The sequence below is a fragment of the Myodes glareolus genome, chromosome 7 (assembly GCF_982192425.1).
Source record: "Myodes glareolus chromosome 7, mMyoGla1.1, whole genome shotgun sequence".
Lineage (NCBI taxonomy): Eukaryota > Metazoa > Chordata > Mammalia > Rodentia > Cricetidae > Myodes > Myodes glareolus.
The window spans coordinates 24,933,672-25,428,573 of NC_142032.1; the positions used below are offsets into that span (position 1 = coordinate 24,933,672).

The following is a 494,902-nucleotide window of genomic DNA, read 5'->3' on the forward strand; positions in this document are numbered from 1 at the left end:
TCCACGCACGGTCTTTCATGGCACAGGGTATCTCAGAGACCACCTGCTACTACTGTTTTCATTTGTAGCAATAATAGGAGTCAGAACCCTGGGTTTGGCTACAGTGTTTGGTCTGCTACACCAGACACTTGAAAGTAGTTAAGCTGGGGAGATACACCCGACCCGTCACGATATGTACTAAATGTAATGGAAATTCCTTTTCATAACCACTATTAGGCTATCTGTGGATGCAAAGCACCAAAATCACCAGGGAGAAAAGTCAGGTCTTTAAAAAGTAATGACCTTTTGAGGTCAGACTGGTTTACATAGCGAGTTCCAGACCAGTTAGAACTGCATAGTGAGAGTCGTTTTCAGGAGAAAAGAAAGTAACAACCTATGTCCACGGGCATAAGCAGTAGTAGTCGCTAGCAGTGGTTTCCCCGCTCTGGGTTGGTGCGTGGTGCACCGGTAATCCCAGTTGGGAGGACGGTCGCTCAAGGTCATCCTCAGCCACACAGTAAACTGCAGAGAAGCTTGCCTAGCGACGTGAGACCCCGTCTCAAAAACAAGTTTCTTCTTCTGGGTCTGAAAGTCTACAGACGCCTTGTTTAGCTGAGGCCTGTCCTGGCTCGGGGATCTCCCGAGACCTGAACTGTCCTTACTCCTAAGCCCGACAGGTCCCACGCGTGCTTCCGCAGTCCACGTTCCTTCCGCGCTCTAGAGGGAGCCCGCGGGCCCCGCTTCCGCAGCGGATATGTTTCGGAGGGGCAGCCGCCTGGGGCGGACTTCCAACACCTGCTGGGCCGCGATCCTGCCTGGGGACTTCCCGCCGTGTGCGCCCTCCCCACGCCACAGTCAGGCAACCCTCGGCCTCAGCGGCGCACAGGGTGGAGCCCGGCTGGGACCCTGCTGGCCTACAAAGGGCTAGCCGCCGGGCCTCCGACACTCCGGGGCAGAACCGCCACCCACCTGCCAGCCAGCCGGGGCCCAGGCTGCGGCCGTCCCCCTCCCGCTCGGCTCCGCGTAAAACCCGGTGCGGAGGCCGGTCCTCGGCTCCCTAGAGGCGGCGCGGCGCGGCGGACTGGGCATGCGCAATGCGCAGGGCCGGCTCCCAGCGCCAAAAGGAAGCGTTCTCGGAGATCGCAGCGGCTGCGCCGGGGTATGCGGAACGGGCTCGCGTGGCTGCTGCATCCCTCGCTACCCAGCACCTTGCGCTCCATCCTCGGCGCCCGCCCGCCGCTAGCGAAGCGACAGTGTGGGTAAGCGCCCCGAGCGCCCGGGCCCCACGCGGCCCGCGGGTCACCGTGGCTGTGCTGTGTGCTGCTGCAAAGTGGTGATTCAGCACTTGGCGCCGCCGCCGCCGCACCTCACGCCGCCGGTCCGGCCCGCCGGGTGCGTGGACGTCCGCGCCGAGGCCGCCTCCGGGGACCGGGAAGGGTCGGGCCTGGCGGGGAGGGCGGACGGGGACGGTGCCCTGGGATCGCTGGGCGGACGCCACAAGTGTAGGGGGTCTCGGGGCCGTCCGAGGCAGCGCGGCTGCTCTGGGAGCCGCGCACTCCCGCTGTCCTCCCGGAGCGGCCGGCCACCTGAGGCGGGCCCGGTGCCATGAGGTGGGGGGATCCGGGGAGTCGTGGGAGACCGCTTCTTACCCTGCAGCGCCGTCCTCGCGGGGACCGAGTTTCCTGGACTAGGGCAATGAGCATTGGGTGCTGTAAAAGTTTGCCTGTCTGGTCGGGAGTGAGCGTGAGCAGACAGGGGGATTGGGGAGCCGAAAGATACCTTGGGATCCCGCACAGCATCTGCCTTGTTTCACACCTAAGACAAGACAGGTTCAGAGAGAGTTCAGTGATTTTTCTTACGATTGCAGAGATTATGGCCAAACCAGGTTTGGATGCACGTTTTTCTTCGCTTTGTTTTTTGTTTTGTTTTGTTTTTGCAATTAGTGGCGTACTCCCTCCACTTTACCCCGCTCTGTGTATACTACAAATTTTCAGTCTTGTAATAAAGGCGTAAGGTGTTTTTTTCCTCCTTTTTTCTTTTCTTTCTTTTTCTGTGAATAAAAGAGAGATAGGCAGTATTATCTCGTTCTGCTAAGATCACTATTTGAAGCCCTCACGATTTTTACTAATATTTGACCTGCCGAATGCAGCGCGTTGTGGTTGTCTTTGTGTTCATATGTGAGCTGCCTTCCGAGCAACTTTGATTTGGCTGAAGCCATCTGACAAGCGATGAGCTTGACAGCGGACAGCCAGGAGCAGAGTGAGCGACAGAGGTGCGTTAGGGGATCTGGACTGATCTTTAAAGCGATGGCAAAAGTCATGGAATCTGGGCATGTGCGGACGTAATCCAGGCCAGGTGTACTGGTAGTTTGGAGGCTAGTGAATAGATTAGTTGAACCTTTGGGGAATTTCCCTGGGGGAATTAAGAAGGCACAAATGCCGTATAATGCTACCTTGGGCCTTGAAACCCCCGTCCGCCGAATCTTTAAATAATAGTGAATATTAGGGTTTCATTAAGAGTTTCGAATTGCACGGCAAGTAATCCCAGTTACTTGGGAGGTTGAGTCAAAACGATTGCAATTCAGGACCTGCAGAGGGAGTTCTAGGTCAGCCTCGGCAACCTAGGAAGATGCTCTTTAAAAAAAACAAACCAACAGTAGGGTTGGGGATATAGCCCAATGAGTTCTCGCTTGTCTTACTGTGTGCGGTGGGAGGGGGGTGCTGAGTTCAATCCCCAGTACTTCCCCCCCCAAAGCTGACGGGGCGGGGTGTGATCTGATGGAACTGGGAATATAGGGGATTTGACGCAAAGATCTGTGTGCGATGAAAGGGCGTGCGACCGGAGGCAGAGAACGATGCCTGCCGGGCCTAGTCTTTCCGGCCCCGACTGTGAAGGCAGCAGCGTTATTAGGCGGGACTAGTGGCGATGAGGAATTTATGGAACTTGTTTTCCGTCCCTCCATTTCCCACTACACTATAAAATCCTTTACAGTGTGGAAAAACAATCTCTGGGAGAGTGACTGGGTCCCTGGAAGAGCAGCCAGTGCTCTTAACCACCGAGCCAGCATTTAGCTCCATATTCAGATTTCCAGGACATTCTTACTGTGCATAGCCAGAAAAATGCCGGAACAGAGTTTGTCACCTGGAAGGATAGGTGGAGCCTGTTACAGCCTGTCTGATTGTAATGCCTTTGCCAGTGTTTGAGCATTTGTTTCCTGGTTTAACCTCTCAACAAAGAAATGTGGAAGATAATTCATTTAAAAGAAAGTCCACTGAGATGGCTTAGTGGGTAAGGGTGCTCATTGCCAAGCCTGACATGAGTTTGGTCTCCAGAACCCACATGGTAGGAGAGAACTAAATCCTGTGAGTTGCCCTCTGACCTTTACACAAGTGCATGATCTCTCACACACAGACACACACAGACACACACACACACACACACACACACATCCGCACACAAAATAAACCATGTAAGCTTCTTACAAATTTTAAACAAATAAAAACGAGTAAATAAAAAGCAGTTTTTCGTGCTGGGCGGTGATGGCACACGCCTTCATCCCAGCACTTGGGAGGCAGAGGCAGGCGGATCTCTGTGAGTTCGAGACCAGCCTGGTCTACAAGAGCTAGTTCCAGGACAGGTTCCAAAGCCACAGAGAAACCCTGTCTCGAAAAACAAACAACAACAACAACAACAACAAAAACAGTTTTTGAAACAACCGTAGTGAATATTGGGGCTGTGGAATTATCTTACTGTTGGGGACCTCGAATACTCCATCCTTGGCAACCACTTGGGACAGGGCTCCAGTCAGCCTTCCTGTTGACTGTGCTCTGTTTCTCTATTCCACATGCTTAGGAAACAGTCGTGATGTGAGCTGTTCGGACCTCTTAGGACTCGAGGGTGGGGTATAGCTCAGTCAGTGGTAAAGTCTTTGTCTCTAGCACACAAAGCCTTGGGAAACAATTCAGGCTTTTAAACCACTTTTAGACAAGCAAATGCCTTTTAATAGTTTAAAAAGGCAGGGCATCCTTAAGTATCTTCCACATCAGCCTACAAAATAAAAGGCTATATTCTGTCCATCTACCTTGAACTTAGGGTATATAGCAATCTCATAGAAATCTCACCAGAGTGTGGGGTAGGAGTGGGGAGTCTTTGTATGAGTTTCATAAAAATTGCTTCCCTTTCTATTTTACTGCTTGTAGATTTCCTAGACACCCACCCAGAGAATCGGCCTATCTTTCAGCCAGACAGCCAAGGCTAGGACTCTTTTTTCCCCGTAGCATTAGGTATGTTGAGCTCTGGAATCTTGAGTAGAACCTTCAGTTGGGTTGCTTTCAGTCTGCCCTTACTGTTTTCTGCTTGCTTGGCCATTATGTATCCTCATTAATTAAGTATCTATATTATTTTGATTGTCCACTATGCTCAACATTGTCATTAATCCTGTCCCCAAGGAGCTTTTAGCCATAAATAATGGATAATTATATTCCTTTGTTTCTGTTATTTTATTGAACATCTCCACTGTAGATGGAGACTGTGCTTCCATTTCTGGCTACCCAGACCCAAATAATCTTACAGAAACTATATTAATTACATCACTGTTTGGTCAGTGGCTCAGACGTATTCCTAGCTAGCTCTTAAATCTTAAATTAACCCACGTGGCTGTGAAGTTACCTCATTTTCTACTTGTCTTGTTTCCTCAGTGGCTAACTGGCGTCTGCTTGACTCTGCCTACTCACTCTCTCTATCTCTGTTTGGACTTCCCTCCTGGCTCTACTCTGCTAAGTCATTGGCCAAAACAGCTTTATTCATCAACCAATAAAAGCAACACATCTACATAAGGATATCCTGCATCATTATTAGCCCATTATTTGTGCTCATTAATTGAGTATCTATATTATTTTGATTGCCCACTATGCTCAGCATTATGAGGGTTGCAGGATGGTCATAAATCCTGTCCCCAAGGAGCTTTTGGTCATAAATAATGGATAATTATATTCTTTTGCTTCTGTTATTTTATTAGCATCTCCACTTTTATTCTTTGTTGATTCTTCCAGTTTATTTTAAAAAGTATTTAATTTTTTTCTTTCTTTTTTCTTAAAAATCACAACTCTGGGGGTTAGAGAGATGGCTCAATGGTTAAGAGCACTGACTGCTGTTTCAGAGAACCTGGTTTCAATTCCCAGCACCTACATGGTAGCTAGCAACTGTCTGTAACTCCAGTTCCAGGGGATCTAACACCCTCACAGGCATACCTGCATGGCAAACACCAATGCACATAAAATAAAAATAAATAAATCATTTTTAAAAGATCACATCTTTTTCCTTCCTTTCAAGGTAGAACTCAAAAAAATGTTTTTAAATTAAATTTTTATGTATTATGTGGTTATATGTATGTGTGGAAGTCAGAAGACAGATATGTGGAATTGATCTTTCCTTCCACTTCTGTAGGGGGTCCAGAAACAGAACTCATGCCTTAGGCTCTGAGCTATCTAGCTGACCCCATAAAATTTATTTATTTATTTTTTTAATATTGTTTCTCTCTCTCTCTCTCTCTCTCTCTCTCTCTCTCTCTCTCTCTCTCTCTCTCTCTCTGGATCTCACTGTGTAGCTCTGACTGTCCTGGAACTCACTCTGTTGACCAGGCTGGTGTTGAATTTACAGAGCTCCTCCTGCCCCTGGCTCCCAAGTGCTGCCACCATGCCCGGTGTTTTTATTTTTAATTGTTTGTATATGTGTGTATGTGAGCGCAGTGCTTTTGGAGGCCAGAAAAGGCTGTTGGGTCCGCTTGGAGTTGGAAACACAGGTGGTTGTGGTGGCATGTCTGTAATCTCAGTGCCTGAGAGACAGAGGTACGAGGATGGAGGATTTGAGGGCAGCTTGAGATATAAGTGATACCCTGTCTCTAAATAAGTCAGTTAATTAAATAAACATCTTTACTCTTCTCCAAGGAACTGCTTCTCTTCTTTGTCTATTTTTTTGTCTTTTTAAAAAAGATTTTATTGAGCTTTAATTGACATACTATAAATTGCACACACTCAAAAGATAAAATTTGATAAATTTGTAAAAAGCTGCCTTAACCATCTTCTTTGTCTATTAAAAGTGTGTCTGCATTAAAACTTTTTTGTTAACACAAAAAAATGGATTACTTTTTTTGAAACATTGTCTAATTCTATAACTCAGTGGGGCCTAGAGTTCACTATGTAGCTTAGTCTGGGCTCAGATTCATGGTGAGCCTCCTTCTCAGCCTCCCATGCTAGACAGATTATAGGTCTAAGCTACCACTCCTGGCTTACATGAAATTTCATAAAAATCAGAGCAGAAGAAAGGCACAGATCTGTGCAATTCACCAACGCATTGAGGTATCAGGCAGACTGGCCAGCAAATTGAGAAATCTTTCTGTAGGCTTCTGGCGCTATCTTACCATATCCTTAGCTTTCGGGTTGATTGAAGCCAGTGGCTAGCCAGGGTTTCACGTGATGGTCAGAGGGTATTAAGTCAGACACACAGGTGGTGATAGACAGCTGGTAAGAGGACTGCAGACAGGTCCAGGGAGTTTCTGCTTCCTGTCTTCATAACCACTCTTTCTGATAAATCAGTTTGTGCGGTCCCCAGTAGATGCGTTTTTCAGATGTGTTACTCAGATCTCAGTAACTCCTGGCATTGTCGGATTAATCTGGTTACTGTGCCACTTGCCCTGTGCCATTGTGTTGTTTATGTTTTGTAATAATTCACTTGTGCTCAGTGGCTCAAGGGCTGGCATCGAAATGGAGATCCTCCTGCCTCAAGCCTCCAGAGTGCTAGAATCATGGGCATGTATCACAATGGCCAGCTCAAATCCAAACTACTTTTTCTTTTTTCCTCCTTGAGTGAGTGTCTTGCCATGTAGCACAGGTTGATTACACACTGGCAGTTGTCCTTCCTAGTTCCCAGGTGCAGGTGTGAACACCATGTCCAGTGCAAGCTCACACTTTGTTATGGGCTTTTCGTTGCTTGTTTGTTTGAGACAAGGTCTCATGTATCCCAAGCTATCCTCAAACTCTCTATGTAGTTGAGGATGATTTTGAACTTCTGATCTTCCATCTCCCGAGATTAACATTTACAGATTTACACACATGCATGAGCCACCATGCTCGGTTTATGCTTAATTGAACCCACATATACTTGGCTACATGGGATTGAACCCAGGACTTCATATGTGATAGGCAAACATATTACCAACAGAGCTACATCTCTGTTCTTTAGTTATACTTAACCAGTTGGTTGTTTATTGTATATAACTTATTCATTTCCAGTTCTGGAATACCCTTTCCTGTTTCCTTTTTGGGTCTCAATCCTGCCTTGTAAAAATCATTTATTATATGTTGTGTATGGGAGGGGAGCACATGTGTGAGGGTGCTCACTTGGCGGTCAGAGGACAACTTTGTGGAGCCACATGTATCTATTTAAGTTCCCCAGTCACCCCAGGAGCATATCAAGGCACATTTGACAATGAGAATTCTGTATGGGACATTGCTAATGCAAACCTGTCCGTCATTACAGATATTCTAAGAGCTATGCCTGTTGCTACTCAGACCTGTGCTCAGACTTAGGTAATAAACTTCCTACTCAGCATGTTCTTTATGTGTTCAATATGTGTGTATGTATGTGTAATTTTATTTATAGGTAGGGGTGTTTCGCTTGCATGTGTGTCTGCATACCGTGTGCATGTTAGCATGCCTGGTGCCCACATGTCCAGGAAAGGGGGTCAGATCCCCTGAGACTGGAGCTACGAACAGTTATACGCTGCCATGTGGGAACAGGGAATTGAATCCAGGTCCTCTAAAAGAGCAGCCAGTGCTCTTAACTGCTGAGCCATCTCTCCAGCCTCTCAATATGTATTTTAAACTTAACATGTCCAAAAGCTATCTAGATACTTTCTCCAGTGTTAGCAGTCGAACCCAATGCCTTGTGTATGCCGGACAAGTGCTGTGACTGCCCTCTACCGCCAGCCCTTTCTCCTATCCCCCCATCTCTCTCTGCTCTCCTGCAGCCCCAGCTTTGATCTCCTCCCCACAAGGTCTGTCTTTTTAGTCCTTTAACATGCACATTTGCCATAATGAATATGTGGATATGTGCCCGTCTTTGCCTTTTACCTTGTTTGAGACAGGGTCTTTTCCGTGGTTTGCCATCGTGTATTCCAGGCTAGCTCATGCTCATGAACTTCCTGGGATTCTCCCGGCTCTCTCCTCCTTCTGCTCAGGATTTGAACTCAAGTTTGCACCATAAGCATTTTACCCTCTCAGCTATAGCCCCAGTCCTGTTTTTGTATTTTATTTTATTTTTTTAATTTATTTTTATTTTATGTGCATTGGTGTGAAGGTGTCAGATCCCCTGGAACTGGATTTTCAGATAGTTGTGAGCTGTCATGTGGGTGCTGGGAATTGAACCCAGGTTCTCTGGAAGAGCAGTCAGTGCTCCTAACCGCTGAGCCATTTCTCCAGCCCCCTGTATTTTATTTTAAAAGTAAGGGTTTTTGTTGTTGTTGTTGTTTATTTGTTTATTTTCTTGCAATGCTGGAAATTGCATCTAGGGCCCTGACGTGCTAGCCATGTACTCTATCACTGACTGCATCCTTGCCTTCTTCAACTTGTTTAAGCTAATATCTTAGCCATCTTTGATTTTTCCTTTTTTAATTAACTAATTTATCATATATAGAGTAGTCTGACTGCATGTATGCCTACTCACCAAAAGAGGGCACCAGATCTCATTATAGATTGTGAACCACCATGTGGTTGCTGGGAATTGCCATTGCCATTTAACTTCTGAACCATCTCTCCCGCACCCCCCCATCTTCTTTCTTAAATCCTTTATCCACCTATTCTATGCATCCCACTTCTGGTCCCTTCCCTCTGCTGTTCTCATCTACAGTCTTCTGTGTCACCCAGATGAACAGAAAAGCCTCTTAGCCAGTTCCATTACGTCTAAACTTGGTTCTCTGTACATAATCTGCCATCTAGTATAGTGTCATCTTTTGGAATCTAAGTCATTTTATTTATTTGTTAAAAAATCTTTCAGTTGCTCTGCCATTTACTGAGAGTTAAAGACATCTTCTATTGTCTCTACAATATCCAAGAAGAGCCTATGGAATCTGGCCTGTCCCCACCTCTCTGATCTTTTTCTAGAATCATTTCTCTTTCCTTTGTAGTCACGTCCTTGACTCACTTTTGCCTAACTCATTTGCACTGCTTACCTCTGCTGAAAGTGATCAGGAAGGGTTCCACTGAGAACATGGGATTAGCAAAGGCTAAAAGAAGTAGGAGAACTCATCTTTGAGAGATGAGATTTTTATTCCATAGGAAGTTAAAATGCATCTCTTTCAGTGATTACATGGCATGGAAGCTATGTTTTTAGGTGATTAATCTCTTTGGTTTTTAGAAACACAATTTGAAATTCAAGGAGCCATCAAAGTAATGCAATTAGAGGGTAGGGATGTGCCCTAGTTGGTGGAGAGCTTGCCTGTCATGTGAGAGGCTGTGGGTTCACTTCCTGGCACTGGGTAGGGTGGGGTCAGGGGTGGATGAGTGTGAATGGGTTAGGTGCAGTGGCACAGACCTATAGTCTCAGCTGCTTTGATGGATGAGGTATGAGAACAGCTTGAGTCCAGGAATTCTAGGCTGGTGTGGGCTAAGTAGATACTTGATACCCACACACACAGATACTCGGAAGTGTAAATGACAAGGATAAGGAGACTCATTAGATGACGCGTGAAGGATCCGGCAGCCTATAATAACTGATTGGGCGTGTAGGGGTGGAGTCCAGGGTCTTAGAATGAATGACTTTAAGGTGAGAGCTGCATGAGCCTAGACTAGGAGGGACAGCCAGAGTGAAGAAGACACGAGAGACTGAGCTGCAGACTGTGGGAAGAAGGCCGTTCCAGGTGGGATGTTGGTCCTGTCTGGCAGGTGGTTGGTTTCCCCAAGCATGCCAAGAGAACAGGCTGGTCAGGTACTATAGTGGGACTCAGTGGCAAGTCTCGTGGGCACTTCAGAGCTGGCTTTGCCTTTAGGAAGTTATGACATGGGCCTTCTCAGGATGGTGGACGGGACTGAACAGTCCTTAGTCACATAGGAAGGGAAATAAAATGAGGGTCTAGTTCATACAGATGTAGTGGAGGAAGGGTGCAGTTAGAAGGTCAAAGTTAGGTTGGTGAGTTCTGAGCTACTGCTGAGGTTTCTTAAGTTCCCTCTGCTGCTTAAGGATCAGAAATGGATGACCTCAGATATAAGTGAAATAGATCCAGCCGTGAGGCTCTTGCTGTTCTTGGAAATGGTTTTGTTTTGTTGCCCACCCTCTCTTCCACATGCACAGGGGTTCTCCAGGTAGCCCTGACTGTCCCAGTACTCACTCTGTAAACAAGACTGGCCTCAAACTCAGAGATCCACCTGCCTCTGCCTCCCAAGTGCTTGGATTAAAGGTATGCACCCCCACTGCTCAGCTTGATACTCAGAGGGGTTAAATTGTTCAATGAAATACAATAAGTGACTCAGCCAGACATGAATTCACTTGGGCTCATTCAGGAACCTTAGGGATTAGCTGTTATTCCGTCACTTCCCTGAAGGCAGCTTGACATCTCTAGTGGAGATGGGGAAGTCAGACAGGGAGGTAGGCTTAGAAAGGATATGCCAAATGGTGCTGAGTCTGAAAGAATTGCTAGTCCGGGGAGGCTTGCAAGAGTCATTTAAGTATGACTGGAATTTGGTTAGAATGTCTAAGCTGATTTCTTAGATTGGATGTAGAGTTGAACATATGGACATGCGTGGCTATACAGAAAATATTTATGTAGCGATGCCGATGGCACATGACCTCATGGAATGCTGGCATTTAGAGATACAGAGGAAACAAATCTGGAGAGTGTGGGAGTTCAGAGAATAGGAGATGATGTCAGGAACTGAATGGTCAGATGTGCTCAAAACGTTTTGAGGAGAAATGGGATATTGAGAAAAGATAAAAGGCCACTTTGTTGGCCATCAGCAAACAGTAAGTAATAGAAACCAAGTTTTGTGGGGTCCGACACAATTATTCTGAAAAACAAAAAGTGAGGTGTTGTTTGGGAAAATCCGATATCTAGGACAAAGCAGACCTAAGCAAAAGCAAGGAGATTCCAGCTATCTGTTAGGGCTTAAAGGAGGAAGCTAGTGGAGAGTGAAAGCCTAGGAAAAAAAGGGGGAGAGGAGGAGTGGTAGGGGGAGAAGTAAGAAACCCATTCGTATTATGTATTAATAATAATAATAATGAGAAAAGGTTGCTGGATGTGGTGACTCGGGCCAGTAATCCCCAGCAATTAGGAGGTGGAGGAAGAAGGGTTAGGAGTTGGAGGTGGACCAGCCTGGCCTACATGAGGCCATGTCTCAAAACAAACTAGAGAGGGAGGAGGGAGGGATAGTGAGGCCTTTCTGTTTCTGAGTTCTACCATTTTTCTCATGCTGTTAGGTAGTCCAGCAGCCGGGGTGGTTTTAAGGAATACTTCCAGTCCAGGGTCATGCCATAGCACTGTGCTTGCTCAGCTTGTAGGGTACTTGGTTTGGGGACATGTGTTGTGTTCTGTTTGGGGCAGGAGCTCTCTCGTCTATCCTCGGTGCTTAGCACATGTAGGTGTCCACTGAGTATTTGTCATGTGTCTGTCTACAGTCCTGGGTTGCTCCATGCTGGGTTGTTTCAGTTCTGGGTGCTCTGAATTAGAAGATTTTTCTTATATCCTATTTATTTGTTTGTTTGTTTGTTTAGTTTTAATAAGTCAGAGTCTTCCTATGTAGTTACCTGGCCTTGTACTTACTATGTAGCCCAGACTGACTTTCAAGCCTGAAGTCTTCTACCTCAGCCTTCCCAGTACTGGGATGTAAGTATGAGCCACACGTATTGTGTATTGGAAAATTTCTAGGCGTGTTCATCAGGTTTTTGGTCATAGGAAGAGTTGAGACACAGTTACCCTTTCGGTGCTGGCCCCTCAGCCACACAGTTGTCCCTCACTGGCCAGATGCTTTTCTCTTACCTCTAGATTTTATCTGGCTCAGAGCCTCATGCTGACTTGTGTGTGGTGACGGTTCGGCATGTTGGAAAGTTCCTGCTCTGTGGGATGTCACGTCTCTGACGTCACCGACCACACAAGTTTGGGTCTGAGGGCTCTTGGCTCTTGAGCTGGTCATTGTGCTCTTCACAGTGCTCCTGTGCAGAGGCAGAGAGTTTTTCTTTGGGACTTGGGGAAGAATCTGTGTATTCTGAATAAGCATAGTCCATAGAGGAAGGAGGAAGAGGCTACAGGTGACATTTACAAGGGTGTGTGATTTGTGCAGCCTGTAAAGTTCGGGCTTAGTAACAGTCAGTCCCTAGAATATGATGCTTCAGGGCACACAGGCTTTGGGGAAGCTGGACTTGTATTCATGTTGTCAAATAGGAAACAGGAGAAATAAGAGGTGGCCTGTGAGTAAGGTCAGGGTCTTGAAAGGCTGGTGTGTCACCATGGCAGTGCTAAAGAATGATCCCAGGGTCGAGTGCTGTGTCATCACCCAGATACATCCCCAGCTGAGATAAGTCTTCAGTTCTGTTTTTCAGAATGGCGACTATAGTTAGTAATAATAACAACATACTGTGTGTTTCTAAGTTGCTAAGAAAAGAAAATTCAAATGCTTTTACCTCAAAAATATAAATATGAGGTAGTAGGTATATTAATTCATTTAATTTAATCAGTGCACAGTGGCTACATATAGGAAAATACCACATTGTACCTATCCTATAAAAGGAAGGAGAAAATTAACATTGTACACTGCTGCCACTCAAACCTCAGGTCTCAGACTTATCGGTCACTCCGGTTGTATCATGTACTAAAAAGGTCTTAAAAGAAGACGTTCAGCTCAGACTTTGTTGTCTTCTGTTGTGGATCCTCTTAGCCTTTGACGGGAATAGTTGCACAGTCTTTCTTACCTTTTCCGACCTTGACTTTGGAGTTTGCGCGCCTTGTAAGTGCCCCCAGTTTGAGTTTCTATACTTCTCCTTGGGTTTCAGTGTAGGTTTTCCAGCTCCCCAGAGACTGCCACAGGGCTGCTAGCAGTGTTCTCCTTGTGCTAGCAAACGGTATCTGGAGTTCATTGGTCTCTTTATTGATACTTACTTTTATTAGTTATGGTTTGTGGGTTTTTTTGTTTTTTTTTTTTTTTTTTTGTTTTTTTTTGAGACAGGGTTTCTCTTTGTAACCCTGGCTGTCCTGGTTGTAGACTAGGCTGTCCTCAAACTCAGAGATCCCCCTGCCTGTGCCTCCGTAGTGCTGGGTTTAAAGATGTGCATCACCACTACCTGACTTACTTTTATCAATTTAACAGTTCATCCTAGTGAGCTTTTGTTAAAAAGTTACTTTATCCCTTTGTTATCTTTTGAGGAAATACTTTAAAACTATTTAAATACATTTTCAAACGAAACTATTAATTTTATTTATTTATTTGTTTGTTTTTGAGACATAGTCTCAATGTGTAGTCCAGACTGGCTGTGTGTGTTGTGTGTCCGCCTGAGTGCCTGTGTGGAGGCCAAAGGCTGATGTCTTTTCTCTTTTGGAGACAGGGTCTCTCACTTAATCAGGAGTTCACTGATTCAGCTAGACTGACTGGCCAACAAGTTTGGGAATCCGCCTGTCCTCGCTGCTTACCCCAGCACTAGGATTACAAATGAGGCCACCGTGCCTGGCATTTCTATTTGGAATCAAGTCCTTGTGTCTACACAGGCACTTTGTCCACTAAACAGTTTCCTCAGCCCCTGGTCCTGATTTATGTTCCTCCTGTTTCAGCCTCCAGAGTGCTGCTATCGTAGGAATGTGCCACCCATGCCCTGCTTTGTTCCTTTTATTTATCTTTCAGGATAGATTTATCATGTATGTGTGTACATGTTTGTGTGTGCGTGCATGTGCATGTATAGTGTGGAGGCTGGAGGTCAGCATAAGATGCCTTCCTCCATCAGTCTTCACCTTACTTTTTGAGGTGGGATGTCTCCCTGAATCTGAGGAGTACACGCCTGCCAAGACTGGCTGGGCAGCAGGCTCCAGGGACCCTCCTCTGCCTCTCCACTACTAGGACTCTAGGTGCATGCCTCCATGCCCAGTTTTCTCACGTGGATGCTTGGGATCTGAGTTCAACCCCTCATACTTGCATAGCAAGCACTTCATCAAATGAGATGTCTGCCCAGATCCACATAGAGGTTTCTGTCTAGTTCCTCCCCCCCCCCCCCCAATGAAACAGGCTTATGTAGTCCTGGCTAGTGCCAGACTCTCTATGTATTAGAGGATGACCTTGAGCTCCTGATCCTCTTGTCTCTGCCTCCTGAGTGCTATAATTATAGCATGTGGCACCATGCCTGGCTAGCTTTAATTCATTACTGTTACTATTTAATGTAATACTTATGTTTTAAATGTGGGCATTGGGAATCTGAACGCTAGCGTCTATCCATTGACTATCCCATCATTCTCTTAGCACTTTATTATTTTTGATCTGTAAAATGTTTCAGGTTTCTAGTCATGGAATCAACCTTTTCTCCAAGGAGCTGTGGTTGTTTTTAGTGGAGAAGTCCAAGTTAGAAAGCAAGTTTGTGGTGCAGTATACACTGCTACTTAGGGAGGAAAAATCGGGGCCCTGGGTCCTCTCAGTGGACAGGATGAAGGCAGGAGGTTTATGTATACAAATAAATAGGTTTTTTATCTATGGATGAATACATGTATCTGTATATATTTATTCATGTACATGCATATGTGTATGTATTCATGTGTGTAAATAGAAATATATATGTACAGACATGTTTACATTTGTATTTCTATATCTGCTTGTATACTGAAAGCTGCAAGTTCACACAGACAGCTCCAGTGAATTGCAAGGTTAATTTTGGCTTTTATTCTTTACATATTTGTAACTCTTTTCCCTGATGTGAGGACCCTGGTTCTCACTGTCCTATATATCCCTCACTTACTGAGCCCCACCCCAGTGTGACCAGCGCCTGTCTCATCGCTGCTGGCACATCCCTTGCCTGTGAAGTCGCTCCTGGCTCTTGTCACTCCCCACCACCAGCGAATGACTGCCCTGCCTTTGACCTTTGGCAGGCATTGGCGGTTGTTCTTGCAGGCTCCCGTTGGATACACCTCTGCACCTGACTCAAGCTTTGTCTCCCCTGTTGGGCTATGGAGGATGGGGTGCCGTCCTTGTTTCCTGGGGGATGCAGATATTATAAGACTTGAGTTCCTGTTTCTAAATACCCTTGCCAGGTGGTGGTGGTGGCATACTCAGGAGGCAGAGGCAGGCAGATCTCTGTGAGTTCAAGGCCAGCCTGGTCTACAGAGTGAGTTCCAGGACAGCCAGGGCTACAAACAGAAACCCTGTCTCTGAAAAAAAAAAAAAAGTTGAAAATAGAGCTCAGGACAAGTCCTAACTCCGCATGCTGTCTACATGATTTTGGGTGCAAACTGAAGAAGGGGATGGATATCCTTGAAACATTAGTATCTTGCTTTTTTTCTCTGTTAATTAGCCTTGTTGTGACATGGACAGCCCTGGTTAGCAAAAACAAGTTCAGTCTGGGGCATATCAGTTCATTGAGTAGAGAGACGTGCCTTCAAGTCCAGTAAGCTGGGCTCTTGAAAGATTCTGCTGCGTAACGATGACCTGGTGACCTGTTACCATAGGTTCCTCTCCCTGGTTTGACATGATGCTTGATATCTGTAGATTTGGATTTGATTCCCAGTCCTGTCTAAAGCCTGTCTTTGCCAGGTCACTTCCCTGAGGTCTCACTTCCCAGGATCCATACATTCTTCGAATGTATGTCCTTAAAAAAGCATGTGCTGTGCGAGAGCCTGGCTGAACAGGGTCGGGAGCCCGTCCAGCGCAGGCTTAGAGGGCCAGTGTGCCTTTTCACGGTTCACCCTGTATTTGTGCCTTAGATTGCTCATTCCAGGACAAGTCCTTGTAGATCTTTTTTCTCTTTCCTTCATGGTCCATTCTCTTCCTTTTCTTTTAAGCCTTTTCTGGTTTAAATGTATAGGTAGGTAGATCGAAGTTTATGACAGTTTATGCGTTTTGATGAGGCTGTCTCCTGTTCCTAAGTGTTTAGAATTGGTTGTAATGATTCTCATTCCTTATTTGGGGGCAGTAGCAGACTGAAAAGGAGAGTCTCGTTCTCAGCACTGTTGACATTTTGATCCTTTACTGTGCAGCTGTCCTGTGCGCTGCAGGATGCTAAGCAGCACCCCTGGCCTCAGTACTCCTCATTTGTGACAGCTAAAGATGTCTCCAAACACAGCCAGGTGTCCCCTGGGAGATGGGGTGAAATTGTCAACTTCTAAAACTACGGGCTATAAATATTGCCTCCCAAATAGCAATTACACAGGAATTATTAGCTACCTGCTTTCCTGATAGTCTGCCCGATGATGTTTTGACCTCTGGAGATGACAGTATGCAGTTGGAATTTGCACGAGCCTGTAGTCAAAATGCCAGTAATAACACAGTGGTTACTGAGACAGTCTGTTTGCATCTCACCCTTATAGGGCCGCAATAACAACCATGGTTCTGATAATAAGCTGCCATCTGTTGATGCCTTGTATGTGCCGGGCAGCGCCCTAATGAAGTTTAGTTAAATGTATTCACTGGAGATAACCTGTGAAGTCTGCCCAAGTTTGATGCTGCATGTCCCTGTCAATTTAATAACCTAAGTGAACATTATATTTGACTCTTGAGATGAGAAAGTTCAATTCCAAGAGCCTAGTAGTATCCCAGGTGAGAAACAACAAAGAGATCATTTGTTAGCAATGAAATATGGCTACTAAACCATGCTAAGAGGGTCAGCAAATTTCCTTAACCAGCATTATCTGAGGTGGGCAGACTGTATTGTGTCTTGTGTCTCATCCAGGGTGTGTGTAGTGTTCAAATGAGCCCTCAAGAGATAGAGCCTCTGTACAGGATATGAGTAGTTATGACTTGCTTTCCTCGAGGCTGTTTTGAGAGAACTAGTTTCAGGCCAGTACTGATTTGAATTCATCTTTAGGACCTGTGACATCAGTCTTTAAGCTGCCTTTGCTGTTTTGTGTTCATGGGACATCTGTGAGAAAGATAATTCATTCGTACACGTTAAGTGTGAATTTGGAGAAATAAAACTCTATATGATGTTCTCTTAAAAATAAAGAACCTGAGCCGAGTGGTGGTAGTGCACACCTTTAATCCCAGCACTCAGGAGACCGAGGCCAGCCTGGTCCACAAGAGCTAGCTAGTTCCAGGACAGGTTCCAAAGCTACAGAGAAAATCTGTCGTAAAACCTGTCTTGAGACAGGGTTTCTCTGTGTAGACCTAGTTGTTTTGGAACTCAGAGAGCTACCTGCCTCTGCCAGTGCTGGGATTAAAGATGTACACCACCACTGCCTGTCTGAGTCTGTATCATTCAAATCCTGATTGTCTGATATAAATGTTTGGAGAATGTTTATTTCATGTGTATCAGTATTTTGCTTGAGTGTATTCATGTGCACTGCATGCATACCTGCTGCCTATCAGAGGCCAGGAGAGGGTGTCAGATATGTTGGAACTGGAATTACAGAGAGTTGTAAGCTTCCATGTGGGTTCTGGGAACTGAACCCCAGCCCCCTGAAAGAGTAGCAAGTGCTCTTAACTGTTGAGCTGTCTCTCTAGCCTCTACAGGTTGAAAAATTTGAGGAGGGAATTTATTCAAAATTTTATCATTTGGGAGGCTGGAGAGATGGCTCAGTCAGTGAAGTGCCAGCCCAGTGATGATCACCGGGCTCAGTGAAAGACCATGTTGTTAAGTAATAATAATAATAATAATAATAGTTTGGCTTTTACTTTTTATTACATTTAGTGCTGGTCACTCAATTGTTTTTGGAGAATACTAAGGCTTTTTCTTTTGTCTTGTTTGTTTGTTTTGTGGTCCTAGTAACGAAACCCAGGCTTTGCACACTAGGTGAGTGCTCCACAGCTGGGCTCTATCCCACCTTTATTTCTAACTCTTTACTTAGAGTTTAAAGCTAGTAATGACTAAAAGCTTGTTTTTGAACAAGGAGTAACAATGGTGTCCATGCTGTCCTGTGGTGTCCCTGCTGTCCTTATATAGGCCTCCTTGCCTTTTTAAGATTGTTACTGTCTCTTGTTTGAAACAGAGTCTCACTGTGTAGCCCTGGCTCTCCTGGAACTTTCTATGTAGACCAGGCTGGCCTCAAACTCAAAGAGATCCACCTGCCTCTGCCTCCTGAGTGAGTGCTGGATTAGAAACAATGTACCACTGTGCCTAGTTCCTATCTCACCCCTCCTCCCCAGACTCCCACTCAAGATCTTGCTCTGTGTCCTGGGCTGGCCTTAAACTCATGATTTTCCTGTATCAGCCGTCCAAGTGCTGGGGTTACAGGCCTGTGCCACCACACCAAACTCTGTTGGGTTTCCTAGTTCTGTGTTTGTGATAGCACCAACAAGTGATTGTCACAGGACACAAGCAGAAAGGGTTAGGTTGATAACTGTCACAGTAATTAGACTGTTATTTCTTAAACCTTCTTGAGTTAGATATTGTTAAGGTTTTCAGTATGACTTTTGATGACTGATATTTATAATGTTAGTAATTGACTTTTGTTTTACTGTTCTTTATGACAGGACTTTTTATTGTAATGTAATACGTGTTTAGCATGATGTGGTTTTGCAAACTGAACATACCTGTGTAACCAGCACGTGACCAGGAGGACTTCCTTGTGATCCTTTTATTTACTGTGTCTTCCCAAGGTAATGGCTTTCCAGATGAACACGTAGTTTGGTTTGTTTTCATACTTGGTATACATGCATGTATACATCATTTATTTCTGTATCCAGCCCTTTTCATTCGACCTATTAGTGAGGCCTGTCCTTACTGTTGTGTTTTGTTTTCTTATTGGTTAACTCACTTGTGTGATTGAACCACAGTTTGTCTGTCTTTCTGTTTCTCTCTCTTATCTAGACAGGGTTTCTCTGTGTCTTAGCTGTCCTGAAGCTTGCTTTGTTGACCAGGCTGGCCTCTAACTCAGAGATCCACCTGCCTCTTTCTCCTAAATGCTGGGAATAGAGGCATGCTCCACCAGACCCAGCCACAGTATATCTCTGTATAGTCACTGAGCATACTATCATAATGCTATGGAACGATTATGCATTTATTTTGAATATATATATATACTAGAATTGTTAGTTTTCAGTGTCAACATTATTATATTGACATTATTATATTATATTAATGATTGTTTTTTTTTTTTCTCTTTTTCTTTTTTAGCCAAGGTCTCTATATAGTCCAGGCCAGTCTTGAACTTGTAGTAACGCTCCTACCCCATACCCTGGAGGGTTGAGATTATAGGGGTGACACATCATGCTTGTAGTAACAGTTTTTGAAGATGACTGTGTGGATTAGTGTTTGGGTGCCTGTATAGCTTCGATGATACTTGATATTCGCCATCATTTTCTTCTATCCACTCTGGTAGCTATGCAGTGGAAATTTAGAGAGTCTGTGGGAAGAATTAGCTAAAAATTTGAAGCTCCTCATAGCATTAATCTGCACATCAACCCCATACCCTTCATCAAAGCCTTCCTGTAACCCCTTTATGCAGTAGAGCAGCCCTCCTGGGACAGGCATAGTCTGCACTGGGGTCAGCACATTCCCAGAGAAGATGCTGAGGGATGCTCAACTCACTCCAGGGTGCTCGTGCCTGTGGAATTCCAGTTTTGGTTTCTAGCACCTCCACAACCCTTTACCATGTGCGGAAGTGTGATTTTGTGATTTATTGTCTTTTTCTAGTTGAAACTGTGTCTGATTGTCACAACCCACCCTGTCCTCTGCAGGGGTGGGAGTTATCACTAGGTTCTTAGTAGCTTTCCATGAGCACAGTCCTGTTACCTGGTAGTTTCTCTCCCCTACTATGTGTTTTGTTTCTTTTTCTTGCTTTCTTGGGCTGTTTAGTGCTGCCAGGATAGGGTTGGACAGAAAAGGACTTGTTCTGGGACTGCAAGTACTGCATCATTTCAGCATTGCGTGAGACCGTTGCTCTTGGTTTTTGTAAATGTTCTTTTTTAGATGAAGGAATATTTTTTTAAAAAACTTTTATTATGTATATGTGTGTATCTGAGTATAGGTTTTTGCGCATGAGTACAGTATGGAGGCCAGAAGAAGGTGTGGGAGCCTTGGAACTGTGATTACGGGTGGTTACAAGCCATCCATCATCAATAGTGTGACCCAAACTCATGTCTTCTGTAAGAGCAGTATGTCCTCTTAACTGCTGAGCTAGATCTCCAGCTCTTGATGTCTTTCCTATAAAGGTCATTATTGGGCCTGGCCATTGTGGCACATGCCTTTAATCCCAGCACTTGGGAGTCAGAGTCAGGCAGATCTCTGTACAGAGCAAGTTCCAGGACTTGCTACACAGAGAAATCTGTCTTGAAAAGAAAAAATAAAATAAATCATATTAGTTTCAAATACTTATTCTTTGTTTACCAAGGAGATTATGATTCGTCTTTTTTTTCTGGTTGTGCGGTTTCATGCATACTTTTGAACAAGTCGTGGTGCTGGAGAGGTGGCCTGGTGGTTAGGAGCACTGACTGCTCTTCCAGAGGACCCAGGTTCAATTCCCAGCACCCACATGGCAGCTCACAACTGTCTGTAACTCCAGTTCCAGGGGATCCGAGACCTTCACACCAATGTACATAAAGTAAAGTTAAATAAATCATAAAAAATTCAAAAAAAGAAAAATAAGTCACACATAAACCAATTATGTAATTGTTTTCATATAAGAGATGGTTTTTTTGCAATGTCTCTGCTGTATATTTCCTTTTTTTAAAAAACATACTTTATGGGCTGGAGAGATGGCTCAGCAGTTAAGAGCACTGGTTGCTCTTCCAGAGGACCTGAGTTCAATGCTCTGCACCTACATGTGACTCACAACCATCTGAAATGAGATCTGGCACCCTCTTCTGGCATGCAAACACACATGCAGACAAAATTCTGTATACATAATAAATGAATAAATCTTAAAAACATATTTATATATAACAATACACTTTACATATTAAGCAACTATAATAGAATGGTTTTAAGTAGTTTTAAAAAGAGAAAAAGGAAAAAAAATTCAGGTTAAAAAAACTCCCCAAAAAGAGTTGAAAATAATAATTTTTTTCCTGCGTGGGTCAGTGTAATGCATGTATTCAGTGACTAGGCATACCAGTTCCCATTGCACTAATGGTCAGTGGCATTAGAAAGAGAGCCCAACTTTCAGTCACTGCCTCAAAGTAATACCACATGTTGGATCCTTTTGTAATGTAAAAATGGCTTACTGCTTCAGTATACAGAAGCTGAGTTCACAGATACACCATGCAAATAAAAAAAACTATGTTGGAGTTGAAAATAGAAGAAAAATGTGCTTCATGTACTCATTGTGACTCGTGTGTCCTTCGCCACTTTCTGGTATGAGACAGGGTTTCATGTGTCCCAGGTTTGCCTGGAACTCACTATGTCTAGATGATGACTCTGAACTTCTAATCCTCCTGAATGCTGAGATTACAGGCGGCCTGGATTATTGGTCTGGGGCTGAACCCAGGGCTTCATTGCCTCGTAGGCAAGGATTCTACTAACTGGACTACATCCCCAGCCCATAGTTTCCTTTTTATGAGGAGTGTATTGTGAGACAGGAGGACTCTGTTGGCAGGATCCTTCCACTGCCTGCCTTTGTTGTACATAGAGAAGGAGAAAAATCCTGAAACCTTGTCCTTGGAGCAGTTCTGACTCACCGTGTTCTATTACTTAGCATCCTAAGAAAGGTAATGGGGTCAAGGAAGGACTTTGAGGGTGGTGCTGGGAGCCGAGGAAAGCCGTGCATGATTGCCCTAGGTCCCACCTGCCACCTCCCCTTCCCACGCTTCCTCTTTCTCTGTGGTTCCTGCTTTACCACAAGTCAACCTGACTGACTGCAGTTGGACAAGTTGCTTAATCACCAGGTTTTGTTTCTCCTTGGGGTTGAGGATGGTGACCATCCCAGCAGCTGTGAACCACTGTGTAAAGAGAATGAGAAGATTAATGAGCAATTTACAAAACAATGACTTTAACAAAAGTGGGAGTGATTGTTAGGATTACATTTGTACAATGCTACCTCACACTCACATTTTGTAATAACCCAAAGACTATGCAGAGGTTACTTGTGATGCGGACTGTGCAGAGGGTACTTGTGATGCGGACCGTGCAGAGGGTACTTGTGATGCGGACCGTGCAGAGGGTACTTGTGATGTGAGCTGTACAGAGGGTACTTGTGATGTGAGCTGTGCAGAGGGTCTTGTGATGTGGATACTCACCCTCACCTGTAACTACACCCCTTAAAAACCCTGTACTAGGAGTTGTAACTGAAGTTTGGTTCATTCGCTTGAGTTATTGTCTCTGGAAGATGCTCCCTGTTAAACGTCTTACCTTGGGAGTTAACAGCTCTTGATAAGCAGGTACTTGAACTTCACATTTGGTGAAGAACTGATCTTTAAAGTGCTGGGTGGTGGTGGCGCACACCTTTAATCCCAGCCCTCGGGAGGTAGAAGCAGGTGGATCTCTGTGAGTTTGAGACCAGCCTGGTCTACAGACTAGGACTAGGTCTAGGACTGGCTCCATAGCCACTGAGAAATGAGAAACCTTGTCTCGAAAAAGCAAAAAAAAAAAAAAAAAAGCATATAAAAAAGTGCTATTGCTGTAGGGGTCATTTAAATTGCAACCACCGTAGTTCTTTTAAAGTTCCAGTTGTTGGTCATGAACTCTTTTTTCAGAGGGCCAGGGCATAGAGTAAGAACAGCTGGGCTTCTGTATGGAACGAGGGCACAGTTCCAGCTGTGGGAGATGAGAACTACCCACAGATTTCCGTCCATCCTCACCTTCTTGAGTTAGCTTCTCTGTGAACCGAAGATAACTGCCCCTAAGGTAGAAGATCCGTGAATAGATGGTGCCCTCAAACATGCTGCTGGTCTTTAGATCAAGTGCTTATAACTTACCATGTTGAGGCACCGTAGGCTTCCCCGTACTCCCGGAACTCACTCTCTCTGCCCTGCTTCCAGTGGGAGCACAGGTGTTTTGGCTGTGTTTCTGTCTGAGTGCTTACCTCTGTGCCCTTCCTCCACATACCGGAGCCTCGGAAGATCCAGTTTTCATTTATTGGGAGTGGATGGGTGGGTTCCACAGAAGGTTTGGATTTATAAACATGGCTATTAGCACGATCGCGTACCTGTTCAGGTTTGCAGGCCATTATTTCTAAACTGGCAGATCTTGTGGAGCGCAACCAGGGTGGGAAGAAAGCCAGAAGCAAAGCAAACTTTCCCAATCTATTATTAAGCAGACTGGAACCCTGAACGATACATGAGAAAGACTATAAAAGCTCATCTGAATAGAAGGCTATTTACACAGTAAGATTTTAGAAGCAGTAAATTCACATTTGATTTAAGAGATATTAGAGGCTTCATAAGTCATAAATCTGTTGGTTTCTAGCGTTATAAATCAGTCTTCCTTCTGTGGAACACACTGATCCACTCCCCAAACCGCATACTCCCTGGAGCCAGTAAGATGACCCGCCGGATAAGGGGACTCACCACCGATCTCAAGGACCTGAGCTGACTCCCTCAAGCTGTTCTGACTTCCACACACAAAAATAAAAAATATGTTATAAAAAAATTAAAATTTCTAAAATTAAAAAAAATAAATTCTTAAAAACTTAGTATAGGAAAAAAAAACTTAGTATAGGGATTTGGAAACGACTTTCTGTTAGGCAGATTTGTTTTGGAAAATATGAAATCCAGGCCTTCACATGTTTTACTTCATAATTTGTTTTTTTTCGAGACCGGGTTTCTCTGTGCAGCCCTGGCTGTCCTGGAACTCACTTTGTAGACTAGGCTGGCCTCGAACTCACAGAGATCCTCCTGCCTCTGCCTCTCAAGTGCTGGGTTAAAGGTGTGTACCACCACCGCCTGGCCATAATTTTGTTTGTGTTTGGTTTTCTTTTTGCAGTACTGGGGATGGAACCAGAGCCTGGCACATGCTGAGCTCCTAGTCAGCCACCAAGCTCCATCCCCAGCGGGTGACTTTCAGGCGGAGGTTCTAGTCACGCTGTCACTTGAAGAGCACCCCACCAGGCTTCTGGGGCTTCTGCTGGGGTTGCCTGCTTTATTTCTGTTAAGAGGCCTGGCTTCTTCCTTCTTCCCTTCTACTCTGACCGTCCCCGACTCTCTGTTCTCCTAAACTGGGCTAGATACTGCTCTTTCCTTACTACACTGTGCCAGGCAAGCCTGTCACTAACTTAAAAGATAAAATACTTTCCTGTCTGCCTGGTGCTCGTCTGTGTCTTGCAGAGCAAGGGCTCTGGTGCCCTTATCTTTGTAGTGGATGGATGTACATCCATGTGGTGCCTGGACCTGGGTCTCTATGGGCCTCCTGAAATGTTTGGATGTGGGGTTGGGAGGCGGGGGTAGGCCTCAGCCCACCCCAGCAGGGTATGAGTTGTGATGTTTTTGTGAAATGATTTTGGGTAATGATTCACTCTCCCTGAGCTTCCACTTCTGGGCATCTTATTAAAATGCCCAGCGGAGTATGGCTGAGTAGGTCTGCGGTGGACTCTGATGTTTTACATCGTCTAACCAAGCTCTCAGGAGGGGCCAGCTCTGCCAGTTCTCCAGTTACAATGGCCTAAGTAGGATGGTTGGCTTTTGTGAGCATAGTTGTTTTAAATTTTGAAGAAAACCACAAATGAAGTAATTTCTAAACATGCCTCAGTTTACCAGAATGCTGGGTGATGACAGTTCTGTATCTTAGAAAGTTTCCAACATATGGTAATATCCCTAAAGCTGACAGCAAGTTAATTGCTCCTACAATTTTGACTTTGACAAGTTAAAAATACCAAATAAATGTCTGGGAGAGCATGTGAGTTAGCATTTGCTCCTCATCTAAAACACGGGATGCTTGCTTATTGAAGACGGGGCTTATGCTAATGAAGCCGAGATAGAGAGACATGTGATCTCCCGAGTATAAATATAAGTCCACAGACAGGCAAGCTGTTGATGACTCCATCCTCAGAGGAGGCGTTCCCAGGCATTTCCCCGGTTCTCCAGAAGGTAAGGATCAAGTCTCTGTAGAGAGGGTGCTGATGCACTGTCTGGAAACACGTCCTTTTGAAAATGTTGCCCAGGTTTCCTTTTTCCTTTCTCAGGAAGCCATGGTATTTGATATGCAGCATTGCTAGTTGGGAGATTTTTAGCCATTCTTGATTCTGTGAGCAAATGTCTACAAGTAGTTGCATTGGTTTTAATGTGTTTGTCTCTTCTCAGCTCCGCTAGGGATCTGAGTCAGGTAGAGCTTCAATGTCCAAATGCTTACAGCCATGTCTTGGACTCCAGTCATTCATTCAGAAAAAGTGTTTGCTGGGCCTGCAGCTGTCAGTCCCTGCTAGTCTGTGCCCCTGCTTCCTACTTTTTGTTTTACTGTGTGTGCAGGTTAAAATATGATCTTGCTACATAACTCAGGCTGGCCTCTAACCCTGTTGTTCATCCTGCTTTGGCCTCCTGGCTATTAGGATTACAAATGCCTGTCACAAGTTAAACATTTTTTTTTCTACAAAATTTAAATCTGGACAGGAGAAGTTGAAAACCAGCTAGAAGTAAAGTATATATTGCTCATAGTTGAATTGGCCATTTTTATATAATGAGGTGGATATTTGTTTGTTTGTTTCTTTGAGACAGAATGCCAAGCAGGTTGGCCTTAGATTCCAACCAGAGCTCCTTATGTATCTGAGAATGACCTCCAACTCCTGATCCTCCTTGTGACCACCTCCCAGAAACTGAGACAGGGTTTCTCTGTGTATCCCTGGCGGTCCTGGACCTAACTCTGTAGACCAGGCTGGCCTCGAACTCACTGTTTTAATCCCCCAGAGAATTCCAGTCTGTACTGTCAAAGGGAGCTGAATCGCGCCTTCTCATGACTGGTGTGCAATGAGGGAAGTTTGTGAGTTGTCATCGTCATGTTTCAGAATCGTTTGTAATCCTTGGGTCTCCTAAAGTGGACTACGGGGGGCAAACTCAGTGGCAGAGCTGCATGTAACTAATGGCAGTGTAAGCAAGAATCCTGTAGGTTCAGCTCCCACCTAGCGAGAGCTTCTTCCGAAAGAAGCATGGACTCCTGTGGAGAAGCCTCGCTGGGCAGGCTGAGGCTCACTGTGTGCTGCACCCGAGCTGCACCCTGGCTGGCCTGGAACTCAATATGTAGACCAGGCTAGCCTCAAAGTTACAGCTATACGTCTGTGCTTCCCAAGTGCTAGGATTAAAGGAATGCATGACTATGCATGTCTCCCTTCTTCCTTCCCTTTCTCCCTCCCTTCCTCCCTCTCCCTTCCTTTTTCTTTGGAGTGGTTATTTGGTAGCATATGATGTCTAGTTAGAGTATTGTGTCCCCTATTATATGTCTTTCTCTCATTTATTTATTTATTTGTTTGTTTGTTTGTTTGATACACAGTGTTGCTACGTAGCCCAGGCTGATCAGGGACTTGTGTGTAATCAAGCATAGTCTCAAACTCAGTATCCTCCTGCCTCACCTTCTCAAGTATAAGAGAGCAAGACTACCTGCCCTTGTGACTAATTTAACTATTCTGCCACTAAGTTGGAATTCAGTTTTCCCCCCAGCCCTTTCCCCCAGTGCTGGTTGTTGCATGATGGGGAAGACACCTTTTGTTTAGGCTTTCTGAGATTGGGTGATGAGTGGGAGGGGTTGATGGGGGTGTCTTTTATCTTCTGAATCTCCACAGTCTCAGTGTTGACTTTATAGGTGTATCCTATCACTCCTGCCAGGAAGGTAACAGGTTTAGATGGTGATTTTATACTGTACTCAAAGTTTGTGAAACAGTGTACTGAAGGCATTGCTACTTCTAAACAGATTTGTCACTTAAGAATTCCCAGACTGTTACCCAAGTTTCCTTGTGCCCTTATTTGAAGTCTTAAACACCGTTTTCTTATCCTGAGGTGTGTGTGTGAGTGTGTGGTTTTTTTTTTTTTATCACAAACACTGTTTTTTAGACTTTGTATTCAGCGTCTCATCTTTCTTTAACAGTAAAATTGCCTTTTGGTTACTGACCTAGGAAATAATTGTTAGTAATGGCATTTCACTGGGGCATGGTGGAACATGCTGGTGCCTGCTTGAAATCCCAGCACTTGGGAGTAAAGACCAACAGATCAGGAATTCAGTGTCATCATCAGCTGTGCTTTCTAGTTCGAGGCCAGCCTGGGCTATAGGAAACCCGTGAAAAAAACACACACATAACCCCATTCCCAGAACAGGCCTCTCACTTTCAAATTACTGCCCTCAGTTTCCCCCCAGATGTCAGTGTGTGTGTGTGTGTGTGTGTGTGTGTGTGTGTGTAGAAGCTAGAGGTTGGTGTTGAGTAATCTTTAGTCATTTTCACCTTATTCGTTTGTGTGTATGTTCGAGGGTAAGTGTGCGTTATGGCACACACGTAGAGTCAGAGAGCAGCTTGCAGAGGTTGGTATGCTTCTTGGGTTCCGGGGATTGAATTTAGGTTGGTTTGGTGGCCAGCACCCTTATCTATTGAACCATCTCTTCAGCTCCCACTCAAGCTTACTCACTGAGGCAAGGTCTCTCTGTCAAACTCAGAGTTCCCACTATGATTAGTCTTGTTAGCTAGCTTGCTCTGGAGATCCTCTGACTCTACCTTAGAGCCTGGGATTACAGGAGCATTGCCTTGCGCCCCCCCCCCCCCGCATTTACATGGATTCTGAGGATCTGAACTCGGACCTTATACTTAAACGGCAGGTGTTTAATCAGAGCCATCTCCCACACCCTTGTCTTGAGATGCTAACAGTGTTTTATCCACAATCATGGTTGCTGGTCCTGGATTCTAGGTATCACCCATCTCTGCACTTGCAGAGTGCAGGGCTAGAGTGAGCTGCAGCATCCAGCTTTTATGTTGGTGCGAGGATGTGAACTCGCTTCCTCATGCTTGTGCAGTAGGTGTTTTATAGATTCAAGACATCTCCCTAATCCCAGGTTTGTAGTTTACTTTTTTTTTAATTTTATTTTTAATCTGCCTGCCTGCCTACCTGTGTGCATGTGTGTGTGTGTTGTCTATGTGCACATCTGTACACCACATACATACCTGGTTCCTGCATAGTCCGGAAGAGGTCATTGGATCCCGTGCGACTAGAGTTCTCATAGCCTGTTGTGAGCTACCCTGTGGGTCCTGGGAATTGAAACCCCAGGTCCTCTGGAAGAGCAGTCAGTGCTCTTAACCTCTGAGCCATGTCTCCAGCCCCTACTTTGAGAAATGTTTTTGTTTGTTTTGTGTGTGCTTTGTCTGCGTATATCTGTGTACCGCTTGGGTGCCTGTGCCTGTGCCGAGGAGCCCGGAAGAGGATCTGTCGTCTGAACTGGAGTTACAGATGGTTGTGAGCCACCAGATGAGTCCAGTGTGATACATTTAGTATTACTTGTAGTATTGATCTTCCCCCCCCCCTTATTTATTTATTTAAAGAATTTCCACTTCCTCCCCTCCTCCCAATACCCTCCCGCTCCCGCTCCCCCCACTGTAGTATTGATCTTTAAAATTCCAATATCAGTCTAGCATGGCAGTGCACACATGTAATCTTAATTCTTGGGAGACTGAGGCAAGACGATAGTGAATTTGAGGATAGCTTGGGCTGCATTGCATAAAGAACAAAGCAGAACCCAGCCAAACAAAATCCAAATCTCATTCCTGAAAAAATATGCATGAGAGACTGTGCTAATAGCAAATCTCTTTGGTTTACCAGCTTTTACATTGATTACATACATAATTATATATAATTTCAGAAAGGAAGGTATTCTGCTAAAAATCAGACTAGACTTTTCTCCCAATGCTTTGAGGTTCCCTCCTCATTTTCACATGTATGTGTAGTGTGCATGTGTATATGCAAGCTTTGCATATGTGTGGGCACCTGTGTGTGTATGGGTGTATGGAATCCTGAGTTTAATGTCGAGAATCTTCCTTGATTATTTGTCCATTTTAATTGGAGTGTGGAGGTCTCTTCATCACACCCAGAGTCTGCCATGTGACTAGTCTGGCTAACCAGTTTGATCTGGGGATCTCCAGTCTCCACCTTGAGAGGCTAGAATTGTAGGTGCGCCACCTCACCTTCCTGACATTTACGTGGGTTCTGAGCCTCTGAACTTGTGTCCTCATGCATATGTAGCAAGTGCCACTGAGTCATCTCTTGAGGTTAGCACAGTATTTTATCCAAATAATTCCATGCCTGTGGTTTACCTTTAGGTCTGGCTATTGTCATTTATTTGTTTTTTATTGTCTGGCTTAGGGCCTTATGCATACTAGACTAGTGTTGTACCTCTGAACTGCGTCAGCAGCCCTGGCTATCAGTCTTCAGAGATCTACCCTCATCTTCTAAGACGCCAGGGTACCAGTGTAGGTTCAGTTCCTCTTTGTACTTACAGATATAAGATGCATCCTTGGCTTTTCCTGATTCCTGTATGAACTGGTCAGTATTTGAGCTTTAATGTTTTGTCTGTTAAGTAGTTCCTAGTTAGACAAAAGTACCATTTATTGTACTCTGAAAAACAAAACCAAACCAAACTATGTCTACCCCAGACTCTGGGATCCCTTCGTTGTACCAACATCAATACACATCCTCTGGGATTTCCTTTGCTGGTGGTTCTTTTGCTCTCACTGTCTCTGGCCTTGCTGGAGAAGAAAGGGAAGACCTGCCAGAGGAAGCGCTATGCTTGTTTGGACAGTGCTGGAGATTGAACTCAGCCATCGCGCTATAGCCCCAGCCCGAGGAAACCCTTGAAAATAAGGTGTCTAGACGGCTCTTGCCGTGGCAGTCAGCACTTCAGCAGATTACGAAAATCTCTTGGGGGTCTGCCTGACTTTTCATTTGTTTCATGCCTTGGCTTTTGTTGCTTTCATGAGGCAGCTTGTTTGTCTTGTTTTCAAATATTTCACAGCATTGTTCTTCACAGAGGCTATTCCATATGCTCCGAGCACACGTATGTGAGACTCAGATGATCTTGTTCAGCCCTATCTTGCAATCCATCAGGCTGAACAATTTGGCTGATTCAGTACAGATTCTTACACAATCTCTCACCTTACTCTCCATCAGATACCTTTGCAATGTGTATGAACGTAGTTCTTGGTGATTAAAACCCAGTTGTAGGAGCACACTGATCAGCTCATGGTCCAGCCATGATGTCAAGTCCCCATCAAAGTGCATATCTAGATACAGAAGCTGCTCCATAGAACAACACCGTAGTGCTGGGTGTGAGGGGTGAGGTGAGGAGGAGGATAGCTACACCCTCCAAGCAGCCAATAAGACATTTCCTGCAGGGCGCAGTGGGAAAACAAGCTTAGCCGTGTGTGTGAATCAGTTCAGCCCTCAGCAGCAGAAGCTGCACCAACAGGAGCTGCAGCCCGCTGTCTTGGTTTGTCTTCTGTTGTTTGGGATGGCTGGTGTTATATGAATTTGCCCGATGGTCTTTTCTTTTTTTTTCTCCAGAGCAGTCACCATACAACAAATATCCTTTTCTTTCCAGTTTCCAAAAAACGACTTACAGCAAAATGAATAATCCAGCTATCCAGAGAATAGAAGACCAAATTGTCAAGTCTCCTGAAGACAAGCGAGAATACCGTGGACTGGAGCTGGCCAATGGTATCAAAGTGCTTCTCATCAGCGATCCCACCACGGACAAGTCGTCAGCGGCCCTCGATGTGCACATAGGTACAGTGCAGCCCTGTGGGTGATGCAATGGCAACAGATTTGCTAGAGGGTGCCGTGAGTGTCAGGACCCAATAGCTGTCACATTTATGATTTTTGTTATTATTTTATTATTGATGGTTTTGTTTTTGAGACAGGATCTCACTCTGTAGCCTAGGCAACCTAAAATTCACTGTGTTGCCCATGTTGGCTTCTTAATTTGATATGATCCTCCTGCCTCTCAAGCGCTGGAGTTATAGACATGAGCCACCATGCCTGCTTGTGGTGTTTTGAGACAAGGTCTCACTGTTAGCTCAGGTTGGCCTGGAACACGTTATTAATAGAGTCTTGTTATGTTTCCAACTTAGGTGATATAGCAGCAAAGAAATTCATTCCATCCTTTAAGCCAGTTCTTTTTTTCTCTTGTATAATGAACTTGTTATTTGATGGACTCTTGTGTATACATTTCTTCTAAATGTAATGTTACTTTTTAGTCCTCTTAACCTCCTACATACATAATATGCTTAATGGGAAACTACTTCTTTTTAATAGTTTTTTTTTAAATTAAAGGTTTATGCGACATTTTTGTTTGTTTGTTTGTTTTTTGAGACAGGGTTTCTCTGTGTAGCTTTGAATCCTGTCCTGGAACTAACTCTGTAGACCAGGCTGGCCTCAAACTCATAGAGATCTGCCTGACTCTCGAGTGCTGGGATTAAAGGCGTGCGCCACCACTGCCCAGTTCACTGACATTTTATAATGGGGGAATAAGCTAATATTGAACAAATAACTACTGCTTACCTTAATGTAGTGCTTTGCAAATATCTAATTTTGTTTCTTTCCTTTCTTCCTTTCTTCCTTCCTTCCTTTCTTTTTTTTTTTTCAGACAGGGTCTCTATTATGTAGCCCTGGCTGTCCTGGATCTCACTATGGAGACCAGGCTACTAATATCTAATTTGTATTCAAGGGATTAAGATAGTAATACATAAAAGACATAATTGAAGCAAGAGAAGTATTCTGCTTAAAATTTCACTGCTATGTTGAGTGTAGTGGCTCACACTTTAACACTTGCAATTGGGAGTTGAAGTTTGGAGAATTACTGCAAGTTTGAGACCAGTGAGGCACATATAGAGACTTTCTTTCAGAATAGCAGTATAAGGAAAATTAGAAATAAGAGCGTTTTGTAGTTGTGGGGCTGCTGCTCCTCAAATGAGGCTTCCCAGGGACACCACTCAGTTGGTCCAGTGCTACCCCGTAAGTGATGGCCAGGCAGGAGCTAGATAGAGCCTGGGTCTTCTTGTTTACTTTCTAAGTAATGCCATTTTTAGAGCAACCTCACTTGCCTCTCTTGGTGTGTGTTATGTTGAGAATTTCAGACCACTTATAACCCATTAAAAAGTGATTAATTGCATATGCATTTTAATAATGACGTGTGTTGTCTCTTCCAGGTTCATTGTCAGACCCTCCAAATATTGCTGGCTTAAGTCATTTTTGTGAACATATGTTGTTTTTGGGAACAAAGAAATATCCTAAAGAAAATGAATACAGCCAGTTTCTCAGTGAACATGCCGGAAGTTCAAACGCCTTTACTAGTGGGGAGCACACCAACTACTATTTCGATGTTTCCCACGAACACTTAGAAGGAGCCCTGGACAGGTAACGCTGAATGCCCTGCAAAAGATCTAATTTTGTTCAGTTCCTCACGTTAATAAAAATAGTAATTATTGTTTTTACAGAGATGATATCACCATTTTATAATTTAACAAAGATATTGTAGGACTGCTGAGCTGGTCAGTGTGGCCCTGGCTGCCTGGCTTGTTGACCTGAGTTTGATGTAGGATTCGCATGATGGAAGGGGACATAAGTCACCCTCCGACCTCCACGTACCTTCCTCTTCTCCTCCCTGCTCAAGATAATTAAAAAAAGTATTTTTTGTTTTAAAAGGTATTTGTAGCCAGGTATGGTAGCAAATGCCTCTAATCCTACTGTGGAGGCAGAGCTAGGTGGATCCTGTGAGTTCCAGGACAGCCAGGGCTATATAGTGAGATCCCGTCCTTAGAAAACAAGAAACCGTGTTAAAAAGCAGAAAAATTAATGAGAAATGTCACATATTCACATCAGAGTAGACAGAAAATAATTATACAACTGTAAATTGGCCTTTAGGACCATAAAATATTATATTGACTTATAAAATTCTTACAAGCCCTTCTCATTGTAACTGGATTCTCATCTTTAACGATGGTAAAGAATAACCTGTGACGGCCTGGAGGCATGACTCAGCTGTAAGAGCACTTGTTGCTCCTCCAGAGAGAATCTGGGCTTGTCCCACCATGCACGTGGTGACTCATAGCTGTCTGTAGCTCCAATTCCAGAGATTCTGATGCCCCCCTCTGGCCCCAGACACACACACACACACACACACACACACACACACACGGTCCATATACATACATGCAGCAAAACATTCAAACATTAAAAAAAAAATCTTAAGAATAAAAGAATAATTTGTGCCAGTGTCACAGATCTCTTTAAGACCCACTTCATGTTCCAGAATGTCTTATGTTAGACCTTCTCTTTCCCTAGTTTCACACTTCTCAGGGATACTTACTTAGTGGGTATAGAATTAAAGACAAAGCAAAATCCCATGCGTGTGTGTGCATGCCCTGGTTTGTGTTATGTGTTCTGTGCAGGTATGCAGATGCCACAGAGTGCATGTGGAGGTTGAATGACAGCTTTGCATGTCAGTCCTTGCCTTGCCCATTTGAAGCAGAGTCTCTACCACAGACAGCACCAGGCTCGCCGCCTGCCTGCCTGCCAGCTCCTGGGAGGAATGCTGGGATTACAGACTCATGGTGCTGTTCTGGGTCCAAATTCAAGTCTTCAGTCTCACTGAGCCGTCTTCCCAGCTTGGATACAGACTCTTTCAACCCAACCTCCTATTTCAACCCTGAGGATGTCTTGAGAGTATTTATGGAACAGGCTCCATTAGGACAGTGTAATTTCTTTTATTTAAATTTTAAATTGGCCACATGTAGTGGTGCACACCTTATTCCCAGCACTTGGGAGGCAGAGACAGGTGGATCTCTGAGTTTGAGGCCAGCCTGGTCTACATAGTGAGTTTCAGGATAACCAGGGTTTCAGAGAAACCCTGTCTCGAAAACAAAAGATTACTTATTTACTTTGCGTGTATATGGGGGTAATGCACATGTCATGGGATGTATGTAGCAGTCAGAGGACAGCTTGTGAGAGTCCCTTATCTCCTACTATGTGGATCACGGGATTGAACTTAGGGCGTCAGGCTTGGTGGCAGACACCTTTGCTTGTCATGCCATCCCCATCTTGATGGCCCTGATTTGTTCTTTTTTTTCCCTTTTCCTGTCTTTTTTTCTTTCCTCCTTCCCTCCCTCCCTCTCTCCCTCTCTCCCTCCCTCCTTCCTTCCTTTCTTTCCTTTTCTTTTTTTATTTTTGTAAAGTAAATACATTATTTTTTAGATTTATTTATGTATTTTTTGTTTATGGGTGTTTTTTTCTGGGTATACACCAGAAGAGGGCATCAGATCCCATGGGACTACAGTTATAGATGGTTGTGAGCCACTATCTGGGTTCTGGGAATTTAATCCAGGACTTCTGGAGGAGTAGTCCTATGGACTCAAGAAAGGTATATTGGTTGCTTATGTTAGAGTTACATACCATGTTATTTGTTAAATTGATGCTTATTAAAAATTCCTAGACTATTTACTCTTTTATAAAAGCTTGTAACCATGGCTTCGACGCTGTGATTTACGGGTTTCGCTGCGCTGTTGTTTTTCTGATTAAAGTTTTTCTAGAATTCGAATCACACCTTTTAAAATTCAGTTACTTAATTTGTTTGTCCTGAGGTGCCTGAGTTTTAATGAGATTGCATATTGCAGGCTGTACATTTAAGGTTTTTAAAACATTTAAAAATTTTTTTAGTATGTGTGTATGGTAAGTGCGTGTGCATGTGAGATGTGTGTATGTGTGTGATGTGTTTGTGACTATGTAATGTTCGTATGAGTTTATGTGAGTGTGTATGTGCATGTATGTACACGTGTATGATAATTTGTATGATGTGTGTGCATGTGACGTGTGTTTGTGACTGTAATGTATGTATGAGTATGCATGAATATATAAGTATGTGATAAAGTGTGATACGTGTGCATGTGATGTGCACTTGTGACATGTGGGGGGTAGGTAGAGTGTGTGCACATGCCTTGGTGCATATGCAGAGATCAGAGGGGATTTGATTTTCTCTTTCTACTGTGGACTCCTGAGATCAAACTTAGATTGTTGGCTTGCATGGCAAGTACTTTTATTTGCTGAGATGGTCCATTGGCTGCACACTGAAGATGTGACAGAGTTATCAACTGCTTTCCCCTTCTTTTGAAGAAATTTAAACTTCATAGAGATGTCAGACTGCATCTTAAGTTATACTTGTATTTTTACTCATTTTAGCATCTCTGGAAAGATCAACAACTAAATTTACATATGTCCAATATTAAATTTTTCTTTTATTACTTAGAACTTCTTTTATATTCCTTTTTCTTAAAGCAGTGTATTTTTCCTCCCTCTCTCTCTCTCTCTCTCTCTCTCTCTCTCTCTCTCTCTCTCTCTCTCTTTCTCTCTCTCTTCTAGAAATGAGACAAGGTCTCACTATGTCCCTGGCTGTACTGGAACTCACTGTGTACACCAGGCTGTCCTTGAACTCAGAGATCTCCCTGCCTCCCAAATGCTGGGGTTAAAAGTGTGTACCACCAAGTCTGACCCTATTTTTTTTTTTTCCCGGGTCTTGTGCATTCTAAGCAAGCATTTTGTTACTTAGCTGTGTCCTCAATCAACCGCAGTTTCTTATGGTCGTGTGTATTCATATTAACCATAGAAAAGTTTTTTTTAAAATATTTATTTATTTACTTATTATGTATACAATATTCTGTCTGTGTGTATGCCTGCAGGCCAGAAGAGGGCACCAGACCTCATTACAGATGGTTGTGAGCCACCATGTGGTTGCCAGGAATTGAACTCAGGACCTTTGGAAGAGCAGACAATGCTCTTAACCACTGAGCCATCTCTCCAGCCCCCGAAAAGTTTTAAAAATATTTTAAAAGCTGTTCTTTTAAAATCATAGTTCTCAAGTTGGTAATTCTGTCTTATTTTCTTAGGTTTGCCCAGTTTTTCCTGTGTCCCTTGTTTGATGCAAGCTGTAAAGACAGAGAGGTCAATGCCGTCGACTCAGAACATGAGAAGAACGTGATGAACGACGCCTGGAGACTCTTCCAGTTGGAAAAAGCTACTGGGAATCCCAAACACCCCTTCAGCAAATTCGGGACAGGTTTGTCAACACCATGCATCAACTTCTGTGCTCATGGGTTCCCTGCACAGTGCTGTTATAATTTCTCATTTCATTTTGAATCTCATTCAAGTAGGAGTCCACATATTTGAGGAGTGGAGCAGTTATCCAGTGCTTTGAGAATGCTAGGCAAGCATTCCAAACTAAGCTGCACCCTATTCTTTGTTTTTGTGTTTTTGAAACACTGCAACCCAAGCTAGCCTCAAACTTGAAATCCTTCTGCTTTAGCTTCCCTACTGCTAGAATTACAAACTATTACCCAGCAAGGTTACTGTGCTTTTAAAAATGCTTTAGTTGTTATAAAATATAAAACAATGATAATATTTTAATTAGTATGTTTATAAATTTGTTTATTTTCTAAATGAATTTCTTTAGGTTTTAGATACTGTTTCCTAGACATACAATAGCATCCAGAAAAATTGACATAACTACAGAATTAGGTGTTTGTAGAAGTTAGGAAGGTAGGCATAGTGGCTTCCTAATTGTACTCTTATAGAAATCTTTCTCCTCCCTCTGTTCTTTCCTTCCTTCTTTTTGTGTCTCTTTCTTTTAGACAGGGTCTTTTGCATCTCGGGCTGGTTTTATCACACTCTGTGGAGGAGGATGGGTCATCTTGAACTTTTGATCTCCCAGTGCTGAAATTACAGGCCTGATTACCACATTATTTCTCTTTAAATCTGAATCCTGGTTGGTATCCATGTGACTTTTCCCCTTTTCTCTAGACGCACCTTTGGTGTCAGTTCTTTAGATTTTAATAAATTGGAAACCTTTGTCCTTCTAGTTTTGGTTTTGGTATTTGATTGCGGGTTCTTTTTTCCCAGACAATGGAAATCAAAGTGGGAGCAGTTGACTATTTTCACAAGCAGCCTTGGAACAGGAAAAGAGAAAATTGGTTGTGGTTATTCTCTGAAGGCGTAAGTCACAGACAATACCACCCAGTTTGGAATTATGATTAATAGAATGGTTATTTATTCAAAGGGGAAAAAACTTACAGATTACCGTCCCAGACAACAGCCCCTCCGCGCGAACAGGAAAGGAGTCTAGAAGCTGGAAGCGGAGCCGGAAGCCAGAGAGAGGAGGACAGCCGCTGCTTTTTTTAAAGAGAGAGAGACCGCGCCTCAATGGGCTGGTAACTCAGCAGCGATTGACTAAAGGAGCGGAAGGAGCTCCCGCAGCAATTCTCGAGTGATCTGTTTGTCCGGTTGTAACCCCATAGACACAGAGAGCAACTGGGTGTAGTCAACTGGGAAGGAAATAAAAGAGGAAAGACAAGAGTGAGTGGCTCCACTTGACACACAGGTGGACCAGAAACAAGTGGGAGGACTTCTGGGTGGGGCTGTGTTTCTGCTATGGGTGACACTTTCTTAATTGTTAGGTCATTTTATGTAACAAGTTCCAAGATTATAGACGGGGCCATGTTTACTTTATTGGCCAGCTGGCAAGTTATTTTTTTACTTCTCAGAATGGAAAGGGTATTATCAACACTAGCAGGGTCAGCAGGTGGGGAGGCCAGGCAAACTCAGGATTTCCCAGGTCATTATCCCTTTCACACCTTGCGGGTTTTTTATTGAATTTTGTGTTAACAAGTACTTACTTTACATACAGTGTTTTATTTATTTATTGTCTTATTTTTATTTGGTATTTTGAGACAGGGTCTTCTGTGTAGTCCATGCCTTGAAGTCACAATTTTCTTCCTCAGCCCTCGAGGGCTGTGACTACAGTTGTGTGTGTTGCTCATGTAGCCCACACTGGCCTCCGACTCACTGTGCAGTCCAGGCTGGGCCTTCTGAGTGCCGTGGTTACAGGCGTACACCTCTACATCTGGCCTCCTTTGCCCGTGATATGATCCGGCTGTTTGCTTTCCTGTCACGGAGTTGAGAGTTCTTTGTAAAGTTTTGTTAACTCATCACATCTGCTATCTGCAGGTTTTTCCAGTCTGTATGTTGCCTTTTCATTTCGCTGGTTTCTTTTTTCTCTTTATGTAAATGTTTACTAGAGGATGTAGTTCCGTTTATGTAGCTTGAATCTATGATGTGGTATCAGAAACGTCATTGGAACGGCCCATAGCAAGAAGTTTTTCTGTGTTGTTTTCTAGAAGTCTCTTGTTAGATCTTTCTCCATTTTGATCCTAACTCTTGTGTTCAAATAAAATGGTAGGTGTTGAATCAGATTCATTTTTGAAAGGGTTTATAGATATATTTATTGGTGGTATCACTGGATTATTAGTACAGAGACTAGAATACAAAGAAATTAATACTTTAAAGAGATCATTAACTTTTTAAAAAAATTTCTCAATTTTTTTCATTTTTGTATTTTGACACAGAGTTTCTCTACATAGTCCTGGCTGTCCTAGAACTCTCTCTGTAGACCAGGCTGGCTTTGAACTCACAGAGAGCCGCTTCTCTCTGCCTCCCACGTGCTGGGATTTAAGGTGTGCGCCACCATGCCCTGTGGAATAATTGATATTAAGTATAACATTTGTATAGATGGATCATTTTGATCATTATTTATGTGTATATCTGTGTATGCCGTGTGCATGAGTGGTTGTGGAAGCCAGAAGAGGGTGTCAGGTCTCTAGAACTGGAATTATAGGCAGTTGTGAGCCACCTGATATGGGTGTTAGAAACTGAACTTGGGTTCTGTGTAAGAGCTGCATATATTCTTAATTACTGAGATATTTCTTCAGCCCCTAAATCTGATTAGATTTGCCAAGAAATGTAGAACTAGTTCCAAAACTTTTATTCTGATGATAGTTTGAACTGGAGTTCTGGTGTATCCCATTCTCAAACCAGTTGTTAGGCTAGCAAGATGGTTTAGCCTGTCAAGGCACTTTTTGACAAGCCTGACCTGAGCTTGATCCCTGGGACCATATGGTAGAAGAAGAGAGGTAGTTTTACAAAAGAGAAAGAGAGAGAGATAACTTCTGCAAATTGTTCTCTGAGTACATGCACACACACTATATATATACTCAATAAAATGCATAAATAAAACCAGCTGTTATTTTGCTGTACTTGAGCCAAGTATAATCAATTTTGTTTTTAATTAACTATGCAGATAGGTGGGATTTTTATAGCAGTTCTTTGGTATAGGATAAAGCCAGTGAGAGGAAAAGAGCTTAATTCCAGATATACAAAGTGGAGACTATCAGTCCCAGGCATGGGATTCCACTCAGACGCCTCATCATGGCCATGGCGGCTCTCCTCTGTGGTTTGTAATTCTAGCAACAATCCAGTTAGCAGTAGCTGATTTGTGCTACAAATCCAAACCACTAGGGTTTTCGGGTTTCAGTGAATGAACAATTTAATCCTCGTGCCCTTTTGTAATAATCCAAGAACGTGGTTTATCCATTGCAGCATCACTAGCAAAGGAGGCCTTTAGTCGCACTGATCAGATTTCTGCTTACATAATGCAGCCATCTATAAAGGTTTTGACAGCGGTACTATTGTGCAGAGCTGTGAGTTCCTGGTCCTCTGTTAGGGTGAGGTTCCATGACAAGGCCTTCCTAGCCTTTGCCCTAACTGCCGTTCTAGCCATTACTCCTGTACTTTACTTTTGAACATGATCTCACTCTGTCGCCTTGGCTGGCCTGGAACGGGCTCCATAGACCAGACTGGCCTGATGAAATTAGAAGAGATCCTCTTGCCTCTGCTCCTGAGTGCTGGGATTAAAGGTGTGTGCTGCCACCCCAACCTCATTATCCTGTTGGCTTGACTAAGGTTGAGTGTAGATTCTCTTTAGACTCCACGTCAGAGGTGACACTAGAATGCAGTATACTTGACTGCAGTATGAACTTGAAATGAACACAATGTTCTTCTGAAAGGGTCAAAGCAAGTAAACATGCAAAGAGGAAATTTACAGCCCTCACCGCCCCACACTGAGGAACATTCTGAGGAGCCAGGAGCAGACATTTGTCTCATTTCTCCAGTGTTCCTCTAATGTACCAGTGCAGGCTGTGTTTTATTCACATAGTAGGTCATGCCTTGAGGCAGCAAGACAATGGCAGACAGAGCAAGACTCCCTTGGAGCCCAGTCCTCTGACAATCCTTGCCTTATGGTCCCCAAACTGCAAAGGACTTCTTTACGTGCTGTAGATATGGATGGAGGAGAGAAGGCCTTCACCCTGACCAGGCTGCGGGGTGTCCAGTGAGAGAGTTCCTGAGAAGTCCTTGTACCTCTGTCCATCCGGATATCCCAGCAGCTAAGAGACATTTTTATTCACCCTTCTGCATTTTGCCAGAACTAAAGGGGCAGCACCTTCATGACTGCAAATACCAGTTTTGAGTCCACTGGTATTCACAGAGGTGAGAAACTGTGTCTTTCATAATCTGTGGCCCGCAGATCTATCAGTACCAGATTTATGCCCTAGCTGGCAGATGCCCACATTCCCTCGGGCTGCTGTGAGCTGAAGGTCTCTCCTGTCCCTGCTGTCACAGATATTTGGGTCAAAGCCACTTTGCAAACAGCTTAGAATAACATTCCTATCAATGCAGGCTTGTAGCAAGGAAACAGTATTCTGAGAATCATTTATAAAAACATATGGACGTGTGTGATGGTGTACCCTGTAATTGCTGCATTTGGGAAGTAGAGGCCAGAGGATCAGGAGTTCAAGGTCATCGTCAGCTACATAGTGAGTCTAAGGCCAGCCTGGACCACACAATACTCTATCACAAACAAACAAAGGTACAGTACTGTTCTGAGGTGATGGATGGAATAGGTGTGATCCGTAAGATTAGATCTTTCCTTCAGTGGCCACTCAGTGCTTTATCTGAATTCTTTACAAAGTTCAACGTAAATATTCAGTGATGTGCTGCAGTGACCTGCAGCCTAAAGCATACTAAAACAGCATCAGATCCTGCCAACTGGGCCAATCCGAAGCAAGCAGAGCTCGCTCTGGGCTATGTTGATTTCTTGTCCTTGACTATTTGACATGACAGCTTTGTCGTAGATAATGATGTTCTTCCATTGGGCATTATGGTGTTTGCCTCTCTGAAATAGTATTGATTCTTAATGCCTTCTCTCCCTAATTCTGATTTTCTTAATTCTACTATTCTTTCTCTCTTCATTAGCTTATAGATACAGTGAACAGAAAAATTCTCTTTTCTCCTGTTTGGGACAGTGGTGCAATTATTGCTCAAAAAGCAGGATAAGTGTTTCATTCTTTCTATTCAGTTACCAATATTCAAAATGTGTTGGTTCCCTGCCATCCTCCAGAGATAACTAATTTATTTTTTGAGTATCACAATCCTTGTGAATACATGGTATATTTTAATTGACTTAATTATTACTATTCTCTAAGCTTTTCCATGGGTTTTGTGTTCCTGTTCCCCTTTTCACCTTCCTTTTATTTTCCCAAAGTAGTGAAACATTTTCTTCAGAAACATAGTAAAATTACAGGTTAGCTATACTAGGAGGGAGCAGCGGGGCCATCACTCCTAAGCTGCTAATGGGCAATTATTTCTTTAAAAAAGTTATCTTTCCCTCCCTCCCTCCCTCCCTCCCTCCCTCCCTCCCTCCCTCCCTCCCTCCCTCCCTCCCTCCCTCCCTCCCTTCTTTCTTTCTTTCTTTCTTTCTTTCTTTCTTTCTGAGACATGGTTTCTCTTGTAGTCCTGACTGTTCTGGAACTTGCTCTGTAGATCAGACTGGCCTCAAACTTGGAGATCTGCCTGCCTCTGCCTCCCAAAGACATGCACCACTACCGCCCAAATTTTAAAAAAAAAGAAATTCTTATTTATTATTCCTTTGTTTTTATGATACTGAGTATAGAACTTAGCCCCATGGCTGCTTAACAAGTCATCAACCGCAGAGTTACACTCTTCCTTCCCTTGTTTCTTTTGGGGATATATAGCTATGGAAAAGTTGAAATTTTAGTAAAAACAAGAACCAAATCAGTCAAGTGTTGAGGTATTTTGTGATAACACTTAGAAGATTCTCCTGAAGTCCTTTTCAGGACACATATCTTATACTAATAATGTTTAATTATAATGCAATTGCTCCTTTCAATTTTCTAAGAAAATTCATGTGCATAAAAGAGCTGTAGTATCTTCCAGGATTTTTAGAATACCAAGAAGAAAAGATTTAAAAATTTTTAACTTTATTATTTATTATTTAATGTGTATAAGTGTTTATCTGTATGTGTGTATGTGTACCGCATGTGTGTCTGGTGCCCAAGGAGATCAGGAAAGGGTTTCAGATTCCCCCCTGAAACTGGAGTTATGGTTGTAAGCAATCCTGTGGGTCTGGGAACTGTACCCAGGTCCTCTGAACCATCTCTCCAACCCCTGTAGAAGGAGACTGAGACTGTTCTTTCTTTTCTCGACTGCTCAGACCTGAATAATCACACAGAAACTATATTAATTACAATACTGTCAATGACTCTAGTATATTTCTAGTTAGCTCTTACATCTTAAATTAATCTGTTTACTGCTATGAGGCTGTAACCTACTGGTAAGGTTATGGTGTGTCCTCCTTTGGCATCTCTGACTCTGCCTATTCTCTCTATGTCTCTGTTCTGATTTCCTGCCTGATTTTACTCTGCTAAGCCATTGGCCCAAACAGCTTTATTCATCAACCAATAAAAGCAACACATATACAAAAGGACTTCCTACGTCAAGCTGCTAAGAAAGGGCTTTTTTAAAAAAAGTCTATAATGTTCCACTAACTGCAGTTAATATCACCATTAGCATAATGTTTTAAACCCTGGGTCTTCAGAGCGCTGAGGGCTGTCACGGTTGTGCTGTTAGTTTGGCCTTTGCTTGAGCACCTTCATTATTACACAGGTCATTTCAGACACCTGTAGTTTCTTCTTTTTAATTAATTTTTATTTATCTTTGTGTGTATAGGTATTTTACTTGCATGCATATCTGTGCACCATATGTGTGCCTGATGCCCACAGAGGTCCAAAGAGGGTGTCAGATTTCCTGGAACTGGAGTTACAGGCAGCTGTGAGCTGCCATGTGGGTGCTGGAAGAGCAGCCAGTGTTCTTAACCACTGATCCATCTCTCCAGCCCTGAGAATACCTATAGTTTCTAAGACAGATATCTAAAATATCATACTGATTCCTTCTCACCATAGCAGAAATACATTGCTGGCCTCAAATTATATGGGGGAAGTCAGTTTTATTTTCTTGAAAAATTAAAATTTGGATTTCTAGTACTTGTTTATAGACTTTTTTGTCTTAAATATAGTTTCAAATAGTTGTTACAGTGAAAACATACAGAATATTAACACTAAGTTTGTATACTTTTTATACTAAATAAAACTTAAAATAAAAAATATACAGTGCATTTAATGGATTTTATAGTTTTCAAAACCCTCTCCACATACACATCACATTTTCCCTTGTGGTGTTGAGGGTGTGCCGTGCACATGCTAGACAAGCATTTTCCACTGCTGAGCTCCAGTGGAAGCCTCCTGTCCTGTTTCTTACGCTCCTAGGATGTCTGTCTCACAGTGGGGAGTGAAGGAGTCAGGGATCCATCCTGCCCTTGACCACCGGTCATGTCTCCCTATCACCCAGTTACAGATAAGATACACAACCCCTTTGAGATGTTTGGAGGCCTTTTCCGAGTTACTTAGCTTTTACCTGATGGAGTCGGTACAAGAATTCCTGAGTGTCCCAAATGCCAGCCAAGGCAGGATTTCTTCCAGTCGACCTAGGGTGAAGGGGCCACAGACAGCATCCTGATGTCCTTGGTCTAGAACTAGGGCTTGCTTTAATGTTGACCGAGCCAAGTAGGATTCAAGATTCAAGTCGCAGCATTTTAATTTGGTACAAGTGACCCAGCTTAATTAGCACTAATTTAGAACGGTGTGTGTCTGGAGAGGGAACTGCTAGCTGTCATCTCACTGTATTCAAATCGTCCTCTACATGTGGGTTTGGGGTGGGAAGTGATCATCGGGACCATTTATTCAGCTTTCTTCTCTACTTTTCTAGCTACAGTGCTAATTTTTTCCCGTTTGGAATGCATGCATCTTTTTGTGTGATATATGCATAAGCAGGATTCCTTCCTCTGCTTCACTGTACGGCAGCCCCTGATGTACACGGTCTTTACTACAGACCGGCGCTGATTTTGATATGCAGTTTGACCCTAATTCTCACAGGAGCTCTTACACCAGCGTGCCATGTGCATCACTGGAGAGCTATGAAAATAACACCGCATCCTATTTTTCCCAATTTGGATGAAACCCATGAGAATTAAAAATCACAAATTTAATGCTTCTTCTCAAAATAGTAAATTTGTTCTTTTCTTCCCACAAGTAACTTAGTAAATTCCGAAAAGATTCCCCAGTGAGTCCGTTCAATCAATTATAGGAAGCACGGGGAATTGAAAACTAAAGCAAGTGTGAGTGGAAGCCAGTGGATCTCATTTTATCTAAAAATGATCATAATGCCTATCCCCTGAAGATTTTAGCAAGCTTTTTATTCGTTTGCTGTTTGAGACAGTCTTACTGTTTAACGCAGGCTGACCTCAAACTCACTGTGTAACAGTCTGGCCTGGGGCTGCTGTCCTTCTGCCTTAGCCTTCTTTTAGGATTATAGGCATGTGCCACCATGCCTAGCCTAAAAAGCATAGCTTTCATGTAACGTTTGTAGTTTCTTATGAAAAACTCTAGTTATTAATTAGCCAGGTATGGTTTTTGACCCCAGAACTCCAAGGCAAAGGCTGGCAGACCTCTGAGTTCAAAACCAGCTTGTTCTATGTATCGAATGAGACCCTGCCTCAAACAAACAAATAAATACAATTAATAATCTATTTTTATTGTATTGCCCTGCCCTGTATATTCACTTTATGTTCAAACATGATATGTCTTAGTTTCTTTTTTTTTCTTTTTTTAAAAATTATTTATTTATTTATTTATTTATTATGTATACAATATTCTGTCTGTGTGTGTGCCTGCAGGCCAGAAGAGGGCACCAGACCTCATTACAGATGGTTGTGAGCCACCATGTGGTTGTTGGGAATTGAACTCAGGACCTTTGGAAGAGCAGGCGATGCTCTTAACCTCTGAGCCATCTCTCCAGCCCCATGTCTTAGTTTCTTACATTCATCTTATAGTTTCTTAAGTCTCAGTAATAATGAAACTATAATGTTCCCAAATTTCGTCTTTTCTAAGAAATGCTTTTTATCCATTTTTAGGAAACAAATATACTCTAGAGACTCGACCCAACCAAGAAGGCATCGATGTAAGACAAGAACTCCTGAAATTTCATTCTACATATTATTCGTCCAATCTGATGGCTATTTGTGTTTTAGGTCGAGGTAAGAACTCTTCAGACTGTTCAGACAGTTAGTGGAGTGGTGTTTAGTTTTTGTCCATTTTGACATTTTACAAAGTATTAGCAGGGTTGGAAGTATCGGTATTTATCTGCTCATCGTCTTGAAAATGACCTGCAGATGAGAAATATACTTAAGCCTGCAGTCTTCCAAGAAGAACTGGAGACCTGATGCTCACGCGAGTTACTGGTGGGCTTTCTGACTGCAATAAGGAAAGACTGCGTGGAGGAAGATTTGATCTTACAGTAGTTAAAAAGTCTGCACGTTAATGAAACCGTAGAAGACAATAGATAGATAGAAGTATTTGTAAGTGACAAAGGTTTGTTTTTAAGGTGGAATTAGTGATAATGTGTTGTTTCCCTGTTAAACTGTTGTTTTGTTTTTGCTTTAAGTAGTGCTGGAGTCGGCTGTGGCTGCTGTTCTGTATTGCTAGTGGTAAATGGGGCCTTCAGCTGCCCTAGTCTCTCTGAAGGGCAGTTTATTTTTATGATTATTTGAGGCAGGGTCTCACTGTGAAGACTAGGCTAGCTTTGAATTTGTGATAGTCTTCCTGCTTCTGCCTCTCAAATGTTGAGATTATAGGTGGGAACCTGGCCCAAAATTAAAAGAGTTATAGTTGATTTAGATACAAGACAAAATGGATAAAAAGAATACTAAAAATGTATGAATGTGGTATAACAGTTAGAACTTACACTCTGTAGAGTTCAATAGCTTTACTTTGAAGACCAAACATACTGCCTACTTACCCCGTGACTGTGAACTAAGGAAGTTAGCGAACTTTTCAAAATATCTGATTTAGGGTTTGTGAAATGGAGATGGGGGCTGGAGAGACTGTCTTCTTCTTTTTTTTTTTTAAATATTTATTTATTTGTATATTTATTATGTATACATAATTCTGTCTGAGTGTATGCCTGAAGGCCAGAAGAGGGCACCTGACCTCGTTACAGATGGTTGTGAGCCACCATGTGGTTGCTGGGAATTGAACTCAGGACCTTTGGAAGAACAGGCAATGCTCTTAACCACTGAGCCATCTCTCCAGCCCCGAGACTGTCTTCTAACCTCTGTGTGTATGCACACATGTAAATAAATACAGCTTTTAAAAAACTTTATAATACTGCTTATTAAAGATATATAGGCCTAGAATATTCAGTATTACTGGATATATAGAACCCAGTCCTGAAAAATGTGGATCTAAAAGCTGTCTTGTATCTCAGATAAAAATGTATGCTCAGGCTGCGTCCTGGAGCTAATCCTATTCCCACAGGCACTGGCTCTGCAGCTGCCTCTTTTAAAGGTAACTTTAACTAACTCTCTATTGTTCTATTTATAAATAAGACTCAAGATTCAAAGGCTGGGGTGAAAACTCGCTAACTCAGAAAAGCTAGGTCACAATTAGCTAACTTTCCTTCCTTGTTGGGGTCTCTGAAAGACCCATGCTTCCATTTAGCCAAACCAGAAAAAGCTGTGCTACTCCAAACCCTACCCTACTACTTCCTGTGTCTGTCCGCCTCTCCCGGATGCCCTCTGATACTACTTCCTGTGTCTGTCCGCCTCTCCCGGATGCCCTCTGAAGTGCCATGGTTGCTTTCTGTCACCTTATTGCTAATGCAACTTCCTGACCCTAGGTTAGTTTTATGTAATTAATGCAAACGCAAACTTGAGGTTCACAGTGTGATCAAATATCCCCCAACAACCTAATGGCACTAGCTGAATTAAACTTGAGCTCTGCCCTCAGTGTTTTTGATTTAAAATCAGATGTTCCATTTTCCTGGTCAGTACACGTCACTTCCAACCTATCTGCTTTTGCGTGAGCTCAGTCGAGTTGAGGGTTCTCAGGGAGGCGCCCTCACATTACAGAGGCGTGAGGCAGAGATACCATCTTTTACTGCATTACTAGATGGGGATGAGAGGAAAACTAGCCATGTGTAAGGGTTTCTGTCACAAAAGAATAAAAACATTGTTTTCTGTCTTTGCTGTAGCTGTTCTAGCTGTAGCAGCACCAACTGTCCAAACATTTGTCAAATAAGTAATGATCAAATATAGACACCGAAATTAGCAAGCACAGATAACACAAAGTTAAGAGGCTCAGTTCCCTGGGCTCTGGTGCTCTCAGCTTAGTGGGAAAGCCAGGCCGTTCAGACGCCTTACCTTAGAAAGTTACATTGTGCATGCTGGAGAGATGGCTCCGTGCTTGATTCTTTGGCAGGGAGCCTGAGTTTGGTTCCCAGGACTCACACAGATGGCTCATAGCCATCTATAGGTTTAATTCCAGGGACTTTTGACACACTCCACTGACTTCCATAGGCCCAGGCATGCATGTGGTACACATACATACATGCAGACAAAACACTCATAAAATAAATAAATGTGTGTGTGTGTTAAGCTCCATTGTGGTTTTGTGCTTTAAGGGTAGAAACACAGAGAATTGCAGCATATTTGATAGAACCTTGTTTGAAGGACTCCACTGTCATTAATACTTGAACTTGATAGCCCACCATGCATAAAGATGTCCCCTGACCTTTTTTCCCCTTCAATTCTTAAAGAAATAAATAACCAGACTGGTTTAGAACTCAAAAAACTTCAAAGTTGGCCTCTAGTTGGGAAGACAGGCCATCTGACAGCTCTTGCATCAAATATATTCCGTCTACTCTCCAGTTCACTTGTCATATAACAACTAATCCCTGGTCTGCCTTTTGTCTGACTATGCACATTTTCCTAAATACAGCTAAGTAGTTGGTTGTGGAGGTATACACTGTTAGTCTCAGCACTTAGGAGGCAGAGGCAGGTGGATCTCTGAATTCCAGGTGAGCCTGGTCTACAAAGTAAATTTCAAGCCAGCCAGGAACACAGCTGGTATTCTGCTGTCTTTGATATTTGTTTTACATGTGTTGCAAAGGTGTGTGTGTGTGCGTGTGTGTGTGCGCGTGCAAAATAAGGTATTATGAGGAATGTCTGGATATTTACATCTACACAAAAGTGGCTGTGGGTCAGACACAGTCCTCGGTGTTGCAGAGACTTCCGACGTAGTGTAGGTGGTGGGCTCTGCCTGCTCATCTTCACCACACACGGGCTTTTCGTTTTATTTTTCCCAAGTTTTTCTTTTAAAACTATGAGACATTTCAGAAGTCCTAAGGCCTGAAATCCTATCTGTGCTTCAAGTTCTGATTGGTAAATTCTGCTTTTTCTCTGCTTCTTGTAGAATCTTTAGATGACCTGACTGACCTGGTGGTGAAGTTATTTTCTGAAGTAGAGAACAAAAATGTCCCTTTGCCTGAATTTCCCGAGCACCCTTTCCAAGAAGAACATCTTAGAGTACGTGCATATAATTCCGTTCTTTTTCATTTGTGAATGTAATTGTCATGGCTATCAAATCAATTTTATGCATGTTAGGAATGTATATATTAATAAACAATGCACCAGAAGGTTTTGATCTTTGCATTCTAAGAGCAGTTTGGGTAGCTGTGACCTTGGCAGGCTATTAAACTGTCAGTGCCAGAAGGCACGGGTCCAGAGCTGCCTCAGGATCTAGGGCACCACGCTTAGCCCATGTAATAAAATCACACTGAAAGAGAACCTGATTCATTTATTTCTTTGTGGTCACTTCTTTTCAGTCTGGCAGGTAATTAACCAAAATCAGTACTTTTCATTATTAGTAAGTATTTCACGCTGTAAACGTCATATGTAGCAAACATTTTGTGATTTGTCTTTGTCTTTGTCTTTTTCTCCCCAGCAACTTTATAAAATAGTACCCATTAAGGATATTAGGAATCTTTATGTAACATTTCCCATCCCAGACCTTCAGCAGTACTACAAATCTAATCCTGGTCATTATCTTGGTCATCTAATTGGGCATGAAGGACCTGGAAGCCTGCTGTCAGAACTAAAGTCAAAAGGTAAGTGTCTTTGGGCAGCACCCTGAATGTAGTACCCCCATCTTTCACTCGGTTCCTCATTGTCACCTAGGAGGGAAGGATTTTAGATGACACTTTGCAGTCTTGAGTGATGCGGGCATTGTTAGTGTTTCTGCCTTTTGTCTGGGGCTCCTTCCACAAACCTGTCTTGCCATCGAGTATTATTTATTGATCAGTGAAGGTGAGCTATTTCAAAAGTTATCATCATGTGTGTTGGAATTGGACTCAGACCTTTGTACCTTAGGCAAATGGTCTGCCCCAGAGCCATATACTCAGCTGTGCTGTAAAGAAGGATGAAGAGGTTACCTCAGCTGAGTGCTGTGGTGTATCCCTGTGATCCAGCTTGTCGGGAGGCCGAGGCAGGGAGATCACCAATTCCAGACCAGCTTGGGCAACACAGTTCAAGATCAGTCTGTCTCAAATCACAGAAGAAAAGTCTTCGATGAATTTTTTTTCACACTAACCATATCTGTACCAATTGTTTTTTGTTTGTTTGTTTGTTTTTGTTTTTTGTCTCTGTGTAGCCCTGGCTGTCCTGGAACTCACTCTGTAGATCATGCTGACCTTGAACTCATAGAAATCCACCTGTCTCTGCCTCTCAAGTGCTGGAATTAAAGGCAGGTGCCACCACTGCCCGGCCATATTGCTTATTTACCTGCTTCAATTCATCAGAAAGGTGTGGGATGTAGAAAGGAAATGATTTCCAAAGCCCATTCAGGACTTATGTGTGCTACTGTATACATTTATGCACATGTCTATTTCCTGTTGGGTTGATTTGCTTTCTGAGGTTGATTTTTTTCCTGCAGGGTCCATTTTAATTTCTTCAACTATATAGTATGGATATTACTTGGATGCAGTAGTGATGTGCACCTGAATTCCAGCAAGGCCAAGGCCAGCCTAAGCTACATAGGTAGTTCCAGTCTAGCTCAAACTACATAGCTAGTCTCTGTTTCAGGGCTGATGAGATGGCTTGCTGCCAAGCCTGACAATGCAAGTTCAGTCTCCAAGACTTACTTAGGGTAGAAGGAGGAAACCGATTCTCTTAGGCTGTCTTTTGATTTCCACAGCATATTGAGGTACAAATGATATCCCCCCCCAACACACGTGTGTGTGCTCAGAGAGAGAAATATAATATGTAATTAAAAAATTGGGGTTGGGGGAGATAACTCAGTGGTTAAAGCTCTTGCCATACAAACATAAGGACTGGGGTTCAGATTCCCCATAGCCCACATGTCAGCTTACAATTCTAGTTTCAGAAGACAGAGTCAGGGGCCCCCAGAACAAACTGCCTAGGGAGACTACTAGGTTTGATTATAGTGCACTACCTCAATGAATAAGACAGAAGAGTGAGTTAGGATGATTGCAATTTGACCTTGGCCCCCTACATATACATGCACCCACATATATGTGCCCGTATACATGTCAGCATGCATAAGCATACATGAAGTAGAAAAAGAAAAAACTAATGATGGAAAAAGCAACAACACCCCTTTCTATCCTTTCCCAGGGCCCAGTGAAATTGTTCAGCCAATAAAGATGCTTGCTGTCTATCAAACCTGATGACCTAAAGTCCCATCCTGGAACCCACATGGTGGAATGAGAGAATCAGCTTACAAAAGTTGTCCTCTGATCTCTGCCTGTATACTGTGGCACATGTGTGTTCCTACACATACACAGAATTAATTTCTTTTAATGTTGGGATGGGTCAGATGACTTAGAGTGGTGAATTTTAACCTGTGGGTCTTGACCCTCTGAGAGCTGAATGACCCTTTCCTAGGGGTTGCCCAAGACCATCAAAAAACCACAGATAATATTACAATTCATAGCAGTAGCAAGATTACAGTTATGAAGTAGCAATGAAGATAGTTTTACGGTTAGGGGTTATCACAACATGAGGGACTGTATTAAAGGGTTGCAGGCAGTATTAGGAAGGTTGAGCACCACTGGCTTAGAGGTTAAAAGTGCTTACACCTTTGTCAGAGAACCAAAACTCTGATTCTGGCACTCCTTAGGCGGCTCTTAGGCACCCATAACTTCAGCTCACTCACACACGTGTGCATATGCACACACATAATTAATATTTTTAAAATGTTAAATAGAAAAATGGGGATTCTGTGTGTACATATGTGGTGTTCAGGATTGAAACCAAGGTTTCATATGTGTAAAGTAAGCACTGAGCTATATCCCTAGCTCTAGTATGAGCATTTTAGAAATCCCTTGTTATGAAAGAAGCCAGGGTTGGCATCATGTGCCATCACGAGAGGTGCTTGCCACACAAGGCAGATGACCTGAGTTTGATCCCTTTGTCCCACATAGAGCTGAAGCAGAGACCTACCTCTACAAGGTTGTCTTCTGAGCGCCACCTTATGTTCTGGCATGTGTGTACTATACATAAATACTCCATGCACACATAATAATAAATACAGTTGTTTTGGGTTTTTTTTTTTTTTTTTGGCCAGTTGGTGATGGTGCAGGCCTTTAATCCCAGCACTCGGGAGGCAGAGGCAGGCGGATCTCTGAGTTTGAGGCCAGCTTGGTGTACAAGAGCTAGTTCCAGGACTGACTTCATAGCTACTGAGAAACCCTGTCTTGAAAAACAAAAACAAAAAATAATAGTAATAATAATAAATACAGTTTTTTAAGAAGAAAAACCACACATTTAGCTTTATTGTCTTTTTCTTTGAATGTTGCAGGCTGGGTAAATACCCTGGTTGGTGGACAAAAGGAAGGCGCCCGGGGTTTTATGTTTTTCATCATCAATGTAGACTTAACTGAAGAAGGGTTGTGTAAGTATTGGTTGGATTTATTTTGTAATTCCTCATGCCATAGGTTTGCTTTGTGTTGAAAAGGCATAAACACTTTAGTTCATACACTTTCTCCATTGTATTTTTCATGTGTAACTTGGCCTCTGTTTGTGACAATCCTTACCCCTTAACAATTGATTTTGTGTTTTATTGGTAAAGTGCATACTTGTCTGTTCTGCCATATTTGTGAGTCCAGAGGGCTGTGTGGGATGTCTGAACCAGACTCAGGGAAGTGAGGACTCCGGAGGGCTGTGTGGGATGTCTGAACCAGACTCAGGGAGGTGAGGACTCCGGAGGGCTGTGTGGGATGTCTGAACCAGACTCAGGGAGGTGAGGAGTCCATTTTCTGAAAGAGACCACCTCCACTGGCCTGACTTCCCCTAGGAGTGATCCATGCTTGAAGGACTCAAGGACTGAATGGTTTTTAAGTGTGCCCCTTTTTTCCAGTACATGTTGAAGATATAATTTTGCACATGTTTCAATACATTCAGAAGCTACGTGCAGAAGGACCTCAAGAATGGGTTTTCCAAGAGTGCAAGGTACTTTTGTTTCACCAAAATTTTTCTTAAGGAATCTATTTTTCAAAAACAAATATATGTGAACTAATTTAACTTTAAGGCCCAGTTAAACTTTTGTGTTTCCCTAAAGTCTGAATGTTGCAATGCATAGCTGTATTAGTTAAAACTTAGGTATGGCAGACTGCTTTGTTAGTTGGGGCGCTATTTAGGGTTGAGTTATCACATAGTCCCTGGAGGAGAGCCCGCCCTTTCCAGGGTTTGTGCTACTTTCTGCCCGAAGCTGCACGAAGTCTGTTGTTTTCAGATCTGGTAATAAAGCTCTACAGTGAATGCTATGAGAAACAATAAGTTGTTTCATGTATAATATTATGTTCTTCAAAGTGATTTTATTATCTGCGTAGAAAAGCTTCCATTTCCCTTCCATCCCCCTTTTTTGAGACAGGCGCTCACTATGTAAACCAGGCTGGCTTCGAACCCACAGAACTCTCTACTGATGCCTCTTCCTCCCAGGTGCTGGGATTAAAGGCGTTCACCACCATATCTGGCTTTTTTTGTTTTTAATATATAAAACATAAAGTGTTTGTCTTTCAAATTTTATTTATTATTTTATTTTTATTTATTATTATTTTTCTTTTTCTTTCCTGGAACTAGCTCTTGTACACCAGGCTTGCCTCAAACTCACAGAAATCTGCCTGCCTCTGCCTCTCTAGTGCTTGGTCTAAAGGCGTGCGCCACCACTGCCTGGCTTATTCTTCCTCTTCCTCTTCCTCTTCCTCCTCCTCCTCCTCCTCCTCCTCTTCTTCTTCTTCCTCTTCTTCTTCTTCTTCTTCTTCTTCTTCTTCTTCTTCTTCCTCTTCTTCTTCTTCTTCTTCCTCTTCTTCTCCTTCCTCTTCTCCTTCCTCTTCTCCTTCCTCTTCTCCTTCTTCTTCTCCTTCTTCTTCTCCTTCCTCTTCTCCTTCCTCTTCTCCTTCCTCTTCTCCTTCCTCTTCTCCTTCCTCTTCTCCTTCTTCTTCTCCTTCTTCTTCTCCTTCTTCTTCTCCTTCTTCTTCCTCTTCTTCTTCCTCTTCCTCTTCCTCTTCCTCCTCCTCCTCCTCCTCCTCCTCCTCCTCCTCCTCCTCCTCCTCCTCCTCCTCCTCCTCCTCCTCCTCCTCCTCCTCCTCCTCCTCCTCCTCCTCCTCCTCCTCCTCCTCCTCCTCCTCCTCCTCCTCCTCCTCCTCCTCCTCCTCCTCCTCCTCCTCCTCCTCCTCCTCCTCCTCCTCCTCCTCCTCCTCCTCCTCCTCCTCCTCCTCCTCCTCCTCCTCCTCCTCCTCCTCTTCCTCTTCCTCTTCTTCTTCTTTTCTTCTTCTTCTTCTGAGAGGGGGTTTCTCTGCATAGCCCTGGCTGTCCTGGAACTTACTCTACAGGTCAGGCTGGCCTTGAACTCAAGAGCTCTGCCTGCCTCTCCCTTCTAAGAGGCAGGGACTAAAGGTATGTGCCACCACCACCCTGCTGTCTTTCAAATTTCCAAAGTCTTTTTAAAAGGGCTATTAAGAAAATACTTTATATATAAAGACCTCTCAAAATTCTGAAATAAATTTTGGATTGGGTAACTTTTTCCCTCTGGTGCTGGGGATCAAACGCTATACTTTGTGTGTGTTAGGCAAACACCATCGCACTGAGCTATATCCCAGCCTGGAAAATATCCTATTAAACTTTATAAAAATTTATAATTATTGCTTGTGGAAATTATGACAAAAATTTCTAATGTATAGATTTTCTTTGAACAAGTCTCCAAATCATCATCTGTCATCACCTGTGGGATTTTTGGATTTCACAGGTTGTACACAGTTTTTGATGTCTTGACCAATCGTTTTAGTGATTTAGGCAGTAGAACCTTTTTTTGTTTTGTTTTGTTTTGTTTTTAATGCTGTGCCATTTAGGCCAGCCTTGAATATGATCCTCCTGCTTCAGCCTCATTCCAAACCTGTGCAGTCATGCCTCGGTCTGGCTCCTCTCAGGTTACATTCATTTAGAATTATTTACTTATTTTTATTTTAAGCCTGTGTTGATAAATTTTAAGATTTTTTCATGTCTTAATACATTCCTAAATAAAGTTCTGCTAGTTGTTCATAAGTGTAATGATGATACAATTATAGTTCAAATAAAGTATTAAAAATGCACTTCTGACTGATAATTGGCTTATGTCTAATTGGTTAACTTTCTGTTTTAGGACTTGAATGCTGTTGCTTTTAGATTTAAAGATAAAGAGAGACCTCGAGGCTATACATCCAAGATTGCAGGAAAATTGCATGTAAGTTGATTTTCCTGTTCACAGTGGTGTGTATGATCTTTAGACTCCTATATGTTAATATAGTACTACACAGATGACACAGTTGGGACTCATAAAAACAGACATTTTAGCTCTGGCAACCTTTCATGATATGTTTAGAATATTACTGCTCCTTAAACTAAATATCACCCTCTGTAGTATTTTTATTACATGAGTGTTTCTCGGGTTTTTTGTTTGTTTTTTTGTTCCCCCCCCCCCCCCCAGTCCCACAGCCTCTGTCAAGTGCTCCCTCTGCAAACATTTTTATCGTCAACTTTCCCCACTGGCCTTGTTCCTGCTTTAGTCTGGGCTGCTGTCATTCCTTACCGTGCTGCTAGCATGGCCTCTTAGCTCCGTTTTTCACTTTGTTCTCCACCATAGTTTACTTTTCTAGCTTCAGTGACTTTTTTTAAGGCATGCAGCGGCCACTGTGCGGTCCACACAATCTCAGTGTTTTAGAAAGTACTTTTTGTTTGTTTGTTTGTTTTTTTTCTTGTTTTTCGAGACAAGATTTCTCTGTGTAGCTTTGGAGCCTGTCCTGGTACTTGCTCTGTAGACCCAGCTGGCCTCAAACTCACAGAGATCTTTCTGCCTCTTCTTCTTGAGTACTGGAATTAAAGATGTAAGCCACCACCACCCAGCTAGAAATTACTTTTACTAAAACAATGACAAAACCATCTATAATAGTTTTATACACAAGCCAAAATATAGTCCATTTCTTCCTACAATTTTGTAAATGTTTGTTTAATTTCATACATAGAAATTTGAGAGAAAATTGTTTATAAAAATGTGTGCACTATATTAAAAATCCTGTAGGTGTCTATTTCATTTTCAATTTTTCTTCATTAGCAAATACCAATTTTTAAACAGAACTATTGTATTTTTCCTCAAAAGAAATATATAGCCAGGTGTGGTGGCTCATGCTTGTAGGGGACTGAGGTAGGATGTTGGGTTCTAGGCTAGCCTGGGCTACAGGCTAAGCTATTACCTTCCTACCCCATCAAAAAACAGTGATTTGTTACCTCAGTAATATAAGTATATATGAAGATTGACAGTGTGCTTGGCAGAACCATCGCATCGTGAAACTTAAGAATGTGGCAGGTTGGGCCAGGGGTATCCGCGGAAGGGTCTGCTGTGTTTGCACAAGACCCTGGTGTAGTCTCCAGCACTGTAGAAGATAAGGGTGTGGTAGGCAACAGAGTAACGTTTAGGGCCACAAAGTGATTATTATCAATGGAATAAAACAAACTGAAGGGAAGGGCTGTATAAAATAATAAACTTAGTTTTTAGAAATCTGCCTACATTAATAGACTCTGGGATAGCCTTCACGTCTAACTATTTATACCTTCCATTTTCACAGTATTATCCCCTAAATGGAGTGCTCACAGCTGAATATCTGCTGGAAGAATTTAGACCCGACTTGATAGACATGGTTCTTGATAAGCTCAGACCAGAAAATGTCCGGTGAGTCACCTGCAGATTTTCCTATTACACACTAAGCTTTTCTCATAATTAGAATCTCAGAACTCACAATTGTGATTAAAAAGCTTTTATTTCTATTTATTTATTTTTGAGACAGGCTCACATTATGTGACCTTGGGTGGCCTGGAGCTCACTATGTAGACCAGGCTGGCCTCAAACTCAGAGACATGCCTGCCTGTTTTCAGAGTGCTGGGACTAACGGTGTGCACCCCATGCCTTTGAACGTCTTCAGTCTTTACAAGCCTGTTGCGATGGTTCTCACCCATGATTCCAGTGCTTGGGATGCAGCCATTCAAGGCCAGCCCAGTTACTCATTTTGAGGCCAGTTTGTGTTACATAAAAGCTTGTCTCAAAATATAGTATAAAATTGACTGCAAAAGTAGAGAATAGTCTAATGAACCAACACCAACCCACCTCTCTTCATTCACCCTCTCTGCAAGTTCAGTGATAGAAATGACATAAAAGACAATAAACATTCCAGGACAGGCTCCAAAGCTACAGAGAAACCCTGTCTCGGAAAAAAAAAAAAAAGAAAGAAAAGAAAATAAACATTCCAGGACAGGCTCCAAAGAAAAGAAAAGAAAAGAAACAATTGGTTTTCACTAGGTGGGGCGTACAACAGTAATGGACACACGCAGGTGTCCCACCAGGAGGGGCGTGCAACAGTGGTGCACATATGCAGGTGTCCTCTCACCAGCGCACCTCTGACATTGTCCATCTGGAGCTAGATGTAGTTGAGTGTTTTATTTAGTAATGAAATGGAGAAAATACAGATTATTATCAAGCTTTGTTAAGGGTTAATACAATGCTTTAGTTTTTAATTTAAAAAACTCATTAAGAGTCGAAGTTTTTCATCTTTGCGAATGAAAATAAGCTATGTGACCATACAGAAATTAAATCTGTTTCATGTAGCCAATCACAACAAATTATAGTATGTCTTGTGTTCAGTTTTGTGTTTATTTTTGAGATTTATTTTGATTTAATTTGTATGTGCCACATGTGTGTGGGTGCCCTTAGAAGTCAGAGGGCATTGGATCCCCCGGAACTGGAGTTCCAGGCACTTGTGAGTCACCCAGTGTGGGTGCTGGGAACCTGGGTCCTCTGGAAGAGCTGCAAGTGCTCTTAGCCTCTGGGCTCTCTCCAGTCCGTTTTGTTTTTTTTGAAAGAAGAGGTCTCACTTTATCGCCCTGACTAGCTTCAAAACTACATCGATTCTTCCACCTCTGCCTCCTAGAAACTGGAATTACAGGAGTGCATAACTACACCAGTCTTTGGTTTTTTAAGACAAACTCCCATAGTCCAAGGTGGATAAACCTGAACTCTTAAGCCTCCTTTCTTCAACTCCCAGATGTGAGATTACAGGTGTACGCCCCCACAGTGACTCCCAGTCAGTTTTATTGCCATAGTTGTTGTCTAATCCTTAATTACTCAATATCTGATTATAATATGGAAAATCTTACTCAAAAACTGGATGTTAATGGAAGCTAACATCTGTGGGCTATCACTCCCCTCTGACAGCATTGCCTTCAGCGTAAAATAATTTACTTAAATACTGAAGAATGGAAAAGTCCAGAACTTTCCATTTTTTGTCAGCGAATAATAAAGTTGACAGTCGATCCTGAAGTAAACAGTCGCTCATTCCTAGATGGGATGCGACAGAGTCTGCATGGTTCATGTGCTGTCAAGTGACGCGTCACAAGTGCAGGCTGAGGGTTGGTCTCCTGGATGCATTTCTGCATATAGCAAGGGAGAAAACGAGGAGGTTAAAATAGTTATAACAACAACCAAGCCAGCTGGGCAGTGGTGGCGCTCGACTTTAATTCCACAGGCAGGCAGATGTACAGGGCAAGCTCCAAGACAACCAGGGCAGCACAGAGAAACTCTGGAAAACCAAAAACCAAAAAACCAAGCAAACAAAGCAGTAAAATACTTAGGAGTTTAACCAAAAGAAAACAAGACCTCTCCAAAACATCTGGGTGTGCTGACAAGTTTGAGGCCAGCCTGACACAAAACAAACAAACAAAACAAGCAAACAAGAAGAATATACAGGCCCCCCATGGGTATCAGCAAGCAAACATCCTGGTAACCTGGTATCCAGCCTGGTAACCTGGATTTGATCCCAAGGTGGAAGAAAAAACTGCATCTCCAAAGTTGTTCTCTGATCATGCATGCACAAGGTAGTATGTGTACCCACACACATACCCTTGAAAACCCGTGATTTAAATAGCATTTGCTTGTCATACCAACGTTTTTAGACGTGAACGTGCTGGAGTCGGTGTTTTACTTTTGATTAAATTGCATGTTTCTAAATTTGATGTCTCGTGCAATTAGACTTTAAGAGACTCCTTTTCCTGTTATCGTCGCTTTGAAGGAAAGTGTTTTTCGTGTGGAGGCTTAGACTCTGTGATTGCTCTCATCATAACTGTGGCAGGTCACTCAGGAAGTGCAGAACAGCTGGGATAATCTTGCCAGCTGCCAGGCGAGAACTGTATTACTCAAAGGTACAATTACTTTTTAAATCCCAGTGAGACAAGTGTAACATTGCAACCAGGAAAGGAATTCCTCAGAATGTGAGAGGTTGTTGGGTGCAGCCCACCAGTCTGTAGCTTACGTTGTATCACTTAGGTATTTACTGTCCTAGCTCTAAGTTCCACCGATAATGGAACTCATTAAGTATTAAGGTAGAGACATTTCTTTGTAGTGTTACTGTTTGCTGGTCCATGGGTATTAACTGTTTCTACTCTCCTTTATGCCTTTGATGTGTTTATCATTCCATCTTGATGCAGCAGGAGTATCTTTACTGTGTGCCTAGCTCAAATCATAAGTGATTCTATTAATTTGGGAGTTGTTATTCATGATGAATCTAATCAAGGCCTGTCTTCTAGTTGCTACCAGTCTTCACCATTGGCTGTAGAATTCTGTCAGTAGTCTGCTTAAGTCACTGGCTTATGGTGTTCAGAGTCTGTTCCTTTCTCTTTATAAACACAGGTATTTGCCCTTCTCTAGTGTTCTGTCTCTTTTCATATCCTTCAACCTTTCCAAAAGAAGATGAGCCGATGACTTTGTTAGTTTATTACTTCTTCGCGTGTCATGGAACATGCACACTTGTGTGTGGAGCTGTGGCTTCATCTGACTCACATGGATTGCCTATCCTGAGCATCAGCGCTTTCTTTGTATTTGGTTCACTGGCACAATGTAAAGATCCATGGTGTTTCCAAAGATAATTTAGTAATACAGGCATTGTCTCCTTTAACATGAGATTAGCACACTTTGCTTTAGGCCATGTGTTCTCTTATAAGTTTCCTTTAGGTAGAAACTGTGTTTATCTTTGCATAATTCAAGCTGGTGTGGTAGGGGTTCAAGAAAAGCTGACCGAATGTTCCTCGGGCTTTTAGCCTCATTTTATTCTTTCTTTCTTAGTTTAAGTAATTCCTTCTTAGTTTCAGAAACACATATAGTGGCTGGAGTGAGGATTCAGTGGTTAATAAAATGCACAACACAGAGAGAGATGTGTGGACGTGGGCACACTCAACACCTGTGCATGTGTGCGCACACACACGATTCAGCGTTTTTCGTAAGTCTGGGTTTCCTCAGCACTTGCCTTTTGCTGTTGTTGTTTGATTTTGTTTTGTCAATAGAATTTTGGTTTGTATGTTTTGCACTTTTATCTTTTGTGTATATCTTTAAAAAATCTAATTTGAGGGGTTGAGGGTGTAGTGTAGGCTAGTGCATGTACTTCACATGTGCAAAGTCCTGGGTGTAATTCTAGTATTAGCAACAAACAAAAATCTAATTTGTTATGAAATTGTAAGAGTCTGCTAGTGAAAGAATAAAGTTAGTCTAATTTGAATCTTTTGGATCAGAAAAGCAGAACAGCCAAGCCACTAGAGAGACCTTTTACCTCCACCAGATCTTCAGATGGAAGGGGCAAGATTCTGTCTCCAGCAATTCTCAGACTCCACCCTCCAGTGACTTCCTGTTTCTTCCCCTTTATATTCCTCTCTCCACCCAGCCAGTTCGCTCCTGTCTCCCAAACACTGGGATTAAAGGTGTGAACTACCATCACCTGGATCTGTTTCTGGATTGATCATGTGTAGCCCAGGGTAGACTTGAACTCCAGAGATCTGGTTGCCTTTGTCCCCCTAAGTGCTGAGATTAAACATGTGTGCCACCATTCCCCGCCCTGTGTGGCTGATTTGTGTGACTGCTTTGCCCTCTGATCTTCAGTCAAGCTTGATTTATTAAAACACAAATAATATGCCACTATACTCATTTTCTTTTTTATTTTCTCTCAGACATTATTTGCAAAAGACTGATATTCTCATGTCAGGGGATGACATGAGAAGTCATCCCCTGGAAACTACACTGTCTTTTCCTATCTGTAGTCAGGAAACCTTTGTTTCCAGATGGTTCCCCTCCAGTGCTGCATTCCCAGTATCACAGCTAGCCTGCTTTCCAGCCTTCTTTTCTTACCCCCCTTTATTAAACATAGATTCTTTTGTCATACAATATAATCTGAATACAATTTCCCCTTCCTCTACTACTCCTGGTTCCTCCCCTCCTCCTCTCCCATCCAGACCTACTCTCTGTCCGTCTTCTGTCTGTCATTAGAAAAAACAGACTTCTAAGAGATAACAACAAAACACAGCAAAATAAAATATGATAAGATAAATGAGAACCATTGTGTTGAAGCTGGATAAAATAAGCCAATAGAAAAATAAAAGAGCCCCAAGAGAAGGGCCTAGAATCAGAGACTCACTCATTTACATGTCCAGGAGTCTGGCTGTGGGTATCTCTATTTGTTCCCATATGCAGGAGGAAACCCCTCTGATGATGGCTGAGTAAGGCATGGATCTGTGAGTACAGCAGAATATCATTAGGAGTCATTTTATATCATCATCATCATCCCAATAGTATTTTGGTTTTGCCCTAGGTCTCTGGGCTATCTAGCATCTGGTTCTTGGTCACCCAAGCAGTGTCAGGTATGAGTTCCATCTGACGGAATGGGCCTTAAGACAATCAGACATGTGTTGGGTACTACCACAAGGTTTATGCCACCATTGCCTAGCATACTTTGTAGGTAGGACAGATTGTAGATCAATGATTTTATGGTTGGATTTACATTTCTCTTTAGGTGGCCTGCAGAGTACCTATCCATATCATAGACACTAGACACCAGCTCTCTCTCTTTCAGTGTTCATTGAGTTGTGTGGGTGTCTTGCTGTCAGCTTGTGGAAAGCAGCCTATTGACTTGGCAATAGCCTAGGTTGTTTGGGGGTTTCCATGGGATCCTTTCAGACAACTCAACTGGATAAAACCAGTCTCAGAACTGAAAGTTTCGTTTAGTGACAAAAGATGGCTAGGAGAGGTTGCGGCTCCCTCCTTGTCTGTAGACTTCACTAGGATCACCTTTATATGTTATAAGCAGTTCCCAGGCTAACCCTTGTTTTCTCCCTCGATCCCATCTCTCCTCCGCCCACCTTCCTGCCTGGTCCTCCCAGCCTCACACCCACCACTTACCGAGGAACTTTGGAGTCAGTTCTCCCGTCCACTGTTGCGCGGTTCCCGGGATCAAACTGTTAGGCCTGTGGAGCAGGTTCCTCTGTCTGCTGAGCTATCTTGCAGACCCTTGGGAGGCTCTTGATTTGTCAGCATCCTTCATTGCCTTGTGGGCATCGTGCAGAACTCTTTGTTCTGTGGAATATGTTTCTTCTTTTTTAGCTTATTTTCCAGAAGTGGTAGTGGTCAGTGACGGGCTGTTGGTCTTGGTGTTTACACACCAGGAGGAACTAGGACAAGGCCCAACACATTCTTGAACATTATTTACGTTTTCATGAGTCAGAGTCCATTCACATTTGTACCATAAGTTTACAGGCTTGCTTCTGTTTGTTTTCTCCCTCTGTCTCTAGGGTGGCAATAGTTTCCAAATCATTTGAAGGGAAAACTGACCGCACAGAGCAGTGGTACGGAACCCAGTACAAGCAAGAAGCCATCCCAGAGGAAGTCATTCAGGTAGGTTTACGTCATCTGTGAATAAGCCTGAGCTATGAGGAGCCTCGGGAACCCAGATCCCCTCGATCCTTCCACGCAGGTTCCAGAGCATGGAGAGTGGTGGGCACCGCCACCCTTGCTGCCCTGGGAAGAGTCAGAGGAGCTGGAGGTTTCTCATGAAGCCTCGTGCTCTGGCTCCTTCCCGTGTGTTTATAAACCGCAGACACCCAGCCTTGCTGCATCTAAGCCGTGAAGAGTGGGGAACGCAGTTGCACAGAGCCAGGAAGGCAAGGGACCGGAAGACAGGGCAAGCTGCGGAGGGCCAGCTGCGCTGCCGCAGTCCTGGCTGGGGCTCACAGTCCTAGCTGGGGCTCGCAGTCCTGGCTGGGGCTCAGCGGCTTTACTTTCTGCTAGCATTATGTTTTGCCCTCATTGGTCACTCTTTTTTCAACCTAGGAGAACTGTGATTTATTTCCAGGTAGTTGTGCTGAGACTTCATTCTCCCAGTTTTTCGAGGCTTTGCTTAGCTGAGTAGAATCTTTTTCTCTCTTGCTTGTTGGCTGTGGACCCTTGTTTCGGTCCATTACCAACAGTACCAGAAAACCTTAAAGTAATGATTTTTTTTATTTCAATGACAGTACAGGAAAAGAAATATTTTTTCCATTTTTATTTTATTGTGTGTGGATTATATGTATATGGAGGTCAGAGGACAACTTTGTATGGTCAGCTCTCTCCTTCTGGTTCCACACGGGTATCCAGGCTGGTGTGGCCAGTGCTTACATCTCTGTCCTAAAAAAAGCAATAATGTAAGAAAAAATTATCACTGATGCTTCAGGGAGCTCTGACACTTTGATGCCCTCCAGGATGTGACTAAATCCATATTCTTAAACTGAAGAAAATTCAGCTTTTTTCAGTCAGTCCTGGGGCTGAAATAACCTGAAAACAAGGAGAACCTCTGTTTACCACATTATGACTATAGCAGTCTTGCCCTGGAGAATTCTTCTTAAGTTTATCTGGAAGTTCAGCAGTGAGATGGCTTGCTATGTGTTTTCTGTCCTCCCCTCTGCCTTTCTGGAGACACACTGCAGCTTAAATGCTCTCGTCAACATCTCTACTCTCCCCGTGCCAGAAGACCACATGTGTCAACTAGCTGACAAGTGACCGGATCCGGGGTTATCGGCACTGGTTTGCCCCTTTGGGTTGTCAGTAATAAAAGCCTGTTTAGTTGTGAGCCTGAACTTTAGTTGTGACCCATCTCTCCAGCCAGTGCAGTGTTGTCAGGTAGGGTTCTGGGACCTGTCCAGCTTCGCTGGTAGAGCCAGTTCGTGTGTCGTTCTTGACCTAGATCTGGTCTTTGTTTTAACCTTGTCTTGAATTGCTGGCTTACCTAATAGTTTGCATGTTCTGAAAGAAATGGGCCAGGCCTTAAGAAGCCTGAAGTGATGGGCTGGTGAGAGTGTTCCGTGGACTGGTGAGAGTGTTCCTGGGCTGGTGAGTGTGCTCTGTGGACTGGTGAGATTGCTCCGTGGGCTGGTAAATGTGCTCCTGGGATGGTGAGTGCTCCTGGGATGGTGAGAGTGCTCCTGGGCTGGTGAGATTGATCCGTGGGCTGGTATGTATGCTCATGGGCTGACGAGAGTGCTCCTGGGCTGGTGAGTGTGCTCTGTGGGTAAAGGCACTTGCTGCCAAAGCTAGGGTCCAGTCCCCAGAATCTACCTGGTACGTGGAAGATGATCCCTACAGCCTGTCCTCCGACCTCCACATAGGCAGTGTGTGGTGTGTGTGCAGCTGCATACAAAATAAATAAGGGGGGGAAAATAAGTACCAAGGTAGAAGAAGCCCCCAATTAGCCTGGCCTTCAGACCATAAATAGAGGCAACAATATAATGAAAGTATGGATTTAAATATCCCTGTGTAGGTGCTTAATTTTTAAAGAACTACAGTAGATATGATCCCATCAGCTTCTCTTTGTTCCACAGACTCGGATTTTTCTTTAACTAGCTGATTAGAAGCTGCAGAAAGAAGAAAAAAAATTATATAGATAAATGTAAAACCTCTTTTAGTACCAGAAAGATAAGCTGAAGTTACATGAAAATCCATCAGCATCCATTGCTTCTGGTTGTAGCCCCTCCATATCTGACAGGAGAATGCTCCTTCCTGTTTGCTTGCAGATAGCAAGGACACCATTTTTTGTTGTTTGTAGTTGGGTCTCCTTATGTAGCCCTGGCTTGCTGAGAAGTCAGCCAGGCTGGTGTCTCGCTGGGGATCCTTCTGCCTCTGCTTCCCAAGTGATAGGATTACAGAGTGGAAGAACCATGTGCTCAGGGAGCACTTACCGTTGCTTTGCAGTGTGATGCTGAAGATCAAACCAGGGGATAGCCTCAGCCCAAAGACGGTATTTTTTAACTCAGGTTATATTCATAATTGCTTTTGTGTGTGTTTTATTATTCATCTAGAGGTGGCAAAATGCCGAATTGAATGGGAAATTTAAACTTCCAACAAAGAATGAGTTTATCCCTACAAATTTTGAAATTTTGTCATTGGAAAAAGATGCGACGCCATACCCTGCTCTTATTAAGGTAATGAGCTGAATCTGTGTTTGTTTGTTTATGATGGGGTTTTCTTCTTACGTTACCCAACTCTTAGGGCTCAAGTGATCCTCTTTCTTGCCTTCACCCCTGAGTTTCTTGAGTTGTAGGCATATACTAGCATACCACATAGCCAGTGGTTGTAATTTAAAGGTCAGCAGAACTATTAAATGGAGAAATAGAGAGAGGTCATTTCTTATATTTGGTACTTTGTGGGTTTAGGATTTGTCACTCCTATGAGGTGACAGAAATGCTGTAAAAGAATACAAGAAATACTCTGAAGTTAAAAATACAACAGCAAACAAAGCTGCTAAATAACATAGACTATGGATTGCTTTGTTGTAGGAGAAAAGGTCAGGGCTCTTCTGGATGGTAAGTCTGTTGAAAGGTCCCCTTTCTACCCAGTAAAGATCTGGTAAAGAAATGGCTCTGTGCCACTTCATGCAGGGTCAGAAGCCTGGAGGAAAGCCTGTTTGAGGGAGGTCCCAAAACGTAAAGGTTCTGATTCAGACACAGTGACTGCACGGAGCTCTTGTAGTTACAAGTCAGGGAAGAGTGACTGTCAGGGCTCCCCTCCTTTTTCAGAATGTTCTTTTCATGTCATTATTTCACTCCATGGATAAAGTATGTAAAAATTTGCAGCATATTCTTGGTTCTAAACTTGTACACTAAAACTCATGATAGTAGACACTGCCTTCCATTGTTTTTCTCTTCCCGTGACCTAATACCCAGATGAAGTGGGTAAGACAAGAGTCATTGTTTAGGAACATGAAATTTAGTTTATCTTAATAGGTTATTAATGAAATATCTGTTTTTCCTTTAAGGTAATTTTAATGAATTATGATTAAGAAAAGGAGAACTGTTTTTTATTAATTGCCTCTTTTGGGTGGAGGTGTTAGAGACTGAGCACAGGCTGTGCTCAGATTCAGCCCACACTCTACTACTGCCCTATAATCTCATTGTTTGTTTGTACAGTTCTGGGGCTTGAGCCCAGGGCATTGCATATGCTAGGCAAAAACTCTACCACTAAGCTATGCCCTTAGACCTTGTGTTTTAGATAGGGATTTGCTATTGTAGCTCAGGCTAACCTTGCATCTGATGTAGCTAAGACTAGCCTCCTCAGTTCTCCCTAGCATTCTGAATTCTGGCATTGCAATCATGCCCCTATGCCTGGCTGAACTGTTTTAAATGTTTTATCAGAGTAAAGTGCTGAGCACATTAAATTGTTTTTATCTCTTGAACAGTTTCAAGGTTTAAAATGAACACTTGAGAGCATTCTTGGTATAGAACAGATGAAATAAGTTTTTATTAGATTATTTATCTTAGTGTGCTTTTTACTGCATAAACATTATTCTAAAACTTACCAGCTTCAAAACCACACACATCTTTTTAAAAGTCAGATAAAACCACAAGATACATTTTCTGAGGGCTAGGGGTCTGAAGGACAGGGGTCGGTAGTTCTGGTTCAGGTTCTATAATGAGGTTATGGTTGAGGTTTCTTCTAGGACTTTGTTCCTGGGAAGGCTAAAATAGGGCTGAAGAATTCTCTCCTAGGCTCAATTTTGTGATTGTTAATAGACCTTAGGTCTTCAGCATGTAGACTTCTCAACTCAGTAGAGTTGTTTGACATGGCAGCTGGCTGTCCCCAGATGATTGACTGAAAGGGGACTGTAGTGGCCAAGGTCTTACATTGTAGGAGCCAAAGTCTTTTTTAAAGATTTTTATTTATTATGTATGCAGTGTTCTGCCTGCATATATGCCTACTTGCCAGAATAGGGCACCAGATCTCATCACAGGTGATTGTGAGCCACCATGTGGTTGCTGGGTCCACAGGTCCTCAGGTCCTCAGGAAGAGCAGTCAGTGCTCTTAACCTCTGAGCCATCTCTCCAGTCCCCATGGGAGCCAAAGTCTTATAGTTGAATCTTGGGGGATAGAGTACCCCTGAGTCTGTGGTTTCCTGTCAGTTAGGCAGGCTAACTTGGACTATACATGGGTCCAACAGGGTTGTGGATCACCCTAGAAGCTGACTGACACATCTATCGAAAAGATGTCCTGGGCCTCTTGGGCACCCAGTGTCCAAAAAGACTGTGTCAGAACAGTTGGTACTGATGTCTCCTCCACCATGCTCTTATGTCCCCATTCAAGGGTCATAGAGAGCTGGCTTCTCTGCCACAAGGACTGGCAATCTTCTCTCTGTTCTGCTTGCTAACCTGGGTGCTTCAGGACTGTGGGACAGCAGCAACCTTCAGAATAATGTCCTTTGCCCCTCAACTTGAAGAGTATTTTGAACAAATGCTTTTATGAAAGATACCTCTTTTTCCCTAATGAAACTGTTTCTCTGTCACAGGATACAGCCATGAGTAAGCTGTGGTTCAAGCAAGATGATAAATTTTTCTTGCCGAAAGCTTGTCTCAACTTTGAGTTCTTCAGGTATGTAGTTAAATCCAACTTAGGAAATCAACAATCATGTTTTTGTTGAGTGTTCTCTTCTTAAGCATCTATTTTTGAAATAATAAGAATTCGATTTCTCCTATACAAGAAAAGGTTGCTAAGAAGCGCTGAAAATCAAAGTTAATTCTTCCTTGCATTAATGAATGTTCCCTTTTGCTGAATTGATTTATGGTAACTCTTATTAAGAGGGTCTTCTTAGCATTTGGGATTTGGGAATCTGTAAGAGCCTATAGATTTATCCAGAAGGTTCATTTAGGAAAGAATTATTAGTTGAAATGTTTTTGTTCAATTTTTCCAATTCCTGAAACTTGCCCAGAGACATATGTGTATGAACAAATGAATAGGTGTGTGTATGTGCCCAGGGATGTGTGCATGTGTGCATAAATAAATACATATTTATGTGTGTAAATGTATACATGAATGTGTTTATACACACAAAGAGAAGGGAGGTGGGAATTTGTTTTGTTTTGTTTTGTTTTTTGACATAAAATCTCAAAACCATACCTCATGTAACGATGTTTGTCTTTTAGAGAGGTCCATGCCATGAGCCTTCTAACAATTGCAGAGTTGACCTTCAAGGTCTGGTTTCCCCTTCAGAAGAGTAAAGCCCAGAGTGCGCCTTGACTCTCACCTCATCACAGACCTTGCACCAGGGCCACTAGATTGCCTCAGACACGTGTGCCTTTTATGGTTAAACGTTAGTGGCTTTAACTGCTAAATCTTAGAATGCTTTAAAATAATGTAAAAATACACACAGTCTAGCTATTCTGCCTTAGCCTTAGCGTTGGGATTACAGATGTTCACTACCAAACCTGATGCATACTATAATTTTATATTTTTAAAACCAATGTTCTTATAAAAAAGTGAATTTATCATTAGGCGGTGGTGGCACATCCCTTTAATCCCAGCACTTAGGAGGCAAAGTCAGGCGGATCTCTGTGGGATTGAGGCCAGCCTGGTTTACAGAGTGAGTTCCAGGGCAGCCAGGGCTACACAGAGAAACCTTGTTTTAAATAATGTGAGAGACAGAGAGAAACTGTATGTGTATGTTGTGTGTGTGTCTTTTTCATCTTTCCAGAAATAGGATTAAATTATGTATACTTTATGTTACATTAAATTATGTATACTTAAAAAAAATCACAATTTTTAAGATCCTATAAACCTGTATGAAGGTTAAACACCCTGTATGAAGATGCATAGTGTCTGAATATAGTATATTTGTGCCAGAATTTGCATATTTCAGTGGAATCATATCTCTTAAACATATTTTTTTTGGCCTATCCAGTGTTCTGCACACATAGTTGTGTGACTTGGTATTTTAGGACATTTGTAATTCTTTTCTAAGCTTGAGTCAGATGGCATTGGACCACCAGTCCTGGCACTACTGATTTTGAGCCCCACCTGACGACGTTCCAGTTGCCAAACATGTGGCCATGACTTTGTCGTGGCCTTACTTTCCTTTTGATGAGCTAGCTCGCCTCAGTCTTTTTCTCTTTCACCACACCCGCCTCCCTGGGTGGGGTGGGGTGTGTGGTTGGGGTGTGGTGTGGTCCGGTGTGGATGATGTGTGCATGAGATGGCTTAAGTTTAAAGTTGTTCAGTGCCTAAAGGACGTTTGTCACTGTATGCAGTACTGTAGGAAAATTAAATCACAGTCAGAGAGATGACTTAGCCTACCGGTAAAGGTGTTGCCACCAAGTCTGACAATTTGAGTTCAGTCCCTGGGACTGATGGCAGGAGAGAACCAGCTACCACAAACTGACTTCTGAAGTATATATGTTGCATATAATAGATGATAGATGTGTGCACAGATAGATGAAGTATATATGTTGCATATAATAGATGATAGATGATGTGTGCACAGATAGATGAATGTGTTTTTTAAAAGAGAGAATTAGATGGCAGCCTCCATTTAGGTTTTTCTCTTTGAATTTAATTTCCCAAGTGCCTAAGCATTTTCTCTATATTTTGATTTATTATTAGCTTGGATAAAATAGTTGGCATTGCTCTCAGCCCATCATGTGTAGTGCAGTACAGTCACTGCTACAGGAGAGTCAAACCTTTTCTTTGCTTCCAGTAAGGCAGAAAGCACAGGCCTAGGGTCTGGAGCAGCAGTATGGAGAAATTTTCCCTCCCCGGCCCCTCCCTGTTCTCCTTACACTGCTTCTCATCCCATAACCCGACCGCCACCTGGCGCGTTAGACTTGCGCTTACCACCGTCTCCTCCAGTTCAGCTGTGAGCCCTGAGCGCTCGGGGGATTTTTGCCTGGTTCCTCCTCATGTGCTGTCCGTACCCAGAGAGAGTCCCTATAGTGAGCTTGTAGGGACTCATGCTGCCAAATGCATGGCTCTTTCCTTGGTGCTGATAGAGGTGAGCAGTGTTGAATAGGCAACTAAGTAGGTCGTTTAACTTTGGTTTGAATCCCAAACTCAGGTGCTACCAGCCCAGGTGCCCTGGGGACAATAGCTTCCTGACTGAGAGATTAAAGTTGATAATCTGGTTCTCTTTGACTGCTACATGTTTTCCTCTCTTTTCGTACACTCTCACATACATATTTTCATACTGTAATTTTTTCTAATCCTAGCTGCAGTTAGTTCTGTGATAAACTTTATTAAAGTTCTGATAGTACTCTAGTTCTGTGGATTACAGGTAAGGTAATATTTTCACAATTCTTTCCAATCTTTCTCTTTTAAGACCATATGGTTAGAGCACTCAGGTTTCCCAGCCTCATATTTCTGAACTTTACAAGTGTAGCTTGCTTGGAGAGAGAAGAGATGCTGTATCGACTCATCAGCCTTGCCTTCTCCCGGCGGCTGAAGGACGGCCATGCTCTTTAACCTTTTCATCTTCTCACCTGCCTTTCCTTTCCAGCTAGTTGGGTAGCCTATGGCAGCGGTTCTCAACCTGTGGGCCACAACCCTTTCACGGGGGTCACGTATCAGATATCCTGCATGTCAGATATTTACATCACGATTCATAACAATTTAACAATAGTAAAATTCAGTTATGACGTAGCAACAAAATAATTTTATGATTGGGAGGGTCACCACAACATGAGGAACTGTGTTAAAGGGTCGCAGTGTTAGGAAGGTTGGGATCACTGCCCTACACTATCTGAGGTAATCAGTTCTCCTCACCGTCATCAGTGCACACATGCAGCGTGTCTCTGATGTCTTCTTAGACCCTTTTCTCCTCATGGCAAAAAAGGAACCGGTTCAAGAATTGAGCCATGCCCTCAGGAAATGATAGAACCGGTACTCGCTCTCTCGCCTGCCCAAGGCCGCAGCCCCCGGGAAGTGACAAACCGCTCTTTCACTGTCCGCGTTCTCTTCCAGCCCTTTTGCTTATGTGGACCCCTTGCACTGTAACATGGCCTATTTGTACCTTGAGCTCCTCAAAGACTCACTCAACGAGTATGCATATGCAGCAGAGCTAGCGGGCCTGAGCTATGACCTCCAAAATACCATCTATGGGATGTATGTAAGTACCCATGCTCGGCCTTCCACTCTCAACGTTTACATTGATTGGATGGAAGTATTTGGAATCGTGGGTATGACTTTCTTTAAAAAAAAAAAAATCCTTATGACTTATCACATTTTCTCTTTATTTAATTTTAAGTTAGCGTTTATTCTAACATTCCACTGTGTACCATTCATTGTATGCAGAGTTTCCTTGATTTTTTTTTTTACCATCTTTCATCAGAATGCCATATTTTTCTCCTCAAACAAAATTGTGCCCGCTCTAGGTTTAGCTGTCACCCATTCTGTATCTGAAATCTTGCGCTTCAGAAAGACAGAATGAAGTCATGTCTTTGTAAACATGTGAGGTTGGCCTATGCTGTTTCCTCAGAAGTCAGGTCGTGAGGCTGCATATCCATACTCTTCGGTCATGTTTCTCCATTGTCATGCCGCCGTCTGAGGTATCAAAGCATTTCTTTTGTTTTTCTTTTTGTTAGTCGCTACATTTATGCTGATCCTCTCCATTGCAACATGACATACCTGTTTATCAGGTTATTGAAGGATGATTTAAAAGAGTATACATATGCAGCACGCCTGTCAGGTTTGAGCTATGCCATTGCATCAGGGATGAATGCAATTCTTGTAAGTAAAATGCAAGCCCAAGGAAAGGCACCACACTGTTAGAGCTTTCTGTTGAGCTTGGGAAACTATTAACGTCTGCATCTTTAAACAGGAAGGTTGATGGGCTCTTTTCCTGCACTTTTTAAATGACTGAAAGTTTCAAATTAGTGTTAGCCCACTAACAAGTGACTGGGAAAACTTAGTGCATCTTGTGAACATGTCTGTGTGCTACATATATGTGCATGTTCTGTTTGAAATGTTTAATATACTAATCCTAAAAGCATTTGTTTCTCCCAGTGTGTTTGAGTCCTTTGCTATGTATAAGGAAAGGCTATTCGTTATTATTGTGGTGCTTGGATTACATAAACATCTTTTGTTTCTATAGACCGTAGTAGAAAGATCCTGTGTTCAGATCTGCCCAGCACTTTATTTTGTGGCATGTTTCATTAACTCTTTTACTTGTTATTTTTACATCCTGCCATTGATATCTCAGTTGTGAATTAACATCCATTTAGTGACACACATTTATTCTCACCAATCTTGAAAGCACGTGTTTAGTAAAAGCTGAGGTGAGCATGTGTCCCCAGTCTTTCACAAAAGTCTTTAAAATTTCATTTCTTTTTCTTTTTCTCAACATTATTTTTTGGGTGGCTGTTATTCAATGTATAAGAATGCATATAGTCTAACCATTTTCATATCCTACAGATTGAGACTCAAAGATCAAAATTAGCCACAAGTATTAAAGTAATAGTCTATTTTGTTTCTTACTAGTGGCATTTAGCAGCATACTAGCATTTATCTGTGGTAAAGCAGGTTTTCCGATGGTTGTTGTGGTTCACATGGTACACAAAGTGCTTTCTGTGGCCAGGGACTTTTGCTCCAGCTGTGGTTCTTGCCTGTCATTCCTCACAGGGTAGTTCTCCGTGCAGTGTTTCCAGTACTGCACATAGAAATGTAATCACACCCTTTCCCCTCCCTTGCTTTCCCAATATGAGGCTTTGAGAGACTGTTAAAGTACTTCATTCTAAGGCGAAAGCCTCATAGTGCGCACACTCTATTTTCCCTACAGATTTGTTTGCCATTGCATTTAGAACATCAGCAGAACCTATAAGATAAGAGGGTAATTAAGTTTGTGGGTCCTTGTCAGATAACACTGAACAAGCAGTATCAGGCTATGAAATATAACATTAGGACTGCCTGATCTTTTTTCAAAGATGATTGTTTTCCCTAGAAGAAGCAGGTAGTTGAGATAGGGTCTTACTGTGTGTTCCTGAGTAGCCTGGGACTGGTTGAGTAAACCAAACTGGCTTCAGACATTGGGGCTGCCTGGCCTCCTAGTGACATCCAACCAGAGCTGATTATTTAAATATTTCTAAACAGCTTTGGAATGTGTCCAGCAGATAGGTAACAGTCCCCTCTGATTTTTGTCTTCTTCCCAAATTCATAATTTTGGGGCTGGAGAGATGGCTTAGAGGTTAGGAGCACAGCTGTTCTTCCAAAAGTCCTGGGTTCAATTCCCAACAAGAACCATCTATAATGAGATCTGGCATGCAGGCATACATGCAGACAGAACACTGTATACATAACATTTTTTAAAGTATTAATTCTACTATTCATCAGAATCTTTCTTAATATAAAATTTATGAGCTTTGGGTGTCACTCCGTGGTAGAGTGTATATTAGCATGGACCTGGAGTTCAGTCTCCAACACCAAAAAGAAGATAAAAACTGAAGACACGTTCTATAATTATATTTGATACAGTGAGAACATGAATGTTCCAGAGTGATAGGGGTCACTGTAGTTTGGCATCAGGTGAGTTTACCTCCTATTGACTTTATTTGGGAAAGGGTATTGTTTAATATGAAGACGATCAGTGTTACATTAAGCTTATATTACTAATACCTTCAACTCTTTCTGTAGCTCTCAGTGAAAGGTTACAATGACAAACAGCCAATTTTGCTAAAGAAGATTACTGAAAAAATGGCCACTTTTGAGATTGATAAAAAAAGATTTGAAATTATAAAAGAAGCGGTAAGTCTTATAACATGTTTCTATAATTTTTATTAATTCACTTGTGTTGTCATGTTATAAAAATTGCTGGACTGGAGAGATGGCTCAGAGGTTAAGAACACTTGTGACTCTTCCAGAGGACCTGAGTTCAATTCCCAGCAACCATATGGTGGCTCACATCTGTAACAAGATCTGGTGCCCTCTCCTGGCATGCAGGCAGACATGCAGGGAGAACACTATATATAATCCATCAATAAATTTTTAAAAAATTGCTAATAATGGAGAGAGGATTGGAGACCAACAACATTTATAGTTCTGAGTCTTTGCTGGTTTTCCCCTTAGGAAGCTGAGGCCTGTAGTATACACCTGACTCTGTCAGCTTCAGAACCTACTAGAGCTACAGGACTAACTCTGGGGAAGCTCCAGTGGCAGTGAGAGACGTCTTACACCAGCCTTCATTTTAGACACATGCCTGCTTGGGTAGCTGGAGGCTGCCTACTGGAAGAGCTTTCTTACTTTATAGTGCACCCTTTAAGGCTGCTATGTCTTCCACTGAAATCCATGCCATGTTTGGCCCAGGACTGGATATACTGGATAAACTCAGTTTTCAGTTGAGTGTCCAATAACTACCACCCATGTTACTTGCTTACTAAGACCTTGGAGGTGTGCGGTATCCAAGGATCCCTGGGAATTACTTTCTGAGGCATGCAAGATGTCCCATAGAGAAGGCATTTAGATACACGTCACATGTCAGAGGTAAAGGTGCCGCCTGGACAATGGAAATGTCTGCCCTTTGATGTTAGAATCAGAGAAGGGTTTTAGTTACTGTGCCTACTTATATAGAAGAGAAAAAAAGTAAATATCCTTGCATTCCAGTTACACATAATTTATGTAGAAGAACTTGGATTATAGCTGATTTTTTTTTAATTGACTTTGAAAATTAATGAGCTCGTGTTTCCCTTCCCTAGTACATGCGCTCTCTGACTAACTTCCGGGCGGAGCAGCCTCACCAGCACGCCATGTACTACCTCCGTTTGCTGATGACTGAAGTGGCCTGGACTAAAGATGAGTTGAAAGAAGCCCTCGACGGTGAGACTCTCCTACCTAATTCTCTACCCTGGTTCTAGTCATTCCATTTCCGAGGGCTAGGCAGCAAGAACCTCAGAACTTAGTACGGTCCAGTGACATTTACCAACTGCCTCACACCCAGCTCTGCCTGTAGGTTAAACAGTGATCAGCTAGAAGGGTCTGTGCATCAGAGACTAGAGCTGGGAAACATTAAGTAGAAAAATCATCTCAATAAAGATGGGATGATGGGTGTTAGGCCAGGAAGCTAGTGAAGTGCTCCCTAGGGAGCACAGTGGACAGTGGGAGTGGACCATGTTCCAGCTCTGCAGCGACTTAGAACTCAGTGACTCAAGATCAAAAACAACTTCAGACGTGTGTGTGTGTGTGTGTGTGAGAGAGAGAGAGAGAGAGAGAGAGAGAGAGACCTTTAAAACAAGGCAGTAGCTTATATTTTTGTATTGAATGATAACATCTATAAAATGCCTGATCCATCATAGATATTTAATTAATTAATTAAATTAGTTCCTAAGGAAGGACCAGAACATGTGCAAGGAATGTGAGAAGCAGGAAAATTACTGCTGGGACATGGTATAACAATTGTCACAGGCAGTGTCCACCCACAGATGCTTCAATTAGTAAAAATCTGAGAGAAATGCAGCTAGTGAGATTGCTCGATGGGTAAAGGTGCCCGCACCATGCTGATGACTTGAGTTGGATCCCCGGTACCCATGCGGCGGGAAGAGAGAACTGAGTCTTGTATATTGTCCTCTGACCCCCACATTCACCACCACCACCACATATGTGTTGCTACTCTCCACCCTAGACTGCCGTAAAAAACAATCAACACATAAAAGTTAATGCAATAAAATTTTAATTTAAGAATTTGAGAGAAAGCGGTATTTAGACGGTCTTAAACCATCCCCCCAAACAAGTTAATTCTAATGGGAAAACTTGACTTTGAAAGGCTTTGGAAGTGAGCACTTCCAAATTACTTGCTGAACATACACGAGCCACACCGTTATTACCTAAAAATAAAACAGTGCATAATGAAAACCCCTGGTAGACACTACCTTAGCCAGGTAACTTCTGATAACAGATCCAGTAGCATGAATATACCCCCTCATGCACTGGGATGCACACTGCCTCTGCGGTGCGTCTCCCTGCTCGTGTATACATATAGTTTGGTCGTTAGAAGACACTAGGTAAACAAAGGAGTTCTGAGGAACTGTTTCCAGTTGTAAGGACGCATGGCCAATAATTGTAATACAAGACTATAGATTAGATACTGAAGAGAAATAGGGCATTCTTGTAAAAACTGAAATTCAAGGCCAGGATTGATGGCACATATCTTAATCCCAGCACACTGTTGCAAAGACAGGGAGGGAGATCCTGGTGAGTTCAAGGCTAGCCTGGTCTACTTACAAGTTCTAGACCAGCCAGGACTACACAGTAAGACTGTGTCTCAAAAAATTCACAAGGAAAAACTAAGACTGAAATTCAAATAAAGACTGTGCTTGGGTTAACAGTATCATATTAGCTTGGTGGTAGCATGCTTGCCTAGCATATACAAAGCCTTGGGTTTGATCTATAGGACCTTGAAAAAAAAAACATAGTGTATTGATTGCTTAGGTTTTGATAATCATGTTGTAGTTCTTGAAATATGATAACATTAGACAAATCTGGGTAAAGAGTCTAAAGGAACTCTAGTATTTTTGTAAGTTTTATATAAATCTGAAATTATTTCAAATACAAAGTTTTGTTTTAAAACATGCAAATCTTACTGTTTCTTACTCATTTCCAGATGTTACCCTTCCCCGACTTAAGGCCTTCATACCTCAGCTGCTGTCACGGCTGCACATTGAAGCCCTTCTCCATGGAAACATAACAAAGCAGGTACATATGGGGTGAAGTTTTAGCAATCTTTTGTGGATCGCTATAAGAGATTTTCCCTTTGTTCTGTCTTAAGACTTGACCAGCACAATGCTGAGTACATTAGAATTCTAATACTCATTTTTTAAAACTAATAGGCTGTAATATTTCTTCTCCTTCAGGCTGCATTAGGAATTATGCAGATGGTAGAGGACACCCTTATTGAGCATGCTCACACCAAGCCGCTCCTTCCAAGTCAGCTAGTTCGGTACAGAGAAGTCCAGCTCCCTGACAGTAAGTGAGATGTTATACCTTTGAAAATGGGTTGCTCTTATACAGTAATGGGGCTTGTTACAATGAGTTGAATGCACTTGGAGAATAATATATGGTTTAATGTCAAAGATCTACATGAATCCTCTGTTCTTTATAGAAATGTGATTATAGGTAGGTAATTTTCCCAGAGAATTCTCTGGTTTGTGAGCCATATACATGAAATTGAAAGTAGGCAGTAATTTTAAGGAGATTGATATTGGAAATTCACTAGTATTTGAATATAGAGGAATTAGAGAATAAAACTCTTATGCTGGGTAGTGGTGGCACACATCTTAATCCCAGCACTCAGGAGGTAGAGGCAGGTGGGCCTTTATGAGTTTGAGGTCTACAAAGGAGTTCCAAGACAACTAGGATTGTTAACATGGAGAAACCCTGTCTCAAAAAAAAACAAAAAACAAACCAAGCCAAAACAAAACAAAAAATGAAAACAAGTTATCTTATAGCTCATGAGATATGAGCTGTGAGGCCTGGAGATTGGCTCATCAGGTCGTGTGCTGTTCCTGGAAAGGACCTGACTTTGGTTCCTAACACCTGTGGGGTAGGGGTGGCTTAAAACTGCCTATAACTCTAGTTCCAGGAGAGCTGATGCCCTCTGGCCTCCATAGGGCACTCATGAGCACAGATACACCACATACATGTATGCGCGTGTGCACACACATGCACACAAATAAATAAAAAATAAATTTTGCTGGATATGGTGGTGACTTGGGAAGCAGAAGCATTTGGGTCTGTGAGTTCCAGACCAGGGTGGACTGCACAGTGACTTTCAGGCTAGCCAGAGCTACATTGTGAGACTCTTGTCTAAAAGAAAAAGGAAAGCCAGTGGATGTGGTGTAGAATGCTTGCCCAGCACACACAGAGCCTTTGATTTGCTCTGAGCAGAGAATTAAAGTGGGCATGGTAGTATATTTGTATTCTGAGCACGTGGGAAGTGGAAGCAAAAGAAGGAGAAATCAAGACAATAAGTTAGAAACCAGCCTTGGGTAAATGAGACTCAGTGTCAACAAATAAAAGTTGAAGAAAACTAAGAAGCAGCTGAAATCATGGCACTCATTGGCAGTCCGCTGGAATTGCTGGAGAGGATAGTTCAGAATAGTCAGGGTACAGACAACAACATATTCCTTATGGACATGTTTCTAGGGGAATAACATTAGGAAGTACTTTTATTTATATTGGATTTATAATGTCAGATTATAGTTACACTAACAGTGGCATCTTTTGATATAAAAACTTAATGAACATTGTTTCAGTGTGGAAAACTTTAATGGGGAAGATACTAGACCAAGAATGAGGGCATCGATATTTTTGGCCATTCTTCATTGTTGGCATTCCCTGTACATACATTGTCTGTGTCTCCTGCTCATTGCTCTTTTACCTGCTGAAATGCTGTTCCTTTTCCTGCTGCTCAGGCACTCATGTCTGTATTCTAGTCCTCTTCCCAGGCCTATGGTGCTCCTCTATTTTAGTCAGTTTCCTATAACCATGACAAAATACCCAATATAAAATATATTTTGAGTCACAGTTTTGAAGGTTTCGGGTCATGGGTAGCTGGTCTTTTGCTTTTAAATTTTAACTAAACAGAATATCATGGGAGTACACATGGAGAAGGAGTCCCTCCCTCCTGGCAGCCAAGAGAGAAAGAGAAGGGAGGCTGTGGTCCTAGCATCCCTTTCAAGCATGTTTTTAAAGATTTAACTCCCTTCCACTAATTCCCACCTTCCAACAGTGTCTAAAGCTGGGGACCACACTCTTTAGGCTAGGGCTGCCGCTCAGTGGGACAGCATCTGTCCAGCATGTGGCCCAAGGCTTGGGCCAAGCTGTAACACCCACTACCCTTTCCTGACTTCCTCAGGGGGAGTAACTACTTGCGAGTTTTTCTGAACACTTTGAAGCTCTCAGCACTTCTGCTCTTTCATGTGTGTTAAAGGGCAGCTCCATTTTATGAGATTATACATTCCTTTAGAGCCAGGGTTTCTGCTTTGAGTAGCTACTAAAGCAGCTCACATGTATTATTACTTCACTGCACCTCTGTTGAACACAGCTTGTTCTGCTGTTGTGCATGGCCAACTGTCACAAAGTGGGTGATGGTCGTTACATGCTGCCTCTAATGTGTCCCTCAGTCAGGGCATGCATGGCAGAGAGGATTAATTAGGATCTGGTGAGCACAAGCTGTCCCATTGGGCTGAGCTTGGAGCTCTGTGGTTCAACATGTATTTAATGGCAGGTGAGGGTGGTCCTGTGTTTAAGCCTCAAACCAAAAGCAAAAAGAAATCACAGCATTTCCCTTTACTCCAAGTGGTCCAGTCTAGAAACAATTTCGAAGTGGAGCTTTTCCTGCCCTCCCTCCTGTCCTCTCCCAGGGGCCTGTCTTTGCCTCCTGATTGCGCGATCAGTTCCCTCATTTTCAGAAACAGCACAGTTTGCATCCCATTCTCAGAATGACGGTGTTAGAAAATGACTCTGATTTAGCCGACTGATCAGATGTGAATGCCTTAAGTAACCCTTCACCTGAGGCTCCATTGGTCTGCATCTGCAGCTGGAAGGCAGAATCTTATGTGTTGTGAGGGAGGAATTATTTTGAGATACATGTGAAAAGCTGGAAGAGGGTCTTAAGACATGAGTCTTAGAGCCCACGAACCCTTCCCTCTTCTGAGGAGAAACAGCACTGGCAGTGTCTACTGGGAGGCGGTTTATTAAGTCAGGTGTCTGGTTCATGCTAGAATCCTAGCACTGGGGGGTAAGACAGGAGAAGCAGGATCCAAAGCCAGCTTCAACCACATAGCAAAGTCAAGACCAGGCTGGGCTATGTGAGACTTTGTCTCAAAAAAAAAAAAAATTGAAAGAAAATTGTCAGTCAAGGGGGTAAAAGATAAAGAGGGTGTTGGGGAGCACACATGTAACCTCAACCTCACCTTTTATGAGTCAGAGGCAGAAGGATTCCAAGGCCAACCTGGCTGTATTAATTTGCTTTCTGTCTCTGTAATAAAACACTGACCAAAACTAACCGTGGGGGGAAGGATTTATTTTGGCTTACAGGTTACAGTTCCTCATCCAGGGAAGCCAAGACAGGAGCTCAATGCAGGTGCTTGAGCAGAAGGCATGGAGGAAGGACCGTGGCTACTGACTGACTTATTTCTCATGGCCTACTTGGCTGCCTTTCTGGGAGTGTTTTGTTTTGTTTCTTTTGGTTTTGGTTTTGTTTTTTTTTATAAAAGTTTATTAATTTATAAAAGTTTCCATTTCCGCCCCTCCTCCCAACACCCTCCCACTTCCCCCACTCCCTCTCCTCCTCCCTCTCCATCCCTAAGAGCAGTCAGGGTTTCCTGCCCCGTGGGAAGTTCAAGTTCCTCCCCCCTCCCTCCAGGTCCAGGAAGGTGAGCATCCAAACAGACTGGATCCCAAAAATCCAGTATATGCAGAGGAAACAAGTCCCAGTGTCATTGTCAATGACTTTTCAGAAAGACCCCGTGCCAGCCACATTCAGAGAATCTGGCCACATTCAGAGAATCTGGTTGGATCACATGCTCGTTCAGTCCCAGTCCAATTGGCCTTGGTGAACTCTCATTAGATCAGTCCCCTTGTATCAGTGGGTGAACGCACTCCTCACGGTCCTGCCTTTCTTGTTTATGTTCTCCCTCTGTTTTTGTTTTTTAAGACAAGATCTCACAATGAGCCTTGGCTGGTCTAGAGCTCACTAGGTAAACCAAGCTGGCCTCAGACTTATAAAGATCAGCCTGTCTCTGCCTCCCAAGTCCTGGGATTAAAAGTGTGCGCCACCACACCAGGCTGGCATTTTTCTTATACAGTCCACGCCTACCTACCCAGGCATGGCACCACCTGCAGTGGGCCAGGATAGCTGTACTCTCCCCTGTGGATGACCTATCTAGAAAATACCCCACAGATCAGTCTGATGAAGGCAGTTCTTCAACTGAAATCCCCACTTTTAGATTTTGTACTGAAATGTTGAAAACTCATCAGCATGTTCAAGGCCAGCCTCAGATATATGGTGAGACTTTGTCTCAAAAAGCACTAAGAAAAAAATAATAATAATACCAAATGTTGGAGGAGACTGCTCTGTTTGTCCCCAGACACCCAGACCCCAAATGACCAAACAGAAAGTATATTAATTACATCACTGCTTTGACTAATTAGCTCAGGTTTCTTATTGGCTAGCTCTTATATCTTGAATTAACCCATTTCTATTAATCTGTGCATCACCATGAGGTTGTGGCCTACTGGCAAGGTTCCAGTGAACTCCAACAGGCATCTTTCTCCTCTGGCTGCAACATGGCTTCTCCCTGACTCCGCCTACTTTCTCCTCTATCTTTGCTTGGAATTCCCACCTTGCTCTATTCTGTCCTGTAATAGGTCCAAGGCAGCTTCTTAATTAATCAGTGGTATACAGAGGGGAATCCCACATCAACCAAATATACCATTGACTTTATTAAATCACAGACACTCTCTTTTTGCAACTTCTCAGGAGGCTGGTTTGTTTATCAGCAGAGGAATGAGGTTCACAATAACTGTGGCATTGAGATCTACTACCAGACAGACATGCAGAGCACCTCGGAGAACATGTTCCTGGAGCTTTTCTGTCAGATTATCTCTGAGCCTTGCTTCAACACACTGCGCACCAAGGAGCAGCTGGGTAAGAAGTCAGCGGGGATTGAGGATCCTGGAAACCCTAATGAATAGCTTTTATGCTCAGCAAACACTCTGCCCATGGAGTCACATGGCATTGTGTATGGAGCCTGCTATATTTAGAGGGACTGTGAAAACCTTGTTTCTAGGGAACTGCTTCTGAAAGATGAGCAGTTAACGTCTTGCAGACATAGGAGCTGTTGTTTTTTTTCTTCCTCCTCCTCCTCTCCTTCCTCCTTTAGATCCTTCTCTTCCTCTTCCATCCTTTTTGTGAGGAGGATTGAACCCAGACTCATCTGAAGGTGCTAGGCAAGTCCTCAGCACTAATGTTAAAGCGATTCTTAATGAGATGATGCAGGATTTCCAGAGGGAAGAAAGAATGCTGAGAGTAGGCTTGTAGGTAGGGAGGTGGGAAACAAGTCCTAAAGAGGAACTTAGCTTTGCCAAACTTTTGAGTTACCTGAGGGCAGGTATTATCTCTTCCTCATCCTGTATCCCGGGCACAGGGGGAAGTAAGCGCTTGCAGTTTTAGACTTGGAGATCGTGGCAGGTTTGTTGGATGAGGCAAGAAGTTCACCTTGGCAGATGAAAGCATCACCCTCCGCTACTTAGACAGTTCTATGCCATTCTGGGCAACATGAGACCCATCTCAAAAAACCAAACAACAAGAACAAAGAGAAGCTCAAAGAAACACCAATAACAACTTGGAAGGAACATTTTGAAAGGATATGGGCGTATCTCTCACGTGCCCTATCATTTTAGAGTCGCCCCCATGCTAGGTGCTGAGAATGGAAAATGGACACGTCATGGATAGTCCTTTTAAGGAGCTCAAAATGGCTGACCTATAAAGGAGTAATTATGTTTCAGTGTGGTGTTCCTGTAAGAGCATTCAAACAGCAAAGCTCCTAAAGATAGCAAGTTCCCCAGAGTCCCAGGTTCCCAGACTGTCTTTAGTGGTAGATCTGTGCAGAGCTGCGGAAGGAAAAAGCCAAGAGCTAAATGGAGAAAGATTTGGGGATTTTAACTCTGAGGGACAGTCCCTTTTAGCCTGTGAGGACTGCTGCTTCTCAGGTTGGGGCATGATGGCACTACATCCGGTGGTTGCTGCAGTCTGATGTGCACAGGGGCTGCGCACTGTCTGTGGCTGCCTATCATGCCTCACACATTGTTGGCAACTGAGGAGCGGAGCCTCCACATTGCTAGGTACTCTCCGGCCAGTGTCTACAGCCTGACCTCCCGAGCGCTGTACCCACGTGATTGACAGATGAGAATGCCTGAGACCTGTGCATGCTCTGAAGCACTGACTCACTTAGCACGTTCTCCAAGTCTGGTGTTACAGCTGCAGACTGTGATTGGTGCTCCTGGGCCACAGTAGGTGCCTATGGGCACATAAATGAAACCACCACCAGTTATACACTGGAATTCCATTCTGGCAAGGGAAGGGGACTTTCTATGACTGCAAAGGCTGCTACCTGGCAGCATCTAGGCCCAGTGATATATATGAGACATGAAAGACCACCAAGGTGGGTGAAAACAAGATCTTTGCCTTGTAACAGCTGGACCCAGGTTTGCTGCAGGTACCCAACTAAAGGAGCATGTCCATGTGCCAGAACATGGAACTGTTGACAACTCATAAAGAAGAGACTGAGACTGACCATGATGCTTTGAGCGTACCTTCTGCATGTACAGTGGCAAGTGTTGGGTGCTAAAAGCCACCAGGGGTATGCATAGCAATTTGCTGTGTACCAGGAGGCCTGATGCTACTTTGACATCATGTGGTGATGGCTGGTGCATCAGTGGCAGGCATCCAGTGGGAAGTCTGTGACTGCCGAGGAGAATGGGCAGCTGACTGTCCCAATCAGAGATGTAGGCCTCTTCCTCACAAACCTGGTCAGTAGTCCTGTCTCTGTGTTTCATAGGAAATTGGTGTTCTTGACTGCCACAAAGTCACAGGAACCTTGGACGCCAGCCACTGAGAGTGGGTGCTAGCACTGTTTGCTTTATTTGGGCAGCTCCTCCAGACATTGTCGTATACAGGCACTCAGGACCCCATTGTGGTTCCCTTAAGGTAGCACCCATCCACCTACCTGTACTAATTCCGGAGGAAAAAAATTCACATGAATTTTTCTTCATCTGCCTACTAGAGCCTTGTCTACAACTAAAACTTTTCCGTGGTAACTTTGATGTTTAGGTTTCACTATTGAATTTGAGCAGGAAGATGTAGTTAGAGTGGCTTTCAACTAGACAGCAAAATAAAATTATGTCTACAAAAAATGGGAGCTGAGAGGTAGGAAATGTGTTGTTGGAGGGGTGTATATAAACACACAGGATATAGATAGAGCTGTGTCCTCCAGTTAACCCCATCCTAGAGAGTTGTCTTATTCAAAGCTGATCCAGAACAGATTATCAAGGAAATGCATTGTAGAACCAGGGTCGTGTGGGGAACTTAGATGGTAAAGCAAAGAAGGAGTTGGGACTTGGCTGAAGCGTGAAAATGAGCAGTTTGTGGGAATGGATACCCTGAGCTTAGACAGGGGCAGCTGGGAAAGTCACAGGATGTGGATTTGAAGGATAAACATGGTCAGCCTCTAGTTTCTGTTCTTCAGTGAGCCATTCAGCTTTGTCCTGAGGAAGAAGACAGTGTCTTAAATGGTCGTATTTCTTCCATGTGAATGAGCTAAAGTAGATTTTATTTGCTCTGATCCTGACTGGCCGTGTGTGTGCTTCAGGCTATATCGTCTTCAGTGGACCTCGCCGAGCCAATGGCATCCAGGGCTTACGGTTCATCATCCAGTCTGAAAAGCCACCTCACTACCTGGAAAGCAGAGTAGAAGCCTTCTTACTCACCATGGAGAAGGTCATAGAGGACATGACGGAGGAGGCCTTCCAGAAACACATTCAAGCATTAGCCATCCGTCGACTCGACAAGCCAAAGAAACTCTCCGCCGAGTGTGCCAAATACTGGGGGGAGATCATCTCTCAGCAGTACAATTATGACAGAGGTAATGTAAAAAGGGCTCCACGGTGGAGTGGATGTGAGATCTGAGAGCATCAGAACCATTCTATGCGGTATTTGTTTCGTAGGTGTTTGTTTCAGCATTGATTTGGCAGCGTGGTAGGGTGGCACATCTTTTAAAAAAATATTTTTTTAAAAACTATTACTTAGTTAATGTAACAACCATTTCCTGCTAGAAACTATCTTCCCCAGAAGTAAAGCTGGTCTCTGTGTCCCATTAACTCCCTTTCTGTCCTGTCAGTGTGGCACTGGCCCATGAGCATCCATTTCCCTGATGTGACTGGGGGAAGCATGCAGAGTAAACATCCAGACAGCAAGGGCCTCCCCTGCACAGTTTAGGAATCTCCAAAGATCCACGCATTGGAGCGTCCTGCGTGTCTGATTCCGTTCCGGTTTCAGTACAGAAGGTTTAGCCGTGAGGCCGAAGCACACTAGATGTCAGGAGACAGGTTTTATTCCTGCATCACCAAGCTGACAGTCTTGACCAATCACCCTTGTTCCTCACTTTCCGTACCTGTGGCTTTTGTTGTTGTTTGTTTGTTTTTGTTTTGTTTTACTACTGAGACAAGGTCTTAATACGTAGCCTTGGCTGATCTGGAGCTTGCTATGTAGACTGAACTTGCTTCAAACTCATAGAGGTCTGAATTCTGCCTGCCTTGGCATTTCTTTTGTTTTATTTTGTTTTGTTTTTTGAGACAGAGTTTCTCTGTAACAATCCTAGCTGTCCTGGAACTAGTTCTTGAAGACCAAGATGGCGTTGAACTCAGAGATCTGCCTGCCTTGACATTTCAAGTGCTAGAATTAAAGGCTTGCATTACCTTGCCTGACCTTCACCTGTGGTTTTTCTAACAGTTGGATCTGCTTATGATATCGATGGCTACTGTGTTTGACCATTTACCACGTGCCTGACATCATTTGTTACATGTCACCTTCTTGGTTGTCATTATAACCGTACTTTGTGGTTGCTCCCTTTGATCTCCAGATAAGGAAACCGAGGATTGGAAACTCAAAGTGACTGGTTCCTGAGTCAGGTCTTAACTACTGTAGCACAGGCAGTTACTTTACTTGGCATCTATCCCCTGCCTACTTAGCAGATGGTGGCTTTAAATTGTGGATACCTGGTCTGGAGAGAAGAGCAGCAGGTGTCTTAGTCTGAACTGGATCCCTAGAACCCACAGGTGCAAGGAGAGACCCAGCCAAAAGCTATGCTGTGACCTTTACAGACACACAAATGAAAGTAAAAGTTTTTAAAATCATGGGTACCTAACAGACTTAGAGTGAAATGTATTGTCATTCAGTGCAGTATTTTTAGACTGTTTAATGTAAAAATATTAATAAATTTCTGTTTGGTTGCCCTTTCAGATAACATAGAAGTTGCATATTTAAAGACGCTTACCAAGGATGATATCATCAAGTTCTACAAGGTTAGTGGATTTGTTTTTTTTTTTTTTTTAAGGTTAGTGGATTTGTTATCTAGATTTTATTTTATTTTCTAATTAGTATTTGAGTGTTTAATGTGTATTGTGTGGGTGCATGCATGTCAAGGTCAAGGCAGCTTGCAGAAGTGGGTTCTCTTCTACCAGTGGATCCCAGGTTGTCAGGCTTGGTAGCAGGCGCCTTTTCCCACTTGAGCCATCTCATCGGCTCCTAAGTTTTGGTTCATAATGAACTGCTTGCCGTACTGTGTATTGAACTCATTCACACTGGAGGCGTTTTTGTGGAATTAAGGATTTGACACCTTGACCTGTTACTGTTAAATACAGTCCTCTCTGCGCTTCAAAGGCCGCAATGGCTCTTCTGGCTTCCAAGCCATTTCCAGGCTCTTTTTCTGTCTTTTGCTTCTACCATGCTGTTTAAATAACTTTGTCGAGCTTTTCAGTGGGCAGGGAGAGTCCTTAGTCCATTATCTACAGGGCAGCAGCAGGAGCAGGTAGGGTCTCTGACTACACACTAGGTCTCAGATGTCCCACCCTCACCCGCAGCACGATGAATAAAAACCCAGAGACAGATATTGGGGTTCAACCTGAAGGTCAGAAAAGCAAAACAGCCAGCCACTGGCTCTTACCTCTACCTCAATCTGAAATGGTGATCCTGCCTCCAAGAATACCAGAATGAGATTGAGACTGAGAGCTGTCTCCTCCCGTATTATATCCATCTCGAGGGCTGGGATTAAAGGCCTGCACCACTGCTTCCTGGTTTCTTTGACAAACTAGTGTGGCTACTGGGATTAATGGAGTGTGCCACCATTGCCTGGTCTGTAAGGCTGACCAGTGGGGCTGTTTCACTCTCTGAACTTTGGACAAGCTTTATTTATTAAAATACAAATGAAATATCACTACACCCACCCCAAACCAGTGGAGCTGTGGCTTCAACCAAGGCACCTAAGCTTTGAGGCCTCAGTTTCCTGGTCTACAACATAGAGGTTCATCTGAATGAGGTATGCAAGTGACATTTGTTAGTCTTGGGCTTTCGACTTTATTTTTTTTTAATATTTATTTTTTATGTACACTGGTGTTTATCTTGAATATATATCTGTGTGAGTGTGTTAGAGAGATCCCCTGGAAATGGAGTTACAGGCAGGTGTGAACTGCCTCGTGGGTGCTAGGAATCGAACCTGGGTCCTCTGGAAGAGGGCAGCCCAGTGCTCTTAACTGCTGAACCATCTCTCCAGCCCAAGGGCTTTCGATTTTAAATCAGAGTGTTTTTCTTCTAAATGTTACAATGTAAATTCTAGCTGTGTTTCTTTACTACCTGCAGGCCGTTGCACTTTGTGAGGACAAGTATTTCTTCTCAGTTGCTTACAGATGAGGATGACCACATTCAGTCCTGCCTGGGTTCTGAGGTCATCATCCTAAAGTATCATTAGTCATACCTGTTCACAAAAGGCGACATCCCAATGTAACCTGCAGTAATGCCTCTAGGAGGAATGACGTCTTGCTGTTCTCTACATATGCTGTTGTTTAAAATTTCAGTACCTACTTGATGAGTTTGAAATTAGTGATTATAAGCTAAGTGGAGGTGGCACACGTGTTTAATCCCAGCTCTCAGGAGGCAGAGGCAGGCAGATCTTTGTGAGTTCGAGGCCAGTCTGGTCTATAGAGTTCCAGGATAGGCTCCAAAGCAACACAGAGAAACCCTGTTTCAAGGGGTGGGGGAGAAGAAAGAAAATAGTGATTATGGTACTGACTCACTCTTGGATTTAAAAATTAGAGTATTTATGCCAACTTGGCTAAGTGCAGAAGAGACTTGCTCTAACTACCCTCCAGCTAGCATTCTGATAAGCCACAGCTGGGGGAAAAGCTTTCACGGGCATAGAGTGCATTAGCACCTAAAGTGTTGCAACCTGTGTTTGATTTGTCACAAGTAACGCATTCCTAAACACTTTTCACTATGGAGCCTTTTTTTGCAAGGAATTTATAAAAGGTATCTAGAGTTCTGGTTTACAGAACGTTTCAGTAGTTCATTTCTTCTTTAAAGAAAAAAAAAAGGCTTGGTAAGGAAATGGAAGCCAGTGTGAAACTGTTTCAAGTTGACAGTACACGGTGAAGAGGGATCAAGAATAGAACTTTGCTGTCAGCTGTGGTGGCACACACCTTTGGTAGAAGGGGCATATGATGAATCTCTGAGTTCAAGGCTACACAGTGAGACTGTGTATTTTGGGGGAGTGTGGTTAGAGATGAGTCTCACTATTTAGCTCTGGCTGTTCTAGAACTACTATGTACACCAGGCTGGCCAGAGATCCACCTGCCTGCCTCCCAAGTGCTGGGATTAAAGGTTTGTGCCAGCACCACTGAGCTGAGACCCTGTAGTTGTTGCTGTTTGTTTTTAAAAAGAATCTTTGGAAGCAAACTTTTGACTAGAATAAGAAGTTCTCAAGCAAGGTATTCCATGGTTCTGGATGCAGGCCTGGAAGCTTCTAAAAGGAGAGGTCAGAGCAGCCTTGGGAGGCTAGTCCAGGCTCTGTCAGGACTGGGGGAGCTAGGGTAGGACTTGCTACGCCACAGCAACAAGGCTTCCTCTTAAATACCCAACGCCAGTTTTGTGATAATTGTCCTCACAGCTGTGGAGTGGTTTGGTTTGTCTTGTGTCCTTTCCCCTTTGAGAAGCAGACATGTGCCATCGGCTAAGGCACCATGGGAAGCTTCATCCCAGTGATTATTCCTTTGGTAGTAGCAATAAAGGTCCAACCTTAGGGAAAGGTCAGGAGCTAGGAGAAAGTTTGGCTGTAAGCAAAGGGAATCCCTGGAAAGAACCCAGAGACGCTAAGAGCACATACAGGCTGTGACTCAAGCACAGCGTTTCTGTTGTCGAGTCCACATCGCTACAACGAGCCGCATCATGACACTGAAAATAATGTGAGTGCATGCAGGAGACTGCCACATACATGTGAGAGATGAGAAGCCACAGCTTTGCCAGCTGACCCCTGGTACCGAATTTGAAAGTACTTAGAGATCTAACAAGGGTTGTGATTGTCCTGAGTGAAGACCACTGGAGGGGCCAGCATAGCGGCGCAGGCCTGGAGTCTTAGCACTGGGTAGGCTGACGCAGGAGAATTGCAAGCTCAAGGCCTGCCTGGGCTGTATAGCAATCAAAGAAAGGGAGGAAAGGGAAGTGGGGGAGAGGGAGGGAGGAAGGGAGGGAGGGAGGAAGGAGGGAAGGAAATGGTAGGGAAAAGAATTGTTTACGATCCCTAGGTGACAGAGACATGTGGCTCAACAGGGAAAGGCACCTACCATAAGATTAACCCCATATGGTAGATGGAAAGGACAGACTTCCTGTAGTTGTCCACACTGTGCCCATCCCCCACAAAGAATAAATGTAAGGAGAAAGGTCAGCCAGGCGTGGTGGCACTTGCCTTTAATTCCAGAATTTGGGAGGCAGAAGTAGGCAAATCCGTGTGTGTTCTCCAGGTCAGCCTGGTCTAGGCCATCAGTGCTACATAGTTGAGACCTTGTCTGAAAAAAGACCACTAGTAAATACTGAAGTAGGTGTGTAAGCCTGGGCATATATTAACTATGAGTTTGAACAAAACACTCAATTCCCTTGGGCTTTGCTACCTCATAAAGGTAATAACTCTTGACTGTGCTGGGGTGGGTGTAGCCCCATGGTAGAACATCTGCCTGGCATGTATGAGGTTCTGGGTTAAATTCCAATCATCACAAAAAGAGAATTAAGTCTTTCCTGCCTCCTGGAATCTTTTAGAGTAAAATCATGTGAAGGTAAAGGAAAGAAAGCTTCCTTTTGTACCTAACATGGTGACTGACTCTTCAGACCCTCAGAGAGAACTTCACTCTAAGTTTCTTTACAGCCTAAGAGGGTGACCTTGGTTTTCTTTGTGCATAGGAAATGTTGGCCGTGGACGCACCAAGGAGACATAAAGTATCCGTCCACGTTCTTGCGAGGGAAATGGATTCTTGTAAGTATTGGATGCTTGTAACATGAGGGCTGGCTTGTTGGGGTATCTGTCCCTCCCGGTACCCCACAGCCGGCAACTCCCAAGGAAAATCAATCACACAGAGATCTCTATAAGTTATAAAGCTGATTGGCCCATTAGGTCAGGCTACTTATTAGCTCTTATAACTTATGTTACTCCATTATCCTTATCTACGTTAGCACATGGCTCAGTACCTTTCTCAGCTGGGCAACTTACATCTTTCCTCTCCGGTGGTCTGGGCAGAACTGCGGAGGGAGCTTCCTGCTTTCCAGAATACTCCAAGTCTCTTTGCTCCACCTCTACTTCCTGTCTGGCTTTCCCGCCTATACTGCCTGCCTGGCCAATCAGCATTTTATTAAAATATGATTGACAGAATACAGACAATTCTCCCACACCAGATGCTGACCTTCTAAAAAATTCCATTTCTACTCTGATACTGAGCCATATGATGGCTGTCACTCACCTTAGAGAGCAGCAGAAAGTGGAGATATAAACAGAAGGTCCTAAGGCAAGGTCTGCTCTATTGAAGCAGAAGTTCAGGCAGAGGGAATGGAATGGTGGAGAAAGCCAGTACCCGCTGACAGTACCAGTGTGGGCTGTAGGGAAGGCCTGCAGGTGGGGTCACCCGCATAGTCCTCTCTGGCTTTCCCAGGAGCTCAGAGCCTCAGAGTCTAATCAAGTCAGACCTGAGCACTAGAGCTGCAGAGGCCCAGGCTATGTGGGCCTCAGTGACGTCAACATAGAGCCAGTGCTGGGACAAGCACTCAGGCCTTGCAGCAAGCAGCTTGGGAGAATCTGAAAAGTGTGTCAAGGGCTTAGTATGGTTTATTTTTCAATTGAAAAATTTTCAGTTTTTAAGTCTAGCTTGGATTTCTTGAAAATTGCTCTTAATGCAAGTATGAATACGCGTAAAGCTTTGGCTTCCTTACAGGTCCTGTTGTTGGAGAGTTCCCCTCTCAGAATGACGTAAACTTGTCAGAAGCACCAGCCTTGCCACAAGTAAGAAACATTAGACAGGGTCTGAGGACTTCTAAAGGAGCTCACTCATCAGAAACCTTGGAAACCTAGAGGTTCAGGTCTTCTCAAATGCCCCATCACTCAGCCTCTGGCTTTTCTGCCTTTGCCTCTGTTTTCTTTTGTTTTGGGGTCATGTAGCTCAGGCTGACCTGAAACTCACTATGTAGCTGAAGTTGGCTTGAACTCCTAATCCTGCCTCAACCTCATAAGTAATAGGAATGCAAGTACCACTCCTCCTGTCTTTGCCTCTGGTCTGGACTGTCTCACTCTGTACCAAGTCATCTCCAGCCGTGTCTTTCCCAGATTTGAGTACGGGAGTGAGAGTGTCTGACCCTTTCCATAGTGCCTCTTTATTTACTAATCTTGAAAGACGAGCATTTACTTAAAGGGTAAGAAAATGGGCAATGTTATTAGGCTTTTGCTAGGTGTTTGAGTCAGCCCGTGCATGCCCAGGTGAAAGCCAAGAGTCATCTGGCCCAGAGTTCCATCTACCATGGGTCTCTACAGACTCATTCATGACCCTCTGACCCAATTTGAGTATATGGGTATCTCCTTATTGTAAACACCACCACGTCCCCGCCACCTCAGCCTATCCCCAAAAGCTGATATACTGTTCAGTCTAACTTTTAAATTAAACACACTAAAGAAAACTTTTTTTTCCTTTTCAGCCTGAAGTGGTTCATAACATGACAGAGTTCAAGCGTGGCCTGCCACTGTTTCCCCTTGTGAAACCACATATTAACTTCATGGCTGCAAAACTCTGAAGAGAATGGATACGTTCCTGTGTCTTCAAAGGCCTGGGAAAGCAATCTTAACCACTTGAGTAGTTTCTGGCTTGCTGTTAGAGAGACAAACAGAAAAGAGTTATCAGACATTATTATATAGAAATGTTAAAACCCAAAGTAATAAAATTATAAAATCTTATAGATGTAGAATATTTTTAAAATACATGCCTCTTAAATATCCTAATTTTTTTTCCTTTTTAGTCCTAAGAGAAATTCCCCTACATTAACTGTTTAATATGAAGAAGGATATCCCAGCAGAATCTTTCTTCCTTATTCTGTAAAATAGTCTCTTGTCCCAAGAAAACAATTTTTTCTAAAAGGCTTCAAACCATTTAGAAATGATTACCTTTTAAAGAACCAGCCCTCAAGTCTGCTTTCTATTTGATAGTTTCCTAAATCAACAGAAAACATTACATTTGGCAGATAATGCACAAAGCAATGTCATGTTCTTTATTAGGTTATTACTGATTATCTAAGGCATGATTTTAAAGTTTTTATAAAATTTGGGTATGTTTTTTAATCTTCTTAGTCAAATGCTGGAAAGCCCTAGAACACCTGATTTACAGTGCTAGAAACACAGATTAACCTTACATCACAATTAGAATTTCTCAGGATTCCTGTGGGTTCTCTCATTGAATTCTGTTGGCGTTTCTGGTTTTCGTAGTTGGTTTGCAGTGTTCCACCAGCAGGCAGATGCGTGCTTCTGTGTATAGGGTGTGAGACGTGCCGTGCTCAAGTCTGCTGTTGTCCCCCTTGACTCCTGGGGGACATTGCCATCAGTGTGGGAACTAAACCACTGGGAGCAGATGCAAAGCCACACCTGCAGTCTTAGACAGCCAGTCTCCGAAAGACTCTAAACTCGCTGCTGCTTCCAGTCTCATCTTGCCTTAAGTGATATTTTTTTGAATATATGAATATAGACATACAGATGATGACTGGAGTGGGCTTTTAAAAACTATTTTTTTCCACAGGATACTATTTTAGGTGAAGATGTTACTGTAGATTCAACAGCTGTTTTAAAATATTTGCTATTATTAAACCTTGCTTCAAGAACAAGCGTGGCTGTTTCCACACACAGGCAACAGCAGTGGAAAGGGCTCCTGTTTGCCACCGACTCAGGCAAAGTACAGAGCGGCGTTTCCAAGAAACATTTGACTGCTCTGTACGGCTTGGTTTGCCAGGATTCTCTGCTACAGAGTCTTGGCTTTTCACAGCTTAAGTTTCCATATTTGCCACTTTCCAAACAACATGAACTTGGGCGGCTGTGGAGACCGCTCTCCCCGTGGTGCTGCGACTGACTTTTATCCACACGTTTTAAGAGTCTCCCGGTGAGAAACCTGTCCTTGTCTGTCCCATCAGAAGGTGTGAGTCATCCTTTCCTTCTCGTCTGAGCGATTGGCCCAGCCGCCAAGGCTGACTTTAAACTCCTGATCCTCCTGCCTCCACCTCTCAAGTGCCGGGATTTGGCGTGCGCCACCCTGCCCGACGTGACTATGCAGCTTTTCATCAGACTGCAAAGTATATACAAGACAAATCTAAAACTAGTTCTGAGTGTCTGAATCCATCACTGTAAACGCAAATAACAGTCTGCTGCCTTTTCTGTAAGCAATTACGTGGCGATGAGTAACTTAGCTCTTTTCTAAAAGATAGGTACAGTTATGAGCATGTCTTTTGTATGAGAAAAGGCACTTGAAGAGACCGGAAAACAGTCCCATGTCGTCTTCACGAACCTGCATGTGGTGTTCAGTGTGCTCCCGAGCTCCTGTGTGTCTCTTGACATCCTGACGGGTTCATCTCGGTGGGTCCAGGCTGTGGTCCATAAACAAGAGCAGACTATCCAGAGACTGCCATGTTCTCAAGCTTCACAAGTGAGATTTGTGAAAAAGTTATGAGTTAGCAGAGTCTTTAAGAAGTCTTTTTAATCAGTTGGTGTGTAAAAGCATGTGGCACTGCCGGTGTGGCAGGTCCTAGGATTACCCTGTTTACAATAAATCTCCTGAACCGAAACTGTGTGCTGGATTATTTCATAGTTTGTGTGAAACGGTGCCCACCCTCAGCCTCCCCTCAGCGTTCAGATCTCACAGGATTCCTTGTGTCTGCTATTCTGTTGCAGAAAGCAACATGTTTGTGTCTGTACACACAGATGTGCATGTGTTGGTGTCTGTCTGCTAAAGTGGCTTTTGTAAGCTAGGAGCCTCAGTGTGGGAGACCAGAGTCCTGTTGAGCAGTTCCACTGACACAGGACAAGAGCAAGTCACACAGACAGATTAAAAAAAAAAAAATGGAAGGTTTGATTATCTGTTCTCAAAGAGTTCATAGTTAAAACTCTTCTCCCCAGTGCACACACTCAATTAGAGCAAGAAATTACACTGATTTTACATTGATATTCTAGGAAATACAGAAGGGAACCCTTCTCCACTCAATTAGTATTATTTATCATGGTAGCAAAATGGAGAGGAAAACCAGCCTAGGATCAACCATTTCAGTAGATTAATAAGAGTATTTTAGGAAATTTATGAAAATGTCAACAGGCAGAGAGACTGCCTTATCCCGCTCTGGGACTTTATGAAATAGATACAGCTATTTAATGAAGGAATGCAGACATGTCTCCTTAGGCCCTCATGAGAACTCCCTCTCTAGTCAGACTGTGTCTGAGGTCCTGGGCAGTGCAGATATCAGCACTGGGAAAATGTGAAGCTGTTCATGGGCAACATGGTCAGATGGTCATGAGGATCTCCAGAATGTATGTGCATGTACAGGCAGCGGAGTTAAAATGCTTCAGTAACTTGAAGTATGAAGAATTTCAGGGTAAAGTTACCAGAATATGGAAACTTACATACTAAAAATGTAACCAGACGCAGCTAGCTCTCCACCAGGTCGTGGCTGTGCAGGCAGGGAGGACATGGAAGTTACGAGAAGCCTTCAAACAAGGGCAGCATGGAGATTTTATAATAAAAAGGGCACACGGAGCTGCTGTGCTGGCTTATGCCCAGCAGGCAGAGGCAGGCAGATCTCTTGAGTTTGAGGCCAGCCTGGTCTATGTAGTGAACTCCACAGTGGCCAGGTTATATATTGAGATCCTGTTTCTAAGAGGGTGGGAGTGTGAACAAAATGAGATACTTTTCCATGAGGGTTGCCTCTGGAATTGAGGCTGGCCTCCATCCTTGACCCTCCTGCCACCAGCTTCCTCGTGCTCAGATTGCAGACCATGTGGCTAAGAAGTATGTTCTAAAAAGGGGGATTTAAGAGTTCATTTATTTAGGATCCTTAATGGTTGGCACACACAAAGACGGGCATCATCGGTTTTTCTAAAGTTCACATGGGTGTGTCTGGAGATACTGGTACACACTTGAGGTGAGAAACACAAATCCCAGGCTTTGTCCCCAGCTGAGTCTGGCTCTGCATGCCTGTCATCCCAGCAACTGGGAAATCGGAGACATGAGAGCCAAGGGTAACCGAGGCCATGAAGAAAGAATCTGTCTTTAAGAAAACAAAAAGACAAGGAATTCGCCCTGAACTTTTGTGGCACAACTGAGTGAAGATGGATATGTAAGAGGCCACTTCCTGGATGCTGGAGTTAGGCTTTGGCGTCTTTCCCAACAGTGAGTTTATCTCTTGGGACTCTGCGATCGGCTATGAAATATTAATTATTTCTATTTTATTTTAAAGTAATGGTGTGTGTTTATGTAAGTGCATGTGTGTCTGTCTGCTGGTGTCATTCCTCGGGTGTTTCCCACCTTATTTTATTTCGTTATTTATTTTGTTTGTCGAAACAGGGTTTCTCTGTAGTTTTGGAGCTTGAACTAGCTCTGTAGACAGAGATCTGCCTGCCTTTGCCTCATCTGCTGGGATTAAAGGCGTGAGTTACGACTGCCTGGGCTTTAAATCTTTTATTTTCCTGGGGGATCCAGATTAGGTCATGCTGTCTGGCCAGCAAGCCCTGTCACACCTAGCTTTTAAAAAAAAAAAAAAATCTTTTTTGTTTTTTAATTGTGTGAGGGACTTCACCACCAAGGTGGAGGTCAGAAATAACCCAAGATTGGTCCTCTTTCCACCATGTGGGTGGGTCCCAGCAAATGAACACAGGTCCTTCTTGCCAGCCACTTTTTTCTTCTGGAGACAAGATCTCACTATTTAAAATAGGCTGCCTCAAACTCGCAGAGATTCGCCTGTCTCTGCCTCCCAAGTGCTGGAATTAAAGGCATGTGCCTCCCTGAATGCCTGCCTCTTTTGTAGTTGTTTAGATCTTGGTCTTGGGTCCTGTTGTAGTCCTTCTTGAACTGGTCTGGGGAAGGGCGCTGCTGACGGTGCAGAGCCAGCACTATCCGCCAGAGGGAGAAAGAACACTTCTCGGTGAAAAGTGCTCCCCACAAAACCTGATTTCAGTGCCAGCTCCATTTTATGTAATATACCAGTTGGGGCAAAAATGTAGCAAGACCCGGGCATGCACATCCCTTAACCCAGAATTTAGGAGGTTGAGGCGGGGGGGTTGCAAGCTTTAGTCTAACTGTAACTACACAGCAAGACCTTGTCAAAAAAAAAAAAAAGGGTAGGTAAAATGATTGTTGGTCCTGTTGTTTGCCCTCCATGGAAACTGTCATTAAAGAAAATGCTAAGAACTGGCTTTAAAATACTTAGGGCTTCAAATGTATCTTAATTCATCTAATTACGTGAAATTTTTATCTACAGGAATTTTCCATGTTAGGCTGTCAAAAAAAAAACAGACCAGAAGAACTCCCTTCAAAATTGGGACCCTGGCTGGGTGGTGGCCGTGCACACCATTAATCCCAGCACTCAGGAGGCAGAGGCAGGCAGATCTCTGTGAGTTCAAGGCCAGCCTGGTCTACTACAGAGTGAGTTCCAGGACAGCTAACCTGTCTCGAAAAACAAAACAAACAAACAAACAAACAAAAACCTGGGACCCCGTGTGTAACTTCCCTTCCCCTCCCCTCTCCTGCCCTCCTCCTCCTCCTCCTGAGCCCACGTCTTGCTCATGTTTCACCTCTGTGCTTTAAGGTGCCCATCCCGACTCCAAGCTCTTCGGTAACTTGATTCTTCTGTCCCTTTGTCACCTGTAGGTAAGTGGATGGAGGTGAAAGCCACTCCAAAGTCTGCTCAGGAACTTGTGCTCCCTCCTGTCCTCGCCCCGTCTTCCCAAGGTGCAGCAGCCATGGCTGTCCCTGGGATGCCAAGTTGAGGACAGAGGCTGCAGCTAAAGATGGCAGAGAGGCTCAGGGATCCCTTCTTGGTGGCCATTCTGAGCAGTGACTATGGCAGTGGAGATTACGGAGCTATGAACTTGGTTTTGAGGTATGAGAGCCACTGCTGGACAGGCTTCCCTTTGCGGATAAAATTATTCCTACGCAGTGCATCACTGACATCCACATGTTGGGTTAGGCTTCTGCGTAGGGCGTGTGTGCAGGGCGGAATGTGTGTTGTGGAGTGCCCGTCCAGGACCAGGGGAAGCAAGAGACAGAGCCTTCGAGGGTCCGACTGCGTGGGTCTCATAGCACAGAGGGGGCGTGCCTTCCAGAAGCAGTCAGGCCTGCAGGGTACTTTATAACTCCACCACCACCATCCTTGCCCTCCCCTGCCTGCTCCCCACCTCCGCAAGCTAACAGATGAAAAGAAACTGCATATTCCAACCCCCTCCCTCCGATAGAAATCAGGACTGGGGAGGATTGGCCCAGAGACTGGGACAGACACACATAGATAAATACACACACACACACACACACACACACACACACACACACAGCCACCTAGTATCACCCAACCATGAACCACATGGAACTTCTAAACCTGGAATACAGGTGGCCCTCTTATCTGGCTCTCTGCTCCTTGGTCTGTCCCCAAGGACTCTGGTGTCTCCAGACACACGCGCAGGCTTTCCGACACCCACTACACTGTGTAGACCTCTACAGGGCAGCAGTGTCTGCTGACTGTTTCCCTCCTGACAGCTCCAGTCATCTTCCTCTTCCTCCTGGGTGTTTGCTTCAACTGTTGCTGCCACCTTCAGGTGGCTCCTTTTATTCTGCTTCGTTTTCATTTGGGAATGAAAGCTGAGTTTCTAACCTTTGGACCTTGATTTTCAATTCAGTGCGTTATCAAATATTAACAAATATTAACACCACAACTGGTGCATTAGCTTCAGTATAGAAATTTGTGTTGGCGGAGTGCAAGAATATCTGTTTATTTTGAGATAGGATCTCATTGTGTAGTCCTGACTGTTTATAGACCAGGCTGGCCTTACACACACAGAACTCTGCCTGCTTTTGCCTCCCAGGTCCTGGGATTAAAGGTGTGCACCGTCACATCTGGCCATTTATTTTTAAAACTTTATTTGTTCGTGTTGGGGAGGACAACTTGTGGGAATTGGTTCTCCTTCCACCAAGTGTGTCCCAGGGACAGAAATATAGTTTGATGTATCCCCTTGACTGTAGGGTGAATTTCTCATTAATCAGAACTATTCAGAGCAAATAAACAAAAGCCCCTAGGCTGCTCCCTTATTCTACAGTATCCCGGCCTGTGATTCTTCAGGGTAGGAACCAGGTCAAGTCTCACAGACCATTGCTGTGGCCAGACAGCCGAGGACAGTGAGACATCTACACCAAGACCAGCCTCTTCTGGGCTTAGTGAGTGCATGATGTCATCCCAGCACACAGGATCTTCCCAGACGCTTACTTGAAAACTGAATGTCATCAGGTCGCAGTTTCCAGTCCCTTTCCCATCTTACCCACTCCATATCCTTACCTCCTCCTCTCCTGTCAGCCTCTTCCGCTTGGGCTCTGTATTACTGCCAGGCTTCATACACTTCCCCTGACTCTGCCCCCTCCATGCTGCCACCAGACAACTCTCTAAAATCTCTGCCTTCTCCCCACCCCCGTGAAGCCTACCTGAACTCCACCATGTGGCCTAGGCTAGCCTAGATCTGATCTTCCTCATTTACCTCTCACATGCTGTGACCCCATGACTGACTCACCATGTGGCTTTTTTGTCTAGAGGTTTTCAAGGGGGTTCTTACTTTTTATTAATGAGTTTACCCTAATTTAAAATTTCTACAGATTTATTGTATGTGTACTAGCCTTTGCCTGCATGTGTATGTGTACACATGCATGTAGTGGTGACAGATCCCAGGAACTGGAATTAGAGTTGGGAGACACTGTGTAGCTGCTGGGACACACATCCGGGACCTCTGAAAGAAGCATAAGTGCTCCTGACAGCTGAGCCACCTCTCCAGCTCTGACCCCTCCCCCTCCCCTCCAGCGTATCAGTGCGCTCCCTCTGTTTCCCTCTGGTGCTGGCACCGAACCCAAGGATTCACACAGTAAGCATGTCCTCTTCCACTGAGCACAGTACCCAGCCTAGCTCCATGGGGGCCCATAGAAGTGGGTCTGCTCCACCTTGACTGAAGGTCAGAGAGCTTAAGCCTGCTCTTGCTCTTTCAAAGTTATTGACAAGTCTGACTTAAGAAGTGGCTACATACAAGACATCCTAACCGAGGGTGTTTACTTGGGTTACTTGGTGTTTTGGACATTAAGATGGTCCATAGAGGTGGCTCTGCTCCACCTCAACCAAAGATCAGAATTCAAGCCTATTCCTACTCCTTCAAGGATATGACAGGAGGGTTGACCCAGGGAGTGGCTGCCTACAGAATGTTTGGTCTAAGGTATGGTTGTTACATGTCCTGTCTAAACAACAAAATACTTAACTAAGGCTTTAGTTGCTTGATATTTCAAATATTGAAGCAAGAAATTGTTCTGTTTGTCCTTTGTGTTATGTTAAAGCAGTCTTTTGCCTTCTGCCATTTTTTGGATTGGGGCATATAAGCATATGGAAAACAAATACGATGTATTCAGTATTCACTGCATAGCCCTCCTGGTTCTAATATTTCTGTATTTCTTTCATATCTCTGATCCTCCTAATTTTTCTAATCCACATGCCCCTACCCAGAAACGTGTGAACCCGGTTGAGGCTGGACCCCGAGAGATGTTGCCCCAACGTGTGGCTATGACACACCTCGAGTACTGGCATCTTCCATCCCAGGGATCCCAGCTTTTACTTTCATATCACATGTATTCTATTAACTTCCCACCCCCTCCTTTTAAGCCTTTTTCTTCTCTCGCGGGCCCCTTTCTAGTCTCTACTCACACTCACTTCCTCAAAATACACACACACACACACACACAACACACACACACAACACACACACACACATAAATCACAAGTCAGGATACATGTATGGGCCAGGTGGTGGTAGTGCACACTTTTAATCCCAGCCCTCAGGAGGCAGAGACAGGTGGATCTCTGAGTTTGAGGCCAGCCTTGTCTACAGAGTCAGTTCTGGAACAGTCAGGGCCACATAAAAGCCCCGTCTCTAGGGACTGGAAAAATGGCTCAGCAATTAAGCGAACTGGCTGTTCTTCCAGAGGACTCAGGCTCAATTCCCAGCACCCACATGACAGCTCACAACTGTCTGTAACTCCAGTTCCAGCCGATCTGATGCCTTCACACCAATGCACATATAATAAAGTTAAATAAAAAATGTTTTCTAGAAAAAGTCTGTCTCTAAAAAAAAAAAGGATACACATATGAAAGAGACATGCAGTGTTTCTGTCTGCACCTGGGTTATCCCCTTAGTATATTTTCAGGGTTCGCTGTCAAGCCTGACAAGTTTGATCCCCATGAGTTTGATGTCCAAGACTCACATGGTGGAAGGAGAGAACTGACTCCCAAAAGTTGTCCGCTTACCTGCACACCTGCTCTTCTCAAGATGAGTAAATACATATAATAAAAATAAATATTTTTCAATTCCATCTATTTCCCTCCAAATTTTATGGCTTCATTTTTCTTTATAGTTGAATAAAATCCCCTTGTGTATACCCGCCAAATTTTTGTTATCCTCTACTCTGATGCTGGACATCTAGACTGGTTCCATTTACTTGCTATTGTGAATAGAGCAGCAGTGACCATGAGTGTCCAAGTGTCTCTGTGGTAGAATATGGACTCCTTTGGCTATATGCCCAGAAATGATATGTATAGCTGGGTTGTATGCTAGGTCTAATTTTGGTTTTTTTTTTTTTTTTGGAAAAACCTCCATATTGATTTCCACAGTGCTGTGAAATCCCTTTTTGAGGTAGGGGCTCATGCAGAGTAGCTGACCTAGAACTCACTTTGTAGCCAAGGATGACCTTGAACTTCTGGCCTTCCTGGTTGAGTTTCAGGTACTTGCTATCCTGTCTTGGTTACATAGTGCTGGGGATTGAACCCATGACTTTTTGCATGGTAAGCAAGCACTCTACCCACACAGCCACATTCCCAGCCCATTTTTATAGGTCTGATTCCAGTAAAAAAAAGGAGAATCCCTTCCATCCTAATCAACTGTAATAGCGTTAAGATTGGGGATTAACACAAACACCCCAAAGTTAGATTTCACTAACATTGCAAGCACACAGATTAAGTATGTTCCTACAGCTTCTAAGAAGAGAAGTGAGACTATGTCTTCCATACTTCTATGTTAGACTTTCCCCAGAAAATGACTTGGGCTCAATGCCTTCTTTTTTGGAAGGCTATTCAGTGTTGCAGATCCCCTCCTGCTTCTGTCGTCCTACACAAGTTTCAACAAACCACATCTTGGCTCAGTTTAAAATATTTGGATTTCTTTTGAGATTTCTTTGACCCATGAGCTATGTAGAAATATATTGGGGTTTTCATTGTTGTTTCTTTGGCTTTTGTGGCTTTGAGATGGTGAGCCTAAGATGATCTTGAACTTTGTGGACTCAAACAAATCCTCCTGCCTCTGCTTGCAACTAGCTGGGTCTGAAGACAAGTACCACCAGTTTAGAAGTATAGGGTGCGACTGTCAAATATTTGGAGGCTTCCTGGCTGTGTTTCCATCACGCCTGGTTTAATTTCACTGAGCATACATCTGTTTGCTTTCAGACAGGGTCTTGCTAATAGCCCAAGCTGACTTCCGGCTCCCCATCCTGGTGGCTCTGCCTCCTGAGTGCTCCCATGAGAGGCATATACCCCCATGCCAGGTGCTGAGGCCTATTTTGTAGGACTTTCATTTGTAAACTTGTTCAAGGGTGCTTTTCTGTCTTTAACGTGACTTCAGTGAAGGTTTTATCTGAGTTTGCGAATAACGGTGCACCTGCACTTGTCAGATGGCTGCCAGATAAATGCCAACAGATTGGGACTAATGATGCTGACTGGTTTGCGCCTGGCATTGTACATTTGCTATTTGATCGGTCAGTCACTGTTAGGCGGGTGCTAGAATACCCAGCTCCAATGGCCTCGTCCTTTTTGTGTTTTGCAAATGGATTTTCTGTTCTCGCAGATATTCTGACTCCCTGCTGTTCAGCTTGAACGTCTTAATGACTGCTACATCCTAGTGGATAATAGACTACAGCTGTTTGGTGTCGTGCTCCTCTTTGACCCTGATCATTTTCCTTGCACCAGCGGGCTCTGTGGCTGGAAGCTGGGATCTTGCTCCCGTCAAGCCCTATCCTGAAAGCAAGCATCCTCTGAGAGGCAGATGGATATCTTCGGCCTCTGAGGCTGGTTAACAAGAGGTGCTAGATTCACAGAACAGCAGACGGGAATGAGCAATGAAGGGTCACGTGTCCAGTGAGACTCAAAGCCCTCCATCACTTTTGCTTTTCACAGTTTTGTCACGAACCTCACAAAACTATTGCTTGCTGTTCCGCTAAACTCCTCACACTTGGCAAGAGCGCTTGCACTTTGGCCATAGCATCTAATATCGTTTTTCTATTCTCAGTAGACCTTTTCTTCGTACAAACATTTTCTATGCTCCACCACCTCCTGCAGCTCCGGCAAACTCTTGGTTGACCCAGACTCCCCTGGAGTTGGAGCCGAGGTCAGAGAAGCTCGGGACAACCACGAAGCCGGGTGTCCCGCGCGCCCCAACCACCACGGTTAAGGATTCTGATACGTTACTAAACCGCCACCCAGAAAGGAATTGTGATTTGAACTTCTACCAGAAATCAGAAAAAGGTAAAGGTAAATTACCTGCTACCATCTAGTATGCCAAGCCTACAAGGGTCCGGGGTCTGGCTCCTCCTACCTCGACTCTTCCGGTTCCTTTACTTTCAGGACAGCCTCGCCGCCTGCAGGGGTGACCGAGACCCTGAAGTCCAGAGCTTTGCGGAGTCGTCACTCCTGAGAGTACACCTCCAAAGGTCTTCAGTGCAGTTTAAATCACACTTGTGAGTCCTTGTTCTATCCCCTGACCTGTTCATGCCTCTGCCTGAACTCCAGCACTGGGTTTACAAGTATGTGCGACCAGGCCTGACTTTATGTGCATGGGGTGGGGGAGGGTCAAACTTGAGTCCTCAATTTGCTGACTGAACTCTCTCCCCATCTTGCTGTTCAGAGTTATTTTTGTTTTGTTTTGTTTTTTGGGTTTTTTGTTTTGTTTTGTTTTGTTTTGTTTGAGACAAGGTTTATCTAGCTGTTCTGGAACTAGCTCTTGTAGACCAAGGTTGGCCTTAAACTCACAGAGCTCCACCTGCCTCTGCCTCCCGAGTGCTGGGATTAAAGGCATGTGCCACCACTGCCCAAATGCTTTTTTTTAACCTTTATTTTATGTGCATTGGTGTGAAGGTGTCAGATCCCCTAGAACTGGAGTTATAGACAGTTGTGAGGTGTCTTGTGGGTCCCGGGAATTGAACACGGGTCTTCTGGAAGAGCAGCCAGTGCTCTTAACCACTGAACCATCTCTCCAACTCTAGAGCTTTTAAGAACTCAGCTGAGGAACAATATACCCTTGTGTCTTGCTCACTTAGTCGTTCTCTCTCTCTTTCTCTCTTTCTTTCTCTCAAGTTATAAATAATTGTGTGTATTTGAGTAAGTCTGTATTGTTGTTGTTTTATTCTTTAGGATTTTGGACTCTTCTTGGGGTCCCCCATCTGCTCCCAAATAAATCACACATGGAGAGATTTATTATTATTTATAAACACCTGACCTTAGCTTGACATATTTCTACCCAGCTTTTCTTAAATCATCCCATCTAGCTTTGGCCTCTGGGCTTTTACCTCTCTCTTATTTCTATATGTCTTACTTTCCCTCTTATTCTGACATCCTCCTCTCCTTGTTCTCTCTTGCTCCTCCTCTTCTTCCATATTTCTCCTTCTATTTATTCTCTCTGCCTGCCAGCTCTGCCTATCCTTTCTCCTGCCTTGCTGTTGGCCGGTCAGTTCTTTATTAGAGACCTTCAGGTGTTTTAGACAGGCAAAGAATCACAGCTTCACAGAGTTAAACAAATGTGGGCTGTTATATAGGCTACTTCCTACTGATTGGGGGCACTAATAATCTTATGGGGACCTAATAATTATAATCAAGTCCTGACTAAAATATTCTGTGAGGCTTGATCATCTCAGCCAGCACTCTTGAGGCCATTCTGAATGTAGAACTCAGAGGAAACTCCAACAGAGATCCTCTGAAATGTTGGATCATCTAGGCTGTCCGCTCCTATTGGAGATTTTTAAGGGGGTCTTCCTTGGTCAAACCTGTTTTTTCTTAACCCAGAATGAATCCACAGCCTCTCATTTCCTGTGGAAACAAAAGCAAAACCTCTTCTCCAAAGTAACATATCTTTTGACTTAAAATTTGAAGTCAAGGCATTTTCAAAATACACATACTGGATTACTCTAACAGCACTTATAATCAAATGTCTTTTAGCAGCTGTTGCTCCTTCTGCAGCCATCAAACAATTCAAAGACAACACAATAACATACAGTATCCAGATTCTTCATGTATTTTTCATCTCTACATGGCTTTATTTTAAACTCTATTTCTTTTATTTTTATTTTAATTTTTGGTTTTTTGAGACAGGGTTTCTCTGTGTATCTTTTGCTATCCTGGAACTCACTCTGTAGACCAGGCTGTCCTTGAACTCAGAGATCTGCCTGCCTCTGCCTCCTGAGTGCTGGGATTAAAGGTGTGTACCACCACACCAAACTTCTCTCTCTCTCTCTTTTTAAGGACTTTGTCCCAGTCCGTGGGTAAGTCAACGGAGACCCAGGAAGGGATAGTGAGAATGGGATGGGACAAGAGACACAAGAGATGGAGACAAGACAGGATTCTGATCAAGTCTCATATATTCAAGGAACTGATTCAGGTAAATATAGGGTAAGGGAAAGGAGGAAATTCTCCTTGTGTATATGGGTAACTAGGCAACTTACTAGGCAACCTAACCATGGTCTAATGGTCAGGTGGAAAGTTCCTAACTGCAACATGTGGAAAAGTCAGAATGTTCAGAACACGGAAACAATGGAGCAATAACTCCTTGCAGAGTTACTATTTGACATATCACAACAGCAGGAGAAGCCAAGTGCAACAAGGTGGGCGAAATTGATCCAGGGAGCAGTAAGTCTCCCACAGGAACTGATCCAGGGAGACTAAGTCATCTCCCACAGGACTTTATCCTTTTTCTTTTCTCTCCCAAGCCTACATATATTTTTAAACACACTGTAAACCATTTAGAGGTTTTCTTCGCCTGAATCCATGTTCACTGTTTATCTTTCTTTTTCTGACCATACGAGTCTTTAATTTGCTAAGCGATATGGCTAGGATTAAAGTGTGGTTGGGGAAGAAGACATTCTGTGGACTTGCTGGTGCCCGCCTAATGCCAACCAGCATGGAAAAGTAACAGGTAGCCTAGTGCTTCAGATGCTGGCTCTTCTCAAACGCAGAAAGCTGAGCAGCTCTGGTCCAAGAGAGACATGTGCTGTCTCCACTCCCAAAAGAGCACACAGGAAGAAAGAGGCCTTGGCTTCCACTGCTCAGAGCATCCAGAGGGCCCTTCAGCAGGTCTTCCTGTTCCCAGCCCACCTCAGTACCTGTCAGGCAGGTGCTGCTGGGGCTCCTGGCAAGACCTACACCCACATCTTGTTTGCGCCTGTCTTGCTGTCTCCTGCTGGGGTCTTATTTTACAGTATCTTCTCTCTTTCCCACAGAGTCCGATCGAACACTGAGTCCAGCAGGTGAGGGAAGGCTGCAGTGTGACTGTGTTTGACCAGGAGATGTTCACGCCTCCAGGCCATGGAGATTCAATTCAGAAAGTCCAGAGACCCCGTAGGTTAGGCAGCTTGGAGCTTGTCATGCAGGGTGCTCTCAGCACCAGCCAGCTGCAGGGGCCAAGAAAGAGGCCATCAGGTCACTAGAGCTCCGTGTCCTCTCTACCGAAAATCCTGTAAGCACCTGAGTCACTTCCGTTTGCCTTCAGATTTCTCGTGGAAACCTTGAAATGGTGATTTCTTCCTGTGCAGTTGAAGCTGAACTTCCTAAAGAAGCTAAGATTGGGCCCCTGGTGGTCTTGGCCAGTTGTTACATGATGAGGCTGTAGCCAGGTCCTTGGGCAGACTCACTAGCCAGCACAGGTCTGTGCTGCCTCATGCAGATGGGTTTCCTTTTGGACATACCTCTTGGAAGCTGGTTTGTCTGGAACTCTGACACTTGTGCTTCCTTCTGGGTGGAGGGAGAGGCCACCCCCGGGAGGGCTGTAGCTGTGCCAGGCAGGAAGACCCCACCGCTATGCTAATCTGAACGAATGCTTTGTCGAGGCTGGCTGTCCCATAAGTGGGGGTTTCTGTTGTAATGTGCGTGGTAGAAGAGCCGGCCGTGGTTCGTAGAGGATGGTGGGAGATGATGGGAGGGAAGGGTGGCTTGTTTCTGTCCCGCTGGCTTGCAGCTGGTGGGGAGAGTCATGCTGCTGTCCTCCACACCATTTCTTCATCCTCGGGATCTATGCTGTCTCTCTGAGGATTCTAAGAGGAACAATGAAAGCCAGAAGGCAGGCTGCTGAAACCATACCCCCTTGAGGTTAGCAGTCAAAGTCGTACCTAATGGGCTGGCGGAGGTGGGCTGTTGTTGATCAGATCACCTGAGGGCTGCGTCTTCAAGTGCCAGAGTAGCTGTTAAAAAGAGCTCAGGAGAAGACATAGGAGGCCATTGTCTTATTGAATTTCCAGTCCATTAAGAAGTCCTGTCTGTAACTTTGAAGACAGGATGCGACCCCACAAACTGCTTAAATTCCTCACCTTGGTGACCCCCATATGTCAATGGGTCCCTCACAGTGTTCTCCAAACTAGGACTGAGAATGAATGAGTTAGTTTTTTAATATGTTCTTCTCACCATAGCCACCTAGGGCGAATGTTGTGTCTCCTGCTCAGTTCCTCTCTGGCTGTCCCCTGAAGCTCTGTAGGTCCAAAGGCAGGAGCCCACTTACCAGTACATGGAAGTCCCAGGACTTCCTTAGGAGAATGCCAGGCTGCCCCAGAAAGTGTCCAGCTTGTTATAAAGGACAAATTTGCTGCTGAAGCCACAGTTTGCAATCTTGATGTTTGTGCCAGCATCAGAGGGTTTGTGTGCCCGTAATGTGTAAGGACAATGCTCTCCTGGTGGGAGCCTGCATGTCAGAAGTACTGGAATTTGCTTCAGGCCTCTGTTTTCTCTTCACTGCCATGAAGCACTAGGTATCCAAATACCCGCCTTCCACTAGCAGGTGTCGGGCAGAACAAGACTGTTTTCCCGCTGTCTATCACTTTAGTCAGTCCACGCTGTTGGGATTACCAGAGTCGCCATGCTTCTTTACTCCTGGGGGCGTTCCTGGCTGTGAGCATATCTGTGTTTTTTGGATTTCACCTCCGCCAGGTTCTCTCTAGCCGCTCACTTGGGTCTCTCTTCAGAAGACAGGACGGAGGGGCCCTGCAGCTTGTTGCATTTCCTGCTGGCTCTCAGAGTCAAGGCACCCCAGAGTCAGCTTAAAGCTGAGAGAAGTATGCCCTTGTTTCAAGTCACCTCAGGAGGTGAACCCAAAGGTTACCCGATGAATTTATCTTTACAGTGGAAATAAAACACAATGCCGGATGAAAAGTAAATTAAAAAATAGTTTTCAAAGGAAAAATTGATTAAAAGAAAAATTTAAAAGACTAAAACTAGGAAGAGCTAAGAGGACCAATAAACTAGGCCCAGTCAGAGATTCACAGGTGCTTGAGGTTGTAAAATAATGGCTTCATCCACCGTCATAGGAAAAGTGACCCTAATCAATAGTAGAGTTCTCAAATAGCCCTTCTTAAAAAATTATTAATTCAGAGTCCCAAAGAGCTTTGGTTTTAATGTGGGTTCTGATTCCCAATGTTTATCTTATTCAAAGGGACAGCCTGTAGGACTAATGTCCTCCTCGTTCCAGGCTTGCGACAGTGTCACATGCTTGGCTTTTACAGAGTTTCAGAGCAGCTGAGCTTAAACTGATGGAATTCAAAGTGGTGCCACAGTGTCGGTGGCGTTGTGACACCGTGACACCTTAAGTGACTTTGGTGGTGGAATACGCACAGAGGGCATGATCGGAATTGCCCAGTTTTTTTTGGAGTAGATTCTTTCTTCCCAAGAGCTTTAGGACCTCTTGGATCAATCTCAGCATCTTGAAGTGAAGCTGAGCACAAAAGAGAAGGCCTGTTGCCCCAGCTACTCAGAGACTGAAGCAGGGGGATCTCTGGAGCCCTGGAGCTCATGGCTAGACTGGGCAACCTGGTGAGACCCTGTGTCTTAAGAAACCAGTCAAGTAGAAATGGCGTCTGTGAATTGAGCAAATCCATTGCCTTTTCATTTTTTTGGCTCAACGCTGTGTTTTATTGCAAGTGTCTCCCACTCAGCTCAGCGTGGGATAGTGCATCCAAGCCCTGGACCCATTGCCAGGGTGCCTCTCGGTTACTTTTACAGGTGTCTCTCTGATGTGGAGACAGATGAATGCCAACTGTCGGGACATAGATTTGTGGCTATTCTAAATTGGACTCACCTATTTAACGAGAATCTGGGTCAAGTGTGACCCTACGATACGGTGTCCCAAGGTGTCCTTTTTCAGTCGCTCCTTCTCTTCTCACAGAATTGGTCAGTTTAGTTTGTTTTCACCATTAGGTATGCAGAATCACAAACTGAATCTTGTGTCTTTCATTTGTTCAATATTTTGTGAGGTCTTTATATTGTTTATTACTCTAAAGAGCAATTGCGTGACCATAAGCCTGTCTATTGGCCACTTGGGTCAGTCTCAGTTTGTGAACGTTAAACACAGCTCTAAACATCCTTACACAGATTGGGGGGGGGCAAACATATAAATGCATCCTGCTGAATATGTAAATTTAGAGAGACATTGCTGGCATGTAACATGTGAATACTTTAGTTTCCATACAAATGGAAGTGGTTTCCGCTAATTGCCACAGCCATCTGCATCCTGGGTCCGCTTTCGGGGTTGGTGTCGCCTGTGTTTGAAACCTTCACCCCTCTGCAGCGCCACAATGGTGCTAGCCTTGTGGGCTGCCTTTCTCTGCTGCCCAGTGATCATGAAGAACAGCTTCTCAGGGCTCTATTGGCCGCTCCCTCTTTTGAGAAGCACCAGTGCATATGTGGCGCTCATTCTTAGTTCAATGGCTTTCATTTTTCATATTGATTTCTACTACATCCTTTCTTCATGCTGTATCATGAGCAGGAAACACATGGCTACCTGCAAAGCTGAGGACTTCTCTTTAGAGGAGCCAAGGAGTGGCTAGGATGGGTTAGCCATCCTCTGCTCAGGTGAATTCTTTATAGCCCAGGAAGGCCTTGAGTTTGCACGTCCCCTATCTCAACTTCCCAAGCAGCTGAGGCCACCATTCCTGGTGAAGCCAGGTTGTTGACTTATGCCCTAGAAAAGGACTTCAGGAGAAGTTAATATTAATCCAAGCTGAAGTTTATTAAGGAAGGAGTTTTAATAGAGATGTCAGTACAGACGTTAAGAGAGAGGGAGAGAGAAGCAGAAGACATGGACAGTGGCACATGCCTGGAGTGGGTGCAGACTTCTAAAGAGAGTCACATATAACTCTGTGTGTGAGACAGAGAGAGAGAGAGAGAGAGAGAGAGGCGCCTTGGTGACCTCCAAAGTTACATTGTTCAAAGAATTCCAAAGGAGGTTAGGTGGGAATGTTTTAGTATACTTATTATCTAAGCCAGTGGTTCTCCACATGTGCATCTCAATTCCTCTGGCAAACCTCTAGCTCCAAACCATGTTTACAGTACAGTTCCTAACCGTAGCAACAGTACAGTTATAAAGTTGCAACAGGAATCATTTTGTGGCGGGGTGGGGGTGGGGTGGTCACTACAACATGAGAAACTATCTTAAAAAGTCTTAGCATTAGGAAGGCTGAAAACTACTGAAAAGGAGTTTTCCTTTAGACATTAGGTTTATAATGGGCTTTGTTTTTTTTTTTCTGGGAATATTACTTCACAGTGCACACATGAATATTTTTTTTCTGGGAACATTACTTCACAGTGCACACGTGTACAGGTTGATAAACCACAGGTCAAGTCGGGCAAGGCAGCATGCAGGCCTGTAATCTCTGTATCAGGAGTTCAAGGTCATTCTCAGGTGCACATCAAGTTAGAACTACCCTGGTCTATGGAAAGCCTTGTGTCAACTAAACAACTAAAAGCCTCAGTGGAATCCTTAGTATACATAGTATACACAGGTGACAAGGAAGTCAGGGTAGTGTTTGGCTGGGAACGAGGTTCCTAATCTTGTTTGTTTGTGTGATTCTCAGCCAATGGAGGTGAGGGACTCTGTTTCTTCCCAGTGCCCTCCATTTCCCCCTTGTTTTCAGCCTGCCTCTGTTAGCTATGAATTCTTTGTTAGATATGACCCTACATGCATTTCTGATAGGGGAGTTCAGCCAATCACATTCTGTTTGTGGGGCGTGTCACCCTTAGGCTAAAGTTTACCTATAAACCTGGCGAGTGCGCTCCTGCTAGCTCTCTTGCCTAGCTCCTGTGTCCAGACGGATCGTTTGGATTCTGGTGTAAGCTGGTGTAAGTCTTCCTTCTGTTTATTAAAGCTGTATATTTTGTATTAAGATAGTCTGGGGACTTTTCATTACCGATCACCCTGCGGCATCACATTTCCTCTCTCCTCTGAATTCTGCTGTTAATCTCCTGCTCTCTGTTAGTTCACCCCAAATTGTCCCTTTGCCATAGTTGACTTCTTGTCACTTGAAGATGACAGGCACCTTCCCATCTTGTCTACAGTCCTTCTCAGGTATCCACATAGTTCTTTGTCCCGACTCGTTACAAGTCTTGGCTCCAAGATCTACTTGTATGTCCTCACAACACTCCTGGCATATCTACATATTATCCTTTACCTTTAGAGTCAGGATCTTACTGATGTGGGATGTTCTTTTGTATATGTGTTGCTTTTTTTGGTTGATGAATAAAGTTGTATTAGTCAATGACTTAGCAGAGTAAAGCCAGGTGGGAAATCTGAACAGAGATGGAATAGGCAGAGTTGAGGAGACACCTTATAGCTGCCAAAGGAGACAGATGCCAATACCTTGCTCAGTAAGCCACAGACTCATGGAGATACAAAGATTAATAGAAATGGGTTAATTTAAGATATAAGAGCTAGCTAAAATACCCCTAAGCTATTAGTCAAAGAGTGTTGTAATTAATAGAGTTTCTGTGTGATTATTCAGGTCTGGGCGGTTGGGAACTGAAGGAGCAATCTCTGTTTACAAAATGGCACCCAATGTGGGGCAACTACATCTACATAAAATCTGAGAGAGCTTGGGAAGGAATTCTAGACACAAAAGAACAGAGATGACTCCTTTTAAAAGAAGGCTTCCTGACTCCGCATTAGCAGCAAAAACTGCATGACTTCCTTAAGAGACGACTTGCTGGTTCATGCCTGTGCTAGCAGCACAAAGGCCTCTGGCTCTTTCTGAAGGTCCTGCACTTAAATGGGATTTGTGAGCAGTGTGCTACTAGTTGGCTTAATGGTGACATAGACCGGGGGCATCCCTGGAGCTGGGGTGGTGAGCCTGGCTCACAGAACTGACGGTGAATGTACTTCTGCCATGTACATCTTTATTTTAACTTCTATTTCTTTTATTTTTACTTTTACTTTTTGAGACAGGTTCTCTGTATATCTTTGTCCTGGAATAACTCTGTAGACCAGGCTGTCTTTGAACTCACAGAGATCCTCCTGTCTCTGCCTCCCCAGTGCTGGGATTAAAGGTGTATGCTACCACACCTTGAACTCACAGAGATCTGTCTCTGCCTCCCAGGCATTGGGATTAAAGGCGTGTACTACCACACCTTGAGGTCACAGAGGTCAATCTACCTCTACCCCTTGAAGTCACAGAGGTCAATATGCCTCTGCCTCCCAGGCATTGGGATTAAAGGTGTGTACCACCACACCCAACTACTCTCTTTCTTTCCTTTTAACTTTAAGAACTTTAACTGTTAGCCTGCATATACACACTGTAAACCATTTAGAGGTTTTCTTCATCTTTGAATCTCTCTTTACTGTTTATCTCTCTTTTTCTGACCACATGAGCCTTTAATTTACAAAGCAATATGGGAAGCCGTGGCTTTGACAGCTAGATCCAGCTCATTCCTTAGCTTTCCAGACTCATAGCTGAGATACCAGCCACAGCTGTGTTCACTGCCACAACTTGTCGTGTTTCAAGGTCCTTGCTAGCAAGCAAGCTGCATCATTCTGCTCACAGACCACACTCAGTCGGACTGCCTGCCTGCAAGAGTCAGAGTTTGTCCTGGCAGGACAGCCCAGAAAGCCGGCATTTTAAAACAGCATAGCTTTTTTCCTGCTATGGCTGAAGACCGAAAAGCATGTGTTCAGCTTTTCGTCAACACCATTTAAGTGTTTCGTGGCAGGACCTCTTAAAAGAGCTGCAAAGTTTTGCAGCTAAAGCTGAGTCAGGAAGCCTCTCTTAGATGAGAGTGCTTGCTTGCCTCTAGCAAGCAGAGCAGACCCGAGAAATTGCTGCTACCAAGAAACCATGCTTTACTCTATTCTTTCCCAAACTTTCTCAGGCTTTCTGTGGATTCAATTATCCACGTTTGGGTGCCATATGTAACATGAGGGCCGGCTTGTTGGGGTTTCCGTCCCGCCCGGTACCCCAACAGCCGGCAAATCCCAAAGAGAAATTACACACAGGACTCCATAAGGTTATAAACTGATTGGCCCATTTGGTCAGGCTACTTATTAGCTCTTATAACTTATCTTAACCCATTATCCTTATCTATTTTAGCCACATGGGCTCAGTACCTTTCTCAGTGTGACAGCTTACATGTTGCCTCTTCGGTGGTCTGTGCAGGAGTGGCTGAGAGAGAGCTTCTGCTTCCAGAATACTCCCAGTCTCTTTGCTCCACCCCTACTTCCTGTCTGGCTTTCCCGCCTATACTGCCTGCCTGGCCAATCAGCGTTTTATTAAAATATGATTGACAGAATACAGATAATTCTCCCGCACCACTTTCTGAGTGCTAGAAATACAGGTGTGAGTCACTATGCCCAGCTCTATCACTTTATTTGCAGACAGGGGTTCATGTAGCACAGGCTGGCCCTGAAGTCCTAATTGTAGGTGTTTGTGTCACTATGCCTCACTTCCATCATTCTCTAAGAAACTTCACTTGTCATGATTATTGTAAGAATTACAGACCATGGATGCGTTACTCCCTCCCTGTGCTCTCAGTATAGCTGCTGTTTTCATTTAACTGTCTTTGTAATGCATAAGCAGATAAAATGTACGTAGTCAAGCATGTGGGTCTTAGACTTTCTTTTCTTTTTTGCTTCTCTTCTTCCTCTTGCTTCTCCTGTCACGTAGCCAAGGTCAGTTTTTAAAAACTCACTATAAAATCCAAACTGTTTTTTTTTCCTTAAATTGAGACAGGGTTTCTCTGTGTAACAGCCTTGGCTGTCTTGGAACTAGCTCTTATAGAGCAGGCTGGCCTCAAAGTCACAGACATCCACCTGCCTCTCCCTCCTGAGGACTGGGATTAACTCATGCACCACCTCTGTCCAGTCTGAACTGTTCTCAAATCCCCAATCTTCCTGCCTCCAGCTTTCTCAAATGCTGGGATGATAGGCATGTTCTATTTTCACCCATCCTTCATGATCTCATTCTTTATTTCCTCAGCCTTGGTGTTCACACTGAGGGTGGCTCCTGGCAGGCTCCTCAGTCAGGTGGCATGAACCAGTTTTCCTGAGGCAGGGCTGGGGCTGAAGAACGACATGGACTCAGTCTATCACTAAGTCTTGGAACCCCAACAAGAAGCTCTGAAGGCCGCTACTCATGTAACGCTCTCTGGCTGGCAATACCCCATACCCATGGCTGTCATCTGCATCAGGAGGTCCTGCCGTCCTGAGGACACCTGGACCCTTTCAGAGTCTCACTCTTGTTGTGCTGGCCAATTTTGATTTGTATACTTGCCCTGAAATGAAACCTTTCTGCACCCCAGAGCTTTCAAAGAGCTCTGCATTTACTTTCAGGGAGTTACGGAGCCCTCAGGTGCTTTCAGAAATCCCTTTATGTTTGTAATTTGGTCAGAAGTGAGGCAGTCCAGAACTGGAAATGAAGCTCAGGGGTAGAGAGTTTACCATCCTCGAGACCCTGAGTTCAGTCCTCGGCACTGCGAAAACAAAACAAAACTGGCTTTTAGGCAGTGAGAGCCATCGTGTGGCTATCCTCCCTCACCTTATATAATTATAATTTCCCCCTAACCTCCTTGTAGATGATGGGCTGACTCCTACTCTCTAAACCCGGCTATCTCTGGGTCATAAACAGACAAGATTCACAAAATGCCTCTGACACCGGGCATTTTGACATCTGAGACACAACACTTGTCTAGCAAATACAAGGCCCAAGTTCAGTTCCCTGTTCCAGAAAAAAGCAAAACCCTGACTCTCCATACCTCTGGCTCCAGCTTCCACAGTGCGCCTTAGAAAAGAAAGGATCAAAGGGTAAGATGAACAAATCTTTGTTTCCTGAACAGCCATGATCTAGAGCTTTTAATAGAGCTAAAGGCTCTCAGCAGAATTTAGAGACAGTGAACCCAATGTCCGAAGGCCCATTCAATCTGTAAACACAAAACAGCAAAGCAAACTCCCATCCCTTTTTCCTTTTACCAACTGAAGATGGGGGAGAGCCAGACAAGCTTGGACTCTCAGAGCGACAGACCAGTGACCTCAGAGACATTCCCACGGGGGACGTCATACTGAAACAGCAAATGTTGGTGCAGGGGGGCTGGAGAGATGGCTCAGTGGTTAAGAGCATTGCCTGCTCTTCCAAAGGTCCTGAGTTCAATTCCCAGCAACCACATGGTGGCTCACAATTATCTGTAATGAGATCTGGTGCCCTCTCTGGCCTGCAGGCACACATGTAGGCAGATATTTGTATGCCTAATAAATGAATAAATATTTTTTAAAAAGTGTTGGTGCAGATTGGCCGAGGAGGAAAAGAAAACTTCAAGTCAAGGGATCCATCCCTACATGATGAAAATGTGTACATGGTTAAGAGATGAAGTCGGGAGCTAGGGAGGCAGCGCAGTGGTAAAGTGCTTGCTGTGTGAGCACCAAGACCTGGGTTTGAGTCCCTGTCACTACGTAAGAAGCTGCATGGGGTAGCACACAGCTGTAATCTTAGCACAGGGAGGTAGAGACAGGAGGATGGGGAAGAGGGCTTGTGGCCTAGCCAGTCTACCTGAAGCAATGAGCTGTGTGTTCCATGAGAGACCCTGTCTCAGAACATCAGGTCAAAGGCCAGTGGGATGACGGTTTAGTTGCTGAAGGCCTTGCTACAGAAACCTGAGGACTTGAGTTAAATCCCCGAGCACAGTACACAGTGGAAGGAGAGAACCAGTCTCGTGGATTGTGCTCTCAGCTCTGCACACATGCCGTGGCATCTGTGCCCCAACAGGCATCATCCACCTGCAGTTATTAGTTAATTGATAAAGTATAGCACAATAAAGTCAGACACCTCATGCTTATCTCTGGCCCCCACACATGCATACACAGATACATGGCCATACACATGTACACACACATATGCATATCACTCCCCACACACACAAAAGTTGAAAAAAATAATAAAAATAAAATTTGCTTAAAAAGACAGAAATGAGAGATAGAATGGATATCAATGAAGACAAAACCCTTAACATGGCAGCCTAAGAAGGTGGGCGAATTGACAGGAGACCTTAGCAAGGACTAAAACCATTTGCCTTCTCACCCAGTTTGGAAGACGTTGGGAAATGTAAGATAAGGATGGTGTATTGGTTACGTTTTTATTGCTGTGATAAAACACCATGACCAAGGCAACTTGTAGAAGGAAGGGTTTACTTGGACTTACGGTGCCAGAGGGGTAAAGAAGCCATCACCCCATCCATGGGAGATGCATGGCAGCGGACATCACCCCATCACATGGGAGAAATATGGCGGCAGACAGGCGTGGTGGCTGGAGCAGCGACTGAAAGTGGAGAGTAAACCTGAAATGGTGTGAATTTTTAAACTCTCAAGGTTGGCCTCCAATGACACTTCCTCCAGCAAGGCCACACCTCCTAAGCCTCCCTAACATTCCAAGTGTCCAAATGCCCGACTGTTTCCCCATCACAGATGGTGATGAAATACCTGAGCTACAGCTGCCAAGGGTGATGGGCCTTTGCCTCCTCAAGGTGAAGAATGGTAACAGCCGGGCATGGTGGCATACACCTGTAATCTAGCACTTGGGGACTGAAGCAGGGGGATTGCCACAAGACAAGAATAATACTGGTAAAATGGCTCAAATGCATCTTGGGGATTCCTTGATCTGTAACTTTCCCAGCACTGTGCTTCTGCACACAAAGACCTAAGAAGAGACACACTTAGACTGGGAGAACATAGAAATGCAGGGCTGAGAGACAACGGTAAAATTCTGGATGAAAAGCAATGGTTTGAACAAGATTCACATGGAGCGGATGTCTACTTCACGGCACTAGCTATGTCTGACTGGGGACTAATATTTCTTAAAAAATGCTGCTGGTGTGCCCAGCTGCGCGGTCTGTTCAAGATACCTGGGCAGTGGGCTCGCAGAGCAGCCGCGAGCCAGGCAGAGGCTGCCAGAGCGGTGCAGATTCCCTGCGGCGAGCGGCAGAGCTGGCTGTGGGCAGGCAGGTAGGAGACAGAGACATGGACATGTAAAATGAGATTAAATTATTTATTCGGAGTTATGGAGGAAAAGGGGAGGGGGCAGAGAAAGAAAGGGAGAGGGAGAAGGAGAGGGAGAGAAAGAAAAACAGAGAAAAGGAGAAAGAAAAAACAGAAAACACGTGTGCACACACCAAGAGAGGGAACAGAAAGAAAAAAAGATGGCGACGAGAGGTCAGAAGTCGGTGGGAGTGGGCGTGGCTTGGCCCTTAAAGGGACCAGAGACCAAAAGGAGTAACAAGGACCACTCCCCCACCTGGTGCTACGCCAGCAGGGCATAGAAATCCACCCTTCAGCACATACTGACTGGACATGCCCAAGAGGCACAAGAAGACAACAAAAGCTGTTTTGAGCTGGGCGGTGGTGGTGCATGCCTTTAATCTCAGCACTAGGAAGGCAGAGGCAGGCAGATCTCTGAGTTCAAGGCCAGCCTAGTCTGCAGAGTGGGTTCCAAGACAGTCAAAGCTACACAGAGAAACCCTGTCTCTCAAAAACAAAACCAAACAAAAACTGTAAAACACACCTGTTCTGTGCTCTATGGTACGTGAGCAGGGAACTAGGCTAGGCTGGGGAATTTAAAAACATATACACACAGATAGAGACACAGGGACACACATCATCCCTGAAACAAGAATGCCAACTTTATTGCATGCAGGGGCAACTTATATAGGGCCCTGGCCACAGCCCAGCTCTTGGGATTTTTCAGCCGCAGGCCCACCAGAACCTACTCTCCTGCCATCAGGGTCTCGTGCTCAGAGCAGCTGCAGGCACAGGGGTTTTGCTCAGTTCACTCCAGCAGGCAAAGGGTCTGAGACAGGCAAAGAAAGTCAAGGGGCCAAGGGTCTGCAGCCCCCAACAAAAAAAAACCACACACACACACAAAAGAAAGAAAGAAAGAAAGAAAGAAAGAAAGAAAGAAAGAAAGAAAGAAAGAAAGAAAGAAAGAAAAAGAAAAGTTTTGGATGCCCAGGGACAGGTTTCTTAAGGAAGATGTCACACACAGCTGGCAAGCCAATCTGATACCAGCAGCCCCTGAATGCTACAGATGGTTTCTGACATGAATGGACAGCCCGAGGTAGTCTTTTATGTGCTAAATTGTAGCTATAAATGCCCTAAATACTCTGAAAAAACCAGAACAGAAAATATAGGTATATGACCACTGAGTCACTTCAGACTAAGGTGTTTTCAGGATGACAGGCTGATGATGCCAACCGTGAAAGAATTCCCCAAGACAGAAAAAGGGCAGAAAGGGAACGCATTAGACACACTGAAGTTCAGCTGCTGTGGGCAAGATGGTGTTAAGAAATCGTTGGTGTAGAGGCATCCTAAGGGGTTGCTGTTACACTGTGAATTTCCCATGCAAGACATCAGACAGGGTTCCAACATCATGGTGCCCAGGAATGCATGGAGTTAGGGCTTATTGCTGACTACAACATGGTTGTGAGGCAATGATGGCCACTCCCTATGTTAGAAATGACTGGGCACAGCCACCCAAGTAAAACTGGAATCCACACAAAGAGCACACTACACAGCACTTAGTGTCCAGAAACAGGCAGAGACGTGGAGTGCTCATTTACAGAGCATTGGGTTGCGAGATAAAGAGCGGTCCACACTCAACGTGAGGACAGGAGGGCTTTGCCAGATAGTCTCTTCTCCTTTTCTAATGGTCTGGTGGAGAGAAGACACAATTCCTGCCTCAGTGGGAGGATGCTGATATGACTAAATAATCCCTGGAATGCGGTGATTGCAGAGAGACCATAACATCACCTCCACTCCCTTTTTTGCCCTTCCAGGATCAGAACTTCAACTGATGGCTGACGAGAGGGATGACTACTGTCGTAGCAAGGGTTTGCATTGCTGTGAAGAGACACCATGACTATGGCAACTCTTACAACAAAAATTTTAACTGGGGTGACTGGCTTACAGTTTCAGAGGTTCAGTCCATTATCATCATGGCAGGGAGCACGGCAGTGTGCAGGCGGACATGGTGCTGGCTCCATCTTGGTCAGAAGGAAACAGGAAGAGGACTGTGACACTTGGGAGTGGTTTGAGCATAGAACTCAAAGCCCACCCCCACAGTGACAGGCTTCCTTCAACAAGGCCACACCTCCTAATAGTGTCACTCCCTTCAGGGCCGTTTTCTTTCAAACCACCACCTTTTCTAAGCACAAAATTAACAGTTGCTTTGTCTTGTTTCCTTTGAAGCAGAGTCTCACGATGTAGACCAGGCTGACATCAAACTCACAGAGATCAACCTGCCTCGGCCTTCCAGGTGTGTGTCACCATATCTGACTGTCACTGCATCTTTACATCCTTATGCCTCCACCTCTCTATCTGGAAAACAAGGCATTGGGAGGAAAGATCTCTGTGTTCCAACCCTGTTAATGTGCCTGGGACAGGTAGGCCTGGGAGTCTCTCCTAACTAGGAATACTTGGTGCTAACTCTTAGTACACTGGCTGTGAGAGCTACGGGAAAAAGCAAGACCAAGAAATACCATGGTGAGCCACATTTTCGTTCTCTGAATATTCTAATTCATTATGAATGAGTCCTTCTGAAGTACATCTGGAGCACGGAGTTAAACAATAATTTATGCTTAGGCTGCAGACACTTTGAATGATGACCTCTGGTGGAATAATATTATGAATTGCAAATTGGAACATGAAATTAAAAATGTGTTTCATATTTTTCATCATATTTAGCATTTTGGAAAAAATAAATGAATTTCTGTAGTATGCAGAGTTCCTGAACTCCTCACATTTCTCTCTCTCTCTCTCTCTCTCTCTCTCTCTCTCTCTCTCTCTTTGCCTGTGTATGTGTGTGTGATTAATAAGTCAATTTTTTTTTAGAGAGTAGAAGGAGAAAAAGAATTATGTTGTGGGATTTTTCTCACATACTCAGGCCTGGTTCTCTGTAGATATTTTAGTCTATTGAGTTTGTGGTAACAAAAATATCACAGACTTTGTGGGTTAACTGACAAGCACTTATTTTTCACTTCTGAAAATGAAGGGGTTAAGAGATCCAGAGGTCCAGTATCTGATGAGGACCCCCTTCCTCTTTGCAGCGGGCCTCTGTTCCCATGTCCTTGACAGAGAGCACAGCCACACAGCCGGGTCCATCAGTGCACCCATCCCACACACCCATCACTGTGACAGCTAGGGTTTCTACTTAAGAATTTGGGGAGGCCAGGCGTGGTGACGTACACCTTTGATCCCGGCACTCAGGAAGCAAAGGCAGGCAGATCTCTGGGAGATCAAGGCCATCCTGGTCTCCCTAGTGAGTTCCAGTATAGTCAGGGCTATGTAAGAAGACCCTGTCTTAACAACAGGAATTTGGGAGATGTGGAGGACCGTGGTGACTCAGCGCTGGTTCCTGAAGCTCAATTACTTTCCTAAATTGTGCTTCTCTCTCTGCCAATCTCTCCAATTCTGGGAACAGTGGTTCACACAATGACCTCATTTCTCTGCCCAGATCTGGGATGAGTTGTCAATTTTTCTTTTTCTTTTCTTTCTTTCTCTTTCTTCCTTCCTTCCTTCCTTTCTTCCTTCCTTCCTTCCTTCCTTTCTTTCTTTCTTTCTTTCTTTTTTGGTTTTTTAAGACAGAGTTTTTCTGTAGCTTTGGAGCCTGTTCTATAATCTTTTTTTGTTTGTTTGTTTGTTTAAAGGAAGAGTCTCATGTAACCTAGGTTGGTCTCAGATTTTCTATGTAGCCAAGGATGACCTTGAACTTCTGATCTTTCAGTCACCACTTCACAAGTGCTGGGAATTCCTGCATTCATCGTCATAAGCTTTGGTATTCTTGTTTGCTCAGATTTTACATGTGGTCAGGATGATTTCCAAACTCGTTATATGTGAGACTGTTGACAGGACTGTTCCAGTTCTGCCTGGTCTGCAGCCATTCAGTTCCAAAGAAACACACAGAGGCTTACCTTAATTATAAACTGGTTGGCCTATTAGCTCAGGCTTTCTTATTAACTAACTCTTATACCTTACATTAACCCATAATTCTTGTCTGTGTTAGCCACGTGACTTGGTACCTTTTTCAATGAGGCATTCTCATCTTACTTCCTCTGTGTCTGGGTGACAACCACAGACTGAGCCTTTCCTCTTCCCAGAATTCTCCTATTCTGGTCACCCTGCCTATACTTCCTGCCTGGCTACTGGTCAATCAGTCTTTTATTAAACCAATACAAATGACAAATCTTTACAGTATACAAGACCATTGTCTCACAGCATGAGATCAGAATTCTTTGCTTAGTTTTAATCGGATTTATTTTGTGTGTGTGTGTGTGTGTGTGTGTGTGTGTACATATGCCTCTATGAGCATATGCACACATGTAATCACAGATGCTTTTGTAGGTCAGAAGGAGGAAATGGAATCCTTGGAGCTGAAGCTCCGCATATCTGTGAGCTGTCTACCTTGGGTGCTGGAATTCCATCTCTGCGCCATCTCATGAGTGAGCAGCAAATGCTCTTAACCACTGAGCCATCTCTCCAGCCTCCTCCATCAGTTCTTAAGCTCTGATTTATTTAGAGCATCAAAATCAACCAATTCAGGTCTCTGAAGAGGAAACAAAGATAAACCACAAAGGAAGTGGTGTTTATTCCAAGGAAGGAACTGCCGGTTTGGGCGAGAATCTGCAGGCGTCTGTCCTGATTCAGCTGGACAGTGTTCATCCTTCCACTGGGAAAAGATGCGACAGCCAGCTTGGTGGCAAGAGGGGTCACATGATTTGGAATGGGGAGTGAGAAGTCTGGGCTTGTTAGCAGACCGTGAAAGCAGCAAACTAAGTAGGAAATAAAGGCAGAACCCCGCAGCTGTGCTGCCCTAGGCGGTGATTCCAGCAAGAAGGGGACTAAGCTAGAAACTAAAAAGGGAAATAGCAGCGATGTTAGAACAAGGCGTCTAGATAATCTTTGCATGTGTTTCTGGCTGAATAGGAAATGAAATGCTTATGGAGGAGGCCTGGGGCTGGCTCAGGAGAATGTAAAAGCCAAGGCTGACTCAACAGCTGCCTGAACTTTAAGTGAGAACTGTGTCCACCCTATCCAGTCAGCAGTGGGTGAAAGTCATGTTTGAACACAAGCCTTGCCCAAATCAGTGGCAAATCACTAAGCTAAGAAGACACCATTGTACCCCTTAGGAAGTCAAGCTAAACATTAAAATAACCCAGACACAGTACTGCAGACTTGTAATCCCAGTACTCAAGAGACTGAAGCAGGAGGATGGCTGCCAGTTCCAGGTCAGCCTAGGCTACATAGCAAGACTCTCAAGACATGTCTCCCAGATGTACTGGTCTTGGGAGTTTCTAGGCTTTGTGGGAGGTGCAAGGCTAACTGAGGGTGAGACCCTAGTACAGAGGCCTAAGTACGTTATCACCCATGATGGGGTGGACTTCTTGGTAATGCAGCTTTTGCAGTTACTTGTGTTCTGTAAGTAACCCCAGGACCCTTACAGGAAGATGGCAGACAGGGACAGAAGCTTTGGGGTTAGCTAGCCTTTGCTGTCAGCAGCAGCAGCAGCAGCAGCAGCAGCAGCAGCAGCAGCAGCAGCAGCAGCAGGTCTGAGTCTGCGGATGAAATCATGTGCCTCTGTTCCTCCTACCGGTTTCTTTCTCTCTGCCTGGAAGTCCCGCCTATTCTCTCCTGCCTAGCTATTGGACATTTAGCTCTTTATTAAACCAACCAGAAGACACCTTAGGCAGAGACACATCTTTACAGTGTAAAGAAATATTCTGGAACAGTGCATGTACCCTCACCTCTGGGCAGGATGTCATTTTAGTATTAATAAATTTTATTTTATTTTTAAGTGTGGGAAGTTTGAATTTTGAAATGGTATCAGGCTTAAAAATAACTACACAAATAGCCCTTTCCATATCTTCCTCACATTAACATGACAGAGCCACAGAATACTCCAGACAGGAAGTTAATGCTGACACAATGCTATTAAGCAATCTTTTGATCTTGCTTAAATGCTTCCAATTATCGCACTAATGCTGTTTTTTGGCTCAAGATCAAATCCAACATCATACACTGCATTTAGTTTTTATGTTCTCTTAATGTTCTATGGTCTAGCAGAGTACTTTGGGTTTTTTTTTTCCCCCTCCTTGGTTTTTATGACCTTGACACTTCTAATAAGCCCCATCCTGTAATTTACAGAATGTTTCACAGTTTGGTTTTGTTAAATTGAGGTTGTACATTTACAAAAAAGCCACAGGAGGCAGGAGAGGAGGCCTGGTGATTGAAAGTGGCAGCTGCTCTTTCAGAGGAAGAGAATTTGGTTCCCAGCACATCCAACAGCTCACACCTGTCTGTAACTCCTGTTCCGGGGATCCTACGCCCTCTCTGGCTTCCGTGGACACACACACACACACAGAACATACACAGACATACATATACACATAAATAAATCTTTTTAAAAATGTCACAGGCATGATGCTGTGCCTACCTTGAAAGACATGGATAAATCCAGACCCACCCCCACCCCCAACAGAAAAAATAGAGCCAAAAATCCAAGCAGGGAGAGAAGAATCAGAAATCTAGGATTAGCAGTTCAGTGACTCTGTTTCAGGAATTAGCTGAAGATAAAGTTAGATTATAATCTTGAGAATAATCTTGAGAAACAGGAAGTTACCCTCTTGTGATTATCACTGGTATTTTCGGAATTTTCAATGACTCCCTCCCTACCCCTTATGGATTACAGGGTTGTGGTTTCTTCCCTTAAAAGCCCCTTCTCCCAGCTACTTGAGGTCAAACTCCTCCCCTGCCTGTGTTATGAGTCTTGGCCCCAGCGCTGGTACCTGTCAATAAATGTGATTGCAGCAAGGATGGTCTCTTGTGAGTTACTGGGGGGGAAGGGGGGTCATGTTATCCCGAGACTTGAGTGAGAGTTTCCCCACACTGGGGGTCTTTCAGCCTCACTGTGTCATCTCAGGAGGTAAATGACATGGATGCCACATGCTGTCACTGATGCTGTCAGCTTTCTTTAGTTGTTTATGGTGGCATTTGGCAGATTTTCCCCTGTAAAGATACTGTTTTCTTCTTGGCAGTTTCTGTTTTGTTTGTTTTTGAAACAGAGTTTCACTGTATCTCAGACTTGTGCCTTTGAGATTCACCTTATAGCCCAGGCAGGCCTGTAACTTGAGATTCCCCTACCTTAACCCTTTCAGGTGAGATTCCATGCTGTAGCTAGGCACCTCGTCTTGACCCAGTGTTACTGGCGGTCAGACTCTGGGTCAGGTGTTTTCAGATTCTTGGCCTCTTATCCTAGTAATTAAAAGAAAGGCTTGCACTGGCTTGAAAAAGTATTAAGAAAACTTTATTCATAAGTGAAATCATAGTTCAGATCAGCAAGAAATACCCAACATAACAAGAAATAAACAGTGAGAAAATGCTCAAGTGTTGTGGAACAGAATATTTGTTTAATTATGTAAAGATGTTGCATTTGGGGTTGAAGAGATGGCTCAGAGGTTAAGAGCATTGCCTCCTCTTCCAAAGGTCCTGAGTTCAATTCCCAGCAATCACATGGTGGCTCACAACCATCTGTAATGGGGTCTGGTGCCCTCTTCTGGCCTCCAAGCGTACACACAGACAGAATATTGTATACATAATAGATAAATATTTTTTTTAAAAAAAGATGTTGTTTTACCTTGCCTGCCTAAGGCACCTGATTGGTCTAATAGAAAGCCAAACAGCCAATAGCTAGACAGGAGAGGAATAGGATGAACCAGTGGGCAGAGAGAATAAGGAGGAGAAGGAATCTGGGCTTGAGAGAGAATGAGGGAGAAAGAGTGTGAGACACCAGGGGCAAGTCACCCAGGCAGCTGCCATTCAGTCAGACACATAGGAAGAGGAAAGCAGGACATAGTGTTGGACTCTAGTGTCCAAACCGAGAAGGAGTCGCCCCCAGAGACCACCTCATACACCATAGCCGATGCAAAAGCATGAGAATTTTATTAATTCTGTCATGACAGGGTCCCCCAGCATTCAGGAAGCTGAGAGACCCCGACTAGCTGGTACAGTCTACTTTTAAAGGAGAAGGCCCTATAGAAACAAGAGGGGTTTTTCCTTGACCATTATGATTGGTTTGTTCGAAAAGGGCTAATATCAATAATTGACTGGAGAACTATTGTCAGATCAGATGAGGTAAGAGGTCATTTTGACCCCGTTTCCCAGGGGACTGAGTCAAACATACGTGTAGGGTAATTGTTCAGGAACTGAGTACGTGCATGTGTAGCTGTTAGGTCCTTGGTTCCCAGGGGAGGAGGGGAAGCACTGAGGCACAGAGGCTGAGAGGGTTTGGAATTGTCAGAAATGGCTTCAGAATTGTCTAAAATCTTACATTCCCTCCTCTTATTTGGTCAAATATCTCAATCTTGAGATATTAGTAAATTTGGGGAACTAATTGGATCTGTACACAGAAATTAACAAACTAGTGTTGTAGGCCCATCATAGATCAATAGAGGACCCCAGGCCCTGTTGTCCTGGGACTTGGGAAAGTTAGGTTTGTCCCCAGTTGCAGGACATATGAGAGCTGATGTGGTTGAAACTGCCAGATGAGGCTATTTTCTCATAATAGGGAGGTCCTGCTGACAGGCATAGCCAGCAAGATTGTATCAAGCTGGAGTCAGTACTATTTAGCAAAGAAAAGTCTCCCATTATCAGACTAAACAGTCGCTGGCCTGTATTAGAGGTTGCCAGCAATGAAGCAGGGGTTGCAGAAGGGTTCTTAGCACTAGGAGTGGGGCCCAGGGCCCTGGCAAAGGGGGCTACCTCAGCAAGGGCTAGCTGGCCCTGGTCAGGCAATACTGGGTTGGGCCCTAGTACCATGGCCATGGGAGGTGTTACAACAATTCGCAGGGTAAGCAGAATTCCTATGTCTTTTCTTCCTGGATCATACAACTGTAAACCCCAAGGATTGCCTGTTAACCATTTCGTGCTTTTTGCTAACCCCCAACCAGGAGACATTGACATTGGTTTTACATCATCAGATAGCATAACAAAATACTTTAGGTCCCCCGTACTACAGAGTTTGCTTTCCCCCCAGACAAATATATCATTTAGAATATTTGCATGCAGAACAAGAGTTTCTGGGGGTTTGCTCAGTATCCTCCCAAGAGTCTTTTGCTAAAACACATAGGTCAAAAGTTATTCAGGGGATGAACTCCAGTGGCTAGCCTTAAGGCTTGCCCAGTCTCAAAGTTAGTCAGGGTTCAGGTTAAGTCCTAAGTTATAAACATCAGGGCAAAGATCAGCAAGCCTGGCAGAATCAGGCCTCCTTGAGAGGATTTTGGGTACGCTGAAGCTTTTATTTGGAAGGTCCTGGGTCGTCCTGTGGAGGTGCAGGCTTGACGTGAGACGCGTGGATCCAGGCTACAATATCATCCATTTTTAGGGCAGTAGGTGTCTTAAGAAGCAAGGTGTAGGGTCCCTTCCAGCGAGGTTCAAGGTTCTGGGACCGGTGTCTCCGGACGTACACAGAATCGCCAACCTGGAACGGGTGTGAGATTTCCAGGTGCCCGGGCTGGCGTTGGGAGGTTCCAACAGAGAAGCAGGGAGAGTAGCTTAGTCCAGCGGGCAGCAGCAGGACTAATTAGGGCCCCTTTAGGGGGGTCTAATCTGGCCAGCAGCAGCAGGCTCTGGTCAGATAGTACTTGGTTTTAAATATCATCTCATGTCCCAAGTCCTTCCCAACATCCATGGAGACAGTCCCATTGCTGGCCCCTGGGAGACAAGTGGGGGAGATGTCATATGTCCCTGTGCTCCACATGGAGCATTGTAATTTTATATTTTCAGGAATCACAGTATAAAAATCTAGCTTTCCCAGGTGGCATCTGTGTTCTGGACCCCCACACCCAACTATTTCCTCCAGGGGAAAATCTTCTGCCAGCCTCCAGGGGCAGCTGTGGGGGATATGCATCTCGGATATCCCAGGAGGCTAGCCCTGCTACTAGTTGACAGAAATCAGGGGTGAGGGCAGGGGTATCAAAGCAAGGGCTTGAGGAGACATGGATTGCAGGTATGAGCAGGCGGCTGCTGTTCTGGCTGCGGGGTGCTGTGCTTTTTTCATGTCCCTCTGGATACACCCCAGGCGCCAATTCTGGAACGAATGCGAGATTTCCCGGTGTCAGGGTGGCCAGCGATCTCTATGCCTGGGCTTGGAGATCTGGAGAGCTTTCAACGGCGCCTGCAGAATGGGTTTGTGAGCAGATGGGTCATGAGGGACCTTAGGAAGCCAAGTGGGGGGGAGGTTCCCCATATTGGATCTACATAGAGCAGGGCTAGGGGGAGGAGCTGTGCTCAGTCTCCAATGCCCGTTCTAAGGCTTAGGGTCTTTATTATTCTTTTTACCTGTCTGAACTCTGGGGTCTGTATGCATAATGTAATTTTCCCCAGTCTTATCCTGTCCTGACTTTTCTGGGCAACAAGGTAGTTTTACCATAAATTCTGATTACCTTGGGCAGGCCAAACCTTGGGAAGATTTCTTCTTTGATCTTCTTAGTCATGGTGAGAAAAAGTTTCTCTGCCATCCATAGTTCGTATCAAAAGGCCGATGTACCTTTAAGAATACTGTTAGTTCCGTGTCCCCCGCCCCTCCTCATTGGGGTGGCACCAGTTGTTGCCTCTCTGAAGCCCACCTCCATTGACTAGGAGGCTTGCGCTTATTCGGGCCTGCAGGACTCCTCCTGCTCAGTCTGGTGACAGAGGGGTCGTTGCAGTGGCAGTGGCAGCGCTGGGTGCAGGCTCCTTGGCCTTCTCCCGGCCTTCTCCCGGCCAGGGACTCTGGCTGCTATTCCTTGCCCCTCTTTGCTGTGTGGCTCTGGTTAGCTCCTTGCGGTTCCACTCCTTGGGGTTCTGCCTCCGGTGAGGTGGGGGCATCCGCCAGCTTGCCTGAGCCTCTCCAGCCTGAAGTGCCCTCGGCGCCTGCCCCGCCTACTACCCTGGGGCTGCTCCCACCTGGCTCATTGCTGTCTGCAGGGGCCTTGCCCAGCCAGGTGGCAAAGGCTGAGAGCAGCCTGCTTTCCCTGCAGGGGAAACAGCAGGGGGAGTGAAAACAAAAAGGCTTTTGATTCCAGATCTACAGTTCATAAGGTGGTTCATTGATAACATAGAGTACTCAGTCTATAGTCAAATGTTTTAGACACAGCAAAACGGAATTCCTCCCCTTCCCCCCCCTCCCCGCCCCCGTACACCCCAGAATCAGACACCTGGGTGCACAGCGTAAGCAAGCGGGGGAATTTCAGTACTGTCACTGTGGCTGTTGCGTAGGCCTCTCAGGCTGCATTCGTTGCCGGTGCCATTCTCCGACAGCTCCTGCTCAGCAGCTGCTTTGGGAAGTGTCTCAAGCCCAAAGCCCTGTAGGGCCATTCCTCCTCATTGTTTTTTTTTTTTTTTAATCGGCCCAGGTGGTGGCAGCTTAAGTCCATATTCAGCCATTCAGGGGCTGCTCTATCTGAGGTGCACAGTCTCTGCAGCTGTCGTCTTCTGTTGCCTCCCTCTCTGTCTATTTTTTTTTTATTAAGTCCTGGAGGGGAGCATCCCTGCAGTCTCTCCATTCTCTGCAACTTGCTACAAATGTCTGATGCTGACTGGCCTACAAACGACATCATTACATTGACTAGGCGATCTGCCTGCAGGAATGCTATCAGACCTTTGTACTATTGCTCTTACCTTAGCCAAATTAGCAAATTAGTGGGGTGCTTTGCAAACCCCCTTTTTAGACCCGCCAATCAGAATCTGGCATTAAAGACGGAGCTGCTCCCTACCAGCTGGAGTATTGAAGTCCCATTTGGGTCAAGTCAGAGGGAAAGCGTCCCGTCCTCTATCATTCCGTGATTGGGTTGGTCTGCTGTAAGCTTCTGGGACATTCTTTTAAACTTTAAAGAGAACTCACTGTTTTTCCTCTGTGGTTAGGAGCACCTGTAAGAGCTGCTGGCAATCATCCAAGTGGGCTGATGGTAACCAGAACAGAATCTATAAACCCAGTCATGGTCTGAGGGTCCCAAGAAAAAGAAGGGTTATAAGTAAAGATCAGAGGCAGAAAAAAGCAGTATTGTAATTGACCTGCTACTGAGCGAAAGGGAAATGCTTGGGAGGTCACTCTCTCCCTAGCGGATGTCCCTCCCCTGTCCCAGCGTAGATGCTAAGTGCTGAAGTTTTCAGAGCTAGGACCAGACCAGCGGGGGCTCCTCAGAAACGAAGTGTTTCCTCCAGGAGAGGAGAAGGGAGAAGTCTGCCATGCTTGGCTGGATAACAAGAAGAACTGGAGGTGCCTGGATTCTGGGTTTCTTTCACTCCTGTACAGGAAAGAGAGAAGACAAAGGGCTCAAGGAGGGGCAGCCACCACATCACCTCCTCCAGCTACGGGGCTGCTTTCAGACTCAGGAGAACTGATGATGGCCAGGGGGCCGTTGCCAGGTTCTGAATTCCTGCAGGTGGATTTTATCAAAGACAAACTGACATACAGAAACAAAAAATATAAAGAGACAGACACAAACTCAAAACCAGAAGCTGGTGTTCTCACCATCACTCTGGTGCAGAACTGAAAATACATAAAAACAAAAAGACAGACATAGACTCAAAATCAGAAGCTGCGCGACAGTAGATCCAAAAATACAGATGGAGGATCACGCCTCCCCTGAAGATTAGGGCGACCTGGTCACCCTTCCCTCCAGTAAATGCCCATGAAACATCTTTCAGGGCTAGGGCAAGGGATCTCAGGACACGTCTGCCTCCTCCCTTAGCCCCGTTTCAATACAGACCCTGCACAAGTACAATTCTCAAATTACTTATTCATAATTACATAGAAACAGAAACATAATACATAAAGAGACAGACATAAAAATGAGTTCGTTTCTTTATACCTCCAACTGGGTCTAGAGTGTGTATGGGAGCAACTCGATTCCCAATCAGGGAACCAAATGTTGGACTCTAGTGTCCAAACCGAGAAGGAGTCGCCCCCAGAGACCACCTCATACACCATAGCCAATGCAAAAGCATGAGGATTTTTATTAATTCTGTCATGACAGGGTCCCCCAGCATTCAGGAAGCTGAGAGACCCCGACTAGCTGGTACAGTCTACTTTTAAAGGAGAAGGCCCTATAGAAACAAGAGGGGTTTTTCCTTGACCATTATGATTGGTTTGTTCGAAAAGGGCTAATATCAATAATTGACTGGAGAACTATTGTCAGATCAGATGAGGTAAGAGGTCATTTTGACCCCGTTTCCCAGGGGACTGAGTCAAAACATACGTGTAGGGTAATTGTTCAGGAACTGAGTACGTGCATGTGTAGCTGTTAGGTCCTTGGTTCCCAGGGGAGGAGGGGAAGCACTGAGGCACAGAGGCTGAGAGGGTTTGGCATTGTCAGAAATGGCTTCAGAATTGTCTAAAATCTTACAACAGAATGAAAGAAAGGTAAAAAGCACCAAGGCAAAATGTAGATGAAGAGCAACAGGTTAAAATAAATTATCAGGGCTGGGTGGTAGTGGTGCATGCCTTTAATTCCAGCACTTGGGAGGCAGAGGCAAGTGAATCTCAGTGAGTTCAATGCTAACCTGGTCTACAAAGTGAGTTCTAGAACAGCTAAGGCAGTTACATAGAGAAACCTTGTCTCTAAAACAAACCAACCAACAAACAAAAAGTTATAAGCACTTAGTTTACAAGGCTAAATTAGGGCCGAGCATTCATCATTAATAATACATCTCCATGTCATAATTTGGGGACTGGCAGTCCAAGAAAGCCTGCTACACTTAAGAGCTCCAATTATTGTTGTTTGATGCTTCCTTTCCTGTGGTTGACGTGAAGGAGCCTGGTTTCTAAGTGTTGTAGTGCAGGTGGTCATTGTTCCTCATTGTGCATGCAGATGAAGCTAGTCTAGGCTGGATCAGGCCCATAGTTGCCCAGTGTGTTTTCGGATGTGTTTGAGTAGAAATATGCCATTACTGGGGGATAGTTCAGGGAAGCAGCCCATTTCCATTGCTTACAGCAATGTACGTGGAGCCTGATGCAATTGGGGGGGGGGGCTCAAACAGCGAACAGGTTGCCAGAGGCACTGTTCTAAGAATGTGCCAGGTACATGTGGTGAAAATCTCAAGCTGCCAAATGCATTATGGGAGGGGTGTGTGCATGCCCTAAATCACATTGATTCCCAGATTGATAAGCCCCCCCATGCTTGTCCTCCTGCCAGAGCATGCCATAAGTACCAAGTTATCCACCCCAACTTCCTCATTGGATTAAGCAGCAACATTGTAAGGCATAACTATTGTACACACCACACACAGACACACAGAACACACAACAAAGCAAATCCCCAAACCAACTACAGCAACAATCCAGCAGGAAGCCAGGAACCCCAGACGCTCCCCAACCATTTCCCACCTTATATACCAAGGGAAAAGGTTCAGATTGTGAATATCTTCAACATCTTGGGTTGAGGTTGGCCAAGAAATCATCCATCCCAGGAAGGTTGTGAATGGATTGTCTGTGACGTTCTCCGACAGCATTATTGACACCCACTTCATTGATGATAACAGCTGAGGTGAGAGAGGGAAGGAGTTTTTCTAAGAGACAAATTAGTAAATTGGAGATCACAGATTGGCCCTCTAAAACTTCCCAATTTTATACCAGATTGTCAGGGGCCAGTTGCGACAAGATTACCTTTCTCCAGAGTGGAGGCATGGGGATCTAGAAATATAATAAGGAATACAAAGATGTGAACAAAAATAATAAAACACAGAAACACATAGGATAATGTTGGGAGGGAATTTCAGTGAGTACTAGAAATTCCTCCCTGTTTAATTTCTAACAGCTTAATATATCCCAGATTTCAAAGGGTAGGAGTAGAACAAAAGGACTGCATTAACATACAAATAGAAAGTCATGGGGTACATTCACCGCTTCTGCCCTTGACTCATGCCCTAGACCAAACACTCCGCAGACAGACCACTCCCTGGGTGGAATCCCTAGTTATTTCCATAAAGGGAACAAGAACCTAGTTGGTTCCTTAGACTTTTGTTTTAGGTTTCAGATCTCCCAGTGGTCTCTCACTTGGGCCCCAGACTTCTGTCTAATTAATTCTGTTTTGAAACCTCTACCATATAGTTCTCTTAATGCCACCATTGACCCAATTCAAAGCCCGCTAAAAACTTTCCCCCTGCCTCATTGAGATGGACAGAGCTACAGGCGTTTCTTATGCTCCTCTACTCCCAGTTGTACCTCCTACTCTGAGCCGGTCTGGGGTTACACTACAGGAGCTAGCCACTGATCCTTCACTGTTGTTATGGCTCCGGTATTGTTTTGGTTTTGTTTGGAATGTAGGTACTGGACATGTAGGAACTCCGGCCATAGGAGAGCTCAGTGTGCAGATACAGGGGTGTCACCACCCCCACCCCTCAGAGAGCCCAGACACTGTGAATGCCCAAACAAAGCTTCAGTAAGACTGACCACATTACAGAAATTAAAGTGTTTGGGAGCAGAGTGAAAGCAGCAACATTTTTATTCAGATGGAAAACAAAATGAGGAAAATCGGAGAACAGTTGACAATCTGTGACAATCTAGGGCACCTTTGTAGATGGGGCTTCGGAATCACCGCCGCAGTCATCGCAGCCATCGCCATATCAGCCACAGCTGCCACCGTTGCGGGAATCACCGTGTCCCAGAATGCAGCGACTGCAGAGACTGTTAACACTCTTGCTGCCCGTGTTACCCAGGCCTTAGAGACTCAAAATACCATGGACTCACATATTCAATTAGGGATGCTAAATTTAAATCAGCAAACAGCCTTATTGCAGGAACAGATTAATGTGTTGTGGATGGTGCAACAAGCTTCTTGTTCTCATTTTTATCATTCTGCCTGTGTGACCCTTATGGAAGTGAAAAATAAGTCCTTTGAGGTGCAACGCCTTAATGCTTACCTTAGAGGGCCTTGGAATGATTCCTTTGTAAACTTTACCCACTCTTTGGTACATCAGATTATTGCAGTTAATGAAACCCATGTTAAACCTATATCTGCTGAGGGATGGTGGAATGCCATGGCCCAGATTGGTGGTTGGGCACAGCGATGGGGAGGTGCCTTGTCCCTGGGGATCTTGGGACTAGTAGGGGTAGCAGTAGGTCTGCTCCTCTTAAAACAACTTCTAAACACCTTCACCAAGACTGAGCTTGTCCACCGTCAGGTGTTACTCAGTCTGGCCCATGACTCTCCCGGAAGTCATGAGGTATGGCTGCAGATGCTGAAAAAATGAGGGTCTCCAAGGACGGGCAACCTGTGGGGTGACCCTCCCGCCTAAGACAGGGTATCGGGGGCCCAGTGACGGGTAAGGGAAGGTACTTCCCTTGCAGGACCCAAGACAGGACCCCTCATTATAAAATAAAGTTGGGGGAATTGTGGGAATTGCTACCCCGAGTTATATTTCCCTGCCCCCATTTGAGGTGCTTATCTGCAAAGAACCTTAACTTCCCTCTGCTCCTGGAGTTGGATCACGGTCTGGAACCACGAGTCTCGGCGGAGGGTGTCCAGGTTGAATGAAATCCACAGAGCACGAGGTTGAGGTGAAACAGCAACTTGTTTATTGTTCTGCTGGGGCTAGCTTTTATACCATGGCACCAAATGGGGAAGGGGCTGCGAAGGGACTGTCACCTGACCCAAGGAGGAACTCTTACTTGACCCCAGTAGGGGTCAATGACTGATCACATGCACTCCACCTTCACCTGTCCCAAGTAAGGACTGTCACCTGACCCCAGCAGGGATCAAGGAATAATCACGTGCACTCAAACTTCCTCATCCAACTCCAGGAGCAGAGGGAAGTTAAGGTTCTTTGCAGATAAGCACCTCAAATGGGGGCAGGGAAATATAACTCGGGGTAGCAATTCCCACAATGGGGTACTGACCCTGGTCATGCTTGGCATCCTAGGCACATTCACATTGCTATTTGCCTTCAGTGAAGTGGGTTTTAGGCCAAGGTTGGTTAAGTTTTATTCTTGGCAACAGATCATTTGAAAATAACTCCCAGATTAGAAATACTTTACATTGTTATTGCTTTGAAACAGGGCCTCACTGTGTTGCTCAGGCTGACCTTGAACTTTAGATTCTCTTACCTCAGCTGCCCTAGTGCTTGGATTATTGGTATATACCTCCCTAACCACCTAGAATATTTTTTCCTCCCCGTTTATCTCTTGCCTGAATTTGAGAGTGGAAAGGGGCAACTCGTGGGGAGTTTCAGAAGGTCATGGATTGGACCAGGCTTTTTCCCTTGAACCACCAACCAGCTCTCAAATCATGATATGGAGACTTCTTATTAGTTATAAATGTTCAACCTAGCTTAGGCTCCTTTCTGACTAGCTCTTTTAACCTTTTGCCTTTGGGTTTCTTACCTTTCTTACTGTATGTCTTACTTTTCTGCTGGAGAAGGTGACTGCTCATTTGTGTCCCAGCTGCCCAGACCTGAATAATCACACAGAAACTACATTAATTACAACACTGTTTGACCTATTAGCTCAGGCTTCTTATTAACTAATTCTTACATCTTAAATTAACCCATTTCTACTAATTTGTGTATTGCCACAAGGCTGTGGCTTACTGGGTTCTGTTCTGGCATCTTTCTCCTTCAGCAGCTACATGGTGTCTCGCTGACTCTGTCTACTCTCTCTCTCTCTATATATCTCTTCCAGCCTGGCTATACTCTGCCCTGCTATAGGCCAAAGCAGCCTCTTTATTAACCAATGGTATTAAAACATATCCATAGCATACAGAGGGGAATCCCACACCATTCTGCTTCCTCCAATGTCTGTCTGGCTGATGGCTGCCTGGTTTCTGGCCCCAGGCATGTCCCTCTCTTTCTCCCTCATTCTCCTCCTTTTTCTTCTCCAGTCTAGATTTCTTCCCCTGTGTATTTTCTCTGCTCGCCAGCCCCACCTATCGCTCTCCTGCATAGCTATTGGCCATTCAACTTTTTATTAGACCAGTCAAGTGCCTTAGGCAGGAAAGTTGAAACAAATGCAACACATATTTACACAAACAATAGCAGCATAAACAAATGTAACACATCTTTACATACTTAAAGTATTATTCCACAGCAATGGAATGAATGCTAACAGGAGCAAAAAGCCAATCAATGAGATAAGAGCAGCAGATGTCACTGCACAGAGCTACATACAGAAAGCTTGGCATCACTGGATGCTTGCCAGGCTGAGTCATGGGCTGGTGGGCAAACACCTCTGGGCTCTTGCTTTTTGCTTTTCAAATTAATTAATGAATTATTTTTATTTATTTTTTTGAGACTGGATTTCTCTGTGTTGACCTGGCTATACTGGAACTCATTCTGTAGACCAGGCTAGCCTCAGACTCAGAGATCCACCTGCCTCTACCTCCCTAGTGCTTGGATTAAAGGCATGCACCACCACCCAGCAACTTCTTCTGTTTCTTCTTCTCTCCTCTTCTTTCTCCTTTTTCTTCTGAAAATTCTTGTGTGTGGGTAGTGTTATATATGCACATGTGTTTGTGTAGGTGCACATACATATACACAGGTGTGTGTACCATATATTTAGAGGCCAGAGATTGACGTCAGTGTGGTCTGTTTATTTTTTTTGAGACAGTGTCTTTGGTGGAATTGAAGATCACAGATTTGGGTAGACTGTCTGGCCATCACTCTCTAGGGATTCTCTTGTCTCCATCTCCCCAGCATTGGGATTGCAAGGTCAAACCGTCACACCTTGATTTCCACATGGGTTCCGGGGATCCAAACTTAGGTACTTGTACTTGCCTGGGAAGCCCTGTATCAATTGAGCCTTAGGCCTGGACTCTTGTATATTAAGAAATCCAGTGACTCACTAAGATAGACTATCTGGGGCCAGGCTTTGGGGTGAGCACTTTTTATCATGCCCCTCTCGCTTAGGATTTTCAGTGAGAAAGGAAAACTACAGCCCCAACTAAAAGTGATGGTTCAGGACCAAGGATAGCGACCCACCAGACACAGAGCTTCTTCTAGCCTTGGTGGAGCTTCAGGACTTCCTATAGGGGCAGGAATTTCCCCAAAAGGCCTTCCTGTGCAAGACCCTGGACAACACAAGCCCAGGCGACAAAGGAGGAGCTGCCATTCTCGGCCACTCTTGGGTCTGTGTCGCCTCTTTCCATTTCAGAGCCATTAAACTGCCAAAGCCAGGTTCTTTCATCGTCCCAGGTCCCTGGATTCGAGACACAAAACTCTCACCTTTATCATCCCTTAACACAGCGAGAAATCCATAGCTTGTCCCTGTGAGAGAGGCACACTGAGAAAAAGGACAGAAAGCAGTTGCTGGCTTTAACATGCCACCATTGTCCAAAAAGTTACATAAGAGAGAAAGAAAAAAGGGGTTTCTAACCTTCAGCTGTTAAAAAGGATCAAGGGTTTTACAGCAAAGCTTCTCCCAGGGCTTCCAGATGTCAGCAGCCCCTGAAAAAAAAATCTAACAGACTGGGGGTGGGTGTGGGGCTGTTCCAGTGCCTTCAGGAATATCTGTCCACAGAATAAGAATGAATATGGAAGGAAGGCTGGCAAAGACTGGCCTGTGCCAGTCAGCACTCAGGGGTTGCTGTTTTAACTCTGTGAGTCTAATCTCTTCTTCTGAGAGTACGGCTGTTGAGAATCATCAGCTCCTCCCCATGGGGAAGATGGTCAGGGGTGTGGTGCCCATGTGTGGCTCATCAGCTTCTCCCCATGGGGAAGATGGCCAGGGGTGTGGTGCCCATGTGTGGCTCATCAGCTCCTCCCCACGGGGAAGATGACCAGGGTGTGCCCATGTGTTTTGAAATGATAACATACACAGTTCTCAACCCAGTAAGTCCAGGGTGGGGCCCAAGGTTCAGCAACTCTAACACATCCAGGACTGCCAGGCTGAGTTTCTTTTCTCAGGCACCTGGCTATTACATTTTCCTCTTATAAGTGGAATCTGTATGGAGAACTGAAAACTCTGGCAGGACCGAGGCTGGCTAGACCTGTCTGCTGCCAGACTGGTTTCTTGTTTCCACCCTCTGACTCCTCCTAGTTGTGGTCCAGACTCTTCAGCTAGCTCAGGAGGCTGCCATCCCAGCTCTCAGCAATCCCTGCTCTAATATTTACTCCATTTCAGTCAGTCAGCCTTTCTTGCTTCTGATGATACAAGCCAGAAAGTCTAAATGACATGGTCTCTGTGCCTTAGTTCCCCAAATGTCCTAGGGTTTCTACTGCTGTGATAAAACATATCACACACACACACACACACACACACACACACACACACACACACACACGTTGTCAGGGGAAGGGTTTATTTCATCTTATAGCTTGCAATCCTTCATCCAGGAAAGTTGGAACAGGGTCATCAGTCACCAGTTAAGGAAACATCCCATTGTTAAGTAGAGACGGGACACCCATAGACTTGCCCACAGGCCAATCTGGCGGGGCATTGTCGTAGTTGAAGTTCCCTCTCCCTGGATAGCTCTAGCCTGTGTTAAGCTGATGTGAAACTCGCCAGCACACCAAGAAAGTCATCCTAGATTCAATCCCCAGGACCATGTGGGGACAAAACCTTTCTGCTAAGAGATTGATTTTAAAACCTTTTCATTCTTTGACAATTCCATATATGTATGCAATGTTTTTTGTCATATCCACTCCGGCTGTTTCTCCCAACTCGTCCCAGACCCTCCAACACACCCCTTCCTAACTTCATCTCCTCTCCCCACTCCTTTCTTTGTCTTTTATGACTCAGTGAGTCCAATTAGTGCTGCCAGAGTGCACGTGGGAGAGGGCCATCCCCTGGAGCACGGGCAACCTACTGGTCATCAGACCACAAAGACAAAACAACTCTACCTCAGCGGCCATTAACTACCATTGTTTCCTCAGCTGGGGGTGTGGCCTCACCAGTCACTCACCCAGCCCTGCTGGAAACTGACTGAGCTGCTTTGAGCTAATGAATGCCATGATTGAAAGGTTTAAATCCCCCGGTGTTAACACTGATGTAATAAGTCAGATCAGGCCGTGTTAGTAAGTCCAGGATTAATCTGAGCAGAGCAAAGCAACTCCTGAGTGACCCTTGGGAAGGCAGGGGAGGAATCACATGACAAAGAGGGCTACCTGATCTTATATGCCCTGTAGGCGAGGTCTTGAGGCTCCAGGGAGGGCCTGACTTTGGGTGGGCTTTCTCAGATGGAAGCGTGGAATGGTACTCCTAGCTGCAGATCCCCAGCAATGATCTCATTAACAGGCAGTATTTCACAGGGCTCTTCCCCATCCTCTGGCTCTTTTATTCCTTCTTCCCCTCTTCCACAAAGTTCCCTGAGCCCCGAGGGGAGGTTCAACATAGACAGCCTACTCAGGAGTGAGCGCTCGCAAGCTCTTGTTCACAGCACGTTGACCATGAGTCCGCACTGCTACTCGTGGCAAGATGAAGTCTTTCTGGTCAAGACTGAGAGCAACACTAATCTGTGGGTATATTTATATTTATAAATATTTAGAAGGCAGTTTCATAACAGGACTATTTAGCAAAACAACAGTAGTAGATTATCGTCAGGGCCTTTGACCTCCCCAGACTGGATTTTGACCAGGTTTACAGTACCAGGCATGCTCCCCGCCCCCCACCCCCCCCCCCGTCCCGCCCCGCCCACTAAACAGGCCTCAAAGCCAATCAGAAAGTGGATATGATAAAAGTTAGGCCACCACTGCAGCAGAAGGCCTGGTAAGTCAGTACCGTAGCGTGCAGGGTCCAGCACAGAGCAAGACCTTTGGTCCTGACACATCAGAGGCTTGCGCAGTGCATCGTGAAAGCTATCCAGTACGGAGGGAGTTTCTCAGTCAGTTCCCAGCTGATTTCTACATGTCTCGTAGCCAACGTATGCGGTGTCTTCAGCAATAGGGTCCTAACATGTGGTCATGGTGGGCAACCAAGAGCCATGGCAGTAGCCTGGGTTGTTTTGAAGACCCTTGGCGCACCCCTAACTCCTAGGGAGGTATTCCATGTATGGAATTGAGAATTTCATTGCATAGCCCAAGTCTTCACAGGGAATGACATTTTCCATCTGAGTCCATTCAAACTATTTTTTTTATAATGTATTTTTAAATTAGCTATCAAACTAGTAGGTTTGGCTATGCTGTGCCAGCATTAATAGCGACTTTATATCTAGTAGTGCTTGCTTTGTGAAGTGGAGTGCACCTGTATTTGGAGTAATCCGTCTAGAATTGTAAAGTCCTCTTGATGGACTTTACACTGGTTCTGGATTGAAGTCGATTTGGGTAGCTGTCAAAACAGCAGAATTTGCTTGTTTTCTAGGTCCATTTGCTTCAAATACATTTTCCCAGTCTTTGATCCCAGAAAGGTGTCTGTCTTTTGTGATAAGGTGCATTGTTTGGAGGCAACAAACAGACAGTGCCTGCTTTTTTCCCTTAAATCTAACCCATTCCTATGCATTTTTCTTTTCTTCCTTTTGTTCTTTGTTTTTTTTGAGACAGGGTTTTCCTGTGTAGCTTTGGCTGTCCTGGAACTCACTCTGTTGACCAGAGGTGTGTGTGTGTGTGTGTGTGTGTGTGTGTGTGTGTTTATGTATGGGTACATGATTGTGTGGGTGTATGTTTGTGTGTATGTGTTGGAAACATGCAGACCAGAGACCCACTTCAGGTTTCATTCTTCAGGTGCTGGCTGTCTGGTGTTTTCCCTAGTCTGAAGCTTGCCAATCAGCCTAGACTGACTGGCCAGAGGGCCCAGGAATCCACCTGTGATAGCCTCCCCATGGCTAGCATTACAGAGTGGATATGCATGTGTGTGCGTGCACCTGCATGCATGTGGTTATTGTGGAGGCCAGAACATAGCACTGAGTCTCCTGAAGCTGGGGTTACAGGCACCTGTGAGACATCAGTGTGTGTGCTGGGAACCACAGCGCTCTTAACCGCTGGGCCATCTCTCCAGCCCTGGTTCTGGCTCATTTTATGTGGGTTCTCCAGAACAAACTCGGGTCCTCCTCCAGCCTCAGCACACACTGGGGCTTGTGCTCCAGGCACTCTTCCAAAGGAGCATCTCTCTAGTGTTTAACAACAAAAATTCCTTTAAACTGAAACTTTTAAATCAAGTGTGAGAGCAGAATAAAGACATTTGAGAGCATATGGATTCGACTGTCTTCCCCCACACTAGGGGGTATATAACACCCACGAAAAAGGAGGACTCAAAAGCAAGACATCAGCAGGGGAGTGAGGGCGTACCCCTTTAATCCCAGTTCTTGGGAGGCATCTGTGAGTTCCGAGCTGGTCTACAGAGTGAGTTCCAGGACAGCTAAGGAAACAAACATACAAAAAACAAGCCATCAAATCAAGGAAGATCAAAAAGGTGTTGTGTGTCAGGGCACTGCAGGTGGATTGAGTGTGGGGAAGCGAGGGGTGGGGGTAAGGGTGAGGTGGGGAGAGTGGGTGTGGTGTGGGGGATACCCTGAAAGGCACAGCCTGGAACTGCTTTCTCCTGAATCAGAGGAAGGAAGAGTAGTGACTGTGTGGCTGTGGGTGCCACTGTCTCATTAGCAGTGCACATGAGACACTGTAGTCATTTTAAAGGCAGCAAGCTCTGCCATGCAGAGAGGAGCAGCCAGCCCCTACCCCCGCCTGCCTGTGTTTCAGGTGTTCACAAGCAGCTGTCGATTTTGTTAATTCACCGTCAGGGCTCTGTAACACGAGGGCTGGCTTGTTGAGGTATCTGTTCCCGCCGGGTACCCCACAACCGGCAAATCACAAAGAAAATCAACCACACAGAGAACTCTATAAGTTATAAAGCTGATTGGCCCATTAGGTCAGGCTACTTATTAGCTCTTATAACTTATGTTACCCCATTATCCTTATCTACGTTAGCACATGGCTCAGTACCTTCTCCAACGGGGCAGCTTACATCTTTCCTCTCCGGTGGTCTGGGCAGAACTGCGGAGGGAGCTTCCTGCTTTCCAGAATACTCCCAGTCTCTTTGCTCCACCTCTACTTCCTGTCTGGCTTTCCCGCCTACACTGCCTGCCTGGCCAATCAGCATTTTATTAAAATATGATTGACAGAATACAGACAATTCTCCACACCAGGGCTCAAATCTGAAATACCCTCCTCCCAGAGGAGGCTAGTGTATTCAAATTCACATCTTTTCTCTGATTAGGAGACAACAGACATCAGAATGTCAGGTGATAGATTCTTAGAGGAAGACAGCAGGAGATGCCCAGAGTCTCCCAAAGTCATGTGTCACCCAAGTGCTGAGCTAAAGAAAGGACCCTCTTTCCCTGTCACTTGTGACTTGGCAGAGTGGATGTGACTATAAAATCACACAAGGAGGGTTCGGTGAGAACCCCCTAGCCCTTTACATACTCTGCCTCTGCATTTTGGGGGTCTTTTTTGTCCCGCGCTACCGTCTCGCCCGCAAGAACGACGCGGGACACTTAGGATTCTTCTGCAGTAAAGCTTTATGCGTCTTGAGAGGGAGAGCATAAGCTTACATGGCGGAGACCCAGAATGAGGGAAACCCAGCCCTTATAAAGGAAACAGTCCTCGCTTCTGACGTGTCACTCTTGGATTGGTCCACTGCCCATTATCCCAGATGATGCCTCGGGAGTAGGCAGGGACGCAGCGGTAGAGAGTTACCAAGCACGTGCGCTGGGATTAAAGGCGTGTGCTACATCACCTTGAACTCACAGAGATCTGCCTGTCTCTGCTTCCCAGGCATTGGGACCAAAGGCGTATACTACCATGCCTTGAGGTCACAGAGGTCAATCTGCCTCTGCTGCCCAGGCATCAGGACTAAAGGCGTGTACCGCCACACCTTGGGGTCACAGAGGTCAATCTCTACCTTTGTTCCTAGAAGCAATGGAGAATGTGGTCCGGCCCTCCACACTTTTTTTTTAATCTATGAATGCCTTTTTATATTGGCTTTAATGTATGCATTAAAGGTAAGGTTTGGGGGAGAGCTGGTGAGATGATCCAGGGGCTATGAGTTTTTGTTTCTCAAGCAGGAAGGCCTGAATTAAAATCTACAGAAACACACAGAAAAAGTGGGGCATGTGTTTCTCTGTCCTGCCAGCCAGCTCCCAAATCATGACGCAGAGACTTAGTATTAATTATGAAATCTTGGCCAATAGCTTAGGCTTGTTTCTAACTAGCTCTCATAAATTAACCAATTTCTATTCATGTCTATGCTGCCCATGTGGCTCATGGCTATTACCTCTCCTCTTGTACGTCTTGCTTGTTCACTGTCTCTCTGCGCCTCCTCCCTCTTCTTTTCAGCGTCCCCTGTGCCTGGAAATCCTGCCTAGCTATTGGCCATTCAGCTTTTTATTAAATCAATCAGAGTAACACTTCTCCACATTGTACAAAAAGATTATTCCACAACAGGCATGCTCAACCCAGGTAAGAAGCCAGATGGCCAGGTGGTGGTGGTACACGCCTTTAATCCCAGCGTTCAATACTTGGGAGGCACAAGCAGGTGGATCTCTGTGAGCTGGAGACCAGCTTGGTCTATGAAGTGAGTTCTGGTATGGCCAGGGCTGTTGTACAGAGAAACTCTGTCTTGAAAAAACAAAACAAAACAAAGCAAAAAAGAAAGAAACTAAGTGGTCACACATGCCTGTAACGGCAAGCACTACTCGGGGCAGAGACCACTAGCCTACTCCAGGGTCAATGAGAGACTCTGCCTTAAGGGAAGAAGGAGGAGAGTGGTCGAGTACACCTGGAATATCCTCCTCCAGCCTCTACACATACTGCTAGCATCCACATACACATGTGCCCATACCATACACACATATGCTCTCATACATATCACACAATGGCAAGGAGCAACCTCAGGAGCTACTTGACATTTTTTTTTATGGAAGAAATTAATTTATTTGGCTAGAATTAGAGTCTAAATGGGAGTTTTTGTATTCTGAACTATTGGGCTTTAAGTTGGAGAAGTCAAATTTGAAGTTATTTTTTCCTGCATTTATTTATTTATTGGGGGTAGGCAGAAAGATGCATGCACCATAGTGGTGTGCATGCGTGTGTGTGTAGGTCAGGTGACAACTTGCAGAAGTTGGTTCTCACCTTCCACCATGTGGCTTCTAGGGAAGAAACTCAGGCTTTCAGGCTTGGCAGCAAGTGCCTTTACCCACTGAGCCATCTTACTGGCCCATGGTTTTCTTTTTCATTAGAATCTTCATTCTTACCAAGTGTGATGACACACTCCTTTAGTCTCAGTTTTGGGGACTACAGAGTGAGTTCAAGGACAGCTAGGTAGTGACGGTGCACGCCTATAATCTCAGCACTTGGGAAGCAAAGGTAGGCAGATCTTTGAGGTCAAGGCTAGCCTGGTCTACAGAGCTAGTTCCAAGACAGCTATAGATACACAGAGAAACTTTGTTTTGAAAAAACAAACCAAAACCCCAAACCCTTCTTCCTCTATTCCAAGGCACCCATCTCCTGTCTCCTTAGCGTGGAAATTAAGTGCAGTGACTTCTGGGTCTATATTACTGCTAGCCCCCCCCTAAGCCTCAGAAAGTGAGGGTAGCTTGCACTCAGGTTATTCCATCCTAGTTTATTGTCACAAAGGTGACCTTATTCTGACTACAGGAGGTTATGAAGGTATGTAAGCATGTATCTATGTGCTAGAACAAAATGACTAAAACTTTTGCTTACTTAGGTGAGCTGCTGTGTACTGTATTTTTCAATACATTAGATTTGACCATTCTTAAAAAAAAAAAAAAAACAGAAGGGGCTGAGAGATGGCTCAGTGGTTAAGGATTTGTGCTGCTCTTGAAGAGGATCCAAGTTCAGTTCCCAACACCCACACTGAATAACTCACACCTGTTGTGGAATATTTAACTATGTAAAGATGCTGTGGAATAATCCTCTGTTCACTGTGTCACTATGACTGTTTTAGTAAACATGTTGACTGGCCAATAGCTGAACAGGATAAAGTTAGGAGGGAAGCCAAACAGAATGATAGGATGAGGAAGCGTGGCGTCAGAGGGGTCACCAGCCAGATGGAGAATGAATCGGACATACAAAATAGGACGGGGTAAAAGCCAGCACACAGATTAATAGTTAAGGTTTGAAAGCTAGTTAGTAAAAAACCCGAGCTATTGGTTAAGCATTGATAAAATAATATAACTTCAGTGTGAGGTTTTTTTTTTTTTGAGAACAACTATGGGACAGGAAAACTCTGCCTACATAAAGATGTGTTATATTTGTTTATGCTGTGGAATATTACTTTAACCATATAAAGATGTGTTACATTTCTGCTACATTTGTTTAATGATGTAAGGATGTGTTATATTTGTTTATGTTGCATTTGTTTAGTTATGAAAAGATGTGTTGCTGCCTCACTTTGCCTGCCTAAGGCACCCAATTGGTCTAATAAAAAGCTGAATAGCCAATAGCTAGGCAGAAGAGGGATAGGCAGGACTGGTGGGCAGAGAGAATAAATAAGAGAAATCTAGGCTTGAAAAGAATGAGAAAGAAGGAGGAGCAAATGAGGGAGAAAGAGAGGAAGATGACCGGGGCCAGCCAAGCAGCTGCCAGTCAGCCAGCCAGCCAGTCAGACACTGGAGGAAGCAGGAAGGTAAGACATACAGAAAGAAAGGTAAAAAGCCCCAAGGCAAAATGTAGATGAAGAGAAATAGGTTAATTTAAGTTAAAGAGAAAAAGCCTGAAACGAACATAAGCTGAGGCCGAGCATTCATAACAATATTAAGTCTCCATATGATTTGGGAGCTTGTTGGTGGCCTAAAAGCAAAAGGTTGTACAACAACCTCCTGTAACTTGAGTTCCAGATGCTGATATCCTCCAGACCATAGGCACCTGCATTCATATGCATGTGCCTTCTTCTTCTCTCTCTCTCACACACACACAATTTTAAAAATAAAAAAAAAAGATTTATGGGGGCTGGAGAGGTGGTTCAGGGGTTAAGAGCACTGACTGCTCTTTCAGAGGACCCGAGTTCAATTCCCAGCACCTGTATGCCAGTTCACACCTGTTTGTAACTCCAGTTTCAGGGCACTCAACACCCAGGTCACAAACACCAATGCACATAAAATAATATATAAAAAAGAGAATAAAGGTAAAGCATTAAAAAAGATTTACATAGCTATAAAGGGACACTGTTATCACTACAGTGGCTAAAATTTATAAGACTATAGATAGATGTGCTGGCTAGAGAGAAAGGGGAGGGGTGGGAGTAATTTTTATGGCTCTCAGGATTGAACTCAGGGCCTTTACAAATGTTAGACAAATATTCTGCTACATGCTACATTCCCAGCCCTTAGCTAGTCTTGAAATTGCTATATAGTTTTTTTTCTTCCCCACCCCCTTTTTTTTTGGTCTGGTTTTCTGAGACAGTGTTTTTCTGCGTAGCTTTGGAGCTTGTCCTGAACTCACTCTGTAGACCAGACTGGCCTCGATCTTCGATCTCAGAGAGATCTGCCTGTCTCTGCCTCCCAAGTGCTGGGATTAAAGTGTGCACTACCATTGCCTGGCATGCTACATAGTTCTTGAACTTGCTATGTAGTCCAGGCTGGCCTTGAAATCACAGAAATCATCCTGCCTCAACTTCCCAAGTGTTGGGATTGATCTGATGCCATCTTGTTTAGTGAGACTTTTTAAGGAGATGTTTAATGGGGAGTAGGTTGTAGCTATATACAGAATGTATGTGTACTAAGTAATCCACTGTTATTAATCTCTAAAGATTTATATTTATGTTGTACAACTCAAAAGGAGGTGACAACTGGCCCAGCAACATGTCTCAGCAGATAAACACCCCTTACTGCCAAGTCCAATGACCTCTGCTCCATCCCTGGGACCCACATGGTAGAGGGTCTGAATCCCACAGATTGTCCTCTGACTTCACATGTTCTCTCTCTCTGTCTCTCTCTCTCTCTCACACACACACACTCACACAATCAATCATAAATCAATGCAGTTTAAAAAAGGATAACAGTGTAGTGTAGTAATGCTTGTACTTTTGGAGGTAGAAGCAGGACAACCAGCAGTTCAAGGTTAGCTTTGTCTATCCTTGCACTTTCGTTCAAGGCCAGCTCTTGAGGTTCTGTCTCAGAAAAACAACAAAACCCCACATCAATTGAAAATCAGGGACATGGGCTGATGGGATGGGTCAGTGGATAAACACACTTTCCATACAAGTCAAATAAACATAGTTCAACCCTCAGGTCTTATTGTGGAAGGAGGGTAGACCTTCCAGAGCTATGACACACAACATGTGCCATGACATGACCACACACACACACACACACACACCACCAAAACAGACTTAAAAAGCAATAAAATCAGAGTATGTGGGAGATGCTAAGCCTTGAGAAATGAACGAAACACACAAGAGAAATACAAGGCATTCAAGACTCTGTATGTCTTAAATCGTCTGCTAGGAGCTGAAGAGATGGCTCAGGGGTAAAGAGTGTCTACTGCTCTCACAAAGGACCTGAGTTTGGTTCCCAGAATCCACTTCGGATAGTGCTCAACTGCCTGCAACCTCAGCTCTAGGGGATCTGACACCTCTGGCCTTCATAGACACCCACACTCCCATGTCCATACCGTACACTGGACAGACACAATCTAAAATGAATGCAAATGCTGGAACAGTGAAGGATCTGCAGGGGACACACACCCTGTGCATTGTTCTCTGGCAAAGAGCAGCTGGAACCATCCCTCTTCTGTCCTGGAGACTCATGCACTCTTTGTCTCGAGGAACATTGTGCAGCAGAGCTTTGGCAAAAATGAATGCAGGCTTCAGAATATCCTTTTACGTTGCAGCGGTAACTATAGCTTTCATCAGTGCACGCAGGATGCTGGGAGATGCATAATTAGCTCACTCTTTCCTGAACTATCTCCCACAGGTTCATGTGTTTGAGCCCTTGACTCCCTGTTGGTGGCACTATTTTTGGAGGTTTGGGAATCTTTGAGACATGTAGCCTAGCTGGCAGATGTAGGTCACTGTGGGCCAGCCTTTGAGGACTATATCAGGGCCTTCCTCTAGTCCTCTATGCTTCCCGGGCCCTGCTTCCACTCTTCTCTCTGCGTCCCAGTTCAAAGATGTGAAAAGCTGCCCTGTGCCCCCACCACTGAGCTGTCCTGAACACCATGTATTCTAGACTGTGAAGGCCTGTATGCCTTCAGTGAACCAAAATAAAACTCTCCCGTTGAATTGGTTTGGCGACGTATTTCTCTCATAGTTGAGAAAAAGCCGTCTCAAAAATGTCAAAAACAAAACAACAATCAAAATAAACATAAACCCCATAAAATCATCCCCCTAGACACACAATAGCTTGGCAAGGTGGGGCATGCCTTTAATCCCAGCACTCTGGCAATGGGGTCTCTGTGAATTCCATACCAGGCAGACCTACATCGTGAGACTCAGTCTTTTTTTTTAAAAAAAAAAACATTTATTTAGTATACAATATTCTGTCTTTGTGTATGTCTGCAGGCCAGAAGAGGGTACCAGACCTCATTACAGATGGTTGTGAGCCACCATGTGGTTGCTGGGAATCTAACTCAGGACCTTTGGAAGAGTAGGCAATGCTCTTAACCACTGAGCCAATTCTCTAGCCCCGTGAGACTCAGTCTTAAGAAAAATAAATAGAAAAATCTGGAGATTGGCGATGAGGGGAGACTGAGACTTGTGCTAGACCTGAGCAGGAAGGAGAGGAAGGCTCCTGCTCCTTGCATCCTAACCCTTTGGCTGGCCTTCACTTCTAAACAACCCAGGCTGTGAGTTTCTGGACGTGCAAGAATTCCCAATTCCACTGGGCACACAGAAGGCTCTTCTCAATCAAGGGTTGTGTTTGGCATCCCAATAGGTTATAAAGTATATGTCAGTGTAGCTTTAATTTGACAGTTAATACTTTAATGGAAGCTGGAGAGATGGCCCTGTGGTTAAGAGCACGGGCTGCTCTTTCTGGAGTCCCAGGTTTGATTCTCAGCACCCACACAGCAGATTACAACCATTTGTAACTACACTTCTACAGATCCAGCGACTTCTTCAAGCTTCTAGGAGTCCTGCATGCATGTGGCGCACAGATATACAAGCAGGCAAAACACCCCCCCCCCACACACACAAAAATAGTGCTAATAAAAACAATGCTTTATGTGGATAGGTGTTTTGTTTGTATGTTTGTCTTGTACCACGTTCAGTCCCAGGTGCCCACAGAGGTTAGACGAGGGCATCAGACATCCTGGAACTGGATGTATAGACAGTGATGAGGAAAGTGTGTGGGTGCTGGGAATCAAATCCAGTCCTCTGGAAGAGAAGCAGGTTAGTTTTCATTTCATTTATTTTTTGGTTCCAGGCAGCAAGATGTCTCTGTCATTTATAGAACTTTGGAAGTTGTTTACAATGCACTTCCCATTTACTTAGGTAATATATCCTTTCTGGGTCTTTGATGAAGACTAGATTGTTATTATAGTTTTCCTTACTTAAGATAAACGATAAACTAGATATATAACTTTAGACTCACAAAGATAGGATATTTTCCTTAACTTGCCAAATGTAAATGAATATTGTAACTATAACTCTTGCTTAATAACTGTAATATATATATTTATATATATTATATAATATATATTACATTTTTGTTCAGTACCATTTTTTTCATAAATCAAGGATCCAATGAGCTTTTCTGGTTTCCACAGATACTTGCACTAACATGGTAGACATATAGAGAGCAGGCACACATACATAAAAATAATACTTAAAACATATAAGAAAAATGTAGTATTTTTGAAGTACTTTATTTGTGGCATTTGGAAGAGGTCACACTGAGGATCCTAATGTGGGCTTCTGGAAATCTGAAAATATACACACTAGGTGTAAAGTCGTTAGCATTTTGCCACTGGTGGAGACAAATGAAATACCCATGCACTTTAGGCTTTTCCTGTGATGTAGCAGTACTTTTGAATTGGGTAGTGCTTTTTATTTGGCAAGGCTCATGACCCTGCTGAGGGACAGGTATTGGTCTAGAGGTTTTGAGGCGGTTTTCAGAGGGTGAAACAGGCCCCGACTGCTATGGTTTCGTCAATCCTGTCACGAGTGTAAACAGCTTACTGAAATGAACGTGGCACAGCTGTGAGCCTTCTACCCATGTCCAAATCTCTCCTGGGAGACAGTGACTGGTTAAGCACCAAGCCTAATCACAACAGCATTTCCCAGATGCTGACGGTCTGTGAGCAACCGCGCAGATTCGGTTTATTTCTGAATGGCTGAACAAGGGCGGTAAGATGGCTGACAGTGCTTAGGGAGCATTCATCCAAAGTGTCCAAGTGAGCTAGTGGACAGGTGGTTTGCCCTTCCTCGTGCTTCCAGTGTTAAATATCAGCATTTTGAAGGGACCAGGGCAAAGCTCATTAATAGGCATGCTGATAAATGTGTCTTTCACAACTATGAGATACAAAGTGGCTTTATATTGTCAAAAAACAAACAAAACTGCTGCAGGGTTAAGAGAATTCTTCCAGAGGACCAGAGTTCTACTCCCAGCACCCACATGGAGGCTCACAACTATTGGTAACTGCAGTTCCATGGTATCTGATGCCCTCTTCTGGTCTTTGCAGGCATCAGGCAAGCATGGAGAACACACACACACACATATATATACAGGTAAAACATCCATATACATAAAATAAAATAAATAAAAAATTAGCGGGGCATGGTGGCCCACACCTTTAATCCCAGCACTCGGGAGGTAGAGACAGATCTTTGAGTTCAAGACAAGCCTGGTCTACATAGTGAGTTTTAGGTTAGTGAGGCTACATACTGAGACCTTGTCTCAAAAACATCCCCCCCCCCAAAAAAAAACCAAAAAACTCTTTTTGCTTTGAAGCCAAGGATAGTGGTCATGCCCATTATGGCTGTACTTAGGAAGTTGAGGCAGGACTGAGAGCTGGAGGCCAGTGAAGGCTATAGAGTGAGACTTTCTCTAAGAAATAAACCCCAAACAGCTGCTTTAGTCCTGCGGATGTAACTCAATGGGACAGCACTTGTGAAAATGTACGAGGTCCTGGTTTTGGTCCCTAAAACCTACCCTCTCCACCCAAGAAAAAGTAGCTAAAGGTTAACGGAAAGAAACCAGGACACCAGAGGAAGCAAGGGCACTGAGGAGGAAGTGCAGGGGGCAAAGCGCTCGCTGTGGATGCACGCGTGAGCAGAGTTCACACCCCCTGCGCCCACGCAAAGCCAGGTATGTGTGGTTGTAACCCCAGTGAGTCTAGGGCTTTCTGACCAGCCAGTCCAGCCAACCGACTAAGTGAGAGACTCTGTCTCAAAACAGTGAAGTGGAGAAGCAATTGAAGAAAACACATGTTGACTGCTGACTTCTCCACAAAGACCTCTGGCCTCCACATAAAGTGATCCCTCCCCCCCACAGAGATTAGCACTAAGGGACACTTTCATAGTAAAAACAATGCTTTTTCCAAGTTTCACACGATGTTTATGTACCCCTTTCCAGAAGTAGAAAATCTAGTGTTAGAATTAGGTAGTAAACAAAACTTAAAAAAAAAAAAAAGCAAAAGCAAAAAGGATGCATTATGCCTCTAACTCTCTCAAAGCAGGCTATCCACCATTTTACCCAAGCCTGTACCTGGGGCATGCAGGTGGTCAGTAAGTTTTGAGTGCCTTTGATAGTCATACTTAAAAACTTCATGGGTTTGAACAGAATCATAGTCTAGCCGATTGCTGGTTCATAAGGTTTCAGTAAGTATCAGATGTAAGCCCTCCCGTCCTGTGTTCAGGAAGGCAGGCAGGCAGTGGTGCCCAAGGAGAGCTTATGGACAAATTTTCACTATGTCCCTATTTGTACTGATTCTCCTGTATACCAAATGTTTGTCATAGAAAGTCACATCACTTAACCCAGGCGATAAACAGGCTCTACAGTTCTCATTTCATCCACGAAGAAACTGAGGGTCTAGGAAGGAACTCACTCCACATCTATCAGATAGAACATTCATCCAAAGCCACCCAACGGCTTCTCCAAGTAGTCTGTGTATCAGACATGGACAAAATGTTAATATTCTAACCTACATCAGAAACGTTTTAAAATTTTGTTTTTAAAACTTATTTTTATGTGTATGAGTATTTTCTCTACCTGTATGTCTGTGTAGCACATGCATGCCTGGTACCTCGAGGCCAGAAAAGGGCATCAGAACCCTCCACCCCCAGAACTGAAGTTACAGTGTGAACTACCAGGTGGGTGTTGGGAATGGAATTATGCCCTCCGCAAGAACAAGTACTCTTAATCACAGAGCCTTCCTTCTAGCCCCTACATCAGAAATACTTTGTCCTAGTATTTCAAGCTGGCTTTGGTGGCACATTCCTATAATTTCAGTCTTTGGGCATGGAGACTCAAGGTCAGCCTCAGATGAACAGCAAGTTTGGTGCCAGTCTGGGCTACATGAAACTTTCAAAAATCCCAAACAAAAAATTTAAAGTTCCTAGTATTTCAGGGGAAGCAGTGTCATTTACTAAGTCCCAGGGGGCTCGAAGGGTGACAGGAAGGGATACATCATTAGAATATATTTTGAAATTAGGTAATCTTAATTATAAAATCATTTATTTTTAGTTAGGGTATTACATAGCCTAAGTTGGCCACAAACTGGTTATGTAGCCAAGCATAACCTTGAACTGACTTGTATCTGAATGCTGGGATTACAGGCATGTGTCACAACCGGGTTTGCGGAGCCAGGCTTGAACTACAACTTCCTGCACTGGGCAAACAAGCTAGTTTAAAACTTGACAGCAACTGACTCACAAGTTGTTCTCTCTCTCTCTCTCTCTCTCTCTCTCTCTCTCTCTCTCTCTCACACACACACACACACACACGGTGAAAAAAAATATTATAAAACAAACTTTATTAAAAGGGGGCTAGAGAGATGTTTCAGGGCTTAAAAGTCTTAACTACTCTTGCAGAGGATCCAGGTTCAGTTCTCAGCACCCACATTTGGTGGTTCTCATCTGTAACTTCAGATTCACAGGGATCTGGTGCCCTTTTCTGGACGCTATGGACTTTGCACTCAATGTGTACATACCCACACAGAGATACATTTAATTATGAGCTAGTTACAGGACAGGCCCAAAGCTACAGTGAAACCCTGCCTCGGAAAAAAAAAATATAACTACTGGAGGTGGTGGTGGTGCAGGCCTTTTTTCCTGGCACTTGGGGAGCAGAGGCAGATAGAACTCAGTGAGCTTGAGGCCAGCTTGTTCTATAAATTGAATTCCAGGACAGTCAGGACTGTTTCACAGAAAAAACCTGTATCCCACCCCCACTCCCCAAAATTTAATACTAAAAAAAACCAAAATTTAAGATTATTTAGATTACTTTTATAGTCTCACAAAGATTTTGGTAATTAACTTCAAAAAAACATAGGTATGTTATGTAGGTACGGAATTAATTTTAGGGTTGGTTCAACAGACAAAGTACACCTAAAGAGCATAAAAATTCTTTATTCAACCTAATCCAGCCAGTATTGAGTTTTCTATATTAAAAACAAGATATTTAAAAAAATTACAGCAGAATTAGCAAGGCAGTGACTAATAAAGTCACTAAATTTGATTATATATTTTTCAATCATTTGTTAAGTACGTAATGAACAATATTTTCAGCCACTTAGATGGAGTTAACTTCTACAATAGAATTTTACTAATCATTGAATTTTATAAAAAGAGGTTTAAAACATTGACATTTCTAGAAATAACAAAAACAATATGAAAATAAATTAGAGAACAGTATACTCACATATTCCCAAAGTCTCTACTGTCTCTCTTCTCTACTGTTCTGTTTCTTTATTACTGTCCTGTTCTAGAGAGCAGACCACCTGTTTAGGAACTATTGAGGCCTAAAGTACCTCTGTTCTTTCTCAGCTAATCCTAGAAATTGTCTAAGTGTGACTTGCATTTTAGAGATGAAGATAACTGTGGCCAAGCAGCCACTTTGCCACGGTTATACATTACAGTTATTAAAACTTGAACTAGGCTCTTAAAGCTGCCTACCCAGCTTTAATTCTGCCCATGTTTTTGCTTCATGGATGGGTGGTCACCATCCGGGCAGGACTGGCATGGGTTATTTTCTTGGAATAAGGCTCTTTAGATCTGAAACTATTCAATTGCAAGGCTAGCATTCGCTCCTTTCTGCAGGCACTTGTGGTTCCTTCCCCATAACTCTACAAAGTTCTACCTCCTGCCCCCAAGGGATTAGAGCTGTTTCCTTGGCCTTCATGGATCTTGATGCCAATCAAACCTATCTTGGACATTAAAGTAGTACGTAGGGAACTGAGTGCTTGCATAACTGTAAGCGCTGTTCAATTTAACAAAATTATCAGGGTCATTCTTTGCCTTTTCACACTGGGAATTATAAAAGTCAATATATTTCATAATTACAGCTAGATACCTAAGTTATTTTTATATATAATCAGAGTTCATATTTTCTCTTTAGAACAACAGCCATGTTAGGTTAATTCAGTCAAATTGTCCCTTATATCCTAGATAATTACAACTCGATGTTCAACAGTCATTCACATAGATACCATAAAACTCAAAACTGAGTTCAACCTTTAGAAAGATCAGTCTTTACTCAAAGTATGTTTTATTTACAATCTAATCCAGCTCAATCTATATTTGTTACACTCCTAAAGTACCCATTTCTCAGTAGGGGACCATTTATTATCATGCACCACACACTGTGAACAGCGTTTTTTAAGCTTTAAAATTTTTGTTTTAATCAAAAGAACATTCAGATCGCTGAACAGTAGAATGGTCACTATTAAACATGACCTAAGTAACTGCTTTTGAACAACAAATATATAACTAGTTAAACAAAGACTATTAAGGAGCTAGCCCCCTTAATATGACAATCAGGATCTGAAAGAGGGATGGTGATGTAGCTCAATTGTAGTGTTTACCTAGCATGCAGAAGGCCCTGGGTTCAATCCTCAGCACTGCATAAAAAACAGCAGCCTGTAATTGGGAGGAGCAGAGTTCAAGGTCATCTTCAGATACAGGAAGTTTGAGGCTATCCTATGTGAGAGACCCTGACTCAAAAACAAAACATCCTAAAAACATCAGTATTGGTTATCTTATAAATGGATATAGCCAAACCAAATACCTAGATACTCATTAAAGACTTGTTCTCATAATTACCTCACTGACTGAGATTCACAAAGTGCTCAAGACCACACTTTGGTTCACTTACTGCTTGTTCTAACAGACTGCAAACTGTCAGAGCTGGGACCAAGTTTATCTTGTTCACCACTGTTTCCCACAGCACCCTGCAGTGGCTGAGTAAATGGGAGGCAATTAAAAAATATCTAAATAACCGAATCAATGAAAAAAAGAGCAATTTTATTATTTTTCCCAAGTTATTCTATTTAAATTACTAACTGGCAGCTCCAAGTCCTAGAAATACAGGATTTGAAAACACTGAGTGACACAAGGCCTTCTACCTCCTTTTTCCTGTCCCTCCCTCTCCACCCTCCTGCCCACCTTTTCTAAACAACCCCCCAGATAGATACGCACAGACACACACAGATAAACACGACAACAACGAATACATGGGTCAAAATTACATTATGAACTATGAGATGTCAACATTGCATAAATAAAGTTTAATAGTGAAAAAGTGATCTGGAAGCCCTGGAAACTGACCCTATATATCTGAGATGTCACACGGGTTAAGGAAAAGGCAACAGAATCTCTGACGGGTTAAGTAAAGGCAACAGAATCTCTGTTGTTCAGATGATCATTTCAATGCTCACGTATAGTTTTTTGGTTTGTTATTTATTCAGAACTAATTTACATTTCCTCATATTAGCACAGGCTCCTGTTTGGCATGTAATCAGATTATGCCAGTGAGGAAAGTCCTCACAGGACCTTCATTGAGTTGCTGTTTCTAAGAAAACACTGAACATGAGTATATACAAAAGAGGCATCAGAATAAAACAGCATGTCCATTTTTAATATTTATACAGTTTTATCTTTACATTTTTGTCTGGAAAAATATGAACAAACCCAGGTTTACCATGCTAAGATAATGGTTTAGTCGACGGCCGTCAAAGCAGTACATATAAATAACCAAGTTGAATCGTATCCTTAGGTTCTGTGATTACTGAAAGGATCTCCTGCTTTGCGTGCTTTATTATATTCCTTAAAAATATAGGAGCAGTACTTATCACCAGTCTCCACTAGTGCATTAATGATGGAATCAGAACAACACAACAGGCTCATCAGGATGAGAGGTCTCAGAACAACCAGAAGTCAGTTTTATGCTTCTTCTTGCTCTGGATAATTTAGGATTTTGCGGTGTGCCTGACGTAAATATTGCTGCTGTTTGAAGTAAACCTTAAATGCTCCTTTTATGGCAACAAAAGCAATTCCACCCTAAAATAAAAAGGGAAATTATTTTTTTTTTTGTAATGCAGGCTTAGAGAAACAAGAAAAAGAACTTTACAAAGATCACAAAAGACACAGGCTTTGTCGCCAAATGAATCCTGATAACTGCAAGGAAAACATTCTTTTCTGAGAGGGCTGAAGATTAGGCAAGAAACCGACACTTCAAGCGGCAGAGGAAGAGCTTCCTCCAGCCACATCACTCGAGCTGCTTTCTTCCCACGGAATTCTACATTCATCTGATAGAAAGGAGATTGGCAGAGTACCATACAGACTGTGACCAAGGAGGGCAAGTGGGATGGCAGGAAACAGCATGAGCCAGTTTCATATCGTGTTTATTTATGATGCTGGTACTGGGGACTGAGCCCAGATCATATTCCAGAAGAGAAGGTGATCTATAGAAAGGATCCAAAGGCCAGATTGGCAGCAGCAAAACCCCCCTTTTTATTTCCTGCAAGCTAAGGTGACAGCGGGGTTAATAACAGCAGGGGAACTACACAGAGCCCCTATAGAACTTCTCTCCCCCTTTAAAAACAAATACAGTTCACTCTCTTCTGTATAGTGCTTGAGACAAGTAATATTAAATCCATCTTACCAAGATTGTCCTTTGTAAATTTGAGTTAACACTACTGAACATCAGTTTACCAACTATCGTCGCAATAGTAGGAAAGACAAGGGCTCCACACAAAATTCGAGTAGCAGAGACATGATCAGCTAAAGGATTAGCTTCTGCTGGAATTCGAGGAACAGGACAACCAATCCCTAGAAGGAGAGGGAAGCATCATGTTAGTACTAAACCTCAGGAATAGTTAAAAATAAATAGCTTTAAACATTAACCTCTCCAAAAAACAACAACAACAAGGCCATGTGATGGTTCTTCTAAAGGTCAATTAAACACGTGCTTTATTTACACAGCACAATTCAGGACCTTACCTGGAAATATACTGTTCAGAATTTGTAGTTTATTTGAATATTTGCGCCATAGTCTAAGCACATAGTCCTCCCAGCGGATCATTTTGCCCAGTATCAGCATGACAGGAATAGTAGGGAGTCCAATCAAAAGGAATAAAGGGTCAGCTCGCTCCATGACATCCAGCCCTTCTTTATGGCCTACGACCTGTAAAGCAGACAGCATTTGCTACAGTTATTTTCTTGTCTAAAACAGTGGTATGCTTTTGTTTGTGTTTTTTTGAGACATGTGTTTCTGTGTGTAATACTGGCTGTCCTGGAACTCTTCTATAGACAAGGCTGGTCTCTACCTCAGGGATCTGCCTGGTTCTGCCTCCTGAGTGCTGGGATTAAAGGCGCCAGGGCACAGTGGCACATATACAGTTCATTTTGTAAGAAATACTTAATTTCAAAAAAACAGAAACAAAAGCTAAAAAAAAAAAAAAAGGTCTGAAAGCCTTTAGCCTTGATTTGTTTATAAGAAATAATACTGGATGGCTCAGTGGTTAAGAACACTTGCTGCTCTTGCAAAGAACCTAGGTTCGATTCCCAGCTCCCATATGGCAGCTTACAACCACTTGTAACTCCAGTTCGAGAGATCTGATGAGCTGTTCTGGCTTCTGGGAACTCCACCCAAGTGGTGTAGATACACTCCAATAGGCTCACATATATAAGTATAAAAAATAAATCTCAAACATAAAAATTAAAAATAAAAATAAGCCAGGCGGTGGTGGCACATGCCTTTAATCCCAGCACTTGGGAGGCAGAGGCAGGCAGATCTCTGTGAGTTTGAGGCCAGCCTGGTGTACAAGAGCTAGTTCCTGGACAGGCTCCAAAGATACAAAGAAACCCTGTCTCGAAAAACCACACACACACAAAAAATAAAATAAAAAAAGAAAGATCACCCATAGTTGAGTGTGGTAGTGCACACCTTTAATCCTAGTACTCAGAACACAGAGGAAAGCAAATCTCTGTGACTTTCAGACGGAAAGTAGGTGGGACTACATAGCTCTATGTTAGCCAGGATTACACAGTGAGACCCTGTCTCAAAATCAAATCATCATGATCTAGCCAAGAAGAGTATACAGCCAAGTATAGCCAAGCTATTCTATTTTACATTGGAATAAAATAACTTTACAAAAATGGCTGATTGCATTAATTATATCTCAACAGTGTTGTGAAGATACATCCAAGATTTGCTGTTATTTATTTTTTTGAGACATAGTCTCACTGTATAGCTTTGGCTGGCCTGGAACCCATTATGTAGACCACGTTGGCCTCAAATTCAAAGAGATCCACTTGCTCCTGCCTCCAAAGTGCTGGAATTAAAAGCACACACTGCTTTTTAGTGCAGCAACCATTTTTTCAGTAACTGGCCAAATGACAAACACAAAGGGAAAGACGAAAGGCACCCGCTGTATGTTCTCTAGACTGTTTTGGAAACATGAAAGTGTTCTTCTGGCCACATAACATTCAAATCTACAGGAAGATACCAAGGAGAAATGCCCCATTAAGCGTTACCATGGCAAAACTGGAAGTTTACAATATCAGTTAGCATGCAAAGGGCATCACTGTAAACAAGCAAGTTAAGGAAAAGATTCTTGCCAAGAGAATTGTGTGCATTGAGTAAGTTAAGTACTCTAAGAGCTGAGACACCTTCCTGAAACAGGTGAAGGAAAACAATCAGAAAGAAAAAGGCACCTGGTTCAGCTCAATACCAACCTGCTCAACCCAGGAAAGCACATTTGGTGAGAACTAATGGGAAGGAGCCTGAGATGCTGGACTCCATTCTCTATGAATTCATGGCTTAGTAGACAAAATTCAAGAACTGAGAATTCTATACCCCCCCCCAAAAAAAAACCTACACTGTAAAGTATCATTTTTTTGGGGGGGGCAGTTGTGCAAAAGAATGCAGGGTGGGTCTTCTATCATTTACTTTCATTTCCCTTACTCAAATTTGTCAGTGGGCTCTGGGACTGGGATAATTTTAGATGGTATTTGTCATCTAGAAGATGTTTGTGTCCTGTGCTTCCTTTGAGGTTAAGTACTATCAAAGCAAAGAGTGGGAACAGCCTTCAAAGGACAGCCTGAATACACAGCCAGCAGCCAAGGCTGTGGTTCAGTGGCCACAGTGCTTTGCTCATGTAAGGCTTAAGTGCAATGCACACTGCCTGTTAATTCCTAGCTACTAGGTACTTAGAAATTCAAAAGATCTTGCCTCAAACAAGAAGAAAAGAAAAAAAAAAAAGAAAGAAAAACATTTCAATGTTTATGGAGGTTATTTTACACTAGAGGCAGGGCCTAATGTTCTTTTGCTATCTGAAATAAGACACATCAATCAGTAAACTAGGAATAAGCTTATCTATGGCACAACATTGATTTTAGGGTTTAAATGCATCAATGCTTAAGTTATTTATTGTAGTGCTGGGGAAGTTAATAACATGCTGTCTTTTCAATAAAAAATGCACATGGAGGATGGGGAGATGCTTAGTGGGTAGAAGTAGAGGCCTAAGTGACCTGATCTTGATCACAGGATCCCACAAGGTTACAGAAGAACTGACTTCCAAGAGTTGTTCTCTGACCTCCACACAGAATTGGCCTATACACAATGCATATACAAACAAACAAAAATTTTTTAAAATCTAAAAATGCAAATGAAATTGGATTTTTTTTTTACAGTTCTTTATATATTCTGGATATGAGTATCCTGTCTAATGTACAGGTAGCAACTATTTTTTCTCATTCTGAGTATTATGGGCTATTTGTACACTGTGTGAAGATTTATTCTTGTGGATGGCTTAATAAACAGCCAGTAGCTGGCAGGAGGTATAGGCAGCACTTCTGGGCAGAGAGAGGAAGTAGAAAGAGGGATCTAGGCATGTAGGAGAGATGCCAGGAGACAGAGAACAAGACAAATATGCAGGTGGAGAGGTAACAGCCACAAGCGACATGGCAGCATGTAGATGAATAGAAATGGGTTAATTTAAGTATAAGAACTAGTTAGGAGCTAAGTAGTGGTGGCGCACGCCTTTAATCCCAGCACTTGGGAGGCAGAGGCAGGCGGATCTCTGTGAGTTTGAGGCCAGTTCAGTCTACAGAGATACTCTGTCTCGAACATCCAAAAAGAATTAGTTAGGATCTAGACTGAGCTATAGGCAGAGCTTTCATATGAAGTTTCCGTTACGTTATTTGAGAGTTGGCTAGGAAGACAGAGAAAGACTCATAATACTGAAGGCTACCTTTACTGTGGTCACTGTTTCCTCTGCTGTCAGAAATGTTTTAATTTAATGTAATTGTTTGTCAATTCCTGCTGCTAGAGTCCTTCAGGAAAAATTCTTGTCTTTGCCTCTAAGAGTTTTACCTATGTTTTTCTAAGGTATTTGATCTACTCTGAATTGGTTTTTGTACAGAATGGATTTTCATTCTCCTTCAAGTGAATATCCTGTTTACACAGAGAACAAGACAGACATGAAGGAGGAGAGGTATTTACTGAAAAACATGGTTTTTCTCCTCAATGTATGTATTGAGACAGGGTCTCACATATAACCCAAGCTAGTTGTCTCAAACTCACTATGTAGTTGAGGCTGACCTTAAACTCCTGATCTTCCTGCCTCTTCTCAAACAGTTACAGACACTGGACATCACATCCAAACTAATGCATGTTTTTGACACTACTGTTGAAAATTAGGTGGCTATGGCTGTATTAATTATAGTCTATTCCATTGGTCTACGTACCTGTTTTTGTGCCATTGTCATAGTATTGTTACTACGGTTCTGTAGTTAAATCTGAGATCAGTCTTTTTTTTTTTTTGGTGTGTGTGTGTGTGTTTTGTGTATGCATGTTTAAGATAGGATCTTACATAACCCTTGCTGGCCTGGAACTCACAGAATGCTGGGAATAGAGGTAAGGACCACTACATCTGACTGAAACCAGATATAGTGATATATTCAGCATTGCTCTTTTTGCTTAGCATTGCTTTGGCTATTGAGGGTCTTTTAGTGTTTATAAATTTTAGGATTGCCTTTTCTAGTTCTGTGAACTCACTGATGCACACTATGTTGAATATCGAGTTTGATTTTGATAAGACAGACTTGTTTGTTTGCTTGTTTTTGGAGACAGGGCATCTCTGTGTAGCCCTCATTGTCCTGAAACTTACTCTGGTAGACCATGCTGACCTCGAACTCAGAGATCCACTTGCCTCTGCTTCCCCAGTGCTGGAAATCAAGGCAAGTACCACCACTGCCTGGCAATAGACATTTATGTAATATTAATCCCACCAGTTCATGCATGAGAGGTCTTTCCATCATCTAATATACATATATATTTTTTAATTTTATGTGTATGGGTATTTGCCTGAACGTGTGTCTGTGCACTACATGTATGCCTGGTGCCTGTAGAAGGGGGTTGGGCTCCCTAGAACTAGAGTTATAGACAGCTGTGAGGACCAAGTGGGTGCTAGGACTTTTAACCCAGACCCTTTGAAAGAGTAGCATTATTAACCACTGAGTCATCTCTGTAGACCTTAATGTCTTATTCAATAACTTGAAGATAGGTTTATTTTTAAATATTTGTTTTTTTTAAGCTATCGTGAGTAGAATTTTTCTAATCCTCAAATAGGCTATTGAACTGAATATACTCCTCAAAGGAAGAAATACAAATTATTAGTACATATTAATATTTGAAAAGATGTTCAACATCATTAGACATCAAGGATACAAATCAAAACTGCTCTGAGATTCCGATCCATCCCAGTCAGATGACTAATTCTGAGAAACAAAGGTTGGCCAGGGAGGATGTGGAAAAGAGGAATTCTTATATTTGACTAGTGAGAATATGTACTCGTGCAGCCACTGCTGACGTCAGCACAGAAGTTCCTCAAAAAACTACACTATTCTTGGTGGTATACCCAAAGGACCCTTATGTCTACCAACAGATAGATATATGGACAAAGAAAATGTAGTACACATGAACAATGGACAATGAAAATGGACAAACCTGGCAACTGTTATATTAAGCAAAATAAGCCAGACATGTAAGGAAAAACTGTGTCTTCTAGACTACTCAGAATCTAGATTCAAATTTGTGTGTATATATTACATATGCTTTTGTTATAAAACTTAAAAGGGGACTGTGAGAAGGTCTTCTCAAGAGATAGGAGGTAAAAGAACATTCACATGACAGGAAATGAGGAGAGGCCTCTCTGGAGGGAAAAGATCCAGTAAGAAAGGCAAGAGGGTAGGGAAAAAGATAGTGGGGAACTGGGCTAAGAAAGAACAAAATTATAACATATATGCATAAAATGCCATTAATAAACCAGTTATTTTGCATACTAATTTTTTTATTAGAGTTTTGTCAAGTGGTGCCATAAAGCTGTCACCCAGCACTTGGGAGGCTATGGTAGGAAGATCAGGAGTTCAAGTAAAAAGACAGTGTTTAAAAAAACATAAAAAATGGCTGGGCGGGTGTGGTGGTATTCCTTTAACACTAGTTCTTCATCTGATTTGAAGGTTGTTGTGGAATATTAGTTGAAGAAGTGTTACAATAGTTGATGCTGTGGAACATTTGTTTAATGATGCAAAGATGTGTTGCATTCTTTTATGTTGCATTTAATTAACTCTGTGAAGCTGTTACTTTGCCTGTCTAAAACACCTGATTGGTAGGTCTAATAAGGAGTTGAATGGCCAATAGGTAGGCAGGAGAAAGGAAAGGCTGGGCTGGCATGCATAGAAAATAAATAGGAGGAAAAAAAATCAGGGGTCAGCCATCCAGCTAAACAGCAAGCCATGTAAGAAGTAAAGAAAAGTATATAGAAAGATAAAAGTCCAGAGGCAAAAGAGAGATGGGATAATTTAAGAAAAGCTGATTAGAAATAAGCAAAGCTAGGCAGGTCATTTATTTATAAGAATAAGCCTCCATGTGATTATTTGGGAACTGGGTGGTGGGCCCCTAAAAGAGTAAAGAGAAAAAGAAAAAATAATCAAAAAACAAAAGGTGGCAAAGGCAGGTGGATCTCTGAATTCAAGGCCAACCTGGTTTACAAATCAAGTTCTAGGACAGCCAGGGCTACATAAGGCTACATAATAGAGAGACCCTGTTTCAAAACAGTACACCCCCCCCCCCCCCACATATACACACAATTTAGCACTTGGGAGTGATATGTATATCTTCATGAGTTCAAGATCAGCCAGGACTACACAGTGAGACCCTGTCTTGAAACAAAAAGCCAACAAACACAAAAAGCAAATGAAGAATCTCATTCAAATTCCCTAACTACAGACTGGAGATATGGAGAAGTAATGAGAATTAACTGGAAAGGAATAGTGATCTGGCTGGTGATTTATATGAACTCTGTAGAGCTGATCACAGAGCAAACTAAAAAGTTAATGTTAAGGTCCTGGGAGATGGCAAATCTCAGGGCATGATATGCATGTAGCTCAGTTGATGCACCATATAAACTGGGCACAGTAGCAGTATCAGCTAGTTTTACTTGTGATTAAATACCCAACAAAAGCAATTTAAGGGGTTCCCTAACTGACAGGCTGAGAACACAGGTCAACATAGTGGGAAGTGCTGACAGGAATCTGATGCAGCTGAATACAAGGTAGTCCCAGTTCATTTTCTCCGCTTTACAAAATCCAGAGCCCCACCTCATGGAATGTTGATGCCACATTGAGGTGATGCCACCTCAATTAACCTAAGATAGATAATCCCTCATAGGAGTGCCCAGAGGTTTGTATTCTTTGTGACTAGTTCCTGTCAAATCCACAATCAACATTACCCATTAGAGTAGCAAAAGGCTATAATCCTACCACTTGGTAGGGTGGAGGCAGGAAGTTCAGAAGTTCAAGGCCAACTTTGGGCTACAAATCAAATTGGAAGCAAGCCCCATATCCTGTCCATTCATGTTTTGCTAATGTTAACTCTGGGACTTGACATAAACTAGTCTGCCCCCGCCAAAAAATAAAAAAAACCCTACATAAATACTGTTGGTTTAGACACTGCACAGAAATAAAAACAAGTAAATAGAAGTATTGTATGGGTGATGGAATATCCAAAACAATGTTAAGTAACAGCAGCAATATCTATTATCTTACTTCTGACTTTCAATGTAGTCATTTATATGATTTTTACCATGAAAGCCTTGCTTACATATTCATATATGCATGTTTAGGTAGGTAAAAGATGATCTCCCAATACTCTTAAAATGACACAGTACCTATCTACCGTCCCAGCTAATCACTCATTCTTGGAATAAATGTAAAGGTGATTTCTAAACAGCTAACACAAAATACATATTTGTAACTTTTGTTTCCTTGTTTATATTAATATTTCCAGTCTATAAATCCAAATTATTAAAATTTTCAAGTACCAGCTCAAGACTTTTCTTATAATAGCAATTGATCTTTCCCTTTTACTGAATTAAAAATGTTGAGGGAGTTCTGTATTTGATTCATATTTACATACACAATTATATAACTGCTCTATAATATTATCATTATGTACACCTTACTTGATATATCATTACATAATATATCATTATGTACACTCCCAACACTGAGTGAGACTTACCTAAAAGTAAAAACACAATGGTTAATAAACTGCTGTATTTTTATATACAGAATGTTAGACAGATCTCTACAGTTATATGAAAAGATCAAGAATCATTATGAAAAGAGACTGCAGCTATAATATGAAATTAGTCATAGTGGGCACCTGAGGAGGTGGGGGTGATCTAGGCAAATGAAGGACAGGAGAACTCTCCCTAGATCACTCTGTACAACACTTTACTGTGTGCATGTATGGGGGTGGGGCATGCTACAGCTCATGTGTAGAGGTCAAAGGACAATTTCTTTTGGGAGTCCAGTTCTCTCCCTTTCTATCAATGTGAGGGCTGGGGAAATTGAACTTGGGTCATTCATTATATTAGGCTTTATGGCAAGCATCTTTACCCGTTAAGCCATCTCGTTGGTTCTAGTCTACTTTTTATTTAACTTGTTATTCTTTAATCATGATAGTATCATTACTTATTTAAAACAATACATTTTAAAACTCCTAGCAAATATTTAATAGACCTTCACATCAAAAGTAGTATCACTGAATAGAGTAGATGGTGAACCTGCATCACTGTCACTGCTCCATAAGTCACAGCTGTCCAATAGATAGATCCAACCATTATTCCTGCTGCAGCAAAAGGGCAAGCTTTTGAGATCAGTCTATCTGCAAGATCCAAGACATAAACGACTGGACCTACAATATGAAGAGAGAAAAGTTTCAACACAGGTGGGTTTTTAGGATGACTTCTTCAATATTTTCTATAGTTCTAAAACACTTGTATGAAGTTAGATGTTCTAAAAACAGTTGTTAAATAGATATTTTTAGATTTTTATTTTTAGTAATGTGTGTGTGCCACATATGTCTGGATGCCTGTGGAGATCAGAGGCATGGGATCCCCTGGAGCTGGAGTTACACGTGCTGGGAACTGAGCTTGGGTTCTCTAGAAGAGCAAGCAATATCATACTCTTAGCTACTGAGCCATTTCTCCAATCTCTAGCTGTTATAGGTCTAATAGAAATTCAAATTTGAGTAGTTTAGACTCTCTCAATAATTTGCATGAATGAATATTTAGGCTGTTCAAACTTTATTACTGATCCTGTAATTAGAGCAATAAATAAAGTTGCGTCAGATGAGGAAAACAATCCTCACTTCTACTTCAATCACACTGGCTACTGCAGAGTGAAAGGACTATTTTAGTTTGGTTTTTTTCCAATAGTTCCTAGGAACCATTAAGTCCTGTAGTACCTGGTTTAAAAAAAAAATAAAATTGCACTTCGGACTTTAGCCATTGTGTCTTGATACAGTATATAGAGGTAATGCTATTTTTTTCCTTTTTAAAAAAATATTTAAACAAGTTTGTTTTTGTTTTTTTTTTTTTGCCTGCCTGCATGCATGTCTGTGTAGCACCTGCATTACATATGGCTGTGAGCCTTGATGTAGGAGATGGAACTGAACCCAGGTCCTCTGTAAGGACAGCAAGAGCTCTTATCTAATGGCCCCATGGCTATTTTCTTATAGCGACACAAGTCTATTTATTTTACTTGATTTTAAATATACTGTATTTAGTTGAAAATATTTTCTAGAAGAGTAGTCAGCACTCCTACCCATGTAGCCATCTCTCCAGTCCTGCATTTAGGTTTCTTGACAGAGTCCAAAATCATTTTATTCCAAAAGGACAGACAGCTTTGACACTAGGAGTCAAAAAAAATCATCAATTCTTGTAGCGATATCTCTGAATTTTAGGAAAGCATTTAAGTGTTTACCAGCTATGAAACATGGCCAGTTCAGGACCCTTGTTGTAGCTTACAGCCACCTACTACTCCAGTCCTAGAGGATCTGACACCCCCATCCCATGTGTGGGCACTGCACACACATAGTGGGCAGACATATAGGCAGGCAAAACATCCATACATGTAAAAACAAATAAAATTTAAAAAAAAGAAAATTATTTTCTAATAAGCTTTTTCTTTTCTTTCTTTCTTTCTTTCTTTTTTTTTTTTTTGAGACAGGGTTTCTCTGTAGCTTTGGAGCCTGTCCTGGAGCTAGCTCTTGTAGACCAGGCCAGCCTAGCTTTTTTTTTTCTTCCTTTTTTTTTAAAGATTTATTTATTTATTAAGCATACAATGTACTGCTGGCGAGGAAGGCACCAGGTCTCATTACAGATGGTTGTGAACCACCATGTGGTTGCTGGGAATTGAACTCAGGACCTCTGGAAGAGCAGCCAGTGCTCTTAACCTCTGAGCCATCTCTCCAGATCCCTAGCTTTTTCTAAATGATTATGGAGTCAGTGTTTATGGTATTCTAATAGCTACTTGTGCCAATTATCAATTATAGTCTTAGTATTTTGGAAGTATTTACTTGCCAGTAAGTCCAATTTAATTTACCTCTAGAATTTTCCAGAGAAATGGAAAGGTCATAGATTTGTTCACCACAAAACCAAAGAACTGAACCTCTGTGTTTAACCAAAGGTATAAGTAACTTGCTGGCTAAGTAATTTATTTGTTGAATATCTCTATATACAAACTGTTACTTTAGACATATTCTTAGAAATGTATAAGTTCTATCACATGCTTTCTTGGGGCCTACAATCTAAAGAATGTTAAACACAAAAGCAGTTACCATATTGTACAAAGAAATTAATACAGTAATTTCACAATAGAATAATTAAACAAACATAAAAGGAAAAAAAATCTTATAAAGGCCCGATAAAAACTCCCCACTGACTTCTAGAGCCAGCCACTGTAAAGACAGAGATGGCATTGTGAAGGAAAGATTCCATAGAGGGTGGCCTTAGAAGCCAGAAACCATGGGTACATAGTAAAAGCTCAGCATTTGAATTTCTTAGGATTGCTAAATCTGTAATCAGAAAACTAAAGCCAGGAGATCCTCTACGTGTTCCCATTGTCAATACTGGAACCCTGGGAGCCAATCATCCACTCCTAGACCACAAGGTCTCTCTTCACTCATTCAAGGTCACAGCACTCACTGGCAGTTCTTTCTCTTCTTAGGTTCTTTCATCATTAACCCTACTTGATGGTTTGGCTTGTTTCTATTAGACAAACATTATTCCATTTATCTTAAAAATAAACTTAAATTTTTTTTTTTACTATGTGTGTATATGTGGGATGTAGGTATGTGCTTTGAGGAAGCCAGAGGACACCTTCAGAAACCAGTTCTCTTTCAACCACCAAGGACCAGAACTCAGATTGGCAGGCTTGGGGCAAATGTTCTTATCTGCTGAATCTTTTCACCAACTCCCTAAAATCTTTTTATTTATTTATTATTTTTGAGATAGTGCCTCACTATCTAGCCTAACCTGGCCTTGAACTCATAAAGATTCACCTGCCTCACCTTCCCAGTGCTGGAACTAAAGGTGTGCACCAGCGTTCCAAAATCCTCCGATCCTTCCTGTCCTACTGCTCCACTTCCTTGCTTCCTCTGAATACTCAGAATAACTGTCCAACTTTCCTTTAGTTTTTCCCATGAACCTATTGATGGGTATCACTAACAACCTCCACATATCTAAATTCAGTGGTCTAATCTCAGTACATTTACTTGGCGTGTCAGCTAAACATGACATATTTTCTTTCCAACATATGGTTGGTTCTTTCCAGAACATCACTCGATTTTCAGTTTCCTTGCTGATTTCTTCTTTACTTTCATAAAGTTCCTTCTGCTAATCTATACCACACCATATTTCCTACTTACTTTGTTATATCCCCCTTTCCTAAAGCATTTTCATGACATAACATACTTTACTTATTAAATCTATTCCAATTTACTAGACAATGGTTGGAGAACCACAACCCCATAGCCAAATCTAACCAGCTGTCTACTTTTGTAACTAAAGTTTTACTAAAAAATGGCTAGAAGCAAAGCCTAAAACATATTTATTTATAGAGGTCTTTAGAGATCTGCTTATTCCTGTATTGAAACACAGGCTCCAAAGGGATTTTATTTGTTGATGTACCCCAAATGCCCATGATTCTCAAGCATTTGTGTAACTGCATTCTCTCCTAAGGTATGTATGGTAATTGAAACTACCTACTAGTGGATGGGAGGGATATAACTCATATAAAAGTCATGTGTTATTTGGATGAAAATGTAATTACTAAAAATCAGCCCACAATTATTTCATTTATTATATCCTGAATGACAACTTAGATGCCTGAATTGTTTTTCCTAATAGACTGCAGAAAATCATACCAAAATAAGTTGAACTTTCTTGAGGAACTAGCCTTTTTTTTAAAAAAAAAAAATAAAATCCCATAATCCTTATCTTTATTTTGAAAATTTTGTGTCTGTCCCTTGGGTTATTTGTAGAATACTTTCCCAGTAAAATTAAGGAATGGGCTCAATTACTTATTCTAGACTTTCCAGATAAAACTCTTGTCTTGGCTTTTATCTTAATTTTACTTTGCCCAAATATTTCATTACTTCCAGGCAGACTAATCCAAGATTAGTTTTAATATTTGGAAGGAAGAATATTTAGTATTAAACATATCACTATGATAAAAAGCTAGCCTGTGGAAATATTTCTGTGAGTTAAAGATTATCTAAGCAAGTGATCGTTAAAAATAATCACTGAGGGGCTGGAGAGATGGCTCAGAGGTTAAGAGCACTGGCTGCTCTTCCAAAGGACCCAGGTTCAATTCCCAGCACCCACATGCAACTTACAACTGTCTGTAACTCCAGTTCAGGGAATCTGACACCCTCACACAGACACACACTCAACAAAACACCAATGCATATATGGAAATCATCTGGATGATAATCCCCAACTGCGTGTGCCAATCGCCTCATGACAGAGGACCGTAATTTTAGGAATACAGTATCAGATTATAACGCAAAGAGTTAAGGAGTATGGGAGGAGACAAAATCCTAGCCCTTGAAAATTCTCACTCGAAAACATGAATAAATGCTCAACACAAATTAACTAAGGGCATAAAAGTTTCAGTATTTTAGAAAGGCTTTATTAGCTTTCCAACACTGATTGATGATTAGACCTAAGACTTCATGCATGCTAATAAGCGTTCTGTCACTAGGCTTCAATACACCTGCAGTTCCTCAGTCCATAGGACGGGATTTTCAAAGGCTTGGTGGGTCTCACCACAGACACTTTCAACAATATTATATTTATACAATGGGTGGCAACTGAAGCTTTGAATAAACAACAACTTTTAGAGATCTAATAATTCAAAAGGTATTAGAGAAGCCTGTAATTAAAAGGAAGTTTTATTGTGAATTTTCTCATATAATAAAGATTTTTATAAAGACAAGCTTTCCTAATATTTTGGGTAAATTCAAGCTTTTGCATTTCAAATTTGAGTGTCAAAAGTAAGCTGAAACTTTTGGGTAAACATATTAGGCTACTCCAAAAGAAGTAATCAGCTTTGTCTCAAGACACTGTAAACTTTGCTCTAGCTGTGATGCAGATTTGGGTAAAATTGGGTGTGGTGCCACACACCTATAAATTTTGTATTTCCATCCTAAGGCTGAACGATTTTTAAAGACTTAGTTTTTATTTATATGTATGTGTGTGCACATGCACACAATGGGTATGGCTACCTGAGGAAGTAAGAAGAGGGTATTAAATCCTCTGGAGCTCAAGTTGGAAGTGGCTGTGAGTTGTCCAGTATGGATTCTGGGACCCAGACTCAGGTTCTCCTCAGCCAAGAGAAGCCAGCACACCTATCATTGTACCATCTCTCTACACACCTGTTTTAAGTTCTTTTATTCCTTTTTTAAAAGAAGAGTCTTACTACATAGCCATGGTTGTCCTGGAACTCACTATGTAGACCAGGCTGGCCTTGAATTCACTGTCTTCACTATACTATTTGTCTTTCATGCAAAGCTGTCATTTTCTCTCACATAAGAAAACAAGCAGCCATTTTCTATATTCACCTCATTTTTTTGTACTAGGAAAGTACTTTATTATCTACTTTTTATAGTATGCATAGCACCTACCAAGAACAAAGCATCTAATAATCTCTAATTTTTACCATGACACCTACTCTCCTCTAGAATCTCTCTTTAGTTTGGACCAGTTCATAAACCAAGCTGTGGCTCCTCCATACCTCTCAGTTTTAGGTAAGGGAATATTAAAAATGTCTTAAGAACAGCAAGGCATACTTCCAAACAAGAACGACACTAGCTCAGAAACATATGTCTTTAAAGATAAGGGTTATACTTCTTTTCAAACTTCTGGCTATTTTCATGTCCAGTAATTCCCAGATAAAGGGTTAGTTTTCCTGAAATATAATATAAAGTATAAACTTAAATATTTATACTTAAATATGAAGTATAAACTGGATTCTCAAATGAATTTAACTTTATTGGTTCAGCAGCAGAGCAACTGCCTAGCATGGGAAAGACCAAGAGTTCAGTACCTAGCATTGCCAAAACCAAAGCAAAACTTTAATTTGCCTCTTTTTGCTTCTTAATAGAACAAATACGGAATATTAGGACACTCACCACTGGTTTTTCTCTTAAATCAACTGTCCCCAAAGAATGATGCTCTTTAAGTCTAGCTCTGCCCTCCCTTTTTAATGAGTATGCGATCTCAAGTGTAATCCCCAGAAGCACTATCCACCTCATTTGAGACAGGGCTCCATGTTCTGAAAACTGAATTTGGGTTCCCATGTTTGCCAGGCAAACACTTTACTGACTAAGCCCTAAGTCAGTTTTGTATTACGACTCTCTTGTTCAGTTATATCCATAGTTAGGCATGAAAGTTTTTTTCTTTCTTTTTTCTTTTTTCAGAGGGGGAGAGGAAGGAGTAGGGTAATGCTTCAAGACAGGGTTTCTCTATGTAACAGCCTTCCCTGCCCTGAAACTTGCTTTGTAGACCAGCCTGGCCTTGAACTCACAGAGATTCACCTGCCTCTGTCTCCTGAGTGCTGGAAATCTTTTTCTTCTCAAACAAAAACACAAAGACAAATAGGCAAGTCTGAGGACTTATTAAAGATACTGTAAACTCTTAGCGAAATAAATCTTTGACATTCAGAGAGGGAAGATATAAAAATTCACCAAAAAGCAAAGATATGAATCATTTAAAAATAAATCTGAAGGGCAGCAGATTAAAAAGCATTGACAGCTCTTGCAGAAGCACTGGAATCAGTTCTCAGAACTCACTTGGTGATTTCTAACCATCAAACTTAGCTTCAGGGGATCTAATGCCCTCTGGGTACCAGGCATGCACATATACATACATACATACATGCAGGCAAAATACTCAAACATAAAAAACCAACCAACCACAGACCAAGGTTTTGGGGTTCATGGCTGGGGAACTAACATAGTTCATATCATATATCTCAAGTCCCCACCTTTTTCCTTAAAAAAAAAAAAAGCTTGACATCATATATCTGTATAATAACAACAGAAAACACGTATGCTGTTCTTAATATAGTCAAACAGTCCTTACCTAACTTTGGAAAAACTATTAGGTATTCAGCATTGCACTGAGGACATGCCACTCTGGCTGTACTGTTTCCTCTTTGCTTTTCATCCACCCAGCGTTGCAGACAAGCCTGGTGAACCCACTTAGTAGATCCTCTGCATCTGCATGGTCTCACCCATTCCGCTGTTCTATCATCTTCATCGGTGGCAAAACATACCCAGCAACTTCTGAAAATTAAGAGAAAAAATGTTTACCTCCAGGGGTCCAGACTCCTGCACATGACAGGGATGGAATTATTATGTAAAATTATAGAACTTATATTAAAATACAGAGTCCAAACAACAAATTTATTCCAAATAGAGCATTTCTTTTCTCTCTTTTTAATCTTCCACTACAGAATCTATCTTCTGAACTTTGTTGTTATCCATTTTTTTTTCTTATTCATCTTTCTAGTAATTCTGAGTAGTGAACCAGAGGATTGAAACAGTTTTCAAGTATCTTTGGTTTTATAAGACCTCATGAATGTAGAAAAAAATACATTAGTGATTTTTATATATAGTTCCCTCACCTCTCAACCCAGGAACACAAACACATTAGGCAGAATGTTCTGAGTCATATTCCCAGACCATTCAATTTTTAACTGAGGAAAATTTTTTTAAATGTTCATCTATTTCTCTTCATGGCAAAGTATGGCTATAGGAAGAGAAGAGAATATTACAACTTCTTTTCTGTCTCATGTCTCTCTTTCTCTGTGTGTGTGTGTTTTGTTTTGTTTGAGACAGTGCCTCACACCTAGGCTGGCCTTGAATTCCTAATCCTCCTGCCTCAAACATCCCAAGTGCTAGGATTACAGGCTCATACCATCATGCCCCACTCAATAGTAACAACTTTAAGAAGTACAAGGTGAAGCTAAGACCCTAAGCAATAGAGAGGATATCTGAACTGGCCTTGCCCTGTAGTCAGACTGATGAATATCTTAAATATCACCATAGAACTTCCATCCAGCAACTGATGGAAACAGAGGCAGAAACCCACATTGGAGCACTGGACTGAGCTCCCAAAGTCCAGTTGAAGAGTGGGAGGAATGAGAATATGAGCAAAGAGGTCAAGACCATGATGGGTACACCCACTGAAATAGTCTACCTGAGCTAATGGGAGCTCACCAATGCCAGCAGCACTGGGAAGGAACAAGCATAGGAGCACACTAGTCCCTCTGAATATGGTTGGCAGTTGTATGGCTGAGACAGACTGAGGGGCCACCAGGATTTATCCTTACTGCTTGTAATGGCTTTTGGGAAACCTATTCTCTTTGGATAGATACCTTGCTCAATCTAGATAAAGCAGGGAGGGCCTTGGACCTTCCCCAAAGCAATGTGCCTCTGAGGATTAGATTGGATGGTGCTGGGGTGAGACTGTGGTGGGAGGGTAGCTGGAGGGAATGGGGAGGAGGTGAGGGAGTGGGAACTTGGATTGATATGTATATTGAAAAAGATAGTTTGTTTTCTTTTTTTAAAAATAAAACAAAACAAAACAAACAAAAAAAGTACAAGGTGAAGCCAGGCGGTGGTGGCGCACGCCTTTAATCCCAGCATTCGGGAGGCAGAGGCAAGCGGATCTCTGTGAGTTCGAGGTCAGCCTGGTCTACAGAGCTAGTTCCAGGACAGCCTCCAAAGCTATAGAGAAACCCTGTCTCGAAAAACAAAAACAAAACAAAACAAAAAAACCCAAACAAACAAAAAAAAAGGTATAAGGTGTTGAGATGTGTTAGATTTATTCATGCTGTGGCATATTTGGTTAATGGTGTAAAGATGTGTTACGTTCTTTTATGTTGCATTTGTTTAACTCTGTGAAGCTGTTACTTTGCCTCTCTAAAACACCTGATCTCTTTGCTAGGCAGGGAAGGGATAAGCCAGGCTGCCAGGCAGAGAGAACAAACAGAAGGAGAAAAAGAGAAGGGGAAGGAAAGAAAAAAGGAGAGAGGACACCAGGAGACAGTCACCCAGCTACACAGCAAGCCATGGAGTAAGAAGTAAAGAAAATGATAATATGAGGAAGGAAAAAGCCCAGAGGCAAAGATAGACGGGATAATTTAAGTTGGAAAATCTGGCTAGAAACAAGGAAAGCTAAGGCCTGGCGTTCGTAAGGGCAAGACTCCATGCATTTGCTTGGGAGCTGGGTGGTGTGGCGGCCCCCCAAAAACAAAGAGCAAAATCAACAGGGAGGATTATAAGTTATTAGCATGGCAAATTCACAGGGCCTTGGGTTCAATCCCCACCATTGGGGAGAAAGGATGAAAAAGCACAAAGGACAGGGAGGGACAAATGATTTAGAATGGCAATATGATAAATATAGATCTACATTTTCCAGTATCACAGGTAGAATTACTCCTCTTTTCTAGATTAAATATTTGTTATATTTCAAATATAGAAATTTCAAGTCTATTATGTTTAAATTAAAATATTTCTATTTTTATAACTATATTATAAAGAACCCACAGCAAAATTCATGCAACAAAATTAAGCAGGCCCAAATCTACATATTAATGAACTTTTAAAGGACTCTCACAGTCATACCCTAGACTATGATATATGCTGTTGACTTTAAGTAATTCAAGCAAAGGAAAGCAAAACCTTGGAGAAGGGATGTTTACTGTATAAAATAAGAGAAATCCCACACACTGAAGCACCAGCCATACAAGACCTGCTTTCTTTATCCAAAGCCATATATTCGTATATATGTAAAGAAATGTGGGTGTAGTGTAACAATTAAAAAGGAAAACAAGGAAGGGTAAATATTAGGGGATGAGGAAGAACTGAATGCAGGTAACGAGCACTGTTTTTCTAATTTTGTTGAGGATCCCCCACCCCTACCCTAGTGTTTCAGTGATAGATAAGTATATATATGAAATATTCAACAATGAGTGTAAAATCCAACATAAAGTTTCACAGTATCAGAATGGCTATTCTAATTATTCTAATTAAATAATAATTCCATTGAGTAGCTAATTTAAACACACTTTTCTGATTGGACACAGTGACAAATGTGTGCAGTTCAGCAACTTGGGAAGTCAGACAAACCCACAAAGTTGGAGGCTACCCTAGGCAGTATAGCAGGACCCAGTCTCTAAAACCACCTACCACCTCTAAACTAAAAACCTTCTTTTTGTGACAGAATCTTGTGTAGTCTAGGTGGCTTAAACACTCTATGCAGTTGAAGCTAGCTTTGAACTTTTGATCTGCCTGTCTCTACCACACTTAGGTTGGGGATGAACACGGCTTTGTGTTTATTTGGCGAACCCTCTAACAACTGAGCTATATCCCCAGCTCTCTACAAATCTGATACTGATTTAACTAATAAAGAACCCCCCTATCCTCCACCAAAGTTTGTGCAAGTGGTTAGGACAACTTCGAATTAAAGCTTGTTTCTTACTGTGCTTTTCACCTGGACAACTGGCTGAATATGCAGGAGAGACAGGGTAGTCAGGGACTACGAACAGATGTGTTCCCAGCCTGTACAGAACAATGTGGACTTCAATATGCACTTCACGTAAAAACTTTCAGTTAAAATGGGGGAAAAAATGGCAAGATGTTTCAGTGGGTGAGAGAACCTGATGCAAAGCCTGATCACCTGACCTTGGTATCTGGGGTACATGTTGTGGAAGAAGACCTCTGACCTCCATATATGCCAAGTAAATTTCTTTTCTTTTTTTCTTTTTTTAAACTATGGGCATTTCTCCCTTGTAGTACCTCTTACTCATACTTGGATATGACTTAGTCTCTGGGACTCTGAGAAACCCATATCATACTCTCAAATATACTTTTCTTTCCTTGAACACCTTTTTACTTTTTTGTTTTGTTTTTTGAGACAGGGTTTCTCTGTGTAGCCCTGGATGTCCTGGAAATTGCTCTTGTAGACCACGCTGGCTTGCCTGCTTCCGCCTCCAGAGTGCTAGGGATTAAAGGTGTGTGCCACCAACTGCCCAGCTCACTTCTTTGTTCTTAACCATCACACTGAAGCCAATATTAAAATATCTTTAATAAAATCTTCAATCTTGCTTCATTAAATGGCAAAATATCCAGATCATAAAACGCATCACTTTAACCATTTTACGGGTATAATTCAATTAAACTATATTCCCATTATTATGGCTATTCACAGGATGACTAACATCTCTGCGTAACACTACAATTGCTAAGTGTATGAGCAAATAGAGCAACTGAGATGCTGTTAGTATAAATACATATTTAACACAACAAGTAATTTTCTAAGTATATTTGTCTCCTTTAGAGCTGGATATATATTTTGGCAACACAATGTGGGCATAGTATCTAGAACTTCTATGTTCTCTTAAGTTATTGAGGAGAGAACACATAAGTAGCTAGTATGGCTACATATATCAGCATAATTGTCAGTATTAAGTAAGGGATGGGAATGTGGTTCAGCATTACTGTGTTTATCTAGCATGAAGCCTTGGCTTCAATTCCCAGCACTGTATAAACACTGTATAAACGGTGGAAGCAGAGATAGCTGTAGAGTCATCTTCCTTGTAAATTATATATAAGCATAGGTTCCTTTTCCCTAGTATTTTACAATGAAAAATTTCAAGCTTTCTAAAAAAATATTCAGAAGTGGGCAGAAAGGACATAAGAACTACGAGAGGAGCAGGGGTGCTGTGAAATCCCGTCTTCTGGCTTTGTACCCACGAGTACAGGTAGCTATGCTTACTACCTGTATAAGACCTGCGGAAGATGGGGCCTAGCAACACTGCATCACTGGAGGGAAGGAGGGATTTATGAAGCCCCATGCCCTACCCAGGAACGGCAGCTGCAGGAGGAGGGAGTAAATTTAGTGGGGTAGCCACTGATAACTTGCCCACACTCCTGTAAATAACCCGGACCCATGCTTATCCAATCAATCCTAATTGAATTCAGTGGAACACACAAAGACATGAAATAGGAGGGGGCTTGTCAGGAAAATATTCAGTAGTGGAGGGGGATGAGCTAAGGTAATGGAGTGGAAAATGAGCAAAATATGTTTTATGCTTACATTTCTGCAAAGAGCAGACAGAATTCCCAAGTTTCTGTAAATTCTTCACGAGCACTCCTGACTTTTATGTGAATCTAAAGAATGTATGAAGAACCAGGACAACATCTAGCTGTAAAGACTTTTTCTAAAGTCACCACATAAAAGTGAAAGTGGCATGTCATCAGAACAAACAGCTATGACATACCTTCTGGAGGATCCGACTGGCACAGGCAGCAATCTCTCTGGGCATATTTTAGCATGCCACACCTAGTCAAGAATGATAAACTCTAAAACCCGATAAGCAACCAGACTCCAAAACAACGGGAGAAACCAGCTAGGAGCGGTGGCACATGCCTTTAATACTAGCACTCGGGAGGCAGAGGTGAGCGCATCTCTAGGGGAATTTGAGGCCAGCCTGGTCTGCAGAGCGAGTTCCAGGACAGGCCCCAAAGCTAGAGAAACCAACAAAACAAAACAAACAAACAAACAAACCAAAAAACCAACTGGAGAAACTAACAAGTTCATTAGTTTTAACAACAGAACATCTCCTAAGTATCAAGTCCTGTCCTAGGATTTAGGATAAAAAAATGAGGAGTAACTTCTTGCCTTCTCTGGCCCTACCCAAACAGTCAATCTATAATCTTAATCAAGAGTCCTTTGACTCAAAGAGTACCACCTGCTGACCAGAGTGGCCAGTTAGGCTATCTGCAGTGGCAAGCAACCACGAACATTAGGAAGAAGTTTGAAAAGTTGGTCAGAACAGCAAGAAGCTGCCTAGGTGGGAAGCGTGGGTTTAGTCACCAAGAACTCACTGGCTGGGATTTAAACAGCAGAGGGCGGTGCAGTCGAGTTCTCAAAGAGTTGTACCGGCTGGAGACCCCCAAGAAGGGGCAACCTGTCCCAGTAGAGCCCACACGTTTCTGGGAAGTCAACGATCGTCAGGCGCGCTACGTGTTCAATGTTGTATGCATGTGGCTGTTTTCCATAACCTCTACTCCAGTGTGACCGTTAAGGCTCCCTTGTGGATATTCTGACCTTACAGCTTGGGGGTGGGGATGGGATGGGGGTTGGAAGGAGAAACGAAACCCAGGATTTAAAAAAATAAAAAAAGCCTATCTTTGCATTGTGAAGAGAGGCTTCAGAGTGCAAGGGATTATTCTCCAGGAAGATAATCTGGTTTTTCCCAGTGACATCGCTGCCAAAGCCCTGACAATAGAGTCAGGGGAGGAGGTGGGGAAAAGAAACTAATTCTACGGGTTAACAATAGCGCCTCTTTGCCTCCAAAACAGGCTTTCGGCCGAAGCAGACCTCACTCCTTTAACTAAGTTTCTAAGTCTACGACCCAGGCCGCTCGCCCAATCTTCCCTTCACTGCCAACTTCAAACTCGGAGCCCCTCTCCCAGCTCCCGGGCGGTGGAACTCTCGGCGGACGCCAGGACCCGTGCTCTCGGGGCCTCGAGGCCAGCATGGGCAGGCCCAGGACGGAGGCCGGCCGTTCCCGGCCTGCCGCTGCTCGTACCTGTCCAGCATCTGTTGAAGGGCTTGGTCCGGCATCTTCCGCGGAGCGGGCGGCCGCAACCCCGCTCAGGGCCAGGCCCGGGGACAATAGCACTGAGAGGCGGCGGAGTAGGCCTCAGTCCCGCGGCGCCCGCGGCCCCGCCACACAGCCTCCCGGCGCGGCTCTGACAGGCCCGCGGCGGCGGTGCGCGGCCGGCGGGCGTCCGCAGAGGGCGGCGGGGAGCGAGGAGGAGGAGCCTGGGGCCAGGAGGCGGCGATCGCGGCCCGGGTTCCTGCCGGTCCGCCCGGGGTTCCGGTCCATGGACCGCCGGGGCACCGAGCTGCGGCCGGCGGAGGAGCTACCTCTGTGAGGTAAGAGTCACCGCCTCCGTGCGCGCCGGGGTCACGACGCAGGGGCGGCTCGGAGCAGCCTGGGAGATGTAGTCCTCGGACCGTCCCCGCTAGAGGCTGCACAGCCCGCCGGGACCCCCGCCGCCGCGCCCGCCGCCGCCGGGCCGGCGCCCTCCCGTTTCCTTCCTCCAGGGGGAAAAAAATGTCCTTCGGGCCGCTGTCCGGGAAGCGGCAGCATGTGGCGCCCCGCTGTCAGTAGCAACAAGGTCAGCACCCCTTCTCCGCGTCTTGCCCCCTCAGCTCTCGCGCTCAGGTGGGACGGAGCCAGGTGAGGGGAGGTGGCTTGGAGGGCCAGTTTCTGGGCCGGGTCCTGCACGCCCGACCTCGGCGGCAGGAGGTCGGGCGCTCGGGTCAGCCTCGGCCGCGTCAGAGCCCATCTTCGGGGAGGGACCGGGTGACTTAGTGCGGGGCTGCTCCGGAGGGGCGGGTGGGTACCCCGACCGTTCTCACCGGTGCCTGTGTATGTGTGTGTACACGTGGGGTGGGAAGAGAGAGGACCATGGTGCGCGTGTGTGTGTGTGTGTGTTCTCATCGGTGCCTCTGTGTGTGTGTGTGTGTGTGTGTGGACGTGTGGACGCTGTCTGCCCGTACAAGAACCACCTTCTTGGAGGTGCTGTCTTCTAGGACTTGCCCGGCAGCCCCCCAAAAGAAACGCGTTGGTAAATAAACAGCCCTTGCTTGCTCAGCTGCGGGTTGTCAAGGATGTTTGTTTCTTTCTGCAGCTGGTCACCGTTAACCATTTCTAGTCTCCTTGACACTTCTAAACAGGTGGATCCGGGTGAGGGATCAGGAAGGGAGAAGTCATAAATCATTCCTCTGTCTTCTCTGACGCGGAAGATAGAGCTTTGAAGGAGGAAAGAGCTGTTGTTGACTTAAACAAATGCGTAGTTTGGATGACCTGTGGCGTTATTTTGTGCTGTGATTGGCGGCGGCATGGTTGGTAGTTTTCCATTGGTTATTTTTACATTTTGCTACAAATTTTTGTTGTTTCTTTAAGTGAATATGTGGAATTTTTGAACCTGGAATAAGGACTGTAAATCCCAGACGTGGGAAACTGAGACAGAAGGATTACCTGGAGTTCTAAATTGCCTGGTCTGTATAGTGAATTCCAGAGAAGCCAAGATTGTCTTTAAAAAATAAGCAAGTTTCCAGCAATCCTATAATCCCAGCACTGGAGAGGTGGAGGCAGGAGGATCCGGAGTTTAAGGTTGCCCTCTGCTATTTTTGAGTTCAAGTCTATCTCAAAAGAACAAGCAAAAAACTGTATGTGAATGCCTGGCAGATCTGGGAGGCTCTTCACAAATTCAAAATCAGCCTGGATTACAGAGAGAGAGAGAGAGAGACAGAGAGACAGAGAGAGCGAGGGAGAGAGAGAGAGAGAGAGAGAGAGAGAGAGAGAGAGAGAGAGAGAAGCCAATAACCATCACACCTTTCATTGTTGGCTTTAGTTTTTCATTGGCGGGACTGTCTATATATCTGCAGTACAAGATGACTCAACTTCCAGACCCTCCGGTCTAGGCCTCCCTAGTTTTGGAATTACAGTCTTGGCTGACCACACCCAAACCCAACGAGTTTTCAAAATTCTTGTTTAATGTAGAATTTTACCATCAGCTCTTATCTGTTTAAATCTAGTTTTGCTCTCTAGATTTGTACCACTGGCTGGGATAAATAAATAAAATAAAACACAGAAGTTTATTTGGCCTCCAATTTCCAAAATATCCATTTTTATTTAGTTATTTTGAGACATGGTCTCACCATGCAGCCCTGGCTAGCTTCAAATTCATTATGTAGACTAAGCTGGCCTTGAACTCACAGAAATTTGCCTGCCTCTTTCTCCTGGGATTAAAGGCTGTACCAGCACACAAGGCTATTTTTATTAATTTTTTGTGTAGGTACATGTTTGTGTGCAGAGGCCTGGGGTCAACTTTGAGTGGCTTCCTCTATTCTTCACCTTATTTTTGAAACCAGTCTCTCAATGAACCCAGAGTTTGTTGGTTACCAAAACTAGCTGGCCAGTGAGCTCCAGGGATCTGCCTAGCCTTGTGTGTCATGTTTGTGTCCCGTCACACACACACACCCCGCCCTGCCAGGATTGCAGGTTCCACAGGCACACCTGGCTAGGGGTCTAAACTCAGGTTTTCACACATGGAAAATAAGTGCTTTACATATAGAGCCCCTACAATCATGGCTTTATGAAATATTTTAGGATATTCTAATTAATATCCCTTCTCACAGAAAGAAAAATAGGCCTGCCCTTGAAAGGAAAATGAGTAGTTTAATCAGGGCATCTAATATTTAACATTATCTTTTGCTTCATGTACTATGCCAGCCTACCTCTATTGTATGTTTCTCTTTTAAGCCGCTAGCCATGTTGGATGTAGATTAACACAAACTGAGCGGTGGTGGCGCATGCCTTTAATCCCAGCACTTGGGAGGTAGAGGCAGGAGGATCTCTTAGTTTGAGGCCAGTTTGTCTCCAGGACAGCTAGGGTTGTTACAGAGAAACCCTGTCTCGACACCCCCCTCCCCCACCCAAATCATAGACTAACCCAAAATTCATTTAGCTCTGTGATTTATACTAAAGAGAATTCCCATTTCTTGTTAGGATTTTTTGCTATTGTTTTGTCTGTTTGATTGAGGGTCTTATATACCAGAGTCTGGTCTTGAACATAAGCCAAGGGTAATATTGATCCTGATTTTCCCACATCTCCCAAAAGTTAGGACATGAGCTACCATGACCAGTTTTTCTCTCGTTGCTTTGTTTTCTTCTTCTTTTTAATTAAAAAAATTGGTTTATTTTTCATGTGTGCAAGCATTTTGCCTACATGTATATTTGTACACTACATGCACACAGTACTCACAGAGGCCAGAAAAGGGCATCAAATTTCTTGTGACTGGGGTCACAGATAGTTGTAAGCTACCATGTGTGTAGCACAAATTCTAATTGGTCTTAATAATAAAAACCTGGAGTCAGATATAAGGGTTAATGCTGAGAGCATGGGACTATGGGACTTTTAATCCCAGGGTCATGGGTTTAAACCCCACATTGAGCACCAGACATAGCATAAATTCTAATTGGTCTTTATAATAAAAAATTCAGAGTCAGATATAAGGGTAAATGTTGAAAGATCAGAGAAGCAGAGCAGCCAGCCACTAGTTCTTACCTCTACCTCAGACCGAAAGGGCGATCCTGTCTCCAAGAATCCTCAGACTGAATGCTCTCTCTACCAAACCTCAGACTGCATGTGTTAAACTCCTGTCTCCTCCCGCTTTATAATCCTCTCTCCGCCCAGCCATATCCCTTCTTGTCTCCATCTCCCTAGTGCTGGGATTATAGGGTGTGCCACCACTGCCTGGCCTCTAAGGCTAACTAGTGGCTAGCTCCACACTCTGATCTTCAAGCAAGCTGTATTTGTTCAATCACAAACAAAATATCATCACACATATGGGTGATGGGAATCAAGTCTGGGTCTTCTAGGTGAGCAGCTAGCTATCTAAACAGCTGAGCCATCTCTGCACCTTCTATTAGTTTTCCACCGCCCCCCTTTTAAGATAAGATCTTGCTGTATAGCCCTGGTTGGCATGTAACATGTAGGACAGGTATGTTTCCATCTTACTGAAACCCTCTTGCCTGCTTTACTTACTATTGGGATTATAGGTGTAGTTCACCATGCTTTCTTTTTTTTTATTATTTTTTAAGATTGTCTTTTACTCTGTAATCTAGTCTGACTACATAGCCCACAATGTCCTTTAACTGGTGACCATCCTCTTGCTATAGACTTTCAAATACTAAGATCTTTCAGGGGTGATCCATTTTATCCTACTTTAGAATTTGAATTTTACCCTAAACTGGAAATATGATATAGTTAAATAACAAATCCCATTTACATTAGCCTTACTATTTCAAAACTGGATTTATATTTATAAATATATTTTATTAATTAAATTTATACATTTATTTTACATCCTGACCAAAGTTTCCCCTCCCTCCTCTCCTCCCATTCCCTCCCCCCTTACATTTATATTTTTATGGAAAGTCATTTTCCTGTATGTTTAAAAAACCCTTACTAGTAGAGAACAAATTTTGTTTTGGAGACTGTAGGTATACACCAATAATAAGGTATTTGTTTAACATGCCTAAGTCCCGCGATGTTGCTCCTTAGCAACATTAAGAGAAAGAGAGAAGAGAAATGATACCCACTGTGAGAGACAGGGGCTCAGTAGATAATAGTGCACGTCACTAAGCTTGTTGAATCTCTGAACCCACATGGGAGAAGGGGAGAACCGATGGCTGTAAATTCTTCTCATTCTTCCACACTTGAGCTGTGGAAGACATGCGACCCCTCTCTCCAATTAGTAAATGTGTCTAGGTTCTCTACATATTGAATTTCAGTATTGTCTGTCAACTTTGTTTTCTATGGCCCTTGCATTTCTCAGTATAACTCAAGACACTTGGAACTACAATTTACTCTTTGATTTTGAAGAAAAAAGGTCGTATTTTGTTAGAAACTTGAGCTAGGCATAGTAGCACATGCCTGTAGTCTTAGCACTAGGGAGGCAGAGACAGGAGAATTGTCATGAATTCAAAGTCTTCTTGGCTACATAATGAGAGCAAGAGTAGATCAATCAGGCCTGTACTGTGAGATACTGTCTCAGAAATCTACAGGGCGAAGCTGGTTGAATGCTCGCCTGGCATGAACTAAACAATACGTTTGATCCTTAGCATCACTTAAAAACAGATTATGCATGCTTGTCTTCCCAGTACTCCTCTCAGCAGATAGACAGAAGGGTCAGAAGTTCAGGGTCATCCTCAGTCAGTTAGGGAAGTTCAAGGCCTTGGTGGTGTGAGAACCTGTTTCCAAAAAATAGTTAGAAACTTGTCTAAGCACACATTGAACCTGACTACCTATGGTGGATCCCTGGGACCAACATAGTGGACAGGAAGCTCTCTTGAACATTGTCTTCTGACCACCACAAACACTGTCACATGTATGCTGGCCTACCATCAGAAACAGTGTACATTTATTTCATACATAGCTACATTTGTGGTCAGTGGTTGTCAGTCAAAGGAGTAACCAGAATGATTGTAGACTTTTTTTCCCTGTTGTTATAGTTTTATTAGAAATTAATTTAGTAAAAATATAAAAAGATTTTCCCTGCCTCAGGATAAGAATAAGAATTGACTCTGGGAAGTGGTGGCGCACCCTTTTAATTCCAGCACTAGGGAGGTAGAGACAGGTGGATCTCTGTGAGTTCCAGGACAGTCGTGGCTACACAGAGAAACCCTGTCTCAAAAAACCAAACTAAACAAACAAAACCAAGAAAAAGAAGAAGAAGAAGAAGAAGAAGAAGAAGAAGAAGAAGAAGAAGAAGAAGAAGAAGAAGAAGAAGAAAAAAAAAGAGAGAAATACTTGGTTAGGAACTATTCTAAATATATCTTAAAATAATCTATGATTTAATATTCTTCAATCACACTTGTTTTGAATTGTCTGCCAAAAGAGGGTTTTCAGAGAAACAGTATAACATTTTACGGTGCCCTCCAAAGAACTGTCAATTAATTGCCAAGTTTGGTGGTAAACTGTGGGTCAAACCCTTATTTCAGTCTATGGAAAATTCTCTAGCAGATGTGCCCAGAGAATTCATAATGTAAATGGGTACCATAATAGCAAATTAAACTGTAATTACCCAGTGTTTATGCTTAGCAAATGAAAAGGTACTCACACATGAAATACCATACAGTGATAATGTGGTAGTGTATGGAAAAGTCACTTGAATAGCATAGAGTACAAAGGAACTCACAAGTTTGTAGAAGACCCATTTGGGCTGCCGTGAATATCATGAAATGGGATATGGCTCTACCTTATGTAAACCAAGAGGCAGAGAAGATCTTGAGTCTGGATTTGGATGAAAAGATGTAAAGACAGTTAACCTCTGTAACTCAAGTTGTAGGTTTCTGTTACATAACTGGGAAATATGTTTGTCTGGTGATGTGTGAAATAATGAAAAGGCCTTGAATTAATTCAGCAGTGGGAATACACTGAGAAGCAAAGCCGAGTACAGTCTGCCTTTGTGAAGTTTTCTGATTGGTGGGAGACTCACAATAAATGTTAACTTGGGATTGTGTCCTTACAAGGAATTATAATTAAGGATTTGACAGGGAGGCCAGGGCAAGCTTTTCTGAGGAATTGCAAGAAAAGGCTTTGATAAATAAAAGACATTGGAACAAAGAGAGCTATTAGAATGACTTTGATCCCAGTCTTCAAGTGGCTGGTAATGAAGAGCTCCATAGGCCAGTGTTAGGAATTTTGCCCTTAGGAGAGATGGACACCCATGTGGGGTAGGGGATATGAGAAAGAGACTTGTTGTGTAGGAAATGGGCTTAACTTATATAGTTAAGGGTTTGTCCTGGAAATTCTCATCAGTGTGTCCTAACCAGCTGTCCTGAACGACTGTCACTCTTTTTATACAGTGTCTCCTTATGTGAGATGGTCTTGATCCTCTTGCTTCAGCCTCCCAACTACAAGCAAGTGCTACCTTGCCTGATTTGCTTCTCCTGAACTGTCTCACCCCTCCTCTCTCTCTTTCTCTCTCTCTCTCTCTCTCTCTTCCTTTTCTTTCTTTGTTTTGTTTTTGTTTTTTGAGACAGTTTTACTATGTAGCTCTGGCTGTCCTGGAACTCATTTTGAGCCAGATGTGGTGTATGCCTTTCATATCATCACAGAAAAAAGGAAGGGATGGAGGGAGGGAGGGAGGAAGGAAGGGAAGGAAGAAAATGTCTTAGTTAGGGTTATTATTGCTGTGATAAAACACCATGACCAAAGCAACTTAGAGAATGAAAGGGCTTATTTTCTTCACAGTTCCCTGTAACAGTTCGTCATCAAAAGCAGTGAGGGCAGGAACCTGGCAGCAAGAACTGATGCAGAGGCCATGGAGGGTGCTGCTTACTGGGTTGCTCCCCATGACTTGCTTAGCCTGCTTTCTTATAGACCCAAGACCATCAGCCCAGGGATGGCACCACCCACCAAGTGCTGGACTCTTCTTCATCAATCATTAGTTTAGAAAATGCCTTACAGCTGAATCTTATGGAGATATTTTCTTAGTTGATACTCTCTCCTCTCATGACTCTAGCTTGTGTCAATTTGACATCAAACTAACCAGAACAGAAAGAAAAGAATTACAGGGCAGCATATTATATTTTCTGTTTTGTAGCTTAACCCTGGAATGTTCATTTTATTTAGCTATTATGTTTATTTTAGACAGAATTTTACTTTGTAGTCTAGGCTGGCCTAAAACTCACTGTGTAGCCCAGACTGGCCTTGAACTCTCAGTGGTCCTCTTGCCTCAGTCTCCTTTGTATTTGGACCCTAAGCTGGAGTGCCAATTTTATGAGAAAATATATATGGAAAATAATTTTCCTTTTAAAATAGTCATGTGTTTCATAGAGCCACTGTAGACCCTAGAGTTTTCCCAGACCTTTTCCAGAAATGGTGTAAAGTCAAGGCTATTTTCATAATAGGAAAGCATCGTGTGCATTTTCCACTGCACTAACATTTACACCAATGGCATAAGCAACTGCAGATAAAAATTCCTTGCATATTAGCATTGTTCAAAGCATTGGACCCACATATATAATGGTTATATATTTACCACAGTGTGCATGCTTTAAACGTTAGAACCAGTTTCCTTTAGTCTCTGTATGATGAAGTGAGTATGATGACTTCTCCTGCACCTACAGCATGGTGCCAGGTGCAGTTGCATCCATGTAGTCCACCTTGTCCCAGTGACTGAAGGGAGGCTGAAGTACAGAGATTGCTTGAATGAAGGCAATGGTTTGAGGCCGGCCAAAACTGCTGGGCCAGGCCTTGTAAGTCTAGCATTCAGGAGGCTGAAGTAGGATGACTGCTAGTTCTAGGTCAGCCTGGGCTACAATAGCAACACTCTGTTTTAAAAAAATCAATAATACAGCCTGGTCTATAAGAACTAGTTCCAGGACAGGCTCCAAAGCTACAGAGAAACCCTGTCTTGAAAAACGAAATAATAATAATAATAATAATAAACACAAATAACCCAAATTGAAAATGGACAAAAGATGTGAACAGACATTTCTTTAATGCTAGTGAACAAATGAAAATATGTTTATTATTTTTAATTAGCTATTTACCACATGAATCAAAGTGTTTTTTGTTTGTTTTCTTTTGTCTGGAATCCTTACAGCCCTTAGGATGCAGGAGTCTTGTTTGTTGTCCGAGTTTTGGTCCTGGGTATTGAGTCTAGCGTTTGAGCAGTGAGCTGTCTCCTCAGCACGGAGGCTTTGTTTCCCTGTGCTCCTTTGCTGTGCTTTACTCCTTCCCCCTGGGAAGGTCTGAATTGACTAGTAGCTGTTGTGGATCCTGGAGTTTACTTTTCAGGTTTGCTCTTTCCATGTGTTCTGTTACGCTCACACCTTCACAGACATTCAGAGTGGCTCCATTCACAGAGGCAGTAGATTCTCTGCTGGAAGGGTTAAAGATGCCAGTGACCCTGAGATAGGAGGTGCCACAGAGAAGTAAAAGTAGACTATTAAAGGGAGGAGATTGATTTGGAAGAACACAGACTGCAGCCTCATGCTCCCCAGAATTCAAGCAACTTAGAGATAATTTGCTGAAAAATTGGAAAAATCAAGCAACATTTTGGAAATGTTTTAAAAGTAAGCCTTAAACATTACATGTGGGCTGGCAAAATGGCTCCGTGGGTTAATGCACTTGCCACCAAGCCTGGCAACCTGAGTTCTATTCCCAGAACCTACATTGTGGAAGGAGAGAAGTGAATCCTGCAAGTTGTCTTCTGACCTCCACATGTGCACCTTGGGGCACCTTGGGGCATACAAATTCATAAATAATTTTTAAAATATATGCTCTGGAAACAAAAGTCAGATTTAGTAATTAGTTATTTTCAGTCCCAGTTTGCTTCTTTCTAGTGTCTGTGTATGGGAGTTTTGCCTGCATGTATGTCTGTGCATTATGTATGTGCGGTGACTTAAGAGGCCTGCAGAAGACATTGAATCCCGGAGTTACATGTGGTTGTTAGCCACCAAATGGATACTGGGAACCCAACCTGGGTCTTCTGCAAGAGAGGTAAATGCTCCTAACTCCTGAGGCAATCCCTCCAGCCCTGACATATTCTTTAACCTTCCAGGTGTATCTATAGAAAAACAAAACACATAGCCAACCTCATGTCAAATGGTGAAGAATTGAATTTTTCTCACAGAGATAAAACAAGGACGTATGCTCTTGAAACCTTTAATCAACAGTGTGCTGGAGGCTCTAGTCAGTAGATGGAAGTTTTTGTCCTGCCTGTTCCTGCAGCCATTCAGTCCCAAATAAACACACAGAGGCTTACATTAATTAATTATAAACTGGTTGGCATATTGCTTAGGTTTATTACTAACTAGCTCTTACAACTTAAATTAACCCATAATTCTTATCTACATTTAGCCATGTGGTTAGGTACCTTTTCTCCTTTTCTCAGTAAGGCATTATCATCTTGCTTCCTCTTTGTCTGACTGGTGACTGTGTCTCTGCCTTTCCTCTTCCTAGAATTTTCTTAGTCTGGTTGCCCCACCTATACTTTCTGCCTGACTACTGACCAATCAGCCAATCGGCGTTTTATCAAACCAATACGGTGACAAGTCTTTACAGTGTACAAGAGCATAATCCCACAGCACTAGTCAAATCAAGTAAGAAAAGTAAAAAAAGGCATCTGTGTTGCTCAGTTTGTGTCAACTTGACACAAAGTCACCTGGGAAGAGCCTCAAGTGAGGAAAAGGCCTGTCTGTGGGCATTTTCTCAATTGCTAATTGTTGTGGGAGGGCCCACAGCCCACTGTGGCAGTGCCACACCTAACAGGTAGACAGGGGTTGTATAAGAAATCAGCCTGAGCAAGCCAAAGAGGGTAAGCCTGTACGCAGCGTTCTTCCACGGTCCCTGCTTCAGTTCCTGTCTCCAGGGATTTTATTTGAAACCATACCTTGACATCCTTGATGATGGATTGTAACATGTAAAGTTTCCTCCCCAAGTTGCTTTGGATCATGGTGTCTATCACAGCGACAGAAGCAAACTAGGACAGAAGTTTGTCTTGAGTCAGCTGTTGCTGAGACTGACCTGGCCATGTTGTTTTTGGGGGAGGATCGTGGAAGAATTTGAAGCTTTAGGCTAGAAGAGGTCTTTGAATTCTCAGAACTTAATGAGCTGTTATGGGCGCTGGGAAGATAGGAATGTTGAGAGAGGTGCAGATGATAGGGGCCTGGCTTGTGAGGTTTCAGAGCAAAGCAAGCCAGTGAGCAGCAGTTCCATGGCTCCTGCGTCTCCTCTTGTTTTTCTTTTCCTGACTTCTTGTAATGAGGACTATGATAGAGACATGTAAGTAAAACAAGCCCTTCCCTCCCCAAGTTACCTTTGGTCAGTATTTTATCACAGCCGCAGTTAGGCAGACTAATACAGCATCTGTTCTGGGAAGGAAGAAGGACACCTGTTTTATTTTCTAATAAGATGATCTTATGCTTAGAGAATCCCAGGGAGGTGAGTCTTCTTTGAGTAAGTCCTACTTTCCATGACTCTCTCTGAGGGGAAGCACATCCGGTGCTGTGGGGTGGGTCTTTCTTTCTGGGAGCCTCTCTTTTAGCCTTTGTGTTTCAACTATGTATTAAGACATCTTTCGTAGATGGGCAGTGGTGGCGCACCCCTTTAATTCCAGCACTCAGGAGGCAGAGGCAGGTGGATCTCTATGAGTTTGAGGCCAGCCTGGTTGACAAGAACTAGTTCCAGAAAAGGCTCCAAAACTACAGAGAAACCTTGTCTCAGAAAAACAAACAAACAAACAAACAAACAAACATCTTTAGTGAGGCCTGGTATGGTGGCACTCGGGAAACAGGCAGGTAGATTTCTGTGAGTTCAAGGCTGGTCTGGTTTACATAGTAAGACCCTGTCTTAAAACAAAACACCATGAAAACTTTAATAAAAAATGCAAGAAATCACACAAAACAAATATTAGAATCAAAATGCAATTCAAACAAGGTTATAAGATACAAAATCAATATGGAAGATTTACTGTATTTCCGTAAATTAGCAGTGACCAATCTAGGAATAAAAGCAAGAAGAAATAATTTCATTTATTAAAAACATCAAAAGGATCAAAATAGGTCTGGGGATATAGCTCAATTGGTAAAATGCTTGCCTAACATGTACAGTGCCCAAGGTTCAGTCCCTAGCACCACATGAACGAACTCTGCGTGGTAGTGGATGCTGGTAATCCCAGCACTGGGGGTTTGAGGCTAGAAGTTCAAAGTTAGCCTCAGCTACATAGTACGTTGAAGGTTAGTTTGGGCTACATGAGATTCTTTCTCAGAAAAATAACATTGGACTGGCAAGATGGCTCGGTGGGTAGAAGCACTAGCTACATAGGCCTGTGAATTTAATCCCCGGATCCTACAATGGAGAGAACCAATTCTTTAAAACTTGCCCTCTGTGGCTGGAGAGATGGCTCAGCGGTTAAGAGCATTGCCTGCTCTTCCAAAGGTCCTGAGTTCCATTCCCAGCAACCACATGGTGGCTCACAACCATCTGAAATGAGAACTGATACCCTCTTCTGGCCTGCAGGTATATATGAAGATAGAACACTGTATACATAATAAATAAATAAATATTAAAAAAAAACTTGCCCTCTGATATTCATATATGCACCATGGAGTCATACTCATACACTTACACATCAAATGTACATACAGTGAAGATGATAAAATAAAAAGAAAGCACAAAGGAGTCAATTTAACAAAAGAAATAAATAACATCTGAAAACTAAGAAATTAAAGTTACAGTAATTTGAAAGAGTTCACCAGAAGACGGACTTTCTCTCTGTCTGTCCATCTGTCCATCTATCATCCATCCATTCATCTCTACTTATATATAGATATATCGATATCTGGATAATATTTTAAAACTAGTAATACTTCCTAAACTGATCTATAATCCTGGGCAATTACTGTCAAAATTTCATCATGTAGAAAGTGGCAAACTGATCCTAAAGGTCTCACAGATTTTGTTGATCTAGAAGAGCCAAAGGATTCCTGTAAAAGGGGAACCAGGGCTGACAGATATGACCCAGTGGTCAAGGTGCTTGTTGTTAATCTGACTGTTTTACCTTGATCCCCAGTACCTACTTGGTGGCAGCAGAAATCCAGTTTCTCAGAGTTGTCCTCTGATGTCACACAGATCCTGACACACGTGTGCCCCAGCTACAACAATAAACAAAGAAATGTAAAAAATAAATTGAAAAGGAAGACTCAAGTTAAAGAATTCACATCCTTGACTTAAAAATGCTTTTTTTCTTTATTGTGGTGCCTGGGATCGAATCCAGGGTGGCATACATGTTAGACAGTATCCTATCGCTGAGCTGCATCTCCAGCCTCACGCTTAATGGTTTCCTTTGTTTAAGACAGAGTTCCTGTTGATCATGCTGGCCAGGAACTCTCCTCTCTTTATTTTTCTTTATCTTGGCTTCCAATTCTATGCAGCCAAGGATAATTTTAAATTTCTGATCTTCTTGCCTCCACCTTGAGTGCTGATACTACAGGCAGGTGCTACCACAACCAGTTTATTTGGTTATGGGTATTGGAGCCATAACTTTGTGCAGGTTATGCACTCTGTAAACTGAGCTACATCCCCAGTCCATATTTTCTATTTTATTTTATTTATTTAAAAAACTTACTATATCATATTTACTATGTGGGAGGGGCTGGGTGAGTGGGATGCAAGTATCATGGCACCTGTATGAAGGTCAGAGGACAGCTTTATTTTATGTTTTTATTGAGCTATACATTTTTCTCTGCTCTCCTTTCATCCTCCCCCTCCCCTTCTACTCTCTTCTGTGACCCCCACGCTCCCAATTTACTCATGAGATCTTTTTCTCCTTCCTATGTAAATCCATGTATGTCTCTCTTAGGGTCCTCTTAATTCTAGGTTCTCTGGGGTTGTGGTCTATAGGCTGATTTTTCTTTGATTTATGTCTAAAAGCCACTTCTGAGCGAGTACATACTACATTTGTCAATCTGGGTCTGGGTCACCTCACTCAATATGATGTTTTCTAGATCCGTCCATTTGCCTGTAAATTTCAAGATGTCATTCAAGATTTTTTTTAACTGCTGTGTAGTACTCCATTGTGTAAATGTAGCACATTTTCTTTATCCATTCTTCGATTGAGGGGCATTTAGGTTGTTTCCAGGTTCTGGCTATTACAAATAATGCTGTTATGAACATAGTTGAGCACATGTCCTTGTGGTATGACTGAGCTTTCTTAGTGTATATACTCAAAAATGGTATTGCTGGGTCTTGAGGTAGATTGTTTCCCAATTTTCTGTTCAATTGCCATAATGATTTCCAAAGCAGCTGTACAAGTTTGCACTCCCACCAGAGTGGAGGAGTGTTCACTTATACAACATCCTCTCCAGCATAAGCTGTCATCAATGTTTTTGATCTTGATCATTCTGAAAGGTGTAAGATGGAATCTCAGAGTTGTTTTGATTTGCATTTCTGTGATGGCTAAAGATGTTGAGCAATTCTTTAGATGTCTTTCAGCCATTTGAGATTTGTCTATTGAGAGTTCTCTGTTTAGGTCTATACCCCATTTTTTATTGGATTATTTGTTCGTTTGATGTCAAGTGTCTTGAGTTCTTTGTTTATTTTGGAGATCAGCAGAGGACAGCTTTTAAGAGTTGGTTCTCTCCTTTGGTGATGTGGGTCCTGGCGATTCTGAACTCAGGTTATCAAGCTTGGCAGCCATTGCCTTTACCTACCAAGCTATCTCATTGGTGTTCTTTTCCTAATTTTAAAGCTCATTAAAATGCTACATTAATCAAGATACTGTGGTATTAGTATAAAGGTAGACATTTAGATTAGTCTACTTCTAAATAGGCCAGGAAGTCTAAAATAAATCCTGACCTTCATGATTGTCAGTTTATTTATAGCAAGGGCACCACTGTAATGTAATAGGGGAATGTATGTATTTCTATCACAGCTGGATAGCTGTATGCAAAGCTCACACACCATGAGCAAAAATTAACTAAAAATTGACCTAAAACCAAAATGTAAGAGCTAAAAGTATAAAATTCTTAGCACACAGCTTGCCCAGGACCTGGGACTAGACCGTCTCCTTACTCTGACAACAGCATCAGTGACAGAGGAAGAACACATGGGACTTAATCAAAATCAACAGCTCTCATGCCAGAAAGGAGGTATTTTGGTCAGATATTCTTATGACTGTGAGGAATACCTGAGAGATTTTAGATGTGGTGATTCATGGCTTTAATCCCAGCACTTGGGATGTAGAGGCAAGAGAATCAAGTATTCAGATATGGGTCACCACATCTAGTCTTTGTGGTGTAGCATGATTAGTAAAAACCCAGAGAAAGAAATTGGGGTTCAACCTGAAGGTCAGAAAAACAAAACACCCAGCCACTGGCTCTTACAGTCTACCTCATTCCGAAATGGTGATCCTGCCTTCAGGAATACCAGAATGAGACTGAGACTGCGAGCTGTCTCCTCCCGTATTATAATCCTCTCTAGGGCTGGGATTAAAGGCGTGCACCACTACCGCCTGGTTTCTATGGCAAACTAGCGTGGCTACTGGGCTTAAAGGTGTGTGTCACCACTGCCTGGTCTGTAAGGCTGATCAGTGAGGCTGTTTCACTCTCTGAACTTCGGGCAATCTTTTATTTATTATTAAAATATAAATGAAATATCACTACATTGTGGTGCTTCATTTTTTAAAGATTCATTTTATTTTCTGTATATGCATGTCTTGCCTGTATGTAGGCATGTGTACCACATGTGTACTTAGTGCTCACAGAGGACAGAGGAGCATTAGATCCTCTGAAACTGGAATTATAGATGGCTGTGAGCTCCCGTGGGCATGAGCTACCATCGGTGCTAGGATCAAACCTTGGGTCCTCTGCAAGAGCAACCAGTGCTCTTCACTGCTGAGCCATCTCTGTAACTGCTTTTTTTTTTTTTTAAATAATGCTTTGATAGTTGCTACTTTATTGACTGAACATTTTCAATAGTGGTAGTGATAACAATACCTTACAACATACATAGAATGTTTAAGAAACAATGTATATTCTCATAGTTTTATCCTTAGACTTGTAATTGAGGAGACCAGGCTTCTAAAACTCTGAATAGATTTTTAAAGTTAGACACAACAGTGTAACTTTATCATTTGATCTTCAGTGTGAATAGCTTTGAGAGTGAATAAGAAGGACATTTAGTATGCCAGTTTAACAGCACAGATAAACTCTACTGGAAAAGTCAGGGTAGAATTACTCTGTCAGTAACTGACAAAGGGCATCTGTTTCTCTGGGCTCTGCTCCTTGTATCACAGTGTCACATGGAATATAGTTTGTTTCTTCCCACTGTCAAAAATCCATTAGAAGATTACAACTTTAAACATACGCACATCAAAAAATTCCATAAAGCCACATCACTAGGGGTTACGCCACAGATTAACCCCAGTGCAGTAATTGTAGGTGATTTTAATACTGTACTTTCCCCAATGGACATATTTCCCAGACAAAACAAAACCAAACCCCTGAAACAAAACAAAACACTGGAAATATCAAATGACACGATTGACCCAAATGCCCTAACAGATGTCTACAGTATGTTTCACTCCAGCATTACAGAATACACCTTTGCCAGGTGGTGGTGGCACACGCCTTTAATCCCAGCACTCGGGAGGCAGAAGCAGGTGAATCTCTGTGAGTTTGAGGCCAGCCTGGTCTACAGAGTGAGTTCCAGAACAGGTTCCAAAGCTTACAAGAAACCCTGTCTTGAAAAGCCAAAACCAGCCAACCAACCAAACAAGCAAACTCCCCCCAAACTCCTCTTCTCAGTCTTCCATATAGGTTTCTTTAAATGGATGTGGTGTTATTTTGTGGTGTTATTTTGAAGCTCTCAAGCTTTTAAGAGGTAGATCCTGCTTGGTGGAAGTAGTTCTCTGGGACAAATGGCCCAGTGACGATGATTCTTATTTCCGGCTGTGGTCTCTGCTTCCTGCCCACTACTACACGAGACACTTCTGCCACATGCGTGCTCTGAACTCTGCATGCCTTCCCTACCACGATTAACTAAAACTGATGGAAATATGAGCCAAATAAAACTGTCCTCCCTGAAGTGGTTTCTTTTAGGTTATTTTGATCATAATGATGCAGAAGTAACTAGCACAGAAAATTGGCCAGTCAATAAGTGTGACTAAACCTGACCACGTGGTTCCTAAGCCTTTGGGATTGTTTGTTTTTGAACAGTTTGGTGATTCAGGCTAGAGAAGCCCGAGAGTGATGTAAGAGCTTAATAGGCCCCTGGTTGTTTTCTGTGTCTAACTGCTTAGAGTGCTTTAGACAGTGGACCTCAGCGCAGCAGAGATATGTCTGGTGCTGTTTCCAATAAAGACAGCAAGGCCCTTTGGGAGAAACTGAGTCCTAACTGCAGCAGGAAAAGTACCTGAGCCTGGACTATCCAGTTCCCAAGGGAAGCTGGTCAGATTGGCTGTGTGACATACTTCTGTAATCCCCAAATCTAAGAAGGATGATGCTGAGGACAGCTTGAGCTATATAGTGAATCTAAGACCACGGTTTCACAGGAAAGAGAAATGTTAAAAAATGATAGGGGTAGGCTGGCAAGATGGGTCAGAGTTGCCATGCCTGACAACTAAGTTCCATCCTCAGGAACCATGATGTAAAAGGCAAGAATCAAGTCACCTAAATTGTTCTTTTACTTTAACATGCATGCCCAGGCATGTTAGTGCCCTTCTCTACTGAAAATGCTAAATAAATTTAATAAAATCTTTAAAACAGGTATGGTGGCACTTACCTGTAATTTCAGTATTGGGATAGTAGAGACAGGAGGATTAGGAATTCATGGTCTGTCCCAATTATATTGTGAGTTTGTGGCTAACGTAGGCTACAACCCCATATCAAAAAACAAAAACACCTTTTTAAAATATCTTAATAAATATGCTAAAATATATATTTGGCTCTTGTATATGCTAGGAAAGTGTTGTACTTCTAAACTATGTCCCCAGCCACTCTTGATTTTATTTAATAATTCATTTGCGTGTGTGTTGGGGGAGGTAACATATGTACGTATTTGGGCAAGTGCCAGAGCAGGCCACAGGATCTCTAGAGCTGGAGTTACAGGAGGCTGTGAAACAGGATCACTCACCAGGACATGGAATTCACCAATTAGACCAGGCCAACAAGCCCCAGGAATCCTCCAATCTCTGCTACCCCAGCAGTGGGATTACAAGCGTGCCCCATCATGCCTAGCTTTTTATATGGGTACTTTGAACAGAGGAGCAAATGATCTTAACTGTTGAGCCATCTCTTCAACATCTATCATTCCTAAGCCTGAGTTTCCTTAAAGCAAGACAAACAAACAAACCAACAACTGGGAATGAGGAGATGCTCGGAAGGTAAAGGCACTTGGTGCTAAACCTGATGATCTGAGTTCAATCCCCAGGACTCATGTGCTGGAGGATGAGAACTAGTGCTCCTCCCCTCCACATACACACAATAAATAAATGTAAAAAAGACAAGGAAAAAGAAAACCCCAGCAAAAGAATGATAGTTTTTATTATTTAGGGTTATGTGATGATTAACTCCCTAAGTCAGTGGTTTCAACCTTCCTAATGCTGCGATCCTTTAATACAGTTCCTTATGTGGTGACCCCCAGCCATAAAATTATTCTAATTGCTATTTTATAACTTTTCTACTGTTATGAATCATAATGTAAATATTATTGGAGATAGAAGTTTGCCAAAGGGGTTGCAATCCACAAGTTGAGAGCCACTGCTTTAAGGCATAAGAAATTCTTTGTTGTTGTTGTTTTTTTTGAGATAGGATTTCTCTGCATTGCTCTGGCTGTCCTGGAACTCACTCTGTAGACCAGGTTGGCCTCAAACTCACAGATCTGCTTGCTTCTGCCTCCTGAGTACTGTGATTAAAGGAGTGTGCAACCACCATCCAACAAGAAATTCTTACGTAGTTCAGAATGTTAGCTAGTATAAACACTGTTAGCAGAGAATAAAGAAATTCTCAATACACTCTTGTGTATTTAATAATACTTTTATTAGTTTAAAACTAATAAAAAATAAAAAGAAACTTTTAAAAATACCTGTATCCTTCCACTACTACCACAAAAGAAGAAAATCCTGTGGTGGTTGAGGTCAGACCTCACTAAGTAGGAAATACAGGTCTGTAGGAAGAAGCGGGATAAGAACTATGTGGTGGTTCATGTCTTTAATTCCGGAACTCGGAGGCAGAGGCAAGCAGATATCTGTGAGTTTAAGGCCAGCTAGCACTACATGATAGCTCTCAAAAAAATAGCAAATCAGAAGTTCTGGTTGGTAAGAGTCTATTCCTCTGTTAGCCTGACCCATGTGACTCCTGGTACCAGTTAGTGTTAAGTAGGAAGGAGACAGACTCTATTCTCAGTTTAGAATTTCTAGGTAGTTCAGCTGCCTCCCAGGATTAACTTTGGATCGCATACCTTGACCTCTACTGCTTTAGTTTGTTAAAGATGCTTTCATATACACTATAGAATTTTGGAGATTTAGATCCAGCAGTTTTTAAAATTGTCCCCATTTGATTCTAGAGGAAGCTAACTGAAACTAAGAACAGAGGCTTTTATAGGCATATTGTTTACATATAAATTCTGGTTCCTTTGCTTCCCTAAGTTATAATCTGTAGCTGGCCTGGTTGCGTAGGCATCAAAGCCATTTGGGAAGCTGAAGCAAGAGGACCACAAGATCAAGGCCCACCCTGGTCTACAGACCGAATCCAAGGCCAACCTGAGCTAGCCTCAAATTCCTGGTCTAAAGTATTCTTCTTGTGTCAGATCTTTAATACTTTGGAAGACAGTGTACACAACTGCTAATAGATATATTTTTTTTATCATTTTTAGGAAGACTAGGTTATTGAGTTCCCTGAGAGAGGGCAGTCGACTGGACAGTAACACAGTATTGCCTGTGGCCTGAGGACTAGGAAGGTAGTAGTGGGAATAACTGCTTAGACAATCAGATGTAGATACACTTTATTCATTCATTTTTGAGACAGGGTCTCATTTAACTTAAACTTGTCTCGAAGTCACTATGGAGCCCAGGCTGGCCTTGAATTCCTGATCCTTCTGTGCCAGTTTCCTGAGTGCTGGTATTCCAGGCATGTGCCACTATGCCTGGTGACAACTAAATTTGGTAAGCCCATGCCCTTTCCACATGTCACTTCTTACACTATTAAGCCGATCCCCTACTACTGTGATGATGTCATTTCTGTTAGCATCCTGGCAGGTAGTCTAGTTTTTCCAAAAGTGGTAGCGTAGACAGTTGCTATACTTTTTTTGTTTCTCATTCCCCAGTCAGGTATAGTGGCACTTGCCTGTAATCCTAGCCTCAGGAGGCTGAGGCTGAGGCAGGAGACTTGTGAATTTGATATTAATTTGGGTCCCATAGGGTAACTATCTCAACAACACAAGGTAACTATCTCAAACAACAAAAAAAGTGAAAAATACCTTTGGATTTGGGTTTATGGGGTGGGTTTGGGTTTATGGGGTTAAAGCAAGGCCCCAAAGAAGGCAGTTTTCAATAGTAGAAGACAAAGACAGCCTACATTAAGTGAACTACTAAACAAGTTACAGTGTGAGTAACAACAACAATAACAAAACAACCTGATAGGTAGGTGGTACACAACTTTAAACCCAGCAATCAGGAGGCTGAGGTAGGTAGATTTCTTTGAGTTAGTTCAAGGATAGTCTGGTCTATATATTGAGACCCTATCTCAAAATAGACAAAAAGAGAATTGAGTTATCATTTCTGCTTGGATCTATCCCCTTCTGTAAGCTGGAGATCAAACCCAGGTCTCTCAACACACTAGGGAAACACTGCTACTGAGCTATATACCCCAGTCCCAGATGTACTGTGTAGGAACTGGGTTTTATAATATTTTTAGCTTAAACTTGACTTTCCCATGGTGGGGACTCATGTATTCATACATCCTGGTAGTGGATTGTCCCTTCAGGATGTGGCTTATGAACAGTAAGGTTCACGCCCTTGGTGAGAAGAGTATGGGCTGGATTTCAGTCTGTCCAGCTCACTTTCTGGTGCTGAGGGTATATATACAACCTGTGAAAGGGAGGCTGAGGGCGCCATACTGTTTATTTACTGCCCTAGCTGTTAGCATCAAGTCAGGTAATAAAGGGAAGGAATTTGCTGAAATTCAATTCCCCGTGTAAGAAAGGCACTGATTCTGTAGATACTACTTGGCTTTAAATGAGAGGATCCAGGGGTTACCTGAGCAGACACACCGACTTTGTCCTTGTTATGACAATTTCTATGACTCATCAGATTGGATAGAACCTGATAATTGCTGGCTGCTAATGCGGAGATTGTCTGGCGAGGCTTTTCTCTATCCGTTAAGACAAATCAGTTGTCTTTTTACTTTCAGGTCTCATGTGGCCCAGTCTGACCTGGGCTCACTAGAACTGATGACCTTGGACTCTGGGTCCTCCTGCCTCCACTCTAGTTCTGGAATTATCAGGATGTGCCACTGCACTGGGCTTTGATGAGTCATCTTCTGGAAGACAGTCATGCTTATTTTGGGACACTCAGAGATTTGCCCATGGGTAGAATCTGGCTAAAGCTTCCCCTGGTTTTCAGGCGAAGGCTAGCCATACAGTTTTGCTTCAGCAGTAGAAAGGGAAGTTTCTAAACAACCATTTGCCTTCTTTCCACACCTTTGAAGCTCAAACTGTTTCTGTGGCTGTGTGGATTGAGGAGAAAGGAACCTGTTTGTATGAGTCACTAAACAAAAGACAAGTCTGGTGTCAACCTGAAATGAGGTTCTTGTTCTGCAATAGTGTGTGAGTTTGAATAGGGAAATCACCTAAACTGCCTCTTTTACTTCTGCCGTTAGCGATAGGAGCAGTATTTACCCCAAAGGTTTATTGCAGAGACCAAATGAAATGAATTCAAACAGATGCGGTTCTACACTCCTGCAGTCCCAGCATTCAGAAGGCTGAGGCAGGAGGATGAGGAGATGAAGCCTAGCTTGGGCTACACAGGAAATCCCAGGCCATCTGAACTACACATAGTGAAAGCTTGTCTCAAAAATGAAGTAGAAAACAAAGAAGAAGATTTTGTTTCTCCCAATCCTTCTGCCTCTACCTCCTGAATGTGGGAGATTGCAGACTTGTGCCACTATGCCTGGATATGTTTGTCTGCCTTTATAATAAATTTAATGTGTATATGAGTGTATGTCACAAATGTGTGCATGTGTGCCTGCAAAGGCCAGAAAAGAGTCACATCCTCTGGAGTTGGTGTTTCAGGCAATTGTGAGCTCCCTGGTATAAATGTCAAGAATGTGAACCAGGGCCCTCTTGAAGAGCAGCACACACTCTTAACCTCTGAGCCATTTTTCAGCCCATTTGTCTGGTTTTGAGAAAGTGTCTCATTCTACAACAGGCTTCGAACTCATAGCAATCCTCCTGCTTCAGCCTCTAAAGTGCTAAGATTACAGGCACATGCATCATACTTGGCTTTATCTGTTTTATAAAATAATTCTTATAGTTTTTATAGTCTCCAGAAAGAGAGTTACTGTGATGAGAATAAGACAATGGAAAAACTGGGCTGTAGGGAGAGAGTTCAGAGCACTTGCTCTAGCTGGAGAGGACCAGGGTTCAGTTCCCAGCACCCTATCAGGCAGCCCACAGCCACCTGTAACTCCATTTCTGGGAGATCCATTGCCCTCTTCTGGCATCCTCAGGTACCAGACACTCAGGTAGCACACATGTATATGTGCGGGGAAACACTCATACGTATACAATTAGAAAAAACAGTTAAGTGTGGTGGTGCCCTTGTAACCCATGCACTTTAGAGATAGAGACAGGAAGGCCAGGAGTGCAAAGGCAGCCTGGACTTGGGAGCTTGAGGACAGCCTGGGTTGTGTGAAACTCATCTCAAGTAAACAAAACAAATGAATAAAGAAAGAGAGAGAAAAAACAGAAAAAAAACATTATGAGGGGAACTCAGCTTACATTGGGTCAAATCTTAAAAAAAAAGTAACAGTTTAAGAGAGAAAATTTAGATGTTGATATAACGTCACATTTTTATAGATTTTATTTTTTGCATTTATGTGTGTGAGTGTGTGTGAGTGAGTGTGTTTAGGTCATAGAACAATTTCTGAAAGTTGGTTTTCTCCTATCAAGTGAGTTTTAGGAATTGAATTTAGGTTTATCAAGCTAGGTAGCAAGTGACTTTTCCTGCTAAGTCATCTCTCTGACTCTACAATTTACAAAAATAAAGTAAATGGTGCTGGAAATCAAGCTCAGGGCCTTGATCACACTAGGGGAGTTCTCTACCATTAAACTGTACCCTTGGTCCTCATGAATTTTTAATGAATAAACGGTATGTAAAAATATCTAATACCGGGGCTGGAGACATGGCTCAGAGGTTAAGAGCACTGGCTCCTCTTTCAGAGGATCTGGGTTCAATTCCCAGCACCCACATGGCAGCTCACAACTGTCTGTAACTCCAGTCCCAGGGAATCTGACACCTTCACACCAACTCAAATGAAATAAAGTTAAATAATAATAAAAAATCTAATACCTTGAGCTGTTTTTCTTTTGAGACTCAAAATGAATACAAGGGGAATAACTTAGCAGTAGAACACTTACCTAGCATGTAAGGGCCAGTATGACATAAGATAACTATTTAAAAATAAAGATTCAAGGAAAGAATTGATTTGAAAAATCCTAGAAATAGTATCCTACAACAAGAGAAAGGATAGATTAATTATATTAAACATTATATTATGCTCATTAAACATAGTAGTTTTGAAATACCTGTAATGGTATGAGTTTTTCTTCATCTAATGTTAACTTAGAAAAAATTCTGTTAGTCTTTAAGAGGCAAAAACTATACCTTGTTTTTGATTTGTTAACAAACTCTTGTCCAGCACCTCCACCGAGCCTAGGTTATAGTAGCTCGTTCACCAAGAGCAGACACGCAAGCAAAGCATGGAGAGTACTGTCCTCGAGTACACCTACCTGTGCTCCAGGGAATGGGGCGATTCTGCCATCAGTACACGCTTCACAGAACAGAGTGAGCGAGAGCAGATTATCAAGAGGTGGAAAGATCGTCCAGGCTAAGGACAGCTGCCAGGGTTGCCATGGCTGGAGGATTTATATGGAAGCCACATTTGGGAGGGTACTATATGAGAGACATATATATGATATTACTGTAGAGAATTGAGAGACAGAATTATACTGGGTGAAAATGAAGAGGAAGGGATGCAAGCAGAAATTTAGGAGGCAGAAAGAACAAGTTTTAGTGACCAGTTAGACTCCCTCAGTGAGGGTGAAGAGGAAGAGCAGAATCCTGCCTGGATTCTTAACCTTGAGTGAGGAGACTCGGGGTGGTGCTATTAAACAGGATAGGCCAAACAACTCGGTTACATAGCAGGTTCCTGGTAGGTGTTTCCTCAAAACAAATACATGTAGCACACCTAACCCAAACAAGACAAGAATCTGTGTATTAGATCAAAAACACATATAATGGAAGAGTGTGTGTGTGTGTGTGTGTGTGTGTATAAATCTATCTGTCTTATCTATCACTATATTCCAGTCAAAGGGTTATTATCAGAGCATATAAAAGTAGACACCGGAAGAGAAAGGGATGAGAGATTCCAACAACAAAAGAATTAAATGGACAGATTGATAGGAGAAGATGCTATAACTCACTAAGAAGAGAGGCAATAGAGAGATGTGTTTTTTGAAGAGTTAGAAAATTAGGTATTTTGCCACCTACTTTGTACAGTATCCCAAAGTTTCCTTAACTCTCCATTCCACAGAGCTTGCCATGATCCTTTTCCATATCAAATGCTTTTGCTGAACTCTGTAACTCCTTTTTACCTAACAACCTCTCCGAGAACCTTCTCTAACCATCCCTCCTGCCTCAGCCTGGGGTTGTAAGCAAAGGTCAGAGGTCCAGTGGCAAACGTTTTCCCCACTCCCTTGCCAGACAAGTTTTCTCTGTGTAACAGCCCTGACTGTTCTGGAACTCCCTCTGTAGATCAGGCTTGCCTCCAATTTAGAGATCTGTCTCTGCCTTCTGAGTGCTGGGATTAAAGGCATGCGCCACCACTGCCCAACTAAATATATTCATAATTAGTCCAGTTTGTTATTTTCATTTATGGTTAGTGTTTTTGTGATTTGTTTTTAAAAAAATTGATGGGACTGAAGGTGTACTTCAGTGGTCAGAATATGTGCTTAATGTGTGTGGGTCACAGATTCCTCAGTACCCGAATGAGTCAATGGTTTACCTTAATACTGTGAAGATATTCCTCTAGATTTTTTCCTTTGGTACTGGGGATCCATTCCAGGACCTTGCACGTGTGAAGCAAACACTGCACCACTGAAAAAGCACTCTCAATTCTGGATATGTTCCTAAACTTCTTTAATAATTAAAAAATAGTTTATATTCATTGTATAAAACAATGGGCTTTATTGTACCAATTTAATCCACATATATCATACATTTTGACTATATATGCACCCCTATTTATTACCCTGTCGTATTCCTTCTCCTCTCGGCCACTTTCTTTCCTGGGTGGTCCCTTTCACATTGGTGTCATGGGTTTTGGTTGTTCAACTTTCTTCTCTTCTCTTCTCTTCTCTTCTCTTCTCTTCTCTTCTCTTCTCTTCTCTTCTCTTCTCTTTCTTCTTTTCCCTTCCTTCCTTCCTTCCTTCCTTCCTTCCTTCCTTCCTTCCTTCCTTTCTTTTTGAACAAGGTCTCATGTGGCCCAAGCTACTCAAGAACTTATTAAGTAGCTAAGCATGACCTTGAACATCTGATCTACTTGCTTCCACCTCCTGGGTGTTGGGATTATAGGTTTGTGATTGTGGCCGACTCCCAGTGTAATTGTTCTTCTAAATAAAGTATAGAATCTTGGCTGCTTCAGATAATAAAAAGACATTTTTTATTGGTAAATCCACTCATTCATCCATTTATGTGTTATATATTGAGCTAGGAAAGGTGGTATATACCTGACTTTGATACTTGGAAAGCGGCTGTGTTCACTACTATATTGCCAGTGCTGTTGCTAGATACTTGAGAAGCTGAGGCAGGAGGATTACTTGAGCCTATAAATATGAGACTAACCTGAACAACATAGTGAGACATCTCCAAAGAAAGAAAGAAAAAGGTGTACGTATGGAAAACCTACATGCTATCTGTGTTTATAAGCAGTATTATAGAGGTGCTAGTAATGAAAGATGATTATCCCAAAAAGGAATACATGGGCTGGGTGTGGTGGCTTATGCCTGGGAGGCAGAGGCAGGTGGATTTATGTTCAAGGCCAGACTGGGCTACAGAGTTCCTGTTTCAAAAAAATGTATAAGTCTATTTTGGTTAAACACAAAATGAGGTGCAGGAAGGTGGTGATTCTGCCTGTGCTCCTAAGCGTTTAAGAGACAGAGATGGGGTCTTGGAGCAAGCATGCTAGTTAGACTAGTAGAATCAGCCATCTTGGGTTCAAGTGTGAGGCTGGAGACTCTGTAAAGTGTAAAGTGGAGAGCAACAACAAAACACCTTTAGTCCCAGCACTGGGGGCAGAGGCCAGTGGATCTCTGTGAGTTCAAGGCCAATAGGCTCCAAAGCTACACACACAGAAACCCTGTCTGGGGGGGGGGGGCACTGACCACTCTTCCAGAGAACCTGGGTTCAGTTCTCAGCACCCACAGAGTAGCTAACAATTGTCTGTAACTCCAAGATCTGACAGCCTCACATAGACATACAGGCAGGTAAAATACCAATGCACATAAAATAGAAATAAGTTAATTTTAAAAACCCAAACAAACAAAAACTGTGTCACCCTCTGACTTTTTCATGTGTGCTCACACATGCAGACAGGAATACCACACATACACTACAAACCAACACTGCAACAGATAGCCTTTGTCGTTGTTGAGGCCCTCCTATGTTTGCCTGCTATGTACTCTTTGGTATTTTTGTTTGAGCTATTTTCTTTTCAGGTCTGAAATCTCATTTTAGGAAAGTAGAGCAGAGATTAGTGGCTCACTTCGAAGTACAGTAAGGTTCCAGGAAGTACGGGTAGTGCTCATTATCACCCACCAAGAGTCGAGACCAAAGTTTATCTTTTTCTAGCCTTTGAATTACCAGTAGACTTGTACTTAGGGTCAGCTGCATTAATAAATGTTCAAGTATACCATTTCAAACATGCACATGAATAATAAACAAAACAAAATGGACAAAAATCCTTTTTGGGGGGCAGGTACTAGACTAGGCAGCAAAGTCTCCAAGACTGGAGCTAGTGTGAATCCTCCTGTCTCAGCCTCTAAAGTGTTGGGATTGCAGGCATATACCTCTCTATATAACGTCTACCTAAATTGTTAGTTTTCCCCCTTTATAAATAACTGGACATGGAGCTTAAAGATATAGTTTAGTTGAAACAGTGCCTTCATAGCATGCGTGAAGCTCTGAGTTCATCCCAGCACTGCATAAACTAGATGTGGTGGTAAACCCTTGTAATCCCAGCACTGCATAAACTAGATGTGGTGGTACACCCCATAACCCCGGCACTGTATAAGCTAGATGTGGTGGTACACCCCTGTAATCGCAGCACTGTATAAACTAGATGTGGTGGTAATCCCAGCACTGTATAAACTAGATGTGGTGGTACACCCTGTAATCTCAGCATGTGGGAGGGACAGGAAAAGAAAAGAGGACCAGAAGTTCAAAATCAGCTTTGGTTAAAAGGCAAGTTGCAGGCCTGTTCAGACCTTGTCTCAAAACCAAACCAAACTGAGCATAATGCCCATACTTTTAATCTCAGCACTTGAGAGCCAGAGGCAGGTGGATCTCTGTGAGTTTGAGGCCAGTCTGGTCATAGCAATTTCTAGGCCAGCCAGGGCAACATAGTTAGACCCTGTCTCAAACAAAACAAAACAAGAAATTTACCAAAACAACAAACAAAAAGACAAAAGGAAGGACAAAAGAAAAAAATAACTAGGAACAAAGACTACTAAAAGATGCAAATTGGTAGTTTCTGATCAACTTTACTTCTGATTTGTAAGAAAGGAAAACAGAATTGAGAGTTGTAAATGCTGCTTAGCATTTTCAGATCTAAGTTCAATCAGCACAGTCATCAACTGACATTTACTCTGAACCCCATGGGTGAATGGCATGGAACCAGATTCCACAAGAAATATTATCCTCTGCCTACGCAAGCAAACTTAGCTCTTGAGTTATTGCTTTCATGAGCTATACATAATGACAGTTGATGTTAATAGGCGGTGAGATTCAGCCTGAAATTATTATGCTAAAATAGGGACAATCACATACTAAGTTTAATAATAAAAACAAGGCTGTGGTAGTGCCTGTAGTCCCACCACTTGGGAGGTAGAGACAGAAGCTCCAGGAGTTCAGCTGCATAGCAAGTTCCAGGGTAGCCTGGGCTAAATTAAATGACCATCTGTTTGAAAAACAACCAAAATCTCCCTCTACAATTTCCCCTAAGTAGAAACTGTATATATATCTTGAACAAAGAAGTCATTGTTCAATAGCTATACTCTTAAGGTTTTAAATTATTTACTAATTAATATCTTATCAAATACTATTTTTCACTGAAAGAGTTTAATTTTATTTGATCACTGTATCAATAATGCAAGGTAGACTTTCAGGTAAAAATAAGGCGAATTGACTCAAAACATATGGATAAAATTCTTTGCATGAGTATATATATTTATGTGTGTATGTGTGTGGGGTGTGGGTATGTGTGACTAAGTGCAAGTGGAAGCCAGACATCAAACTCAGGTGTCCTTCCTCAGCAATAGTTTGCTATTTTTTTTCCTGGGGTGGAGATGGGTCAAGGCATGATGCAGTGGCCTCTGTTGTGGCCAAAATGGAAAGATGGGGAGGCCAAGAGCCTAAAGTATCTAGTTATCTCCGGCAGTCTCCCGTCCATTCTGCTTAGATCAGAAGAGATATGTCGAGGTCATGGTGATATAGCCATACACTTTTTAATCGACTCTTTATAGGTTTCATGCATCCTGATTCCATCCATCTCCCACTCCCTTCATATACATCCACACTTGCAACCTCCCTGCTTTTTTTTTTTTTTAAAAGACTATCTCTGAACTTGGACTGCATTTGCCTATCAGCAGGAACCCACCTGTTTTCCCCCCACCCCCAAGCTTTGGGTTTATAAGGGTGCAATGCTGCTATGCCTAGGCTGTTTTATTTTTTTAATGGGTTCTGGGGATCTAACTCAAGTTCTTATACTTTATCAACTAAGCTATCTCTCCAGCCCGTTTTTGGTTTGTGTGCAGCCCAGGCGGTTTGAGAGCTCATGGCCATTCTGTTGCCTCAGCCTCTCTAGTGCTCAGGTTATGAGGTGGGCATTTCTCATTTGATAAAAAGTCAAATACAAAGAAATCCTGAGTTGGGTGTGGTGGCACAAGCCTCTAATTCCAGCACTGGAGAAGCAAAGACAGGAGGATTGGTGCAATTTTGAAGCCTGCTTGATCTACATAGCTAGTTCCCAGTTATCCAGGGGTGCACAGGGAGAGCCCGTCTCAGGCAGTCAGTTATCCAGGGGTACACAGGGAGAGCCTGTCTCAGGCAGTCAGTTATCCAGGGGTACACAGGGAGAGCCCGTCTCAGGCAGTCAGTTATCCAGGGGTACACAGGGAGAGCCCGTCTCAGGCAGGCAGTTATCCAGGGGGTACACAGGGAGATCCTGTCTCAGGCAGTCAGTTTTGGTAGATAAAATGTCAAACATTTTTGATTAAAACCTATTTTTACCTTCAAGGTCAGTAACACATTTAATATTAAGGGAGTTTTAAAATTCTGTATTAAGACGGTTTTCTTTCAGCAGGTGTGGCAGTATACATCTATAAACCCAGCTCTTGGGGGAGGCCAGAGGACCCAGGTTAGCCTGGGCTGTGTAGGGAAACCTTGTCTCTCGTGTCTCAAAACAGAACAAAGCAGCTGGGGGGTGGGGGCTTTAGGTGTTTATCATTCTCCTGTAGTTCTCCGCCTGGTTTTTTCTTCCACACCCTAATCTCTTTCTTTCTAGTAGGGTTCCTATTGCTGGCTATCCAGCCATTACCATCATAATTCCATTTAAGGTAGCTCGGCTGGATCTATTTATTCTGTGTCCTACAATCTACTTTCTCTTTTAGCCTTGCTTCCTAAATCAAGTTGACAACCCAGTTTATTTTTCCTTCTTTTATTTCAACAACTCCTGGTCTAGATTGGTTAGGAGGCTACAATATAATCCGGGCACAACCTCTCCCCCTTGGAATCTGTATTTACGAGGTTTCCTTCTTTCCTGGCTGAACGTGCTGAAGCCCGGCAGAGTACCTTGTGAAAGACTTCAGCCCCCACAGTCCTCTGTGTGCGCATGCCCACTCTTCTTACAGTTGTCAAAGTGCTTTTCCAGAGCGGTCACATAATCAACCCGAAAGAAGAAATAAATACTGTTCATTTTTCAATTTTATCGCTCTTTAAAAACTGGACACTTAAAGGTAACTGCTGCTATGAATTCATTACTTGAAATTGGGTTATTGCATGCAAAAGCCGATCTATTGTGTGTGGTGGGGGAGGGGAAACAGGCATCTATTTCTCAGACTTTGCTATATATAAGCAAAAAACCTCCAACTCAAATTATACAGGCAGTTATTTAAGGATACTTCATATTGACTTTGTAAATTTTATCTTAATCACTGAGTTAGTTTTTTTTTTAAAAGATCTTATTTATTAAAAGGTGGGTCTTGACCTTGACAGTGAATTTATACAGAAAGCAAAATTGCATTATTTTAAAAGAGCATTGAAAAAAGGAGTGTTTTCTTATAACATTGAGGATTTAATGAGGTAGTAGTACTATTGATTAAAACCATCATAAAATATTCTGAGTCTAGGTTACTTTTTGGCTTGGGGGTGAGGGGTAAAGTACAGCATTTTTTCCCATCAAGAGCATGCAGTTTAAGCTGAAGGCATTAACAAAAAGCATTGAATACAAACAGTAAGAAAAGCTATACTAAATATAATCCAATACATATTTCAGCCATGATGATATAGTCATTGTAAAGAAAATTCTCGCTGACCAAAACACTCAAATTCCAGAAGTATAATGGTCTACTGCAGCACTGTAAGAAGGAAGTGTGAGCATCTGTGACCATCCTCTTTGGCAGTGATGGAACTTTGTGCTGTCTGAGTCCGAGGTTCACTGTCCTCTGTGCTCTATTTATAATACTAATCAAAGCCATTGTTTTACGTAGAGGAAACTGAGGACCATAAAAGCAACCTAAAGCAAGCTCTATTGATAGTAGCAGGCAATCGGCAATCCTTGGTGCACGTTATATTATACTGGGCTGGGCTTTTTTCCCAGGGGAGGGGAAGAAGCAGGGAATAAGAAGGCAAGTACGGTGACTGAGAAGTGAAATGTTTCCCTAAGTCTACTATATTCTTTGTACGTGAAACTTTGAAATGAAAGATGTTATCTGTTAAGCATTTTAATGATCGTTTTAATAAAACAGAATAGTTAATCCAACTTGTCTGATATCTTTTGTGTAATAGTTAAGAGAGACGATACCTCCATTTTAAGAGTTGTTCAATAGTCCAAAGGCAGAGCTGTCGTGTGTATCTGAATGCCCTTTTACAAATGTCCCATGAAAGATGCTTCTCCAGTATATGATTTAATTAACTGTATTAAATATATTAATAATTTTGTTGCAATTGTATGGAGTCATCTAAAAATTATATGTTTGGTCATAGTGCCTTTAACATTTCAAAATATTTGTTTTCAAGGTCTCAGCCCTGTAATATTCAGATATTTAAAGCAATTAACATATTCTGAGACAAGCTAATTCAGTGATAACTACACACATGGAAATCTTTTGGTTTTGAGTGATTACTGTTTTCATCCTTGAGTAAGAAAACAGGTTGTATGGCAGAGGTGAACATAGCTCTTCTATGTGAAGTGGAAAATACCATACACTCCTTATATGGCTAAATGAAGCAGTGAGGGTAATGTACTATAATTACAATGTATGAGAATTTGGGACTTTGTACTCTCTATTTTTAACAGTTGCTAGCATATGGTAATTCGGGGTCCTCAAACCATAGTCTTTCACTGTTAATACTAGTGATAAAAGAATGGATTCTAAATTTGCCAGTCTTGTGACCGAGACAGCAGCAGGAGGATTCAAAAATGAAAATCTGGCAACCCCAGAATTATCTTGACTGTCTACTTAAATCTCAGATGCATTTTAAAGTCCCGCCCCCACTCCATCTCACAGACTCCCTCCCTTCTCCTCCCTTCCCACCTCCCTCCCTCTGACCTCAAATCCAACCAGAAGCATTTCTCCACTCTGCAGAGAATTTCTCAGGCTCCCGTTGAGACCTGAAACGCCAAGAAGCTAGGAAATCTCTTGGGCGACAGAATTGGAGACGAGAAAATTGGAGAATAAACAGAAAAACCACAATCCTTAGAGTAATAAGAAGCAAACACGTCTAAACGTTTCAGTAGGTTTTCTTTCTTTTCCTCTTTCTTCGTTCTTTCTTTCCTTCTCTCGTTTTTTTTTTTTTTTTTTGAGTCAGGTTTCATTTATATTTATACTGGGCTGGACTCGAACTAAGTATTCAAGGCTGACCTTGAATGTTTGATCCTGCACCTACCTCCAGAGTACTATGATTACAAGCCTGCGCCACCACGCCCGGCGATTTTCCTCTTTTTAAAAACTGGATTTTCTTTTATACTAAAACGTCTCCTAACAAAATGGAGTAGCTGCCGCTACTAAGAGACCAGAGAATGATTGTGCAGCTGAGTTCTTCCAACAAATGCCTAAGATTTCCTCTCTCGTGGTTCGCTGCAGCCAAGTGAAACAATTATCCGCGGCAAGAAGGCAGTTTGCTAATCAAGAGGGCTGTCTTTTTCTTGTTTCTTTTTCTTTTTCTTTCTTTTTTTAAGTGCTTCAGCTGGGGAAGGGGAAAGAGAGGGTCGTGTACCACGTCTTTTTAACCTTGCTGAAGGACGCAGCACTATTTATTGACGTATGCAAATAACTGGGGGGGGGAGGGTGGTGCTTGGGAAAAAACAGGAACCAGAATCAGTTTCTCATCGCTGGGTGAACGTTCTGAGTTCCGGTGAAGGGGAAAGAGACGTGGCGAAATTGCTGTCTTTCTGTCTTATAAGCACATCTCTCACTAATACAGAAAAGGGACCGAGACGTCAGAAAGGGTGAAGACGCTCTCACAGTGTTTTTAAGAGACCTTGCTCGAGCCCTCCTACCCCTCCACCCTCCCCCAGCCCGACCTGCTCTTCTAAATGCGAGATTATGGATTTGCATTGCAATTGGCTAGTGGCAGTGGCACTGGATTTTCGCAAGTAAAACACCCGCCCGCTTCAGTGAGGGCATTCATGATCACACTGACAATAACGCATCTCTCTTTCTTCCCGTTTCAGCTGCGCAAACCATGCAGGATGATTTACTGATGGACAAAAGCAAAACCCAGCCCCAGTCTCAGCAGCAGCAGCGGCAGCAGCAGCAGCAGCAGCAGCAACAGCTCCAGCCCGAGCCCGGCGCAGCCGAAGCCCCGTCCACGCCCCTCTCCTCAGAGACCCCCAAGCCCGAAGACAGTAGCGCGGTGCCGGCCCTCAGCCCCGCCTCGGCCCCGCCAGCCCCCAACGGCCCAGACAAAATGCAGATGGAGTCGCCGCTCCTGCCGGGCTTGAGTTTCCATCAGCCCCCTCAGCAGCCACCGCCACCGCCGCAGGAGCCCGCGGCGCCCGGAGCGTCGCTGTCACCGTCCTTTGGCAGCACCTGGTCCACGGGCACGACGAACGCGGTGGAGGACAGCTTCTTCCAGGGGATCACCCCGGTCAACGGGACCATGCTCTTCCAAAACTTTCCGCACCACGTCAACCCGGTCTTCGGAGGCACCTTCTCCCCACAGATCGGCCTGGCACAGACCCAGCACCACCAGCAGCCGCCGCCGCCCGCGCCACAGCCGCCGCAGCCAGCGCAGCCCCCGCAGGCGCAGCCCTCGCAGCAACGCCGCTCGCCCGCCAGCCCCAGCCAGGCGCCCTATGCGCAGAGGAGCGCCGCCGCCTACGGCCACCAACCCATCATGACCAGCAAGCCGTCCTCATCTTCGGCCGCTGCGGCCGCTGCTGCCGCGGCCGCCGCCTCCTCGGCCTCGTCCAGCTGGAACACGCACCAGAGCGTGAACGCCGCCTGGAGTGCCCCGTCCAACCCGTGGGGTGGCCTACAGGCCGGCCGGGACCCTCGCCGCGCTGTTGGCGTGGGCGTGGGCGTGGGTGTAGGGGTACCCTCCCCGCTTAACCCCATCTCGCCGCTCAAAAAGCCCTTCTCCAGCAATGTGATCGCGCCACCTAAGTTCCCTCGTGCGGCCCCGCTCACCTCCAAATCCTGGATGGAGGATAACGCTTTCCGAACCGATAATGGTAACAATCTGTTGCCTTTTCAGGTAATGCCCTGTGCTCTTGCACACACCTCGCTCCCGCCCGTTTCTTTCCTCTTCCCGGGTTCTCTTGATCGATCCACCCGCCGTTATTTAGAAGGGACGGTGAATTGCAGCTCCCCTCAAACCTTCTGGTTCACTAGGACTATTCTGCTCACTCTGGGTGGGGGTGGGGTGTGAGGTTGGGAGAACATTGTGACTGCTTGCGGGTAGAAAAGGGCCTTTTTTCCTTCCAGTTCATTTCCTCTTCACTGTGCTTGTGCATCTTATTTTTGGCCCTCTTTGACAAATGAAGCCGCAAGTGTATATAGCCAGGTGCGGGAGTGGTCCCAGGAGGAGTAGGCTGAGATTCCTATCATTTTAAGTAGCTACACATTTTCACGTTATGCAATCCTAGGCTCAAAGTGCCGGAAAGCCATCCACGCCCAAACCACCCTGGCTTTATATATACTCTTAAAGCGGTTAACAGCCTTCGAGTGGTGCTATTTCAAATAGTTGCATATGCTCAACTAAGCTAATGCGAACACATGTGTTTATGTCTCACGAAGATGCTGGGATCACTAATAATCAGCATATTGCTCCTGCCAGGAAAATTATGAGTGTGAGATTCCAATAAACACCCTATAAGGGACTGAAGCAGAAGAGTGGAAATTCTAGGGGAAATTATTCCCATGTTACTTAAAAGAAGGATTTAGGGTTTTTTGTTTTTTCCAGGAAAGACAATAGGACGCGACCTTCAGAGCCATATTGCAATGGAGTCTATTTGCTAGCTAGCACTGAAATATTTAAAGCTGCAGTGTCCTTCACCAGTTGGGTTATTTAAGAAGACAGTGCAGATCAATTACACCATTTGAAACTGGGCAAAGTGAAAGTCTTGCAACTTTAATGAAAAACGAGTCTTGTGCCTTGGTATTAAATGCCAATGCAAAACCCAGGAAGTGCTCCCGACAGAAATATTGAATGGAGAAAGTGCCCTTGTTTCTGTTGCTTTCTCACATAGTCTGAAGTCACAGCAGTAGGCAGGGTCCTGGACAGTTTGGATCAGATAGGGGTACTGAGAGTATGCGTTCATTGGGAGCCTTTGCTCTCTAGTAGGCACTTAGCAGGCTCCTGGGAATTGATTTGTCCATAAGCTTTTAGGCTCTGTTATGAGAGAAAATCTGGGCGTGGTGGTTCAGCACCAAGGCCTGGCTATAGGATTAAGAATTCCAACTCAGCCTGGGTTACTTATATGATCTTGTCTCAAAAAAGAAAAGATAAGGAATTCTTTGACCCTGCTGACAGATGCTAGCCTGGCAGTTTGACCAAAGGAGAATGTGGTACAGCTGGAGCCTTCAGTTTGCGAGTCTTTACTTTTCAGGTGTTCGTGGGTAGGTCCTGTCATGTCGAAGGAAATGGGAGCACTGACAGCATATCTGAAGGCTAGAGTGAGAATTCTGGTTCTTGACGTTCAAGGTCTATGAAACCTTTAGGTTGTGTTTAGGAGTTTTGTTGTTTGGGTTTGGGGGCTTTCTCTGGGTGGAGCTCAGGCTGGTGCCCAGGTCTTGTTCATGTTGAGCACACGCCTTGTGGAGCTACACTCTTAGTCCTAAGGAGAGGCTTCCGTGAGCAAGCTTCTCCCAGAATTTCAAAAGGGTCTTGCAGGAATGGTAGATTCCGATGTTAAGGTATAATTTTAATTTTTCGACAGGCTCTTTCGTAGCTTGTGCTTGCCTCAGAACACTCTGCTTGCTGAGGATGACCTTGAGCTCCCAATCCCCTGTTTCCACCTATAAGCACCTAAGGATAAGGTGCTATCCTTACGGACTTCTGCTACCACACTGCTAGCTTATTTCTTTCTATCCTAACGCATATTTTAATAAACAGGGATGCTTTGCAATGGCATTCGTTTTGCAGATTGAGAAAGGTGAGTAGGACAGGAAGGAGATGCTGTAGTTGGCACTGGGAAGGAGAGCCATCTACCTTGACAGCTGCTCATTTATTCTGAGGTTTCCTAACCAAACCCACTCAAGAAGATAATATAGATTCCTGTTCAGTGTTTAAAATAACTGTGTGTGTTGGTGTGTGTGTGTGTGTGTGTGTGTGTGCGCGCGCGCGCGTGCACGTGCACGAACAGTGTGAGAGAGCAAGTGCACTTGAGCTTACACGCCTGGTATATGTTTGGAGGGCAGAGGAGAACCTCGTGGAGTCCATTCTCTCCTTCACCTTTATGTGGATTCTGGGATTAAACCGATTGACAGGTTTTCAGTCTCCCTTAAATCCTTGTCTTGAATTCTCAGGAGTTTATTGAATCTAAATACAAACACTTTTTATTTTTCCTTATTTTGAGACATGAGGCCTTTTTACATTGCCTAGAGTGGTACTGAACTCCTGGCTCAAGTGGTCCTTTTACCTCTGCCTCCCAAGCACGTGAGATTACAGTTATGTGACATCATATCTGGCTATTGAATATGATCAATCTTTACTAATTAGCACCCTGAAAGGGGATTGGGCCTTATGTTGGCAAATACCTTTGATTGCAGCACTCTGAAGATCTCTCAATTCCAGGCCAGCCTGTTTGAGTTCTAGGACAACCAAGGACTGTTCTGGACAGTCCAAGGACAGATAAACCCTGTATTGAAAACAACAAAAGTCTTGGGTAGGGGAGTTGGAAATAAATATAGTTCAAAATTTCACCAATTGTGGATGGGCCAGAGATATGGCTCTGGTAAAGTGCTTGCCATGACAGCATATGGGGACTTGAATTTTGTTCTAAAGCATCTGCAAAAAAACTGGGTGTTGCCTGGTGGTGGTGGCTCACCCTTTAATTGCAGCACTTGGGAGGCAGAGGCAGGCAGATCTGTGTGAGTTCAAGGCCAGCCTGGTCTACAGAGTGAGTTCCAGGGCAGGCTCCAAAGCTACAGAGAAACCCTATCTAGAAAAACCAAACAAACAACAAAAAACTTGGTGTTAGGACTGGAGAGATGGCTCGGCAGTTAAGAGACTGCTCTTTCAGAGGATCCAGGTTCATTTCCCAGCACCCATATGGCAGATCACAACTGTCTGTAACTCCAAGATCTGACATCCTTACACAGATATACATCCAGGCAAAACACGAATGCACATAAAATAAGCAAAAAAACCTGAGTGTTCTGGCCCATGCCTGTAATCCTAGAGCTGGGTCTCCTAAGGCTTGTTGGTCAGTGAGCTGCAGGTTCAGTGAGAGGGCCTGTCTCAGATACTAGTGTGATCCATAGGGAAGACAGCAGACATTGACCTCTGGCCTCTGCATATGTGTGTGTGCACGTGTACACGCACACGCACACACGCATGTCCCAACACACACACATGCATTCCCCACCCCCACCACCAGTCCAGTATTTCTCAACATTGTGCTGCTAGTAAGAGCAACAATGCCTACTGAATGGGCAAAAATGATCATTTGATTAAAATTAAACTATTTTGACCTCGAGAAATTTTATGCACTCTATGTCTCATTTCTACTTCTTATTTAAAATGGTCCTTTAAGGTTTTTATTTTATTTTTTAGTTACATGTATGTGTCTGGTGAGTAAATGCCATATATCTGCAGGTGCCTGCCAAAACTAGAAGAGGGCGTTATGATTCCCTAAAGTTAGACTTCTGCTCAGAAGCTTGTGGTGAAATCTTGTTTGTATTCTAACAAAGCTTGCTTGAAGATCAGAGGGCAGAGCTAGTTACTAGTTAGCCATAGAAATGCACCAGTAACCTTCATGCGTGTGGGTGCTGGGAATTGAATCTGGGTCCTCAAAGAGTAGTAAGTGTTCTTACCTGCTGCCCTTCTCCAGCTGGACCTTTAGAGTTTTGAAGTAACATTGTCTTGAGAGTAGTTGGACTGAGTGGTGCACACCTGTATGCAGTCAAGAGGTTGAGGCAGGAAAATGCCTTGGCCAACATTGTGAAAAATCTGGTTTTGTTTTGGGACAGAGTCTCTCTATATTGATGTTCCTGACTATCCTGGAATTCACTATGTAGATTAGGCTGGTCTTGAACTCATAGAAGTCTGCCTGCATCTGTCTCCTGTTGCCCAGCGCTGGGCTTAAAGGTCTGTACCACCATGCCTGGCAAAACACTTGCTTACTATTATTATTATTATTTATTATTTATTATTATTATTATTATGGTTTTTCAAGAAAGGGTTTCTCTGTGTAGTTCTGGTTGTTCTGGAATTTACTTTGTAGGCTGGCCTTGAACTCAGAAATTCGTCTGTGTCTCCCAAAGACTAGAGTTTAAAGGCATTCCCCACCCACTGTCTGGCAAAATCCTGGATTAACAGATGGTTGAATCATCATGTGGGTGCTGGAAATTGAACCCAAGTCTTTTGAGATAGCAATCAGTGCTCTTAACCACTGAGCCACTTCTCTAACCCCATGTCAAATATGTTTACAAATCAAAGTATCCTGGTTCTTAATGGACAAAAATTTTCATTTATTTAAATAATTTTTTTCTAGGGGACTGGATATATTTTGTTTCTTTAAATTGAGAAGGTTTTCTTTGTGTTTCGTTTTATGAGACAGGGTTTTACTATGTAGCCCTGGCTGGCCTGAAGCTCACAAAGGTCACCCAATCTCTTTGCCGTCCAAAGAAGGAAGTTAAAAGAGGGCCTGGATTTTTGATTTGTTGTTATTTGGAGATAGTCTCGCCTGATTAATCAGGGTTGGCCTGGAACTTGCTATTTTCCTGCTTCCTTCTCCTGAGGGCTTAGATTACAAGAATGCATCACCACGCCTGACCTAAACTGAGAAGTTTACTTCATGGAATACCTATTTTTTTAAGATTTTATTTTTAATTGTGTGTGTGTGTGTGTGTGTGTGTGTGTGTGTGTGTGTGTGTGTGTGTACATGTACAGTAAAGTTGGTGTCCACAGGGGCGAGATGATGCTGCTGGATCCGCTGGAATTGTAGTTGCAGATATCTGTGAGCTGCCTCACTCCTAGGTGCTAGAAATCAAACTCCGGTCCTCTGCAAGAACAGTGTGTGTTCTTAACCCCTGACACTATTTTTCAGTTTTTAATTATTACTTTTTTTTGAGATAGAGATGGATTCTGTAGTCAGGCTATCCTAAATCCTACTTTATAACTCAGGTTGGCCTTAAATTCAGAGATTCTTTGCCTCAGCCTCCAGAGTGTTTGGATTATAAAATGTGAACCACACCAGGCTGGCCTCGAACTCACAGAGATCCACCTGCCTCTGCCTCCTGAGTGCTGAGATTAAAGGCGTATGCTACCACTACCCAACTCCAACAGTATCTTTTTTTTTTTTTTTTTTTTTTTTTTTTTTTAAATAATTTATTTATTGGTACTTTATGTGCACTGATATTTTGCCTGCATATATGTCTGTGTGAGTGTCAGATCCCTTGGAACAAGAGTTATGGACAGTTCTGAGCTGCCATGTGGGTGCTGGAATTGAACCCGGGTTCTCTGGAAGAGCAGTCAGTGCTCTCAACCCCTGAGCCATCTCTCCAGCCCCCAACAGTATCTTTTATAATGTGTCTTTTTGTTTTTGTTGTATATTTCTGAGATAGGGTCTCTTATAGTTCAGGCTGGCCTCAAAGTTGTTTTTATAGCCTGGGCTGCTGAGGACACTTCTGTCTCAGCCTCAAGCACTTCTGACAAGCCTGAAAAGTTTATTGTTGTTTGCAGTGCTGCTTGACTTTCTTCTGTCATTTTCCACTGTCACAATAGCCTTATGTGGTTTATTTTGTAAAAGCAATCACTGCTTTCAGTATGGCTTTCTAAACCACACAGGCTTTCTTATTCCAATAAACTTGATTGGTTTTCCTGCCTTGAGGTGGCTTCTTCTTTAGGGATTACTTGTATCTAAAAGCTGTTTCATTTCTGTAAATAAGCGAGGGCCTGAGAAGTGAGTGACATCACTGGGGTTGTAGAACTCTAGCCAGTTTTATTGCTAAATTCTGTGACTTCCTGTGGTGCTGGTGCTGTCAGAATTTGTTTAACTTCAGTTCTCTTTGGTCTCCAAAGGGATTTGGTGATAGAACTGTTTACTAAGACTTCAGTGTTATTTTGTGTGTATGTATGTGTATGACTGTACTTGTGTGTCAGGTGTGTATGGGTTTGGAGGCCAGAGGTCAGTTTCTGGTGTCATTGTTTGCTAGTCATTTTATTTTTGGAGACAAGGTCTTAGTGAATGTGACACTTACTGTTTCTGCTAGACTGACTGGCCAGTGAGCATACGGGATATGCCTTTTCTGTCTCTCTCCGTCCGCAGTGCTGGGATTACAGGCAGGGACCACCATGCCCAGTTTTTATGTAGGTGTTGAACTCCTTATTCTCCTCTCTCCATGCCCTGAGTTCTGGGGATACACGTGTGTACCACCACTCCCAGGTGTTTTGGAATGTATAGAAGTTGGAGATGAACTAGGTCTTGTCATCCAGTTCAGTCTAGTTTCCACTTTAAGACTCCCCTGCTTCAGCCTCGGTCATAGGCAGCCATAACCAACCATTCATGGCTTTCTTGGCGTTCTCTATTAGGTTGGCGAATCTTATCACCAGGTCTCAAGCACAGTGGGAACTTCCAGGGAAGGAACTGCACAGGTGCCACCCTGCTGCTTTATGAGACAGGGGAGTCTAAGTACATAAGGACTAGAAAAGAGGTATTCTGGCCGAATGGTGGTGGCACATGCCTTTAATCTCAGCGCTTGGGAGTCAGAGGCAAGTGGAGCTCTTTGAGTTTGAGGCCAAGCCTGGTCTACATAGCTAGTTTCAGGACAGCCTCCAAAGCTGCACAAAGAAACCCTGTCTCGAAAAACCAAAAAAGGAAAAGAGGCATTCTGTCTGTGTGATAAATTTAGGCTGAAGCAACATTGTTGTCCAAGAAAGTTTAGAAGGGACCTTTGGAGGCCACTCAATCTCTGATGTTTCTGTAGGAAATCTGGTTTCTAGTATGTGGCTTGCCCAAATTCAGGTGGGTAGTTTATGTTAATGGACTCAAATCTGCATAACAATTTGGGGGAAATTATGTGAATATTTCATTTATAAAGTGAAGATGATAATACTTTACTTTGATTTGGGTTACAATAATTGTTATTGTAATGATGGCCAGAATCTCTGTGAGAACATATCACAGTACAATATGGTCACTGTTTTCATTCAGTGCCATCTATTGAATAGTCCAAAGTATTGTGTAATGTTGTTTATTTTTCTTTTCTGTTTGCTTAGGATTGTGTTTTCTTTTTTAAAAATTTTATTTATTATTTGTTTTATGTGTATGACTGTTTTGCCTGGATGTATATCTGTGTACCATGTGTGTCAAATGCCAGAGGTCAGAAAAGGGTCTCAGATCCTCTGGAATTGGAGTTACAGGTGGTTGTGAGTCACCATGTGGGTGCTGGGAATTGAACCTGGGTCCTCTGGAAGAGCAGCCAGTACTGAGGGTCTTTAAAACATTATAGAAGCGGAAGAAGGAAATTACAGTGGTGACACACACATGACCACCTAATCAATAGTCACCAGGGCTATCCCTATTAATTTATATAATTTTGGGGAAAAAAATCAATTTATTTCTTCTTGTCTCAATCCAATTTAGATATGATTATAGATAATTGTGTCTTCTCTGGTTTGTGTCTGGTTAAATGTCAGTGTTACCAGGAAGAAATTTCTTACATATGTTGTGGAAATAAAAGTGATATTAAAGGGCTGGGGCTGTAACTGATATAAGTATGCATGCCTTGCATGCATGAGGCCTGGTTTGACCAGTATCCTCCCCACCCCATAAAAAGGTTAAAAATAAGTTGGGCATGGTAACACATGCCTTTAGTCCCAATACTTGGGAGGCAGAGGCAGGCAGATCTCTGCAAATTTGAGGCCAGTCTGGTCTACAAAATGGGTTTCAGTACAACCAGGGTTATATAGAGAAGCCCTGTCTTAGGGAAAAAAAAAACAAATTTAAAAATAAATATGCTGACTCAGAATTTTTTTTCAAGACAAGGTTTCTCTGTCTGGATTTGGAGTCCATCCTGGCACTCGCTCTGTAGACCAGACTGGCTTCCAACTCACAGAGATCTGCCTGCCTCTTCCAACTGCTGAGATTAAAGGCATGCACCACCACTGCCTGGCTTTCAACTCAGAATTTTTTATACAATGAACATTTGTAAAAGAAAGAAAAATATTTTCTTTTATCAACAACAATAAACCAAAAATCAACAACAATAAACCAAAAATCAAAGAAATGGGGTTGAGAGATGGCTCTTGCTGAGGACCAGAGTTGCATTACTAGCGCCCGTGTCAGATGGCACCCAGCCACCTATAGCTCCTGCTCCAGGGGATCTGACACCTTTGCCCTCTGCTGGCACTGGCAGTTATGTGCACAAACCCACACACAGATACATACACATAATTAAAAAGACCCTATCTCAAAAACTAAACCAAAACAAAAAGCTCCCAAATATCTATTCCCCAAATTAGCCATCTTTTCAGAAAGCGATGTGAATTGTCAAGTTTATATTTGTCTTAAAATAAGGGTAGAATGAAAAATACTTAAAAGTGAAAGTTCTCCTCTAGTTGATTTCTTTGTGTTGAGGTAATACGTCTCAGGAAGCCCAAGGTGACCTAGAAATTCTCTTCCTCTTGCCTCCACCACCAAATAAGATTGTAGGTGTGGTCTATTGCGCCTGGTTTTCTACTAGTTATTCTTAACTGTTGCTGTAATGTACAACTACAGAAGACCTAACCAACCCCAGACTGTTTCAGAACCCACTATTATGTAGTTGACAGTAAAGGCTCATTATCTATATTGTATTTGAAAGGGGCTGGGAGATGACATAGTCAGTACAGTGCTGACCACTCAAAAATGTGTACCCAAGTTCAGTGTCTAGCACGTGATGGAAAAGCCAGGTATGACTTTAACCTCTATATATGCAGACTTACCCTCACACAGGAATACACACACACACACACACACACTCACACACACACACAATCAAACTCTTCATCATTATACAACTAAGAAGGTTTGAACTAGGAAATATTAGACTTTCTATGCCACTGAAACATTCAGAATTTAAATTGTATTCTCCGTAATTGCATGTTGAAACTTTGTATAAACTCTACAACTTTCAATGAGTTAGTGTAACAATGTGGTCACTTAGACACAATGTTTAAAATGTCTGCCATTGATGCAGTGTTCTACTTTGTATTCTTTACTTTTGGCAGTTTGGAATGAGGAAGACACTGATTGAACCTTGACACAGTCATTGGTGATCAGGGTCAAGCCACTCATCCAGTGACTCCTTTCCTGTAACTCTGTAAAAGTGGAGAGAGACTGTAGTCTGGTTTGCTTTATTAGAATATGGCAGAGTTATAAAGATTAGATACTAGTAGCTATTGTAAGAGTACTCTTAATGTCGCTTGGATATATGCTTAACTACTGAAATTGTAGTCAGAATTCAAGCTTAATAGGAGAAAGGTTGTTGCTATTGCATAGTTTAGAGTAATACTTTGATACCTAGAAGTGGAGAATTAAAAATGAATCTAGCAGGTTCTTTGTATATTATGGTCACTATTTTTTTGTTTGTTTTTGTTTTTTGAGACAAAACTTACTATAGGTTGGGCTGACCTGAATCTCACTTATGTAGATTAGCTTCTAGTAATCTCCCTTACCTTCACCTGCAATGTCTCTGTGTGTGTGCACGCTTGAATATAACATACATGCTACAGAAACCCTTTCCAACTGGGCTTAGTTACATCCCCAGTCCAGTGTCTCTGTATTTTAGAAATCTAGTCACGGTTCTGAAGGTTAGGGAGTATAGACTTAAGTCACAAAAATGAGATGTATGACAACTTGCCAATGGAATTAACCCAATCAGAATGATACATCTTTGCAGTATACTAAAAGATTATCCCACATTTTTCCCTTTTGTCTAAATAAAAAGGAAAGGGTTTAACTCTAGTACAGTAAAGCTATATATAATAAGAATAATTATCAGGTAAGAGTTACATTCACAGCTAGAATATGTGTCACCTTTCTTATAGTTATTTTAGGTTTATTTCTTTCTGTTTGTAGCCAAGATTTTCAGGGGAGTCTTTCTAGGGGAAATCTCTATTAATCTGGAAGAAATCCATTACCTTTTGTTTCCTATGGAAAAAAAAATAACCTCTACTCCAACTCAACACATTGTTTGACTCCATTTTGAAGTTAAGATGCTGTAGGAAATCCTACAGCCTTTAAGTTACCCACCCACTTGGATATGGCCTCTTATACTATAAATGCCAATGTAAAGCACACAGTTGCTCTCTCTTCTGGCTGCTGGATTCATTGCTGTTCCCTGTTTGAACAGAGAACTGTGATCTGTGAGTCTACCCGTAAATAAATAGCCCTTTATTATACTCAATTCTGAGCTAGTGTGAGATTTCTTTTTAGCCTCTGTCTTCGTCTGGCACTCAACGTGGGGCTGACTAAATCCATGTAAAACCTGAAAAAGCTTGGAAAGGAATCCTAGACACTAAAAAACAAAGTTTAGCCGCATTTTTTTTTTTTTTAAAGATGGGCTCTGCTTTCTGGCAGCAGGCTGCAGCTTCATTAAGAGAGGTCTTCCTGATTCTGCGGGAAAAAAAGTCGCACTGGCAACACTGCTGCAATGCAAATTCCAGCTGTGGAGCATTTGAATGGCATTTGTGGACCCGGGTGCATGTGTGTCCTCTTAGGGTCAGGAGGAAAGTAGCAGGCAGTGGAATCAGGTCTGCTAGATGTACACAAGCAGGAGAACATGGCAGATTTCTTCTGCCATACACAGAGATATTTCTAGGCCATGCAGTGTTCTGCATGGCAGATTTAGCTTTTACTTAGGAAAAAAAAAAGGTTTATATGCTGCACGGTGCTACCCAGAGTTTATGTGGTGAGGATGACTCCCATCCTGCAGTCCTAGAACCTGAGGTGAACTACCTCTTCCATATTTAAAGGCTGAGAGAAGCCATGGAGCCACCACCAGAGACAAACATGCCGTAACCTTGCCAGTCAGCCACAAGCCTCGTGGTTAAATATCAAATAATGGAAATAGGTTAAATTAAGATCTAATAGGCCAAGCAGTGATTTAATTACAGTTTTTGTGTGGTTATTTCGGGAGTCTGGATGGCCGGGAAATGAACAAGTGGCCTCCTACAACATTAAGACATTCTTTTAAATACATAGGTTGATTTAATTTAGCAGTTCCATAATCTAATGTCTCTCAGCACCTATTGTTTTTTTGTATATTAACTTTTAAAATATTCAAAGTTAACAAGACACTTTGTAGGATCCAGACTCCTTGTATACTTTCCATCCTTATGCGATTTTTACTTTCTCTTTAAAGACTTGACTTGATTATTTCTGTGACTGCCTATACCCATTTTTCTTAAAATGTTAATTTTAATTTTCTTATGCTAATTTTCTTAAAATGCACATTGTTAAAGCCTGTTTAGAAGTTTTTTTTCCATCTGAACCTGCTTTACTGCATATCTGTAACTTTTTCTCTATGCATGAGCAAAACTTTAAACCTGCCACGTGACTTAGCTCATGGTGCACTGGTGGCTCACGCACTCAGGCTTTATGTTTTCTTAGTTCTTATTTGCATATTCATGACTTGTTTAAAAGCTTTCTTGGGTATTATGTGGATGTTGGGTGCCATTTGTAGTTGTACCATTGTAGGTTCCTCAATAATGATAGAGACTTCTTATTAATTTTAATAGCTTAGGCTTGTTATTAACCAGTACTTTTAACTTAAATTAACCCATTTCTATTCAGCTACATGTCGCTACCCGACTCATGGCTTTTACCTCTTCTTTCATGTCTGTTCCTTCTCATCCGCTGGTGACTCTGCTTTCTTTTTCCCTATGAAAATCCTGCCTAGCTATTGACCATTTAGCTTTTTATTATACCAATTAGGATGACACATCTTCACAGTGTACCAAATGATTATTTCACAACAACACTCAATTTCCTGCCTGTTACAAGTGTTGATTTTCATATTTTTTGGAGATACCAAGTCTCCAAGAGGAATTTCTTATTAACACTTTCCAGGACGCTATGTCTGTCTTACTGATGGGGAGGGGCTGGTATGATTGTAAAAGGTAGAACCTGTGGTTTGACTTTTGGCAAGTTAGACAACTTGAGAATTTAAGTAATGTAAATCAAGGAGACATCCCAGATAGGTTATTATTGTACTTGCAATGGTAGGCAGACTCATAAACTTCCCACAAGTGGTGTTTATAGTCTTCTAGGCAGGTTTCTCTGTGGGAGTCCAAATGACCTGTTTTCACCTGTTAGGTGTGTGTGTGTGTGTGTGTGTGTGTGTGTGTGTGTGTGTGTTTGAGATGCACTGGGTAACCCTAGGTGGCTTGAAACTATGGCTCTCAGGTTGGCTTTGAACTTGTGGTATTTCTTCTGTTTGAACTCCTTGAATACTGAGATTACAGGAATGTACTACACTCAGCTCCTTCATACTCTTTATATGTGCTGGATAAACTTCCTTGTGTGAACTACTCTAATGTGGAAATAGGAAAGCACTCATGAACTAAAATACAACAACTCAGCACCTTGGAATAAAGCCTATTTTTCTTTCCCCAGAAGCACTATTACATAATTCTCAGAAATAATATGTATTATAACATAAATCTCTGTTGGCAAATCTCAGTAGAGAGAAACATAAATGGGCTTTTAATATCATTTGAGAGGATCATAGAATTAATATACACAAAGGGGAGGAAACATGGTGAGCTGTGTATGCATAAAGCTATTTATTGTAAAGACAAGTAGCTTCATTCTTTGAGCATTCAAACTCATTTAGAGGGTAAGATCAACAGGGCAAAGAAGCAAATCCCCTTTCTTTAGCCACAATGTTAGGCAATGTTCCTAGAAGTGCCTAGCAGTCCATCTTCACTATATGAATGAAAATGTAAACCTAAGGTGGTCAGTTTTATCTTTCTCATAATGTACATATTCAACACTCTTGAGGCATTTTCTGTTTTAGCATTTCTCTGCCAGGCATTCATAGACCATGAAAATGTAGGTAAATATGTATAGTATCATAAAGATATCTGTGGTTTGTAAAAATATACATTATTGTTTCTAGACTAAGAAGAATACTTGATTTCTGGGCTGAGACTATGATTGTAAATTTGATGTGCTAGAAGTTAGCTGGGGAGTTCTGTTTCCCTTCTGGGACTAAAGGTATGCATCACCTTGTCCAGTCCAATCACTTTATTCTTCTGGAGTTAATTTATTCTGTCACAATGATCTGGTTTATTCTCAACTTCTCACGTCACATTATTAATAGTAGAACTGAGTAGAATTAGTGTCAGGATGACTCCCATAATAACACCGAGAAATATTTAGAGGGCTGGTAAGATGGCTTAGTGGGTAAAAGAGCTTTTCATGGAAGCTTGATGACCTAAGTTCAATCCCCAGGACCCAGGAAGAGGTGGAAGGCGAGAGGCAAGTGCCCTGCCTGGGTCTCATCATGCACACAGACACAATAGGAATTCATCAAATTGGAAAAAGCAGAAAACTACGGTTTAATAGTTCGACAAAAAGCAGATGATTGTAGGGCCACTCAACTAGATAGCTGTTCCAGCATGTGAGACTGGGAAACAAAGATACAATGAGCAAAGATTTTTGGTTATTTTTAAATTTGAAAACAAAAGAAATTTATCTTTCCTAGTTTTGGGGATAGAAAGTTTGATTAAGACATCAGTTGGTTCCATATCTTTGTGAGAACATATCTCTGCTTCATTGGTGGTGGGTGCTTTCTGTGTTCTTGTGCGCTTTGGCTTTGAGTCCTACAGGGCGGTAGTGGCACATGCCTTTAATCCCAGTACCTGGGAGGTAGAGGCAGGTGGATCTCTGAGTTCTAAACCAGCTTGGTCTACAAGAACTAGTTCCAGGATAGGCTCCAAAGCTACAGAGAAACCCTGTCTTGAAAAAGAAAAGAAAAAAAAAAAAAAGACAAGACATGTATGTGCCCAAAAATGCCTCTCTCACAATTGATGGAATTTTTTTTTCCTTCTTTATCAGAGAACCATAACCTAGATATGCAGAGGACTAAAGTGAGAAAGGACCAGTAAGGTTTGAGATTTTGAGGGAAAGCCAAGGTAACTGTGTCATTTTGTTATAAATCTGCTTTTGTGTTTCCCTAGTGGACTCAGATAAACGATTACAGAGGAGAGCTTTTGTGGCATCTTTGTTAGCTGCAAAATTTATATCAATTTCCTTTTGGCATATTTGCTCGAAGTCATCGCCCATGTGTTCTGTCTTTGGGGTATTGTATTACTTTGGTGTTCCTCTCCAGGCGGAGATAGCTAACATAGACTCATAGACTGGAAGGCCAAGCACCCGTCTCTCTCTTCTCACACACATTTATTCCTTCCACTCTCTTGTGAATTAGGGCTTATGATCTGTGAGGCAGCAACAGGAATGGAAACTCAATTTTTGTGACTTGTTTCCTCTCTTCCTCAGCTGTTTGGCCCTGCTCCTGTCCCATGCCCCCCTTTCTCTAGACCCTCTCCAGTTCTCCTCACCCCACATTGTCTAAAACACCACACTGAAATGAACAGCTTTGTCTCGCTTTAGTATTTGTGGGGGCTCTCTGCCACCTTAGAATGTGGGGTGCACAAGGGCGAGGACCTTTTTACTGCAGTTTCTCCATAGGCTATGATAGTAACATGGGGGACTTTGAATTTTCTTTTCTGCATGTGTTATTTTTAAAATTTTAGACACTTGATACATATTTATTGGTGAGTTTCCATGTAGTTAACAATGTAAGAATAACAACTTCTGTAAACATTTCCTGACTTACCAGGGCTCGGCTACTAGTGATGAAGTTGAACCATATTCTGGACTCATTCAGCTCCCAGACATGTATTAAAATAGAAAATGATGAGGCTTAAAATAGAATATGATATGCCCACAAGGAGTATATACATGAATCAAAGGGAAAGAATGATTAAATCTGGGGGGGGGGCTTGAAAACCTTCAGAAAGTCTTCATAGTTGGAAGTATTTTCAATTTTTTAAAATGACTTTTGAAAGCAATTCATGTTTTCAATTTTAAAACTTGAGGAGGAAAATGACTGCTCTTACTTCTATTTCCCAGACAGAACCCAGTGTTCTGTGTTTCCCACCAGTTATCCCATTTTAGTATTAGTTTAAAACTTGTATACTTTAGTCAAATGACAACTTTGTGGAGTAATCCGCTTTTTTCTTCTCACCTTTATGTGAGGATCTAGCTCATTGCTAGGCTTGTAATTACCTTTACATGCTCAGCCATCTTTTTTTTTTTAAATGTTTTTTTGAGGCAGAGTTTCTCCGTGTAGTCCTGGCTGTCCTCTGTAGACCAGGTTGGCCTCGAACTCATAGAGATCCGTCTGCCTCTGCCTCACAATTAAAGGTGTACACCACCACTGTCTGGCATGCTGAGCCATCTTGCTAGCCCAATTATGTATATATTCATCTATCCATCCACCCATCTGTCCATCAATTATTCCTTCCATCTTTCCGGTTTTTGGTTTTTTTTTTGGGGGGGGGGGACAGGGTCCTCACTATAGACCAGCCTGGCATTGAACTCATAGCCTGTCTGCTTTCTTTGTCCTGGACTAAAGACATATGTAATTATGCCTGGCTTCAATTATCTTTTTTATATATATGTACAATGTTTGACATAGTAGAGGTAATTTGTGTACTCCATTTTATCTCCCGCCCTTTTTTAGAATTTTATATCATTAAATTTATAAAGATTTTGTTGACTGTATACTGTTTCATACAAGAATCATTTCCAGGTACCCTATGTCTCTCTATTCAGAGGATTTACATTATTTTCAAATGTATTTTCATTTATTATTATTTTTTTGTTGTCTTGCTTTCCCCAAACTTTGATTTTTATCAAGTAAACACTGTCACAAATGGCTTCAGCCATCTCAGTGCTTACTTTAGAACCGAATGGGCAGGGTTCCATTCCTAAACAAGAGAATGGGTTGGGGAATGCACCAAAGAGTCTTTGTTAAGCAGGGGGAGGAGCAGGTGCATAAACAACTCAGCATGGTGTGCTGAGTAGAGCAGAAGATTTGGGATAGAAGTGAGAGAGCTAGAGATGGCTGGAGAAAAGGGGAGGGCCACTCACAAAGGGCATTCTAGCATCTATGCCCTCAACATTTGGGTGCTGGGGTCAAGGCGGGGCCTTGCACCTGGGAAATATGTTCTCTACCATGGAGCTGCACCACAGATTTACACTGAAGAAAGACTCTGTAGAAATTATTATTTACGTGTGTTCATGTGCATTATGGTACATGTGTGGAAGTCAGGAAAAACTTGTAGGATCAGTTCTCTCTTTGCCCCTTGTGGGGTTGAACTCAGATCACCAAGCTTGCACTATCAAGCAGCAAGCTCCTTTTTCTGCTGAGCCATCTCACCAGCCCACACAGAGGATGCTTAAACTGGGAAGTACGACCACTGTAGGGGTTTTGAGATGATGACCGAAGCGATTGTTTTTATTTCAGAATGACTACTCTGGGATATAGAGTGAAACACAGTTAACTTGTAAGGACTTAAGTTGGTTGAAAGGAAGGAATGGACTCAAGAAATAACTAGGAGATCTGCTTCGACATAGGAATAAAAGGGGTGGGAGTGCCTAAAATGGCTTCTGGGTTTAAATAGTTGGAGAGATACCAGAGGTGAAAGTGTTTAATAGTGGCAGATGAGAATGATAATGTCTTATAAAACAGTTAGATTTTAGCGTAGAGGAATTGAAGAAGGGAAGGCCGTCATGTTTGGAATGTTTGAAAAGGTGACTTGACATCTAACCTGCCCATGCTTTTGTATAGTTCCTAATACATTAGAAGGGAAACTTTCCTAGTATAGATCATGGGCTATGCCACTGAGTAAAACATCCAAGAGAAGAAATAACTAGCATTCTAAAGCAGGAATTGTATTTTTAGCCTCATTCATTCATTTGTTCATTTTAATTTTTTTTTTTGTTGTTGAGACAAGGTTTCTCTGTGTAGCTTTGGAGCCTCTCCTGGAACTCAGTAGACCAGGCTGGCCTCGAACTCATAGAGATCTGCCTGCCTCTGTCTCCTGAGTGCTGGGATTAAAGGGGAGCACCACTACCACCTGGCTGTCTGTTTCTTTTTTATATCCTGATAATTTAGAGATTGTTAGCTGATTAGTCATCATGTTTGCAGATTATAGCCTGGCATTGCAAAGAACTGTAAGTAATTAATTACTCACCGATTAATCATAGGGAAAGATCATAGAGAGTAAAAGAAATAAAACCTGGCATACTAAAGTTGAATAAACTCACTGTGAGGTCAGTATTATTGGCTAGTCTGAATATTATTAATAAAACCTTAACAAAATTGAAATTAGACCTTAGTCTGCTGCATTACTTTATGACCTAGTTTCCTTTCTATCTGTGTTTATTTTTGAATGACAGGGTCTCATGTAGTCCAGGCTGCTTCAAACTGACTGTGGAACTAAGTACGATTTTGAATTTCTGGTCCTTCCACCTCTGGTTGCAGAGGTGTACTCCTATGCCCAGTGTGTTGAATCTGATACAACAGTCTAATAAGGTCTTGCTTTGTCAGGTACCGCACTGCTCATTTGAGGGGGAACTTATCTGGAAATGAAAAGAAATATATTTATTTGCTTATTCTTTTTATTCATAGGCCCTATATAGCCAAGGCTGGCCTCAAACTTATTGTATAGTAAAGAATGACTCCCAGTCCTCCTAATCTATCTCCCAGGTGCTAGAATTAGGGATATGTGCCACCATACCTAATTTGGAAAGTATTTTTATTTAAATCTAGGTCATGATCTTATCAAAATTGTTAATTCTGGTTTAAGTGGCTAGCTGTTAAGACTCCAAAACACAACCGGAATATTTTGAACCATTCAGCAATGCTGATGAAAAATAGTATTTTGTTAAAGTATAGACAGAGCAAAACAGACTTTGCTACTACTTTAGATTACACAGTTAAACCTTTGATGAATTCTTAAGTTGTTAAACCTTTCAAAGGCATTTAAGTTTAGCATGGTAAAGGCTGGGGCTTGATGTAGTTATTCATTTCACCGTATTTCACCTTCCCATCTTCAGTATTCCAGAGAGATGAGTGGTGACCGGAGGGTGGCAGGGTTACTGTTTTAGAGCTTGCGGCTCCTCTCTGCCCATTTGCCAGCGTAGAGCTTTCATCTCACCCAACAGCTCTGGAGTGCTGCAGAGCATAAAATGCTAGTCCAGAGCAGCTATTTTAAGACAGCTGAGTCATGCAGGTATAACACGAGGTTTTCTTTTTTAAATATAATGAGGTATTTGATATTCTAATTTAGGCCAAGATTCTGTTAAATGTGAAACACAAAAAAAGTTGAAGGCCTAGCATGAGGAGGAAAGATAGAAAAATCTCCTTATAGTGAAGACATTCCGTCTCATTGTGGGGTGTTGTGGGGATTAAGCATATGAGGGATTGCAGTGACACATTCTGTTACAGGGACATAAATAATAGAGAATGTATTGAATGCATAGAGGTCAAAGGACAGAGAAAGACAGTGAAGAAGATTCAGCCAGGACAACAAAGCTAAGTAAAAAGATGCTTCAGCTTTTGTTACAATAATTAAATATTTAAAAAGTCAGCCATTCTATATGAGCCAGGAAGCTAAGCAATTGCTCATTTTATATTCTTTTCTTTTCTTCTTCAAGCAAGCTATAGGCAAACAAGCTTACATCAAGCATTTATATTAAGAAATTTTTTTTACAGAGTGTCATAAGCAAGTTCAAAACCTAGTTTTTAATCTCCTGTGGTGTGATCATAATATTCATGATGCCCCTAAGACATTAGATATTTGTTCTAAACCATCAAAGAAAGAAATACAGTATGTTCAGCATAATTTGCCTTGTATATATTATCAATGGTCTAGGGCTACCTATGTGGAAATGAAATGCTTCCAGCAAGTGGTAGTCTATCAGCTCATTTGTGCTGCAGTCATAACGTACCATGGAGTGGTTATGTATAATCAACATACATTTATTTCATCACAGTTGATAAAGATGGTTAGTTTGGTGTCTGGTGAGGGCTGCTCCATTTCCAAGTGGGTTTCTTGCTGATGTCCCAAAAGAGGGTGATGTTATGTCCTCATGGAAAAAGGGACAGAAGGCAAAAAAGTCCTACCCAGGTTCTTCTTGTCACTAGTCCGCTGGTCATTTCTGAAGTGGCTCCACCTCTTAATATTCCCACAGTGAGGACTCAGTTTCATTTTGGGCATTTTGGGGTATATTCAGACCTTAGCAGATGAGATGGATGACCATTTTTGGGGTAAGTGAAAATATTTGTGTTGCTTAAGAGTAATATGTATTCAGTGGTTGAAAACAAGTCATTGATAGAGTGTAATGAGGAGCTGTGGGCAGGCCTGCTTTTCGTCCCTCCAGACTCCTGCACAGCTAGCTTAGCCCCGGAAATAACAACACACAAATTGTATTCTTTTAAACACTGCCTGGCCCATTATCTCTAGAGAGTTAGTTACTGGCTAACTCTTATCTCTTAATTAACCCATTTCTAATAATCTGTGTAGCACCACGAGGTGGTGGCTTACCGGGAAAGATTCAGCATGTCTACCTGGTGGCTGGCTTCATGGCGTCTGCCTCATTGCCCTCTTCCCAGCATTCTCTTCTGTTTACTCCGCCTACCTAATTTCCTGTTCTATCAAAGGGCCAAGGCAGTCTCTTTATTAACCAATGAAAATAACACATAGACAGAAAGCCCATCTACAGCAATAGAGTTGGTTTTGTGTGTGGCAAGTGTGTGAAAACAGTTTAGAGGAGGAAAAGTATTTGGCTCATGGTGTCCGCCTCTGACTGATGTGCTGCATTGTTGTGGGCCTGCAGGGAGGCAGAAAACCTGGTGGCAAGAGTGCCTGGTGAGTAAAGTCACTCACCTTGTTGTGATGAGGGAGCAGAAAGAGGAAGTAGTAAGAGGTCAGGGCAAGAAAAGGACCTGTTCCCAGGGTCTGAAGTTTCTAGAACCCCCAAAAGTGATGCCACCAGCTGTGGACCACAGTTTTACCACACGAGTCTGTAGAGAACATTTAACATTCAAACTAACAGCTTTTCATAAATAATAATGAATAAATAAAAATGGCCTTGATTTCTTTAATTCTGGATTTTATATGTGGCTGTTGGTTCGAGGCAAGTGGTAGCGGTGATTCTTTCTGCCCTGGGAGGCTGGACTTTAGCTAACTTGTCGTACTATAACCAGCTGAGGCTGCAGGAAGGTGTAATGGAGACATCTGTGTTTGTTTAGTGTCTGATAGGAAATCTGAGTCACCTCTGCTTTGAACTATTTATGTATCAGCTATCAAACCATAAAAATAATGATTTTTATAGAGTCTAAAACCGTGTACCATGTTTCTAGCCTGTTCATGAGATTCAAGTTTCCTGACGCTGACTTTTTGTATCTCTTACTGAACTCAGTCTTGTACTCTGTCATACCAGGAATCTTAGTACATGGGATTTACTCTTCTGAAATAAACTAGATTCCTTTAAGTATGAATTTTTATTTAGATAATGTAAATTACGAGACAGAATAACTATGCATAAATTACATAGTTAACTGAATTTCATTGCTTCTGTTTATTAAACTTTTAATGCTTCTTAAATACAACTTTAGAAAAGGGAAGCGTAATCCATTGACTAGTCAAAGCTCTCCATAAAGACTGCTTAGGGAAACCCATCAATCATATAAAGTGAGTTTCCTAAGCTTGTGGAGTGAGCACCCTGGTTTGGGAGATGAAGAATGTTGGTATATTTAAGAAAGGTTTAGGGTAAAAGAACAATTTTAGGGAAAGAATTATCAATAAGCAAAATTTGGGGCAAGGGTTGGTTAAGTTTGTAAATTGCCTGGTTGCTAGAATACTTAGTGGCCTTAATTTAGGAATACAGGCATTCAAGCACAGTTACTATTAAATACATTTGTTTGAATTAACACAAGTAAATAGATCATAGGACTCATTGACATTTTTTAAAATGCCAATAGGATATTGAAAATTCTAAGTGGTGGTACAGTGGGGCCTGCCTGTGACCAAGGCTGCCAGAAGATGGAGTCGAGATGACTGCCTGGGCCCTGGAGCAGCCAGTAGTTTTTGTTCTGCTATGGCATTTTGCAACAAGGTCATACATAGCTCAGGCTGTCTTCAAACTTTCTAGATAGCCAAAGACACTGTTTATTTTTGAGACAAGAGCCTTACTGTGCAGTATAGTGTAGTCTCACACTCTAGATGATCCGCCAGGCTCAACCTCCCGAGTGCTGAGACACAGCTGTGTGTTCCCACACCTGGGTTGGAAAAACCTGAAAGGGCAACAGTAAAAGGTAAAGAGAACTTGGGTATAGTAATACATGCCTGAGTCAGAGGCAGAAGGATTGCCACAAGTTCAAGGCCAGCTATGAGGCACATAGCAAGCATGCTCTAGGTAGCCTGACCTGCAGGGTAAGACTTTGACTCAAAACAAGTAGATAAAAAAGATAAAAGTAATTTTGAGGCAAGGTATTACTCTACAGACCAGGTGTAGTTTTTAATAATATATTTTTCTTAACTGTTATTAAAAGGATTTATTATGAACAACAAACTTAAAATTAACATGTGTCGACCATATAAGCAAAGCTAGATTGTTTTATGTATTTTAATACTAAGTCTTTGAAATCCAGTGTGCATTTTTATACCTGTAACACACTTAAGTTTGTTTTATCAGTATTGCAAGTACTCAGCGTCCACATTCGAATAGTGATTGCTATACTGGCCAGGAAGAATGCATCTTATAAAGTCATTTACTTTTAGGTTAAGTGTGGTGATCTTCTATTTTTAGGCTAGGCATGGTGGCATATGTCTTTAATTTCAGCACTTTGAAAAGAGAGGCAGGTGACTTTGAAGTCAGTCTGGCTTACATAGTGAGTTCCTTGAAAAAAAATCCAAAGGAAAAAAAAATAGCTCTTGCTCAGCTGACAGTACCACCCACAAAAACTCCAAAAATGACTGAATTTATATACATTGTATTGCTGCTGGGTTTTTGTTTTTGTTTTTTGTTTTTTTGCTTTGTTTTGTTTTGTTTTGAGACAGGCTTTCTCTGGTTTTAAATTCACTATTCTCTTAACTAGGTCTTTTAAATGCAAAGATTATGGGCTATCTTTAGTTAGTTTTGTCTGCTATTTTGTTCTTTTTTGTTTGTCTTGTTGTTTTTTAACAGAGGCATTTTACATATTCTCATTTAATACAACTAAAGATAATCTAGGAATTTGAGTTTTTATTATTTTTTCATTTTGCTTTTTGAGACAGGGTTTATCTATTTAACAGTCCTCACTGTTCTGGAACTTGCTTTGTACACCAGTCTGGCCTTGAACTCACTAAGATCCGCCAACCCCTGCCTCCCAAGTTCTGTGCCACCACTACGTGGCTGAATTTTGTATTCTTATTATTTAATAATAAGACTGCTTTTTAGACAATCTCATATGGTCTACAGTGATGGCCTTGGATACCTGACCCTCTTTGTTTTCATTTTTTAAAAAATTCTCCATATATTTTCTTTCCACTTACATGGCCTACTTAAAATAAATTATAAGACCCTTGGAGATGGGCCGATGTGGAGAGATCATATTTTCTCTTCATTCTCAGAGTCCATACTCAGTAAACATTTGACTTGAGACACTGATATTAGCACATAGATTATTATTATTATAGTGCACAGTGCTATCCCTTTTCAGTCTGTGATTTAGTTGGTTTTGTTTGGGGCAATAGTGTGACTAAGGAGAAGGCTACATTCTAACCCTGTTTTGCAGAAATGATTACATGAGCCTCCCAAGTGCACTTTAAAGGTAGCAGCTGTAGTTGAAAGCCTCTTATTTTTCCTCTTTTTGCCTACTACAAGCTTCTCTGATGATGACTGAGCAAGGTACTGATTTCTGGGCATAGGAGAAATTTTATTTTATTTTATTGCCATATTCCTCAGTAGAACAATAGTGTTTGCTTTTGACTTTGGGCCCATGGTCTATCCATTCTCAGGTTCTTAGCCACCCAAGCAGTGTCAGGCATTGGTTCCATCTCATGGAGTGGGCCTTAAGTCCAATCAAAGAGTGCGTGGTCTCTCCCACAATGTTTGTGCTACTATTGAACAAGCTTATCTCCCAGACAAGCCACCACTGTAGGCCACAGGGTTTGTAGATGGGTTGGTAGATGCAGAGTACCTTGCTAGTACCATGAGTGCTAGTCATTAGGGTGGAACCTGTAGTAGGCACCAGCTTGACTTCTCCGTGTTTGATAAAGTATTTAACTGTGGTCTTCAACAATAGAGCCTTACCATAAGTTTGTAGAGAACAACCATTAAATAGCCCTGGCAACAGCTGTTTCCATAGACCCCCTTTGGCCATCAGCTTAGCAAGATGTAACCCATTCCTGGCTCTAGAAGTCTTACTTGGTGCATAAGATCTTCAGTTAGGGCATTGTCTCCCCTATTAGTTTTTGAGCCCACTATATTTTGGGAAGCTTTCACAGTAGCACATCTCCATACAGCTCTACAGATGGCCCTTAGTGTTAGTGACCCTTTCCATACTCCCTCTTTGTTCCTCCCTTCCACCCCTTCCCCATTCTGGTCTCCCCACTATCTTTCAATAACAATATATTCTAGTTTCTCTTTGTCTCCTCTCCCCTACTCCCTTTCTAGATACCTAACCTCTGTGATTATTGCACACATATTGAAGGTTTAAAAGCTAACATCCATATAAAAGAGAAACCATAACTATTTGTCTCTATTTGTCTCTTTGGGTCTGGTTAACTCACTCAGGATGATTTTTCCCCCCTAGTTCCACCCACTTACCTGAAAATTTAATTTTTCTTAATAGCTGAATAATATTTTGTTATGTAAATGTGTACCACATTTTCATTATCCATCCATCAGTTGATGTGCAAAGTGCAACTAGTACCGGGCACATAGTCAATATTGATCAGTTCTGCTAATATTTAATTCCAGTAGGCTTTTTGTTGTTTACCTGAGGTGAAAAAATTTGGGTCTTTGGTCTCCTACAGCCCACACTGTTTTCAGATCCTCTAGGTCAGTGGTTTTCAACCTTCCTAATGTCGCAACCCTTTAATACAGTTCCTTATGTTGTAGTGATCTCCAACATGAAATTATTTTCATTACTACTTCATAACTGTAATTCTGCTGCTACTGTGAATCATAATGCAAATATTTGACATACAGGATAATCTGATATGTGACCTCTATGAAAGGGTTGTTCAACAACCAAAGGGTTCTCAACACACAGGTTGAGAACAGTTGCTCTAGGTAGAGGAGGATGTCCTGAACTTCTGGTCCTCCTGCCTCCACCTCTTGAGTGCTAAGATTTGAAGACTGTGGTAACAAACCCAGGTTGTGGGGTTGAACCGGGCGTTTTATGCACGTTCAGAAAACACCAGGGCAACTGAGCTGCGTTCCTAGCCCCAATTCCAAGGATTTTTGTTGCTTGTTGTTTTTCAGGTTTTATTATCTGTGTGTTTGATAGAAGTGTGTGTGCCACAGCACAAGTGGGGAAACAACTTTATAGTTGACCTATTGGTCCTCTCCTTCCACCCTGACATGGGCTCTGTGGATCGACCTCAGATTGTCAGGCCTGTCCCGCGCAAGCACTTTACTGCCTGAGCCATCGCAACGGCCCTCAAGAGTTTCTGGCAGCCCTGTTGCTGGTTTAATAACAGGAGAAAGGGTCTGGGATACATTTAAGTGGGATAAACAATGACCAAAGAAATGCTGTTTTAAAATTTAGGTTGTGTTTGAGAACGCCTCATGAGCTATAACCTATAAATAAAAGGTAGTAAGAGGAAATTGTATTATTTGTAGCCTGATGTGCAGGAGATTGAGTACATAGCTCAACAGATAATGGATATGTATTCCTTTCTGAATCCCCAAAGTGGGTGAAAAATTTAAGGCTGCACTAAAATTAAGCTCTTTCCTATAGAATTATTTTGGAATTGCGCATATTTATGCCCAAAGTAACCCTTTGCTCTCCTGGTGGATTCACTAAACTACATCCTTAGTGATATTCAAGGATTTGGAAAGTATGTATTACACAGAAATAAGAGGGTTTTTTTTAAATATAAATAAATCTTACCTATATTTTTAATCTTCAGCCTATATGTCCTGTAAAGAGTCTCTGTCCTTTTAGTTTTCACGGAAATTGAGCAACCTCTTTGCCTCAGGCCTCTTCTCCTGTGTTTGCTCCCGCGATTCCCAAGCACACAGCTGCCACTGCATTTATCTCATTAAATAATTGTGATCTGTTAACTATGGGTGGTTAGGGCTTCTTGTAGTTAGAGACTGGCCTCGCTTGTTTTCATCATTAATGCTTGGCTCATTAAGATTCCCAATAAACACATGAAACAAATGAGGCATGAAGAGTCTTCAGAACCTTTGGCAAAATCTGTTAGTACTAACATCCAAAAGCAATAAGGAAATTTCTTCTTTTGAGAATGTTTTGTAAAGAGGGTGTGGTAACATATGCTTTTGATCTTCCACTAGAGAGAGAGATGGGGAGCAGAAGCTCAAGGTTGTTCTCTGCCACAGTAAATTAGAGGTCAGACTCCAATAATGAATAAATTCTGTAATGTGAACATTGCACTTTATCTTATGATCTTTACAGTACTTTACTATTGTTAGAGTAATGCAACTTCGTTTTAAAGTAAATTTGTAATCTTCTAAAACCCAAATATCTTAATTAACATAGTTACTTTATGTTTAGATACTTTAATATATCTCTTAAATGTGGTAATGTAGACAGAAGTTTTTATCCCGAGTGGTCCCACAGCTGTTCAATCCCACACATAGGCGTATATTAATTATAAACTGTTTGGCCTCTTAGGTCAGGCTTCTTACTAACTAGCTCTTACAACTTAAATAAACTCATAATTCTTTTTTTAAGATTTATTTATTTATTTATCTATTTATTTATTATGTATACAGTGCTCTGCCTACATGTTTGCCTGCATGCCAGAAGTAGGCACCAGATTTCATTGCTGATGGTTGTGAGCCACCATATGGTTGCTGGGAATTGAACTCAGGATCTCTGGTAGAGCAGCCAGTCTCTTAACCATTGAGCCATCTCTCCAGCCCTTTGAGGTAGGGTTTCTCTGTAGCTTGGAGCCTGTCCTGGAACTCTTGTAGACCAGGCTAGCCTCGAACTCACAGAGATCTGCCTGCCTCTGCCTCCCGAGTGCTAGGATTAAAGGCGTGAGCCAACACTGCCCGGCCATAATTTTTATCTATGTTTAGCCACATGGCTTGGTACCTTTTCTCAGTAAGGCATTCTCATCTTGCTTCTTCTTACCTGGCTGATGACTGCATCTGCCCTTCCTCTTCCCAGAATTCTCTTAGTCTGGTCACCCCACCCATACTTCCTGCCTGGCTACTGGCCAATCAGCATTTTATCAAGCCAATATGAGTGACAAATCTTTACAGTGTACATGAACATTATCCCACGGCATGGTAACTTTTAAATGGAATGCAATGTTGTAACTTTCTCAAATGTTTACACAGTAGTCTATGTGTAGTTAAACCATCTTCAAGAATGCCTGATTTTTTTTTTTAAGGACTGATTTTTGGTTTTTTGAGACAGGATTTCCCTGTTTAGCTTTGGAGCCTGTCTTGGAACTTGCTCTAGAGACCAGGCTGGCCTCAAACTCACAGAGATCTGCATGCCTCTGCCTCAACGAGTGCTGGGATTAAAGATGTGCACCACCACTGCCTGGCAAGGACTAAATTTAGTATCAACATCTTCATTAGTACACAAAAGAGGAATTGTAGCATCAACCTCATAGGATTGTTATTAAATGTCGAGGTAATGCAATGATTTGAGCCATGCAGTACAGGGATGGCACTGTTCATACATGGCAGCTATGACTTAGTTCTACAAGCCTGTGTACCAGGCCCATGTGTGGAAGACAGAGTGAAGGCGTAAGTCACAGACAATCCCACACCAGTTTGGAATTATGATTAATAGAATGGTTATTTATTCAAAGGGGAAAAAACTTACAGATTACCGTCCCAGACAACAGCCCCTCCGCGCGAACAGGAAAGGAGTCCAGGGGCCGGAAACGGAGCCGGAAGACAAAGACAGAGTGGAGGACAGCCGTTGCTTTTTTTAAAGGGAGAGAGACCACGCCCCAATGGGCTGGTAACTCAGCGGCGATTGGCTGAAGGAGCTGAAGGAACTCCCACAGCATCTCCCCCTTTTGTTTAAGTAAGAGAGTTCTAAGCCTACTACGCAATTATATACAATAAGTACAAACCTACGAAATTATATACAATAAATACAAATATCCTATTCTAACTAGCTTAAGTCTTGTATAACAAATAACTTGGCCAAGTCATGAAAGGAAAGTAACTACATTTATATAATCTTCAATCCCATCGAAGATCTGAGAAGGGAAATAATGTTATCTGAGTAATTAGGAAGTGCAATCAAACAACTTCCAGAACATGTACCAAATCGCAGAGACAACTGGCTACCTGGACAAACACCCAAAGTCACATTTGCAGCGTTGAAGCAACCAACTTTGGCTAAGGCCTGATGTAACTGACATACCATTTTCAAAGGCAAGAAACTTCAAAACTATCTTACCCTGTCTTGGCAGGATATGACAGTCTTGTTTTATCCATTTACGGATATTCTGTAACTCTGTCAGTAGTTGAGGTATGAGCATTTCTTTACCCAAAGGCCAGTTCTGCCAAGAAGAAAGGCTCCAGGTGGAGTGTCTTTGGTGCTCAACATTCTCTCGGGCATAGATCAGTGTTGCCAGGAGTGATTGTGTCTCCCTACCATAGAATTCTGAATTAGATTAAAGGCCATTTTCTACAGCTCTTTGAAGAGGTTGAAGATTATCTATCTATACTGAATATAATCTCTATATATCTAAAGAACCTGATTAGTCTAATTATAAATGACAAACTTAGATGACTGTTGATCTATATAATTCTCAATATCTATCTAACTTAAAAACTGAGATAATAAACAACTGTGCAATAAATGAGGACAATGTGACTTCCAAATATAAACAATGTGCAAGTATACATTGCAATATGGTAAATATATATATCAATACATAAACAATATATAAGTATCTTAATCAGAGGTAGAAGTGTACAATGCAATATGGTAAATATACATATATCAATACAATATATATATACAAATACATAAAAATGTTTTAAACAGAGGTAGAAGCATGAAGCATGCATGCATAAAATAGTCAACATAATTTAACTTTGTATCAATATATAAGAATCGATACCAATATGTTTGTCTAAAAGCAATAACTCACAAGTACAAATCTATTTATCCCATAATCCAATTATCCCTCTTTTTTTTTTAAGATTCCTGTGCTTATAAAATTCCTCCCCCAACCCTCAACCATATACTAATTATAACCAACCCCTAAATGATGTCCCTAAACCCAAGGACAAACTTTACTGGGAGAGGGGACGTCGTTCTCTAGAATTACTTCCAGCTGTCATGGGGGCGACGTTCTTTCTGGGGGATCCTGTGAAAGTAAAATGATGGTTAAATTTCAAGATCAATGTCTTTTAAAATTGCAAATAGTCTCTGAGTATTTTGTGGAGGTCTGGCCAGAATGTTGTACAAGATGTGCACCATTTCAGCACGTTGGAACCGTCTTGTGCAGCTGGTACCCAAAACAGGTCTTGTAGTAGTGCTATCAGTATCATGACGTCATATCAACCAGGTGGAGTTGTTGTTATGGGGCCTCATCTTCTTCCTGGAAACTTCAAATGTCACTGTAGGAAAAACTCATTGTTCATTGTGGAAAACTTAAACATTAATTATATAGACATATACATGAATACCTATATTCAATGAGAGACATGATAGATATATTTAATGAAGGTATGATAGATATGAAGAAAAGTAAAGATGTTTTCTAAACTCATATTTCTTTCTGTCCCATATCATGGCTCTTGACATGAGACAGAAACTCCAGAAACTCTGGGTTTTTCTTTAAACAACAGGCTTGGAATTAGAGAGGGACTGAGCCAGAGTCCAACTCTAAAACCAGCTCTATAAATTTAGAAATATGATTTAGTATATGGTACTTACAGAACCTATTCAGTTTTCTTGATAGTCCCTATTGGGCCGTTATTTTCCATCTGTCAGTATTCAAATATCCAGGGTCCCTTGAACTTTTCAAAGATCAGTGTTTTCCTGTGGAGATAAGAACAGAACCCTGCCCCCATTCTATATGCTTTTCTTACCACCTGTACGGTTATCATCATTGTAGATGCTGTCATTTCTCCTTTCCAAGAGGTTTCTCCTCTTCAAATTGAACCTTTATTAATTTTGATGGTATCCACAATTTTTCTTCTCCTGTGGAAACAAGAGCAAAACCCCTTCCCCAACGTAGCACATCTCCTGGCTTCCATTGAGAGGTCAGCACGTCTTTGAAATAAACAGGTTGGTTTAGTTCAGAAGTTTTTTCCATTATCCAATGCCTCTCTGCTGCTGTTGTTCCTTTCTCATTAGCATTAAGAAAATTCAAGGTTAATAAAGCATTATGCAATCTATTTCTGGGGGTATCTTTCGTCCCTTTCTGTTTGTTTAGCATATCCTTTATAGTACGATTTGATCTTTCTATAACTGCCTGACCTGTAGGATTATTTGGTATACCTGTAACGTGTTTTATATTATAATAAGCAAAGAAGCGTTTCATTTTCTTAGATACATATGCTGGACCATTGTCTGTCTTTATTTGTGCAGGTATACCCATGATGGCCATAACTTCCAATAAATGTGTGATTACCGAATCAGCCTTTTCTGAGCTCAGGGCAGTTGCCCATTGAAAACCTGAATACGTGTCTATGGTGTGGTGTACATATTTTAATTTACCAAATTCCATAAAGTGGAACACATCCATCTGCCAGATTTCATTCCTTTGAGTACCCTTTGGGTTACTCCCTGCAGGCAACGGTGTTTGATTATAGAAAGAACAAGTAGGACATCTCTTTATAATGTCCTTAGCTTGTTGCCATGTAATGGAAAACTCTTTCTTTAAGCCTTTACTATTGACATGATGTTTTTTATGAAATTCTGAGGCCTGCAGAACGCTTCCAATCAATAATTGGTCAATTTCAGCGTTACCTTGTGCTAGAGGCCCAGGCAGACCGGTATGGGACCGGATGTGTGTTATGTACATTGGACAAAGCCTATTCCTAATTATGTCCTGTACCTCGATAAACAATGAAGTCAACTCTGTGTCATCTGGTATGAATTCAGCGGTTTCAATATGCAAGATAACTCTTTCTGCATATTGTGAATCTGTAACTATATTAAGAGGTTCTTTAAAATCCCTTAGCACCATAAGAATGGCATATAATTCTGCCTTCTGGACAGAATTATAAGGGCTTTGTTCCACCTTACTCAATTCTTCCGATTTATAACCTGCTTTCCCTGATTTATTTGCATCGGTATAAAATGTCCGAGCTCCAGTTATTGGAGCATCACGTACAATTCTAGGAAGAATCCAAGAAGTTCTCTTTATGAGGTTAAGTCTATCACTTTTGGGATAGTTGCTGCTAATTTCTCCCAAAAAATTAGCACAAGCTCTTTGCCATGGTTCATTATCTTCCCATAACTTTCTTATTTCCTCAGTAGTAAAAGGCACTATAATTTCTGCTGGGTCTATACCTGCTAGTTGACGAAGTCTCAGTTTACCTTTTATAATTAATTCTGAAACCTTTTCTACATAAGTTTTTAATTTTTTACTTGGTTTATGAGGTATAAATATCCACTCTAAAATAATATCTTCCCTCTGCATTAAAATCCCTGTAGGAGAAATTCTGGAAGGCAGTATGACTAGGATGGAACTAAGATTCGGGTTGACCCTATCCACATGTGCCTCCTGTAATTTTTCCTCAATCATTGTCAGTTCCTTTTCTGCTTCAACTGTCAATTTTCTGGGACTATTCAAATCCTTATCACCATCTAAGGTTTTGTTTAAATGAACTATTAGATCAGGTGTTATCCCAACAGCTGGTCGTAGACTGGAAATATCTCCTAACAATCTTTGGAAGTCATTAAGAGTCCGTAACCGGTCTCTCCTAATTTGTGCCTTTTGTGTTCGAATTTTCTCTAACCCTATTCTGTAGCCTAGGTAATTAATAGAATCTCCTCTTTGAATCTTTTCAGGGGCAATTTGTAATCCCCACCTAGGCAAGACTTTCTTTACTTCTTCAAACATACTTTCCAAAATATCTTTATTTGAATCAGATAATAAAATGTCATCCATGTAATGATAAATTATGGACTTGGGAAATTGCTTACGAATTATTTCCAGTGGCTTATTAACAAAATATTGACACAATGTGGGACTATTGAGCATCCCCTGTGGGAGGACAGTCCATTGATATCTCCTAGTAGGCTGAGAATTATTATAAGTAGGCACTGTGAAGGCAAATTTTTCTCTATCCATTTTTTGCAAAGGTATAGTGAAAAAACAATCTTTCAAATCAATAACTATAAGAGGCCATCCTCTTGGTAATAGAGAAGGCAAAGGAATTCCAGATTGTAGCGGACCCATAGGCTGAATTACCTTGTTGACAGCTCTTAGATCTGTCACCATTCTCCATTTACCAGATTTCTTTTTTACAACAAACACAGGAGAATTCCAAGGGCTGGTTGATTCTTCAATATGGTTAGCATCTAGTTGCTCTTGTACCAGCTGTTCCAAAGCCTGTAACTTATCTTCAGCTAGAGGCCACTGCTTGATCCATATTGGCTTCTCAGTTAGCCATTTTAAAGGTAGGGCTGTTGGTACCTCTAAAGGTTTGCTATTGGCTGTGTGTTCTTGTACAGCCTGAATGGCTGGTGACCTTTTTCCATAATACCTCATTATATCCTTCCCAGAATTGTGAGTTCCTGGAACTACAGGAATGTTAATCTGGGTATTCCATTGCTGTAGCAGGTCACGGCCCCATAAATTTATTGCAATATTTGCTATATATGGCCTTAATCTTCCTATTTGCCCTTCAGGCCCTATGCATTCCACCCATCTTGTGCTTTGTTTTACACGAGATAGGGTTCCAATTCCCAGGAACTGAACATCTACCTCATGAAGAGGCCAATTCGGATGCCAGGATTCTGGAGTAATTATACTTACATCCGCACCTGTGTCTAATAAGCCTTCAATAAAAATGCCATTTATACAGACTCTTAGCTTTGGTCTTTGATCGTTAATATACGTTTGCCAAAATATACGTTTACTCTGTCCTCCTGAATTTTTTGACTCATTCTCCACATGTAATTCATCATTTAGACCAGTATTACTTTTTACGGCAGACATTGGAGTTTTTAATTTTCTTGGTGAGACACATTTTCGACTGTAACTGGGAATGACTGGGCCACTTTTGGCTTGGGGGCCTGCGAGAGGCCCCTCAAGGAGTTTCCCGATGGTATCGGGTTGCCTTGTCTGTCTGTTGTTGACCTGCATTCGTTGGACCAATGTCGGCCTTTACCGCATCTCCTGCATATACCTGAAGGCTGAGATCTCCTACTTTTGTCATTCCCAGAGGAGATATTATTCCTAGGATTTCTTTGCCTGCAATCCCTTTTCAGATGTCCTAATTTACCACAATTAAAACACCTGGTAGTTTGATGTCTCCTCATAGCTTTGGAAATCGCTTCTCCTACCCAGGATTCATCATTATAGCTAAACATCTCAACATTCATTGTATGCTGTATCCATTCTTCCATTGGTGCTGATCTAGATCTTAAAGGCCCAATTATCTTTTTACATTCAGTATTTGCATTTTCAAAAGCTAGAGATTCAAGAAGTATTCGTCTAGCTTCTGGGTCTGTTACCCCTATGTCCAGAGCCTTAATTAATCTTTGCACAAAGTCAGTAAAGGGTTCTCTCTGTCCCTGCCTAACCCTGGTATATGATTCGACCCTTTTTGCTGGATCTTGTATTCTATTCAAAGCATTCAAGGCTGCTTTGTGACATAAGGACAGCACTTCTTCATCATAAAGAGCTTGGACCTGTGGATCAGCATATGCTCCTACACCAAGAATTTGATCTTGGGAAACCTCCACACCTTTTGCTCTTCCTTGCTGTTCCATATGTTTGGATTCTTCTCTGAAATAAATTCCAAACATCAAGGAAGGCCCATCATCTAAAACTGCAGACACTAGCTGAGAGAAATCATGGGGGGTAGCTCTGACATTAGAAGCCCAAGTCCTTATCATTTCCTTAACAAATGCAGAGTGCAAGCCAAAGTTAACGACAGCTTGCTTAATTTCTTTTAAATCATTCATTGCTATTGGTGTCCATCTAGCTTCTTTAACTCCCTTTGAGCCTTTGGAAGTTAACCCTTTGTCAGAATAAATAACAGGGTATGTTGTTAGGACCCTGGGTAAGCCAGTTCTAACAGCTGGTGGTGGCACTGTATCCTGTCCTTGTGCCTTCTTACTCTGTTCACCAGCTCCAATAGTTTCTTCAATCATTTCTAATCTTTTTATCATTGTATCCCTTAAATCCTGAATCTCCTGACCTACCCGTGTTTCTAGTAATTTCACTAAGGTATCAGTTTTTTGGTTCCCATTCTGGAGGTTCATTCTATCTGTTACCTTATCAAAACTTTGTGGTAACGTCTGAACGTCAAATTCAACAGCCTGTACCCTTTCAGGTAACTTCCTAGTACCCTTGGACATGGAGTCAATTTTGTCTATCATAGTATCCACTTGTTCAGATAACCCCTGATTTTCAATAATTTTAATCCTTTCAACTAGTTGTTCAATATTAGTCCGTAAAAATCGTATCTTTCTTAATGATAAAATATTGAAAAGAAAACTGAAACCTAGTAACAAGTAAATTAATATATTCCCATAGTCATATAAACCTTGCATGACATAATCCATTGTATTAATAAAGAAAACAGTAAAATTGGCGTTGGAAACAAAAACTGCCATATTACCTCTTGTCTAGTTGGCGGCGCTGTTGCCAAGTTGCGACTAGAACCACTGCAAAGGTGACTTAAACAGGTCCTGTTTCAGTGTCTGCCTTAGTATTTGTTAAAAACTAGGAAATATAAGTTGCTCAAGAAAGAAAGTTTAATTAAATCAATTCCATACACGGAACCAGAAACCCAGAATCCAGGGGTAGAAAAGAGCAACCCGGAAGCCGCGTATGCCTCCACGTGACCGAGTCGTTCTGATTCACGCCACTAAAGCACCGCACTTACAAGGGAAATTTAAAAACAACTCAGAAAAGAGCAAACCAGGCTTGCAGAGATTGTCCCGAGCCTGTGGAGCTTGGGAGGCGTGGGGTTTAATTGAACTGCTGGCTCCACATACAGGGCACAGGCCGCAGCTGAGGGAGGTCTCGTGACTAGCCGAGCTGGTAGCAAGCAGTTGAGAGGGGGGGAAGGGGGGGTTCTACAACCAAACATGGGGCGCCAGATGAAGGCGTAAGTCACAGACAATCCCACACCAGTTTGGAATTATGATTAATAGAATGGTTATTTATTCAAAGGGGAAAAAACTTACAGATTACCGTCCCAGACAACAGCCCCTCCGCGCGAACAGGAAAGGAGTCCAGGGGCCGGAAACGGAGCCGGAAGACAAAGACAGAGTGGAGGACAGCCGTTGCTTTTTTTAAAGGGAGAGAGACCACGCCCCAATGGGCTGGTAACTCAGCGGCGATTGGCTGAAGGAGCTGAAGGAACTCCCACAGCAACAGAGAACTTTAGGGAGTCCATACTCAGGGGAGGAGCTCAGGTGGTCAGGCTTTGGAGACATGCATTCCTCTTGGTGAGTCCTCTCACTGGTCCTCATTTTATTTGTAATTAGAACTGCACAATAAACTTGAGATGTAAAATTTTTGTTGCTTACCTGTTTCCTTCATCTAGAGAAGACAGCTTGGGAAATGGAGTAATAAGTAATGTAATGTTCTGTTGATTCCTTGGACATCGTCTGTCAATGTGGAATGAGTTTCCTTGGTAATTACCAGGTACTGTACGTTAAATTACACTCATCAACACGGTTGACGTTTCCAGTGGTGGCCTGGAAGTTGACGGTATTTAGAGATGTCGGTGTGTACATTGGTCAGACTACTGTTGGTCTCTGAACAACAACCCTAGAAGACTGCCAGTTAAGTTGGCAGTTTTTGCCTTCTATCTTCTGTTTGCCTCAAAGCAGAGGCGCAGATCCCGGATCCAAGCTAAGGAGGATAACAGGGGGCCACAGCAGAAGCGTTCACGTCGCGGCCCCTGTCAGATTCTGGTGAATCTGCGAATTCTGCTGTACCTTTCCTCACCTTGCCCCCAGGTCAGATAAGAACTGAAGTGAAAGGAGGATGGTAGATTTAACTTACCGTTTACATTCCCATGATGCTTCTAGGGAGATGGCAGAGCACACCCAAACACTGCCTGGTCATACATGGGATGTGTGGAGTCACGGACGGACACGGTATATCACTATGAGACATGCCTTTTTAGACTGAAAACAGTCAGAAGCAGTAGGAAGCGCGAGCAGACACTGCTTGTAGTGGATGGTATGTATATAGGCTCCTGAAGGAGCACTAATGACACCATGCATCCTTAGAAATGCGGCACATACAAGGGGTTGGCAGTCATTTATTTTGCGATGGGTGACTTTGGAATTCTACTACTGTCTGTCTTAGGTTCTGTTCCTCATCTGTTAGTTGCTCTTGAATGGAGCAACTAATCAAGGCTTTGTCTTTGTCTTTCCAGTGTCATGGGTCAGGCTGGCCTCAGATGACTTTAATTAGGCTCACTTATTAATTTAGGCTCTACCTCCAAGGTAGGATTACAAACAAGTGTCACCATTCTGTGTACTATTTTTTTTCCTCGTTTTGTGACGATAAGATTTTACCATTAGCCTAGGCTGACCCCCAACCCTCAGTTTTTCTGCTTTAGCCTTTGAGTGCTAGGATCACAGGTATGCATCATTATACCTGACTGGCTTGTGTGACTTTCCTTTCTGTAATTTTCTCAAAGTATAATTCATATACCATGAAATAGGACTTTTTAAAGTATAGAAAATAGTAGGTTGTAGTAGGATTATAAAAGTGTTGTAAAATATTTGATCATCTCCCGGAGCCGCCCTGTATCCTTTGGTGTCGATTTGCATCTGCCCTGATTGCCTCAGTTCTAGCCAGCAATCAACATTCTTTGTAGTTTTTTGAGTAATTTCCTATTCTGATCATCTCATATATATGAAATTGCATGGCGTGATTCTTTGAGACTGGCTTCTTTTACATATAGTGTTTTCAAGGGTCATCCATATTAGGGTAGGTATTAAGCCCTTCATTTGTTTTGATTGGCGAGTAATATGCGATCACAGGTGTACCTCAGTTCTTTCTCCAGCAGATAGACATTTAGGTAGTTTCTGTTTTTAGAAAGCTTCCATAAAGTTGTTATAAGAATCCATGTACAAATTTTTGTGTGGACTTGGGTTGTGATTTATCTCGGGTAGCTACAAGTAGACTGTGGGGTTGTATTGCTGAGTGTATATCTCTGGAAGAAGTGGCCAAAGCGCTGCTCCAGAGGGCCCATGCCACTTTGCATCCACCAGCAGTTTATAATGAGGAGCCCAACTTTTCTGAACATCATTTGAAAATGTCAAGAGGTTTTTCCCCCTCCCTTTTAGCTTTTCTAATAAGTGTTCTTTGTGTGTGTGTGTGTGTGTGTGTGTGTGTGTGTGTACGCATGGATGTGTGTGCTTCTTTTTTAAGTGGAAAAACCTTGCAAAATAAAATCAGCAGAGCTAGAAATCGCAAGTAATTATTAAATATTTAATATGTTTTGTGCCCTGCTGAGTTTCAGAGAAGAAAGCACAGTATGTCTTCATGTCCATGAGACTTAAAGTTGATGGAGGTTGGAATGTAAGGAAAGTAGAAGCTATAGCAGGTGCGGAGGTGAAGAAAGGTGGATCTCTGTGAGTTCTAGGACTGCCTAATCCAGGCCAGCTGTGACTGCATGGTGAGATCCTATCTAAAGAGATGGAGGGGCTGGAGAGGGAGGGAGAAGAACTGGGTGCAGCTGCTACTCCATTCAAGATGGAAGAATTGCTGGAGACTAGCAGTGGGAGATGGCAGGGATAACCTAAAGAAACTGTGTAACCAAATATATCTATCTGTGATGCTGTGCATTAGTTCCCTATATTCAGAATATTGAGGTGAATTGGGGTCAGGAACAAATGGGATTTGGTCCATGCTGCAGACAGTTTTATATAATTAGTAAAAATGAAGAATGTAGTCAGAATTTTCTCTGGGCCGCCAGCTCACAAATAATGATATGGAGACATTATTAATTATGAAAGCTTGGCTTTAGCTTAGGCTTGTTCTACTAGCTCTTATAACATAAATTAACCCACATTTTTTTTATTAATTTATGTTCTACCATGTGTTCTACTTTTATCTCTCTTCCATTCTGTGTGTCCAGCTCATGCTGAGTCTTGATGCCATCTCCTGTGCACCTGATTATCTTCTCTTCCTCTCTCTACCCGGAAGTCCCACCTATCTCTTCTGCCTATATTGGCCATTTAACTTTTTATTACACCAATCACAGCAGTACATCTTCACGTAGTGCACAAATATCCCACAGCAGAAGACTATAAAGAACTTAATGTACTTTTTGCATATGTCATAAGATAGGCCTTGATAGTCAGGACCAAGCTTCCCCTCACATTATTAACGACCTGCTTGGGATGATAGTCTGCTTGTCAACACAATGACTCGGAACATCATCAGCTGGTCATTTTCAAAAGTCAATACACACAATAAATCAGGAAAAGGGACAGATTAATGTTTGAAGTCCCTTCAAGCCTGTTTATATGGTAGTCCCTGATGGCCCTCTCTGTATCCTCCGTAGGTTTTATTTCTGCCTTTTACATTGCACACTGCCAAACATGATCTACTTCCCTCTTCCTGCCTCCTTTCTGCAGGTCTCATGCTATAGCCTTGATTGGGTAGTACACTGGGTAGCCTAGGCTGACCTTGCCCTGACCTTGTGATGGCCCTCCTGTCTGTCTCAGCCTCACGTGCTTGCTTATGAGCTTGTGCCACCTGCCTTTCCTCTTTCCTTTCCTTCTTCCCTTGCTTCCCTTTTCCCTCTCTGTTTTGTAGTATAGAAACTGACCCAAGGGCCTCATACATGCAGACTAACTTCGCATCATTGAATCGTTGAGCCCTACCTCGTGATCTTGTACTCACTTGACACAAGCGTGTATGTACTGCTTCAATATGAACTATTGAACACAATCAGTTGTTTGTACTTTTTTGTACATTTGACCCCTGCCCCCCCCCCAGATTTCCCTGCAGAATCAGGCTTCTATATGTAGTCATTTCAGATGAGTAAGGGTTTGGAAGAACCGGCTTCCCTACAGTTGATAAACAGAGCCTCTTTTCCTTCTTGTTTTGCTGAAGCCAATGATAAGAGCTGTGAAGAAAATGTCAGAGGGCGGGAGTAGGAAGAGAGTAGGCAGAGCTGTGCCTGAGTTGGGCCCCTCTCATAAGTGAGCATGCTCAAACTGGGAGAGGCTGCTATCCTGTGTTTTGTTAAATTGTTTTTAAAACAACACCTGCTGGCCTGGAACTCCATATATAGCTGAGGGTTACCTTGAATTCCTGGTTCTGCCTCTACTTCTCAAGTAATGGGATTATGGGAAGTTTGAACACTGCTATATTTGGGATCAAGCCTGGGGTTTTGTGCGTGACATTCAGGCACTCTAATCCCCCGCCTCCTTGATTTTTTAAAAACCATTTCAAAACTTAGGTTATCTTGGTTTGCTATTAGCACAGCACAGAAAAAAAATTACAGTGTGATAAAAAAGGTTAAGGTAATTGGAATTAGTCACCTTCAAGAAGAAAAGATAGGAACTAGTTATTTCTGTTTAGCTCCTAATCTTATTCAAGGTTATATTTAGGACTGTTGTGTCGAAGACCTTTTAAAAACAAACAAACAAACAAACATGTTTTAAAGGATATTCAAACTGGGTGTGGTGGCGAATGTCTTTGAGGCAGGAGATCTCTGAGTTAGCCTGCCACCTGGTCCACAGAGAGAGTTCCAGCCAGGGCTACACAGAGTAACCCTGTTTTGAAAAACCAAAAGAAAAAAAGAAAAATGTCAATTTTCTAAGGATATTAGGTTATATGGAAGGAACAGTTGCTTGCCAGTGGCTAATTGTCATCTTCTCTAGCAACAGCTCTAGCAGCCTCATTAGGGACAGTTAAAATGAGGGGCTCCACACTTAAGAGAAAGGAAGCTCTGTATGTGGTAAAGCTTTTCTCCTCTTTCCCTGCAAGGTCAGAGTTCCCTTTATTTATAAGAGGTTTTTACTTTTGGGTAATGTGTGCCAGATTGCTTGTCATTTCAGTAAACTGCAAATTAATAAAGAACCCCCTCTTCTGGTCGGGTTATAACAGCTAATAGTAGTAGTTGGTTTAGAGGCACAAAGTCCTACAATTCTATGCAATTCATGGAAAGTTTTTTTTACTACGTATGTAATTGTTTGCTGCTCCTATTCAGTAGTCAACACTAAGTGTTTGATCTGTTCCTTGTATTCTTAATTGCATCTGTGCTTGAAGTCGCTCTATGCTGGGCTCTTATGTATTTATTGCCTCTGGTTTTTACTCAGGGCTAGGAAAGTCCATAAATCTTTGTTTCAGTATTAGTGATAATATTAATAGAAATCATGGGTTGAGGGACAGTTGTGCCCAAGTAGAGCAAGGAGAGAAAAGATGAAGTTAAAGGACCAAATGGACAGGAGCTGGGTCAGTGGTTAAGAGCACTGACTGCTCTTCAAGAGGACCTGGGTTCAATTCTCAGCACCCATGTTGCAGCTCACAACTGTAATTCCAGTTCCAGGGGATCTGACACCTTAATATAGATATACATGCAGGAAAAAAACCACCAATGCACATGAAATAAGGATAAATCATTTTTTTAAAAAAGGATAAAAAAAAAACTAAAAAAAACCAAAAACAAATGACCAAATGGACATTCTTAGAACAACGAATGAAATCCTCAAGTCAGAAATGATTTCATCGATCTACATTGAAATGATGACATGATTACTTTGTAAGAAAGATGTATTTATGATTGGATGGAGGAGGGGAAAGGTGAAACTATAACCTAATAAAAGGGAACTGTCTCAGAAGCATAGTATTGATCAAAGAAAGCAAACTACATGATATGCAAATTTTCATGTTTAGAGAAAAGATAATATAGAATGGAGAGATAGAAATATAATTCTTCATGTCTGTTGTGGGTTGGTCTCAGGGCTCCCTGTGCAGATAACCAAAATCTACATTCAAAAATGGTGCATTGATATACAACCTATACATATCTTACTGAAAATTTAATCTTAAAATATTTCTATTTCCTTTGTTGTTTGGGGTGCTCATGGAGGTCAGAGAACAACTTGTGGGAGCTGGTTCTTTCCCGACCGTGTGACAACTTGGGTTGTCAGGTTTGCTGTGTCAAGGGCCTTTCCCTGCTTAGTCATCCCAGCCCATGAAACCTGGAATCGACTCTGGGTTACTTATAGTACCTGTTGTGTAAACTGCTGTTATTGAGAAAATGGGGCAGTAAAAAGATTGCATGTGTACAGTACAGCTGCCCTTTGCTCAGACAGACATTTATGCTCTGCTTTCCAGTCTACAGACACCAAATCTGTGCTTGCCTGGAAGGACCAACTTTGTATTTTTAAACATTTGCAAAAATACATGTCAGATATTTATAGTGATGAGAAAGAGAAGGTCGGACTGGAGACTTTGGTATTTTTTGTTGTGCTCTGTGTGTGTGCTTGAGAAGAATCAATTCATCAATTAAGCCATACAGCAAATGCCCGTTTTACAAAGGTAGGTCAGGCAGTGCCATGCAGCCGTGTCATCGTAGTCCTGGAGAGACTAAGGGAAACCCAAGTGGGAGGCCACTGGATCTTACCTGCCACCAGGTCTCAAACAACAAGACTGAGAACTCCCAGGCTGGAGTTCCAGAGCCAGATTCCCTGCCTCCCCCCATGTCTAACCAGTCCACCAACCTCTGGGCCCTGGGCCTGGGACCTTACTTCAGAGACCCTCCCACCCCCATTCCAAGTCAGTCCCCTTTCCTGTTGGCTTGTTTGTCACCCACCTCTCCCACAGTGCCAAGCTGGGACTGCTCAGAATTTCTGAAACCAGAGTTCCAATTGAGACTTTGCTACCCTACCTGCCATGATGATCAGGGACCACTGTGAGTCTGAACCCTGAAACTCAGTGACCCTGACAGACTGGGGTAACAGCAAAGGCCAAACAGAAGCCAAATATCTTAACTTCAAGGCTACATAGTGAGACCTCTGTCTCAAAACAAACAAACCAAAAAAAAAAAGTATGGTATTGGCATAAAAACAGACAACAATGATCAATGAAATAGAATTAAAGACCCAAACATATATGAACACCTGATTTTGGATAAAGAAGCCCAAAATGCACATCGAAGAAAGCAGCATCTTCAACAATTGGTGCTGGTCAAACCGAATAACTGCATATAGAAGAATGAAAATAGATTCATGTCACAAAACAGACACAAAACAGCTCCAAGTGGATCAAGGACCTCAACCTAAGACCATATACCCTGAACCTGATAGAAGAGAAAGCAGGGGATATGCTTGAACTCACTGGCATAGAAAAGGCTTTCTGCACAGGACTCCGATTACACAGGCATTAAGATAAACACTAATTGGGACCTTGTGAAACTAAAAGGCAAAAGACATCATCATCCAAGCAAGGGGGCAGCCTACTAAATGGGGTAAAAAAATCTTTGCCAATTATGCATCTATCTGGTAGGTTTGCAACGTGACTCTGAACAGTTGCATAAGCTCCGTCTATCCCGAGGGTAGCAGAGAATTGAAGACACTCAGTGCAGTGCCTAGCATATTTCAAGGTACCATGGTTATTTTCCTACTTTATTTTTTGTTCGTGTGTGTGTGTGTGTGTGTGTGTGTGTGTGTGTGTGTGTGTGTGTTTGATAAAGAGGGGGAGCCAGCCTGTGGAGGTAAGAACTTGAAGGAGTTGTTTCTCTCCTTTAATCATGTGTATCCTGGGGATCAAACTCAGGTCATCAGACTTAGCCTAAAGCTCCATTATCCAGTGAGCCATCTTGCTGACCTGCCATGGTTATTTTCATCATTTGGTTCCCAGATTCTGTTGACTCTTAAAGGTCTTCTACTTTGTGTTTCTGGGAAAGGAAACACCCAAATATAAAAGAGCCAGAAAAGCAGGAGTAAACGACCTGGAACTGAGAGGTGGGGCCATGGACAGGCTGAAGAGTGATCAAGGCTCTTCTCCAGGTTAATTACTTGTCACTTGAATGAGGTAATTGACCAAGGGCACAGGAGCCAGCTGGCTTGTATGGCAGAGGTGGAAGAAGCCTCTCTAGATTGTCTGGGTTAGGTAAAGAGGAGTTTTAAAAAGAGAGGATATGAGGTGGGCACATGGATTTGATTGAATTTGGACCCTGGTGCTGCCACTACTGACTCCATCTGCACAAGATGATGACAAAACCTATTTCCTTCCTAGAGACTTTGTTTCTTCAGGCAAGTGTCTCATTGTGCAACCCAGGTTACCCTCACATCCTCCATCCTCCTGCCTCAGCCTCCCAAGAGTGCTACCATTTCAGATGCACCTTACCTTGCCTTCCTTTCTTGAGTAGTGAGACAATTTTAAATACTTGATAAATTTACTAATATTCAGGCAGGGGAAAGAGGTTGAGCCTCATGCAGTGTGGACATTTACCTCTGTCAAATACAGACATCTGCTTATCTCTGGTCATTATTAGGGAACTCCAACAACGAACTGTGTTGCTTGCAGGTATTTTCATTCTTCTGGGGAGCTACTTGTTGAAGATGAACAGAAAACTTTTCCTTTTCTCCCCTGTAAGGAAATAAAACTTGGGAATAGCTTCATGAGTTGCTATTTGCTTATCTGGTTGCTTAGGGTTGTTTATTAGTTTGTGTGTTGTTGAGTGCGGGTGCCCACATTCCACAGTGCTCATATGGAGATGTTGCTTTTCTCTAGGGGTCCCAGGGTTGAATAAGAACTTGAGGGTTACCCAGCAGGCACTAATATCTGCTGAGCCATCTTGTTGCCCCCCGTTTTTTTGACAGGGTCTCACACTCATAGCTGAATCTGGCCTCAATTCCAGTTTATATTTCTATTTGTAACTTCTGTGATTCGTGAATTATAGTTTTTTTCCATTGAACATTATTGCAAAGTTTTCAGATTTTCTTTTCTGTTTTTTTTTTCCTAGTTAATCAGTTATTCCAGCATTGTTTACTGCATGTAGGCAGAAGGGACTGACCAACAGGCCCCAAAGATAGGACATACAGAACAGTGGGTGGGGCAGCTCAAGGACCTGAAACAGGATGTGGTCAGCTCCAGATAGACTAAGCCCAGGGCCCTAGAAACAGATGTGTAAAGGACAGTGGGCGATAGTGATCCATGCTAGCTAGATCAGATCAAAGTGGCCTCAAGACTTCTGTCAGTGCAGCACACGTGGAGTGTTGTACTTTCCCCTGGTAATTCTTCCTTCCTTCCTTCCTTCCTTCCTTCCTTCCTTCCTTCCTTCCTTCCTTCCTTCCTTCTTTCTTTTCTTTATTTCTTCTTTCCTTTAGGTTTTTTTGTTTGTTTGTTTGTTTGATTGATTTTCAGGATAGGATTTCTTTGTGTAACCTTGGCTGTCTTAGAACTCAGTCTATAGACCAGGCTGGCCTCAAACTCAGAGAGCAGCCTGTCTCTGCCTCCCGAGTGCTGGGTTTAAAGGTATGCACCACACACACCTCCTGGCTTCTAGTAAAATTTTCAATTTTAAGGGGTATGCATGCATCTATTTATAACAGACTGCATTCTAGGTAGAATGGGCTTTGAAGAAAGCATGCCCCTTTCCTAGAAGGACTCCCCACTGAGGGAGGCACATGGGAAGAAACAACAAGAAGATATTAGTTCCAGCCTGCAAGGATCAGCATGACTGCTTGCTTGGTCCACTCTGCCTCGAGTGAATTCTTGCTTCTTGCTGCTCTGGCTATAAACTCTCGCTGGTTGTGTGATCTACTCCTGTGTCCTGACTCAATTCTTCTCCTGGAGAACATAAGAATTGAGACTGCTCCCAGCTTGAGACCAGAGGAAGCCAGAGACCTCCCCACAATGCAGCTGTATGGTGTTCATCAAAAAGATGAATGCTGTGTCACAGATGTAAAGTGATGACGCGCGAATAGAATTAATTTTATGAGAAAATGTCTCTTAATGGATTGCAGTTTTGTTCAGCTAAAAAGCATGTGAAAATTCTGTTATGCCTTTCACACGTCACGTTTTCATCCGTTGAGCATTAATGAACCCTGTTCAGTTTGTATCCCTGAACTTCTGGATGTTTAAATCTATGTTGCAGTACTGGACTGTGGCATTGCAGAAGACAGCTTGTGTTCTTCCTGCTGTTGTAGTAGACACTGTACAGATAGTGGTTGTGCGCTCTTGTGTGTGTGCGCGTGTGCTTGCTTGTAGAGGCTGGAGTTGATGCTAGGAGTTCTTGGCCATCAGTCTCCACCATATTTTGGGGACAGATTCTCAGACTGAACCTGAAGTGGCAAACTTAGCTAGACTGAATGGCTAGCGAGTCCCATCTGCCTGTGTCAACCTTCTCAGCTGGGGTTATAGATATTCTTTCTGTGTTGGGTTTTCTAGATAAGTGATGGATCTAAAGTTCTCTAGCTTCTGGGACACGTACTTTACCATCTCCAAAGCACTGGGATTGGCAGCAAGTCCCTTTCCCCACTGACCATCTTGCTGGCTTTCCTTATAAAATATTATTAAGTATGTTCGAACTGGAGTCCAGGAGAGAGGAAGCACACTCGGAGACTCTAGTTTAACTTTGGATATTGGTTCCCAGGAGCCATCCACTGTTCTTTTGAGATAGGGTTTCTCACTGACCTAGCACTCTCTGAGCAGGACAGGTTAGCTGGCAGTGAGCCCCAGGGCTCTTCCCGTCTCTGTCTCCCCAGCACATGCCACACAACCTGTGCTTTTATGTAGGTTTGGGAGAGCTCAAGCCCTTGTGCCTGCAAGGCTAGCACTTTGCCAACTGAGCTGTCTTCCCCAGCCCAGGAACTTGTATTTCAACCAGAATGACATGTGATTTTGATAGTTTGACTGATTTAAGGATCATTTCAATTTAGATAGATGAGATACTCTCCTAAATACGTTCTGTAATTCTCCTGATAGGTAATCACCTAAACTCTTATAGCCTCTCGTGATTGGAACTCATTACCACCATGCCAGCAAGGTTATTTCATCAGTGATTACATGCAATATTATGCTTCCATAGAAATCATTGTTTACTATCCTGTGTGGATCGGGCCATCTTCTTTGGACAGAATTTCATACTCTTTAGGATATTGGTTTTGAGTGTAGATCTGGGTTCTAATCCTTGCTAAACTCACTTTTCTTATGTATACAGTAGATATGTTTTTACTCGCCTTGAAGTATTGCACTAAAGATTAAATGGGAAAACAATGACAACAAAATTGAAAACAACAGACTGCCTTGGCCAGAAAGATTCTTGAATGTCATCAGACAACCTTTTCTTTTAGGGGAAATGGAGGGGGGTCAAGGTCTTGCTGTGTAATCCAGGCTAGCCTTCTATGACAACCTCATAACTACTGGAATAATAGGCAAGTCCCATCATACTCTGTCAAATAATCTGTTTGATAGACTGTTCTCTATTGTTTAACCTCCTCTTCATGATAAAATTTTATTTCTTGGTTTAAAAAAATTACTGGGTGATGGCCTTTAATCCCAACACTTGGGAGGCAGAGGCAGGTGGATCTCAGTGAGTTTGAGGCTAGCCTGGTCTGCAGAGTGAATTCCAGGAGAGCCAGGACTGTTACACAGCGAAACCCTGTTTCGAAAAAATAAAAAAAAACAAAAATTTATTTTGTTGCATTTACTTATTTATGGGTGTGTGTGTGTGCAAGTGTGTGTTCCAGAATGCATGTAGAGGTTAGAGGGAGGACAACACATGGTGTGTATGTGGGCGTTAGTTCTCCACTTCCAGTTTTCTTGAGTTTATTTTTCTTTTTCCACATTAAAAAAACTATCCATGTATGAAATTTGATGGTCATAAATATTAAAGTGATTTATTACAATTACTTTGAAATCATTGTCATGTTTTGCTTTTTGTATTTTGAGGCAATTCCTGTGTGTAGTTCAGACAGGCCTGGAACTTGCTGCACAGGTGAAGCTGCTGTTCCTGTCACCTCAGGCCTCTTTATACAACAACCTCCGATCTTTTCAGAAAAGTGATTCTTATTTTACACTAAGTTCTTGGTTGTTCTCTAGGAATGTGGGAAATCTGTGTTCACTGGAAGACAGCGAGTGGATGGTAGAAGGCAAAATTTGATCCATTTCATTCAAAAGAAAGTCAGTCTAAAGGAATGGGGTGCCTATATTATAGATGATCAGAAAAAGGATGTGCTTTAATTATAGGTACTTCTGCTGAAAGTATTGGCTCTATCATTGTTCTTAATAAAGAGTGAATGTGGTTTTTAGAATTGCCTGTAACTTTCATTCATGTTCCCAGTCTATAGCAGGAAGCAGAACAAATGTTAATTTTATGAAGTAATTTTATATGTTGTTTTGTTCTGTGTTTCTATTTTTAGGACCGGAGTAGGCCCTATGACACTTTTAACTTGCACTCCTTGGAGAACTCCTTAATGGATATGATAAGGACTGACCATGAGCCTCTGAAAGGTAAACACTACCCTCCCAGTGGCCCACCAATGAGTTTCGCTGATATAATGTGGAGGAATCATTTTGCAGGTTAGGAATATTCATATGTCCATTCTTGCTTGGTGTTTTAAGCAAAAATCAGCTTTTTAATAATTGTGATTTTTTGTTGTTTTTGTTTTTGTTTGTTTGTGTGTTTGTTTTGCTTCTGTAAAGCATTGTGGAATGTTTTTAAAGTTTTCTTTTTTAACCTGGGTTCAGCTACCTACAATAATCATAGCTGGTAACCTTAATCTGTTTAATCTGAAAGAAGTCCATGTTGGGTAGCTGAGGTCATGGTTATAGCATGAAACCTGAAGCCACATTTTCTGGGCTTTGTACATTTGGAATCTTTCGCTGAATCTGCAGAATTCATTTAAGTCCAGGTATACCTCAAGAAAGTATGACATTTAGTAAATCAGTCTCCAAAACCCCTACAGGAGGCTTCATATATATGGTTCCATTGTGTTAGAATCCAACCCTTTCCTAGTATAGGAGCATCAGAGCACAGCTTATTTGCAGCCAGTGGCCCTTTGCACAGTGTGGGCTAAAGCACAAGGAAGATATCTGAAAGTATAAGCATGTTTTGAGTTCAGTATGAGGTAAAGTGTTGCAAGATCAACAATAGTAGGACTTATAGAGACCATGTGAACTCATAATTACAGATGGTTCTTTTTATAGATTATCTGACATTTTAGAGACCCTACAGTATTTTAATAATGTAATGCAAGTTACTGGTATGGAAATATCCACTCCATTTTGAATTAGATCTTTAATTAAAAACTGAACAGTTTGCCACAGGGATGACCATCTTGAGTGAACACTACATCTTCTGGAATCGTGAGGACTTGTTCCTCTCTGACATTCACTAGGATGTGAGCAACTGAATACAGGACATTTGTTTCCTCCCCAGAAATCCTTTTCACCATTTTCTTGTCATGCTCATCATTTTCCTGCTGCTTTTCTTACTTTTCAGTGAAGTAGTAACAATAGGCAATGGAGAAAATAAAGGCTCTGGAGAAAAGCTAGATTTTAAGGCCTTCATCAAAAGAAAAAAAGAAAAGAAAAAATGCTGTTATATTTAGTCACTTACCACATATTTCTTCAGTTAAAGATTAGGTCCATGGTAATTTGAGGCCTGTTATACTTAGAGGTGCGAATGATGTAAAAAATGATACTCACAGATTGTTTTTAGACGCTTTTGAGGTTGCATTTATCGTTTTTCTCTACCATGGATAGCCTCTCCTGATTACCCTACCTCTTAACTCCTGTTCTTTTTGTGTACCTCCTATGTCTTGGGCTGTATTCTCTGCCTTCCTTCCTCTCTCTCTCTCTTCTCTCTTCTCTCTCTCTCTCTCTCTCTCTCTCTCTCTCTCTCTCTCCCTCCCTCCCTCCCTCCCTCCCTCTCTCTCTCTCAGGCTGTCCTAGAACACATTCCCTATCCTAGGCTGACCTTGGAACTCAAGACAATTCTTTTGCCTCATCCTTGTGAGCCCTAGGATTATAGGGTTACACCTTTGTATTCTTCTTTCAGTGAAAAATTAGGACAGGATTTTAGATTATATTCTCTATATTAATTTTAAAGAATTTTATGTATGCTGGTAAATCAGAAACTATTTGTGCCTCATTAAGTATAGCACTGGCATAGTAAAAGAGGGTTACCTCATTATAATGTAAATACCTTTTCCATTTGTGGTGTCCTTTTAAAATTACAGGCCCCATTATCTCTGCAGACTTTTCTTCACTAGAAATATGAGGTAAAAGCCTGCTTCATCATACATCCTAATGAGTTGGGATACCTTTAGTGTCTACTTTTTTATAGTCTGAATATGGCTTCAACTTCCCAATTTGTCATACTGCGCACTGCATGATTTCCTATAAACAGACTACTTCCCTGAAGTCAGTGACATCACTATGTCCCTGTGGTCAATGACATCACTTGCACCTTTAAGAAAATATTTTGACACTGGGCATGGTGGTGCACATCACAATCTCAGCTCTTGGGAAGCAGAGGCAGGAAGATGATATAAGCTCAAGGCCAGCCTGAACTTAAACATAACAAGTTCCTGGCCACACAGAGCTGTATAGTAAGACTTGTCTCAAAAAAACCAAGAACAGGAACAAAGAAGGAAGCAGAGAAAAGAAGATGTGTGAGGTACTTTTTACTTTGAAAGTAAAGAAAATTGTTAGATGAAAGAGGTGGCTAAGAAGTAGAGCTGTGTAGAAAGCTCAGTCTTCAGGCTGCAGAGATAGCTCAGTCTGAGTACTTGTCTTGCACCGTGATGGTCTGAGCTCAATCTCCTGAACCCAGTTAAAAGAGTTGGGCATATTAGTGTGTGTCACAATCCCAGTGCTGGGGAGAGACACGCAGACAGACCCTTGGCACTCACTGCCCAGTGGGCCTAGCCTGCTCATTAGTTCCAGGTCATGGGAGACCCCATCTCAAAAGCAAACCAAAAACATGTGGACGGTACCCGAGGAATGATAGCAGAGGTTGTCCTCTGTTGTATCTCCACATGCACACATATGTATCTGCACACATGAACATACATATACACTCAAGTAACTTAAAGCAAAGAAACATTATGATGGTTATAGCCTTTAGTTTCTGTTTTCTAAAATAAATTCCTATGTTTCTTTCTGATATTTATAATTTATTGATTGAACTTAAATTTAGACTTTCTAGTTTTCCTTTTTCCTAGGTGATGCTGTTATAAGTTTTTCTTCACATAGTTTTTGCTTAGGGCATGTTCATAGTGATGGCCTATGGTTCTAAAGATAGAAGCATCAGGTGGGTTGAGGCATTAGGAACTAGATGATACATTAGGGCACCTATTGTGTGCTGGGATGTGCTTTGTCCTGTTCCATCTTGTTTTCTTTCCTTCCAAAGCATCCTCCTTAGATCCTCAGTCTTTTCCCTCTTGAAATGGAAACACCGTTTGTGGGGTTGTGGGGTATGCGTGTTTTGAAACTCAAATAGAGTTGGATTTTGGGGTACTCATTTGAACTGGTGTTATTTTTCTTAGAAATTGGCTTTATTTAGGAAAGATCCCACATTTTCCTTACTATACAAAAAAAGTTTAAAGAATACATAATGAGTCAAAAAAGAAAGTTAAAAGGTAGTAGGCTCTATACCTAGAACTAGCAAAGTTATTTAGCTATCTTTATTAAGAACCTCCCAGACATTCTACATTTTCTATATAGGAGATGAAATTTCAAAACACAGCCTTTCTAACAGTCCAAACTGGATTTTAGTTCTTCATCTGCCTCTAGTTAGCTTTTGAACTGGATCCATTGGCTTCTTTAAAGATAAAACATCTTATAAAATAGGCAGGAAGATTAAATCCCTGGCACAGGGAACTGCAGATACCGCATGGGGTTTCCTAAGGAGATGGATGTGGCTTATTTCTCGATTTCCATAATAAATTAAGCCAGATCAGTACAAATTTATTTCTTGCCCAATGTTGGCAGCAAATTGTCAGAGCTGTTTTTATTTTTCATAGATAAGTAGTGATTACTGAAGGAGAAACTATCACTTTCAAAAGACATGTGTAGGGGAAATAAAACTGCCCTAGGTTACTTGACTTTCTAAAACTATTTATCTGTATAACATAATTGTCTTAGTTACTGTTCTGTTGTTGCGAAGATACTCCATGACCAAGGCAACTTACAAAAGAAAGTATTTAATTGGGGACTTGCTTGCGGTTTCAGAGGGTGAGTCCATGACCACCATGACAGGCAGGCATGAAACAGGAGCAGTAGCCCAGCACTTGAATCTCAAGTTGGAGGTGGGGCTTGGGTAGAAGGGGAGGAGGAGAGAGAGGAAGAGAGAGATTACAGAGAGACCGGGCCTGGTGTGGGTGTTTGAAACCTCAAAGCACAGCCCTAGTGACACACCTTCTCCAACAAGGCCACCTCCTAGTTTCTTTCAAAGTAGTTCCATCAACTAGGTACCAACCATTCAAATATGACACAGATTACTTCATGATATACTTAAAATGGACATTGTGTATATTCACAGCAGTAGTCATATAGAAGATATCAGTATCTATTATTTAAGAAATATTTAGTGAAAAATCATTTTATTCAAGCATTCTTTTAAGTCAAGAAAAAGAAAAGGCTAGAGTGAGAAAAGGAAGTTTAGGGAAAAACTTCTGATTCAGTAAATTAGACCTCACAGTTTTTTGTTGTGTTTGTGCTCATGCTGGGTCAGTTTAGCTGATGAATCACAGAGGAGTGGCTTCTGTGGGGTACACGTGTATGTAGCTAAGTCGTAGAACACTGTGGGGTACACGTGTATGTTTAAAAACATATGTCTTTAAAGACACACACACACACACACACACACACATATATATATACACACAGTTGTGAATGCTCTTACTTTGTTTCTAAGCACAGGAGTCCTTGAGTTAGCAGAGGTAGGAGTGGTGGAAGGAACTGATCTCTGCTCAAATTCAACCCTTCTCCTAACTATGTAGAGAGAAAGGATTTTTAGTGTTAGAAATAAGACAAGAGAGAAAAAAGATTCATCACTCTGCTGTCTTTGTATGAGACTGTCTCTTGACTTGGAAACCTGTGGTCAATAGGCTTGATTGGTCAGGCACCCTCCCTACTAGAATAAATGAGGAAATAGCCGCCATATGCTTTGTACAGAATAGCTGATTGACAGAAAGCAAGATCCCATCCTCAGGCTGGGGTAGCAACAACAGGAAGGGAAGGGTTTCCTCCATCCAGTGCATCCTCACTCTGACACCAGGGTACTAGTCTGGCTGCCTGGGGATAGTGCCTGATGAACTGTTTCTGTATATTGAATTTTCTCTTCCTTTGTCATTCATGGGACTGAGATTTGAAATATGAAAGGAGCAGGTGTTGGTTGAGAACTCAGATTGAAGGGCCTGCGTTTCAAAGACATACTGAAAAAGTCTGAGGAAAAAAAAATAGTTCATTTTCTGGTAATAGTGCCTCAGCACATTTAAATTGACAGAAACTTGGAAGATATGCATGCCACCCTTTGCTGTTATAGAGACACTTTCTCTGTTCGTATCTAAATGTAATATGACAGAGACACAAAATTGGTTCCCTTTAGGAAATTGTTGGGTCCCTTGTTTTAAAAAAAGAAATGTATGTTCTTTACTTTTTTTTCTACATGATCCCTTCAGAAGAAAATATGCTATTTATTTTGTAGCATGAATCATTGCTTAGTCTTATTTCGGTGTCAACTTCTTTCAACCTATTTCAATTTGTCCTTTACAAAGTTAGCCGATTCTTAGCTTCACTTGTAGACCAATTTGCCCAGTGTCTCAGTTTGGTGTCCAACTTCTAAAGTGGAGAAGGACAGAAGACTCTATAGACTGTTCGAGGCCAGCTGAGTCACCAAGAAGTGATTGTTCTTGTCCCTGTTGCCAACCTTTTCTTCTCTGTGAGGATCCCTTGGTCCCCCAGGCTAATCCTGAACCCTATACTTGAGATCCTCCTTGTCTCACCTTCCTTTGTCTGTTACTTGCTCTGGTTTATCCTGATTTAAGATACGGCATTTTCATCATCTAGTAGTTAGGAAAGGAAGATTATACCTTGGTACTAACTTCTGAAATTCTAATTCAGTTAAGCTGCAACCTTAATCAAGGAAACAAGTGCAAAGGATTTAAGAATTTATGGCGGTTGTGATGGGATGGCAAGTATGCCTGTGGTCCCAGTTGCTAAGAAGGGTCTGACTGGAGCCCACAGGACAGCCTGACCCTCCCAGGAGAAGAAAAAAAAAACTTGACCAAAATTGTCCATTGACTTCAGTTCTGAGCTCACAGTTTTGCTTATTGGTTATTTGGAACAGATCTATAATACTATATTATAGTACCAGATTTTACCATTGCCTTAAAAGAAATTCAGGTTTTAAAAAATAATATTTATGTGCTTATGTAGAATTCGCAGCACTAATTGTAGGAGTCTGTTTTTCTTTTACTACCATGTCTTAGGGACTGAATTCAGGTCGTTGGGCTTAATGGTAAATTTACTTGCTGAGCCATCTCAGAGCTTCAAGACCTGCTGTTCCCTCCACCCTCTCTGCTGTTTTGGGACAGGGTCTTGCTGTGGAGCCAAGCTGGTCTTAAACCCGAGAGTCTTCTGCCTCAGCTTTGGTATTACAGACCTGGTATTACAGGTGTGTCCACCACACCTGACTTCACTCTTTCTCTAGGAGTGTATCTCTAACTTTTTAGAGAAAATAGGTAGAAGTTAAAAAACTCTTTTCTTGAACAAAGCACTAGCATTCTCTTTGAAGCTGCTTAAGTACTTGACCTCTTTTTTTTTTTTTTAAAGTGGGTGATTAGAAAAGATATGTGCTGAAGAATTGACCTTGGTACTAATTTTGAATTAATAAAAATGTAGTTTTTATTTTGGATACACAAAAGTATGGGTTCATTTGGGATCTGAGATTTAAGTACCTATAAGGTAGATTTTAAAATATGAATGAATAGAGTTTATGAAAATATGATTTTTTTTAATTCTAAGTAAACAAACATAACTCTATTCTCTCCCCTCTGTCTCCATCCTCTCCTAACTCCTGCTATGTCCTGTGATGTTAGCAAAGTGGGACAGGCTCAGATTTCCACAGCATCCTTGAACCTAGCAAGACTAAGGATGCCTTCCAGCCTTTGAAACCTTATATTCTACACTATACTCGAACGATAGCTAGCTGACAAGAACACTTTAAAAATAGCAGACTCATGGACAGGTGACAGATGTCACCTTGGCAGCACCAGACTGCAGTAACAAAATCACCAGATGTCACACGCTTAGTCCTGTTTTCACAGCTGATTCAACAGCAGCATTTGTTGGACAAAAGGAAGCAAAAAGAAACGGTCTCCTCTGAATTTAGCATCGGGGTTTCTGCTGCTGCTATGTACTTTCTCTTTCCCCCAAATCCTGTAATAAGTATTGAAGTTTAGTGCACATTGCACTAAGAAAACAATTTTAAATGATCACAGTCTTAGGAAAGAAAGCTTCATGCATGCTGTCTTCAGTGAAAAGTATCAATCAACTGTCTTCAGTGGTCTTATTTTTTCCATGTAGCTAATTTTTATTCAATGAAAATAGATTGCATTTATACTCTAAACCCTACTTTTTCCAAGATATAAACTAAAAAGTCATATCTGACTTTACCAAAAATATTTATTTAGTAGGAAACCTAGATTATATCCCATTATAGATTCTAGGGATACAGTACTGACACAGAACTCCTTATGAGATTTATGTTCATTTTTATCTAAAGATTCATTGGGAAAAAATCAGGGAGAAGACCAGGAAATGTAAAATCTACTGTGTTTTTTTTCCCAAGCAGCAGAGCCTTCTGTAAGACCCTGTCTGAGCTTCTTGCTCTGCTTCTTAAGGAAGACAGTTGCAAGTAACCAATGAGGTTAGAGGACGATAACTAGGAAGCAGCCCGCTTCCTCTCAAGTTCATCTTGACAAGGTGGAATGTTCTAGCTCTTCAAGAAAAAACTCAAGATGTCATGTAACTGTGCTTAAGTTCTGAGGCTAAATGGACAGCATTTCACAAACATAGAAACCTTATCTGATGCAATGTCAGTAACATATGCAATTCTCTATTATACATGAATTAAAGTTGAATGAAGAGCAACTAAATGTGTGGTTACTCTATGTCCTTGACAACCTTTCTTTGTTGTAAAAATATTAAAGACCATTGGTCCCTTTTAAGAACTCATACTGTCCTCTGAATATTCATTGGTTAAAGAGATTCTGCTTTTCATGTTTTGTTTAAACAGGATCTCAATATGTAGCACTGACTGGTCTAGAATTCACAGAGATGGCCTGTGCACCTATCTCTGACTTTTTCATGTTATTGCTTATTTTTTGAGATGGTTTCACTGTGCATCTCAGGCTGACCTTGATCTTGTGATTCTTTTGCCTCTGCCTTCTGTGTGTGGGTTATAGGTGTGTGCTGCTATCTAACTAAAGAGATTCTATTTTCCTTGAGTTCTAATGGACAATGAGTTTGAAGTCTTGATGGGATTTCAGTGTAGACTTCCCAGCAATTGGTTATTGTGGTTGCCCAAGAATACGATGAAGCTAAATTAGAGGATATCACTTTTAGTCTTCATGGATGTTAGTTTTAGATGTAAAGAACATTGATTTAATTAGCTGAAACCATAATGTAATTCTCTTACTGAGTCAAGTCTTTTGCTAGTAACAAACTTTTGTGAAGTAGGTTTAATTAAGGTGTTGGTAGGAGACAGCATCACATATGGTGTAGACTATAAGGTAGGAGACAAAATTGTATATGGTGTAGACTATAACTCTCAGAGACTCTAAAGTGACCTAGGAAGTAGAAAGGCATAGTAAGACATGTGGGACATGCCTACAAGTATAGTTATTTTAATATGTCTTCTAAACAAGGGGTTACTTTTAAACTCCTAGTAATTATCTTGTAGCTAATATGAAAACAGTTTTTTTTACAGAGATTAAATATTCAAGAATGTTTTCTCTATTATTCTTTGAAAGTTCCATTAATTTCCCCTAGTTACACACACACACACACACACACACACACACACACACAAAGTAGTAAAATTGAGTGAGGACTTTGTTTTTTTTTCATTATGTTCTCTAGGTTTTCCATGATCTTGAGCTTGGCAATGATGTTTGCCTTCAGTTCCCAATAACAGTTTAATGCCAAATAAAAACTGGTTTTTTCAATTACATATAGAGCTGCATTTGTTGTAGGAAAAAATCAGAAACCTTTACCTCCAGTTTTCTCTGTACTATTCTCCCCCAAATATGTTTAACATTTATTTAAGCAGCTGCTATAAAGTAACATTTTTTAGGGCTGTAGGGATATCTCAGTGGTAAAACATTTGTCTTAAAATTGACATTTTTCTGTGAATTTCATAACTCTCAAAGTAACTATATACTAAGAGTTTACAGAGTCATACATAGATGGGTTTACTTTTAATTTTTTTGATACATCTATCATCTTTGTTTCTAATGATGAAAAAGCAGCAAACAATTGCATCTTTCATTCCGTACCCGTGTGTCTTTCCTTCTGTTCTTCTGAGTCTCACTCTGTCTACCTCCCCAATCCCTCCATGTACACGCCTTTCAATCTTTATCCCAAATGACCATTAGTTGAAATGTCTGCTTCTATTTATTATCTTCCAGATCAAGGGTTCAAACTTTGCGAAGGACTATAGAATTTTAGGGTTTACAGGACACAGGCCTCTATTGACTCTTTGCTTTTGTTCTGTTTTCCAGCCCATTAAAAATGTAAAAATGGTTCTTAACTTCAGAGGTATACAAAAATAGGAAGCCAACCAGTGTGAGCAGAAGTTTCAATTCCCGTATTATTCATAGAGATGAACCTCTGGAAAGCTACATTTGTCACAAGGTCATGCGAGTGTTAGTAGTGAGGCCAGACATGGTAGTGCATGCTTCTAATGCCAGTTCTTTTGGGAGGCAAAGACAGGCAGGATCTCTGTGAGTTAGGAGCCATCTGGTCTACATGGTGAGCTATACATCCGCTAGGGTCACATAGTCATGGAAGAAAATAACTCCCCACCACACAGCCATACCTGTGAAAGAGAAGGAGTGGTAGGGCAACTTACAAACTTAAATTTTTAGATCAGGCTTTCCCTGACTGTATTTGCATAAAATATTCCATCTTTCTTCATTTTGCTACTCTGGTAATTATGTTGCATTTTTGAAACATTATGAAACTATCTTTTTATTCTCTCTAAACTTCATGTATATGTACTTCTCTAAATTTATTTTTTATGCCTTAATTTGAAGGGCATAAATAAATGATTGTTTAAATAAAATGCTTATCAAGAAAATAGACTTATTTAAATTTTAATATATGAGATGTACAAATTTCAGACTATAATGGAAGCTTCTTTTTGTTTGGTTGTATTTTGTGTTGAGAATTTGACTTTGTTTTAAGATTTTTCATGTCTGTGTTTTATGAATTGATTTTAAAGTTGTTGTAAATGCTTTGGCCTGATAGCATTGCTATAGATTAATTTGTAGTGTTTTGTAATGTGTATGTTTTATATATTTGAAATTATTATATTGAACATTTTTTTTTGCGTGTGTGTGCTTAAGATAAAATTGCTTTATTTTCTAGGACGCATGGGAATAAATTTTCATCATCCAGGAACCGATAACATTATGGCACTTAACAGTAAGTCTTCCCATGAGATACTCTATCTCATATATCAGTATCAGTCAGTTTTTGGTTAATTAGATTTTCACTGTTTCAGAGTGAAATTACTATACCAGCAGCATCAGCATTACTTGGGAACTTACTAAAAACAAAAAATCTAAGGGTCTCCTATAGACCTATCTGTAGAGTGAGAAACTTTAAGGACGGGTTACAGAAATTTGTATATTAGCAATCATATAGGTGATTCTGAGTAAGCAAAAGCATGAAAACTCACCACTCCAAACCCTCTTTGACAGAATGCAATCCTGTGACCTAAATCTGGCCACTCCCTGTGTTTGTAAACAGAACTTTAAATTAGTAACAGGACATGTTTCCCAGCTCCTGCTCTGTACCATTAGGTGAAATAATGAAAGAAGGAGGCACAGGGCAAGAGAAAGAGTAGGGCAGAAAACGTGAATGAATAAATTATCTAATTGTACATAACTCATAATTTTCCCATTACTGTAAGCAGCCCATAGATGTTTCAAGATGGGTATTCATGGCTCTTCCACTTAATAATTTTGTATACTATAGATGCTAGCAGCTTTGCTGATCAGAAGTGGTTTTGTCAGTATAATTATGGCGTTACAAAAAATTGTTAACCAGAATGTTGGTGATTTGCTCAATGCTTTGGAGAGTCAGGTGGTGACACACTCCCGTAATCCCAGCACTTGGGAGATAAAGGCAGAGCAGGATCAGTAGCTCAAGGTTGCATCTCTATGTAGAGAATTTGAGGCAGTTTAGGCTATTTGAGCCTAAGCTATAAGGGCACTATGCCTGAATATTTCATATCACCCATTACATACAACACGGTAAATGTTTATATAAATGTGTATATTTGGAGGTTAGAGAAAGGTTAAAGAGGCTACAGCAGAGTTCAGGAGTTACAGAAGTCCTTACTGGGGGCAGAAGCAGAGAGCAAAAGAGACAATAGAAAGGACCCAGCTGAGCTGCTAGAGGCACACAGAGTCTCTAGGTTGAGCCAAGACTGCAGAGGTTAGGTGTGAGACTGTAAAGGCATTAGATAGGAACACTCGGTAGTCAGAGGCAGGTGGATCTCTGTGAATTCGAGGCCAGCCTGGTCTACATAGTGAGTTCCAGGACAATCAGGATTATACAGAGAAACCCTGACTTGAGAGAGAGAGAGAGAGAGATAGAGAGAGAGAGAGGGGGGGGGGGGAGGGAGAGAGAGATAGATAGAGAGAGAGAGAGGGAGGGAGAGAGAGACAGAAAGAAGAAGATAGGAGCCAGTGAACAACGATGGAGGGAGGGGCTGTAGTAATAGAATAGGGTTACAGCTGAAATGAAGCCCCAGGAACAGCTGAGAGTTCTCAGCCTGTGGGTCCCACAGTGCACAACTGGATGTTCAGGTGACAGGCCTGTGTGACTGTTGTCACTGCTCTGTTAGGTGTCGCCCTCTTTATGGAATCTAGGTGAAGGAGCTTCACTCCTTGTTTTGGTGTGTTCTGTAAATTCTTGGGCCTGGTTTCTTTGATCCAGTTTTACTATGTCAGTGTGCTTACATGTTCCCAAACTTCTTTATCATTTTTGCTTTGGGGAGAGTAAGTTGCTTGTCGATTTGTGTGCTGGGTGGTGTTGGACAGATGTGGGATCTATGTGTACAGAGAGGTGCAAAATCACCCTGCTTGTGTTAGCACTCAAAACGGATTCTAGTGCTGCTTGTAAAGTGAAAATCGCCCCAGGCGAGGCACAACCTGAAAACCACACCTTGTCTCAGAAAACAAAAGCCCCGAACTATCTACCCAGGTTCTTGCCCCTCCAGCACGTATAGACCAGGGTCAGCTTGTCTCTCCAGCATGTATAGACCAGGGTCAGCTTGCCTCTCCAGCGTGTAGACCAGGGTCAGCTTGCCTCTCCAGCGTGTATAGACCAGGGTCAGCTTGCCTCTCCAGCGTGTAGACCAGGGTCAGCTTGTCTCTCCAGCATGTATAGACCAGGGTCAGCTTGTCTCTCCAGCGTGTATAGACCCAGGGTCAGCTTGCCTCTCCAGCGTGTAGACCAGGGTCAGCTTGCCTCTCCAGCGTGTAGACCAGGGTCAGCTTGTCTCTCCAGCGTGTATAGACCAGGGTCAGCTTGCCTCTCCAGCATGTATAGACCAGGGTCAGCTTGCCTCTCCAGCGTGTAGACCAGGGTCAGCTTGTCTCTCCAGCGTGTATAGACCACGGTCAGCTTGCCTCTCCAGCGTGTAGACCAGGGTCAGCTTGCCTCTCCAGCGTGTAGACCAGGGTCAGCTTGTCTCTCCAGCATGTATAGACCAGGGTCAGCTTGTCTCTCCAGCGTGTATAGACCCAGGGTCAGCTTGCCTCTCCAGCGTGTATAGACCAGGGTCAGCTTGCCTCTCCAGCGTGTAGACCAGGGTCAGCTTGTCTCTCCAGCGTGTATAGACCAGGGTCAGCTTGTCTCTCCAGCATGTATAGACCAGGGTCAGCTTGCCTCTCCAGCATGTAGACCAGGGTCAGCTTGCCTCTCCAGCGTGTATAGACCAGGGTCAGCTTGCCTCTCCAGCGTGTAGACCAGGGTCAGCTTGTCTCTCCAGCGTGTATAGACCAAATAACTTCACAGAACCTACACAGAAATCGTCTCTTGTCAGGAGGCCCACACAAGCTGTTGACACTCAGAATTTAGTTTTCTCCTCTGTCAAGCGAGTGATAGCAATTTCTGACCTCTTACCCTCTTGGAGCTGCAAGCCAATTCCTGGTCCACATGGGGATACGGTCAGTAAACGTGGGGCTGTGTGTGTTAATCCCCTTTCTTCCTGAGTAAGGGTTTTGAAATACCACTAGATTTTCTTAAGGCAGACTTTAGATTCTCTAAAATAGACACTAAAGTATTAATAATCTAAAATATTACATATTTCCTTGGATCTGACACACAGCCCTGATCTGTGCTATGCTGTTTGGAGGGCCTTGACAATACAAATTTCAAAGTATGCGCCTCTCATTTCCTATTTCAGAAAGTAAGGACACTTCATATTGAGATTATGCTGTATTTGTGTGTGTGTGTGTGTGTGTGTGTGTGTGAGAGAGAGAGAGAGACAGACAGACAGACAGACAGACACAGGGCTGACCATGAAAGAATAGTGTGAGAGCGTTGTCTGTCTGAAGCAGTTGCTGTGTATCTGGAAATGACCTAATTTGACATGATGTAAATTACCCTCTGCAAGAAGCAGAGGATGCAATTTGTTAATTTCTGTGTAGAAAATGAAAGTAAAAGACATCTTCTCTTCAAAAGGTTTTGATTATCTTTGGTTTATAAAATAAGAGCTCATTTATGAGATTTGCACTCTGTACATGTGGCTCGCTTAAATCCCCCTTTTAGCATTAATTGCATCTCTTAGAGAAAGGAGGCTGATTAGGTAATATTCAAAAAAGTTTTTTTTTATTGTGTGTGAATAATGTGTGTGGAGGTGGGGGAAGTGTATGCATGCCAGGGCATAGGCGTGGAGGTCAGAAGGCTATTTTGCCAGTATCTGTGTCACATGTTCATGAGCTATGTAGATAGTTGGGATTTGAAGGCAGACAAGAGCGTCTCAGTCTTCATGTGCTTCTCTTGGTGTCCTGGGGTTGACAAGTCCAGTTGGCTCCTCAAACCATTCAAAAAACGACAACCAGAGTTTGGCATTTGCACTGCTTATAGTCAATTCTCTTTCAAGATTATCTCATCTTGACATGGTCACAATCCACTGCTGTATTACACGTGTGATTTGCACACTTTGACACACTGAGTCCATACCACCTAGTGACATGGATGTAACATGTGAAGGCATGTTTGTGTGTATAGTATTTGTGTAGTGACCAGGTTGGTTTAGAAGTTGAGATTCTCCCACCTCTACTTACCAAATGGTGGTATTTCACCCATGTGCCACCACCATAGCTCCATAATTTCTGCACTTCGTATCTCATACATCAAATAAACCAGATTTGGTTTCTTTGGGACAGTCTGACAAGCTCAGACCAGCCTCAGACTCACTGGCCCCATTGGTAACTCTTCACACTGCTACCCCGCCCACCAGGGCTGGCATTGCAGACAGGTGCCCCATTCCCAACAGCACACAGGCACTTTTTGTCTCTTTCTGTTTTCCCTTATCATTTGTCATCCCAAAGTTCTCGTCCTAAGAAGGTCAGTTCTTCCTCTCCCTTGGCTTTATATAGGAATGACTGGAATAAAATTAAAGATCACTAAAATTTATGGTGGTGCACACCTTTAACCCTAGCACTCAGGAGGCAGAGGCAAGCGAATCTCTGAGATGAGTTCCAGGACAGCTAGAACTACATAGAAAGATCCTGCCTCAAAAACAAAACAAAACAAAGCTCTCTAAATTTTAATAATTCAAAATTTTTGGTCTTTGAAAGGGACAAAATACAAATTTAACTATATTTTTAAATAAGAAAGGGAGTGGCTAAGTAAACAAAGAAGTGATCTGGTGGGTGGTCCACACCTGTAGTCCCAGCACTTGGGAGGCAGAGGCAGAAGGAAAGCAGGTTGAAGATCAGCCTGGGCCCCACAGTGAGACTGTTGAAAGGTGGGGTGGAGGAACTGTGTGAACTGAGTTCTTCCTTTCTTGCTCTGAACAATCCGTGACTCTGAACTCTACACAGAGCCACCATTCACAGTGTCCCTCTTTCATTCCTTGGTTCACCCAAACCTGACTTTCCTCTGGAGATATAACTATACGCTGTCAGTTCTCTTACCTGGATGGGAAGGAAGGTGCCAGAATGAGCATCTGCCCCTGTCAGAGCATGTGGACCAGTTTCCTGGGGTTTGCTGCCTGAGTGCATGTCTCCCAGTTTCTCTTTTGTTTGTTTTGTTTTGTTTTTTTGGGACAGGGTTTCTCTGTGTAGCCCTGACTGTCCTGGAACTCACTTTGTTGACCAAGCTGACCTCAAACACAGAGATAGACCTGCCTTTGCCTCCCAAGTGCTGGGATTAAAGGTGTGCACACTATCTCCAGCTCCTAGTATCATTTAACCATGAGAATCACCACGGCTGGTGACATCCAGGAGACAGGAAATGAGATCGGGAGAGAAGCAAAGGACAGCAGTTACGGAAATCAAGGAATTGGCAGTAAGTCTATAAGCACTTAGGGTATGGGGAGATTGGCAATATTTGTATAAATCCAGAATCAACGTGTGTGTGTATGTGTGTGTGTGTGTGTGCGCGTGCGTGCGCGCGCACATATATGTGTATGATCATGTATGTGGAGGCCAGAAGAAAACCTTTATATCATTTCTCAGGTACTGTCCACCATTCCACCATTTTCTTTTTTCTTTTTTCTTTTTTTTTTTTTAGAGATTTGTCTTGCTAGCTTGGAGCTTGCTGATAAAAGAGGCTGTTGCTAGGCCAGGGAGCCCCAGGAATCTGCATGGGTCTGCCTCCTGAGCACTGGGATTATAAGTGTGCCCCCATGCTCAGCTCACATTCTACCCCACAGTTGTTCTCATGCTTATAGGGTGAGCACTTTGCTGACCAGGTTCACCTTCCTAGCCCCTGACCTTTTCTCTTTAATACTGTAACTCTGGGGACTAGAGAGTGGCTCAACAGTTGGAAGTACTTCTCTCTTAGGCGACCCGGTTCATTTCCAGCATGCATATCAGTCAACTCATAGCTACTTGTAACTCCAGCTACAGGGGGATCCAATGCTGTCTTCTGGCCTCTGAGGATACCTGGACATGTGTGACATTCACTCACACAGACACGGATATAAAAGATAATGTAAAAAAAAATCTTCAGGTGTGGGGGTTTGAAACAGGGCTTCTCTGTGTAGCCCTAGCCACCCTGGAACTTGCTGTATAGACTAGGGTGACCTTGAACTCAGAGATCCACCTGCCTCTGCCTCTTTAGTGCTGGGATTAAAGGTGTGCGTCACCATTGCTGGCTAAAATAAATAAGTTTTTAAAACCATAAACCTAGTAAGAATGAATAGGCCTGTTGTTTGGGCTGGATCCTGAGACACCACTGAGAAAGAAATGAATTCCTTTAGTGTTGTAGGATATAAAAGGATGGATTGTAGAAGGAGCCCTCAATCATCAGCAAGACCCACGGCTTGTGGGTCTTTACAAAGTAGTTTGGAAACCATGTGCTCTTTTCTCTAGGATGGGTAATATTTCCCGTTGTTGTTGTAATAATTGTCCACTGAGGCGTTGTCTTTATTTTTACTCCAACACCACTGTAAGTTTGCATAATACGTTTTCCCTGCCAGGGAAGGAGGGAGACCTGAGAGTGCTCTGGCTTCCTACGTGGTAGGATTTGTTTCAGGCAGGGGTTTTTTGTTGTTTTTTTTTTTTTCATAGTAACTTGTGGTTTTGCTTTTCTACATTTGCTTTAGCAGTTGTGGGGTTTTTTTTGTTTTTTTTGTTTGTTTGTTTGTTTGTTTTTTGTAGGATTGTTGTCTGACTTGGTGATCTTCCCTCTATCATGCTGATTCTCAGAAAAGTGCCTCCATAACTGGTTCAAGTCAACCAAGTTAAGTTAAGGTCAAATTCATGTTCGAAATCAGGATGCTCAGTGTCAGTTTAAGAGGCTGCCGAGGCAGTGTCTGGGTCACTTCTTCCAAGCTTTATAACCATAGGGCCTCAGTCTTAACTCCTGTTTGTCTCTGGTTTCTTCAGCTGTCAAGTGGAGATAATGATCATGACAATGGCTGTTATACTGCATAGTGACTGACTTGTAGGTAAAGCATATGTGAGCTGCCCCTGCCTCTGGTTCTTGCTTCAGTTTTATAGCTGCCTGTTAAAGGTCTCCCTTGATGTGCATGTTAGAGTTCCAAAATAGGAGCTTATTGTATATCGATTATTTTTTTTGAGGCCTCTGTACTTAGGCTGGCCTTGAATTTGCCCTGATCCTCCTGCTTTTGAGTCACTTTGCCTGTATTTTTGTTTGTTTTGTTTATGTTCTTTGAGGAATAGGATCTTGTTATGTAACTCAGGTTGCCCTTGAACTTCCAACGTTCAGTTTTGCTGCCTCAGCCTCTGGATAGATGTTCTTATTTTTCTTTTTCTTTTTCCTTTTGAATTTTTGGAGACAGAGTTTACCTGTGTAGCTTTGGAGCCTGTCCTGGAACTCACTTTGTAGAACAGGCTGGCCTCAAACTCACAGAGATCTGCCTGCCTCTACCTCCCGAGTGCTGGGATTAAAGGTGTGCACCACTGCTGCCTGACTTTTTTTTCTCTTTTTGGTTGATGGCTGATATTGTAGGCATGTGCTAGTGTGCCCGGCATTTAAGTTTTCACTGTCATTTTACTCTGGTATCTCCAAGTTGTGATTAGTGTTTGAAGTCAGAGGTGAGTAGGAGATCAGAAGTGCCAACCCCAACAGGAACATTACTCTTTGTCCACACTCCTCATCACAATACCCAGGCAGTTAGAAACCGAGGAATCCTAGAGGAAAACCTGGACACTTTGAAAACTTAAAAGTTAATATCTTAAAAGGGAGTGGGGAGCTGGGGGAGAGTGATACATAAGAAGCTTGAAACACTGGGTTTTTATCGCTCAGCACTTTGATAAAAAACAATACAACAATAACCAAAAAGACCTTGAGCTGTTTGAGAAGTTCCCGAGTCATTCATTGGCCATTGAAAATCCTGTACATAGCCGTGCACCAGGCCACTTGGAACCTTAGCAAAAGCTGTCCTCATTGTGTCTCCTTTTAGCTAATATCTTCATATTTTGGAATGCTTTCCTGTATTTGTGTTGGAACTGAGAGCTGACGGTTCATTTGCTGAATCAAAAGAGAAAACATGAATGATATTGGTGTGGCTGTTTGTGTTGGGCAGACTCCGTGGTGGCTGCTTTGGCTCCTCATCTCCTTCCTGGTCAGACTTTGCTGAGTATGAGCTCCTTGGGGAGGCTCAGCTGTGAGGAAGTGGCAGAGAGGGAACTGAGCACATGATGCGTTTGTGCCAGAATAAAAAGAAAGCCAGCTTTGCTAGAGTTCCTAATGGAATTTTTCAAAAATGGAAGAACACATTGTGTTATTTTTGCTTACTGTGAGTCATATAAATAAAAAAAATAGTTTTTGTTTTATTGAGACAGGGGCTTGCTATATAGTTTTGGCCAGCCTGTAACTTATTTTATAGCCCAGGTTGGTCTCAAACTTGTGGTAGTTCCCCTGCCTCAGTCTCCCAAGTGATAGGATTACAGACTTGAGTGACCATACCTGAGTCTAAGGAAATACCTTTTGTGTTTGTGGGATTGTGTGTGTTTGCATGACATGGGTATCTTCACCAGTCTCCTTACAGTTTTTGAGGTAGGGTTTCTCACTGAACATGGAGCTCAGCAATTCCTGTAGACTGGCTACGCCAGTGACCTTCAGTGGCCCTCCGTCTCCTCCCTCTTCCTATCCCCCTTCCCTGTTACCAAAGCAATAGAGTTATAGACACACACTGCTGTGCCTGACTCTTACATGGGTCCTGGGACTGAACTAAGGCCCTCTTGCTTGTATGGCAAGCACTTGTGTAGGGAGTGAGCCATCTTTCCTGCCCTGTTTTGTTTTTAGAGACAAAGTTTTGGTGGAGTTTTTCATTAGGACCATGATCGGCTCTGTTCTGCTAGCCGCTTTGGAAACCAAAAACACAAAGAGGCTTAATATTAATTGTAAATGGTTGGCCGCTCAGGCGTGTTACTAGCTAAAACAATTTAAATTAACCCATTTATGTTACCCTACATTCTGCCATGTGTCATTACCTCTCTTTCATCTGGTTTCCTCTCTGTGTGTCTGGTGACTCGTCTGGCTCAGCCCCTCTTCCCAGTGTCCTCAATCTGACTCTCCTATTGGCCAGCTTGCTTCTTTAGTAAACCAATCACAGAGACATATTCATCCCGTGTAAAGGACTAGTTTCATATAGCATAAGCTGGTCTTGAACTTGCTTTATAGCTGAGGCTGGTCTTAAACTTGATAATTCTCCTGTCTCTACCTCCAGAGTGGTGGGTTTCTGGTTGTGCACCATCACACCCAGAAAAGAAAATAATTTCATTATGTCTGTTTATTTTGAGACAGGGTTTGCTTTGTAGCCCTGGCTGTCCTGGGAACTCACAAAGATCCATCTGCTTCTGCTTCCTGAGTATTAGGATTAAAGGCCTGAGTTACCACACCCAGCAGAAAATAATTTCAGAGGGAAATACCATAGTGAACGTTTCTGAAGTCCATAAACCAAAGTAATTTTTTTCTGAGATTTTGAAAATTTTGTAAGCAAAATCTCTATTGCTTTTCTTTCTAAATCGGAGCAGACTTAGGAATTAAAATACAGGTGTGATATGAATATGTTATAAACAATGAATAATTAAAAAGTAGTTAGATATATGATATTTAACATACATTTGAAATAGGTTTGGGTATATGCTCTAAAACAACACTGTGAGGAGCCTGAGAGAGTTTCTTTTTTATGCTACCAAGTTGGGGATCTAATAAAGGTATTTTAATATGGGATTAGGCACAAGGATTAAGAAGAGAGACCAGAAGCACGGCTGTAGGCTTCTCTAAGGGTCTTTACAAACGGATCAACTAGCATTAAGAAGTTGTGTGGGCGAGCCTGGCAGTGGGTGGCGCACACCTTTAATCCCAGCACTTGGGAGACAGAGGCAGGTGGATCTCTGTGAGTTGAGGTCAGCCTGGTCTACAGAGCAAGTTCTTGGACAGTTGGGGCTACGTAGAGAAACCATGTCTTGATAGAAAAACAAAATAAAACAAACAAGAAGCTGTGTGGCCTTGACCAAGGTGACAAGGTGGAACCAGTAGCAGAGCTTCCTGACTCCAGGTTTGAAGGTGCTTTACTTTAAATACTTAGTTAAGAGTCACACACACACACACACACACACACACACACACACACACTTTTTAGTGTTTTAGGCAAGCATACACGTTCAGTACCTCTATAAAAATACATTTTCTTTTATTACTGTATGACCCCTATTTATTCTTTTTTTTTCTGAAAAATAGAATGCTCAGTCTGGTCTACATAACTTGATATTGAGCATTGTAAATAAGTTGGAAATTGTCTTGTGATTTTAATGGATTTTGGAAGAGACTCCTTGTGTGTATGAAATCCGTCAATTAACAACAGTTGATTTTCTTCTGCATAGTAAAGACACAGGAACCAACTGGTTTCTTATTGTTCCCTTTGGACTCCCTGTTTGCTTTCTCCGCTATGTAAGCAGTATAGCCTAGACTTCCTGTTTGTAGCATTCACCACACGTGTAGTTAACTTCAAACCTAAAAAATCTCAGAGCTTAATCTGTAAACATTTCTGATTTCAAAGAAGACTCTCACGGTGCCAATTATAGCTCAGTGAAGAACAACAGAAAGCATAGTGTAGCTATGGCAGAGGCTCAGCAGTGTAGCAGGAGCCCATGCTGCAGTTGTAGCTAAGGCTAAGGCTCGGGGGGTACAACAGGAGCCCAGCATGAGCAAACCTGGTCAGATTCCCGGGACTGCAAGAGAGAAAATTGTATGTGTGCCTCTGTGTACATTGTATAAAGAAATTCAACCATGTTGCTTACATTGATGACTGAAAGGAAAATGCTTATTTTTGTCATAGATATAATATGTATAGTAGACATTTGCAGGCTAAAATGTAATGTTTTGATACATATATACATTGTGTAATAATTCAGAATAACTAGCATATTCATCACTTCACATCTTTATCATTTCTTTTTGATGAAAATGTTTAAAATTCTGGTTATTCTGGGGGCTGATAGCAAAGGCCTGTAATTCCAGACACTCAAGAGGCTGAGGAAGGAGCAAAGTTCAAGCCAACCTGGGCTATAGAGCAAGTTCAAGGCCACCTTGTATTGGTAGGAGGGGAAGAGAGTAAAGCTCAGCCATATAGGCATGAATTCAATCTCTGCCAGCCACACAAAAAGCCAGGTCCAGTAGCATGCACTTGTAATCTAGCACCAGTGGAGATAGTAGGATCCTGGTAGCTTACTGGGTAACCAGCCTCTTCTAATTGGTGAGCCCCAGACAAATGAGAGGAAACAGTGGTGGATGATACTTTAATAGGAGCATCAAAGGTGTAGGTACTCTGTGCTCCAGATACATATGTACCCCCACACGAGTGTGAATATACACGTTAACCAAGTAAGTGGCTGGAGAGATGCCTCAGTTGGTAAAATGCTTCCATGTAAGCTTGAGAATCTGAGTTCAATACCCAAAACCCAGATAGGGTGGAAAGCAACTGAGGAAGACACCTGAAGTCAACCTCTAGTTTCTACACATGTACAAACACAATAGCACTTTCAAGCACACGTAAACACATGCACACATATGTGCAAATTATTAAGATGTATAAAAGTTCTTATTTAACTGTTCTGAAAAGAAGACATGCCTATAGAAATTAAAAGCAGAACAAAACTCATTATTATTTATTCCTTGGGAATTGCAAACCCAAACCACAAGGAGGTGGTACTTCGTTTCTGTTGGAATGCCTTTTACCGAAAAGATAGCACTGGGCAAGATGTGGAGAAAAGCACCCGTCCCCATCCTGCCAGAGCTCATCATTTCCTGACAGTCATCAGGAAATGTAGTAGTACAGCTCTAGTGTGGGTGCTCTTCTTAGAAAATTAAAACCCAGCAATCAAACGCCTGGTTATAGATCCAAAGGAAATTACACCTTCCTGCCCATGTTCATTAAAGTACTGTTCACAGTAGCCAGGTATTCATCAAAGGATGGGTGGGGTTTGTATACTTAGTAGAATGCTACTCAGCTAAAAAGTAATGAAATCCTGAGGCCAGTGAGCTGACTCAGCAAGTAAAGCCACTCATTGCCAAGTCTGGCAATCTGAGTTCAGTCCCTGAATCTGCATGGTGGAAGGTGAACCAGTTTCCCTCAAATTGCCGTAGGGCATGTGCACACACATTCATACACATACAATGAATAATATAAGTGAAATCTTGTCATTAGCAGCACCATGGGCAAGCCAGAAAAACATGTTCGGGGAAATAAGTCACAGAAAAATGCTGCAAGAGCTTGCCATTTGCAGTATGTAATTATAATATTGGTGTTTCTACTTTCTGTGTCTATTTCAGCAAAGTGGAGACTAGCTTTCATTCAGGATAGGAACCAGGCCAGGTATGGGGCAAATGAGCAGCTTCTTGTGGCTGGGGCTGTTCCTAAACTCCCCCCAAAAGTTATTTTTAGTAGCTTTTTTTCTAAGAAGGAACCGTTGTTTCTTTATGAGAGATGCCTCACTAGTAGGTGGGGACTTGAGGACTGGACAAAGGGTCCAGCATTGGTGCTGTGCACTCCTGAGCATAGCAGTGTCCTTGTGTCTGTCTGCTCTTCTTTCTGTAATTCTCCACATTATTTTGGGGCTTGTTCATCAAAAATCACAGATTTATCTAAAGTTTGAAGAGTTCTCATAAGGTTTTTTGGCATAGTGTCTGGAGAAGATGGTTTGCTGAAAATAGATGCTCAGGTTTTGGTTTTTGTTTGTCTCGTTGAGACAGGGTTTAGCACCATAACCCAGCCTGGTTTGGAACTCTTTTGATTCTCCTGCCTCAGCTTAGTTGTGGGACAAAAATATGTGCCACTATACTGGGTCAAATGCTAGATATTTAATGCCTTTCTCTGAAATAAGCAAATTCTCAGGCCAATTGGATGCTGAACCAATCAGATAAAGTTCAGTCCCTGATCATGATAAGTCATCAATGGACAATCCTGTTTTCATCAGCAGGTATTAGAGCATTCTCCTACAGAATTCTCACAAGGCATCTCAGCAATGCTAGTACTGTCACTCATTACTGTTATTTTTGAGGTTTATAAAGAGATGAAAAGATCTTCCTGACAAAGGTGGATTAGAATCAGAGAAATGGGAAAGGAGTTTAAAATACCCAGGTAATTTATAATAATGTGTGAATGTAACAGATAAAGATGTGCTATTTCTGTCTGTTATATTCATGTTATTTACGGAGATACTTATCTTCTCTGTTACTTGCCTGGTTTGAGAATCATTGGATTGAAAGTATTTCAGCCACTATAACAACAAAGAAATAAGAGGAACATTTGGGGACAAACCTCACCCTCTTGTTCTTTGCAAGTTTACAATCTAATGAAGGGAAGGGGAACTTTTTGATCTTAAACTTAAGATCTTATGTGGAATTTTTCTATGACTCATTTCTGGTAGAAGCTAAAAGATAACATTAGGCCGGGCGGTGGTGGCGCACCCCATTAATCCCAGCACTCGGGAGGCAGAGGCAGCAGGATCTCTTGTGAGTTCGAGACCAGCCTGGTCTACAAGAGCTAGTTCCAGGACAAGCTCCAAAGCTACAGAGAAACCCTGTCTCGGGGGGGAAAAAAAAGATAACATTAGGTGTGTGTGTATGTGCGTGTATTCATTCAAGTGAACAAAGATTGTATGCAAGGTCTTGTACATGCTAGAATAGGCATAGTCTACCACCAGTTATGTCCCCCGTCCATTGACTTAATGAGCTGCCTATTCAAATGGTGATTTAAGCCAGGTGTGGTGGTACATATCTTGAATCCTAGCTCTCTTGAGGCAGAGGCAGGGTGATCTCTGAGTTTGAGACCAGCCTGGTCTATGTATGGAGTTCTAGGAAAGCCAGGGCTACACAGTGAGACCTTGTCTCCAAAATGAATAAATTGTTGAATGTGGAGAGAGTGCACCAGTTACAAACACATATCGCTCTTGCTTTTAGTGGCCCAAGTTCTATTCCCAGCACCACCACGTTAGGTGGTTCACAACTGCCTAGCTCCAGGAGGACCTGAGACCTCGAGCATTTGAGAGCACCAAACACATTTACATACACACAGGTAAAAAAAAAAAAACTTCTTGCCAATTAAAGACACCACATTTGCTGATCTGAGGATGTAAATCAGTTGGTTCCTATCATATTGATGCCCTGGATTTGATTGCCTATAATCCTAGATTTCATGAAGCAAACCAGGAGGATCAGAAGTTCTAGGTTCCTCCACTACATGAGTTTGAGTCCAGCTATGGCTACATGAGGCGCTGTTTCAAAATTTAAAAGCAAAAATTGTTTGCAAGTCTTGCTTTGTTTTTTGAGATACCCTAGACTGGTCCTGGAGATTGCTGAGTTCTATCATCCTATCATCACCTTCCAGATGCTGGGATCACAGGCTTGTTTGTATACCCAATAACCTAGGAAGCTTTGCCTTATAATCAAGTAAGAGTCTGCCCTGTGGTGATTTTGGTGTGTATGTTAAACAGCTTAAAATAAAACATGACAGATATATTTGTTTACTAGTTACAAAATTAATGCAAGAAATCCAAATGTTAATGTAGTGTACATACATTCATGCAAGCAAAACACTCATCATACATGTAAAATAATTTTAAAAAGAATTGTGATATTTAAGTCCAGGAACCAAGCATAGTGGAGAATGCCTTTAATTCCAGCACTTAGTAGGTGAGGGTAGGTGTCTCTCGTGAATTCCAGGATAGCCCGCACTACATAGAGAAACCCTATATCCAAAAAATAATATTGAAATGAAGTCCAAAGATCCTGCAAAACTCCCCAGAACTGATAAAAGCAGTAAGAAAAGTAGCTGGATAAACAAGCAGAGCATCAGGAAGCAGACGCAGGAGGACCTGCGTTCCAGGACAGTCTGGTCTATAGAGCAAGTTCCAAGCCTACATAGTGAGACTGTCTAAAACACAAAACAAACTTCAAATACTAGAATAAACCTAACCAAGGAAGTGAAAGACTTCAATAATAAAAAACTTAAAACACAGAAGCCCTCTCTGTAGGGAAAGGCTCTTGTTATGCAAACCTAGTGACTTGAGTTGACTGTCTGGATATGTGAAAATGCATACAACTCCACAGAGTTGTCCTCTCACTTCCGCCTGTGCACTGTGGCACCCACTGCCCTACAGTAGTAATGTAGAAATCATAAAGGAAGTGGTTGACGGTAGAAACTCATCTATTAAGTCTGTTCATGGACTGGCTGACTTAATATTGTGAAAATGTATTACCAACATGATCTACAGACTCAATAAAGTCATCATAGGAATTCCAATGGCATTTTTCCCAGAAAAAGAGAAAAATTATGAAATTTTCTGAGCACAAAAGAAATTAATTATAAAGAGAGCAATGCTGTAGGTACCGCAATATTCGGTCTGAAACCATTTTACAGAGGTATACTAAAAAAAAAAATCTCGGTACTGGCACAAAAACAGCATAGGTAGACCAATAGAATGGGAGACAGGCCAAGCATGATGCATCTTTGTCTTCTCAGAACTCACAAGGTACAGCACAAGGATTGCCATGAGTTTGAGGGTAGCCTGGACTACTACTGTGTAATACACTGTCTTAATCACAGGAACAAATGGGGCTTCCTGCCAGGCAGGAAATTTTGTTCACTGCCATCCTAGCACTTTGTAGGCAGAGGCAGAAGGATTGGGAGTTCAACATGAGTTTGACCTGGTCACCAACCAAACCAACCACATATAGCTACAGTCACCTAATTTTTGACAAGGATGCCAAGAATATACATAGAGGAAAAGGCAGCATCTTCAAACATTGTGCTTGACATTGGGTATCCACGTGTAATGTGGACAGATTGTAACTAGACCCTTATTAAAAATGGGTCAAGACCTCTCAGACTGCTGCAGGAGGACATGGCAGTGTATGGGCACAGACTTTCTGCAAAGGAAAACATAGGAAATAATCCCAAGAATTAGCAAGTGGGATTGCATGAAATTAGGAAACTATCAACAACGTGAAGAGATAGCCTATAGAACAGGAAAACAAGTTTGCAGCTGTGCACCCAGCAGGGGATTAATAGCTATAATCTGTACAAAATTAACAACAAAAACCCTCATCCAAACAATTAGTGGGGGTAATGAATTGAATGGACATGCCTCACTTCAGAGGAAGAATTGCAAATGGCCAATAAATGCCTTGAAAAAATTTAACACTCTTAGCCTTTAAACAAATGCAGACTACAACTGCCTTGATTGTTTTCTCAGGCCAGTGAATATGGCTAGCATCAGGAAAACAAGTGACAATAGCCTGTTGTGACTCACACTTGTAATTCTCTCACTTGAGAGGCACAGAAGTAGGAGGATCACCATGAGTTTGAGGTCAGCGTAGGCTGCCGAGTGAAACCCTGCCTCAATAAAGAACAAATGCAAAGATATAAACAAACTCTTATATATTGCTGATGGAAATGTAAATTTGTATAGCCACTGTGGAAATCAGCATGGAGGTTCCTAATAATCAAATACTTCTTATATGTATTATCTAGCATATAGCAGTAACATTCCTGAAATGTACACAGAGACTGTTATGGATCCATGTTTATTGCTGCCAACCTAAGTGTGTATTACTAGATAAGGAAATGTGATAAATAGGCATTATAGCACATGCCTTTAATCCTAGCATTGCAGGACAACAAGGGCTACATAGTATGATCCTGTATTTAAAAAATGTGGTAAATATACAAAATGAAATTTCACCTATGAAGACATCTGAAATTATGACATGCAGGAAAATGAATGGATCTGGAGTTCTTTATGTTATAAAACTTAGAAAGACATATATCACATTTTCTATCATGCAGAATCTACACACACACACACTACCGCCACCACTGAAGAAGAAGAATGGGGGGGACTATAAGAGGGAAAGAAGAAAGGAGGGAGAAGCAAGGAGAATAATAGAGTACATGTGTCGTGAAGGCAGAAAGTGACACTAGGGGAGGAGGAAAGACAACAAGAAAGAGAGGAAAGTGAGGAAGGCAGTGTGGAGAAACAAGAAGGAGGTCTTATGGTGTATACATGTTTGCAACTCTCACAGTGAACCCCATTTCCATGTATACAAGCCAAAATTTAAAAAGATATTGCAGGCTGGGGAGAGAGCCTGTTGGTAAAGTGCTTATCCTACAAGACCTGACCTATGTTTGATCCCAGGACCCGTGTAAATAAGCTGGCTATGGTGGCATGGATTTGTATACTGGCTATGGGGAGGCTGAGGCGGGTGGATCTTTCTTAGAGCTATACTTATTCTAGATGAAAGCACTGCTATTTTCCCCAACATTCTTTTCAATATTCATTACCTTTCTCTAATGGAAGCATTTGACTCAAACTGGACTATTCACAAATAGTTCTCATAGAAGCAAATTTATCAAATTTCAAATTACCATCAGAACTGGCTTATGTTCTACAGACGATCAAAGCATGTCATGTGTTATTCTCTCCCTTGACTGTGTACAATGCTAAGAGGCTGTGTTTGTTCAGTACCAACGTGCTATCCAGACTCGTGTGTGTGCATGCGCAAGTGTTCATTTGGGAATGTACGTGAGTGGCAGCCAGAGGTCGACATTAGATGTGTTCCTCTCTCATCTTCCCCTAATTTTTTGTGACAGGGACTTTCACTGAACCTGGAGCTCACCAATTTGGCTAGGCTGGTTGACCTGCCCAGTGTTTTGATTATAGGCCTGTGTGGTCATCTCTGGCTTTTCATGCTATGAATTCAGACTCAGGGCCTCATGCTGTCCAGCAGGCACTTGACCAACTCGGCCATCTACCCATTCCCAAACTCTTGACATGTAGCATAGCAGTGTCATCTAACAAAGCTCATGTTGGGGAACCATGTAACTGTTACACGGGAGGGGGCGGGCGTGAGGGTACATGTCTTTAATCCTCAGAGACACCTCTGAGGCAGAGACAGGTGGATCTCTGTGAATTCCATTCAAGCTAGAGCTATGTACGGAGACTCTGTCTCAATAAAACCAAAACCAAAACAACAAAGAAAAACAAGCCATAAATTTGTATGTTACACTAAAGCATATTAATAAGTATGAAGCATATAGTGATCATTCATTTATAGCTGCTGTAGTAATACTATCATAGAGATCTTAGATAAAATACTGGTTAGGACCAAGATGGAACATATTTAAATTCTTCAATGAGGGATGTAAACAAATTTCAGTATCTCAAATAGCTTCTTAAATTGGTTGTCTGTTCTGTATGTTGTCTTGCCATCAGGAGCCCATTTGTAATCTTGTTCAGAAATGAAAAATGAGAAGAAGCTAAAATCATGAACTTTAAAGAAAGCATTAGTTCAAGTTCCCATGGAGGTCTTTTTGTTTTGTTTTGTTTTGTTTTGTTTTTTAAGACAAGGTTTCTCTCTGTAACAGCCTCACCTGTCCTGGAACTCACTTTGTAGACCAGGCTGGCCTCAAACTCGCAGAGATCTGCCCGAGTGCTTGGAATAAAGGCCAACGTCACCATCACCTGGTCCATGCGGGTCTTTTGCACCTCTTCCCCCTCTCAGTTCAAAGTGCTCATCCCACCCATAAAGTCTAAATCTATTCACTTTGTGTTCTCAGGTGTTCAGCAGTTATAGTTTTGAGTGAACAAGATTCTCATTTATTCTTTAGGCGAGGTGCTAAGAACCAGTGGTCCCTGATACTTTTATATTCGAATCAGATTTTTTTTTTCATGGAATATTTGCCCTGAAATGAGAGATAATGGTGATGGTGGTGGTGGGTTGTTGTTAGGGAGAACACTGAGTAATTTGTAATTTTGAATACAAAATACTTTTATTTTCTCTCTCAGTAGGGATTTTTTTTCCCAGTGACTTAACAGGCAGCATGACATCACTGGGACTGGGAGAGAAGGCACAAAGGGACAAGCATAGAATCACAATGTTAACCCATCAGTGCTGATTTGTCCATGTCATTGTGGGTGAAGCAAGCTGCTCTGATGGGAGGGAGATGAATTTCAGGTTCCAAATAATGAGAAGAGTAAGCCCTTTTAGATGCTTTGGAACACATCCCCTGTGGACTGATGGAAACAATAGTAGTTGTATAAATTCAGAAGAGATTTCTTCACTGTCGGTTGTAATAGGACTGAGGAATGAGGTGGGGAGACCTGAACTGGGTGACCCTTTCTCATCTTTGAATGGAGGGAAAGGAAAGAGGACAGAGGTGGAGGTGACAGAGTTAGAAAGCAGAAAGCAGTGAGACTCGCCAGTGGTTTCGGGGATGTTGCTGAAAAGTCTGGCACCTTCAAGAAATGCTTTCTTCCCTTCCTGCTATTCTGTAGCTAATGAGTCCATTTTATGATCCTTTTCAGTGCAAAGGAGTTTTGTGGCATTGTGTGCTTCGTAGATTAAATGCAGTTTAAGGTTTCATTTGTTTTTATAGAACTGGAGGTTTCAAATTTAAGAAGGTTTCAAATTTAATCTTTCCATTCTCAATACCACTGTAAGTAGTAACTGGTGATAGATGAAGCCATAGGTCAGCTCTGCTAAACCTTGGGCCCAAGCTGTGAAAAAGCGGCCTTCAGAATTCTGTTATTATGGGCTGCCTTGGGCAGATTCAGAGCCTTGGTGTATTTCTACTTTCATTTTACAGATGTAAAATGTAATACTTTCTCCTTCCTATGATATAAATAGTGGTGAGATGTGGAAGACAAATGGAGAGAGTAAGAAACTTCACTAAGAATTTTATAGAAACTAAGCTGGGGAGATGGCTCAGTGGGATTAAAACACTTGCCAAGCAAAGTGTGAGAGTCCTGGAGTTTGGATCCTCAGGACTTGTATGGAAGCCAAGCATGGATGCTTGTAATCTCAGCACTCGGGGGGTAGAGGCAGGATCCCCAGGGCAAGCTGGCCAGCTTCACTAGTCCGACTCACAAACTCATGTTTGGTTCAACAAGAGACCTTGCCTCAGTAAATAAAGTGGTGGGCAATTAAGGAAGACACATGATATCAGCTTCAGGACTCTATATGTATGTGCAAACACACTTGTACACATATGTGGCTCCATACATGTGAAATTGCATACATACAAAAATTCACAGAAAATGGATTCTATAAAAAAAGAACTAATGACATATAATTTCTATACATTTTCAGGGCATTTGTGAAGTTGTGTGTGTGTGTACACGTGTGTGTGTGTGTGTGTGGTAAGAAGTTTGGAATGCCCATCATATGCAACAACTTTTTAGTTATTTAGAATATTTTTTCTGTGAGTGATATCTGATGGTAATATAAAGTTCAAACGAAGATTTAAAAATTACTCTTAAAAAGCTCTTATCTCTGTCTGATATAGATAATAGGCCCAGTATACCCAATAAAGACTTACACGACTCGTGAGGCTGGGTTCCAGCAGCTGCCACAACCATTGGAGTAGTTGTGACGTAGTGATTTGGCTTTAATGCTTCTTGAAGGTTTTCCCCAGTGTGTTAACAGTGAAGCAGAACAGGATCTCCAGATTAACGTTTCAAGAATACTTAGATAACGTTTGTGTGAACATTTCTTTAAATTTCTAAATTCACTATTTTGATACAAATACCCATGGTTTTCTTCTGTGTTTACATGCAGCCAGGAGCTATGGGCGGAGACGAGGTAATTTTTTTTTTTAATGAGCTCTTTTGCTTGCCAAACTGTAAGTGTGAGTATGTGCGTGTTTATGCCTGTGTGTATAAGACAGTAATTAATATATGGTGCGATGTTTTAGCTTAATTATTTTAGAAAAAGCAATTCTTTATTACTTTTATTATAATCATTTATTATAATTATTGGTAATCTGTTCTTTTAGTCATAATAAAGCTACAACAAAGACAACTTTATTTGGAAGTTTTTGTTTGGAATTTTGTGACTGAACATGAGGAAATAAAAGCCAATTTGGCCCTGTATTTCTATGTCCTTTTCATATGATTTAGAGGACATAGTCTCAGTTTTGGGGGGCAATTTTTGATTTTACTAAATTGTCTGATGATTTTCTTTTTTCTTGCATCCAAAGGCAAGCTTCTCCTGAGGCTAGGAGAAGCTTTCATTTTAGGGTCTCTTCCAAGGTCTTTACCTATAATTTCGTGTGTATATGTGTGTGCGTGTATGTTTTCTTTAAAGAGATACCACACATTTTGCTTTAGTCCCTTTAAGTCTGAACTAGTGAGTATAACTTTCATTTGTGTAATGCTGTGCCCATTGACCGTTTCCTCCCCTGTCACTGTGGTTTGAGGAGCAGCAGGGGAAGCCTAGCTGATGGGAAAGGTGGGATCTAGGGTGAGCCCCGGGCTGTGCTCACAGCCTGTGACTTAGAGCTGGCTTCCTCATCTGCATATTATAAGGTAATAGAACCAAACTTGCCCAACTTCATAACGTCCAAAGTTCTGGGTTTAAGAAAAGGCATACATATGCATCAAGCATTCCACAAATGTAAGACCTGTCTGCTGCTCACTGCAGAAACTGAGAAGGGTGATGTTTGCTTGCTGGGTAACTTCAGATCAAAGCTGGAGCCAATGTTGGAGTCTGTCTCTTTGTTTCATATTTGCTAATATTTACCTTTTTCAGAATGTCTCTGACTTTGTTGTCATAAAGAGAAAATAATGATATTAAATTGATAGTATTTCATCATTTATTACACAGTAAATATTTATTGAATAAATGAATATTGACTGAATTTAATGTATGTATGATGAAATGTTTATTATAATCATTTCTACTTTGGGGAATACATTTTTGTATTTTTTGTATAAAATAAGTTTTAGTCGCATAAATTTTTTCAATAGAACATAACTGCTTTCCTTTAGAACAAGAAAATTTGCAAATGATAGATAATTGCTTCTTTTGTCAAAAACTTCTTCAAGTAAGGTAGTATATACATGGTTACTGGCATTTAAAATAATCTGATGATGAACAGTAATATTTTTAGATATACCTTAATCATAAAGGTAAAGACCTTCACTACCATCTCCTCTCTTTATATCACTTGGTATATTGTTATAGCACGCTGCCATTTTTGCACAGCACTTGTTTCATGTTGGTAGGAAATGCAGAAAGGAGTAGGGACAGGAGCATTTTCCATAGGAAGCAGAAACCTCCTGGAGAGTAGACAGGAGGGACTGCCCTTTACTCATGCGTGGGTCAGTCCCTTGTCAAGACTGGCCTTTGGTGTCATATGTAGGGCTGCCCTCTTCTCAATTGCTCTGTTCTGCAGCGCCACCTTTGTGAAACACCGCTTGCTTCCCATCGCTCTCACCCCATCTTCCTCTTTCCACGTGCTTTGCTCACCTCTGGTCGTGGCCAGCCACATGCTGGCTGCTCATCCACACTTTTACACCTTACTTCACTAGTGTGAACCAAATTTAAGCCTTTTTCTTAATTACTTCATTTTTAAAATTATTTTGTGTATAGACCTGTGTGTGTGTGTGTCTGTGTCTGTGTGTGTTTGTGTGTGCGTGCGTGCCTGGTGCCTGCAGAGGCCAGAAGACAGCATCTGACCCCCTGAAACTGGAGTTAGAGATGGTTGTGACCTGCTGGGAACCGAACCTGGGTCCCGAGTAAAAGCAGCAAATGCTCTTAACTGCTGAACCATCTCTCCCATCCTGCCAAGCCTTGACCTTTTTAAGAAGCCCTGCCCGGTGGCCTTATAGACAATATTTTCTTCTGCTTCTATTACCCTGTATTCCTCCTGTCTTTCCTTTGTACCCTGATTCTTCAGTTGAAGAGAAGTTATTTGAGGACAATTATTACTTGTGCCTAACACTATGCTCTAGTTATAGTCATTAACCAGGTTAATTAGGATTATTTTGAGATAACACTCATCTATGCAGAAAAGTTTGCTTTATATTTTTAAGTTATTAGCTGAAAATAATGATATTTGCTTATAGTCCTGGCCGCTCAGAAGACTGCTAGGAGGATCACTTGAACTAGGAATTTTTGGCCAGCCAAGTAGTATTGCAAGCTCCTATCTCTAAGAAAAATAAAATATTGAAAATCACTTCATAGACATAGTGGTACACGCCTGTAATTCTAATGCTTGGGAGGCTGAGGCAGGAGAATTGCCTTATATTTTCGGCTAGTTTAGCATTCATAAACAGCACAAGACCAGGCTAGCCAGGGTTTCACAGCAATACCCTTTCTTGAAACCCCAAAAAACTAGGCTTTTAATACCAGCACTTGGGAAGCAGAGGCAGAGGCAGGAAGATAAATCTCTGAATTCAAGGCCAGTCTGGTCTGCATGGGTGAGATCCTGTCTCAATAAATAAATGAATAAATAAATAAATAAATAAATAAGTGACTTTAATAATTTTGAATGCCCTAATCTTCTTTGTATCAGATGTCATGCTAGCTATTGCCTATAACATTCTGATTCCCTTTGATCCTCATTGTCTTAAGTCTGCAGATTGCTAATCATGGATGAAGTAGGGTATGAGGGTATAAGGTAAAAGAAACAGATAGCAGGTGAAAATGTTTGATACATGCTTTTTCTTTAGTTTTCCCATTCCAAGAGAGAAGGAAAAAATATCACTTTCTTTAAATATAATGATGTGGCCATGTGGGATGGGGCAGGTGTTCTCATATCTAATTCTCTTACCCCCAGCCCTAGATGATGTAATTCTGATGACCTGACAGGCTTCTTCATTGCCATTTATTCATGAGAATTAAGTTAACATTTAAACTGCTCAAAACATCTAAAATAAACTCAGTGATAGATATTAATTACTTCATTCTACTTATGATTAAGAATGGAACTTGCAGGGCTGGAGAGATGGCTCAGTGGTTAAGAGCACTGACTGCTCTTCTGGAGGACCCAGGTTCAAGTTCCAGTACCCACATGGCAGCTCACAACTGTTTGTAACTACACCTCTGGGGGACCCAACACCCTCACACAGACATACATGCAGGCAAAACACCAATGCACATGAAATAAAAATTAATTAAAAAAAAGAATAGAACTCGAGGGGCAAGTGGGATGGCTTAGGAGGTAAGTACATGCCATATGAACCTATAGTGACACGCCATACAAGCCTATGATAACATGCCATACAAACCTGTGGTGATGATGACATACCGTACAAACCCATGATGACATGACATACAAACCTATGACGACATACATTTTCTCTCAGGGACCCACAAAGGTGGATGGAGAGAACTGACTCACAAAGTTGTCTTCTCCACATGCTCTCCAGCCTACATGCATCATACCCACAATAATAAATAAAAAAATTAAAACACAGTAAAAAAGAACAGAACTTTACTATAACTCATATTCCATGTGTTATATATATACATGTTGGTAAATTCTTTAGGAATGGGAAGTAGTAGAAATGTATGTGAAAGATTTGGGTTCTCTAAACTGAAATTGTGTCGGTGGAATCTTCTAGTAAATATGGAATAGAGAGAATCTCAGGAACTCTTTGGATGCTGGAAGAAAAGTGGGAAGCAGGGCATCTAGTGTATGATTCAGCAAGAAGAGAGTGTAGAGGTGAGACTATCATGTCCCTGAGTTTGCAGATCCAGCTTGAGGGAAAGCTAGCCATAAGATGGTCCATGCTGTCTTGGTGAATTGCTTTTGAATCAGAAGGTGAGTCTCTGGGCACAGCTATACCAGGCTTTTGAAAGAGAGTCTCATGATACAAGTAATTAAATCAGGAAAGAACTTGGGCATTGACCAAAGGCTTGGATGGGAGTTTGGGAGGTCGGCTCTTTGAAGGCCAAGCAATTCTAGCAATGAAACTGGGGGAAAGGGGGCCAAGGAAAAATTAGTAAGAGAAGAGAAGGATTGGGGAGGCGGTAGCTCAGTGGTAGAGTCTTTATCTGGCTTTAATCCCCAGTGCTGGGGGAAATGGTGTGGTGAAAAATACATGTGAAAGAATAAGACAGAAAAATAAGAATCATTTTTTTCCCATTAATATCCATTTTTATTTTGTTACTGCAGACAATCTTGTCTGTTACATCAAAGAATCTTAACCTTATCTTTCAGGAATATTCTTCCTCTAACAAGTTTAATGTGTATTCAACCCTGCTGGAAACTAGGTTGCTAGATAGAGCCATGTAAGACCTTTGCTTGTACCCTTCCCCCTCATTTCCTTCCTTTCTACTATCCTCCTCTTCTTCCTTTTAAAAACAAACAAAACAACCACCACGAAAACAGGGTCTGCGTTTGTAGCCCCCTCATCTGGTATTCGCTGTGTAGCCCCAGGGTTTCCTCAGCTGTGACAATGCTGCCTTCATTTTCCCCAGTGCTGAGCTTTTAGGTAGGTGCTTGCAGCTTGCACATTTAATGAGTATTGTAATTTAAAATTTTACGTGGCTATGAGTTTTTTTCTGGGTTCCTGAAGACATTTGTCTACAAGTAGACAGATTAATTGTACCAATGGTGTGTGTGTGTGTTTGCTGCTAGTAACTGAACCCAAGTCTTAATGCATGCTAAACATGTGTTCTACCATTGAGCTGTACCTCCAGCTCTACACCAGTCTTCTTGATGTTTAACAGAATTTCTTAGTTATATAGCAGCCAGGAAAATCTGAAAATTTCTATTTGAACAGTGCAGATGAGCAAATACAAAGAATGGTTGGAGTTAATATTGTAAATATTTAGGCCACAAACATGAATGTATACCAGTGGATGCCTTAGTTGATTACGAAGTTCTAAAGTTCAATTAAACAAACTTGGATTCATGAGTTGAGGTCATCTTTCTGTGTCAAGCCAGCTCTGAGAGGGCCTTGCAGCTGTGCTGGTTAGACCAGCAGGGTACCTGTCTGTCATTCTGTTAATGCAAACTGAGTTTTATGAGCTTGTCTATTGAAAGACAGAAATAAATGGTTCTGGAGTAAAAAATAGACATGAGTTGGATTTAATGTTTGTGATGGTAATATCTTGATTGTTATTGGTCAGTATAGTAATGGGAAATGTGAACACAGAAGAGAGTGAGAGGAATCAGCTCATTTTCCTTATTCTGAGAAACTGGTGTGGGAAGATCAGAAGGAAGAATGAAAATGGAGTTCCAGGCTTCCGCTCCTTTAAGTGTTGCATGCCTGCCTGGTCCTATACTCCAGACATGCTCTCTCACTTTGCTTGGAGTTTGCTCTAGATAGGACAGAGATGATAAATAAATGAGACAGATATTCTTATTCATTTGATAAAAGCCAGGGGTTGGTGACATGACTCAGTGGATAAAGATGTTTGCTGCATAAATCTGGTGGCGTGAGTTGAATCCCCAGACCCCACCTAAAGATGGAAAAAGTGAACTAACTGCACTAAATTGTCCCCTCACTTCCGCTTGTGCACCGTTGCCCCTGAGCCTACAAAACACAGTAAAGAAAGCAAAGTAATTTTCTAAAGCCCAGGCACGATGCTGTAAGCTTGTAACTCTAGAACTTGTGTAAATTCATTCCACCAATAGTTTTGTGGTACTGGGTTTGGGGTGTGGCTTCTTGTCTGCAGAGAGGATCTCTTAAAAGGAGAGAAAGGGTGGCCTGCTCTCTTGAGTTGTGAAGACCAAGTTAGACAGTGTGAAGTGAAGCGGCGTGTGGCCAGTTCCCAGCTCCCTCGATCCCCAACTCCGTGAGTCTGTTCTTCCAGCACTCCTTAATCAATTGATATATAATTGTACACATCTTTGTGGCTCTCACTACAGAACTTGATAGGTAGAGGCAGAAGGATTAAGAGTTCAAGGTCAGCCTTGGCTACTTAGAGTGAATTCCAGGCCAGCCTAAATTGCAGGAAACTTTATCTTGGCCGTTCTCTCCCCTCTTTATTTGTTTTTAAGTACTAGGAAGGAAAGAATGGGAGATACCTATCTCACTGGTGGAGGTCAGGTGATATTCAAGGTGAAGCAAAAAAGGACAAGGGACATCTGGGACTTTTTTGTTTGTTGAGATAGGGTCTCACTACCTGTTCTAGTCTGGCTTTGAATTTAGGGTTCTATGGTTCTCACCCTAGAGAACTGGGATTGCAGGCATACACCATCATGCATGGTTTTTAATTTTTTATTATTATAAGTTTCAAACTTACAAAAATGGAATAGTTAAATTAGAGTTCTCCTCTGGCCTTTTCAGGCAGCTATCGTTCATGCATTGCCCATCTTCTAGAAAGGGAAGGTGGGCAAAATAGCTTGTGCGAAAGGCTTTATGCAAAGTAGTAATGCACAATACAGTATATATAAATTTTGGAAATATTATATGCCATGTAAAGATGCCAGTTACCTATTACATAGCATTCCACACATCTAAAATCCATAATAGGAAAATCTACTGGGACACAAAGATGGGTGGTGTGGCCTAGAACTGAGTGGCTGAGGGAAGATGGAATGTGACTTGAAATTGGATAAATGTATGAGTTATATGACATGTGAATTATATTTCAATAAAACTGCTGTCTTTAAAAACAGTCAGGACAAGGAAATTGATGGAGTTAGTGAGTGTAGGGTGAGTTTGAAGGGAGGAAAGGGGCCGACTTTGACTGACTTTGACTTCTTGTAGGGATTTTGAACCTAGTCCAAGTGTGGAAGGAAACCATTGCAGGGCCTAGTGACTGCATTTATGTTTTGAAAGCACCACATGGCTGCTTGAAGAGGAATGGGTATAGAAGAGGGGTCACCTCGTTAGGAGATGCCAAGATAACAAGAAAAAAATGGAAATTAGGTTAGTGCAATGGCAGTGAGGCTGCAGAGAGATTAACAATGGTGCATTCTGTAGAGAAGGAGCAGTGGAATTGGAAGGATGACATCATGCCGATGAGTTGAATGTGGCAAGTAACTCAGAAGGTGACCTTAGTGATGTTGAGGTTCTGGTGGAAGCTGTGGAGTGAATGGTAACACCACGACTTGAAATGGGAGTAGGAGAAAAGGTGAGGGTAGATAGTAAGAGTTTACTCGTGACTGAATGTGTTGACACACACCTCTAATCTTAACACACAGGAGGCACAGACGGAGGCAGGCAGATTGGAGTATGGGGACAGCCTGTTCTATATAATAAAGATTCTGCCTCCAAAAAAACAAAACGTAATAAGAATTTGCTTGCAAGTTTATGATGCCTAAGATATATCACTTTTTAATATAAAGTCAAGTCTGTTTTTGTTACATAAGATTTCTGAGCCGGGCATAGAACATGTGCCTGTAATCCTAGCACTGAGTATACTGAAACAGGATCAAGAGTTTAAGGCCATCCTGGGCTACATAGTGAGGCCTGTTTGAAAACAAAGAAATAGACCCAAGCATGCAAACAAACAAAATGTGTTTAATAAAGAGCCTGGAGTCTCTAGAGACCTAAAAACCTTTCATCTGGATCAGTTCTTATATTACAAAGTAAGACACAGATAGGAGAATCTGTCTTCTCCAAAGTTAAAGAATGGAGATGAAACTAGAAACTCTGTTTCCATAGAGATATGTTACTTATTTATTTTTAGGAAACTATTTCTCATTATCCATTATTGTTAAATTCTTAAACTAATTTCTGAGCTACTTGCAAGATTGAGCTGAAAGGCATCTGAAAATGGAAGCATTGGACTAGGAGTGCTCTAGAGCAGTGTGGGTCATGGCAGGGGCTCCAGCAAGAGCTCACGTTTGAATATATTTAGAAGCACAGCATGGCCACTGGCTCAGGTTGTCTTACCATTTGCTGCAGGAAGAACCTTCCTGAAAAGGACCATCATGAAGAAGCTTTCCTGTAGCACGAGTAATAAAAACCCAGAAACAGATATTGGGGTTCAAGCTGAAAGATCAGAGAAGAAAAGCGGTCAGCCACTAGAGTTCTTACCTCTACGAAATCTTCAGACTGAAAAGAGAGCGAGTTCCTGTCTCATCCCGCCTTATATTCCTCTCTAGTGCTGGGATTAAAGGCGTGCACCACCAGTGCTCAGCCTCTATGGCTAAGTAGTGTGGCTTCTGGGATTAAAGGTGTGTGCACCCACTGTCTGACCTGTGGCTAGCTTTGTACACTGATCTTCAGGCAAGCTTTATTTGTTAGATCATAAGCGATATCCCCTTGTCTACTAGCACTTTGAAGATCGCCTGGTGCTTTGATCCCCGGGTCTTTTAGTTTTAGGTCATGCCACTTTCATGTATTATTCATTCACGCACTGGTTCAGACACTGCATCTGGACAATAGCAGAGTTTATACTGGAAGAGCGTTTAGTGGACTGCCTCGTGGCCAAGTTAGAACAGTCAAGAAGCCCCTCCTTTCCCATCTGGTGGGAGACTGTATATACACTTTCTGTGGAAGTATCTTGAGGTTCTAATTCAGATTTATATTATCTTCACACAGGAGTGTAATTCTTTTACAACATAATGTGGATTGTTTAAAGCATTTTGGTGTTAGGGTATGTTTCCCTTAAAGAACAGTCATAGGGTTGCTAGACACTGAGGCAGGAATGTAGGACAGCTCACATACAGCTCCTTAAGACTCCAGTTCCTAAGAACATGTCCAGGAGCTAACATTTTAGCAGTTTCCCTAGGGATGGCATTGTTTGTTTGTTTGTTTGTTTGTCTTGTTTTTATGTAGTCCATCCCCAGCACATCCCCAACCCAGTCACTATTATTTGCTTTAAAGGCAGGGTCTTGCTGGCCTGGGTAGATTGGGGTATTGCTGGCCTCAGACATGAGATTTTCCTACTTCAGCCTCCCAAGTGCTGAGATTTCAGGCATGTGCCAAATGGCCCATCTGCAACAATTTGCTTTGAGCATGGATGGATTCCAACCAAATGACTACATGGATAATACCTTTATGAGGGTTCCGTGGACTGCTCAGAATACCAATGCACTAACTTACCCTGGTGTGCGTCTACAGCAATGAAAGCCTCACTGGCTGATTTGTCACCAGTTCAGAAATCACCCCCTCACATTAACAAAGTGTTAAATTCATGGACAAAATCACTGTTAAGAGCCAAAGGCCCTATGTTCTATTCTCAGCACACACAATCAGGCATGTGACTCCAGCTATAGGGGATCCAACTTCCTCTTCTGGCATCCATAGTACCTACACGAACATGGCAAACACACACAGAGATGTCTGAACATATACATTAAAAAGTAAATAAACAGTCCTTGAGGGGCTCATGACTAGAGCAGAGGAAAATGGATGGGCTGTCAGGTTGTGAGACCACTGTAGTCCACAGAAATATTCCTCTTTTATTTTTTGGAGGCTAGTCTATTTAGTCCTGGCTGTCCTGGGCCTCTCTATGTAAATCAGGTTGACAATTTTCTTTTTCTTCTGGGTCTTGAACCTGGGACCTTATGCAAACTAAGCAAGTATTCTCTGTCCCTGAACCATACCTTCAACCCTCCCTTAAGCTCAAATGATTCCTATAGCAGTGTTTTTTCCCATCAGCACTTTAGGCAGTCATGTTAGATAGAGTGAAACTGATTGAGGATTTTATATTTCAATCATGAGGCTATGCTTTCCTTAACGTGGATGCTTCCTAAATCCTATACTCTTCATACAGATCTCTTTCAGTGAGCGCCTGCTGCAGACAGATTAATACATTTGGGTGGCTCTTAAACTTTAGCGTAGGAATCACTGGGGTGGGATTGTGGATTGTTGAAGCCTGACTGCCACAAATTTAGATCAGTGGATTTGGGGATTGGGTTCTGGAATTCATAGTCTTAGTTCCTACTTGCAGTTAGAGAAACATCGTCTATACATTCACTATGTGCAGTTTCGTTCCCAAGACTTCCTTTATTACCAAGGCCTGTAGCACTCCAAATGCTGCTAATAAGACAGAGGTTCACTTTGAAAGCCTTAGTAAGTGTCTTAACTTCCCATAGCCGATTTTGAAAACTGTCCAGAGTTTTACAACTCTTGCTTTTATTTTCCTCTGGGGAAGCTGTGGTTGTATTGGTCACGAGAAACAAGGTCTTATTTGTTCAAGAATGTCTCAGATGTCTGCCACTTCTTCACTGCTCTGGTTGAAGGCTTCCTCATTGCCCATCTGGATAGTCACTGATTTCTTCATAGCCTCAACGCATCCCCCTCCTCCCTGGGCTCAAATTGCCAGAAGCTGCTGCCAGCTTTGGGACAAAACATAGTTAGAGGTAGCTTAGAGAAGTGATCTGTCGCGGCAACAAACAGAGCTGATGGGAGTGTAATAGTTTTCATGGCATCTGGTGTAAAAAAAAAAAAAAAACAGTTTTGTTGAGAATGTAGCTCAGTTGGTAGAATGCATGCCTAACATGCATGGAGACCGGTTCAGTCTCCAAGACTACATAAAACCAAGTTGGTAGTGTATCCTAGCATTTGGGAGGTAGAGACAGGAGGAGCAGAAGTTGAGGGTCAAGGTTAGAGAGATGGCCCTCTGGTTAAGAGCATTGGCAGCTCCTCCAGAGGACCCAGGTTAGATTCCTATCATCACATGAAGGTAAAACATCCTCACATACTGAAAATAAATTTTTAAAACTTGAGGCCATCCTCTGTACAGAGTTTGAGACCAGGCTGGAGTGTAAGAGACCCTATCTTCGCTTTTTTTTCTTGGTTTTTAGAAACAGGCTTTCTTTCTGTGTATAGCTCTGTCTGGTCTTGAACTTGCTCTTTAAACCACACTGGCTTTGAACTTACAGAGATTCTCCTGCCTCTCCAGAATGCTGGGTTTAAAGATGTGTGCCACCACTGCCCGGCTGAGATCTTATCTTTAAATTTAAAAAAAAAAAGTCAGTATTAGAATGAAGTATTGCATTTGGGAGTGGAAAATTGGTTTTATTTTTATTTATTTATTTATTATTATTTTATGTATGCAATATTCTGTCTGCGTGTATGCCTGCAGGCCAGAAGAGAGCACCAGACCTCATTACAGATGGTTATGAGCCACCATGTGGTTGCTGGAAATTGAACTCCATGTGGTTGCTGGGAATGGGACCTTTGGAAGAGCAGGCAATGCTCTTAACCGCTGAGCCAACTCTCCAGCCCGGAAAATTGGTTTTAATATGAAGTATAGACTATATAATCTTGCACAGGTGAAAGCCACCTCAGTTAAGGTCACACCGAGGGGGTGATCACATTTCTCATGTGGTCAGACCCCTGTGTTATACTCATTGAATATATGCTCACAGAACCATGCATGTCTTTGTACATGTTTTCTTTTGTTTGTTTTTGAGATAGTCTCATGCTGTAGTCCAGGTTGGTCTGGAATTCACTAAAGTAATCCGGGCTAGCTTTGAACTCCTCCTCATTCCCACAAGTGCTGGAATTACTAGAGTGAACCACCACGGACAGCTTTGCACACAGTTTTGTCTCCTTCAGTGGTGTATCACATCTAGCATGGGTTTGGTCCCTCTAATATATTCTTTGGCAGGAGATACAATAATGAAGTTTAATTTGATCCCTTTCCTAATGGGTGGAGGAACATATACTCTATAAAGCCAAAGAAGTGCTGTGGTACTAACTGGGAAGGTGGAGGGAGATGCATAGGGTGTTTTGCATGGACAGGAGGTGTACCCAATCTCAAAGGTCAGTACAGTTCCACAGAAGAGGATGGCTTTGCAGCTGAGACCGAAAGAATTACCGGTTAACTATGGGGTGGGAGAGATGGTTCAGCAGCTAAAAAGCACTGGCTGCTCATGCAACGGTCCCAGCACCCACATGGTGGCTCACAGCCATCTATAACTGCAGTTCAGGACCTCTGTGAGTGCCAGGGTACATGTGTATGATACACACACACACGTTTAGGTAAAACACTAATGCGAATAAATAGATCCAAAACCTTTTTGAAAGACTTAACTATGATTGGAGAAAGGAACGCTTAGATCTTAGCAGGAACACTGTGTCCTTAGCACCTGTGACAAGGTGGTGACAATCAGGAAACCCAAAGGAACTCCTGTGATTAGAGAGATCACTGAGCAAGGAGCGGCAGCAGCTGTGTCGGGGACTTTGTCCTTCAGAGTGCTGTTTTTGTACTTTATCCAAAGGGCAGTGGAAGGTTACTGGGAGCTTTTGAAGTCAGGAGTGTAGGGTGTGGTTACATATTCAGATTAGTGTTGGAAAATTGCTGCTTCAGGCCCTTCCTTCCTTTATTTCTTCCTTTCTTCCCCTCCTTCCTCCCTCCCTCCTTTCCTCCTTCCCTTTTTCTGGAAAGCAAGTTGAATTCTAGGTAGACATTAGTGAGGAAAGGTTTTCTGCAGCTATGCAAGACAAGACAAGAAGTGGTGATTGGATTAGGGCGTTAGGACTGGTGATGAACAGGAATTAAAGTAAAATTGTATTTTGAAGCTTGAATTGGTAGTGAGAAATAGATTTGATATGGGGAAAGAGAGGGAGGGGTGGAGAGAGGAGAGAGAGAATGAATATCAAGGCTAAATGCTAAATTTCTGGGTTGAATTGGGTATGTTTAAAGGTCTTTGTTTTTTGCTTGTGTGGGTAATGTGTAGTGTGTGAGCCCATGGTGTGTGGATGTGTGCGTACATGTGTGCAGGTTCATGGAAGCCAGAGGTTAATGTTAAGGGACTTCCTTGATTATTCTCCTTCTTGATCCGACGTCTGCCTCCCACATGCTAGGGTTACAGGTGGACCACTGGGCCCACCAGGCATCTGTATAGTGCTGAGGATCTGACCTGGTTCCCATATTTTTATGACAGGCCCTTTACCCATTGAGCCATCTCCCAAATGGCCTTTGTATTGACATTTTAGGGAATGCTGGGAAGGAACACATTTAAGATCAGGAGCTTATGTGACGGTATTTTCTGTATGAGTCTTTGGTTTTTCACTCAAACTCCCACTCTACAAAAATTCTTCTGAAAACTGCCTTCTTGCATGCCACAGGAGGGACATACTGTGTCACTTGGCTTCTATCAGTACCTACTATTTTGTAGTTACCTGTGTGCTTGCCTGTTCCCTCATTAGACTGGGATTCCTTTGTCAGGAGGGACTTTGCTGCTCTTGGAAAAGGGATACATTTTTCCCTGGAGTAGTTTCCACTGAGTTAAAGGCTTCTGCTTTCCTAGCTCTGGATAATGCTGGGAGGGAATTAATGCTTCCTTACTACAGACCGACATTTTGCTTTCTCGTGAGGGTAGGGCAGAGCTTTCTGCCTCTTCTCCTGTTGTCTTTGCACACCTCATAGTTGTAGTGTTGGAATTCAGAGGTGGGAATAGACGTTCTGTAGAAATGGCTGACTGGAACATGAGCCTGACTCTGAGCAGACAAGATTTAGAGTGTGGACTGCATGGCAGGTTTACCTGGCTGCTGTCAGAAAATGTCTGTGGGAAGTCCATTTTGCCTCTAGTTGCTGCTGTTTCTTTTACTCCCAGTAATCAAAACAAAGATCAAGGGATGAGAATGTGCTCCCTGTTGTTTGTCCCTGCAGGCTGAAGAAGAGTAGGTGGCACAGTGACACAAACTGTCTTTGTAGCAACTCTGGGAAGAACTGAAGGAAAAACTCTGATGTCTCACTATCCCCACTCTTAGCCCTTTTATTTATTAACTCCGAGCTTCTGAACAGTACCTTTCCTACACCATTGGGTTGCTCATAATTTAACACAATTATATTAGCAACATTTTTACTTTTTAATAAAAGAAATAGTCACCATTTTTCTAAGGCTATTTATTTCTGTTTTTGAATGTTGGCTACTGTTGTACAAAACCTGGGTTTCAGGGAAATAAAAGGATTGACTAGAAGAGAGAGCGCCTTTGTGTACTTGTTTCCTTAGAAGGGCGTGGTTTATCTTAGAGATGGGCTTTTCTACTGTCTGCCTTTGTTCTTCCTGCTGCTGTTTCTTCTCCTGCCTCCATCCCTCCTCTTCTTCTGCTCTCTCCTCTTCCCCCTCCTCTCTCCTCCCCTTTTTCTTGTCTTCTCTCTCTTCCCTGTTCCTCCTTCCCACCTTCCTCTAAAGCTAGAGCGCTCGAGACAGTAAAACCTAGTGGAAAGCTTTACAGAACTCATAGACTCAAACAAGAAAAAAATTAGTTTTTAATTTGGGCTTTATTTTGAAATTCCATATTGAAAGTAATTGCCAGTCATGGTGGCTCACACCTCTAATCCCAGCGTTTGGGAGGCAGGAGCAGTCAGATCTCTGTGAAGAAGATCCCTCATTACTCAGATCTCTGTGTAGAAATGGCTGACTGGAACATGAGCCTGACTCTGAGCAGACAAGATTTAGAGTGTGGACTGCATGGCAGGTTTACCTGGCTGCTGTCAGAAAATGTCTGTGGGAAGTCCATTTTGAGGTCAGCCTGGTCTACATATTGAGTTCCAGGATAGCCAGGGCTACACAGAAAGACCTCGTCTCAAAAAAAAAAAATTAAAAAGAAAATAAGTCTGTGGGGATTTTGTGTTTGTTTTTCTGAGAGACAGCAACACTAGCCCTGGCTGGCATGGAACTCACTGTGTAGACCAGGAAAAGTGTCATTGGCCCTGCCATTAGAAGAGGCATCCTTAGCTTCTGTCATCAGGGCCAGCCTTTACAACTATACCCCTGAGGTCACCATCAAGAGCAGATAAAGATCTGGGGAAATACACGCACATACACACACACACACACACACATTGTTTGTCCTATGTATTTCAAATTTTTTTGTTCATGGACAGCCTTGCATATAAACTTGTCCATATTGGGTTTCATAGTCTAAGTTGATGAGGATGACTGACCAGGTCTCTTTCTCAAGAGGGCACCAACCAAATCTCCTTTTCAGATGGCTGTGAGCCACCATGTAGTTGCTGGGAATTGAACTCAGGACCTTTGGAAGAGCAGACAGTGCTTTTAACCACTGAGCCATCTCTCCAGCCCATTTCAAAAATATACTTATAGGTATATTCTTTTTTTTTTTCCTGAGACAGGTTTCTATGTGAAACAGACCTGCTGTCCTGGAACTCACTATATAGATCAGGTTGTCCTCAAACTCACAGAGATCCACCTGCCTCTGCCTCCTGAGTGCTGGGATTAAAGATGTGAGCCACCACTGCCAAGCAGTATATTCTTTTATTAATGTAATATTTTTATTCTTTGAGAATTTCTTATATGCATAAAATGTATTTTGATCTTATCTCTCCCGCCCGCCCCTCCAGTAGCATCCACCTAGTGCTGCCCATATTTACATGGGTGTGGGTCCATTGACCTACTAGGGACATATCTGCAGAGAAAGATACTTCTCCCTCCCCTCGCAGCCACCGACTGGGGACAACTTCTCAGCTAGGGTTGAGGCCCTGTGTAAACACTTTTTCCTCCAAGGACATATATTTAGTAGCCACGATGGGGACCGTATGAGTATAATTATCAAGGAAAACATGCAGCTTGTGCTTCCTCCTTAGATATTATTTCAACCATTTCAGTGTTGTGTGTAAAAATGGCTGTACTTAGTAATCTTCAGATAAGTATTCTTTTGGAAAAGCCGAACCTCAAGGTACATTGTGTTTCATTTGCTTCACTTGGTACAATGGGCTCCTGATAGGGCCCTGTTCTCTAGGAAAGCCATTCTGATTGTAGAAACTGCTACTTTGTTTCAGGTCGGTCTTCTCTCTTTCCCTTTGAAGACGCCTTCTTGGATGACAGCCATGGCGATCAGGCTTTATCCTCTGGCTTAAGTTCTCCCACTCGATGTCAGAATGGGGAGCGAGTGGAACGCTACTCTAGAAAGGTGTTTGTTGGAGGCCTTCCTCCTGACATCGATGAAGGTACCGTATGTGTTTATTAAGAACTTTGTAAGAGCTGACTTCTCTGCACTGTGTTCAGACCCTGACTTTTCTCCAAGCCAGCAAGTAACACACACTGAACATGTACATGAAATTAAACGGTGACAAAGTTAACTTTAAAAACTTCTCTAGTTCTCCTAGGCGTTGGAAGTGCCATGGAAATCTTCCTAGCACCGGCTTGCTCGGTGCAGCTCTAATACTAATCAAAATAAGTCATGGTTTTTTTAACTCTTTCATGATGTGTGTGCTTATAGGTTCTAAAAATAGTTTTAGACTTACAACATTAAAGTTGCAGATGGCCACAGCCTCATTTTCCTCTAGCTGTCCTCATATCTGTGTTAATACTGTCAGTCAACTAGATTTTCTTTAGGATAAATTTCTTACTGTTGCTGATGGAATGACCACCTCCACCCAAGGAGTTACAAAGTCACAGTCTTCTCCTTCCAGTCAAAAGTCAAAAAAGAGCTAAAATAATTGAGCTAACAATGGTGTCTCCCTTTGTAGGGTTTATCGCTGTAGAGATACTTTAGAAAAGCCCTAAAAAGAAAGTAAATGCAAAAGGGGGTCCCTCAAAACATTTTTTATATAAAAAGATATGTCTTATGTTTCTTATGATTGTAGGGCTTTTTTTCCACTTTGCTAAATCCCTTCTTTGTTTTATAGATGAGATCACTGCCAGCTTTCGCAGATTCGGACCTCTCGTGGTAGACTGGCCTCATAAAGCAGAGAGCAAGTCATACTTCCCTCCTAAAGGTAATGGACTCAAGATGTCACCCTGTCTCTCAGAGGCCAGCCCCGTAGAAGGCGTTCTTACAAGTCTTGAAGTTGATCCCTTGTCCTTAAGTATAATAACACTGATATCATTATGTGTGAATTTCACTTGGAGAGGCTTCCCCAGGAGTACACTGTGTTTGATGACCTTGGTTTTATTAGCAGCGAGATTTTGTACTTTCATTATAGAGGAGTTTTTTTTGTTTTTTTTTTTTTTTGCTAAATTCATTGTTTCATAAGGTGGAAAACCCTAGGATTTTGAGGAATGTCAGCAATGGTAATATTTAAAAGTTAGTTTTTATTTGTACCCCTATAGCCATGTGAGTTTTTTTAAAACTTTTAAACAAATCTTACAATCCCAGAACATGGGAAAGCTAGTGGCTACAGAATGACTTTGTGTGGTGTGTCCATTGTCCACAGCTGTCTGGTGAGAGGTGGAGAACTAACTAGCAGAAGATCCTTCACAGCATTGTCCTTCTCTGAACCCGTGGGGTGTTCTCCCACCAAGCTCTGAGGGACACAGTGTCCTGCCTTCTCACTCAGCATTGTTGTTTCTGTGGAGCCAGGGAGTGTCTGTGCTGATGCTCATTTTCAGTGTGCTCTTAGATTCATGTAATAGAGGAGTTTGGGCTTAAAGAGGATGCGTTTCTCTTTCCTCTATTATCATCTACAGCCTGTGTTTTGGGGATGCCATTCATCTTGGAAAATGACTCGTTGTCTACTAGTGTGTGACATTGCCCGTCTCGAGATGATGAAGTCGGCATCCTTGTCTTTCCTGTACCCTGTGCAGGGATCGAACTCCAGCTTAAGCTAGGGAAGGCTGCTGGCTTCCTGTTACGCTCAGTTCATTAGGCTTTCTTTCTTGTTCACCTTTTTCTCGCTCTGTAACCCATGAAAGAAAGTTACCACTAGAGAGTTGCTTGTTGCCTTTAATATCTTCTGTTAATTTTTGGGTTTTTTTTGGGGGGGGTAGGTTGTTGTTGTCATTAAGATGGGGCCTACTTCACACTGTATTCCAGGCTGGCAGTAAGCTCAGGATGTTCTTGTCTCAGCCTCTCAAGTGCTAGAGTTACAGACATGCACAACCATACCTGCTCATCATTTTTACAGTTTGAAGTTATGTTTCTGTTCACCAGAAAAGATAAAAATCATTATACGAATTATTTCAGTGGAAGAATGTGTTCCCCCACCTTGTGACACATGAACCACACTCTTTACAATCTTAAATGTACAAGTATGGTTGCACATTCTGTGACCTAGCGTTTCATTAGTGAGTGGATGTGTTCGTCACAGTGTAGTATATGTCATACTACATAATGACGCACGTGAAAGGTGTTTCTAAGAGTGATGATTGCGCTGGATGTTGGTGGCACACGCATTTAATCCCAGCACTTGGAAGGCAGAGGCAGGCGGATTCTCTGTGAGTTCAAGACCAGCCTGGTCTGCAGAGCAAGTTCCAGGACAGGCTCCAAAGTTACACAGAGAAACCCTGTCTCGGAAATTAAAAAAAAAAAAAAAAGGTGATGGTTGTGAAAACAGTTCTACTGAGAAGCTTATGAAAGCCATTCTGGCATAAAGTTATCAGGTGATCACTGGAAAAAATAAAAGGATACTAAAGATGTATATCCCAAAACTATGTCTGTGAGAGATAATCATGTGGATATTTTGCTAAATATCCTCCTTATTAATGTGTAGGCTAGCATGAAGTTTTAAATTTTACATATGTGCATTACTATATAAGGTATGCTGTTTATTTATATACATTTCCCCCCAACAATACTAGCAACTTTCTGTAGCAGACCTACATTATTGTTAGTGAGCAACTAACAATAGTTTATTTATTCAAGTCTGTTGATGGTATTTAAGTTGCTGCTCATAAATATGCTTCTGTGAATATTCTCATATTTTCATATTTTTATTTTTATTTTTTTCCTTCTGAATTTTCTCTTCATGGAGAGAGGTGCAGGGATTGAAGCCTGGGCCTTTTGCACCTTGGGCAATGGCCCTGACTTACAGATTAATCATTACCTCCTAGGGAGAATTTCTGTTCTCATTGCTAGTAACTTGGTTTACAAAACTCAGTCCTTTTGAGAGTTAGGGAAATTATTCCTTTTTAAATTTTGCCAATTTTATAGTTAAAAATAACACTTTGGGGTCATTTCATTCCTCTTTCATATCACATTGATTTTCTTATTTTATGAAATGTATACTTTTCCCAGTATTTGGGGTTTTTGTAAAAATATCTTTTATATTAATGATTTTTTATTTTTATTTATTTATTTTTTTGGTTTTTTGAGACAGAGTTTCTCAGTAGTTATGGAGTCAGTACTGGAACCTGCCTTGTAGATGAGGCTGGCCTCAAATTCACAGAGATCCACCTGCCTCTGCCTCCTGAGTGCTGGGATTAAAGGCTTGGGTCACCACCGCCCAGTGATTTTTATTTTTTTTAACTTAAATTATTATTATTATTATTAAAAATTTTCACCTCATCCCATTTCCCTCCCCCTCTCCCCATTTCTCCCCACCTCCAGCCCAAAGAGCAGTCAGGGTTCCCTGCCCTGTGGGAAGTTCAAGGTCCTCCCCCCTCCATCCAGGTCTAGAAGGTGAGCATCCAAACAGACTAGGTTCTCACAAAGCCAGTACACGTAGTAGAATCAAAACCCAGTGCCATTGTCCTTGGCTTCTCAGTCAGCCCTCCAGTGATTTTTATTTTTTAAATGGTCTGAAGTAGCCCAGGTTGGACTTGAACTTACTTACTATGTAACTGAGGATGACTTTTAACTACAGACATGAACTACTCACTAAACTTGGTCTTATGAAGTCAAATTCAGGTTTCAATGGATTTTTTTCAAAGGGACTTAAAAATACTAATGTAACCAGGCACGGTGGGAGACAGAGGCAAGCAGATCTCTGTGAGTTTGAGGATTGAAAGGAGAAAATTCTTGTGCTTATAACAGCTCCTGCAGGGCATTTTAAATGATATTTCTATTAAACTGTAAGATAATTTGTAGTTCCATACTAAGGGAGTAAATTATTCTAGGCATCCAGAAGAAGGAATTGCTGTGGGCTGTGTGAAATTCTGACCCCCGGGGATAGGTAACAAGAAAGGTAGAAAATGCAAGGGGCAATATACATCTTGTTTAGGTTGGCTGATGTTTACTGTGAGACAGGTCACTATTTTTTGTTTATAATCTTATTTAACCATCCCAGTTTTTCATGGTAGGCACCTGTCTTACTGTTCCATGGCTGTGAAGGGATAACACCATGGCCAAGGCACCTATACAAGAAAGCATTTGACTGGCGGGCTTGCTTATAGTTTCAGAGGATCCGTTGTCCTCATGGTGGGGAGCATACAGGCAGGCAGTAGGCATGGCACTAGAGTGGAGCTACACTGCGGAGGGGAATGTCTGAGACTTGGTCTGGCTTTGAACTCTACATATATCTGAAGATGTGAACTCCCTAGGTACTATTATTATAGGTATGTGCCAGCATACCTGGCTATGAGCCCAAAGTTCTTAACTGTGCTGTATTAGTCTCACTTAGCAATAAGGATGTCACAGAGGCAGGCATGTTCAGGATGGTCTTTAAGAATGAGGAAAGTCAAAGCCTTAATTGTACTGAATGGAGTAACTGGTGATCTCAAATATGGACTATAGACAAACCACCTGTGTGGAATTCCTGATCCACCCCTTGATGGACAACGATTAATCTTCCTAAATTTCATCCAAAAATGAGGATGGTGATTATTGTTTGTATTCAGACAGCTGCGTTAGCCTGCCGTTGACAGGATGCGTCCTCAGCTGCAGTCACTAAGGGCACCTCCTGTTCATGTTCTCTTTTAAGGAGTGGGCCTCGCCCACCTCCTGTCTCTTTGTTTCTCTCTCTGCTTCTGTGCCTGTCTCTCTGTCTCTCACTCTCTTCCTCTTTCCTCTTCTGCCACTTCTGCCCCCAGAGACTGGTCCCCCCCCACTTTTTTATTTACTTTACCCCAATAAAAAACCTCTCCACCTGAGCTCTGTCACATGATGTCTTTCTCTCATGTGCCGCTTTTTTTAAAAAAAGTACAGTTATGCCTTCATGTGGTCTCTTATGTTTAAATAAGAAATTGTACATAAAATACTTTGCATAGTACCCAGGTATCACTGAGGGTTCATTTGTTTGAGCAGAGAATTGGTTTTCATGGTTATTTTGTAGGGTTTTTTTGTTTTGTTTTGTTTTGTTTTAGTTTTTTGAGACAGGGTTTCTCTGTGTAACCTGGCTAGTCTGGGGCAATCTCTGTAGACTAGGCTGTCCTTAAACTCACAAAGATCGACCTACCCCTTCTTCCCAAGTGCTGGAATTAAAGGCATGCACTACCATCACCTGACTTCATGATTAGTTTTATAGGGAAGTTATGAAGACTTAGGATATTAGCAGTGAGATATTACAAGAATAGATGGAGAAAGAAATCTCTGGTTCTGGTGATGGAGTGGTCATGATACTAGGAGGTTCAACAGCAGGATGTGTTAAAATTCCTTTCACTAAATGGTAGACTGATGGCATTATTGATCAGAGAGAAGACCAAGTTGGTGTGTTGATGATTTGATATACAGTTGGTCTGTCCTTTGATCTGAACTGAGAAGAGATTCCTAATGGGCATTTATTTTATAGTCGGGTCTTTGGGAGCAGAGACAGTCAGAAATGCATATGTCCTGAGTCACCTTTCTGAGAAGGGAGAGGAAAATGAACAAATAAATAAATAAATAAATAAATTTTATAGTAACAGTTACTAAGATCACGAAGTAGAGATCACTGTGGCCTTCTTGCCGAATACCTGGTATCATAAACAATACTCAATAAGTGTGATGGAGCCAGTAGAACCAGAACAAAACCGTGGTCTTCACTGAGCAGCTGTTACTTTATGAGCAGTGAGAATGGTAGTGCCTCCTCAGCAGAACTTACCTTCAACATCATTTTGTTTCCTTGTAGGCTTTATTTGTGTGTGAGTGTGTGTATGGTATGGTATGTATGTATGTATGTATATGTGTATGTATGTATGTATGTATGTATATGTGTATGTATACAGGGCTGGAAGTATAACAACAGCTGGGATGCAGTCTTGTGTTCACATTTCCATCTCTTCTCCCCACAAGTGTCTAATGACTTTCATTGACTGCCTCACCTATTCCATGCCCTAATTTATTTGCTTGCTGGCAATTTAGACCATTAGTAATAATACTTATGTTCATGTATTCTTGCTTGTGTCCTTTTCTTTCAAGTTGTTTTCTTTAGGCTAAATTAGAAGCTACTTAACAAGAGATGAAAATCTTAATGGCTCCGGATTTGATGTCACGCGGCTTCCAAAAGCAATCTCTTTGTGACGTTTATGCTAATTTGGACATCTGCAGCAAGTTTCCTCTTGACTTCCAAATCAGACGGCACATTGCTCCTGTGAGCTCACCTTTTCGCTTCTTTGTTTGGCATATAATGGGCCTCTGCAGAAGCCAGGGGCCACACTGGTGTGAATCATGTGCCCGAAGCGTTTCTATCTTTTCTCTAAGATCCTATTGACTGAATCTTGGCTGCCTTCCACCAGCACTGCTGTCTTAGTGGAGTCTCAGGAGGAGCCTTAGGGCGACCTTGATGTCCTGATTTTCTTTAGTGCTTGCAGCACGGGTGTACATCACTTTGCCCAGCCCTGCTGTTCCTTGAACTGGACGGCAAAATTCTCCTGGAGCAGTGGTGCTTCTTTCTTTCTCAACTTGCCCCAGAATCCCTTTCTTCCCTTAGGTCTCTGCGTAGATGTCACCTTAACAGTGACTGTCTTGACTTCTGTATCTAAAGTAGCTGCCCCTCAGTCCTCCACTCCCCTTCTCCTCATATTTATTTCTTACCTTCAATCTACTTTTCTTTGAAGTACATATCCTCTGCTTCCCAAATGAGAGTGTAAGATAGGGGAGTGTTCCTGTTCAGTAAGTACACTGCTCTGATCCAAGCACCTCCATGCCTGGCACATTTTCTCTCAAATACTCTTTAAACAAATGAACTACAGCTTTGCCAGCTGATAAACAGGCTTGTTACTTGCTCAGAGGAAAAGTACATCAGGTTCTTGAGCTGGAAAGTTCCTTAAAGATGTCTTACTCTAACCCAACCTTTATTCAAAGAGACACAGAGAGAACTATCTTTCATTAGTGTACATAGCTTTTATTAGACTGACTTGAACCTGGAAGATCAATAGTTATTATTTCACCTGGTAAATAAAGGAAGAAAATTTTTCCATTAATTTTTGCTTAGAAGGGAAGCTGTTCTTTCTAAGGCTGTAATTCGTATAGAAATTAGCAATTTAAACTGTATGGCTCAATATATATTTTCATAGCTGCTTGGAGACTAAAGTAGCCCTTGTCTTTTTCTGAATCCCTGTGCTCTGTTGTTCTCACATAAGCTAGAGTATTTCCAAAGAGATATCATAAGCTTGTAACAGGTCTGAGTTGCCTTTTATATATTGCTTAACTATAGGGCTCTCCTCCTTGGCACCTCACCGTTTATGTGCCTGAACGAGATGCTATGTAGTGAGTCTTTTGACTGGACAGATACCGGGGTGCTACCTCAATGCAGGGGTGTGGCTGTAAGTGACAAGAGGATCCCAAGAAGAGGTGCTTTGATGTAAGCAGATGCCGTGGAAGCTATAGTGGGGGTGACAGGCAGCTGAGATGTGAACACTGGGAGCTAATTCTCCATTGCCATCTTCTGCCATGAGTCATCTCAAATGTTTTCGTGTTTCTAGTTGTATTCCAGAGGGGGAGTCGAAATAGTCCAGTTTGTATTTTAAGACTTAGCTGTAGCTGGTTCTGGTGGCGCAGCCCGGTGGGATTTGCTCAAGGAGGCAGAGGCAGGCGAATCGGGAGTTCGAGGCCAACCTAGACTACACATTAAAAAAAAAAAAAGACTTAGCTGTAATGTAAGTTATCCTCAAGGTAGAGCCCTGGATTCCTTGGACTGTTTAATAAAGGAACAGATCGGTTTTGTTTCCTTGAGCACAGGGCTGTGAATGTTATATCTAGGAAGATAACTTGGCACAGCAAACTTAGTGAGTGATAAATGTTTAGTATAACCTCTCTCAGTGTCTCCTGGAAAATGTCTCTTGTCCAAAGTTGCTGCCACTGGAGCTACAAAATGACAGAATCTCCCCACCTTGGACTTTCTATCCTGGTTCTGCATGAAGCATCTGTTCCCAGAACTGCTATACTCTCACCCCTAGGGAAACGGAATGGAGCCTGTGGAGCCATGGAGAGCAGATGAACTCTCATTGTCAGTCAACAAAGGCTTCTGGGCAAACACAGGGCAATAGCCGGCCTCAGAGATTGGGCAGGAAATGCCTCTGAAACCCTGCAGAATCAGAGACGGAGGAGGATGTAACCCGCAGCTTCCTTGGGCAGCTGGTGCCAGCTTTGTCAAGCTGGGGCATCGGTGCAGTGCATGCCAGGTACACAGGAGTAGAAATGGGTACTCCACATAGTACAGGGTGGACCCAAGTGATGGCTCCCTTCCACTGCCAGGAGAGCATGTATGCCTTTTGTTTTAACATATTTTTATTCTATTCTTTGTGTGGGTAGTTTTGTTCCCATTGTGTCTATCCATGTATGCATGACGTAGGTGCCTCATAACCCAGGAGGCCATACAGTTGTCAGCTGCCATATGGGTGCTTAGAATCAAACCCAGACTCTCTGAAAAGAACGGCATGTGCTTCTGAGTGACTGTTTTCAGCTGCTATCCAGAGCTTCTCTGTGCTCTCAAAATGGCTTGCCTGCTGACCTTGAGACTAAGGCTTGTCTGTGCTGGTTTATGTAATCCCTCCACGGTTTGTGAACCTGGCAGAAGGCAGGCCATGTGGATTCAGATCCACTTTGAGCCAGGCAACTGAGGAGATACTGTTTGAGAGACAAGAAAGGGACAGACATAGGACACTGAGTAGCTGTGGTGCGCTGGATTGTAGCACCTATTCCGTTTGTCTAAAATCTGACTTTGGAAAGAACTGTTTGTACCTGTCACATTTCACCCCTCGTAGATAATTTGATGGAAATAAGTCAATGTTGTTCTCATCTCCGGATTCCAAGTTCTTCCACCTTCTGGGTTATGTAAACTGCTCACTTGAGAAACCTAGTGATTTTAGCATGTCATTACTCTTTCACACACTATAATAACTACTTTGACTAATATTCTTTTATTTTTCTTTCATAGATGTAGGTCTTGGCTGATGGTCTTAACACTCTGGTGAATTTTGAATATATTTTAATATTTTATCTACTTGCAGTTTTCATTCCAGGGAGTGATTTTCTTGTGAAAACATAGAAATTGCACTGTAGTGTAATGAGATGGTTTTTGTCTTGTCCTGTTTAGACAGATGGAGCAACTTCTATTTTTACTTTCAAGATCATAGTATATTCCCACCTAGACTGTTTTTATTAAACACCTGTCTTCTCAGCATTGTACTAAAGTCGAAGCATGAATTTGTTTTTTGTGAAATATTTATAGTTTGGGAACTCTACAGGAAGGAGAACTGCATTCAGGGTGTATAAGCCACAGGACAGCGCTCGAGCAGCTCCAGAAATAAGAGCCAGCGTGTATGAGGTCACAGCGGTGCACACTGTGCCCAGGCAGAGGTGTTAGGAAAGGGCAAGCACGTGATCAGTCTAGAGAAACTGTAAGTTCTCTCAATGAGGACTTTGTCTGGAAAAGAGCACATTACAGAGACTGAAGTGAAATGCAGTTTCTGCAATGAAATTTGGCAGGTGAAGGAGAGAGGATATTTTAGCTTTGGTCTGGAGTTGCTGACAGGGCTTAGATAGGACCGAGGCTGAAAGTGTGGCTGAGAAATAATACATTAAGTAAAAGGACTGGAAATAGGAAACGGGGTAGGGAGGTGACTCAGGTGCTAAAATGCTCGCTGAACAAGCATAAGACCTGATAGCTGTCTATAGAAGACACATAAAGAGGTCAAGTATAACTGGGCAGTGGTGACACATGCCTTTAATCCCAGCACTCAAGAGGCAGAGGCAGGCGGATCTCTGTGAGTTCAAGGCTAGCCTGGTCTTCAAGAGCTAGTTCCAGGACAGGCTCCAAAGCCACAGAGAAACCCTGTCTCTAAAAACAAAAAACAAAACAAAAGGTCAGGTATGGCAGCATATTCTTGTTATCTCAGCACAGGAAAAAGAAGAGACAGGATCCCCAAGACTTGCTGGGCAGTCCACTTAGCCCAGTCGGCACTTCAGGCCAGGAAGAAGCCACCAGAAGTTAACTTCTGGCTTCCATGCATGTACACACACACACACACACACACACACACACACACACACACACACACGTGGTGAGAAGAGGAGGAGGAAGGGAACAGCCATGAAGAGCGGATTAGAATTATTGGCCACTACAATGAACCTGGGTTGTCTTCCAAACAGAGTAGGTGTTCATAGTCTTGAAGAGGGGAAATGCTGTCTTAAAGAGAAAATGTATTGTCAACCAAATCAGGAACTAATCTGAGGACATTAAATTCCACGGGGAGAAGAGTGTCTGAACTTAGACCTGAGGATACCTGAGAAGCGTTTACTGGTAAAGCAGTTGAAGGGGGACAGACATCAGGCGTCTGGACTCAAGAAGGGGTGCTAGCTCCTAGCGATGTGACAGTTAGCACTGAGTAATTGAATCTCCAAACCTCACATATGCATCTGAGTTAATGTCTCGGGTTTTTCAGATGGCATGAGACTGCACGCAAGCACTAACGCAAGTCTGAGGATTGTTAATGTAAAATAATATGCACTGTGTGAAAATGTAGTACTTAGTAGCATTAAAATCACCCAATTGGTTTGGTCAGTTCCTTCTGCTCTCCCAGTCTGGTCTCCATCTTCCCTGTTCAGGTGCTTATTACTGGCAGTGTCTTGAGCTGACAGACTTGCGGACCTCACAAGGCACTCTTTGTACAGAGCGCGTGTGATTACATAAACAGAGCTGGGCTGCAGAAAGTAAATTGCCAGTCTCCATCTTGGAGTGCTTCTTGTTCATCCCTAACTCCTTCTACTCTTTCCCACTCACAGCCAGCCCACGGGGAAGCAGTGTAGTAGGAAGCAGAAAACGGGCTGGAGCCAGTGTGTGTCTCAACTCTAGGTAGTAAATAGAGTCAAAGAGATCTGGTTCTGGCTCCAAGGGGCGTGTTTCGGAATCCAGGAACGTGAGCAAGGATATTTGCAGAGCCGTCTGCACATTTTTGAGTGTGGGCTACTTTCTTCCCGAGTCCTGTCGGTGTTTTCACCTGTGCAAGCAGAAGATCTGCCTCGGCATTCAGAGCCTGCTTCTGACTTCTCTGTATCTCTTCCTTACTGAAAATAATCTCTCTTCTCTCTTCAGTTTTTAAGAATATGTTTTAAAAACCGATTCTTAAATTTTTAGTGCACTTTTTCCTATTTTTAAGGACTTACTGTATTTTTCATTTTGTATGTATATATACCCCATGAGTGTGACTATGGCGATCATTGGATCCCCTGGAGCTGGAGTTATGGGTGACTGTGAGCCACCCTAGGTGCTGGGAACAAAACTCCATCCTCTGAAAAACCAGCCAATGCTCTTAATTGCTGAGCCATCTCTCCATCCCTAATATACTGTTTCTAGGTGAGAGTTCTCTGCTTGCCCGCATGACCTCATTGTATATTAATGTACAAGTCCTTGTGCCTAGGGCACATAAGAGTTCAAACCGTTTTGGAGTTCAGGTTTTCTAGGCCAGCGATAAATAAGCGAGAGCTCTAGTTCTTCAGTGATCTGGGCAACAGGCAGGGACTGTGGGATGATTGACATACTCCTGCCTCATGTTCGCTCATCATTCACTTGTTCCTTTACACGCAAGTCTGAATGTGGCCTGTCTATTCCTGCCATGGCCTGCTCTTTCCTGAACTTGGAAAATTAGTCTTCTCCAGTTAGGTCTGGCTTCCTCTCTGTGACTAAGTCTACTGCAGTGTTTTTTTCCTGGTGTTCTGTAGGACACGCCCACAGTGCCTTGCCTGCCGTGTTAATAGTCATCCTTACATCCTTATATCCAGACAATAGCAGTCTTAGTTTTTTCCAGGGCAGCCTCCTCCTTTGCTGGTGCTCATCTTTGTAGAGCCAGGGCCTACCGTCATGCTTTGCGCCTCCTAGATATTTTTGGTTCTCTTGAAATGAATCCAAAGACAAACCTCCTGAGGCAAACCAGGTAAGTCCTCTGACCTGAAATTCAAGGTCAGAGAGAATGTTTGAAACAGACTGCTTGTGTCATTAAAAAAAATCTGAATGCAGGCGGCTCAGGCGGAGGTGCCCTTCAGATTGTTCTAGGAAGGTTGTGCGAGGTTGGGGGAGCTTGGATTTTGTGAAGTGAGAGTTTTCTGCATATTCAAGGCTTGGACTTATCTTTCCAGGGTTACTCTGACCTGATCAGAAACCCATATGTTTGTTGGCCACCATTTTATGAATACAAACCAGCACATAGCCCCGCATACTGGAATTTTCTTATTTATGTCTATTATTTGAGGCATGTAAAACACCAATAACATTTTAAAGGCAGGTACAGGTTATAGGCAGGGAGTCAGCTGCCACAAGGGACCATTGCTTGACTTTAGAAAGTTTCTGACACTCTAAGGCCTGGCAGCCGTGGCCAGTTTCTTGCTGAGGGTATCCAGCAGCTGCTGTAGACTAGCTGATATTTCCAGTGAAAGAGCTGGAGTCTGAAACAGGCAAAAGCAGCGGTCTAGGCTGAGATTGTACATGCCTGCAGAGACTAAAGATTTCAGGGCCAAGAAGTCTGCTGTCCTGAGTTGGAGACACAGACCCAGAAGAAGGTGGCCATTTCTAGACCTACAATGGCAGGACAGGGATAAATTGTTGAATTTCATCATAGTCTTCGTATGTGACATCTGTCCAGAAGTCCACAAAAGCAGCTACATGAATGGGTAGAAGAGCGTGCCTGCTCTAAGAGGCAGCATTAACCTCCTCATGGGGCAGGAAGCCTCCGCAGAGCTTGTGTTCTACGTGACAGGCATTACAAGGACTCAGTACGTGTCCAAAGAGAGCATCTTCTAACTTATTATTTCTTAGAGACTTAGTGAGTTTGTTGTTTATGTTCCTATGTGTTCAGGTCAAGCACCATAAGTCAATTCTTTGAAGAAGAGATTAATTTTCTTCTCGGTAAAGGCATTGTCTGTGTACAGGTAGTAAATAGTTCTTTGCGACTTGTGTCGCGACTGCCTTAGAGCAGCCCGCTCTTACTCTGGGCCAGAGCAGCAAACACTAGTATTAGGTGGTAGACTCAGGAGCTTGTTGGTCATCCTCATGAAAAAGGAAAAAAAAATGTTAAAGGTGTGTCCTTAGTGACATTTTATCTTATTTTTAGATGAGACAATGTTGATAATTGGTAACAAGCTGTGTGAGTTTCCAGATCTGGCTTGGGTTTTAACTCTAAATTCAACCCCTAGCTTTGAATCTGAGGATTCCTGTGAATCCCTCATCTGTGAAACAGTGGTAATGACAACTGATTTACTCCACTGAGCCTGTGGGACGAGAGGAGCCAACAATATGCTTCTTAGTCAAGTTCCTAGGACATTGTGAATACCCAAGGCCCGGTAGTCACGGTAGTAAGCTTGGTAATGATTTCTATTTATATGGGGGAATCAAATACTTAAAATTATAATATGAAAATACTTTTAAAATTTTAGAAAGCTTTGTATTTAAAAAGGAACCAAGAATATTTTGGAGGCAACTCTTAGTATGTTCTCAGGCATTAAAAGAAAAAATCCTTTTAATTAAATTTACCCTTCAAGAACCTAGCCAAATAAATTGGAATTGTGCCCTTATACACTCCTGTTCTTTCTCCTTCAGGAAATTGCACTGCCAATCCATGTATGTGAAGTCCTTCTCTGTTCCAGCCCCACTCTTGTAACCCATGTGGTACCACTGGAGAGCTAGGGATTCCATTCTTACTATTCTGAGTGTAACCCCGGGTTCCTCCAGGCCCACTCTCATCCCTCAGGCTCTGAGCTGGCAGCTCCTATTGTTCATGGGTCTTAGAGGTCCCCACACACCTCAGTCGCCATGACTGAAGCTGGAGACATTTTATGAACTCGTGTCTGATACAGAGCTGAAGAGGTACCGAAGAGAGTTTTTAGCTAAAACAAAGCAAAAAAAAAAATCAAATAGAACCTGCCATCAAACTTATGATTACAGAAACAGTATTTATAGGTATAGTTAACTGACTTTTATTAAAGTGTTTGTATTAAAACCAGCAAATAAAACATTTGTCAGTTCTCTCACAGTGGACATGGCTAATGACCCTGAGAGCAGGTGCCCAGTCACTTTATTGTTTGGCACTGTGCAGCCCATCAAGTAATTTTAATTAAGGCTTTTTTTCCATATCTAGATTACTTCCATTTACCGACCAAATGCTTTGTAAATGCCAAGTAGAACGTAGTATGTATCATTCACTTGGATTCTAATCTTTATGAGGTCATATACAACAGCTCAAATTTAATTTTATACACATCAAAAATAATTAGAAATGGGGGCTGGAGAGATGGCTCAGTGGTTAGGAGCACTTGCTGGTCTTTTAGAGGACCCAAGTTCAGTTCCCAGCACTTGCACAGGAGGCTCACAACCAGTTGTAACTCTTGCTTCAGAGACTCCAACATCCTGGCTTCCTCAGGTGCCTGCACTCGTGTTCCTCCTCACACGCAGACACATACACTCGACCATAATTCAGAGCAATAAAAGATGCATGAAACAGAAAGCCAACACTTGTGTGATACTCCCATTTACAGGGCGTCTTTGTATATATTATCTTGCAGGTTAATATCACTGTAAGGTGAAGAGGACAAACGTTTTCTTCCTTTTACAGGAGAAAAGATCTGAAGAGACTAAGAAATGCTTAAAATTGACAGCTCCACCATTTATGACCTCAATCCAGCCACTTAATCACACCATGCAATTCCCTGAACAGTGAAACAGAATTGAAAACAGTCCCTCCTTCATAGGCCAGGAAGATGGACCGGTGCATGAGCACAAAGTCATTATCAGTGCATGGTTTACTGTCAGCAGTCGTGGGCACACAGCTAGTGAGTGTGAGGAACTACCCCCAGATCCAGGTCTGCTGACTCCTGACCCAGACTTTTCAACTTTCCAGTGATCAATAGACAAGATGGTCATAAAGGGACTTCTCCTTTAATAAGAAAAAAAATGCTGGAGAAATGTTTAGACCTCCCAGCACAGTGAAATAAATGTTTGAGGCACTAATTATAAGAATTGGGTCACTATGCTTTATGTTCATGTATCAAATTATCATCATGTGGAGCCACAAATTTGTATAATTATTGCATGTCAATTTAAAATTATGTTGCAAGATAAAGGCCCATGCTTGTCTTCCCAACTCTCCAGAAACTAAAATAGGAAGATGTCGAGTTTGAAGCTAACCAGGGTTACACAACCAGTTCTTGGCCTGCCTGGACTAGTCAGACCCTGTCTCAACAGGGAAACCACACATACCATTAAAAAAAGAAAAATGAAACAGTCCCACCCCCAGCTATGTCCATGGAAATCCCTTCCATTAATATTGATATTTGCTGGTCAAAGTGAAGATAATAAGTGGCCATATCCACTGCCCGTAGGTGGGACCTCTATATCCAAATCTTCTCCCTCCCCACCCAGGGCTCAGAGAGCATCTCTCCAGGAAGACAAGGCTGTAAGAATGTAATTCAGGAGGGCGGAGAGGAGTGCTGTGAAATGCTGCCTTGGGATGTGACGTGGCCATGACACTCCTGAACTTACCACAGCGCTGGGTACCGGCACATCAACACAGGCACATCCCTCGCCGAGGAGCTGTTAACAGTTGATAGCTCTTTAGGGGTGTAGCCAGTGGTAGTTTGTTTATGCTCTAGTGGATGACCTCACACCTGTACACATGTGGGCAGGCCTAACTGGACTCCATGGAGGAGGAGGGAGCATAAACTGGTGGGGGAGAGTTGGAGGGAAGAGAGGAAGGTGAGTGCAATTAAAACACATTGTATACAAGTATACAAAGAATAAACTTAAAAATCTTTAAAAGCTTTAAGGAAAAAAAACATTGACACCTGGAGATTGTAATTCTGCCAGTAGAATATTCCTTGGGGAAACAGCAGCAATAGCATATGAATACACATCAGCCTGTTGGGCTCTTTACAAAGCAGCTTTGGGGAGCTCTAATTCACATATATATGTATTTCATCAATTTAATATGTGTTACTCAATAACTTTTTATATATCCATAGACTTGTATAACCATCAGTCACTAGGATCAATCTTAGAAAAATCTTTATCTCGAAAAGAAACTGTATTCCCTCTGCCTTCTAGTTAAAGGAAGCCATTATCTGTTTTTTGCATTTTTGTTTGTTTGTTTGTTGTTGTCTTGATTTGCTCTTCTGGCTCCTTTCACTTAGCACAGTATTTCAGGACCCACCCCTGCTGTACATGAGTCAAAGCTCTTGCTTGATGGATGGAAATGATGCTTATTTCCTGGCTGCTATTTGTAGTTTGCATCATTTGGAGTCTACCTGTCTTCATTAGTGAGGGCGAGACCTATTTTGTGGAAATTCTGCAGAGGTGATTGAACTTGCTTCCTTGAGTAGCTATGACAATTAAACAGTGATATCAGAGCAGCCAGTTATCACAGCAGCGTGTGATTCAATTAAGCAAGATAATTGTGTGTGTGTGTTAAACTTAGTGCCTAGCACAAGGGGTTCTCAAGTCCATTTGCGCCATTTGAATATCCAGGATTTATTAAGAATGTATTAACAGTGAAGCAATAGATTTCTTAATCTGTAGCCCAGACTAGTCTGTAACTCCTTGTTAACTCCGGTTAGCACTACATGGCAAGCCTCCCGCCTCAGCCTCCTGAACACTAGAATTACAGGAGTGAGCCTCCACACCTGCTACAGATATTTTCACTACTGCTTCGAGGCTGAAGTGCTGATCTCTTCCATCCTTTTGTTTTGCTCTCCCCAAGGCTATGCCTTCCTGCTGTTCCAGGAAGAAAGCTCAGTGCAAGCTTTGATAGATGCCTGCCTAGAAGAGGATGGGAAGCTGTACCTGTGTGTGTCCAGCCCCACCATCAAGGATAAGCCGGTAAGTGATGTGTACCAGCTGCTGCTTTCCCAGAGCACATATGCAGATGACTAGTTCTTCCTCCTCCTTATCGTGGAAATGCTGCAATTAGGAGCCTCTTACCTGAGCTAACCTTGCTGTGTAGAGCTAGGACTGTTGCTAGTGATGAGAAGTTAATTAAAAAGTACTCAAATTTCATCTTACACTTTTGGGACCACAGGTAAACAAATGTGTCCTTGACACCCACTTACAACTTGGTAAGCTGACTCCTAGTTGGAAAACCTGAGTTGAGGTGAGCAGTGCTCTTAGAGGTTCTGGCAGCTCTTTTCTGTCATTATTTCAGATCAAGGACAGGAGGAATTTCCTTTTTGAAGTATCATAAGTGGTCATGTGTATATGTCCTTGAATGTAAGTCTTTATGCTGGGTTGTATCCACAGCCACCCGGTGGGTAGGCCAGCAGGTCACACTCTAAATGGACAGTTTCAGCAGGACAGGAGAAGGGCTGGACAGAGAGCATGGCACTGAAACTCTGAACAAATGGGTGGGATAAGTTTGTATGTAAAGGCTTGGTCCTTGGAGTGGGAAGCAGTAAAATATAGTGATGTGGAATGGGCAAGGGGCTGAAACTGTATCTAGGGCCTAGAGCAGCCACCAAACACTCTCATCAGAGATACTGGGGCTCACTTGGTTGGCTAAGTATATATAGTTGTTTGTTTTTTGGTTTTTTGGTTTTTCAAGGCAGGGTTTCTCTATAACTTTGGAACCTGTCCTGGAACTAGGTCTTGTAGACGAGGTTGGCCTCGAACTCACAGATATCCACCTGCCTCTGCCTCCCCCCCGAGTGCTGGGATTAAAGGTGTGTGCCACCACTGCCTGACTGCTAAGTATATTCTTAGAATGTGTCTGCAAAGAGTTGGGTTAGCTGTAGAAATTCCGAGCATGAGTCTTAACTTTAATATTTAAATATCTGCTTGATTCCCAGTAAGCCATGCTGTCCTTGGTAAATCATGGTTTTCCCAACTGCAAAATGGGACAGTCATTCTTCCCTGGGTTGCTGAAAAAATAAAATTAATGTAGAGCCACTGAATAGAGAGTGGGTACTTGTGCAGATAAAACTCTCTACTGCTGTCTGACTTGCATGGTGCCATAATTCAGGACAGCATGGCCAGAGTTCAGCTATGCAGCCACACCTGCTGGGTTCCTGACTTGCAGAAGAATGCCACTGGGACTTGGTCACCTATAAGGAGGGGAATTAGTATGTAAGTAGAAGAGGAAATTACTACGGATGGGGTTATTGAGTCATGGCAGAAAGGTCAATACAGAAAAAAGAAGTAAGGATTTTAGCCATTATGAAAGTATCACTGTAAGTTCTGGGACTATTGCCAAATTTTGGTAGCAACAATGACAATGCTGAGTACTGTGGCTGTATAGGTTGGGCAACAGTGGGTGGGGAACCTTTGTTAACTTTGAGCTTTATTTAAAAAGTGTGTGCATGGTGAGGGAGACATGGGGACTTACTGATAGGAAGAGCATGTAATGCATCACCTGAATAATAAACCTAAAATTACTTAAGTCCTTTCGAGTCCTCTCAGATTAGGAAGTCTCTACCAAATTTGACAATTTGTCTGCAGAGATGTCCTGCCCCTGACAGTCAGTGAAAAGTTGGTGAGCATGAACTAGGAAAGGTTATGGTAGGAGAGGATTAGAAGACATTTTATATGTAAAAAGGCAAATGGATAGGTACATGACAACATAATCATGTCCACAATAGAGAACGAACGGTAGAATTGAGATGAGGAGATGAGATGGGCTCTGTAGGGAAAGGGAGGAGATGGCGTCTGGTAGGAGGGCCCTCACCTGGACAAGGTGTCTCTTGAGAGGGGAGCAAACTGGTGGTTGCAAGCATAGGTGAGTGGAGGTAGCACCATTGCTCTCGTGTTTGCGCTCTAAGCACAAGCATTGCTCTGGACTTTAGGGACTCCAAACGTATTAGTGTAATCTTCTCTGCTGGAAACTAGCTTCCCTTCACCTACCTGATCGCAGTCTGCCTTTTCAGAGCTGGAGAAGTTGATTTTACTGCAGAGTGATAAATTCTGATGGTAACTAAAAAATACATGTTTCTTTGACCCAGACATACTCAGGGTTTCCAGCATTAATAGTTTGATTAAAACGTAAAGAGAAAAACCCTTCCTGATGGTATCTCTAATTCGAAGGAAGTACATTTCATGTTGGGGTCCAGTCTTTTGTCTCCAGGTTTGCAGCCTCTTTTCTTGGCATTAGGTTTCCCTCCACTGTTCCCAGCTTCATTTAGTCGTGCCTCTCCACTGGTTCGTGCACATCCCAGCTCATGCGGATGCCCCACAGAAAGTGACCGCTAGAGTCAACCTTCCAGTCGATGAGGACCCGGGAAACAGAAGCTCGGTCTCCGGAGCTCATGCACCAGGCTTTCTCAGCATGGTTCCTCTTTGTTCCATGTCTTAGGCTAGCTAGTGTTCATACTCTTCCCTTCAGGATCCCAGTGCCCTGGCAGTCTCTTTGTAGTTCCCTTGGAAATATATCGGGTTCCAAAAGTTACTGTGAAGATTTTTCTACCCTTTGTCCTTATTTATTCCTCTTCCTCAGATCAAACCCCTCTTCCGGTTAAGTGGATCCAGTTATTCAGATTTTTTTTCCCCAGTGCAGGGCCCAAAGTGAAGTCTGCTCTAAGCTATCCTGTTCAGGATTGTGCTTCTCTCTAAATCAAGCAGATCCCAAACTAATGGGTTTTAGGATATTAGATAGGTGGTTTTGTTTGGTGTTTTCCTTCTATTAAATGATTCACATGGATTGTTCTCTGTATGACTTTGATCCTGAAAGATGGCAGAGAGAACTCTGTTTGTTGCCTGATTATTCTGACTCTTTATTCCCAAAGGAAGGAAGGAAGAAAGGGTGTCGCTTCGAGATCTGTGACTCCCTTTCTTCCTGCAGAGAGAGGAGCTCCACCATTCATCAGTCCCAGACACCCCAGCAGAAGACAGTTGTTGCAGAATATTTGTTTACACTGTAAAGATGTGCCTTAGGCATAAGGCACCCTCTGATTGGTTTTAATAAAGAGCCAAATGGCCAATAGCTAGGCAGGAAAGAATAGATGGAGCTTCCGGACAGAGAGAGAGAAATTGGAAGAAGGAATCTAGGTGCATGGATTCGCTAGAAACAGGAAGTGAGAGATAGAGGAGAGGTAGCTCCACATGGCAGAACGTAGTTTAAGTTGTAAGAGCGAGTTGAAAACAAGCTTAGGCTAAGGCGGAGCTTTCATAATTGACGTCTCCGTGTTGTGTGTCAGCCCAAAGGCCGCCTGCAGTGATGTCTGTTCTTCCAATCGAGTAGGTGGGTGTTGTGAACAGTGGCCCCTTCCAGGTAGGTGATAGACACCAAACTATAGAGCAGGAGACCTGGCTGGACCCCACAGAGCTAGATGGTGACTGGAGAGAAGGAAGGAGGCATTAAGTGAGCATCGACTTGTCTGGGCATGTCCTAGAATAGATTTGTAGACCAGTCTGAGCCCAGATTCAGAATGTGCCTGCCTCTGCCTCCCAAGTACTGGGACTAAAGTCGTGCGTCACCATGTCCAACAATGATCCTTGCTTCTAGAAGACTGGCCAGAGTTAATGGAACAGGAAACACCTTGAAAGGAATTTAACCTGTATTATCAAGCTGGCGTGTGTTTACGTAGGTTAGGTTTTTGGACTGTTGCTCAGGTAACATGACCATCCACTTAAAAATTGAAAAACAAAAATCGGTGGAAAAAAAATGATTGAGGCAGGGAAGCTGGAATTAGATGCTGCTTACTGTTTCAGTTGTTTTTTAAAATGGCTTTATAATTGGTTTCTGTGTGCATGTATATATGTCGGGGGTGGGCATGTGGAGGCCAGAGGACAACTGGACAACTTTGTTTGCCCTTCCCTGTACCATGCCGGTCCTTCCATGGGACTCAGGTCATCCAGGTGGTGTTCAGTGTCTCTACCTGCTAAGCTGTCTTACTGGCCCATGTTTCAGTTCCTAATTCTGTCCAGTCTGTCACTCCAGTCTCTCTTGACCTACTTTATGTGCCTGTCATGGGATTTCTAGCGTGTTTAGTCACTCTTTCTTAGTTACAGAGACAGCTTCCCAGTCAAGCTTCAGTTTTCCCCCAACCTTACCTCTTTTACTTTTTTTCTGACCTTCATATTTATTCATTTACTTTCCCTTTTTGTATGTGTATCTGTGGAGTGCATGCATGTATGTAGTATGTTTTAATATGTGTGTTTGCATACATGAAGAGATGTGAGATCAATATTGAACATCTTTCTTCATTGCTTTTCTACCTTTTTATTGGTTTTTTGATACAGGGTCTCTCTGTATAACAGCTCTGGCTGTCTTGGAACTCGCTGTTAGACCAGGCTGGCCTTGAACTCACAGAGATCTGCCTCCCTCTGCCTCCTGAGTGCTGGGATTAAAGGTGTGCGCCACCACTGCCTGGCTTTTTCCTACTTATTCTTTGAATCAGGACATCTCAGTCAAATCCAGTGCTCGATAACAAGGCTAGTCTTGCTAGCCAGCTTACTCGGGGTCCTCTGTCTCTACTTTGTGAGGCTGGAACTATGGGCAAGCTGGCATGCCAACCTGGGTTCTATCGACCTGAACACCAGTCCTCTTGATTATATGGCAAGCACTTTAACTTGCTCTCCCTCCCCGTTTACCCTCATGCTTTAATCAAACTGAAATATGTTTGCTTCTGTCTCAAGGACAAATTCCTACCCTTACTTCCAAACCTTTATCAAATGCTATGTGTTTTATGGGCTTTTTTTTTGATGATTTTACTCTCTAATTTATACCTAGTATAGCGATTATCAAAACAAATGAAAAGCAACCCCCCCCCAAAAAAATAAGACTGTTACTGGGCACCTGGATTGATAGTTTCATCTTTCTGCTCATGGCATGTCTACCAAGACATGTAATTCTCCACCCACTGCCTACTAAACCTTAACTTTAATTTTGACCTGGCTCAGTTAAATCTGAGTTTGTAGATCCATTTTAGAATCTATGGCTGTCATATTGTCTTGTCCCACCTAGGAAATCTTTAACAGTTTTTACTTTGATTTCCTTAAATTCATAACCTTGATCATCATTTAGATACCTTCTTCCAAGAGCTTCTCCAAAGAAGGAAGTCCTTGTCTGGCATAAGAGGATAGCCTCCTATTTTCCTCTTAGTTTCTGAACTTGCAAGTGAGTCCAGCGCTTCTTAGAGCTGGAGCCTTTGGATGCTCTATGCCATTTTCAGGGATGTAAAATGGAAGTTCTATGTAGCCAGGGTGCTACATAGAAGCCAGTGAACAAGACCGGCAATACTTTCCTTAAGGGATTATATTCAGTGTTCATCTAAATGTATTCTACAAGATACATGTCCAGTTGACAGCTATCTTGAAAATCTCGTGTACCAAAGACTCATAACAGCAATGAGTATCATTGGTTGTATACTTAATCTTGTGCATTATGTATTAATTTTCACCTTTAAATTTCCATATGCCCAAAATATCCAAGAAACATTAATTTATCCAGGCTGTAAAAGCATCTTATAATATATAAATTTAGGTTTAACCCTGAATTTTATATTCCTACTTTGGAGATGACTCTTATGTAGATTCCTGTGAAATTAGTTATCTGAAACACACTCAAAGAGTACACTTCTTCCCAGGAAAAACTCAGTACCTAAATGGATTTTATTTTATGTGTATGTATGCTATCTTGAGTAGGTTTGTGCAGATAAGTGTAATGCCCTGTTGAGACCAGAAGAAGGCGTCGTATGCCCTGGGGCTGGAGTTACAGACAGTTGTTAGCTGTCTGATGTGGGTGCTGGGAACCAAACTCAGGTCCTCTGCCAGAGCAGCAAATGCTAACCTAGTCAGCATTTCTCCAGACCTCCAACCTGAATGCTGAGGTGTGAATTCCTCTTAAAAGTTTTAGTAATCAGCATACTGTTAGCAACATTCCTTTCCTAGTAGCATAGAACTACATACATACACATGTATGTAGATACTGAACCAAATTGCTTTGCTTGGGTACAAGATTGCTTGAGGCTATGAATCTGAAATTTAAAATCACCAAATAATAATGCTAGTTGCATTGCTAAATCATTTTTCTGTGTGAGAGTGTTGTGTGATATTTTTATTATATTCTAACATATATATTATATTATATTATATGTTATATAATATAACATATTATATTCTAACATAGCCAGCAGCTGACCTAAATTAATCGTAGAAGTTTGGAGAACTGTAGACAGAAAGGAGACAGAAAGTAGTAAGGCTGGCCAGACCGAGGGATGATAGAGGTAGGAGGTGACTGGTGGCTGCTCCTGCTTCTCTGACTCCAAGCAAGCTTTATTTGTCAGAACACAATCAAAATATCATACGACATGAGAGAGATTTACTAACTGCTAGTTTTGTCAGTAGATCAAGGAATAATCTGTTAGCCACTTCCTTTCTTGTTTTTGTTAGTGCTGAGACGTGCACAGAGGACCATGGTCATTCTAGGTGAGGGCTCTAGCTGAGCCCTCATCTCCTATCGATCATTTCTAATGTATAGACAACAGGCAGATTTGAGTTTGAAGAGAAGAAAGTGATTGCTTACTAGAAGAAATACATCTTCAGTCCTCCAGGAAGCTCTGGTTCCAGCCAGTGGCCTAGAGGATAGGAAACCTCACATGCTGGTGACATAGTTAAAGTGGAGTCAGAGAAGCCTTGATTTCAGTCCTGAAATGGTTTCATTTTTACATCCTTGGTTCCCTCAGATTTAGACCATTTGTATAGCATATGGGTATAGTAAGGCTAAGTGTAACTTTAGAAAATGCATAGTACATATTTTGCTTTCTCTTAGTGGTTATTAGTTTACAAGAACTCTATGCTTTTAAAAGGTCACTCAGGGGCTGGAGAGATGGTTCTTTGGTTAAGAAGATTGGCTGTTCTTTCAGAGGACCCAGGGTTCAATTCCCAGCACCCGCATGGCAACTCACAACCATATGTAACTCCAGTTCCAAGATGCTAAATACTTTCTTCTGCCCTTTACAGCATCCTACATACATGTAGTACACATGCAAACACATAAGAAAACACTCATATACATGAAATAATAAGCAAATAGTTTATAAAAGATTTCTTAACCCAAAAATGAATTCATATTTTCAAAGTCTGTGCCATTCTGGAAAAGAAAAGAAAATGCATAGCAGAGAGATGCATTTAGGTGTGTAAAGTGCTAGTGGTTTCAAAGCCAGTCAGCTTTCTGATTGGCATTTGATGATGATGAGCACAAGGTTGAGTCTAATTCCATGGCTAACCTGTTATCTAGTAACAATAGAAATGGGCACAGAGTAAGCCTGAGCCCCAGAGCACCCACTGGTAACCAACACAGTGCATTATTCCTATGCCCCTGGAAGTTGAAGAATGAGGAACATGTTCCGGGAGCTGTGGAAGGGCAGTAGCCACGCTGGGTGTGGTGGTACTTGCCTATAATCCCAGCACTTGGAAGGCTGTACTGAGAAGATCTTGAGTTTGAGAACAGAGTGGACTGCACGGTGAGACTCTCTTTCAAAAAGGAGGCAGGGGAAAGAGCATCATAACTCTTCATAGAGCATTCCTTAGGGCTGCACACTTTCCTGGGCAATCAGGACCACACAGATGTATGGGCTTAGCCTCAGAGGACCCTAGCTCTAATGAAGGGAAGTAGGTGTGTGACTGGTAAGTGAACCAGAGAAGCGTCATAGGGAATATTTGAGGCTGGGAAGTCATGTATGGAGAAGAATGTTCTGATGATATGACTCAGTCAGGAAAGCATTTCTTTACAGGAAAGTGTTTGCTTGTGTCTTCAGTGTAGCATTTAATTAATATTGGCTTTATTAACCCCAGCATAGTGCATAGTGCATACATGCATTCCATAGCCAATTTGTAGTATGGTTTATTCATTCTCTATTTGTTCACTAAGCACCCATATGAAAGAGTACACGGACACCATCCTTCATTAGTAGGTGAAGTTTTCTAAGAAGCTGTAAAGCCCTGTGTGGAGTAGGCTCCATAGCGTAGTGCAAGTCACAGCACTTACCTTTTGTACCTGGACTAAGCCTGGTAGGGCACCTGGAGCATTCTGGGAGCACAAGAGAATTTGCCTATCTATCCAGAAAGAGTTCTGGCTCTTTTGATGAGATTCTCTGAGTCTTCTGTTGTCTGAGGATCAGTTAGAGCCATGGTTCTCAACCTTCCTAATGCTGCAACCCTTTAGTACAGTTTCTTATGGTGTGGTGACTCCCAAACATAAAATTATTTTTGTTGCTACTTTATAACTGTAATTTTTCTACTGTTATGCGTCATAATGTAAATATGTTTTCTGATGAGTAATTTAGAATAATAGGTGGCAACTATTCCTGGAAATTGACTGATCTGCTTATTAGCATCTATGAGATGAAAATTGGCTCAAATTGAAATTCCAAATATGTATGTGCTTTGAAAAGTTCAATTCACAAATCCTGCTGCTATAACTGTTAGTTTTTGGTGTTTAATAATAAAGCAGGCTCTTGTATCATGAAAGAGGCAAAGAGATTTACAAACTCTAAAACCTCTCTTTCTGCCTCTGCTGGCATACTTTAGTGATTTGATGAGGGCTGTGGTGCTTAAAATAGACTTGCTGACAGCTGACATGGGTCAGAATCCATCACTACAACTGACCCGTGGCAGCTATATGTCAGGGGACCCGGGCTTAGCTGACTCATCCTGGCAGTGAGGACGAGATGGGATGCTGCAGCTTGCTGTGGAGAACATTCCGAATAGTTCACACCATTGCTTTTCTGTTTTATGTAAAGCATTGTAGGATTGGGAAAGAAAAATGTTCTTTTCTCAAAGAATCTGAGTAGGAATTTGCAGGGTATGGAATGGAAAAAACAGGATATCAGGACAAGGGTTAGAGTAGACAGATTCTCAGCTCTGAGAAGAGCTTTATAAGAAAGAGAACTAATAGCCAGCTGGTGGGGATGGGAAAATATTGGCTCAGATGCCTGCACTGACATCAGATTGAAGTGTTTGTTGAGTTTTAGAATTGCCTTGGAATAAACACATGGGAACAAGACACCTTGCAGTAGGATTTTTGAGTTGGGGGGGCATAACCAGAAGGATGGAATATAGGGCAAGGTGTTCCAAATGAGTGCCCACAAAATTATTTGATCTATGAATATCAAAATGCTTAGTCTAAATAGAGAATTATAAAATTATAGGAAGGCTAAGTGGTGTTTAAAACAAAACAAAAAACCTTGAAGTCCTTTAGTCTCTTTTATTTCTTTCTTCCTTTGCTCGTTCCTTCCCTCCCTTCCTCCCTCCCTCCCTCTCTCCTTCTTTTTTTTTTCCTTTTTACACAGGGTCCCTATGTATAGCCCTAACTGTCTTGGAACTCTGTGTGGACCACCAGGCTGGCCTCAAACTCACAGAGCTTTGCCTGCCTCTGCCTTCCAAGTGCTGGGATTAAAGGTGTGAGCCAGTATGGAAGGCCATTGTGTTTTCTTTTATTCTGTAATTGAAAATAGAACAGAAATACACATTTGCATTTTAATTTGGAAGGTTTTGTTAAATTTCATTGAAGTCTCTTTTAGCATATATCCTTCAGTCCAAAGAAATGATCCATTTGTTTCTTAATGTTTTTCTTAGTAGTTGGCTTGATTTTATTTCTACTAATCACCTTTATCTTTATGTGACTGAAATTTTAGTTTTTAATTTAAATCCGTATTTAGTATTTTATTCTTTATTGGTAGCAAAAATAATAAATAAGTGATTTGGTAACATATATTTAATGAAATTTAGTCTGAGTACTTTTAATTTTTTGGACAACTATCTAATATTTAAATGTATCAGCTAATTTACTATATCATATTTATGATTTTGTTGTTGTTTTGTTTTTTGAGACAGAGTTTTTCTGTAGCCTTGGAGCCTGTCCTGGAACTCTCTCTGTAGACCAGGCTGGCCTTGAACTCACAGAGATCTGCTGGTCTCCGCCTTCCAGAGTGCTGGGATTAAAGGCACCACCACCATCCGCCTTTAAATTTACTCTTATCTATTTAAAGTTTATTTCTGTAGAGGTAACCTTTACAAAGTAATAACAGGAAATAAGGAAAAGGCCTTGGCTCTCCGATCTTTTCAGCTGTGTTCTGGCCAGTCAGTCATCCATGGTACTTTATGAAAGACTTTGCAGCAAGGCAGTTTTGTCAAAATATGAACTATAGTAGGTGTTATGTTAAAAAAAATTGCATGGAAAAAATTTTGATATGTTGTGTTTAACAATGTTGGGCAGGTTTCTTTCCTGTAGACTTTCTTCGAGTTTTTAATTAAGTGCATCGGTGAATGCCCTGAAACTCCAAGGAGTAGATAATCTGCAGCCTTTCCCAAATAGCAGTGGTCTGACATCGCAACTCTGAGGACTTCCATTCTGCACAACACATGTTGTGAGACCTCAGAGGGGAATTCATGTTTTCACCATTGACTAGGGGGTTTATTAGTGGTGCATTCTCTGCGACTTATTGAACACTGATGTTCAAAGTTACTGTGTGGCATAAATAAATGTTTATACCAGCATGATTTGTGTAAAATATTACTGATTCAGAAGATTACGAATTTAGAACACACATAATTCAGCCAAACATAGATTTCATGGTCCTCAGGAGTGCCTTCCTAGGAATGCATCATCCAAATGAAGCTGAAGGAGAACAAACTGTGCGTTTCCTCTCGTAAGTGCTTATTGAAGCATTGTCGCCTGTGGGGAGGCACAAGTCTGTGGAAGTCGCTTGTATCTCAGAGAGAGCAGCCATTGTGAGAGGGAAATCTGTGCTGACGTTGGTCTATGCCAACATTGCATCGCTCTGTGGAGGTGCCAGTTCTGTGCAGCTGTTTTCCTGGCAGCAGCTGGGAAATGTAGGTTTCATGAATAGGGCTGATCAGCACTGTGTCCTAAGCCTTCTTCCTGTGTTTTTACCTAAGCTGTAATGCCAAGAATAGGGCAAAGGAATGGGGTTGTGTGTGAGATGATGAAGTGGGGGTGTGATGGGGGAAGGAAGGCCATCATCGATGATGAAAGCCCTCACAGGAAGGTCCCAGGTCTTCTGCAGCATTCCTTTAAACAGCTATAGCATACAGCAATTACAGAAACTATAATATGTTTCCTGTAATTTTGATGAAGTGAAACCAGATCTCTATGGAAACGACATGGGAATTATTTTCATTTTGAAACAGTGATGTGTTTCCTTTGGAGTCGGGGTACACAACTTTGTAGTCTCTGCTACATGGGTAGGGGGTGAGGCTGGAGGATTATTTGAGTCCAGAAGTTCTTGAGACCAGCTGAGCAACACATCAAGACTGCAACTGAAGCAAAAAGAGGGTGGGGGCTAGTGACTTTGACCAAAGTCAGCGTGGGTGTCCTAACAGCTGTTTTAGGTAGGAGAGGATTCTGTGCTGAAGACCAATCCCATTTCTTTTCTTTTTTTAAAAAAAAATATTTATTTATTTATTATGTGCACAATATTCTGCCTGTGTGTATGCCTGCAGGCCAGAAGAGGGCACCAGACCCCTTTATAGATGGTTTGAGCCACCATGTGGTTGCTGGAAATTGAACTCAGGACCTCTGGAAGAACAGGCAATGCTCTTAACCTCTGAGCCATCTCTCCAGCCCCCCAATCCCATTTCTTTAACTGATAACACTTGGGTCTTTATCTCTACAATATCAGGAAATTCTTGTGTTTGTAATTAAAAATTAATGATGTACCCTCATGAAGGCATGAAGTCACCTTGTGGGAATCCCCAGGGATTATTGGTTTAGCCAAGCTGACCGTATTTAACAGAAAAGAAGCTTTTTGTTTTGTTTGTTTTTGTGCCATAAAGATGAATCAAGTTTCAGAGTGTTGATGGAATTGCTAACAGGCCCCTGTTTTCAGAGTCTAAGGAAGATATTGAAATTTTTTTGTGGTTTCTTGCTGACTAGTGAGAGCACCCGTGTTGAGAAAGAAAGGAAGGAAGGAAGGAAGGAAGGAAGGAAGGAAGGAAGGAAGGAAGGAAGGAAGGAAGGAAGGAGAAAGAAGGAGAGAAGGAGAGAAAGAGAAAGAAAGAGAAAAGAAAGAAAAAACCCTCTTCCAAAAAAATTGCCTGGGTAAACTTGGTGACAGTTTTAAGGGCTGTGCAGGCTGTGCATTCTAAGGAGCAGCACCAGTTGTAGAGGAGCTGGAGGCGGACAGAAGCAGAGTTGGCAAGAGTGGAGTGCCAGGTGTGCTGAGCCAGGCCACAGAGACCGGAAATGAATTCCGTGGATACTAACGTACGGAAATTCACCTGTTCTGCATCCTGTCTTAATCTGGGAGGGGCAGAGGACGGGCATATTTACTCCTTAAGGACAGACACCAGGTGCCATTTCCCAGCTGGTTCTCGATGGCCACTCTCTTGCCAGTCTGGTTACTTTTGGGGAACAGTATCACCCTTAGCTTTTAGGGTGGAAACAGTAGCCTTGCATTTGCTTTGTCCATTTGTTTTAAACTATTATTTGTAATCCTGTTATGATTAAAAGGAATTTGTTTTAGGGGTAATCTGATAAGGTATTTAATTTTTAGTGTATGATAAAATAATACTAACTATGGGCATAAAATTAAGAATCCAAATTTTAAAAAATGTAGGCAAGCGATAAGGTGGTGCGGTAGGTAAAGTTGTTTGCTGCCTGACAATGCCAATGCCTGGTGGCCTATGGGATCCTCAGGAGAGAACTGACTGTAGATTTGTTCTCTGACGTCTGCTCATTTGGCATACATGCCTATGCATATACACACATACATCGCACACACAAACGTGCACCCTCTAAGAAGAAAATTGTTAGGAAGTTTAGAAAAGGAAGTAAGTTGTAAAGGTTTCTTTTTATATTCCTTGAAGTCTTATGGACTGGCGGGATAGCACAGCAGTTAAAGGTGCTTGCTACCACGCCTACTGACCTCAGTTCAAGCCCTAGAACTGATGTACTAAAGGAGGAGAACCAACTCCTGCAACAAGCATGGCTCTCTTTCCCCTGCCCCACCCAGCCCCTTCTCCGTCTCTGTCTTTCTCTCTTGCATGCACAGTTGTGCATGTGTGTGCATGCACACACACACTAAATTTGTCTTTGCTTTATCAACCTTGTGTAGGAAAAATCAGTTTAATAATTAAATTAGACACTTCTCTAACTGTCAGTACTTGATATCTCTGTGATTGGTGGCTAACTTGAGTGTTAATCTGTGTTATGTCATATTGTTTGAAAGGGAAATATTTTAACTTGGGGCGGTGATGAGAATTCAAAATCCAGGCAAATGGGTAATTCTTAGAAAATCTTCCTAATTTTCTGTTCCCTGTAGATGAATTCATTACAAAAAACTAAATGGTGTACTGTGACAGGTTTCCTACAGTCTGTGCTTTGTTCAAATGAACTGGATTCAAAACCCAGGATTTGTCGGAGACTGCCTTTTAATGACACAGGTGGTTTGTGCATAGTGTCTAAGCGTTGAGTAGCCTGCCCAAGACTGAGAGGCACTTGATGCAGATCGGGTTTAGTAATTAACCTGATTTTGTTTGGGACTTGGATGTTGTAAAATGCACAAACATTGGGTTTATCTTGAGTCTTCTTATTCTCATTTGGGGTTGATGGAAATGAAGTAAGGACCAAGTAAACAACTTTTTTTCAGGTGCAAATTCGACCGTGGAACCTAAGTGACAGTGACTTTGTAATGGATGGTTCTCAGCCTTTGGACCCCAGAAAAACTATCTTTGTTGGGGGAGTTCCACGACCCCTTCGAGCTGGTGAGTGGAAACAGTAATGCCACGACAAAAGGGATGACGACAAACCCCAATGCGCTCTCTCTGTCTGGGTCTCCAGTCAGATGGGCACAGCCTCCGAAAGGCTCTCTCTGAGCTGACTTTTCTATGGTTAAGAATTTTTCCCAAAATGCTGTATATCCTTTTGTTGTAAGAGTCCATTTCATTAAACCATTTTGTGGACAGGATGAGCTCTCTTTAGTTCTTTCCTATTCACCCACATCTGGCAGTGTGTGTGCTCATGCAAGGTGGTGTTGCAGTTACCCATCAGAAGTCTGTCCAGTGCATGAGGACCTCAATGAGGTCATTGAGAAGCCGAACTACTGCTGGGAATTATACTAGACCCCTGGGCCTCCCCGAGCAAGGCAGGATCTAATTAGTTTTAATGATTTCCAGAAATGAAAATTTCCAGAAAAGACATATTGAGGCATTTTTAAAATTATGGCTTTATAAAATCTTCCCCATTCTGTGTAGTGTTTTTTTTTGGTGTGGTACTGGGCCTTGAACCCAGGACCTCACACATTCTAGACCAAGCACTCATATCCTCAGCTTCCTTTCTACTTTTACAGTTGCCAGACTGGCCTGGAACTCACTGTGTAGACCAAGCAGGCCTTAGACTCCTCCTGCCTCAGCCTCTCAAGTAGCTGAGACTGCAGGCCTACCACTTGGCCTACCTCCATTGTTGCTGTTGTGTATTCTTGTTGTTGTTTTAATTTGTTTCCAAGGATGAAACACTAACACAGCTGAGGGTAAGCTGAACCATAATGAACTAGAGACTTGAAGTGGCATTGAACTGATGCCTCTATATTTAAACCTGCAGACAAGCCTGTGAGCTGAGCATTCCAAAGGCTGACACATGATGATTTCAAGTCTGAGTTTTACCTGAGCTACTTACTGAGTGAAGACAAGGCCAGGCTGGGCTATGTAGAAACCTCAACATAATTTGAATTCTTACTCCAGTCTATACAAACACACACACACACACACACACACACAGACACACACACAGACATGCACACACACTACACACACATACATACTACACAAATACAGACACACACACACACACACACTACACCTACACGCACGCGCATGCACACACACATTCTACACAGTCTACACACACACATACCCCAGCCACATAAGCCCTTTAGAACTCTAGAAGTTAATGGCTTGTAACTTGTAACTCTAGCACTGAGAGGTTGAAGCAGAAGGGGTCTTGAGTTTTGGGTAACTTACTTAGAGAGCCTCTGTCTCAAAAAACAAATGGGATATGATCATAATTCTGTTTTAAAGAACTTTAAAAAATATTGTGATTATGTTAATTTTATACTATGTCTAAAAATCAGAGCTCTCTGGGTTCTTTAATGAAAACTGAGCCAAAAGAAATTACTTGATAAAATCCAGGAAGGGCCAACTCATTGGGAACAACTCGAGACAAGAGTAGCTGTAGCATTTTGGTCCTAAATTATATGTGTGTTTAGGAACAGAGGGGGGTGCTGTAGAACACGCATGACTCTTCTGACTGTCGATGTGCAAGGCTGGAGAAGAAGAACCTCACTGAGAGTTTTCACTGCACACAGATTTTACAGTTGGATAGTCCCTGCTATACCTTGCAACTAACTGCACAATACAATGGAAGTTTTTGTAATGTTTGACCCCGCCCCCTTACTCTTCCCATATGAGGACCTTTACAAGTCCTAAAGCTGGATATAGTGGTACACACCTGCAAGCCCAGACAGAGAAAGGTGGATCTCTTGAGTTCCAGGTCAACTTGTCCACATAGTGAGTTTCAGGTCAGGCAGAACCACACAGTGCCTACAACCATAACACAGTACAACTGATTTTAACTTGTCAGGTCTTGATTTAAGTCACAGGAACTGTAGTTAATAAGCTACATTGTACCCAATGTTCAGCTTCAGCAAGATGCTGCAAGTTCTAGAATCAGACAAAAATGATACTAGGTTATAAAGCTGGGCATGGGCACCCAGCTGTCATCCCTGTACATGGAAGAAGAAGGCAGGTGCATCAAGAGTTCAGTGTTATCCGTAGCTGCTTAATGAGTTCAAGGCATGCCTTCATTACATAAGATCCTTGTCTCAAAATGCCAAAAAAAATGAAAATAAATATTTTAAAAAGTATATTCAGTTGCTTAATCAGAAATAGGGTGTGTGTTCTATTTAGAGAATATATTTACTTAGAGAATATACCTAATATGTCTTGTATTTCTTTTTTAAGTTGGCTGTTTTTGTCTTAAAATTGGTTTATTTGGGCAGATATGTAATAGAAGCCTAGTAAGGTCTACTTACTTCAGGTCTACTGGTCTACTTGCCGTGTTACCTCCAGCCCAGTTGCCAGCATTCTAGAATGCAACTGGTGCCTAGTGTCTAGGGAGCCCATTATTAAATAAATCAGCAAGGGCATGCCGTACTGAACTGAGTGAACATCTCACCATCCTGTTAACAGATCATTTTCTATAGAGAACCAAAGCTTCAGAACAGGACACAAGGAATGCTTTGAGAGTTGAAGACTAAATTATATTCTTTAACATGATTCTGTAATTTGGTCTTGAGATACTACAGAGTATTTTTCAAAAGATTTTTAAATCTCTGTATGCCTGCAAGAGTTCATGTGTATCACGTGCTGGCTGGTGCCTGTGGAAGCCAGGGAACTTTGGATTCCCAGAACTGGACTTACAGGTGCTTGTGAGCCATATGACGTGGGTGCTGAGAAAGCAAACCTGGAGCCTCTGCAGAAGCAGCAAATGCTCTTAACTCCCGAGCCATCACTCGGCTGAAGACTGGCTTTCTTTATCAGTGTCTTAGGATAGGGTCTTCCTTGGGCCTCACTTAGTAGGTAAGGCTTTGGGTTTTAGGAAATATTTTTTCTCTTTCCCTTTATCCTGGTCAAAAACTGTTGTGATTGGAAGACTGGAATGTTATTCCTATAGATCTTTTGAGGGGTTTTTGTTTTGTTTTGTTTTACTTTTGACATTGTAAGATAGGGACTATCATAATATTTATTCTAAATGTAGCTCTTATCCATCTGAATAGAAATACCTTGAAAGAAGCAAGTATTATCCTAACTGAACTTCTAGTGTCTATTGAATTAAATATTCTTACACTTTGACAAAACTTTTTGGTTTTTGAGACAGGCTCTCACTGTGGAGCCCAAACTCATCAAACTCATAATCCTCCTGCCAGACATGACCCACCATACCCAGATCAAAGCTCCTTTTTAAAATTCAGGTTGGCAGGGGAAATCATGGGCCTAGAGAAATTAACTTAATGGTGAGGAGTAAGAAGTAAGGAGATCCAGTGAAAAGTGGATCCTGGTGAGTTGTGGGTCGAGGTTGGGTAACGCACATTGCTGTCTGTATCTCGTCCCCCTTTCTTCCATCACTTCGTGATCAGCAGCAGCAAGCTAAGGATGGTCTGTCCTAAATCTGGTGTTTCTCAGAGTATCCCATTTTCCTTGGGGGAGGGGGGGCGAAATTGTAAGAAGACTCACCCTGCCCCCATGTGGCTAAAGTCTGCACATCCCTTTGAGAGCCCAGGGAAGAACTAGGCCATTTGTCTGCTTCTCTGTGAGTTCCTGAGACAATCGCATGCTGACCTTTTTCCAGTGGTAATGAGCAACATAGTATCCCGAATGCCCACACAGAGGAAGCCCTGTGGTGTATCTCTGTGGCGTTGGGACCTCTTCCCTCTGACAGTAAATCAGTGTCAGGCAGAGGCTATAAGGAGACCAAGTAGAGACCGGAATGCCTGGTTTCGCAGTGCTCTCTACTTCCTTTGCGTGAGTGCTCCTCCCACTCCATCTTCTTGGTTTGGGTGTCTTGATTGTGCCTAAGTTTTGGAATCTCTTCTTCCCAAATTAATAGGCTTTAGAGCCATGCTCTTTGCTTGATGACTTCTTCCAACATTTGCTCAGACCAGGCCTTTCAGAGTAGCTTCACCTTGAGAGACTGAGGTCTCGAGCTCCTAGAGTCATTGTTTCTCTATTGTTGGGTCTTTGATCTTTCTTAACCATTGCTCTGCTAAGTCTTTCCTTTCTTTTTCTCCCTATTAATCCTGAAGTTTTGTTCTCTTCCTACTCCCCACCCCTGTTGCTCTATGATAGCTTTTACATCAAGGTAAAGATCCATTATGGTGTAAGAAATTTAATCCATGGCACGATGCATGCCAGGCATGTTATTTATCATTGAGCTTCAGGTCCAGCCCTGGGAGGTAAAGACTCTGAATGATATATACCATATGGAGAGAGTATATATCTCACAATTTCTCAGGATCGTTATTCCAGACATTTTGTCCAAACATTCTGATAGCTCATATGAACTGGGGATCACACCCTGATTTGCAGTTAGTAAATGGTTTTGGAACCATATCCGTTTCTGTTCTGTGAGATGGTAGACGGCCAACGTGACTGTATGTCAAGCTTCTCAGCAGTAGACACTTTCTCATCCAGTCCCAAAGTTCACTCTGAAGTGGCCCAAGTCAACACCAGGTTTGACATGCTAGTAGGGATAAGGACTTTATAATGTTTAATGTGTGTTCCACCTTCCTCCTCCCAGACAAACCTTTGCCCATAGGTGTTGTCAAACATTGTCATATCCATGACAGACTGAGCCAGCATAAAGCAATAGTTAGGCTGGGATGGATTAATGCTTATAGAGCAACAACCAAGCCAGTTTAATTTAAAGCAAAGATTTATGAGCAGGAAAAAAAAACCCTGAACAGTCAAGTGCCACTGTGTACTCAGCAGTGTGCTTAGAGCTGCTGACTCATGCTTAGTCTTTATGATAACCTCGTGAGGTTGTATGCAGAAGACTTTGTGTTTTCGATGAGGAGGCAGTAAGTGAAAACAGCAACAAGTCCCCAGTCTCTGTGGTTCAGCTCTAGGCTCTATGTACCGATGGAAGCTGTTTTATCCAGTGGAGACCTAGTATATTGTCTCAGTAAAAGAGCAACTTGGTAGCAGTTTGAGTTAATGAACTTAAATAAATGCTCCCCTTCTGACTGTGTTCCGTGCCATCATTTAAAAATGTCCCAAGCCTCATCTAACAGAATAGAAGTATGTGCAGCCTCCTCTTGAGCCAGCTTAACAATTGCAGGAGACCTAGAAAGTTCGTCTGCCCTTATCATCCGAGGTGCCTCATGCCTTTCCTGTCGATTTTTGTTTATTTCCAAAGAGAAGAAATAGGACTTCTAGATCTCAATTTAGAATCCATAAAGATGAATGTGGTGATATTTTTCTTTGAAATCCTCATTCCTCTGCCACCTTACGTGGCTCTCAGTGTCCCAGACTTAGACATTGCCTTCAGGCTGACTTTAAAAAGTAATTAAACAAGAGGAGTAGAATGGGGAAATCAAGATTTTCTCTCTGAACTGAAGTCCTTTTCACATCTGAAGGATCAGGAGCGGGTCCAAGGAACCATAATGGGGTTCAGCTTCAGCTTCAGAGGTGTAGTCAGCACAAGACAGAATTCATGAAATGCTGTATGCTCCCATGGCTGCGTTCTTCTTGCTCCCTCTCTGCTGTGTGGCTCTGTGGAGCTCCCACACAGGAGCCAGAGTGGGAACAGGACTCAGGAGGCTTTGCTGCTACTGTGATTTGATTTGGTTTAGGAGTGCGGAGCACACAATCTAAAATGCAGTATGCCCAGCACAGGCCTCTGACTCTTGTCAGCTTATTATTTCTGTGGTAACTAGACAGACCCGAGGACACTGGGGGTGACCAGAAGTGGTTTTGAGGCACTTCCTATAGACTCTTCTCTGTTGCCTGTATGAACTTCATGTGGACTCCAAATTCCTCATCTGTGTGCCTGGTCCTCGAACCCCCGTCTTCCTTGGGTTAAGTTTCTTGCTGTGCTCTATGGAGTTCCCCTTTCCATTCTCTCTACAGAGAGAGGTTTAGACTGAGGTTCACTGTCATCATAGGCTGGCTTCTTCAATAGGACATAGGCTTTATTAAGGATTCAGATTTCACAGCAAGATTATGGATTCATCTCTGCAGAAGATTTATCTGTCCAGATAATTACTGTCTTGATTTTTCTCTCTCCCTTCTAGAAAGTCTAAATGACAGCCTGTTTCTTTCATTCCTACTTTCCTCCCATCAGAAGAAGGGGGCATATACAAGACTTTGCTGTGTTCACTAGTGACACTTTAGAGAGTTCTAAACCTAGTCTCTAAAGGTAGCTGTGTACCACAACATTTGCCAGTAAACTTACATCTTCTATTTAAAAAATAGAAAAACTTGGTGCTGCGAGATGGTTCAGCAGTTAAGAGCACTTGATGTTCATGAGAACCAGAGTTCAAATCCCAGCGCCCACATTGGGTGGTTCACAAATGCTTATTAACTTTAGATCCAAGGGTTCCAACCCCTTCTTCCAGCCTCTGCAGGCACCCGAACACACACAAATAAAAACAAATACTAAAAATTGGGGAGCTCTCAGATTAGAAATGTGTAAGACGCAAGAGTCTTGATTTTTCTCTTAGTCACCCATCATCTGTTAGTCACCCATCATCTAGTAACGGATGGATGAAGTTTGTTTCTACTGCTGTCTTTATAGCATTAAAATCATTGGATTACTTATGAATGGTGACTCCTTTTCTCGATATTGGAAACTCTGGTTGGTATTTAAGGGGCATCTCCTAGTGTTTAACATAGACTGAGTTCAAGAAGCGCACCACAGGAAGACTTAGGGTTGAGGAAATGGTTAACTGTAGACAGTTGTTTGATTGCTTTTGATCTTTTTCTCCAAAGGTGAGCATAACATAGACTTAAAATATAGATTCGGAAGGCTAAGGTGTGGCTCAGTTGGTAAGATGCTTGCCTAGTAGCCACTGAAGCCAGGTGTGGTGGCAGATGCCTGTGATCCCAGGACTTAAAAGGTGGAGGCAGAAGGATGAGAAATTCAAGGTCATCTTTAGCTACACAGAGTTTGAAGCCAGTCTGGGCTACATGAGACAAAATAAATAAATAAATTACCCACACACACACCAAAGCTGTGAATTAGATGAAAATTTGTCAGTTTTCTTGAAAAAAAAAATTACTCCTTTAGCCACTTTGGTTTCTCCTAGCCTTTTAACAAACTGCCTTTTACTTGTGTAAAGCATTATTGCTCAAATATCTGGAGACGTTTTGATGTCCAAGAAAATACCATAGGACTGGGGAGAAAGCTCAGTTCCTAAGGAAGATTTTGATCCCTGGAACCCACTTAAGCAAGCTCAGACAACAGAATGGTTACTTAGGCTCCCAGTGCTGAGAAAGCAGAGGCTGGAGGATCTTTGGGGCTAACTGGCCAGCCAGCCTTGCCTAGCAGGCAAGCTTCAGGGCTCAGCAAGAGACCCTGTATCAAACAAAACCAAGCTCTTGAGAAATCACACCCATGACCTCTGTCTTCTACACACACATAGACATACACGTGCATTTCCTATATCCATGAACATGCACACGTGTACATACATGCAAAAAATGACTATATATAGCTCATGAAGGAAAATTATATGATTTTCATAGACGCATAATTGGGTAAGAGTTCCTGCTTTTAGCAGACATGACTAACTGCTAGAGAGGTCAGTCATGATCCAGTCTTTGGCCCAGTGAGAGATCCACAAAGTAATGGAATGTTTTTGCTTATGTAAAGAGACTTCTGGAATGAGGGGATCCCTGAAACTCCTGGAGACTGCTGTGGAATAGAGCAGCAATGGTAGCACCCTAGAGCTCCCTGCTTTCAGCCACTCTCTTCCTTTGTCATTGAGATACCTTTTTGAGTCCTTATGGAAGACAATGCCACTTGGTTCCTTGCCAGCATTCTTTTCCTGGCCACTCACCAGGCCTCGGGAGTGTTTTCTTTCTTTTCCATTCTAGAGCAAACCTGGTCTTTGGAAAATTAGTGTCTAGTTTCCTGGGCCTTGAGATTTCTTATCTTACTAAAATAAATTCATTAATGGCTATGTTTTCCAGTCCTTCCTTGAGTTCCCTGCTTTCTGTTGAGAATAGCATTGTCCATGTGAGGAAAAGCTTAGGCCATCAGAGGTTGCAGTGGGAGGAACCACTGACCTGACATTCGGCTCCAGGTGCAGATCTCGTTGCGCTGTGCAAGTGATGATGTTCAAGCTGCTGCTGGAGACTGCAGCGCAGGCCACTGAACTGTTTAATCAGCAGTGCTCCTGGTTATTGGGACTCAGTAATCCTGACCGTTCAGGACATTTGGGATGGCTTTCTGCTGCTTGGTCTTCATAGCACTTTCTCTCGGGCTAGTTATGGCTAGTTTATTTCCTCACTTGAAACTTAGTGCTTTGTTATAGGTCATTCTTAATATTTTAAAAAAAAGTGAGCATTTAGAAAAGAATCAATATTAGGCAGTCTAGTATAAAAAGAAATTTGAAGTACAAAAAATGCTTTTCTGACGTGGTAGCAGTTTTTCTTATTGCCTTTGCAATTTCATTATGCCAGAATGAGTGATACTTGGCTTTACATCTATCTGTAGAACTCAGGGGGTATCCTAACACACCATTGAGCCCCGCAGAACCCTTGCCTGTTCCCACCAGAGTGTGGTGGTGTTTGTTGCATTGGCTCTGGTCGTTGTCTGTTTTCCCTGTTTTCTTCTTTCTAAATGCCAAATGTAGGTTTTGAAAGAAAATGGGTGTTTAGGTCACTTCCGAGGGGTAGGCCTGAGTCTTTGGACTTAGCGGTGGCCTGAAAGGAATGGCCATAGGCGGAGATGGTGCTTTCAAGTAAACAATTACCTTCAGGCAATTGGCAGCACAGGTAAGTGCCACATGTCTCTCGAGGGTACCCTGACCGACGGTGGGCATAAGTTTTTAATATCAGACCCTTGGAATGGTCCATCCCCAAACTTCACTATAAACATTTTGAAAATATTCCAAATCAAGGGAGGAAACTTGGTGAGCACTGCAGACCAGACCATTAGCTCAGACCTCTAACAAGATGCAGGGTGCGTGTTTATACAGCTTGGAAACAGCTGCTGGCTATTCATTGCTGTTACTATTAACTAGTAGTATACTGAGAATTCTATATGAGATGTCATGAAGGCTTCTCAGCTGGAATAGAATCTACTCTTCATTGTCCTTTTTTGTCAGTACAGGATTTATATTTATAAACTTTATATCTGTAGATATATCGTCTCTACGTAGAATAAGAACTTGATTCCAGTTGAGCTCTAACAGGCAGTGATACATTAGAAGTTTCATTCAGTCCCAAGCTCTGTAAGTAGACATTTCTCCATAACTTGTTAGGTCACCATGAATTGCTTTACCTACCCAACCCCAAGCCAGTAAGGCTAGGTAGTTCACTTAAACAGTCAGGACAGATTGCTGATACAGTGCTCTTGAGTTATGCCCGCATACCCCTGTGTATACACGTGTAAACTGTTTTGTATTTTCTTTTGAAATATCCAGAGTGGCTCTTCTAGTGGAGTTGTAAGACTGTGGATGTTCTTCATAAGCCCTCATATGGGTTTTCTTTTCATGTTTAGACTGCATGATCCTCATTTTCCTGGGTGAGTTGTTCCAAATAGTTATACGTAGACGTGTTTATTTTCTTACAGTTGAACTGGCAATGATAATGGACCGTTTGTATGGTGGTGTTTGCTATGCTGGCATTGACACAGATCCAGAGCTGAAGTACCCCAAAGGTGCTGGGCGTGTTGCGTTCTCCAATCAGCAGAGCTACATTGCAGCCATCAGTGCACGCTTTGTGCAGCTTCAACACAATGACATTGACAAACGGGTAAGCAGCCACTCAAAATGGCATTGCTGTGGGAAAGCAATGAAGTTTGTTCTGTGCAGTCCTGGGCAGGGTAGTATTTTGCGATCATAAGAGAGCAGCTGTATCTGGCACGGCACTAGGCTGTGAGTCCACAGAGCTGGCCTGCAGAAGAGACAATTCTTTGTGGTGAAGGTATGACGGAACTTCTGCCTTGCTGCTTTTTCTCCCAGGTGATGAAAATAAACCCGCAGAATTTAGTGCCCAAACGAGTAGTGATGCCATAACAAAGACAAGGGAGCCCATCACTCCCAGGCAGTGTTTTTAAAACAAACTTAAATTGACATGTTCAGAAGTACACAAAAAAATTAAACTTATCTTTATTTTTAAATTGTAACATTCCACTTGGTAGCAATCGCAAGAACTAACTACTACTAACTCCCTTCAGCATCCTCCCCGGCTTCACATAATTTTACTGCTCACAAAACACATGTGTTTATACACACATGCATGTTACATTACCTGCCGTTTTGCTCATTGCTACCGCCTCCTTAGGCTCTAGAGGCACTGAGTGGACTTCCTTTGGTCTAAAAAGAGGGCTTGGGAGTTGGGGGAGTCTGTGTACTCCGTGAGCAGCTCTCAACTGCTGGGAAGCCTGGGAGATGGACGGTGGGAAGAGGAGAGGAGCCCCGAGCCTTTGCTTTCTGCCGTGAATTGTGCGGTGACTGTTCTTGCTTCTAAATAGAGGATGTCCTTGAGGCACCAACCAGATTGGAATTAGTGAAGCAGCCTCCTGTTATGGAGCTTTACTGCTCTGCCTGCGGTCCTCCTCGAGTAGTCTTGTATAACAGACAGTGTTCTTAGCATCTCAGTGGAATTCACTGTTGATGATGTACTTCATATTCAGCAAGATTATATTTTGTTAACACATGTTCTGATCAAATTACAAAAGCCAGCACTTAGAATAAATATCCTATGCTTCCTTGCGAGTAGGTGGTAGTGGTTTCTTTCTTGATTATTTTCTTTTATTTTTACCAAAGGACTTTTAATTTTGAATAATTTCTGAGATTTTTAGAATCTTATGCTCCATAACTTGTTCATCTTCAGGTTAAGCTATGTTGGCTTTGTAGAGCTTCCATGCTGCTCTACATTTAAAAGCCTTTTAAAGAGGCTTTTAAGAGAAAGTAGTGGGATAAAATAATTTCATGTGACTTTTGATTTTAAATGTTACAGCTATAATGTTACCTAATGCATTTTAACTTACGTGCATTATAATTTTTTTAAATCAAAGCCACCTTCCACTCCTGTTCCTCCCATTGCTCCCCTAGTCACTTCTAGAACTTTCCCCTCCTAACTTCATGTGCTCTGCTTTTAAACCCTTTGAGTTCACATAGTGCTGCCTATAGGTGCGTGGATGCAGAACCATCTACCGGAGCATGGATAGCCATTCTGAGACTGTATCCCTGAAGAAAACTGACCTTTCCCTCCCCCGGTAGCCATCAATTGTCAATAGTTCCTCTGCTAGGAGTGGGACTTCATGAGCTCTTCCCCAGCCACGTTGGGATTTTGATTGACTTTATTTATAGATGTCCTAGTTAGAGCCCCACACAGTCTCATATTCTCTGCACGCTGACCATGTATGGGTATCCGTATTAATTACCACCTACTGCAAAAAGCAGCTTCTCTGGTGAGGACTGCCAGATAGATACACCTTTTAGCAGGTATAAAGATAAGATTTAAGCAAGTTATTGCTATGTCTATTCAGCAGAATATTAGCATTATATTCTTTGTTAGCGCCTATGACTTAGTCAGCCAGGGGTTTTGGAGCCAGTTAATGGTACTAGTTATGAGTTTTATATTGTGGGGTGGGCCTTAAATTCAACCAGGAAGTTCCTGTTTGCTCTCATAGCATCGATGCCACTATTGCGCTAGCAGGTAACTCACCAGGCCAGCTTTACTGTTGCTGGCGTAGTTCACAGCTGGATAAAACTGTCGATTACTCTCCCTTGGGAGCATGCATAGACCCTTCCAAAATTATGGGAACTAGCCAGTAGGGATAAGGCTTCCAGATCAGTACCAGCTTGCTTTCTCCCTGTCCTATGACACAAGTAGGTGGAGTCTGTAGTCACAGCGTCTTAGGGGGCGAAAATTCGGGTTGGTAGTGGATTTTGCATATTTAGTAAGAAGTCTTGTTAGCATGTGTATTTGAGCAAATTAGAATAAATATTTGAGAATAAATGAGAATAAGTGGTAGTGGTTTATTTGTTAATTTTTTCAGACTTTTGAAACACTGAGTTAATGGAGACTCAGAAGAAATGACAACGATTTGACTTTATTCCTGTTTTCAGGTCCCCACACATCCTCTTTTCTAACAGCAGCCCTCACGGGACTGAACGCCACAGAGAGGCACCGGGTCTCTCTGACTCAGCCCCAGGACGCATCTTTGCTTGGTTCAGTCTGAGATGCTCAATAGCCCCTTTTGAACTCACACATGGTGCTTTTTGAAGGTCTCTTCCCTCCCTCTGCTGTTGCTGGTGGGCCTGCCTACTTATGCCTGTTCATTTGGGTGTCTGATACATTTGGCTCAGGCTGCAATCCTACCCATTGCTGGTAAACCTGGGCAATAAAGCTTACCCAGAGAACTTTAGGTTCTCATCAGTATGAAAGTAACTTTCCTTGTTCCCCTCTGGGGGTGATAAATGAGAAAAGGGGAGGGCGTGCTTATTCTCCAATAGTCTGAGTTGGCAGCATTGGGAATCATTGAGACTCTTCCTTCTCTGGGAGCCCCACTCCATTCTCATGTGTGTTGTTTGCCCTGACTCTTCTAAAGCCCATTTCCTTCACTGGAAGGAGTGAGAGCCTGCTTCATCTTCAACTGGGCTCTTCCCACCGTTGACCTTGTAGACACTGCAATCCTGCCTTCCTCACGGTTATGCCACTGCTTGCCCTTGCATTGAGCATAACCACACAATGCTTGTCTCTGACATTTTGAGCCTGTTAGCTGCATTCTTTATAGATGTGTTTTAGGCTCATTCATACTTTTATTTCTACTTGTCTTACTACTAAAATTTAAATTTGAGCTTTCTAGGGAGCTATCGCTATATAACAGCACATTTGTATTTCCTTAGAGAGAATGTCTGTCATTGGTTCACCTTTCCTGAATAGCTCCTACAGGGTTTGCAATAGTCTCATCATAAAGCCTGTGAAACTTGTGCTGAAAGCCAAGGACTTGTGCCCACCATTACCCATAATCCATTTGTGCTGCTATTGAAGAGTCTAAGGTGCTGCCCTCACCCCCTTCTCCTGTGTCTTTGAGGACAGGTGTTCCATACAAGCTTTATTGAGCTGTTTTATGGTCTTGTATACCTATGATTCCCCCATTTAAAGAATGCAACTGAAATGTTTCAGTCTGTCTGTACCATTGATGTGTAGCAGCTGCACTGGAACCAGGGCCACACTGCCTGTAGCCTCTGTATTCACTTGGCTCATTGGGAGAGGACCCTGCTTTGTTAACCTGCACTCTTCCATCAGGAACCTCTTGTAGGTGTGTCTAGGGCTCCCCTTGTTGAAGGAGTCAGTGTCCACACAACAGTGACTGGCTGTTGTGGCTTGTCTAGCCACTAGAGGACTAACATGTGACTAATGGGCCTAATGGTCAGTGCCTGGCCATCCTTACATAGCCACACTTTGATCTTGACTCTGACACACATGTACAGGAGTGTCTGGTAAGGACAAGCACTTGATAGTATGTGGATTAAATTAGGGTGGCTAGGCTGTCTCTCACTGGACATCCAGGGCTGATTCCTCATAATCTATCTCCAAATCATTCTTCTTTTAGTTTTTATTTTGTTTTGAGACAGGGTCTTCCAGGATGATCACAAACTTACAACCTTCCGGCCTTGTACTACTGGGTGCTGAAGTTATAGTCATGTGCTACCATTTCTGACCCATTTAGAGCAGTTTTTATAAGCTCTTAATTTGAAGTAAATCACCTCCCTATATTTAAACCTTTTGGTTACATTCTTCTACTATTGGATAAAGGTTAAAACAAACAACCTTAAGCTTTCCTAAATACCCTTCATGTCCTACATGCTTGTTCTCTTTTCCTGCGCCAGCCATACTGCTCTTGTTCTCCATTCCTTAGGGCCAAATCTACAGTTACCTGGCTGATACCTTTCCTTCAGGCCTCACTGCCATGGTGGTAATTTTAGAACTGATTTATTCACTGGCGTGTGTAGCCCTCAACCCACAGACAATCATAGTACACTCTCTAGTCTGCTGTGGCCCTAAGTGCTGAAAGTCATTATTGCAGACCTCACAGTTCATGTGGGCAGTGACTGTGTCTTTCAGAGTAGCTATTGTGTACTCAGAATATGGTATGCAATGGACAAACATTGAATATTTATCAGTGGTTCATCTATTGATTGAATGCAGATTGAGAGGTAGTCCAATGGGAAACACCTCTGTTCTGACCTTCAGCATATCTGTCTGTCCACCACACAACTCTTGCTCAGCTTTTCTTTTCTACTGTTAAGATACTCATTTGAATAATTTAAAAAATTAATTTTGCTCCTTAGAATATCAGAGAGCATTCTTTGACATTTCAGAGCATATTAGACCTGAACTTGATCTGAGGCCTGACCTGGTCCAGTATCCTGTAGTCCACAACAGGGAACACTAGGTGTGCAGAGAGTTCCTCACGTTACCTACCGAGTAAGGACGGAGTTGCTTCAGTTTGGAGGCTCCCCAGCCACACTGCTCATCTCGGGCCTGAAGTTCTGTCTGTTCATTTGTCTGTTTGTCCCTTTTGTGCAGCGCTAGAAGTGATGATTCCACTGCTGACCTCCATCTCCCCCTCTTCAGAACCCAAAGATTCTTCAAACTCAGTTCTTCCATGAAATCTTCAATGCTCAAACCTACATTTAAAAATGCTAAACTGGGTGGTGGTGGTGCACACTTTTAATCCCAGCACTCAGGGGGCAGAGGCCAGCTTGGGCTATGTAATGAGTTTAAAGCCCACTTAAGCTGCATAGTGAGACACTCCAAAAGTAAAAATAAAGAAAAACTGCAACAAAAGACTTTTACTTGTTTCAGTATTTCAAATAACTTCTCAAGTACCTCATGGAAGAAGGTCCCACATGGAGTTGCTGGGACTGCTCCAGAATGTGCCTGCATGTCACTAGAGCATTAACAAAATAAGTCTGAAGGTTTCCTACAGTGTTTTGTGGCTATTTTTTTATTTTTACTTCTTTCATAGTCAAGCTCTTAACTACATGTTCCAGGTTGGTCTTGAGCTCTGACCTGCAGAGTGTAGGAGGGAGTCAGTCATGCCCACCCACATCTCTACTCTTGGGAGAATCTTTGCTCTATGTAAAAGTACTAGCTTGAGAATTGACTCTGACTGCCTCATCAGAGGGTTCTGTGGAACTAAGAACATCAGCCTAAGTATCTCGTGGTATTCCAGAGATGAAGCAAAGGGCAGATGAATAGATATTTGGGAACTTCCTAGTCAACACTGATGTAGTTTACTGTTGTCGATGAACCTGGCCTTGTGTTGTACCATGTGCCCACAGCTGAGTGTCTTTCCCGTTTTAGCATACTTATGTGTAAGGGAAATGCTTAGTGGAAGCTAGCACTAGAAACGTTTAACTGAGACATCAACCTCCCAACACTGTCTAGATATTCACACCAAGGCACAGGTAGATCTTTAAAGTTCCTTTTAGTTTTCCATTTCATGGACTGGAGGGATCTCTTCTTCTATCTCACTTAGAAAGAAGTGCTTTACCAGTCAGTATCTTTTCTCTGATAGAGAAAAGGTTTTGAACTTAACTGGAATGGAAATTAGAATTAAATTTTGCTTGTATTCTTTTTAATGGCAGTTTTGTGAGAAAGCTGAAATATTCTAAAATATCTGCGCTCATCTTGTCTGTTTTAACGGTGTTTTTAGAAGTGATGCCAATGAATGCTCATGGGCCGTGACAGCCCTGAAACCGAGGCCTCTGTGTAGCTCGCCCCTGGATCATACTACACACTAGAGACTCCTGAAGTGGAAAAGGGGAAGCACTGACAGTGGGCACTCACTTTTTTAGGGCAGCATTTTTCTACTCTTTTGCCTGCTTTATACGATAATGATAAAGTGTATGTGGGCCACAGTGGCACAGGCTTTTAATCCCAGCACTTGGGAGGCAAAGGGAGGTGAATCTCAGTGAGTTTAAGGCCAGCCTGTTCTACAGAGCAAATTCAAGGACAGCCAGGACCACACAGAGAAACCCTCTCTTGGAAAAAAATTATTAGTTGACTCTTACCCTATCTAGCAAAAATCTATGACTGGATTGATGAATTGATGGTAGCAATCTGTTTGTCAAACTATGCACCCACCCCCAACAATTGGCTAGCACGACTTGGTCATGTCTCCTTGAAACCCCTGCACTGAGTGTGTGAGACTTGAACAATGTCACATAGTGGACATGAGGAAGCTCTGCCATTTCAGCTCAGAAGAGCTTTTTCACTAGGGAAAAGTATATAGACCAGAATCAGCCATCATAAGTCTTCAGACTACAACTGACAGACGTTTTCTGGTGTGCAAATGTGTGTGTGTGTGTGTGTGTGTGTGTGTGTGTGTGTGTTATGTTATGTTTCTCAGTCACTCTTCACCAAATTTATTGAGCCAGTGTCTTTTAGTAGCCTTGGAACTCACCAATCCCAGCTAGGCTGGCTAGCTTGTTCCAAGGATTCCCCTCTCTGCCCCCGCATGCTGGGATCACAGGCAGTTGCCACACCTGCCCAGCTTGTGTGTGGCTTTGTGGGATCCAGACTACAGTTCTCACAGTTGTTCAACAGGAGCCCTATCCACCTAGCTAACTCCACAGTTCTTACTATATCTTCGAAGAACAATAATCTCCCCCACCAACCCAGTGTGTGTGAGAGAGTGGTGTGTCTGTGTGTCTGTGTGTGTGTGAAAGAGGAGGAGGAAAGAGAGCTTTGAAACCGCAAAGCGGTGTCAGTAATGTAGCAGCACTGATAACACTGATTCTGAGACTCTGGTTAGTGTTTGAGATCTTTTGGGAGTCGTTCACTAAAGGTTACAATTAGACTTGTGGGTGATAAAATAATCATCTATTTCAGGCAGGGGTACATTTGTTGATTTTTGGTTTTGAAGCAGGAGGAGGACTCTGGAAAGGCAAGTCTGTCCTACCCAGGGAATACTATGATTCGTTCCCCTAACCTACCACATCCTAAAGTGTGCTCCAGGAAACATGAGTCTCTGGGGATTTGTTTAAAATTTATCTTACACCTAAAAATCTGCTTTTGTAGCAAAAAAAAGTTTGAAAATGGTTGTTCAAAAAAGTTAAGGATATAGTTTATCTAGAACATATTAGGATCTTTTACATGCTAACCTTCATTGTAAAAATCTAAAAAGAGGCAAGTCTTCATAAAAGTAAGTTTCCTAGTATAAATTAAAACTTTAAATTAGCATACAACATAAAATCATTTCATTGTGACATTTTCATACATATCCACAATTTTTTTCATCATAGAACTCATCTAAGATTTGTCATATATGAAGAATAATGTTCCAGGGAAAATACTGTGTTTTCAACTTTTTTTTTTCTCCCATGTTCAAATTACATGAAAGAGTCACACAATTTAATAACACAGTTGATTACTTTTCCTTCCACAATCCTTTTTTTTTTCTAAGTGTGCTTCACCCGCCGTGGCCTTTCTAGCACAGATGGTTTGTGGGAGACAGGGGACTCCTGGGCGTTATCTGTGATAATGACAGGGCACTGGAGATGTAGTTGATGATCTTTTAGTATTTATGGCTTTGTGATATTAATGATCAAACGTAGGGCCTCTTGCATGCCAGGCAAGTATTTCACTACTGAGCTGCATCCCCAGCCTTAAAATTTATTTCTTTCCTTTGGTTACTTGAGATTACCTGGTTCTTTCTTTTTTAAAGTATCTAAAATGGCTCCATATTATTTTTAATGAATTTGTCCCTTGGTAATTTCATATATGTATGTAATATAAACTGCCCTACATGGGTGCTGGGCATCAGACCTGGGTCCTCTAGAAGCGCACTATACATTGCTAGCCCCTGAGCCACCTCTCTGTCCATGTATATATAATGTGTTGTGGTTGCCTCGCCCTTTGTTACCCTCTCTTATGCCCGTCTCACTTCCTTCTTCTTCCCAACTCCCTCTGTCTGTATTTTTGAGACCTGGAGGATCTCATATATCCCAGGCTAGCCTCAGTCTTGATTGGTAGCCATAGCTGATCTTGAATACCTCATCCTTCCTGCCTCTACCTCCTTAGTGTTGAGATTACAGACATATGCCACCGCAGTTGATTTCTGTGCTGGGGATCAAACCCAGAACTCTTGGCATGCCGTTCACGTACTCTACCTACTGAGCTACATCCCCAAATCCCTAAAATGCCTTATGTAAGAAAATAAAATTTAGAGTACCAGTGACAAATAATATCTCCTTTGTCACTTTAGCTTAATATTGAAGGCTAGAGAGGCTGAGTTTCAATTAATTACGGTGGAGCTTTTAAAACACTTTTGTTTAAAGAACATTGTAATAGTACATAATGCTTGCTTTCTTGCTCTTCAACATAACCCCCTTTTCATTTCATGAGATGCCACCTATTGCCCCTTTCTTTGCAAGAACCTTAAGTAGTTCATGTATTTAATCTTTTTTACTTCTCTCTCTTTACTGGAAACATACTGAGCCTGAATTTGCTGAATACTAAAAGGCATTGTATTTTTATCTACTTGAAGATTAAGATGACCCAGCAGCTATACTAAGTGAAGTATTGGTATTACAGCTTGTCTCTCAGCAGTCACAGTGGGAATATGCAACATGACCCAGTAGGAAAAAGTGTGAGGCTCTGGGGACTTGTTCTGGATGATTTCTGCTGGGATCCTTGGTCTGCGCTCCTCTATCCAGCCTGTATCTCATCACTATAACTGTGTCTAATTGGGCCCTTTTGGGAGGAATCAACACCCCAAACCAAGGAGCTATTCTAATCTGGGCTCCTTTTGAAAAACCAGGACCCTCACAGCCTTTGATTAGAACGTCTTTCTAAAGGGAATTTGTTTGTATAGTCAGGTGAGATTTTAGAATGGCCTGGGACCTTTCCTGTCAAGGCTCTCTCTGCTAGTTGTGGACTTTGGCTTCTCCTCACCTGTTTTCTGGGTCTCAGGACTTGTGGTTCTTTTTAGTATGAATCCCCTGTTTTATCAGGATTACCATGTTCTTCTGTGCACAGTCGTGCAGGCCTTATCATTCCAGCTACTCGGGAGGCAGAGGCAGAAGAGTCACAAGTTTGAGGGCAGCCTGGGCAACAGCACTGTGAGCTGCAGAATCAAAACAAACTTTCTTTCTGGCTCACATTTGAGTGTAGCCGGGGCTCCTGTGATGACTGGTCAGAAAAAGCCCGTCGTCTTTCTAGCTATTCACTTTAGCAGAGCACTCGGGATCTGCAAGCTCACAGGTTGGTGCTGTCAGCGTCTCCTGGTGAGCGCTTGTTCTTACATGGAGGAGCTGGTAGAAACCCCTACTATGGTGAAGGAAACAGGCTGAGTTGATCAGCCAGAGTGCTCTGTGCCTAGACACCTGAAGGGAGTGACACTGTGACAGTCATCTAGCTCAGCACAGATTTCAGACAGATGTCTTTGTCTTTGTCCTTCACATGGTCTAGCTTTTGTTCCTGAACCTTGGTTGAAGGTTGATTTATGTTCACATCTCAATCCTATTCCCAAGCAGCATGGAAAAGCCAGGCTGGAGGACTCACCCATGTGCCTTGTGGGACTCTACTCGCTGTCCTTTCTGTCTTTCATGAACCATGATTGTCACCATGCTCGATGACCTGAGTTCCATCCCTGGGACCCACATGGTGGAAGGAGACACTCAGCCACCACAGGTTGTCTTCTGACCTCTGTGAGCACGGCACAGCACAGATACACACAAGTGAATTTTTTAAATGTAATATTTTTTTAAAAGACGATCTTAAGGCCAGATCTCCACACACAGTAAAACATAGTAGAGGTGTTGGCACGGGGCTCTGCTGTGTAAGCATATGTTTCGAACTATGGGGGTGACATGACATTTTAAACCTTTCACCTCCTAGCACTTCAGAATGTGAAAAATGGTAAGGATTATCTTTTATAAAGCAAAAGAAAATCAAATCCAAACTACCCCCCTGTATATTTTTTTCAACCTACCCCAGGGCATCTCTAAAGTTAATAACTGTGAATTCTCTGTATCTGGAAGGTTGGGGGTGGTTTTTACTGCCGGCAAAAATCTATTTGTGCATCGTTCCTTTCATTTCCTAGGTATCTGCCATCTGCTTTGTAAGCTGCAGGATTTCAGCTCCCAGACAGTTGAAACTAAGCATTATATTTAGTTGTTCCCAATACAGCCTACTGGTGGGGAACCTGCATTTGCACTGTGGTGGGAATGGTAGTTAGTGGGAGTATTAATAAGGTTGCTATGGTTTTTTTAGGTCTGGATAGAGTTTCTGATTCAAGTCAAGAAAATTTTGAGTGCATTGTGTTCAAGGCTTTGGATATTACCACTAAGTGAGTTTTCCAAGAAGACATGTTTCTCTAGGTGATAGGAAATGGCCTACTAAGTGAGCTGGAGCCTTTCATGGAATATCCCAATCACGCTAAGACCAATCTGGAAACAGGGACCATTATACCAAATCCTTAACTTTGGAACACTTTTCAAATATTTTGGCCTTTGGGTAATAAACCTGCTCTTTTCCTAGCCCTCACACGGAGTATTTAAATGCATTCCTGTGCATGTCCACCAGTCATTTCCACTTGTGGCTTAGGTGAAGATAAATTTGCAAAGACTTGGCAAACTCAGGTGCAAGTTCCAACTGTGATCTGTACCACTCTAGATGGAATCCTGTCACAGCACTAAGGTCCCAGCTATGTGGTTTAAGTGCAGCTACCACCAGAATTGGTCCCCATTTGAAGTGATACATTTGTTCAGATTTTCTCAAACCCAAGGAGCTCCTTTCATTTTATTTTAAATAACATGCATGCGTGTGTATCTATCTGTGTGTGGGGATATGCATATGAGTGCAGTGCCCATAGATGCCAGAAGAGGCAGGCAGAAGCCCCGGAACTGAAGTCGCCACGGCTGTGAGCCATTTTCTGTGAATACTAGGAATGCAGTTCAGATCTCTGCAAGAGCATCAGGCGCTCTTACTGCAGAGCCGTCTCTTCAGCCCCAGGAACTGATTTTTAAACTTGGGATTTCTTCCTTTTGGCCAGAGAAAGCATTCTAACATCTCATTTTAGAAATACTTGTCTCGATTACATCACACATCCACAATCCTCATAACTAATATCTTGACTATGAAGTGTTGAGTCATATCTGTCTTGGTCGTGATCTCTGGTTAGCTTATGTCTAGACAGTTCTGTTGTGTTTGCCTTTTGCTATTAAAGATTTTGGGTTGGCAGCTTGTTTATGTCATTATTAGCTGGTTTTCTGCATCTCTCTCATTGATCCACATGTGTTCTGAAGCTATCCAAGTTAAAAAATTTCTAAATTAACTCTGCCTCTTCCACCATTACATTTCATTCCTGGAGCTTTGGAAAGACTATTTCTGACACAGACATTTGCTGTGTCCAGCCCACATCCACACTATCTTCTGGGGGGCCCAATGCTGGAATCTGTGCTTCTTTTTGAGACAGAGTCCCACTGTATAGCCTTGGCTAGCCAGGCTGGCTTTGAATTCACAGAGATCTGCCTGCCTCTAAGAGTTTTGATTTCAGTCCTGGATGTGCTGTAGTCACCTAAAGCCATGCAGCAGGTCTCTATTCAGAGCTGTCATCTCCTTTGGTAGCATCACATGGGATCTCCCAGTGAGTCTGGCCCCTCTGACAATGTCCTTTCCAAAGTAGGATGATCAGAATGGAAGGAGTGGATGGTTTCAATCAAGAGTGTAGCTAACTTTCCCTTCATTTGTCTCTAGCGATAAAGTGCAGCTTTGCCTCAGCCCCCCATTTCCTGTCCCTCATCTCTGAGCCCCCAGAGAGACAAAGAATACCACTAACTCTGCTACCCAGTAGTTTACCCCTGCAGTGTGATTATGACAGCCCTTCCCCTGAGGGCAAGTGAAAGTGAAGGATCCCAGTTCAGAGCAGAGCTAGGTTTCCCACTTGAGCAGACTCCAGCCCGCCTTGCGCCCACTCCTTTGATGATCACTTACATCTAGGTTCTCTTGGGGAACCTCTGATGTGTTTTCTTTGAGCACAGAGGTGGTGTTGCCTTTGTCTCTTTCTCTCATACATGAGGAAGGGCTCTGAATAGTTTGCCATGGCCTTTCCCATCCATGGTTTCCATATCATTGCTTTCTCCTTCTCCCCATCTCCGTGAGCAGCCATGTGCATGGGTCTTCCTTGGATGCCTTTCTCTATTGTTCTTCACCAAGTTGTTTTGAGACCAGGTCTCTCACTGAACCTAGAGCTCACTGTTTTTGCTACACTGGTTAGCCTTAGAGCCCCTCTCCCACCCACCTGCGTTCATCCGCCAGCACTGGACTTAGAGGTATATGCTTGACTTTTACGTGAACGCTGGGCATCTGAACTCAAGTTCTCATGCTTGTGTAGTAGGTACTTTGCCAACTGAGCTAAACACCCTCCCAGCCCACTTTCCTTCTTAAGATCTTTGACAAATCTCACAATTAGATTTGTGTTTCTCCTTTTGTTGGCTTCCTCCTATTTCCAATGCAGGCCAACATGAGCACATCTGCCCTACAAGGCTTGCACCTTGTATGCGACGAGAGACAAAGCTTACACTCATTTTTGCAGTTCCGTCTCCTGACTTGGTCTCTTCTTTAGCTTGTCTCCTTGCATTCCACTATCTGCAGTCTTTGCTTTTAATTGGATTCTGTCCAGCCACCTGGGATGGCTAGATATCTGATTGGCTTATTTGAGTGGTAGCTCACATCAAGGGCATACAGTCTTTGGCTGCCCTTTATAGAACTTGTAGACATAAGCCACACTGCAGCTGACCTTGTTCAGTGCCTCATCTCATTGCTACAAACCTCCTGGGCCAGAGAGAAAGAATTCTGCACCTGCTCATGTGCTCCCTCGTGTCTGATCTACCTCCAAGAGTCACTTAATCAGTTTTTCCACTTACTTGGGGAGAGGGAGATCTGTATTTTGACTGTTAGAGACATGTTAGCAAGCACTGAGATCATTTTGTTGATGTCTGGCGTGCTTTTTGTCTGTATAACTCTAGATTAGCTGACAGCCCCCTAGCTAAAGTTCTGCATCAGCTCTCCTTGCCTGTAGGAGTGCATCATCACTACACCACAGAGACTTGACGTGACCTTTGGTCTGGTTGCCCCATGTGACTGTGAATCTAAATATTTCTGAATGTCTTTCTTATGTCCTGTTCCTTTGCTGAGGGTTCCTTTGTAGAGGGTCAACTTGGTTGTGTGCTCACCTCTGCCTAGGACTTTAGTATTTGGATTTTTGGGATAGTATAGATCTGTAACATAGCTCTTGCCATGGTGCTGTCGTCAGGGTCATGACTGAATTGACAGTGGCTGACAGAAACCAACTTCTTTTTGTTGTATTTTTTTTAATCAACAAAAATAGAATTATCTGGATAGTTCCCTAAAATACCTGACAATAGTACAGAAGGTCCTGGGATAAGACAGAAACTACAGAGAGTTTGAGAATGCCTTTAGGAAACGTTTATGTTAGTAATTCAATTTTTTGAAAAGAAAAAAATAATTTTTATCCTGTTTGGGTATACATGTTCGTGTGTGTGTGTGTGTGTGTGTGTGTGTGTGTGTGTGTGTGTGTGTGTGAAGGTCAGAGGTTGGTTTTGGAATGTTAGTTACTCTTCACCTTGTTTTTTTTGGACAGAGTGTCTCATTAAACCTGTACCTCGCTAATTGGCCAGATTAACAGGCAGCAAAGCCTTAGGAAGCCTCTGTCCCTTCTTCCATGTTGAAATGACCACTGCTTGGTTCTTACCTGGGTGCTGGGAATCACACTCAGCCCCTCAGTGTGGCACTCATTTTACCAACTGAGCCACCGGTCTAGCCTCAGAAGCGATTTTAGAGCAGCATGATTGTAGGGAAGAGTGGTGTCTTACCCTCCATGTTTAGTGACGCTCACTGAACCTAGAGACATTAGTCACATAGGTAAATCCACTTTGAACAAAATAGCCACCCTTCTGCAGTAACATGGGACAACCTAGACAGCAGTGTCCTTCGTGAAGGGTCTCTCTTCATGCAAGCCTTTGCTCTTCAGATCAGCACCTTCATACAGGTGCCCAGAGACGCTTGGCAGGCAGCTCTGCTCACCCAAATGGAAGGAGGTCAGGAGACATCTTCAGGAAAGCCTTTCAGAGCTCAGTGTTGTCCAAAAGTTGTGTTTATTTGTGAACAGATGCTCTATTTAGACTATTGACTGGCGTTAATTAAGTAAAAATTAAAATGGCAAGAATTCACAAACTTAAAAGGGCAGTTGGACTGGGCGGTGGTGGCGCACACCTTTAATCCCAGCACTTGGGAGGCAGAGGCAGGTGGATCTCTATGAGTTCGAGTCCAGCCTGGTCTACAGAGCGAGTTCCAGGACAGAATGTGAAGACTGTGTTGTGCTGTATTGTCAGGGGCTTCATGTCTCCTGATTGCGAGGGCACAGAAGGCATACTTCATTCTAACAAGAAGTGCGTGTGTGTTTGTTTTGAGACAGGGACTTTTGTAGCTCAGAATGACCTCAAATCCCGGATCTTCTGCCGCCATCTTCTAAATGCTGGGGTTCTGGGCACACGTATGACCATACCTGGCACAGCACAATGTTTACTTTTTAAAGATCAAAAGTCAGGTGTCTTAGCATCAAGAGGGAGAAATGCTGGTCCTCTGGAAATTTAGACCAAGGGGGCACTACTATAGCCGAGAAGAAGGCACCAGTTGTGGCTGGTGTGAGGGTCTTTGTGGTGGCTTTTGCAAAGATCTAACTTGATCCTGCAGATCCCTCACAAAGAGAGCTGGCACAGAGTCCAGCTAGAAGCCAGTTTGGCAGCTGTAGGGCCTTTTCGGATGTGCAGCACACTCGTGACTTTTCTGTGCCAAAGGACATTTTCCAAAAAGTGAAAAGGCAACTTACATGGTTGAAAAGATGCTGTCCATTCTAGATCATGGAGGCTGAATCCGGAATATTTGAGGAATTCTTCAACTTAACAAAATAAAGACAGCTCACTTCAACTGAGCAGATTTGAATAGGCCTTTCTCCATAGAGGACATATCCATGGCCACACCTGGGTGGTGGTGCATGCCTGTTATTCACAGCCCTAAGAACCCTGAGATGGTTGGGTCATGAGGTCAAAGCCACATATTAAATCGTATCTTAAGAAACAAGAAACTGGACGACAATATGCAGGTGAAAAGAAGCTAAATATCTTGGCTATTAAGTAGATGCCAATCTTACCCATGGTGGGGCCACATCCTCCCACCAGGATGGTTATAACTCCACAAATGGCACACAGAGGCTAGTGCTCTGCTACTTTGTGGGTTGGAGTGCAAAATGGTTTATAGCTGCTGTGGAAAAGATCTTGTTAGCTCCTCAGAAACTGAAGCACTGAATGACTGGAGGAGCTCAGCAGCAGTTCAGAGCACGCGTTCTACAGCCTTGAGGAGCAGAGCTTGAATTCAGAACCTATGTGATAGGCTTCCCCAAAAAATGCCTGTAATTCCAGCTCAAAAGGGCTGAAGCAGGAGGATGTCTGGAACTTGCTGGCTGCCAGGTTCACCTAGAGGTTTCCACACATACACCTGTGCACACATGTACACTTACATAGACACCTGTAAATAACACAGAAGTAAATCTTTCTACATTAAAATCAAATTGTTGTCTAAGTTCATCCCCAAGTATCTACCCTGAAAACTAGAAACATCTGCCCCCAGAAGTGAACATGTCAAGAGTGCCAGTCACAGCAGACTGTGGAAATGACCAGTGTCATCAACTTACCCGTGAACGAGACGTAGGGGAAATAAATAAGTGATCCTCCAGGCTACAGTGTAGATGATGTGGTGCTGGGATAGAGCCCAAGGCGCTGGGCATGCAGCATGGGTGACCCTCAAGACCTCATGAAGGTCAAAGAAGCCAGATGGAGTAGATCTCTTAGTATGTGATTCACTGTGTGGAATACCCAGAATAGTTAGTGTAGAGAAGGAATATAGACTGGTCCCAGGGATGGATAAGCAGGTAACTAGTGGATCCAGGACTTCCTGTTGAGGTGTCAGAAGCGTTTTGTAACCTTAGGTCTGCACACAGTGTGAATGCATTGAGTCAATCATTCACTTTTAAATTGTTGATTTGGCCGGACATGGTGGCTCACACCTTTACTCCCAGCATCCTGAGGCTGGAGGTTCTCTGTGAGTTTGAGGCCAACCTGATCTACATAACAAGTTCTGGGCCAGTCAGAGCTACCTAATGAAACCCAATGACATGCCTCCTTTACCTCCTCACAAGGACACACCTCCCAGTCCTTCCAAAATAGTTCATCAAATGGGGACTAACCATACAAACATGAGCTCCTGGGGGTCATTCTCATTCAAGTTGCCACATTAAAAAAAAAAAAAAAGATAAGAAATGGTTGACTTGGGGAGTTGGCTCAGTAAGTAAAGTATTTGGTGCAAGCATGAGGACCTGAGTTCAGATCCAGCACAAACAGGCCTGTAATCCTGCACTGCGGTGGACGGGGGAGAGCAAGCCATTCACCAAGCTTGCTGACTGCTTGTGGAGCTCAGGACACCCACCCTGTCCTCTAGCTTTCTTGTATACTCATAGGCACGTGCACCGGCACACACAAGTGTATAACATCACACACACACACACACACACACACACACTGCTGATTTCATGCAAGAAAGCGAAAAGAATGACTGGATGTTGGTTGGGCGGTGGTGGCACACGCCTTTAATCCCAGCACTTGGAAGGTAGAGGCAGGCGGATCTCTGTGAGTTTGAGGCCAGCCTGGGCTATAGAGTGAGTTCCAGGACAGCCAGGGCTGGATGTCATGAGGTGTGCTGAGAGCAGGCGTAAGAAGGCTTCTAAGCTGGGAAGTAGCTGTTCAGTAGAGACCAACGTGGGAAGAGGTTGAGATAGCGGAGTCTTGAGTGTGAAGTCATCCTGAATTATGTAAGTGAGACTGTATGTCAGAAAAAGGAGATGGGGACGGGGGAAGCTTGAGCAATCAGAGTCTGCATTGGGAAATCGCTGGGGAGGGGGGAGTCCGGGTGAATGGCAGACTGGCTTGAATTGGAGCCATTGGAGACAGGAAGCAGCTGCTTTACTGAGGCAGCTGAACTTAGCCATGTAGGCAGAACAGAACCTTCTGACCAAGAAAGGACCTCTGGGTACTGAACTGGCACTTGTACGTGGGACACTAAGCCAGGGAAGACAGTCGGCACTGGTGCACATTCACGCACAGAGTTTCATGCCTGGCCTCAGGAAGTCATAGGAACGGCAGCTTGCTGACTTCACCCGCTCTCAGGGAATCTTAACGATCTTAACATGGTTTCCTTCTGCTGTGCAGATGAGGGGAACAGGTTTCTGTGGCCTGCTGTGAGCCCATACAGTTTTGATTGCAGAGCCATGATAATTCATGATGCAGAGATTAATAGAAGGGATTTTTTTTTTGAATTCTACTTGTTTAATCCTCAGCTTAATGGGGTGGAGGGAGGAGCAGTAAAGACATTTCTCCTTGGGTGACCCAGAGTGTGAGTCTTCTCATAGGGCCTTCCAGGTGGAAATATCTGGCCAGCAGATAGACCTGTGGACAGGAGCTCACAGTGGGAAGTTAGACTGTAGCCTCCGTGGCCCCCTCCCCCGCTTTCCACCTGCCACCCCCTTGGAATAGCTTGTGCCCTGGCTTGTGCCCTGGCTTGTGCCCTGTTAGAGGCTCTGGGGTCAGACAGTTGGCCCATCTTGCAGGGGCCATGCTCCAACCACAGGGTTGCTCTCCCCAGCATGGCTCAGGTGTCGGAGAGACACAGTCAGACTTCCCATCTTTGCGCTTATTCCTGGTGTTCAAAACAAAGAAATTCACAATCCAGTTTTTTTTCTAGGCTCTGGGAAAGAGAAACACGGACAAGCATATGTTTTCTCTGGCTTTGAAAGGGCTTCATGTCATGTAGCTTGGTTTCACTTGGTCTATTAAATGCTTCCTGAAGAGCTGTGGTAGAACACCCTCTGTTCCAGCTTCTAGTGATGCAGAGAATAGGGTGATAAGGCCTGTTCAAATGAGTAAAACCCAGCATGTTTCCTGCCCCCCCTCATACCCCTGCAGTTCCTGGGGTCCAGGATATCCCTGGGACAGTTTGAAAAGCCTTTCATCACAACAGAAGCCCCAAACCTCCCTTGAGCCTACGGTCTCCCTGGCAGGCCTGGTGCAGGCCTACCTTCTTAGGCTTGTAGGCTTTTCTGAAGCATCCCTTTCCCTGGGCTGTTGTTTGTCCTGCACCGAGCTCTTTCCGTCCTCAGGAGTTATGGCTGCACAGCTCTGTGTGGGGTTGTGCCCCTACAGATCAGGGGGCCGGGAGAGCACACAGAGAGGTGAAGAACCGAGCAGACCCCACACAGCTGCGGCTTTGCAGCCGGGTTAAGGAAGCCTTTGCTGAGCCCTGTCTCCTGTCTCCTCTCCGGTCCAGGTGGAAGTGAAACCGTATGTGCTGGACGACCAGATGTGTGACGAGTGCCAGGGCACGCGCTGCGGTGGGAAGTTTGCCCCATTCTTCTGTGCCAACGTCACCTGTCTGCAGTACTACTGTGAATACTGCTGGGCTAGCATCCACTCCCGAGCCGGCCGCGAGTTCCACAAACCGCTGGTGAAGGAGGGAGGCGACCGCCCTCGGCACGTCCCGTTCCGCTGGAGCTGAGCGCCAGGCAGACCCAGCTACAAGTACTGGAGTAGGATCACAAGGAGGAAGAGAGGGCACTGCCTCAGGGCTCACGGTGTTCTGGAAATCTGTGCATTCGTTCTCGATTTTTAAAGAAGAAATGGGTCTTTTTATTATTATTATCATTTACAGTCCATATTACTGAACTCAGCGTCCAGTATAATGCAGAATCGCAGAGTGTGTAACGGTACCCATTTGCACTTTGACTCACAACTTGTCTGCTTGGTACCTTGATTTCTTACACCTGATCTGTCACCTCCACAGTACGTAGACTGCCATTCTCATCAGCGGCCGTCAGGTTGACATCTGTGACTCTTTGTTTGATGTTGTGTCGTTGCTCTGACTGGTTTTGAACTGGAGCATGCACTTATTTTCAGAGATTTAGAGAGTCGCCCCTAGGACAAGACTTACCAAAGGTCCCACGTGTAAGTAGAGGCCGACGTAGCAAACACTTTACAATCAGCAATCAGTAGTGGGGGTCACGTAGAGTAAGGCTAGCCCTTCATGAAAATAAGCCTGTAGTTGCTCTGTACTCTGACATGTACGGATACCTCACAAGCTGGATCTTTCATTTTCCTTCATGTTTGATTTTTGTTTTGCTGAGGATTTGGGTTAGATGTTTTAGTGTTATGTAAATTTATGCTGCAATAGCTTTTGCTGCTATTAAAATGATATTGTTGATACCATAATACTCTATTCAGGCTAAGGTATCAATTAAAAACAAAAACGAGAACCCAACAACACACTTTCATGGTTTAGGGATAGAGCAAGCTGCTGGAGGAGATCAGAAGAGACCAGAGAGAGCCAGCGGAGGCCGCCGTTCCTGACTGCATGTTTACTTAATGCGGTTGCTGCATGCAATAAATTTTATATCCAATGTCTAGTATAAAACCTTCCCACAATGCACAAATTAAGAATCTATATAAGCTATAAAATACTCATTTTTTAAACATTTTTTTCATTCAAAAGAATTGGTAATCGGTGGGAGGAAGGCATGCCTCAATGGGTGGAATGTCCATGGACAGGAAGAGCCCATAACAGGACGACCATTACTCACCAATAGAACACCTAGGTGTAGGATACTCTTACAGCAAACCTGTGGGTGGTAGATGAAGTGCTGCGGTGCTGTTATATCTTGTGCAATTTATTTTATATAGTAAAGTGATTATGTCTAACTGTGATCAAATGTCACTGTTGAAAGCCTCTGTGTCAGACATTAGTGGACGTGACCATTCATAGCTGGTACATTGTTAACTCCTGAGCTCTGGGTTACGCCCTCGTAATGCTCACCCCACTTTACACAGCTTCAGATCTTGTCCAGAAAGCCAAAGAGCTCGTCTTTGCTCTAAAACACTAAGAATGTACAGAATCTAGAAATAAGCTGTCAGGTTGACACTGCGGCACACATCTTTAAAAAGCCACGTAAGGGTGATGCTAAAGCAACGTCTGAGTGAGATGGGCTGAGCAGTCGCGGCCTTCGGTGTGAGTCACAAACTTCAGGTCCCTGGATTCACCTGGAAAGCCTGCTGGACATTGTTTTAGTATTCACTCCTGGGCTGCAGAGAGGAATAGAAACACACACGGTGATTGCAAGACTGTAAAGCTTTTAATCCCTTCTTTATTTGTTCTGAATTCTGGGGACAATCTGACTGGATGTCACACTGCAGAGTAGATCTAAGTCACTGTTTTTTGTGCTGTGATTTCCTGTACTGTCTTAAAGTTAGTGTTGCCTGGTTTTTGTTGTAGTTTGTTTTTTTGTTTCTCCAGTGTTGAGTTGTGAATACTGGCTCTCCAGCTACAGTTTGTTTTCAAAAAGAGGAGAAAAAAAATAGTTTTTTACTGAATTAAAAGATGCCTATTAGAACCCTCCCCCTTGGGGCTTTCTCTGGGCCTTTTGGTAATAATTGCTTTTCTGCAGCCCAGATGTGGTTTCGTTTTGTTTTGTTCCTTTTTTTCTATGTTTGTGTTTTCCTTTTTTTCATCTGTATGGGAAATTTTGTTATGCACTACTACTTTTATATTCTAGAACGTTTTCAAGAGTTGGCTGATGATTTTTGTTTGTTTGTTTTTAAGGAAAAGGCATGCTTTCTGACTGACCTGATCTTTTGCAATACCTCAATTTTGAAATATAGGAAAGAAAATGATATTTTCTAAGTAAGTTTATTCAGAAAATATATATTAATTTAATTCTGCAAGAAAATGATTTAACAGATGGGTAACTTTATTTTTTTCATGCTTATTTGTGTTTTTTGAAAATGAAGAAGTTAGAGCTTTATAACTATAATATTAAAGATCATATCTAACCTACAGAAATCTACCTAATTATGTGAAAGATGCAAATGTTTGGAAGAAGCTCCCCTCTTTCATGTTCTATAACAACCCTGAGCTCTAGAGAAGCTGGGAGACTGGGCAGCGTGAACTAGTGCGGAGGGAGACCAGGCTGTGAGAGAGACTCCATCATTGCTGGGAGTTGTGACTTAGGTGACGGAACTACTTTCCCTTGATTTGTATATTTATATCAAGTGTTGATTGTGCGGCTGACCAGGATTGTGAAAGAGTTCTTCTGTTTGTATTTTTTTAAAGAGAACTTTTTTAGTTTATTAAATTATAACATGTTCCCTTTTGTTTTTGTAAATAAATGTGCCCCCCCCCAAGTTCTTAATGTTATATTAAAAGAGAAGGTCCTTCAAAAAAATTATTTTTTAAAACACAGAGGTGTTCTGCCCTGCAACTTGACTGGGAAGCCCCTGGTAACACAGGCCCTCCGTGGCCTTCCTTGCTGGGACACTTGAACTGGTGGACTTTTGAAGGCTGTACTAACCTCGATTCTTTGTTGTTACGTGCAATACTGTTTGTACTGTTTGTATAAAAAATAGAAAAAAAAAGAAAAGAAAAAAGGCATAAATCTTTATTGCAGATTTATTTTCATTGCAGACTTTAGACATTGTGACTCACAGGACACTCATTTTCTACTGTCAAGCGCGTACCTCTTCCTCATGCTGGTATTTTTTCAATAGTGACGTAGCCTTTGTACTGAGACAAATTTTCATTGTTATTTTTAGAAAGATTTTTTGCTAAGAAAAAAATTAAACATATTTACATATTTTTCATTTTATTTCGTATTTTCTTTAAGGAGTGCTTTCTCAATCATTACTAGAGTTGTTTCTGGGAGGGACTTTCATATCTGGTCAACGTCATAATATTATTTTGTATTTTTACTTGGAATAAATTAATTTTATGATGCTAATTCTTTAAAAGTTTATTTTTTTCATTTTCAGTTATTTTTGAAGCTAAAACCTTTGTAATATTGTTACTAAAGTGTCTAGTTTTTTGAAATGCAAAGCTTTATGTATTAACTTGCTGATGTGGTTTACAGTAGTGCAACGACGGAAACAGTTGGTTCTGTAAAGCGACTGGGACTGGACAACTGGGTAATAAAATGACGGAATGAGCCGAACGTGCGGGATCCTGACAAGCCTTTTCCTTTATTGCAGTGGTTTAGTGTGAGACTAGGGATGTCACAGTACAGGTCTCTGAGGATGTCACCATGGGTTTATACAACACCAGATGCAGCAGAATCTGTGACCCGATAATGAAATCACCCTCCTGAAATAGCATGGAGTGTGAAGCCACGCTTGGCCAGCAGTGCTCAGTGCTTTCCTAAAACTCCTCATCATGCGCACCGTGTGTGTGTGCGTGTGTGTGTGTGTGTGTGTGTGTGTGTGTGTGTGTGTGTGTGTGTGTGTGGTCTGCCTGCCACCAACTGCTGTCCATGTGTGAGCTGGTGCCTTTCCCTCCCAGATTTTTACATGCATGCGCAGTGGTGACCAGTGAGAGAAGACACCGCCTTGTATGTTGCATGACCTGAATGCCTCACCTGGCGTGTCCCTGGAAGGGCTGGCGGCAGGCCCTGGGGATGCGCACTGCATGTCACCACTGTACATGTGTTTGCTTCATCTTCCTCCCTTCTCGTCTGCTCCCTGTCCTAGCGCCCCTTGTTTAACTTTTCTCGTGGTGACACTGGGCCACTCTGCATGTTCTGTCTGCCTTCCTGCTGCTGCTTCTCCAGCCCCCAACCCCACCCCTAGACCCAACCCAGCCCCACCCATAGCCCCACCCACCCCCAGCCCCTGAAGTGCACTGTGAAAGCAGCTGTGGCAAAGGCATCTGCAGTTCCCGCAGAGATGCCTCAGTTCCCTAGCTGGTGTTGTGTAAACAGAACATCCAGGGACTTGCTCTAGATGGAAGGTGCATTTCTGCTAGTTGTTGGTGGCCTCTTCTAGTCGCGTTGGAGAGGAGGTTAATCAATAACTGGGGTCCGCATGTGTCCAGAGCTGGCTCTTGGGTTCGCTCTATGTATTCAGTTTTGTAAATAATATATAGATTAGATCAAGTTGTGATGTAAAATTTTAACTCAAATTGGGTCCTGTTGGTTGGAATTTTACATTAACTACAAATAAATGATTAGGAACAGAAGAAACTGGGAAAATTCTTGTTTAGTGGTATAAAGATTATGCTTAGATTTCTGCCTATATCTTGTGTTTTATAGCTTGTTAGTGAGGCATGGGCTGATGCAGTGGACTGCATTTATGCGATTAGCACACAGCCGCTAGTTTTCATTTTAGCTCTTCTATTAGCAACAAAGTGGCATTTAACCGGGTAGAGCTCCTACCTAAATATTTGAGTATCGTGACATCTCAGCTTGCAAGGTTTGAATGAAAGGTTAGTCACAGAGTAGTGAACAAACCAAGTGTCTTTTTGTTAAAGCCGGCTTCTTTGTGCTGCTCCCCTCTCCGTCACTAGCCTAGCGTGTCCGCTACATCCTTTTTTTCTTTTCTAATAACCAAACTCGTCAACTCAGCTGCCACAGTGTTCCATTCCCACCACGGAGTATTTTATAGCGACGCTGTTGACTGAATACCCCACAGTGGGTCAAGAGGGAACCGTGAGGCCAGGGATTTGACTTTGTGTGATCATAGTAGCTCACTGGGTCCAGTGGAGAGCTTGGGTGCTAACACGGGGAGCCTGCTCCTGGACATAGTGCTGTTGGGGTACAAAGTGTTAGGCGTTTGTATTTTTGCTGTCAAAATGATGGACATGACTTGTAGAATGTTCACAGCTAGGATCTCTGTATTTGTTTTTCAACTAACAACTAATTTGAACTGTACTGTATCTTTCTTACCTGTTCTCTTGGATTGTTTGCGCTGGTAACCCTTCCTCTGCCCTAGGGCTTGGATTAATACTGCTTGTACGGGTTCGCTACTGTGACTGAGCGTGGAACTCAAATGCAGCTGTCGCTTAACTGCTTAACTTTGTAGTTTGGACTTTTTTTTCTGTAATAACAACTTATTAAATCTAGTTGTACGAAGCACTGACGCTTGTCATCCTTGGCTACGGACTATCTCCCCGTGTGCTTGCTCCGCCCCAGGGGAAATTCTGATTCGCCCCAGCAGTTTTTGTTTTTTTTTTAAAAAAGCGAGAACCCCAAGTCTTCCAAATAGTCCCCTTATTCCATCAAGGCTCCCTTTCCCCAACACAACACTTTCAAATGCACACGTGAACTTGAAGTAGGAAAGTATTTGTGGGCTCAAATGATAGATGTGGGGGCTTAGGAGTCTTCTTTTCTGCGCTCTTAGTGGCCCTCTGGGTCTCAGGCAAGCTAAATTTAGGATCTGTTCCTGAGCTACGAAGCCTTAGGTTCTAATTGCCAGCAGGTTGCCACACAGGCTAAATTATTTAATCAGAACTGTTCTGAAAAGGTGAGTATTGATGTCATCTTAGTTTTTGCAATGGCATCAGAGTCTCTTAATGATTTTTTTTTCAGAAAATGGGGCCTTGTTGCAGTTTCCTCAGAGAGTCAACCGGTCCTCCTTGAAGGAAAAGGATGAGGAACCCAGCACAGGGCGGTTCCATCCGAGTGGGTCTGGGCACAGGTGGTTCTGGGATGAAGGCCTGGGGTCCAGCAGGCATGCCCACATGCTGGAACCCAGATAGGGTGACACTGCACTCTGGGCTGCCCCACCACCACTGAGCAGACTCTCGGAATGGAAAGGAGAGGGAAGGGGGAAGAGGGGCATTATGGGAGGAGGGGGAGCAGAAAGCTGAGAGGTCTGGGAGGCAGGGCTGCAGCATCTGGTTGACACTCCCACGACACCCGACCCTTTCCCTCAGCGCGTGTGTGTCCTGTCTCCACATTTGCCTCCACTGGGCATTGCGGGCGTGGACTCCAGGGCGCCGCCCTACAGGTGAGTGCACTGCACAGGCACCAGGCCTACAGGGACCCCAGGTCACCCAGAGTGGCTGTGACTGGTGCCACCCTGCAGCCATGGAGCTTGTCACACACACACATGGAGCCGTGGTGGGCTCCTTTAAAGTCTCCTTTCTGAACACCCACACATTAAGGAACAAATTGAGTCCTCTTCTGAGCGGCCATCTGCCTTGGACCCCGTACTAGTCCATTCAGAAAATAGTTCTGATGTCCTGCCCTGCGACATGAAGGCGGAGGAAGTGTGCAAAGGTGTCATTGAGACAGAAACTTCTGGGCTTGACCATGTTTGACTTGAAGCACAGGGTGGGCAGATGGCTACCCAACACAAGATCAACTGCTGGGAAGAGGGGGCTAGTGTGCCTGCTCTGCAGAAGCATCCATCATCACCAGTGAACACCCTGCTTTTAAAGAGGTCTGGTGTAGGTCTCCACACCCTCGACACGTTTCCAGGAAGATCACACACGAACCCCCCTTTACCCCCACCTCCGTTTTTGAGCTGGAGTAGTTGAATAAGTAGATGGTTGAGCATGGAAGCCAGAAGGATTTTGTGTGCGACTTTTCCTGTTAGTTGGTGACCAAGATCTGTGAATTAACCCGAAAAGATCAACAGAAGACAAATGTTAATGCTGCAGCTTTGCAGACAGGCAGGAAAGCACCGCCTCCCGTGAATCAGCGGACTTGGCAGTCTTGTGCGCTGCTTGATGTACAAGTTGGGTTGGATACAGGCAACCTGAGGCACTTGGGTGACCTCAGCCTCAGTGCTCCCCACGTTTAGATAAAGAAAATCCCCAAAAGCCGCTCTTGTCAGCTGTTGAATTGTCTTCAACTTAAAATAGCATTCATAGCAAGCCTGGGTGTTCGAGCCAAGCCACGACCTCAGTATAATGGGTAGCTTTGTAAGAAACTGTCAAACTGTCTTCAAAACTGAATGCCTCTTACTGTACCCCACCTTCCAGGATCCTCCCCAACCCCCTGAAATGCAGTCTGGTTGCTAGATCCTTTGCAGTGTTTCTCATGTATGTTGGATTTTTGCCATTCTAAAGGGTGTTTAGTAGTTTTGTCCATATTTGAAACCACATAATGTAAACCATCCTTTTTTTTTTTAATCAATCATTCTGGCTTTTTGTTTTTTCGAGACAGGGTTCCTCTGTAGCTTTGGAGCCTGTCCTGGAACTCTCCATGTGGACCAGATTGGCCTCAAACCCACAGAGATCCACCTGTCTCTGCCTCCTGAGTGCAGGGATTAAAGGCATGAGCCACCACTGCCCGGTGTAGATCATCTTTCAGCATTCTCACTTGCCTTCTTTGTGGTTTTCATGTGTATGGTTTATTTTTTTTTATGACGGGGTACTGGCCATGTAAACCAGGGTGACTTTGAACATGCAACGTGTGAGACCTCTCAGCCTCCAGTGTCTGGGTGATCAGTGAGGGCTGCCACACACTGAGACACAAACCACTTCTGAGGCCAGGTGTGTGGGGCAAACAGCTCTGTAGCAGAGACCTGATGTTCCCTCGTTGGGTTCTGCCACTGCCTGCCTGGAGACCGCATTAACTCTCACAGGTTGAGAGCCCAGTCCCCAAATCTGCTTTATCTCCCCAACTCAGCCCACTTTCTGGGACGTCTGTTTACTGCTTAGTAAAGGATATTGCCAAGGTAGCAGCTGTGTTGGTGAATGTCAGTCTGCCATACCTGGGAAGAAGGCACTAAACTGAAATACAGCTTCTGGCAGACCGGCCTGTGTGTGTGTGTGTCTCCTGGGCATTTTCTTGGTTGTTAATTGAAGTAGGCGGATCCACCCCACTGCGGGCAGTCATATCTCTACACTGATGGGCCTGGAGAAAGCTAGTTCAGTGTATGATGCGTGTGTGGTGTGTAAAACTAGCTGGATGTGAGCCTGGGAGAAAGCTAGTAAGGGGGGTGTGTATCCATCCTCTGTGGTTTCTACCTCAAGCTCCTCCTTGGCTTCCTGTGATGATGAGCTGTAACCTTAAAGATGTGTTGTTTTGATGATGGTGTTGATCATAACAAAAAGCAACGACTAGGAAGATGTAAGGAGAGGGATGCGCAGGGCAGCTATGGCGGAGGGCTGTGGAAGTATGGCTTTCACATGTCTAAGAAATCTTTGTTCAACCCAGGGTCACCTCTTTTTCTTCTTCGGAGTCCGAGTCTCATGTAGCCCAGGCTGGCTCCCAGATCACTAAGAAGCCAAGGATAACCTGCTTCTCCATGCTGAGTGTTGGAATGACAGGTGTTTGTCACCATGATGAAAGCCAGGGCTTCCCACACACTAGGCTCACTTTTGCTAACTGAGCCACAGCCTAGTTCCCATGTTTTTGTCTGTTTTATTTTAGTTTAAGATATATGTTAACAAGTGAGCTAAATTTTGCACAGCATCATACACTTATGGGTGAATTACAATAGGACCCGACTTTGGAGACTGCCCTTTCTCCGTTACAGAAAAAAACCAAGCAGTAAAGCCGCGTGGATTTGCGGGCGGCCTCCAGCTCCGCCCCTGCTGTTTTCACACCAGTTCTCTGCTCCTGACTACTGCAGCTCCACTAAGCTTCACGGCTGGGCACGCAGCTCTCTAGCGGGCTCCTTTCTTGCTTTGAATTATTTTGATCTCTGCCTGTCCTCGGGCCCCTTCTCCAACTCCCCCTCCAGGGCAATCAGTGCCCTTCAAGTCTCTGCTTTCTCAGTTTTAGAATCAGCTCCTTCCAAACTCTTACTGAGATGTTGAGTGGAACTGGCTTGAATCTATACACGTTTGGAACCCTAGCAATTCTGAGTTTTCTGGGATTAAACTCAAGGCCCCGGTGTTGTGTGTCTAACCCATAAATGGGGCATAGCTCCATTTCTCGAGGTCACTTTGTTTTTGTCCTGTGATGTTCAACACACACCTTCACAGGCTTTGTAAATATGTACTCGTCTCATGAATTCTGGTGCTGTTCTATCTGGACTATTAAGAAATGAAATTCTTATTGCTGGCACTCAGAAACAAAATATTCTGAACACTGACACCATCTATTAAACTGCTGAACTGCCTAGGCATCGTGCTTCTGTAGGGATCTACTTAAGTGATTGTTTACAAGGCCTTTTGATAGGGCAGAATTTAAGTAGGTGGGGAGGACTGGACTGAATGCTGGGAGAAAGAAGGGTGGAGTCAGGAGATGCCATGGATCCACCACCTGAGACAGACATGCTGAAACTTTGTTGGTAGGCCATAACCTCGTGGTGCTATACAGATTAAAAGAAATGGGTTAAATTAAGATGTAGGAGTTAACCAATAAGCTAGAGCTAATGGGCCAAGCAGTGATTTAAATATGGTTTCTGTGTGATTGTTTCAAGTCTAAGCTGGCCGGGTGGCTGGGACGAACAAGTGGCTCTCTCTCCTCCCTTGAGTTTTTGAGACAGAGTTTCTCTGTGTAGCCCGGGCTGACCTTGAACTCAGAGGTCCACCCAGCTCTTATTATGTTTTTACAGTTTCAATTCTCCCACTTAATTGGCCATGCTCTCTGCAAGTACAGAACCAGCTTGGTTCCCACACTATATACATTCAAAGGGCTTGGTCCTCATCGTCACACCTTCAAAGCTCCCCTGGAAGATGTACATTTGACCAAGCCTCTACAAACCTGGCACTGGAGACTTGTCTCCTAGTGACCATCAGTAACCAGCTCTGCTCAAAGACTAGGATCTGTTGAGTGTGTTAATAAATGTCGGACATCCAGAACCTAGAATTTTAAAAACCTTCCTACAAGAAACAGTGTATGACTGACCCCAAATGTAATTAATTTTAACTATTTAAAAATTTCAACAACAGTACAATGGATTCCATTGCTTTCAAAGCCCAGTTCAGCAGCAACACCATACCATGTTTGTCTCTCAACCTGCACATCTGAAAGCCACTGACACCGTCACACCCGCAGCTGCCAGCATTGCTGTGATCGCCCCACTGCCTCAGGAGTGCCTAAGTCCTGTGTTTGGGAAACTAAGATGTGTGATTTCACATCTTACAATAAAGGGCTTTAAAAGTGATACTGTTCTCACAGAAAGGACAGAATAACTTTTCTACCCTTTGAGAAACAGTTTGCCAGTATGCAAATGTAATTCCTGATTAAACCCACAAACTTTCAGTTGTCTAGATATCTGGTCCTAGGTTATGATAAAAAAAATTAATATATTGGTGTGAATTCTTCTGTTCATTTAGTATTTCTTCAATGATAAAACTGATCCTTGCTTTTAGAAGATATGCAAATTCCAAATATAAAAACACTCAAGTACACTGGATAATCTACAAGAAATCCTGAGTTTTCCTTTTGGTCTATATAAACCACAGATATAAAAAAGAGCAGCCTTTCAAAACCCTGCGTATCTGGGCTGGTTGTTTAGTCTTCACTGTAAACAACACACAACTGCACAGGCTTTACAATTTGCTATTTATTCTCTTGTGGAATGCTAGGTTCAGGATGACAGCATGGTTGTCAAGGCTACTCAAGTGTGACAAACTTCATATCCAAGTGCTGTAGAACTTTAATTATTTTAAACAAAACCCTTGTTATTGTACAATTGAGGTCTGATGGTTTTGAGTTGATGCCTAGGTCATAGGACCAGACACAAACCTTAAAGATGTTAATACCTGTACATATATACAAATATAATCCACATGTGTGTGTATACATAGGCATGTATTAACTTATGTGGGAAATTTATAAAATTATATACATACACATACATGCATATCTGTATACAGCTATTCACCCTCACCACTGAACTGTTCTTACACTAGTTCATTAGCTCCGTGCTCAATTATTATTGCTGTCTGGTATAACTACATGATTTTAGTGCCAAAACCAGATGCATCGGGTGTAGGATGGACACTCTGTGCATATAGATACATGTATCCTTGTATGCTTGTGTATAAAGAGCAGTTCCTTCCTGTCCTCATGCTCTACTATAGTAAACAGCCTTCACCAAGAGGGCTTGGAATTTTAAGCAGTGTAAAATCTATGTCTGGAAAACTGTGTGTTCAGTTACAAAATATATATATATATTTTATATATATATATGATTGAAACCTACTGAGTACATATGTTCTTTGAATTTGGCTATATCCTAGCCATTAGATAAATTAAACAAAAACCCACCCTCTAATAGGATGTTATTATACCTTAAATATACCAGTACCTGCATTTAGAATAGTTAACTATATTTTAAAAGTGAACAAAATGATGTTAATAAAGATTTGAAAAACACTATATGCATCTGCATTAAATATACAAAGGTTGCCACAGGGCCTGGTTCAATTCATTGTTTAACATTTTCATGTTCTAGGGGTGACTAATATTAAAGTCATTCTGAAATTCTGAAAAGTATGGCTCATTAAGGCTTTTATACAAAAGAAGCCCTATTTGTAATCAATTATAAAAACAAGTACTATTTTAAAGAAAACAAATGCACACGGACACCACAGCACTGGTGATCTCCTCGTGGACAAAGTGACTGTAGAGGAGGCTGTCCCCGGCAAGAGCACCTCCTGGTAGCACATGGAAACCTGGCCGCTTCCTCCCTCTGCAGCTATTCAGCATGTAAAATTTAAACCTTTTCACATTAATATTTAAATTTAATACAGTGCAAATATTTGAGAATAACTTGTTCCCCGGTGAAACAAGAGCCAGCACTATGCTGAATATTCTTCAGATCTATTTATACATTCAGTTAAAGTTCACCATAGACTTAGGAATTGCTGAATATCAGCAGAATGGAACTCAACTAGCAGCAGTTGCATCCAGCGTGCAGCAGTTACTCAAGAGAACGCATGAAAGTCTCCAGGTTGTACTCGGAATCATACTGCTCGGCATCCCAGAGGTCACTCAGGTTTTCAAGAACTGATTTCATGCTCGCTTTCCCAGAAGTAGAGCTGTCAGCCTTTTCTGCTTTGCCATCCTAATGAAACATTTGCAGATAAAAATAAAAATGAGTTTTTGTTTATTTGAGATACAGTCCTGGCTGTCCTGAAACTTACTACATAGACCAGGCTGGCCTTGAACTCAGAGCTCCCCCTGCCTTTACCTCCTTAGTGCTGGATTAAAAGTGTGTGCCACTAATGCGTGACTTAAAATGAGGTTATTAACTTCAGAAATATCTTTATTAAAAAAAGAGAGAGCCAAATGGTGGTGTTGCACACCTTTAATCCCAGCTCTCGGGAGGCAGAGGCAGGCGGATCTCTGTGAGTTCAAAGCTAACCTATTCTACAGAGTAGGTTTCAGGAAGTCAGGGCTATGCAGAGAAATCCTGTCTCAAAATAAAATAAGAAGAGACAGAGAGAAGATGTCAAAGGCTGTAGCTCAGAAGTAGAATGGGTGCCTACTGTGCACCAGACTCTGACTTCAATCTCCAGCAATGGAAAAAGAAACCAAAGAGACTCAGGGGCTCCACACTTCAAGCTCTGTTTGTGTCAAACCACATCCAGCACAGCACAAAACTAAGCACAGTGGGCACACCTGTAATCCCAGCACTCAGGAAAATCGGGAGATCAAGGTCATCCTCAGCTACACTCTAAATTCATGGCTAGCCTGAGATACATAAGACCTTGTCTCGATGAACCAATCAATAAAATGAGAAGGGACAAAGGTGAGGGAGGAGGGACTAGGCACGGGAAGGAGGGAGGGAGGGTCTTGCTATTTGGCCCAGGCTGGCCCTAACTGGTGATCTTTCTGCCCCAGCCACCATGCTCTGCTGTGGCACATTTTTATGTTATGTTATCTAATATCTTAATAGTTTAATCCCCCACAACAGTAACGTTACTATCTATTGACAGTCTGCTCTCAATGCCTGTATTGTATTGTTTTTTGTGTGTGGTAGAATTCCACTTTATCTTAACACCAGGTATAGCTGCTCAGAAGTTAATTTGCCTAAAGTTGCCAATTAGTAGGATCTGGCCCAGAAACACACACCCAAGTTCCACAGACTACAGAGATTACAAGAGCCCTGAGAAGGAAAACACAAAGGAAAGAAACCTTGAGACAAGATATTGGTGATAATACAAAGACCGAGACTTCCAACATCTAGTGTGGAGATATTTATGTGACCCAAAGTTATCTACTGGCTCACAAAATGGCTCAGTAGCCATAGGTACTGCCACCAAGCCTGACAGTCTGTCACGTCCCCAGGAGCCAGGTGGTGGAAGGAGAGCCAACTCCAGGAAGTAGCTCTGACCAAGTGTGCTGTGTAGGTGCAACAACTGCCCCACTTACGCAGAAGTAAATGTACTTAAAAAAAAAAAGTGTTGGAGCCTGCAGAGTTGGCTCACTAGTTAAGAGGGGTAAAGCAGCCGGGCAGTGGTAGTGCACGCCTTTAATCCTAGCACTTGGGAGGCAGAGGCAGGCGGATCTCTGTGAGTTTGAGGCCCACTTGGTCTATAGAATGAGTTCCGGGACAGCTAGGACGGTTGCACAGAGAAACCCTGTCTCAAAACACAGCAACAAAAGGCGTAATACTTGTGGAGGGCTCAGGCGTCTACAATGAACACTGTGACTCCAGTTCCAGAGGATCAATGCCCTCTTAAGGCCTCCAAAAGCCCTGTGCACATATACACAAACACTATCTTTTTTAAAAAGTGAAGCGAACACATTTATTGTTCTCAGTGCTTTACCCCCTAACCTCAGAAGGCTGCAGCACAGCACCTGGCAAGCTTCAGAGTGCTTGTGCCCTCGCAGACAACCACCAGGACTGAGTAAAGCTACGTGAGCTCCTTACCTTATCCAGAGTAAACAAGTCAAGAAGCTGATCCGTCCCCATGCTCTGTAAACTAGAATTTTCTTGGCTAATAACAGTATTTGCTATGTTCATCTTGAATTTCTGCAAGCCCATTATCTTCTCTTCTAGTGTTCCTCGGGTTATCAGCCGATAGACATTAACCACACGTTTCTGAATAAGAAAAACAATTAAACTGTAATGAAAACTGATAAACACAGCCCTTTTTATTAGACTAACTGCGACTGGGATTTTATCTGGTCCCACTACCTAAAACTGTTTTCAGGAACGGAAGAACATCAGGATGACAGTGACCCAGACTTTCTCAGCCAAGCTAAGAAAGTGGTAGTGGAAATGATTCCACAGAAGAAGAAAATGACATGCCCTAAGTCACAGCACTTCGTAACATCCTAGAAAGAATTTGAATCCAGTCTTCCTAGTATCTGCCTAGCTTTTAGTGGAGTGTTGGGTGACTTACCTGCCCAATACGATGGGCCCGGTCCATGGCCTGTAGATCTCGCATAGGGTTCCAGTCGTGTTCCACAAACACCACAGTGTCAGCACCAGTCAGGTTAAGCCCTAGGCCACCAACATGAGTTGTAAGTAAAAGAACATCAATGGATGGGTCATTGTTAAACCTACAAACGTAAGTAACAAAAAAAGTAGAGTTAGTACAGTCTCACTCACTACTGTTTTAGACACCTTCTGTCTTAGTTACGGCTTCTACTGCAGTGATAAAACATGATCAAAAGCAACTTGGGGAGAAGGGTTTTATCTTATACCTCTCAGATAACAGAGCATTACCCAAGGAAATCAGGGCAAGAACTCAAGGCCACGGAGGAGTTCTGCTTACCACTCACTACTGGCTTGCTCAGCCCTCCTTTCTTACAGAAGCCAGGACTAACAGCCCACAGCAAGCTGGTCCCTCACACAGCAATGAAGAAAATGAACTACAGGCTAGCCCAGGGCCAATTTGGTAGGGGCATTTTCTCAGAGGAGGTTTCTTTTTCCAAATGACCTAGCTTATGTCTCAAGTTGATATAAACCAGTCAGCACAGCCATGGTATGGATATTAGTTTTCTACCAAGACAACAATAGCCTTTGAATATACTGTAATGGTTAAACTCATTGTCAGTGTGATAAGATTTGTAGTCCATGGCTTTGTCTGTGAGAAGAGTTTCTAGATTAGGTTAATAGAGGTGGAAGTAACTGCCCAAAACGTGGTTGGTACGTCCTACAGGGAGACTTTCTGGACAAAGGGAAAAGGGAAAACCAAGCAGATGATCTGCACTCATCCTTCTCTGCTTCTTGATTATGGAAGCAATGTGACCACAACCACCTCAAGCTCCTGCCCCGACGTCGCAACATCAACTGTGTTCTTGAACTAGTACATATTTTAATACACACACACATATGCATGAATACCAATCTGTAATAGAAAGAATTCATTCTAAAGCTTATCAGAAATTTCATAAACAGAAAGAAGGCTAAAAAGGTTGTACTTTATATCAGATACAGAGTAGGGTATAAAAATGCGTATGTTTTAACTAAGAACCCCGACTATGGACTTTAAAGTGTGGAGACAGATGAGGGGGAGCACTCTGCACCGTCAGGGCTCTAGAGGACACTCACAGGGACATCTAGTAGTCGCTAGGAAAAAGGACAATTATTACTGACATAAAAGTAGCAGCCACACTTCTGGGTAAGATGGCAAATTAGAAGCTCCTTCAGTGTGACCCACTGTGAAGAAACTGATAATAAATAATAACCTTCATTGGGTGGTGGCAACACATGCCTTTAATCCCAGCACTGGGGGATCTCTTGAGTTTAAGGCCAGTTCTGGTCTACAAAGCAAGTTCCAGGACAGGCTCCCAAGCTATAGAAAAACCCTGAGTCAAAAAACCAATAAATAAGTAAAGAAACAAAGAGACAATCATCCTCTCTTACAAAACCTTACAAAACGCAGTAACTGAAAACAAAAGGACTAAATAAGCCATGTGAGCGCTTTGCATAGGAGCATGCTGGGTGGGGCAGCCTCATACCCTGTGCTTGCGCTGAGGTGAGCAGGACCTTTGCGGGGCAGCTCCAAGGACAGCCAGCAGGACGCTGAAGCTGAGAGTCCCTGAGCCTCTGCTAGAGCAAGCGTCTTTGCATGAAATGAGGACACTCTCACATCACCTGATGAGAAAAGAACTGGCCAGATCTGAAACTGGGTAGAGACTATAGATGCAGATGCTGACGGAGGTAGTCAGGACCCTTGCCAAAAGGATAAATAAATAGCAAAGTCACGGGCACTTTCTGTACCTTGGACTCTAGAACATATGGAACATAATGGGGAAATTTCCACACTCCATGCTGAGGGCTGGGAAAAGACCAAGGAAGAGGGGGCTAACAGCAACTGGCCATTAAGCAGAACGCAACCCAAAAAGTCACTTGTTCTGAATTCTCAGACACTCAGACACACAATTCTGGCTTAAAATGGAGCCACCAACGGCACCTCCCCCCATCATCATCTGCTACAAAGAACAGGGAGAAGAGGAATTCAATAAACCCTTCTACCAAGGAAGAAAGAATGTTGACTGATACATTTCCCCACTCCCATCCCTTCTTCCATCCAGGTTTCTCCTGTATCCCAGGCTGGTCTCAAAGACTGCCTTGAACTCCTGACTCACGTTCCAAGTACAGGAATTTTAGGCATGCCTGATTTGATTCTGCTACATATTTTAAAATCTAGTTTACTTGGCCCAACAATCAAAACTTTACATAAATATCTCTAAATGTTCTTACTTTTGTTTTTGATTGCTCGGTTAGGTCTTACGTTCATACTGCATGTTTCTCCAGACATTCTCTTGTGCACCCTATTTTCCTTACAGCCTACTCCCTGTCATTCCCTCCTTATACCCACCTTGTTCCCTCTAAACTGTCTGTTTTCATGTATGAGTGTTTGGCCTGCATGCATGCCTAGTACACCAGGAAGCCAGAAGCCAGTACTGGATTCCCCCTGGAACTGGAATTGTGAGCAGTTGTAAGCCACCATGTGGGTGCCTGGAATAGAACCTGAGTCCTCTAAAAGAGCAGGAAGGGCTCTTAACCACTTGACTACTCCCTCCTCCTTCTACTTCTTTACTAATCTATTATGCTCCGTAGAGCCTAACATTTCAAACCCCCTCCTATCTACCTTTCCCTGATTTTCCCCCGCTGATCAACACTAACTCCTATGACAAGGTAGCCTACTTCCCTTTCAAATGTTAGCAACCAAACATCACTGTACTACTGTTGTTTGCTATGCCTCAACAGTTTCTGAAGTTAAAAACGATAATTGTTTTTAAATGACTAGCAAGTAGACATGGCTGCTTCTGCAGCTAACGCTCTCAGTACCACGTAAGCCAGTCCAAGCGCAACATTGCAATACTTGAGCAGAAAGAACACATGGGTGGGGGGGACCAACCAATGAAAAAAACCGTAGATGTGCAAGTCCTAACAAAAGAAAATCAAGAATCATGAAAAAATTCAAGATACCAACGAGAACGAATCAGATGAAATCCAGGACTTAGCTAGGTGGTGGTGGCGGCTCACACCTTTAGTCCCAGCACTTGGGAGGCAGAGGCAGGAGAATCTCTGTGAGATGAAGGCCAACCTGGTCTACAGAGCAAATTCTAGGACAGGATCCAAAGCTACATAGAGAAACAGAATATACAATGAACACAAACTAAATACCAAGAAATCAAACAACCCAATCAATAAATGGGCTAATGAAACGAACACACAATTCTTAAAGACACAACAGAATGGGTTATTAAATATATGGAACAAAACAAGACAGATATGTAACATCACTAGCTGTCAAGGAAATCAAAATTAAAACTACATGGATTCTCAGAACAGTCATTAAGACAAATAACAAGAGGCTGGGGTGATGGCTCAGTGGGTAAAGCACATACACAAGAGCAGAGTTCAGATCCCTAGAGCCTACATAAATGCCACATGGACATGCAGAATGCCTTTAATTCCAGCCTTGGAAGGTTGAGATGGGAGTCCCTGGAGTAATTTGGCTACCAAGACTAGTTTTACTGATGAGCTCTGGGTTTGACAAGACCCTGTCTAAAATACAACAGAAGAGCATTTGAGGTTTGGGATTGAATCCCAAATAGGAATCTGGTTTGTCAGAATCGTGACTCCTACAATGTATTTTAGGCAGAGTTGGTAGAACACACATGTTGTTTGGAGCAGAGAACACAATAGCTAGGACAGGAATCTCAGCAGAGCTACCTGTCTGCTTATTCCACACTAGGCCCTAAAAACCGGGAGAAAAAACTCGTTCTCTCACATCTTCAACTCTGCTCTCCAGGGGCTTCCTGGCGTGATCACCTGTGTCGTCACAGTACTTCCGTGGTTCCGTATCCACAGGAGATTTATTTGGACTGGATTACCCAGTAACACACACGCAGGTATTATCCAATGAAAACATTTCTTGAAGCAAACACCTACACAAGTAATTACAAATACACTAATCTTGTCTTATATTAACAGCTGGGGAGCTACTTACTGGGAAACAATGGAATGCCTCTGTCCAGGAGGTATGCTGCCATCTAGTCTCAAATACGTGACAGAGGGTAGGTGAGGCTTCAGCAGGTCGTGCTCTACTATGTCAAGCATGCTTTTTAGCTGACAGAAGATCAGTATTCTGTGCTGGGCCACCACAGACTCTGTGCCACTGTCTGAAGTGCTGCCGTTTCCCAAACCACAATCCAATAGCAACTGAGGGAAGAAAACATTTCACGCTATTTGGAAGCAGACAACAAATACCTGCTACCACAACTACTTTCTCCCGCAACTGTCTCTATGGGAAGACAAGGTTAAACTCATTTGTCACCTATTTGCCCATTGGAAACCAAGCACTCAGCCTGTTTCCCCTTATGGACTCCGATAACCACTAGACCTTTAGTAAATGTTAATTAAGGCAGTGACAACGATGTCTCAAACAAAAGCTATAAAGTAACTTCTTTAAATGAAAAGACAAATAATATAAAAAGGGATCCTGCATGGTAACATATGCCTTTAATCTCAGTCTCAGAGAGGTAGGCAGGTCTGTGAGTTTGAGGTCAGCCTGGTCGACAACAGTACATTCCAGACCAGCCAAGGACTACATAAAGCCAGTTAAAAAGACACACTGTAGGATTCCATGTACACGAAATAGTTAAAGAGGCCATCCTAGGAAAAGGTGAAGGATTGCAAAGGGAAGATGGGGACTGCTGGGTAGGCAGTGGTTTTGGGTTATAGAGAACTTGGGTGCTGGATGGTAGTGACTGCTGTCTAACACTGTAATGTCAGAATTGCTCAGTTAAAATGACACATGATGTTTTTTAAAGCTGTATAAAAAAAACTAGCTATGCTTGAATTTTACTGTACTCTATTTAACTATATGTGAAAAAAAATATTACAAAATGCCAGGCAGTGGAGGCAGAGGCAGGCAGATCTCTTGTGAGTTCCGGGGGGGTTTAAAAGGAAAAAAAATAGTAAGCCAAATTTAAAAATATAGTAAATGGTAAATATATGAATAATCTTTGGGAACAGCAAATTTTCGTACTATCATAACTTAGGAGCATATTATTTTATTATTAGAAGACATACCTGTTTCAAAGCTGAGAGCTTAGGGGCGTGCTGAATGTCATGGAGTGAAGAACTCTGAACTGCCAGTTTTTCAGTAGTGCTCTTGAATTCTGGGTGCTGAGGGGTTAAGACCAATGCTGGATGGTTGCACAGTTTACGTAAATATTGTAATGCCTTTAAAAGATGGAAAAAAAAAACCAACCTACGTAACTCCATCTTTTTCATACAACAGTTGTTTGTATTTTTCTATCCTCTCTTTGCTATTCCATTTGTCTAGAAAATGCCCAGTCAGTGTTCAAGAGCCAGTTCAGAGCTGGGCAAGTCGATTCAGCCCACAAACCATTTTGCCACACCACATGCAGGAGGACCAGACTTCAGATCCCCAGAATCCACATTAAAACACAAATAAGTAAACAATTTTAAACTTTTTTTTTTTAAAGTCCAGTGAGCATAGTAGTTCAGTGTACAGGAGAATACAGGGATTTCCTAGTCAGATGAGCCTACAGCAAACTTTGAGACTCAGGAAGAGATTCTCAGAAAGTAGGAAGCAATCTAGAAAGATATTCAGCTGGGTGGTGGTAGTGGCACCCGCTCTGAATCCCAACACTTGGGAGGCAGAGGCAGGTGAATTTTATGTATATAGTGTTTTGTTTGCATGTATGCCCATATACCAGAAAAGGGCACCAGATCTCATTATAGATGGTTGTGAGCTATCATGTGGTTGCTGGGGATTAAACTCAGTTAAGAGCCAGTACTCTTAACCTCTGAACCATCTCTTCAGTTCCCATTCTTTAATTTTTAAAAGTACTTTATAGCCTCTACCTGGAATACATGACCCGTAGCTTTAAGCTTTGGTTTCTCAGTTTCTTCTGAAAGTGCAGCTGAAGACACAGTCTCATCCACATCACACTTGGCACGAGACTTAGCAAAATCTTCATAAAGCTGAACCTGTGAAATTATGCCCAGGGAAACAGTATACATTTTAAAAAGTATTCAGATATATAAATGAAAGCAAATTATGACATCTATATCTCATTATTAGTATTAGAGATCATCCACTCCCTCTGTTTAAGTTTTTTTAAAATTAAATTTACAGAACATTTTTGTAAAAGATTAATATGCTAAGTTTAGCTGCAAAGTATTAAATACACACACTCTCTAAATTTTTCCAACATTTAGGAAAATATATTAGCAATAAAAGGAAATCAGGCCAGGCGGTGGTAGTGCACGCCTTTAATTCCAGCACTTGGGAGGCAGAGGCAGAGGGATCTTTGTGAGTTCGAGGCCAACCTGGTCTTAACCACACCTAACTCTAATAGTGTGGTTATGCAAGTTACTTCCTTTTTCTGAGTTTTGCTGTATTTGCAAAAACGAGGCCTATGTTTATACTGCTGCTGTATAAAGGATGTGTAAGGATGTGTAAGGATGTGTAAGGATGACACAGCACCATTCATAGACAGGCTCTGGTCATAATAAAGATTCACTTATATGGCACCCTCTCTATCCCGTTTTGCTTCTCATAGTTTCAGTTACCAATGGTCTAAAAATACTAATTATAAATTACAAAAATAAACAATTTATATCATGAAATCATGTGCTGCTCTGTGTGATAAAATCCTATGCCATTCCATTCTGTCAGGAATATAAATCACCCTTTTGTGTGCACAACCATGTTCCATATGGCACCTGCTCCTCAGTCATGTGGTCCCAATTCCTACAGGATCAACTGACATGCTCTGTGATATCTGTGTTCAAGGAAGCCTTCTTCACTCAACAACAGCCCCAAAGTACAAGAGCAGTGAAGGTAGAAGTTTGGCTATGCCAAAGAGAAGTCTTTAGCTTTAAGTGAAATATTTTAATGAGAAAGAGGTGGTGGGTTTATGTGGTGATTTGGGGCCAGATTCCAGAAGATTATTTCCTCACACTTGGAGGGGAGAAGAGCACTGGTCTCTATTTTAATCTACAGAATTCAGATCACTATCCTTAGAGAAAATATACTTTTCCTTTGGAGGGAAATCCTCTAGTCTCCACTAGAGTGAGATGTGGTTCACGTTTATACTCTACTGTTGTAGAATATTAAAGTGTGTTATATTTGTTTATGCTCTACAACAATTATTTAACAATGTAAAGATGTGTTTAACTCTATGAAGCTGTGATTCTTTGCCTGTCTAAAACAGCTGATGGTCTAATAAACAGATAAACGGCCAACAGCGGGGCAGGAAAAAAGATAGGTGGGGCTGGCAGGCAGAGAGAATAAATAGGAGAAATCTGGGAGAAGAGGAAGGAGCAAGGAGAAGACACACGGGCCATCCACCCAGCCAGCCATGGAGTAAGAGTGGAAGATATACAGAAGTAAGGAAAGGTAAAAGCTCACAGGCAAAAGGTAGACAGGATAATTTAAGATAGAAAAGCTGGCTAAAAAGAAGCCTTCATAAGTAAAAATAAGCCTCTGCATGTGTGATTTTTTGGGTGCTGGGGCCCCGTAAGTGTCAAAAAGAGACAATAAGTAAAGAGTAATAAAACAACCAACAACACTCTACTATTAGCAGCAAGATTTAAGGAAATCTAGCTAAAAAGTCATTAAATAAACTGGGAAGAGTTTAATTTTCTATAAGGCATCTGATAAAACTTAAGGCTGTTCTGTAAATAATATTCTATCAACAACAACAATGAGCAGATTCCTAACCTGGAGAGGGCTAAGAGTACAGTAATAGTCTTGAATAATTTTAGGTGGAAGATCCTGCAAGACATCTTCTTTCATTCTTCTCAAAAGGAATGGCAGGACTTGGCGGTGCAGTGCATCCATTGCAAGAACACCTGTCAATGGTGAGAACACAGTTTTAAGTGATCAGGGTAAATCATACAACCATGAGGACTTACTATAACTCCTTCTTACCTGCTTCTTGTTCTCGACTGGAGCTTCGTGCATCCCTACTCGCTAATATAGGTTTACCATATCGAGCAGCAAACTGGCGTTCAGTACCCAAAAATCCAGGCATAAGGAAATCAAACAGTGACCACAACTCCAAAACGTTGTTCTGAATATAAAAAAGAAATACCAATTATCTTTTCTTCAGTTGTGAAAATACCATTTCCCATTACACCTGGATCATAATGTGCCTCCCAACTTTTTTCCTCTCCAAAAGCCTCCTCATCCACTCCAGGCTCTGGTTCAGCAGGGACAGCTGCTCTCTAACAAGGACAACCTTCTGATCCATAAAGCTCTGAAGAGCAGAAACCTATCTGGCAGCTTCAAAGCCTAAACTATTAGAGTAGGAAAAAGGGAAAAAGTAGTGGCCTTTCAATTGGACAAAACCCCAAACCTTCTGATGTCTCAGTCAAGTACAAGTAGCAACCCGAAAACAAAAAAAACAAACAAAATCCCTAAAAGCCAGTGGGCATAGTGGTGCACACCTTTAATCCCAGCTGGATCTCTGTGAGTTCAAGGTTAGTCTGGCTTATAGAGTGAGTTTCAGGACAGCCAGGCTACACAGAGAAACCCTGTCTTGAAAAACCAATTAATAATAATAAAACCTAAAAGTATTCCCCCTTCCCCCTTTTTTATAACTTGTAAATGCAGCTTTATTTCATTCACATGTTCTCATCTATTGCACTGCTGTGTGTGTTTTTTTAAAAATATTTATTTATTTATTATGTATACAATATTCTGTCTGTGTGTCTGCCTCCAGGCCAGAAGAGGGCATCAGATCTCATTTCAGATGGTTGTGAGCCACCATGTGGTTGCTGGGAATTGAACTCAAGACCTTTGGAAGACCAGGCAATGCTCTTAACCGCTGAGCCATCTCTCCAGCCCCACTGCTGTGTGTTTTAACAACACTATTCAGGAATGAAAATCTTCACATTCAGCATTACCAGCTACAAAATCAAGTGGTGTCAGACATAATCAGCATATGTTAATTTAGTGACATAAATAATCCCAGGTATTTATCTTTGCTTCATTCTTCAATATTCTTTTGTTTCTGGACTGTGACCTCACAGGCTCCTTTGTAGCTCTCTGTACAAAGCATGTTTCACGATGGACACCCATCTGAAAGTCGTCCCAGCCACAAGAAGCCAGTTCTTTCTAGTCCAACTGGCGTTTTCAATTTCTTCTTTTATTATCAAGTTAAGATTCAAAGTTGCTTCTTTCTGAAAACTGCAAGCCTGCTACTTCTCCTAGGTTTGGCTCTTTGGCTGATTTCTATTCTAAGTGCTAGATTATAGGGTTCAGTGGTATCATCCTTAGGAATTTGGAAAACAGGGCTGCTTTTGATTCTCTGCCACCCCAAATGTATGAACTCAATTTCCAGTACCTTGACAATCAGAACTTTGCTTTCTCTTGAAGTTCTGAAAGCTCATAGTCCATTAATATCAGTCCATCTGTCCCCTAGCAGCAGCTGAACCTCACAACAAGGCCTCCCTGTCACGCGGCCACCAGAAGCTGTGCTAGCAGAGCAACCGCCCCTCCTCCCTTTAATGTGCTTTACAACACATACAAAACCAACTTTGGGCTACGGATTTACTCCAGAGGTTACACCTGCCTGAAATCTTTGAGGCCCCGGGTTTGATCCCCAACACAACAAAATGATGCCACCAAAACCCCAAACCCCTAGAAAGCTTAGGAAAAACTGTAAATGAACAAGCCACAGTTTAACCCTCTGCACAGTGGCTCTCAACCTTCTGAATGCTGCAGCCCTTTAATCAGTTCATGTTGTGGTGACCCCTAATGATAAAATTATTTCATTGCTACTTCATAACTGCAATTTTGCCACTGTTATAAATTATAATGTAAATATCTGATAAATAGGATATCTCATATGCAACCCTCAAAGGGGTTGAGACCTAGACCTATAAGTTGAAAACCACTACCTTAGAATAAGCAGTCACTGCTAAAAATAAATTCAAAATAAGAATTGTAAGCCAAGTGTGGTGGCACAACCCTTTGATCCCAGCACTCCTGAGGCAGAAGCAGAGAGATCTCTGAGTTTGAAGTCAGCCTGGTCTACATAGCGAATTCCAGGACAGCCAGGGCTATGTAGAGAAACCCCAATGCAAAAAGACAGTTTTTAGAGCTAAAGAATATCCTTCAACCAACTGGAGAATGAGCAAGGTGCAAGGTGATCTTCCTATTAGAGATGATCATCCAGGTAAGATATGAACAACTGCTGAATTTTCACACCTCTACTGTGGGGTGATTCATTTCTCAGTTGGTTCTAGATTTTCAGTGCTAAACTGGATTGCTGAGTAATAGTACTATATTAGAATCAAATCTGTTACATACATCAAACGTTATTTACATAGCCTAAAATTAGAGTTTAAGTATTTACATAGCCTAAAATTAGAGTTTAAGCATAATCTTTAATAAAACTTGGCCAGTTTAAGAGGTAAGCAGATCTTTGATTTCAAGCTCACCTTGATCTACAAGTTCTGGGCTAGTCACAGCTCTATCATGGCAGGGGAACAAGACACACTGTGAGGTAACTCAGTGGTAGAGCAGACCTGCTGCTCTGAAAGACCCAGACTCAGTTTACAGCACCTGCAGGCTAGCTTACAACAGTATCACAGAATGTGACATCCTCTTCTGGTCTCTGTGGGCTCCTTATGCAGAGAGTACACACCCAAAACACTCACACACAAGATTTAAAATTATAAATGTAAAATATCTTTAAAAGATTCATTATGAAAGGCCAAGTGTGGTCATGCACACTTATAATCCCAGTATTTAGGAAGCAGAGGCAGGAGGATTATAATGAATTTTTTGAGACCAGCTTGGTCTTTCTCGTGGGCTGCAGACTGGTCAAGGATTACATAGTGAGATCCTGCCTTAAAAACAAGACAAAACCAAAACCAACTCAAATTAAACCATACTTGCCCAGTTTAGATACAGCCTATGCCAAAAGAACCTTTATAAACACAATTTAACCCTTGGAAAATTCTTTATTATCTTTATAAACTAAAAGACTTCTTGATCTACTGCTAAATGCCAGAGCACCTGGAAAATTTGTTTTCTGTTGTTGTTGTTTTTTGAGACAGGGTTTCTCTGTACCTTTGGAGTCTGCTCTGAGCTAGCTCTTATAGACCAGGTTGGCCTCAAACTCACAGAGATCCACTTGCTTCTGCCTCCTGAATGCTGGGATTAAAGGCACGTGCCACCACTGCCTGGTTTGTTTTTGTTTTCAATAGTTACCTGGATTGGTGTTCCGGAAAGAATAATCCTATAGTTAGCAGTCAGCTGTTTTACTGCTTTCGACAATTTGGTTTTTCCATTTTTTATGACATGGCCTTCATCAAGAATACAGTAGTTAAATTTAATATTTCTAAGAAAAAATAAATAAAAACTGTTATCTTTTCTTGTATATCAGGCATTATAGGAGCAATTTAGAAGCAGAATATTAAATTCACAATTTCAATATCAAATTTTTATTTTTGAAATAGAAATGTTTCACAGAAATAGAGGATACATACAAAAATATCTACAATTCTGATGTTGACTAGATGCATGAATTTTATAAGGTGTACTTACACACATAGCCACAATTCAAAGCAAAACAGTATATTCCAACAACTTGGGAATCTCTTTTGTGCTTTCTCCCAACTAAGTTTTTAATTTAAATTAGCATGCATTTATTGTACAAAGTGATGGCTAGGCTGACATGTTCATATATGGACACCAAGTGTGTTGTTGATATCCAGCACCCATGATCCTATCTTATCCTCCCTCCCTCTCACCTACCAATACTAAACTTTTCTAAAGAATATTTGAATTCTTACCTAAAAAAGTCTATGTCATTTCTCACAACATCATATGAAGCTACTATCAGATTATGCCTTTTTACTTGATGCTGCAACCTTTAAGAAAGATTAGAAAAAAGAATTATTAATTTCTTAATACAATTTTATTTCATTTGTTTGGTTTTGTTTTGTTTTTTAAGACAGGGTCTTTCTGTGTAGCTCTGGCTGTCCTGGAACTTACTCTGTAGACCAGGCTGGCCTCTAACTCACGTATCTGCCTCCCTCTGCCTCCAGGGTGCTGGAATTAAAGGTTAAAGGCTAAAAGTGTGCACCACCAGCACTATCTTAATACAATTTTAATAGTGTAACTACAGCTACTATTATAAAGTGCTTCTCTGCCCAGTGAGCATTTATGTTTACTCTGTAGTTAACACACCACATTCTTTATAATGCAGACCTGCCACCTGACTTAGAAAAAAGAAAAGCACCTAACTCAAAACATGGCCAACACTTTGTCAGTATCTTCTTTTGGGACACATTCCTTTACCACTCAGGCTAAGTCAAGCTTATCAACCATATGTCCCCATAATGAACAAAGAGATGGAGCAACAGAACCAGGTTGAACTATTTACAAGATCTTATCCTCTGAACATGATTCGTAGCCAGTCTATCATGTTCAGTACTGAGCTAGGAGAATGTGGGCTTAAGGCTGCCCAGGGCCATTTACCCACCAACTGTACAATGAAGTTAAGAAAGTATCAATTTTGGATGGAAAGATGGCTCAGAGGTTAAGAGCACTGACTACTCTTCCAGAGGTCCTGAGTTCAATTCCCAACAACCACATGGTGGCTCACAGCCATCTATAATGAGATCTGGTGCCCTCTTCTGGCATGCAGACATACATGGAAGGAATGTTGTATACATAATAAATAAATCTTAAAAAAAAAAAAGAAAGAAAATATCAATTCAACAAATTCTGTTTGGGAAGGAAGAACAAGACAGAGTACTCTAGTTGTTTCTAAAGCAATAATCCAGGCTTGAAATTCCAGGGAGTGAACTGATATTCCCTGTTTACTAAAGCAATTGAATTCCTATCATTCACAAATTCATGAATACAAGAAGACACTACAGAGATTGCTCGAGTACAAACATCTGAACTGCTTATGTTCAAATCCTCACTCTGTCCACTGAGCAAACTTAAATGATCTTGGACCCAGAACCTATACTTTACGATTCATTATCCCAAACAAGTACACCTTAGAGCAGTGGTTCTCAACCTTTAATACAGCTCCCCATGCTGTGGTGACCTCCAACCATAAAATTATTTTGTTGATACTTCATAACTGTAATTTTGCTGTTATGAATTATGAATATAATATCAGATATGTGACCCCTTAAGGGGCAGCAACCCTCAGGTTGAAAACCAGTGCCTTAGAGGGTGATTGTGAGTACACAATTGTTGAAATAACAATGGTACATCTACAACAGTCACTGTGGACCAAAAGTAAAAAAATATTAAGTAGGAGAAAAGGAAACAGAGAAATATGCAGAGAACGCAAAAAAGAGCAAGAGCAGAATGGACATGATTGTTCCTCGTTTCTCCTGGGAAGACTCAGAACCACACTGGGTGGGACAGGGGCACAAGTACTTCATTCCGGTGGGCTTCACTGGTGTCTTTGTAAAATACCGCCTTCATTAAGCTGGGTTTCTATGGCTATAATCACAGCTAACTACAGTTCACTTCTGACAAATATGCAACTTGTTTCATACAGCTCTTACCTTATCCTTTCAGTAGGAGGGCCAGTATAATGCAATGGATTGAGATATTCTCTGGAGCAAAATTTACCTACTTCATCTACCCAATGCCCTGTTAATGTGGGCGGGCAAACCACCAAGGAAGGAAGTGGCATACATTCTGCCAATTTCGATCTTGCATATTCCTGGGCCCTTTACAAAAGAAAACAGTAATTAAGCAATTTGCTAACATTCATTAGAATTTAGAATCTTTATTTTGAAATAATTCTTTAAATTACCTCTGACAATGATCTCCAGCTAGAATACAGATGGACTGTAATGTTTTTCCTAAGCCCATGTCATCACACAGAATTCCATGAAGCTTATATTTATTAAGAAAGGCTAACCAGTTCACACCATCCTAGAAGGTTAGGTAGAAAAAAATTATAAATGTAAAAAGACCATAAGAATTTTTTCTTGTAAAACATATTTGCATGGACCTATATTTTTTTCTATGAGCAAAAAAGAAATCAATATAGGACCTTCAAAATTAAGACTTTAATAAATCAGATAGAAAAAGTGTTTCACACTTACAAGACGAAGAGTAAACTTACCTGCTGATACTTTCTCAGTTCAGCATTGATTGGTACTGGAATCTTGTAATTTTCTAACTTCTTCCCATCTAATAATTGCTCTAAAAAGTGTCGCTCTTTTGCTTTCAGCTGGATTAATTCTTCTGACATGTTTGGAGGGTCTGGAATGCCTGCCTGAAATGATTTTTAAAATTAGGCTAGCGATGTGCTAAGTAGCTCATTTCTTGAGAGCTTTACTAACATGAAAAAGCCCTGGTTCAACCACGGCAGTGTGTGAAACTATACTGTATAATCCTAACACTGAAGGCTGGAGGCAGAATTCAAGTTCATGCTCAGCTACGCAGAGTCTGAGGGCAGTCTTGAGCTACACGAGATCTGTCTCAAACAGAAATATTGACTAATACTTGTTCTGTGGGTAGGTGTGAGGGGGACACACAGACGAATTAGGTCTTACTATGTTTTCCAAAGGCCTTGATCACACTAGATATTCCATGCCATTTACTTAATTTCTCATCCTAAAATGTTATCAAAATAACTTCAGTTTTACCAAGACAAACATACACACAGAGAAAAGCAATTAAAAATAATATAAAGATTTGAGGATAAATAAATCTAAAGATTTTAAAAGATGTTAAAAGTGCTTAAATTAGACAAAGACAACATATTTGATATTTTAAAGAACACAATTAGGACTTTATTTTGCAACAAGTGTTAATAAAGAAACAAAGATATTTAATCGAATTTACATTCCATGCTTTTGAAAACCATCAGTTTCATAGTGGTCTGATGTCCTCAGGTATTGAATCTCAAAATACGGTATATAAAAGTCCCAACGAATACCTAAAACCTCTCGACCATTTCATAGCAAAGAAGGAATTGGGCTCCTTTTTTTATTTTGTTAACATCTGTACAGTTTAGCAACAAAACTGCTTGAGACTGGGAAAGGGTTTAAGCAGGAGCACCAAATGGTCTAGTGTCATTTGTAACTCCACAGCAAGGTTCATTGGGGAAGGTCTTTGCTAGGCTGGTGAAAATGGAAGAGCTATTAAATCTCATCCTTGAGCAATAAACAAAAGGCAACAATATACAAAGCTCTTCCTTTTCAAAATAAAAAAAATATGGGCAGGGGTGGGAAGGGGAAAAGAAACACTTAGAGACTGTTAACTGTATGCTAAACTAGCCCTATTTTTCCCCTTAAAAATTTAAACACATCAGTATTCTTTCACATACCGTGATGTTCATAGACATAGGCTGAAGTATCCAAACTTATGTTTTAATATTGATTTGACAGATGGTGTGCACACATGCAATGCATGTGCTCTGTATACACTCATGCATGAAGGCCAAAGGAAGAAAACAGATGTCCAGCTCTATCACTCTCCAGCACTATCCCTTCAAACAGTCTCTCTCTTACTGAACCTAGAGCCAGGCGGGGAACCAGCAGTGTCAGGAGTGATAGGCATGTGTGGCCACATCATCTCAGGTTCTCAAGACTTATACAGGAAGCACTCTTACCCGCTGAGTAATCTCCTCAGCCCATCATACTCTCGATATAAATATTTATGAGCTGGTGGTGTAGCTAACTGTTGGAACACTTGCCTACCATGGATAAGACTCTACATTCAATTTCTAGTACCATAAAAAATTTTTAATATAAAATATTTATAATTAACAACTCTGGATCATCACATAATTGTTATTCTTTTAAAACAAATTTTACTCATGGAGATATAAGATACACATTAACACAGCAGGGTTGTTTTGTGTTTACATGTTTGTTTGGGGGAAGGGATACATTATGGTCCTTTAAACTGAGTGAGGTATTATAATAGGATGGACCTGAATTCAATCCTCTGACCTTCAGAGGCACATGCACCCCCAGCCAAAATAAATGTTTAAAAATAGCTATTGTTATTATGTTATAGAACACACTATATTTGTGAACAAAATTTCTTCAACTTACCTCAAGTGGCATCAGTCTAATTAGTGTTGCAAAGCATTGAGTAGCCATGAATCTCACACTGTCTGTCTGATCACTCATTCTTCCCAATACAGGAACAACTAAAAGGACAATATACGGAACAATACCAACATCCAATTGTTCCATAACACCTGAGTAAGCTGTTAAGGAAATTTCAAGATAGTTCCCAGGTAATGTCTTCACATATTAGTATACCAAGATTGTAACTTCAGCATTTAAAAAAAAAAGTCATTTTCACACGTGTATATAATATATCCTGACCATTTTGTTTCTTATGGCTTTCTGAAACAGGGTATCCTGTAAGCCTAAAATGGCTTTGAACTCTTAATCCTCTTGTCTCTACCTCTTGATTGCTGGGATTACAGATGTACACCATCCTGCCAGACTCAAGATTATGACTTCTGTTAGCAATTATAACCATATTTACAGGCTGGTGCTCTTTTTTTTTTTAAAGATTTATTTATTTATTATGTATACAACATTCCTTCCATGTATGCTTACATGCCAGAAGAGGGCATCAGATCTCATTATAGATGGCTGTGAGCCACCATGTGGTTGCTGGGAATTGAACTCAGGACCTCTGGAAGAGTAGTCAGTGCTCTTAACCTCTGAGCCATCTCTCCAGCCCAGGCTGGTGCTCTTTTAAAAACATTATTTAACTACTGTAATTAAAAATATGAAATTGCTCCAGAAACAGATGCAAGCAGATACAAAGATCCACAACTAATCACTGGGCTGAGCTCCAGGCATAGACAGGGACAAGTGATAATATGAACAAACAGGTCAAGACCATGATGGGAAACCCACAGAATCAGCTGACCTGATTGACAACTGACTCCTGACTGACAATGGGAGAACCTGCATGGGACCGAACTAGGCTTGTGAATACAAGAAGACCTCTTGTTTGTTGTAGGCTGCTCAGCCCTGAAATAAGCACACAGAAACTGTATTATTAATTAAATCACTGCTTGGCCCATACCTTCTTGTTGGCTAACTTTTTTTTTTTTTTTTTTGGTTTTTCGAGACAAGAGTTTCTCTGCAGCTTTGGAGCCTGTCCTGGAGCTAGCTCTTGCAGACCAGGTTGGCCTCAAACTCCACAGAGATCTGCCTGCCTCTGCCTCCCAAGTGCTGGGATTAAAGGCGTGTGCCACCACCGCCCAGCCTGTTGGCTAACTCTTACATCTTAACTTGACCCACTTCTATTAATCTGCGGATCACCATGTGGTTGTGGCTTACCGGCAAGGTTCAGTGCCTGACTCTGCTCTCTTTGCTCCCAGCATTCAGTTTAGTTTTCCCTGCGTACCTCTAGTCTGCTCTGTACAGGCCCAAGACAGTTTCTTTATTAATCAATGTATTCACAGCATACAGAGGGGAGTCCTGCATCACCATGTGACAATGGTGTGGCTTGTGCCACTGGCAGTAAGACTAGGATATAACTTTAATGCATGAACTGACTTTGTAGAGCCCATTTTCTATGGAGAGACACCATGCTTAGTCTAGGTACCAGGGGTGGGGGACGGAAGGGGTAGTGGGGAGGTATGGGGGAGCAGAGAGACACAACACACAATTTCCTTGGTCCTGCCTCAATGAGGGGATGGAACAGTCCTGGCTCACTTGTGGGGGGGTGTCTTAATCTCTCTGACGAGCAGATAGGAGGAAGGGTGAGCAAGAAGAGGAGAGGAGAACTGGGATTGGTATGTTTAAAAAAAAAAAGAGGGAGTATTTGGTTGCACCCATAACCATCATCATGCCATTATTGCACAAGCATCTTGGCAAGACTGATGGCAATCCAAAATTCTGCTTGCTGGATGATGTCTACTGCACTCATGAATTCACAAAATTCCTGGCTGACCTCAAACTGGTAGCTATCCTATCCCAACCTCCTCAATTTTTAGGCATGCACAACCACTCCTGGCTTAATCACTGACATTATCAACAAACTTTACCTTCTTAAAAAATGACTTCTGGGTCAGCCAGGCAGTGGTGGTGCACATCTTTAATCCCAGCACTCAGGAGGCAGAGGCAGGAGGATCTCTATGAGTTTGAGGCCAGCCTGGTCTACAGCGCAAACAACAGGTACTCTTAACCACTGAGCAATCTCGCAAGCATGTGTGTGTGTGTGTGTATACATAAAATTATGGTTTTGTCTGAAGGTAAATGGAGAACTAAATATGTCCCTAGGATAACCATTCAGAATAACAGAATCACACTAAAAGTAGGGAGTAAAATTCAGCACCACACTAAGATTAATTCAGATTCCTCCAGTAGCATAAGAACCATGGCCTGCATAGACTGCACCTAATCATGTGGCTGTGAAAATTCTGAACCAGGTTTCTACTGATTTGGCCTTATCCACCTTTCTTGCTTTGACACATGGGGTTGACAGATTCTGAATCAAACAATGGCTGCCGTGTCCTTAAAAAAGCTTGCAGTACTTATCTAGATTTAGTATATTTCAATATAAAGCAAAAGTTTACATGATCTCAAAAGAAACCAGCTTAATTATCTTACAATTTTAATCATATTCCCCTGAAAAAAATGAACATAGTTTGGAAACATACATTTAAGGTAAATATAACCGACCTAGTATTTATTACTATTGAAACATAAGACAAATAGATCAGTTACTAGTTTAAAATTATATAAAGTCGCTATGCTTATTAAAAAGCTATCCATCTGAAGCAATTTTTAAGTGTTTTATATGAAATTTTAATAATAAAACATAATCATAATAAATCATAATAAAATGTAAAATATTTCAAAACAAAATGTAGAAAGTTGTCATTTGTAATAAATGAAATTTGTGTGTATTTTAAAATGAGTGAACCTTTGAGTTAATCTTCAATAAAATGAATAAAATTTTTCAAGTTCGGCAAAAAAAAAAGGATACAGGCAAGCGCTTCAATTGCACCTTCTTGTTTGACATTGTCATCAATTGCTCCCAGCCACGGAAGTACCTTCTCTAAAAAAATATTCATTGTTTCCATGGTAGCTATTTTGCTCATGACACCTATGCAGCGAGCTGCCATGTGCCTCACTGCAGTGCTGGGGTACTGAAGGCACATATACAGATGAGGCAAATGCTGGACCAGCTAAAACAAAAACAAAAACAAAGCAGCCATTACAATACTTATTAGGGAATAATTACAGAGCTCGGTGTTCCTGATTTTGTTCTAGGTGCCAGTATTATGATCGCAACAGCATCTCATATTAAATGTCCAGTGACATAATAGAACATTATGAAAGCCAAGCAACTGTTCAACAGTGAGGCCAGTCTCACATTTCAGTTGAGTACAGAGTGGATAAAAATGGAGTTCTTTCTTTATTAATATAAGAAGATGGGAAGAGCTTTCTTCGAGATGGGGACTTGCTGTTGTCCAGGCTGGCCTCAAACTTCTGTATACGGCAATTCTTCTAGCGAATGTCCCAATAAACTGGGAAATAGACATGGCCAGTAGGGCTTATCAGAAATTTGTAGTAAGTAAAAGGACATACTTTTATTCCTAACTGCTATCACCCAGATTCACTTTTATAAAAACTTATTTTAATGTTACAGTTCTAGAGAAGTAAAGCTAAAACTGTTACAATACAATAAATTGCAAAGACCCTCCCCAATGCAGATATATGGGAAGATTTTTTTAAACCAAGTAATTTTCTACTTTCCTCTTCCCTCTGCAAACTCTTCTGGTAGAAGCATAATAGTAAAAACCAAGCCAAAGCCAAAGCCTCACGCCAGTGTCCTCTGGCCACTGACCAGCTCTATCTTAGAACATGGTCACCTGCTTACCCTGAAAAGGCGTCCCTCTGCCTGAGCTCTCCTTTGAGTGGAGCTCTACCTATTATTGGTCTCAGCCTACAATTTTCTTTCTCTTGCTCCTTCACCTTTCCTTTAGAACCCTTTCCACAACGCTTGAGTTTCCAAATTGAGTTTTCATCACTCCTGTACCAATAAGGAAGAATCTAGTTATAGTGTATTTTTTTTAAAATTCCATTAATGCAAAAGGACTAATTTGTAAGCCACCATGTGGTTGCTGGGAATTGAACTCAGGACCTTTGGAAGAGCAGCCAATGCTTTTAACTGCTGAGCCATCTCTCCAACCCCTAATTTGTATTTTTCAAAGGAGAAAATTGTATTTTTCAAGTATTAAGTTATTTAACAAGACCATTTGCTTTATCTGAAGAAGCATCATACACATTAATTACCAAGGAATGAAGTGCAGAATCCATCGAAGCTGCTGCTATTTCAAAAACTTGCAGGGAATTCACCAGTTCCTGCGCAGGACCATCACCTCTTTCCAGGAGGGACTTTCCATCTGTTCAAATTAAAGTTATATCACTTTTAAAATAATTTTCAAAATCTAGAGACCACAAAAAAATATTAGTACCCTCTGAGCTAGTGTGTATACAAGTGTCAACAGAGCTTTCTGTATGAGAAGTGAGATGACGCTAAGTGCTCAAATACTGCATTTACAGCAACCAAACAGATTCAAAATAATAATCCACTTCCAAATCTATTTTTAAATATATAAAAGGGGGAAAGCATACAAAATAACATGAAAGTCAGAAGTCTTCCATTTTAAAACTTACCTACTGGTCTAAGATAAATAGAGATAAACAGATTTCTTTTAAAAGGATATATAAAATATACTGAAAAACCAGAACTGATTAAAATGAACACATACCGAAATTATTTAGGTCAATCATAGCCTTCAATGGGCCAACCATAGCATCCCAAAGATGTGGCAACTTCACCGCCATTTCAGCACCAAAATGCTTCACTATCGTTGTTAACGCAAACTCAGCTCCTCTCCGCTGTACCAGGAAAGGCTTCTGACCCTACAACCCAATGTTAGTTCAAAGAAGAATTTTAGAAAAAAGCATTATGCGTTAAAATTTTAATCAAAAGGATTTCAAAGTCCCCATCTAAAAACTGAGAGTACCACTGTATCCTTTAAAAATGGAGCGATTACTGGATGTTACTTAGGACCATTACAACCATCTTCCAATAATTGGCTCCACACAGGCCTAAAACTCATGACTGGATTTTTTTGATATTGTTGTTGTTGTTGTTTAAAGTAGGAATAAAATAAGAAATAAAAGGATACATGACTTCTAGAGACAGTCATCAGTGGCATTTTTTTAGTGTTCCTTGCCCCAAAGAAACAGCAGTCTCAGAGATGAAACCATCTATTTTCCTTCTCCCACCCTACCCCAAACAGGGTTTGTGTGGCCCCTGGTTGTCCTGGAACTCACTTGTAGACCAGGATGACCTCAAACTCAAGAGATCCACCCATTTTTTTTTAAATTTTCTGAGACACAGTTTATCTGTGTAGCTTTGGTGCCTGTTCTAGAACTCGCTCTGTAGACCAGGATGGCCTCAAACTCGTACATCACCACTGCCCAGCTTCTTATTTAAAATCATCCAGGGAGATGGACATGTTTTTGCTAATCCCAAGGGTTATACTTTATTTATCAGTAGAGTCATAAAATTGGCTTCCCTCAAAGAATCCAGAGTTTTAAATTGAAGTGGAAAAGATAGGCAGAGCACAGTGGCACACCCGGAGGCTGGGGTAAACTAGGAGCTCGAGGCTAGCCTGCACCACACCAAAGAGGACAAAAAGAAGCCAGGTGGTGGTGCTGCACACCTTTAATCCCAGCACTCAGAAGGCAGAGGCAGGCGGATCTCTGAGAGCTCTAAGTCTGGAAGATTTACAGTTCAAGAACAACTGGAGCTATTATACAGAGAAACTCTATCTCAGAAATACCAAAAAATAAAAAAAAGAAAAAGACCTGTAAGTATCAAATCATGAAAATAATGGAGAGATAATCAGTGAAACATATTTATAAAATGTTCCAGTACAAACAGTAGGATACTGATTTTAATCAGAAACTTATCCACAGCCCCTATTTTACAAAAACACTCTTTCCAGCACTAACAGTTTATGGTGTCCATGTCTTACAAAAGAACAGAGATAGTCATCCCACTGTTAATATGCTACTGTAAGGGCTGTGGCTATGACTTAGATAGTGCAAAGCATTTGCCTACATTCCCTGCCCTGCAATAGTATCTGTACTCTTGTTCATTCATTCAAAATCCCTGACCCATACTGACCTCCAGTCTGTTTTCTAATTTGTACCTTCTATATCAGCCTCCCAATTAGTAGGATTACACGTATTTACCACCATACCCAGCCTAAAGACCTTTCTGAAACACTGGTTCTAGGCCAGGGATGTTGTTCAGTTAGCATAGTGCTTGCCCAGCATGCATAAGGCCCTGAGTTTCATCTTCAGTACTGAATAGACAAATAGACCAAGTGTGGTTGCACTTGGGAAGTGCGTGCAGGAGGATCAGATGTTCAAGGTCATCCCTGGCTATATCATTATGTTTTCAGTCAGCCTGAAATACATAGATAGATGCATAAACACATAGAGAGGATCATTTTCAGTAGTTTATAACAGAATAGGATGGAAAAGTCATATAAATCATTACAAATAGGAAGCATCTTTAGAGCAGATGTCATTATACCGATATGTCATTATAATCAGAGATGAAAGGATTTCATAGTGAAGTGACTAGCTGTTTATAGGAAAATCAGATTTAGTTCCTTACCCTGGGAAAACACATCTAATATAATACCTGGCTGACTAACGGTAGGTGTTAATATAAAAGTTTTCTCAGAATATCAATAGGCATTCTTGGCACTGATAGGATAAAGAATGATTAATCGCCACTGACATTTAATATGATCTTTGCAAGCCAATGCTCTGAGTGTGAGTTGGCTTACATTTATGAATAGCTTATGTACCTACAATAAAAAAAAGGGTAGCTACCAAGCAAGCTAAGTTAGTATAAATTAGAAGAGAAATAAGAACTTTAAAAATTAAATTAAAATTTTCTGGTAATATTGCTAAAAGACTTTAAAAAGATGTAGTGGCATTCCACTTGTATTTTAATAAACAAAGCTTTCCTGGAGATCAGGAAAGTAAAACAGTCACACTGGCCAGACTTACAGACCAGCCAGCAATGACACACACCTTTTAATCCCAGTACCCACAACACCTTTAATCCTAGTAGCCACACTAGTTGCCATAGAAACTGGGTGGTGCACGCCTTTTTTTTTAAATTTATTCATTTATTATGCATTCAATATCTGCCTACATGTGTGCCTGCAGGCCAGAGAGGGCACCAGATCACATTACAGATGGTTGTGAGCCACCATATGGTTGCTGGGAATTGAACTCAAGACTTTTGGAAGAGCAGGCAATGCTCTTAACCACTGAGCCACCAGCCCCCTGGTGCACGCCTTTAATCCCAGCTCTAGGGAGGATTATAAAACGGGAGGAGACAGCTCTCAGTCTCATTCTGAGATTCCTGGAGGCAGGATCACCATTTTGGATTTAGGTCGCGGTGAGAGCCAGTGGCTAACTGCTTTGCTTTTCAGATCTTCAAGTCGAATCCCAGTTTCTAACTCTCATTTTTTATTAATCATGCTTCAAAAGGCTATTAATTCACTTGTAAGCACAAAAATACAATTCTGAAAGCTAATAAGACAACTTGGTTCTTCATCTAGAAACTAACTATTTAACAAGTACAAGCATTCAGAAAGGGAGAAAAAAAACTATTTACCTCATCAAGTTCAACCAGGACATTCCCACTACTTCCTGCAGGCAGCTCTGCGATCTGAGCTTTGATTGCTTTGGGGATAGGCCCTCGCCGGCTAGTGATAGCGAAAGCTGCTTTCTGGTGCCGATAGAGCGTGATGATACCTCTGTGTTTGGTGACAGTGTGGTGCATCCCATCTTTTTCTGAGTTGGATCCTTATAAAGAAAATAGCCATTTAATCAAAATAAATGAGAAAATGCTCCTGCTTCTAAAGAGACATAATGTAATTTTAAACTGAGCAAGACCTCAATCTTCATAAAGGATGTTGTTATTAGACAATGAAATGGTAACAAAATTGTCTACTTGAATTAAGATTTATATTGAAGCTGGGCAGTGGTGGCCCACGCCTTTTAATCCCAGCAATCAGGAGACAAGAGGCAGGCCGATCTCTGTGAGTTTGAGGTCATCCTGGTCTACAGAGTGAGTTCCAGGAAAAGCACAGAACTTTCTTCCTTCTCATTTGTTTTTTTTAAAGTTGTAAGTCTATTACATTTTGTAAAATTTAGGTTTTCTAAAATCTTATTGATTAAAAAAATCATATAGGACTCAGTCATATGACCACACCAGTGTTAGTCTTATTTCTGAAATCATCTTAATGAAAGAGTCGTTTTTCATATAAATTTTCTATATGAGAATAGAAAACTTGTTTATTTGGCATTATTTATTAAATAGACGTCACTTGCATCATACCACGGCACTAAATTAAGGAACTAAATTATTAACATTTGATTTAACTAGTGTTCTAGTCAAGTTATGAGAAGCCATACAATGACTTTAAAGATTAAGGAAGAGTGAACACAGGCTTCAGCTGAGTTATATCACTTCTTCTATGTACAGCTAATTTGCATGTAAGAGGGCTGATTGACTGGCAAATAGACAAACTGATAAGACAACTTCTTTGTTCAAGGAGAATAGGAAATGGGGGGAAGGCTCTAAAAGGAACTGGATTTACACTTAAATTGTACCTATAATTTAATGGTAAAACAAACTTAAATGGTCAATTCCTTCTCTGTGCAAATAAAGGTTTAGATATATACCTTTAGAATTTTCCTGGCCACTCTGTGTTGGTACTGGACATGTTACACAGGGAGTGAGGTATGGGTCCACACAAAGAGAGCTACAGAGGTTTTTAATAACTTTTGAATTAGGACATGGTGTCCTTGTTGTACACTGCTGGAGAAGCTTAGCTATGCACTGTGCAGCATAGTTTTGTACTAGCGTATTCTCTTCTTTTTTAATTGTTTCCATTAGTGGTTTTATGATAGGATTTAACTTCTCCGGAAGTTGCTGCAAGCTCACAACTGCACATGCAGCAAAAGTATGCACTCTCAACTGCAACACTTGCCACTCTTGGTTCGTCTCTGCAACTGTCATTTGGACCTGATGTCGTTTACTATCTAACTGCTGTAACACTTGAGGATTTAGATCAAAAGTTGATGTGACTTCATTAAAAACAGTAGTTACCTAATAAAAAAAAAGAAAAAATGAAAAATCATTAATTACAACAACTCCAGGTAGACTCGAAAATTCTAAATGGCAGTTTTCTCTTTCATTTGTCTCCCATAGTATCAAGATTTGCTTTAATATTTAGTACGCTTAAGAAAAGGGACAATCTCTTGAGAGAAATAAAATTACTATTAAATATATCAAATTTCCCCTAACTGGTAAAATATGAAAGCTACAGGCAAATACAAACTGTTAGTTTGAGGAATATCAAAATTCACAAACTACTTCTCTACTCCAGAAACAACGGAGAACAAATGCAGTGACCACTGTAGGAGCCCAATACCATTGTGACAGAGTACATTAAAAGACTGTTCTTTATTTTAACTGTATTAAGATATAATTCCTGTACCATAAGTTAACTCATGTGAAGTAAATAATTCAGTGGTTTTAAGAACTATGGCTCAGCACAATGAAAACATTTTTATCAATCCCAAAAGAAAACTCTTACCTATTACCAATTACTCCTCATTTCCCCAGTGTTATTTCCCTCTTATGGAAATAGGTTTATTTTGGCTATTCCATATGTATGAAATCTCAATATAAGTAATGTTCTTCAGGTCCATCTATGATGTAGCATGTAATGAGATTTTCTGTCAAATAATATTTAACTTTCATATATAACTTTTCTATCTTGCATTTCATTTATCCATTCAGTTGGTTAATATTTGGGTTCTTTCTATCTTCTGAATATTAAGTAATGTTGCTCTGAAATTTTATGCACATCAAGGATGTAAAGGCTTATATAACAAAAAGAGTCCAGGCAGAGGGAGCTCACACCTTTAACCCCAGTACTCAAGAGGCAAAAACAGGTGGAGTTCAAGTATGGTCGCACAAAGCAAGTTCCAAAACAGTCAAGATTATAGAGAGAAATGCTGTCTCAAACAAAACAAAACACACCCACAAACAAACAAATAAACAAATGAGTAAATAAGTAAGTGGGTTGGTCATCTTTGCTGGGAAAGTACAATTGAGAGCTTTCATAAATAGGTAACAGCCTGATAATTACTGATCACAAAACAAGTAAACATTGAAAAGCAAAACTTTTCATGGGTATTGAGTTTCTGCTGCTGTTTTGGTTACAGGAAGTTTCACCAAGTAGCATAAGCTAGCCTCAATGCCATCCTCCTGCATGCTGGGACTGTAGGTACTAGCCACCATTCCTACAAAGAATCTATCTTTTGTTTGTTTGTTTTTCATAATAGGGTTTCTCTATAGCTTTGGAGCCTGTCCTGGAACTTGTTCTTATAGACTAGGCAGGCCTCGACTCAGAGATCCGTCTGTCTCTGTCTTCCAAGTGCTGGGATTAAAGGCATGCACCACCAATGCCTGGCCAATAACCTATCTTTTTTTTTCTTTTAAATATTTTTTTATGGTTTATATTTTACATGCATTGGTGTGAAGTGTTAGATCCCCTGGAACTGGATCTTCAGACAGTTGTGAGCTGCCATGCGGGTGCTGGGAATTAAACCCAGGTCCTCTGGAAGAGCAGTCAGTACTCTTAATCACTGAGCCATCTCTCCAGCCCCCAAGAATCTATCTTTTAAGACCTATAAATAAATGATTCCATAATATCCAAAATGGCTAATTCTATATTTATTATAAAAAACTAAATGGTTACATGAGATCTTATTCTTTATCAATAAAAAATATAAAAGGTTAAAAAAGAGGTTTTAAATTATAGCTACATGATCATGCCAATTTGCTCATTACAAAAGAACAAAAATCACTATGTCTAACCTACACTTTCCACTTGGAAACAAATGTGGGAGAGACACAAGTGAGGAACTGAATCAATCTAAATCTAAGGACAGACAAGTCCTGTGGCCACAGAATTGCTTTACTCTTTATAGGGGAAGACATCAGTGAAGACTTGGCATTGGCGGTTAAAGCTTTTGCTTTCTGTTTTGACACTGGGTTTGGTTTTGGAGCCCTAGGGGACCTGGAACTTGCTATGTAGACCAGGCTGGACTTTAACTCACAGAGATTCACTTGCCTTTGCCTCCCAAATGCTGAGATTAACACTGTGTGCCCAGCATTGTTCTTTTTGGGGAGAGGGGTCTTACCATACTGTCCCAGATGACCTAAAACTCCAAGGCTTAAGGGTTCTCCCAACCTCAGTTTACCAAGTCTCTCAAGTAGCTGGGACCACAGACACATGACATCCTGCCTAGTTTTTTGTTTTGTTTTGTTTTTCGAGACAGGATTTCTCTGTAGTTAGGAGCCTAGTTTTAAAAGAATGGTTCACACGTTATTGGTATGTCTTTGTTTAAAGAAAATGTGAGGAAGTAGAAAGCAAGCTATTTTCCAAAGAACTGAAAAGAGTTCAAGAAGCAAGCTAACCCAAGGAAGAGGAGGAACTCAGAGAAATGAGGAACGTACATGGTAACGAAAGTAAGAAAAAAACTGTAAAGGAAGGCACATTTGTTTGTTTTGAGATAGTCTCATTACAAAGCTCAGGCTGGCCTTGAACTTGAGACTCTCCTGCTTTACTCTCCCAAAGGCTGGGATTAAAGATGGATAACAACACTTCTGGCTAGAAGTGATATTTTTAAGTAGAGGAGGGGTGTGATAGAGAGGTCCTAAAAGACTATAAACCTAGCATATCACACAGGCTATATGGACAAGGAAATGCCAAGAGACTTAGAGAAGAATCTGGAACTAGGCATAATGTAAGAAAGTCTTTGATTGGGCTGTAATAATAAAAAAAGAAAAAGAAAAGGGGTTAAGGGTAAACACATGAGTTTTTCTAAAAGAAAATGCTGACAACTCTCCAAATATGGATAAAAGAATCATTTTTCTATTAAAAACCTCAGGTCAACTATATAAAAATGGCAGCAAAATAATCAAAGTAGAAATGCCTACGAATAAAAGACTGAGACTGGAGAGTTGGCTCAGTAGTTAAGAGAATTTGTTGCCCTTGCAGGAGAACCAGGTTCAATTTCTAGCACCCTCATGAAGGCTCATACCCACCAAATTCCAGTTCCAGGGGACAACACTCACAGGTATACATGAAGGCAAAACCACCAATGCATATAAAATGAAATTAATTTAAATACATATGTATAAAGCCAAACATCTCTGATAGCTAAGCAATTCTACTATATTTATCTAAAAAAATCTAACTATATATTAAAGATTTATATAATAATGATTGAAAAAATATTTATAGCATCTTTATTCACAATAGCCAAAAGCTAGGAACAGGACATGTTTTATAAAGAGGCAAATGGCTGGCACTAGCTGTGGTAAACTCAGCAACAAAAATAATATGCAAGACACATAAATTCAAAAATTTCATGGCCCCAAATCCTTATACCAAACTGCATAATATATGGTATCATTTATACAGAATTATAGAATGCACAAATAAATTAGTAACAGATGGGTCAGAATAATGGTTATTTGGGAGCAAGGAGAAGAAAGGATAGGCTTGGAAACAGGAACAGTGCTGTTCTCTATCTTGACTGCGTTTGTGTTTCTCTGGTTTATGTATCTGTGAAAAATCCATATTGGTTCACTTTAGATCTTTGCCTTCATCTAACATGTACAAATATCTATTTACGTAGAAATGTTAGAAAATCATCATATGAACTGGTGATTGGAAAAATGGAGATACTTTTAAGTACATGTATAATATAATGAACTTGGTAAAATGTTAACTGCAAAATCTAACCACTAAGTATGGGCGTTGTTATTCTAAATGAGCAGTTCTATGAAACACTATGTTTGCATATTTTCATCTCACACCAAGAAGAAAACACAAGACACCACAGAAGCAGTTTTCCCCTTGCACTCAGAAGTGACAAACTTCACAAGCTTTCTGGTAAGATGTATTAAATAAACTGTAGAAGCCGTTTTCCCATCTACCAAAATCTATGATACACCAATAAGTGGCAAAACTTGGCAAGTTTTCCAGTAAGATGTACTAAATAGTTCTCTGTCCTATAATTTCAAGAAATTGAGTACAATGAAATAACCTTTCTAAAGAACAGGATGACAAGATACCATTTCACAAACAGATCCAATGTGTCTGTACGCTTCTGTGGTGACACAGCACGGCACATTTCCAATCTTTATTTCATGGTGTAAAATTAAGAAAATCACTTCTAGCCAGCCTTTAATCCCAGCACCCAGAAGGCAGAGGCAGACGGATCTCTGTGAGTTTGAGGTCAACCTGGTCTACAAAGAGCTAGTTCCAGGACAGGCTCCAAAGCTATAGAGAAACCCTGTCTGGAAAAGATAATAAATAAAATTTTAAAAAGGTACTTCTTTACTCACCAGGTCATTAGCTTGATCTATTGTTAAAACATTGTTGTTTATTCTATTACCAACTTCAATATGTGCATCAGCTAATGAGGATATAAACTGTTTACATTCATTCTGCATTCGTGTGAATGGAACAGCAATTTCATCATAATACAAATGTTCTGAAAGGATATCAAGTAAACGCGGCTGCACAGCTAGGGTAACAGCTTTACACTCCTAAAATATAACAGATAACAAGATTCAGGGAAAATAGAGAAATATAATGGTAGAGACGTTTAAATCCTGACTTTAGACAACCAAAGGCTACATTGCCATTGATTTTGAATCTATAGTCTGTTACCTTTCAGAACAGTTAATTTACCCAAAAAAAAAAAAAAAATTACATTAAAACTGCTCTAAAAATTTAATATGACTACAGGACATGCACACGTAACCACTATAATTGCATTTACTTTTCAACCTAATTATTCTTAGTGTACTCTGAATTTATTCAAAATATGCATATAAATGAGCAAATAAACAAACAAATAGAGCAGACATTTAGAAGTATATTACTATAAACACCAGTCAGAAAACAATTTGGCATGCACTAAAAATATTATTCAAAATTTGATATTAAATATCTTTAAAGGTTCAACCACAGCTTCACATGCTGTATTGTAAAAATGGATATAATTTAAAAGCTACTTACCTGCCCCCAAATTTAACTAACCCTTCCCACTTTCTCTGGTTGTTGCCTGCCCCAACAAGAGGGGGAATGGCCTCAGTGGTGAGCCATGAGGGGTTCTGTGGGATCTGGGTGATCAGCCTGGGCTTCACAGAGTAAATCCAGAGAAGCTCTGTGAGGGTCCAGAAACCGAACTGTCAACACTTGCTGCTGAGTCTGAGAGGCACAAAAACACAGCATCACTGCCTCTCCAGCACATGGAGTCCTGACAACAAAACAGATAAGCTTTGCTTCTTTCCAGAGGCAAAGTAGGGTCTCAATTGCAATAAAGCATGGTTCAATTACTTTTAGACATAGCTTTGACAAACTGCTAAGAGGCAGTAACAAGCAACTCTCACAGCAAGTGCAGACAGTTAAATTTCCAGAAATAAATCTTAGATAAAACCATACATCTTATAGAAGTTTAAAGTTAAAGAGACTAGAAGGGAAGTTGGCTCATCTAGAAACAAAGATTTGAGTTTAAATGTTGAGATCTCTTTCTTGTGACCAAAACTTCTGCCTTTGTTACTATCCATATAGATAGAACTCCAAAAACACAAAGCACTGAAAATGTGCTGCCTGAAAGTAATGGCAACTGCCTTACACAGTCAGGCGCTGGCTTGCTTCTTTTTATACACACACAAGTCTTAATAGGGAGCTTTGTAACAGACTGTAGGGATGAACAGATACTATATGAACACAGCTTAGTAGTCTCAGATATGAATGGGGTGCTAAAAAAAAATTTAAACAGATGAAAAATAATGTTCAATATGATATGTAATACTTTCCCATAACTGCTAGATTTTCATAAAGAAATTGTTTCTACTTTTATATCCTAAGTTATAAATAGTCCTAAATGCTAATGGAAATTGGTTTTACTAAATTTGCCTTCATTACTTTAGGAATATACCTTACCTTTTGTAAAGCAGCCCATTCACATATTACTAATGCAACACTAATTCTCTGTAAAGCAGATTTGGAGTTCAAATGGAATAAAAGTAACTGGCCAAGGGATTCTGCTGGTTTAATTTCTTGGTTTACCATATTTACACCTGGATCACAAATACTGCAACAAAGTGCTCCTAACAACCTAAAAGAGAGGGAAAGGCCATACTATTAAAATTACTTGAAGAAAAATTCCTCTTACTAAAGTCATAAATTTCCCCATAAAACTATAACTTATCTTCTAGCTTATTTTCATGAAGACAGGAGATAGTTCGTTTTTGTTTTTGATACAGGTCTAACATAATTCAGGTTGGTCCTCAAGTCTCTACATCACTGAGGACAACTATGAATCCCTGCTCCCCCTCTTTACCTCTGAAGGGACACTGCGGGTGTGCATCACCACACTGTTTGGGTGCTATCTGGGGTCAAATCCAGAGACTTGGACATGCTAAGCAAACATTCTACTAACAAAACTACACCCCAATCCCCCATTTTTTTTTTCTTTAAAACAGGGTATCTATGTGTAACAGCCCTGGCTGTCCTGGAAGTCTCTTTGTAGACCAGACTGGCCTTGAACTCACAGAAATCGACCTGCCTCTCAAGTGTTGGGATTAAAGGCATGGGCCACCACACCCAGCCACCTATTTTTAAAACTTCAGAAACTTAAAAATGTTTACTTGCTTTAGATAACTAGTATAAAAGAAGAACAACTGACAGACATGAAAAAGAATCTTTTGGTTAAATGTTATAGCTACTAGCCAGAATTTTCAAACTATGATACTTGACACTTGATGAATACTCACTTAGCTGCCATCATCCTGGCCCTCATAACTACAAAATCCCTTGTAGCTGGGTCTTCCATGATGGTGTCTGCCCCTGCAATATACTCCTGAAGCACTTCTTTATTCTGGATTTGGCCTTGCCTCACCTTACCACCTGTTTTTTCCTAGAGGAAAAGAAGGAAGGAAAAGCAATAATTAAAGATTAATCAATAAAATTTTATTGGAAACCAAGCCAGTAAAATTTAGTTCTTTTCATAAAATTCTAAGGGCTAGCACACGCCTTTAATACCAGTATTCGGGAGGCAGAGGCAGGCGGATCTCCATGAGTTCGAAGCCAGCCTGCTCTACAAGAGCTAGTTCCAGGACAGGCTCCAGAGCTACACAGAGGAGCCCTGTCTCAGAAAAACAAAAACAAAACAAAACAAATTTTAAGGGTGCCAGGAGGTGGTGGCGCACTCCTTTCATCCCAGTACTCAGGAGGCAGAGGCAGGCAGATCTCTGAATTCGAGGTCAGTCTGGTCTACAAGAGATGGTTCTAAGACAGGCTCCAAAACTACAGAGAAACCCTGTCTCGAAAAACAAAACAACAACAACAACAAAAAATTCTAAGGGCTAATAATTACTATTCAGTTTGTCGGGCTGAATAAAAAGTTGAACCTGCCTAATGTTGATGAAGGCACCCTTAGAATTAAGCAATAAATACAAATTTCTCAAACAGCTACTACATTGGTAGTATGAGGTGAACACAGAAATCCCTTAGGTCTCTCTATACTTACCTTGGCTTTAGCTTTTACTTCTAGCAACATATTAAGATCAATAGGTAAATGAGAAGGCTGCATCATTAAGCAAAGCCAAGCACCCATCCATGGGCAAGCAGCTGCTACCACATACTGAACTGAAGCCTTGCTCAACAGTTCCATCCAAACCTATGAAGTGAAAAGGAAAATAGAAAACAAATTTTTCAATTAAGTACTAACAAAATCTAAAACACACTTTTAGGGAAAATGAACTAGAGGGAATACAATGTAGCACGAGATTCATTTGAAAAGTCAACATAAGAGATTCACTTTGAAATACTGATTTGATTGATAGGTTTCTACACATGAAATAATGCAAAGAAAAGTTTTTGGCTTTGTTGTATTTTTAATATCATGGGGGCCACAAAGATGACTCAATGAGTAAGGTCACATGCCACCACACTTAACAATCTGAATTCAGTTTCCAGAACCTACATGGTAGAAGGAGAGAACCAACTCCTAAAAAGCTGTCCCCTGTCCTACATTCCACACCCAAAATTATAAGTTGTGTTTTTTAAGACTAACTTGATTTTTATGTGTGTATTTTATGTGTGTTTGCCTGCATATATGTATATGCATCACATATACTTATGTGTGACCGGTAGCCATGAAGGTCAGAAGAAAGTTATCATATCTCCTAGAACTGGAGTGACAGATGATTATGAGCTGCCATGTCAGTGCTGGGAATCAAAACTGATCTTCTGCAACAAGTGTTCTCAACCACTGAGCCAATCTCCATCCCAGTAAAAAAGGTTTTAAAAAAGGAAAGTAGGAGCCAGGCGGAGGTGGTGCAGGCCTTTAATCCCAGTACACAAGAGGGAGAAAGAGGGAGAGGCAGGTGATCTCTGTGAGTTCAAGGTCAGCCTGGTCTACAGAGCAGGTTCAAAGACAGCCAGAGCTGTTACACAGAGAAACCCTGTCTCGAAAAACCTAAAAGAACAAAACCAAAAAAGGAATATAGGAGTTGGGCATGGTGGTACACAACTAAGAAACCCACAGGACTGAAGCAGAAGGATTAGGGTTCAAGGTCAGCCTGAGGTATGCGGATCTACTGAACAAATAAACAAAAACCGAGAGACTATTTGATAGTTTATGAAAGACTTTATAAACTAAATATGCCAAGCCAGGCATATTCAAAGTATCTGCAAGCCCAGGATTGAGAGACGAAAGCAAGAGGACCAAGAGTTTGAAGCCAACCCTAGCTACATAGCAAGCTAAGCCCAGCCTTGGTTATATGAGACTCTGTCTCAGATATTCCAATAAACTCCCCACACAAAGAAATTGATACCTCTGACCTCCACGGAAATTCTCTCTCCTCTTCTCCCCCCTCCTCATCCCCTCCCCCCACCACACTATTAAAAAGAAAATAAACTCTTTTTAATAAGTAAGATATTGGGCTGGAGAGATGGCTCAGAGGTTAAGAGCATTGCCTGCTCTTCCAAACGTCCTGAATTCCCAGCAACCACATGGTGGCTCACAACCATCTATAATGGGGTTTGGTGCCCTCTTCTGGCCTGCAGGCATACACACAGACAGAATATTGTATACATAATAAATAAATTAAAAAAAAGTAAGATATTAGCTTAACAGGACATATAAAAAGAAGAATCGGGCAGGACAGTGGTGGCTCATGCCTTTAATATCAGGACTCTAGAGACAGAGGCAGGCAATCTCTGTGAGTTTGAGGTCAGCCTATAGGCTCCAAAACTACAGCAATACCCTGTCTCAAAAACCAAAAAACAAGGGGCTCAGGGGTTAAGAGCACTGACTGCTCTTCCAGAGGACCCGGGTTCAATTCCCAGCACCCATATGGCAGCTCACAACTGCCTGAAGATCCAACTGCAGGGGATCTGACACCTTCACACCAATGCACATAAAATAAAGTTAAATAAACCATAAAAAATATTTAAAAAAACAAAATAAATAAACGAATGAATGAATAAATAAATAAACAAATAAATAAAGGATCAAAGAAACATAATCAGAATTTACATTATATTCTATAAGGAGCCTAGTCTTTGAACCATCTGGTAGATTACTGGACTCTTCAAATATCTTAGTTTGCTTAATTCATTAAAATCCTTCACCAATAGCATAGTAATTTTTTTATTTGTATTTGCAAATTTATCAGGACAAGAAATACAGACAGATTCACCATGTACCTTATGAATAAGATCCAGAATTTCCTGGCTGCTTTCTAAAACACAAAACTGAAAAATGTGTCGCAGCATATCAGACAGGATGGGTATAAGCCAAGATGAAGAGTTCTGAAAACAAAAACATAATCAAATTTATGACACGTAGTTCCTGAACATTAATTTACATCAACAAAAAGTCAAATAACACAAATGTTATCATGAAAAGACCGAATGGCTTTATCAGAAAGAGTCAACGGTGATAAATTTTTATAAGACTTAAGAGGCAACAAGTACCACATCATTATTGCAATGGCTTAAAAATTCCACAATCCTAAAATCACAGGGAAATGGTGAGAAGATCCTTTATCCTAACAAGAAATATTTCTCAAATAAGAAGTACAGAACCAAGCTGTAAGCAGCAGGGTCATCAGAATACATCACTGCTTTGTCGAGAAACTAGGAAATGCTCAGTTACTGCTGTTTGGCAAAAAGATCAAACTTAAATTCTACATACTCATCAATAATATAAGGTACCTAGAATAGTCTTTCTTCCCTTACTCTCATCTCAATCACCGGCAATCTAAACAGCTACCTGTAGACACCAAACTGCAACTCTAAAGGAAGATGTTTGCTCTGTACTAAGAACAAGTAAAATGTGATATAAAGTATATTTGCTGTCTCATGCTACAAATGCTGATAAATACACATTTTAAGTATTCAAATCTGACTGAGAGGAAAAAATTCATGGGGAGAGCACAGAGGATGCTTAGAACAGTAAGACTATTCTATGTAATTGTGCAAACATGACTCAAGCATCTCAGTCCACAGACTGTAAACACCAAGGGCAAACCATAATGGAAACTATAAACTTTGGTTAATACAAATGAACTAACAATAGTGATTGCCTTACTTTCCCATATAGGGTGTTCACAGTGGGGAATGATGTATACATTGTGAGATTAAGGTATATGGGAACACTTCAGTTTTCTCTCAAAACTGTCCTAAGAAATCTGGGCATCGTGGCATACACATTTAAACTCAGCACTCCTGAGATGGAGGTAGGCATATCTTTGAGTTTGAAATCAGCATGGTCTACACAGTTAGTTGCAGAACAGCCAGGTCTGTGTAGGAAAAAAAAAAGAAAGAAAAGAAAAGAAAGGAAAAGAAAAAAGAAAGAAAAAAAGAAAGAAAGAGAAAGAGAAGAGAAGAAAAGGAAAAGAAAAAAGGGGGATGAGGAGGGGGATGGTTCCAGGGATATAGAGTCAATGGTAGAATTCTTGCCTTGCAGTGTCAAACCTGGGTTTAGTCCATAGCACTATGACAAAGAAAAAGGAAAATGGTCCAGATGATATGTTGCAACAATGAGACACACACCTATTGGGAAGGCCTAAATAAAAACATTTGATAATATTATACATTGGCCAGAATGTGGAGTACTGACCATTGATGAAAAGGTAACATGGCGTGTCAAAGACAACTTAGAAGTTTCTTACAAAACTAAACTTCTTCTTTTTGTCTTTGGGAAAAGGGGGTTTGAAAAAAGAGTTTCTCTGTAGCTTTGGAGCCTGTCCTGAAACTAGCTCTTGTAGACCAGGCTGGCCTCAAACCAGAGATCCATCTGCCTCTGCCTCCCAAGTGCTGGGATTAAAGGCATGCGCCACCACCGCCAGACCTGAACATATTCTTACAGTATAGTCTAGTATGCGGGTTCCTTAATATCTGCCCACAGGAGGGAAGTATTTATACATATAAAAACTTGTACTTTTTTATGTATATACTACCAAAACCTGAAAATACTCAAGATATCCTTTCAATACATGAATGAATAAATTAGGGTAAAACAAAACAATAGGAGTATAAAATACCCTTAAAAATATAAGCTATCAAGACATGAGACACACAAAGGAAACTTGAATGCATATTATGAAGTAATAACAAGGTTCCAAACTGATGACTCCAACTACATGACATTGCAAAACTCTGGAGACAGTGAAAAACACGTGATTCTGAGAGGCTGGGAAATGAGAAGAACAAAGGCGATTTTGAGGGCAATGAAAACAGCTCTCTACGATACTGATAATGGTGGACACATGTCTTTATACAATTGACAATAATGTATCTTCTTAGAATCCCCCAATTTTATGGGCAAAACAATAATAAAAAAACAACGAAAAATTTTGAGTAAACAGAAGAGATCTAATGAGGTGATACTGTGCTGCAGCGACCTTACCCACCAAGTTACTGCACAATTACACAAAGTGACAGCTGCGTGTGAAACTGACAAAGGCACACAGTGATCAGAACTCAGATCAGGCTCATTCCACATTCACAAGTTGAAAAGCAATGCAGTGGGCACACAATTCCTTTTACTTTTATGTCAAATTTAGGTTAAAGCTGAAAGAGCTGTGTAATCTATGTAAATTTGGGAAAGTTTCTTAATTTTTTACCATTAGTTCTCTCATTTGCAAAATATAAAAGTAGTAGCCATCTCCTGTAAAGTGCTAGTCAGTTCCAAGTATAAAATGAATCCCAATAATATTTCAAAGTATTGTTACTTTTTTTTTTTAAAGTTTTTGTTTTTGAGACAGGGTTTATCTGTATAACAATCCTGACTGTCCTGGAACTCACTTTGTAAACCAGGCTAGCCTCAAACTTACTGAGATTCAAATTCGACTGACCCAAATTTGAGTTCTAGTACTCAGGAGGCAGAGGCAGACAAATACTTCTCTGCTGGCGCCCAGCCTAGTTAACATAATGAATTCCAGGGCAGCCAAGCCCATACAGTAAAACCCTGTCTGGAGGGTTTTATACATAAACATATACATATACACACACACAAAAATATAATTTTATACACACACACACACATAAACAAACAACTGGCTCAAATAATAACATCTTTTTTATATAAATTTATTTATTCATTATGTATGCAGTGTTCTGCAGGTCAGAAGAGGGCACCAGATCTTACTACAGATGGTTGTGAGTCACCATGTGGTTGCTGGGAATTGAATTCAGGCAGTGTTCTTAACCCCTGAGCCATCTCTCCAGCCCCAAATAATAACATCTTATTGGTATTTTTTTCCTGACATATTTTGTTCAATCTCCAGAATTATTTCAAAAATAGAAAAATGTCAACAGGACTCATCATCTCACACTAACAGGACCTGAAGGAATGCTGTGGGAATCTCAGTATGTGACTAAGACATTATACAATCCTTGGAAACACATGCTCTTGTGAAGCAATTTTTAAGGAAAGGCAAGTTGGGATACCAGCAGTCAGTCTTTAAGGAATTTTAATTCAGTGCTTCAAATGCAGCCTTTATAACCTGGGATGGTTTCTGCCAATCACCTACCATAAATAAAGACTAACACAACTCCTAAAGGAAGGAATTATTCAATCCCTAACTCACTTAACAAATATTCATTATCTCCTATTTATTAAGCATTTCTCCATGTTCTGAATATAAAACTGAAACAAAATTCTAAAATACTTCTAATCTCACATTGATGATGTTCTTAGGTTTATATGGTTACTATAAACCTACTATGCCCAAGCATTCTGATTTTTTGATAGCTAGCAATGAGGAGGCAATGATCTGATCTGTTTTGAGAGTGTATTTACAGTTACCAGTGCTTACCTGGTCCTGTGTTGATAGCAATGTGAAGAGAGTTTCCAGTGCTGCTCTTCGGACTGAAGATATAGTGTGATGCAAAAATGGCCAGACACGTGGAACTAGAACTGTGAGTGACTGCTGAATACTACGAAAGAAAACACAAAGGAATCCCGTTCATTCTCAGCTGAAACTCCATAAATATGTTATCTAGTATCAATGATGTATGAACCTGGTGATGTTGACATGACTTTTTAATAAATAAAAGATGATCCAATTTTCATGACTTATTCACTTAACACTTATTCAAAAATGTTATTGTAAAACCAAAAGACAGAGAAAATACAGCCAATAAAGGGTAGAATTTTAATAATAGGTTTCTCAATGTCACTAATGTTTTAATTAACCTCATCAAGTTAGAACTTTCCAATACATCTGCAATTGTAACTTTGTTCTTCCCAAAAAAATGAAAAATGTATCCTAGCTACACAATTGGGCTCGCATAACTGTTTTCCATCCCGAGGGCTAATCTCAATGGGTAACTAATCATTACTTCTATTCATTTTTCAGGCCTCAAACGAGCAAGAGATTAAGAGATAATAGAGTTCTGAAATTTCTTATCCTGGTTCAGCATTTTCTAAATTAGGAAGACTCTCATTTCTTCCTTCTCAGATAAAATTTTAAATGGAGAAACTAAACAAAGTCAAACCTAAGCTAACTTGAATCATAGCTCTTCTGCCACGTTCAGGAGTCATTTCTAAAAAGTGCCTCAAATTAGGAAGTACTTCTTCAGCAACATTTGAATTATATCCGTGAATAGGAAAAAGGTAGGAACAAAAAAGGACATCTCAGCTGGGTGGTGGTGGCACATGTTTTTAATCCTAGCATTTGGGAGGAGAGTCAGGTGGATTTCACTGAGTTTGAGGCCAGCCTGGTCTACAAGAGGACATCCAAGACTGTTACACAGAGAAGCTCTGTCTTGAAAAAACAAACAAACAACAGAAGGACACATCAATATCAACACTACCATTCTGTCATCCTCTATGCCCCCTCAGAGGATTCCTTCAGTAATATTTTCATTACTTTCAAGTATACACAAACTTTACTTTTGCATTCAGTAAATTTAATTTAAACACACACACATGCAAACGTGAGTAATTTAGAATACATACAAGCACCATAACAAAGACTTGTTAATAGTGTAATTGTTCAAGCTTCACTTGACATGCTACATTTCTTCTTGTATAAGCTGGAAAGTATCTGCCAATTATCACAACATAGGAAAAAGTTATCTATTAAGGCCAATTTTGAAATTTAAAAAGGGTATAAAACTACATTATTCCACATTGGATTATCAGAAATTTAATTTCATTGCATGGTTTTCTTACATTACCTATGTTTTTTTAATCATTTCATTATTTTATGTGTATGGGTGTCTGCCTGCATGTATGTCTGTACATAACATGCATTTGGTATCCACAGAGACCAGAAGGCAGCACTGGAAGCCATGGAGCTAGAGTTACAGATGGCTGTGAGCCCTCACATCATCATGTGGCTGCAAGAAATTGGACCTGGGTTCTCTGGAATAACAACCAGTGCTCCTAACTGCTCAGATCTCTCCAGTTCTATATAATTTAGCTTTCTTGGTACCACCTTGGTCCACAGGCTAAACCTATATAGACTTTTCTTTCCTTCCTTCTTTTTTCTTTCTTTCTTTCTTTCTTTCTCTCTCTCTCTCTCTCTCTCTCTCTCTCTCTCTCTCTCTTTCTTTCTTTCTTAATGAAAGTTTTACTGGAACATATCCCCTATGGACTGTATACTGGCAGTTTTACTGGAACATATCCCCTATGGACTGTATACTGGCAGTTTTCTGTATAGTAAAATAGTGGAATAGTTTCAGCTAAAGATTGATTTATGTTCAGTATTTAGGCCTTCAAAGAGATTTACTTAACCTCTAGTTTAAAGAAATTTAAAACCCCTGTGACTATAGAGCTTTGGGAGAGCTGTAACTTGAGCACACTCCATCCCTTTGTGTTGTGTTAGTATCAGAAGCTATCAAAAGCAGGAAGCCCTACATATGTACTACTGCTTCAGTTGCTGTCTTCTGTTAGAGCTGTGGGAACTCATTTGATATCCTACTAAATTCTGCACTAAATACTACTTACTAGCTGATAATATACAAAGAACATGTTTTTCAAATATGTTTGAATTATACAAAATATTCATACAGCCACAAGCTGCTTTAAAATCATAATCATATAAACATTCACTGAATAAACTCACTAGGCTAAGAATAGCAATTTCCCCATTTGTGAATTTTTAAAAAGCTGTATAAACTTCTGCATTTTTTGGATACTATTATTAGAAACAATAACAGCATTCTGGCATGTTAAATTTCAAAAATATATATTTTGGACCATCACTGGAGATAATATAAACCGACTGCTTTTTTTGTTGTTGTTGTTTAGATGATTAGTTTTTGTTTTTTCAAGACAGGATTTCTCTGTATCAGCCCTATCTGTGCTGGAACTCTTAGACAACCAGTCTAGTCTGGAACTCACAGATATCTGCCTGCCTCTGCATGCTGGGATTAAAGACTCTAAAATGTCTGATTTTTGTTTGTTTGGATTTTTTGTTGTTTTTTTGTTTGTTTTTTTTCGAGACATGGTTCCCCTCTGTGTAACAGCTCTGGCTGTCCTGGAACTCACTTTGTAGATCAGGTTGCCCTCAAACAGATTCACTTGCCTCTGTCTCCCAAGTGCTGGAATGAAAAGCATGAGCCACAGCCACCCAGTAAAATGACGTTTTTAAAATAAACTATTTTGAGATATCTATTTTAGATCCACAAGATAATGAACTATAAAACTAATACCCAAGGTAAAGCAAACAACTACTTAAAAAGTTTATTTGTGTGTAGGCAGTGCTTAAATACAGGGCTTTGTACATTAGACAATCTTCCACTAAGGTCTGATCCTAGCTCCTAAAATAACCTTTCTTGACCCAAATGTTCTACTAGTTAGAATAAAGAAGGGAAAAAACTTCCTGAGAAAAAAGTGGTGTCCTCAATATACAGCACTGCTTTTAAAGCTGCTAGAAGTCTAAATTCAATCATCTGGAAAGACATAGAAAGGCTTATTATTCTATCACACTACTAAGAAATAATTACCTGCATTGCTGGACCTGAGGGTAAGTTAACATTGATGAAAGAAGAGTCATAATACTATTTGTTGAAGCTGTTAGATCATCTAATTCCAGGAGAGAATCCCATAAGGTATTTATAATGGAGGGTACCTGTAACATCAGTTTTTAAGAAAAGTTATTGACTTCACACAACAAATTAATAAATCCTGCCAAATTATATCCAAAGGGTAACTAATGAGTCAATAGGATATATAACTTCAATGAATTTGAACAATGTCAGCTTTAAGAAATATCAAGGAGAAAACACTATTTGCCATTAACAATTCTCTACCTGTTTTTAATGTCATTAGGTTCTACTTTTCTCACTTCCTCCCCACCCAGAGTTTTACTGGGCAGGATAGCTTCAGGGAATTTTAAATCATATAAACAATCATGAAAATACATGTTTAGTTTTTGAGCTCATAAAATAATGCTGGCTGCACTTTTAACTTCATATTCTGGATTTGATGAAATGGAACTGTAGCTAAAATTTAAGTCTCTTAAAAATGAGATCAAGTTAAAATGCCAAAAAACAAAATAAAAATTAAAACTTGATATCTCTAAACATAAAGGGTAAATTTAGGAAGAAATAGCTGTTTCTTTTTCAAGGAACTTCTGTTTATTGTGTACATAAAGGGAATTAGATAATACACAATTCACTGTTCCCAAAGACAACACATAATCAAGCAAGCATGCATCTTGTTAGAAACAAGAGAATTTCTATAAAAGATGTAGGAGATAAAATAACAAGAACTCAATGTTTTTCCTGCTATTCCACACCCAAATGTAAACATGCACTATAGGAAGAAAATGCTGAAAAACCTTTACTATACCTTTTGTGTCTGAAGGTAGACAAGGTTTTCTACTACAGGCACTAAGGATGCTGCTGCAACAGCTCTGACATCGTCATCAAGGTCCTGGAGTCCTTCAATTATTCGAGTTAAAACTTTAGGCAATAAAGTATTAATTACATCCTGCAAAATAGTACACCAAAACAGGCTAATTTTCTATTGAATAATTACTGTGTTCAAACAACTCTATTAACTTTGAACATATATTCCAATATTTTTGTATTTGGAAAGGAACAAACAAAAAAGATAAGTTAGCATAAGCTTATATAAATAATCCCACCAGAGAAAGATTCCAATACTTTATTAAAAGCTTTATTAAATACTTTACTAAAGCTATCAAGTCCTGGGACTAGAGAGCTGGCTCAGTGGTTAAGAGCACTAACTGCTCTTCCAGAGGACCTGGCTTCAATTCCCAGCACATACATGGCGGCCCACAACATGTTGGATCCAGGGATCCAACACCCTCTTCTCACACAGGCACACATGTAGGCATAAAATACATAAAATATACATAAAATAAAAAATATTAATTTTTTAAAAAGCTATCAAGCACTAAAGGATGGTCATGATGACACACACCTATAATCCCAATATCTGTGAGTTCTAGGTCAGCCAGGACTATATAATAAGGCCATATAAAGAAAAAAAAAAGATTATTAGCTATGTGGTGCTGGTGCATGCCTTTAATCCCAGCACTCAGAAGGCAGAAAAAGCAGATCTCTGTGAGTCTGGGCTACACAGAGAAACCCAGTTGAAGAAGAAAAGAAAGAAGGAAGGAGGAAGGAAGAAGGAGGAAAGAAAGAGGTAAGGAGGAAAAGAAAAGAAAGGATAAAAGAGCGATAACTGCAGAAAAATAGAGACTTGGAAATCACTATATTGAGCAAACTAAGGCCGACTCTGATAGACAAATATCACGTTTCTCTCATATGAAGGCTCAAGAGAAGGAAGGGGTGCCCTTCCGTTCATAGACCGCAATAGTGGAAAAAGAACTATGAGAGGAGGACTAAGGGAAAGAAGAAAAGGGAACAAGAGAAGGTAATTAAAATACATGTGCCATAAAAGCAGAAGAGGGAATTGTTTGGGGTGAGAGACGAAAACAGAGATAGAATGAGGGATGAAAGAGATGAATAACAATAAAGAATAATGATATATACAAAGGTGGGGTTCAGGTTTCAGCGAAGGGACTGCAGGTCCCATGATGAACTGCAAAGGTGGCAAAAAGAAGCCCCTGAAACAGCCCAGGAAGCAGGCCGAGGAGATGGATGGAGACAAGGCTTAACGCAGAGATAAGGACAGCAGAAGAATTTCAGGAGGCTAAAAGCCATGCAGAAGGACCCCTGAGAAACAGGTGGAAATACAAAATCTGGCTGTCCCGCGAACCTGGGTTGATGGTGAACGCTTTCATTCCTATTTAAACATCTGGATTCCCTGCAGAAATACCTTTAGCCACATACAGCCAGAATTAAGTGTTATCCCAGAGCCTGTTATACACTGTAATAAGCTTTTGTAAAATAATGACATATATGAAAATGTCAAAATGAGACCCAATTTACAAATTTATAAAAACAAAGGAAACAAATGCTTCTCAAAAGATGCATCAGCTTATTAGTCAGAAAATCGATAAATCAAAGTTGCGTTTTGCTTTATTTTGCGAGACAGGGTTTCTCTGTGTAACAGCCATGGCTGTCCTGAAACTGCCTTTGTAGATCAGGCTGGCCTCAAACTCACAGAGATCTGCCTGTCTCTGCCTCCCAAGTGCTGCTGGGATTAAAAAGGCGTGAGCCACCATGACCACCTTAAAAGTCATTTTTAAAAAGTTAGTCTTGCAGGAGAAATAAACTTCCCCTGGGAAGAACATATTAATTGGTTATCCAGTATCAAATGGTCAGCCCTCAAAACATACATATAAATAACATTAATATTATGGACTGAGCAGGTTTTATTTAGAAATTATGTACAAACAGGCATGCAATAATAATGAAAAAAATGAAGTTGAAAGAAAGCAAGGAGGGGTATGTCAGAGGAGTTTGGAGAAAGAAAGGGCAGGAGAAATGCTGTAATTATAATTTTTTAAAAGATCTATTTATTTACTATGCATATAATGTTCTGCTTGCATGTATGCCTGCAGGCCAAAAGAGAACACAAAATCTCATTATAGGTGGTTGTGAGACACCAAGTGATTGCTGGGAATTGAACTCAGGACCTCTGGAAGAGCAGCCAGTGCTGAGTCATCTCGTCAACCCCTATAATTATAATCTTAAAAATTAAAAAAAAAATTTTTAAAAACTTAATCTTTTTTTCAAACACTATCAAAGCATTTTTCATTCTGTTTTCTATAGAAGGTATAAGATTTTTTTTAAAAAGGCTGTGTTTGAAGAGCTGATAGATGGGTTACAAGGACCCATCTATCAGCAAAAAAGGGCAAAAAAAGCAAGGAACGAAGCAGAAAGGGTAAACAAAATAGAGAGCTGGGTCTTTGAACAGAAATCACAAGGTAACATTTTATTGCTGGCAGTTTAAAACAACAACAAAAAGACAATCTTGGTGCAGGAGAATTGTCTGTGTTCTGTCAATCATGTTTTAAATTAACGCTGATTGGCCAGGCAGGAAGTATAGGTGGGTCAATCAGACAGGAAGTAGAGGTGGGGCGACGAGAACAGGAGAATGCTGGGAAGGAGGAGTCCATTTCCCCCACTCCTGCCCAGACTCTGAAGGAGCAAGATGTGAGCTACCCTGCTGAGAAAGGTACTGAGCCATATGGCTAACATAGATAAGGATAATGGGTTAATACAAGTTACAAGAGCTAATAACAAGCCTGAGCTAATGGGCCAATCAGTTTTATGACTTATGGAGATGTCTGTAAGATTTTTCTCTGGGACTAAATGGCTGGGGGACCAGGCAGGGCAGAAACCCCAACAAGCCCGGCCCTCATGTTACACAATCTTAAAAGTAACTTCAAAAGGCTTTTCCCAGGTAGGAAGGGAGGTTTCATTCTAGGACTAGTGAACATGAGAACAGAGGAAAAACTAATCCAAAGCATTAAGAAAGACAATCTTGTAAGATCCTGCCAATATTGGCTGGTTGGTTCTGGAAAGCATTCAGAAATTATACACTGGCAAGAAAAGTTCAGTACTTCTTTCTCTGTGGCTCCTTGGTTATCTCGTTATTTCTTTTCTTCTTTCTTTTTTAAAGGCAAGGTCTAATGTGTATTTCTAGTTAATAAAATACTAGTATCTAGTACTAGATACAGTCTGTATCTAGTTAAGGAAGACCATGAACTTCTAGTCCTTCTGCCTCTACCTGTCAAATACTGGGTAAGAATGATGTGGGATTTTCCTCTGTATGCTGTGAATATGTTCTATTACCATTGCTTAATAAAGAAGCTACTTTGGCCTATGGCAGGGCAGAATATAGCTAGGTGGGAAAACTAAACTGAATGCAGGGAGAAAGAAGGCAGAGTCAGGCAGATGCTGTGTAGCTGGAACAATAATGGTGGGCCACACCCTCATGGTGATACACAGATTAATAGAAATGGGTTAATTTAAGGTGTAAGATCTAGCTAGGAATATGCCTAAGCTATTGGCCAAACAGTATTGTAATTAATAGTTTCTGTGTGATTATTAGGGTCTGGGCAGCCAGGAAACAAACACGCAGTCTGTATCTACATAAGGACTTTGGAGCACGCAGGTTTGACTCCAAGCACTAGGATTACAGGCCTGGTGCACTAGTCACTTGCTTTTATCATTTTAGTACTCAATTTTGAAAAATATTTATGGGTCATACATTAAAAATCTGTTAGTCAACATAAGAACCTAACTACTAAATATACATGCTAAAGAGTATATCAAAATTTCCAGTAAACTATGAAGACAGCATTAATGTATATCAGTAAACTATATGTATATGCATGTTTTTATCCTGGGTGAAGCCTGACAATGCAGCAAACATTCAATTATAAAACACTCCATTAAAAAAAAAAAAGGATACACCATATAGTTTTGACTCTTGGTACTAACCCTAACTAGCTTTATAACCTTAAAAAAGGCTTCTAACTTTTAGAACTTGTTTTCCTATATGAAAATGATAAGGTTACTTGTATTTTCTTTTTCTAAGCTTTCTTACAAAAACAAACAAAGAAAAACATTGGTGAATAATGTAAAAAAAGTACAGGATGTGTGGACTACTTGCTCTGATAACTGCTGTAAGCTTTTTGGTGTGCATTTCCTGTCTATTTCATCTGTATATGTATCTCCTATATAACTTGAGTCTTAAAGACCTCAGACCATGTATTCAATATTTAAATGAGTTTAAACAATTAAAGAAACTATGAAATGCCCTGAATTAGTTCCAACAAACAATGTAACTAACCATCTTTTGATTTCTCTGTAAAATGTTATGAGCATCATCTATTTCTGTGACACTTTCTCAAGAAGGCATGACAACAAACACCTATAATCTCTGAACCCAAGAGGCAGAAGCTGAACTACTCTACAATTCTGAGGCCCGCCTGGGTCTATATAGCAAGGTCCAGACCAGGTGGAGCTATATATACCTAGATCATAAAACAGAGGAACAAACAAGCAATCAAGCATACTCATCACAACAAATAAAACACCTATGACTAAAAAAATTTCTCACATGCACTTTCCAAACTGAGTTATTTACCTGACGAACTGCCAAAGCATATTTTATTCCCAGCAAACCACCATGTCTAACTTCCCATTGTTCTTGGGTCAGTAATTTCAGTAGCACATCCACTGTTTTATGAACTCCTGTTTCATTCATGTGCTTTAAAACCACACCTAATGTTTGAGCACAAGTTTCACGAACTGGTGCTACAACCTAGAGAACAGAAAGAAGTTACAAATGCAGAAAATGTACTTATGTAGAATTTACAATCTGGGCAAAGCTTCACTCAGGTGATACTTACTTCATCAGAAACAAAGTCTCCAAATCTGTCCAAGGCAAAAACACAAAGGAGTCTAATGACTAAGTCCTCCAACCATTCTTGATGCTGCTGAATCATCTATTAAGATACAATCATTTTTAATAACAGGTAAAAATCAACTCTGTACTAGAGGGATAATAGAAGTGTTAGAGCCGGGAGGCAGAGGCAGGCAGACCTCTTTGAGTCTGTAGGCCAGCATGGTCTACAAGAGCTACTTCCAGGACAGGAACCAAAGCTACAGAGAAACCTGTTTTGAAAAATGATAGATAGATAGATAGATAGATAGATAGATAGATAGATAGATAGATAGATAGATAGATAGATAGATAGATAGATAGATAGAATAAATTAATTAATTAATTAAAAAGTAAATAAAAATACAGCTGTTAGGCCCAAAAAAGAAAAAAATACAATACTGGAATAGATTATTTTAGGAGAATGAACAGTTACCAGTAGAAGAGTTCCACATTCCATCTTTAAATGTAAACATGTCCTCTTTGATAATTATATTCAGAAACACTATTTCAAAATTCTTCTATTCATGATTCTATTAAGTTACCTGTACTCTTAATAAAACTAATTATGCCAAGTGGTGGTGGTGCATGACTTTAATCCCAGCACTCAGGAGGCAGAGGCAGAAGGATCTCTGTGAGTTTGAGACCAGCCATCTACAGAGAGAGTTCCAGGACAGGCTCCAAAGGTTCTCTGTAGAGAACCCTGTCTCAAAAAAAAACAAAACAAAACAACTGGTTATAGGCTGAGCACCCAGGACCCAGAGGCAAACAGGTCTCTGTGAGCTCCAGGCTAGAAAGGTAAATAGGAGTTACAGGTCATCCAGGACTAAACAGTGATACTGTCTCAAAGCACCCCCAACCTCCAACAAAACAAAAGAAAGTTACTTTAGCTGTGCTGTTTCCAGTGTTTCTCACTACATAACTGTTGCTCTGTGACCATCACCATTGCCTCTACCTAACTCTACTCTTCTATTGCATTATATCCTGCTCAAATGCACCTTTCTACAATTTTTGCACTCCAGTCTTTCTGAATCTCTCTGATCCCTATAAGTATTCTATGACTACAAGCTTGTGGTTTTTTTTTTAACCTTTTAACAATGTTTCCTCTCACCTTGCATGTCCATTCTAATGGTACGTAACATTGTTACTTCCCCTATATTGGAAAGAGAGACTGACTACTAAAACTAAATCATAATTTTAATATACTTACCTCTTCTAAAGTGCTGTCTCCCATTTTACCACCACTCTTTCCATGAGCTTTAAGAATTTCTCGAAGTCCAGTACCTGCCCCATGTCGAACCTAAAAAAAACCCAGGAAGGAAATATCAGAGGTCAAATGTTTAAAGAAGTCAAGTTCAACTTTTCAGTCAGTGTTGATGTTACAGAAACATCTATTAAACATAATTATGTCTGTCTGTCTTCCTTCCTTCTTTCATTTTCATGCAAAGTTTTACTTTGTTAACCCTAGAGGATCTGAAAGCCGCCCAGTACACAAAGCTGGCCAAGAACCCACAAAGATTGGCCAGCCTCTACTTCCCTAATGTTGAGATTAAAGGCATGTGACATGTGACACCACACCTGGCCTACAATCATGCTTGTAAGAATATGCATTGGGGCCGGGCGGTGGGGGCGCACGCCTTTAATCCCAGCACTCTGGAGGCAGAGGCAGGCGGATCTCTGTGAGTTCGAGGCCAGCCTGGTCTACAAGAGCTAGTTCCAGGACAGGCACCAAAAACTACAGAGAAACCCTGTCTCAAAAATCAAAAAAAGAAAAAAGAAAAAAGAATATGCATTGTGTGCTGGGATACAAAGAAAGTAAAGTAAGTGTTACCTTATAGGACTATGTTTTTCAACTGAGACAAATTACATATATTTATTTCACAACTTTTTTGGTTACATGGAAGGTTTTAAAAGTGGAGCAAAGTCAGGCAGTGGTGGTGCACACTTTTAATCCCAGAACCTGGGAGGCAGAGGCAGGTGGATCTCAGTGAGTTCCAGAAGGCAGAGACATGATAAGACCCCGTCTCAACCCCACCCCCACATACACACATAAAGAGACAATAAAACTATATAATATGCCCTAAGTCCTAAGAGACACCCAAGGGGAAAATAAGAATCTCAGCACGTTTTCTATCCTTGGCATTGTTTCCTCACTTTACACCAAATGGAGCTAAGAAGATACTTTACCTCCCAGGAGGGATTAAAAAGATCATTGCAAAGTTCTTCACAGAAGCTTTCCAAAGGCCATTCGTTTGTCTAAGAAAAATATAATTACAACTACATCAAAGTTTTATACTAACAATTTAAGAAAGTTAATGAAGTGTGTTTATTTGTAGCATTAGCAATAGTAAAAAAAGTTTTAAATTTTTAAAATAAACATTTTACTAATGAAGTGTTAAGACATTTACAAATAAAATTTCTCTTGGTTGACAAATTATACAATATTCTTAATATATACAGTTAAGAAACCGATAAACAGGAGCTGGAAAGATGGCTCAGTGGGTAAAGACACTGGCTGCTTTTCTAGAGAACCCAGGTTCTATTTCCAGCACCCATATTACAGCTGTCTATAACTCCAGTTTCAGGGCATCTGATACCCTTTTCTGGCCTCCATGGACACCAGTCATGCAAGTAGTAAACAGACATACATGCAGCAAAACATCCATACAAATAATAATAGTAATAATAATAGTTAAAAGTTATAAACAATTTCAATATACCTCCTCAATTAAGGAAGAACTTTCTGGAACATTATCAACCAAGACTTTGGAATCAGTAGTAGTCTGATTAATAACAACATTTGCTACTTTCCGTCTCTTTTCTTCTGGCTCTCCATCAGTGCTGTCATTGCTAAAAAAGAAGTTACCAAATTTAAAATAAATGAAGGAAAATATGAATGATACACAATGCATATAAGAAAAATCATCATCTTCACAGATGTATCAATTTTGCTTACTTGGCTTACTTTTAGAGAAATCAACTAAAATGAACCCATTAATATTTTTGAACAAAATATACCCTATTACCTAAACAAAGACGTCCCTAAGAGAGAAAAATATGGATTTGCCTAGGAAGGACAGAAAGACAAGATCTACTGAGTAAATTGGGAGGGGAGCTGGAAAAATGTATAGCTCAATTAAAAACAATAAAGTAAGTATAAAAAATTCCCACTAGTCTTTAAGTTGGTAAATCTTTTCTTTGAAATTGAATCTCAAGTATAACATTCTTTCGTGTCCCACGCTACCGTCTCGCCAGCAAGAACCACGCGGAACACTAGGATCCTTCTGCAGGAATGGCTTTAATCCTCTTGGGAGCTAGAGCATAAGCCAACATGGCCGGGGACCCAGATAAGATGGAACCCATCCCTTATAAAGGAAACAGACCCTGCTCTGGACGTGTCATTCCTGGATTGGTCAACTGCTCCCAGTCCCAGGTGAAACCTTGGGAGTAGTGGAAAAATACCAACACGTGTGAGCTTTCTAGCTCACCTGGCGGTGCAGCGCCATCTATGGTGGAGAGTGTGGTTGCGGCCTTCTACACTTTCGTCTCTAAAACCAGTTAGTTCTCTTTCTTTTAATTTTAAATTTTTTTAACTCAACAACTTAATCTAGTCATGCATGGCATTAACATTTTTAAGCTTTTGTGACCTAGAGAAAACTACTATGCGAAGTAATATAATTATGCCTATTTGTTGAAAGAATATGATTAAAATATGCTGTATGGAGAACGTTTGAGAAAAGTACTGCTTTATAACTTGAAAAAATACAAAGGCTAGCCTAATAAATATTAAAAACGAAAAGACAAGTAATATTACTTTTATTTAATCTGGGTGTGGTAGCACACACTTTCACCCCCATCACCAAGAGGTTAAAAACGTGATGAGCTCAAGGTCATCTTAGCCAATAAACCAACAAAACACAAACTGCCTTTATATATCATTAAAAGAACTGGTGGTGCAGGTCTTTAATCCCAACAATCAGGAGGCAGAAGCAGGCAGATCTTTCTGAGTTTGAGGCCAACCTGGTCCACAAAAGAGGGATCCAAGACAGTCAGGACTGTTACACAAAAAAAAAATCCTGTCTTGAAAAACCAAAAGTATAGATAGACTTACTTTCTCTGAATGTCTCCCTCTCGCTACATCTTTTGTTTTATTTTTAGAGACAAGACTTCTCTGCTGTCCTGGAACTCGCTCTGTAGATCATGCTGACCTCAAACTCAGAGATCCCAATGCTAGAATTAAAGGTGTGTGTGCAGCACCATGCCCAGCATCTTAATTGTGTAAACTTTTGGCCAAAGTACTTGTTCTATAAAATCATCAAGAGGTTGAAGACTCTGTCACCTCACCCCCGCTCTTTCCTTAATTCTCTCCTATCATGTTATACTGGTACATCATCTTACATCTTTAAAGCCTGCATAATTCTACTTCTAGATATTTGACTTTACAATTGCATTTGTAGTGTCTCTTCCTAGATAGTTAAGGGCCTTCTTTTATATCTTTCTTCTAACCTCTGTGAAGGCCTCTTAGACCATCCAATCAAATCTTTCAAACTCTTTTTCCTTATTTCCTCTTCTGTGGTGGTTTGAGTAAGAATGACCCCCATAGGCTCAGATATTTTAACGCTTAGCCACCAGTGAATGACACTATTTAAAAGGGTTTGGAGGTATAGCCTTGTTAGAAGAAGTATATCACAGGTAGATGGGGTTTGAGGTTTCAAACGCCCATGCCAGAAGCCCCCTCCTCGGCCTGTGGGTCAAAATGTATCTCTCCTGCTCCACTGTCATGCATGCTGCCATGTTCCCCACCATAATGGATTAAATCTCTGAAACGTAAGCAAGCCTTTGGAGAAATGCTTTCTTTTATAAGAGTTGCCTTAGTCATGGTGTCTCTTGACAGCAACAGAACAGTGACTAAGACACCTTCCTTATTATGTCTTTCTCCCCCCTTTTAACTATTATCATTAATATGATGCATCATACATATAGGTATATACAAAATATTTCTAGTTGGGACCAGAAACATTCTGCTCTTAGACTTTATTAAATTTGAAGATATTTGCATAGGCTTTATTAGATGAGTCTCTTTAATAGCAAAAACCTAAAATCCTCTGGAATCAGAAACTTATGCTCAAAGTTTTAGATTTTTGGAACATTTTGGCTTAGGGATATTCAATGTCTATGACCTTAACTAGTTGTTCACTTTTAAAATTCCATAGTTAACAAATTCAATAAAAAGTTTACACTTTAAAAAACAAGTAACTGGGGCTGGAGGGACGGCTCAGACAGGGCAACATAATGAGACTCTCACTGAATGAATAAACTTTTTAAAAATTAAAACTTGGGGGCTATTAAATTAAAACAGAGCACTGGCTGTTCTTCCAGAGAATTTCAATTCCCAGCAACTATATGGTGGTTCAAAACCATCTATGATGAGAACTGAAATCCTCTTCTATCATACAGGCATACATGCGAATAGAACACCCACAAATATAAATACATGAATAAATCTAAAAAACAAAACAAAAACATCAACAAAACCCAAGAATAGATGAATAGATTTCTTCTTTTTTTTTGAGGGGGCGGGTTGTTTTTTGGTTTGTTTGTTTGTTTGTTTTGTTTTTTTGGCGAGACAGGCTTTCTCTGTTTATCTCTGGCAGCCCTGGAACTCCCTCTGTAGACCAGGCTGGCCTCAAACTTACAGAGATCTGCCTGCCTCCCTGAGTACTGGGATTAAATGCATGAGCCACTACTGTCTGGCTCAAGCATGGATTTCTATCAAATAAGTTTATAACGCATCTGTTTATGCTTAACTCTTAAACACTGTAAACATTTTTTGACTTCAATTGAATTTAAGAAAGAGAAGTATTACCATCTACAACGACCTACTTTTATACTTTGCAATATTTATTAATTCATAACTTACTCAAACATTTAATGGACACCATTAGACTCTGGTTTTATAGATACAAGGGGCAGTTGGGTGGCGGCAGCACATGCCTTTAATCCAGTACTCAGGAGGCAGAGGCAGGTGGATCTCTGAGTTCGAGGCTAGCCTGGCCTACAAGAGCTAGTTCCAGGACAGGCTCCAAGGCTACAGAGAAACCCTGTCTCAAAAAACCAAAAATAAATAAATAAATAAAATAAAAAATAAAAAAATACAAGGGGCCCAAGAATCTATAATTTAATAAGCACTTTCAGAGACCAATCTTAAAGATGTAGTTCTGAACTGCTACCTTTTGAGAATAGATAACACCTTTATTAATTCAAGTCAATAAGACAATTACTCTACTTCGGAATTCTTTTCCACAAAAAGATTAACTGAGCAAGTCTGGATTACCACCAGTTATTTAGCACAGCCCCAAACTAAAGAACAAGGGAAAACACCATGACAGGACGTTATCTTAACAAGCCTATCATCTTGACTGGTCATCCTTAAACCAACATTCTGAATTCCTTCTCTAATCATCTCCATCCTAAATACCCCACAGTGAAGGCGCTTATACTCCCTGTGGCTGGAATGCTCCTCCCTTGTCGGTCTTCAGTCTTCACGTGATGCTGAAAATCACTGAGGAAAAATAATAAAAACAAAACAAAAAAATTCTACTCCTATAGATTTTTCTGTAGAAACAATCTCATTTCGCAGCAACAAGAAATACTATGTCCGAGTAAAACAATATAAGCACAGTACCATTCAGCCGAATAAAAATCATCAAAACCTTTATCTGTATATCAAGCACAGTTTGTTTCAAGTAAATAAAGAAAGAGATTACTACCTTTTCTCATTTGTTTCTACCGCATCCCTGGATCTCTGTTTTGCAAATAACTTGGCCATTCTTTTAGCTTTGTTCTTCTGTCTATTACTCATTCCTGCTCGGAATTCTGAATCTATCAGTTCAGCTGCCTGAAGAGTCTAAAAAAATAAAACAAGTTTAAACTGTCGGAAATAAAAATATATATAATTTCAATCTTATGAGAGAAATAGGTGTATAGTAATACACCTAATATAGAGATTAATATAGAGATGAACATTCTTTTTGATAATATTACACTACTGTGTTGTATGGCTGTATCATGATTTTACTCTCAAGCCCTGTGTACTGGAACACTTAAAATCCCAACACTTAGAAGGCTGGAGGAGGATGAGAAAGCCAGGACTACCTAGTAAGACTTGGTCTCAAAAACAAAAATGGCTTTTAAACAATAAAATAAAAAATAATAAAAGGAAGAAGTCCAAAACAGAAATCAAAACAAGCAAACTTACAAGCAAAACCAGTAATAAAAATTGTTTGAAACAGTAACAACAACAAAAAGGTACATCTTTAATCCCAACAGATGATATCTCTGAGTTCAAGGTAAGCCTGGTCTATTGAGTTCCTGGACAGTCGGAAACACATAGAAATATGTGTCTCAAAAATAATTAAAACTTTCAAAATAATTCCTTCTTAATTATCTAATTCCCAACAGACTAAGTCTTGTTTCATAACTTTTTTTATACTACAGGTGTGGCATAAATAAATAATTCTAACAAAAAGAGGTTTCTGAAGAGTTGAGTCTTCAAAACAATTATACAATCAAGTTTTGAAAATAAAATTTTCAATAAAAGAAACCGATGCTTATCATGTCTTAAAAAAAAAAAGTATAGCCTTAAGTGACTTGCTGGTCCAGCTATCATCAACTTAGTCACATGATCCTTTCATCTTAGCCACTTCCTGCTTCTTTTGATCTTTTTCTATTCATTGGAAACACTATAAAAACTGTATAATAAGCAAATATTAAGGTGCTTGTCTACTCAGGAGGCTGATGCAAGAGTATAACTTGAGTCCAGGAATTTGGGCCTAAGCAACATAGTAAGAATCCTAGCCCTCTGTAGGCAGAGGCAGAAGTATCACAGACAGAAGAGGGAAAGACAGACAGAGACAGAAGGATAGACTGTGTTTATATAATAAAAATTATCTTAAAAATTCCTTCCTGAAGCTGGGTAGTGGTGGTGTACTCCTTTAATCCCCAGCACTCAGGAGGTAGAGACAGGTGGATCTCTGTGAGTTAGAAGCCAGCCTGGTCTACAGAACAGCCAGGGCTACACAGAGAAACACTGCCTCAGGGGAAGAGGGGGAGGGGACAAAGAAAAGAAATTCCTTTCTGTATCTATCCTAAGAATTAACTGAAATTATATAATTCACAACTAGTAAGGAGTACTAATATGGATGTGGTGATGCTGTCTTGGAACCATGAACCTTAGTGACAATGCAGCTATAACAGCAGATAATAACACAAACCTTTAAGAAACATCCCTTAAGGGACCTCAACATGCAAGCCCAACCTGTTAGGACCAAAGCCTCCCCGACAAGACAAGTCTTGCCCTGAACAAGCTAGCCTAGAACTCTTTCTGTACCCCAGGCCGATTTCTGGCTCCAGAGTCATGGAATTCTATACATGTGCAACTGTACCTGACCAGAAGCAGGAAATATTAATGGAGTCAAAGGGCCCTTACAGGTTTTAGAGGATAGGAGAATGAGTGCTGAACCTCTTGAAACATAACATTGCACTTCTGTGTGAAACAGAGCCACAGTCTTTCGCACTTCAAAAGACAGTGTCCAAAATAAAGTTAGTGTGCACTGGGGGAAATGGGGTGGGGAAGGAGGTGTGAGTGGATCTGGGATGACTTAAGGGTGACTATGATCAAAATACATTCTATAAAATTCTAAAATAATAAAAAACACTTAATTTTTAAAAGTTCATATGCATCCACTGAGAATTGAAAGAATAAAGGAAAAAATAGGTCAAAGTGAAACTATGACTCAGTCACAAATTGGAATGAGACTGTCATAAAAGAGTGTCAATCAAGTGTCTACTGTGTAAGCATGAGGACTTGAGTTCATGTCAGTCAGGCATGCCAGGTGGAGACTGACTGATCGGTCCCTAGAGCTCACTGTTGAGACAACCTAGTGAATGGATGAGCTCCAGGTTCAAAGGAGACCCTGTCTCTAAAACTAAGGCAACTAATCAAGAAAGAAGATACTAAATTTGACCTTACTTCTACACATAAGAACACACACATACAAATGTACCTAGAAAACCTCATGCATACACCCACATGAACACATACATATACTACACACATAAATGTGTTTAATCTACATATACTGATATACGAAGCTATACTTAGTGGGGAATGGTCAATATGGCCTAAATGGACACACACACAACACTTGGTCTACAGAAATTTCTTGGTTCAGTTGCATAATAAAATAAAGTAAACCCTTTGTGTTGTTACTTGCAATCAACCCAATGTTTTACCTACAGATTGTTTGTTTACAAGGGCTGCTGAAGTTGGGGTATAATCCAAATCTTCATCGTTGAAGAGTTCTTCAGTACTCATTCCAATTGCTTCTCCCATATTAAGTCCAAGTTTCTTCTGTAATAATTTCCGTTGACGTGTTATTCTCTCTTTAGGATCTACTTCACCTGTAAACAGAAAAGAAATACATTCTCTCTAAATTAGTTAGAACTTTCTTATGTGCAGATCAGACTTCCACCACATTGAAAAAAAAAACACACACACACAGACACACTGACATTTGCTTGGTTAATTGCAAGTGGTATCACATGCTTGTAATTCCAGCACTCAGAAAGCTGAGGCGGCAGTAGGGGTAAGTCTAGGATACAAAGTTGAGCTAAATTTTGAAATGTCACAAGCAAAATATCACTCTTTCGATGAAAAACAGTAAAACAAAATTATACCAAAAAAGTGTCATTTCAAAAATAAAAACTGAGCAGGCCTGAGAGATGGTTTTAGGGTTAAAGCACTGGCTGCTCGTCGAGAGGACCTACATTTGATTTTTAGAGCCAAACAGCAGTTTAAAAAAGGTTATAAAAGCAGTTCTAGGGGACCTGATGTCCTCTTCTGGCCTTTCCAGACACCAGCCACACATGAGGGTATAAAATATATATTTTAATTAAATAAATAAGAGAAGGTGTGGCAGCATATATCTTTAATCTCAGAGTCCAGGAGTCTAGGCCAGCTAGGGGGGCTACATAGTGAGACTCTGAATAAATAAACTATTTAAAAATTAAAACATGGAGGCTGGAGAAATAGCAAATGGTTAAGAGCACTGGCTGCTTTCCACGGTCCTGAATTCAAAACCCAGCAACCATATGGTGTCTCACAACCATCTATAGCGGGATGCAATGCCCTCTTCTGGCATAAAGAGCACTCATATATATAAAATTAATAAATAAATCTTTAAAAAGTAAAAGTTGACCTTAAAACAGCTATTTTATTAAGTTCCATAAAAATACACTAGGGCTGGGCTGGGCTGGGCTGGGCAGTGATGGTGAGCACCTTTAATCCCAGCACTTAGGAGGAGGCAGAGACAGCAGGAGCTCTGATGCTAGGTCAGCCTGATCTACAGTATGTTCTAGGACAGCCAGGGTTCCAACAGAAACCCTGTCTAAAAAAACAAAAACAAAAATCTTGTTAAAGTAGAACATTAATCAATCTTACATATGGCAAGAGCTAAAGTTTAAAAAAAAGAAAAACTAAAACAATTCATATTGGAAAACTCTTTGGAGGAAGTTTCTTACATATGGCACACACACAGCCACGTGGTGGTGTCCCACGCTTTTAATCCCAGCACTCATGAGGCAAAGGCGGGTAGATTTCTGTGAGTTTTTGGCTAGCCTAGTCTACAGAGCTAGTTCCAGGACAGAAATCCCTCTTGAAAATAAAAAAATAATAATAAAAAATTTAAAACAAGGACTTAATTCAGTGATAGAGCATCAGCAAAATTTGTGCCAGGCTTTGGATTTGATTCACAGCTCACCATTAAAAAAGAAAAAAAAAATATGGCCAAGAAAATAAAAAAGCAACCCACAGAATAAATAAATAAATGAAAATATGCAAGTCATATATCTGATAAGGCATTGTATCTAGAACATACAAAGAATGCTTCCAACTCATAATAAATAACAAATTTTAAAATGAGAAAAGACCCTTAACAGGCATTTCTACAGAAAAGCTTTCCAAAGAGTAGATTAAAATGGACAACAACCACAACATAAAATGAAAGATATTCAATATCACTAGTCAGCTGGAAATCACAAATGAAAACCACAGAGCTAGCATTCATATTCACTAGTGTGATGAGCACCAAAAGTTAGACAATAAAGTGTTGGTAAGGCTGTAAAGAAATTCGTATTCTCATACACTGCTAGTGGAATATAAAATGGAGGAGCTACTTTTTAAAAATTGGTAGTTTCTCTAACAAAAAAACATGGCTATTATGACCCAGCATCCTACTCCCAGGAGAAATAAGAACATTTGCTCATACTAAAACTTCTAAATGAATGAATTATAGTAACTTATTCTTTTCAACATTTGTTTTTTATTTTTAATCATGTGTATGTGGGGGGAGATATGTGCACAGAATAGAGGCACTGGATCTGGAGCTAGAGTTATAGGTGGTTTGATCACCTGACATGTGAGCTCAGAAGCAAATACGGATCCTCTACAAGAGCAGTAAAACTTTAACCAGTAAACCATATTCCCAGACCTGATAGAAGCTTATTCTTAATAGCCAGAAAATGGAAACAACCCAAAGGAGGAAAGAATAAAATATGGTGTCCACAAAATGAAATATCATTTAGCCATAAAATATGACTCTCTCATATCCTTAAGATATAATTAAGATAATCTCATATCCTTAAACTTATATATACTTATATATCTTATATATAAACTATATATACTTACATATATATAAACTTATATATACTTATATATAGCTTATATATAAGTTTATATAAACTTATATATATAAGATAAGTTTATAAGTTTATGGCTTAAGACTAAACAAGCCAGGTGGTGGTGGCACACTCCTTTAATCCCAGCACTTGGGAGGCAGATACAAGCAGATCTCTGTGAGTTCAAGACCAGACTGGTCTAAAAGAGCTAGTTTCAGGACAGGCTCCAAAGCTACAGAGAAACTGTCTTAAAAAACCAAAAATTAAAATAAAATAAAATAAAATAAAAAAGATGACTACTATCAAAATAATGAAAATGGGGGCTAGAGAGGTAACACTTGATTTCAAGCCTCCAGAACCCTGGTCTGATAGCACACACCTATAACCCCAGTGATAAAGAGGAGGAGACAAGACTCTGGAGCTCACTGGCCACCCAGCCCAGTCACATCAGTGAGTTCCAGGAGAAACTGAGACCTTGTCTCAAAAACCAATAGGAAAATGAAGATGACTTCTGGCCCTCAGGCATACACGTGTGCACATACCCCACAAACACACAATCAAACCAAAGGGGGAAAAGGAGAAAAAGAGGCTGGAGTGTAACTCACTGGTGAATCTTATAGAATGAATTATGCCTTTAAGTTCAGTCCCTAGCATGCCAAAAAAAAGAAGGTTCTGGCTAGTGCATGAAAAAACTGAAATCCCAGTTCACTGTTAGTGGTAATATGAAATAATGCAGGAGCTACAGAAAACTTAGAAATACCAACTGATCAGCAATTCACTTCATGGTAATACGGAAAACAAAGTAGAAGGTTGCTAAACTAGGCAAAGTCAATAAAGGCGCTTGCTGGGTAAGATCCAATTCCTTTTCTGGCATGCAGACATACATGCAGGCAGAGCACTCATACATAAAATACATAATAAAGGTGCTTGCCATCAAACCTGATAATTTGAGTTCAATTCCTAGAATTCATACCAAACAGCAAGAACCAAATACTTCCTCTGACCTCTACATGAGTACCATGGCACACAAGCCCTTCACCCTACATACATACACAATAAATAAATATATGGCCATCCCAGGCAGTGGTGGTGCATGCCTTTAAATCCCAGCACTTGGGAGGCAGAGGCAGGTGGCTCTCTGTGAGTTCAAGGCCAGCCGGGTCAGGACAGGCACCAAAACTACAGAAAAACCTTGTCTCAAAAAAAAAAAAAAACCAAAACAAACAAACAAACAACTACAAAAAAAAAACACAAAAACAAAATAAAATGGCCACAAGACACAGACCATAATCTAAATCATATTGATAACATCTATTGCTTTGTCTGGCCTAGAACTCACTATGTAGACCAGGCTGGATTGGGAATAAAGGTGTGTGATACCACACTCTGCCCCTGTTTGAAGTTAATAGACAATCTATTTACAGAAATAATTAAAAACATTAGAGGTTTTTCTACTCAAAGTCACAATCTTGAGTAAGAAAACATTTATTTTCCTGTGACCACTGTTTTTTGAGGCAGAGCCTCCCTTTGTTGCAGTCTAATCACAAATTCCAAGACTCAAATGATCCTGTTTCAACCTCGCCAAGGAGCTTCTGGCAGGATAAGCCACTGCATTCAAGGCATTTATTTACCTTTGTATCTAATTATCTGTTAGCTTAAAGATAAGCCAGGTACCTAGCCAAGGTTTGATTTGAATTTTTCACTTTGCACATAGGCACAAGATACAATACTACTTGAACTATAAGATAATATAACAATATAACCTTCAAATTCCCAGAATTATAAAGGCACTGCCACATTCTATATTGGTTCTGATTATTCCAGCTTTAGAACAAGCACTGTTGGTTACTTTGTCTACTCATAACTCCCCTACACATAAAAATGCTTCATACAAGTTATATTTCATGATTCCTTATATATTAAACAGAACACCAAATTATAAATCAGCTTGACAGCAAAATTTCAGACTTCTCCAGGACTACATTACTAACCTGATTTTTCATCTTGGACTTCAAATTCTGCACCAGCAGACCCCAAAAGTGATGCACCATGCTGTAACAATCTGCATATATCAAATCTGTCAAAATTTAATCGATCTGTAGTAGATGAATCTTCCATAGAACTTTCTGAAGGTTCTAGAAATTTAAAAATATCAATTTGACCATAAAGTCAAAAGTGCAGAATCAAAGAACATGGCATAGCATTACTTGCAGTATCGGCTAATAAGAAAAGTGAAGAAACAGAAAAACCACTATGATATACCTACAATCACTCTTAATTATCTGTGACTCCTCTTCTACAAACCATCAGATGGTAAGTGGGTGTGAATTTCCAACTGTGAAAGCATGTTATATGAAGAAATGCACTTCCGTATCGACATATATGTTAAATATCATACATTAATTTATTGTTTAAAGGTTTAAAATCTCCAGAGTTACAGTATGAGTTTATTATACTGCTAAATCAGAAGACAACATGCATAAAATGTATTCATAAATAAGTAACATCGTCCCTCCCTATGTCGGAGGAATAGCTAGGATAGAAACTACTCATTCAACAGAACTTATTTTCCACACTATAATTGTAAACTCATGACAAACTATTGAAATTCTACATCCATTTGAGACCCAAGAATATCTTCAGAGTGTTCTACATTCTTTCCAAAAACAGGCTAGCTATAAATGCTAAACTATACCTGCTAAGACAACAGTTAATCTGGCATTTTCAGTCATTTACTGTAAACTAAACTATAAATGCTTTAACTTAAAAAACAAAACTCTGAATGTTTTCTAGTAATGATAAGCAATCTCACTATAAATTTTAATGCTAGTGAAACTATTTCAATAAAATAAGCTGCACTTTGTCCGTCTAACAAGATAATCGGGGAAAAGGAGCTGTAATTGAAAAGGTTTCGGTTTTACATTTGATAAAAGACAAATTAACACAAAAATTCAAAATAACATCAAAAAATAAAAACAAAAACTTTAAGAAAGACAAGATTTATTATGCAAAAAGACTAAAATGAATCGTTCCTGAATTCTCACTTAGGGAATATTATATCTTATGAAGTACGGTACAATGCTAGAATAAGAAAACAAACTCAACCAGCACTCAGGAGGCAGCGGCAGGCAGATCTCTCTGTGTTCTAGAACAGCCTGGTCTACAAAAGCAAGTTCCAGCACAGCTAGGACTGTTAAACAGAGAAACCCTATCTCAAAAAATACGATAAATTAAAATAAAATCACTTAATTAATTGTCTGCCTTGAGCAGTAGTAATTTATGACTTTAATCCCAATACTCAGGAGGCAGAGGCAGATGAATCTCTGTGAGTTTAAGGCGAGCCTGGTCTACAGAGTGAGTTCCAGAACAGCCAAGGCCACACTGAGATACCATCTTGAAAAAACAAAAAACAAGAAATAATTGTATGCCTTATATTGACTCAAAGACATGAATTGCTTTAAATTATCATATAGGCAATCACAAAATAAGTACTACAACCTTTTATCTCTATACAACATTCAAAGAGAACAACGACAACAACAAAAAAACTGCTAATTTGGGAGAGCAGTAGAACTCAGTAGTAGAACTCTTGCCTAACATCCACAAGGCCCTGGGTTCAACCCTCAATACCACAAAATCAAAACCCCTACACTGAGAGAGCCATTACTAAAGAGTTAGTTTGCCAGATATTCATACATAATTATGCTGAAGTTTAGAAAATATCACACCATATGAACTTCCAAATAACAGGGAAAAATGAATTGCTTCAGATATTTACACCATATTCATCCCTGTGAGGGAAGTAATAAATTTAGTACCCTATAGGATTAAATATATTTAGAAAAGGATATGAAAATAGTTTATCCAGAAATTTCTATTTTTAAGTTTAGTAGCAAAAAACATATTATCCAATATTCTTTCCCAAGAAAGCTGAACCTGAAAATGTGTAAATTAAGTCTTTAAATCAAAATTGAAATTATTAACAACATACTTCACACTGTAGTTAGTTCTACAGTTATGTCTGATTTCAAACTACTTTTGCACTTTAAAGGCACCTTGTTTGGTTCTTGGCACTGGATTCCACTCGGGCACGTTTTTCACTATAGCTTCAACGGCTTGTCCTGCAGCAATTCGAGTATCCCAATTTGCACTCCTTAAATATATTAATACCTTAAAATTATAAAATAAGATAATTACATATCAAAACAATAGTTTGTTCCAGGTAGCCAGAAAAATATTAATTTGCTATTATTAATCTATAATCTGGAATTCTTCAAACACATATAAAACATTTATAATTATTAAACTAATTCATAAACTTTGGTCATTCACAGAAAATATTATCCCTTTTTTTTTTACATTTATTGTGTGTGCATGTGTGGAGATCAAAGGTCAACTTAAGTTAGTACTCTCCTTCCACTGTCTGCATTCCAGTAACTGAACTCAGGTTATCAGGTTTGGCAGCATCTTCCTTTACCCACTGAGCCATTTCTCTTGCTTTCACTAGCATCTTAAAAAGTGGAAAGAAAAGCCAGGCGTGGTGGTGCGCACCTTTAAATCCAGCACTCGGGAGACAGAGGCAGGTGGATCTCTGTGAGTTTGAGGTCAGCTTGATCTACAAAGGAAGTTCCAGGACAGTTAGTTCTAACAGTTCCAGTTAGTTACACAGAGAAACCTCATCTCAAAAAAAGGGGGGGGGGATAAAATATTTAAAGGCATTTTAGAAATAATATAGCTATTTAACACACTGAAAAGCAAATTTGCGCTAGCAAGATAGCTCAGTTAATAAGTAAGCTCCTAACCAGGCAAGCATGAAGATGTAAATTCAATAATCCCTAGAACCCAAGAAATAAACCAGGAATGGTGGCTAGCATTTATAATCCCAGCATTGGGAGACAGAGAGAAGTAGATTTTTGGGACTTACTTGACCAACCAACCTAGATCTCCCTATTCAGTGATCTCCAAGCCTCTGAGGTTCTGTCTCAAAACATCCCAACATGGATTATGGCTCCAAATCAAAAACAACATGGCTGACCTCCGACGTACACAGAGCACATGTGTTCTCTCTCTCTCTCTCTCTCTCTCTCTCTCTCTCTCTCTCTCTCTCACACACACACACACACACACACACACACACACACACACAGAAGAAAAGCAGGTGTCAAACCTGGCACAGTGGTCCACACCTTTAATGCCAGCACTCAGGAGGCAGAGACAGGTGGATCTCTGAGTTCGAGGCCAGCCTGGTCTACAAAACAAGTTCCAGAACAGCAAGACCTATTACACAGAGAAATCCTGTTTAAGGGAGGAGAGGGGGAAGAAACAGAACACATCAAGAAACACATTCCCACACCACAATAAAAAAAAAACTGTACATAAGTTTTCATGGCAGTATTTTTCACAACACAAATGTCCCTTGACTGATGAGCAGACAGGAGGCAATGCACTGTGTAAGTACTGTCCATTCATCGCCACAGAATTAACTAACATTTCACAATAGAGAAGAATGAATAAAACACGCTACAATATAAACACGTATTCTACATCACACAGCACAATTTGTTTTGCACAAAATATTCAAACAGACAAATCTACAAAGTTAGTGTAAAGGCTGCTAAAGCTGAGCACGTGACTAAATACTGCGTGTGTTACAGCAGCTGCTAAAGGGCTATGGTGTCCTTCTGTCGTGATAAAAACAGTTTAAAACTAAGTTGCTGGGGCAGTGGTGGCAAACATCTTTAATCCCAGCATTCTGGAGGCAGAGGCAGGCAGATCCCTGTGACTTCAAGGCCGGCCTGATCGACAGAACAAGTTCCAGAACAACCAGAGCTACACCAGCGAAACCCTGTTTCAAAAAAAAAAAAAAACACCAAAAAGAAGAAAAAGAATACTCCCTTGGAAGGCAGTTTTCCATTTCTTCTCTTGTAATAATAAAAAAAAACATATGCTTCTCCACTCAACTTACAGATGAGAATAATAATGCCTAATATATAATAACCTTTTGCATTCTGAGAATGTGGGACCTATAGGCATCAAATCTGTCTCTCCATCTACACCATGGTTAAGAATTCCAGATAGTATCTGATACTATTAGCGCTTATGGCACCAATCACACAATACATATATATATTGTATGTGTTGAAAGGAGACTTATAACTGACTTCTATGTATCAGGGAGACAAGTCAGAATGAAAAGAGAGGGTTAGACTAGAGTCTATTAGTCACCAGACTATCTCTGGGCTTCCAATGTCTAGGCAATCAATATGCCCTCACCCTGTCCTCTAACTCAGTGGTTCTTGACCTTCCTAACACCTTGGCACTATACAGTTCCTCATGTTGTGGTGACCACCCCCAACCATGAAATTATTTCATTGCTACTTCCTAACTGTAATTTTGCTACTGTTATGAATTGCAAATATGTGCAATGCAGGATAATCTGATATGTGAACCCCCGAAAGGGTTACGACCCACAGGTGAAAAAACACTACTCTAACTCCTGTCACTTCCCTGCTTCCACCATCCCAAAGTATTACTACTTTACTCTGAATGCCATTTGTCAAATATTAATGTATAGGTGCACTTCAACATATCCACAGTTAAACAAAAATACATAGGAAAAGACATGTACTAGGATTACAGAAACACTGACCCATCAAAGCAAAAATTTCTCAAACAGCTCAACTAGCGTCTTATGTATTCAAGCATAACCATAAGCTTTTGAAAACTACCAACTATCATATAATTACTCGCTATTAAAAACAAGTTAGACTGCTAACAAACCAGATTAACAACTTAGTTCATTACCAAATTGGGTCAGATTCAAATTTGTTACACAAGCAAAAGATTCAATATTGACATATCTCTTAAACAATTAAAATTGATTTAAATACTTTTTATCCTTCAAACAAATAGGAATTTTGAAAAACTATTTGGATATTTAATGGAATTCAGAGAACACCAGTTACTTAGGGTGATTTTACCCGTTCTGTTGTTTCTCTACCCATGGACAAGTCTTGATACTTGTATTACATTAAGAAAACAATAAGTTCTTACCTTAGATAACAAATTATTTAGTTCATGAGGATGAAGCTTCACTACTTCTCCAAGCTGCTGTGCAGCAGCTTTTCTTGTAACTGGAGTAGTACCAGTATCCAGTAGGATAAAAAGACGATCGAGTCTATAACAATCAAAAAGATAACAGTTAATCTGGATGTGTTTCCTCATAAGTTTGAGGCAGAAAATGTATTCAAGATCCCTGAACAAAGCGCTATGCTGGATGCCAGGCGTGGTGGCATGTACCTATAATGCCATTACCTGAGAAGACGCAGAAATATTAAGAATTCAAGGACAGTCACAGCTACAGAGCAAATTCAAGACCAACCTGGGCTATGCAAAACCGTGTCTCAAAAATAAAAATAAAAATAAAAGATCTTATATCTGGCTATAAGGAAGAAGGAACAGGAGCCAGCAATAAACTGGGGGTGGTGGCTCACGTCTATAATCCCAGCATTAGGAAGGCTGAGGCAAGACTGTCACAAATTCAAGGCCAACCTAGGATACATAGTGAGTTCTAGTTCAGTTGGGTGACAGAGAAGACCTTGTCTCAAAAATACATAAATAAATGAAATTTAAGAAGAGCCAGCAATAAAAACAAACAAACAAAAAGAATGCAACTTGCAAAGCAAATAATATGGCTTGGTTATAATTCAGGGTAAAAAGAAAACAGATGACCAGGCACAACTCCTAGCTCTCGGGAGGAAGGCAGAGGCCAGTTATAAATTTGAGGTCAGCCTAGTCTACATAGGGTTCCCACCAGCCAGGACTTCATAGGAAGACCTTGTCTAAATAATAAACTAATGAAAAAAAAGAGGAAGGAAGAGAGGGAAAGGAAGGAAGAGAAGAAGGAAGGAGGTAGGGAGGGAGGGAGTATGAGAGGGAGGGTGGGCAGGCAGGCAAGCAATGATGGAAGGGAGGGAGGGAAGGAGGGAGGAAGAAAATGAAGGGCCCAGCAGGGCATAGTGGTACACAATTATCTCAGTACTCAGAAGGCTGTAATAGGATGACTGTGGGTTTAAAGCCAGCTTGGACTACATAAAAAGAAAGGGGAAAGGAGACAAGCAGAAGAGAGTAGATAGGGCGCACCAAGTGTAAGTGGAGTTATGCATTAGAAAGAATGATCTGGCAGTTGTGGGACACTTTGTAGACAACTAAACCATAATCCAAACAGAAACACAAAGAAGCTAATAGTCATGATTCAAAAGAAAAAGATATATAGTAACAAAACATACATAGTGTGGTAACTAAGCAAAACATCATGGGTTTTGGAAGAACTATGAGATTTTGAATCTTAGAAATGAAGATATCAAGTAAGGCTTTGTGGCACATGCTTATAATCTCAGCACTTAGGAAAATGACAAAGAATTTGGGCGAGACCAGCCTGGGTTACAACTGAGTTCAAGACCAGCTTGGGTTACATATTAAGACTTTGCCACAACTCCCCATCCCACCCTACTCCCTAAAAAGAAAAAAAAAGATATCACTGAAAGAAATTAGAAAGGGCAGGTAAAGCTAAAGCACAAGAAAAGATGGCAAGCTCACTGGTGGCAGGGAAAGAATAGCTAGGAGATTCAGAACGACAGCTGGAATAGAGAGCTGATGTCAGACGAGAGTTGGTAGGTGAGAGTCAACTGCGCAGAGGTGATAAACATGGCAATTAATATATTCCTGAGTTTGTAGCACGTATGGAGATGATGCAAATCCAAACCCTAGTTCTGCTACTTATAAACAAGGTGTGCAATAAAACCACAACAGATTACACCGAGAGTAAGGAGTGAAGGTGGACAAAGTCACAACTACACAGCCGATCTACATGTCACACAGTAGCCTTGCCACTACACTAACCCACTGAAGAAAAGTTAATGCCATGCTTATGAAAGGTGGCTTCATATTTGAGATAAATGGACACTTTAAACAAAATGGATAGGAACAATGAGCAAGGTTATATAACTGCCTATCTGACTTGAGGGGAGAGCTAGTGGATATAACTTTACATTTTGTCTATGAGCAAGAGAGAATAAAGTCTCAAAGGTAGGCACGAGCTTTAAGCATCAATAAACTAAGAGGTTTATAATACTTCTAGGACACTTTGTTTCACAGAATCAAAATGTTACAAAGTTCTGAAAGCCTTTTATTTAAGAACAAAGGAAGAGAAGAAGAAAAGGCTGAAGAAATAAAGACTATTAGATAACAAATGAAATAGGTGAATTTCTTTCACACTAAGAGGTAAACAGGTCAGGCATCATGGCAGTCCAGACCTTTAATCCCAACACTCAGAAGGGAGACAGAGGCTGGTGGATCTTTGAGTTCAAAGCCAGCTAGGGCTACAAAGTAAGACAGAAACATAGTATTTTAATTTGATTCATATAGGAGTGCATTCTAACCCCAGCACTCATGAGGCAGAGGCAGAAAGATCTCTGTTGAGTTCCAGGCCAGCCTGATCTAAAGAGCTAGTTGCAGGACAGCCAGGGCTACATAGAGAAAGAAACCCTGCCTAGAAAAACCAAGAAAAGTCGGGGGGTGGTAGCACATGCCTTTAATCCCAGCACTCAGGAGGCAGAGGTGGGCGGGTATCTATGAGTTTGAGGCCAGCGTGGTCTACAAAGTGAGTTCAGGACAGCCAGAGCTGTTATACAGAGAAACCCTGTCTCAAAAAACAAAACAAAACAAAACAAAAACAAAAACAAAAAAAAAGCCCAGGAAAAATAAAGTCATATTCATATTAAACACAAAATCGTTATAAATGGTAAGAAACATAACTAAAATATCTTTTTCAGTTAATATTAATAGTATTAAAATGTTCAGCATTTCAGAACTGAAATGAGACATGATTTGTATTTTATAGTTTAAGGGTATTGTAAGGAAGATATGGCTCAGGAAAATTCATTTAGGCAATTAAAGCTACAGACAAAAACACAGTTAAAGTCCAAAAGAAATGCAAAAATTAATTTACACATATACAGTGCATATAGATTATATTTCTTTTTGCTCATTCACAGCTACCTAAACTCTTGCCTTTACCCCTCTGTGGAATATAAAATATCTCCACAGACTAATGTGTTGGCAATTTGATTCCCCAGCACATGGGGCTATTTGGGAATGTAGTAGAAGCTTCAGAAGGTAGGCCTAGCTGAAGGAAGTAGATCACTGGGGATGCCTTTCAAAGGGTGCCTCTGTCTCTGTCTCCCTTCTCCTTTTCTCTGCCTGGGGTGAGGCAGTCCTGCACTACCCTTTACTCAAGCCATTCTGCCTTCCCATAGGTCAACCAGGGACTGTAACTTCAGAAACAGTAAGCCAAAATAGCCCCCCCTTTTATTTTTTTATTTTATTTTTTGCTTACGGTTTCTCTGTAGCTTTGGAGCCTGTCCTGAAACTCGCTCTTGTAGACCAGGTTGGCCTCAAAAGCTATCTCTCAGATACCTGGCACAATGACAAAACACTGACGGGCATACCTTTCTTTCACTGGTTTTTGCTAAAGGATTGGTGGAAAGGTTTAGCTGAGACAAAAGAAAGGAAAACTGTTTAGGAACATTAGTATTCTTAAAAAGTTCTAAGGTGAGATCAAACTTAAAATCCTTTCACTATAAACTGATTCCCTTAATCCATTTTACTTGTGGTTATCAGGTTTGAGCTCTTTGACTTGTTTTCATGAGACTCCATGTCAGAGTTCACAACAAATACCCTTAAAGATGACAAGCATCTGACTATTGCTATCCAGAATGCCTCAAATTCAATGACCAAAAAAAAATTAACAAAATTTTAGGAGACCAACAAGATGGCTTATTGAGCAGGTAAAAGGGTCTGCCACCAAGCCTGATGAGCTGGGTTCAATCTCTAGAACCCACTTAGTTGAAGAAAAGAATTAAATCCTGCAAATTATCTCCTGATTTCTACATATACACCATGACACATGTACACCCTGCCACCCCCAAAATAAATGTCTTTATAAAGAAATTTTAAGCATGCAATAGACACCATGACAAGTATCTATTTTTTTAAGTTTTCCTGTTAAATTCAACTAAACTTAACCTTTCTCTTTTCTTTTCTTTTTATTTTATTTTATTTATTTATTTATTTATTTATTTTGGTTTTTCAAGACACGGTTTCCCTGTGTAACAGTCCTAGCTGTCCTGGAACAAGCCCTTGTAGACCAGGCTGGCCTCAATCTCACAGGGATTCACCTGCCTCTGCCTCCCCGAGTGCTGGGATTAAAGGCGTGCGCCACCACCGCCGGCCTCAACTAAACTTAACCTTTTACTTAAAGTACTTAATAAACTGCAACCTCACTTGGGCCTTGGGCCGGATATGCATTTTAAATCTTTAATTTTATAGAAGGCATAATTGCCAAAAATTAATTATTCAAATAATTTTTATTATAAAGAAATAGTTGAAGGAGCTGGGAGATAGCACACTGTTGGACAAACATGAAGGCCGACTCAAAACTCTAGTGCCCACATTTGTAAAAAGCTGGACATGGCTATGCATGCCCCCTGTAATTCCAGGGCTATGGGAGTCAGTTACAGGCTGGGTTGCTGGGGCTTGCTATCTACTGATCTAGCTCATGGTTCAATGAGATCCTGGCCCAAGCGAATAGGTGGTAAATGACAGAACAGGACACCTGACATTCTCTTATGGCCTTTGCAAGCATGCATGCCACACAACATACATAAGCCACACTAATACAAAGAGTTGAAGATCAAATCTATACCACAGATATTTATATTTGTATTCTTTTTGCTGTTTTTGTTTTCTTTACTTGAGACAGGTTTTCTCTGTGTAGCTTTGGAGCCTGTCCTGGAACTTGCTCTGTAGACCAGGCTGGTCTCAAACTCACAGAGATCCACCCGCCTCTGCCTCCCAAGTGCTGGGATTAAAGGTGTGTGCCACCAACACCTGGCTATATTTGTATTCTTTAAAATATCACAGATGCTCTCTCATACAATGTGTGTAATTCACATCCACTGAGGACTCAACTATTATATTAGGAATGTCACCAAAGACTGTCATTAGGCCTCCAAACAAATGCGCACACACATGTATACACACCATTTTTTTCTGAACATGTGAAATTTAATTCTGGATAACCTGAATTATAAATGACAGAAGTATCACACATGTAGGTCACCAAGGAACCCTTAAGCTTCAAATTTTCTTGACTCTTCTATGGCTTTTGATACCAGCAAGTATTCATTCTTGAATCCTTTCCTTCTCAAGTCTGGATTACCTTGTAGTCACCAAGTACTTCTTTAATTCACCTTCTATTCATACCACTCTTTCTATAAACCTTCAGAACCCACACAATCTTTGGCTGTTCATTTCACCAGTTTCTCTTTCAGGAAACCCCACACTATCGTTTGTTTGCAACCAGTACAAACAGAGTAGTGATATTTTGTTTGTAAGCTAACAAATAAAGCTTGGCTGAAGATCAGAGTGCAGAGCTAAGCCTTTAGTTAGTCATGGAAGCCAGGGAGTAGTGGCGCACACCTTTAATCCCAGGATTTGGGAGACAGAGGCAGACGGATCTCTGTGAGTTGAAGACCACCCTGGACTACACAAGATTGAATCTGTCTAAAAGAGAAACAGAGTTAACCTCACACAAAGGTGTGATCGCACGCCTTTAACCCCAAAACTACGGAGATGGAGACAGGAGTGATTTGGCTGATTGGAGAGAGGAATATAAGGCAGGAGGAGACAAGAGCTCAGAGCAGTCTGAGGATAGGATCTCCCCTTCGGTCTGAACATTGGTAGAGGTAAAAGGTCTCTCTAGTGGCTGGCAGCTCTGCTTCTCTGATACTCCAGCTTTCACCACGTAATATCTGACTCCAGGCTTTACTTCTTAAGACCAATTAGAATTCATGCTACAAGATTTGCCTTGAACTTTTGACGCAGCTAAGGCTGGCCATGAAATCCTGATTGTTCTACCTCCACCTCCCAAGGGCTAGGTAGGATTACAGGTGTGTGCCACCATGCCTTTGTGAGACTTTATGCATTCAAGCATTCTACCAACTGAGCTATTCCCACAGTATTAACCATGTCTTCTAAACTAGGTTTGGAGACTATAATCTTGAGTTCAAACCCAACCTGTGTTACATAAGCAAGATAGTTCACCAATAAACTTCTGTATTAGCTTGCTTTTATTGTTGTCATAAAACACCGCGACCAGACAGATGTAGCAGTACATATCCTGGGAAGTTACAGGCCAGTTACCCTGGTTTACAAAATAGGGGTGGAGATGATGACAAGAGACCCTGCCTCCAAAAAAAAGTAGAGGTGTCTGGTAGTGGTGGCTCACTCCTTTAATCCAAGCACTCAGAAGGAAGAAGCAGGCATATATGTCTGTGAGTTTGAGATCAGCCTGCTCTGAGTTCCAGATAGCCAGGGCTGTTATAGAAAAACTTTGTCTCGAAAAATTAAAAAAAAAAAAAAAAGTAGAAGCAAGTACTAACCTGAGGGATACTAACCTCTCTGTTCACCATTCTCCTACACAAACATCTTTTGATACCTCTCTAATGCAATGCTGACCCTATCTGTCCCACAAAGGTCCTGCCCCTCCTTCCTGCAGAGCCTTTATCCCAATGCCAAGTCACATCTCTGCTCATCTATCAGACAACTGCTCTGCGATCACTGTCTCCTCCAATTCTAGCTTTACTCTTATTTCTTTCACTGTAGTAATAACCAAAATTGAGTCCTTGACTAGAGGAATAACACACAAGAATGCTTCTCTAATCTTCTTGATCAAAGCACCTTTGAGTTCTCAATTTCTTATAGTGGTATATTATTTGTGTTTTAATAAATAAAGCTTGTCTGAAGATCAGAGGGCAAAGCAGCCATACTAGTCAGCCATACAGGCCAGACAGTAGTGGCACACATGTTTAATCCCAGCACTCAGGAGACAGAGACAAGAGAAAGATGGATCTCTGTGAATTCAAGGCTACTCTGTGCTACACAAGAGCCATCCAGGGACAGATCCAGGTGGTGAGAGCTCACACCTCTAATTCCAGTGTTTGGGAGTCACACACCTTTAATCCCTGCACTACGGAGATTAAGACAGAAATGATATAGCTGGGCAGAGAGAAACTTAAAGGGGAAGAGACAGGAACTCACTGGAGTGGGGAGTCTGAGGATTCGTGTAGACTGGATCTTTTGACCTGAAGGTTTGGTAGAAGTAAAAGGTCTCTCTAGTGCCTGGCTGCTTTGCATCTCCGATCTTCAGCTTGAACCCCAATATCTGTCTCTGGATTTTTATTATTCATACTACTACCCCTCATTTCAGACAGCAAATTAGAGAGCACAAAAAAGGAAAAACAAAGGAATGAACAGACAAGGATCTGACAACAGGGCAGTCTGACCTGTTAATATAGGGTAGCCAGGTATGAGACAAGTAGGGTACTCATCAGGGTCAGACCACAGTGATGAGTGCAAACTGGTAGAGGTGATGGGGAAATACCAGAGATAAAAATCAGTATTATGTTAGATGTTATGCACAACCCTTGATGAGGGAGGCTAGATATCAAGAGAAAAGAGAAAGTAAAGAAGGGCAAGAGAGTTTGAAATGTAGTACTCTTCTTCCCTTCCCCCTTCTTTCCTCTCTAAGCATACCTCCCCCAAATAAGAGGTGATGTTTGTTATATTGTTAATTTATATGTATAGGTGTTTTGCTTGTATATATGTCTTTGCATAATGTGTGTGTGGTGCCAGTGGAAGCAAGAAAAGGGTGTTAGTTCCCCTAGAACTGGAGTTTACAGATGGTTGAGTGCCCCCATGTGAGTACTAGAAATCCAACTCATGTAAGAGCACCTAGTTAGTGCTTTTAACTCCTGGGCATCTCCACCACTGTCTGTTTGTTTTTCTTGTCATTTTTGGAGGGGGGTGTTCAAGACAGGGTTTTTCTGTGAGTCCTAGCTGTCCTTGCTCTGTAGACCAGGCTGGCCTTGAACTTGCAGATCCACTAGTCCCTGCCTCCCAAATGCTAGGATTAAGGGGATGCACAACCATCTCCCGGCTCCATTTTTTGTTTTAAAGGCAAGGTCTCATATATAGTTCAAGTTGGCTTAGTACTTGAGATCATCCTGTCTCAGCCTCCAGAGTACTAGGATCACAGGTACTTGCCATGCTGGGTTACCACAAAACTTTGGCCAGGTATGGAGGCACACACCTTTAATCCTAGCACTCAAGAAGGAGACAGAAGCAGGCAGATAGATCTCTGTGAGCTAAAGACCTACCTCATCTACATAGTGAGTTCTAGGTCAGCCAGAGCTAGAAGTAAAATCCTGCCTTATCTTAATTCTCAAAAGGATAACAGATGGAAGAAACAGATAACAAATGTCAAGTTGAATAGAAGGTCTCAGAGACTACAAAGCAATTTAGATAAAACTTAAGGTATTTCAAGCTGTTAAGATGGCTCAGTGCTTGAGAGCATTTACGGCACTTGCAGGGATTCTAAGTTCAGTTCTCAGCATATATATTAAGTGGCCAATGAACTGAAACTCTTCTGGCCTCCATGGACACTGCACACATGAGAGTAACTTATATACTCAGGCATACACATATACATGTAAAGAGTAACAAATCTTTTTTAAAATAAGGTAATTATATTTGACAATATTCGCTGGTTGTGAAATCTACTGATGCTAAGAAATCTAGCCTGCTTTCAATTCAGAAAAAAATAATATAAAAGACATGATTCATGTTTGTTTCACCAAACTGATTTCAAACAAATGTCCTGAAAATTAAAAGAGGAAAGGGTATATGGATGTTTGTAGAAGTTCTGCAAGTAACTGCAATGTAACCTCTCTCCTCTCTAGATGTTGGCAATATAAATTATAACAGTTAAGCTATTAAAAAGACAAAGAACTCTTGTACATTTTTAAACTATAACAGGCACCAGATTACAACTTTTAACAACAACAAAAGCTACATTTTCGACTCTATGCCTACCTGAAAAGAAAAAAAAAAAAACTCACTAGAATTCTTAAGACTTTAATCTCTGAAAAACTGGGGAAGGACAACTGACAAAACAGCTCATAGAAGTGGTGATGTAAACTCAGTTATGAGTAACTAGCACTAGCAGGACTATAGGTTATCCCAGGACACAAAAAGCCATAAAATAAATAATCGTAAAACACAATGCTCCAGCAACTGTGTTGGAAAGCTGGCTCAGCAGTTAAGAGCACTGGCTGCTTTTGCAGCGGACCTGGGTTTGGCTCCAGTAACCACCTGACAGTTCCCACACAGTGGCAGATCACAACCACCTGTAACACCATTCCAGGGATCTGATGCCCTTCATCTAATCTCTACAGCCACTGCACAGAGACAAAGACAGAGAGAGGACTACATATTAGCAAAATAAACCTTTTTTAAAAAAGAAGCAATGGGGGCTGGAGAAATGGCTCAGCGGTTAAGAGCATTGACTGCTCTTCCAGAGGACCCAGGTTCAATTCCCAGCACCCACATGGCAGCTCACAACTGTCTGAAAATCCAGTTCCAGGGCATCTGACACCTTCACACCTATGCACATAAAATAAAGATAAATAAGTCATAAATTTAGAAAAAAAAAAGAAGCAATGGTCAGTCAAGTTTGCCCAATTGAGTGCTTTTGTGGGTTTTGGGTTTTTGTTGTTGTTTTGTTTTGTTTTTTGGAGACAGGATTTCACTGTGTAACCCTGGCTGTACTGGAACTAGCTCTGTGGATCAGGCTGGCCTTGAACTCAGAGATCCACCTGCTTTTGCCTCCTGAGTGTTAGGATTAAGGGCATATGCCATCACCTCCTTGCCATTATGCTATTTTTTTCACATGTAATTAAATACAGTAAAATTTAATGTAGTGATTGCCTGTGCTATTTAAGAAATAAAGAGAATAAGCCGGGCAGTGGTGGCGCACGCCTTTAATCCCAGCACTTGGAAGGCAAAGGCAGGCAGATCTCTGGGAGTTCGAGGCCAGCCTAGACAGCTAGTGCTGCTACACAGAGAAACCCGGGGTGAGGATGGGGTGGAGGAAGGCTGGTCTGCTACACCAAGTACCTTGTATCAAGTTATTTTCCAAGTTCTCTATTGTTTTAAAATGGATTATCTTCTAGTTCCTACTGAGAGCAACATAAAACCATGTTAACGTTTCTTCCTAAACAAGAAAGCAGATTAACTTTAAGATGCCATGTAGCACACTCATAATGAACAGGAAGATGAGAAACCACAGTCAGGTGCAAGCACAGGCAGAGAATGCTTTGGTTCTGTTCTAATTCTAGTCTCTAGAACACAGAAGACACAGAAGCAGTCCATAAATAGGGCTAAATGGGTGAGCCATTTTCCTATACTCCACCCCTATCCAACAACTTATAGTATTTCATGACTTTATCTTAAAGATCAAAATTAGTATGCTAGAATATTTGGCATAAATACATGTGATTTCAAATTATATGAAACTACATCCTTTTAAATGGCTGAAGTGCATTTTGCTGTAGTACATTTAAAAACAAAACCACAGCTGGGAGTGTAGGTCAGTGGTAAGGGACTTGCCTACCGTGCATAATTTAATATCCAACACAATAAATTAAAGCAAACTTTATAAATGTACTTTGAGAAATAAACCAAATCAACAGGTTGAAATTTACCACAGTGAAATGGAAAGTCTTCTATAATGCCTCCTCTACTTTTTCCTGATTATCTCTGATTTTTCTAAAGAATGAAATATTTTTAAAAATGTAATTTACAGTAATACTTCCTGTCACTCTTTTTTCTTTCTTTTTTTCATTGTTTTTTCAAGACAGGGTTTCTCTGTATAGCCCTGTAGCCCTGACTGTCCTGGAACTCATTCTGTACACCAGGTTGGCTTCAAACTCAGTGATCTGCCTGCCTCCCAAGTGCTGGGATTAAATAAGTGTACCACTACTGCCCAGCTCCCTGTCAATCTTATAAAGGCTAAAATTAATGGTAAGGGAGGCGGAGTATCAGGCATAGCATACTTAAATTGACCCATATAAGTAATTATTTCCCCTGTCCTAAGCACTTTCCCACATCAAGGAACTTCCTTTTGTCAGCATGTAAGCACAGTACTGAGAAAGCAGACTCAGAAAGCTAAAGATCATGGGGGTGGGGGTGGGCAGTACCACTTCCTCTTACTTGTAGAGCAGGCCTGTAAAAACAATGTTTCTCTGAAGTATCACAGTATAGTGAGACTTAACAAGACTGAGCAAAAGTTCCTATATAACAATTTAAGAGACATATTTCCTTTTTCCTTCCTGAATCTTTTCTGGTTATATTACCTACAATTCATATATTTGTGGGGGTAAGGAGGAGAGCTTCTAAAATAAATCCTCAACGTTGTCGAAATACTTTAGACATTCCTTTTTATGCATAAATTTGAGAAAAATAATATAAAATACATTTTTGAAATGACATAATAAAAAAACTTGCCTGGCTAATAGGAAAATATTAATGTACAACAGTCAACTCAATCAGTTATGGAATAATCAGGCAACCACACCAAAAACAATCCTTTTTTTAAAAGCCTGTATCCAGACTGTCAATATAGCTCCTCTACTAAAGACACTGCTAAGCCTAATAACCTGAGTTCAAATCCCCAGACTCACATGGTAAAAGAAACTGACTCTCCCTCAAATTGCATTTTAAGCAAGTGTGTATCACACACAATATTTTCTAATCCACATTAAGCAGAACATGGTGGTACATACCTGTAAGCCCAGCAGTCAGGAGGATGAGAGAAGAGGGCCACCAACTGGAGTTTAGCTACATAAGACCCAATCTCAAAGAAAAGCAAATCTATGTTAAACTTAGAACCTAACAGTTCAGAATCACTACCAGTGAATAAGCCTTAACAAACCCACTAAGGTTGCCTTTTCTGTTCTAATTCTTGCTAAGTAAAATAGCAGAAGAGACTTCCACAAAGCAAGAAGATGGAATTCAAAGATTTAGCAAGTATGACTGTTTCCAAGCAACACCCCAAGCTCTTCACAAGTACTGAGTTGGTTTGGGGGGGGGGGTGGTAAAATTTATGGGACAGTCACAAGTCACATAGTAATTAGTTTAGCTGATTTTCTAGCCTCCACATTATAACAGCAGTTAAAAGTTAAATTATTTAAAATTCTGACATATAGATTCTCTTTCAAGCACCTAAAGGAGACACTATCTTCCACTGATATTTTGCTGAATTTTTCTTCCAATGATATTTTGCTGAATTTTACAAAAAATTTCAAATTATACTTGCATTTGCAATCTTCAAGACTCAGTTATTTATGCAAGATTTATATCCTTGGGGCTGGAGAGATGGCTCAGAGGTTAAGAGCAATGACAGCTCTTCCAGTGGTCCTGAGTTCAATTCCCAGCATCCACATGGTGGCTCACAACCATCTGTAATGAGATCTGGCACCCTCTTCTGACATGCAGGCAAACATGCAGACAAAACATTATGTAAATAAAAAAATAAATATTTTTAAAAAATTATTTATATCCTCATTCACAGAACAAAAGCTCACAACTTGCCACATTCTAAGTATAATAAAGTCAATCCTTATAACAATGTAAGCAGAATCAAAATTTTTGACCATACAAAATGTAGGGTTAAGGCAGGTGGTGGTGGCACTTGGGTGGGATTAAAGATCCTCGAGTGTGGGGGATCTATGTGAGTTCGAGGCCAGCCTGGTCTACAGAGTGAGTTTCAGGACAGGCTCTAAAGCTACAAAGAAACCCTGTCTCGAAAAACCAGATTATATGCACTTTATATACACTTTACATCATAAAAAGTCATGCTATAACAAGACATTTAAAACTATTATGATGGGTTTTTTTGTTTGTTTTGGTTTTTTTTTTTTTTTTGGATTTTTGAGATGGGGTTTCTCTGTAGTTTTGGTGCCTGTCCTGGAACTAGCTCTTGTAGACCAGGCTGGCTTTGAACTCACAGAGATCCTCTTGTTTGTTATTTCTGAGACAAGGTTTCCCTGTGTAGTCCTGCCCTGAAACTCATTCTGTAGACCAAGATGGCCTGCCTCTGCCTCCAAGAGCAAGAAATAAAGGCATGTACCACCACCACTCAGCTTGATGATTTACTTTTTAACATGATTCTGGCCTCTGCAGTTTAGAGCACTGGCTGCTCTTCCAAAGGTCCTGAGTTCAATTTCCAGCAATCACAAGGTGACTCACGGCCATCTATAATGGGATCTGATGCCCTCTTCTGACAAGCAGCTATACATATAGACAATGCACTCATACATAAAGTAAATAAATCTTTTTTTAAAGCGCTTTCCTGTTCTTCCAGAGGACCTGTGTTATATTTCCAGCACCCATATCAGTACACTCATAATAAAGTGTAACTGTAGGTCCAAGGAATTTGATGTCTCTGACCTCCACGGTCACCTGCATTCACATCCACATTCCCCACGTAAAGGTACAAACATAATTAAAACTAATAAATATTTTTAACTATAACTGTTATACTTTTAGAAACATACATAATACACTTATAAACAAGCAATATGCAAAACTAAAGTAAATGTTTTTCTTCCCAGCAACAACAAAAAAGGAGTTGGGTGTCTGACTTGTTAGTGTACCTATAAACCTAGCTTTCCAGAGGTAGAGACAGACTGATAGCTAGTTGTTGGTCAGCCCTCGGTACATAGCCAGAGTCTATAACACAAAACCAAAGCCAGAGTTGTATTTCAGTGGTAAAGTGTTTGCCTGGCATTCACAAGTCTCTTGAGTTCACTCCCCAGTATGACCAAACAAAAACCTACAGCTTCGCGGAACTAGGAAACACTCACTGGCACTCACTGGGAAAGTGGCACATTCCTGTGGTCTTTTATGAAAAACTAAAGTAAGGATATCTTGGGCACTAACTACATTGAGACCCAGTCTCCAAATAATAATAATAATAATAATAATAATAATAATAATAATAATAATAATAATAATAATATAAAATAAACCCCAAATAGCATAAGTAAAGTAAAACTCAGGAAGAAGACTTCCTGAACAAAGTGATATGTAGGCATTTGAGCACAGCTAAGATTATAATGAGAACCTGAGACGGGAAGATAAGTGTTCCAGAAATAAAGAATGGGAGGTAAAAACATTCTGAGGAAGAAGATAAACCTGAGGGAAGTTAAGTGCAGAGAGCTTGATGCAACATGAAGCAAGAACCAAGAGATCTACAAGATTCCGGGGGATTTGGGCATTTTCCTAAAGCAACAAAACTCGCAAGTTTTAAGTAGAAAGATAATAGCATTAACATTTGCATATTAGCAAATAACACATCTGAAGTGATGAATAAATTAGAGATGCCAGGGGCAACAAGTACAAGGAAAAAGGTTGTTGTGAGCTGACCAGCTCAATCTGCTGCCTCATTTGCAGCAGGGGGGCATTTGACAAGTGGGCCTCACAAGCTGAGTTCTATCCCTGGAAGTCAAGGTAGAAAGCAGAAAACTGACTCCCAAAAGTTGTCCTCTGCCCGCCACATGTACACTCACACAAAAATATTTTTTAGAGAAATGCATTTCAGGGGCTGGAGAGATGACTCAGTGGTTAAGAGCATTGACTGTTCTTCTAGAGGTCCTAAATTCAATTCCCAGCAACCATATGGTGGCTCATAACCAATGGTAATAAGAGCTGGTGCCAACTTCTGTCTGCAAGAACACATGCAGGAAGACCATTGTATTCATAATAAATAAATAAATTTTTAAAACATGCATTTCAAAAAAAGAAAGACAGAGAGAGAGAGAAAGAAAACAGAGAGGTGCATTCCTTTCTGCTTCCTAACTGGATGCAGTGTGGCCAGCTGTCTCATGATCCTACATGCCTTCCCCATCATGATCAACTTTACCCTCAAAATGAGCAAAAAGAAAACCCATTCTAAAAAAAAAAGGTGGTTACTATTGCAGATGTCTTGGACTAGATGACAGAGCATAGACGACTGTGACAACTATAGAAAAAAGGACTGGCTGCAGGAAGTTTAGAAAGGTAGGGCAGAATTGGATTTAATGACTGACAGGATAGAGGGAACAGAAAAGAATCAAAAGTCAAAGATCTCCAGACAGAGGAAGGAACACTAGTACAAATGCATTGCCTGTTAGAAATGGTTAGATAAAATCTTAAGATTATAAGGTTTCTCTACAGCTATGTGCACTGACACAAACTGGGCAAAAATATTTTGAATTTGATTCTGGCATATGATTTTCATTTCTCAAACTTTCTTCTGTCTATTTTATCTAAAAATACTGAAATGAGCCTCCATTTCCACAATACCAGCAAGAAATAATGAAGCTTATTTAGCACAGACATACGCTGAGTGCATGAGATCATATCACAGCTGAAACCACAGTTTGATTTTCAAATTGAATCCACAAATATTTTTAAAAGTCCAGTACCCTCCATCTCCCAACAAACAACAAGGTATTCCAAAATATTCGCTTGAACTTGTATTACTAAGCTAAGCACAGAAGCAGTTTTTATAAAATGTGACTTTAATTTCTCTCAAAAACTGGATGTTCTAAACTTGGGTCAATAGAGTAGTGTTAATCAAAGAAGATGAGTCTTTTTGAGCACTGTCATTTTGTCTCTACAAAGCTTTCCAACACTGTACATCTTCTTTAATAAAAGTACCAATTCCCTTAAACTAGAAAGGCCTGAAAAGGCAAGGTGACATCACACCTCTAATCCCAGAACTGGAGAAGCCTTCTGAGTTCGAGGCTACATGAGACCCTTGTCTGAAGGGGGGGGGGAGGAGAGAGAGATTGTTTATGTAGCAACATATTTCTTGCGTACATATTAATGCATTTCCATTGAAGATAAATTATAAGATAAAGTTATCCGTACTTGCAGGGAAAAAAAGAAATGTCACTTGAATTCTCTTAAAGCAGTTTTATAGATGCTGAAATAAAAACCTAACGCTGAGTGGATGAGTCTGCTTATGAAATAAAAATTAGAAGTCCCGTACTACTGGTACCTAGCAACCCCCTTCATTCAACTCCCATGGGCTTCTCCCACACACTATTTCATCAGTTGCGTAGGAAGTTGTGAGGGATGGGTTAGTCTTTTGTTAGAAGAGAAAACTTCAGCATATACATACTGTACTCAGAGGAATGTGTTCAACTAACTGCGAAAAATGAGGAAAAGCTGTGTCTTTTCATCATTTCTCTCATTCAGTCCATATGGCGAAAGGACTCAATTCTCAGTATTACCTCATCACCCCGACTACAGAACTTGGCAAGTCTTTCTGACTAAACACCGAGATGTCAACGGGACACCAAAATTATTTTCAAGTTTTCCAACCTGTCTATCATCAGAAGTTATACAAGTCAAATGCTTGTAAGTTTTTCTATCTTAGACTTTTCCACAGTAGGCAAAATTTTACAATAATTAAGTTCTATGATATCTCTTGGGGGGTAAATGCTAAAACAGTCATCTGTTTAAGACTACACGCTGATGACGAAAGGCTTACTGCCGAACAAAAGAAGGAATCATACCTTAAGAAAAAAATGAGCAAGGCTATACCCTTAACGCTGTAATTTTTTTAAAAAATTTAGTATAACCAGATGGTCTCTTAGATAATAGTATTTCAACCTCCGCCTCCTTCGACAGTTACCACCAAGTTTTGCCGTCAAATGGTGGTTAGGGATCAGACTGAGATACTAAAAGAAAAGAGACTCGCCTACAATTCAGAGGGAAGAGAAACCAGAGAAGAAAAACGTGGTGAAGAGAAAAAAGAAAGAAAAAGCCAGTTGGAAAGCGCCAAGGAGTCACATTTAACGAGGAAAAAGCCCTTCTTGAGCCGATTTCTACGAGTAACACGAGCCCCAAGCGCCGGCCGGCCGTGGGGCGAACTCGGAAGTCCGGACGAGGGAGAAGCAGCGCTCCCGAACCGCGCTGAGGCGCCGGGAGCAGACAGCCTTGCCCACGCGCGCTCCCCGTTAGCTGCCGGCGGCGACACCCACCTGGAGACCGCCATGGCCGGCGCCGGCGGTTCGGAACTCCCGGGGAGCTACACGCCGCGCCGCTCGGGCGCTCGTTTCCCGGGCAGAGCGGCGCAGGCCCAGGCCGTCGGGCGCAGAGCAGCAGGCGGCGCGGCGTGTAGCGACCGGCACGGGCCTACGGGCATGGACCGCCCACCCGATCTCGTCTCCCAACGCCACCGGGGTCCCACACACGGGCGGAGGCGGCGCCGCTCTGACCCGCACCACTTCAAACCCGGTGCCCCCAGCCCCGCTCTCTGCTGACGCCAACGTCGGAACGCCGGAGCCGGCGTCAGGGCGCCGGAAGTGACGTCAGCGACACGTGGGGCGGTGCGCTGTGGGCCGCTCTCGGAGCGGCGCTGGGGCCGGCAGCGGCAGGAGCTGGTTAGCCGAGCGGATCCGGAGAGGGCTCTTTGTCCTGAGTTTAGGGAGAGACGTAGGAAAAGGCCTCTGTTTCCCAGGGAAGGAAGAAGATTGCCCAGCTAGAGCTCTGGAAGCTAAAAATGTCTCTTCCTGAGTGCTTTCCCTCCTGACCCTACCCTTCTAGCCGATTCCAAAGGGGAAGGAACTCGGGAGGAATTTGCGACTCCTGCCCGGGTGGCGATGCTGTGGGCCCGGGTGGCGATGCTGTGGGCGCGGTGAAGTCAAGGAGCACCTGCACATGGCTGGGTGGGGTGGTGCACGCCTATAATCCTAGTACCCGGGAGGCTGAGGCAGCAGATTGTGAAACTGGAGGTCAGTCTGGGCTACGTAGCGATTTCCAGGCCAAGAATCGGCGGTGGTTCCGCGAGGAAGGAGGGGAGGGAGGCTCAAGTGGAAGTGTGTACCATTGTTTGCCCGAAGTCCGCATAACTGCCGAAGGGACTGCCCAGGGTTTTAACCAGCCCTGCCTCCCTGCTTCCCCTCTTTTCCTCCCGCTCTCCCTTCTTTCCTTTTACTACTAAACACTCATCTGTTGCCACCTATGACCTCTTGTCACCTTAAAATGTACTTTTTATATAGGGGCCGCCGGCCTTTACTGCTGAGAGAGCGGGTAACAGCGAGCACTGCCTTGCGTCTTCCTTTATTAAACCCGGAGCTCTCAGAAATCACCTCGCTTCAGTTTTCATTATTCTAATCTCATCAATTTTAGGATGGGAGTCTTGGATTTTTCTTTTTTACTTCCTTCCTCCCTCCTTTTTTTTAAAGACAAGGTTTCTCTCACTACAGAGCCCTGGAACTCTGGAGACCAGGTTGGCCTTGCACTCACAGATCCCTTTGTCTCTGCCTCCCAAACGCTGGAATTAAGGGCGTGCATCACCACGCCCAGCATCTTGGATTTTTTTACACTTAAAATTTATTAGGACCTTAACATTTTCTTGTCGTGTTTTTGCTTGTTGTTTGTTTGTTTGGTTTTTTGAGACAGGGTCTCTGCATAGTCCTGGCCATCCTGTAACTAGCTCTGTAAACCAGGCTGGCCTAGAATTCACAGAGATCCTCCAGCCTCTGCCGCCCAAATGCTAGGATTAAAGGCCTGGACCACTGCCCCAGGTTTTGGTTAATTGTTTTGAGACAGGGTCTCCACATAACTCCAGCTGGCCTGGAACTCACTGTTTAAACCAGGCTGACTTTGTATTCACCTGCCTCTGCTTCTGGAGCGCTATCACGATATGTAAAGGCTTTTGTTTATATAAAAGATAGATTTGGTTTATTTGCTTGGTTGAGGCAGTTTCCCCGTTTTTAAATCTAGCTGGCCTAGGACTCATTAAGTAGCTCAGGCTTCCCTGCAACTCATAATTCCCCTGCCTCGAAAACCTCAGTCATATAATTGCTATGTATAAATAAGAGTGAAAAATGGAAATTGTTACAAAATATTGTTACACAAAGAAAAATAATCTCAGAAACCCTGTAGGAGGGCTCTTCAGAGCCAGTTTAAGTTCCTTTTTTAAAACAACAACATGTACATTTTATGCCCGCAGTCAAACTAGTATTTCTCTAGTTTCGGCAAGCCCGGTTTATGGGCCCCTGACAGATTAATCTTCAAAAGGCACATTCGTGTCAGTCCTCCGCTTATAAAACATGCCCATCGGCTTCTCATCTCCTTGTTAGAAGTTATGTCTCAATCCTTGAGTCTGTTTGTCATCTGTGAGATGAGAAGCACTCTAGAAGGCTGTGAAAATAAAATGAGGTCATGTATCTAGAAAAACTCATAAGAACTCAGTGAACTACACAGTAGATATGAATGGAAAAAAATAAAGCAAGTACCCGCTGAAGTGCTGTGCAGGTGGCTCACGTCATCTCTTACAATTACAGGTTGTGTATAATGTGATGTTTTTCCAGTTTGTCTGATGGTGCTGGGGCTAGAACTCAGGAACCTCACAAGAGCTTGACCACTGCTTTATCACTAACTTCTACCCTCAGTCTATAAAAGAAGTTTGGTTTGTTTTTTTTCTTTTCCTTCTGGTGTTTTGATACAGGGTTTCTCTGTGTGATAGCAACTGTTCTGGAACTCCCTCTGTAGACCAGGCTGGCCTCGAACTCACAGAGATCCTCCTGCCTCTGCCTCCCGAGTGCTGGGATTAAAGGCCTGCGCCACCACCACCTTGCCCCGATTTACATTCTTTTTTCCCACGTGTCACAGCTAGGTAACAACTTTATTTACTCTGGTTATTTTTGCCCCCAGAGCTGAGGACTGAACCCGGGGCCTGTGCTTGCTAGGCAATTGCTCTACCCCTGAGCTAATTCCTTAACCCCCTGATTTACATTTTTAAGAATCTTTAATATCAAAGATACACAGCTCTGTAGTGTAAGTTAAGCTTCAAAGAGAGGAAAGGCCAATTGTTAACAACTTGGGATTTTTTTCCAAAGCTAATCTGTTTGTTTTTTTTTTTTTCAGTTATGTTTGTGTGGCAGATGCCCACAGAGGTCAGAGTATCTGATCCTCCTGGAGCTGAAGTTACAGATGGTTGAGAGCCTCCTGAGAATCGCACTCAGGTCCTCTGAAAGAATAGTGTGTGCTCTTAACTACTTAATCTTGTTTCCAGCCCCTTCAACACGTAAGGATAATGTAATCGTCAAATGGTCAAATATTTTCATATAGGGCTGACTGACTTCTTTCTTTTTTGGTTCTGGTTTAGGTTTTTTTTAAAGTTATTTTTATTTATTATGTACACCATTTTCTGCCTACATGTATACCCACATGACAGAAGAAGGCACCAGATATCATGGTGGTGAGCCACCATGTGGTTGCTGGGAATTGAATTCAGGACCTCAGGAAGAGCTGTCCCTCCAGCCCTGGCTGTCCTCTATCGCTATGTAGATGAGGCTGGCCAAGTCTTTTCTCATCACACTTGACTGTTATGCGTCCAAAGAAGTCTTAACAGTCTCACTAAGCTTCAGCTCTACGTCTGGGAAGTGAAGAAAGCAGTGGACTCAGACTTGGTGGAGACTAATGAGAATGCACAAACATCTAACCAAATGGCTGCCATAATGACACTCAGAACCATTAGCACATTGACCTTTGGTGCTTTGTGCAGTGGTGGCAATGGAACTCAGGATTGGGCCATACTGTGGCACTGAGCTAGATTATTCCTTTTGTTAATAACATGACCTTGAGCTGCTCACTTTATTCTGTATCTTAACAATTTTGGCTGTATGGTTGTCTCAGTTACAGATTTGCTGATTGAAAAGTAACCTAGTACATATAACTTTTATGATGCCACACCCCAGCAGCTTCCAGGACAATGCTCTTTAATCAATTATATTTATAGTTTTGTGGTACACTGACTTTTAAAAGCATGGTACTAATAGACCTCATTTCTTGAGGACCCATGCATCACCAATTTAAAGATAATGGCTGTAGAAACACACTCTTTTATTGAAGACGATCCCTACAGGAATGTTAACTGAGGGCTGGAAAGCTGGCTTAGTGAGTAAAGGCACTGCCACCAAGCTTAACCTGAGTTCAACCCCTGGGACCCATACAGTGGAAGTAGAGCACCAACTCCTGCGAGTTGTCCTCTGACATTCACACATGTGCCATGGTACTCACACACCTACACACAAACATAGAAATGTGTTTCTAAGAAAGGACATTTAAAAAGAAAAAAAAAAAAAAAAGGCTGGGTTTGGTGGCCCATGCCTTTAATTCCAGCACTCGAGGCTGAAGAAGGGTCTGTGAGTTCAAGACCAGCCTGGTCTACTTATCAGGTTCCAGGCCAACAAAGGCTTCATAGTGAGGCCCTGTCTCAAAAAAAAACAAAACAAACAAACAAAAAAAAAAAACAAGACTATTCAGTAGAGCACCATTACTACATAAAAAAACCTGGATGTGATCTGAATCCTTGGTTTTCTATCCATCTAAATAAATATCTACCTCTAAATTTATAATAGAATCCCAAAGGGAGTAAAGTGAATAAACAGAATTTGTGGACAAATTATAAGTTAAGAAAAATTCAAACTATTTTAATACTTCTACTGTACTTGCTTTAGATAAATTTCTACAAAATTATAGTTAAACTTATCATTTACTCCTCTGTAATCCCATCTATCCTATGTGCCATTCCAGAAATAACTGTCTCTATGAAGTTTGAGTTTGTATAAATATATATTGTATGTGTATGTGTATATATATATATATATATATATATATATATATATATATATATCCAGAATAAAATTTTGTAAGTTTTTTATTTTTCTTTTTTTCTCCTCTGAAACAGGGTTTCTCTGTTCTAGCTGTCCTAGAACTCACTCTGTAGAGAGCCTCCATTTAGAGATCTGCCTGCCTCTGCCCCCTGAGTGCTGGGATTAAAGGCATGCACCACCACCACCAAGGTGTAAATTATTTATTCATTCCTTTTTTGAGGGGGGGGGTTCAAGACAGGGTTTCATTGTCATTCTCTTTTTTCAGTCCTCGACTATCATCTTGTTTGAACCAATGTCTTTTTGCCACTGTATATGCCAGGCTAGCCAGTCTACCAGCTTCTGGGAATTCTCCTTTCTTAGCCTCTCCTCTTGCCATAGGAGAGCTGGAGTTACAGATGTGGTACCAAGTCAGGCTTTACATGGATTCAAGGATCTGAGCTCAAATCTTTATACTTGCCTGCCAAGCACCTTCCCAACTGACCTGTCTCTCCATCCCCATTTAATTTTGAGAGAGTCTCAATGTAGCACACGCTGTCTTTGAACTTGCAATCCACAGTGGTCTGTATAAATTTGCTTAACTAATATATTTCCAGTACATAAAAATTCAGAACACTTAATATTTAGGCTTTCCCAATTTGAATTAATATCCATAAAGATATATTTGGTCTGAGTTTTTACATAAATGGACATAAGCAAATATAGAATTATTACAAGCGGGTTAAAAGAATTCACTCCACGGGCTAGAGAGATGGCTCAGAGGTTAAGAGCACTGAATGTTCTTCCAGTGGTCCTGAGTTCAATTTTCAGCAACCACATGGTTGCTCACAACCATCTGTAATGAAATCTGGTGCCCTCTTCTGGCCTGCAGACATACATGCAGTTAGATCACTGTAAACAAAATAAATCTTAAAAAAAAAAAAAATTCACTCCAGACTTATGACATCTCTAGCCCTGGAAGGAAACTGAGTGGAAAAGAAGATGAAATATCAAAGAGGTAATAGAAATGTAAGCTTTAGGGCTGGAGAGATGGCTCAGCGGTTAAGAGCATTGCCTGCTCTTCCAAAGGTCCTGAGTTCAATTCCCAGCAACCACATGGTGGCTCACAACCATCTGTTATGAGGTCTGGTGCCCTCCTCTGGTCTTCAGGCACACACAGAATATTGTATACATAATAAATAAATAAATAAATTTAAAAAAACCCTTAACCTCATAAATGACTATATATTTAAAAAAAAAAGAAATGTAAGCTTTATTTTTTGTTTAAATTTGAGACAAAGTAGCATTAGATAGTCCAGGCTGAGCTTGCATTTAATCCCACACATTTAGGAGGCTGAGGCAGGCAGATCTCTGAGTTTGAGCCCAGCCTGTTCTACAGAACTAATTCCAGGACAGCCAGGCAGAAACCCTGTCTCAAAAAAACAAAGAACAAAACAAAAATATATTCCTGGCTGACCTCAAACTGGTAGCTGTCCTGTCCCAGCCTCCTCAATTTTTAGGCATGCACAACCACTTCTGTCTTAATCACTGACATCATCAACAAACTTTGCCTTCTTTCAGACTGTTAAGACTTTTGGGTCAGGGTGGTGCTGGTGCACACCTTTAATACTGGCACTTGGGAGGCAGAGGCAGGTGGATCTCTGTGAGTTCAAAGTGCATTCCAGGACAGCCAGAGCTACACAGAGAAGCCCTGTCTCAAAAAAAACAATAGCAACAAAAGACTTTTGGGTCACTGAGGAAAATGGTAACTGAGCCAGCAAGATGACTCAGCTGTTTAATCCCGAGAACCCACATAAAAATAGAAGAGAACTCATATTATTACTAGGATGTGCAGCAAGCACTTTGCTTACTGAGCCATTTCACCAGCCAAAATTTTAAGGTGTTTTTGTTTTTGGGGTATGTATGTGTGCTGTGAGATAATGCTCTTGTAAATATTTGTCACTTGTATTGGTTTAATAAAACACTGATTGGTCAGTAGCCAGGCAGGAAGTATAGGTGGGGTCACCATACTAGGTGAATTCTGAGATGAGGAAAGGCAGAGATGTAGTCATCAGCCAGATGCAGAAGAAGCAAGATGAGAATGCCTCATTGAGAAAAGGTACCAAGCCACCTGGCTAAACATAATAAGAATTATAGGCTAATTTAAGTTGTAGGAGCTAATTAATAATAAGCCTGAGTTAATAGGCCAAACAGTGTTGTAATTAGTATAGTTTCAGTGTGATTATTTGGATCTCAAACACAGCTTCTTGGTAACTGTCTTTTCTCCAGTAGGCTCTGTTTGAAAACAGAGGTGTGGCTCCTTTAAGGAAGGCTTCCTGATTCAAGGTTAGTGGCAAGAACGTTGCAGTTCTTTTAAAAGGCCCTGCCACCAAACACTTATAGTTTTTATGAGCAGCTGGTGGCATGGTTCTTGATGATGGCATGGACCTAGAAACTCCACAGAGTTGTGGCAATAAACTCTGCCTGTACCTCTGCTATGAAGCTAGACTCTCAGGAAGCTAAGGAATGGGACTGAGTCAATCACCAAAACCTCAGCATCCTAGCCATGCCATTTAGCAGATTAAAGACATGTGCTCAAAAAAAAAAAGATAGATAGATTCAGTAAAGACAGATTCAGATGGGAAAAATAAAACTTTGAACGGGTTAAAGTGTGTTTTAAAATATATGTAGGCTTGGGGAAGAAAAGAAAAAGGATAAAGTCCTTTTAAAAAAGAAATAGAATAGCCGGCGAGGTGGCACACACTTTTAATTCCAGCATTTGGGAAGCAGAGGTAGGCAGATCTCTGTGACTTTGAGACCAGCCTGGTCTACTGAGTGAGATCCAGGACAGTTAAAGATACACAGAGAAACATCTCAAAAAAAAAAAAAAATTCAGGGGGCTGGAGAGATGACTCAGTGGTTAAGAGCATTGCCTGCTCTTCCAAAGGTCCTGACTTCAATTCCCGGCAACCACATGGTGGCTCACAATCATCTGTGATGAGGTCTGGTGCCCTCTTCTGGCCTGCAGGCATACACGCAGAAAGAATATTGTATACATAATAAATAAATAAATAAATAAATAAATAAATAAATAATTTTTAAAAAACACAAAAATTGGGGCTGGAGAGATGGCTCAGTGGTTAAGAGCACTGACTGCTCTTCCAGAGGACCCTGGTTCAATTTCCAGTACCCACATGACAGTTCACAACTGTCTAAAGATGCAGTTGCAGGGGATCTGACACCTTCACACCAATGCACATAAAATAAAGTTAAATAAACCATAAAAAATATTTTAGGGGCTGGAGAGATGGCTCAGAGGTTAAGAGCACTGACTGCTCTTCCAGAGGTCCTGAGTTCAATTCCCAGCAACCACATGGTGGCTCACAACCATCTGTAATGAGATCTGGTGCCCTCTTCCGGCATGCAGAGATATATGGAAAGGATGTTGTATACATAATAAATAAATAAATCTTAAATATTTTTAAAAACAAAAATTAATAATAAAAGAGTAAAAAAAGGGCTGCATAAAAATGGAAAATACACAGAGAATCTGGATACTGTATGTTATTGTATTATCTTTGAATTGTTTGACTGCTGAGGAAGGAACAACAGCTGCTAAAAGACATTTGATTATAAATGCTACTGGGCTAATCCAACATATATATTTTGAAAATGCCTTGACTTCAAATTTAAGTCGTACTTTGTAGAAGAAGTTTTGCTTTTGTTTCCACAGGAAATGTGAAGCTGTGGATTCTTTCTTGGTTAAGAAAAATAAGGTTTGATCAAGGAAGACCCCCTGAAAAAATCTCCAGTGGGAATGGATGACCCAGATGCTCCAACGTTTCAGAGCACCTCTGTTGCAGTTTCCTCTGACTTCTCATCCAGAACAGCTTCAAGACTGCTGTCTGAAATGATCCATCCTCACAGAATACTCCAGTTATAACTTGATCATAATCCTAATTTTTCTTTAGGTTCCCATAAGATTACTAGTGCCCATAAATCAGCAGGAAGTAGTCTAGAAAAGTATACCCACATTCTCAAAAAAAAAATGGATTATGAATGCTTGTCGTTGTTAGAGTGTTGGTTACAAATTGTTATAGATAACAATCAGGAAAAAAACTAAATAAAGGAAATTGTATTCAGGATTTTTGTTTTTGAAAAGAAAAACAAAGGAAATTGCTCTGGGATATGCTCTTGTACACTGTAAAGATTTATCATTCATATTGGTTTAATAAAATGCTGATTGGCCAGTAGTCAGGCAGGAAGTAAAGATGAGGTCACCAGACTAGAAGAATTCTGGGAAGAAGAAAGGCAGAAATGCAGTCATCAGCCAGACGCAGAGGAATCAAGATGAGAATGCCTCACTTAGAAAAGATACCAAGCCAGGTGGCTAAACATATGCAAGAATTATGGGCTAGGCCTGGCAATGGTGCTACCAGCATGAACAGCTGACTCTGTCTGTAGCCAGCCTGGAGGAATACACATGGAAGTGGGGTTGAATAAGAAATAGTATTGAGTCGGGCGGATGTCTGTGAGTCTGTGAGTCTGAGGCCAGCCTGGTCTACAAGAGCTAATTCTAGGATAGGCTCCAAAGCTACAGAGAAACCCTGTCTCAAAAAAAAAGGGGGGGCACTAATTTAAGTTATAAGAGCTAGTTAATAGTAAGCCTGAGCTACTAGGCCAAACAGTTTTATAATTAATTATAATTATATAATTATAGTTTCTGTGTGATTATTTGGGTCTGGGTGGCCAAGAAATGAACGTACAGTCTCCTTCTACATGTGTGCATGTGAGTGTGTGTGTGTGTGTGTGTGAGAGAGAGAGAGAGTATAGGTACCTGCAGAGGTCAGAAGAGAGTGTGAAATCCTTGATTTTGAACAGTCTGATGTGGGTGTTTGGAATCAAACTCAGGTCTTCTGCAAGGGTAGTAAACAGTTAACCTCTGACCCATCTCTCAAGTCCCATCACCAGACAAATTTAATTTTTTTAATTAAGTAAGTAATGTTTGGGTGCCGAAGAGATAACATAGTGCTTAAAAGCACTTATCGATCTTGTACAAAACCTGGGTTTGGTTCCCACTCACATGGCAACTCACAACCATCTGTAACTCAAGTGCCAGGGGATCAAACCCTCTCTGATGGCTTCCTTGGTTACCAGACACACACGGTACAAATACATACATGATGTGGAATAATAATTTAAGATGTGTTATGTTTGTTTATGCTTTAGAACATTTGTTTTAATGATGCAAAGATATTTGTTTAACTCTGTGAAGTTGTGATACTTTGCCTGTGTAAAACACATGATTGGTCTAATAAAGAGCTGAATGGCCAATAGCAAGACAGGATAAAAAATAGATGGAGTTTGAGAGAGAGAGAGAATAAATAGAAGGAGAAAACTGGGAAGAGGGAGGTCAAGGAATGAAAAAAGAAGTAGAAGAAAACTCCAGGGTCAGCCACCCAACTACCTAGTCAGTCACGGAATAAGAAAGAAAGTAAAATCACAGAAGTAAAATAATGATAAAATCCCAGAGACAAAAGATAGACAGAATAATTCAAAATAAGAAAAGCCAGCTAGAGTGGGTGGTGATTGTTCATGCCTTTAATTCCAGCACTCAGGAGGCAGAGACAGGCAGATAGATCTGCATGAGATCAAGGCCAGCTTGATCTACTAAGTGAGTTTCAGGACAGGCTCCAAAGCTACAGGGAAAAAAACAAACCAAAACAAAAAACTGGCTAGAAACAATCCAAGCTAAGGCCAGGCATTCATAAGTAAGAAAAAGCCTCTGTGTATTTATTTGGGAACTGGGTAATGGGCCCTTCAAAGAGCCCAAGAGTAAAAGCCAACAACACATACATGCAAGTAAAACACTCATACACTGTCTTGGGGTTTCTATTGCTTTGGTAAAACACCATGACCAAAACAAGCTGAGGAGGAAAGGGTTTATTTGGCTTACACTTCCACATCATATTCCATCATTGAAGAAAGCCAGGACAGGAACTCAACAAGGACACGAACCTGATGCAAAAGCCATGGAGGGGTACTGCTTACTGTCTTGCTCTTTGTGACTTTATTTTTCTGTTTTCTTATTGAACTAAGGACCGTCAGCCTCGAGGTGACACCACCTACAATGGTCTGGGTCCTCCCCTCATAAACCACTAATTAAGAAACTGTTCCATAACCTTGCCTGCAACCTGATCTTATGAGGGCATTTTCTCAATCAAGGTTTGCTCTCAGATGACTATAGCTTGTGTCAAGTCGCCGTAAAACTAGCCAACATATACACATAAAATAGAAATGAATAAATTATTTTTTAATTTTTTATTTTATGTACATTGGTGTGAATATTTCAGAAAGTATCAGTAACTCCCTGGAACTGGCGTTACAGACAATTGTGAGGTGCCATGTGGGTGCTGGGAATTGAACCTGGGTCCTCCAGAAGAGCAGCCAGTGCTATTAACTGCTGAGCCATCTCTTCAGCCCATATAAATTGTTTTTTTAGAGCGACCTTAGGGACTGGAGAGATGATCCAGTTGTTAAGAGCACTTTCTACTCTTGCTGAGGATCAAGGTTTAGTTCCCAACATCCACACTGGGCAATTCACAACCACTGTAACTCAAGCTCCAGGAGATCTCACACCGTCTTCTGGCCTGCAAGGGCACTAGACACATATAGTGCCCATAAATACATGGACAAAATAGTCATTCACATAAAATACTTTTTAAAAATCAACGTTAAGGGCTGGAGAGATGGCTCAGCAGTTAAGAGCACTGGCTGCTCTTCCAGAGGTCCTGAGTTCAATTCCCAGCAACCACATGGTGGCTCACAACCATCTGTAATGAGATCTGGCGCCCTCTTCTGGCATGTGGGCATACATGGAGGCAGAATGTTGCATACATAATAAATAAATAAATCTTTAAAAAAATTTAAAAAAAAATAAATAAATAAAAATCAACGTTAAGATATGCACTTCGTGTTTTCCTACTCCTGTCATATTTGCAAATGGTGTTTGCCTTGAACACCACCAAAATTAAAAACGTTTCTGCACCTCAGAACATTACCAACAATGGAACATTCTTTTTTGTTTTTTCAAGACAGGGTTTCTCTGTAGCTTTGGATCCTGTCCTGGAACTAGCTCTTGTAGACCAGGCTGGCCTCAAACTCACAGAGATCTGCCTGCCTCTGCCTCCTGAGCGTTGGGATTAAAGGCGTGCACCACCACTGCCCAGTGAAACATTCTATCACATGGAATGGAAGAGAATATTTACATATCACATATCTTATAAAATATTTTGATACACAGATAGAAAAAGACACCCAACTTCTCAACAACATCAACAAAATGACTAAAATATAAGCAAAGGACTTACTCAAGAATCATTAGAGAAATGCAAATCAAAACCACAATGAAATACTAATACACACCCATACAACAGAAATGAAAAAAGTATTGGCAAAGATAACAGAGAAATTAGGACATGTGTGCCCTGCTAATGGGAATGTAACATGATGCATCCACTGTGGAAAGTAGTGTGAACGTCCTCAAAAAATTATAAAGGGGGCTGGAGAAATGGTGCAGGTGTTAAGAGCACTGGCTGCTCTTCCAGAGGACCTGGGTCCAGTTCCCAGCACCCACATGGCAGCTCACAAATGTCTGAAATTCCAGTTCCAGGGGACTCGATACCCATGGCAAAAACATCAATGCACATAAAAAATAAAAATAAATTTGAAAAAAATTGGGCTGGAGAAATGGCTCAGTGGTTAAGAGCTGTGCCTGCTCTTTCAAAGGTCCTGAGTTCAATTCCCAGCAACCGTATGGTGGCTCACAGCCATCTGTAATGAGTCTTGGTACCCTCTTCTGGCCTGCACTGTATACATAATAAATAAATAAATAAATAAATAAATAAATAAATAAATAAATATTTTTTAAAAAAATTTGAAAAAAATTATAAAGGAAACTTTGTGGGGGAATATTATTTTAAAGTGTGTGATTTTGTTTATGCTGCATTTGGTTAATTTTGAAGCTGTGATTCTTTGCCTTTCTAAAATACCTGATGGTCTAATAATAAAGAGCTGAATGGCCAATAGCAAGGCAGGAGAAAGGATAGGCAGGGCTGGCAGGCAGAGAGAATAAACAGAAACGAGGAAGAAGAGGAGCAAGAGAACAAGGAGAAGAGGACATCAGGGGCCAGCTACTCAGCTACACGGCAAGCCACAGATAAAGAAGTAAAGAAAGGTATATAGAAATAGAGAAAGATAAAAATAAAATTTAAGAAAAACTGTCAAGAAGCAAGCCAAATTAAGATCAGACATTCGTAAGTAAGAATAAGCCTCTGTGTGTGATTTATTTGGGAGCTGGATGGCAGGCCCCCAAAAAAGCCAAAACAGTAAAACATCACACAACAGAACCTCATAATTAAAAGCAGAAACTTGGTCAGATATTTGTAAGCCATTGTTATAGAAGCATTATTGATAACAGCTGAAAGCTATAAGCATTTATGTATCTACCAACAGATGAATGAATAAGCAAAATGTGTCATATAAATACAATGGCATTTTTAATATTTATTTATTATGTATACATAATTCTTTTTTAATATTTATTTATTTATTATGTATACAATATTCTGTCTGTATGCCTGCAGGCCAGAAGAGGGCACCAGACCTCATTACAGATGGCTGTGAGCCACCATGTGGTTGCTGGGAATTGAACTCAGAACCTTTGGAAGAGCAGACAGTGCTCTTAACCACTGAGCCATCTCTTCAGCCCTCAATGGCATATTATTTAACCTTGTAAATGAAAGGAATCTAGAGACATGCTACAATATGACTGAATCTGAGGGATATCATCTTCGATGGAGTAAGCCTGTTCTAAAAGAATAAATGCCATACGATTTTACTTTATAGTAGATGGTTATATTCATAGAGTCAGGAAATAGAATTATGGTTGTCAGGGAATGGGGAAGGAGAAGAATGGGGAGTTATTGTTTAATGGAGACAAACTTTTACTATTTATTTTTATTGTTTTTATTTAGTGTCTGTTTGTCTGTGTGAGTATGCTATGTATGTGGACACAAGGGGAGGCCAGAAGAGGTTGCTGGATGCCCTAAAGATGGGGTAACAAGTGGTTGTTAAAGTACCTGATGTGGGTGCCAAGAGATAAACGCTGGAAGAACAGTGAGAACTCTTAGCCTCTGAGGCATCAATGCCTCCAACCCCAGAGAGACAAACTTTTATTTGGACAAGTGAAGAAAATTCTGGAGATGGATGTGGCGATGTCTTCACCAGCATGGATGTTCTCACTGCTGCTGAACTATATACTTTTAAATGGCTAAGACGGTAATTATTGATTTTCCTGTTATAAAGACTTCCCATCCATTCTCCGCATCTCTTACTCCCAGGGTTGACATTTCCCTTCAGTGCCCTTCTTCGTACAGTAGTCAGTGTGCAGTCTCCTTTGTGGGCCGGGGGTGGGGGTGGGGGGTGGGAGCTTGTCTCTGGGCCGGCGAGGGAGGGGGGACAGAAGTGGAATTGACTCTTTTCAGAGCCCTTGGGAAGGCTGGCCGTTGACAGAGGCATGGCGGATGTGAGGGCAGCCACTGAGTTTTTCTCCTAGTCGTCTTCCCTGCTAGGTTATTTTTCCGTACTCTCCTGGATGCCTGGAACTGCGCAGCTCATGAGGTCAGGACAGGACAAGCAGCAGACCCCCAAAGGAGGGGCACGGGGAGACCCCAGGGTGGCTTCTGGGATAGGACACAGCCCTACCTTTGACTCTCCTGCTGAGGAGTTTGCTCTCCTGCCTTGGCACTGGTTCCCCTCAGTCCCAGGAGACAGAGCCTCTTCTTGAGATTCTTGGAACCAATAGGCTTTGTGCTGCAAGACCTCTGAGTACTGGGGAGCTGCTACCTGGCAAAGCCCTCACCTTGGCCAAGCTCAGCTCATTGCCAAGTTACCAGGAGACTGTGCTGTGGGATCTGTGATTGGGGGGGGGGGGAGTTGAGGCTTTACAACTAAGATGCTTATGCCTATTGAGGGGTATGGATGCCTCTCCACTTGGCCACCCAGAGCTAAGGTACAGGGGCCAGGGCCAGGCCTGATCCAACACCTCCAACCCATGCCATCAGATGTTAGGATGGACTGCAGCAAGCTGGGTACTGCTGGACTGGAGACAGGTTTCTAGAAAGGACTCAAAAGCTCCATCCCACCCTCTCCGATCCTGCATCCTCGTTCGTCTAAAAAGGCAGCTAGAATGCAGTTGGGAAGAGAGGGAGGAAGATCAGGCCTAGGAAGGAAGCAGTGAGATGAGATGGCGGAATGACGTTAACAGAGGAGAGTAATGAAGCCCCTGTGCTCACATGTGAAACTCAAATGCTCAAGAACATACTCTGGGAGAGCTTTTGTCTCTCAGGCTGACCTGAGCTTCACTGTGTGGCCCAGTTCAGCCCTGCGTGTCTGATTCTCCTGTCTCAGCATTTAGGGTGTTGGAATTACAGGCAGGAGCCACCAGGCTATTCGTGTTCGGCTTCACTTACCATGGTTTTGAACTTATCTTTCCTTTTCTGACTTAGACAGCACATCTGTGTGCCCTTTCTTTTCTTCTTGAAGCAGTGCCTCTGACAGGGACGCTCAGTCTGTGGATCTACCTCATTAGTTAGATAAGCCTAATGTAATTAGACAACAAAGCCACAAGATGTCACTCTTTAGCTGAAAAAAATCTATTCAAAATGTTATTCAGATCTTGATAACAGAGCTACAGGAAAAAAAAAGTCTGTGACCGCTTTTGGTGTTTTTCCTGTGAGAATTTTTTTTTTTTCTGAGAGAAATTTAGAAAGGATTTTCATCTGTAAAATCCATTAATTATCTACTGGTAATTACAAAACTTTTGTTAGCATATTCCTGTTTTAATGTTATTAGTGTTTCTTAATGCTGCAGCTGTAGATACCAATTTGTTTTTATTAACAATTTAACTAGTATACTTAATACCAAAATTAGATTAGGAAATAAATATATTTCAGTATTGAGGTGTAAACACAGTGCCTTGGACACACTAAGCAAGTCTTGACTAGTGAGCAACATCCCCATAACCTGTAGGGATAAGTGCTTTAACAAAACAAAGTAAAAAAATGCTTTCTTTTATTATTAGTGTGTGGATGGGAGGGGCAGGTGTCACTGTGCCTGCATGAGATTGCAGGGCAATTTTTGTGGAGTCAGTTTTCGTTTTCCTGCCTTTACATGGGTCTCGCCAGCCCCTTGGCAATGAATTCTTAAAAGAGAGAGAGACAGAGAGAAAAGAGGTCACATATATTATGGGGTGAAAAGGGGTAAATACAAAATCCCAAACTTTAAAAATAACTTTGCTTAAAATACAAGGTCACATTCAGATACACAGTGAACTCAAGCCAGGATTGGGTATGCGAGACCCTATTTCAAAAGGGAGGGGGCTAGGGGCCGGAGAAATGGCTCAGTGGTTAAGAGCACTGACTGCTCTTCTAGAGGACCCAGGTTCAATTCCCAGCACCCACATGGCAGCTCACAACTGTCTGAAAATCCAGTTCCAGGGGATCTGACACCTTCATACCAATGCACATAAAATAAAGATAAATAAATCATAAATTTAAAAAAAAGGGAGGGGGCTAAAGAGATGTCTCAGCAAGTAAAGGGTCATGCTGCCAAGCCTCATCATCAGAGTCTGAGCCTTCAGTCCTTGAGCCCCACAGGGCGGGAGGAGAGGATAGGCTTCTGAAACTTGTCTTCTGACCTCCACAAGTGTGCTGTAGCATTTGAGCACATATACAGCAAACAAATAAATAATAAATGTAAAACTCTTTCACCTTATACAGTTTATCACACACACACACACACACACACACACACACACACAAACACTTGTAAGTTAAAAAAAAAAACACACACACAGCAAATTAACCAGACCCAAAGTCTATCCCTCCACTACAGGTTAATACTTAGAAATTACACTATTTTAGTTTCTATTACTTTCTGACTACGAAGAAAATAGCTCTCTTTTAGAACCTGTAAGTTTTGAAAGAGATTTAGAACTAATTTGTCATACCCTCAAATAGTTAAAAACTAAAATACCTATCCCTAGATGCACTGATAAAAATATACAACTGAGTGATATGAAAAACCAAAAATAATGAGGCCTTCAAGATGACTCAGGAGGTAAAGGAGCTTGCCGCCGTACCCCACAAACTGAGTTGGATCCCTGAGACTCCCGAGATAGAGAGAGAGAGAGAAGAGAACTGGTTTCTGCAGGCTTTTCTCTGACGTACCCACGTGCGTACACGCACACACGCACGCATGCACACACACAATACATTTAATGTAAAAAGAGAAAGGAAACTGTGCAAATAGTCAAATAATATCTGGTTCTGAACAATTTTGTTTCCTTTTATCTTTTTTAATCTTAAAACTTGGGTCTTCATGTCTAACATTTATTCTTCAGATAAATAAGTAAAAGTTACAAAATAAAAGAAAGACTTGTGAACATTTGCGTTATTTTCAGCGATGGAAGCAAAATATAGCATTTATGTTTCACATCACACGGCTGTTTCTACCATACTTCTGTGGTGTGTGGGTCTGCACGAGGGTGTTTCTTCTGTCTGTATTTGTGGTGTGGGAAACCCAGTGTGAGAGAAATCTGGGAGGGGCATAGAGAGGGAGGCCCCTTCTGTCCCATTGATAACAGGTTCATTCAGAGACCCCTTTAAAACAGACTAATCCCTTATGCAGTCATTCGCTCTACTCTAATAGGGCCCCTTCACCTCCTCTAGAATTCGGTAAGCTAAAAGTGCATGTGTCCTGAAATGATTAACCTGAAATGATTTTGTAGACACTTTGGCGGGGGAGGGGGGTTCCTATCACAATAAACGTTTCAAAAACGATTTCTTAAACAGTAAGTTGTTCTCCTAGGACAACTCTTTAGAGGGGCTCCCTGCAGCTAACTGAGAACATTGGTTTCCAGAAAGTACGGTCAGGGAATTTGGCTGGTTCCTGTGCCCAGGGTGAGGGTTGCATGGGACTCATCCGTAGCCTTCATCCGCAGATCCGAGGATGCTCCTCGCCGCGTGCTGCCTGCATTGAAGCCACAGGGACCCTCAGAAGAGTGGGATGGCCACCGCGAGCAGGAGTCCTCCGAGACCGCGAGCGTTGCTCTCTCCGCTGAGGCTGCTGTTGTTGCTGCTGTTGCTGAAATGCTGTCTCCTCGCGGCCGCCCGGAAGGACAAGGGGGCGGCTGGTAGGGAGGCGGGCCCATTCTCGGGCCCCACGGGCGGTTCCTCGGGTCGCTTCGTGAGCCCAGAGAAGCACGCGTGCAGCTGGCAGCTCTTGGTGCCGGCCCCGGGGACACTGACGGGCGGCGAGCTGGTCCTGAGTTGCAAGGCCCCAGGCGGGGCTCGCCTGCACTGCGCCTACCGCGGGCATCCGGAGCGCTGCGCGACCTCGGGCGCCCGGCGCTCGCACTACTGGAAGCGGCTGCTGGGCGCACTGCGCAGGAGACCACGACCCTGCCTAGACCCCGAGCCGTTGCCACCGCGTCTGTGCGCCCGCAAGAAGGTAGGCTCCGAGCTACAACCGCCCGCGCGCCCCACCCTGTCCGCGCGTTCCGTCGAGCAGACACGGGCCAGAGCGCGGAGCCGGGCTCGGCAGCGACAGCAGGTGTTGTCCCCGAGCTCGCCGCCGTCCGGGGAGAAGCCTTCGAGGGCGAAGACCAGAGTGGGCCGGAGGAAGGTGGGCTCGGACCCGGTCCCAGAGCCTCCCGCGGTGGTCGGGCTCCAGCCAGACGGACTGGATCAGAATGCCCAACTCACTGAGACCTACTGCACCGAGAAGTGGCACTCCCTCTGCAACTTCTTTGTCAATTTCTGGAATGGCTGATGCTGCGGTCCTCGAGGGGGGCACCAGGGCCAGGTGCTGCAGAGCAGTGGGCAGTGCAGCCGCAGGCGGGAGGCTCGGGGCGTCTTAGACAGTGGGAACAGGGACGGCGAGTAGGCAGGAGTCCAGATTCCAAAATAGGGTACGGGTCAGGGTGGGGAGAATCTGAGACAGCAGAGGAAGAAACGTTCTTGAAACATCTCAATTTTGATTTAAGAGCAGAAGCAATAGTGGAAACGGATAGGTTTTTATTACGTTTGCAAAAACTGTAGACTAGGGAGAGAAGCTGAGAATAGGGGGAATGAAGTCACTAAAGAGGTGCGAATCTCTCCTGTGAAGTAGGAGACGATGTATATTAACACATTATTATTAAAATGTAATTGTAAGAACCTGAGCCAGGTTGAATTGTTCAAAGTCTTCTTGGTTATTCAGCTGACTGATTAGTTTTTCTCCCCACCCCCTTTTCTGGATTGTTATGAACTCTGGGTGTGACAACATCACATTTTCTATGTGGATTGAAGCCTTATGGGTACAAAATAAATCCAGGAATGGATTATTAGGACAATTGCTTTTCAGTTCCTTTAACATTGCTTCTTTGAAACTGAATTTTGAGACTACCTAAAATCAGTGAGTTCAGTGCTCTCTAGATTTCCAAATACAAACAAAAATCCCCAACTCTTTACTTTTTATCGCTCTTTTGAAACTCAGATAAAATGTAGACATGTAGACATGTATCTCAGTTGTTTGGACCCTTATCGCCTGTGTAACTAAATTAATTTTTTTCTTTTTTAATATGATGTAATGATCGTCTTTAATAAAAATACTCAAAGAGTTATAAAACGATGGAAATTCTGTTTTGTCATTTAATTCTAAATATACCTTTATTAAATCCCACATCTCTGTGTGTGTGTGTGTGTGTGTGTGTGTGTGTGTGTGTTTGAGACTGTCATTTTCTCAAGACCTTGATGCCTCAGACATTCAAGTTCTGGGTTTATAGGCACTCCACCATGACCAACTTGAATTAAGTTCTTAAACACAATGTGAATCGTTGTGAAAAGAAACAAAAATGTGTATAAAGCAAGGGCCACTAATAGGCAGCTTCTCATTGTTCTGCTTGAACTTCCCAGGGCATTCTCTCTCTCTCTCTCTCTCTCTCTCCCTCTCTCTCTCTCTCTCTCTCTCTCTCTCACACACACACACACACACACACACACACACACACACCTCTCATTCCCTGCTAGTTTCTCTCCTGAACTGTTTCCTTCTCCTCTTCCTTTCCTCTTTCCTCCAATTTGGATTAATTGTCAACACTTTAAGATGAAATAATTTTATATAAAACCCCAAAGTTTTGGTTTCTTGAAACAAAAGCAGATCTGTTGACACCAGGCCTGTCTTCCCACATGGTAACAGACTCGCTGACTGTCAGCTGCCTCTGTTTGGATTAGGTGTGTTTTCTAGAGTTCTTGCTTATTCCAAAACATCAATCAATTTTATTAATATGGTGTGTGTGTGTAATTGGGGATTGAGCCTAGGGCCTTGTGCATATTAGGCAAGCGCTTGATCACTGAGCTATATCCAAGCTGGGCTTTTGGTGTCTTTGTATGTGTGTTTGTCTGTGAGTGTGTACATATGGCAGTCAAGGGGCAACTTGCGTGCCGGAGTTAGTTCTCACCTTCCACTGTGTGGGTCCTGGGGATTGAGCTCAGAGTGTCAGCCTTGACTGGAGGCTCCTATACCAACTGAGGCATCTTGCTGAGCCCCTAAACTTGTTTTTAAATTTTAGTTTGAAACAGGGTTATACTCTGTAACCACATGAACCCTGAAATCTTCCTGACCTAGCTCCCAAATAGCTGGGATGAAAGGCATGTCCCACCACGCCCAGTTATCTTTTATTAGCTTATATACCAGCCTGAGTTCGATGCCAATGCAAGATCCACTCCCCAGGTATAATATGTTTCTGTTGACCCCTTCTATTTTTACTCTCTCCCTTTAAAAATATCAGTAAGGGCAACAAATTCCCGACTTTCCCTTTTTTGATCTGCCTCTGGGAACTAGGAGCTATTTTGTGCTCCTCTTGTGTGTTTTCTGAATTTACACAATTGTCAAAGCATGCACATTGAACAACATGTTTGGGTAGGCTTATGTGATCTCATGTTGAGTAACACTGATCCTTAGATTAAAATTCATCCTGGTCAAGGAAAGGAAACTCAATGTCTCTGGAGACCATTCTGCAGAAGTATGACCCAATGTACGAGGTATCTGAAAAAAACGAGCAAACGGCATGCTTCACGAGAAAGAAGGGATGGAAAGGCACACGGCTAGGACCGTGCTTCCAGCTCTCTGTGAAAGAGGACTGCCAATCCCCCTGATGGACTGACAAACTTCTTTCTAAAAAAGAGGAAAAGGTCACGCTCTGTGTGTCCAAGCAAGCAGGCAGCCGGCATCCCTGCTCCCTTACTCTCGGAGAAGAGCTGTGCCAGGATTCTGCCTAGGGAACACAGGAGAGGGACAGGAGTCAGCTACTCTCAGTGGGGCCGGCAGGGACCAGATTCTCCCATCTGTCTTTTGAATGACATTGGCTAAGTCTGAGGGTCTCCAGGGCTGTATAGAGATTGGGTTTGGTTAAGTCTGGGACTTGAAAGCCATTGCCTTGAGAAATTTATACACATAGTCTCTACAGAGATAACAACGTGCATATCAAGATGTATAACATGTAGAGTACATGATGTAATCCAAGAAAGCTGTGGACTTCAAAGAGCTGGAGAAAGGCACCTGAGATGTCCAGGGAAAGAGAGAAAAACCTCTGTGTCTGGGACAAAGGTTTGGAAGAGTGTGCTAGAAAGACAAGACTGCGGCTGGGAGAGGACTGAATCGAAATCTCTATGGTAACGAGGAGGATGGTTCTGGGAGACCTGAGTGTTTCCCCACAGGGGCACCATCCAGGGTGGAGGGAGAGTTGCCAGGGCACACTAACACTTACGGTCAGTGCTGAGGTCGGAAGGTATCAAAGAGGAAGGCACTGGCCGCTGTCTACGGGAGAAAGAGAGGTTATCATAGACATAAAGCCACCTAGTTCTGGTTCTGTGTTCAAAATTATTTGGCATTCAGGAGGCAAAGGCAGGCAGAGCTCTATAAGTTCAAGGTTAGCATGGTTTATATAGTTACTTCTGGGCCAGTCTACGTGGTAGACTCTGTCAAGAAAGAAAGAAAGAAAGAAAGAAAGAAAGAAAGAAAGAAAGAAAGAAAGGAAGGAAGGAAGGAAGGAAGGAAGGAAGGAAGGAAGGAAGGAAGGAAGGAAGGAAGAAAGAAAGAAAGAGGGCTGGAGAGATGGCTCAGTGGTTAAGAGCACTGCCTGCCCTTCCAAAGGTCCTGAGTTCAATTCCCGGCAACCACATGGTGGCTCACAACCATCTGTAATGAGGTCTGGTGCCCTCTTCTGGCCTGCAGACATTCACACAGAATATTGTATACATAATAAATAAATAAATATTTTAAAATAAAAAAAAGAAAGAAAGAAAGAAAAGAAAGAAAGAAAAGAAAAATGAAAAAGAAAAGAAAAAAAGATTATCTGCCTTAAGATACTGGTCCAATTTATACATTCGCTTGACAGACATAGGAAATGGAAAGTGGTTAGTCACAGTGTCTTGGTACACTAACAGTCTGCCCTACATTTGTAGCCCAGAATGCAAATTTGTACAAGAATATTATTAAATTCATAAAAGTGCTAACTTTATATCATATCTCATTGCCTAAGCATAATTATCAACTGGAAGATGTGTTTTATCATTTTTTTTAAAGATTTATTTATTATGTATACAACATTCTGCCTCCGTGTATGCCTGCACCCCAGAAGAGGGCACCTGATCTCATTATAGATGGCTGTGAGCCACCATGTGGTTGCTGGAAATTGAACTCAGGACCTCTGGAAGAATAAACAGTGCACTTAACCTCTGAGCCATCTCTCCAGCCACCAGAAGATGTGTTTTAATTCTTTACATCCTGGGGATAATCTTCCCATTTTGATATTCAGCACAAAGTTCAAGACTAAACAGAGTCCTTGAAAAGGTCATCATAGAAGGGCACTCAGCTAGTCGCAAAGGAAATAAACAATGGAATCTTTGGGGGTTGGGGGACCAGTTTCATTGCCCTTTCCAGCTGGCAGAAGATGCCCATATTCCTGGCCCACAGGCTTCCAGCTGTCAGAAGCCACCCATATCCCTGGCCCACAGGCTTCTTCCATCTTTGAAGCTGGCAACCATCTCATTCACTGATTCTATATTTATATTTTTTCAGAATTTCATTTTCATGCCTGCCTCTCTCTTTTTACAAAACAAACAATAACAAAAACAAAACAACATCGTCAACAACGAAAACCACTAGGCATGGTGGTACACATATTTAGTCCCAGGACTTGGGAGGCAAAGGCAGGCAGATCTCTCTAAGTTCAAGGTTAGTCTGGTCTAGAAATGAGCTATCTGCTATAATCCCACAAACTCTAAAACAAAGAGATGAGACAAAGGAAAGCATTGTATAATGATGAGTTAATTCATGCCAGGCAGTGGTGATGCACACCTTTAATCCCAGCACGCAGGAGGCAGAGGCAGGTGGATCTCTGAGTTTGAGGCCAGCCTGGTCTACAGAGCAAGTTCCAAGCCAAACTACACAGACAAACCCTGTCTTGAAAAAAAAAGGGGGGGGGTTCAATTAGAAAATAGTAATCCTAAGTTTGAATGTATACAACAACAGCTACAAAGCACAAAAAGCAAAAACCAAGAGAGGTTGCCAGATGACTGAGTGGATGAAGCGCTTGTCTCTAAGCCTAAAGATCTGAGTTCAATCCCTGGGACCCACGTGGTGTTGGGAGAAAATTAACTTCCATAAGTTGTTCTCAGACTTCCACATGTGAACACAAGAACACACACAAATGTGCACACAAAAAATAAATAATTAAAATAAAATTTAAAGAGAAATATATAAAATCACAATTATATCTAAGGATGCCAATATTTCTTTGTTGGCAATTGAACCAAAATGACAAAATCAAGAGGCTAGAGAGATTGCTCAGTGGTTAAGGACACCTGCTGCTATTTCAGAGGACCCAGGTTCAACTCCCAGCATCCGTATGGCAGCTCAGATTTGCCTGTAACTCTAGTTCTAGGGAATCCCAAAGCCTTACACACAATCCCACAGTCTCACACAGACATACCTGTAGGAAAACCATAAATGTACATAAAATAAAAGGAAATAAAATCATTTCAAAAAGAAAAAAGACCGCTGGACGGTGGTGGCTCATGCCTTTAATCCCAGCACTCGGGAGGCAGAGGCAGGCGGATCTCTGTGAGTTCCAGACCAGCCTGGTCTACAAGAGCTAGTTCCAGAACAGGCTCCAAAGCCACAGAGAAACCATGTCTAGAAAAACAAAAACAAAGAAAGAAATAAAAAGAAAAAAAAGAAAAGAAAAAAGAAGACAAAATCAGAAGCCAGGCATGGTAACATAAGCCTGGAATCCTAGCATTTAGGATGTAGAAGCAGTATAATTATAGTGAGCACCCCCCCCCCGACTCCCCAAAAAAAGGACAGGAAAAAGTCAGTAAAGATATAAAAGACGTGAACAACATGACCATAAGAAAGGCTTGATTGACACATACGGAGAGCTGTCAACAAAGCAAACCATGTTCTTTCCCAGGCACCCTAGTACAGTCAGTCACCAATACAGACCAGGCTGAGACCAAAACAAATGGCAACCCATTTGAAACAGTTTAATTGATGCAAAAACTTCTCCAATGAGAGCAGAATTAAGCTAGGGATCAGCTACAGTAAGAAGACTTCCAGATATTTAAAAAGTAAACACATACTTCCAAAATAGCTTGTGGACCCCAAAGGAAATTAAAAAAACATTTTGAACTCTATGAGATTGAACCTGAAATGTAACAAAAATGTGTGAGTGTAGTTAGGAAGTACATGGGCACAGGCAGTAGTATGTGCATCTGCTGGCAGAGACAGCAGAGGAGGAAGGGAAACCAGAGACTGTCAAGTTTCCAGTGTGATCCGCAGTTTCTGGATTAGAAATCAACCTTTGCAGTAGTTGTGTGCAAACCTTTAGTTCACTCAGGAGCAGAGACAGGCAGATCTCTCTGAGTTTGAGGCCAGCCTGGTCTATGTAGTGAGTTCCAGGACACCCAGGGCTACATCGTGATACCCTGTCTCAACAAGAGAAAGAAAGAAAAGAGATCAACCTCTGGGCTGTGGTAGGCTGTTTTGTTTTGATTCAGTCTTGTTATCTCATAATAGAGAACCTGTTTTGTTTGTGAGGTGAGTGGGGAAGGGAGCAAAGGGAGGGGAAGGGAGAAAGGAAAATATGCCTCTGATTTCTCCATTGTTCATCGTGATAAAGTACCAGTTATTCACCCAAATCCGGTCTCCCTCTTTTCCTGGATGAGTGTCCCAAGTTAGAGTATGAACAAGTGACAAACCTTCTGCCAGTGACTTGTGCAACTTCAGCTTCACTGTGCTTAAAGATGACGCTTGCCTTGGACTTGCCTTTTCCCCTCACTTGAGTTAAGAATTCACTAGAAACGGACCCTTAACCATGCAGAGATGTGCAGTCCCCAAGGTGGCAGAGTAAAAGGTTGAGGAAAGGAGGAAGGAAAAGTGAGAAGGAATAGCTTTAGAACTGCAGCCCTGGGAAAACCTTGGCTGTGCCTTGTCAAGTCATAGCACAGACCTTGCTCATTGGAGGATGCCGTATTGGACAGGAATGGCCCATCCTAGCTTCTCTGCAGATACAGCCACTCGTAGTGGCCCAAGCAGAGTACGGTCTTACGGGAACTGTGGTGTCTTCTGAAGATGCTGTTGGTGAGACTGCTGGCTAACATGATATCCTGTCACCATACGCACAATTATGCATGCTAGTTTCTATAGCTTCCATATAAAGGAATTTAAGAAAAACTATTTCAGAATCACTGAGACAAGATTTTGGCATTTCCTCCTCCTGTAGCCATAAAATATTATGGGAAACTCTAAGTAGCAACATATGCAATAGAAGGCAACAGACATGAGGTCTTGCAGCCCTGTAACCTTGGGCAATTCACTTCCCCTCTCTGAGCCTCAGTTTTACCATTTGTAAAATAGGGATGGTCATATAGTACTTTAACCAGAAAGGCGTGGATAGGCTCAAAAGGGCTGCTCCCGGTAGAGCTCAGTGCCTGACTCGTCCAAGTGTGTAGTTGGTATATTGTTAAAGCCCATTTTCTTTTGTATATCAAGAGGGGGGAATCTCCATCTCCATGATAATCATCAGCAACTCTCCATCTCAGTTTGGAACAGCAATAAACAAATAAACAAACAAACAAAAAGAAGGTTGGGATGTGACTCAGGGCCAGAGTATACTTGGACTCATGCAAATACTGAGTTTCACTTTTCCAGCACCAGAAACTGGAAAAAAAGGGGGGAGGAATAAAAGAGGGGCGGGGAGAAGAGAGGAGTGATAGGAGCTGGCTGCCACTTAGCACTCACATCCCAGCTGCCTAAGCCCAGGGGTTGGATGGGGGTGGTTTGGAAAATCTTCACGTGGAGGACTTGAAAGGGGAGGAGAGCGACCTTAGAGCCTGGGGGACCAGAGCTGACCTCCCAGCTTCTCGGCTTTCCTGTAACTTCAAAGAAAAGCGTCTTTAGTTCTTGACCAGCGCTTACAGCTGCTAGGCTTTGATGAACTTACTCTGAATTCTGTCCCCCCTGTGACCTCTGGCTCGTCACATTCAACATCCTCTCCTTTTCGAAATATAAAAGCAACTATAAACTCCTCCTGTCCTTTAAAACAAAACAAAACAAAACAAAACAGAATAGAACAAAAAACCAAGAAGCCCACTTCAATCATATTAAAACCATCAGTGCAGGGTGTAGTTCAGAGGCAAAGCAAATGCTTTGCATGCACAATACTCTGGATTTCATCCTCAGCGCCATCGGGGGTGGGGGGAGGAGAGAGAGAGAGAGAGAGAGAGAGAGAGAGAGAGAGAGAGAGAGAGAGAGAGAGAGAGAGAGAGTCATCATATAGGGACGCAATAGAAATGTCTGTTAATAGTAGAAACACACTGTAAAAGGAGATGAACTCAACAGGAGATAAAGGAAAGCTCTATGAAAAACGCAGAACTCCTTTGGGGATGGAAAACAAAGACTCAAATGAAAACACACGGGTTATCATTATTACACAAAATACATTAACATTTAAAAAAGTCTCCCTAGACTAATGTATATATTTAAATGCGATTACATTTAAACACCAGTAGGATTTTGGGGGCCTGATTAGTTAGGCAAGCTGAGTCTTAGATTCCAGTGGCAACCAAAATGAAGTGAGCTAGCAGCGGGGAGGGGGGAGGAAAAGTTCTGTGACCCAGAGAGGAGAAAGATGTCTTCACCGAGCACGCAGTTTGAAGTGGCTAAATACAGTCTCACCGCCTTCTCCAGGGAATGCTGGCAACACAGCCTCACACAATGCGACGCTGTGGTGGGGGTGTTGTTTCTAGGTAACCACAGGGACTGCTTTAAAAAGACCAGAAGCTCCAGATCGGACCAGCGCTTCAGCTGACAGAACAGTAGCTGCCTTTGAGCTGGGTGGTCATGTGACGGTGGTGGGGCTGAAGACCCTTAGGCTTTGATCTGTATATTCTTTTGTTCTCTGGGACAATGGTTACAATGAGGATGATTCTTCTCTAAGTCAAAACAGGGATAGTGCCCCTGCTTATCGATTGTAATGATGTGGGGAGCGAGGTGAAGGGAAAACTGGTCGTGGGAGATCCCAGAAATCCCAGAATGGTGAGATGTCAAAATTAGCACTTGGTCCTCTGCCGTGGAAGTGTTCCTAGGCCGTGCGCAGGGTGAAAAAGCAAACGGAATGCAGAAGTACCCATTTCCCCTCCTCTCCTCTAAATATCTCTTCCTATGAAACTCAACGCTCTGAATGCTTTCAATTAAAAACATGGGTGAGAGGGGGAACAAAGCAAGATGGGGAGACTGGAACGTCCTGAAATTGGCCGGCAGCGATAGTATCCAGAGGAAGAGGATGCTTAGGATCGCCTTCTCTCTGCTGGGGTTTTGGTTTTTCCGGACGGGGTTTCTCTGTAGCTTTGAAACCTGTCCTGGGGGCTGGAGAGATGGCTCAGAGGTTAAGAGCATTACCTGCTCTTCCAAAGGTCCTGAGTTCAATTCCCAGCAACCACATGGTGGCTCACAACCATCGGTAATGGGGTCTGGTGCCCTCTTCTGGCATGCAGGCATACACATAGACAGAATATTGTATACATAATAAATAAATATTTAAAAAAAAAAGAAAGGAAACCTGTCCTGTAGCTCGCTCTGGAGGAGCTGGCCTCCATCTCACAGAGATTCACCTTGGTGATGTCACATGCTTTTAATCCCAGCACTCCAGAGGCAGAGAGGGGAATCATCTTCTCTTTAATCCTCTAGCTCAGTAATCCTCAACCTTCCTGATGCTTGGACCATTTACTGCAGTTCCTTGTGTTGTGGTGACCCCTAACCATAGAATTGTTTCGTTGCTACTTCAGAACCATAATTTTGCTACTGTTATGAATCATAATGTAAATATCTGATATGCAAGATATCTGATATGTGACCCCTTAAAGGGGTCCAGAGCACAGGCTTAGAATCACTGCTTTGGCTCCTGTAACCAAGGTCAGTATGCGGATGTGCAACCAGCCTCTTTAGATAGACTTTTTGTTTGTTTTGTTTTGTTTTGTTTTTTTGAGACAGGGTTTCTCTGTATAACAACCCCAAGGCTGTCTGGGAATTCACTTTGTAGAACCAGGCTGGCCTGGAACTCACAGAGATCAACCGACCTTTGACTCTCAAGTGCTGGGATTAAATGCTTGTCTTCGACAAGTCTTTTCTTTTTTTAATTGTTTTTATTGAGCTTCATATTTTTCTCTGCTCCCCTCCCTTTCTCTCCCCACCCTCTTCTACCCTTCCTCATGGCCCCCATGCTCCCAATTTACTCAGGAGATCTTGTCTTTTTCTACTTCCCATGTAGATTAGATCCATCCATGTATGTCTCTCTTTGGGTCCTCATTGTTGTCTAGGTTCTCTGGGATTGTGAATCATAGGCTGGTTTTTCTTTGCTTTATGTCTAAAAGTCACTTATGAGTGAGTACATGTGATATTTGTCTTTCTGGGTCTGGGTTACCTCACTCAATATGATGTTTTCTAGATCCATCCATTTGCCTGTAGATTTCAAGATGTCATTATTTTTTCTGCTGTGTAGTACTCCATTGTATAAATGTACAACATTTTCCTTATGCGTTCTTTGGTCGAGAGGCATTTAGGTTGTTTTCAGGTTCTGGCTATGACAAATAATGCTGCTATGAACATAGGTGAGCACATGTGTAATGATCTTTTCCGTCTCTTTAAGAGACATGCCACACCCACTCCCTCCCCCATCTGCTGAGGCAGTCAGATCTACCTTCCTGCTTGCAGCCTGAGTCTCTTCCTTTTCTGCCTCTCCCAGATTCTCCTCTTCCCTCTTCTGTCTCTCCTTCTACCTCTCCCCCCTCTGCCTCTCTCTCTGCTTGTTTCCCCTGATCCCTTCCCCCTCCATAACCCACTAAATAAATATCCAACCTCAATCTGCATGGCATGCCTATCCATGTCTCGGTCTCTTGCCCGCCCCCACATGTCTCCCTGCCCAGCAGCAGCCACCACTCAGGGACTGGCTGCTCTCAGGACCCCCTGCCCACTGCCTGCAGCCACATGGCCTGCTGCCTGCCACCACCAGGGATCTGCAGCATTTTTAATTAATCCATTCCAACATGTCCTTATGGTACGATTGAGCATCCTTTGGGTATATACCCAAAAGTGGTATTACTGGGTCTTGAAGTAGGTTGTTTCCCAATTTTCTGAGAAATTGCCATACTGATATCCACAGGGGCTGTACCAGTTTGCATTCCCACCAGCAATGGAGGAGTGTTCCCTTTACCCTACATTCTCTCCAGCATAAGTTGTCATCAGTGTTTTTGATCTTGGCCATTCTTACAGGTGTAAGATGGAATCTCAGAGTTGTTTTGATTTTCATTTCTCTGATGACTAAGGATGTTGAGCATTTCCTTAAGTGTCTTTTAGCCATTTTAGATACCTCTGTTGAGAGTTCTCTGTTTAAGTCTGTATACCAGGCTGTTTTCAGTACTGTAACTCTGTAGTAGAGTTTGAAGTCAGGGATTGTGATGCTTCCAGAAGTTCTTTTATTGTACAGGATTGTTTTGCCTATCCTGAGTTTTTTGCCTTTCCATATGAAGTTCAGTACCATTCTTTCAAGGTTTGTGAAGAATTTTGCTGGGATTTTGATGGGTATTGCATTGAATCTGTAGATTGCTTTTGGTAAGATTGCCATTTTTACTATATTAATTCTACCTCCCCAAGAACATGGGAGATCTTTCTATTTTCTGGTGTTTTCTTCAATTTCTCTCTTCAAAGATTTAAAGTTTTTGTTGTACAGTGTAATGGTCTGTCCTGTCTCTTTAAGAGACTAGCCACGCCCTCTCCCATCTGCTGAGGCAGGCAGATCTTCCTTTCTGCTTGCAGCCTGAGTCTCTTCCTTTTCCATCTTCCTCTCAGAGAGGAAGATTTGGTCTCTCCCTTCTCTTCCTTCTCTCTCTCTCCCTTCTCTCTCTCCCTTTCTCTCTCCTCTCTCTTTTCTCTCTCTCTCTGCTCTTCTCCTTCTCCCCCTTCTCTTCCCTTCCGTAACACACTTAATAAATACCCAACTTCACTCTGCATGGAGTGCCTATCCTTCTGTCTCTTGCAGGCTGTGCGCTCCCTGCCTGGGACCAGCCTGCTCTGCAGACCTGCAGTGTGGTCTCACGGCGTGCCAGTCGGTCTGTCTGTCCTCGTGGCTGGCTGCAGCTACTCCGCACCATCCCTGCCTGCATCTGGCTGCTCTTGGGACCCGCTGTCCACTGCCTGCTGATACATGGCCCACTGCTCTGGGTACTGCAGCGTTTCTGCTGCTGCAACCACTTGGGGATCTACAGAATTTTATTTTTACCATTACATACAGGTCTTCCACTTGTTTGCTTAGAGTTACTCCGAGATATTTTATGCTATTTGTGGCTATTGTGAAGGGCGATGCTTCTTTCATTTCTTTCTCAGTCCATTTATCATCTGTGTACAGGAGGACTGCTGAATTTTTTTCCAGTAAATCTTGTATCCTGCTACATTACTGAAGGTGTTTATGAGTTGTAGAAGTTCCCTTGTAGAATTTTTGGGGTCACTTACGTAAACTATCATATCAGCAAATAGTGAGCGTTTCACTTCTTTTTTTCTGACTTGTGTCCCCTTGATCTTCTTTTGTTGTCTTATTGCTCTAGCTAGGACCTCAAGAACTATATTGAAAAGATATGGAGGGAGTGGACAACCTTGTCTTGTTCCCGATTTCAGTAGAATTGCTGGGAGTTTCTCTCTATTTAGTTTGATGTTGGTTTTCTGTATATTGCCTTTATTATGTTTACGTATGTTCCTTGTATCCCTGCTCCCTCCAAGACTTTATCATAAAGGGATGTTGAATTTTGTCGGAGGCTTTTTCAGCATCTAATGAGATGATCATGTGTATGTGGTTTTTTTTTTCAGTTTGTTTATATGGTGGATTATGTTGGATTATGTTGACAGATTTTCATATGTTGAACCATTCCTGCATCTCTGGGATTAAGGCAACTTGATCATGGTGTGGTGGATGACTTTTCTGATGTGTTCTTGTATTCAGTTTGCCAGTATTTTATTGAGAATTTTTGCATCAATGTTCATGAGTGAGGTTGGTCTGTAATTTTCTTTCTTTTTTTGTTTTTTATATTTATTTATTTATCATATATACAATATTCTGTATGTGTGTCTGTCTGCAGGCCAGACGAGGGCATCAGATCTCAGTTCAGATGGTTGTGAGCCACTATGTGGTTGCTGGGAATTGAACTCAGGACCTTTGGAAGAGCAGGCAATGCTCTTAACTGCTGAGCCATCTCTCCAGCCCTGTAATTTTCTTTCTTAGTTATATCTTTGTGTGATTTGAGTATCAGGGTAATTGTAGCCTCATAAAAAGAGTTTGGTAGTGTTCCTTTTGTTTCTATTGTGTGGAACAATTTGAGGAATATTCTGTGCTGAAACCATCTGGTCCTGGACTTTTTTGGTTGGGAGACTTTTGATGACTGTTTCTATTTCTTTAGCAGTTATAGGTTTATTTAATTTGCTTACCTGGTCTTGATTTAATTTTGGTAAGTGATATTTATCCCGAAGATTTGTCCTTTTCCTTTAAGTTTTTCAATTTTGTAGAGTACAGGTTTGAAATATGACCTAATGATTGTCTGGATTTCCTTCAAGTCTGTTGTTATGTCCTCCTTTTCATTTCTGATTTTGTTAATTAAGATATTCTCTCTCTGTTTTTTGGTTAGTTTGGATAAAGGTTTGCTTAGACAGGTCTTAGTGCTCTCAGAAAACCCTGTTAAGACCTACAACACACGGGTAGGAAGATGGCTGGGAGGGTACAAGTGGTCACATGCATGCATGCAGGCAAAACACACAGAAATTGAAATGAATACATCTTTTTAAAAACGTATTTTTATTGTCTTAATTGATGCTCAGTAATTGTACGTGTTTATGGGGTACATTTTCATACATGTATTATGTACAATGATGAAATTGTTATTGGTATATATACTTTCTTGGGCATTTATTCCTTCTTTGTGTTGGGAATATTCAAAACCCTCTCCATGAGCTGCGCTTAGATATGTAATGTTGTTACCGACAATAGTCAGTCTGCTGTGCTGGCAAGTGTTGGCAGTTAAGTCCTTTTACCCAGCTGCCCCTCTACATCCATTTCCAGGGGCCTGCCACCTGCCCATCCCCCACACCCTGATCTCTGGCTGGCCTGGAGCTCATCATACGGATTAGGTTGTACTTTTTATATCGATTGCACCAACTTTTAGCTTTTGCATGTAAAGGAAAACACTACGTGTTTTCATTTTCCACTTCCACACTGCCCTCTGCTTCTGTCCATCTGTCTATTCCTTTATTTTTTAATTGCTGAATAAAACCACAGTGTGTTTATCTTATATTTTCTTTATGAGCACCTAGGCTGTTGTCTAACATAAACACAGTTGCAGGTTTTTTGTTTTGTTTTGTTTTTTGAGACGGTGCCTGTGATACCCAGGGCTTTCTCCTGAGCAAGCTCAGGTAGAGGTCTTTCCATCT

At 41.9% G+C, this 494,902-nt stretch overlaps 5 protein-coding genes and 5 long non-coding RNA genes across 23 annotated transcripts; 4 read left to right on the plus strand and 6 right to left on the minus strand.

The window, feature by feature from the left end:
* The first annotated feature begins 1,046 nt into the window (after window positions 1-1,046).
* Ide (insulin degrading enzyme) lies at window positions 1,047-93,692 on the plus strand. Of its 4 annotated transcripts, none has more exons than XM_048438922.3 (25): window positions 1,047-1,238; window positions 30,580-30,764; window positions 32,186-32,393; window positions 35,915-36,084; window positions 45,241-45,363; window positions 48,578-48,690; window positions 49,109-49,271; window positions 51,983-52,075; window positions 52,541-52,632; window positions 54,821-54,901; window positions 56,280-56,383; window positions 62,311-62,413; window positions 64,849-64,971; window positions 67,329-67,411; window positions 71,389-71,533; window positions 73,433-73,543; window positions 74,491-74,611; window positions 76,392-76,483; window positions 76,642-76,753; window positions 81,273-81,440; window positions 84,163-84,435; window positions 85,812-85,873; window positions 89,793-89,865; window positions 90,815-90,882; window positions 91,569-93,692. In XM_048438922.3, exons 1-25 carry the CDS (start codon window positions 1,141-1,143, stop codon window positions 91,662-91,664), a joined length of 3,060 nt encoding a protein of 1,019 aa, XP_048294879.1. In that variant the 5' UTR covers window positions 1,047-1,140; the 3' UTR covers window positions 91,665-93,692. The 4 variants fall into 4 exon arrangements, with proteins under 4 accessions (XP_048294879.1, XP_048294877.1, XP_048294878.1 ...); XM_048438920.3 differs by lacking the exon at window positions 71,389-71,533 and adding an exon at window positions 70,769-70,913 and having other exon boundaries at window positions 1,062-1,238; XM_048438921.3 differs by lacking the exons at window positions 1,047-1,238; window positions 71,389-71,533 and adding exons at window positions 18,621-18,746; window positions 70,769-70,913.
* LOC148121326 (uncharacterized) lies at window positions 56,453-62,303 on the minus strand. Its single transcript, XR_015738351.1, has 2 exons — window positions 61,922-62,303; window positions 56,453-58,134 (listed from the first exon to the last, which is right to left on the minus strand). It is a non-coding gene; the product is annotated as an uncharacterized LOC148121326 (long non-coding RNA).
* An 8,863-nt stretch (window positions 93,693-102,555) lies between the features above and the next one.
* On the plus strand, window positions 102,556-110,587 carry LOC125403516 (uncharacterized). Its single transcript, XR_007232979.3, has 4 exons — window positions 102,556-102,701; window positions 102,801-102,913; window positions 104,691-104,826; window positions 105,665-110,587. It is a non-coding gene; the product is annotated as an uncharacterized LOC125403516 (long non-coding RNA).
* A 14,048-nt stretch (window positions 110,588-124,635) lies between these two features.
* On the minus strand, window positions 124,636-127,864 carry LOC125403515 (uncharacterized). The gene is made up of 2 exons (XR_007232978.3): window positions 127,161-127,864; window positions 124,636-126,892 (listed from the first exon to the last, which is right to left on the minus strand). It is a non-coding gene; the product is annotated as an uncharacterized LOC125403515 (long non-coding RNA).
* Window positions 127,865-128,745: 881 nt separating this feature from the next.
* LOC146893646 (uncharacterized) lies at window positions 128,746-130,119 on the minus strand. The gene is made up of 2 exons (XR_015003285.2): window positions 129,570-130,119; window positions 128,746-129,002 (listed from the first exon to the last, which is right to left on the minus strand). It is a non-coding gene; the product is annotated as an uncharacterized LOC146893646 (long non-coding RNA).
* Window positions 130,120-152,127: 22,008 nt separating this feature from the next.
* On the minus strand, window positions 152,128-177,845 carry Marchf5 (membrane associated ring-CH-type finger 5). Of its 3 annotated transcripts, XM_087907948.1 has the most exons (6): window positions 177,530-177,845; window positions 171,010-171,212; window positions 164,146-164,276; window positions 156,014-156,197; window positions 155,676-155,842; window positions 152,128-155,071 (listed from the first exon to the last, which is right to left on the minus strand). In XM_087907948.1, exons 1-6 carry the CDS (start codon window positions 177,562-177,564, stop codon window positions 154,955-154,957), a joined length of 837 nt encoding a protein of 278 aa, XP_087764074.1. In that variant the 5' UTR covers window positions 177,565-177,845; the 3' UTR covers window positions 152,128-154,954. The 3 variants fall into 3 exon arrangements, with proteins under 3 accessions (XP_087764074.1, XP_087764075.1, XP_087764076.1); XM_087907949.1 differs by lacking the exons at window positions 164,146-164,276; window positions 177,530-177,845 and having other exon boundaries at window positions 171,010-171,150; XM_087907950.1 differs by lacking the exons at window positions 171,010-171,212; window positions 177,530-177,845 and having other exon boundaries at window positions 164,102-164,223.
* A 148-nt stretch (window positions 177,846-177,993) lies between these two features.
* On the plus strand, window positions 177,994-369,709 carry Cpeb3 (cytoplasmic polyadenylation element binding protein 3). 9 transcript variants are annotated; one of them, XM_087907946.1, is made up of 12 exons: window positions 207,442-207,539; window positions 209,391-209,538; window positions 210,479-211,503; window positions 258,237-258,396; window positions 268,477-268,533; window positions 288,886-288,909; window positions 304,720-304,887; window positions 305,569-305,658; window positions 321,698-321,816; window positions 335,535-335,649; window positions 345,239-345,420; window positions 364,090-369,709. In XM_087907946.1, exons 3-12 carry the CDS (start codon window positions 210,490-210,492, stop codon window positions 364,315-364,317), a joined length of 2,157 nt encoding a protein of 718 aa, XP_087764072.1. In that variant the 5' UTR covers window positions 207,442-207,539; window positions 209,391-209,538; window positions 210,479-210,489; the 3' UTR covers window positions 364,318-369,709. The 9 variants fall into 9 exon arrangements, with proteins under 9 accessions (XP_085549949.2, XP_085549944.2, XP_085549946.2 ...); XM_085693823.2 differs by lacking the exons at window positions 207,442-207,539; window positions 209,391-209,538 and adding an exon at window positions 177,994-178,124; XM_085693818.2 differs by lacking the exon at window positions 209,391-209,538 and having other exon boundaries at window positions 207,401-207,539.
* Window positions 186,011-211,577, minus strand: LOC146893643 (uncharacterized). The gene is made up of 4 exons (XR_015003283.2): window positions 211,437-211,577; window positions 190,112-190,186; window positions 188,350-188,404; window positions 186,011-186,438 (listed from the first exon to the last, which is right to left on the minus strand). It is a non-coding gene; the product is annotated as an uncharacterized LOC146893643 (long non-coding RNA).
* A 5,320-nt stretch (window positions 369,710-375,029) lies between the features above and the next one.
* Btaf1 (B-TFIID TATA-box binding protein associated factor 1) lies at window positions 375,030-462,440 on the minus strand. The gene is made up of 38 exons (XM_048438917.3): window positions 462,152-462,440; window positions 445,212-445,335; window positions 442,214-442,328; window positions 440,150-440,293; window positions 435,718-435,881; window positions 433,190-433,326; window positions 429,140-429,269; window positions 428,607-428,675; window positions 427,630-427,719; window positions 426,388-426,483; window positions 426,123-426,299; window positions 421,440-421,580; window positions 420,593-420,717; window positions 417,454-417,574; window positions 413,837-413,941; window positions 411,654-411,803; window positions 410,899-411,041; window positions 410,066-410,240; window positions 408,457-408,660; window positions 403,710-404,136; window positions 402,637-402,827; window positions 399,692-399,845; window positions 399,213-399,322; window positions 397,900-398,101; window positions 394,992-395,140; window positions 393,050-393,202; window positions 392,735-392,856; window positions 392,481-392,648; window positions 390,741-390,818; window positions 390,157-390,286; window positions 386,866-387,007; window positions 386,656-386,786; window positions 384,792-384,917; window positions 383,991-384,143; window positions 382,906-383,117; window positions 378,838-378,997; window positions 378,363-378,533; window positions 375,030-376,550 (listed from the first exon to the last, which is right to left on the minus strand). Exons 1-38 carry the CDS (start codon window positions 462,163-462,165, stop codon window positions 376,407-376,409), a joined length of 5,547 nt encoding a protein of 1,848 aa, XP_048294874.2. The 5' UTR covers window positions 462,166-462,440; the 3' UTR covers window positions 375,030-376,406.
* A 17,283-nt stretch (window positions 462,441-479,723) lies between these two features.
* Window positions 479,724-481,502, plus strand: Fgfbp3 (fibroblast growth factor binding protein 3). The gene has a single exon (XM_048438688.3). It carries the CDS (start codon window positions 479,900-479,902, stop codon window positions 480,662-480,664), a length of 765 nt encoding a protein of 254 aa, XP_048294645.2. The 5' UTR covers window positions 479,724-479,899; the 3' UTR covers window positions 480,665-481,502.
* The last annotated feature ends 13,400 nt before the right edge of the window (window positions 481,503-494,902 follow it).

Coding starts and splice junctions, on each gene's coding strand:
- Ide (XM_048438922.3), top strand. CDS start 1,141: ATGCGGAACGGGCTCGCGTGGCTGCTGCATCCCTCGCTACCCAGCACC. Junction 48,691..49,108: donor TCCAAGAAGAACATCTTAGA/GTACGTGCATAT, acceptor TTTTCTCCCCAG/CAACTTTATAAAATAGTACC. Junction 85,874..89,792: donor ATATCATCAAGTTCTACAAG/GTTAGTGGATTT, acceptor CTTTGTGCATAG/GAAATGTTGGCCGTGGACGC.
- Marchf5 (XM_087907948.1), bottom strand. CDS start 177,564: ATGCCGGACCAAGCCCTTCAACAGATGCTGGACAG. Junction 171,213..177,529: donor CTTCAACAGATGCTGGACAG/GTACGAGCAGCG, acceptor CTTAATTTTCAG/AAGTTGCTGGGTATGTTTTG. Junction 155,843..156,013: donor TCTGAACAGTATATTTCCAG/GTAAGGTCCTGA, acceptor CTCTCCTTCTAG/GGATTGGTTGTCCTGTTCCT.
- Cpeb3 (XM_085693818.2), top strand. CDS start 207,416: ATGCCCACTCTTCTTACAGTTGTCAAAGTGCTTTTCCAGAGCGGTCAC. Junction 304,888..305,568: donor TCCTCCTGACATCGATGAAG/GTACCGTATGTG, acceptor TTTGTTTTATAG/ATGAGATCACTGCCAGCTTT. Junction 345,421..364,089: donor ACAATGACATTGACAAACGG/GTAAGCAGCCAC, acceptor TCTCCGGTCCAG/GTGGAAGTGAAACCGTATGT.
- Btaf1 (XM_048438917.3), bottom strand. Junction 435,882..440,149: donor AGTCCAAGATGAAAAATCAG/GTTAGTAATGTA, acceptor TTCTGTTTACAG/GTGAAGTAGATCCTAAAGAG. Junction 421,581..426,122: donor ATGCTTTGGCAGTTCGTCAG/GTAAATAACTCA, acceptor ACTATTTTGCAG/GATGTAATTAATACTTTATT.
- Fgfbp3 (XM_048438688.3), top strand. CDS start 479,900: ATGGCCACCGCGAGCAGGAGTCCTCCGAGACCGCGAGCGTTGCTCTCT.